At 44.1% G+C, this 576,716-nt stretch overlaps 2 protein-coding genes and 1 long non-coding RNA gene across 7 annotated transcripts; 2 read left to right on the top strand and 1 right to left on the bottom strand.

Annotated features, from left to right (window-relative positions):
- Positions 1-529: 529 nt before the first annotated feature.
- LOC115082078 lies at positions 530-42,152 on the top strand. Its single transcript, XR_003854068.1, has 4 exons — positions 530-625; positions 1,692-1,806; positions 31,340-31,528; positions 41,675-42,152. It is a non-coding gene; the product is annotated as an uncharacterized LOC115082078 (long non-coding RNA).
- A 23,971-nt stretch (positions 42,153-66,123) lies between these two features.
- SMIM15 (small integral membrane protein 15) lies at positions 66,124-106,111 on the top strand. 4 transcript variants are annotated; one of them, XM_029576502.1, is made up of 4 exons: positions 66,124-66,309; positions 83,183-83,278; positions 100,502-100,660; positions 103,962-106,111. In XM_029576502.1, exon 4 carries the CDS (start codon positions 103,990-103,992, stop codon positions 104,212-104,214), a length of 225 nt encoding a protein of 74 aa, XP_029432362.1. In that variant the 5' UTR covers positions 66,124-66,309; positions 83,183-83,278; positions 100,502-100,660; positions 103,962-103,989; the 3' UTR covers positions 104,215-106,111. The 4 variants fall into 4 exon arrangements, with proteins under 4 accessions (XP_029432362.1, XP_029432378.1, XP_029432369.1 ...); XM_029576509.1 differs by lacking the exon at positions 100,502-100,660 and adding an exon at positions 82,292-82,429 and having other exon boundaries at positions 66,129-66,309; positions 103,962-104,837; XM_029576492.1 differs by lacking the exon at positions 100,502-100,660 and having other exon boundaries at positions 66,129-66,309; positions 103,962-104,837.
- A 53,706-nt stretch (positions 106,112-159,817) lies between these two features.
- NDUFAF2 (NADH:ubiquinone oxidoreductase complex assembly factor 2) lies at positions 159,818-461,365 on the bottom strand. 2 transcript variants are annotated; one of them, XM_029576564.1, is made up of 4 exons: positions 461,057-461,364; positions 309,747-309,836; positions 253,962-254,002; positions 159,818-161,634 (listed from the first exon to the last, which is right to left on the bottom strand). In XM_029576564.1, exons 1-4 carry the CDS (start codon positions 461,253-461,255, stop codon positions 161,380-161,382), a joined length of 585 nt encoding a protein of 194 aa, XP_029432424.1. In that variant the 5' UTR covers positions 461,256-461,364; the 3' UTR covers positions 159,818-161,379. The 2 variants fall into 2 exon arrangements, with proteins under 2 accessions (XP_029432424.1, XP_029432431.1); XM_029576571.1 differs by lacking the exon at positions 309,747-309,836 and having other exon boundaries at positions 461,057-461,365.
- Positions 461,366-576,716: the final 115,351 nt, after the last annotated feature.

A 576,716-nucleotide genomic window follows, 5' to 3' on the forward strand; every position in this document is an offset into this window, starting at 1 on the left:
CTTCTCTGGACCTCCTCCATCCTGTCTCTGTCCCTTTGGAGATACGGTCTCCACAACTGAACACAGAACGTATTTAAGTTCAACCCTGACATCTGAAGATTACATCACTTGGAAGGGAGAAGAGGTAGGCGTTCAATTTAGCATGTGGATGTTGGCTCCAACCAGTAAGTGCCAGGCAGGTGTATCCTGGCTGGCAGCACACTGTATCCTTTCATACCTGCATGCTGCAGGGGCTGCCTTTCTCTCTCTCTCTCTGCTCTTGTGTGTGCATGTGCAGGCCGCAGCTCTTAAACAAATGTGATAGTTATACTTTCTGCCTCTCCTCATTTACTCTGGTGACAGACGTGTCGGCCTCCCGCTTTGAGGGGTTCATCTCCCATCCTCCTGCTGGGAAAGCTCAATCTCCCACCCAGTGAAGAGCCAAGCAGCAGCAGCAGCAGCCCACAGTTCCTGTTTCTTTCTGCACATCCCTAAATTGTGCAGCTGGCCAGCAAACCGCGCGGAAAGCAGGTGGGGGGGGGGGGGGGGGGGAAATGAGGCGACCGGCAGAGGGACTGTTCCACGGTGCTCACAGATGCTGGGGACACCAGAGAATGAGCAAAGGCAAAATAAGACAAGACTGCAGGTGAGGAGGCCAGCAGTTTGCACACTTCCCTTTCTCGCTCTTTTAGGCTGCAAAGTGTGAGTTGCTCTGGGAGGGGAGCACTCTGCTTCCTGCCCAACCCTCTGCTGTTTTTAATCTTCCCCATCAAGTCAAATTAGTTGCTCCGGGAGGAGGGGGAGGGATGAGTTTTCTCTGGACATAGGAGCACTGCTCTGGGGAAGAGATGAATTGCTGAGTGGGAGTGGGGTGAGGACTCTGTCACTTGCAGCCCTAGCAAAACCCGTATCTTTGCTGTTTTTATATCTCTCCACATCCCTTGCATGAGTTGCTCGGGGGCGGGGGGGGGGGGGGGAGGTGGAAGGATGAGGAATTAATTGCCCTGGGGGAAGTGTGAGGTATGTATTCAGGGCTTAATTTGTAGACGGAAAGGAACTGTGGAGGAGGGTGAGATGGGAGGGACCAGAGCCAGGTTTGACTTGCATAAAGGGGCAGGACCAGGGCCAGGTGCGAACTCTCTCACATACATATACATACACACATACATATATCCAAATCAAAACCATGTGGCTGCCTTTGTCTCAGGTAAGCAGCTTTGCTTCCCCTCCAAGAGCCAAGGGGCCACACGTAATCCATGCAACTACTGGGTCTGGTCTGTTTCCTCAGGGGAGCCAGGACTGATAATCACTGCTGGCTCTGCTCCGCTTTCTTGGGTCTCAGAAAAAAAGTAGCAGAACACTGTTCTGTGTTGCTCTGCCAGAAATTAAGCCCTTGGAAATGGACACAAAAAGGTGTAGAATTAGCACAAGTTTGAGTGTTGTGAACAGTAGTGCCATTCACGAAGACCAGGGTTGAAGCTTTAACAATTGGTGTTACTGCCAACTGGCGTTTTCAAACTTGTGCTAATTCAAACTTTTTTTGTGCCTGTTCTTTGCGCTACAGCACCTGCTTCGATAGCACCCCTTCCCCTTTCTGTTCCCTGCAATACAGGAGGAGAAGTGTGGGGGGAGGGGGAACAAGAGAGGAGGGGCTGAGTTGGTGTTCTCTTCTCTGTGTGCATCAGGTTCATCCCCTCTCCTCTTCCTTGCAGGCTGCCTGGAGGGGAAGGGCTGGAACAGGAACCCCCGCTGCTCTGCCTCTTAAGCCTGAAAAGAAGTGCCTGAACTGCATTCCTCCATGAATTAAGCCCTGGATGTATTGCTGAAGTAGGTGTGAGGGATGAATTGCTCCAAGGGAAGAAAGAGGGGTGAATTGCTTGAGGGAAGGGAGAAAAGGGAATGGGGAGACATGGCCAGGGAGGAAATAGGGCAAGGACTCTGTCACACTCAGCCTTGGAAAACCCAACCCTTTGCTCTTTATTTCTGTCTCCCCATCTATCAGATAAATTGTTGAGTGGGGGGGGGGGGGACATGGTGGGTGTGATGAGAGATTAAGGGCCGGATTTTCAAAAGGTTATGCGCGTAACTCCAAAGGTCCGGGAGCGGGGCAGGGGCAGGGCCAGAGGCCTCCGACACAGTGGCCATTACCGCTGAGTCGGAGGATCGCATGCCGGCAGGCTGCCGGCGCACGCAACTTGCGCCTGCCCAGAGGCAGGCGCAAAAGGTAAGATAAAAGTCAGGGGGGGTTAGAGTAGGGCTAGGGCGGGGGGGGGGGGGGGGGGGGGTGGGTGGGAAAGGTTAGGCAAAGGGCTGGGAAGGTCAGGCTAGGGGGAAGGGAATGAGAGAAGGCAGCGCAGCTCGGCGTGCACAATTGTGCACCCCCTTGTGCGCGCCAACCCCTGATTTTATAACATGCGTGCGCATGTTATAAAATTGCATGTCTATTTGCACGCGCCAGGTAGCGCGCACACATGGATGCGCACGCGCCATGTCTTAAAATTTACCCCAATTGTTTTGGAGAGGGGGAGTGAAAAATAATGAGGGATGAATTACTGGGGGGGGGGGGGGATGAGTTGCTCAGGGAGAGATGAATTGCACCGAGCAGGGGAGGGGTTATGAAGAATGGAGTGTGAATCAATTGCTGGGTGGAAGGTGAGATGAGTTGCTCTGAAGGAGGGAGGAGATGAAGGATGATTTGCTTGGGATGGGGAGATGTCAGTCGCTCAAGGAGGGGGGGGGGGGTGTATGTGTGTATGCGTGAATTTCCTACTACGGCTGATTCACCCTCCTCTAATCCTCAGGTACAAAATTAGGGCCTCATTTACTAAGCCACAGTATTTTTCCTGGAGGGTGAAATACCATGGGACTTACTAAGGGGCAGTACTCAGTAAAATACCTCTGGGAAAAATACCATAGCATTAGTTACTCCCTAAATTCCATGTAATGGCAGCCCCAGGACTGTGAGGATGCCAATGCCTTAAAGAGGACAATGCATATTCAGTGTGAAATCTTGAAAACCTGACCAGTTTGTGGCACTCAAGGACAAGACTTCTCCACCTCTAATATATGAAATGACTTCCAAATGCAAAACTTGCTGGAGGACACCATCAAATTGAGAATATAAAATATCCCAACAATAAGCTGGAAGCTTACAGCATATCGCCATCTTTAGGTATTCTGGGATTTTTCCTGTTTTTGTCTCTAGAAACACTTAGAGAAAGGAGCATGAAAGCAAGACTGGCTTACTGGGGCACTGCAGGTAGTGGGTAGCTGAGCTAATGGAGGAGCAACCATTCACGGTGGAAATCTCTGGGATTCACAGGTGCCAACCAGCAGTTTTATTCAGGATATCCTATCAAAAATATAATAGGTCACCCAAGAATACAAGCTCAATAGCTTTTTAGATTATCCACTTGAAGAAATCTGTCCAAACCCAGTTCCACAGATGTTTCACTCCAAAAGATTGTTGCTGTATAACACAGTGTCCCCCCCTGGTCTTCCCACTTTCCTCTCCCTAGGATCCACACCGCTTCACTGTATACCTCATTAGACTAAATAATACTGAGTGGTTCACTCCGCCAATACCTTTGAGGATTCTTAAAATTAATCATAATTCCACCCTTATATACTGCCGCCAGTTCCTAAGCTGCCAACTGAACAGGTTTAATGTAGTTAGAAACTCTTGTTTTTCTCCTTACCCAGCAGTTATCATATTCAGTGTGCACTTTTTTAGGCCTTCAGTTTCTTTCCTTTATTACAGAAGCGAGAATTTAATGCAGGAGATTAGAAGATGGATCTTACCAGGGCGTCATCCAAATGAAGTCTGATTTTTTTTCTACAAGCTTGGCACTCCCCCTTCCAATGCCTCCCAGCAGTCTGGCAGCCTTCTTGACTCCTGAACAGCATCGGCTGTTTGAGTCTGGCGTCTACAGACACTAAGTTCATTTTGTCATGCCCTTTTGGTATTGTTTTACAAATATGCTAAAACTTATGAGCCACTGAAGTGCTATTATACATGAAAATATAGGGATGCATTTTTTTTTGTTTGTTTTTAATTCTTCTTTTTCCTTTAAATGAGAGCCATATTTTATTATTTGAAATTGTATGCTTCTGTTAGGTTTAACAATATCTAAGTCAATTACTTCTGTCAAAAGGCACACATACATACCTGCGCATGGAGGGGGGGGGGGGTGGGTTTTAAAGTTTCAAACCATATTTTTCCATGAGTAAACACTTTTGAGTATTGCACCCTAAATTACTTGGAAGGACAACAGTGAAGCTGCATTATATATTTTTTCACGATCACATACTGCGGCCCAGGCTCTAAGCTCTGGACTTGTGCCACAAGTCCTTTTAGTTTGGTCCAACATTTTCACTTAACCTCTACTTTTGGATGTTTTGGGATTGTGGTTCTACAGAAGAGGATGGCGCTATTTGCCTCTCTCTAGAGATGATCTCTGGGGGGGAATGATCCTGAGTTCTGTACGGGTGTGGTTCTTCTTTACGAAAGGGGTTCAGAAGGAAAGACCTGAAGTGATTCTAGGAATATTTTTGGCCTGCTGCTTCCTCCAGGGCCTTCTGTTGTCATGGCTGCTATTGTGCGAAGGGAATGCTCCTGGTAAATTACCAAGGAGCACCTGGGAGGAAGAATAGACCCTATCTATATTATGGGAGATCCTGTGGTTTTCTCTAGAAATGACCTTCTAAGAAGAATTCAGTGAGTACTGATTAGCTTATATGGGAAGAATGACCAAGGCACTAGGGGTATTAATAAAAGAGATATATGGATCTTAAGATAATGCTAAAAGTAGAGGAAGAGAAAGTAGATTTATTTTGTTGCTGCTCTTATCTCTGCTGTGGGATCCTGTGACTTATCCTTTTAAGATTTTGATTGTTAAGTCACTGCTGGTACCCAAGAAGCATACGTTTTGTCATTTTGAAAGTCATGGTGTGGGACTCTCTGACTGAAAAATTCCCAGGGTTGTGGATTCAATGTTTTGAACCTGCTAATGAGTGGTGTAAAAGAGAAGACAGAAGATTTTGTACAGAAGTGCAGTCATATGGCCACAGAGGTAAACAGGTGGATTTTGCAGTTTCCCTGTCCAGTGGTAGAAAATATTGCCATAACCCAGGGTCCCCGGTCTTCACGATTCCATGGCTGAAGTAAGTGCTGCAAAATTCAGCCCTTGCTGAAGAATTGGCCAGTATTGACCAAACTGCCGCAGGAGACCAGGGACCTTCTCAGAAGAAAAACATTGGTGGCAGTGGGACAGTGCCTTGCCCTCGCCCTCCCTGGAAAAGAAACATTAGCGGCAGTGGGATGGCGCAATATTTCCCCTCCCCCCGTGAATCCCCTCACTCAATCCACTCCTGCTGCAAAACAGGAGAAGGATGGCAGCCTTGCAGTGCCTCGGGAGCGTCTTCCTCTTCCTCTCCTGCCGGTCCAAGCATTGGGCTTTGAATCACATGGTTCAAAGCATGATGCTTGGCCCCGGCAAGACAGCTGGAGGAGAATTCGCCTGAGGTACTGCAAGGCTCCCATCCTCCTTCTCCTATGATTGGGGCCAGGCTTAGCATAAGTATGGGAGTAAATGTATTTATGTTTTCTAGTTTTCCAGTTTTGTACTGCATACAGAGTCTGGTCTTCTTGGGCTTTGCATTTCAGATTTTATCTGCACATTTGTAATTTGTAGTCAACTATTCTGTAATTGGAGAAGTCCTGTCTGTCTTCTACAAGTGTGATCGAGTTGAGGTATTCTACTAGCGTATAGGGATCTGTAGCACTCTTGTTTGTTGTGTTTTCCCAATAAGAGGTGTGTTCTAGGGCCCAATGTATGTGATGGGAAGTGAAAAATTGATGTGCACAAACCAAGAGAGGGATCTTGGGGTGATGGTGTCTGGAGATCTGAAGATGGTGAAGCAAATGTGGCAAGGCAATAGCTAAAGCCAGAAGAATGCTGGGCTGCATAGAAAGAGGAATAACCAGTAAGAAAAAGGAGGTGATAATGCCCTTGCACAGGTCCTTGGTGAGGCCTCACTTAGAGTACTGTGTTCAGTTCTGGAGTCAATATTTTAGAGGAACAAAGAAAGGATGGAAACGGTCCAGAGAAGAGCATACAAGGGTCTGCAAGAGAAGACCTATGAGGAGAGACTGAAAAATATGAATATGTATACCCTGGAAGAGAGGAAGTGCAGGGGAGATATGATACAGACCTCCAGATACCTGAAAGGTTTTAGTGATGCACATTCAACAAGCCTTTTCCGTTGGAATGAAATCAGTAGAACTAAGGGTCATAAAATGAAACTCCAAGGGGGATAACTCAGAACCAAAATCAGGAAATATTTCTTCACGGAGAGGGTGGTGGATGCCTGGAATGCTATTCTGGAGGAGGTGGTGAAGATGAAAACAGTGAAAGAATTCAAAGGGGCATGGGATAAACACTGTGGATCCCTAAAACCTAGAGGACGGAAATGAAGAAAAGAATGCATGAGGTTAACTTGCTGGTGCGGCGGTTACTACCCTTAACCAATAAGCCTTCATACTCTTGATACAGCTCCATCATGGCTCTCTGCTTCGATGTCAGAGGGAAAAGGGGATTTAGATTTGAACAGCAACCAATGAGGGCCTCAGCCTTTACGGTCTGGGAAACTGATAAACATGGGGTAACTACATGGTGCAGCATAAGCTTGCTGGGCAGACTGGATGGCCCATTTGGGCCTTTTCTGCAGTCATTTCTAGGTTTCTATGTTTCTATGTATAATATTTGCAATGCTATCCTTGTCAAAGGTAGGTTGTTGATATTGGAGTCTTGTAAGTTGGTGCTGCTATGATATCGCAGGTTTGCTATGTATGTGTAATTTTTTTTTTGGCAGGATTTTATATTATGCACCTACTAGTGGAGTTTATATTAGATGTCAGTAGAATGTTTTGCATGGTAAGGAGTAGAGGGAGGAGGGGAAATATCCTGCTGTTTCTTTATTGTTCGAGGTGCATGTGTAGGGGGGAAGGGTTTCTGTGGATACAGGATTTATATTTACAGAACTTAAGGTACAGGATTTATATTGTGTTTGTCTTCCACCTCAATGACAAGAATGAACCTCACTCATAAGCCAGAGTATGTAGGATATGATCTCAGTCTCTCAGATTTACAGCTTAATGCTTGAATTGTGCCAAACAACTTCTTTCTCAATATATACAGGCAGCATATTGAGGTGCACTTGGAAGTTCTTTTTAATTAGGTGAGTGGTATTCAAACAATTAGGACTGTTTCTGTATCTTTAGGCCACAGTTTCTGGGTCTCTGATTACACCTCTTAGTACTTGATGATCTTCTCTCTCTTTATACATAGTACAGAATAGTTAGTACTGACACTTCTATTAATAATGCTTTTGTCATTTTCTTCTTTACCACTATGTCTGGTTTACTAACAACAAACATTTTATTGGTTGGTCTAGGAATGAAAAATTATACTCTATGATTTATGCCATGAAGTTAGCATGGGGCACATTTAAAACTAATCGGAGAAAGTTCTTTTTTACTCAACGCACAATTAAACTCTGGAATTTGTTGCCAGAGAATGTGGTTAGTGCAGTTAGTATAGCTGTGTTTAAAAAAGGATTGGATAAGTTCTTGGAGGAGAAGTCCATTACCTGCTATTAAGTTCACTTAGAGAATAGCCACTGCCATTAGCAATGGTAACATGGAATAAACTTAGTTTTTGGGTACTTGCCAGGTTCTTATGGCCTGGATTGGCCACTGTTGGAAACAGGATGCTGGGCTGATGGACCCTTGGTCTGACCCAGTATGGCATTTTCTTATGTTCTTATGTTCTAAGAATGTATGTAAGAAAGAATGGCATTAACTGTCACTCAGGCCGATACAGAACGGTGCGCTCAACCAAGCACACTGTTTAGCCCCCGTTTGGCTGCGAGTTTTAGATGCGCTATTATTATCGCTTATACCTTAAGGGGTAATAGCACGTGGAAAACACGCAGCCAACACCCCCCCCCCCCCCCCCGAAACTAATAGCGTTCATCACGTGCAAATGCATATTGATGAGCATATTAGTTAGTTGCCTGGAATACTGAAAGTAAAACGTGCAGCCAAACCTCACATTGTACTCTCAGAAATTAACACCTTTCTGCACACCCTGGACTTAATATCCCAGCGATATTAAGTCAGAGGAACCAAAAATTTAAAAAAAAAATTTTTTTTCAAAAACGGACACTCAATTTTGCCAGCGTCCATTTTCCGAACCCGTGGCTATCAGCGGGTTCGAAAACAAACGCCGGTAAAATTAAGCGTCGGTGTCGGACCCACTGACAGCCACCTCTTCCGCTAATAAGTAGATGCTAGGGACACGCTATTGTCCCTGGTGCCTCCTTATTAGCACCGGGCCTCATTTAAATACAGAATCAGTTCGGAGTGCCGGCTCTCCCGCACCTTTTACTGAATCAGCCTGACTGTAAAGGCAGAAATTGGCAGTGGGAGCTGGGGGTGGAGCTTGGTTGTCCCCTCCCCAACTAAAAAGGCATTGATCTGTCCCTGGGTTCCAGGATCACAAAACCCTAACATCAGACCTCTTTATTTTAGGTGCCTAATAGGGATGTGAATCGTTTTCCATATCGTCTTAACGATAGAAATCGTGTGGCAGGGCAAGAAAATCGTCTTAGGCACGATTTTTTTAGTTAAAAAATCGTTAAAAATCGTTTTTTTCCGATTAGTGCGCACTAACTCGAGTTAGTGCGCACTAACGGGAGTTAGTGCGCACTAACTGGGAGTTAGTGCGCACTAACTGAAAATGATACAATTTGACACTTTTCAGGTCAGTTAAGGTCAGTTTAGGAATGAATATGTATTCCTATTGGCTGCCCTCTTATTTATTCATGTTACCAAGTTTCCTACTGACAGTATATGGGGGATGGGAAATGGAAACAGTTGGTAGCTTGACAAAACAAGTAATGTGATCAGTCAATGTGACTAGAACTTGTGCCCTAACCCTGATACCAGGGGTATTGTGATCTTCCTGCACACAGTGCCCTATCCCTATTAATACCAGGAGTGTTGTGATCTTCCTGCACACAGTGCCCTATCCCTAATACCAGGGGTGTTGTGATCTTCCTGCACACAGTGCCCTATTCCTGATACTGGGGGTGTTGTGATCTTCCTGCACGCAGTGCCCTATTCCTGATACCGGGGGTGTTGTGATCTTCTTGCACACATCCCGATATCAGGGATAAGGCACTGCGTGCAGGAAGATCACAACACTCCTGGTATTAATAGGGATAGGGCACTGCATGCAGGAAGATCACAACACTCCTGGTATTAATAGGGATAGGGCACTGCATGCAGGAAGATCACAACACCCCTGGTATAAGGGATAGGGCACTGTGTGCAGGAAGATCACAATACCCCGGAGGAGTGAGGGTCAGGCAGCTCCCCCCTGTCTGTGAAGCCAGCCTCTCACTAGTAATGCAGGGAGGGAGCTGTCTCAGACTTCACCATCCTCCCCCCCCCCCTTACCCACACACCATTCACTAGCTGGGACATGGGGGAAGTCAGGAGTGAGGGTCAGGCAGCTCCCCCCTGTCTGTGAAGCCAGCCTCTCACTAGTAATGCAGGGAGGGAGCTGTCTCAGACTTCACCCTCCACCCCCCCCCCCCCTCACCCACACACCATTCACTAGCTGGGACATGGGGGAAGTCAGGAGTGAGGGACAGGCAGCTCCCCCCTGTCTGTGAAGCCAGCCTCTCACTAGTAATGCAGGGAGGGAGCTGTCTCAGACTTCACCATCCTCCCCCCCCCCCCCTCACCCACACACCATTCACTAGCTGGGACATGGGGGAAGTCAGGAGTGAGGGTCAGGCAGCTCCCCCCTGTCTGTGAAGCCAGCCTCTCACTAGTAATGCAGGGAGGGAGCTGTCTCAGACTTCACCATCCTCCCCCCCCCCCCTCACCCACCACACCATTCACTAGCTGGGACATGGGGGAAGTCAGGAGTGAGGGTCAGGCAGCTCCCCCCTGTCTGTGAAGCCAGCCTCTCACTAGTAATGCAGGGAGGAAGCTGTCTCAGACTTCACCATCCTCTCCCCCCCCCCCCCCCCCCCTCACCCACACACCATTCACTAGCTGGGACATGGGGGAAGTCAGGAGTGAGGGTCAGGCAGCTCCCCCCTGTCTGTGAAGCCAGCCTCTCACTAGTAATGCAGGGAGGGAGCTGTCTCAGACTTCACCATCCTCCCCCCCCCCCCTCACCCACACACCATTCACTAGCTGGGACATGGGGGAAGTCAGGAGTGAGGGTCAGGCAGCTCCCCCCTGTCTGTGAAGTCAGCCTCTCACTAGTAATGCAGGGAGGGAGCTGTCTCAGACTGGTATCAGGGTTAGGGCACTGTGTGCAGGAAGATCACAACACTCCTGGTATTAATAGGGATAGGGCACTGTAAGAGATGACTGTAGTAGATTGAATAAAGATCTGATGTTTCTGCTCTCCTCACACCAAACAAAAACAACACACAAGCAGAGAAGCCCTTCTTACAAAGCTGAGCTAGTGAGTTAAGTAGGAGGAAAAGTAAACATACTGGTGCCAGTGTGGCTACTTAAAAAATACACTTACCAACAATCAATTACATATATTTGAACTGTGTACAGTTCCAGCCAGGACCACCTTTCTAAAATGCACAGTGATTGGCAAATTCAACATGCACTAGCATTTCAGGTGCCTGCTAACAAAAATAATAAACAAACAAGTTCTAGTCACGTGAGTGCTGATCATTACATTACTTTTTTTGTCAAGCTTCCAACTGTTTCCATTTCACATCCCCCCAACCATATTGGTAACATCAATAGATAAGAGCACAGCCAGCCAATAGGAATACATACATACATATTCATTCCTACGTGACCTTTACTGACCTGGGAAGTGTGAACACTTTGTTTCATTTTCTGTTGGTGTTCGTTAGTTTCCAGTTCCATTTCCCATCCCCCCAACCATCACCTCAGTGGTAACCTTGGTAACATCAATAGATAAGAGGGCAGCCAGCCAATAGGAACACATATTCATTCCTAACTGACCTTCAGTGACCTGGAAAGTGTTTATTTGTATCATTTTCAGTTAGTGCGCACTAAATCGAGTTAGTGCGCACTAACGGGGAGTTAGTGCGCACTAACTCGATTTAGTGCGCACTAACACGATTTAACGATTTTTAACGATAAATCGTTAGAATTTCTATTGTATCGTGTTCTATAACGATTTAAGACGATATAAACATTATCGGACGATAATTTTAATCGTTGAAAAACGATTCACATCCCTAGTGCCTAAGATGAAAGTTACAGTACCATGGACCATCAGGAGTTAACTCTGGTTTTAGAAAGTCTGACAGCCCCAACAAATGGTGCTGTTTGCTAATCAAGGATAATAGCTGGCTGCGGCCCAACTGCTGCTTGCAAGCACTTTTTCACATTCACATGCTGTGAAGATTTTATCCCTTTGCTGATTTAAGATTGATATTGGATTGAGGATGGTTTCAATTTTGCCCATGCACTTGACTTTATTAAATGTTAATATTTACATAGATATTTTAGGTGGAAAATAGTTTATATGTGTGACATATTAGAAATATTTTGTAAGTATGATATTTGCCAATTTTAAACAAACAAGTGCACAGTGGGAAAACGTACATTGACCCATGTAAGTGCACTATCAGTGAAGGACATGCTTTGTTACTCAAAAGAAGTTACTTTACAAGAAGGGAAAGCATTGCATGAGAATAATTTATGTTAAAATACCACCATTAGCCATTTAGCTATTAAGCTTGTAAGTTGTTTTGTTCCTCTTATCTCTGTTTCCTCCTAATTTTTAAATATTTAAACTGAATTAAACCCTAGAGTACAGGAGCACTGTAACTTTCAGCAAATAGCATCAGAACAAATATGTGCTTGTTTTCTAACAATTGACTTTGCATGTATCATAAAGGCCCTCTGTCTTTCATATTAAACATCTGTTCTATATACAGAATTAAGGAAATCCAACATGGGTTTCCATGTAAGAGCGAATGATTGTCCAGAACAGAGGTGAACCAACTTTTTGAGACAGGCCTGAAGCTAGGGCTTCGCGTAGGGAATAGGCCGAGACCCAAAAAAGGGGCCCTGGCCTATGCCCAAGTGCAACACCGGAGTCTGGGCCTAGGCCTGATGCCAGGGACTCGCTGCGACCTAAGCAAAGGGCCAGGCATTGGAAATTTCCCGACACCCACATACCTTATCCATTGGGAATCCGTCGCCATGTCCAGGCCCAGTACTGATGCCTCGCCCTCGGAGTGGGTGAAGCCCAGGCCCCAGACAAATGCTGGGGCCCAGTCTGGAGGCCAAGCCCCAACACCTGGGCACAGACCCAATAGCGGGGCCTGGCCTGGAGGCTGGGTCCCAACGCCTGGACCTCAACCCAAACCCAAGCCTGACAGCTAGGTGTGGCCCAGAGACTAGGTCCCAACACCTGGGCCTTGACCTAGGCCAGAACTCAGACCCAGGCCTGATACTGGGGCCTGGTTGGTAGGCCAAGTTCTGACGTCTGGGCCTTGGACCAGGGTCAGGCCCAGACCCAGAGGCCATCTTCCTCTTCTTTCTTCTATCTTCTATTTTCAAATGAAGCTGTCCATTGGGGAAACACCAGAGTAAATTAATTCTGATGCATCCTCCTCAGTGGAGGGTGCCATTTTGGTGTACGACACTTGTCTACATTAAATTTCATCTGCCAGTTGGAAGCCGAGTCTTCCAGTCTCACAAGGTCCTCCTGCAATTTATCAAAATCCACTTGAGATTTAACTACTCTGCATAATTTTGTGTCAACCACAAATTCTATCACCTCACTTTGTCATACCACTTTCCAGATCATTTAAAAATATATAAAGATCCCTAAGGCACCCCACTATTTACCATTTTCCACTTGAAAACAGACCTTTTAATCCTTTGTTTCCTGTCTTTTAACCAGTTTGCAATTCACAAAAGGATATTGCCTCCTATCCCATGACATTTTAGTTTTCTTAGAAGCCTTTCATGAGGGACTTTGTCAAACGCCACCTGAAAATCCAAATACACTACATCTAATGGTTCACCTTTGTCCACATGTTTATTCACCACTTGAAAAAAATGTAGATTTGTTAGGCAAGATTTCCCTTGGGTAAATCCATGTTGGCTGTGTCCCATTAAACCATGTCTATCTAAATGTTTTGTGATTTTATTCTATATAACAGTTTCCATGATTTTTCCAAGCACTGATCTATTGTTTCCTGGATCACCCCTGGAGCCCTTTTTAAATATCAGGGTTACATTGGCCTCCTTCCAGTCTTCCGGTACAAAGGATGATTTTAATGATTTTAATGATAGGTTACAAATGAATTGAAATAGGTCTGAAATTTCATTTTTTAGTTCTTTCAGAACCCTGGGCTGTATACCATCCAGTCCAGGTGATTTACTACTTTTCAGTTTGTCAATCTGGCCTACCACATCTTCCAGGTTCACCGTAATTTGGTTCAGTTCATCTGAATTATCACCCTTGAAAACCATCTCCGGAATAAGTATCTCCCCAACATCCTTCCTCTTCAGTAAACACCAAAGCAAAGAATTTGTTTAGTCTTTCCGCATTTACCTTATCTTCCCTAAGTGCCCCGTTAACCCCTCGATCACCTAACGGTCCAACAGATTCCCTCTCAGGCTTTCTGTGAATATATTTTTAAAAGTTTTTATTATGAGTTGTTGCCTCTGTGGCCAACATCTTTTCAAACTGTCTCTTAACCTGTCTTATCAATATCTTACATTTAAGTTGCCAATGCTTATGCTTTATCCTATTTTCTTCTGATGGATCCTTCTTTCAATTTTTTAATGAAGATCTTTTGGCTAAAATAGCCTCTTTCACCTCACATTTTAGCCATGCTGGCAATTGTTTGACCTTCCTTCCACCTTTCTTAATGCAGGGAATACATCTGGACTGCACGTCTAAGATGGTATTTTTTTTTAAATGTCCATGCCTGTTGCACACTTTTAACCTTTGTAGTTGCACCTTTCAGGTTTTTTTAACTGTATTTCTTATTTTATCAAAGTTACCCTTTTGAAAGTTTAGTATTAGTACCATGGATTTACTTACTGCCCCCTTCCAGTCATTAATTCAAATTTGATCAAATTATGATCACTATTGCCAAGTGGTCCCACCACCGTTATCTCTCCCACCAAATCGTGTGCTCCACTGAGAATTAGATCTAAAATTGTTCCCTCTCTCAACAGTTCCTGAACCAATTGCTCCATAAAACTGTCATTTATTCCATCCAGGAACATTATCTCCTCTAGCATGTCCAGATGTTTCACTTACCCAGTCAATATTGGGGTAATTGAAATCTTACTCACACAAAGGAGTCGGTGGTTCACCACAATATAGAAACAAATATACACAAATGTGGAACCCAAACAAACTTCAAAAATTAGCCTATGAAGGTGTCAGCAAGCCTTGAAAAGTGACACATAACGTCAAGGCTTGCTGACACCTTCATAGGCTAATTTTTGAAGTTTGTTTGGTTTCCACATTTGTGTATATTTGGTAATTGAAATCTCCCATTATTATTGCACTACCAATTTGGTTAGCTTCCCTAATTTCTCTTAGCATTTCACTGTCTATCTCATCATTTGGGCCAGGTGGATGGTAGTATACTCCTATCACTATACTTTTCCCCAACACACATGGGATTTCTACCTATAAAGATTGAATTGTGCATTTTATTTTCTTCCAGGGCTTTATCCTGTTGGACTCTATACCATCCCAAACATAAAGCATCACCCTGTCACTAAGTTGCTCCTCTCTATCATTGTGATATAATTTGTACCCTCGTATAGAACTATCCTATCCTCTTTCCACCTTGTCTCTGAGATGCCAATAAAGCTATGTCATCATTCACTGCTATACATTCTAACTTTCCCATCTTACTTCTTAGACTTCTGGTATTAGTATATATACATTTCAAAGTGTGTTTTTTGTTAATATTAACATTCTGCTTTTCAGTTGACAGGGATAAATTGGAATCTTTTTGCTGAGCTGAGTAATTGTAGGCACATGGACTACTTTTCTTATTATTGGAACCTCACTGTTGGGATGCCCTAACTTTAATGTTCATTAGTATCCTTTGAAGATACGTCCCTTTAAACTATGCGCTGCTGAGTGACTGTCAGCTTTCCCCTTTGATTTAGTTTAAAAGCTGTTCTATCTCCTTTATAAAGGTTAGCGCCAGCAGCCTGGTTCCACCCTGGTAAAGGTGAAGCCCATCAATTCGGAAAGACTCCCCCTTCCCCAAAACATTCCCCAGTTCCTTTCAAAACTGAATCCCTCTTCCTTGCACCATCGTCTCATCCATGCATTGAGACTCCGGAGCTCTGCCTGCCTCTGGTGACCTTCTCGTGGAACAGGGAGCATTTCATAGAATACTACCCTGGAGGTTCTGCATTACAGCTTTCTACCTAAGAGCCTAAATTTGGCTTCCAGAACCTCCCTCTCACAATTTCCTATGTTGTTAGTGCCCACATGTACCATGACAACTGGCTTCTCCCCAGCTGTCTAAAATCCTATCTAGGTATTAGGTAATGCATGAGGTCTGCAGTAGGTAATGCATGAGGTCTGCCACGTTTGAACCAGGTAGGCATGTTACCAGGCGATCCTCACGCCAACCAGCTATCTAGCAGTCTACATTTCTAATAATCGAATCACCAACTATGACAGCCGACCTAACCCTTCCCTCCTGGGCAGTAGCCCTGGGAGAAACATTCTCAGTGTGAGAGGACAGTGTACAACCTGGAGAGCAGGTCCTTACTACAGGATCATTTTCTGCTGCACCAGGTTGATGTTCTCCAACCACGAGACAAGTAAGGCTGAGGTCTGATCACGGAGATGGTCAAGAGCATAGTCAAGCAAGTAAGGCTGAGGTCTGATCACGGAGATGGTCAAGAGCATAGTCAAGCAAGGCAAAGGTCTGATTACGGAGATAGTCAAGAGCATAATCAAGCAAAGCTGAGGTCTGATCACGGAGATGCTCAAGAGCGTAGTCAAACAAGACAAAGGTCTGATCATGGAGATAGTCAAGAGCGTAGTCGGATGAAGCAAAGGTCTGGGTCTGGAGATAGGCTGTAGCGTAGTCAGGCGAAGCAGAGGTCTGGGTCTGGAGATAGGCTGTAGCATAGTCAGGTGAAGCAAAGGTCTGGGTCTGGAGATAGGCAGTAGCGTAGTCAGGTGAAGAGGAGCTCTGGGACTGGAGGTAGGCAGTAGCGAAGTCAGGTGAAGCATAGGTCTGGGTCTGGAGATAATGGCAACATCAGGCAAAGCAAAGTCAAATCCGTGTAGTCAATCCAAAGCATAAGCAGGGTAGGAATGAAGAGACAGGAACCAGGAACAATGAGGAACAGGAACGCAGGGTGGAGACGAATTTCTAGGAAGCAACGAGTACTCAACCAGTGGGGAGACCTGTTGCAAAGGTAACGCTAGGGAGCGGAGCCTGAGCATAAATACTATGGTTAAGTTGATGTCATCATCCAGGGCCATGGCTAGATTCCCGCCGCGGTCCCTACTTAAGAGTCAATGATGACCAGGTGCGCGCTTAGGGAGGTGTGCGGCGCGAGTAGCAGCATCTCTCTGCGAGCCATGCAGAGAGGCCCGACGAGAAGTGGAAACAGAACCGGGGATGCCAGGGTCTGTGGCAGAGCCGGAGGCATGAGGGCGAAGCTGACGGCCCACCACTGCCAGTGAGGAGGAACCAGAGGCTGGAGTCATTGTAGAAAGGTGAGGGGGCCGTGCCGCGGGTCTGCCGCAGATGGCACGTCTAACAAAGTAATGCTATGATGTCAGCCTCCCAGCCAGTCAGTGGAACCCAAGGGAGTTGGACTGTCCTCTGAGGCAGATGAGAGTAGATAGGCTGCCACCTTGCCAGTAGCTGACCAGCTCTTCAGAAACACGCGTTTGGAGCAGCTCAGGCCTGAGATGAATTGTGTCAACTTCTGGAGTAGACCCCAAGGCAGCTGGAAGAAGTATGCAGATAGGCTGCAACCTCTCCCATCCCAGACACCCAGAAAAACACAGACAGACACATTGCATTCAGATACAGAGAAAGACACAGACACATCACACCCAGACACAAAGAGTGAGATACAGCTAGACAGATCAAACCACACACATACACACACACAGACATAAACCATAGCACTACAAGCAAACACAGAGATCAGGCAAACATAGGCACGCACACTCCACAGCCAGACCCAGACCAGAGAGAGACCACACACACCACAGACAAATGGTAAGGGCTGGAACATTTTTCAAAAAACATGGATGCCAGTCATAATTTGTAGGAGCTTTAAAAAACTCCTACAAATCCTGCTCAACCTTTTTTTTTTTTTTTTTTACTATTTTCAGTAATTAGTCCTACTTTTTTTCTTTATTTTTGTGCTTTTTATTATTTTGCTCATTTTTATAATTGTTATATTTTCTTATATTTATTTAACTTTTTTAAAAATAATTTTTGCCTTTATTCTCTCTCCTTAACTCCCCTTCCCCACTTTCTCCCTCTTTCTGCCTGTTCCTCTCCTTCTGTATTGGAGGATTGGGGTGTTATGGCCACTGTGGTTGCACCCAGATAGCATTCAGGTGGCAGCATTCTGCACTAGTTGAAGATGATACAGAAGTTTATGTGAAAGACCCACATATAATATTTTGCAGTTGTCCGGTCGGAAGAGAACGAATGCATAGTTCAGGTTGGCCGGATGGCCTGTCTATATGAATGATACATCGGAAAAACATACACACTAAATATTCTTTGACATCTAATTCATTCAGAACCAATTAGAAAAGCCAACGCATTCCCCAAAATGAGTGAAAAAAAGGAATTATTTGCACTAAAACAGTGTTTCCCAACCTTTTCAAGCCCAAGCACATCTACATTAAGCAACACCAACCTCCATGGAACAGGCAGTGTGGACATGGAGAGGACTCATACAGTCAAAGAAGAGCTAGGGAAACTTAGAAAGCAGTCTCTCTTCCAAACTTTTAAACAAAAGAATTGAGGGAGCAGAGATATACATGAACCCATCATAACAGACCAGCTCCCTATATATGAAAGTGCAGGAGAAGGGAGAAGTCAGTGTGGTGTGGGCAGCTGACTTGCAGGCCGATACAGTAAGTGCGCGCGATACAGTAAGTTAATTTATTTAAATTAGGCCCGGCGGTAAAAAGAGGCGCTAGGGACACTAGCGCGTCCCTAGCACCTCTTTTTGGACAGGAGCAGCGGCTGTCAGCGGGTTTGACAGCCAACGCTCAATTTTGCCGGCGTTGGTTCTCGAGCCCGCTGACAGCCACGGGGCCGGCAAAATTGAGCATCTGGGCCGAATTCAAATTTATTATTTTTTTTACTTTTTTACTCTTCGGGACCTCCGACTTAATATCGCTTGGCTGCACATTTTTCTTTCTGAATCGCGCGCGCATCCCTAATAGGGCCATCAACATGAATTTGCATGTTGAGGGCCCTATTAGGTGCCGCGGGTTGGACGCACGTTTTCCTCCCCTTACTGAATAAGGGGTAAGGGAAAACGCACGTCCAAGAGCAGCTAACAGTGCGCTCCGTCGGAGCGCACTGTACTGTATCGGCCTATCGGTTAGTTATCTTGACTGCCACGTGTGGCTATCAGAGCTCTTCCACTGTTGCTGCTCCAAACGCTCAAAGTGAGTTACATCCAGCACACTCTTCCTGTCTCACTTAGCCTGGGGCAGAGACTGGAAAATCTCAAAAGAGGAGGATCGGGGAGGGGGGGGGGGAGACAAAGAGGAGCTGTGTGCAATGTGTCTGCTGAACAAAATGAGGCAAGCTACCCGTACCCTGCATGCTGCCCTGCCCATTAGCTACCATAAATTTGGGACTCATGCTGTAGCTAGGAAGAAGAGGTATGCATGATTACACATGTAATTTCTGGGCTAGCATTCCTTCACAGGGCTCCAAAGACCACACCTCAAGGTATGGGCTTAAATACAGTATATAACTTGCCTCTCCTGATGTTAAGCATCTCTGAAAGTCCAATATTCCCTGTCATGGAGAAAAATTACTTCCTAGACCCTGAGCATTGTTCAGTAGTTAATTCAGTATTTCGGTTTCTGGTAAACAGCAGTAATAATCAGGCTGGATGAAATCGATGGTTTCCAACTTAACTTTTACTGATTAAAAGATAAAAGTTGATTAAAAGTTCCATTACAAGTTCCTATTCTCTGCAGTCCATTTGCAGCTTTGGTTCTTTAATTAAATCTGTGACTAAAGTAATGTAACTGAGTTCCAATGTAACTATAATAAAGAGGAAAGTTGCCCCAGGCTGAATAGCTGGTATGTAAATTAAGCTCTGACCCTCTCTCTGTATGGAATTGAGCTCCACCCCTCTTCCTGCACTCTTCAGTTCTACCCTACTTTGCAGCTATGCCCATCTCTCTGTATTATACAATCCATTCTCTATCACAAATGGAAATTGAGCTCCACCCCGCTCTCTGGCTGTACTCTCTAGCTCCTCCCCCTCTCTCTCTTTGAATAGTCAATCCATTCTCTACTACCACACAGTACACCCAAGCTCAGTGTGCATTCTCTACTACCACACAGTACACCCAAGCTCAGTGTGCATTCTCTAGTACCACACAGTACACCCAAGCTCAGTGGGCATTCTCTACTACCACACAGTACACCCAAGCTCAGTGTGCATTCTCTAGTACCACACATCTCAATTATGCAATTCCTACGCATCATAGTATTTCCCCCCCGCCTTTCACAGGCTAGTCAATTGATTTCTCTTGCTCCTGATCCTGTCCAATTAATGGGGTAGGTCTGAAGCTTCTTCCCAGAATCTGGTGGATAAGATGATTACTCTCAGTTTAGATATTATAAAGTTCCATATTTCATACTTTTAGTCCAGAATTTCAGAACATAGCTCTTATGGCTTCTCCTTTCTCCTTACTTCCCTGTTGGTACCTGAGGAGTACCTCCACTGTCCTTTCTTCAATGCCCTGATCATGTGATTGTGGTTAACACTGGATGGTGCCACCAGTTTCCTCTGTACTCATTTCCCTTTCTCCCCAGGAATGAAGGGAGATGCATTCCCTTGCAGGATTTCCACTGGATCTCTCTCTGTAAGAGACTCCCATCTCCTTAGGATGTTACTATCCTTAGTCCCTAGATCCTAGGACACTAAGGTAGATTGCAAAAATAAAGCCTTGAAAAACAGGAAAACCCACAAGGGAGAAAGGAAGAGTGGAAAAACATCCTGCACCCAAACTGGCAAAAACTAAATTCTTCACAAAGGGAAAAAGGCACCCTTTCCTCTGTTCCATACCCCAACTTCAACTCTAGAAGCCCATGGGTCCTTTCCCCAAGAAAACAGCCAAAAATAGGAGCAGGCACTCTGCGCCCATGGAACAGTTAACTCAAAATTCCCACCCTAAAATAGTGGCACTGGGTTTTATACTGTGAAAAGTCTGTTTCCATCTCCTAAATGGGGGAGATAAAACTCACAATAATACTACTCCTATTCCCCCTATGACAAAGGGACATTTGTGTTAGTGGGAACCCATGGGATTCTCTACACACATATTCTCAGAAAGTTGCTACTACATGGTTAAGAGCCATTGTTGCTGTGTCTTGTTGCTGAAAGGTGCCAAGAGCCGAACCCAGGTGTGGATCTGGATCTGAGCATCAGACAGTGGTGACTTTTCCTTGGCACATCTGATCAGGTCTAAAGGCACACACCAATGTATCAGGGTACACTGGTTGAGGAAAACTGCACTAAATAAGTCATGGCCAGAGCAGAAAAAGGATTTTGAGTTGTTATATTAGAGAAGAGGTCTACATGCAAACTGAAATTTCCCAGAGTGAAAAAAAACAAGGGAATTTTAGGCTCTAAAAACAGCTCTTGAAGTATATCAAGAGTCTAATTTTTGGTGGGAAATAGATGTTTAACAAGTAACCTATTGGAGAATCAAGAGTCAGCTGTAAAAAAAAGTCGATATTTATGTACAGTGATGGTCTCTCCTTCCACCCCTACTCGCTTCCCACTGCGGCCTGCTGAAACAAGGAATATCCCACAGGACAGATTTGTGGGAACACAACACTTCCCTCTTCAACTATCCAGGTTTCCCCATGGGGATGACACTGTCAGGTAGGTGGAGCTAACTCTCCCATGGCCTCAACATGGCTGCGGGAGTTGGGAGAAACATGGCTATAGGGGCTAAGACAGAGACGGGCCTCCCAGACCCATGCTGGAAAGGGCCAAAGTCACAGATAATATAATTAAAACCCAATATGGCCATGTTTTGGCAAAATGCCTTCACCAATGGAATAATTCATAACAATCATGTAGAGTATAAATTCAACTATTACAGTGATTGGTTGTGGAAATAGCCACTGATCCACTGTAAATCAATTTCTGGAAAAACACTATAGTAAAAAGTGACTTGGAAATTATAGTAGTCCAGTGGTAATACTGGAAAGTTCAGTTATACTGAAGAGGTTCCAGTCTATCAAGAGCTCAGATCAATTACCACATTCAAGAAGAGATTATCAAGAAGAGCACAGTTTTTGCAATCAAGATAAAAGCAAGAAGTGCCATGTTGGGTCAGACCAATGCATTGACAGCAACTAATTCAGATCTCCTAGAAGAACCCAGCAGATTCAATATATGGAGTTCTATTCCCTATTACAATCTCTATGTCTTCCTGGCTAATTGTTATCAGAACTGTCTTCCAAGTTGCAAATCCAGAAATTCACCACAGTTGTTCAAACCTTTTTAAACTCAACTATAACAATAGACTTGACAACATTCTCAAGCAACAAATTTCACAGTTTAATTGTGCACTGACTGAAAAAATACTTTATTACATTTGTTTTAAATCAGCTACCTGTCAGTTTCATGGAGTGTCCCTTAGTCCTGTTTCATTAACCTGGTCCACACCATTCATGGTTTTATAATGCTCTGTCATTTCCATTCTCAGTGGTCTATTCTCCAAGCTGAACAGCCCTAACCTGTTTAACCTTTGTTTGCAAGGAAGCTGTTTCATCTCCTATATATGACCCTTTTCTGTATTTTTTCTAGTTCTATATGTTTTTTGAGACGCGTGGACAAGAACTGCATACAATACTCAAGGGGTGGTCCCAACATAAATCAATACAGTTTGTTTCCTATTCCGGTTTGAATAAAGTCTAACATTAAGTTTGCTTTTATTTGACTGTTGCTGTATACTGAGTTTAGAATTTTCAAAATAGTGTCCACAGTGACTCCAGTCTTTTTCCTGAGTGGTAACTCCTACAATGGAACTGTTATTTTTCCCTATGTGTGTCACTTTGCACTTGCCCACATTAAATTTCTGCCAGTTAGATGCCCAGTTCCTCAGTCTCATAAGGTCCTCTTGCAATTTGTCACAATTAGCTTGTGTTTTAACTAATTTGAATACTTTTGTGTCATCTGCACATTTGATAACCCTGCTTATTGCTTATTAAATAATGAATAAGTTAAACACTGGCCCCAGTACAAATCCCGGGGGACTCTAATATTCATCTCTCTTCACTTGGAAAACTATTTAATCCTACGCTGTATTTCCTATCCTTTAACCAGTTACCAGTCCACAATCGGACATAGCCTCATGTCTCATGACTGTTTAATTTTCTGAGAAGTCTTTCATGTGGGACTTTATCAAATGCTTTCTGAAAATCCACTTATACTATATTATTCAGCTCATGCTTATCTACACGTTTATTTTACACCATCAAAGAATTCTAATAAATTAGTGAAGCACAATTTTATTTTGCTAAATCCAAGCTGGCTCTTGCCCATAAAGCCATGTCTATCCAAAGACCTGAACTGCTGAGTATTAACATTAGCTTCTACCATTTTGCCTGGCACTGATGTCTGTAGTTTCCTGATTTACCCTGGAGTCCTTTATAAAAATTGGCATTACATTGGCTAATCAAGAAGGCATAGCAGTCTAGTCATAGAAACCAACATTTTATTTATAAGAACATAAGATCTGTCATACTGTGTCGAACCTAGATTCCATCAAGCTCAGTATCCTGTTTTTCAACAGCAGCCAATCCAAGTCAAAAGTACCTGGCAGGATCCCAAATAGTAAATAAATCCCATGCAGCTATCACACAGTGATAAGTAATGGATTTTCCCAAGTATATCTAGGTAATAACAGTTTATGGACCTCTCCTCCAGGAACTTGTCCAAACCTTTTTTTTAAACCCAGCTACTCTAACTGCCTTCTTATTCACTTCATTCATAAACATATGCTGAAAGCGAAAATACATTGCATAAAAAATTACAAGCACATAATTCTGTATAAAAAATAAACTATTTAAAAATGCACAACAAAAATCCTTTAAAATCCCATAATGTAATTTTTATTATTATTATTATTATTATTATTATTTAAAAAATGTATTACCCACATGCTCTACCTTAGCTAGAGCCAAGGAAAAGCTATTCTTATCACAGAATTAACACAAATGACCCTAGACATTTTTTATAGGCATACATGATATACTGGGAAAATGCAGAAAAGACTAACACCTCTTTTGCCAGCTTACTTCTGAGATAACCTTTGGGGTATTCCTGGATCTGTGCTGAACATGGTAGTAAGCATAAGCAACCCAGCTCACTTTTTGGGTGGACTTTGTGATAGTTCCTGCCTGGTGCCTCCATTTGGGGAAGAAGGGTGTTATGGGTAGAATTTCCCTCTTTCTCACAATTATTAAACAGCACTACTAGATGGGGTATTGATCCTTCAAAAGCAGAATATATTAAAGTAAAATAGAGCTCTAATTTTATTAAAATGTGTAACGGTTTGTAATGGCATTAATAACATTTAAATATAAAACAAATAAAATAAAGTAAACCAGAAAGAAATGCCACACAGCAAACAAATATAACATTCAGAGTTAAAAAAAAGAGGAATTTTTGTGGTCTTAACTTTGTCATCCCAGGTTTCAGTTTATTCAATAAAGGGGGCTTGTGGGTTTGGGGTGTGATGTTTTTTCATGAGGGACTGGCAAACAGATGAGGTGTTGCGAAAGTTTGCAAGCTGTCTCAGATGTATTGAATCTTAACGATTTTATTACTTTACTGAGCTCCATATAATGAGGGATCATTTTTGCCTGAATTATGTGTTTTAATCTCAGAGGTAGCATTGCACACCTCTAGAGTCTTAATTATGGGAGATTTTAACCTACATGTTGATAAGGATGAGGGAGATTTAGTTAAGAGAGTTTTCAGATTTTATGGAGATGCAGCTAGTAACATTCCCTTCTTGTACTTCAGGACATACACTAAATCTGAATTTTACTGGATCAAAATCAACTCAGGTTAAGGTTTCAGATGCTACTGCCATTGCCCTTTCTTGGTCCAACTATTCAATTCAGTTTAAATGAGAGAATAATTTTGTTACCTTTATGAATAATTACCACATCTGCCTTTTTCCAGTCACCCGTCAGCCTCTAATCACCAATGTGATATCCTGCCTTTCAATGAATGGGGAGTAAGGCTCCTAGGATGGAGTGGCGTCCCCTAGCTGGAATGGTTCTCCTCTTCCAAAAAAGGAAAAAATACCTCAGATCACTGATGGCTCTCCAAAGACTCCAATCCTCTCAGTCCTTTCTCTTTTCAGGGACAGAGACTCCTGTAAATCCTTTAGATTCCCAACTCTCTTCTCAGATGTTATTTGGATCTTTCTGTTCATAGCGGGGAAAACTCCCCTCTTTTATCCACTCCTGGGCAGGAAGGGTGGGCAGAAACATCTTCCTAAAACAACAAAGACAATTCACATAAACTCTTACAAAATCTCAACAGGTATACCACACTCCAACTACTGAATGAGAATTAGAAACAGGCTTGGACTTGCCAATAAGCACACTAGGCTGATGTCTAAGCAGAAAAAAACTGTGGGCAGCAGGCTAGCTGAAGGTTTCCTAGCTCTAATTGCCAATCTCACTCAGAAGACAACTCTACTTTCTGCTCCAGTCCATTCCCTCCCAGGCAGCTTGTAGAGAACCTGAGGGGAGGGGTTGATGCTGGAGGGGACAAAGCAGAGGAAAGAAAAGCTACTCTCCTTCCTAATCCAGCCCCAACCCTCCTGTGAAGGGAACAAGAGGTTAGGGGTTGATGGAGCATTCAGAGCAGAGAAGAGCTACTCTGCTCCCCAGTCCAGCCCCTTCCCCCTAGGTGCAGCCTTTTGCCTTAGGACAGTAGGGAAGAGGCTGTAGTAGATACAGCAGCAGACCTGCAGCTCTCTGTGCTCTTGGGATGCAGAACTCACCTGTCAGCAGAGGAAGAGGGGAAGAGGAGGTAAAGGCTAAAAGAGGAAAGAAGTAAGAAAAAGGGGAATACCTGGGCAAGATGAGAGGAGTTGAATGCTGTAGAAGTTGGTGAAGGGTTGAATGCTTGGGGTTGGCATGAAAAGGGGAAAATGCTGAGGAAGGTGAGGAGGGGTGAATGGGTGGGGAGGAAAGTGCAAAAGGGGTGAGAGTTGGGATTGTGAGGAAAGGATTGAACGGTGGAGAGAGGCTAAGAGGGGGATAAATTCTGAGGGAATCATGAGGAGAAGTTGAAAGCCATCTCCTCCCCATCTCTCTGAATGCAGCAATACAAACTGAGGGGGAAGAGTTAGAGAGAGAGAGATAAACACACACACATACAAAGGAGTGTATGAGAGCCATGAGGGCTGATGGGGAAGGTTATGTGAGACAGCCAGGGAGGGTTTTTGGAGGGAAGGAGAAAGAATGCAAGGAGATGACTGGGGAGTAAGAGTGAATTGGAGTGAGGATGATAGGAGTATGAAAGGGGATTTGTTAATTAGTGTCCCAGTTTACGATCAACATGGGAAACTCGAAGGAGGGCACATTAAGGAGCAGCATGTAAAGATAGGGAGTCCCTGTCACTGTCTTTAGCACAGTTTTGTCATAGTTCTAGGGGTGGAATTTAAGGAAAGACCTGGTCGAATAGCCAAGCCTTCACTCTTTTCCTGAAGGTAAGGTAGGCTAACTCATGGCACAAGGATAGTGGTCTCTTGTTCCATAATCAAGGGGCAAAGCAGCTAAATGCACGAAGTCTCGTGCAAATTAGTCTGGCTGAAGCCAGAAGAGGAGAGGATAGAAGGGCCATTTGGAAGGAACAAAGTACTCTTGTGAGAGTTCAGAACCAGCGTGAGAGAGTCAGACTGGAGGGGATGGTAGAACATGAGAAGGGGTGAGTGAAATGAAATTGCTGGGCGGGGGTTAGAAAAAGAAGGGATGGTAGGGAGTGGCACAATGGGGGTATATGTTAAAGATGTTAATGTTTGTTAGTGTGCTTCAGAATCCTTTATGTTGCCATAGAATCTACCCCTGAGCTATCACAGAAAACTGTGAGACTGTGCTTAGACTTTCTGCTTCCTGTTACCTGACTGTCCTGGTGGGGGAAAGATGGGGATTGTAAGCACCAACAGTGCCTAGGGGGTGGCAAAATCCTACATCCATCACTGAATGGAAAATATGAGATTTCTCCCTTCCAGTCCCTTCCCAGAGCAATGAGTGCTCCCCTCTCTGAGCAGGACTAGGGGAACCAGGAAAAATCAGAATAATATCCAAATTATCCTTAAACAAAATACTGAGGCACACTCCAGCAGCACAGGGTATGGATCAACAAGGTATTGTCTCATTTTCTATCCTAAGTAGCCAGGACTGTGTGCCCCAGCCAACACAGGAATAGGGGAACAAAGAAATAGGTGCTCTCTCTTCAAATTCCAAACAGAAATCCCACACTGATCTCAAATGCCAGGATCCCGCTACTGCTGCAACCTCGCAGGGGGTGCTGGAGCAAAGTGCTATGCTCCAACTCCTGCTTCCGTACCTCGCCTAGGCCTTTTTAGTGTTAGGCGATTAATACATTTTATTAAGTGAAAATGAAAAATGAAAAGGTCCTAATCTAGGACCAGATTCTAGTGGAGATCACTATGGAGTTTCTCCATAAGATTTAACTGATTATCTTAGTAACCATGTTTCATTGCCCTAGTGCCCTCTATTTATAGATACAACATCCGGAAAAATAGCACCCTAGAGTCCTTTCTCATCAGGATGGCCCTGGCCTAGAACATCCTCTTGTATCTCACATGAAAGAGCAGAAGGGGACATCAAGAAGAGGACATTGCCTGGACTTGTCTCCTCTGGTCCCTTAGCCAGTAAGCAGTCAGTACGTTGTGGGGTAGAAACAGGCAGACAGTAGTACAGGATTTCAGACCATAGGTCCTGCCCCCAAATGAGATAGTGGTGAGGAAAATTTTCAAATGATTTTACCTGGGTAACTAATTAGTTGCCCAGGTAAAATAGGGACTCCCCTCTGCAGTTACTCTGAACTGAGCCAAAAAGTGGTAGGACTGGAGGCAAGGTGTGGTTTAAGCCATAGAGAGTTTCTCTTTCAAAATATTCTTGCTGGTCCACAGGGACAGCGTCCCTACAGGCCTGCAAGCTCTGGGCAGGGGTCCAAAATTGCTCCCTATCCCAAAACCTTCAGCTGGGGATTAGAATGGCTATGATGATAACAGCAGGGACAGCTGAAAGGCAGCATCGAGCTTCTGAGCCACTGCATACTCACAGGCCTTCAGCTGCTCAGTCCCTTAAATGGGTATCTGTGGAAGCCTGAAGCCAATGTGGCAGGAGGGGCCAGGGCTGCAGCATTGCCTGTGCACATGCACTGGACCAAATTAAGCCCCAGACCAAGCATGAGGTGAAGTGAGGAGAGGGCTGAAGGAGAGGTCTGGGGGGGAGGTTATAGGAGAAGGAGAGCCAACTATTGTTCATGTGCCAGTAGAAAGTGCAACTGCTCTTCCCTGATCACTTGTGCTTAGGCTGGGACCCAAAGGCAAAGTGTCTGTGGAGTTTTCTTTTGAAAATGCAGCAGATGGCCGCACTACAGGTAGATTAGTACCCACAGATTGTTCAGCAGGACAAGGTTGTGTGGTTTAAACCACCTGTCTGTGTGTGTGTGGGGGGGGGGGGGGGGGGGAGAGGGGTGGTGTTAAAAATAAGCTCACTGTGCAAGGTGAGCAGGTTCAGCCTTCCTCCAATCCCTGGCCCTTTATGCTGCAGGTAAAAGTACCCATCCTGTCCAACAATTTGGGGTACTTTTCACCGCATTGAGGAAAGGCAGTTTTTAGCAGTTTTTTTTCTTTAGGTAAGCAGCTATTTACTCGCAGAAAAAGCTTTGATAGTTACCCTCTTAGTTCGCAATAACTATCTTCTGAAGATTAATGTCAATTGGCTGTGCAAGTATTGCCAATGCTTTCTACATTAAGCCTTTTAGCCTCCTTTTAGAGTCTATTTAAATAAAAGATGCATGTTAATTTCCTTTGTCAATTAGTACTTATACAGTATATGCTTGCTAAAAGCGACTATGTACTTTAGTACCTGCTATTTGTTGGAAGAGGTACATACATTTCACTCTCTATCACTGTAGTAATGCATTGAAAAGCAGTAGGACCTTTTCTAAAACAAGCAGTTTTTGGGTGGGGAAGGGTTACTGTTATCATAATGATGTAATTGCTCTTGGACAAAGCTTTGCTGACACATGCACTATTTGCCAGGACAATAAAGGTACCAGTTTATTGCACATGAAAATCCTCCCCCCCCCCCCCCCCCACCACCACCACAAGAGACCACCAGACCTACCAGAACGCCCTACACAGCAAACATTCACACTCCATCGCCCAAACTTTTTCACCTCACCACCACCAAACAACATGCATTATCCCTAGCTGGACCTTCCCTATGGAACTCCATTCCCACCCACCTACGCCTTGAGACCTGCTCCAAAAAATTCAGACAAAATCTCAAGACCTGGCTCTTTACTCGAGCATACACATGAACCCCCCAACCTCCCACCCATCTCCCCCTGCCCCACTAGCACATCACCGATCCCCCCTTCCCCTCGCCCCCCAAGCATTCTACCGCTCTCCCCACTTCCTAACTCCCTTCCCTAATTATTTTTGTAAATAATTCACCTGTATATAATGTTTTCATTGCGTATACCAAGCCATTTTATTTTGCTTTTCAATTTGTACAGTATTACCCTTGTTTTCCCCCCTCTTCTCTTCTACCCAGTTTGCCTATCAGTTTCATTGTAAAGCCCAGTTGGCCACTTTATGTTACATGGAAACCGATGTGATGTTTAACTAACGAATGTCGGTATACAAAAATTGCAAATAAATAAATAAATAAATTTAAGTGAAGGACAGCAGAGAAAAAAAGAATAATTCAGCTATGTAACTTGAGCCACCAACCCAGGGAACCCAAAATACTCCTTACTGTGAAGGTGCTTAACTGACCATTCAGGTAGGGGATTTCCATGTCACAGCCCCCCTGGACTTCTGCTGGTAGTTTTGTAGGAAATATCACTGAAAAAAATCAGAATATTCAAACTCCTAAAATACAGAACTATGACTGGGAAAGGGATTTAAGAGAGAAATGTACTGGAAAACAGTTCTAGGAAACAAACAGATTTTTTTTTTAAATTATTTATTTATAGCTATTTTTCAATAAATCACATAACATTGATCTACAGAAATTCAAAAAAATACATTGGTTTGACATTATGGAAATTTGAACCATTATAAACAAAAATCATTCAAGATTAATATATTGTACAGTCTAACTCAATTATCATTTCAAGACAACATGAGAGAGTTGCGCAATATCCGCAATTTTGGGGAGATATTATAGGAAACAACATCAAGTAAAAAAAAAGAAAAAACAATACATAACCCTGCTATTCTCTAGTTTATTTTAATCTTTAGGCAAGGGAGATGAAGTTGTTAACTTTTTCTGATCTAGAAAACTTTTTAAATGGTCGGGTGTAAAGAAAATATATATTTCATCTTGCTTTTTAATTAAACATTTACAAGGGAATCTCAAAGCGAAGGAAAAACCTATCGCAATAACATCTTGGCGAAATCCTAAAAAGGCTTTTCGCCTGACTTGGGTGGATGCGGATAAATCTGGAAAAACTTTAATCATTTTCCCCTGGTAATTGATGGGGTATTTGCTGAAATACTTTTTCATAACTTGACTGATGTCATTTACAGAAGCAAACGTTGCCAGCAAAGTGCCCCGATCAATGACCTGAGCACTGGAATCCTCTAAGAAATTTGTTAGATCCCCTTGAAACATTTGTTCAGATCTTTGCAAAACTTCATTTCTAGGTTTAGGAAGGAAATAACAATTAGTTATGGTAACGGATTGATCTTCAACACCAAGATTTTCAACAAGAAACTTTTTTAAGGAAATTAAGGGACCTTCACCAATTATTCTAGGGAAATTCAAAAGCCTTAAATTTAAACGTTTAGCATTATTTTCCAAATTTTCAATCCTACGTGTAACATTATCTCTATCTTTGACCACTGCTATGTGGAATTCTTGATGTTTCTTTTCATTTACTTCAAGTATCTTTATTCTCTCTAATGAATCTTTAATTTGTTTTTGAGTTTGATAAAATTCTTTTTGATTTCCAGTGGTTATCCCATCCACTTTAGCTTCTAACCCTTTAATCTTTTCTAACACTCCGGCCATCATCTCCCATAAGTTGTCCAAAGTGACCACTGCAGGTCGTACGGGCGGGATAGGGGGTGATCCATTGGTCAGTTGACTCTCTTGATAAGGAGACAGTGGGGTTATTCCTCCTTCTGCTCCTTGAACACCCAGCGCTGCCTGGATATCCAAGCCTATATTTCGGGTTACCAATATTCCCACATCCGGGCTAGGACAGATGACCTGAACAGGAGCTTCTCCTTTACTCCCTTCCCCGTTTCTCTGCGCAGGTGGCAGTCCTACATGGGGACTGAGGGAGGCCTCCTCTGTCGGCATAGACAGTCCTCCCCGACTGATTTTGACTGTCCCTAAGGTGACATCAGCTAGACTACAACGTACTCATACCTGGGCATTCTCCTTGCAAGCCCCTACTCTTTGGAAAAGCCTTCCAACGGGATTGTGGCAGCAGACAGTTTATAAGGGTTTCAGGAAAGGTGTTAAGTCATTTTTATTTAGTGAGGTGATTTATTGTGTTGATATAATGTTCATTGTTGTTTATGTGATTTTATTGTTGTTGGTTTTTGTTGTTGTTGTTGTTTTAATTTGTTACCCACCTTGAACAAGTGCTTGGTAAAAAGGCGGGCTATACATTTTTGTAAATAAATAAATAAATAGTTGTGTTCACATGCTTTCAGATTTTTCTCAAGTGCTTCTACTTTGGAACCTCATAACTTTATTTTCTTTTCTCTCCTCTATTCAGCAAAATCCTGCTGGGTCCTGGTGCCCTCCTTGCAAGAGGAGAAGGAAGAGGAGGAAGAGGAAGATGAATTCCCACTAGCCTCAACAGCCACAGCAATGGCCCCCAACTGCTGGTCCATCAACCACAGGAGCTACCCCATCAGCTGCAGAAATTCAGTAGCTGTGGCAAACCCTAGGTATAATGGAACAGGTGAGAGAAAAAAACCCCGGCATTTTGATCCCTGAAATCCATGGGCTAAAAGCTGAGCTGTGGGGCATCAGTGGCTAGCTCGAGCAGCTGGGGGCCTGTGGTTCAGCACCTTCTGCCTCAGTATTGAATTTATTTTTTTTCTTGTAAATATGGTTTTTCTCTTGAAAATGTTTTTAAAGTTATTTTTGAAACAAGTAAACTTTTGCTTTTATAAACTGTGTTTATTTTGCATAGTAAACACGTCAGGATTTATATGTACATTTTCACATATTTACAAAGTTCCAAACAAAAACTGATGGCCAAAAGCCAAGGTGCACTGCCACCATGAAGAAACAACAGAGACATTGTGAAATGAAAAAGACAAAGATGATCTAGAGAAGTTTGTAGAGTTCTGAAGATCCAGAAGAGCATTCCTATTGTTTACCAAGCAGGTCATGCTTTTCAACAATCTTATTTCAAACATGATCCATAGAAATACAGAAAAAAACAGATACTAGTGACAGTAACACAGAAAAAAAACAGGTACTAGTGCCAGTAGCTGGCGGAACTACTAGTGATACAATTCCAGTCTCGTATCATTCCCCCTTTTCCCTAATTGAAATTGTTGTCTCCAAAACATTAATACTTATGTAATAACACTAGAAATGTAAACCTGTAGAACTGACATCCTGTTATTCTGTCCAAACTGTTTCACAAACCTGAATACATGAGTACCCAGGCCCTCCAATACCCATGGAGTATAACATTCAAACAAGTGCACGCACACCCATTTAGACATGTATATGTGCACACGTGCTCATGCCCATGTAGCATATCTTACGCATGCAAATGCACATGCACAATATAAGTTTAAATGTACACTAAAACATTTGTGCATATTGAAAACATATGTGAGAATGGATTTTCAAGATAGCTGGAAAAGTCTCAAAAAACGCTCCTTAGCTGGCTATGGAGCACTTTTTAACAATTAGCCGGTTAAGTAAGATAGCCGGATAATTCTAATAAAAACGCTACATAGCTGGCTAAAGGCTAGATTCATTAAGGCTTTTCTTCCATTTTGTGTCTATGGGAAAAGCCCTTAATCAGGTACTTAGCTAGATAAGTAGCACTTTTTGACACTTATCTGGCTAAGTGCAGCAAATCTCCTATAAATGTGTATTTGTGCTCCTAATTTTAATCATCTACGTGTGGAGCTTTCACACGAGTATTTTCATCGGAACTTGTCAGCTTTTATGCGTACAAGTCCTCAAATTCTGTAACAAGCATGCGTGAAGGAAATACCAGTGTTACCAATTACTCCACCAGTTTGCCCAGTCTACTTCTAGTTCAAGACTCTCCTGGTTCTTCCGTCTGAACGTCCCCCTCTTTACCAGACCCCTAACCCAGTCAGTGTTTGGTAATGAGGAAGTCCCATGCCAGATAATGAACAAGTGCAAGGATGCACACCTGGGGCCGGATTTTAAAAGGGTTACGCGCATAAGGTACACGCGTAACCCTTCTAAAACGACCCTGCGCGCGCCGAGCCTATATTGCATAGGCTTCTGGCATACGCAAAGCCCCGGGACATGTGTAAGTCCTGGGGCTTTCTTGGGGTGTGCATGTCGGGGGCGTGACGCAGTCGGTGCGTCATCCGGGGGCGTGTTGGGGGCGTGACACGGTCAGCGCGTCATCCGGGGGCCTTGCTGTGGGCGTGGTTTCGGCCTGGGGCATTCCGGGGGCATGGCCGCGGCCTCCGGACCAGCCCCCAGACCGGAACATGGCGCGCGGCAGACGGCCCGGCACGCGCAAAGTTACACCTGCCTCTAGCAAGCGTAACTTGTGCGACAGAGGTAGGGGGGGTTTAGATAGGGCCAGGGGGTGGGTTAGGTAGGGGAAGGGAGGGGAAGGGAGGGAAAGGTGGGGGGAGGTGGAAGGAAAGTTCCCTCCGAGGCTGCTCCGATTTCGGAGCAGCCTCGGAGGGAACGGTATCATGCGCAGGGCTCGGCGCGCGCAAGTTGCACAAATGTGCACCCCCTTGCGCGCGCCGACCGCGGATTTTATAAGATACACACAGCTACGCGCGTATCTTATAAAATCCGGCGTACTTTTGTTCGCGCCTGGTGCGCGAACAAAGGTACGAGCACGCACTGTGTTTTAAAATGTACCCCCTGTAAAATAGCAACACACTGCGTAAATGTTGGCCAAGCCCAGGAACGCCCCTGGCCCACCCTTTTTTAGATGCATATTTTTGCTCACGAGCCACTTACATCTGTATGTGAGAGTTTTTACATGCAAAATCTTTTGAAAATTCATCGTATAGTCTTTAAGCCTTGAAGTTGTCTTTATTATTCTCGTTTGGGTGTGGTGGTATTGGTGACATTTGCACTTTATCTGCTGTTAGTTTTTCAGACTTTCTAGTTTCAGGTTTATCGGGCTCTGAAGTTTCAGAGATGTTAGGCTTAGGGGAGGCATGATCACTATGTTCCTTCCATGGCTGTGAATGCCCTTCCTGTTTCTATGATAGCCCCAAAGAATCTTCTATTTTACCAATACAAGTGTCCACTGCCTCCATTATGTATGATTGTGGTGACACTTTCTGCAAGCTGCTCCCAAGTCTCCACTTTCCCTCTCTTGCCAAGAGTAACATTTGTAGGTACACTGTTTGACCAATGTCTAGATTTGGAAGGTCTTTGACTCAGTGATCATAGTAGGCTTTGGCTTTGCAGCAGCACTGTAATTTGGTCAACCATTCCCTCAATCATTCTGGGAAGCAGACGCTTTCTAGTAGTCAGAAGCATTGTCTGGGTTTGTCTGGACATCAACAGTTGCACAGGGCTGCCAGTGGGCCTTTTATAGGTATGTTCTCCAGTCTAATATAACTTTCCAAGGATCTTTATTATCATTTTTTTAAAGTATTTTAGTAATCTTAACTGCCAATTCTGCTTTCCTATTACATTGGCTATGGTAATATGTTCAAAACTCTGGTTGCTGGTGAACTTAGAAAACTCCTGATTTGTAAATTGTGGCTTTTTACCTGTAGTGACAGGTTGCAGAACTCTGTCATGGTCTTCGAAGTAATTGTTGTATCTGTGGACTCTTAGTCCAAGGCAGGATTGATACTATCTGCAGGGAGAAGCCCTGAAGATTCCCACTGTTAGGCAGGTGGACCCAGATAAGACACAAACTCATCACTACCTCAGCACCTCGCTGGTCAAGAAAACCCTAAATCTTTTAAAAAAGAATTAAAATCTTGGCTACTAAGCCAATCTCTTACTGACAACTCGGACTTTTGATCTCATAATCTATCAGTTTACTGATTGGACAATTTATCCTGCTTCTAACTACAGATATCTCCTATTATCTATGAACCCTGTTTTTCAGTATACCTAACTTTTAGTATATCTTGTTTTTGTTTAGACTAATTTTATATGTCAGTTTCTCAGTCGGTTTAATGTAATTTATCAAATTTCAATGTAACAGGTTGTTATAATGTAAACCGGAGTGAAGGCAACTCTGCTATACCTCGGTATATAAAAAAATGCTAAATAAATAAATAAATAAATAAATAAAATGATCTTCACTTATGCCAGCCCTTTGGGTTGAGCCTTTGGGTGCCAGGGCTGGCAGGACTTAGATGGGGTCTCTGCTGATGGCAGAAGGTGTCATGGTTATTGATGTTTGGGTGGATCCTTGGACACTGTGGCAGCTGATCATGCCCACGGGGGGCAGTCCCGAGAGGGACCACGGTGTCAGGCTAGACTCTGGACACACAAACACAGATTGAATCTTTATTTAAACAGTTTTGGAAACCACCAGAGGTGGCAGTAGTGAGTAGTAGATGTTGAGCCCGGCTGGGCGAGTATCCCACAGGACGCTGGAACAGCAAATCCTCTGCTTGGCTGTGCTGTAGTGGAAAGAGACTGAGAGTTATGAGTACACAGTGAGAAACATACAGAGTCCCAGGTAAAATAGGAGAAGCTCCGAGACAAGGAGAGCAGGCCCTCAAGGAGTAAGTACCTGATCCCTTAGAATAGAGTGACTCAGTTGTATTGTACTCACGTAGCAGTAACAGAGATTCCACTAGACGAGAGGTCAGGCACTGGAACAGAGGGCAGGCCCTCGAGGAGCGAGTACCTGGTTCCAGGGAAGCAGTACTGTGGAATAGATGGTAGTTGTACTAACAGATGGAAACTGTTAGTGAAGTCTTCCAAGTAGAAAGGGTTGAAGAAGCAGGCAGAGACTCAGGGAACATGGGCCCTCAAGAAGCGAGTACAGGTTTCCTGATAGCACCTGAAAGAAGCAGAAGAGGCCCCCAAGGAGTGGGTACCCCGTTAGCAATAAGAGTTCCAGATGACGCTGGAGTGGCAGAGTAGCCAGTATGGAAAGCGAATCCCATCCATAGAGTTCCAGTTGCTAACTCATTAGCTAGAAAAAATTGTAGGCTTAAATATCCGGGCAGCTTGACGTCATCTCAGGGGGACGCCCCTGAGGTTCATGCCAATGAGGAAATAAAGATGAGGGCGGCGTGAGCGCGCGTGCCCTATGGTACCTTAGAAGAGCATGGCGGGAAGGAGCACCAAAGCCGGTCCGGGGACGCCGGAGAGGTCGGCAGACAGACGCCGCGGCAGCCAGTAGTCTGAGGTGAGCAAGAGGAGCCGCAAGAAGAGTGAAGTAGGCGGGGCGAAGCTGTCTCAGACCGACAGTCATAACAGAAGGATGAGTCCATGGTTGGCTAGGGTCATAGGCTATTGGCAGTCAGGTGTATGCGATGTCCAAGCAATGGTCATAGGTAGGTAGAGGTGAGTCATATCAGAGGTCCAAGGTCAAACCAGGTATCCATCTGAGGGAGGAGAAGAAGGATGGATGAGCAGGGGAGGCAAGTGACGATAAGAACAAGTGGGCAACATGGATAGACTGAAACAAAGACAGAAGACAACTTGAAGACAGCAGGATGAAGACCAAGATAGCTGGATGAGGACTGAAGACAAGGTTGGAACAAAGACAAGACAAGGCTGGAACGAAGACTAGAGACAAGGCTGGAACAAGGAAAGACGCTGGGAAGCAACACTCACTACTGGAAGTAGTTGGACCTATTGCTGAGGCAAGTTGTGTCTGGAGCGCTGCCCTTTTATAGGGCCTGGGTGCTAATGTCATCAATAGGGGCCATGGGGGGATTTCCTGCCGCAGTTCCTTTAAGTACCAACAAGAGGCGTGCGCGTGCACCTAGGGAGAGGTGCGGTGCTCAGGGGCCGGCAGCGACCAGCCGTGTGTGTTGGTGATGTCCAAGGGGAGGCATGGCTGGTCTGACTGACAGTATCTTGCCTTGTTGGAGGGTGAAGTCTCTCCGCTTGGGGCTCATCGGAAGCCAGCGGGAGTCCAGCCAAGAAGGCAAGTGTGGCGGTCCGCGATCTACTCCCGTGGACTTCCATACATAAAAGTAATACCTGGGTCTGCCTCTCAGAAATCAGAGTAATAGTCAATCATCCCTAAGTGTGATGTGATATACTGGCCTGGTATGATGTGACATACTTCCCAGCATCAGCCCTGAAGGGAGAGGGATGTGGCTCATCTAAAGGATGTTTGTCAGAACAAGTGGTGAAGGGCCACCAAGGCAAAGAATATGTTGTGTCTCGCGGCCGCCCGCGGTCACGACCCCCTACCTGAGTTGCAGCACCGGGGAGCCCAGGCCGTTCGTTCCCGCACCTCACCGCGGGCCCCGGGCCTCCCCTCGCGGCGTCGGGCTGCTCTGCACCGCTTCCAGGATCCAAGATGGCCGCCCTGCCCTTAGGCGCGAGGCCATGCCTCCTCTGCAGATTTAAAGGGGCCTCGTCCTCCAAATTGCCTGCACCTGCTCCTAATGGGCTAGGCACAGGGGAAGTATAAAAGGAGACTTCCTCTGCTCACTCCTCGACTTGGCAACGAGTCTGCTCGCTCCAGTGAGTCTCCTGGTGCTTCGGTTCCTGGTTCCTGGTTCTTCTCGGTGATTCCTCGGTGTGTGACTTCGGACTGGCAGGCAGTGATTCCTCGGTGTGTGACTTCGGACTGGCAAGCAGTGATCCCTCGGTGTGTGACTGTGGACTGGCAAGCGGCGATCCTCTGGTACTCGACCTTGGACTTCTCTTGGACCATCCTCCTCCAAGGGCCCACCTAAGTCCCAGCGGCCCGGGTCCCTACAGGCTCCTCCCGGGGGGACCTCAGGCTTCCAGTGGCGAAGATCCAGTTGGCTCTTGCATCGTCCTCACGCCTCTTCGACCTCTCAAAGGTCCACCTAAGTCCCAGCAGCCCGGGTCCCTAAGGGCTCCTCCCGGGGGGGCCGCAGGCTTCCAGTGGCAAAGATCCAACCGGCCCTTGCTCCAACTTCACACCTCATCTTCCTCTCAGAGGCCATCTGAGTCCCCAGCAGCGAGGATCCAGCCAGCTCCAACTTCTGTTCCGGCTCGCCACCTGACGGGGGAACCTGAGGAGCCATCTCCTAAGGTAGTATCAACATCCCCATCGGTCCAAGGGTTCACATCCCTCCTGGTCGTAACAGAATATTAAACTATGTTGCATTTGGTGGTCCACAGGTTCCACCTCCCCTGCGAACTGCTGCACTTACTTCCAGCCCTGAAGCTGTTGAAGAACTCTGGAGCAGAAGCGCATCATGCCATCGCATCCTCATAGGCTTGATGCAACACCATCAACTTCCTTTATGGCCACCTCTAGGCGCGTGTGCCCAACTTACTTCAACTTAAAGGGCCCACAGAGGGAAATCCTGTGCAGCATGTCCAGATGACAAATCTTGGCCTATATAAGGCCCCCTTCTCTCTGCAGTCCTAGTCTTGGCAACAGGTCTCCTACAGTTCTTGTAATGTGAGTTGCCTCAGCATTCCTGGTCTTTGTTCCTGGTCTTCTTCCTTGTCTTCAGTTTTTATGGTCTTCTTCTCGTCCATCAGTTCCTGTGGTCAGTCTTCAGTGCCTTGGTTCTTCAGTGTGCCTTGCTTCCTGTGTTGCTGTTATGCTCTCCTCCTCCAGAGGGGAGGAGTTAGCAATCTGTTATCGCTCACCCCGCCAGGAGGGCGGAGTTAGCAATCTGTTCTACTCTTCTCCTGAAAGGGGGAAGAGTTAGCGATCTGACATGACCTGCTCCTCCAGAGGGGAGGAGTTAGCTATCTGTAGATCTGTTAGCGAACTGCTGTTAGATGCTACTGTAAGGAAAGGAGGTAGCAATCTGTTATGGATCAACTCTCCAAGGAAGAGGAGTTGGCAATCTTGTTCAATGATACTCTTCTGAGGAGAGAAGCTAGCAATAGGTATATTGTACTTCGCTACTGAGATAGCAATCTATCATGTCTCCGCTACGGAGTAGCAATCTGTTATATATAAGCTACTGGCAAGTCTCAAAGAAAGAGGAGTTAGCTATCTATATAATACTTCCGTGAGCGGTGTTAGTGGTCTGTAGTGGTTGGCTCCCACAGAGTGATAGTAGTGAAAGGAATGACCACTTAGAGGAAATGGTGAATCCCTGGGCCGATGGCAGATGACAGCGCCCCCAGGAGGAGATCCTGAAAGGAACCACTGGCTAGGCTAGAATATGAAATAACACAAATAGTTCTTTATTAGTCTGGAAGCTGGACCACCAGTGGTGGCAGTAGTGAGTCGATGTGTTTGGCAAGGCTGAAGTCCTTCTGATACTGGAATATAATCTCTGAATTGCTGAGCTGTAGAGAGAGACTAGAAGTAGTGAATAGACAGGGTATTCTGGATACAAGATGGTACACTCACAATAGTAGATGTCTGCAATGGTCTCTATGCCACAGAGAGTCTTCAGTACATTCAGGAACAGGAGCTGTAGGTGAGCACTGGTTCCAAACAGCCTGTAATAAGAACTCACAATTGCTGTATATGAAATGGCTTCTAGAGTAGAAGATAGTCTGTAAGGGATTCTAGGAACATGGGCCCTCGTGGAGCGAGTACCGGTTCCTATCTGTAATCTTGCCAATGTAACTCTCGATCTCCGTACTTGTGATAACGTCTCGGACGGAAGAGAGTCTTCAGAGTTATAGGAATGTAGGCCCTCGTGGAGTGAGTACCAATTCCTATGTACAATAGAACTCACTGTGTTCACGTCCGCAATCGCTTCCAGGCAATGAGGAGTCTTCAGGAACGTAGGCCCTCGAGGAGCGAGTACCAGATCCCGTCTTGGCAATCTGAAATCAAGAAGAGAAAGCGGAGCCCCCGTGGAGTGGGTACTCCTGGTAAGTTTGAAAAGGCCGAGCAGTGGAGAAGGATTCCCCTGGCTGACTCGGATCGTTGTTGCAAGTAGCATGGACTGCCGAAGCAAATCCTGTTGGAGTTCCTTGCTAACTCGTTAGAGGTTAGCAAACAAAGACCTTTTAAAGTGGAAATGGATGACGTCACTATGGGGGGACGCCCCCGAGGTTTGCGCCCTTGCTGATACAAAGTCTGGAGCGCACGCACGCCCATATGTCATCGGGAACATGGCGGATATGTAGCGTCAAGCCAGCCCGGGGACACCGGGACCAAGAGGCAGGGAGAAGCCGCGGCTGCATCTGTCCGTCAGAGCCGAAGGGAGTCACTTCCAAGGTAAAGAGGGTGGAGCGATGGGTGAGAAGAGGCACAAATGTAACAGTTACTCCTCATTTCCCTGCCTATCCATCCTGCCTTCCCTTGGACAGATTCCCGATATTGACCTCGGCTTTTTTCCTGAACTTCTCTTGTACGCTGCCTGCCACTGACCACTGCCTGACTACTTGAATGTTGCCTTCCTTGACCTAAGCTTGTCTTCAACTTTGCCTGCATGCCCCAGCTTCAGCTACGTATTTTCAGATCATCAGTGGAGTCTCCCTCTTAAGACCTGCCAGTCCCGGCACCCAAAGGCTCATCTCAAGGGGAACATGGGCTGGTATACGTGAAGCTCCAGTTGGGCCTCTGCCTCTTTCGACTCTGCCAGCTGATGGTGTCGACCTGCAGGGCTCCACCCTGCAGGTTGTGCCATCTCCATCTCGGTCCAAGGATCCATGCCTACAACAAACTACAAATCTCAGAATTCCAAGGGAAGTTTAGGACAATGGGGTTCTAGGCATGGGCATTCTAAGAGAAGAGTGAGTGGAAATCTCATGGCTTACTTTAAAATGCCAACCAGGAAGAAGAAGTGAGGAGAGGGGAAGAGGAGAGTGAGGCAGGATGAAATGTCTCTCTGTGTTGCAGATATGAGAAATATTTTTCCTATTGACTGTATTCTGCTGGAATTTTTCCTTATTTCTACCTGTAAGTGAATTTTCTTTGGGTGGTCTTTTGTGCTGTACTGGACCTTAGCTTTTCTGGTTCTCAGCCTCTTGCTCTAACTACTAGGATAGTTACTCAACCAGTCTCTCAGATTTACTTTTAGTGTTCTTCCTAATATTGGCATTGGGTATTTCCTTTTGGAGCTCATATATATACAGTTAACATGTTTAGGTGAGCTTGGAAGTTCTTTTTAATCAGACCTGGGACGCCAAAGATTATTGGTGTTATTTCTGTATCCTTTTTGCCATGTTTTCCTTGTCTGATTGCATCTCATAGTAGCTAATAATCTTCTGCTCTTTCACCAGTGAAGCAGCTCTGGTGAGATATGTAGAGCTGAGTGATGAATACATGGGTTGGTTTTTTTTTGTTATATCAAATATTTGAATGGCTGGATATGTGTGTATACAGTAGCTGCTAGCATCAAATAAAGTGCTGTCTTTTGCAATTCATCCACGTGTCACAGTATAGCTGCAGTGTCTTTTTCATGCATTTGAGAGTGATTAAAATGCTGATTGTCCATCAGTATGCCATCCTTGTTGCATTTATACAGTGGAAAGTTTTGGTCCTTTGTGTTTTGTGGGTGGGGTTTCATTTGCCATTCAGTATTCTGCATTAACACAACTTCCTTGAAAGTAATTGCTAGCCTCCTTTTCCCTCTTTAGCAAATGGTCAGATATGATTAGCTATAATGTTGAAAAAGATAAACGTTATGATTTCTGATCTTCTTCAGTTCATCTTTTTTTTTGTTGTTGTTCTGTTTCATGCCTCAGCCATTTCCATTGTCTGTGAGTTTTTTTCTGCTTCAGTGTTTAAGATGTCTGTTGAAATTGGTTTGGAAGGGGTTTAAGTATCTGTTATGCTCTTTCTCTTCTTTTTCAGTCATACAATGACATTACTGCTCCTGTGGCTGCAAGAGCTGCAGGAATCAGAGAAGCCACAGAGGCTACCAAGCCACCATACAAGCAGCTGCAACCATGGAAGCAAGGAGTGGCCCGGTCACCATCTACTCCTCCCACCATTCACTCGGCCTGCTGGAACGCACCTGAGGGTGTAGTTTTATTTGGAATTTTGTTTTGTAATAAAAGCGACATTCTTGTTATATTGCATTGTTTAGATAGAAATCATCCTTTCCAGAGTGATCATGGATGCACACTGTTTAGAACAGATTGTTAATCAGTATTAGTGGTCTATAAGGTCGGCACAATAAACAATTTCTAGTGTGCGGTGCCATAGTAACATAGTAAATGATAGCAGAGATGAACTAATAGAGACACTCTGTCTGCCTGGCTGTTCTCCTCTACATTGTTCTAGTAAGAACAGTATATATCCCAGCTGTCAGCTGTAATAAACCTTGAATGCTTGCAGGATATCACTCTTTATTGAAATCAGTTGTATTGTTTTCTCTCTTACACCCTGTACTATTCTGGGTATTTCCCCATACTTAAACCAGCACCCAGCCTCACACCCCATCTTATTAGTAGTATCATCATTATGAGGACGATGTTCAAAGATATTTAGATAAAGTTATCTGGCTAAATGCTAAATTTTAAATATCCCTGGTACTTACCCGGCTAAAATTTTGACAAATAATTAAGGGGCATTTTGGGGGATGTTCCAGGGTGGTGTTAAATTAGCCGATTGACTTGGCTAACCCAAAGCATGCCTGAGAGCTCACTCTAAGGTTACCCTGCCTCATGTGGCTGGATAACTTTAGCCTTAACCGGCTTCATTCAAAACACTGTATCCAGTTAAGAGATCATTGGCCTTAACAAAAAAAACAGACTCAAGCAGGCCTAGTGTGGCCTGAATCAACTCCTCCCCCATTCACTGTTAAAAAAAAAAAAAGTGTTATGCTGGGCCGACCCCCACCTCCAATCCCCTCCACCTTTGTTTTTAAAAAGATAATTTGGTGGTACATCCCCTCACCACCCTATGTCCCTTCCCATGTTAGCAACGTCTTCCACGGATGATCCTTCGGCTCCATCTCTCCTCCTCCCCCGCCTTCCCCCACCCTAAACTTCTCACCCACCAGGTGCCTCATAAAACCCCTCTGTCTGTGCAATAATCGCATTACGCTATGATCCCGGTGCCTTCCAATGGTGCACCCATAGACACAAAACGAGAGAAAATCTAAATTTAGTGAAGAACACCCCCTCCCCCCCCCCAAAGTTTCTTCTAGCAGTAACACTGTTAGCTTACGCGTCCAACGTTGCTGTGAGCACTTTCAGGGCGATCTAAGAAATGTGCGCAGAAAACGGGCACTCAGTGTCGAGCGCCCGCTTTCCTAACGAGCACCCAGCCACCTCCCCTGGGCGCGCGACCAAATATTTAAATGAGGGGTTGCGCTGAAAAGGAGGTGCTAGGGACAAATGTGCGTCGGGCATCAAGCGCACAGGAGAGGCGGCTGTCAAGCATGCTTGGGAAAACGGACGCTCAATCTACTGGCATATGCACGCACAAGATTCATGGCCTGGACCATGTTTCTTATGTGTGTATTGGATGTCCAGAATTTTTTTTTTCAAAGACTTTTTTTTTTTTTAATTAAATAAATACTGCTTTATTTGGTTCCTCCTACTTAGTAGCGCTACGATATTATTAGGAGGAATCATAGAAAGCAGGATTTTTCTTTTTTTTTTTGCAATGCACCCTTGAGCCTGGCATACCTTTTCGCCAGCTCTGGACTGGCGTAAAATTTGCCGCGTTGCAAGGCTGCATTGGCCATGCGGAAAATTTATTGGATTGCGGGGATTAGCTAATAGCCTCATTTATGAATTTCCATGTGATGAGCGCTATTGGCTATGTGGTGTTTTGGCCACGCTAATCCCCATATTGGATCGGGGGTTATGGACGTGCATCCAATCGCATGTTAAGCCGTGTGCAGCGGCTAGGGCATGATATTGGATCGGCCTGAATGTTGGAAGTTGCCGGGATAACAGTGTAATGCAATCTCTCCGCAGACAGGATTTTAAAAGGTACTGGGTGGGTGGGAGGTTTATATTGGGGGGTTAGGGGTTTGGAGGGGAGGGAGGGAGAGAGAGAAGTGGGTATCCAGTAGAAGACTTTGCTAGCTAGGGGACGGGACAGAGGAAGGGGGAGGCCAGCGCCACTGGATGGAATACTTTTTTCTTTAAAAATATGCATGGAGGGTGGGGGGCCTGGCATAACATTTTTTTCTTTAGCACTGGGTGGGTAGATCTGATTTGTTAAGTTTAAAGTTATCCAGCTAAAGGTAGCCGGATAACTTTAATGAGGGATATTCAGCAGGACATTTATTCCCACTGAATATCCAGGATAACTTATCCGGCTAACATTATTTATTTATTTATTTATTTATAGGCCTTTATATACTGGTATTAGTGGGGGACATCATACCAGTTTACATTTGAACATTTAGGCTTGGAAAATACATATTAACAGGGAGTTGGCAACTGGGAGGGGGGTAACAAGATACAGTATGGAAATATAGATTAAAAAACAAAACAACTAGAAAACATTAACATAAGGCACGTAATAATCACATTGTGAGGGGCTTTGGGGCTGACAGATGGGAGAAACTATTCTGGATAAGCTCGTTTAAATAACCAGGTTTTTAGATACTTTTTAAATTTAATCATGCATGGTTCAAGACGCAGGTTGGGAGGCAGGGAGTTCCAGAGGGCGGGACCAGCAATTGAGAAGACACAGTCGCATGTGGAGGAAAGATAGGCTATTTTCAGTGAGGGTACAAGTAGGGTGCCTTTGTTTGCAGTTCTGGTGGGTCGGGTGGAGTGGGGAGCGTTGAAAGGAATGTCTAACCATTTGGAGTTGTGGGCATGAATAGATCTGTGTACTATGGTCAATGTCTTGTAGTGAATGCGGGAGGGGATGGGGAGCCAATGGAGGTCTCTAAGGATGGGGATGATATGTTCATGTTTACGGGTATTTGCGATAAGTCTTGCTGTGGCGTTTTCAAGCATTTGTAGAAGTTTTATTGTAGAGTAGGGGAGCCCTAGGAAGAGTGCATTACAGTAGTCCAGTTTGGGAAGTATGGTGGCTTGGATCACTGTACGAAAGTCTTGGTTGTATAGTAGTGGTCTGAGCTTTTTAAGTACATTGAGTTTGAAGAAACCTGCTTTGAGAATGGAGTTTACGTAGTTTTTCATGTTTAGTTGATGATCAAGGAGAACTCCTAGGTCCCTTACAGATGGTTGTGCTGTGGGAAGGTTGAGCTTCAGATCAATAGTTAGGGGGGTGGGGGGGGAGGCCTGGGAGGAGATAACCAGGAGTTCAGTTTTATTTGTATTGAGAGCAAGATGGAGGTTGGTGAGCAGGGAGTTGATGGCCGCAAGGCAGCTTTCCCAGTGCTTTAAGGCGTCAGAGATGGAGTTGTGGATGGGGATGATTATCTGGACATCATCAGCGTAGAGATAGAATTTTAGTTTAAGATCGGTGAGAAGTTGGCAGAGCGGGGTGATATAGACATTAAAGAGGGTGGATGAAAGTGATTAACCTTGTGGGACTCCTTGATGCAAGGTGTGGGGGGTGGATGTGGTGTTGCCAATTTTAACAGAGAACTTCCTGTTTGATAGGAAGGATTTGTACCAGGCGAGTGCTAGGCCTGTGATGCCAATGTTTTCTAAACGGGTCAGGAGGTGTTGATGGCTGATGGTGTCGAAGGCTGCTGAGATATCGAGAAGCGAGGAGGTAGCTGTGTCCTTGACCCATGCCTCTGAGGAGGTGGTCAGATAGAGAGAGGAGTAGCGATTCCATGTTAAAGTGTTTTCGGAAGCCGAATTGAGAGGCATGGAGGATAGCATGATTTTCGAGGAAGTCCATGAGTTGTGAATTAACAACTCTTTCCATTAGCTTGGCAATGAAAGGGAGGTTAGAGATTGGGCAAAAATTGGCAGGATCTTTCGGGTCCAAAGAGGGTTTCTTTAGGAGGGGTTTGACTACCGCATGCTTGAGTGAGTCTGGGACAGATCCCTGGGCAAGAGAGCAGTTGATAAGATCTGCTATAGCTCGGGCTATGGAGTTAGGGATGGCTAGAAGGGCTTTAGAGGGGATGGTGTCGTTGGGGTGGGAGGAAGGATTGAGTTTTCTGAGGATGTTTTCAACTTCTTTGGAGGAAGTGAAGTCAAGGGTAGTCATTGTGGGTTGGGAGGGTGTAGGGATGGAGGGTAGGGTGGGGGGGTACAGTCAGTGGGATGGGGGAATCTTGAAAGGAGGTTAGAGATTTTACTCTGGAAGTAATAGGCAAGTTCTTCACATTTGGATGCTGAGTCAGTCAGGTAACGTGGGAGGGATAGGTGTGGTGAGGCTTGAGACGTAGGAGAAAAGCACTTTGGGGTTGAATCTGAAACTGTGGATTTTTCTGGCGTAGAAATCTTGTTTGTGTTTTTGGGTTGAGAGTCTGTAGCTGTGTAGAGCAGTTTTGTAGATGGAGGAGTGTTGTGGAGTTGGGTCCTTGCGCCATTTTCTCTCCTTTTGCCTGAGATTGTTTTTTAGTGTCTTTAGCTCTGGAGAGTACCTTGTCTTTGTAGGTTTCGAGGTGGTACATTAGCTGGATAAGTTATCCATTCAAGACTTTTTTGAATGTTGGCTTCTGTTTATATAGCACATTTCAGACAGCGAGACCTGATGAATAGTCCCTATCCCATCTTTCATCCTCATTGTCTTTTACCCAACCTTTCCATCCTGTTCTTCAGAATGCCTCTGTACCTGTCCCAAGCACACTTAAATTCTCTCATAGTACTGGTTTCCGCTCTCTCTGTTGACAAGTTATTCCACGCATTTACCACCTTTTCAGTAAAATATTTCTTCATATTTCCTCTGAGCCACCTCCATCGTGATACTTTGTCCTTGAATTTATTTTTCTATGGAAAACTGCATCTTCTTGGACTTTACTGAAGCGGGCGAACTACTTGAATATTTCTGTCATGCCCCTTTCCCTTCATTCTGCCAGCAAGTGCATTTTTAGTGTCTTGTGTCTCTCTGTGTGATTTGTTAGAGGCCCTGTATCATGTCGGTTGCCCTTCTCTGAACTGTTTCCATCCTTTCAATGTCTTATATGGATACGGTCTCCAGAAGTGAACACAGAACTGAAGGTGGGAGTCTCAATACTGACCCATATAAGAGCAATATTACCTCCTTTCTCCTGCTGATGATAGCTCTGCTTGCTCACCCAAGAATGCTGTTAGCTATCCCTGTTACTTTATTACACTGACTGAGTACCTTCAGGCCATCTGAGATGATTACTCCTAGGTCTCCTTCCTGTTTATCAGTGGCCAGATCTTATTCTCCTAATTGATAAGTAATTATTTTTGTATTCCAGATGCGCGATTTTCCACTTGTATGCATTGAAGCAGAGTTTCTTAAACCTCTTTCATGTTTCCAATTTTTTCCTCTTTCATATTTCCACCCCTCCCACAGAGTACACCCTTTTCCAAATTGTTGTCTAATCTGCAAACAAGCTTATTTCCCTTCAAGTGTCTCTACAATGTCACTAAAAAAGATATTGAACAGTATTAGCCATAGCATTAAACCCCGAGGTACTCCATTGGTCATTTTACCTTCATCAGAATGGTTTCCATTGCCACCACTCTGAATTATGTTGCTCAATCAGTTCCTTGCTCAATTAACAGCTTCCTGTCCAACTCCCATACCATATAGTTGCTTATTGTTCTTTTATGTGGAACTCTTGACAGAGCTTGCTTGAAATCCAGACATGCAATATTCACTGCATCTCCTAATTTACCTCATTAAAGAACCCAATCACATTTGTCTGACAGGATCTTCCCTTTGTGAAACTATGTGATCTGTGGTCCTATAATCAACTTGTTTTAAGGTGCTGTACTATCTTTTTCTTCAGTAGTTTTTCCTTAGCTTTGCCCATTACTGATGGATCTGTAATGGCTTGACTCCTCCTTGTTCTCACTTTGATTGAATGGGACTGTACTTGCTTTCCTCCAGTCTCTAGAACCTCACCTGTTTCCAAAGACAAGTTGAATAAATCTATACTTGAGATCTTTCAGTATCCTGCATTATATTCTATTGGGTTCCATATTATTATCTACTCTCATTTATATAAGAACTTCCTCCTCTGTAAATGGGTTTGCCATTTCACAATTATTTGTGACATTTCCTGTTTTAGGTAGTCTTCCCCTTGTTCTCTAACTACTGGCAAGTGATCTCTTTTACGATTTCTATCTTCTGCTAGTTTCCTTTCTCTCTAGCCATACATTCTCTCTTTATTCTAACTATTGCCCTTACGATTTTTTGCCTATCCCTTATGTATCTAAAAAAGGTTTTAGCTCCTCCTTCTACTGACTTGACAATTCTCTCCATTGTTTGGGCCTACACTTGTTTAACTGCCCTCCATATCTCTTTTTCATTAGAATTCCTCCTGTCTTCTCTGCCTTTTCAATTTTATTAGAATTTCTGAATTCTAATCAATTTGCTTTTATCATTTCTGCTACCTCTTTAAAGAAGCATATCAGTCTGTTTTTCTCTTCCCTGTTTGAGCTGTGATGTATAAGTTCTTGAAGATTTGACAGTGAATTTGTAAGTGAAGTGTATATGTGATATGATAGAGGATTGTGAGTGCAATGCGTGTATAGGGCTTTCTAGTGTTATCTGTAGTCAGTGTGGGAGGGTCATACTTGCTAATGTAGCTGAGCAATATGCCATTTTTGTATTTATTCTCTGATAGCTCTATAGTAATGCAAATACACAGTTGAATGGGATGTGCAATATGTGTTTGAGATGAGATGTTGATATTTTAAAAAGTTTACATGCATGTAGAAAGTGTGTGGAGTATAACTGTGATTATGTGAGGTATGACTAAATAAGTGTAAGAGAAAGGAGTAAAGATGTAAAAGACAAGTTAAACAAAATTCAGAGTAGGTTAAGAAAGGGTATGCAAATTGTGCAAAAGTTGTTTTTTTTTCTACAGATGGTTTTTCCAGTTTAATAAGCATTTAATAAAAGGGCCATTTTCAGCTGCTGGACAGCTGGCCAATGTTAGCCAGATAAACTTATCTGCCTGATTCACTAAGGCTTTTCTCCCATTCCATGTCTATGGGAAAAGATATTGATGAATCAAGCCCTTAGTTGGGATATTCCGTGCACGCAGTGACATGCAGTGAAATTTGCAGTAGGGAATTCAGTAAATGCTTCCCATAGTATAATCATCTTCTCTTTCCTCCCCCACCATCCCCTGATATAATCACCTTCCCTCTCGCAATCCCCTTTCCTCGCCTTAATCACCTTTCTTCCTTCCCTTCCCTCTCCCCCCACCTTTCTGGCATAGTCACCATCCTTCCTACCCTCCCTCTCCCCCATCTTCCTACCCTCCCTCTCCCCCATCTTCCTAGCATAATCACCTTCTCTCCTTCCTCTCATTGTCCTCCTCCCCTTCCTGGCAAAATCACCTTCCCTTTCTTCTCTTTCCCATGCTCTGGCATAATCACTTTCTTCACTCCCCCTCCATCCCCCTTCCCAGCTCCCTAACATAAATTACTTTACCTTCACTATCCCCCACCCCCCCCAGCATAATCACCTTCCCTACACCTACCCCTGTGGTCTAATCACTTTCCTTTCCCTCTCCTCCTGGTATAATCACCTTCCATTTTCTCTCCAGGCCACACCCTCGCATAATCAATTTCCCTCCTTACATTCCCTCTCCCTCGACAGCTCCCTAGCATAAATTACTTTCTCTTCACTATCCCCCACCTCACTCCCTAGCATAATCATGTTCCATCTTCCTATCGCCCTGATCTAACCATGTTCCCTTCTCTCTCCCCCTGCCTTTACGGCATAACGAACATCACTCTGCTTTCCCCCACTCCCTGGCATAATTATCTGAGTCTCAATCCTTTCTCTCTCCCTCTCCTCTACTAATCCTCAACAATTTCATCCTTGTTTCAATCCCCTCCCCACTCCAGCAATCTTATTTATTCTAAACCAAAACAGGACCCCACCCCTACGTCCCAACCTGAGCAGCATTCAGTTCTTGACCATCCGCTGGACTAGTCAACTTACTGGAGAGACAGTGACACTGATGCAGAAAATTCTACCAGCCCAAGCCCTGGGGCCTGATGCTGATCCTCTTGCTACCAACTGCACTGCTACCTCTTGCTGCCTGTTGCCATGCTCCCACTCACAGTCTTGCTGGCCAGCTGTTGCAAGATGGCACCGCACAGCTCCCAAGCAAGGTCCCATGAATGGTGGGGACCTGCACTCCTGGCGCTGGCAACTTAACCAACAGCACAGCATGGAGTAGAAGGTGGGACCTTACAGTTGTGCTGCTGCTGCTGTCACTGTCAATGTCCATTAATAATGAGCCTGGACTCATCCACCAATACTGCTACCTTCCACTGGCCCTGCAGTGATGAGGCTTCCATCTCCCCTTTCCCATTAGCCCACTGTGTTTGACAATCAGAAGTGCAGGCTGCTGCTTCCATTAGCTAAGAAGGAACTGTGACTGAAAACAGATGCCAAAAAAAAAAAAAAAAAGGAAGTTGATTAAGGCTAGGGATTCACTGAATTCCTTGAAGGCCCTGAATGCATGCCATTGGCGGGATGCCTGCTCCACAGAATATACCCAGCTATCTAAACGTTAGCCAAATATGTTTATCCGGCTAATTTTAGACTACTCTCTGGCACTCCTAAAGTTATTTGGATACTTTTCTGGATAGTACTAAAAATCTGCGTTATCCAGCTAATTCAGCAGGATAATGCCGATCTGCCCCAGAACATCTCAGACTGTTCCTGACATAGCTTTAAACACTTAGCCGGCCTTGTCTGGGAAACGTATCTGGACAAACCGCTTTAAACTTTTTGTAGTGGTTTTATTTGATTAATTTCAAGAGCGCCTTTTTACTGCTTGTTTTCCTATTTGCCCCAAGTATGAAAAGAAAAGTTTTCACAGGGTAAAATTTCCTCCCATAGGAAGTAATGGAATTTGTTGCCAGAGAAGATAGCTGGGTTTACAGAAAGGTTTGGACAAGTTTCTGGAGGACAGGTCCATTAATAATTAATAGCCAGACAGACTTGGGCATCCCTATTTCTTACCTTTGGAGTGAGCAACATAGAATGGACTTTCTTATTAGGATATGACATGCACTTCTAAGTGACCTAGACTGGCCACTGTCAGGGACAGGTTGCTGGGCTCGATGGGCCATTGGTTTGACCCTGCATGGGACCTCTTATGTGCCCACCTTTTTTTTTTTTTTTTTGCTATCTCCTGAATTCTTCCTCTTTCAACAATTGTTCTTCAGTAAAATCTAAATATTTCTCACTATTTGCCCTCCAAAATTCAAAATGATTCGGGAAGAATCAAGCCTTTATTATAATGCCTGTCAACCCCCTTCAAATGTACTCCACTGTTCGCAAAAATGCAGTAAATAAATATCTCAGTATTTCCACATATGCATTTGGGGTGATGCTCATGCTAAAAGGCTCATATACACTAGTATCTGGGCCACACATGAGCACCGCGTATTTTAAAAGCTGCAAATTATGCACACATATATATGTGACATCATCTTATACCATCAATGTTTGCTGTAGCCCATTAGTAAGCTAGATAATGAGACCTCATATATACTATGGCAGGGTACTAGTGGATTAGTCCCTGAATGCCAATAGTTCAATAATGCGGTGATAAATTCTGCATACACCGTCACAAAATTATAATCATAGGTCTCACAGAACGATCGGAGTACCGGCAACGTGTTGTCAGTTACTGGAAATTATAGACAGTAGAAAGGATAAACACTTATCGTAGCTTATATGTGGTTGCAGTCAGGGACTGGCGTATTGGCCCGACATGGCTCGTGTTTCTGGGGAACCTTCTTCAGGGGCCGCAGTGTGCCAGTGCTGCAATACAATGAGTCAAAGTTAACTCATCTCATGTTCAAGACAATCGCAGTATATGCTGTTAGATGCCATAAACTTACTATTTTCCAGACTGCCCGCTTTTTCTGCTACTTGGCTGCAGCGTTGTTTCGGCAGCAGGATCCGCCATTTTAAATTACTAATTATATACCTACCGCTGTGGGCGGGATCAGGTAGCAATGACGTCAAACCAATTAGCTAAAACAGGAAACTAAATGAGTGAAACCCATTCAACAGAGTCATTGAGACCGAGAGGTGTTACGGACATTAAGGTGAAAATCCACCACTGTTCACGGAGGTTGAGGATTTGTTTAATATCACCTCCACGTGGACTGGGTAAAATCTGTTCAAGGATGGCATCTAACAGCATATACTGCGATTGTCTTGAACATGAGATGAGTTAACTTTGACTCATTGTATTGCAGCACTGGCACACTGCGGCCCCTGAAGAAGGTTCCCCAGAAACACGAGCCGTGTCGGGCCAATACGCCAGTCCCTGACTGCAACCACATATAAGCTACGATAAGTGTTTATCCTTTCTACTGTCTATAATTTCCAGTAACTGACAACACGTTGCCGGTACTCCGATCGTTCTGTGAGACCTATGATTATAATTTTGTGACGGTGTATGCAGAATTTATCACCGCATTATTGAACTATTGGCATTCAGGGACTAATCCACTAGTACCCTGCCATAGTATATATGAGGTCTCATTATCTAGCTTACTAATGGGCTACAGCAAACATTGATGGTATAAGATGATGTTACTTTGAAGAATTGTCATAGATTGCATCATACATTCAACAGTCCTTATTTAGATTAGTGTCACATATATATGTGGGCATGAGTAAAAAAAAAAAAAGGGGGCAGAGTTAGGGTGTTTTGCAGCATTCCGGACAGGCCCCACAGTTACGCATGTAAATCTGTATTTTAAATCAGACAGCTGAAGCGCCCAGCAGTTTATTAGTGGCTTATATTTACTGCTGGTCCTGATGAGGAGTAAGTCTGCAGAAATCTATAGGCTTAACACGACAGGGCGAAGGGTCTAGATCAACTGGGGGGGGGGGGGGGAGAGCAGAACCAGAGAGGTCTGGATGACCTCAAGATAGATTGGGCAAACTGGTGAACTAATTGGTAAAACTGGGAATGTCCTTACACAAGCATGTTTTAAAATCCGCTTACCTGAGCACGTTAAGTCCAAAGGAAGATGCACGAAGTACCTTTGCTCGAGTAATCGCTTAAAATTAGGAGCTCACAAATGCACAGTAGGGGTATTTTAAATTATATGCGCACAACTGCGCATGCGATTTTAAACTCCAGTGTATGTCCATACGCACATGTATGGGCGCCCACGCGCTTGTTTTAAAGTTATCGTCTCATGGCACGGATGCCATTCAAACCTGTTATTTGTCATGAAACCTGATCTGAGGCACATAGCTCCAGAGCATCTCCAGGAGGATAAGGGTGATTCTTGTTCCACTAGCTACTGTCCACTGCCTGTGAGCATTTAACTCTTCTGCCCGCAGGGACCGCATTGCTTGGCACTCTATCAGTGTCTGAACTTTCTGCAGTGTTTGTGAAAATGCTCAAATTGAAAGAATCTGCTGTGTCAGTGAATACGAAGGATGGAGCACCAGCAAGAAAAAAAAAATGCTGCTCAATTTTTGAAAAGCAGCTAATAGAAATTGTAGAGGCCAATTTGCTAATATTGGATACCAAAGTTAAAGCTGAGGTTTAGCTTTCATTCTTTAGAATACTTATTTGCCCGTTGCTAGACTCTGTTTCCTCTCCTTTTGGTTATGTTCTTAGGATTTCTTTAGTTTTGTTCTACTTCATTTTATAGTAATAAGAGCTGCCAAAACTGAACAAGAGCCAACCACCTACCCCCTAACAAAAGGAATACCTTAATAATTTTTAAGGGGCTAGGAACACCTTAACTGGTTTCATAAAGAAATGCACCTGGCCATAGGCTTGGCTCAACGTACTTCGGTATAATCATACACCAATGAAATGGTATCCAACTTTTCAATTTCCTTTTTTTTTTTTTAAATTTTATATGCACTTGAAAACTTTTTCTTAAAAAGTATGTCTCTTAATATTGTTGCTTCCCATTTAAAGTAATCAGCCAACTTGCCAATTATTTCAATTTCAAACTACTCCAAGACACTTATCTTAGCGTCACTGTGTTATCATTGCACGATATCTATGTAATGGAGAGAATACTTATTGAAGGCTAGAAACCTGTCCAAAACTGCCAGCGTTTCGACAAAGAAAATGTTTGCTTCAGGGGCTAGAGAGCTTTTCCAACAGGTATTTCATTCAAGCATGGCCGTGCATGCCAAGTCTTGGGAAATAGTACTAATGCAGTTAGTGAACAAAATGATTAGGGGAGGATTCATTCATGTCCAGCCCCTCCACTTGAGGGTGCTGGAATGGACGTCCCAGTGAGAGGTTTTATAGCAGAGCCCTGCCGAGGATTCTGGGGGCAGTATAATTTTGCAGTTCAGGAGGAAAGTTGTAGTTTTGCCTCAGTTGTAGTTTTGGCCTAACTGGGGACCTCGGATCCATCCTGCCTGGGATCTTTCATGACGGGTCAAGGGCTCCACCTCTGTACTCTTTTCCCAAGGTGCAGAGTAGTTGTCCTGGGAATATTTTGGCTTTTGGGCTTTTAGGTGGGAGGAACCTTGCTGGACACCTGGGCCTTTCCTGGATTCAGGGAACGGGGAACACTGTGTTTGGGATGCCCAGGGATAAGGAAAATTTGCCCTTGAGGTGATGACCCATTGCATGGGGCAACTCCGCTGTTATTTCATTTTAGGGGAAGCAGAAGTTATTTTCGAAGACCTGGTAGGAAGTGTTTTCTGCCCATCCTTCTATCAATCCATGGACCTGTGAAGTTGCAGTTCCAGCTTGGATCCCTCCCAGAAGGGATCCCCATTGAACTAAAAGAAGGAAAAAACTATTAACTGTGAGAAAGAACCTAGTTACAATTTGAAGGACATCCATTCAGAGTCTTCAGCCCCAGGGGAGAGAGACAGTTTACTCTCTGCTTAAGGACAGGATTTTTGGCCACCTTGGAAGAGCTTATCTTGATCAGCTTAAAGGTTACTTTGCCCACCAGGACCTCCTCCTCACCTAATTCAGGAGGGTGGACAGATCCCTTACCTGTTGAAAGATTCCTGCACAGATAGAACTGAGCATTGTAACCAAGGAAGGAAAGACTGTGGTGCTGGAAACATGTTTATTGCACCATTTGCAATTAATTTATCAGTAAAGACTTTAATTTTGGACATTATTCCAATATGTCCAGCGTCTTTATTTTGACATTCATCATTCACAGAGAAAAGAGATTACCCCTCTCCCAGAAGGATGTCAGCCACCCTGCACTGGACCCTGAAAGAACACCTTTCCCCTCAACCAAAAGGATCCACACCTTGGGGAAGGGGCAACAGAGGAGAACTAGTAAGGGTTCCTGCCCCAAAGAACTTAGAAATTCTTTTATGGCCCCACCCATGCAGGACATGCATGCCAGGGTGGGGTTAACCTGTATCTACCTCCCGATGTAAATGATCTATTCAGGCCACTGGAGCTATTTCAGCCTAGGTCTAAAACCCAGCTGAAAAAGATCTAGAAGATTCATTTTATCCAACAGCTCCTGAAGCTTAAGTCCCACCACTTGCTCAATTACCTTACCCAGAAATGAGAAATTAGTATAAATGATGTTAAGGGTATAATACTTGGAACAGGTTCTGTGGTTCTACTAGGCAGTGATCAATCAGGAGTTATAGTGGACCAGGGAGAGAAACATAAGGTTGACCAGACCTTTCTGTGGATGGATAACCCTCTAAGGCAACAAAGATTGCAAATTTATGCAAGAAAACCACCATTAAACTCCTATTAGTGAGTCCAGACAACTTTAGTAGATGTTGTTTCAAAATTTGTCTATTTTATTTACAGAGGAAAAGTATTTACAATACCAGTTTACAAAAAACTTCACACTAAATGCACATCTTTCTCATTCTTTGAGACAGCGGTGACAAGAGAAAACAAGCTAGTTCCTTCAGGTATATTTTTCTGTAAAGCCATGCCAGCTTGAAATAGAAACTTGAAAGCACTTCATGGCTAACTATAGCTATGGATTGAGCACTTGCTTCCATTAGTTGGCTAGTTCATTTTCTTGAAAATCCCAGAAAGGTTAAGATATTCTAGCTAAAGGATCCTGGCTTTCATTCTCACTTAAAAAAAAAAAAGAAAGAAAATTAGATTGCTCTGACAGTAAGAAAGTGTAAAATGTTGATTCCAAATTACCTGAATCAATTGCTAATAAGTGGGTTAAGACAAAATGATAAAAATAATATATTTAGATGTCTATATACAAATGCTAGGCTAAAAAACAAGACAGGGGAGTTAGATTGTATGGCACAAGATGAAGATATTAACCTTATAGGCATCTCAGAGACCTGGTAGAAAAAGGACAACCAATGGGACACAGCAATACTAGGATACAAAATATCAAAAAGACACAGCAGATAATGGCTTGGCACCATATGTTAAGGATTTCATAAAGTCAAGTAGGATAAAGATTCCTACAGGAAACTAACTACACTCTGGAATCTCTTATGAATTGAAATTCCATGTGTGACCAGGAGGAGTATAGCAATGGGGATTTACTACCATCCACCTGACCTGGACAGTGAATCAGATTATGAAATGCTAAGATATTAGATGGGCTACTAAATATGAAAACACAAAAATAATGGATTTCAATTACACCAGTATTGATTAGGTGAATGTCTCATCAGGACATGTCAGGGAAGATAAATTTCTAGATACCATAAATAATTTCTTCATAAAGCAACTGATCCTAGAACTGGCAAGAAGGAATGCTATTTTAGATCTAGTTCTCATTAGAATGCAGGATCTGGTGCAAAGAATAATGTTGGTAGAACCACTTGGCAATAGTGATCAAAATGCAATCAAAGTTGAGATAATCACTGTAGGAAAAATAATAAATATAACTACTATAATGACATATAACTTCGGTATATAAAAAATCCAAAATAAATAAAATAAAATAAATAAAAAGGGAGACCATGATGAGAAGAGAAAACTAGTTAAACAGAAATTAAAAAGAGCCGTTATAAGATTAAAAGTCTGTATGATGCATGAATGTTGCACTGGGAGTGGACCCTTGGCCAGGTGCAGGGTTGGTAAGGCCCTCCGGTCGGACCCGGAGAGCGCCTGCCACCAGGAGGCGGAGCACAGAAGGAGACAGAGGCTAGCTGGAGCATCTCCAATAGCAACCAGGGGTTCCCTCAGGTCAAGCCCTTGGTTACCTGGGCCACCTGGTCTTAGGTGGGCCTTGCAGGATCTCCTAGAGAGGAAGCACAGGGGAGTGCCCACCACGAACAAGGGTGCACAGTAGATGTCCAAACAAGAATGTCCATAGGTCACAAGAGGCCAGAACAGAGAGTCCGAGTGGATAGCGAGGATCAAAGCTAGAGTATCAGTCCAGAATTATCAGCCGAAGCAGGGGTCAGTACTTGTAGTCAATCTGGAAGTAGTCACGTCAGGCAGAGGTCAAGTTCCAAGCAGCAGTCAGGAGTAGTCAGTGGACAGGCAGAGGCTGGTTCCAGGCAGCGATCAGGAGTAGTCGGAGAACAGGCAGAGGTCAGATCCAGGCAGCAATCAGGAGTAGTCAGAGAATAGGCAGAGGTCAGGTCTGGGCAGCAATCAGGCGTAGTCAGAAGCAAGCAAAGGTCAGTACCATGAGATCAGTCCAAAGGGTACTACCAGGAATGGAGAGATGAAGGAACAGGAGACACTGGAACAGAAGACACAGGAGACGCTGGAACAGGCAAACTAGAGAACACCAGAGTGTACGATCCAATTGCTAAGGCAAGGAAGTGGTGTCTGACCACTTCTTTATATCTTCCTAGCAATCAGGGCACGCTGTAGAGCTGGGACCCGCCCTTGGCCCTTTAAGAGGCCGGGCAGTCCGCACGCGCATGCCTAGGGGCAGGGCCGATGCCAGGGAGACGCAAAGCCCCGCCGTGAGGCCTGGTGAGCAGTGGAAGGCCCGGCGGTCGCTGCTGCGGGATGCCGAGGCCGAGCAGAGCTGGCAGCAGCAGCGGGGGAGGATGACCCGGGACACGTCGGAGCAGGGATGAGGTGAGCAGGCCCAGGCGCAGGCCGAGCATGGACGGGAAATGTAACAGTACCCCCCTCTAGACCTCCCCCTCCTCGGTCGTGGCTTGTCTGGATGAGCCTGGTGGAAATCCCGCAACAAGTTTTTATCCCAAGAGTTTTCTTTGGCCCCAAATCCCTCCCAGGCAAGGAGATATTCCCAACGGCCTCGATGCCAACGGCCGTCAAGGACATCTCTTACCTGGAGAATAGCATCAGGTTCAGCGGAGACTTGCGGTGGAGCTGGTGGACGTCTGGTGGGCCACGACAGTATCAGAGTTTTAAGGAGGGACACATGAAATATGTTGTGGATGCCCATGTTGTGAGATAGCTGTGACTGATAAGTTACTGCTCCTATGCACCTGAGGATCGGGAATGGCCCGATGTATTTGGGGGCCAATCGTTGGGATGGAAGGCGTAGTTTGATGTGTTTGGTGCTCAACCAAACTTTCTGGCCGAGTTGGAACAAGGGTGCGGTGCGATGATGAGTGTCCATAAATCGTTTGGCTCATTCGGCTGCATCAGTTAGTCTCTCCTTGACTTGATTCCATAACCGATGTGTTGTCTGTGCTGTGGACTGAGGCGCGGGCGAGGGTACTGAAAGTGGCAGGCGTGACTGGTGGCCAAAGACCACTGAGAAGGGTAAGATATCAGTGGCAGAGGCGACGTGAGTCTTGTGGGATAACCCAGCCCATGGCAAGAGGTCAGCCCAGTTATCCTGTTGATCGTTGATGTAGGATCTCAGGAATGTCTTCAGTGAGCAGTTTGTCCTCTCTGTTTGGCCGTTCGCTTGAGAGTGATAGGCCGACGTCAGGTTCAGGGTAATATCAAACTTTTTACACAAGGATTTCCAGTATTTGGCAGCGAATTGTGCTCCATGATCAGAAACGATCTTTCTGGGTAAACCATGTAAATGGAATACATTGTTTAGGAAGAGTTTTGCCAACTCAGAAGCCGAGGGAAGGCTCTGTAGTGGAACAAAGTGGCCCATTTTGGAAAAGTGGTTGATAATAACCCAGATGACTGTGTTGCCCTTTGACGGGGGCAGATCAACGATGAAGTCAGTTGAGATGCTTGACCAGAGTTCGGTGGGAGCCAGAAGAGGTTGGAGGAATCCCCAAGGATGGCCAGTTTGGAGGCTTCTGCTGTGCATAGATGGGGCAGGAGTCTACATAACTGTGGGAGTCCTTGACCATGCTGGGCCACCAGTAATGTCTTCTTAACATCTCAAGGGTCCGAGCCCGGCCAGGATGGCAGGCCAACTTTGAGTCGTGAGCCCAGTGGAGGATGTGCTCCCGGAGATGGTGTGGGACCACTATCTTCCCAGCTGGTACTGTGTTGGTAACTACGAGGGTTATACAAGCTGGATTGATGATGTGCCTAGAATTTTCAGGCATATCTTCTGGCTTGAAAGAGCAAGAGAGGGCATCCGCTTGGGTGTTTTTTGCTGCTGGACGGTAGCGGAGTTCAAAGTTAAAACATTCAAAGAACAGTGCCCAGCGGGCCTGTCTGGGGTTCAATAGTTGGGCTTCCTTTAAGCGTTCAAGGTTTTTGTGGTCTGTAAAGATCGTGAATTTATGCTGTGCTCCTTCTAACCAGGGGCGCCATTCTTGAAGAGCCAATTTTACAGCTAAGAGTGTTGCGCCTGTCAGTCGCAGATGGCTGTGCCCTCTCTGTCTCACCTCTTTTCTTTCTCTTTCCTCTCCTCTGGGCAATATGGCTGCCTCTGCCTCTCTCCGCCGACCTCTCCGGTGTTCCCGGACCGGCATGGGTGATTGCGTTCGCCATTCTTACACTGAGGTCACTTAGGGCATGCACGCGTGTGCCGCCCTCTCTTTTGAATACATCATGGCAGGAACCTCAGGGGCGTCCCCACCGCATGACGTCATTACCTCTGGGTACACAGCCTCCGATCTCCAATCCAGTTATGAGTTAGCAAGGATTCCGCTCCAGCTAATTTCGACTTCCTTCAGAGACACCTGCTCTGAGTTCTCGCTCCTACAAACCCTCCAGGGTTATGCTGGCTACACTAGGGCATTTAAGGTGCCCGCTCCTCGGGGGCCTTATTCGCTCCTACCTACCCTCTGGGGTTTCACTGTTCCAGCAAGGACGCTCAAAGCACCACTCCTTGGGGGTCTTGCTTCGCTCCTATCTACTCTCCAGATTTCCCAGCTCATCAGGATCCTAGGTACCCGCTCCCCGGGGCCTTGCACTCGCCTGCCTTCCTCCTGGTTTAACCTGCATCTACAGAGGATATCTTGGCTCCGGCGCTCCGGGCCTTGCATCATCTCTACCTCCGATCTGCGGAGGCCATCTCTCCTGCAGCTACCAGCCGTGAATACCTTCTCTCTTCAGTGTCTCTGCCTTGTCTTACCACAAAATAGATTCTCAGCGTACCCCGCTCCGCGGACCACTACCGGATCTACTGTCGCTGACTATGTCATCTGTAACTGGGGTCTCGGCCTATCCCGCTCCACAGGCCACTATCGGACCCTTCACTTCCAGCTTCTGGTGAGACCTTCTCTGCACTTGATACAACTCAGTGCCTGGGCTGAACTTAATCATCAGAGACCTACTCCACTGGCTGAGGAACACAGCCCGCTCCTCGGGCCTTGCCAACTGCTGTATAATAAAGCTTCAATTCTCTCTGTAGTCATTACTAAAGGGTCAGCCTATTGCTGTATTTTCCCCACAGGGCCCCTCTCCATGGGAGGAGTCATCAATACAGCAACCAAGGTCCACAAGCATGTCAATCGTACAACAAAGAATTCATGGTCCCAATTGTGTAGTTTTGCTCTGCGGGGGGAAATTTGTGGGAGTAGAAGGAGCAGGGTACTAAGACCCCCTTGGAGGAGTATTGGCTCAGGACCGCCCCAGCTCCAATGGCGGAAGCATCAACTTCGATGTCGAAGGGGCGGTTAGAATCTGGGTGACGTATACAGGGTCCGGAGTAGAAGGCCTCTTTCAAGGCGTGGAAGGCAGATTTCACCTTGGAGCTCCAAACTTGAAGATTACTACCTTTCCTAGTCATGGCCGTGAGTGGAGCAGCTAGCATGGAGAAGTTAGCAATGAAGTTCCTGTAATAATTTGTAAATCCAAGGAATCTTTGTAAGGCACGGAGGCCTTCTGGCTGGGGCCAATCTCGAATTACTTGGAGTTTCTCAGGGTCCATGGTGAAACCACGATTGGAGATAATGTAGCCCAGAAATGGAAGACGAGTCTATTCGAAGATACACTTCTCTCATTTTGAATAGAGACGATTGTCTGTGATGTGTTGGAGGACTGTTTGAACATGTGAGCAGGTCTTTGGAAAAGATCAGTATATCATCTAGAAATACCACGACAAATGAATATAGTAGGTCCAGGAAGATCTCATTCATCAAACGCTGAAGGACCGCAGAGGCATTACAAAGTCCGAAAGGCATTACTACGTACTCGTAGTGACCGTCCCTAGTATTGAAAGCGGTCTTCCAGATATCCTCTGGCTGGATCCGTACCAGATTGCATGCCCCTCGTAAATCTAACTTTGTAAAGATCTGAGCTCCTTGTAGGCAATCAAAGAGTTCTCTAATGAGTGGCAGAATCACAGCGTTTAACCCACGGTAGTCAATGCAAGGACGTAAACTGCCATCCTTCTTCTTCACGAAGAAGAATCTGGCTCCTGTCGGGGAATTGGAGGGTTTTATGAAACTATTATTCAGGTTCTCCTTAATGTACTCAGACATTGTCTGAGTTTCTGGCAGTGAGAGAGGATAGGTTCTGCCCTTGGGCGGTTCTGGCACTGGGGTCACCACTGAATCAGCTGCAGGGATTGCCAGTCGAAGTGGGGTCTGTGATTCTGGAGCCAAGGAAGTCCTAGGATTATCGGATGCATAGAACGCTTTAATGTTACGGTCCCGGGCAGTGCCCCGGGACCTCCACTTACCACGCAGTCCGGTCCGGCCGCAGGAGACCTTCGTCGGCCGCCCAGGCCTGGAACACACCCTACTGCGGAGCTCCCCATGAGAGGGAGATGCCATCAACGGCCCATGGCTGGCCCTGCCCCCTAGGCGCGCATGCGCGCTGGGGCTCTGCATTTAAAGGGGCCAGTGCAGGAATCGCAGGACAGCCCTCCTGGTGACATCAGATGCTGCCTGGTTATTTAAAACCCGGCAGCCACAGCTGTACCTCGCCTTGCACGAGGTTCTCTCAGTTTCCCTGAGTTGCTAGTTGCTGCGGTGAATCCTGATCGTCCCTCAGTCTTCTGGCTCCTGACCTGGCTTGTTCTCGACTACGTCTTCAGCTTCCGCCCTTGGCTCTGGTTCGTCTTCTGACTTCTGGCTCCTGATTTGGCTTCGTCTTTTGAGTACGTCTTCAGCTTCCGCTCCTGGTTTTGATATTGACTTCTGACTCCTGGCTTCCGACCCAGCTCCGTCCTGCGACTCTGTCTTCAGCTTCTGCCTCTGGCTTTGGTTTGGAACTCTGACTTCTGGCTTCTGATCCAGCTTCGCTCCTGGACTCTGATTTCGGCTTCTTCCACCACCTCAGGTATCCAGTACTTGCTGGCCCAAAGGATTCTCCTAAGTCCCAGCGGCTCCGGCTCTCACGGGCTCCTCCCGGGGGAGTTGCAGGCTTCCGAGGGTGAAGACTCATCCAGCATCCTGGGTCCAGCCATCCTCTTCGCCCACTTCTCCAGACGCTGCCCGGATCCTTGGCTGCATAGGATCCCGCCTAAGTCCAAGAGGCCCGAGTTCCTACGGGCTCCTCCTGGAGGGACCTCGGGCTTCCAGTGGTGAAGTCTCCTCCAGCGTCTCTTCAGAGCCGCCTCCCGGCTGTGACGCTTCCTGTGGGTACCCACAATATTCCATCTACTGTCCCAGCCGGCTCAAGGGTCCACAACCGTAACATTTAAGACGTACAGGGAGATCTCCTCTTCATGGAGGGTTCCCAAGGAGAGGCAGAAGGCTACGGTGCGAAGAGTAATGCATCTGGGGAAGTGCTCTCCCTGGATTGATGCGATGTAGAGAGGTACTTCCAGAGGTTGAAGAGGGATCTGGAGTACTGTGACGATATCGTCCAGAATGAAATTGCCACTCGCCCCAGTGTCCATGAGTGCGGTTGTGGCAAAGGAGCATGATTCCCTAGAGAGGGACACAGGAAGTAATAATTGGGGGCCAGTAATAGTAGGGCCCAAGCTTGGGACCCCCGCCAGGCTCAGGCTCTGCAGTTTCCCGGACGAACGGGGCAGGATTGCAGGAGATGTCCGGAACCACCACAGTACAGGCAAAGGCCTTGCTTCTTGCAATGAAGGCTCTCTTCAGGAGACAAGCGCCCGAGATTGATCTGCATCGGCTCCTCTGGTGATGGAGGAGATGCCGGTAAGGCCTTCAACTGGGGACCCGTAGCATGAGCTGGGTATGAGGCAGGCGGCCGAGAGACCTTTACTTCCTGATGTCGCAGACATAGGCAATGGTCAATCTTGCCAACCAGGGAAATCAGGTCATCAAGAGATGTGGGAATCTCACTAGCGGCCAGCTCGTCCTTGAAGGCAGGAGACAAGCCGTCCAGATAGATTACCTGTAGGCAGTCCTCTTGCCACCCCAGTTCTGTGGCTAGTGTCCTGAATTCTACTGTGAATTCGGTGAGCGAATGCAAGCCTTGACGGAGGTGGAGAAGCTGGTGACCCGCAACTGCCTGTCTGCCAGGGTCCTCGAAGGTCCGCTTGAAAGCGGAGAGGAACTGGGAGAGATGACGAAGGATCTCATCGGAATGCTCCCAAAGTGGGGAAGCCCATGCGAGGTCCTTCCCTTCAAGGCGTGAGAGGATGAAGGTAATCTTGGTGGTCTCACTTGAAAACAATGCAGGCTGCAGTGCGAATTGCATAAGGCACTGATTGATGAAGTCTCGGCAGAGACGCAGATCCCCATTGAAACAGGGTGGAGCTGGAAGGGCCAGTGATGCCCGTGGAAGCGGGGCTGGAGCCCAACCGCCTGAATTGGCCATAACAGAATCCTGTAGTTGAGACCGTAGTCTCGCCATGGATGAAGCTTTTAGGGTTCGCTGTTGTTCTCAGACATGAACGGCTAGGCCAGGGATAGCCTGCAAGGCGTGAGACTCCAGAGTCCATAGCCTTGGCAACCTGTTGCGCTGGGAGTAGACCCTTGGCCTGGTGCAGGATTGCTACCGCCCTCCGGTCGGACCCGGAGAGCACCTGTCACCAGGTTGCGGAACACAGGAGACAGAGGCTAGCTGGAGCTTCACCAATAGCAATCCGCGGTTCCCTCAGGTTGAGCCCTTGGTTACCTAGGCTGCCTGGTCTTAGGTGGGCCTCGCAGGATCTGCTAGAGAGGAAGCGCAGGGGAGTGCCCACCATGAACAAGGGTGCGTGGTTGATGTCCAAACAAGAATGTCCAGAGGTCACAGGAGGCAGAAGAGCACATAACCTACTGGTCCTGAGTCCATCTGGCTACACGCTAGGAAACAAAGGCTAAAAAAATTTTTTTTGAGATTGGTAATATGGTAATATGGATTTCTTATATTTTTGTATTTTGCTTTCTTCAGTATTCCACTGTGCAGAGTCTGGTTTCTCAAGCTTTTTATTTCAGTTTTGTCTGCATGTTTCTGTTTCTAATTTGTAGTTCCTTGTTTCTGTATTAGGTAAAGGTCAGTCTGTGTTCTGCCTGTGTGTGACTGAGGTGCAATATTTCTGCTAGCTTGTAGTTTCTCTGTTGAAGTCCAGCTTGTTCAGATATTCCAGTAGGTGATATATTAATGTTCTAGTGCCTGGTGTAGTATTTGTATTACTATTTTTTCATAAGGTTACTTTTATCTGAGTCCTGACAGTCAATGCTGTGACTGAATGGTATGGGAAGGTTCTAGATGTCTCTTTTTTTACAGGAGTTTATGTTACTTCACAAAATGTTTAGCATTGGAGGGATATTTTTTGATGGGGTAACACCAGAATTTGAATATTTTTTTGTTCATGTTGGTTGTAATGTGAATTGTCCTAGCTCTGCTCTGCACATGTTTTGATGATTAATGCTATTTTATTGTAGTTATGATAGTTTCTGGCTTTCTGCAAAGAGGATTCACGAAATAATACACTGATTTTTGATTTATTACATGATTGATCAGATGTTTATTTTCTTTGCTTTTTACATGATATACCTGTGCATTTATAAACTGCAATTAATATAAAATAAATTAATACAGATTAATAAGGAATTTTTAATGCTGGTATGTGCTTGAAATAATTGAAGTAAAATGTTTTAAAGTTTCATACATGAAGCATAATGGCTGTTGCAAACTACTTAGAAAGCCATTGTAGGGTGCAGTATATGGCATCATTTATCAATAAGAATAGAACTAGTAGGTCTCAGACTTGCATGCCTACAGCCCACCCACGTTAACCTTGTGCTCATCCAAAAAAATCAGTTCTGGCTAGGTCACTGCATCCAAGTCAGTTTCTTCCATGACTGCCTCTAGATCCAGGCCTTTTCCTATACTATGAGCATTAGTGTACATGGATTTTCAGTTGTTGCCCCATTCCCAATTTTATACAAGTATTTAATGTTTTATTTACCCTGACAATCCTAGTTTAAAGCCCTCCTCAGTAGGTTTGCCAGACTTTCTTTCCCAAAACCAATTACATCCCTTTCTCCCCAAAACAGAACCAAATAGGTTAATTAGAGACACAAGAAATTCAGAAAATGTATTTGTGTAAGGTAAATTCAAAGTTCACATTATTTATGCCATATAAATGCTACAGAATTCCAGAAAATTTGCTGCAGAATTGTCTAACTCTTGCTGCAGTCAATCCTTAAGTTACAATAAACAAGAGGATATGGTTTACCCTATTAAATCCACCGAAATGCCAAATGTACCAACATAAATTAAGCTGGAAACGTTAAGAAGTGAAACTCTACATGCAGTGTACATTGTAGAAAAAAAAACAGAACTGCATTTCCTTACACTGTGCAAAATACAAATATGTAAGAAATGCGCATTACCTAAACATGACTGAGAAAACAGATTTCCCAAAAAAGAATAAATAGGAAAAAAAAAAACCTTGCGTAATCTTGGGGAAACAGGAGAAACTAGCTACAGAGTAAAATACGAGATGTCTGCCACCAGGTTGTAATCACTTTATATATTTCTTTAGTAACACATCGACAAATTGTCCTGCTAATAAAGTTTTCTGAATCTGAATAAGAGAGAGAGAGAGCAATCTGCGCAGGACAGTAAAGTTTACCAATCAGATTGGAATATATACTGACCAATTAGCAACTGCTGGTAGTAACCAATCAGAAAGCCTCTTTCATGTAGGTTGCAGGAAGTAGTTTGCATGGTTTTGCCTTGTGAGACCTGAAGTGCTTTTCTTAAAGAATTTCCGGATTTCCGCGTTAGAAACTGAGGATCCGAGTTCTAGCGTTCTACATCATCCCTCCCATTCATGAGATCTGAATCTGAGGTATGTATCTGCCGAGGAATGGAAGAACTGCACGTGATTCAGATAACTTTATTGGCATGACAATTTTACAGGTTTTGCCAAGTAATGTAAAAAATGATAAATAAAAAGGGGAAAAATAAAGTAGTAATGATAGCAGTAAGACAAAATTACAGTACACAGGAAGGATAACAAAAAGGACAATTCCCGGGTTTTGATGCTGGTCCGTATTGTCCCAGCTCAGATTATATTTGGGTGTCGTGGTAGGATATCACATTTTTTCTGCTGTAGCTGCTATTTCTTCTTCTTCCCCAGGATTATAAGGATACTTTTTTCTGTTTTCTTTTGTGGGAAGTCTTTGTTCTCTGTAAGCTTTGGGAAATGTGTATCTTTGGTAGCTTTGTATTTTGCACAGGTGAGATGCTGTACTTTGCAGCTCCTGTTTCAGGAGCACTGCTTTCGGTAAACGAGAGACTGGAGGTACTGCACCTTTCTTATGTGTTTGGGAAATATTTGGAGCAAGCTGAAAATTTAACCTGCTGAAGTGAGGTGCAAGTTTGCATGATATCGAACAATTCCCAGTTCTAGTTTGTTTGTTTTTTTTTAAACCGTATGCTTTCAGGTGCTAGCATATGAAAGAAATCCCAGTATCTACCATTATTGAAATGATTTTGAATTGCCAATGACATAATCCCATTTTGTTCTTTAAATCTATGTCCACATTAGTAATGGCCCTAGAACCATAGGCCTTTGGTCAAAAGGTTTCATCAAAATTGCACTTTATAGTTGTTTTTGATGTGAATATACCTGCCCTTGTATCTAAGAATCTGGTCTCTTGCTATACTGATTGAGCATTATATTACAAGCAAAAGTTAATATGCCTTAAATGCATATTAGTATCACAACTGTAGCATCCATTGCAAAGATTCAAAGAAATTGGTAGTTCTAACTATATCTCTGCTCAGTCTCTTTTTGGCCAAGATCCAAGGATAGGATTTGAACTGTCTATTTATTATCAGCCCATCTACAAAGGCTCCAAGCAGAGACCATAAGCTTGACATTAAATATAAATATAACCTCAACAAACATGTATTTGAAGATGGTCTCTTTGCCTTTTGGCTGAGAGAACCTATACAATATATGGGATGGCAGTGGAGGTTATTAGGGTACCCTGGTGTGCTGCTTTATTCAGGATAGTTTTTTGTTTTGTAAGAAATTGTCCTGTGTCCTGCTTAAGGAAGAAGAGGACACAGTTCTGATTTTCAAATCTTGTTTCCAAATTGACTCCCCTTAGCAGATTGGCCTTGACTGGTGGCTGGACTGATTGGCCTCTCCTTGGTTTGCCTTGTTAATGGTACTATCCTGTAAAGGTTCTGGCTTTGTAGTGACCATTTGGACAATAGGTTCCACTGTAGAGGGTGCAAGTGTTCTCTTACCCAGGGAACCATTTTGACTGTCCCCATCATTGAGCCAAGGTATTGGAGGTAGTCATGTCTCATGTGATGGCTGCTGTCTGCATGGTCCTTACCTGGGTTTGCAACTTGTGGATTATTTTTGTCTGTTAATAACACATGTCCCTTCCTCATATCAAATTGGACTCTGAGGTAGAACAGCAGCTGTGATGTATGCAACTGACTTTTGTCTCTGTTTACTATCCATACTAATCTCCAGCATTTAGATGACTCTGGTAGTTAACTGGCATTCTTCCTGTAAGGAGTCTGCTCTTCTCATCTAGTCATCCAGATATGGATGTACCCTTACCCCTTCTCTTCACAGTACTGCTGCTGCTGCTACTACTATCATTACCTTTTGTAAAGTTAATGTGAGCTGTGGCTAAACCAAAGGGTAGACCTTGAAAAATGGTAATGGTTTCCCATTATTACAAAGCGTGAGTAGCGCTGATGCTGCTTCCTGATTGGGGCACCTGCAATGATTGGTTTACCCCCTTCAGATCCAGGACTTGGCGAAATATTCCATCTTTCTTTGGGACAATAAAATATATTGAGTATCTTCCTTTTCCTTCTGTAAGGACAGGTTTTATCATTTGAAGATATAGCACTTTGTCTATAGTTCATTGTACAGCCTCCTGTTTGTGAGCCTTTCGTGGTGATAGAAAGAAGGCGTCTTTTATTGGGGCTTTGAATTCCAGGGCACATCCCCATATGATCACTTCCAGGACCCACTGGTCCCTGATGATATGGGCCTACTCCTCGTAATAAAGATGTAACCTTCCTCCTACCAGTGGGGCTGAGTGGCTCTAACAACCATCACTGGAGGCCTTTGCTTGCTGCAATCCCCTTGAATATTTGTCCATGCTGTGAAAGAGCTGTACGCTACCTGTTGGCCTGGATCTTTGGGAGCTGAAGGCCCTGCTCAGCCTATATTGTTTATATTCTGTAGATAGAGGTCTCTCCAAATCTCCTCTGGAACTTGTCCTGCCTTTGCCCTTTCACAGTCTTTGGGGCTTAGACTCCTACAGGTTTTTTGTTTTTTTTACCTTCTCTAGCTCTTGTCTGAATAAGAGCCTAACCTTGAATGGCAGCCTGCTTAATCTGTCTTCCCTCAACCACAACAGATGCTGAGCCATAATTGTCATTGACATTTGTCTGGCCAATGCCCTAATTAGGTCATACAGAGTGTCTGATATGAAGGCTGCCACTAATTCGAAATGTACAGTGTCAGTGCCAGAGGCAGGCAGAGCTCCACAGTCTCAATGTGTGGCTGAAACAATGGTGCTGGGAAAAGAGCTTTAAATTTGTTAGGAACTAGGCAACATTTGGAGGAAGTGGGGCCCTTTTCTAAAAGGATGGGCTCTACCTTAACTAGGATAGAACCAAGCTGCTGGCACTAACCTTTAAAAAGGAGATAGAGCAGATTTTAAACTAGATGTTGGGGGAAAGCCGACAGTTGCTTAGGAGCCCATGGTTCAGAATGATGTGTCTTTGAAGGATACTAACACAATAGGGAAGTTAGGGCTTCCTGATAGAGAGGTTGCAATAAATGCAAAAGTGCCCTAAATGCTGGTTAGTAATGAGCAGACAAGGTTGAAAAATTCCAAATTACCTGTCTCAACTGATAAGTAAATTAATTCAAACAAAAACATACTTTGAAATGTCTATATACAAATAATTGAAGTTTAAAAAAATAAGATGGGAATTTCCTGGGTGGGTAGAATTAGCTTGCATAAAATTAATCTGTTGCCGAAGCTTTTGAATCTTTTTTTTTTTTTTTCTTTTTTTTTCCGGCATATTTCCCGTTCATAAACACATTAACTGGAACTGTTCTAAATCAGTGGTTCCCAACCTTTTTTCTGTCGGAACACACCTGATAGATAGCTCTCACGAGTGTGACACACTGAACACATGACAGTCACAAGGCTAAATGTGAATGTACACTTTGCATCCATAGGAACCCCACCCCCTGACTCTCAGCAGTGGGAATGAAGCAGAACTAGAACATTCCCCGTACAACTTGCCATACAAAAAAATATATTCTGGTGTTATCTCAATAGCAGCAACACAAACTCCCTCTTCTACCAGGTGCAATAGCCCTACTTATAAAAAGTCAACAGTTCACCACCAACACAACAAATAAGGTGAGGTATTTACCTGCATGCTAGGTAAATACCTCATCTCAGTCACACACACAAAATCGACCTTCACCAAGTACAGAAAGACCACAAATTATAAATATGGAGACAGAAACTGGAATGGAACTCCAAAAAGGCCACACTGCATGCAGTGCAAAACTGGAGAAATGGAAACAGAAATATAGCACCTAACATAATACCAGGATCTGCAATAATGCACAAAAACTAATCTGCACAAAGTTACACCTGCATTATGGCATGCACTCAAATGGAACAACCCTACCTATAAAAAGGCAACACTACAAATATTAAAACAGGCCCTAAACACCAATCCACCTCCAATTAGGGAAACAGAAAAAGCCAAACTGCTATAGATGCCTACATAGTTTTTATAGTTGTAGAACTATATGAATAAATGTTTCAAAAGAGCTGATGAACAGAACAACATCTAACAACTAAAAATGCTTAAAAAATATTAAAAATTCTCTGAATAGCAATAAAATATTTCAAAACATACCAATAAATAATAATACCCAATAATTAAAATGACAGTCAGTCAAGAAAAATAAACTTAAATAGCCATAGTAGCTGATGAAGCTGTCCTCTCGGTCCTCTCCCTTAGGGACCACAACCAGTCTCTGTCTCTCTCTCACACCCTCAGAACCAGTTTCTGTCTCTCACACACACCTCACCTCTCTGACCAGTCTCTCTCAATCATACAATGCTCATTCTCTCTTACACACAGGCTTTCAATCTCACACACATGCTCTCTCTCTTGGTCTCTGTCTCTCACTTGCACACAGGCTTTCAATTACACACACATACTGGCCCCAGCTGAACCGCTCCGATCTTTGGCCCCCGCCAGCCTGGTCTCCAGTGGCGGCCAGTGCTCCGGTCTTCAGCCCACCAGCTGCAGGTAGCACGTGACACACCTGCTGGGGCTTGGCAACACACTGGTTGAGAATTGTTGATCTAAATAAATATATGTCCAAATTCATATGGCAGAGTCTACGGGCCAGAATAAGTTTAAGTTGTCTGTGGCTGCCCAAAAACCAGGGAGGTATGGTATTACCTAATCTTCATGTATATTATTGGGCAGCCAGACTTATCTTCTTGAAAGCATGGTTAACCTCTAGAGCTGAATATTGGTTTATGCTGGAGAAGATTCAAGCTGAGTTGGTCAATTTGGCAATACTTCCTTTCATACCTCGTGATTCCCCTAATAGTAGAAGTGTGTGCAGGAATAGCCTTATGTTGGCCCATACAATGCATATTTGGAGGCAGGTTTTAAAATTTTTGGGTAGGGACAATGATATCCTCTCACTTGTTGCTCCCATTTATGAAAACGTAACTATTTCTGGTTGCACTTTCTCAACGGCGTTTAGGGCTTGGAGAGATAAAGGGTTGGTTTGTATAGCCTAGTTATGGGACGATGAGGGTTTCCTCACCTTTCAGTCTTTATGTGAAGAATTTGAAATTTCCCCAGATTCTCGTGCCTTTTATTTACAATTGAGGCATGTCTTTGGGGGGGGGGGGGGGGGTGGCAGTGATTTGATTTGTCCAAACCTTTACGACAGTCTGGAGGAAATTTTTGAGTAGTCCAGATGCCTATGTTAAAGGTATTTCACTTATGTATCAGGGGATTCTTTAGAGTAAATATAGTAAAGAAACTCCTTGTTCTGTTATTAATTTATGCAATGAAGACTTGAGCGCTGACCTAGAACCCAGGGCTTGGAAAGCTATTTGGACCTCTGCCCATCACATTTCCTTATGTGCCAGAAAAGTAGAGCTTATGATTAAGTTACTGACTAGAACCTATCGCACCCCTGTATTTTATTCCAAATGTTTTCCAGGTACCAGTGCTCAGTGGGTGGAGAGGGTGAGGTCAGATAGGTACATATATTCATGTGCAATGTTTGTTTCTGGTCAAAAGTTACACAAGAAATAGCTCCTCTCCTTCCCCTTCATGTCACACTGAAATTGAGGTTATTGGGTAGATGGCATTGGTCCCTAGTTCTGGTGAAGTGCAGGCCTCTGGTTGGGAAGCTTTTATTAGTGAATGCTCTGTTCACTATTGCTACTTTGTGGAAAGTCAACCCCAGCATTGATTATTGGCGCTTGCAGATACGGGGTATTGCTGACTTACCTTTTCTAAGGTACAACCTTAAGGATGAAAATGCTAAATGTAACACCATTTGGGGGCCCGTATTTTGCCTATTTAGGCCCTCCTTAATGATTTCTGAGTTGTAGCTATTTGTCTTTCCTCTTCTCCTTTCCTCTAGGTTCCCTTAGTGACTGCCTAAATATGTTTCCTAGCAGCCAGACAGATGAATTCAGAACCAATCGGTTATGCACCTCTACCAGCAAATGGAGACTGAGCAAAGCTGACGACACAGTATATATATTCTCCTGCAGTGACATCAGCCTGCCAGTATTCTCCGTCTCGAGCAGATAGTGGAGGTACATCTCCCTTCTGGGGATTGCTTCAAATTTTAGAAGGAGAAATAAAAGGCAATTTAATTCGCCCCACTCTTCTGCGGTGATACCAATTAGTTTCTCCCACAGCTGGGAATTCGTGAGGTGATTCCCATGGTCCAGTGGCAGATTTTCTCAGCCGGCGTGGCCTTAGCTGTTAAAACAACTGAAAGCCAATGGGTACAGGAAACCATGACTATAGATGCCCTCTCCCTCCACAGCTGGAAACCGTCTCTGTACTCAGCCAGGAGTAGGAGGATTGTTTGTAAGACTTCCCCTCCTTCCTCTGGTCTCCGTGCGCTGTTCCAACATTTATTCCCACTCGTGAGGGAGGTTAAGGGACTTGAGCACCCTGGGTGGGCTAGGTCCCGTTGTTAGGCTTTTCTCTGTGCGCCACGTAGTAGGCCATGGCGGCGGGTTTTTTTTTTTTTTTTGCACGCTTTTTCCTGCACGTTAGGCTTCCCTCTTCAAGGTCATTGGTGCGTGCAAGTGCGTCTGGCTGTGTGTCCAAGTGGTGCGCCCAGGATTTGGACACTTAGTTGGATGCCTGCTTAGGCGTCCAGATGATAGTGGCTTATGTGTTAGGCACGCGCTTGCCTGTGTGCATAATTTGGGCCGCATTGGTTGTGCACTTAAGTTTGGAAGGGCGGAAGTGCGCTTAGTTTTGTGCCGCCTAGCCTTGGAATGCCTAAATTTTGTGCACCTAAATTTTGGACTCCTGTATTTTACGGTGTGAATTCAGCTGGATGCAGACCTTCAGTCGCCTGTTAAGCATATGACAGACTGATGGCGCCTGTGGCTAAATGCCTTTTCCTCTGGCTGCCTGTCATATTCGAGCATCTCAACCTGATGTGCTCACTAACTTGTGCCAGCGCCGCTTAGAGGCTCAGGGAAAATTGTTTTCCTTTGATTTTATTAAGACTGGTTCTTCCCGGCCTGATGATGGCCTGGGTAAAGACATGTCAGGTGGGGTGCCTGACCGTGGAACTCCTTTAACTGGTTTGTCAGCAGGGGAAAGTAGTTCAGTGGGCGCAGCACAGGTGCCTTCTGGTTTTGGCATGGATCCTTCTGCCTTTTTTTGGGTAGAACTTTTTCAAGGATTGCAGTCCTCAACCCCTTCCAGTCCTGTCAGGTCAGAGTTGCAGGCCGTGACCTTTCACTCGCTCGGTATTACTGTTAAGTGCCGAAGTACACCTCGATTGGCAGCAGGTCCTCCTGATAGAAATCCAGATGGCATGGATGATGAGGCTGATCCTGACTTTCTGGAGGATGGGGAAATTCCTCTGGGACTGGAACCGTATAGGACTGTGTTGTGGTTCTTTCATAGATTTGAGCTACCAGCTCCAATTTCCTAGACCTTAAAGATGCTCGGAGTATCTGGGGCAGATTCCATGTCTGAGCTAATTTAAAAAAAAAAAAAATTCCATTTTGGTTTCTTTGTGTAAAGCCTCTTATTTTTTCCTTGTTATGGAGGCCATTCAAGAATTGATAGATCTTTAGCCTCCGGGGCATCCCACTCATTTCAAAGGGGGTTGGGCTTTGGAAGGCCTGTACCCCCTGGATCTAGAGATGAGAGCATTTGTGTTTTCCGAAAGTAGATGCGCTTGTCTGTGTGCCGTCTCCAGGCGGACGAGTATCCCCGTGGAGAAAGGAGCAGCCTTGAAGATATGCATGATAGGAGGATTGAGGCCATCCTTAAGCATTTTGAAGCAGTGGCAATGACCGTGCACATAGTTTCTTGTTGTTCCCTGGTGGCTCGCTCTTGTTTATTTCTCTCTCAGGAGGTCAATGTATCTGGAGTGAATTCCAGGGCAGTTATGGAGCCAGCAGCCGCCTTTCTGGCAGATGCAGGCTGCGATTTGGTCCGCACCTCAGAGGGGTGGCTTCAGTAATAGCGGCCAGGGGTCGGTTAGCAACCTCCAAGGCTAACATTATGAAATTGCCTTTTAAACGCTCACTTTTGTTTGGGAACAAGTTGGAGAAACTAGCCAGTAACAGGCCGATACTGTAAAGTCCGCGGGAGAGCGGGACGTGAACATGGTGTCTCCTTGCCACTCCCTGCAGAAGAAGCAGGTAGTAGAGTGTATATTGTCAAGGCTCTTCAGTCTGAGGGCTGTGGTCCCAGTGCCCATGTCTCAAGAAAATATGGGTCAATTTTCCATTTATTTCGTTGTTCCCAAGAAGGAGGTCTCCTTTCGTCCCAACCTGGATCTCAAAGGGGTCATTTGTGGGTGACTAATTTTCGCATGGAAACATTGTGTTCAGTGATAAGGGCTATGCAGTCAGGGGAATTCCTGACCTCCTTGGATTTGTTCGAGGTGTAACTCCATATTCCCATCCAATTAGAGCACCAACATTTTCTGTGTTTCGCGGTACTGGGATGCCATTATCAGTTTCGGGCCCTGCTTTTTGGTCTGGCCACTGCACCCAGAACTTTTTCCTAGATTGTAGTGGTGGTGGCAGCAGAATTGAAAGGATGGGATCCTGGTTCACCCATATTTGGACAACTGGCTGATCGGGCCAAGTCTCTGGAAGAGAGCCACCTGGTGACCCACAAGGTGAGCTCCATGTTGCAGGAACTCAGTTGGGTGGTGAACCTGGCCAAGAGCAGTCTTCAGCCATCTCAGTCGTTAGAGTATCTCTGTGTCCAGTTCGACACAAAGCAGGGCAGGGTTTTCCTGCCGGAAGCTTGTATTCAGAAGTTGATGGCGCAGGTGCGTGTGTGGATAAATACTATACCCCTGACAGTATGGTCTTATCTGCAGGTAATCGTTTTGATGGTGACAACCCTGGAAGTGTTGCCATGGGTGAGGGCGAATATTCGTCCTCTTCAGCACTTCTTGCTATCTCAGAGCCCACAGAACTATTTGAATTGGCTCCACTAACTGATGGAGGTCTTTCCTTGACTACAGTGGTGGTTGCAAGCAGATCATCTAAGAAAGGGAGTTTCCCTAAAATCACTGGACTGGTTGGTACTCGCAACAGATGCGAGACTCCGGGGTTGGGGAGCTCACTGTCAGGAACTGACAGCGCAAGGGTGCTGGAGTGCGGAAGAGTCTCTCTGGAACATCAATCGGCTGGAAACCCGGGTGGTCCGGTTGGCATGCTTGCAGTTCAGTGGCAGGTTGCAGGGTTGAGCAGTCCGGATAATGTCTGACAATGTAACGACAGTAGTTTACATCAATCGGCAAGGAAGAACCAACAGCCAGCAAGTGTCGCAGGAGAGAGAGCAGCTTATGGAATGGGTGGAAGTGCATCTTCAGGAGATCTCAGCCTTGCACATTGCAGGAAAAGACAATGTAAGAGCAAACATAAGATCATAACATAAGAATTGCCATACTAGGTCAGACCAAGGGTCCATCAAGCCCAGTATCCTGTTTTACAACAGTGGCCAATCCAAGTCACAAGTACCTGCCAAATACCCAAATATTAAATAAATCTCAATCTACTATTGCTTATTAATTAATAGCAGTTTATGGATTTTTCCTCTAGGAATTTATCAAAACCTTTTTTAAACCCAGTTACACTAACTGCTGTAACCACATCCTCTGGCAATGAATTCCAGAGCTTAACTATGCACTGAGTGAAAAAGAATTTTCTTCGATTTGTTTTAAATGAGCTACATGCTAACTTCATGGAGTGCCCCCTAGTCCATCTATTATCTGAGAGTAAATAACCAATTTACATTAACTTGTTCAAGTTTTTTCATGATTTTGTAGACCTCAATCATATCCCACTCAGTCATCTCTTCTCCAAACTGAACTTCCTTAGCCTTAATATAGGGCAGCCCTTAGAAACCAATATCATTTTGGTCACCCTTCTCTGCACTTTCTCCAGTGCAACTATATATTTTTTGTTTTGAGATGCAGTGACCAGAATTGCACACAGTATTCAAGATGTGGTCTCACCATGGAGCGATACAGAGGCATTACGACATCCATCGTTTTATTTGCCATTCCCTTCTTAATTCCTAACATTCTGTTTGCTTTTTTATCGCCATAGCACACCTAGCCAATGATTTCAATGTGTTATCCACTATGACGCTTAGATCTCTCCTAAGATAGAACCTAATATTGTCTAACTACAGCAAGGGTTATTTTTCCCTATATGTTGCTTTGTATGTGTATGTAACCCTGACTAGGGTTACCAAGAAGTGTGCTAAAGATTTCTAGAGGGTTCCAACTCTCCAGGTCAAGCAGGAGTGTATTCTAGAGGGTTCCTGCTCTCTTAAAGTTCATTTAGGGGATAGAGAGTTCTGCTACTGTACAGCTTATACAAACTGCAGGGCTGTGTGCTTTGTAATCATCCTTTCTGTTTAGGGGAGGGTGTGATAGGTGGATGTGAGAGTTTGCTGTAAAGGATGAGGTAATGTAGGAGTTGTGTTCCCTATACTGGGAATGGGTTGGGGTTAGTAAGAGTCTATATAAGATACCCCCTTCCCCCCAGGCATCTGTTGGTTGTTGTCTTGTGGGTCCTGGAAAGAGACGGCACTTGTGAGGCATCCAGAGATTTCTGAAGCCAGGATTAGGAAAAGATTCCACGCTGAGGAAAAAGTTTGGCAGCTTACTAGAGGAAGACACCCTATCCAATAAAGGGGTAAAATCCTTGTCTGGGAAAGCTCCAGTACTTTGAACTGTGTTTTGGATTGATACTGCCCCGTGGGTTTTATGGTTGAAGCTCTGGGTGTGTGGGATCCCTTTTGCTTGAGAAGAGTGAGAATTTACTGATTTTTTTTTTTTTTTCTCTTGATGAACTGTATCCTGACACATACTGCCTGATTATTCTGATTTGCTATCTGCTTTTTGGATTTTTCTAATAAATGGCAACATTTTGGAATCAAGAACTAATGTAGACCTTGGACTTTGTAAACTATGGTAACATAAACATAGAAATGATGGCAGAAAAGGCCCAGCGGACCATCCAGTCTGCCCAGCAAGTTTATAGTAGTTTCTATTGAGCCATGCTGGGCTTGATGGACTCTTGGTCTGACCCAGCATGGCAATTTCTTATGTTCTCTTATGTTCTTATACAAGTCCCCCCATTCTTGTCAGTTTCCCAGACTGTCAGGGCCCTTGTTGGTTGCTGTTAGAGTCCAATTCCCTGTTACCTTCTGCCGTAGAAGCAGAGAGTAATGTTGGAATTGCATCACGAGTTTCAGGCTTATTGGTTAAGGGTAGTAACAGTTGCATCAGCAAATTACCCCTATGTTTATTTTTCCCAGACCACAAAATTCAATTTCCTAGTTGTTTGTCTATATTTAATTCTCCTTTTCCTACTTTCCCCCTGCCATTGAAGCAGAGAGCAGTGATGCAGTTGTGGCTTATTTGTTAAGGTGAGGGTCCCGCTCATTTTGGAATCTTTGCAGGATGGACTGAATAAAGTGTTGGCCCTTAATTCCTTAAAGGTGCAAGTAGCGGTTCTTGCCTGTTTCAGGAGTCAGGTGAATGATGAATCCTTATCGGCTCATCCAGATGTGGCCCATTTCTTGAAAGAAGTGAAATATCTTCATCCTTCTTTGCGGTTACTAGTATCCTTGTAGATTCTTAATCTGCTTTTGGATTTCTCAGTGGGCGCTTTGTTTCAACCGATGCGTAGCCTTTCTTTGAAGTTACTGACCTTGAAAACTCTTTTTCTTGTGGCGATTTTCTTCTGCACTTTGAATATCTGAGCTGCAGGCCTTGTCTTGCTGGGAGCCATTCCTTCGGGTGACTCCAGGGGCGCTACAGCTGCGTAATGTGCCTGTTGCCAAACGTTGTCTCAGATTTTCACTTGAATCAGTCCATTTTCCTGCCATTTCTGGATAGAGAAAGAGATGTGGAGGAATGTCGCCTATTGTGACCCTTGGATGTCGAGGGACATATCGTGAGGTATCCGGAAGTTTCTAAACATTTCCGGAATATGGATCTCCCATTTGTCCTTCACGGTGGAGGTAAACTGGATGAGCTGGCTTAACGGGCTACAATAATTCACTGGATTAAGGAGGTTATCACGGCCACTTATGTGGATGCTGAAAAGCCATTACCTAGTCAGGTTAGGGCTCAGACAGTCTCATGGTGGAAGTTACATTGTTGTCTCCCATCAACATTTGCTGAGCTGCAATGTGGTCCTTCTTACACACCTTTTCCATCTGAATGTGCAGGCCTGGGAGGACACAGACTTTGCACATGCGGTTTTGACAGGACTGCAGGCAGCCTCCTACCCTATTCAGGAGTAGCTTGGATACATCCCACTGGTTCTGAATTCATCTGTCTCCGTGCTAGGAAATGAGAAATTACTACTTATCTGATAATTTCCTTTTTCTTTAGACCAGACAGATGAATTCAGCTTCCTGCCTTTGGCTGCTGAATGATTGTGTTATGTTCTCCTGCATGGTTACGTGTTCCAGAGGTTACTGGTAAGTGTTAATCCAGTCTCTAGACTAGGGTTAGAGTTTCCTATTGGCTAAGCGCTGGAATGGTTATCTGTTATTAATCAAGTTTTTGCTAGTCTGTCCACAGTTGGCTTTTGAAGAGAATACTGGCAGGCTGATGTCACTGCAGGAGCATACAACCTGTGATGTCAGCTTTGCTCTGTCTCCATCTGCTGGTAGAGGTGCAAAACCCGCTGGTTCTGAATTCATCTATCTGGTCTAAGAAAAAGCAAATTATTAGGTAAGTAGTAACTTCTCAGTTCTTCTTGAACTGTAACTCACTGCATTATTTCTGCTTGATTCTATGATTATTCCAGTGTTGCGTGCCTGAAAATTGATAAAGAGTTGTAAATAAAAAGATGGGAGAGTTAAAGTGAGTAGTACTGAATAAAGAGGTAGATATAATTGGCAACTCAGAACTGATGGATAACCAATGGGACACTGAAACCAGTGTACAAATTATATTACAGTGTTAGGATCAACTTGGTGGAAGTGTGGCGCTATATATTAAAGAGGGAATTGAGTCAAACAGGATAAATGTTCTGCAGGAAATAAAATGAACTGGAGAATCCTTTTGGATAGAAATTCCGTGTGAAAAGCAGATAAAAAAAAAAGTCACTGAAGGTATAGTTCGCTTGGCCAGAATGAACAGACAGAGAATGAAATGCTAATAGAAGTTAGGGAAGCCATCTTTACTCATTAGCCCTATAGTATAATAGGGGCTAATGAGTAAAGATGGCGCCGGCCATCCAGTGCTCCTACCATGTGACAGGGGCCGGCCAATGGCACGGATACCCTGTCACATGGTAGGGGCATCGGCGCCATTTTTTTTTTTTAGAACAGGTGATGCCTGGGAACGGGAAATCTGTCCCCGAGGCCCCCCTGGATCTCTCCCCGAGGCCCCCCTGGACCACCAGGTAAATTTTAAAAGGTTTTGGTGGGATCGGGAGGGTGGGGTTTTTTTTTAAGCGATGTGAAATTGGCGATGTGAATTGGAATCGGAAATGATTCCAATTCACATATCTTAACGATTAGATTCCCCCACCCCCCCCCTCCCCCCAGCCGAATCTGATCGTTAAGACGATCTGGCACACGATTCACATCTCTAATAGTTATCATAACATGATCAAATTTGACTTAATAACTGGAGGGAGGACACTAAGGAAATCTACTGCGATAACATTTAACTTTCAAAAGGGAGATTGTGATAAAATGAGGAAAAAGCTGAAAGGAGGCATTGCAAAGGTTAAGAGTTTACAGCAGGGATAATTTAATTGGACAAAGCTAACATGGATTTAGCCAAGGAAAGGCTTGCCTTACCAATCTGCTACATTTTTTTTGAAGAGGTAAATAAAGGTGGATCATGAGAGGTCTTGAATGGGTAGATGTGAATCTGTTATTTACACTTTTGGATAATAGAAGGACTAAGTTAACATGTGGCACATTTTTAAGACTAATCGGAGAAATTTTTTTTTCACTCAAAGCACAATAAAGCTCTGGAATTTGTTGCCAGAGGATGTGGTTAGTGTAGCTGGGTTCAAAAAAGGTTTGGATAAATTCTTGGAGGAGAAGTCCATTAACTGCTATTAATCAAGTTTACTTAGGGAATAGCCACTGTTATTAATTGCATCAGTAGCATGGGATCTTCTTAGTGTTTGGGTAATTGCCAGGTTCTTGTGGCCTGGTTTGGCCTCTGTTGGAAACAGAGGCCAAACCAGGCAATTACCCAAACACTAAGAACCAGGCCAAACAGTGTAAATAACAGATTCACATCTACCCGTTCAAGACTTCTCATGATCCACCTTTATTTACATCTCCAAAAAAAAAAAGTAGCAGATTGGTAAGGCAAGCCTTTCCTTGGCTAAATCCATGTTAGCTTTGTAATACACATTTGTCTGACCCAGCATGGCAATTTGTTATGTTCTTATGGATAAAGGTGAAATAGCTGAAAAAGTGTATTTACATTTCCAGAAAGAGTTTGATAAAGTCCCTTGTGTGAGACTTCTGAGGAAATTAAAGTCATGGGACAGGAGGTCATGTTCTATTGTGGATTGGAAACTGGTTAAAAGAGAGGAAGTAGAGTAGGGCTAAATGGTCAATTTTCTGAATGGAGAAAATTCTAGAGTACTCTAGAGATCTGTTCTGGGGCTACTTTAGTCCTGGGGGAATTCTGTGCTACAGCAGAGCGCAGACAGAATTTGTATAGAATCCCCCCCCCCCCCCCCCCCACACAAAGTATTGCTAAATTCTGCGCAGAAAATGGTAGAGGGTGACCCTGGTGTACCATGAATGGAGTGAGCCATTCACAAGGAAGATGATGGCCCCAGCGGGACGCGCTCTACTTGCAGCAAAGATAAAGGCCCTGGTGAGAGTGTGTGTGTGTGTGTGTGTAGGGAGGGGATGGGAGAGAGAGCCTGTGTGAGGGCAGTACTGCGAATGGGGTCAAACCCGGACTGGCAATAGAGTGGAAGAGGTTGAGCCTAGAGGTGGAGGGGAGAGATTCTGGCAGGTGGAAGAGTTGGGACCTGAGAGGGCAAAATGGCCAGGGGAGTAGGGAAAGCGAGTGGAAGGAACACCTAGGGAAAATCTGCTGAAAATATTTAAAATTCTGCATCTTTGAGTAATAACTTTTTTCTGTATGTATTTAAAATGTAATTACTTAAAGACATGTAAATACCAGTATAAAGTATGAAAGATTTTGCTGATTTTTAAGGTTTGTTTGGTTTATTTTTTGCACAGAATTCTCCCAGGAGTAGACCATTGCTTTTTAACATATTTATAAATTACCTGGAAATGAGAACAACAAGTGAGGTGATCAAATTTTAGATGACACAAAATTATTCAAAGTTGTTAAATCACAAGAGGATTGTGAGAAATTGCAGAAGGACCATGGAAATGGCAGTTGACATTTTAACGTGGACCAGTGCAAAGTGATGCACTTAAGGGAAGAGCAGTCTAAGTTCTAGTTACAAAATATGTTTCACATTAGGAGTTCACCATTCGGGAAAAGGATCTAGGCGGCGTCGGTGATACTATTTTGAAGTCCTCTGCTTCGTATTCAGCAGCAGCTAAAAAAGCAAATAGAATGATGGGAATTTATTAGGAAAGGAACATCATAATGCTTCTGTATCGCTCCATGTTGTGATCACATCTTGAGTATTGTGTGCAATTCGGGTCACCAAATAAAAACAAAAACAAAAAAAACAGCAAAATTAGAAAAGGTACAGAGAAGGGTGACCAAAATGATAAAGGGGATGGAATGATGCCTTTATAAGGAAAGGCTAAAGAGGTTAGGGCCCTTCAGCTTGGAGATGCCCCTGTGTCTGCCTTTACCACCACCTCCTGTGCTATTTCTCTCTCCTGTGGTAACGCTTGGCATGTGCAGTGCCCTACATAGATACATGAAGTAGGACAAACACTGGAGAATGTCTTCTGTCCCTCTTGTCTATCGTCTGTATGTATTAATGCTAAAGTTAATTCTGGTTTTATGGGCATTTTGGTGTTTTTCCATTGCTTTTATATTTCTGCTGCAGCACAGGTGTGTCTACCAGGTGGTGATGTTTCTGAAAAACAAAATGTGTGTGTCCTCTGTCTCCATCTGCTAGTAGGCGGTATGATAAACCCATGTGTCTGGACTGATGTGGCAGGACTCAAGAAAAGGAAATTAACAGGTAAGACTAAATTTCTTTGTGTGCAAAATTTTCGGGTTGAAAACCTAAACAGTATGCCACAATCCACAGGTATATTGTGGAAAATATGCCAAAAGCTTTTTAACACTTTAAATAGAAAAAAGGGCAAAGCAATACCAATCAAAGGGATCTGTGAGCTTATAAAGAAATCAATACAGCCTAGGTAGAGATCATGGCACAAAAAACATTTCCAGTAGCATTAACATTCTGATAGAGTTTAATGAGAGAGACAAAATACCAACCCCCACATATGCCCGGGAAGGATCAGATTGCGATTTGGTCAGGTGACATTATCACCCTGTGCCTTGGTTTATCCAGTTCTATTGGTAATAACCTGAGGTGGTTATGCACCCATTTCCAGAGAATTAAGTTGTAAAAGCACAATGAGGATCCTGTTGGCCTGAAAGACGTTAGATCACCTCACGGAACCATAACTAATTATTCACATTTTTGAAGTTGACTTCTTGTATCAGGTTGCAGGTTAGAAACACCTTGACGAATATGATTGTCAGTGCTTAGAGCAAGCCGGACTCTGCTTTCTGCCCCTTTAGCTCTCATAAGAGGCAGCGTGAGCAGCACTGGAGCCTGGAATAGTTAACAGCAGCAGCTAATAGGGATGAAAATGCCCCATTCATCGGGCCTGACGACAGTGGTCAGTCAGAAGCCTGCACACCATGTCCAAGCGGAAACTGCCTAGCTTAATTAATCAGAAACTGACTTGCCTTTTGATTTCAGGAAGTGTCTTCAATCCGGTGTGCTGAAAGGAGACATAGTGAGCGCTGACCGTGTGGGGCTGAGAACTACTGGAGCTTTACATCCTTAGAGCGAGAGGTGAAGTAATGAAATGGAAATAAAATTGTACAAATTTCTCCTCGCCCAAATATTTCCCTAGTCAAGGATTTATTCTTGAGCCAAATGATCATGGGGACAAATTTAGCTCTGCTGTTGGGCGTAGGATTGTGAAGTTGCTGCTCTCTCCAGGCTGCCTGTCTGGTATAGGCTTGGAGGAGGACGGCAGCCCTGCTGTAGGGAGAGCTAGAAGGAGACCTGCTCTTTAGACTTCCTGCGAGGGATCCCGTGTTTGGAAGGAGACTTCAGGCTAGTCTTGGCATTTTTGCTGCCTGTCGTGCTGATTTCAAATGGTAGAAGGAATAGAAATTTCACAAAGTTCAATCCAGGAATGAGGTCACATGGCAACTCCGGCTCATGATGGCATTGAACTAATATTTCATGGATGTTTATTTAAAGCTATATTCTCTTAGTCCACTTTAAGAGACTGATACGATTAAATACTGTTTGTTCAGTTTTGTTTTGTTTTTATGGTTTTCTGGCAAAAAAAAAACTTGGGGGAAATTGTTAGGAGCTAGCAACTTACTAATGATGGCCTTTTTGTAACCAAATACTTCTAGTACCTCGTATGGGTTATATGAATTTTCCTTACTCGGTCATAAAATAATATTGCGTAGTTACAGGTTGAACAGATTTTTTTTTGTTTTGTTTTGTTACTACTTTCATGAAAGCCCTACACTCTCTTTTTTTTTTTTTTTTTTTTTTTGGGGGGGGGGGGGGGGTGATAATTTCTTGCACTTAAACTGTTAACCTCATGGGACAGGACACTTACTTACTAACAAGTAGAGCCACATGCAGGATTTCAGTGTCCTTGGCAAAACTGAAAGATTTTATCCCAGACATGTATTTCCCTGTCCAGAAGTGATTTCTGCTGTTAGAGTATGGGCTAAAATGTGTGCATTTTTTAGAAGCTGTTGTATTGTATCCTTATAAAAAAATGCAAAAAACATCAGCAGAACTTTCATTCAAGCTAAGGAAGTGGAATTGATTCAGACTGGATAATTTATTTAGTTTATAAAGCATGTTCAGTTAGTCACCTTTAAGTTAACTGATCCAAAAGTTAGCAGAGTCGAAATGCCGTTTCAAGTATGTAGTATGAAAGCATAGCATTCTGCATCTCCAAAATGAGAAAATAATGTAAAAACAGTATCTGAATTGAATCCATTCTGAAGTATCTAAAAGTGGAAAATAACCAAAATGATCTGCTTTTCTAATTCAGAGCTTGACAGGTGGCAAGCTTCCTATTAGGAGCTCTAGGAATGTCTGGAGGAGGACACAGTATTTCCTCAAGAAAGGATTGGAGAAGGAATGCCGATTGTTGGCAAGCGTGCGTATGATAGAGGGGTAGAGGCAGCACCCTTTACAAAGGAATGTTGGTGTGGAACTAGAAACCGGAAAGTGGCCAAAGCCAAGTGTCCTAGCCTGAGGACACCCTGGGATATTAAGGAAGCTCAAGGATGTTCTGATGGGTCTCCTGAATGACATGTTCAGTAGATTTTTGGAGAAGGGAAGTGGTCCCACAGGACTAGATGAGGGCGGATGTCGACCCACTTTGTAAAAGGGAGGAGGTTGGAAATTTCAGGGAGCTCAGCGAAGTTCTGGTGGGACTATCAATTAGTCTGACTTCGATGATGGTAAAATTAATAGAGACTCTTCTGAAGGAAGACAGGATAGTGAAGCGTCTTGAATTTGCTGGATTGTGGAATCCGAGGTAGCAGGGTCTTGCCAGAGCGAGATTTGTATTAGATTAATTTTCTAGGAGACAGGGCAAGCTGCTCCACTATTGACACACCAGGCCACATTGCTGCTTATTTCAACTGCTTTTTACTTTACCCATTCAGAGAGGATCTTTGGGTGAAAAAGATGGTTATGCACTTACCCCCACAAATCACCAGGGCAATGCAATCATCCAGATTGTTCACAGCAAGCCTTCACCTAAGGCTCTGGAACTCAATTGTTCCTTAGTCCCCTTAATTTTGAACTGGCCTCCAATGTAGATCTTTCAAAGTTCAAAGAAGATACAAGGAGACTCCACCTTGGTATCAGAAGAGGATGTTCCATCTCCAATAGCTGGCCAGAGAGGTAAAGAACATTTTTACCAATTCCACCCCTTGGTTCTCAGGCTAAGAATAAGAGGGCACTCTCCAACCTCTCCTTTCCAAGAGTTTGGATTTATTCCCACAAGATGGACACTCCATCAGATCTCTATGAGCTGATTCTAATCCCAGACATAGACTTGTGGCTAGTCTGAGGAAGCTCACCAGAAGTACACCCCTCTGAGGCACCAAGGTTCCCTCCTCTGTCACCAAATTGATCACTGGGGTCTTGGGCTAGTGTTTCGTCTCCTTTTGCATCTGAAGAATGTTCAACGGGAATACCCTCTGATTCCCTACTTGAGCCTCTGGAATACTCGGCACCACTAGAAGACTTTTCTTATTCCAGATTTCTGGACAATTTGGGTATAGCATGCGGAATTGGTGTTAGAAAGGACAAGGATCTTTGGTCATCTTTAAATTCTAGAGACCCCTATCAAAACCAGCAGCCATTTCATTTGATGATATTTTACAGGCATTAAAACAAGAATGTGGAAGGACATAATTTTCCCGTGCCCCAGTAGCAAGGAAACGACCTCAAGTACAGAGTGCAAAAATCACCAGGATACGGAGTAGTATAACTATCTAATCAATCAATAGTTGTGGAGTAAGCTCTTAAAACAGCAATGCAAAAATATTTTCTAATGTCCCACCAGGAAGAATCTCAGGTTACTGCCCAGTTTTGGTAAGAAAGCTCCTTGCACAGATTTCTGTTTGTCAGTTACATTGATTCAGTACTTACATGATTTGTATGCAAAAGCTGAAGCCTTTTCTTCAGTTAGGTGATACCACCTCAGCATATCCACAACCATTTCTAGACATGGAAGAGTCTATCCAGTCCATCTACAAAGCGTTTTGACATGACCTCCTGCTTTTCATTGGCCTCAATAGGAGCATGTCGGATGGCTTGGTTTTGGGACAGCACCTTGCGGGATGATGTCCACGATAAGCTAGCAGAGTGCTTCTCAACCGGTGTTTCGTGACACACCAGTGTGTCGCCAAGCACTGGCAGGTGTGTCGCGTGCTCCCGGTCTCCCGCTGCTCTTCCTTCCCTGCTGCCGTTGCCACCGGGCTATCAGTACGTTCAAGCCCAGTGGGAATGGCAGCGGTGGTAGAAGAAGCATTGGCACCTGCGGCTGGCCTTTTCTTCTTCCCGTGACCCAGAACAGGAAGTGATGTGCGGGAAGGAGACAGAGCCATGCTGCGCGGAAACATAGCGGCGGCAGCAGCATCGGCCCCTGAGCAATCGAAGCAGCCGGTAATCGGAAAAGGAGACAGCAGCATGAGCCTCCCGCGGCCGATGGGATTCTTCTTTCTTGGCCTGCGGGGGCTGGAGGAGGAGGCTGCTGCAGCTACCATTTGTGCTCGGGGGGGGGAGGAAGTGAGAGAGAGAAGCAGCCAGCATGTGTGTGATTGATTGTGATTGAGAGAAACTGGTCAGAGAGCTGATGTGTGTGTATATATGTGAGAGACAATGAAAGTGACTGCTCAGAGAGATGACTGGTGTGTGTGTGTGTGAGAGAGACACATTAGTCAGGGAGGTGACTGATGTGAGTGAGAGAGAGAAAAAGCATGGAAGTGAGAAATCTGGGTATGTGAGAAAGCATGGGCGTAAGAAGCCTGGTGGTGTGTGTGTGTGTGTGGGAGGGGGGGGGGGGTTGTGAAAGAAAGCATGGGAGTGGGAAGCCTGTGTGTGTGCGCATGCATGAGAGAGACTGGTTGGTAAGGTGACTTTGTGTGTGAGAGAAAGAGACTAGTGTGTGTGAATGTGAGAGAGAGAATGTCAGAGAGAATGTGATTCAGGAAATGAGAAGCCTGAGCATGAGAGTGAGAAGCCTGTATATCTGAAAGAGAACATGGGAGTGGGAAGCCTGTGTGTGTATGTGTATTTTAAGAGAGAGATCAGATGACTGGTGTGTGTGTGTGTGTGAGAGAAAGAAAGTGATTATGGGAATGAGAAGCCTGTGCATGTGGAGAAAACAAGCATGGGAGTGAGAGACTGGTGAGTGTGTGTGTGTGTGTGAGAGAGAGAGAGAGAGAGAGAGACAGAGAAAGTGATTATGAGAGTGAGCAGCCCATTTATGTAAGTAGAACATGGGAGTGGGAAGCCTGTGTGTGTGTATGGCATGAGAGAAACTGTTCAGGAAGGTGACTGGTATGTGTGTGTGTCAAAGACTGGGAGATGATTGGTATGTGAGAGACAGAAACTGGTCATGGGGGCATGACTGGTATGGTGTTTGTGTGAGAGACATGGGCACTAAGGAAGAGGACCATGTAAGCGTTTGTATCAGTCTTATTTGTTGTGTTTTCTCAAGAGGACATGCATTGGTAGTAAACTGCTGTCTCTCACACACACACACCATACCAGTCATGCCCCCATGACCAGTTTCTGTCTCTCACATATCAATCATCTCCCAGTCTTTGACACACACACATACCAGTCACCTTCCTGAACAGTTTCTCTCATGCCATACACACACACAGGCTTCCCACTCCCATGTTCTACTTACATAAATGGGCTTCTCACTTTCTCTGTCTCTCTCTCTCTCTCTCTCTCTCTCTCTCTCTCTCTCTCTCTCTCTCTCTCGCTCTCTCTCTCTCTCTCTCTCTCTCTCTCTCTCTCTCTCTCTCTCTCTCTCTCTCACTCACTCACTCACTCACTCACTCACTCACTCACTCACTCACTCACTCACTCACTCACTCACTCACTCACTCACTCACTCACTCACTCACTCACTCACTCACTCACTCACTCACTCACACACACACACACACACACACTACTGCTGCTTCTGGTGTGTGCCACGGCCTGCATGGAAGGGGAGTAGGAGAGCTGTTGGAGGGGATAAGTAAAGGTGGCTTTTAAAGTTTATTTTTCTTGATTGACTGCCATTTTAATTATTTAATATTATGTGATGTCTGCTTTTTTGAAATATTTTATTGGTGTTTGGAGAATTTTAATAGTTTTTCTGCGTTTTTAATTGTTGGATGTTATTCTGTTCATAGCTGTTTTGAAACATTTATTCTGCTTATTAGTATAGTTTTACAATTATTTCTTTGTGGGGATCTATAGCTGCTTGCTAGTTCTGTTTTCCTAATAAGAGGTGTATTGGTTTTTAGGGCCTGATTTAATATTTGTAGTGTTGCCTTTGCATAGATAGGGTTGCTCCTGTTTGAGTGTATTCCATAATACGGGTGTAACTGTGTGCGGATTAGTTTATGTGCATTACTACAGATCCTGGGAGTATGTTAGGTCGGTTCTGTGTCTGTTACCGAGATGAGATATTTTACTAGCATGTAAGCGTTTGTATCAGTCTTATTTGTTGTGTTTTCTCAAGAGGACATGCATTGGTGGTAAACTGCTGTCTTTTCATAAGTAGGGCTATTGAGCCTGGAAGTAGAAGGAGTTTGAGTTGCTGTTACTGAGATGTCACCAGAACCAGAATATCTTTTGTAGGGTGAGTTGTATGGGGAATGTCATAATTCTGCTTTACATCCATTATTGTGGGTCAGGGGGGTTCCCATGTATGCAAACTGTACTTTACATCTAGCCTCGTGACGATCATGGGTCAGTGTGTCACGCATGTGAGAACCATCTGTCAGGTGTGTCCCGACAGAAAAAAGGTTGAGAACCACTGAGCTAGCAGATTCCCCCTGCCTAGGAGATCACCTCTTCAGAGTTAAACTCAGGAAAATAGTTGCCCAAATGAAAGAGCATTATGTAGCACTCCAGTCCCTCTGAACCAGCTCAGAACAACAGTCTACTTCATGCCAGCCAAACTAGGCTTTTAAAAGGCCATACTTCTAGAGAAGCCCATTCCAGTAGTTTCAAAAGTATTGGATCCTGTCTCTACAGTAACAGCTTCCAGCCTGAAGTTGACAACGAGAACACCACCTTCAACCTAAAGTGGCACAAGAGGCCCAACCTAAGCCAGGGCCAAGTTTATGATTATCCTATAAATCCAACAACCATCCTCCATTGTTGGAGGAAGGATCCAGCCATACCTGGAGGAATGGTGCAAGATTACCAGAGATTGCTATGTGCTCAAATTTGTGGAGTGTGGATACTGCTTACATTTTTCCTGACTCCCCAAGTTTCCTCATTGTTCAGTCTTCAATTTGGATCAGTCTTGTGCAACGCAATTCCAACTGGAAGTGGAGTCACTTCTCAGTCAATGAGTGATAGAACTTGTTCCATCCCAGCAGCTTGACCAGGGGTTCTACTCTTGCTCTTTCCTGATCCCCCAGGAAAACTGGGGGATTGAGACCCATCCTGGATTTAAGAAGTCTGAATTAAGAATCTGCTCCAGGAGAAATTTAAAAATGAACTCCCTTCATACAATTAACCCTTCATCTGGAAGGGGTAATGGATGTGTGCCCTGGATCTAAAGGACACTTATGCTCATAAGTAGAAGAGGACCGGAAGGCTCATCTGCATACTGCTCCCAGCATCCCCTGGGAGAGGAGTCCAGAGGTCACCGCAAGCGATCCAGGGATTGAATTCCACAGACCCAACTTCCAGAGGACCTGCACCCTTTGCAGTAGAAAAGGACTAGTATCACAAACCCTTCAATTAACTGAGTGAAGATCAATTAAAGAGGATTGGTTAAAGAGGATTGGTAAGTATAGCTTTGGGAAATCTTTGGACTTATAAACGTTTGGTGAAAGGTGAAATAGAGAGATATATTCTTTAGAGTTTGTGTGTCTGAGGTAATAAACAAGCCAGAGATAGACACTAGAATAAACTATCTTTCCCACCCACTCAACCCTTAATTTTTAGGCAAGAGAAACTTTCTCATTAAAAATCATACTACTGTACCTGGCCTTATTGAAAGTTTAACCATCCCTTTGTAGGACACTAGCTGATTAATTAGTAAATTCACCTGTAAATTTAAAGTACTCTAATTCTAACTCAATAAAACTAAGATGAAGGCAGCAGTCCAGCAGCAAGAGGGGGGGCTTTCCAGTCTTTTGCATTGAGTGTCACATGTATGATTTTTTACCTGCTGGTGAGAGATTATATGTGTACACTCAGTGCAAAGAGCTCCTGACTCTCAGGGAACGAGTCTGATCTCGGGAGGCTAGAGTAGCAGACTTGGAGGAGCTGAGGCAGACAGAGGTACATTGATGAAACCTTCAGGGACATAGTAGCCAAGTCCCAAATCCAGTCTGGCAGCCTCCGTACTGCCTTGGATCAGAGTGGTCTCCCAGTAGGAGGAGAACACCCTGGTGTAGCAGGAAGTGATCCTGTAGCAAGGACCTGCTCTCCAGGTGATGTATTGTCCTCACGCACTGAGGACAAGTCTCCCAGGGCTACTGCCAAGGAGGGAAGGGTTAGGCTGGCCATCATAGTTGGTGATTCTATTATTAGAAATGTAGATAGCAGGGTGGCTCATGGACGTGAGGACTGCCTGGTGCGAAGGTGGCAGACCTCACGTGTCACCTAGATAGGATTATAGATAGTGCTGGGGAGGAGCCGGCTGTCGTGGTACATGTGGGTATCAACGACATAGGAAAATGTGGGAGGGAGGTTCTGGAAGACAAATTCAGGATTTTAGGTAGAAAGCTGAAATCCAGAAGCTACAGGGTGGCATTCTCTGAAATGTTTCCTGTTCCACATGCAGGTCTCCAGAGGCAGGCAGAGTTACAGAGTTTCAACGCGTGGATGAGAAGATGGTGCAGGGAAGAGGGATTCAGTTTTGTAAGGAACTGGGGAAACTTTTGGGGAAAGGGGAGACTTTTCCGAAATGATGGGCTCCACCTTAACCAGAGTGGAACCAAGCTGTTGGCACTAACTTTTAAAAAGGAGATAGAGCAGCTTTTAAACTAGAACAAGGGGGAAAGCTGACAGTCACTCAGAAGTGCATGGTTCAGAGCAATGTATCCTTGAAGGATACTAATGAAACAGGAGAGTTAGGGCATCCCAACAGAGAGATTCCAATAAAAGCAAACGTAGTCCATGTGCCTATATTTAAAAAATCACCGAAGCTAATGATTTCTAAATATCCCTAACAACTGAAAAGCAGGTTGTTTAATACAAACAAAAAAACACACTTTGAAATGTCTGTATGCCAGAAGCCTAAGAAGTAAGATGGGAGAGTTGGTGTATAGCAGTAAATGATGAGATTGGCATCACAGAGACTTGGTGGAAGGAGGATAACCAATGGGACAGTGCTATATCAGGGTACAAATTATATCATAATGATAGGGAGGATCAACTTGGTGGGAGTGTGGCACTTTATGTCCGGGAGGGTATAGAGTCCAACAGGATAAAGATCATACAAGAGAGTAAATGCTCAGTAGAATCTATATGGGTAGAAATCCCATGTGTGTTGGGTAAGAGTATAGTGATAGGCGTATACTACCCTTGACCTGGACAAAATGGTCAGACAGATGATGAAATGCTAAGAGAAATCAGAGAAGCTAACCAATTTGGCAGTGCAATAATAATGGGAGATTTCAATTACCCCAAAATTGGGTAAATGTAACATCAGGATTCGCTAGAGACACAAAGTTCCTGGATGTAATAAATGACTGCTTCATGGAGCAATTGGGTCAGGAACCAAGAGAGGGAGCTATTTTAGATTTAATTCTTAGTGGAACACACGATTTGGTGAGAGAGGTAACGGTGGTGGGGCCACTTGGCAACAGTGATCATAACATAATCAAATTTAAACTAATAACTGGAAGGGGGACAATAAGTAAATCTACAGCTGTAACACCAAACTTTCAAAAGGGAAACTTTGATAAAATGAGGAAAATAGAAAAAAACAAAGGTGCAGTTGCAAAGGTTAAGTGTTCAACAGGCATGGACATTGTTTAAAAATACAATCCTAGAGACACAGTCCATATGTATTCCACGCATTAAGAATGGTGGAAGGAAGGCAAAACAATTACCGTCATGGTTAAAAGGTGACGTGAAAGAGGCTATTTTAGCCAAAATAAATCCTTCAAAAATTGGAAGTAGGATCCATCTGAAGAAAATAGGATAAAACCTAAGCGTTGTCAAGTTAACTGTAAAACATTGATAAGACAGGTAAAGAGAGAATTTGAAATTAAGTTGGCCATAGAGGCAAAAACTCATAATAAAAGCTTTTTTAAATATATCCAAAGCAAGAAACCTGTGAGGGAGTCGGTTGGACCATTAGATGACCGAGGGGTTAAAGGGGCTCTTAGGGAAGATAAGGCCATTGTAGAAAGACTAAATTCTTTGCTTCCGTGTTTTACTAATGAGGATCTTGGGGAAATACCAAGGGGTGATGAGTCAGATGAACTGATGATAAAGGGGATGGAACAGCTCCCCTATGAGGAAAGGCTGAAGAGGTTAGGGCTGTTCAGCTTGGAGAAGAGATGGCTGAGGGGGGATATGATAGAGGTCTTGAAAGAATACATGTGAATTGGTTATTTACACTTTCGGATCATAGGACTAGGGGGCATTCCATGAAGTTAGCAAGTAGCACATTTAAGACTAATCGGAGAAAATTCTTTTTCACTCAAAGCACACTTAAGCTCTGGAATTTGTTGCCAGAGAATGTGGTTAGTGCAATTAATGTAGCTGGCTTTAAAAAAAAGTTTGGATAAGTTCTTGAAGGAAAAGTCCATTAACTGCTATTAATCGTTTACTTAGGGAAAAGCCACTGCTATTAATTGCATCAGTAGCATGGGATCTTCTTGGTGTTTGGGTAATTGCCAGGTTCTTGTGGCCTGGTTTTGGCCTCTGTTGGAAACAGGATGCTGGGCTTGGTGGACCCTTGGTCTGACCCAGCATGGCAATTTTTTTATGTTCTTATATCCCCATCCCTCCCTCCCAGTGAGTTTACCTACAGTTTGTGGTGGACTCTTCTTATTACCAGTATCGAGTACTCCCTTTATCAAATTCCTAGATATAATAGTAGCGTACCTCTGTCATCAGGGCATCTAGGTCTTCCTGTAGTTCTAGTCTGGCTACTGATGGCAGTGGTGTGGGAAGCAGTTCTAACATTGATTCGGCTCCTATAGTCATTAGGTTTCCTGGTGAAGTTTGAAAAATCGATCCTAGTTCCCACCCAGAGAACAGAATTTATAGGAGCATGGATAGATTCCATCAGACAGGGTGAACACCCTCGGATCACTTGTTGATTTACATTCAGAAGTTGATATATATAACAACCAGAGACATTTTAGTTGCTCTGGGTCACATGGCGGCAGCAGCAGTTCATGTGGTTCTGCTGACCCTTCTTCACATGCGACTCTTACAGTAGGGCTTCTACTCTTTATGGGACCAATTAACTCAGCCCTTTATGATCTCTGTAGATGTCTCACAAAGCATGAAACAGGAGCTTTGCAGGTGCAAGAAACCTTAAATTATCTAAGATGAGGAGCCACTCAGTCTACTTCCTCTCCAAGTAGCATTGGCAACGGTCGCTTCCACAAAAGGATGGGAAACCCCCACAGACCCCTTCTAAACTCAAGGTACTTGGTGGTTAAACTATTTCAAATCATCCTCCTAGAGCTGTGAGCAGTCAGATACACTTTCGCAACTGTCATGTATCTTCTCCACAGAAAGAGCATTCTCATTCAATCTGACAACCAAGAAATCATGTTATGCATGGACCTTCTGCCAAGAGGTGATAAAAAAAAATGTGGAAATGGGCATGCAAACATCAAGTTGTCCTGCAAGTAACCTACCTTCCAGGTTTTTTCAACACATCAGCAGAATATTTCGCTAATATGCGTGGTCCCTACAATCAGTTGCCAATAGACTGTTCAGTTTTTGGGGACTTCCAGCAATAGGACCTCTTTACGTAAGAGGAAAACAGAAAAGTGGAAAGATTGTGCTCCATGCTGCCTAGCAAACTCGGATCCACTCAGGATGCTTTTCTGCTCAGCTAGAATGCAGGTCTCATGTATGCTTTTCCACAGATTTCATTGTTCACCAAAATGGTGCAAAAAGTTCTCGAGGACTGGGTCTGGCTAATTCTTATTGCTCCAGGGTGGCACAGAAAAGTTTGATTTGTATAACCCTCTGATTCATCTCTGGATAGATTCAGCCTTACTAACTCAGGAGGAAGGACATTCTGTCTACACTAAGGAAAACAAAATTATCAGGTAAGTAATTTCTCCATTTCCAACATCCAGTAAATGTAATGGTAAGCATTTTAAATTTCTGAATGAATGTAGTATGTTGTAATTTCTTTCAGTTATAGCTGTGTTTGTTTCTGAGATGTGTATGGTGCGAAAAAAGTGAGTTTGGACTTATGACTGAGAGTCATGGGTGTAGAAGTGGGTGAGTGAGAGAGAGGTAGTGGTAGATTGTAAACAGTTTATAGTAGGGTTACAATATGTGCATGTGATGGAAAACTTGCAGTTTTTGTATATGGCTGCAAGATTTGTGTGATTTGGTATGCATAAGGTCTAGAAAATCTGGGAGCCTTGCAGTGTATAGGCATGAATGATGGGTATGTAGGAAAGACTTTGCATGTCTAGAATGTGTGTACTTCTGGTTTGTGTTTATAGGAAGGGAAGGTAATATGTAGCACGGAACAATGTTATGCTGGTTGTGTAGGTGAGTTCTGTGATTTATAGAAAACAGTTTTCCCCACAGGAGATTTCTTGGTGTTCTAGGGCCCCATGTAATTTTATAGTGCTGCCTTTTCATGAGAAGGGTAGTTGCTGTTTAAATCCTGGGATTTAGTGCTGTTCTGGTATGGCAGGTTTATTACATAGGTTCCAAGTGTCTCTTTGGCAGGGATTCATGTTGTTAAAGTGCACCTACTAGTGGAGGGAGTTTGTTTTGCTGTTTAATGAGAGAACACCAGATCTGATACATTTTTTTTTTTTTTTTTTTTTTTTGGTATGATGCCTTGTAATGTTTGTTCTTCTGGGCACCCACAGTTGGCAGACTTCCAGTGAATGTAGGGTATGTTTGTATAGAAGTTGAGGAGCAGAGACCACCATATGTTGGGATTCTGTCCTAGCCTGTATAGACTGCAGATTTCACTCCCCTATAAAATTGGTTGAATGCTGCTAACGGATATTACATAGAAGGCCCTTGGAACTTTTTCTTGTACCGTCTCTTACAGCCAGTTTAAAGGCAGGGGTCCATGCTGTAGGGGTGGGTGCAGTGTGTAGAAATGTCACTTTGGCTTGTTACCCTCCATATCTAGTTTGCCTTTCTGTTGGGGCCTCTCCCTCCTCCCATTCCAAATAGTTCTGCCTCAAGATACCACTGAATCTGGCAGGAGAAAATGTTTGGGGTTAAGGATCAAGGAAGAGCGCTCGATGTCATCTACTTGGATTTCAGCAAAGCTTTTGATACGGTTCCGCACAGGAGACTGGTGAATAAAACGAGAAGCTTAGGAGTGAGGGCCGAGGTGGTGACCTGGATTGCAAATTGGTTGATGGACAGAAGACAATGTGTGATGGTAAACGGAACTTTCTCTGAAGAGAGAGCGGTTTTAAGTGGTGTACCGCAAGGATCGGTTTTGGGACCGGTCCTGTTCAATATCTTTGTGAGCGACATTGCGGACGGGATAGAAGGTAAGGTTTGTCTTTTTGCGGATGACACTAAGATCTGCAACAGAGTGGACACGCCGGAAGGAGTGGAGAGAATGAGATGGGATTTAAGGAAACTGGAAGAGTGGTCGAAGATATGGCAGCTGAGATTCAATGCCAAGAAGTGCAAAGTCATGCATATGGGGAGTGGAAATCCGAATGAACTGTATTCGAGGGGGGGGGGGAAAGGCTGATGTGCACGGAGCAGGAGAGGGACCTTGGGGTGATAGTGTCTAATGATATGAAGTCTGCGAAACAATGTGACAAGGCGATAGCAAAAGCCAGAAGAATGCTGGGCTGCATAGAGAGAGGAATATCGAGTAAGAAAAGGGAAGTGATTATTCCCTTGTACAGGTCCTTGGTGAGGCCTCACCTGGAGTACTGTGTTCAGTTCTGGAGACCGTATCTACAAAGAGACAAAGACAAGATGGAAGCGGTACAGAGAAGGGCGACCAAGAAGGTGGAGGATCTTCATCGGATGACGTACGAGGAGAGATTGAAGAATCTAAATATGTACACCCTGGAGGAAAGGAGGAGCAGGGGTGATATGATTCAGACTTTAAGATACTTGAAAAACTTTAATGATCCAAAGACAACGACAAACCTTTTCAGACGGAAAAAAAATCAGCAGAACCAGAGGTCACGAGCTGAGGCTCCGGGGAGGAAGACTAAGAACCAATGTCAGGAAGTATTTCTTCACGGAAAGGGTGGTGGATGCCTGGAATGCCCTTCCGGAGGAAGTGGTGAAGTCTAAAACTGTGAAAGACTTCAAAGGGGCGTGGGATAAACACTGTGGATCCATCAAGTCTAGTGGGCGTAAATATAGAGGAGGTGGTAAAACACTGCACGGAGCGGCAGTAGCCACAGAGGCATTCACGGAGCGGGATGCCAGTGGCCAGTAGTTGTTCCACCTTCAGGCAGCAAAATACTGCACGGAGCGGCAGTAGCCACAGAGGCATTCACGGAGCGGGATGCCAGTGGTTTGTGTTCCACCTTCACGGAGCGGAAGGTTGGAGGGCTGCCATCTCCAAAAAAACAAAAAAACCAAAACAAAAAAACAAAAAACAAACAAACAAAACAGAGGTGGGTAAGAGTATGGGGCAGGGGTGTGGCCGTTTATTGCGGCAGTTGCTACCCCTGATTGAGCTGGATGTTCATTGGGATGTGAATACGGCACTGCTCTCTGCATTGGTGGAGGGGTGGAAGGGAATTGGGGCCGGAGGGTGCTGGAAGCCAATAGTGACGGGGGAGGGGGAGAAAAAAGGGGGGGGGGGGGAAGATAAAAAAAAATGGATAAACTGCGTAGCTTGCTGGGCAGACTGGATGGGCCGTTTGGTCGTCTTCTGCCGTCATTTCTATGTTTCTATGGGTTCTGGTAAAGGAATAAAAGCAGACTAAAAAAAAAACCAAAAACCAAAGAACACACGTCTTGCATGTGCTTTCTAATCCATCTTAGATACACAACTTAGCTTCAAATCCCACATCAAATCGCTCCTAAAAGGGGGCTTCTATAAACTCCAAACCCTCAAAAAACTTAAGCCTCTCCTCCACGCACATGACTTCCGCACTGTTATGCAAACCACTATACTATCAAAACTTGACTATTGCAACTCACTGCTAATAGGCCTTCCAGCTTCCACAATCAAACCCCTCCAAATCTTACAAAATGCCATGGCTCGCATCCTTACAAACTCAAGAAAGACTGATCATATTACTCCCATATTACAAAACCTCCACTGGCTACCAATCACCTATCGCTCTCAATACAAAACACTCACTATCATACATAACACGCTATATAAAAATAACTCCCCCTGGATCGAAGATATGCCACACTTCCACCAGGCCAACCGTCCTACCAGAAACTCCCTTGCGGGCACCCTCCACACCCCTTCACTCAAAATTGCTCACCTCACAAACACCAGAGCGAGAGCCTTCTCCATCGCCGGCCCCACCCTTTGGAACTCCCTCCCCACTGAGCTCCGACTAGAACCTTCACTTAATCAATTCAAAAAAGGAATCAAGACCTGGTTATTTAAACAGGCCTATCCCAACGCCTCTCAACCCTAGCATTTGACTTCTCCTCAACACTCATTATTTCCCTCTCCCTAGTACAGTGTCCCCCGCCCCCCTACACACCCTCCCTCCCTCACCACCCCATCCATATTATGGCTTCCTGATATTCAGTCACCACCTCTCCTTCCCATCGCCACCCCCTGCCCCCTTGTACCGTTCCTACCCCACCCCGCCTCCCTATGCGCTTCATCCCCCACCCCCGCGCTACCCCCCACTTTGTCGTCTCTTGTATATAATTAATTTATGTCCAACCTGGTTAACCACATGTAATCTCATTTAATAACTGTGGCGCCCGTTGGCTCTACAGTAAAGTTGTCACCTTTTAACTTCCTATCCTTCCTCCATCTATCATTGTAATTTCCTTTCTCAGTTGTCTGTAAACCGACATGATGTTTTTTTTACGAATGCCGGTATATAAAAGTTATAAATAAATAAATAAAAATAAATAAAAAATAAAAATAAAAGCTGTATGTGTAGTTGAATAACCCTGCCTGGTCTGATTCATGGGTGGCGCAGATAGCATTAATGGAGCATTTTTGTTGGCTCCACCACCTACCTGTGTGACCAAAATATTTTTCAGCCTCAATGAATATCTTTTGGATCCCCAAATATTTCTGTGTTATCTGCTTTGAGATATTTGCTCTCTGCAGCATAATTTCACAGGTCGTGAATCAAGTCCTGTATGTGTAATTTCAAGTGTACTCCTGGCAAATTAATAAACTTCAAGAGAACTCTATTTACAACATTTCCTAATTTTATCTTTTGGTAGTTAGAGTATTATGAAATTTCAGGTAAACTAAACTTCAGTGGTTCTCATCCTGCTTTGGAGGAACATCTTGATTTCAGGATCTCCACAATGAATATGCATGAGAGACATTTGTGTATATTGGGTCTCCAGTGTATGTAAATATTTCCCATGCATATTCATTATGCCTGTCCTCAAAACAAGAAAATGAGGTGTGCCTCCAGTACAGGATTGAGAACTAAACTATCTATGAACTTTATAACTAGTTCAGCCAACTCAAAATAGCATGAAGTCCAGGATCATACTTCTTTCTAAAATTCACATGTATTTATTCAGTTCTGCTTTGTATTGCATATTTGAGCAACTCTTTTCAGCACTTGTATACATTGATGGCTATAAATAACTATAATTAGTAGAAAGCGGCATTGGAAAATAGGTATCAATTTTAACAAGAAGCAGAGCTGGCCATTAGAAAAGCTTATAAAGTAAGGACTAGGCCGTCCCTTTCGGAAGGCCAGATGGATTAAGGAGACGATTGCTTTGATGTATTTTCTGAAGGGCTGATAAGTACCAGAGGGTGCCTTGTGCTCATTCCATGAGGCCCAGTCATCTTCCTGGACAGAATCCTTTGATTTGGCCGCAGAAGATATATCTGTAAGGCAGCTACTTGGTCATCCTTCGTTAAACATTACCGATTGGACATATAAGCCAAAGCAGTTGCTGTGTTCGGAGTAGGCATTCTTAGAGCAGTCTTGTCTTTTTCCCACCCAGGCTAGTTTTTGCTTGGGGAAATCCCACTAGTCTGGACTGGCCTAACAGAATGATAAAGAAGGCAACATTTTAATCTCACTTGTTAATTTTCTTTCCTTGAGTCTTGCTAGACCAGTCAAGGAGCCTCCAGGGACCACAGCAGCTGCCTAAATGTATTTGCCTCTCTCTCTCGCTTCTTGGCTAAGCTTCCTCAGGGAGCATAATGATTATAGTTTTCTCCTTAAAGGAGAGCATTGACTTTGCTGCTACCTTTTTTTTTTTTATCTCTCTGCTTCTTAGGGATTACTATTAGAAGTTCCCTCTCGCCTGTTTTAGGTTCAGACATTATTAGAGCAGGGATTTTGATTCATTGCTTTGACAGAAAGGTACTGGCAAACGCTTGGTCTGCACCTACCTTATGGTGAGAGATATCAGGGGGAGAAAATGGTGGGTTCTCTGTCTCTCTCAGCTGGTAGATGGAGTAAATCCACTTGTCTGGACTGGTCTAACGAGATTTGAGGAAAGGAAATTAATAGGTAAGACTAAATTTCTCCAATTATAGCCTGTTGCATCAGTTTTACCCACAGTATGGAGAGACATTCCTTGGGGTGTAGTTAAGGAGGGGTTAGCCCTTATACACATTCTTTTTGCATTTTCAAAGATGTGTGTGGAAATTTTGTTAAAATAATCCTGTGCACAAATTATGTGTAGATCATTATGGTGGGATCATTTTCAAAGGAAAGTATGCCTGTACTTATCCCATCAATAACTGATGAACTAAACTTTTATATTTGACTGAAAAATTTAGACAGATTGTTACAAAATTATCCCCTTAACGTTTAACCATTTAATATTTTACATTCTTAACGGCATATAGTGAAGCATATAATCCCATGTTACCATTTTATATGTTCATTTTACATGTTCATTTTAAATGTTTGTTTATTATATGTTTTTATCAGTTTTATTCATTTTTATATTTTTAATGTCATTTATTGTATGTTTTAGCCCCTGATGCAGCCCTACTGAAAGAGGGCGAAACTCGGCTGGAGTCGGGCTCTATTGCGTATATTTGCACACAATAAACCTCTGCAAGATCGGACATTTGGTTGCTTATTGTGTACTGTTGCTCCCACCTGGCTACAAGCCATGAAATGCATCATTACAGTGTGTATAACCTTGATTTTTTTAGACATGTAAAGTCTCTTTCAAGGGAGGTTGATCCTCTATAGAAAGCAGCAGGGAAAAACACATTGATTCTTGTGGGATACGACAGGGCAAATAATGGCATGAAGCCAAAAACACCTGCCCATTCTTCAGTTGCCGCACTGTCTCATTTGTGTGCTCTGAAATACATTTTCAACCCAGCATCATAGGATTCATTGAGGATAACATTGGCAGCATAAGGACAACAATGCATAGAAGTACTAAAATTCTGTACCACATATGTCTCCTCAATTTTAGGAGCAGGGATGTTAGCTAACTAAAGGAGTACCAATACAAGCCCAGCAAAATATAGAAATACAACCTCATGCGGGGACTGATTGAGCACTTCTTAAAAAGAGAATTGTAAGACTTCCCGGGAAATCAGGGCAATTAGTTTGCATTTAAGATCTCGGTGGTGAGATTTCCAACATGCTACTTGCATTTCATGAGACAGTTACCATATTTTACCTACTGACTATATATGACATGCCTCCACATATCAAAACACAAAAAAAAAGAGCCAAGAAAATTGCCAAAAACAATGACACCAACAAAAGGCAAAAGCATGCAATAGCAAATATCAAATTAGACTCTAATATATGAGATGGTTGGTGCCTAATATAATACACGCATCAGCAAGCTTGATGGTGTGCCCCTATTGTAATGGGCCACCCGATCTGCTACAACATTTTTTCAAAAACGTATTTTTTTTTTTTTTTCAAAACATGCTTGTATTATATTAGGCACCAACCATCTGGTATATTAGGGTCTGTTTGATACCTCCACACATGCCATTTCTTTTTCTGCTGCACTGCAGTTGTAACTTCACTACCACAGGGCCCATAAAATGATGAGAGGATCTGCCCCATTATGGTAAGGGTCAAGCTCTCTACTTACTTAGTGGGTTCTAACTTTTAGGTCATGCAGATGGTGACGTGGACCCTTTTGAGAAGGCAGAATACTGATTTCTGACTGGTCAGGCAGTGCCTCAGCCATTCTCCGCTCCCTGAATCTGATCCTTTTATTTCTGTATCTGTGCTGGCATAAATAAAATCTACCCAAACAGTCATACCACTCCAACGCATAACCACAATTCTCAACTTTTATTTCTGGGTTTTAGAACCAACCATTATATACATCCTGGTGTAGGGAAAACATTAGCTCCTGTGTACTCTGAGTTCATGGGATACACTGTCCTAACAACACTCTATTATTAAAAACCAAAGTAGTAATACAGTCTTCCCAGTCTATGCTTAAATAGAAATTAAATCTTTTCGATCCTTCACTATTTCCCTCGTTCCTCTCCACACCTTTTGGGATATAGCATGCAAATCCCCCAGTTCCCTTCTGGTTGCTCAAACCTGACCCCAAAGACTACTCATAGCCTCATGACCTCCGGATCCTCTCTTCCTTCCATCCAAGCCTCTCACTTAGTCAATAGTCAAGATTCCCCAGTCTCCTCCAGTTCTTCTCCAGGTGCTCTTTTTTTCCTTCGAATGGAGGAATCTCATCTCCCTCCATTCCTTTTCCCATCCATTTCCTCAGGGGGAAGAATCTCCAGCTCTTCCCATCACAACCTCTGGCCTTTTTTCCCTTGAAAATTCTTCAGATTTGCCAAGAAAGTCCTTTGTGATGCTGAGACCCTAGACAATTGCCCTGCTTGCCCCCTTTCCTAAATCTGGCCCTGCCTGCAGAAGCTGTTGGACCAAAATACTAACCATGAGGAAACAATTCAGAGGCTGGAGGAGTCATGCAGTGTCAGCTGTGCAAGTGCAAAACCTGAGTATATACCACTTTGCAACTGTACTATACATGTAATGGATTTCCCCCACCAAATACCTATGGGGGAACTTGCAAGGGGACCTGTCCATACAGACATCCCTTTTTTCAAATGGGGCCAAAAGTTTCGTGATGCAATGCTTATGGTGTCTTTTGTTTTCTGTAAGCATGTACTAAGGAGATCATCATTCCCTCCAGCAAGCATAGGAACCATCCCAATCCCCTCTGCCCCTCCCACACAGGGTCTGTCACGGTCTCCAGGGAAACTCCAGAAAAGCCAAAAGGAGTCCTGCAAATAAGCATGTTGCATGTACATGTTTGATTTAACAATTTGGAGTCTGTCAGTTAAAACACAGTACAAAACAACTGTTTCACTAACAAAGCTCATGTTGTGGCAAACAAAAATTGATAAACTACATTAGAATGTTGCATGCATGGGTTCTATATAAATGATGACTTTCTTTGTAGGTTACACTGATGTCTGAGTCACTAGAGTTTCTCAAATGGAGCATGCCACAGAAGGCATCAGTATGGTTGACTATGGGATTCCTCTTATTTTCTATTCTTTCCTCACTTCCTAGACCCCTTTCAACTGCTGCATTAGACCTGTCCCATGTATAGAGCTCACCTGCCTTCACTCTGTAGGTAACAGGTGAGGGGATTACAGATATGGCTCTCCCACCCCCTAACACAGCCACTAGATGAAAAGGCTGAAGTGCAACTCCCAGAATGCAATAGTAAAAGACATGTTCTAGCTTTACCCAGATGCCCATCCTCCCCTGGTTCACCTGAGTAGGTCCATGAAGGCAGACAGCATCCTAGAAAGGCTATTGTGAAGCAGTTAATCCTAGAGTACTTGTTTTAAAATCAACCTGTTAGTGAGTGGGACTGGAGGTGAAGCAGAGTATAAACTGGTTCTGCCTCCCACATCTTCTGAATATCTTGTTCAGGCGGTTCTAAATAACCTTTAGTGTTTCAAAACATGCTTTATATCCCTTTTTACTACAATTGATATTTGTGAAAACCTGATTTTCATTCATTATTTAATATAGTAGAGGCCCGAATCTCCAGTGATGAAGTGACCCCATGTGCTTTGGATCCAAATATATATTATTTACACAACTCGCATGTCACTGGCTATCTGGGTCTTTCTTCTGTGTTGGTAAAGCCTAAGCTGGCCAATTAGATTAGCTAATTTGGACTTTTCTGATGTATAAATTTCCAATATGAGTAGCATAAATAGTTTGAGTTAGATCCTTTATCATTGCTTGGGGAATTTTTATAGTAGATGTAAACAACCTTCTGCTTTAAGTATCTAACAAAATGCTTGATTTCTGTAGACTGGATTTTTGCTGATGTAAATGTTGCACTAATACAGAAAGAAACTCCGCTAAGAATTTATTTAGACTGCTTGTAATTGCCATTATTTTGGAGAAGGTTCCTACAGTTGGATTATAATAGATTTTGTTTTTATCTTATGCAGGGGTCATCCCAGGACGTTTTCTTAGAAGATGATTGATATAAGGGCTTGGGCAGAATATATAGTGGAATGGGCTGCAAAGGACCCATATGGTTTTCTTACAACGGTGATTCTAGCCCTTACTCCACTGTTCCTTGCAAGTGCTGTACTGTCATGGAAACTGGCAAAAATGATTGAGGCTAAGGAACGAGAGCAAAAAAAGAAACAGAAACGCCAGGAAAACATTGCAAAAGCTAAGCGACCAAAGAAGGATTAAAGAGAAACATTTTTTTTTCTGGAACTAAACTGCAGTTTTCTTAGAAGAGACTCTGTAGTTTTTATATTCTGATTTTTATAGTTATGATGTAACCCAGATTCATAAATGTTTTTTGATCTTTTTGAAATTCCTTTTTAGGCCTTTCAATTTTGAAATTGTTATTACTAAAGCTGTAATTTGTTTTGCCAAAACAGGCCGCTGAAGTCCCGTGGTGTTCTGTGTACTGACATAAATGAACATGCGTGCGCTATGCTTAGCAAATGCAGAGTTTGGCTAACTGAACTTTGTGCATATTTATTTAGCATACTGTGATGCTATAACAACAATTGCTTAAAAATGTGAATTATGCCATGCCAGCTGGTAAGAGTATTGAATAGAATTTGTTACTTTTGGACTGAGACAAATAATATAGAACACCCAGCATTTTCCCAGAAAGTAAATGATACAATATATGCATACCTTTATTGTTGATTAGTCTCCTATTATAATTATCAAATTTAGAATAATTGGTATCAATGGTTTCTTGTGATTTGTTGCACCTTGGAAATGCCCATTATGTTGTATCACTGTTCTTTACTTGACACTGTTGCTATGTTTTACTAGTAAAGAAAGAATGAAAATGACTTTAAAGAATTGGTTTCCATGAAAAAAGCAGTATTACTTCCATTAATTCCATCGTGCTCTCTTTGACATTCATTTCCCTCCACAACACCCCATCTTAAAAAATCTTTCCTTCTAGCCACTCCACCCCTCCAACCTTATGCTGTTTATATCTGTCAGCTTCAATGATATCACCCTCTGTATCATCAGTCACAAAAACCTCATTCATTACCCACTAAGTAGTGTGAAGAAGATTGTAAAATCAGTTTTCTTAATGGAATCTGAAATTCTTCTCTGCACTGTAAAAACTGTGGAATGGAAACAATGGTTTTGGCATTTATATAATATCCTAAATCAAAGCACTTTACAGCAAGTAGCGTATGGTTACAAGGAATCTTTGCCTCAGAGTTCACAATCTGAGTATTTAAGGCAATAGGATACAAGGTGATTTTACCCAAATAGCAGTGGCAGAAGCAGGATTTGAACTCGCCTCCTGGTTCCATTATTCTAATGATAAGGCCAGACTTCCTCTCTCCTAACTCTTGTGACATCCTCATAGGAAATGGTGTTTAAAGGGAAACTTGATGCTTTCTTCTTGCAGCATTGGAACAGATATACTAAAGCAGTTCATTTTGTGTCTGTGGCAAAAACATAAAAGTGTCCCATAATACTGTACCTCAAACGTCTGAAATATTTCAACAAATATATGCACCTTTACCAGTAAAATATGGTGAATGGCTAGTTGTGTGGCTATCTTCATCTTATTGCCTGTCAGGATACTGTACCTTTTTCAAGCAGCTTTATATGGATGGGAGTTTTCCTGTGACACTTGTCAACTAAGCCTAAATGTATACCCCAGTTTGCTGTCTTTGCTATCATCATCCATAGCATGGAATGTATAAAGCCTCTAGACCTTTCAGAACCATGGAGTGCAGTATTGGTAGTTCCAGACCTGACAACAAATGCCAAATTCTGTGGGGGGGGGAGAGGATAGCCTGAGCCACTCATGTTGTCTTCAGCTTTTTGGAACTATTTCAGTATGTAGTCCTGAATTTTGTACTGGATAAAGCAAGACTTCTATTTTTTTGTAACCTGAGATGGGATTTTAAAACCACAATTCCCTCGATGTCGTGTTGTTACTGCTACCTTTTGCACAACCAAGCTAAGGAAAAAACAAAGATGTAATGCATGAACGGCTAAGACCCCAGCAGTCTTTTGTTCAGATGTCGCTTGCTAAGTGTGTAGTTTTGTGTGAAAATCTTTACACAAAAATTAGAATCTCATTTATTCTCTGTCATCTAGTTCTCTCCTAGTTTTTTCATTTTGTCATCTTTATTTGTGTCATCTCTTGTTGGGCTCAATTTACCCCAAATCAGTGTTCTGGATGGTGATTGGGGGGGGGGGGGGAATGAAGAGCAGCTACTTGGCAAAAAAAGAAATTGTAATGACCTAATAAAAGTATTTCAGGAACATAGGAAAAGGAATCATGATGAATTGTCCATGATCACCTTCCACATCGCCCATATTCATGCCTATAAAAACGCATTCACACAAATATGTGCCAGGATGAAAAATGCCTGGGCAACGCAAATCCAATTATTTTCTAAGGAAGTAATTTTGACCCTTTTAAAATGTGAGGCTGATTTTTCAAGGGCTTAGAATCCCTCCTGTGGAAATTAGGCCCCTAAACTGACCCTTTTTAAAATGTACTATGCGCGAGTCCTCTTCTGACCTTTCTCAGCTAAAGATTGTCTGGTTCCTAGCCCCCGCCGGGCCATTTTCGCTGGTTGTCTGCTCCTTGGTTGGAGGTTCCGAGAAGCGTGCGGCCCTCCTTCCGGATGCTGATATCACTCTTGAGTCCCAGCGCGCCGGTCACTCCGTCTCCTCCTCAGCTGGATTCATCAACGGGACCAGTCTTGCCGCCATGTGGGCAGCTTTTGAGCCCTAGATCTACGGCTGCTGGGGAGGCTTTTCTTGCCAATGTGAGTCCCTTGGTTGACAGCATGTCTGCAGGATCTCGGTGCTTCCGGGTGTGCTGGGAGGCGCCGGGCATACTGTGGAGTCTGCAGCGACTGTGCAGATTCAAGCCTCAACGCCGCTACGGGGAACAGAGGTCTTCCATAGCCTCCTACTTGACAAGGTTTGAGGAATCCTTTTTATTTTTCTTATGTGGGATAAACCTGTTGTGGTGACTTTCGATTCAGTCTGGTCAGCCTTGATGACCTTAGAGAAATCTGTTTCATCTTTGGTTGGACTTACTTCGGATATTTATAATTGATTTCAAGGTACTGAGCAGCTGGTTGCCCAATATGGTAAAAAGATAGCAGATATGGGTAAGCATATTTCCACTTGCCAAAATGTTCAGACGACTTTAATTCAATCCGAACTGATTCATTCCAGGAAGTTAGAAAATATTGAGATCTCTCTTCGCTATTTAAATCTTAGGCCAGGACTCATCATTCTGTGCAGAATGATGAACCCTGCGCTACAGGGGGGCGAGGGGGGCGGTCGTGCAATAGCCTGCAGCCGGCCTCACCACGGTGGTGCGGTTTCGCATGCCGCAGTGCGGCCATCTGCAGGCTATTGTGGGCATAGCGCCACCATAAAAGATGGTGCTATTCCCCGTTCTACTGCCAGCGATAATATTCATAACATTATCGCCAGCAGCGGTGCCACCGCTGACTAACATATTTCCCTCCCTAACTCCGCCCCGACTCCTCCCGTCCCCCTAATTTAAATCTTACCGCCGCTATAAGGCCCTAACGCATGCGATAAAGGCCTATTGCGGCTTGGAAAATAACCCCCCTTAGAGTTTTGAATTTCCCGTTGTTCAATTTGCTTTCCCCATTCAAGAAGTATGCCACTGAAATCCTTGAGATTCCACCTGACCTTCTGCCTACTATTGCCAAGCTTTACTTGTTGAAGAATTCAAAAGTGGAATCTAATGTTTCTACTCACCAGCCAAATTTGAATTTAACAGAGTTCTTAGAATCTTCTGCTGATCCAGTGATTTCTAATTGTGGGACCCTGATTATTTTTCTTTGCTTTTTCCCAACGAAGGTGATTTTGTTCTAAAAATGTTTTGCCACAGAACATTTTTTGGTCAGCGTGTATGGATGTACACAGATGATATAAGTGCTACGCGGGAAAGAAGGAAAAACTTTCTTGCGATGTGTCTCAAGGTTATATCCCTTGGTGCTAATTTCATTCTTCGATATCCTTGCAAATGTATTTTTACTCATTAAAATTCTAAATGTATGTATTTTGATCCTGCGCATCCTGGATGCTCATCTTGTCTCTAACTGATATCTCTAACATCGGCTCATTTTGAATTGTGCCTATTTAATCTTTGCTAGTTTTTTTTTTTTTTCTTCTTCTTCTTTTTTCCTTATTAACTGCTCCTTTGATCTTATGTCTCCCCTGGTTTTTCTTCTAATTTATTGAGATTTTGTATAAAGGTAGTTTAAGCCTATATCCTTTATTTCTTTTTTCTCTTTTTTTTTTTCCTTGTGTTTTCAAGTCTCAATGATTTTTTGGTGTCACAAGTGTATTCTTGTGTGTTATTTATTTATTAAAAAAAAAACAACCGTGGGTAACTGAGAGCAAAAACATTAGGCACTTAGCACTGATTTTCAACACTAGGCACCTAACTTGGGGCTTGACTTACTAAAGCTTTTCTCTCATTTTGTGTCTATGGGAAAAACGCTCAGTAAATGAGGCCCTTAGGCAAGCATTTACTGAGATGTGTTAAACTTTGAGGTGCGGTAAATGCCTTAAATCAGAGATAATGCATGGTATTTCAAATACCATGTGAAAAAACCTGGCAAATTGCAGGCATTAAAATGAGCTGATTTGCATGCAAACACAATCAAATGTACTCGTCAGTCAAAGTGATGTAAATCAAATAATGCATCATATCTCTAAATTTGCAAGCTATGTGATTTGATTGAAAGTTAGCTATACCTCTTGAGATGCAGTTAACTTCCCCTGGGATCATTGGAAAATTATCATGTCCCCATTTCTGAGGTAAGGCCTTAAAGGGGCCAATATGGCCCCTTGTGCTTCTCCCTCCTCAGGAGAGATGTAAAAATCTATCGACTCCCCTTTCCCTGCTCCCCCCCCCCCCCCCCCTAACCTGCCCCCGGCTGCCCTCTGAAGCGGTCAAAGGTAACAATGAAAAAATAAATGTTTGTAAATAAGCCCTGTCCCCTCTCATGAAACTTGTTTGTCCAAAAAAAAAAAAAAAAAGTTGTCCATCCTTAGGCACCCCCTTTGTCCCTGGTGCACATACAGGGGCAAAGGGGTGCTTAAGTTTGGCTGACATCTTGAATATAGTATCGGTCGCGGAGCATAGGGGTGCTCTAGACTTCAACACTAGACCACCAAGGAGGTTGAGGGGCCTGAAGGAGGAGGGGATTGCTGTGTTTTTTGCTAAGGGGTGGGAATTCGGTATTAATTACAGATTTTTATTATTACCCTTGGCCACTTTTGGATGGGGGTGGGTCGGGTGGTAGAAGGAATCTCAATATAGACCCCCTACTGTTTTTACAATTCTGTCGGTTGGAAGCAACACTGGGGGCTAACATTGGCCCCTTAAAAAAAAAAAAAAAAAAAAAGAAAGCAAGCCTCAGGGGCTGAGGCTGCCATCACCTGGTGCTGGGTCGGCTCAGCTAAACCGCATATTTTCCCTGTGGAAAATATTCTAGCGATGCGTCGTCAGACTGGGCGAGTTATTCTTCCTGATGTAACCCTTTTAGGTTTCCTCACCACAGAGGTGGGCTTGCTGGGGGAAGCTGGTTTATAATCCTGTAGCAGATTATCAAATTTCAAGAAAATTTTACTGAATCAATTTTGTTGGCTCACCAGCTCTTGTGTTGTGAGCAAGTCACTGGAACAGCCATCTTCCTATCTTTAAGGACACTGAAGTAGTGCTTCCCGCTCCTCCCCCCCCCCCCCCCCTTCATCAGAATGGACCCAGGATTGGGGTCCCAACTTTCTGGTCTCGGCTTTCCCCAGCAAGCCCGCCTCTAGTGAGGAAACCTGAAAGGGAAGAATAACGCGCCCAATCTGACGACGCATCACTAGAATATGAGAGATGCCAATCCAGTTCACAAGTAACCGGCAAACTGCAAAACGTAGATCTGTTTCTCGTTACTCCCAGGCATAGCAGTGGCTACTTAGCTAAAAATAGTTTAAGAACTTTTTTCCTCCAGAAACTTGCCCAAATCTCTTCTCAACCCTGCTATCCTAGGTTCCTTGATCATGTCCTCTTGCAGCAGATTCCACAGCTTGATTTTGCAATGAGTGGAAAAAGTACTTTCTCTAGTTTGTTTTAAATCTGCTGGTTGTTAGTTTCATGGAGCACATCCCCTTGTTTTGGTATTTGAAAGGGTGCATGTTCTTTATTTTCCCGTTCTACCACAGTCATGATTTTATAAACTTCTATCATGCCCCTTTTCCAAGCTGAAGAGTCCTCACCTGTTTAGGCTGTCTTCATAGAAGAGCCATTCTGCTCTTCCATTCGCTTTATCATTTTTGGTGCCCAGCTCTGCATATTTTCTAGTTTCACTATGTCTTTTGCCACTCTGCCCGGGTTCCTAGTCTCCCGAGATCCTTCTGCTGTTCCTCACAATCTGCTGCTGTTTTAACAAGTTTGAATAATTTTGTGTCATCTGCAGATTTGATCATCTTGCTCATTGTTACCTTTTCCAGATCATTTATGATGTTGAAGTCAGGTCCCAGTACAGATCTCTGTGGTACTCTCTTAAAGATCCCTCTTCATTTGGAAAATTGACCATTTAAGTCCTACCCTCTGTTTCCTGACTTGTTATCAGTTCACAATAGGACATGGCTTCCTATCTAATGACTCTTTTTTTTTTTTTTTTAATTTCTGAGGAATCTCACCGTCTGAAATTCAAATATACTATAACTGGCTCCTTTCTATCCTCAAATTTATTACACCTTCAAAAATATCTAATGGATTTGTAAGGCAACACTTACTTTTGTTACAGCCATGTTGCTCTTCCCCATTAAGTCATTTCTATTTGAGAATAGTTTCTATCATTTCAGTCTGCACCAATGTTAGGCTCTATATAGTTTTCCTGGATCACCCCTTTTGTAAAAAAAAACTGTTACATTGGCTACCCTCTAGTCTTCAGGTATTGTGGCTGTTTTAAATGATAGGTTACTGATTAATAGTAACAGGTTTGCAATTTCATATTTGAGTTCTTTCAGGATTTAGGGTGGATATAATCTGGTCCTGGTGACTTGTTACGCTTTAATTTGTCAGTTTTGATCTATTGCATTTTCCATTATCTGAGAGATTTGTTTTAATTGCTTAGAATTTTCACTATCAAATAATTTTTCCACTGCGGATATGTTCCCAAAATCCTCCTCAGTAAAAAAACAGAGGTAAAGAATTCATTGTTTTTCTATTTCATTGTCCTTCCTGAGCACCCCTTTTACTCCTCCGTCATCTAACAGGCCAACTGACTCCCTCACAGGCTTTTTGCTTCATATGTATCTGAAAAAGGTTTTATTATTAGATTTTGCCTCTATGGCAAGCTTCTCAAATTCTCTCTTAGCCTAGCCTATTTAATATAGCAAATGATGGCAGATAAAGACTCAAGTGCTCCATCCAGTCTGCCCAACAACCTACGTGCAGGTTACCCCCATGCAGAAATATTACACCAAAAGTTACCATGGATTAACTTTTTTCTTCATTTCCAGACTCTAGCTTCTAGGGATCCTTTGTTTTTGTCCCATGCCCTTTTGAATTCCATTACCATTCTTGTCTTCACCACTTCCTTCACGAGGGCATTCCATACATCCATCACCCTTTCCATGAAGAAATATTTCCTGACATTAGAACATAAGAACATGCCATACTGGGTCAGACCAAGGGTCCATCAAGCCCAGCATCCTGATTCCAACAGGGGCCAATCCAGGCCATAAGAACCTGGCAAGTACCCAAAAACTGAGTCTATTCCATGTTACTGTTGCTAGTCTGGAATCTTCCCGCATGATATGAAATTCCAAGGGGGTAGACTCAGGAACAATATCAGTAAATATTTCTTCATGGAAAAGGTGGGGGATGCATGGTATGAACACTTGGAAGAGGTGGTGAAGACAAGTACACTAATGCAATTCAATAGGGCACGGGACAAACAAAGATAATCCCTAGAGGCCAGAAAATGGAACTGAGACCTGACGTCTTTGAGGCGTAACCTAGTGGTTAGAGTAGCAGGCTGTAAACCAGAGTTCAAATCCTGCTGATAGTCCTTGTGACCTTGGGCAAGTTACTTCAACCCCCATTGCCTTAGCTACAGACATAGATTGTAAGCCAGCTGGGACAGGGAAGTACCTACAGTACCTGAATGTAATCCTCTTTGAAGTGTCACAAGAGGCAGACAGGGCTTTTTGCCCTGGTTTTCTCCCATATTGTAGTCTGTTGGAATATGCATCTATATTAATGTTATTCTTTATTATTGTATTCTTTGTTTTATTTTTTGATATTCATATATCCATTTTCCTTTCAAATGTTTTATATTTAGATTTGTTTAAAATGTTAATAAAGTTAAAAAAAAAAAAAGGCAAAATATAAATTAATTTAAAATGTAACTGCTAATACTTATGCTCATGACTATTTTCTTCATTTGGGTCTGCTTTCCATTTTTGAAAGATGCCCATATGCCTTTAACTACCTCTTTCACCTTACCATTAAATCATATTGGCAGTTGTTTGGTCTTCCTTTAATCTTTTCTTAATGCATGGAATACATTTTATTTGGGTTTCCAAGATGGTATTTTTAAACAATGTCCACCCCCCATGCAAGCTTTTAATCTTTGCAACTGTTCCTTTCAGGTTTTTTTTTTTTCTACCTAATTTCCTCAATCTACTATAATCTTCCTTTTTTTATGTTATTGCAGTAATTTTTTCTTAATAACCTCTAAGGATGTGCAGAGGGAAGCCATATGTTGCATTCGGGATTTGTATTCAGCGGGGGGGGGGGGGCAGATACGTTGCATTCGGCAAGGGGGGCCCCGATATGTTTATATGTTAATTCTTATTTGTCCCGGCTAAAATTAAATTAACTACAAACCCCCCCCCCCACACACACACACACACACACTCCTGACCCCCCCCCCCCCCCCCCAAGACTTACCAAAACTCCCTGGTGGTCCAGCGGGGGGTCTGGGAGTCATCTCCTGCACTCACACCTTTGGCTGCCAGTATTCAAAATGGCGCCAATACCTTTGACCTATTATGCCACGGTGCATTTTGTTTCCTGCAGAATTTTTCTTTTGTTTCTTTATTCCATCCTTTACAAATAGTGCTCCCCTTCACCAATTTGATGTGCCCTGGTATCACAGTGTCCCATTGGTTATCTTCCATCCACCACTTCTCTGAGATGCTTATAATGTCTATATCCTCATATAATGCTATACACTCTGACTCTCCAATCTTATTAGTTGCACTTCTGGAATTCATAAACAGATTTTAAAGTATATTTTTTATTTCTATTTGTATTCACAACTTACTTATTAGCAGAAGAAACAGGCACTTTAAAGTCATTCACATCTGCATGCTCTTTATATACATCCTTCTGGCTACTTCACCCTTAAGCACAAACTCTCTCCTAGGATATTCTGTTTTGCAAGTAGGCGTGGATGATACCTCCATTCAAGCTATGTGCTTATGAGTAGCGTTTGCTTTTCTGCATGGTCTAGTTCAGGGCTAGGCAACTCTGGTCCTGGAGTGCTACAAACTGGTCTGGTTTTCAGGACTTTTAGGATATTTGCATGCTATGGACGGAGTGCATGAAAATATACCTTATGCATATTCACTGTGAATATCCTGGACAACAGCGATGTTTGTTTGTGGCACTCCAAGACCAGAATTACCAACTCCTGCTCTAGTTTTAAAGCTGCTGTGTCTCCTTTTTTAAATGTTAGTGCCTTCAGCCAGGTTCGATGCTGGTAAAAGTGAAGCCCATCATGGCAGCATAGGCTTTGCTTTTCCCAGAATACTTCTCACTTCCTAACACAGTGCTATTTATTCCCAGTCCTCGAGGGCTGCAGACAGGTCAGGTTTTCAAGATAGTCATTAGGGATATGTATAATATAGATTTGTATACAATGAAGATTGTCCTAACAGAGTATATCACTCTCCTAACAAATCGGATACCTTCTTCCCTGCATCATTGTCTCATCCACTCATTGAGACTTTGGAGCTCAGCCTGCTTTAGTGGCCCTGCACATAGAATGGGGAGCGTTTCTGAGAATGTAACCTCGAGGTTTCAGATTTCAATTTCCTACCTAAAAGTCTTTCTGCCCCAGAACCTCCATCCTTCATCTTCCTCTGTCATTGATACCCACATGTGTCTCAACAGCTGTTTCCTCTCCAGGATGCTTTGATTTCCTATTGAGGTGGCACATGAAGTTTGTTAAATTCCATGTTAGGTAGGCAAATTGCCAAGCAATCCTCATGCCTACCAGCCGCCAGCTCTCTACATTCCTAATGTTTAAATTGCCAACTCCAGTGGAAGTCTTAACCCATCCCTCCTAAGTATACATCACTGGAGCACATCCTCACTACAAGAAGATAAGGCATTACTGGGTAGGCAGATTCTAGCTACAGGATCACTTCCTGCCACACCACGTTGATGATCTCCTGCCTGTTGACTTTTCTTATCCAAAGCAGCACAAAGGCTGCTAGATTGGCGTTGGGACTGCTCTACTATGTCCCTGAGGGTCTCCTCTATACTTTTCTGTCTGCTTCATCTCTTTCAGGTCTACTACTTTGGCAGCTAGAGATTAGATTTGTTCTCTGAGATTAAGAGTTGGCTTTATCTAGTGCGTCTAACTATTTTGTAACAGCTGAGACCAATTATGCTACCTTTTCCACCACAATTTCTAACTGAATCAATGTCTACTATGATTTTAACAGCCATTGCATTCATCACCCCATGCACTGTGTCTGCAGTAGAGAAATGGTCTCTCCATCATGGGTACTGCATGACTTGGTCTCGCTACCTTGGTCTATTCCTTCAGTACCTCCACTTTGCTTAGTTTTTGAAGTTGATGGAACCATAATGCAGGGAGGAATATTTTACGTTCTTTAGACAGATCTAGTTTTCTTTGGTCAGCGTTGAGGCATTTAAAAGCCTCTGAAAGAGTAGGAGCTGCAGGAGTTTCCCCATAACACATTTTTTTTTCTTAGTGCATACTGTGGTCCCTGTAATTGGGTATTCTGATTTCCATTTATATGTGACCTATTCAATTTGGATTCTTGATGGTCTCCATGAGGACATTTCTGCACATGTCCTTCAATTAAATGCTGCTTCTGGTTTGGTCTGTATATTATACATATCACAGTGGTACAGTCTGCAAATCCAGATGTAATTATCTGACTCAGCCACTTAAATGTAAAATTATAGTTTCTGCATTCACATCAGCCATATGAAAGAAATTTAGTACATGGTCTCTATAGGCACTAAAGAATTCTCCGTTTTCTGACAATCTGATAATTTCCAAAACCCATGATATTTTTATCAACGTGATAATTTATTTATTCTTGAAATGCACATAAACCAAAACACATATTGAGGACTTTGAGGTTTCATATAAGCATATCTTTTTCTTACATTTGCAAGTTTCCATTTGGAAAAAGCAGCACCATCCCATTAACCAGTGTTGGGCTTTGAGTAGGGCGAGCCGAGCAGTCAGCTGGAATACCATGAGCTGAAGTGCACCATTTGAAACACTCATGAACATTTTCAATTAAAAAAAAAAAAATTAATTAAAATAAAACTGGCACAGTCCATAGCTCAGCGTTCCTGCTAGCTGGGCTCCACGCACTGCACACCTGAGCATTGCTCTAAGACTCACAAGTCAAGTGCTGTAATCTGTGACTGGCAGGGTATGCTAGAGCGCTGCCACCTTGTGTCCTGCTTACACAGAATCTGAACACACGTTCGAGCATGAAGCTGCATCATTATGTCGCTTTCTGCTGGGGCCAGGGAAAGCAGTGACAGGAAACGGCTGGAGGAGATGCAAAATGAAGGCCAGATCAGACAGAGATCTAAGAGCATAGACTCAGGGAGGGAGAGAGGTAGAACTAGATTGCTTGAGCCAGAGATGGAGAGCGTACGTGCATGAAAATATAGGGAGAGTTTGGTTTCAGTAGAGGCCTCCAGTCCTGCTGAGGCTCAGCAACAGCCTCTATCTCCTTGCCCACTAACCCTAAAATGGTCTGCCTTCTACTTCATCGCAGTGATGTGGTAAAACACCCCATCTTCTCCATGGTGTGGGCTGAGGGGCTGAAGTAAAAGGAGACACTGCCATCATACTACCTGCTTCCTGGAGGTTTTTGTCTCTCCCCTTTGTTACATGCTGCTTCATGTGGTCATTGAGAGGCAACCGAATCTGCCTATGTAACACCAGTCCTGCAGTGCACAGCCTCTTATGGAAGGTGTTCATCAATTCGCAAGTCTCCTAAAGCAGTACATTTTTCTCTCTTCACGTCAGATTTTCTGATTGTAGTGGCTATATGGGGAAGAAAAGGAAAGGGACTCCTAGGTCCTTCCAATCCGGTCCTATTGATCCGTCCTCAATGACCCAGCTATCTATTTCAAGTAATTTTTACTGACCAAACATGATCTACAACTCGGGGCTAATAAGCTTGGCTCTGATAGTGTCACAGTTAATGGAGATTCCATCTCCCCAAGTCCCAGTGCTTGGACAGTGTCTGGGCTTGATTATACACCCAGACTGAGGGCATAAGTGCATTACCTGATGAGATTTCGATTCTATCTTCACTGATGGGAAGTCTTTGGGGTCTGTACAAGACCATTCAAGGTGTACTACTGGTGGTTTGGTCACGTCTATCCCTGACTTGAGCTCCTTAAAACTAGCTGTGATCAACTTGGATTATTTATGGTCCACTATGACTAGACTGAGCAGTTCGTTATCTGGGAAAATTGACTCTGTGCTGTCCAAATATGAAACACTTCAGAAACAGGTTGCTACATATTAACAGACTGCTACAACATACAATGAGAAAACTGACACTTTGACTACTCAGTACATGAAGTACAGAAATGCCAAGTGTCTTTAATTAAAGATAAAGAATGGACTAATCGTCAACTTGACCATCCTGATAACTATTCTAGGAGGCTGAACCTTAGATTTCTTAATTTTCTTAAGGTGGATTTGATATCTCCCCTAGATATGTTTAAAAGGTTTTACACAGAAGTTTTGAAAACATCTTCTGAATCCTTTCCACCTACATCTAAGTTGTTTTATCTTCCAGATAAGGTTACTAATGAAAGAATTGATAGTATTGATGTTCATAAAGTAGAGAATTATGTAAATTGTTTGAGCTTGATTGCCCTTTTGCAGGAATCCCAGCTTGAAGTAAAGACTCAGGCAACTCTACTAGTGGTTTTTGTTTTGGAACCTGACAAGGAGTGGTCCTTAAAGTTGTTTTTTCTCACTAAGGGGGTCATTTTCCAAGGAGTTACCGCGGGAGATAATTCCGCAAATCACGCTAACAGCCGTTAACGCGATTTGCGAATGCAAATTTTTAATTTTGTATTCAGGGGGCGGAGCATATGTAAAGTAGGAAAGAGTTATCATGTGCCGCGGAACAGCCGCAGTGTTAGCGCAGCTCCTAACGTGGCCAATAGCTACACCTCTTTCATTTGCGTTACGTTGTGCGCTAGAGGCCGGTAAAGGTTTATCGCAGTGCATGATGTTTCCAGACAGCCTGTTTGAGAGAGAGAGCGAGAGAGAGCCTTGCTTTAGTGCCTCCCTCCCTAGACAGGTATTTGTATCCCTATGGGAGGCCCACCTAGTAACTCGAGGTGGGGATTAGGTATGAGTGTAGGGGGTTGGGGGCCACTTTCACATTCAACATGAGATGTACGAACAGAACAGTGGTCTCTTGTGAAGATTTGATGGCCTTCGGAGTGAGGAAACTCACTCCAAGATGAGATTTGGGCAATGTTCTCTCCACCTAAGCTTGTTGTTGCCCAGGTAGAGTGTCCATCAAGCTAGGTGGAGAGAACATAGAAAAATAGAAATGACGGCAGAAGAAGACCAAACGGCCCATCCAGTCTGCCCAGCAAGCTTCACACATTTTTTCTCATACTTATCTGTTTCTCTTAGCTCTTTGGTTCTATTTCCCTTCCACCCCCACCATTAATGTAGAGAGCAGTGATGGAGCTGCATCCAAGTGAAATATCAAGCTTGATTAGTTAGGGGTAGTAGGGGAAGTAACCGCCGCAATAAGCAAGCTACACCCATGCTTATTTGTTTTACCCAGACTATGTTATTCAGCCCTTATTGGTTGTTTTTCTTCTCCCCTGCCGTTGAAGCAGGGAGCTATGCTGGATATGCGTGTAGTATCAGTTTTTCTTCTCCCCTGCCGTTGAAGCAGAGAGCTATGCTGGAAATGCATTGAAAGTGAAGTATCAGGCTTATTTGGTTTGGGGTAGTTACCGCCGTAACAAGCCAGCTACTCCCCGCTTTGTGAGTGTGAATCCTTTTTTCTTTTCCCCTGCCGTTGAAGCAGAGAGCTATGCTGGATATGCGTGAAGTATCAGTTTTTCTTCTCCCCTGCCGTTGAAGTAGGGAGCTATGCTGGATATGCGTGAAGTATCAGTTTTTCTTCTCCCCTGCCGTTGAAGCAGAGAGCTATGCTGGATATGCGTGAAGTATCAGTTTTTCTTCTCCCCTGCCGTTGAAGCAGGGAGCTATGCTGGATATGCGTGAAGTATCAGTTTTTCTTCTCCCCTGCCCAAATCTCATCTTGGAGTGAGTTTCTTCACTCCGAAGGCCATCAAATCTTCACAAGAGACCACTGTTCTGTTCGTACGTCTCATGTTGAATGTGAAAGTGGCCCCCAACCCCCTACACTCATACCTAATCCCCACCTCGAGTTACTAGGTGGGCCTCCCATAGGGATACAAATACCTGTCTAGGGAGGAGACACTATAGCAAGTCTCTCTCTCTTTCTCTGGAAACATCGTGAACCGCGATATTGGAAAATGAGGCCCTAAGTCTTGATGTTAGGTTACAAGGTTTCCATTTTTCCTGATGTTGATAGATCCGCTCAACAGAGGTGAAAGTTGTTTGTTATGATGTGGCAGAAGATTCTGGCCCTAGGCACAACATTTAATTTACGTTTTCCTTCTAAAAGTTAAGTGGAATAGCAATAAATATGTTTTTTTATGATCCTAATTAGTTGGAAAGATTCCTATAAAATAGAGAATTGCCCTCAACTCTTAGGCATAGGACTGAATTAGCTTAGGTTGACTAGTACTAGCAATTAGTATTTAGTTAAATTGGACTGAGTTTTTCCTTAATGCCCTTCACTTTTTCTGGTCTAAAGTATCCATACATTGTAAGTGTAGAAAGGTTTCTTTTGTACAGGTTATTTCATTTTCTTTTTCCCTTGAGGTCAGGTTTCATGATTTGTAAATTTAAATCTTATAAATAGTTAGAAAAGTAAGGGTGTGGGCTGATTGCTTGTCACCTCACTTGGGGAAGGTTCTGGGGGTGGGTTTAGGAGACAAACTTCCCTTTTCTATGACTTTCCTGCTGCTGTTTCTTTGAGTGGAAGATGGGTCCCCAGACTCGTACTAATGGCCTCCCCTGAAACCAACATTAACCAGAGGTTTTTTTTTCAAAAGATGGCTCAGTATATTTCCTTAACTAATGGCCTTATGATAGTGAATGCCTTCTGCAATTTGCTGGTCCTCTCCGACTCTAAACTGCCTCCCCACTTCCAATGTCTTATAGGATCCCCTCTTACTCTTTTTGAGCCTTAGGTGCTCCTACTGGGAAGGGGTTTGAGGGTGACTAGAAGGGAAAAGGCCAGAGTCATCTATCATGCTCTCCACTACTTTCTCACCCTGGGGGATGATTTGTGCCTCTGCAGCTGCTCACTGGGGGATGATTTGTGCCTCTGCAGCTGCTCACTGGATAGCATATGCAGCTGCTCACTGGATGCCTCTGCAGCTGCTCACTGGATAGCATACTAATAACTCTCCAAATCCTTTGCCGTTACTAGAGCTTCCATATCTTTTGACTCTGGAAATCTCAGATATGATTCATCTTAATCACTGCTTCCTTGAAGGACCTTCTGGAGACAGTCACCAGGATGGAACTGAGCCGAGCCGTGGTGCTGTACTGCCTTCAGCAGGGGGGGCAGGTGTAACATTGACACCTGCCCCCCCTGCTGATCCTACTCTTAAGTGACTCTTAACTTCTTCTGCCCCTGCACTGTGCTGGCTCTAAAGGGAGGGTGAGCGCAATGGTCACCCATGGTGCCATGTGAGGAGCGGTGAGCAAACTACAGCCCATGGGACTCCTTTATTCCACCATCCTGCTGATGCTGCTGCTCTGAGGCCGATGGCAGCAGCACAATGGCTTGTGGGCCTTTCTTGATGGCATTTCAGGAGGGGGTGGGGGGCAGGGACAACTTGGGATCCAAAGCATTTTTCCTTCCTCCAACACTGATTAGCAGCAGGAGGGAGGAGAGCAGCAGCAGCAGCAGCAGCAGCAGCAGCAGGTAATCTGAGGTGGTACAGGAGAAGCTGCAATGCCAGGTAGGGTCCCCATGCCTCTACTGGCAAAAAAAATAGAGAGAAACCTGTGGTGGCACAGAAGAGATCAGAGTGCCAGCAGGGCCTCATTTCTCTGCCAGTAAAAGAAAGAGAGAGAGAGAGATTTATGGCAGCACAAAAGAGGCCAGAATGCTGATGGTGTCCCCACCCCCCATCAGCAGAAGGGAGAATCACTAGATGAGGGCAGGGAAGAGGATGATAGGACCCGCTAGGGAAGTAGTGCGAGAGTGGAAGAAGGAAAGGAGGGTGAGATGAGCCAGAAGATGACAGTAGAGAAGGAATGACTTATATACTACATATAATCACACACTTGCTTCCACTGAATCATGCATCCCCACGCAGGAGACCCTAATCCCCTCCACCACCACATCTCCTTCTCCTCATTCCTCAGTTGGGTCCCAATGCACCCATTGTTAAAATAAGTTTGCCCACTGTTCCCTATGATGTGCATGGATTCCTTAAACAAGCATGCATACTGCACCCCCATTGATCCAGACCCACACCTAGAAGGAGACTGGGGGTGCATTGGGAGCCCATGCTGCTGTTACTGCTGCTCCTCCCCATCAGTGCTAGTCCTGTAAGCATGTTCAAAACTTGTGGGCCAGCATTTTCTATATGCTGATCTCGTGCAGCCAAAGTTCAGCATACAGGAAGTGCCAGCCCACGAGTTTGAACATGATCAGAGGGCCATCAGTGATAAGGAGGTGCAGCAGTAGCCGCTCTGCTCGAAACAGGTATTTTGTTCAGGGAGAAGGCAAGGAGAACACGGAGGCTTGGCAGATGCAGTGTCAACAGCAGGGGAGAGGCAAGGGTGAGATGATGAAAGTAGAGGAAAAGGCATATGCTGGGGATGAGGGGGATAGGGAGAGTAAGAGATAGGGGTAAGAAGCAGAGAAGAGAATGTTGTGCAAAGAAAGGAAGGGCAGATACTCAAGGAGGGGATAGGTGACAATGGGAAGGAGGAAGGGGCAGGTGAGCAGGTAAGAAGTAGGGGAAAGGATTTTGGGAGAGGGGGCAATTGGGAGGATGTGGATGCCGGGGTAAAGAGACCGCGGCAGATTTTAGGGGAGGGAGGTGAGAGGTAGTGGATGGATGCTGAGGGAGGAGGGACCCCTACTATTCTCATGTAGAGAAAGCTTACATCCACACACTCTCCTTCAATCTATGCCAATGATCAGAGGAAGGGGAGGGTAGAATTAATTGGGAGGCTCCATCAGGTTTCATTGTGTGTGCCATTGCCCAAGAGCTCTGCACCACAGTGGTGATCCCACCCTTGACTCTGCCTTCTTCAGCCTCTGCTGTACCACAGTAGAGGAGGAGCTAGGAGCCGGCAACTGCTCTTCCAGCTTTTTATCAGAGCCTATCTCTGTAACTGCTTTCCCTCCTGCTAAAATAATCTCTCTCTATCTTGGTTGAGGGACTTCTGGTATGATCACAAGTAACAACTGTGCTGCTTATGCTGGCACTTTTCCCTTAGATCCCTATCTCTCCCACTCTTGCTAGTCCTGGCCTTTGTTGCCACAGGCATTGGCAATGGCATAATGCAATTTTATACAGGTTACTAATGGCACTGGCCAGTGGTGTACTTCAAGTTCTTGGCACCCAGGGTGGATACTTCCTATGGCACCCCCGCCCAAGTTCGCTTCTCCGTCCCCTCCCTCCATTAATCTCTGGTTCCCCTCTCCCTCACACATGCTCCCACTCTCTCTTGCACACATTCTCACACACCCCTTCACACAGGTTCCCAGTCTCTTACTTACATACACATATACACACACAACACACACACACACACTCACTCCCATACGCACATGCAAGCTCCCAATCTCTTATTCACACTCACACACAGATACAGGCTCTCAATCTCATATTTACATACATACATACACATTCTCACACACCCCTTCACACAGGTTCCCAGTCTCTTACTTACATACACATATACACACACAACACACACACACACACTCACTCCCATACGCACATGCAAGCTCCCAATCTCTTATTCACACTCACACACAGATACAGGCTCTCAATCTCATATTTACATACATACATACACACACTCACACACCCCTTCCTCTCTCAATCACGTAGGCTCATGTGTGGTCATTCTGGCCCTCTCCCTTTTCAGCTGCCTGCGAATATCTGGCCGCTGTCTTCACTGTCTTCCACCGTTCATGGCCTGGTGGCCTTGTCTTCTCCTGAGGCAAGTGGGATGGACTCTGCTCACGGCCATTGACCTTCCTCCCAATGGTACCCCTCTCCCAACTGGCACCCCCCTGCTGGCTGGCACTTGAGACAGACTAAACCCTGCACACACATAGTACTCCATTGGCACTGGCTAGGATCTTTAGTATTACAAAATACCCAAGTGGCATGGACACACACACAAACACCAGGTGGTGTCCAAAAACAGCGTTGCTCAGATTGTCTGATCAATAACAGCTTGTGTTTATGTGTACGCACCTGCATGTGTATGCCTGCACTTGTGGGTGCTTAGGTGCCTCTGTCTGTGGGTGCATATACCTGTTTGTATGTGTGTGTGTGTCTTTAACTGTGAGCCTATGTATGCATGTGCCGGTGCATATGTGTGCTTGCTTGTGTGTCTGTGCCTCTGTGTGTGCACGTGCCTTTTTGTGCACGTACGTGTATGTGTGTGTGTGTGTGTGTGTGTGTGTGTGTGTCTGTATGCCTGTGTGCTTGTGTGTGTGTGTGTGTGTGTGTCTGTATGCCTGTGTGCTTGTGTGTGTGTGTATGTATGTATGTGTGTGTTTGCGACAGTGCTTTGCAGACAGAACATATTGTCTTTGCACACAGTGCAGCTTCCACTGTTTCGGGTGCCAACACAAGCCTTTTAGATATACATATAGACAGATTTATTTATTTACATTATGACACGCTCAATATTAAATAAAATCCTTGTGCGAGGAACAACAGTCACACAAATTATATTAATAATAATGGCAAGGACTTGATGATTGTCATGTTGTATTTACTGCATTTACAGCCTTCGACACTGTCGATTGCAAGCTTTTATTTGATAGGCTTGTGGCCCTCAGTGTTGATGGGGTCATGTGGACCTGGTTCCACTCCTTGACGAATAGATCCCAAAGAGTAAATCTGGGTTCTTAGGTTTCTGAATCTAATGCCTTTAATTATGAGGGCTCTCGGGGGTCAATTTAACTCCTCTTTTGTTTAGTATTATTTGTAGCCTGTGAGCCTTATTATTAGGGAGGCAGGTTTCAGATGCCTCTCTTATGTTGATGATATACAAATTTGGGCTGTGCTGAGAAAGCATCGGGATGGGGTCTTGGGAAGACCATCTGACTGCAAATGACTGTACAATGGATGCCATCAAAAGCTGATGTTTTACAGGTAAGGAAGGCCAGTTGTGATTTGATAGTAGCAATTGTTTCTTTGGATGGTCATCTCCTCCCCCCAAAAGATGAACTGAAGTTTCTGGGAGTAGTTCTTGATTTGGTCCTGACCATGCAGCTGTGTGAGAATTATAGAGATTGATAAGAAACCTCTGTTCATGTCTTTCTAAAGATAACTCAGCAAAAGTGAGACAGGCAATAGTCGCTTGGACTAATATGGACGCTCTAATATGATTAGCTGTTTTTGAGGAAGCAACATAAGGTTGTGTATTTTAGGGATGCTTTTAGAAATGTTTGATTTTATTTTGATTTTATTGTAATTCTTATTTTATACCATACTTGTAAGCCACCTAGGTACTTTCTAGATAAACATCGCATAAATGCTACAAATAAAATAAATTAAAAACACAGTAGCAACTGAATAAAACAGTAGAGTTATGTAAAAGCCATTTTAAAAAGCAGAACTGCACATAATCTTGGCAATTTATTAACTCCAGAGGCAAGTTATTCCACAATTTGGGGCCAATAAATCTGCTGTCTCTCCTGTAAATACCAGGTGAGCAGATATTTTTTTAAATATCTTTATTGACATTTTAATCCTACATATTAACACACATATGAAAGACAATAAGTTTAACAAAGCTACCCAATCCCATTCCCTTCCCCCAATTAACTTTCTGTTAATCCTAGCACAGAACTGGATAAGAACATATTCATAGTTTGATACTATTTCAGGCAAACCATAATAAAGGTCATACACATTTACGTAAGGGCAATTATATTTGAGGCACATTTCACTAGATCAATTCAACATCTGTTTTATTTAGTCAATTGAATGAGGTGAGCATTTTTTAAAGAAGGCAGGATGAGGTACCTAATATGTGAAGAATGCAGACTATGCCCAGGGACATAAGGCCTAAGGTGGTCCTTTCGGTACCCTGCACCAGTCCTTCATACAGCTTTAAAAACCAAGCAAGTAAGATTAAAATGAATTCTATAAAATACCAGAAGCCAGTGAGGCTCTTTTAAAATGGGGGAAATACTCCATATTTGGCTCCAGAAATCACCCTTCCCACTGTATTTTGGACTAACTGCAAATAACGAAAATACTTTTCCAGAAGCCCCACTACCCTTAACCTCGGCGATTCTACCCTTAATCATTAAGCATTATGCTTCACTTTTGATGCAACTCCAACATTACTCTCTGCATCAATGGCAGGGGATGGCAGGAAATTTGAATCAAACAGTTACCAACAAGGGCCCTGAACTTGGTGGTTGGTGAAACAGATAAGTAAGGGACAATAAGTGTGGGAGCTTGCTGGGCAGATTGGATAGGCTGTTTGGTCTTTTTCTTCCATCATTTCTATGTTTCTATGTAGTAGTCCAAGCGTTTCTATGTAGTGGTACAATTTTGTGGATATCCCCTTTTCCAAAAAAGGACCATACCTGATTAATAGGTTGCAGCTTTAAAAACAGGATTTAAAAATTGCCTTGACTTCTGGGATCATAACAATATGCCCCATCTATAAGGACCCCCATATTCCTAATTTGATCACTAGTATAATCAACTGATCTGATAAATGCAGCCTCTCTAACCTTTCTAAGTCAGACTTTCCCCACACACCAAGCCTATATTTTTGTAGTATTTAAACATAATGGGCCGGATTTTAAAAGGGTTACGCGCATAAGGTACGCGCGTAACCCTTTTAAAACCCCCCTGCGCGCGCCAAGCCTATTTTGCATAGGCTCCGGGACGTGCGTAAGTCCCAGGGCTTGCAAAAAGGGGTGGTCGGGGGCATGGTCAGGGGGTGCGGTTTTGGATTGGGGGCGTGTTCGGGGGTGTTGACCTTGTTGTACGTGATGATTTATTTAAATGTATAATATTGTCCAGGGCAGTGTAATCTACTTTATGAATTGTCTTGTGTAGGATTGTGAGGATTTTGTACTCTATTCTTTTTTCAATCGATAGCCATTGTAAGTTGTAGAGTACTGGGGATATGTGGTCGGATTTTCTTTTGCCAGTCAGAATTCTGGCAGCTGCATTTTGGAGTAACTGCAGTGGTCTTAAGGTTGATTTAGGAAGGCCTATTAGAAGGGAGTTGCAGTAGTCCAAACTGGAGAAGATGAGGGCTTGAAGAACGGTTCTGAAGTCCTGGGGGTGAAGCAGTGGTTTTAGGTGTTTGAGAATTTGAATTTTGTGGAAGCCTTCTCTTGTTCTTGTTGTGATGTGTTTTTTGTAATTTAGCTCATTATCTAGCCAAATACCAAGGTCTTTAACGTTGTCTTTAAGATGAATTTGAATGTTGTCAAATTGGAAGGGTGGAGTGGATGTTGTACCAGAGTTTTTTCTTGTCATTAGAATACATTCTGTTTTGCTCATATTTAAACATAATCTTAGGTTGTTTAGCAATTTTCGTATTGCATCGAGGTGTGAAGCTGCTTTTGACATTGCGTCTTCTAAGGACGAAGTTATAGGAATGAGCAGTTGTATGTCATCAGCATACATGTAGAAAATGATGTTAAGGCTTGAAAGGAGTTGGCATAAAGGTAGAAGGTAGATATTTAAGAGAATGGGCGATAAAGCCGACCCTTGAGGAACTCCTGTTTCCAGAGGTATGGCCTCTGATGAAATGCTGTTGTAGGAGACTTTGAAAAACCTGTTTTTAAGGAAAAAGGTAAACCAGTTAAGGGTTTTTCCAGCGAGCCCGATGGATTCCAGGCTAGAAATAAGCCTTTTGTGGTCCACTGTGTCAAAGGCTGCTGGCAGATCGAGGAGGATCAGAAGGTGATCTAATTTGTTATCGAAGCCTCTTAGTAAGGTGTCAGAAAGATTGAGTAGAAGGGTTTCTGTACTGAGGTTTTTCCTAAAACCGTGTTGTGTGGGAAATAGTATTTTGTAGTTGTCAAGATGTTCGTTTAGTTGTTTCAGAACCGCCTTCTCTGTTAGTTTAGCAAAGAGGGGTAAGTTTGAAATTGGGCGGTAATTGTTTAAATCTTCTGGGTTCAGGTTTTTTTTCTTTAGTAGTGGTGTGATTGTAGCGATTTTTAATTTGGTAGGAAGCTCGCCCTCTATAAGAGATTTGTTGATGATTGCTGCTATTGTTGGGGTAATGGGATGAGCGATTTCCTTTAACGCTCGGGTCGGGATGGTGTCCATGTCATGACGTGCAGGGTTTATTTTTTTCAGAATTTTCTCTGTTTCCATGTTGGAGATAGGATTGAATTCAAGCCAAGGACTTGTGTTTGTTAATGTTTGCTTTTCTATGATTGATGGGGTGTTGAAGGCATCAGTAATTTTTGAAATTTTGTTCTTGAAGAAGATGGCTAAGTCTTGACTCAAATTTTTGGTTACTGTTGTATTGGGGTTGTTGTTTTCGGCGATGATGTTGTTTACTATGTTAAACAGGGATTTAGATTTGTTGGCGGAGTTATTTATTTTTTTACTGTAATAATCACGTTTCGTGTTCTGAATAGTTTTTTTGTAGGCGGCTAGTTGTGTGCGGATTTCTGCTGTAATAAGGGCTGTTTGTTTTTTTGCCATTCTTTTTTGATTTTCCTGAGGGCCGTTTTCATGTTTTTTAGAGTGGTGTTATACCAAGGGTTTTTGTGTTCTCTTTTATTCTTTAGACGTTTGATTTTCTCTGGGTTAATGTTGTTGGCGGTTTCTTCGGTAATTTGATGCCAGGATTGGATAGCGTTATTTATGTTTGAAAGGTCGAGATTAGCTAGCTGATAACCCAGTTCTTGTAGGAGAAGATCAGATTGAAATGGAGGTCGGTATTTGAAGAAATTTTGTGTATCCTTAGTGTTGGTTAAATTGTAATTTATTTGAGTCTTACATAGTAGTAGATGGTGATCAGACCAGGGAACTGGACTATGGAAAATTGAGGTATTTGAGAAGTAGCTATTAGTGAATATTAGGTCCAATGTGTGACCTGCTTTGTGTGTGGGGTTGTGCACTTGTAGGAAGCAATTTAAGCTTGAAAGCATGTCTAGAAAGGTTTGGCAGTTTTGAGATCTTGGGTTGGTATCTATATGGAGGTTGAAGTTGCCAAGAATGACTGTAGGTTTTTTCAAGTTAATGTAGGTAATAAGGAACTCAAGGAGTGGAGAGATGTTACTATCGAGAAGTTTAGGTGGGCAATAGACAAGGCAAATTTGTAGGTTTGGAGAGTCGAATAGAGCTACTTCAAATTGTTTTGGGAGGTTATGTGGGATCATTTTCATTGAAAGATGTTTTTTGATAAGAAGGAGAAGACCACCTCCTCTTCGGTAATTGCGAGGGATTGAGAGAGTCATAGGCATTGTTGTCAAGTTGGTTCAGTAAGGCTTGATCGGTGTTTTTGAACCAGGTTTCTGTAATGGCGATGAAGTCGGGGTTTTTTTCTTGTAAAATATCAGATATTATCATGAATTTTTTGGTTAATGATTGTGCATTGATGAGGAGGAAGGTGATGCAAAGTAAGTTTTTGTTATTTTTTATTAGTGGGATGTTTATTAAGTGCTTGTGTCTATTTTGGTGATGAAGGTTAGTTGGTTTCTCCATCTTAAGAGTGTCAATGCTAGAAGTTGAGGGAGGTCCAGGTGTTGAATGCTGGGTGCTGAAAGAGGTTGTCTGAATCCTGGCTGGGGAGAGCTGGATGCTGAATGAGGTTGTCTGAGTCCTGGTTGAGGAGTGCTGGATGTTGAATGAAGTTGACTGAGGTCAGGTTGAGGAGTGCTGGATGCTAGTTGAGGTTATCTGAGTCCAGGTTGAGGAGAGCTGGATGCTGAATGAGGTTGACTGAGGTCAGGTTAAGGAGTGCTGGATGCTAGTTGAGGTTGACTGAGGTCTGGATGAGGAGTGCTGGATGCTAGTTGAGGTTGACTGAGGTCTGGATGAGGAGTGCTGGATGCTGATTGAGGTTGACTAATGTCTGGTTGAGGAGTGCTGGATGCTAGTTGAGGTTGACTGAGGTCTGGATGAGGAATGCTGGATGCTAGTTGAGGTTGACTGAGGTCTGGATGAGGAGTGCTGGATGCTGATTGAAGTTGAGTGAGGTCTGGTTGAGGAGTGCTGGGTGCTAGTTGAGGTTGACTGAGGTCTGGTTGAGGAGTGCTGGAAGAAGTTCTAGTTGATGTGTTAGTCTGGTTGACGAGGGCTGGATGCAGATTGAAGAGATCATTATGAATGCGGCGAGAACAGATGGTGCAAAAGGATGAGCTGGATAGTGTTAGAAGGTGGTAGAAGGTAGATTTTATAGGTATAACTATTCGCTAATCTTGTTTTGGGTCTTGGGTCTCACAAAGGGGCACACTAAGGGGCAAGCCCCTTAGGTCGCGCCCCTTCGGACGTGCGACGCCCGGCGCACGACGCCGTCAGTGAGTGTTTAAATTTAAAGAGCTTGCCGCTGCCCTCTAATTGGCCGAGTGCCTTTTAGGGGGTGTGGTTTCAACTCACCGCGCTGAATTCTGCAGTTTCTCTCCTCTGCAAATCAGTTTATAAATTTGTGCTTCGGTTCCCTCCCGCTTCAATTTCTCTGGACTTCGTTCGATTATATTTAAACTTTAGATTTTCTCTGCACGGTTCCCTTTTAAGATAGAGGGAACGGACTCTCGAGGCAGTTAAAGTTTTTTTCAGAGTCCCGGCAGAGGGAACGGTGCCCTTGAGGGGGAGACGGGAGCAGGTTGAAAGAGGGACGCCGTCAGTGAGTGTTTAAATTTAAACATATTAGGTTCCATATAAGGAGCTACCGCCCAGGAATGAGATCTAGACATCAACGTGGATAATACTTTGAAATTGTCTGCTCAGTGTGCTGTGGCAGTCAAAAAAGCAAACAGAATGTTAGGACTTATTAGGAAAGGAATGGTGAATAAAACGGAGGATGTCATAATGCCTCTGTATCACTCCAAGGTGAGATTGCACCTTGAGTACTGTGTACAATTCTAATCGCTGCATCTCAAGAAAGATATAGTTGCAATGGAGAAGGTACAGAGAAGGGCAACCAAAAATTCCAAAATGATAAAGGGGATGGAACTGCTTCCTTATGAGGAAAGAGGTTAGGGCTGTTCAGCTTGGGGAAGAGATGGCTGAGGGGGGATATGCTAGAGGTCTTTAAAATCATGAGAGGTCTAGAATGGGTAAATGTGAATCCTTTATTTACTCTTTCGGACAATAGAAGCACTAGGGGGCGCTGCAATGAAGTTACCATGTAGCATATTTAAAACTAATTGGAGAAAATTCTTTTTCACTCAACACACAATTAAACTCTGGAATTTCTTGCCAGAGGATGTGGTTAGTGTAGTTAATGTAGCTGGGTTTAAAAATGGTTTGGATAAGTTCTTGGAGGACAAGTCCATTAACTGCTATTAATCAAGATGACTTAGAAAATAGCCACTGCTATTACTAACATCAATAGTGTGGGATATACTTAGGAGACGATTTTAATTCCTACGCTCGCGGGGTACATTTGTGCATGCTACCCGGCACGCACAAATGTACACTCGATTTTATAACATGCACGCGCTGCCACGCGCATATTATAAAATCTTGGGTCGGCGCGTGCAAAGGGTGCACACATGTGCACCTTGCACGCACCGAGCCCGAGGGGAGCCCCGATGGCTTTCCCTGTTCCCTCCAAGGCCGCTCCGAAATTGGAGTGGCCTTGGAGGGAACTTTTTTAGCTCCCCCCCACCTTTCCCTCCCTTCCCCTATCTAATCCCCCCCCCCACCTTATTACTTCGAGTTATGCCTGCCGGCTGCCGGCGCACCAACCCCCAGCACAGGCCGTCATGCCGGAGGATTCGGGACTACCCCCAGACTGCTGCCATGCCCCCAGCCACACCCCTGGACCGTCCCGAACCGCCACCTCACCCCTGCCCACTGCCACGCCCACGGATCGCCCATTTTTTAAAGCCCCGGGACATACGTGCGTCCCAGGGCGCGCGCAGGGGTAGGTTTTCAGGGGTTAAACACGTATCTTACGCGCGTAACCCTTTAAAAATCTACCCCTTAGTTTTTGGGTACTTGCCAGGTACTTGTAGACTGGATTGGCCACTGTTGGAAACAGGATGCTGGGCTTGATGGCAAGTTCTTATGTTTTTATGTTCTTAACTTCTGTTCTGTTTAAACAATGTTTAAAATTTATTTATTTAAAAACTTTTCTATACCGTCGCTAAGTTATATACCATCGCAACGGTTTACAAATAGGCACATAGACTAAGGTAAGTAAATGTAGGATATCGTACATTCTAACAGGTGCCAATAAAGTTCGGTTACAATTTCATAAATAAAATCATTATTTGAGTAATGTTGGTCAAGTCCAGGTATATTATTGAGTTACTATCGCTTTGAAATATTACTTCTTAAATGTAGGATTGAGTAAATTCATTCTCATCTGCATTACCCTGTACTTTCATTCTCTACCCTCCACACTCTTTAGTGAAAGCTTTTTTAAAGAGCCATGTTTTTAGATTTTTCTTAAAAGTTTTGAGATTATTCTGTAATCTGAGTTCGGGGGGGCATCGTGTTCCATTGTATGGGCCCAGCCAATGATAAAGCCCTTTCTCTCACTTGGGTTAATTTTGCTGACTTTACTGAAGGGATTGTTAGTAGTGCTTTGTTTGCTGAGTGGAGGTTTCTTTGTGGAACTTGTAAGGCTGTGTTTAGCCAGTCTGCTTCTTTATCATATATTAGTTTGTGTATGGTGCATAAGGCTTTGCATTTTATCCTGTATTCGATGGGTAACCAATGTAAGTCTGCTAGAGTTTCGGTTATATGGTCTCTCCTCTTTTTTCCCATTAGTATTCTGGCTGCAGTATTTTGAAGTATCTGGAGTGGTCTTATCGATGTGCTTGGGAGTCCTAGTAAGAGTGCGTTGCAGTAGTCAGTGCTAGAAAAGATAAGTGTTTGCAATACTGTTCTGAAGTGGGCAGGTGTGAGTAATGGTTTCAATCTTCTGAGGACCATAAGTTTTGCGTAGCCTTCTCTTACTTTTATAGATATGTGTTGCTTCAGGTTGATTTCTGGGTCCATTATTATTCCCAGATTCCTTACTTTTTCGGCTAGCTCAATTTTTTGGTTATTTCTTAGGGTTATCGGTGTTTGAATGATTTTAGTATGTTTTCTCTCAAGGTGAAGGAATTCAGTTTTGTCAATGTTGATAACCAGTTCCATCTGGTTTAGTAGTTGTTTAATTATGTCTAGGTACATGTTAGCTAGACTTAATGTTTTTTCAATTGTGTCGTCTATTGGTAGAATTAATTGAATGTCGTCTGTGTAAATGTAATGTATTATCCCTAGGCCTGCCAGCAGATGACATAAGGGTAGCATATATATGTTATAGAGGGTAGCAGACAGCACTGGACCCTGAGGTACTCCTGTTTCAAGTTTAAATTTTTCCTATAATGTGTTTTTTATCTGGACTTGAAAAAACCTGTTGTTTAGGTAGGATCTGAACCAGTTTATTGTTTTGTCACATAATCCAATTTCTTCAAGTCTTTTTAGTAGTATTTTGTGGTTTACTGTATCAAAGGCTGCAGATAAGTCGAGCATTACAAGGATGTAATGTTTACTGTTATCAAAACCTCTTAGTATGTTGTCTGTTAGTGAGAGAAGTAATGTCTCAGTGCTGTAGTGTTTTTGGAAGCCGTGTTGTGAAGGGTACAGTATGTTATTATTGTCTAGGTGTTCAGCTAGCTGTTTCTGTACTATTTTCTCTATTAATTTAGCTAATAATGGGAGGTTTGAGACTGGGCGGTACTTAATGAGGATTAATGGGTCACTGTTTTTCTTTTTGATAATTGGCTTAATGATTGCCCCTTTTAGTGTATCTGGCATTAATCCTTCAGTTAGGGATAGGTTTATGATATTAGTTAGTGTTGGGGTTACTACATTGGTAATCTACATTGGTTACTACATTGGTAATCTTTTTTATCTCAGTTGTTGGTATTGTATCGATTTTGTGTGGAGCAGGGTTTATATTTTTTATCATTGATTCAACTTCTTGTTCTGATATTTCTATAAATGAGGACCATATGTTAACATCTCTTTTTTGCATTACGATTGCTTGTTTGCTGTTTTTTGGGAGTTTGTTTCTTAGGTTTAATATTTTGTCACTAAAAAATTTGGCTAATTCATTGCATTTTGATTCAGGAAGACTTTGAGGTGATTCTTGTTTGTCATTTGTGAGATTCGTTACTATGGAGAATAAGGTTCTTGGGTTATTGGCAAACTTTTCTATTTTATTGGAATAGTATTCTATTTTAGTATTAAGGATCAGTTGTTTATAGAAAGCTAGATGTTTCCTGAATTTGATTAGGTTTTCAGTTGTTTTGTGTTTTCTCCAGTTTTTTTCAAATTTTCTGAGCTTTCTTTTTGCATCTTTTATTTTTGCATTATTCCAGTGGTTATTTTGTTTTGTTTCCTTGATAGTTATTGTTTTGATGGGGTTTATTTCATTGGCTATTTTTTTAGTTGAGTCTAACCAGAGTTCCGTAGCTGAGTTACAATCATTAAGTGTTGTGTCTTTTAGTTCTTCTTCTAATTTGTCCTTTAGTTCATCGTTGTTATAGGGTGATCGATATTTAAATTCTATGGGATTATGAGTTTGTATGGTCTGAGGATTGAGAATATTAATATTGGACTGAATAAGGAGGTGGTCAGACCAAGGAATTTGTGTGTAGCTTGTTGCTAAGTGTTCTAGATAGTTGCTATTTATGAATGTTAGATCAAGTGAGTGTCCGGCTCTGGTGTTGGTTTATCGGTTATTAGTGGCATCCCTCTTCATATTTTTCTACACTGGATAATACATGCTACATTAATTAAGGAGCATAAATGTTATCCCTTTTGGTGAATATTTTTCCCAGTCCGATACAAAATAAACTCCTCTTTAGTTAGAGTTAATTCTCAAATAAGAATCAATATTTACATGCATCTGTAGAAAGAAAACCAAATGACAGATTCAGCCATGTTCATACCTCCAGATTTCATGCTTTATCTATGAAAATGTACATTATATACAATCAAGTTAAATGATACCACAATATGGGGCGGATTTTAAATGCCCTGCGCGCCGGCGCGCGTATTTTGCATAGGCCACCGGTGCGCGCAGAGCCCTGGGACGCGCGTAAGTCCCGGGGCTTCGTAAAAGGGGCATGTCGGGGGCGTTCCCGAAACGATGCGGCATTTCGGGGGCGGGCCCGGGGGCGTAGTGCTGGCCCGGGGCGTGGTAGAGGCCTCCGGACCAGCCCCTGGGTTGGGTGATGGTGCGCCAGCAGCCCGCTGGCGCGCGCAGATTTACGTCTGCTTTTAGCAGGCGTAAATCTGCCAACAAAGGTAAGGGGGGGTTAGATAGGGCCGGGGGGTTGGGTTAGGTAGGGGAAGGGAGGGGAAGGTGGGGGGAGGGTGAAGGAAAGTTTCCTCCGAGGCCGCTCTGAAATCGGAGCGGCCTCGGAGGGAACAGGCAGCACGCGCTGGGCTCGGCGCGCGCAGGTTGCACAAATGTGCACCCCCTTGTGCGCGTCGACCCCAGATTTTATAAGATACACGTGGCTACGCGCGTATCTTATAAAATCCAGCGTTGTTCGCGCCTGTTGCGCGAACAAAAGTACGCGATCGCGCAATTTTTAAAAATCTACCCCTATATGTTCTAACCCAAAAGACAGTAATTAACCCATGCCCAACTGAATCGCACAATAGGGATGCCCTACAGTATGCCAAGGGAGCAGGTACCTCTTCTAGTAACAAGCTTCCCAGAGGTCGAAAAACTAAGAAAAATCATGAGACTTACTGGAAAATGAATCAGTGTGAAAGAAATATTCTCTGTTTCTCCACATCTAGCTTTTTGGCAACCATCTAATCTGAATCAGAACCTGGTGAGAAGTTTCAGATTAAAAAAGAGAAAATGTTACAAAACTCTGCAAAATAGCAAGCTGCAAACTGCATGTACATAGCTAGGGACCCTATAATTATCCACATGAAAACAACATTCAGCATAAAGAGACTGTATTTATGCTTTTCTATATACATAATATATTACCCAGTAAGAAAAATGTGTAGAGAAATGCTACACAAATTAAATGGACAAGAAGTTAAAAGACAAGAATAAACTTTCAAGTCACAAGATAATGCATCACAGAGAAGAGCAAAATGACAATCCAGTGGGGGAACATGTAGTCTGGCTGGATCATCAATGACTTTATGATCAGGATACAAAAAAACAACCCTAACAATATCCACTTGCAAGCATGCATATTGAAAATGGTATTCTTGAAATGCAAGGTGTGTGGGATTGGGAAGGGGGGGGGGGGTAGGAAAATGGGCCAGCATGCACTCCCAGGCCTTGTAGTAGCCTCAAGCCCTTCTCTCATGTTGCAGTTTGAAGAGTGTTTCATATCCCACCACCCTGACATATAAGCACTCCACCACTACCTTCTTGATCCTTTTACTTATAGCTCTGAACACAAACACCACGGTACCACCATTACAATGCAACCTGCAGTTTCCTTGGATATTTAGGGAATATCTTGCTTAATGCATTCTGCACTAACTTGATGAAGGCAGCCTAGCTCTTGAAAGTGCATCACAAATGTATTAAATTAGTGCAATATAAGTGTACCATTTTCAACTTGTTTGTTGACCTTTATTTCTATGTTTAGAAAATAATAAACCTTAATAAATAGAATGGGAACTTCTAAAGCATGCTTGTGGTTCTCCTTTCCTTTGCTGCTCAAAGAGAGAATCTCCTATAGGAAGATAAAAATGCTTTCAGGTCATTTGTTTGGAAATCAGTGGGTGTGTGTCAAATAGAATACACAATTATGTTAATGAGGAGTCCCATCAGTTGAATAGCGCTTTTAACACCTCTCACACACAATCAGGTCACCAAGAAAGCGATAGCACTGGTAAAAGCCTTTTTGTAATCCATCAAAATTGAAATGGCAAGCAGCTCCTCCAGTTCTCTTTCTCTCTGTTTCAATATAATGCTTAATGCTGCTCTAAGGTGCAAATGCATACAGTGCTTACATCTGGTGGTTTTTTTATTTAGAAATAATGGTCTAGACAGTGAAAAAAACTGCAGAGTACATATATCTGCTTAAAAAAGGAACAGTAAGAAATGTCTTTAAGCTTGAACAGATGCCTTTCAGGTTCTGCTCCTCTACAAAACATTTAACACAATTTTGATGGAGGTGCAGCCACTGGGAGCCCCCAGAGTAAGGATTACAGTTAATGAGGGTGGTCTTTCCAGCAAGGGAATGGCAGAAGTATCTGAAGGAGAAATTAATTTTGTGTCTATGTAAAGTACAGTAAACTAGGTGTTATTCAAATTATGGAGTAAATTTTCAAAAGGGTTTTGCAATTAAAAATAGGATTTATGTACTTAAATTTCATGTACTCGCTTATTTTATAAATGTTGAGGATACACACACATTTTCCATTTCGTGAGTATATTTTACTGTGAGCTATAGGCATTCCAGGCAAGGTTCAGAACTATGCACAGTAGTTGCTATTTTGTAAGAGATATATAATTTAAAGTACGCATGCAAGTATTTTCAGCACCGTATGGGCCGGATTTTAAAAGAGTTATGCGCACCGAGCCTATTCTAAAAAGGCTTGGCGATGCGCATAAAGCCCCGGGATGTGTCTAGCATTGGAAATATTGGCGCATACTGAAAAATTTGGTGCTTACTTTTGGAGCAGAAATATTCAGTATTTTGTAAATTCTGCAGCTTCTACCACACAGTTTATAAAAAACTAGTATTAATCTCCACACAGCCACCTACATGTGTAAATGCTGCACAATGCATAGGTTTGAAAGTTAGGCTCCCAAAGATTATTATTATTATTATTAATAATAATAATAATATTAATATTAATAAAACTAATTCTAATTGGGGACGCAATAGTGGGGGTTTACAGCTGGGAAATAATCATAAGGAGAGTGAAGTGATATGCTTTAAGAGTACCTTATTTGCAGAGATGGACAGAGAAATTTGCACCTAGATGCACATGACTTGGCAAGATAGGAGGTCATAAAGATTTTGTTTTATAATCTGCTTTGTGGTTTGTTATGATCTGGCAAAATATCAAACTGGAATGAACGAACAAATAAATAAGGAGTTAGGGAGGAATCTTTGTCAGGTAGTTACATCCAAGATTTCAGAAGTGCTTTTTACCTATTATAAGGCAGTAGAAGGAGTTATCCTGATAAATACATTCAGTTCCTGATAGTAGCAGAGTTCAAGAAAATATGACACAAGCAGAGAGGATGGGACTATAAAACTGAGCAAGAGATACAAATGGGCAGAATGGTTAATTAATAATATATTATTTTAATTTAAATTCTACACTTCAAGGCAAATAGGCCACATGGCCTTTATCTACTGTCATGTTCTATGTCTCTATGAAAGACTGGCACTGGAAAGGTTAGGAGAATATTGTTGACCAGGGATTCACCTTTGAAGTCTCAGATCTATATAGATGAGGTGGTTTATATACAATCAGGGAAGGCACTACAGTCCTTAGCTGTTGATTCAAGCTGTATTTCGAGTAGCATTTAAACTAAGCAAGGGCAAAGGGGGGGGGGGGGGAGCATAAACTTCTCTCTTAACAAAATAGTTGAACGGTGAGCCCTGATGGGATAAAAGCCTGAAATTATACATTCAATAAAATATGAAACACAGAAATCAGTAGGGATGTGCTTTTGGATGATCTGAAAGTGAAAATTGATCCAAATGAGGGGATTTTTGGTTCAGTTCAGTTTGGCTCATCTGAACTTAATGGGTACAGTCCTCCAAAAATCAGAATCCTTTTCAGCTCATTTGGTTTCATCTAATGCATTATTTTTAAATTTCAAGCCAGAGAGGAGTTGATTGGGGATGGGACAAAGAAGAAGCTGGACTAGTCATGTTTCATCACTTTTTCAACCAACTAGTTCCAGCTGACAGCTACATGAATTAACTTCATAACTTTTTTAGGTGAAACTAAGATCACTTTGAGCTGCAGTGACCATTTTGTTCAGTCATTCCTTTGTTGGATCTCAAAGAGAGAAGACAGAGATTCTCAAGCACCTTGCTTGAAAACTTAGAGTGAAAGAAAAGATTAGAAAAAAGATTTCACGTAGACAAGAAAGTGCTGACCTCATGTAGGCAACTGTTGCTGTTGAAAAGAGGAAGGAGTTCAAAGACAGTGAAAAGCATAGAAGAGGCATGTTTGAAAGAATGGATGCATATAGGGAAAATACTGGCATCAGGTAGGGCATTAGGTAGGGCCGCTGGTCCCCAGCTATAGCTGAGAGTAATTACAAGGAGGATTGATGTTCTTTAATCAAAGCCACCATCTCTTGCAAGAGTGTTGTTAGCACTTGGCACATAGGCCCATGCCCTGAGTCTCTTCCTTGGTACCCCAAGCATCCAACCATGGGCAGAGCAGAACAGCTGGCTGCTGAAAAAGGGGACCTGTGGGGCTGCTGGTATTTCCTGCAGCCAGCAAATGAGGAAGAGGCCCTGCAGGTCTGCCAGCATTTCCTGCAGTCAGGGACCGAGGAGGAGGCCTTATGGGGCCTCCACTGTTTCCTGCTGCCAGTGGCTAAGGAAGAGACCCTGTAAGGCCACCAGCATTTTCTAGAGCTGGTGGCCAAAGAAGAGGCCCTATAGTGCCATTAGGATTTGCTGCAGTCAGTAGCCAAAGAAGAGGGAAAAGTCCAGAAGTTCCTCTGTTCATGTGTAAGAGAGTGTGCCTGTGCATATGTGAGTGAGAGTGCCTCTGTGTATGTATGTAAGAGTGTCTGTGTGTGTGTGTGTGTGTGTGAGAAAGTACCTATGTGTTTGTGTATGAAAGAGAAAATGCCTGTGTGTGTGTCTGTGTGTGAGCGAGTGTGCCTCTTTGTGTATGTGTAGGAGTGAGAGAATGTGTCTCTGTGTGAGAGAGTGCGACTGAGTTTGTGTGAGAGTGCCTCTATGTCTATGTTTGAGCGTGACTGACAGTATCTGTGTGTATGTGAGTGCCTCTGTGTAAATATGAGAGAGATAGTGTGTGTGTGTGTGTGTGTGTGAGAGAGAGTGTTTGTGTGTATGTGAGTTTGAGAGTGAGAGAGAGAGAGGGGTAGATCTTTAAAAAATACGCGATCGCGTACTTTTGTTCGCGCACCAGGCGAGAACAAAAGTACGCTGGATTTTATAAGATACGCGCGTAGCCGCGCGTATCTTATAAAATCCGGGGTCAGCGCGCGCAAGGGGGTGCACATTTGTGCAACCTGCGCGTGCCGAGCCCAGCGCGCGCTGCCTGTTCCCTCCGAGGCCGCTCTAACTAGAGAATTAGATAAAGGACAAGCACCAGTGATGTGATGTGATTTAACTAGATTTCAGCAAAGCTTTTGACACTGTCCCACAGAGGAGGCTCATGAACAAAATGAAAAGCCTGGGAGTGGGTCCCAGGGTAGTGGAATAGATTACAAATTCGTTGACTGACAGTAGGGGTAAATGGAACCTTCTCTGATGAGAGAAAGGTGATAAGTGAAGTGCCTCAAGGATCGGCTTGCAAGGGATATGGGGTATGTGAGCTGTTATTGCTGCGGAGTAGTTGATGCATCCTCGAGGGCGAGCCCACGAGGCCTAAGCCAGCAGCTGGTGAATGCACCCTGTAATGGGACAGTCTGGAGCTTCACCTTTACCAGCTGTCTCCTCTGTAGGTTGAGCCCTTGGATTCTGGCAGCCAGCCAGAATTAGGTGGGTCCATAGGGCAGAGATTGTAGTTAGAGTTCAGAGACACAGCAGAGACAAAGTAGACAGTAGGCTTACAGAAGTCAGAGGAGAGCCAAGGTCGGGGCAGGCAGTGAGCAAAAGTAGTCCGGTCCAGGCAGGAGGTCAAGATCCAAAGCGGAACTCCGAGGGAGATGTGGACACTCAGGAAACACTAACCATGAGAACAAGGAAGGCAGGCTGGACAGGCTGGGCTTGAAGGCGAGGTAAAGCAAGGCTGGTCGAGGCTGGGCTGGAAGGCGAGGCAAGTCAAGGCTGGACTGGAAGACAAGACGAGGCAAGGCTGAACTGGAAGACAAGAAGAGGCATGGGAACACTGTCAACATGCATTGCAAGGAATGCAGGAGATCCATTACAGAGGCAAAGTGGGGGTGTCCCAGGGGCTCTTTTATAGGGCAGCAGCAGTGATGTCATAGAAGAGTGCCGTGGCCTTTTCTCGCTGTGGCATCTTTAAATCTGGTGATATCAGATGCGCATGCACCTAGAGGGAAGGTCCAAGGCAGCAGTCCTGGCAGTCTCCTGCCGCATCTGTGAGGTCCAACAGGGTCTCACCAGAGAGAGGAGTCCTGGTGTTGCATAGCATCAAGGGTCAGTGCGGAGGCCTTTGGCGACATCCTGCAGGCTTTCAAACGAAACACAAGACTGGGGTTCTTTCTGTTCAATATCTTTGTGAGCAACATAATAGAAGAGTTGGAAGGAAAAGTTTGTCTTTTTGTAGATGACACTAAGATCTGCAACAGGGTGAACACCTGAAGGAGCAGAGAGAATGAAAAGTGATCTAACAAAGTTTGAAGAGTGATCAAAGGCTTAGCAGCTGGGATTCAGTGCCAAGAAGTGCAGTCATGCCTCTGGTGTGCAGAAATCCAAAGGAGCTGCATCTGATCGGGTGAAAGATTGATGTGCCCAGATCAGAAAAGAGACCACGGGATGATAGTGTCTGATGATCTGAAGGCAGTGAAGTAATGTGACAAGGCAGTGCCTAAGTCCAGAGGGGTGCTGGGCTGCATAGAGCGAGATATGACCAGCAGGAAAAAGGATGTGATAAAGCCTCATATAGGTCTTTGTGTTCCGTTCGGGGGGGGGGGGGAAGAGAAGCCTCCTTAAATAATGTAATTGGCCAACTGCCAATTACATTATTTAAGGAGCATAGGCGTTAAGGAGTGCTTCTGCCACTTGGGATGGTGGCATGCAGCATTGGTACCCTTCTGAGCCTGGCACACTGAACTGTTGGCGGCCCTTTCTGACAGCCCTATCTCCCCTTCTCCTCCCAACCCTGCCCTGCATCCTTCAGGCCCCCTACACTTTCTTGCAAGCAACATTTACTTTGCTTCCTCCTCCTGGCTCTTTCTGCCCAGAGATGAGAAATTAAGAGGGAAATTTTCAGCATATGCATGTACCACCCCAGTTTAAAATCGTCGGCTCAGTGTGCTGCGGCAGTCAAAAAGCAAACAGAATGTTAGGAATTATTAGGAAGAGAATGGTTAATAAAACAGAAAATGTCATAATGCCTCTGTATCGCTCCATGGTGAGACCACACCTTGAATACTGTGTAGAATTCTGGTTGCTGCATCTCAAAAAAGATATAGTTGCGATGGAGAAGGTACAGAGAAGGGCAACCAAAATGATAAAGGGGATGGAACAGCTCCCCTATGAGGAAAGACTGAAGAGGTTAGGGCTGTTCAGCTTGGAGAAGAGACAGCTGAGGGGGGATATGATAGAGGTCTTTAAGATCATGAGAGGTCTTAAAGACCTCATGAGAGGCTTTTAAGAAAACTAAAAAGTCATGGGATAGGAGGTGGATTACAAATTGGTTAAAAGACAGCAAACAGAGAGTAGGATTAAATGGTCAATTTTCTCAGTGGAAAAGGGTAAACAGTGGAGTGTCTCAGGGATCTGTACTAGGACCGGTGCTTTTCAATACATATATAAATGATCTGGAAAGGAATACGACGAGTGAGGTTATCAAATTTGCAGATGATACAAAATTATTCAGAGTAGTTAAATCACAAGCAGATTGTGATACATTACAGGAGGACCTTGCAAGACTGGAAGATTGAGCATCCAAATGGCAGATGAAATTTAATGTGGACAAGTGCAAGGTGTTGCATATAGGGAAAAATAACCCTTGCTGTAGTTACATGATGTTAGGTTCTATATTAGGAACTACCACCCAGGAAAAAGATCTAGGCATCATAGTGGATAATACTTTAAAATCATCGGAGGAGATCATGTGATGCACTGAGGGAGGAGGATGTGATTCCTTCCCTCTTGGTGCCCGGCCTTCGGCATCACACCCCATCAGCATCAAAAACACCCAGATAAGTGGAATTACTATTCTCGGGGCACTGCTCTTTATATCGCCACTGTTTCTTGCCTGGCTTGCCGGCTCGCCCCGTAAAACCGGCTAAAGAAAAGGTGAAAGAAGTAGCACCTCCTTCTCCAGACCCTGTCATGGCCGCCGCTGGCTCGGGCGAATCGAACTCCGCACCGTCGCTCGCCGAGATCAAAGCCGCAGTCTTGGAGTCTCTGGGGCCCGATTTAAAAACGATCTCCACGGTGGTTGCTGAAATTTCAGCTAATTTAAACAGATTTGAATACTGTTTCGCTGAATTGGAGAGCCACGTGTCGGAGGCAAAAGATGGCCTCCAGCTGGCGCAAATCGATATCGCTGCCCTGAAGGCAGAAGTGGAAAAAAACTCTGCTAAACTTGAGGACCTGGAAAACAGGTCCAGGAGATCAAATTTATGTTTCGTGGGTCTGCCCGAATCCCTAGATGATCGCTCTCTTCCTGCCCTTCTGGAATCCTGGCTGACAAAGGAACTTTCTCCAGTCCACGGCCGCCTGCAAATTGAACGAGCACACAGGCTGGGAGCCCGGAGGCCTGATGCCCCTAAGCCATGAGTAGTGGTGGCTAAAATCTTTAACTTTGCACACAAGCAGGAAATAATGATAGCTATGAGGAAGGGCCGTGCCCTGCACTATGAGAATCATAGAGTGCTCATTTTCCAGGATTTCTCTGCTGCTGTTGCGGCTCAAAGAAAGGCCATGGCTCCGATATGCTCTCAGTTGCTGGCGCAGGGATTCCGTGCCTCCCTGCTTTACCCGGGCATGTTTGCAGGTGGCGACTGATGCCGGAGTGACATGGTACACTTCGCCTCAAGATGCCAAATCCTTATTAAAGGAGACGGAGTCTGCTGCAGCCGGATCCAAGCCTTCTTAGTTTTCCAGATTGGACGCTGGTTTCAGTGGTGTGTGTCCCTGGGCTCACGTGGACTCGGGGCTTTGTTGTCTCCTCTTCTTCTCTGGAGTTTTTTTTTTCTTCCCTAATTCAGGTGGCCTGTAGCCTTTTTCCTTTCTTCTGTTTTTGTATTCTCAGAATAGACTTGGCGTACCTTTTTTTGCTTTTATTAGCCCTGCTCACAGGGGCTCTGTGGGGCCTTGTTTTCTTCTTCTACTTGGACTGCTATAGTTTAAGCAATAACATTGCCCAGACTCGTTGGTGAATTTTCATTGCCCTTCTCTTGTTGATTCAGCGTGTGGTCTCTGAGGGGACCGGTTATCAATTACCAAGGGATTCATTGGACTGTTAATGCTTGGTGCTCATTTATGTCTCCCATGCTTTTTTCTCTTAATGCTCTTTTATGTATTGTGGAGGCCATCCTCAGGCCTAATAAACCTTCTTCATTTGTTTATATTTTTGGCCTGCACTCTGATGTATATAATCTGTCACAATTTTTTCTTTTCAGCTTGTTTGTGGAGATTGCTTTATGTGCTCTCACCTAAGAGAATATGTGGGTTTATAATTGTTTATATTCCCTATAGCAGTGGTTCTCAACCTTTTTCCCATCGTGACACACCTGACAGGCCACGCTCACATGCGTGACACAATTCATGGCGGAAATAAAAAGTAAAGGTCCGGTAATTATTTTTATTGTTTAAAATGACAAGGAAAAGATACGTATTCTGTCTGAACAGAAACTGCATAAATAGAAAACATCCCACACCAAAACAGCACCAATTTCCAGCACTTAAACAGTAACCACCTTACCTAAGAAAAGGCAACACTGAAAATATTACACCAGGCCTTAAGACAACAATACATCTCCTATTAGGAAAATGGACCAAGTCAGGCTGCTATAGAGCCCTACACAGAAACTACACATCAGCAGAATACCTCACCTCAGTCACATGTACTGACTCTCACCTAACAAGGAATAAAGAGACCAAAACGCATAACTAGAAGCATGCAGAAAAAACTGAATTGGAAACTGCAACAAGCCAGAGTCTCTGTATGCAGTGCAACAAAGGAAAAAATGAAACATCACCCATCCTTATAAAACAAATCAAGAAATATAAAATCAGTAGCAGTAAAACCATACTAACAAAAAAGAACAGATTATTTCAAAACAGCTGATGAGTGGAATATCCAATAATTAAAAATTCATATAAAAAATTCTAGATACCAATAAAATATTTCAAAATAGCAGACACAAAGACCAAGTAATGAAAAATAAGGATACAAATTTTTTTTTTCTCTGCATACCTGGGAATGTTTGATATCCAGGTCTCCTGAGATTGTTTTGAATTAGCAGGAGGAGGGGTGGTTTTCTTGGAACTTTCTCCTCTCTCTCAGTCACATACCAGCACTCTCTCTCACACTGGCTCTCAATTACACACCTATATACACATGCTCTCAGTCACTCACATATACACATGCTTTTTCTCTCACTTATATAGGCTCTTAATTATACATTTACACACATGCTATCTTTCATGCTTACACACACAGGCTTTCAATCACACACAGACTCTCATTCACATGCTTACAAACATGCTCTCTCTCTTTCTCTCATTTACACACAGGCTCTCAATCACATACTCACATGCTCCCTCACCTAAACCAGCTCTCAATCACACACAGACACACATGGTCTCTCTTTCTCTCACTTTCACACAGGTTCTCAATCACATACTCAGATGCTCCCTCACCTAAACCAGCTTTCAATCAGACACAGACACACATGCTCTCTCTCTTACTTATACACACAGGCTCTTAATCATACATACACATGATCTCTCTCACACACAAAGGATCTCAATCACACACACATACTCTTTCACACAAACAGGTTTTCAATCACAAACTTACACATACAGGTTCCCGATCGTAAACTTACATTCATGCTCTCTCTCTCTCACAGGCAGGCTCTCAATCACGGACATACTCTCTTTCACATATACAGGCTCTCAATCATTCACATACATGCTATCTCACTCACACACATACACACACAGGATCCCAAACACACATGCTTGCTTGCTCATTCACTCGCTTTCCCTCCCTCCCTCCCCAGAACTAGCTGCAGCAGCAGCCTCCTCCTAACCCTAACCCTCTTTGTTTTCAGCCCTGGCGGAGCAAGGAGTCCCATCGGCCGCGGGGGTTGACGTTCTTCTTCATTTTTCTGCGCGCCGCGCTGCTCATTCCTCAGGCCGTGCCTCTCTTCTGTTCTTTGGGCTGACGCTGACCACACTAGCATGGTCTCTTCTTCCCGCACGCGCACCCATTGCTCACCACTTCCTCTTCCGGGCTGCGGGGGAGGGGGGTGGGAAGAAGAGACCATGCCGGTGGCGCTGACTCCAGCTGTTCTGCCTCGTTCTGCCCGGGCTGACAGCATTTTAAGCCCAGGCGGAGGAGGACCGGGGAGCAGCTGGGTCAGCGGGGGACCGGGAAGTGTGGCGACACACCTGCGTGCTCTTGGCGACACACTGGTGTGTCGCGACACACCGCTTGAGAACCACTGCCCTATAGCTTATGAGGTTATGATTGGTCATATTCCTCCAGTGGGCAATGAGTGCCTTTCTCTCCTATCTTCACAAGGTTGTTCATATGCTATTCTGGGTTATCTTGCAGATATGCTATTTACCTGTTGACCTGTTTCTATAATCTTTTCCTTGTTGTTACTGATTACCTCAGATGCAGATGGGGTGGGGGGTGGGATGTGCCAGCATGGCAGTGGTCTCAAGGTTCTATGTGGGGTTTGCTATCACAAATGGGGTTGCGAAGCTTAAGGAGGGTATAGTTGGGGAGATTGGGGTGTTGAGGGGTCTGTTTCAGGTCCACTTTGTGAAATTTCATCAGTCATGTCCACTTCTTACTTATGCATTACTCAGTCATCCAGTGTTGGGTAGGTGGGGGTTCCGGCTGGGAGGACCCCTGCTGCCGATGAATTTGCTTGGTTCTTTTTTGGGAAACTTCTATTGGATTTCTCTCTAGTAATATTACTGGTTTAATTACGTGGAATGTATGTGGGATCAACTCACCTATTAAGCGGTCCAAGATACACTCTCTTCTTAAGCACAAGCGAGCGAATATTGCATTTTTACAAGAGACTCATCTTACCGACGTTGAACATGATAAATTAAATAGAAGTTGGGATGGGGAGGTTAATTATGTGTCTGGTACCTCTAAATCTGTGGGAGTAGTCATTTGGATTAGCAAACATGTTCCCCTCCAGGTTCATAATACGATCAAAGACCCCTTAGGGCGCTATATTATCTTGGTGGTTGAATTACAACAAACTAGGGTGATTCTGTGTAATGTCTATGCCCCCAATAATTACAGTCCCGATTTTTACCGGGAGATTCATAAATGGCTCTTACCATATGCGGAGGACAGTCTGCTGGTGGGAGGGGATTTTAATACTATCCGGGATGATCAACTTGATAGATCCTCCCCCTCGGGATCTAGGACGGGTTTTGGGAAGGGCCCCCTCCTTTTTGGAGCGGTCCTTACACTTGGTGACTGTTTGGCGTCTCCTTCATCCGGGCGAGAAAGGTTTTACTCATATTTCTCATGCACATGGTACTTTATCTCGCCTTGATTACTTTCTTATTAGTGCACGCAGCCTTGCTAAGGTGGAGGCCGTGACTATTGAGGAAATTATAATCTCTGACCATGCTCCAGTTTGTTTGGATTTACAATTTGGTGGTTGCCTCCTGCCACCTTCCGGTGGCGCTCTCCCTTCTATTTAGCTAATGATGTTAAATTCCAAGAGAACCTACGAGCCCGCTGGATGGATTTTGCCACCTTAAATGCCCAACATGTGGATGCACCAGCTTTGTTTTGGTACACTGCCAAGACTGTTATAAGGGGAGATATTATTTCCTATATGGCCCATCGGAAGCGGGCTATTAACCATAGAATTCTAGTGTTAACTGCTAAATTGAAAAGGGCCAAGGCCTTCCTGAATAGTACCAACTCACATAAAGCTAGGGTACAGTATTTCACAATTCAGGGAGAGCTCAATACTTTACTGCATCAGAGAGCCCGGAAGAGTTTTTTGTACTATCAGTACAAGCTATACCAGCATAGTAATAAAGCAGGTAGGATGCTTGCAAACTTGGTTCACGCAGCCCGCGGATCCTGATATGTCCCTGCTTTGCGCTCCGTGTCTGGTTGGATTCTGACCAATACTGCTGACATTTTGCGCCGCTTTCGAATTATTTACAGTACTCTCTATACCACCGAGGGTTGGAACTCTGCAGCGTGTACCCGTTTCTGTGAGCAGTTGTGTCTCCCTTGCCTAACCCAGGATTAGCAAGCCTTCCTCAATATGCCAGTTACATTGAGCGAAGTGACTTTGGTGATTAGGAAGGCTAAAGCCCTTAAGGCACCTGGGCCAGATGGGTATGGTGCAGAATTTTATAAGTGTATCTTGGACCTCATGGGACCCTCCTTAGTGAATGTTATCACTGCTTTGTCTGTAACCGGAGCTTTTCTGGACCACATTAACACAGCCAATATTACCCTTATTCATAAGCAGGGGAAAGATCCATTGGCACCCGAATCCTACCGACCTATTTCATTGCTAAATTTTGATCAAAAATTGATGGCCAAAATTATGGCAGACCATTTATCTGATATACTTTCGTCCCTTGTGGGCCAGGATCAGGTGGGTTTTGTCTGAAAGAGATATGCCTTGACTAACATTAGAAAGTTGCTGGCAGCTATGACAATGTGTCAGCAGATGAATGCGCCCTTCCTCGCTGTCAGTTTTGATGCTGAAAAAGCGTTTGATAGGGTGGAATGGGACTATCTCTTTTGGGTACTGCAGCGGATGGGATTCGAAGGCTTGTTCCTAAATGTGGTCCATCTTCTCTATCAGGCTCCTGAAGTTACTGTCATAGCGAATGGCTCCAACTCTGAGGCCTTCTCAATAACTCGGGGTACTAGACAGGGTTGCCCCCTCTCCCCCCTTCTATTTGTTCTCCAGCTGGAGCCGTTGTTGCAAAAAATACAAATGGCAAAAACAGTTAAAGGTATGCGTTTCCAATCCTCTATTTTTAAGTACGCTGCGTTCGCGGACAATATTTTAGTATTCCTTACAGACCCCCGGAAGTCTCTTCAACCTCTACTCCACATTTTTTGGGCCTTTGGGATTTTTTCAGGCCTTCGCTTAAATCTGAATAAATCTGTGGCCTTGGCGTTCCTGGATTCTTTGCAGGCCACTTGGGGTGAGGAATTTCCCCTCCAGTGGGCGGCCCTCATTTACATACCTTGGAATCACTATACCCGGTGTGCTTTCGCACTTATACAAATTAAATGTGCTTCCTTTGTTACAACATACCCAGGATAAATTGCTAATCTGGGCACATCTACCCCTCTCCCTAGGTGGCCGAGTTCACCTTTTCAAAATGAACATTTTGCCGAAATGGCTATACCTATTTCAGAATTTACCTTTACAATTACGCACCGCAGAGCTCAGACAGCTAGATAAGGCTCAGCGTAAATTTTATTGGCGGAGGGGGGAGGTCTTGCATTCCTCTGGTTTGGATGCGGGAGCGCTGGGGTAGGGGGGGATTGGGGGTCCCTGATTTAGCCCTGTATAACTTGGCTTTTAATCTCTGGGTGATGAGAGATTGGCTGTTAGATAGAGCCATTGTTATTAATCTCTCTGCGGATGGGGAATTGACCGCCTCCTTTTCTCTCAAATTTGTATTGCAGACCCCAGCCGCCACCTTACCCACGTTTTTGGTGCAGAATGTCCTTACCAGACCCATTCGGTCCTCTTGGTTCAAGCTTACGCGCCTGTTGGGGATCCCGCGTGTCTGCACCTATTTTCTCCCCATCCAGGGAAACCCTGACTTTACACCGGGCTCCCAAACAGCAGTTTATCAACGATGGCATGCCCGGGGCATTCATTTGCTGGGACATGTCTTGACTCCTGGGGGTACGATCTTGCCATTTGCTGAACTTCGGGAGATCTATGCCCTTTCTGCTACTGAGGTCTTCCCTTATTTACAGTTGCAACATTATGTGGGCTCCCTCCCTTCCTCCATTAGACAGGCCTCTCATTTCCAATCTCTTGATGCCATTTTCTCCTTTGAAAAAGAGAAGGTGCCTTCGCTATCGCACTATTATTAGCTTCTCAGTTGACAGTAATGGACACGTGTTCCGTTTTGGTAGATAGATGGAATGGAGATGGGGGTCTTCACGGTCACTGCATATATAATTAAAGCTTCCTTTAAGCGAGTTTCCCAAATCTCGGTGAATTCTTATTTTAAGAAATGCAATACAAATTCCTACGTAGGAGTTATATTTCGGCACAAGGGGCCTTTCATCTTAAAATTCCCTCCTCCCCTGCATGTATACGATGTGGAAACACCCTGGGCACATTGTCCCATGCCTTTTGGGAATGCCCTACTATACATAGTCTCTGGGCTAAGATGGTTCGATATCTTGAATCACTGCTAGGGGTTCACATCCCTGTTTCACCCCTGTGGTTACTTTTTGGTTGCATTTCTCCCCTATGAATCTATGGTTTGGGACCTTGATTGCTTATTCGCAAAGCATGTTTAGTGGAGAAGAAGGTCATTTTACTGCACTGGAGGGACATCACCTCCCTCATATTGGACCTGGCGCAACTGCTTTCATCGTATGATGCTCCTGGATGCAGCAGCAATGCGGATTTCTCCGCATCACAAGAAGCATTTCCTGGATGTATGGGATGTATACTTACAGTCTCTTCCACAGCGTGCTTGCAGCTATATCCTCAATGAGTGATCCCGGGTGGTCATCCTCTGTCTGGGGATATCTACTAGCTTTACCTGGTGGCTGAATTTGCTGTCATCAGTGGACACTGGACTTTGCAAGTGGACTGGGGTTTCCAGGGCAGGGGGTTGGTGGGGGACAGGGGGGGGACAGAGTTTGTTAAATTGCCTGTGTTTTTGGCTGTAGGGGAGTGGTTCAGAACCACACCGCTCTCCCTTTGATTTGTTATTTTTCTAAAAAATAATAAAAAATGTTTTAACATAAAATCATCGGCTCAGTGTACTGCAGCAGTCAAAAAAGCAAACAGAATGTTAGGAATTATTAGGAAGGGAATGGTTAATAAAACGGAAAATGTCATAATGCCTCTTTATCGCTCCATTGTGAGACAGCACCTTGAATACTGTGTACAATTCTGGTCGCCGCATCTCAAAAAAAGATATAGTTGCGATGGAGAAGGTACAGAGAAGGGCAACCAAAATGATAAAGGGGATGGAACAGCTCCCCTATGAGGAAAGGCTGAAGAGGTTAGAGAAGAGACGGCTGAGTGGGGATATGATAGAGGTCTTTAAGATCATGAGAGGTCTTGAATGAGTAGATGTGAATCGGTTATTTACACTTTCAAATAATAGGAGGACTAGGGGGCATTCCATGAAGTTAGCAAGTAGCACATTTAAGACTAATCTGAGAAAATTCTTTTTCACTCAACGCACAATAAAGCTCTGGAATTTGTTGCCAGAGGATGTGGTTAGTGCAGTTAGTGTAGCTGGGTTCAAAAAGGTTTGGATGGGTTCTTGGAGGAGAAGTCCATTAACAGCTATTAGTCAAGTTTACTTAGAGAATAGCCACTGCTATTAATTGCATCAGTAGCATGGGATCTTCTTCGTGTTTGGGTAATTGCCAGGTTCTTGTGGCCTGGTTTGGCCTCTGTTGGAAACAGGATGCTGGGCTTGATGGACCCTTGGTCTGACCCAGCATGGCAATTTCTTATGTTCTTATTCCAGAAATTTTCACACACACCCTCACACAAGCAATACACATCCCCTGGAGCATCTGATACCCACCATCTCCACCTCCACCCAACCACAACTTATACACACACACACTACAGCAATTTCACCCTCCCCTCCAGAAACAACCTCTCACCCTGGAGTGAGTCATCCCTCCCCCCTCCAAGTAACTAATCCCTCACCATCACTGACAACTTCCCTCCTTATAGGCAGGTAGATATGCTTCTGAAGTAAAAATTCAGTAAATCCATTAGAGTTTTCAGGGTATGCTGTCAAATTGTTTTACTCTCAAAAGTCTGTCAGCTGTTTTGAAATAAATATATTTTTTAATAGGATGCTTTTGTTTATGATTGCTGTTTTATACTACCGGTACTTGACTGTATTATTTGTTTTGAGGAATAGTAATGTTTCTATTTTTCCACGGTGGTGGATTATCCTCGTCTGCTGGTGGCTCTTGTTGCTGTGAGGTGCTGAAAGCAGAGCCCAGGCACTGCTCTGGACCTGAGCATCAAATAATGGTGAATTTTTTCAGTGACACACCTGAACAGGTCTGATGAGAGAGTGCTTGGGAAACACTGTTCTATGTGGCTCACTAGGTGAGGAAGGAGCAAGAGATAAAGCCAGAAAGGAAGAAGTTAAGTCGGTATCAAAGTCAAGAGATGATCAAGGCATGAATTAGGGTTGAGCCTGTAGATGGAAAGAAGATTATGCAGGTTCTTGGTTTTATCATGGCAGAAGAAGCAGCAAGATTTATCAAGGGAGCAGATGCAGGGGGTGAAGGAGAGGGATTAGAGGAATGTGACTCCATGGTAACAGACCAGGGGGACTGGGAGGATGGTGGGAGAGGGGGAGGAATGATGAAGAGCTCTCTTTTTGACACTGAGGCAACAGAATGACATTACAGTGCAATAATAAGCATATGGGTACACAGTAGAGAATGATTCAGTGAGAACCATGAAACACAATTTATTCTTTTGGATTCCATATGTGCAAAACATAGATGATAAAACAGCATTGCAGAATCAAATGGAGAACAATGAAAACAAAGAAACAAAATACAAAAAAATAGTGCATTTCAGTGTATATAAAATCAATTACTTTCACATGTATTCAGCTAAAAATACAGTTATTATATATTATACAAACAAGTCTAAATATAACTTATATATATCTCCCATAAGTGGGACCTGATATAATTGAACATTTTCAGGAGGCTGCAAAAGTATTTTTAGGATATGTAAAGAGTGATTGCCCATGAGTGCAGGAAGCAGTGGCAGTCATAGTTTTAGTCTGCTGGATTTTGCTTCAGGACATGTGGATGCAGAATTGTGCTCTCCCAGGTGAGAACAGTCCCATGGTAAAACTGATATAGAGGCTGCTGAACCATGTCATCTTGTTGTTGTTCTTTTATAATGAACCTACTCATTTATTCAAACCTGATGTCCCAGACAAATCATGATATGCAAATTAAGATATTTGGTCTATTGTACAAAGATTCTCATTGCTTCCAACATTATTTTGCAGGGAGTATAAAATAAAAAATACACCTTTATTCACAATATTTGCTCCTAGGTGGTATACAGTGAAGCAGTAATGTAGCTTCCAAATTCAGTCTTATTACTGGTGCATAAATGTTTTTATTTCAGATAAAATATTATCTTCAGAGAGTGCAGAGCATGCATATAGGAAGAAATGTAAAGAATCAATATACTGTACTTCCATCACATCAGGAGATCTGATTTAGTGAAGGGCTCTGTACCCCCTTCTTTTACTGACCTTTATTCCCAGTTCTTAGTTGACCAATCTAGTATATATGGAGGTGAGCTGTGACCTAAGTGGAGTCCAGTGCTTTCTTTCTGTTTGAAAGTTGTCCAGGATGGCTCTGTCTTGGAGCTTTCTGTGGGACATTCTGTGCTAACAGGAAGCACTTGTTAGTTTCTACTACAATCGCTACTAAACATTTATGTAGCATTACAAATTAAACATGGTGCTGTACACATAAGCGACATCCCCCAGCTAGTGCAGTTAGTGTAGCTGGGTTCAAAAAAGGTTTGGATAAGTTCTTGGAGGAGAAGTCCATTAATGGCTATTAATCAAGTTTACTTAGGGAATAGCCACTGCTATTAATTGCATCAGTAGCATGGGATCTTCTTAGTGTTTGGATAATTGCCAGGTTCTTGTGGCCTGGTTTGGCCTCTGTTGGAAACAGGATGCTGGGCTTGATGGACCCTTGGTCTGACCCAGCATGGCAATTTCTTTTGTTTCTTATGTTTAATTGAATCAAGATAGACAGACAGAAATTTAAAACTGAGAACACTGATCCCCTTTCCGTCCCTCCATTTTGAGAATTGTAAAACTTTATGAATTTTATATTTGAAATGTATTTTTAATTTGTTTTAAGCTGCTTTGGGCAGCCTTTTGGAATTGGAAAGGTGAGGTGTATGTGTATAGATAGAAGACAGAAAAAACTGGGGTAAAAAACATGACAGAGAGAAAAGAAAACAAAGGAAAGGAAGAAAACTGAGGGGAAATGTTGCGGGAGCGCTTGGGAGCGATCCCGATTCCGGGGAGAGTTGTGTGCCCTTGGACCATGACGTAACTGCAGAGAGGAGCTCCGTGGAAGCGCTGAGGCAGGTGAGACATATCCAAGCACAGGCAGAGGACCACGGACTCGGACCTCCGCCGAACCTGATGCATCAGTAGAGACCCAACAACGCAATGCTGGTCTTTGGTGTAGCCCTTGGGCCACTCGATAGCCCTTTCGGACCTGCCGTATGGGAACGGCAAATGCATCAGGACGGACAGAGGTCGAGGGCAGACGATGGAACTGGAACAAGACTTGAAGAGTGAAGACACAATCAGATGGGGACTCTTGAAGACTGGGTCAGACGATACTTGATAAGGTTGAGGCAAGGCTGAAGAGAAGAACATAAGGGACACTGATCTAAGAGAGGCTTCAAACTGCACAGCAGATGTAATTTGGCCAAAGCCAATTGAACAACAGACTGTGTGTGCTCGCATTCCTACAATACCTGAATGTATTCTGCTTTGACGTGGCTGAAAGGCGGAATTTAAATCCAAATAAACAAATAGGGCTGGATCTACCCTTTGCCTAAATTACGTACCTTTTGCTTAAATGGTAAATTGCATCCCTCAAATGGAAAAACCGATGGAACATCACTGAGGAAGTCCTGGCTTAATATGATAAATGTAGTCGTTTTTATGTTTAGTATAAATTTATTATGATACCACCAACTCTTAATAGAGGAAAAGGAGGGACATATGGGCTACAGCAAGAGATGATAAAGTAATGAACAGTAATGAAAGTAATCACAAATCCCATTTTGGGCAGGAGAGAGAGAGTGTGTGATTCTGGGGAGGCACTCATATTAGGTCATCTTTTTATACCACTGTAGAAAGGGCAACTAGTAACTCGGAGTGAGGTTTTGGTGGTGGCCTAGGTTTTGGGGGGCAGTTTTACATGCAGAGTCAGAGGTACGAACAGCACAGTACACATCGGTGAAGATTTGATGTGAATTGGAGTGATGAAAGGTACACAAAGATGAGATTTGTACAATGTACTCTCGACCTAGCTTGATGCACTCTCTACCTAGCTGCTATCAAGCTAGGTTGAGAGTACAATGTACAAATCTCATCTTTGTGTACTTTTCATCACTCCAAATCACATCAAATTTTCACCGATGTGTACTGTGCTGTTCGTACCTCTGACTGTGCATGTAAAACTGCCCCCCAAAACCTAGGCCACCACCAAAACCTCACTTCGAGTTACTAGTTGCCCTTCCTACTTATATGAGAGCCTTATAAAGAATCTTTTTCTCTTTCTCTCTCTCTCTCACACTCACAGCATTACCCAAAAAGTGGTAAAAGCCTGTCTGGGCACTTCTCAGCAATGTGAAAATATCGTGGGTGTGATAAATTTAGCACACGTTGCGGTATCTTGAAAAGTACCCTAACCATGCCCCTTTTTTTTTAATCATAAGTGCTATTTTTGCTATATTTATAGCAAAATGATAAATCTAGGTCAAAGTGAACAATTACTCTGACCTGAGGAAGGGATTAATACTCCCCAAAAGCTAGTCAGGAGATATATTTAGTCCAACACAAAGGAATCATTTTATTTTTTGTTTCTATTTGTTAACTTTTATTTTCTTGCATTCAAATTCATTCAAACATACAACTCACTTATTCTAAACTGAATGTTCAGTTCTCATATTTGTTCCCCTTTGTTGTTGGTGTCCTAAAACATTCACTATGTTGTTCTTTCTGTGGTGGGGTATTGAGATAGTGGGCTTCTTCCTGAGCAAATGCAATAGTATTACCTTTCATCTCGCTGGAAGTGCCTAACTTGCAGCTAAACAAATCATCTCCCACATTAAAACCCACAACCTTAGCACCAAGCTATGTAGGTGGCCCACTGCTCTATTCAATATTCTATCAATAAACTGAAGCACAACAGTTTTTCTTTCAGTCCCTGGTTTACATAGAAATCTAATTACCTACAAAATAATAAACAAGTATGGTATATTACAAGTGCTTTGAATACTATTCATAGGTTCTGCAAGACACCTCGTTTTACAATGAGAACCTTCTCTCTTCCAGAACAGCGATGCAATCATATCATAGTCTAATAGTTCTCATATGGATTGCTATACAAACAGTAATATATGCAAGACGATGAGGATGACTTAACAGCTGAAATATGGAAGTGGTTTTATTATTCCACTTGAATAAGCTTTGAGAAATGGCATTTTGGTATGGTGCCTTATCCTAATAACCTTTAAAAGGTCTGGTACAATGCAGACTGTTTTACATTCTTGCACTGTCTTTATGCCTATTTTTGGTTTATTTTTCTATATTGTCTTTGTGAATGGAAGGCCAAAGGCCTTAAAACAATAACACAAATTTTTCTACAAGCTGCACTACGACTGAACAAATACTTAGCTGATATTTTTGCATTGAATTTAAAAGCTGTTTGATATGGCTTGGTGACAAATATAGTTTTATATATACATACATATAAATATATATATATATGTTAATGACAGTTGCAAATTGTTACTTTGTCATATATATATGACTAAAAATATTGTATAGTACTGCCATAGTTGTGAAGTTGTTCTGACATTGAAACTGTAAATATTTTATTTGCTAGATGGAATTAAGAATATTGAGTTTACTATAGTAATATGAATTAACTGATAACAATTATCCAGCAAATAAATAGTAATGATATAAAAAAAACTATGCAACTACACAGCAGGGAATATATGCAGTTCTTTACCATTTCTAGGACTTTGATTATATCTTAATGTTCTTCATTGCATTAACATAATTGAAGTTAGATGTCACATGCAAATGTCTAACATATTATGTTAGTAATTTTTGCCAGAAGGTGATATCATGTCACTGACATGTTATCTACTCTATTATTTATTTATAATACATTATTTTCTCTGAAGAAACTCTTCCTGTTTCTGATTCATCTTTTGAATGCTGAGATATATGGATAAGAAATTATTTTTTTCTGTTAAAGAACCATATTTGTTAAGAAGTAGCTAAATTATATAGAACTGTAACCCTATAGATTTAATAACTTCTTATATAAATTAGACTTCTGTTCCAGTTTAACATTTTCCTTTTCATTAACCCATTGCTTTAGCTATGGATCTGAACAAATGAGTAAAGAATTCACAAATAGCCATCAAAACATACAAGAAATGATTTATTTATATAAAATCTTATATTCTGCTGTCTTTCAGTTATTGCATTCAGAGCAGATAACAAAAGATAACAACTATAAACCATTTAAAAGTTATTCACCAAGTTAAGTGGTTTGACAGATACTCAATGTCAATAATAAGTAAATATATGGTTTCCTATGAAAACGTAGAACCAATGGGTGAAAAATAGTGTCTCTTAAATAACACTGGTCTACATTTGAAAAAATGTTTTCTGCTGACCTAATTATTTTTGCTGATTTTACCCAAATGAAAGGTGCTGATTCCAAATGTGAAGTAAAAAAATATGCAATATGTCAAATTTTTTCACAAATGAGAAATGTTTGATTAAAGATTATAAAGTCGAATATCAAGGGTAATAAGTTCTGATGAAGCGATAATGTAATATATTTGTTTCATGCAAAAAACGAGTATCGTCTAACCAAGAGAGCAATAATTGTGTAAATTTTAATTGTTAGAGAGAAATTTTCTCTTTTTGCATGCTCTGGAATAGTTATGATCAGGGTTGTCATGCTGTAAACACCAGCAATAGTCTGCTATCGTGTTTGAGTTCCATCTGCCTTGATATCTATTGTTACGCTCGCCGGCTGCAGCAGACCCACGGCTCGGCCCCCTCACCTCTCTCAAAGTGATCCAGCATCTGGTCCCTCGTCTCTGGTGGCTATTGGCCGTCAGCTCCGTCCTCGGGCCGCCTGGGGCCTCTGGTTCTGCTAGAGTTCCTGATGCTCCGTGTCGGGCCTCTCTGTATGGCCCACTGAGAGACTCCGTCCCGACCAACGCTGTGTCCCTCCCTAGGCGCGCGCACAGCTGATCCTTTAATAGGGTCTGCGGCGGGAACCTTGTCGCGGCCAGGATGATGATGTCGGCTAAGCTCCATTATATAAGGCCGGGCTCTGGAGTTTATAAAAATGAGGTCCAGGGTGTGGCCAGCTTTGTGAGTGGGTTTATTGATAATTTGTATGAAGCCCATGGCTGATAGGGCAGAGAGAAACTCCTCACAATTGGTAGTAAGCGGGGTGCTATCAACATGAAGGTTGAAATCCCCTAGAATTAGGGCTGGGGAGTCCAGGTTTATATATTTTGCGATGCTTTCCACAGCGGGTGATGCGTCAGTTTCGAGAAGTCCTGGCGGTGCGTATATGAGGAGTATTTGTAGTTGGTCAGTTTTGAAGAGGCCTAGTTCCAGTTTAGAGGCTGATTTGATTGGGGTTTGAGATAGTTTCAGTTCTTTCTTGGCCGCTATAAGAAGGCCTCCACCTCTTTTCATTTGTCTGGGGAGTGATAGGATATTGTAGAGATGTGTAGGGAGTTGGTTGATTAGAGCTATGTCTGTTGATTTAAGCCATGTTTCTGTTATGGCGCAGATGTCTGGTTTTGTGTCTAGGAGGAAATCGTTGAGGATATGTGTTTTCTTGGTGAGAGATTGAGCGTTAAAGAGAGATAAGGAGAATAATGCAAGGCCTAGAAATTGTGTGATGGGGGAGATCATAATTGGGATGAGCATCCTGCCGGAGCATGACCTTGGTTGTGTGAGTGCTTTTCCAGTAGTGATGAGACTGTGGTATAGGATGGGGATTGGGAGTCCTGCTGTCACAAGGTTCCTGTTGTTAGAGGAGGGGGAAGATGTGAAATGATGGGTGTTGTAGGGAGGCTGTGAGTTGTAGATGGGAAGGTGAGTGCAGAGAAGGGAATCCATTAATAGGAGAATTGGCGGAAGATCAATGCTGGTGAGGTTGAATGTTGGAGGAGATCAATGCTGGTGAATGTTAGAAGAGAATAAGGCTGGAGAATGTTGGATTGGATGCTGATTGAATGTTGGGGAAGATCAATGCTGGAGCAGTTGAATGTTGGAGGAAGATGAGTACTGGTTTGATGCTGGATGAATGCTGGATGATGATGTTAGTTGGATGTTGATGATGGTACTGGATGGATGCTGGAGGATGGTGCTGGTAGGCTGCTAGAGGCTGGGTGCTGATTGGATGCTGAAGGGGTGCTGGGTGATGATGCCAGTTTTGGTTTCATAGCTGTGATGTGGTCCTAATGGTCGGAGACATAGTGGAAGTGGTCTCGCGAGGTTTCTTAGGTTCACCGGGTTTTCTCCTTTCACTTGCCTTTCTTTTCTCTTGCCGCTCTCTTCTCTGTTCGGCTCACTCCGCTAAGGGGGTGAACGGGCTCTTGCCTCGAATGGGCCACGCCAACCGCGTGAGCCCCGACAGAGGGACGGTTGCGGCTGGGTGCAGGTGTGCTTGAAAGGTGGGGCCGAAAGGCAGTCCACTGGGAATTGTGGGCCTCTAGCCGCCTGCTGATAGGTCGGCTGTCTAAAGGGTTTTTTTCTTTTCACTTCCTTTTCTATTTATTGTCTCTTGCCGCTCTCTTCTCTGTTCGGCTCACTCTGTTAAGGGAGTGAGCGGGCTCTTGCCCCGACTGGGCCACGCCGACCGTGCGATTGCGGCTGGGGGCGGGTGGGCCCGAAGGAAGTGTAATTTATGTTCAGATGCGCATGAAGGGGCGCACAAAGGGGCAGGCCTCTTTGTCGCGCTCCTTAGGCGCCTGCAGGGACTGCCCTGAATTTAAAGGGCGCCGGCTGTGGCCTCTGATAGGCCGATGGAGGGAGGGTAGGTGCGGCTTGTTCCGGCCGGCGGTGTCGGGGCCGGACTGAGAAGCGCGGGAGGCAGATTCGGGGGGCTTCTTACCCCGTCCTGTTGCTGTTTCCGATGTCCGGGTCTCCGGACCCGGCGACGGTCCTGGTCGGAGAGGAAGGAGCAAAGAGGGCGCCTGCAGGGACTGCCCTGAATTTAAAGGGCGCCGGCTGTGGCCTCTGATAGGCTGATGGAGGGAGGGTGGGCGCAGCTTGTTCCGGCCGGCGGCGTCAGGGCCGGACTGAGAAGCGCGGGAGGCCGATTCGGGGGGCTTTACCTAAAACATACTGAGGTAGATATTTAAAAAGTACGCGTACGTGTACTTCTGTTCGCGCAACCGGCGCAAACAAAAGTACGCCGGATTTTATAAGATACACGCGTATCTTAGAAAATCTGGGGTCGGCGTGCACAAAATCGGCATCCTGCGCGCGCTGAGCTGTGCAGCCTGCCTCCGTTCCCTCCGAGGCTGCTCCACAATCGGAGCGGCCTTGGAGGGAACTTTCCTTCTGCTTCCCCCCAACCTTCCCCTATCTAACCCACCCCCCAGCCCTACCTAAATCCCCCCCCTACCTTTGCTGTACAAGTTACGCCTGCTTGAGGCAGGCGTAACTTGTGCGCGCCACCTCGGCATACCCCGGCACAGGCCGCAGTGCCGGGGGGCTTGGGACCGCCCTCGCGGCCTGTCCACGAACCGTCGCCACGCCCTCGGACCGCCCCGACCCCGGACATGCCCCCAGACACACCCCTGACCGGCCGACACACCCCCGGACACGCCTCCTCCCGCCCCTTTTACGAAGCCCCGGGACTTGCGCGCGCCGGCGGCCTATGCAAAATAGGCGTGCTGGCGCGTGAGTGCCCTGCATGCGTAAATCCGGGAGGATTTACACGTGCAGGGCTTTTAAGATCTACCCCACTGAGTTGGCACTTAAAAGTGTTTATCCAAATAAAATCTGACTTATCTGGAAAAATACTGACTTTTGAGTATCGTTGGCACTTTATCTGCATAAGTCATTATCTGTATAAGTCATTATCCGGATAAGATTCATCCAGCTATGAGAGGTGTTTCAGGTGTGTTCTGGGACAGAATTGAGTTAGCAAAATAGTATTTTACACATTATTTTATTTATACAGAAATGTGGAAGACTCTGCTTCAAATTAATTACCCCTGATGCAGAAACTGTATTTTTGAAACATGGACCGGGTCGGGACACAACTAGATTGGAAGCATTTTTCAGATAATTTTTATTTGCAATATAAAACACACAAAAAATGGACTTTGTTCACGCAAGATGATTAGCTGTAAGGCAAAGAAGGCTGTAAGAACCAGTAGAGCCTAATATGATGGCTGTGCTATAAAATACATTGATATTGGTATTTTGGGAATTTAGTTTAGGAACGTGTTCTCAGATAACCTTAGCCTTAATTGGCCAAGCAGAGATACCAGTAAAAAAAAAAAAAAAAAAAAAAAAGAACAGGCATGCCAGGTCAACTCCCCACCCCAATTATACAAATGTTGGTCCTGCCAGCTGATCCCCCGTCACCTCCAAAATAGTTAGAAATTATTTTGTGGGCTCATAGGCCTAAAAAGCTTCCCTCGCCCTTAGAAGCCCCCTCCAACCAGAATTGTCAAAATATTATAAAAACAAAGGCCCCATACATAAACTTTCCCAACACCTCCCTCCCATCATGCCAGTCCTAATCCTCCTTCCTCACCCAAAATCCCCCTAATCCTTTACCTTAGCCAGGAGCTCAGAACAATCATCCAGCTCCCAGCATGACCAGTGTTGTGCTGACAGCAATGCTGGATATGCCAGGAACCAGACGATGATTCTGAGCTACTGGCCACGGCAAGGACTTTGTGGGGGTTACGGGTGGGGAGGAACGGTAAGGGTTGGATTGATGGGGGAAGGGGCTTCATTTTCATTATATTTTGACAATTTGAGGGAAGAGAAGCTCTTCGGGCCTGTAGGCCTGCAGTGATTTAGAATTATATTGGGTGGCTCTGGGGATGGGGGAATTGGCCGGCAGGGCTAACATTTGTTTCACTGAGGTGGGGGTTTGGGCCATTAGGCCTCTTAATTATTTTTTGGGGTTGAGTGGGAATTGCTATGGAACTGGCTTTATTCTTTGAATATAGCCGATTTAGGTTAAAGTTATCTGGGAACACAGAAAACTTTATTTGAGAATATTCAGTAGGATGTTTTAGCTAGTTGAATACCCTGATAATTTATGTGGCTGTTTGCTGGATACGTTATTCATTTTAGATTTATCTTTTTTTACATTTACATCATCATTTTGTATTTCACTTTCTTCAAATTGACATTTTTTTTTAAAGTATGAGTTATTTTGTGGTACACTGTTTATGGATTACGTTTGCTGGAACTTGGCGGTGTCCAAGATCCTGGTTGAAAGCTGTTAGCTGTGCTTGTAGGATCCTCTGAAGGCTCAGTCTTTCCATAGAATGGGGCAGATGCATGGCCTTTAATCTGAGTATGACCTGGCTTAGCAGCAATTCCTTCCTCGTACTCCGTGGCCTGCTGGAGCTGGTCCTTTTCACTAGCCTCTTTGCTTCTGAGTTTTATCACTTCTCTATATGTTTCATTTTTTAAAATTTCCTGCAAAAGAAAACAGAATTTACTTAAACTGAAACATTAAGAATAAAAGAAAAGTCTCTCTGGCATTCACTAGTGATTGTTATATTTGACCTCTGAGAATTAACAAAATTAAGAATAGAATAATCAAGGTTACTGCCCCCTCCACCAAATAACATCGCCATATAAATGGCAGTTTGTTCAGACAAAGATAAAGCATTACTTTTTCAATGTATAATTTTGGTCTACAGTTCACAGAATAAAGCAGCCAACACAGAGAATATTAATTGTAGTCATAGGTGTCAGAACAGGGTGGACCAACTAGGCTCTGGTCCATCCAACATTTTGTCCAGAGCAGGCTATCCCAGAAGTGACTGACAGTTCCCACTCTGTGTGGTTCATGCTGGTCTTGTAAGACAGGCAGATCAGTGTGTGCTCTCTCATGCTAATTTGTATGTCTCGTGAAATCAGCATGAGCATGCAGAGAGCCTCGCAATGCCCGGCCGATAGTAGCACTTCGGGGACAGGAGATATTGCATGGGGTAAGCTGCTGGGGATGTCGGCTCTGAGGTTTTTGTCTTGGGGCAGGGGTGTTTCAGTGCTGGCTTGGGAGGAGTGGGGTCTGAGGCTGAAAACTGGCTAAGAGTATTGTCTGAGGATAGAGAATGGCCTGGGGGGGGGGGGGGCTGTTTCTGAGGCTGGTCTGGCAGGGGGGGGGGGGGGGGGGGAGAGTTGAGGCTGATTGGCTGTGGGAGGGTTTCAGAGCTGGAGGCTGGCTGGCTAGTTGAGGGGCACTGGCAAGCAGGACTGGGAGGCAAAACTAGCTGATTGGGAAGAATGACTGATGGAGGGGAGGCTCGCAGGTTTGTGGGTACAGGGAAGGGTGCTGTGTGTGTAAAAGGGGATGCAGGATTGGGGGTAAATTGGGAAAGAGAAGCTAGAGAGGTGTTGGGGATGTGAAAGGGAACAGGATTACAGAAGGGATATGGACAACGCTCTCTCTTCCTTTTCCCCATCCCATATAAACATAAGAAATATCCTGCTTGGTCAGACCATTGAACCCAGCTTCCTGTCTCCAACAGTGGTCAATCCAGGTCACAAGTACCTGGCAGATCCCATAAAGTAGATCTATTTCCTGTTACTCATGCCCAAGGATAGCAATAGTTTTCTTAAATTTACCTGGCTAATAATGTATTATGGACTTTGTAGACTAAAGAAAGCTATTGCTATCCCAGACAGCGAGTAACAAGAAATGCATCTAATTTATGGGATGTGCGAGGTACTTGCCACCTAGATTGGCCACTGTTGGAGACAGGATACTGGGCTTGATGGACCTTGTTCTGACCCAGCATGGCATTTCTTATGTTTTCTAATCTCTGTTTCTCTCTCACTCCTAATCTTGCATGCTCTCTCTTATGTGTACAGCCTGCTCTCCTGTACCCATCAGCTGGCAATCTTGGATTCTTCCTCTTCTCCCATCCGTCTGCTCTCACGCCTACTTTTCTCTGCCCTCTACACTACTGGACTTCTCCCTATCCCTGGTGCATGTTATAAAATCGGGCGTAGATTTGTGCGCGCTGGGCCCTTTGGTTGTTCTATTACGGCAAATCTCAAATCTGCAAAACTATGTCCCTTTGTGAGACAATGTTGCACTAAATGTGCTTCAAGCCGGCTCCTCATAATCGCACTGCGGTGTTCAATGAGCAGAGTGTTTAGCAACGTTTCGTTTTGCCTATATATATAATAGGGGACAAGGACACCAGATCCCATATATTACTCCCACAGACATACAATCTGTTAATGAGTGCAACTGGAACTTCCCTTTTCTAAAGAATGGCAATGTATCTTCCTGAAAGGATTGTTCACAAACTGAGCATTTATTGCAAGCATAATGACCAACCTTCTTTAAAGGCAAGTAATCATGGTCGTTTGCTTCATCTCCAAAATGTGAATGAACAACAATGTCCCTAATGTTTTTCCCACGTTTTAAAGCAAAACAAGAACTCTCCTTAAGAGTGTCATGCAGCCCTAAAATGTGCCAATGTTTCTTAATGCTATTCTGTATGCAATAAATGTACGGAGAGAATGGCAGAACACAAACTGGTCTTGAATCATCAACAATGTACTGAGACAGTTTAAATAATAACTCTCTATTAACCCAACGCACTCGTTTATATGCTCTCTTCAAAATGTATGTTGGATAGTCCCTCTGGTCAAAAAATGTTATCATCTCCTTTGCCTTCACCTTATAATCATATATGTCAGAGCATAGACGCCGCAAATGCAGGAATTGTCCTACTGGTAAATTAGAACGTAGATGTTGCAGATAACAACTGTCATATCGTAAAACTGTATTCCTATCTGTAGGTTTTCGATAGATGGTAAAACCAAACCCCCATTACCTAAATACTGCTTGTAGGACAACAGTGGTACACCTCAGTGGGGGGAGGGGGAGGGGGGGGGAACTTAGGGTTAAAAACCTATCATGGCGACGTGTTCTTGATGATGTTATTGCCTTTCACTTTTCATAATTGTTTTTGTACATGTTCTGTTTACTCATGCTAGTGGAATCTTGTATAGGCTGTGGATACGTGGCTAATAAAAAGTTATAAATTAAAAAAAAAAACAAAAAACCAAACCCCCATTCCTGAATGGTAATGAGTATATCCAAAATATGGCAGACTCTTACTGTTATATGTAGATATAAAACTTAAGTTAAAGTCACAAAGCCCTAACCACTCCATAAACCTAGTAAAATCACTGGCTTCTCCTTCCCACACAATCAGAATGTCGTCTATATACTGCTTCCATAATTTTACACAATAAGCGAAAGGATTTTTGGGAAGCCATGTCTCTTCAAACTGGCCCATATACAAATTTGCCACATCAGGTGCCATCGTGGCACCCATAGCTACCCCCTTTGTCTGTAGAAAGAATGTTTTATCAAACATAAAATAATTATTGCATAGAGCCATATTTGCCAATGAGATTAGAAAGTCTGCTGGAATACGTCTATCATTCAGAGTCTCTTATATTCTTGCACTCACAATTTCTAAGGCATCTATTTGAGGTATATTGGAATATAATGCCACCACATCAATAGTTGCTAACGTAAGAGATTTATTCGGAAACAATTTCTTAGTTTAAACTTTCCAATTGCATTATCAGATCAGAAGAATCTCTTACATATGAAGGCAGCACTTTCACCACTGGTGCCAAAAACTTATCAACAAACACAGGAAGTGGTTCCAACAATGAACCACGTGTAGAAACTATAGGTCTGTCTCGATGATTTGTTTAGGTCTTATGTACTTTAGGTAAGATGTACATGACTGGAATTTTAGGAAAATCCACAGTCAAAAAACGACGCTTTCTCGAAGTGATCCAAGATTTATGGTGTGCCTCTTCTAACATTATATCTAGTTAGATCTTCACACAGTTGTCTGTAATAAGCAGGATCATTTATCACTTCATCTTTATAGTCATTTTTGTTCATTACCACGACTGCGCCACACTTATCCGCAGCTTTTATGACTATGGCTGGATCTTTAGCCAGTTCTGATAATGCTGTACGCTCTGCCTCCGATAAATTGGAATCCTCATCTGATGAAAACATTTCTACAACCCTCAGATCTTTCAACACAAGATCTCTAAAAGTACTTGTTATAGGATCTAAATTCCCAGTTGACGAACCTGGCTAACATCAAGCTAGGTTGAGAGAACATTGTACAAATCTCACTGTTGTGCAAGTTTCCTCACTCCAAAAGACTTCAAATCTTCACAAAAGTGCACTGGTCTGTTCGTACGTCTCACTCTGCATGTCAAAGTGGTCCCTAACTCTACACTACTACCTAACCCTCACCCCGAGTGCATCCTATAGTAGCATAAATAGCTGCTTACTATGGTGCCACCCTCAGAGGCACTCTCTCACCCTCCCCCCCCCCCCCCCCCCAGGCCCTTCCCCAGTCTAAAAATGCCCAAAATAGAATTTGTGAAAAAAATCACAATTTGCGTTATGGGCATATCACACAGCTTAATGCTAATGAAAAAGGTGTAGTTATTTTTGGCGTTAAAACTGTGCGACATCATGTGTTATGGCTTCATGAAGCCAGCTCACTTTTACAAAATTTCCACCCCCCATTCCACCCCAATCCCTCCCCTTTTAAAAATTAGCATTGCACTATGCGTTATGGTGCTTTTCGCATGCGTTAAGGTGTTGTCGCATGTGTAAAATGCCTTAACGCATGCAAAAATGCCATAACACAAGTTGGAAAATGACCCTATTAATTGGTTAGCCAGTTAACTATTGCTGGCTAACTTTAGGACAGCAATTTGACCTGACAAGACTTAGCCAGCGAAGTTATCTAGCTAACTGCATATTGGAGTTAGCCGGTTAGCTTAGCTGGCTAATTCAACTCCTCCCAGTTACGTCCCAGGAACATCCCTAACTTATCTGGCTAAATTCTAGCCTCGTAACTTAAAAGCCGGCTGGATGTGTCCAAATATTCATTTAGATGGCTATCTTCTGAGTAACAGGTCGATACTGTAAGACCGCGGGAGAGCGGACGAACGCCCGCTCTCCTGGCGCGCGCACCGGCCCTTCGCCAGTGTGGGCGATTCAGTATTTAAATGAGGTGATGCGGGAAAAACGGGGAAAAGGAGGCGCTAGGGACACTAGCGCGTCCCTAGCGCCTCCTTTTTGTCAGGAGCGGCGGCTGTCAGCGGGTTTGACAGCCGACGCTCAATTTTGCCGGCGTCGGTTCTCGAGCCCGCTGACAGCCACGGGCTCGGAAACCGGACACCGGCAAAATTGAGCGTCCGGTTTTCGGCCCGACAACCGCGGGCCGAATTCAAATTTTTTATTTTTTTTTTTTTTACTTTTTTTTACTTTTGGGGACCTCTGACTTAATATCGCTATGATATTAAGTCGGAGGGTGCACATTTTACTTACTGGATCCCGCGCGCATACCTAATAGGGCCATCAACATGCATTTGCATGTTGAGGGCGCTATTAGGTGCCGCGGGTGGGCCGCGTGTTTTCCTCTCCTTACTGAATAAGGGGTAAGGGAAAACACGCGTCCAGAGCAGGCTGACGGAGCACACTTTACTGTATCGACCTGTTAGTTAGCTAAATCCTTTTGAATACAGACCTCTTAATGTTTGGGAACTTGCCAGGTACTTGTATCCTGGATTGGCCACTGCTGGAAACAGGATGCTGGGCTTGAAGAACCCTCAGTCTGACTCAGTAAAGCAACATACGATCTTATGTTCATTTCTTTTCTGGGGTTTCTATTAGTGAAACTTTCTTACCCTTAAGCATTTCTACAAGGAGGATTTGGGGGGCACTGAGGAGGCAACACGAATGCATTGTCCCCCCTCGGGCACCATAGATGCTCGCTATGCCTCTTCTCCCACCCCCATCATAAAGGCATTCCGTTGATCCATGGAGAATTTTGGCACAATAGCAACTAGATTCTTATAGAACCACAAATGTAGAAATTGTAATATACATACAAATTATTATCCATCCGGTAAAGATGCAGAAAAAAAAGCAGAATATGAAAATTATTCCTTACCTGCTAATTTTCGTTCCTGTAGTACTAAGGATCAGTCCAGACTGTGGGTTATGCTCCCAGTCCAGCAGGTGGAGTCAGAAGCAAAAATTAGAGGGGGTTCTATATGACGTGACCCCCTGTGCCTCAATCCTCAGTAACTAGACTTAAAAAGCCAAAGAGAAGAGACGGAGGGATCAAGAAGAACAACTGTTCAACAATAATGAACGAAGATTAAACTAATAACAAACAAACAAAAGGAACTTGTCAAACCGAAAACTGTGTAAGAACAGAAAGTCCTGAAAAAACCCAGGACGAGCTTGAAAGAAGAAGCAGTAGAAATGATAGGAGTGAAGAGCAGAGGCTTATCCCAAAACAACCCTTAAATTCTAGGGAGGGCGTCTGGACTGATCCTTAGTACTACAGGAACGAAAATTAGCAGGTAAGGAATAATTTTCTTTTCCCTGTACGTACAAGGATCAGTCCAGACTGTGGGATGTACCAAAGCTTCCCTACTCCGGGTGGGCCGATACCAGCCCTGCTCTCAAGACACTATCTCCAAAGGAACCGAAACCCGGAGCCCGAACATCCAAACGATAGTGTCTAGAGAAAGTATGTAGAGATTTCCAGGTGGCCGCTCTACAAATTTCTTGAGCAGACACCAAAGAACTTTCTGCCCAGGACGCAGCCTGCGCCCGGAGGGAATGTGCCTTAACCCCCAGAGGTGGTTGGCGCCCTTTCCCTATGTATGCAGCAGAAATCGCACTTTTCAACCATCGAGCAATGGTTGTCTTAGAAGCCATCTGACCCTTCCTGGGGCCAGACCATAGAACAAAAAGATGATCCGTGAGACGAAAGTCATTGGTAGATTCCAAGTACTGCATGAGACATCTTTTAACATCCAGACTACGTAGTTGTCTGGAATCAGACACGGAGAAAGAAGGGAGTTCTACCGACTGATTCAAGTGGAAAGAAGAAACCACCTTTGGAAGAAAAGAGGGAACAGTCCTTAGGGAAATACCGTCCTCTGAAATACGGAGGTAAGGTTCTCGGCAAGACAAAGCTTGGAGTTCTGAAATACGACGAGCTGAACTTATGGCTACCAGAAAGACAGACTTTAGAGTGAGGTCTTTGATGGTGGCCGTGCGTAAAGGCTCAAAAGGAGGTCCTACAAGTGCCTCAAGAACCAAATTGAGACTCCAAGAGGGACATGGCGATCTGGAAGGAGGATTCAATTGCCGCACACCCTTAAGAAAACGGAGTATATCTGGATGAGAAGAGAGTGGAGAAATCATTCCCGTCTGCAACAACGCTCCCAATGCTGCTACTTGCACCCTAAGGGAGTTATATGCAAGACCCATGTCAAGGCCATCTTGAAGGAAAGCTAAGACTTGAACTACCGAGGCATTAGGCGGTACAATGTCACGACCAACACACCAATCCTCAAAAACTTTCCAAACTCTGATATAAGTGACCGAGGTGGAAGTCTTTCTAGACCGCAACAGAGTGGAAATAACCGCCTCAGGATATCCTTGATGTCTCAACTTGCGCCTCTCAAAAGCCAGGCCGCAAGACAGAAGCGATCTGCCCCTTCTAAAAATATTGGACCCTGTTTGAGAAGACGAGGAAGATGACAGACGTATTGGCCCTTCGCGAACTAGAAGAAGTAGGTCCGCGAACCATGGTCTCCTTGGCCATTCCGGGGCTACCAGAATTACCGGTCCTGGGTGGACTTCTATGCAACGAAGTACCCGTCCCACTAGGGGCCACGGGGGAAATACATACAGCAGAATCTGTCTGGGCCACGGAAGGACCAGAGCATCTACCCCTTCTGCCCCGTGCTCTCTTCTGCGGCTGAAGAAACGAGTGGCCTTTGTGTTCTTGGCTGTGGCCATGAGATCTACGTGGGGGGGACCCCAACGATCTTCTATGAGAATCATCGCCTCTCTGGAGAGCTCCCACTCTCCCGGATCCAGACGTTGTCGGCTGAGAAAATCCGCCTGAACGTTGTCTATGCCTGCGATGTGAGAGGCAGCTATCCGAGACAAGTGTTGTTCCGCCCACTGCATTAGCCTTTCCGCTTCCCACGCAACCAGGGGACTCCTCGTGCCTCCCTGACGGTTGATGTAAGATACCGTGGTTGCATTGTTCGAGAGAATCCTGACTGCTCTTTGACGAACAAGAGGAAGGAATCCCTGTAAGGCAAGGCGAATGGCCCTTGTCTCCAACTGGTTGATGGACCACTGACTCTGCTCGTGTGTCCAAATTCCTTGAATGGAGCTCGACTGGCATACCGCCCCCCAACCCGTGAGGCTGGCATCCGTGGTGACTACTAACCAATCTGGTGTCTCCAAGGGTACTCCCTGGGCCAGATTGTGAGGATCCAACCACCAAAGGAGTCGAGCTGCCGGTGGAATTGGAAGAACCGCACTGTACTCGTGAGATGTCGGCTTCCAACGGGATAGCAGAGCCTTCTGTAGAGGTCGAAGATGCGCAAAGGCCCATGGAACTAGATCGATCGTGGAGGCCATAGTTCCCAGTACTTGTAGATAATCCCAGGCTGTTGGAACTTGGAGAGTCAAGAAACGAGAGACCTGTTCTCTCAATGCCTGCGCTCGTTCTGGACGTAAGAACACTTTTCCCACTCTCGTGTTGAAGTGAGCGCCCAGAAAATCCAACGACTGAGATGGAGTAAGACGGCTTTTGTCGTAGTTGATTATCCAGCCCAGGGACTGAAGCAGGGACACTACCCTGTCCACTGCAAGGATCCCCTGTCTTCGGGACTTTGCACGAATAAGCCAGTCGTCGAGATATGGATGAACCAGAATTCCTTCCCGACGAAGGGCCGCTGCGACTACGACCATAATCTTTGTAAAAACTCGAGGAGCTGTGGCTAGACCAAAAGGTAGCGCCTTGAATTGGAAATGCTGCCCTAGGATTTTGAAGCGGAGAAAGCGTTGGAAATCCGGATGGATCGGAATATGAAGGTACGCCTCCGTTAAATCCAAAGAAGCAAGAAATTCTCCTCGATGGACCGCTGCTAAGACCGACCTGAGCATCTCCATGCGGAAACGAGGTACCCTGAGTGCCCTGTTGACAGTCTTGAGGTCTAGAATGGGTCGGAAAGATCCCTCTTTTTTGGGAACCACAAAATAAATGGAGTAGTGACCTCGACCCAGCTCGGTGACGGACACTGGTCTTATCGCTCCTAAAGCCCGCAGACGCTGAAGAGTCTGATGGACGGCTTGCTGCTTGTGGAGAGAACCGCAAGGCGAGAAGAGAAATCTGTCTCTGGGGGCGTAGACAAAATCCAATGCGTAACCTTGACTTAGGATGTCCAGAACCCACTGGTCCGACGTGATGCGAGCCCACTCCCTGTAAAAGAGGGAGAGCCGGCCCCCCACCCGCGGGGTCAGCTCGTGGGCTAATTTGGCATCATTGTGAAGGTTTAAGGGTCGAGCGAGAGGCTGTAGCCTCTTTGCCCGTTCGCCTACCTCGAAAGGACCGATTCCAGCCTTGAGAGCGATAAGATGGAGTCCTTGAAGCTGGCTGTTGCCTGTTTGTTCGAGCGCGACGCTGGTTCCGAGATCGGTTTCTAGAAAAACTAAAAGACCTAGTCGAACGAGGTCTGTCCTCTGGAAGCTTATGCACCGCATTCTCATTCAGGGACTTGATTATCTGGTCCAAATCCTCTCCAAAAAGGAACTTTCCCTTAAAAGGTAAAGAACCCAGACATGTCTTGGAAGAGGAATCCGCCGACCAGTTGCGGAGCCAGAGAAGACGGCGGGCCGAAACAGCTGAAACCATTGAACGAGAGAGAACTCTAAGAAGGTCATAAAGTGCGTCCGCACCATAGGCTATCACAGACTCTAACCTATCAGCCTGTTGAGCTTCAGCAGTAGGGAGATCCTGCAAGGTGAGTAGTTGTTGAATCCAACGTAAGCCAGCCCTCTGCGCAAGAGCAGTGCAGATAGCCGCACGCACTCCGAGAGCCGAGACCTCAAAATTCTCTTAAGAAAAACCTCCAATTTCCTATCCTGTAGATCCCTCAGAGCTGTACCGCCCGTTACAGGGATAGTGGTGCTTTTAGTCACCGCAGAGACCGCAGAATCTACTGCCGGTACTTTTAAAAGGTCTAGAAAATCCGTAGGAAGAGGATATAACTTTTCCATAGCTTTGCTGACCCTGAGGGAGGCCTCTGGAGTATCCCATTCTCTAGAAATCAGTTGTAAGAAACTGGGGTGAGTAGGGAAAGCCTTAGCCATGGGTCGAAGGCCCGCCAGGAGAGGGTCTCCCTTCTTAATTTTAGGGTCTGAGGGTGTTGGGTCCGGCGGAGGATCAATGTCCATCTCCTGTAAAATATGTGGAATGAGACCTTCCAACTCCTCCAGCTGAAAAATGCGAAGCATTCGGGGATCGTCCCCTTCCAGCTGAACTGAAAGAGAAGGATCATCTCCTGCCAAATCCTGTAACACATTCCCCTGAGGAATAACCGGAGAATTCCGTGGTAGAACCACGGGAGGCTTGTTAGGCAGTGGAGTAGCACTGGTAACTTGGGCCACACCCTGTGTCGAAGGTCCCCCTAATGAAGGATCCAAACGTGGTAACTTGGCAGGAGGAGGACCCCCGACCGTACCCATCGGCTGACCGCAGCTCTGTAAGAAGGCGCGGTGCATTAAAACTACAAATTCCGGGGAAAAACCTGGTAGTCCTGTAGGTAGCCCCCCCGGGGGTTCCCCTACCGTAAATGGGTCTTCTGAGGCGACCGTGGGTGTCAGAATGGCCGGTGGACGAGAAACTGAATCCCCAATGTCCTCACAATCAGAAGCGCCGGTTTCTCCCTCAGAAAACAAAATGGCCGCCGTTCCCGCGCTCAACGGGAACGGAGCCTGCCGCTGACGAGAAGTGCCGTCCTCCAAGTGGTGTCCTGTGCCTTCCCCTGATGGTGTGCTAACTTTCTCGGGGAGGGTACAAGTGGAGCACAGCCCCTCGGCAGAGAGGCGGCTGCCCAAACGCCCGCAGGAAGCACAAGGAGGAGTACGCGACATGAGGGAGGAGTTTCTTCCCTCAGGGAGGCAGGAACCAAACGGCGCGGCAGAGACCTGAAACAGGTACTATAAAATAGCGAACAACGCTAAAAACACCCTCCTTCTTCCTACCAGCCCAAGCACTGCCGGGGAAAGGACCTCCCAGCAGGCAGCAGCCCCGCGGAATGGCGCGTCGCGGGACCGCGGGTAGGAAGACACGACGGACTCGGGAGGCGGTGGTGAAACTGACAGGAAATTTTAGTCAGAAAGTTGTCCTCCAGTGCCGCCCAAAAACGGCAAGAGGAAAATTCACTGTTACTGAAAGAAAAAAGTATTAAAACACTTACCCCAAAGTTTCTTCCCCCAAGAGAGAATAAGAGAGGAAAAGTGTTCAGAAACAGTAAGTTAACAAGGTCCTGTCAGTAGCAGACAAGAGTCTGAAATAAGAGCTTCAGCCAAATAAAATATTAAAATTATGAAGCTCTTTTTTTTTTTTTTTAAATTTCTTGATCCCTCAAGAGAATAGGAAAAGACCTAAAGAAGTTGTGCTGGGGACTGAACAGTCCACTGCTCACACCTGCTGGAGTCAGAAGATACTGAGGATTGAGGCACAGGGGGTCACGTCATATAGAACCCCCTCTAATTTTTGCTTCTGACTCCACCTGCTGGACTGGGAGCATAACCCACAGTCTGGACTGATCCTTGTACGTACAGGGAAATATACAATATAAAGAAAATCTCATACTAAATACTTAAAAAATGTAAAGGAGACCATCATTCAGCATGCCTGCTGACTGAATTGCTCTGCAGCATTACAATTTTATAAACATAGGTTTCCCTTATTTTTAACATTTTTCATTTCCAAATAAAATTTGTAACATCAAAAGTACTTATCCAAGGGAGAAGCAAGATGGTTGCCTAAAAAGGACTCTGTGAGCGTGCTGTGCAGATTCCTTAGCAATTTTTGGTTGATTATGCTGCCCAAACATAAGGGAAGAGCAAGGATTTTCCCCTTCAAGACCTCACACCTTACCAACCAGCCGTTGATCAAGATTTTTGCGTCACCAGCTTCATATTTGACAGGAAGTAAGCTCTTTGTTGCAAGTCATAGCAAAGGAGCGATGGATTCCCCGGGAATGAGGTTTCCCTCAGCCCCTGTCTTCAGGATGTGTTGTCTCCCCTCTGCAATGGAGCAAAACAATGATAGAGTTCTTGCTAACTCGCTGGAGAGAATCCAGGAGGGTTCTACTCTTGCCTCATTAGCTACCAACGTGAATGAGGAGACCTTGTGAATGACAGCTGTTCTACATCGGATATCTGCTGCTGATAAGGTTTCAGGGTCAGCCTTAGTGGATGTTTGTGAGATTCCAGGATCCGCAGGAGGCCAGATATCAGATGAGGTCCCCCAGCTGTTTGGTAAGCTGGCAGCTATTACGTTTAATTCTCTATGGGAGTTAATAGCAAAGTTTGGCGAACTTCTTGATGTTTCTTCGGTAAAATTGATTTCCTTATTGCCAAGCTAGAGCTTCAAGTTTCCAATTATGGTTCCACACTTTCTGAGCATGAATCTAACTAGGTCATTTATCAAATTGCATTAGGGCCTTATCGTGCTTGATTATGCCGTAACACGCACGATAACAACGCAAAATGAGCATGGAAATGAAACATTGAGTATTCGAGTGGAAGGAGTTTGAGCAAAGTAAATGGAAATGAATGCTAGCGCGGAATGTGATAGAGTAACGCACACTAGCGCGGGATTTAACGTCAGAAATAACTACACCTTTTTTTTTTGCTGTACGGTGAAAAAACTTTTTATTGTGCTCCTGCAGCTGATATCGCAGATCATGGGTATTATCGCAGCGATTATCGTGTGCAATAAAAAGGGTATTCTAACAGGCACATTTACCAGGCCTTCTTGGGCCATTAAAAACACCTGTTCTTATCTGGCTTAACTTCCTAAAGCCATGTTTGTGGCAAGTTTAATTGTTGGGGGATAATGGATGCTTCGGGAGGCACACCGCAGACAACAACAAGAGGAACAACAACAACCTCAAGAACAGGCAAGGGCAGTTCCAAGCCCTCGTAGGGAAGTCCCTGCACCAGAGGCAGAGCCACTGGCCCCGTAGGGTTGGGGCCCATGGCAGCGCCTGGCATGCATGTGGCCACAGGGCACGAGATATAGGGAGTGCATCTTTCCTCCACAAGCATTACTACTGGGCATGCCAGAGAATTATGTGGTTAGCAGGTATCGGCTCATCTCTTGAACTATCCTGGATTTATATGAAGAAATCAGAGGGGTAGAGAGGAGTCCAAGAGGAGACCCGCTAACCTCTCCAGATTAAGAGAGGACAGCTCTGGTCTGTTGGGGTCTAGACCCCAATGAATTTCTGAGCCTCAGGAAAGTTGGCAAGTCACTACCCTATATGCCTCAGGTAGGAACTTAGATTGCAAGCCCTCTGGGGACATGAAATGACTAAAGAAGCTGAATGTAATCTGCTTTGAAGTGCAAAAAAGTGGAATATAAATAAGTTAAAATGCTGAGCTTGTTTCTTTATGAAGAGGACCAGAAGCTTCTTCTGCATATTCTACCCAGGAGCCCCTGGGAGAGGACACTAGAGGTCACAGCAAGAGATCCAGGCTTTGAACTACAGAGCCCCAGCTTCTAGAGGCGCCGCACCCTTTGCAGCAGAAGAGCACTGGAAGTGCATGCCACACCTCAAACTTCCTTACTATACCTTATCTGTTTATTAGACCTTATCTGTTTTTATTTGGTTTTATATGTTTTGATTTTACATGGTAATTGTGTTTGGTAGGAGTAATTTGTTGCAGATTTTATACATAAGGAATCTAATTCAAAACAAGCGTTCATTAGCTGGATAACTAGGAAGAAATAGGTAGATTAAAAGTAGTATTTTTATTTTCCATACTCTTTGCCTTAAATATTAGACCAATTATTAATATGCAATAGATAACTTCACTTGATAAATATTAATGCCTGTCTTTGAATACCACCTGTGTAACCAATCATTGTTGTTTGTTGAGTAATAACGATGAATGTCACTTTGTAAACCATTGTGATCTATACATGGAACGAGGTATATAAAATGTCTAAATGAATAAATAAATAAATAAATAAATAGTGTTTTAAATGTCGTTGCTAGACACATATAAAATAAACCCATAGATTAAAAGTAGTTTAGGTTAGAAATTTTAAATCGATAACAAAGCAACAAAATTATGATGCAGGAAGTAGTCCAGCAGCGAGAGGGAGGCTTTCCAGTCTTTTGCACTGAATGCCACATGTATGATTATCTGCCAGCTGACGAGAGGTCATATGTGTGTGCTTAGTGCAAAGAGCTCCAAAGCCTGTGAGGGAGTCAGTTGGATCATTGGATGATCAAGGGGAAAAATGAGCACTTTCAGATGACAAAGCCATAGCAGAGAGACTAAATTAATTCATTGCTTCAGTATGTATTAAGGAAGATGTAAGAGATATACCCTTGCCAGAAATTATATTCAAAGGTGATGACTCAGAGAAACAAATCTCAGTGAACCTGGAAGACGTACTAGGGCAAATTGATAAACTAAAGAGTAGCAAATCACCTGGACTAGATTGCATACATCCCAGAGTACTGAAAGAACTGAGAAATGAAATTGCGGAACTGCTATTGGAAATTTGTAAACTATCAATAACATCATCTATGGTACCCGGAGACTGGAAGGTTGCCAATGTAACACTAGTTTTTAAAAAGGGATCAAGGGGTGATCCAGGAAGTTACAGACCAGTAAGTCTGATACCTGTGCCAGGCAAAATGGTAGAAACTATCATAAAGAACAAAATAGCTGAACAAATAGATAAGCATAATTTAATGCGACAAAGCCAACATGGTTTTAGCCAAGGGAAGTCTTGCCTCAAATTTGCTACATTTTTTTTTAAAGGCATAAATAAACATGTGGATAAAGGTGAGCCAGTTGACAATGTATCTGGATTTCCAGAAAGCATTTGACAAAGTCCCTTATGAGATACTTCTTAGAAAATTAGAAAGTCAAGGGATAGGTGGCAGTGTCCTAATGTGGACTGTCAACTGGTTAAAAGATAGAAAACAGAGAGCAGGGCTAAATGGTAAATATTCCCAATGGAAAAAGGTGAATAGTGGAGTGTCCCAGGGTTCTGTTCTGGGACCATGTTTTTTAATATATTTATAAATGACCTGGAATTGGGAACAACAAGTAAGGAATCAAATTTGCTCATGACACAAAATTATTCAGCACTGTCAAATCACAAGAGGATTGTGAGAAATTACAAGAGGACACTACAAAACTGGGAGACTGGGCATGCAAATGTCAAATGAAATTTAATGTAGACAAGTATAAAATGATGTACTTAGGGAAGAGAAACCCAAATTATAGTTACAAAATGCAAGGTTCCACATTAGGAGTCACCACTCAGGAAAATAATCTAGGTGCCATCATTGAAAATACATTGAAATCTTCTGCTCAGTGTGTAGCAGCAGCCAAGAAAGCAAATAGAATGCTAGGAATTATTAGGAACAGAATGGAGAGTAAAACAGAGAATATCATAATGCTTCTGTATCGCTCCATGGAGTAACCTCATCTTGAGTATTGTGTTTAGTTCTAGTCACATCTCAAGAAAGATATAGCAGAATTAGAAAAGGTACAGAGAAGGGAGACCAAGTGATAAAGGGGATGGAACATTTCCCCTATGAAGAAAGGCTAAAGAGGTTCAACTTGGAGAAGAGACAGCTGAGGAGGGCTATGATCGAGATCTATAAAGTAATGAATGGAATGGAATGACTAAATGTTAATCAGTTGTTTACTCTTTTGAAAAGTAAGGGGACACATAATGAAGTAACTGGGTAATATATTTAAAACTAATAACAGAAAATATTTTTTTACTCAATGCATAATTAAGCTCTGGGATTCATTGCCAGAGGATGTGGTGAAAGCTATTAGTGTAGCTGCATTTAAAAAAAGGTTTGGACAAGTTCCTGGAGGAAAAGTCCATTAACCATTATTAAGGTAGAGTTCAGAAATCCACTGCTTATTTTTGGGATAAGCAATTAAAAATAAAAAAATAAATAAAAATAAGCAGCTTTGAATCTATCTATCCATTGGGATCCTGCCAAGTACTTGTGACCTGGATTAGCCACTATTGGAAACAGGATACTGGACTTGATAGTCCTTTGGTCTTATCCAGTATGAAAAGTCTTATGTTATGATCACTGAAAAAAACTGACCATTTAATCCCTACTCTCTGCTTCCTATCTTTTAACCAGTTTTCAATCGACAGAGGACATTGCCTCCTATCTCATGACTTTTTAATTTTCTCAGACATCGAACGCTTTCTGAAAATCCAAGTACACTATATCCACCAGCTCACCATTATCCGCATGTTTATTAACCCCTTCAAAAAAATGTAGCAAGTGGGTGAGGCAAAATTTCCCTTGGTGAATCCATGCTGGCTGTGTCTCATTAAACCATGTCTTTCTATATGTTCTGTGATGTTTTTTAGAATAGTTTCCATGATTTTTTCCGGTAGCAAAGTCAGACTCACCAGTCTATAGCTTTCTGCATCACTCTTGGAGCCCTTTTTAAAGATTGGGGTTACAATGACCACTCTCCAGTATTCAGGCACTGCGAACGATCCCAATGATAGATTACAAATTACTAGTAATAGATCTGCAATTTCAGTTTTGAGTTCTTTCAGAACTCTGGGGTGTATATCATCTGATCCAGGCAATTTGCTACTCTTGGAATTTATCTACCCTTTGGGATCCTGCCAGGTATTTGTGACCTGGCTTGGCCACTGTTGGAAACAGGATACTGGGCTTAATGGACCCTTGGTCTGACCCAGTATGGCAAGCCTTATGTTCTATGTTCTTCATGTTCCCTATACGATGCACTAAAGATGAACACTGGTGCAGTAGTACTCTTTGCAAAGTAAAATAAGGATGTGCATTCATTCAAAATATTTATTTTATTTATTTATTTAGCATTTTTTATATACCGTCGCTCAGAGTCCATCGAAACGGTTAACAACATATAAATTAGAAACATCATAATAAGTAAAATAACATACAGTAAAAAAACTTAACTATCCCTCTCCACATAAAATTCTATTAATCCTAAAAACACAAATCCCTAAAAACATAGCTTCTATCATGTCCTACATCACTCCAGATTCTCCTTCAGTGAGCAAAACATTTCTAAAATCCCCTATAAACTTAAAAACTTAGCTCTAATCATATCCTTCCCCTTCCAAAACATGTCTAAAATTTAAACCTATTTCAATTAAGAGTGAGACTTTATGTTATCTCATTAGCCACTATAAACATTTAGTATACTTTACAACTTTACATAAAACAAAACTGGTCTCAATAATTACTTCGATATAGTAGATTATTCTGTATAGGCTTTAGTAAAAAACCAGGTCTTAAGGTCCCGCTTAAACTTTTTAAAGTTTGATTCTAATCTCAATGGAGCTGGGAGTGAGTTCCAAATTCCCGGGCCAGCCAAAGATAACGCTCTTTCTCTAACCTGATTCAGATGTGCTGACTGAACTGATGGTAAAGAACAAAAGAAATTGCCATGCTGGGTCAGACCAAGGGTCCATCAAGCCCAGCATCCTGTTTCCAACAGTGACCAATCCAGGTCACAAGAACCTGGCAATTACCCAAATACTAAGAAGATCGCAGGCCCTTATTTGCTGACCGCAAATTCCTTTAAGGAACATGTAATTTTATGGCTCCATTTAGCCAGTCTACCTGGTCTGAAAAGATTAATTTATGTAGAATGCACATGACCTTGAATTTAATTCGGTATTCTATCCGCAGCCAATGCAGTTTAGTTAATATAGGTGTGATGTGTTCATTCTTCTTTATCCCTTTTAAAACTCTGGCTCTCGCATTCTGCAGCACCTGCAGTGGTCGAATAGTAGATGCCGGTAGTCCCAACAAAAGGGAGTTACAGTAATCCAGGCTTCCAAATATGAGAGCTTGCAATACTGTGTGAAAATCATTAGTTTCTAATGATTTATTAATTTAAATGATTTATTACCTGCATCCTCCCAAAGGTTTGGGGGAGGAACAGCTAAAAACATACATAAATCCTTACATATAAAACACAATATATAAAATAACATACTCGTTACAATTAGTGTAGAACAAATAAGTGACATATCATATTAAAACATGTGTCCCTTGATGCAATGGCACTGGGGCCTCTCGCCAGATGCTCAGAGTCTCCAGCAGAGTTTAGACCTCAGTCTGCAAGCCCATCAATATTGTTGATGCTGGTGCACAGATGCCTGCCATCTTTTGATCCAATGCCTCCTGGATTTTTCTGCCCAACTCCTACTCAAAAACAGTTGATGCCAATACTGCTTGGGTAGCAGGAGGAGAGGCTATATTTTCCTGGGTCCTATATAGTTTTAAAATATTCTTATATCGCATGTAATATTGCTTGCTTAGGACATTTTAATCTTTCTTAAGTTATTTTGCTCCTACGACAGCAGCTGGGACCTATCTGCTTATTTTATGTATTGTTTTGATATTGTCATAACTATTGTCATATTTGTTCTTTTAATTGTAATCCACAGAGGATCCAACTCTGTGTTATGACCCCTCCAAGCACATTACTTTTAAACCCTGGGTGAACTCTTAGTCTAATTAGAATAGTGTAAGTTGGCAAATGGGAGCGATTACCATTCGTTACAGCCCTTTCTTTTAAGGGTGCTAGAATAGCCTTGCCCCTGGAAGATTTTTTAAGCAGCTCTCTGCAGAGAGTCTGGGGGCAGTCACTTTAGGTTTGCTGAAAGTTCGTAGGAGCACTGTTTTGCGTTGAATTTTCAGTCCCAATTGGGAGAACCAGATACACTCTTGACTGGGGAGTTAATTCCTTCCAGTCCATTCATTGGTAGTTGGGATTTCCTTCTGGATTGTTTTGGTTTTTTTTCAGATTTTTGCAATTTTCTGCGGTAATAGGCTTGTGAGATTCTTGGGTACCATCTGGACCCAGGGCACAGGGAACACCTGTGTCTGGAGTGCCCTTGGTAGGGAAGAGCTGCCCCTCTGCACCCTTAACAGGGAAGGAGGTATGGTTGTGAACTGCTGCAAGGAGGAACTCCAATGTTAACTTTTGTTGAAAGGGGAAAATACTTGGTTTGTGAGATCCAGGAGGAAGATTTTTGGCTGCCCCTTCCTTCCTGCATTGGAGCAGAGAAAGCTGCCTGTTTCAAGAGGATCCCTCCCATTTAGGATCCAGAGAATAAAGAAAGGAAAGAAGAAGTGAAGATAGATCATCTAACTGTGAGTAAGGACAAATTGAGACTTTTGAGAACACCCATCTGGAGTCTTCACTCGCTGGGAAGAGAGAGAAGATCTGGACTCTGTGCAAGAGACTGCATTTCACCATTTTTACCAGTTTTTTGGAAGGGGTTTTCCTTTCCATCCAAAGGGTGCCCTGCCCACCTGGGAACTCTACTTATTCAAACCCTGGAGGGTAGATGTTTCCCTTATCCTGGTATAGAGACTCCTGCACAGATAAGAGGGAAAAGAACTGTAACAGAGAAAAAACTGTGGTGCTGTGGATTGAGTTTAATTGTCCAAGTAGACCTTCATAATAGGCATCATCGATTTAGTGTAACCACTTTTTACTCTGCCTTATATATAATCATCGGTCATTGTCACTATCATCCAGATATGAAACTGCAAAAAAGGTTTTTTTTTTAATTTTCTGTTGCAAGTAAAATCTCCAGTCTTATTTAAAACTGTCTGAAAGCGTTCATAACACAATCTTGAAATCTCCAAATACACACAATACACAAAACTTATCTTATTTTATAGATTCAATTATAGATTTTTCTTGTATTCCTCTTCTTTAACTCGAGTTCTCACCATTGAGTATAAATCAGATGCCTGTTGGTGGTAGTAATATGATGCCCAATGCCCGCTCCAATTATAATTAGTGTAGGACAAATAAGTGGCATGTCACATTAAAATATGTAAAATAAAATATCTTGAGGATAACATGAATTAATTTCACTAATCTGGTAAATTAAATGTATTCCTAAATAGGAACATCTTTAACACTTTTTCAAAAACCTGCACATCTGGCAGTGTCCTAATGAACTAGCTAATCTGGCAAATTAATGCATTCCTAAATAGGAACGTTTTAATGCTTTTTAAAAGACTTTACACCTGGCAGTGTTCAAAGCAAGGCCAGGAGTGCACTCCAGGCTCTCGAACCAGCCAGTGAAAAGGCTCTTTCTTGAGTGTTTAACAAGGTTAGTGTAATGTTTGCCCAATTGCAGGATGGCTCTGTGACCAGCCACTCTGACCCAGAACACAGCCAATCCTCCTCGTCACTGCGCAGCAAGAACCCCATCTCCTCTTCATCCGGCCATGCCATGCTGCTTCCTAGGGCACGCACGCACACAACAGACCAGCCTTCATAGGCTCCATGGTGGAGTGATGCCAGATGATGATATCCGCGTAGGCTGGCCATTTAAACCCCAGCCATGCTCCCAGACTCTGTCTTGTTAATAGGTCCCTCTGCCTTGCAGTATGTGTTGCTTTGCATCCTGTTCCTTGCCTCCTTGTCTTCTCATTGTACCTTGCCTCCTTGTCGCTCCTCTGTCTTGTCCTGCCTGCCTTGCCTATCCATCTTGCCTGTGTCCTAGTCCCCTGTGTCTTGTCTGTCCATCTTTGCCTGCCACCTGGAACTGACCTCTGCTACGGACCCGAACTACTCTCCTGCTTGCTGCCTGGTACTGATCCCTGCTGTGGATACCGGTTTTCCCTTGTACTCTGCCTCCTCCGACCTCAGCCTTTAAATGGATCTTGTCTTCTTGCTGCCATCCCTGACCAGTGCCCATACCTGGACTCTCCCCGACCGCCCCTTAAGGGATACTTATTAAGCCCTGCTGGCCCCTGAACCCAAAGGATCAACCCGCAGGGAACGGGGCTGGTACAGGTGAAACTCCAGCTCCAGTCCCACTAAGGACATGCCCGCCAGCTGTCAGCGTGGGCCTAGAAAATTCACCTGCTAGGCTAGTCAACCACACCGCAGCCCAAGGGCTCATATTTGTGATAATGAGCACTACAAGATCCTTGTTGAAAAGATCTTAAAGACCTGGACGGGACATAAATTTGCAGGACTGAATTAATTCAAGGCACCTTTACATTATTTTGCAATTTATACACCACCAGAGCAATCTTATAATCAATCTGCCACTGCACAGGGAGCCAATGCAGAGAGCACAGGTCAGGAGTAATGTGCTTCTGCATTCGGGTCCCTCTTAATAAACATGTGGCGGAGTTCAATACTATTTGCAGTGCTGATAACGGAGGTAAATTTAAAAGGAGTTACACATGTAAATGTAAAATACTATTGTAGCAATTTTCAAAAGCCATTTATGCATGTAAAATGCACTTACTCATGAATATCCTATGGACAATTCAATGGCATATACTGTAGCAATTTTCAAGTGCTTTTACACATGTAAAAGCCCAATTTTAAGCATGTTAATGCTTTTTAAAATCAGGTCTAATGTGTTTGCTGGAAGACCTAAATACGAATTGCAGTAGTTGAGGGCTGGACAAATCAACATCTGTAACAGTGTGGAAATCATTGGAAGTCAACAGTGGTTTTAAATGATGGATCATTCTAAGCTTACTAAAGGAAGCAGCCATAACAGACTTGATTTGGGGGCATATTAATAGATGTTGATCCAAAATAACCTCCAAGTTCTTAACCACTTGTTTAATGGGCAATTTATGACCCCCAAACTAAACTATTAGAGGAGCTTCAGTGATAGGAAACCTGCTCAAGATAATCAATTCAGTTTTATTGATATTCAGTGCAAATCTGTTATTGCTTAACCATCGATTAACAGCAGAAGGACATATTCGAGCAAGGTTAAAGGTGGCGGACTATGATGACAAAAGAAAAACTGTGTCATCTGCATAAATCTTATAGTTTAGACCCAAACCTGAAAGAAGCCTACATAAAGGTGTCAGATAGATATTGAACAGCACCGTAGAAAGGGCAGAACCCTTAGGGATGCCTGTTTCATGGACATACCAGGAAGATGTCCCTGAGCTTATCTTGACTTGCTGCCTGTGGGTCCTTTTGGTAACAGACAAACCATTAAAGAACTGTCCCAGCTATCCCAACTTCAGAGTCCATTCAACAAAACTTGATGACTGATGGTATTGAAAGCTACCTATATGGCTAGCAATACCTTAACATATCTCATATCTGAATCAAAGCCTCCTTAAATTGCATTGAGGCTAGACAGCAGCAAAGTCTGTGCTAAACTGCTTCTAAAACCAAATTGTTGCTGACTAAGCACAGAATGCTTTTCAATGAAGTCAGATAACTGAGCAAGGACCACCAATTTGATAATTTTTGATAAAAAAGAAAGTGAAAATATAGGATGATAATAATTTATAACTGCTGGATTGGAGGTATGTATTTTTAGTAATGGACGAACCTTACCTTTTTTTCAAAGCAGTGGGCAAATGTTCTGTACTCATCGAAGGATTAACAATTCTGCAGATAAATGAACCTATGTCTTCACTAATTGCCCTCAACAGAGCAACTGAGCAGGAGTCAATGGACAGTATGCACCATTTAACATTAATGATTTGTAAGATCTCAACTGATGAAACATAAGCAAAAGAATCCCATAATGCCCATCATCCTGAAGAAATGTAACATTATCATGAGGTACAAAAGACCAAAACTGATTGCAAACCAAAGCAATATTGTTTTAAAAAAAAGTGGCAAAATAATTTCCTGAAAAAAAAAAAAAAGAGTACCAGCTTGGTTACACAATTAAGAGAACTGATATGTCAATGACTGTACAATCCTAAACAACTCACGTGGGTTGCTTAGGATTGAATGAATTTTGAGTAGAAGGTCTTCTTTACCCCTCTCAATCTTTGCTCTGTGCAGAGCTAGAGAGGACCAATAATATTCCAAATTCGCATATATTTTAAACTTACAACAAACACATTCTACCTTTTGCAGTGCCCTCTTAGTTATTAAAAAGGGAACTATTAAACTAGGGTGCTGATTTTGCCTGGCGCAGAACTCTATGCTTAAGTGGAGCCAACTGCTCAGTTACTTGTTCCAGGGATTTATATCAATGATCCACCAACATATTTACATCATTAGACGGACACTCACCTGGTATCAAATGCTCTCCATATGGGTCAATCTTGCCTAAACACAACCTGCTGATCTCATTTAAATGGCCTCTACAGTATAAGCAAGATAACATTGACGAATGCCAATAAAAGTTTGATCAAGGAATTGGGTCCACTCTGAATAAAGCAGCAGAATGGTTACAGAGACCTCGTTCAAGAAAAAACAGATCTAATATATGTCCATGTTTATGAATTCCCTGACAATTTGCCTCCACCCAAATGCAACCATTGCATCCAGCATAGTTTCACATGGCAATGGCAATTGGTCCATATGCAAATAAAAGTCCCCCAAAAGTATAGTACAATGTAAATCAAGGGCCAACCCAACAATAAACTCAATCACAGATAAAATATTATGAACGAGTAGGCTGGAGGGGCATAATACGTTAAATACAAATTAACAGCTAGAGAGACAAGCAACTTCATAAGATTCAGCAATGTTGATACTTCTGGCTGTTACTTGTATATCACTTGTAATTGATGACTATAAATGGATCTGCTTTTCAGAAAAAAGAAATATGCAAAAGATTCTTAGACCAAATTTATTATGAATATTCATTGTGGATATTCTCAAAATTGGACGTGTTTGAAGTCCTTGAGGACTATAGTTGACCATTCTTACATTAGAAAGTGGTATCTAATGTGTTATTTTCTGATTAATTTTTCGGTGACAAGCCTGTTTTGCACTAATTGGATCTAGTCTTTATTTACAGCCAATCTTATTCAGCAAGATGTTTTTCTTCTGAAGCATCTGCTGTGTACACTGAGAAATATAGCAATTTACAGGTGAATTTTCAGAGTTGGACGAGTGAAACTATATGTGCAAGTAAAGGTCTGTAAGTAAATTTGCACGTGTAAAAAAGGGGCGGGCCAAGGGCATTCTGGGACGAGACCAACATTTACGCAAGTTGCTATCTTATAAGCAATTTACACATGTAAATTTCACAGCTTACTTCCGTTATATTTACGCCTGCTCTATATCTGGAGAAAGTGATCATGAACGTATTAAAAGTTAAATACTGACTGGGTGGAGGGTCTAGGTGGAATAGGGGGAATTGAGGCTGAAGAGCCAGGAGGATCTCGATGAACTGAGACCAACTGATAAAACAGGTAATATCAATAGGGGGTCATATCAATAGTGGGTCATTTACTAAAGTGAGTTAGTTTTACCGTGTGGTAAAAGCCAGGGATGACAGCTTTCATACCAGCGCACAGGCGATTATTGGCACATATTCAGGGGCGCAGCCATTTTATAACATGCGCACTTATATGTGTGCATGTTATAAAACAGCCTGGTCGTGTGTACATGTGCGCCTAATTTTAAAAAAGGTGCACAAATCCCACTTCTACTGCGTAAGTTGGGGAATTTTAAAAAGGGGCACGTATCCACACCATTTTCCAGTTTCACCAGTTCATCCACCAGTTTGCCCAGATAGATCATCCAAACTCCCCTGGTTGAATAGCATACATTCCCCCCAGTTACTCCAGATCCTTAAAACCCCTCAGGTATAGCTAGCTTTTTATTTTTTTCAACTTACACCTTGTCCCTAGCAGAAGTAAACTTACACGGCAGGGGATCTGGGCATGGGACCAGGAGCAAAAGTATTTACACGCACATTTCTTGGCCTCGCCACAAAATGCCCATATCCTGCTCAGACCACGCCATGTCCCTTTTGGAAAACCTTTCAGATGTGCATGCAGTGGGCGATCCCAACTTGCGCGCGCATCCCCCAACTGATGTGTGCACTGGGCTTTTAAAATTCACCTTTAGATGAGGAGATAAGGTATGGTATTTAACATAGTATGCATTATCTCTCCCCCAAAGAAAAACCTAGCATAACTCAGGAATAGTAATGAGCTGGTTTCGTTACTAGGCAAAATCATCTAAATCTAACAACGCAACTTGCCTCAAAATTTGCAAGTTGCATTATCTGAGCTAACATTAGTTTCAACTCAAGATCTGTAGCTAACTTTCTTGGGGAGGTTCAGGATGCTGTTTGCCCCAATGTTTCAGGACTGTCACTTAAAGGGCTTGAGCAGCTTGAAGAATTTCTTCCCCCCATCCCCCTTCTCTTTGCTGAATTTTGAGGCAGCCAAAGTTAATAAAGCTTTCAAAGTTGACAATCCCTAGGCATAGGCCCCTCACCCCCCATCTAAACTCCTCCCCCCTTTTGAAACTTCCCCCTGGACCTCAGCCCTCAGCCCTCTCCCCTCCCCACCCTAAACCTACTCTTTCCTGGCAAGTCTTGGTTGTTCAGTGAGGTTCGGAGTATCCCCATGGACTCTGGGCCTAGTACTACCATTTTCAAAATGGCATCAGTTGGCTGTCATACTTTTGCTCCAATCATATGATGGGGCAAAGGATTTACATTAACCAGATGGCTCCATTTTAAAATAGGGTTGCTCTTGGCCCCACTGGAATACCAGAGCTTTCTAGATGAGGGCCGGGGGCAGGTGTTGCAAAAAGGAGGAGTGATTTGGGTGGGAAGGGCCTGTGACTGTCAACTTTGAAAATATCTTTTTCTTTTAACTTTGGCCAGTAGGATAGGGTGAGACGGGGGGGGGGGGGGGGGGGGGGAGTCTTTTGAGACCCCTGGGATTTTTGTTATACTTGGGGGTAAGGCATTGTTTGGGCCGATAGAGCTCTTTTTGAAGATGGCTGCTCCAGGCTGTGGGGTGATCATACACTATGGAGCAGGAGCACTTTCCTGTGGTCTTTTATTGATGGGGAAAACCTGTGGGATTTACAAAACTGTGGTAGTGGTAAAAATACCACAGCTTTGTAAATATACCCCTTAAATGGTAAGCTCTCTGTGGATGAAGCAATACCTACAGTAACTTAACGTAATCCACTTTGAAGTGACTGACCAATCATGAAAGGTAGAATATAAATCAAAAATTCAATTACATTTTTGTATTTTAAATATGCTTCTTTTTTAATACCCCCTCCTTTTTTCTAAGGTGGACTGGTATATATATTTTGTTTCCTTTTGTAATTATATATTTATTTTGTATTTCATTAATTCCTTAAGTTTTATTGGGTATATATATGATATAATGAATAAAGAAATAATTGTTTTTAACAAAATGTAATTACATTAAATGCACTTATGGGGATACTCAGCTGCCTAAAACATTGTGCATATGTTCATGAGGAACAAAAATTTGCATAAAAATGAGGTGTTCAGGGGGGATTTTAAACGTTTACGCGCGTGGCCGGGCCTTATGTGTGTTGGGCCTATTTTCAAAGGGCCCGGCCACGTGCCTGAACCCCCAGGACGCGTGTAAGTCCTGGGGTAAGCGAAAGGGGCAGTCTGGGGGGCGGGGCGGTCCAGGGGCAGGGTGGGGCTAGAGGCACCAGGCACAGTGGCCATTTGCCAATGTGCCGGCGTGCGCAACTTGCTCCTGCTCAGAACCAGGACCAAAAGGTAGGACAATGAATTTGGGGGGAGATTTAGGATAGGGGGAGGGGGAGGGCAGGATAGAGGAAGGGAGGTCAGGCTAGGGGGTTGGGAAGTTCCCTCCCAGATCGCTCCTTAATTGGAGGGAACAGAGGAAGGCCCCGATGAGTCGCCATGCGTATTTGCACATCTCTACCCCTCCTTGCGTGTGCTGACCTGGCATTTTATAACATGTGAGCGCATGTTATAAAAATCACGCATCCATGTGTGTAGCACCAGGTAGCGCGCGCGTAATGTTTTAAAATCTACCCAACTATGAATCTAGAGGCATAGCTTTAAATTTGGAAAAAAGTGTGCACACAACAATCATGCCGCTAAAATGCATAAGTTATGCCATTGTTTGGATGAGGCTGTACAACACATATACATACGCATTTAGCCACATAACAACTCAATATTCAAACGCAATTGATGCGGATATCCTTGTTTTTTTTCAATTGTATGTACTCAAAAATGCGCATGCAACCTTGCAGAGAAGTGCACTACTGAAAATTGACCTGTGTCCTCACCCTAGTAGAATATCTTCAGTCACTATCAGTGTTAAATGTGCATGTTGGCATCTTTATATTTCAGCACTATGATGTCAGTTACCTTTTCCCTTTTAAAGTTCCCAGTGGTTCTATTTGTGCCTATTACAGTCTTTTTCCTTTGCTGCATGTGATTAGCAGTCAATTTATGTTGTACAAGCAAATACCGCCTGCAAAAAGAAAGTTAATAACTAATTTCAGCTCAGTAATTTAGTTGATTTTAGTGGCATTTGGGAATTTAATAATTAATTTGGATATTGCTCAAAGAGCTGAAAAAGCATCAAGCCAAAAGCTTCAGCCAGTGAAGAACATAAACAAAACAAGCAATTGTCCCCAAATAACAAGGCCTATTCACATCAATTTGATGTTGATAGAAATGCAATGAAAAAAAAATATGCAGAGTAGAAATACAAGCAAATAAAATCATGTCAGGATAGCAAAACATAGTCCATATTTAATTACTGTAATTGATCAAAAAGTATTTGCACCAAAATTGTATCTGAATAAATTCAAATTGGCATTGATTTGGCAACTGTTTATTTTCAGCTGCCAGAACACATGTAAAGGAAATGGAATGGTGAATAAAACGGAAAATGTCATAATGCCTCTGTATCGCTCCATGGTGAAACCACACCTTGAGTACTGTGTACAGTTCTGGTCACCGCATCTCAAAAAAGATATAGTTGCAGTAGAGAAGGACAATAAAAATGATGTCAAAAGGGGATGGAACAGCTCCCCTATGAGGAAAGGCTAAAGAGGTTAGGGCTGTTCAGCTTGGAGAAGAGAAAAGGTCTTTAAAATCAAGAGAGGTCTAGAATGGGAAATGTGAATAGATTATTTACTCTTTCAGATAATAGAAGGACTAGGGGAGCACACCTTGAAGTTAGCAAGTAGCACATTTAAAACTAATCGGAGAAAATTCTTTTTCACTCAATGCACAATTCAGTTCTAGAATTTGTTGCCAGAAGATGTGGTTAGTGCAGTTAGTGTAGCTGGGTTTAAAAAAGTTTTGGATAAGTTCTTGGAGGAGAAGTCCATTAACTATTAATCAACCTGACTTAAGGAATAGCCACTGCTATTACTGGCATCAGTAGCATGGGATCTACTTAGTGTTTGGGTACTTGCCAGGAACGTCTAGCCTGGATTGGCCACTGTTGGAAACAGGATGCTGGGTTTGATGCACCCTTGGTCTGACCCAGTAAGGCAATTTCTTATGTTCTTAAAGTAATACTTTAGAATTAAAGCATCACTTGGTTTATTCCATTGACAATAAGCAGTATTTTTGGTTAAAATAAGGTTTGTCTTGTTACCCGTAGCTGTTCTTCACTGGTACTGCCTTTTTCCCATCGATAGTAGGGCTGAATTAGCCATGCTGTCATGGGACTGTCAGTCTTGCATCGGAGGCAGAGCTTCTCAAAGCTGAAACAGAGCTTTGCTCTGTGCGGCTGCGCGTGTGTTCCTGTGCAGGAAGACAGATTCTCCTCAGTCTGTCTTTTCCGCGAGCGGGAACGCATGTGGAGCCACGACTCTCCTCAGATTCGTTTAAAAAAAATAAAATAATATAATATTTTAATCGGATCCAGTCGGTCAGGAAAGACCATCGATTGATCACCATGCCTCGACCATCAGGCTTCAAGCCATGAGCTTGTGGTAAGATCAGATCCATTACCGATGGACATGAGGCCTGCTACCTATGCTTAGGCCCCAACCACGACCAGTCTGCCAGCACTATCGTCGAATGTCACCGCAGGTGCAACGCCAGAGAGCGGCAAAAATAGAAAAATTGAACATCTCTCTATCAGGCTCCTATGCCCCCCTTCGGAGGCTCACTCCTCCCCGGGGCCCAGGCCGAAGCATGCCCATTTGTTTAGGACAGCGGCATCGCTAGAATCGGGCACCTCACAGAAGGACCCACAACAGCTTAAGGAGTGAAAATCCTCTAAAGCATTGAGGCATCATAGAGGAGACTCGGCTAAGCCCTCACATGCGTCGAAGAAAGGACCGCTACCGTCTAAAAGCGGTCGCTCCGAACCTGCTTCGTCGATGCAAGCTCCGGAAGAACATGCGTCGACGCATTCGAAGACGACTCAGAAGTATCGCTCGACTCAACCATTGACACACAGCTTGAAGCAAGCTCCGGATCATCGGCCCAAGCAAGTTCTGACCCATACTCCGATGCCTACCCCAGTGCATGCGTTGACGCATAAACAACCACAAACACCAGCGCAAATTCCAATGCTCAAGCCGACGCAATTGACGCTTTCGGTGAAGCAATTGAAAGCACATCACTCCAAACACTCCTCTGCAGGTACTTCAAAGTATTTACTTACAAAATCATCAGAAAGACCCACTGTCGTGCCATCACCTCAGATGGAACCAACTCACATTTCTTCTCATCGTGCTATGACCTCTGGACCTTCCTCCAGGCCTACTACTTTACAAGACAACCCTATTCCTTCTGAACCAGAAGAATGCACTCCACCTTCTGATTCTGGAACATCCTTCCATAGGCCAGACATTCACCGACTGGAATCACCTCTGGATTCAGAAGATGAGTTGATTAGAGTATCTTCATACTCCCCCTTCCTCTTCTTCCTCAGAAAATGCTTTTTCAGACCTTTCTTCAGTCTCAAAAAAGAGATGTGCTTTACCTCAACTACAAGGACCATTGGTGAAGCGCCACAGATTGAATCAGCCCATGCAAGTACATAAGCACCAGCCACATATTATTTATTTATTTTATTTATTTAAATAGTCTTCTATACCGACATTAGTCGAAACATCACATCGGTTTACATCGAACTATAGGAAGGAAATTACAAAAAACAGGGGAGAGGGTAAGGGGTACAATGAACCAATAGGAAAGCAAGAAGGCATAGAAACAAATCAACAAGTGAACTAGCAAGCCTTAAGGACAAAATCAGAGTCAAATTCAGAACAATATAACATCACAATTCAAGGGTCGTCAAGGATTTTGGGGAAAGGCTTGTTTGAAAAGCCAAGTCTTAAGTTGGACTCTGAATTTTATAATGCATGGTTCTAGTCTGAGGTGGGTCGGAAGTGAGTTCCAGTGCATGGGTCCAGCAATGGAGAGCACCCGATCCCTTGTAGATGTGAGGTGCGCTTTCTTTAGTGAGGGCACATGGAGGGACCCTTTGTTTGTGGTCCTCGTGGGTCGATTCGGGCATGTGAGGCGGAGGGGGTCGACGAGCCAATTGGAATTATGTGAATATATGGCTTTATGGATAATGGTCAGGGATTAATAGAGGATACGGGGTAGTACTGACATAATATTGGCTGCACTTCCACCCAGCCAACCTTCTCCATTTCCTATACAACCACAGGTACCAGAAGGCACTCAACAGGCAATAGCCCAGTTATCCTCGGCTTTTTCAGATTTCTTATCCTCCCTACAGTTGGGATTCTCAAATCCTACGCAGATTCCCACCACTCTGGTTGAGGAAATCCCACAACTACCCTCTCCAGATATATCTCCAATTCTCCCACAACCTATACCACAGAAGGATCCATCAGTGGTAACGCAACTATCCCCCCAGCCTACAACACCTAGGTCAGTCGACTCCCCTGCACTAGCAAAACAGACTAATTCATATCCATCATCACCAGGCTCATCTACCAGGTATCCTTCCGACTGTGTATTTGATATCGCTAGTGTGTGCACTTATCTTTTTTCTTTGTTGAACGCAGGAAAAGTAGTGTGCCTGAGGACAAAAGGAACAATTACCACATGGTACTTGTCCAATTTGTTGAGGATGGGAGAATATTTTTGTGACCGCGGTCACAAAAATATTCTGTATCCTCAGGCACATGTGGGCACCCACTGGCAAGATCCTCAGACAGGATACCGAGTCTGGATACAACAAGAAGTCTCATGTAATTCAGAATGTGTTATCTATGCCTTGCAATGTCCCTGCAACAAGATCTATGTGGGACGCACTAAGCGTAAGATATGCACACGTCTCACGGAACATCGGAGCAGGATTAACAACAAGGAAGTGAAAGCACCTGTTGTTCAACATTGCATTTCGCACACACACACATTTTCAGACTTTAAGTGGATAATATTAGAACACATCCCCACCAACTGGAGGGGGGGAGACCGTTCTAGTTTGTTAAATTACAAGGAGAATGAATGGATTTTTAAGCTACGGTGCACAGAGCCACATGGACTTAACGAGAAGGTGGAATGGTTCTCACTCATCTAAACTTTTCATTTTTTCACCATTGTTTTCTCTAGTCTCGAAATTTGCCTTCACTTCTGTTTTTTCAATTGTCAAAAACTTTCAAGATGGCCTCTCTTGACGTCATTTTCCTTTTTTGGAGTTAGCCTCAGAGGGCTCCCCACATCACGTCACTTTCCTTTTTTGGATATGACCATATTTGTGGCTCTATACGTCATTTCCTGCACAGGAACGATTCGACGGAATCCCTTTAAAATCAGCGTCTCTTTGGCGCGCAAGCTGTCAGTCTTTGAATGCTATGCTGGCAGGTGTTAACGCTAGAAGTGCACGTAAGTCTTGCGACTTTTTGAACCACATTTCAAAGATTACAGAGAACAATATCATGTTTATCTTGTTAAAACTTTTTCTGTTTTTAGTGCACAGATCATTGCCGATTCAAATATAATATGACTGATCAAAAAGACGCTGAGTAAGTTGCACAATTCCAAACTGAAAGCCATTGTATTCTTTAGCTTTATAGCATGCCAAGGACTCTTACTACTGTATCTTTTACGCAGAAACATATAGAAGGTTTGGTTATACCTGAAGGTCCCTGAGGAAGGAGTGACATACTCCGAAACACCAAGGTGTCGGAGACTACACTTCAGGACTACTTTTCCTGCGTTCAACAAAGAAAAAAGATAAGTGCACACACTAGCGATATCAAATACACAGTGATTGTGCCATATCTATAGCGCTGGCAAGCGCATACATAAGTGTTTCAGCAACCCATGATTATATCAGCCCATAATAATATAGACTTTACCAAATAAGCCACAAATTTACTGAGGCTTTTTATGAAGGTTGCATAACACAATTCTATAAGAGTTTCTTTTCCGGCTGAATATTTATTTTGTGACTGAATATAGACCTCAGCATGCTTTTTTTAGTGCTTTGGATATATGTAGAGAAGGAGAGAGAAGAGTAAAAGATGTTGACCGAAGGCTATGGGCTGAGGGGACTCATGTAGATGACAGTGTTATCCATACAAATAGACAGAGAAAGAAGAGGGGAAGGGGAAAGATATGAAGTTCTGTCTTGACCATCTTAAGTTTAAGGTAGCAGCCTCACATTCAGGAGACAATGTCAGATAAACAGGATGAAATCTGGCCTAGATTCTGATGAAATTTTTAGTGTAAAAAGGTAGATCTGGGTGTCATCAGCATAAAGATGGTGCAGAACGCCATGGGAGGAGATCCAAACATCAAGGAAACAAATACAAAGACAGAAGAGTAGCTCTGACTTGACTTGACCAGAGAATAATCCAAACGTGCAAAGTCCACCACAAGACACACTAAAAGCCATAAAGCAAGGTGACCTAATGTTCTATTTTGCTTTTATTTACAATTTTAACCATGTGATGTATGGAATACAACAGTTTTATTAATCAGCTGGCATACAGCCATAATTTAACTTTTCTTTGCATGTAGAGTTCTAATACATATAGCACTGCCAAGTTTGTATTTGTTATTGGCTAACTATGCATCAATATTTAGTATGTATCCTAACTGCTCCACTAAACACTACAGAAAGTGCACAAAGATAATCTCACTGTAAAATGATTCAAAGCCTTTGTAATATCAAGTAGCATTAAAACTGAGGTCAATTTAAGAGGTGTTAACAAAACAATTTATTATATCTAAATGGGATAAAATGGTTACAGAATCTGCCTGGTTAGGGGGGTTCAGTTTGGATGCAAGCAATAAAAAGAAATGGCTTAACACAGAAAACCTGCTACTTCTATACTGTAACTTTCAGCTGCCCCAACAATTAAATGTTAAAGATTCCCCCACAGGAATTACTGAAGTGTTTGGTACAGTTAGCCAAAGAGTTGTGTCTTCATTCCAAATCCTGTAATCTAGTAATCAAGTAGTGAGTGTTTGCAAGGCAGACTGTTCCTAATTTGATGAGGAATCCAGTTTCTCCCACACATACTCTATCTGGCAACTGCTGTCTTTATTCAGCCATTTCTTAACCCTTGGAGCACCTGTGTCTGTCAGGTGCTGACTGAAGACAGTTTTCTTCAGTTAGCACCAAATAGGTTTTACTGGTGTTTTCTTAAATTCTTGAGGACTTAGCATATTCTGTTCATGGTTCTGTATTTTCACAGCTGCATGAGGTAGCAAAAAGGCTTACAACTAGCAGAGAAAATGAATTTTGGCTTGTCCTTTTAATAACTGGTGAAGGGTATAGCAACCCTAGCACATTCACATCTGCTTAACTCTCTTATTCCAGAGTTCAGTAATGTTTAGGTAATGCTAAACTGTAAACTACAAACCTCACATGTGTATGTCATTTAAATAGAAATATTTGTTTTGTGATCCTCTTTGAATGCCAACAGCTGGTAATGTTTAAAACAACTTGTGTTATAAATGTAATCATTCACTGCAGATTTTTATAAAGTCTAAAAAGTTTAAAAATACAAACGTGAGATTACTGAGATAAACACATTTGTAGATTCAGGCATTAGCAGCTTTGAAAGTAGATCTATGAATGTTTCTTGAGTTTATCCTGATAACTGTAGCTCTTTGAGTACCTTGGTCTATAACATACATTATGGATATTCTGAACAGCCATTGTACTAAATGTAAAATCCCTAACAGAAAGCTGAACCTGCTGTGACTGATCAATATTTCAAGGGTATATGGAGCAAAATAGTAATATGTACCCTCTAGCACTTAAAAATGTTATGGATATGTCAGTTTTTAAGAGGTCAATATTCAAAGCTGGCTGTTTAAGTAACTTAGCCAGATATAACTTATCCAACTAAGTTACAATGTATATTCAGTGGTACAGCAAAGCTGTTGAATATACTTGTTTATGTGTGCACTTTGCCAGATAAGTCTACCCAGCTAAGCTTAGACCTGCTCTATAGGACATCTAAACTTAGATGTATACTTATGCGCCTAACTCCAAATATCGGTAGTTAGGTGTATAAGTTGAACGTCTAACTTGCTCCATCCACGAGCCGCCCAATGCATGCCCATTTTTTTATGCATTCATTTTAGCCAAATAAGGGACTTGTATGGCTAAGTGGTGGCTGCTGAACGTACACACATATTCGGTGGCTGCTACATAGCCACATGTCTTATCCAGCTAAATAGCGCTGAATGTGCTTTGAATATTGACCTCTGAATGTTTTAATCAGCTTTATTACCATTATTCTGAACCCTAGGGAACATAAACATTTTTAAGTGAAACGAACTAAGCAAACAGAATTTTTGGATTTTCCCCTGATCTGCTGGAGGATTAGGACGTTTGCCAGCTGATTTCCTGAAAATTGAAAAGAAATTATAGTTGATTCAATAAATTCACTTTGGATTTATAAAAAAATCCCTAAGAGACCTGCAACTTGAAGACATTTTAGATTTCTTCAAAAAGCGTTGATGAACCAATCTGGTAAAACTAAAATTTCTCTAGGATTGTCACACTGTTGAATAGACCTAGTTTGAAGAAGTTCAAACATGTTTACCTGGGAGCAGCTATATTTATGGTAAATCTGTTTTTATTGTTTGAAAAAGCAGTAAACATCCAACAAAGAGTGGCATATGATATATAATATACTCTTTTACATATCATATGATCGTAAGCTTCTGGAGCATACCTTCCTCCCCCAGAGCCCCTGCAATCCCCCATCCCCCTCTTTCTCTCCCTCCCCCTCCCCTGTGCACCGAAAGGGACCCAATAAAGCCATTCAATAAATCAAAAAGCTATAAACAGTCATAGCTTATCACCGTGAAGTCTGCGTATCAAACATCTATATGATTAAGAAAAAGACTTTTCGAATCTTGTGGTAAGGTTTGGATAAACAGCAACCAGACTGCGTTGATAGCTCTCCTGATCCGAATCGTTAGGTGACTGCAGGCTAGGGTTTCCATCGTCAGCAGTTGTAGTACGGACAAATGCCAGTGTGCCATGGATGGCCTCTTCGGCTTTCTCCACGCCGAGAGAATTGTTTTACAGGCTAATAAATAGACTTTTGTAACCCAGAGGACTTGACCCTTTTTCCCCGTGAAAGATCTGGGAAAGATGCCGAAAAGTGCTACCAGCGGAGAATATGGAATTTTGAGGCCCACAGTTATGTTTGCAGAATGATAAACTTTCTTCCAGAAAGATTGAATCGCTGGGCATCCCCAAAGAGAATGGCCCAAATGCGCTCCTCCCGATCCGCATCTGATACACACATCTGAGGTAGCAAACCCCACTCGATGTGCTTGATGCTGAGAAATGTACATTCTGTGGATGATTTTATAGCGGGTTTCTCGGAGTACCATATTACTCGTTATCCTGGGTGCCATGATGAAGGCAGTTTTCAATGCTGCAACAGGTAGTGGGTGCGCCAGCTCCGATTGCCACTTGAGCCGCACCACCTCTAAAGACCATTGTTTATTAGTGGCCTCCAGCTAATTGTAGAAATAAGATATAGAGCGTTTCTGAGGTTTATCAAGATCGAACCATGTTCGCAAAAGCTGCTATTTGGGGTCCGAGAGGATGGAAGAATCCAGCGATCGTAGATAGTGTCGAGCTTGTAGATACTGGAAATGATCAGTGGGCTAAAGATCGTAGGAGCAGAGCCCAGGGAAATCGAGCAGAGTCCCATCCACGTGTAACAATTGTCCCAGACAGGTCAGGGTTGAGCATTCCCACCTGCGGAATATGGCAGAGTCCGAACCCGCAGGGAATGCGGGGTTACCGCAAAACAGAAGGAACGGAGAGACACTGACCGGCAAAGAGGCCTTTTGCATGAGCCATTTCCATGTCTGCCGCAGCGGCCGCAGGAATAATCCCAAACTGATGGTGTTCGAAATTGAGGCATATGGCACATGGAGAGCATAGCGTGGCGATATAGGAGAGAGTAATGGGGATTCGAAGGGAGTATCAGAGAAGAATGTCGTGCCCAAAAACCAATCTCCAATATGCCTCAAATTGATCGCATGATTGTTAAGCTTCAGATTTGGGAGACCGAAGCCACCAACAGATGGCGGCCGCAGCATCGTTTGCAGGGCCAGCCTCGGTCGTTTTCTGCGCCATGAAGCAGCTATATTTAAAACATTAAAAGAACATAAGATGTGCCATGTCGAGTCACAAATTACCTTTCAAGTAAAGTGATCTGATTGTTTCAGGCAGTGTGTGCAACATCACGTGTGACTTCCAACCCAATATAGACCAATCGGATTTGATGCGCAAGCAAAGATTTCTGCTATATGCTAACATGCCTTCTCCTTGGAGGAATTACAGGCAGGGCCTCCTAGTTTCCTAATATTCTAAAGAAGAGGCAACTGCTGCATCCTTCTGCTAGATAATAGCATCAAGAAGTACAGCAGTTTATTTTTTAATATGAACGAGACGCTATGGGAAATATTGCAATATAAGTCCTTCTTATATCACCTTCATAAGTTTGGATATGCAAATATTTGTATGAGCGGATTGGGACTCTATGGATTAGACAGATCCTGTGCAAGTTGAAATATTGGAAGAGAGATTGTTCAGCGTGCATCTGAACTTTGTACTTGTGTGAAGAGTTCTGGATTTCATTTTACCTTCATAAGATATTTGGTCGTCCTCTGAAGAAGCTTTTCATAAGCAAATATGTTAGGAATATTTGAGGAAAACCTCTTTTGACGTCTTATGGAGACTTAATCTTCTGGACTTTTTTAGCTTGTGTGGTTATTAGTATGTTTTATGTGTTGTTGATTATGTGTAAGATTCGTGGACCTTTGTTGCTGTGGGGAGGTTGGCTCAGCCTATGGGAGAGGCCCCTTAGGTCCTCATCAATAGCTGGCAGATCTACACAGGGAAGAGATGGGACAGGAGCTTCACCTATACCAACCCCTTTCTTCTTGGATTGAGTCCTTGGGTTCTGGGGGCCAGCAGGTCTTAGGTAAGAGTCTCTTTGGAAGTGGCATAAATGGAGGTCCAGGGTCAGAGGCAGGTAGCAAACTAGAAGGGTCAATATCCATGCATGGGTCAGTAGCAGGCAGCAAATAAGAATGGTCAGTATCCAAGCAAAGGTCAAAGGCAGGCAGCGAATGAGAATGTTCAAAGTCCAAGCTAGGGTCAGTTCCAGAAGTCAGTCTGAAGGCAGGCTTAGAAGATAAGGAGAAGGACTGACACAGCAGGGCAGGTAGCAAGGTAAGGGCTAGATTAGATGAGGCTGGCAGGCTGGAGAGACAAGGCAGACACAGGATGAGGAACGCAGGAGTCAGGAAGAAGCAACTCACACTACACACAGGATGCAGGCGACCTGTTCCTGAGGCAAAGAGGAGACAACAGGAAAGCCCTTAAATAGAGCTTGGGAAATGACATCATCACAGGGGCGCCGCGGCCTGTTCCCGCCATGGGCCCTTTAAATCTGGTGATGCTGGCCACATGAATGCCTTAGGATGTGCACAGATGCGGCAGCTGAGGTGGTGTCCTGCTGCGCAGGTGGAAGTCAGCAGCATCTGCCGCAGGAGGGAGGTCCAGATGACCGGCAGAGTTGGGATAAGTGTGGCGGCTTGTGGGAGCATCCCACAAGCCAAACGTAACAGTTATGTCAGTATGTGTGTCCTGTATTGCAATATTATTTTCACATTGTGCTTTAATTGAGAAGATAAAGAAATTATTATTAATATATATATTTTTAAAATTTATATATCATTCTTTTTTTCTTTAGTTTATATTTTGAATGACAATTATCAGCTTTTTTGTTTATAGCAATGTATAAAAGTTCGCCACTCCCTAAAGTAACCATAGGACCCATCTCATTCGCAAATGAGAATCAAATGAGATCTGATATGGTCCCTCAACCATGAAGGTCGGTATAGAAAGTTTTTTAAATAAATACCTCACCCACAGAACCTCTCACTGTCTCCAGAAAGTCTTGCAACAACCAAAAGGAGTCCTAGAGGTAAATCATTCTTTGTACGCACCTGTCTGATTGAACAATTTCAAATATTAGTAAGGCACAGCACCATGGAAGTAACTGTGCTCCCGTAAAGAGACCCATGATTGTAGTAACACAAATTGATTGAATGCATTAGAATGTACATATGTAGGATCTGCATATAAGATGCCTTTCTTTTCATATCACACTGATATCCAAGTTGAGGAGCATGACATTGGTGCTTCTGAGTCCAAGGATATCAAAGAAAATATCAGTGTGGTTGATAATTAGATTCTTCTTATTTTAGCATCTCTTACTTCACTTTCTAAGCAGCCCTTATCTGCTGCACAAGACCTGTCCCCTGCACAGCACTCACGCTCTTTCATTCTCCAGCTAATAGATAAGGAGGTTACAGATTTGGATCCAGACAATGAGTCAGGCTCTTTCTTTGCCCAGAACTTCACCCACTCCTCTTGCCTCACCTGAGTCAGTTCAAAATGGCAGGCAAAACACTAGTGAGGTTCCTGTGAGGAAGTCAGCCCTAGAGTAGAAGCTGCAACAGTTGCTAGATCTTCAAAGGAGACATGATGCAAGTTTCCAGGCTCATCTAGAACTATAACATGAACTACTGAGCTCTTTAGTGAGTATGCAAGTGAATCATTAAGCTCAGCATGTAGCTGAGCTACATACCATGCATAAGACACATCCAAGACTAGTACTGCAGCTATGCGCCAGATATTTGTTCAACCATTTGAGTGGCGCATGTGAAATGTGGGAGAAACATCTGACATACAAGGAACATCCAAATGAAGCTTTTTTACACACTTTGCAGCGAGACTTTGCATGGTATCAGTGCCAATGGCAGTGCATTATGGCCCATCAACTCCCCAGGAGGAAGGATGTCTTCAAGTCAAGTGGTAGAGAAGTTGATAAGAGGCTGAAGATTTTCAGATCCCTCATTTAATTCATGGCAGAGAAACAGCAGGCAGTGCTTCCCCCTCCTTTTATCTAGCTGCCAGCTCTGAGATTCAGGGGTTCTGACAGAAAGCCATATGTTCCTATAGGGAGAGGCAGACCCTCTCATCCATAAGCCCAGCATTTTCACCATCTGTTTTCACATTGCCTCTTATCCCCTCTTCCCCTTTTTTCTTAATTTTGCTTAGAGCCTGGAGATTGAAAGCTACCTTACAATGCTCACTCCTTCCAAGCCATATAAATCTTTAGGAAGTAGCACCTATAGCTATATTGAAGCTAGTCTGCATGTGAGAACAAGTTCATTGCTGGTTGCCAAGGATATGTTAAGTAGCTTGTGTTGTCACTATACTGTGTTGCTTAAAATCAGGTTGGTCGCTTATCCATGTTTTCAGTAAAAGTTTCCACAAATCAAAAACAATGGTACAATCAGTCAATCTAAAACTAGTATTTAAATCTCTTACCAGATATTTGTAGGCCCCTTATTCCAAGGGTCTGTATAGCGTCACAGACTCTGTTACGGTTCAGGGTCACCTTGCTTTAATTTATAACATCCTTTTGTTGTTTTTATATTTTTTTATGTTTATAATAAAATCTCTAAAAGTCTCATAGTACTCTTTATCAATGCACTTATTTCAAAAACATGCACACTATCAACAGATATAGAAAGAGCTCTAATACTCATCCATTAGTTGGTCACCCGACATGATCATGTTTCGGACAAAAAATGTCCTGCTTCAGGGGTTGCCTTTTACACTTTTATCCGAGAATCGTCCCGTGTTTAATACTCCAATTCCAGCTTTCTTCTCTTCTGTTTCAGTAAATGCAAAAATAAATTGGTGCAGAATGAGCCTAATTTTGTTCTATCTTCACTGCTGTCGCTTGAGCCTTTTTATATTCCTGGCTTGCGTATCCGTCTTTTGTGCACAGCAGCCCTAAAGCTGTGTGTCCTCCTGAAATGGTGTCCCGCTAGAGGTGATCCTCTTGTACCCCTTCAACCGGAAATGACATCATGAACCTCAGTTCTCCTTCACGTCAGAGTTGTGTCTCTCGGGCTTACCCGCTTTTGCCATTTGACATCAGCTGTAGTCCTCTGTCACGTCCTCTATTACTAGTCGTACCTCCGTGATCTTCAAGCCCGTAATCTCATCCACTGTCCTCTTTCACGTCAGTTTTATAAATGCTGTCATTCTACCTGCCCCACTTTATTTTCCAAACCGCTCCTGATGGCCTCATGTTCCTAACACAAGAAGTTTTCGTCTGCCGATTGTTCCCACATCAGCAGGTTTGAACATCCGGGGGTCGATCGCGTCAACGCCGACGCATTATTTAATGTCTCGCATCCAACCGCTCCGCTATCTATTTTCGCAACAACTGCTATTGTTTCCCACATCGGTGTCTTCGTCGATGTCCTCATCACCGCAACATTTACGTCGCACAATGGTTGTTGACGAAAGCAATCAGTTTTATTGCGGACCCCTCGTAGATCATGGCTCACTTCCTTGTCTTGAAAAGATAGCTCATAACAGGCAGAGCTATTGCAGAGATCTCAAATAAGTTCTTTTTCCTGACTTCTTTCCAATAAAATGAGATTGAAAAGAAATGGTGAGGCATGAGCCAGCTCCTATGATTTTCTATGGGAGAAAAATAAAATGAAAAATAACATTTTTCCATTCCATAGAAAATAATGGGAACTACTTGGGCATAAGGGATACCACCCAAACTTACTTTTACTCAGAGCAGGAATAAATCTAGTCAGGGTAGAGGTCTCAGGGAAGTAAATAAAAGTCATATCTATATGGGCAAAAATGCTTTGAGAGTAGGTGGGAGTAGTGGCAGAGTGGAGCCTTATAATGGACAGTACAGTCTGGCTCCTGCTCCTGGTGACTTTGAATATCTTTGAGTCTCTGCAAATAATTTTAGGAGTGTTTGAAAACACACCGAACAATTGCCAGATATCTTCTTTTATGACAGTAGATATTAAGGAAAACCTGCTATTTGGCTGCTATTCAACTCCTGGTAGCCAAATTTCCAGGGTGAATCATCCAGCCCCCCCCCCCCCCCCCTTACAGAGAGAAAAGTGTCTCAGAACATTAGCATAAATCTAATTCTAGCAGGCACATCATACACACACACACTCACACACAAGGCCTGATAGGGAGATACCTACAGTACCTGAATTTAATCCACTTTGAAGTGCCTAAATGCAGAATATAATAAAATAAAATAAATAAATAACCTGTAACTGAAAACAAGATGCTCCTTAGCGCTGTAAAAGAGTAAACATGAAATAACTTGTAAGGAACGGGGTGAGCAACAGCCGTTTTTGCTGTGGCACAGTTGACGTTGCATCGCAGATGGGCCCATGAGGCCTGTGCTTTGGTACAGGCCAGGCTAAGGCTTCACCTGGACCAGCCGCCTCCCCTGTGGGTTGAGCCCTTGGGTTTCAGTAGCCAGCAGGACTTAGAAAATACAGGGAACTAGGCAGTATCCAGAAGCAGTCCAAGTTCAAGGCTGAGGTCAAAACCGGAGACAGTGGCCAAGACAGACAAGACACAGGAGAACAGACAAGACCAAGAGACAAGGCACGACAAGATTCTGATGACAAGGGTAAGGCAGACAGCCAAGACAAGGAGACAGAGGCAGGGCAAGGCTTGGACAAAGCAAAGCTGGGGGCAAGGCTGAAGGCAGGCTGGTTGAGACAAGATTGAAGGCAGGCTGGACGGGGCAAGGCTGAAGGCAGGAGACCCAAAGCTGAGGCAGTGTAGGGGCATCTGAAGAGCCCTTTTATAAGGCTCAGGCGTGTGATGTCATCCAAGGATGCCGTGGCCTTTTCCCACCATGGGCCCTTTAAATACAGCAAATTTGGTTGAATGCACACATGCCTAAAGAGGAGAAGCAGAGACAGTGGTCACTGTGGTGTCTCACTGCATGGATGGATTTTGGTTGTCATGCTGATGTCTTGTGACATCAGGAAGGAGCAATGGGTAAATGCAGCTGGTTGTAGCGGTATGTAGAGACCGTCAAAATTAACATAACTGACTTCTATTAATAAAGCAGAGTCATTTTGTGAAATTACTTGCTAGATGTAGATGCTGAGATTAAACATTTAATATTCTGAAAAGCAATTAGATGGCATCATGCACAGAATGATTTAGGAAAAATGGTGTCATTGATGATAGTGTGAAAAGACAGAGAGTGGCTACTGTGTATTTTAAATTGATTATGGGAGTTAAGAAAAAATATTATTCAGATGTTATTGAGAAGGTTGACAATAACCCCAGAGAACTGTTTAAGATGGTAAATTCTTGCTGAGATTGAGTTTAAATGAGTCCATGAAGTTTGACAATGTACTTGACTGTGAGATATTGGCCACCTACTTTCAAGCTGAGGTGAGAGATTTAAAGTATAGCTTGAAGTAGTATTTCCCTACCCTCTCCTGGAGGCACACCTAATCAGTTGGTTTTCAGGACTGCCACAATGATTATGCATGAGATAGATTTGCATACCTTGAATCTGCAAATAAAGTTCCAAAAATCACAATGTCAGTCAACAGAAATTCAGCACATTTATGGTAGTAGGTAGTCTTGTGCAGGAAAACCATCCCTGGGCATTTCCCCTGGTTGTGCCTGCAAATCTGGAAGCAGATCCTGAGCTCCAGAAGTATTACAACTGGATGCTGCTCTCTAGACACAGACCAGGTGAGCCTCTGCTGATGCTTTCTCAGACAGTAACTCTAGGAGTCTTTCCCTGTAGGTCAGTCTTCCCTTTGAATCCCCACAAGACCTCCCTAGTTCTAAAGGCCTGGGCACTCTGACCTTGGACCCCAGCCACCTTCCTAGGACAAGAGGAAGGCAGAACTCTGCCCTCGAAGAGGCCAACCCAAAGACCTATCTCTCCGAAAGAGAGACACCCCCCCCCCCCCCAATGAACCGTGAACGAGGGTACAGGAGGTTTGTTAAAACACTGACCCATCCCAGTGGGGCAAGCCAGCCATCTCTATCCTGACCTCACATTCAGGCTCTGATGCCCATAGATTCAAGAGCAACAGATCGTATATTTTAACAGAAGAGCACAAGCAATTTTGATATGCAATACACACTTCTAAGTTTACAGAGCATGTAATTTTGCATGTTCACTATAAAGTCTTCAATTTAGTGAGCGTGAAAAAAGATTTAGTGCATCCCACTTTAAGGAGCCTATGTAGAAATACTCATGCAAAACCAATTCAAAGCTCTTGTACTAGTTTTCAAAATGCTGAAAATACGGGATAGCATATCTGAAAAGTTAATTATTATGTACCAGTAAGATCCCTTCATTCATTTCTAAAATGTTCTTGTGAATGCCTGCTTTAGCTTCTCTGTAGTGTCTCAGAATAAGGGACTTCACTTTTTCTTGCTTTACTCCAAATTTGTGGAATGCATTATGGAAGGCGGCCAGAATGGAAAGAACTTTACAATGTTTAGAAAAAGCATGAAGACCTGGCTCCTTATGCAAGCTTTGATATCTGAGCCAGTGTACTTCTCTGTGATATATAGCTTTACTTATGTCTTGTTTATTCTGACTGGTTACTTATTTATCATTATTTATGTTGTTAAGGATGGTTATCTTCCCCTCTGCATTATGTTTATTTATTTTATAGAATTTTGTTTTAGGCATGTTGTTGGATGTATTCTCTCTTTTGAATTGTCATATTGTGGAGGTACTTTTCAAAGAGTTACGGAGGTGTTATGTGTATAAAAATAGTAAGGTCCATATTTAGTAAGTCAAAGGCAGATAAGTTATCCAGTCAAAGTTAGCTGGATGGCTTATGATTATTATTATTATGTTTTATTATTATTCCTCTTTCCAAGTAGATTACATTCAGGTACCTTAGATATTACCCTGTCCCCACAGGACTTATAATCTAAGGGCCTGATTTTCAAATGCATTTACATGCTTAAAACTGTGTTTTGCACATGTAAATGCACTTCACCTGTGTAAGTGGCTTTTGAAAATTGCTAGAATATATGTCGTGAGGCAGTGCCCCTATGTCTCCCTTGGTCCACCTTAATTCCTCCTGGGCCCCAGTTCTTATTCCTCCCCAACAGGGGAGGAATAAGAACTGGGGCCCAGGTAGGTTAGTCAGACCAGGTCCAGGTCTCCAAGAGGAAGGCAACTCCTGTAACGTAACACAGTCCAAACACTGAGCTGAGACGAAGCTGAACTGTGAGCACTGAGGGAAGCAGTGCTGAACCGTAAGTAAAGAGAGTGCACTGTTCTGAAGGGAAGACAGTCTACTGTTGTGCATATGTGAAGCTGTAATGAAGATATACTGTTTTAAGAAAGGCTGGAATCAGGCTACTTTATCTCCAGGTCTGTGGGAATCATCGCTCGTGCTCACAAAGCCATTGAATCGTCAACAGGTTTTAACCACGTTAAGAGCACTTAACGCGAGTAAATTGATTTTGAAAATTGATACGATGGTATGTAATAAATAAATGGACTCTGAGTCATTAAGGTTAAAACACCGTCTAAGTTTTTAACTTGTACTTTCTATGGTAAAATTTCTTTTACCAGCCTATCTTCCTTCCAGCTTGTTGCAAGCTTCCAAGTTCTCTCCCCTTGTTGATTGTAATTTTTGACTTATTCCTACTTATTGTTATCTTTCGTTTACGTGGATTTGTTACTCTTGTTGTTTTTCCCTTTTGTTAATCTGTAAACCGATCCGATATGGTAATTTACTATGAAGGTCGGTATAAAAAACTGTTAAATAAATAAATAAATAAATAAATAAATAAATGTTACATTTACATGTGTAACTCCTTTGAAAATTCACCTTCAAGTTTCTATCTGAGATAATGGAGGTTGATGTGACTTACCCAGGTCATAAGGAGCAGCAGCGGGATTTGAACCCTGGCTTCTCTGGTTTGCAGCCCTCTGATCTAGTGACTAGATTACTCCTCCACTTCAGCTATTCTGCATATTGACCCAGATATTTGGCGGGATAAACATCCCACTGAATATACTTGCCTAAAGTTACCTGGGTACATGTACCTTCAAAGATATCCGGTTAAGTGGCACTGTTAAATTTAAATAAATAAATACATTTTCAGGCATTTGGCTCGATTCCCATCCCCTCCCCAAGATCTCATACATAGCCGGCTGGGCCATGTACTCCTCACCCATCCAAATCTCTCCAATGTTTAAAAAAAAAATCATAAACTCCCTGAGGTCAGCATCCCCGGCCCCACCCCGCTTCTATCTGTTTTTAATTTAGATTTTGGCTCTCTACTGCTCCTCCCACCCACCTCCACCACCATAAATCCTGACCGCGTCCCTCCCCCAGACTAAGAAATCTCCAGCTGGGAGTGAGGTATTTTCTTCTGCTAGAGAAGCACTGGTAGCGTAAACCGAGGGGTAACTTAGGCTTCCAGCAAACTGGAAATGTCAAGTATGTGTGTAGGTCTTTTCAGAAGTGGAGTGCATGTATACCTTAACAAATACCTGTCTCCACGTTTAATTTCGGGTTGTGCATTGTTATAATTATGACGCATGTAAAATATGTGGGGATTTTTATAAAATGGGAAAAGGAGAGTAAGCAGGTTACTGCACTACAAATTTACACGCATATTGAAACAGATTGTGTGTACTTTCAGGACAGAAATCCATAGTATTTAATAAATAGCGTGCCTCTCTACGCACAGTTTATAAAATAGTAACATAAAAATCTGCATGCCCATATACGTGCAAATGGCATACCACAGCAGTTTTGGTACAGAGACGTGGATATTGATTCTCAAAGGGAAAGATTGAGCATATCTTACCATTCAATCTATGTATTTTTATTTTAGATGCTTTTAGGGTGGGCAGTTTTCAACTGGCTCCAAACTTTGAAGACAAACTGAAACAGTCCTGGCTTTATCCCACTGCCTGTATGGACTTGTAGTCTTGGAGGGCAATATTTAGCAGCGGGGCATCCAGATAAGTTAGCCGGCTAACTTTTGCTGGATATTCAACCTGCCTATCAGCAAGTTAGCTGGATACATTTATCCAGCTAACCACAGGATCGCTTTCATGCAAGTCCCATAGTAGCAGGATACTGTCATATATTGGTGTTATCTGGCTAGCTTTGCAGGCAACGCAAGTCCTCCCCAGAAGGCTTCCTGGTTATCCAGCTAAGATTTATCCAGTTAATTACTTAAACTGATAAACTGCAAAGGTTCAGCAAGTGGGAAATGTTTCATTCCAGCATTTGACCAGCTAAGTGCTGAAGTTAGCTGGACAAACATGCTAAATATGGACCCTTTACTTTTCTTAGGAAAATCAATAGGGACAAAAAACTATAAGTCCATGCAGGCAGCAGGGTAACACCAGGACTGGATCAACCTATCCTGAAAATCTGGAACAATTTGGCATTACTTTCACAAATGACTTCTGAAAATTCTGCTCCCAATGTCCACTTATGTGTTCTTAGAGGACTGTTCTGGGAAAGTGGGTGGTGGAATCATCATTTTTTTAGTTCAATTATCAAAATCTCAGGGAAGAGGGGAGGGTTGGCCCTTGGACCTGAAAGTTAATAGAGAGCCCATGGCTGAAGATTTGCCTCACATGCTTAATACCCTTGCACTGGTCCTGTTGCCAGTCTGATAGATATTTTTGTAGCTAATTTGCAATGCAAAATGTGAAATTTAGATGAACAATTTTTGTAATCTTTCTCTGAGTCCCAAGGCTGCATCCAAGCTGTAGTGTCACCTCAGTGCCCCAGAAAGGATGACTGCTCCACGGCTTACTGTTTGTCAAAAGAACAAAACTGTGTACTTCGGTCATATAAATATAGGTTACTATGAAAACAAGAATGAATATCAACATTAAGAAACTGTTTTCATCTCTGCTATGTTAAAGTCAACTAAGTTTTCCATTAGTGCAAGCGATCAAGCATAAACAGCAGAGCACAAATTAATCTCTGCTGACACACAGATGTCACAGGCAGTATTGGTTGTTTCTGCAGAACACATGTATAGGTCAGCAAAAAGTAAAACAAACTCCACCTACCCTAAAAAAATCATTTTTGCATTTCAAATTTTAACATTGAGATCTTTGGTTTTCCCTTCACATACACACTATACAAAACTGCAAATTTTCTAAATCAAGAACAAACTACGGTCAGTTCTGCAAATAGTTATATGCCAAGGCACAGTATCATCCTGAAGAAAAGCTATCAAAACAGAAAGAGATTAAGCAAAGGACATGCAACATGACCTGCTAAAGGTTACCATGAATTAGTAGTAGAGATGAGATTCAATGATGATTATTGTTAAGAACAAAAGTACTAGGCATGTGGATAAACATGGTTTAAGAGGAAAAGCCAGCATGGATGTGACAAAGGGAGGTTGTGTCTTATTAACCTATTAGATTTCTTTGAAGGTGTGAATGAGCATGTGGTCAGAGATGAGCTAGTCGATATTGTGTATTTGGATTTTCAAAAGGCATCTGATAAAGCTCCTGATGAGAGACTCCTCAGGAAAGTAAAAATTCATGGGATAGGAGGAAATATCTTACTGTGGATTGGTAACTGGTTAAAAGATAGGAAACAGAGAAGGACTTGATAGATGGTGTTCCCAATGGAAAGAGGTTAAAAATGGAATGTCTCAGGCATCTGTACTGGGACCAGAGTTGTTTAATTTATTTATTAATGACTTGGAAAAAGGAGCAATAAGTGAAGTGATCAAATTTGCAGATAACATAAAAATATTCAAAGTACTTAAAACATAAGCAGACTGAGAAACTGCAGAAGGATCTTGTGAGACTAGGGGACTGAGCATCTAAATGTTGGATGAAATGTAATGTGAATAAGTGTGAAGGAATGCACATAGGGAAAATAATCCTAACTAAATACACAGTGCTGGGTTACATATTAGGAGTCAACACCAAGAAAAGGATCTTGGAGTCACTGTGGACAATATGCTGAATGGAGGCGGTCAAAAAAGGAAACAGAATGTTAGGAATTATTCAAGGAAGGAAAGGAGAACAAAACTGAGAATATCATAATGCCTCTATACAGATCTATGGTGTGACTGTAGAACTAGAAAAGATACAGAAAAGGTAAGAAAAATGATAATGGGAATGGACCGGCTACTTTATCAAGAAAAACTAAACAGGTTAGGCCTCTTCCCATGAAAAGAGACTACTGAGAGGGGATGTGATAAAGGTTTATAAAATAATGAGTGGGGCTGGATCAAAAATAGGGGACAGTGATTTACTCTTTCAAATAGTACAAGAAGTAAACTAGTAGCAGATTTTAAACAAATTGGAAATTTTAAACAAATTATATTTTCACTTTATGCACAATTAAGCTGTGATGAAAGATCTTCAGAGGGATACCTGTGTTAGTCTGGTGTAGCAAAAATGACATGAGTCGAGTGGCAGCTTATAGACTAACTAATTTATTAAAGAATGAGCTTTCGAGGACAGAGTCCAACTTCATCAGATGCATGAAGTGATGTACAAGAGATGGGTAAAATATATACAGAACAGAAAGAAGGCATTGGATTAGGCAGGACATGGTGTGGAGAGAGTGTTAATAGCATTATAGTATAGCCTACTGATAACTGAGGTAAGTGTGAAAAGACAGAATCATAGTTGTTTGAAGTGAGTCATGAAGCTATTGTCTCTGTTCAGACCTTGGGTTCCCTGAATAATTAAGTTTGTGCACCTAGCATACAAGCCGATTCAGTAAACTGCGCGGGAGAGCTGGCGCACAGAGGCGCGCGCCCACTCTCCTGGGCGCGCGATTCAGTATTCAAATGAGGGCACGCGCTAATAAAGAGGCGCTAGGGACACTAGCAGGTCCCTAGCGCCTCCTTATTGGTGGAAGCGGCTGCTATCAGCGGGTTTGACAACCGGCGGTCACTCACTTGAGGGAGCAACACCAAATCCACCCAGACAGGAGCGTGATCTGATATACTGATGTCTCCTATTCCCACTCCCGAAATTTTAGAAATCGAATCGGTACTAACTAGCCAGTAGTCTATACGGGATTGCGTCGAGTGTGCTCGGGAGACATGTGTAAAGTCTCGGTCAAAGGGGTTTAAGGTACGCCAGGCATCTGCCAGGTGCAAACTCTGTTCAAGGAGCTGTATTCCTCGACCCCTGACTGCCGCCCAGCGCATAGTGGCAAAGCTGTCTAACTCGGGGTCCCGTAGAGAATTGTAATCCCCCCCACTACCAGGAATTGGTCAATATTAGAAAGTAACAATTTATGTAAATTCTGAAAGAAAGGCATTTGCAGAGAATTCGGGGCATATAAGTTACAAAACACCACAGTCGTCTGATTGATCAAAACTTCTAGGATAAGAAAGCGACCCTGGGGATCTTTATGTTCTGAGAGAACCTGCAGCGGGATATTCTTGCGCACCAGGATAGATACCTCCGCTGACCTCGTGGTGGCTGAGGCATAATACACTGAACCCACCCAAGACTGACGTAATTTCTGGTGCTCAACATCGGTTAGATGTGTTTCCTGCAAGAATACTATGTCCGCATCCTGTCTTTTCAAGGCTTGTAATATCTTTGACCTTTTTACAGGTGAATTAATACCACAGACATTCCAGGAAATCAACTTAAGGTTTCGCGTAGCCATTACCCCATATCATGCCAAGGAAAAGTTAGTTGAACAATGAGAATTTTCCAACTCCAAGGGAATAATGGCCACCCCAGCTCTGGCCATCTCCCTGTGATTGTGATCTCACCACCCCGTTTGCCAACCAAATTACTGAAATCTTTATTGTGCCAGTACTTTGCGACTTTCCCTGCCCCCCCCCTCTGCCCCTGTACCCTCCCCTCCCCTTTCCCCACCATTCCCCTCTTCCCTTGTCTAGATTCCCCAAGAATCTCATCTCAGCTAACCCCTCCACCTAAGATATCTTCTTGAACACTTGGGCTCCCCTGCCCCCCCCCCCCCCTCCCCCCACCCGGCATTGAACAATATGATAAGGGATAAGAATTCCAGATAAGAAACCAAAAAGAAATAATTGGGAACTGGTAACAGCTTCATTCCCTCCTATGGAGCTATATCCCAATACATTGTTGCAACGCAGAAAATATACCAATATCCCAGTGTAGTTTGAAATACAGACCTGTTGTTTCCGTTACGGCAAGGAACATAAACTTGTCAAACAGAGAAAAGCTAAACAGCAAAATATGCATTAAACAAGAGGATTCAGGTCTCCCTAGCTCATTAATCAAAGAGCTGGGCACATAAGAACATAAGAAAATGCCATACTGGGTCAGACCAAGGGTCCATCAAGCCCAGCATCCTGTTTCCAACAGTGGCCAATCCAGGCCATAAGAACCTGGCAAGTACCCAAAAACTAAGTCTATTCCATGTAACCATTGCTAATGGCAGTGGCTATTCTCTAAGTGAACTTAATAGCAGGTAATGGACTTCTCCTCCAAGAACTTATCCAATCCTTTTTTAAACACAGCTATACTAACTGCACTAACCACATTCTCTGGCAACAAATTCCAGAGTTTAATTGTGCGTTGAGTAAAAAAGAACTTTCTGATTAGTTTTAAATGTGCCCCATGCTAACTTCATGGAGTGCCCCCTAGTCTTTCTACCGTCCGAAAGAGTAAATAACCGATTCACATCTACCCGTTCTATACCTCTCATGATTTTAAACACCTCTATCATATCCCCCCTCAGTCGTCTCTTCTCCAAGCTGAAAAGTCCTAACCTCTTTAGTCTTTCCTCATAGGGGAGTTGTTCCATTCCCCTTATCATTTTGGGAGCCCTTCTCTGTACCTTCTCCATCGCAATTATATCTTTTTTGAGATGCGGCGACCACCTCGTGCCTTCCCTTCAATAAACTGCCGAAGAGGCTTGAATATTATGCTGGCTGTCATTCACATTCATCCAGTGTCAGACCCAGAACTGCGTCCGCCCGGTTTCTCTCCACTCGCCCCAGAGTTCCAATATAAGCTTTTAAGTCAGCCACCTCCGTAAACCATCTGGGCCCTCCAGGGGCGCTGACTCGGACCCGCGCTGGGTATATTATCACAGCTCTCTGGCCCAGATTAAACAGCTGAGCTCACAGTGGGGAGAACGCCCTGCGTTGCGCAGATAGGGCCCCTGAGAAATCCTGAAAGATTAGAATCCTCTTCCCCATATACATCAGCGCTTGCCCCCGGCGAGTTGCCTGCAGGATTTCAACCTTATGAGCATAATTTAACAATATTATTATTATCACTCGTGGTTTGTCTTGCTGAGCCCGTTTCTGCCCCAACCGGTGAGCTCTCTCTATTCTCAGGGGTCCGTGCTCCGTCTCCAGAGAAAGTTCGCAGGTCAGCCACTTTTCTAATTTTTGGGGCAAATCGCGATCAACCACCTCCTCTGGGAGGCCTACCAGGCGTAAATTGGACCTCCTGGACCTGTTTTCCAAGTCCTCGATACGCGCTGTGTGCCGGGTGATCTCCGCTCTCAGCTCAGCGACCTCCAACCTCATGGCCTGGGCGCCATCTTCTCCGTCCGAGATCCGCTGCTCCAGCGCCGAGAATCGCGCCTCATATCCAGCGATTGCTGCGGTCACCTCTCCTATTTGTGATGATAACTTTTTTAACTCAGGTTCCAGCGCTTCAACCACGGCAGCATGGAGATCCGCCCAGTTCATCAGCGCCGGTAAGTCCGCCATATTGTGATCCTCCTCGGAAGCCGGATCAGCAGGCCTTGTTTTGTCTCTTGCCGAATCTTTTTCCCTGCACGCCGTTCAGGTCGACATCTGGCTTCAGTTCAGCTCACCAAACAAATACACTGGGATATTGGTTAACTACCACGAAAAAAAGAAAAAATAGGGCCGGATGGGATTAGATCAGGAAAACCAGGGAGCCCGAGAGGGTTGGCTACATCCGCCCCCTCTCACGTGTCACGTGATCTAATTCCAGAGCTTAATTGTGCATTGAGTGAAAAAGAATTTTCTCCAATTAGTTTTAAATGTGCTACTTACTAACTTCATGGCGGCCCCCTAGTCCTTTTATTATTATTATTATTATCTACCGAATAACGGTATATAAAACCCTACAAATAAATAAATAAATATTATCCAAAAGTATAAATAACCGATTTACATCTACCCATTCTAGACCTCTCATTATTTTAAAGATCTCTATCATATCCCCCTCAGCCATCTCTTCTCCAAGCTGAACAGCCCTAACTTCTTTAGCCTTTCCTCATAGGGGAGCTGTTCCATCCCCTTTATCATTTTGGTCGCCCTTCTCTGTACCTTCTCCAGTGCAACTATATCTTTTTTTGAGATGCTATGACCAGAACTGTACACAGTACTCAAGGTGCGGTCTCACCATGGAGCGATACAGAGGCATTAGGACATGTTCCGTTTTATTCACCATTGTATTCCTAATAATTGCTAACATTCTCTTTGCTTTTTTGACTGCTGCAGCATACTGAGCTGACGATTTCAATGTATTATACACTATGATGCTAGATCTTTTTTCCTGGGTGGTAGCTCCAAATATGGAACTAACATTGTGTAACTTCTGCATGGGTTATTTTCCCCTATATGCAACACCTTGCACTTATTCACATTAAATTTCATCTGCCATTTGGAAGCCCAATCTTCCAGTCTCGCAAGGTCCTCCTGCAATTTATCACAATCCGCTTCTGATTTAACTACTCTGAACAATTTTGTATAATCTGGAAATTTAAAAACCTCACTCACTGTATTCCTTTCCAGATCCTTTATAAATATATGGAAAAGCACTGGTCCAAGTACAGATCCCTGTGGCACTCCACAATTTATTTTATTTTATTTATTTAAATGTTTTTATATATCGATAACCGTTTGGCACATCGTATTGGTTTACATAGAATGTATAATAAAGAAAGAGAAAATACACTGAACGATTTGGTTACATGGCTTGGACAGAGAAAGGTACATAACATTATATGCAGAGCGAACACAACTGTTGAATATGCATATGTATATTGGATACTATATACAATGTTTTGTTAAATTTGGTAACAAGGCATGTATGTAGCATTAAATGTAGAGAGTAGATGGCTGTTGATAGATATATATATATATATATATATATATATATATAAATATTTTAGGAACTATATATTTACCCTTTTCCACTGAAAAAATTGACCATTTAATCCTACTCTCTGTTTCCTGTCTTTTAACCAGTTTGTAATCAATGAAAGGACATCGCCTCCTATCTCAAGACTTTTTAGTTTTCTTAGAAGCCTCTTATGAGGGACATTGTTAAACAGTTGTGAATCAGAAGGTGGACCCCTGTTTCAAGGAAGAGTCAGTGCTACCTAAAAGGAAACAATCCCCTTAGGTCTCCACCGTCGAAGGGCGAGGCCGAAGGCTGTAGCTATTGAATGAAGATTTCACCCTGGAAGCTATGATCCCCCAGGAGAAGCCCATAGGGACCCGGCCACTGGGACTTAGGAGCCTCCCTTGAAGTCTGAAGAAAGGTCTGGATGCAGGCGCCTCCTGCAGGTCGTGGGTTCCAGACGGCTGGCGCCTCCAGCAGGTCGTAGTAGTCTTGAGGAAGGAGTCACAGAGTAGTCCAGAGCCGGTCTGCGGGTTCGGTTCACAAGAAGGGTCAAAATCCAGTCCAAGATCAAAACAAGAGAAGGGTCCGAATCCAGTCCAGGAGAAATCAGGAGAAGGGTTGCAAGCCGTACCAGGATCAAGCCACGGAAACACGAACGCCGGTCCAGAGGTCAGAAGCCAAGAGTCAATCCACGGAGCAGGGAAGCAGAGTGGGACGAAGAACCAGGAACAAGAACTCAGGACTAAACCCAGCCAGGAACCTTGATATCAAGTACAGGAAGTCAAAGGAGGAGCCATGACTATTTCCTGTCATGGCTCCTTTAAGAATTCACATCATCAGCCGTGCGCGCGACCCTAGTAGAGGCAGAGGGGGAGGAGCCGACCCGGCCGAGGAACCATGCGGCTGAACCTGGCCACGGAAGCGGCCACAGGAGAAAAACTGAAGGGGACTGCCTGCTACTGCAGGAGTCCTTGACGACACCAGACGCCTCGGGTGAGTTGTCTTCGCCGCGACCGCCGGCCCGACCCTGGTTGCGGCCCGCCACGGCCGGCGGCCATGACACTCGGCCCAGGTCACGGGCTGCCGCGGTCGGCAGTGCTAACATAAACACCTTCTGAAAATCGAAATACACTATATCTCCCGGTTCACCTTTATCCACGTTTATTAACCCTTTCAAAAAAATGAAGCAGATTTTTAAGGCAAGACTTTCCTTGGGTAAATCCATGTTGACTGTGTTCTGTTAATCCATGTTTTTCTATATGTTCTGTGATTTTGATCTTTAGAATAGTTTCCACTATTTTCCCAGCACTGAAGTCAGGTTCACTGGTCTATAGTTTCCTGGATCTCCCCTGGAGCCCTTTTTAAATATTGGGGTTACACTTGCTACCCTCCAGCCTTCAGGTACAGTGGATGATTTTAGTGATAGGTTACAAATTTTAACTAATAGATCTGAAATTTCATTTTTGAGTTCCTTCAGAACCCTGGGATGCATACCATCCGGTCCAGGTGACTTGCTACTCTTTAGTTTGTCGATCTGGGCTACTACATCTTCTAGTAGCTTGGGATCTTCTGACTCATCACCCTTGAAAACCATCTCTGGAACTGGTATCTCCCCAAAATCCTCATTATTAAACACAGAAGCAAAGAAATCATTTAGTTTTTCTGCAATGGGCCTATCTTCCCTAAGAGCCCCTTTAATAGACTCCCTCACAGGTTTCTTGCTTCTGATATATTTTTAAAAAATGTTATTATGAGATTTTGCCTCTATGGCCAACTTCATTTCAAATTCTCTCTTCGCCTGTCTTATCAATGTTTTACACTTAACTTGACAGTGCTTATGCTTTTTCCTTTTTTCTCTAGATGGATCCGTCTTCCACAGAAGACATGGAGCCACATGAAAAGTATCAGGCTTAATGATTAGCGCCCAAATTTTAAAAGCCCTGCATGTGTGAATTTTGGGGTTACATGTGTGGCTGGGCCATGTGCGCATCGCGCACATTTTCGAAAGGGCCCAGCCAAGTGTGCGGCTGTCCTGGGGAAGATTGTGCCGGTCGCTGTGTCAGAGGCCTCTGGCTCCGCCCTTGCCTCTGGACCGCCAGCCCCACCCCACCCCAGACTGCCCCTTTAGTAAAGCCCCGGGACTTACACGTGTCCCAGGGCTTTAGGCCCAGCGCACGTAACCTTTTTAAAATCCGGCCCTTTGTGCCTACCTCTCATCCCTGGTAGGTTTAGTATATGGTGCCTAATACCCTTGCATCAACTCTGGCTGCACTGGCTCCATGTGCGAAAGCAAGATGCCATCTGGAGCTGTGCTGCTTTGGATCAGTGGCTCTTTCTAGTCTTGTCAAAAGCTTAATTTTTTTTTTTTTTTAAGACCAGGGAACAGCATGGATCACTTCTATTTCTCCCATCCCTGGCGTAGGTAGGGAAAGCAGAGCTTGGGAACCATAAAAGCAGCAGACTGTGTAGCACACAGTCAATGGGAATACTCTGGAGTGATGGGGGATGGCAGAGAAGTAGGTACAAGCTATAAACACAGAAAGAAAGAGGTGAATCACGAGGAAGTGCTTGTGTAGTGTTAGTGAGGCTTCTTTGTGAGGTCACTGGGCTGAACTCTGAGAAGGGCAACCGGCTGTGGAACCATGAGTCTCCTGGAGAGTGAGGGAGCTGAGAAGGGGTGGGAATGAGAAACAAAGGAGACTACTGCAGGATGGGGCATTGCTAGCAGCAAGCAAGACGTTTACCCTGTAATGTGGCAGTGCTGGGGCGGTGGCGGGCACTTGTGTGAACAGAAAAGCAGCAGCACAACAGCAGTGTGTGTATGGGTGACTCTCTCTCTCTCTCTCTGACACAGACACACACACTCTCTCTTGCGCTCAAGCATGTGGGTGTGTCTTTGTAGCTGAGAGAGTGAGTGCTGGTGTGTTTGCGTAAGTCAGTATATGTGTGTGCCAATCAAGATTCCTCAATCTGAAAATCTGTATGTTCGCCTCACACTGGCTGGCAGTGTGGTTGTCTCATTGCGTGCAACTAGTTCAAGAGCTGATTGGTTGGCAAGAGACTTTAGCACCAGACCCGGAATTCAGAATATTTATGTAGGAGAGATGTAACCAAACTTGTGGGGCACCCAACCAATCGCATGGAGGGAAGGGAGACTGAACATTAGCTACAGATATAAAAAGACAAAGGCATGGGGAGGAGTATGAGCCAGGGGTCATTAGGCACTCTTCAATCTGTGGCAGAAATCTGAATGAAACTGAATAAACTGTTCGAATGTTATTGGGGAGGGGAAGAGAGGGAACAGACACTCTGGGGGGAGGGGTGGAACAGGCAGAATTATCTTATAAGGCAGGTTTCCCGATAGGAAACTAGGCATAAAATGAAGTATATTGAAATGCAAAACTAATACTGTTACTTTTTTCATTCTAAATACAGTATTAAGTTAATGAGGGAGGGTGTGAAATGTGCCAAATGTGATTCTGTCACAAAACAACATGCTCCCTTACAGTTCCAGATGTCCTCCCCTTTCCTGAACTGAATATTTCTGCATATGAAAAAAGTGGGGGACTAGAGAAAAAATGATCAAATTAAAGAAGGTGTCATATAACAGTGACACCTTTCACACTATAGATGGAGGTATAGCGAACATACACCAAATTATAATCATTCACATAGTCCAGTTCAATTACATTTTATGATTTTTAAGACATTTTAGAAAATAATTCTCATGAGAAACTAAACTTGATAATAAATATGAAGTTAAATCATATAACCAAAGAATCTCTGCTGCATACAAAATACACTGACCGAGTCTAGATAGAAACTGTTGGCAAAATCTCTGCTACTGTGAAAATACAGCCCTCCACTTCAAGAGCAAAGCCAGACACTGGAGTTTCGGCGAGTGATTCGCCTGCTTCAGGCAGCTTCGGAAAGAGATTCATGAACCAGTACAAAAGGACAGATGTCGTCTTTCTTTTGTACATTTATTTTTACAGTGTTCTGAACATTTCTGCAATCTCGTTCAGTAAGCCACTACTGGATTTCGAATAACTGAGGCTGCTTTCTTCAGTGACTATTCAAGACAGCAGATCAAGACGCAAAGACAGAAAACATACGAATACATAAAAACGCAGTGCTATCTTTCTGGAAAGTAAGGTGCTGATACTCACATGCAGGAGGCATATTATCTTTGAGGGACCACGGGACTAATCAATAGAGATGTGAATCGGAACCAGAATCGGATCCGATATCAGTTCCGATTCACATCTCTATAGATGTGAATCGGAACCAGAATCAGATCCGATATCTGTTCCGATTCACATCTCTACTAATCAAGCAGGTGGAGGGCAAAAGTGCCAGTATTCAGTACTGGCAAATGCCCCCTGAAAAAAATCACCACTCTGCAAAAATGTATAATGGGAAGAAAAATACCGGAAACTAATAGGGCTTATATACAGCACAAAACATTCTTCCATTAGATACAAAGAGGCCAATTTTGAAAGGGTTTAAGCTCCTTCCTTTTGGAGTTAGGCTCTTAAATTGGCCCTTTTGACAAGTTACTAGGGCTGAGTACTTATATTTAGGATCCTAGTTTCACTAGGCCCCTAAGTTTAGGACCCTAAAATGTTGATGGCTACAGAGGTGGGATTAGGGTAGAGAAAACAAAATAAGTACTTAGTACTCATTTTCAGTGCTAGGCCCTTGAGAGCCTAAATCAAGGCAAATGGCTAGCAGGTCAGAATTAAGGCTAGGCTTCTAAATGTAAGGGAATTTTCAGCTTAAAATGTAGGCACCTAAGTTCAGCTGAAAATAAGCTTCTAACTTTGGTACTCAGCTTTTTTTGAATAGGAAACAGAGAAAACTAGAGATTAAAAAAAAGTGTGGAGAAACAGAAAGAAGGGGCAGGACAAGGCAACTGAAAAGAGGAAACAAGGAGAAAGTAAGAAAGGTTGAACAGGTGAAAGGGAACTATAGACAGAGGAGAGGTGATATAAGGAAGAACAGTAAGAGAGTAGGATTTGTCACATAGCAGTGTTTTAGTGTGACATACAGCTGCACAGATAAATCTTACAGTTGCATGAGAGCTGCTGCTACATAAGGATTACTGTCCAAAAGGAAGATCAGTTGAGAAAGAGACCAGGAAAAATGCACGACAAATATTTGAACCGTATGTGATAGCAAAGGAAAAAGCTAGAAGGAGCACTATTCTTGAGCATATATATGAAGTTCTACATAAATCTACCTTGTGACCATTTTTTGGTAAAAAGCAAAATATCAAGAGTTCCATATTCAGCCGCTGAGCTGCTGGATAAGTTAGCCTGACACACCTATCCAGCTAACTTAACCGGGATATTCAGTGGCGTGGCAGCGCTGCTGAATATACCCGGCTAGCTTAAAAGTTAGCCAAATAGATATATCTGGCTAACTTTAGACGTTCCTGCAGTGTGGCCAGTTAGCCGGTAGGTTCACTGACTAACTCCAAATACTGAAGTTAGCAAGTGAACCTAACTGGCTAACTTGCTCCTCTCTGGAACGCCTACCACCCGCCCCAGGAACGTCCCCAATAAATCCGGCTAAATTCTAGCTGGATCGAGAGTTATCCAGCTACAATTTAGCGGATAAGTCGCCAAATACTGTGGCTAAGCCATTTAGATGGATAACTTTTCAGTTATCCATCTAAATGGCTTTTGAATATATACCCCAAGGGGCGGATTTTAAAAGAGTTACGTGCATAACCCTTAAAAAAAACCCCTGCGTGCGCCAAGCCTGTTTTGCAAGGGCTCGGCGGCGCACGCAAACCCCGGGACGCTCGTATGTCCCGGGGCTTGCAAAAATGGGCGGGGCCGCGGTCTGGGGGCATGGCGGCGGTCCGGGGGCATTGCCGAGTGCCCCAACACAGTGGTCTGTGTTGGGAACTGCCGTGCCGGCAGACAGCCGGCGTGCGCAAATTACGCCGGCTGTCTGCCAGAGGCAGGCGTAACTCAACAAAATAAGGTAGGGGGGGGATTTAGGTAGGGCTGGGGGGTGGGAACAAAAAAAAGAAAGGGGAAGGGAGGGAAAGGTGGGGGGGAACAAAAAAAGTTCCCTCCAAGGCCGCTCCAATTTCAGAGCAGCCTTGGAGGGAACAGGGAAAGCCATTGGGCCTCCCCTAGGGCTCGGCACGCGCAAGGTGCACAAGTGTGCACCCCCTTGCGCGCGCCAACCCTGGATTTTATAACATGCACGCGGCAGCGCGCGCATGTTATAAAATCGGGTGTACATTTGTGCGCGCCGGGTACCGCGCACAAATCTACCCCGTGCGTAATTTTGAAAATCTGCCCCCAAATGTCTACCAACCTAATAAACGAAGCTTGACCGACGTGCCGCAAATGCGCAATAGAGAGCAGCTCTACTGCGCATGTGCGGGCAAGCACGTCGGTCTCAGCGAGCGTCAGCTGGATATCAACATGGCAGCGTCAGGCGGCGTCGAGCGGTAGCGGCGGCCAGTAGCGAGGAAGGAGAGAGTGAGAGGGAGGGAGAGAGTGAGAGGGAGGGAGGGAGTGAGTGAGAGTGTGGGTGGGAGGAAGGAGGGAGGAGAGAGTGGGTGGGAGGAGAGAGTGTGTGGGTGGGAGGAGAGAGGGAGGAGAGAGTGGTGGGAGGAGAGAGTGTGTGGGGGGGAGGAGAGAGGAGTGGGTGGGGAGAGGAGGGAGGTAGGGGGTGGGAGAGGGGGGAGGAGTGAGGGGAGAGTGAGGAATGAGGGGGAGAGGGAGAATGAGGGGGAAGGGGGAGGAATGAGGGGGAGGTGAGAGACAGAGGGATGTGAGTAAGTGGAAGGGTAAGAAGTTGTGGAGCAGAGAAAAAGGGAGTGGAGGAGGGCTGAGGGAGAGGGGATGGGATGGGATTGAGAGAGGGTGGGGAGTGACTGACCGCTCTGCCTAGAGTAGCATTTGTGGACGTTTTCTGATCTAAGCAATAGTGAGGCATGAACGTATGCAATGACAACCAGGTGGCGGCCTTACAAATGTCCAGGAGCGGTACCTGTTGTAAATGTACCACACAGGTGGCGACTGCTCTCAGCTGATGAGTGTTAGGCTTTCTTGGTAAAGTGGTCTTCTGCTTCAAATAGCAGAAATGTATACACTGAGAAATCCAGCTAGCGATTGTCCATTTAGCCTCTGGAAGCTCAGAGGTGGCAGGGTTGAAGGTCACAAACAGCTGTGATGCCATGTTGTCTGCATGAGTCCACTGTTTATAATAGGCTAGGGCTCTCTTACAGTTCAGTGTGTGTAGTTTGTGTTCCTTTTCATTCTGATGAGGCTCCGGGAAAAAGATAGGCAAGTCAATGGATTGATTCATATGAAAGGCTGAGATCACCTTTGGTAAAAAGGATGGGTGAGTTCTCAAGGAGACCTCGTGGTGAAAAAACTGAAATTAAGGCGGGTAGTGCACTAGCGCTTGAAGCTCCCTGACTCGTCTCGCAGAGATGATAGCCACCAGAAAAATCACCTTCCAAGTGAGGTATTTGATATGAGAAGAATCCATTAGTTCAAATGGAGGCAGCATGAGTTGTTCCAGAACAAGATTAAGATCCCATACCACCGGCGGTTTCAACGCCGGAGTTTGGAGATGCCAAAGGCCTCTGATGAATCTAGTGACCAATGGGTGAGATGAGATAGGATGACCCTGGTGGGGCCTGTCATGGGCCGCTATAGCACTAACATGAACTCTCACCGAGGCTGTTGCTAACTTACAGGTCGATACTGTAACGTGCGGTTGAAGATTTCCCATCTGTAACGTGCTGGGAGCGCACAATTCGGACGCGTAAGGCGATCCAGCGATACAGTCTCCAGTTTCACGCGTCCTTAGCGCTTCTTAAAACAGACGCATAACCCTTTCCGCACGCAGCATGTATATGATATGTAAATGAACGAATTAGCTGTATAATGAAGGAATTAGCTATTCCCCTCCGATACTGTGACGCGCGCTCAGATTATCTCCTTTGTAACCCGCTATTTTACCACGTCCTTAACCTGTTAGTTTACCGCCTACCCTCTACTTGGTGTTAGTGTGGTGTTAGTGTGGTGTTCGAAAATTAAAACTGGAATAAAGTGTAAAAAATGGGGGTAAAACCGTAAAGTGTAAAAAACATTGCAGCGTAAGTTGTTTATATATATGTATAAATACCTGTCACTTTCCTGTCACTTTCCAAATCCCCCAGGCGTGCGGTCATCGAGGCGGTGGCGGGAGCCGGCGGGCGGATGGGCGCCCGTTCATCCAGGCGGCGGCGGGAGCCGGCGAGCGGGTGGGCGCGCGTTGGATCCAGGCGGCGGTGGGAGCCGGCGGGCGGGTGGGCGCGTGTTCGATCCAGGCCGCGGCCGGGTGGGCGTGCATTCATCCAGGCAGAGGGAGCCGGCGGCGAAAGCGGCCTCCGGCTCCCTCTGCCTGGATGAATGCACGGCCCCCGCCGGCAGTGAATGAATGCCCGTGCGATTTCGGCGCTCAAGGCAGTCACATGCCGTGACGTCAAGCGTCGTGATGTCACGCCTTGAGCGCCGAAATTGCACGGGCATTCATTCACTGCCGGCGGGGGCCGTGCATTCATCCAGGCAGAGGGAGCCGGAGGCCGCTTTCGCCACCGGCTCCCTCTGCCTGGATGAATGCACGCCCACCCGGCCGCCTTGAGCGCCGAAATCGGGAGGAGAGGAGAAGGGAGAAGGGACTACCGTAGCAGGCCCGAGCCTTGCTACTTTTTCGGGGGTTTTTTTTTTTTTTTTGCTTCGGGAGGAGGGGACAGGACTGGGGCTGCACCGGAGACCGGACGGGGCCAGGGCAGGTAAGCGGGGGCTGGGGGAAAGTTTGCTGAGCATCGGGGAACATAACTGTCCACTTCCTGGTACCTGTCATTTCAAATGTCATTTGAAATGACATTTGAAATGACAGATACCAGCGTGGCCGTGAAGCGTTAGGCCCGCGAACCCAGGATACTGTATAGGCGCTCTATACAGTAAAATGGGTTACGCGGGCCTAACGCTTGCCTAAGGCTTCGCAGCCGCGGCATGCATTTGCATGCAATTTGAAGAGAGTATCGAGCGGTAGGTGAAGAGAACTGTGCGTGCGGGGAACGAGGGTGCACCTGACACTGCCGCACTGTTTCTACCGCGGCCTTAGAGTATCGATCTGTTAGCTCGGTAAAGTGTATGCAGGTAGTCGAGCAGGTTTTCTTGCAGGCAGGTGAACGGGTGTAGGTTGTGTTCTGTGTACCAGGTCGAGTACTTTTTCCACTTGATGGAGTAGTTACGTCTGGTTGAAGCCTTTCAAGAGGCGACTAGGATCTCTTGTGCCAAGAGCAATATGCCTTGATCTCTCAATAATATCCACTCAATCTCCAGGCAGTCAGGTGAAGAGAGTCTTGCATGGGATGCAGGAGGGATCCTCCCTCTTGTGACAGCAGGTCCAGCTGTTGACCCAATGGAATGGGCAGCTGGATCGATAGGCGAATTGGGTTAGCGTACCAGAGTTGCCTGGGTTAAGCTGGTGCAATAAGTATCAGCTCGGCCAGGTTTTGCATGCATTTCTGAATAGTACGTGAGAGAAGCGGCACTGGAAGGCCAGGAAGGCATCCTGTGCTGACCTCAGCGCGCTGGGAAATATTGAACAGAAATTTGGCACTTTCTGGTTCTGTTCTATGGTGAAGAGGTCTAGCACTGGGTTCCCTACCGGGTGAAGACATTGTTGACCACTCAGTGATTGAGCGGCCATTCGTGAGGGTGGAACACCTGGCTTAGCCTGTCTGCTCTTTCGTTTTGTACTCCCAGCAGATAGATCACCTGTAGAGTGATGGAGTGGCAGTTCGCCCATTGTAAGATGTGTACCGCCTCCCTGCAGAGGATCCAGGAACCGGACCTTCCTTCTTTGTTGATATAGTACATTGCCACTTGATTGTCCGTGTGCACCATGACTCTTTTGCTGGAGAGATGACAGGTGAAGGTTCGAAGGGAGTTTCGTATTGCTTGTAGTTCCAGAAGATTTATTTGATAGGACTGCTCCAGGGGTGACGAATTGCCCTGCATTGAAGATGGTCCAGGTGCGTACCCATCTCTTGAGGGAGGCGTCCGTGGTAAGAATGGCATTGTGGGCTAGGGGGCAGAGCAGAGTTCTTGGTTTCAGCCACTAGGTCAGATCTCTCCTCATATCTAGAGTGAGGGAGATGGTTCGAGACAAGGGATGATGGAACTCGGACCATTGGCGCTTGAGCCTCCATTGTAGTCCTCGCATGTGTAACCGGGTGTGGGTCACCGTATGAATCACAGCCGCCATGTGACCAAGTAGTTAAGACCTGAAGGGCCGAGGGGTATTGAGTATGCAATAGTTCGATATTCAGCCAGTGGAATTCCCATACTCTGGCCTCTGGTAAGTATGCCCTCCCTTCTGAGGTATTGAGTACAGTACAGATGAACTGGAGTGTTCATGAATGCTGCAGATGGGACTTCTTGTAGTTGATGATCAGACCTAGGTCCTAGAGGCAACTGATTGTTATAGCAAGGTGTTGCTGGAGTGTTTCCTTTGTTGAGGCCACTATCAATCAGTTGTCCAAGTAGGGGAATAATTGGATTCCTTTCTTCCTGAGGTGGGCCGCCACCACCACCAGGCACTTGGTGAATACCCTGGGGGCTGCTGCGAGTCCAAAGGATATTGTATCAGTAGTGCTGGCCATTGGATTTGAAGCAATGGTATTGCCAAGAGAAGTGATGCATTGGGATGTGGAAGGAGGCATCCTTGAGGTCCAAGGAGCTCATCCAGTCATTGGGTTGTAAAAGAGGAAGAATCGTCTTTAGGGAAACCAAATGAATTTCTCCTTCATGAGGTAATTGTTGAGGCATCGGAGATCCAAGATAGGGCGAAGGTCTCCTGACTATTTGGGAATTAGGAAATAGGGGGAATAGAATCCCATATTCCAGATGGCCCTGTCCAACTTCCGAACCGCCTGTTGGGCAAGAGTTCGACTTTCAACTGCTCCGGGTCGCCCTAGCCTCCATGTAGGTCCAGGTGACAGGGAAGAGGTGGTAGGGACTTGAACCTCAGTTGGTAACCGTTCTGGACGATTTCCAATACCCAATGATCCTGCCTCCTATGATGCATGGTGGCAAAAGGCCCTGTAATGCTCAAAAACTTTGTTGGGGCTTTTGGGGGTGGTTGGGGCGGTTGTCTTTTGTTGGCGTTGGGTCCGAGGCTGCCCTCTCTGCTGTTGCTGTGACTGTGATTGCTGCCACAGCAGCCAGTACATTGTATTCGGGCAGTATGGCCTTTGCTGATAGCTCTGTCTACAGTAGCAAGAGCGGTAATTATAGGCAAACTGGTTTGATTGCGTGGTTAGGGACTGCACCACAACATTTTGTTCCTTCAGCTGTGAAACAGTCTCTTGCAGGTGGGTACCAAACAAATTATTGCCTTTACATGGGAGGTTTGCCAATTTCTCATGGACGTCTTCCCGAATTGCACTGGCCTGTAACTAGGCTAAATATATAGCGGCAATCACCGATGCTGAAGCTCTAGAGGAAGGTTTGAAGTCTTCGTACACTGTCCAGAGTAGATGACGAAGACCTTCTTCCACATTCTGTATGGGTTGAGATGGAGGGGCCAAAAGGAGGGAGTCTGGAAATAAACCCTTCAGGGTCTGAAGAGAGTCACAGAAATATTGCATTATATAGAACTGGTGCTGGTGAATCCTTACTCCCAACATCGCAGGACTAAGGATTAGATTAGTGAAGACGTCTTCGCTCATTTCATGGCCGACTCCACCACTATGGACGCGTGTGACATCTGCTGTGGAGTCTAGTAAGGCGACTGATGCATTCAAAATTTGATGCCAGTTTTTCTAGAGGCCAGGAGCAACACAAAAGATGTTTCCCAGGACTTCTCCAGGACGGAGTCCAACATCTGGTGGGGTGGGAGCACCGTGGGCTCAGCTTACACCTTGAAAATCTTTAGAATGCCCAGAGTCCCTGTCCTAGGGTCCTGGAGCTTTTGTGCCTCAACATGTAGATTAGTTCCTACCTTGTCAATAAATTTGGGGTAGGAAGATCCTCTGGGGGAGAATAAGGTTCCGGGGGATTGTCTGGGGGGGGGGGGGGGGTTGGATGGGTAGCCAGTGGATGAAGCCGGTGAGAAGGGAGGTGTGTCATGTGGCGGCAACGATTGTGGTATGAAACTGAGTGAAGGGGATGCCCCATCTTCCACTGGAGGGTCTGTAGGAGGAGGTAGTTCCTTGCTTGGGGAGTTGTGCAGGGTATGTGGGGATGGGGGTGGATCCCCTTCTGAAGGTGGGGAGTCTGGACCTTGGCATAGGTTTTCCGATTGTAGGGAGGTGAATAACCCAGTGAGGGCCGCGGAAATATGAGAGATGGCCTTTTCGGCTACGTCTGGCATATGGGTGTCACTGGAGGTTGGACCCGCCGTCGAGTGGGCTTTGGTAACGCCACTAAAAGAATATCCGAGTTGGGTCCTTTGGGACGCTGGGGTTGAGGACGCTCATTTGATATCGGCCGTGGTTTCTTATGTAGGGGTTCCTGTAAAGAGGAATGTGTACTTTTCCTCTTGGATAGTGAAGATAGGTTAGCGTACACTCGGTGGCAGGACCAGGAGGAGAAGGAGTCAAAATCTGAGGGGTCGGAGTGAGAGGGAATGTCTGACATCAAGAAGTTCCTCAAATCCACACCAGAGGCCCCCGGTTGTTCCTCTTTAACAGTCTACCTGGGGTTATGGGAGCCGGAGGGAGCTGTCAAAGGTCCTGCTGCACAAGTGGTGGTAGAGTATGTGGGCGAGCATAGTCTTTCCGGCTGTGGGGATGATTACACACATTGGCGCATCGATGACCAATAGCCCCTTGCATTGGGGGATGCTCTTGGCTGTTGACGCAGGCGTGATCAACATCGGTGTCGGTAGGTTCGTTGGTGAGTACGCCATCTGCGATCCTGTTTGACATGCACTGTGCGCCGGGGTATGCGGTGGAGTGATTGTTGGTGCCGGACGTGCCCAAGCAGCATCGGTGAGCTCCTGAAGCGTCTTTAATTTTGGGATGGGATCATGGCGACTGTGTTTATGTCGCGACGCCCCATGTTTATCTGGCCCCAAAGGCCCCAGAGTGGATGCCCTTTTCTGTTTGGGCAGGTGGTTTGGGACTGGCCCTGGTGATGAGTTTGCTTCCGAGGAGAGCACGTAAGACCCCAAGGCAGCCTGTCATAGGCGCTCAATTCTTTTGGACTCGTTGGTGCTGGGCCTGGGGCAACATACAGGTGGAGTGTCCATCCTTGATGGGCATGATTTTCCCACAGGTGCAGGGTTTAAAGCCCAAGGGCCTAGGCATACCTGGAGGCTTTCCCATTTTCTTCCGTGAATTTTTTTTTTTTTTTTTGTGAGGGAGAGTGAAGCTTCATGTGCGTCTCTGCTCATGGAAGAACAGACTGAAGGAGAGGGCGCTCAATCGCATGGGAAGACCTGCGCAGATGTTCAGAGCCAAGCTCTGTAACAACTTTGAAAGTTCTGCCTCTTGCCGTCTGGAGGACGTTCCCATGACAGCATAGCTAATTCAGCCCTGTTATTGACGGGAAAAAAGTACTTTCTCTTATTTGTTTTAAATGTGCTACTTAGTAACTTTATAGATCGGAGTGGCCAGGGGTGGCCACAAACAGGCCAGGTTGTTAGGATATCCACAATGAATATGCAGGAGATAGATCTGCATATAATGGAGGCAGTGCTTTGAAATCTCTCTCCTACATATTCATTATGGATATCCTGAAAACCAGGCCGGTTTGTGGCCCTTGAGAACCGGAATTGGCCACCCCTGTTATAGAATTTCTACTAGTCTTTTTATTTTTTGAAAGAATAAACTAATTCAAATTTACCTGGTTCAATTCCACTGATGATTTTATAGATCTCTATCATATCTCCCTTCAACCATCTCTTCTCCAAGTTGAAGACCTTAACCTCTAGCCTTTCCTCTTAAGGGACCGATTCCATTCCCTTTATTATTTTGGATGCCCTTCTCTGAACCTTTTACAGTTCTGCTATATCTTTTTTGAGATGTGGCGACCAGAACTGCACACTGTACTTTAGGGGCCAGATTTTCAAAAGGTTACGCGCGTGCCGGGCCTATTTTAAAAAGGCCCGGCGGTGGGCATAAAGCCCCGGGACCCGTGTAAGTCCCGGGGCTTGAAAAAAGGGACGGGGAGGGGGCGGGGAGGTCCAGGGAGGGGGTGGGGTCAGCGGCTCCTAGCACAGCGGCCATTTGCCGCTATGTCAGACATTGCATGCCGGCAATCGGCCGGCATGCGCACTTGCGCCTGTCCAGAGGCAGGCGCAAAAGGTAAGATAATTTTGGGGTGGGGTTAGAGTAGGGCTGGGGGGGGGGGGAAGGTTAGGTTAGGGGGAAGGGAACAGAGGAAGGCAGCACGGCTCGGCGCGCAAGGTGCACAATTGTGCACCCCCTTGCGCGCGCCAACACCGGATTTTATAACATGCGCGCGCATGTTATAAAATCGGGCGTACATGTGCGCGTGCTGGGTAGCGCTTGCACATGTAGGCCGCGCGCATGTTATAAAATTTACCCCTAGATTGGTTGCACCTTGGAACAATACAAAGGTATTTCGATATTCTCCATTTCATTCTTTGTTCCTTTCTTAATAATTCTTAACTTTGTTTGCTTTATTGACCACTGACACACATTGAGTCAAGGTTTTCAACATATTGCTCACGACTATGCCTGGATCCTTTTCCTGGGTAGTGATTCTTAATATGGAACCTAACATTGTCCAACAATAGTTTGTATTACTTTCCCTATTTGTACTTGTCCACATTACATTTCATCTGCCATTTAGATGCCCAATCTCATTCTCGAAAGGACCTCCTGCATTTACTTGCAATCCACTTGTGTTTTAACAACTCAAAATAATTTTGTGTTGCCTCACTTGTTGTTTGTTTTTCCAGATCATTTATAATTATATTAAAAAGCACCGCTTCTAGTACAGATCCCTGGGGCACTCCATTATTTATCTCTCTCCATTGAATAAAACTGACCATTTAGCCCTACTTTCTGTTTCCTGTCTTTTAACCAGTTTACAATTCATCCCATGAAAGAACATTTTTTTTTAATTTTCCAGAATTCCATTTTTTAATTCTCTCAGAACTCAGGTGTGTATACCCTCATGTCCACATGATTTATTACTCTTTAGTTTGTCAGTTTGACCTATCACATCATCAGGTTCACTATGATTTGTTTCAGTTCCTACAAATCATTACCGTTAAATACCATTTCCAGCATGGGTATCTCTCTAAAATCCTCCTCCACAAACATTGAAGCAAAGAATTAATTTAGGCTTTCTGCTAAGGCCTTGTCTTCTTTAAATGCCCCTTTTACCCCCTCAATCATATAACAGTCCAACTGACTCCCTTATAGGCTTCCTGCTTCAGATATATTTGAAAAAGTTTTATTATGAGTTTTTGCTTCTATAGCAAGCTTCTTTTCAAATTCTCTTTTTGCCTTCCTTATCAATGTTTTGCATTTAATTTGCCAGTTCTTATGCTTTTTTTCTATTTTATGCATTTGCATTCTTTTTCCATTTTTTGAAAGAAGTTCTCTTGGCTATAATAGCCTCTGTCACCTAACCTTTTAATCACACTGGCAGTTGTTTGGCTTTCCTTCTGTATTTTCTAATACATGGAATATATGTTTTGAGCTTTCAAGATGGTATTTTTAAACAGTGACTGAAACATATAATAGCTCAGTGTAAAAATGTGTCACCATTAAGACAAACAATACAAAAATAGTACATAATGTAGATTCACTCATAAATGGCTCAGTGATCAACGGCTCATAGAAAAGCCATAAAATTCATACAGAACCTGAAATCAAATCATGGTGATCCACTGTGTAACGCCTAACATAACATTTTTTTTTCCAAAAATGTTTTATGTAATTAAAAAACTTGTTTGTATATAACCTGACCTGATGCTAGCATTTTCAATCAATATCTTTGTCAGGGGATCTGCTTTCTCTTCATCAAGGAACATCAAGGCAGTGTGTGCATGCTCAGTAAAGTTTTTAATGAGCTCTGACAGCTGGATCCATGTCAGCACCATCAGATGACACCACCTATGCGTAATGGCCACTTCATGCATGCTTGTTGACAGAGAATGTGGCACTAAGCACCCATCTACAAAGAATACAGATCTGAGAGAGACTGTGAATAGGATTTTCAGCTGTCTCAAACCTATTTCTGCAAGAATGATTAGTTTATTGTAAAAAAAAAAAAAAAAAAAAAGGATACTGAAAGTCACAGCATCATTTTGAAAGGCCAGTACAAAAGGAGGAACAGATGTATATTTTGCTTTTCAGCACTTCAAAATGGATTACATTCAAGTAAGTACTCTATCCCCAGAGATTTACAATCCTGGAGGTGAATTTTAAAACCCGGGCACATGCCAAAATCGGGAGATGAACGTATATGTAGGACATGCACTGGATTTCAAAAGCTGCCTACATCTGCGCACATCTTCTGATATGCAAATATCTCCATCTGTTTCAAAAAGGGCATGGTGTGGGTGATGTGTGGGTGTTCCTGGGCGGGGCCAAGAGATGTGCACGCAAATAGTTACGCACCTGGGCACGCGCCCAGGTCCAGTACCGCATAAATTTACATATGCTATGGAGGGTGTGTACCTAAAAAAACCCACAACTAAACAGCCATTTCTGAGGGGTTTAAAGGGTCTGTGGTAACTGGGGTGACTGCAGGCTATTAAATGAGGAGGGTTTGGAGGACCTAACTCTACACTGAGCGAACCGGTGAAACTGGTCATGGCAAGAAGCGCTCCGGTTATAAAATCCCCCTCAATTATGCGGCGCAGACCGGGATATGTGAGGTTATGCATGGCCAGTTACAATACAGCTCAACCACTCTACCACACACGGTGATATTCAACTAAACTAAATCAAATTGGACAAAAAGGTCCCATCCCCCCATGTAAACTGCAATCAATTCTCTTTACACCACTTCCAATGTTGATATTCCCAAACGGATAACCAAATATTTTACATCATCTTTTTAAAGCACCTTAACAATATTTTAAGACAGGGGTTGTTTGTTTCATATAATTATATGTGCCCCACGGCACTACTGGATGCTATTATTTATAATCATCAACCTCCAGCCACCTTCCCTTGCGTGTTTGTTTGTTTTTTTTAAAGTGCAATTTAAAGTGAATGGCAATTTTCATTGAACTTCTAAGGCTGCTGTGTCGCTTGCCTCATTGTTACCCCCAACAAGTTATTAATCAACAATTTTTCACACTGTTGTTACCAGACCCACTTACTGTCCCACAGTTTAGTTCAGTTACAAAATAGGGCACACACATACAACGCCTAAGCTATTTTGTAACATCCGCGCATGCCGATGCACATGCGTCAATGTGCACTCATGCACCCCTTTGAAAGTTAACATCCCTGTTTGCACCTGAGGCAAAAGAGGGTAAAGTGATTTGTCCAAGGTTAAAAGAAGCAGCAGTGGGATTTGAACCCTGATTCATAGCCCGCTGCTCTAACCATTAGGCTACTCCTCCTTGTGGTAGCTGCACACGGTTCTGTGTCAGGAGGAATGGCAAACTCCATGAAAGATCTATTTCCTGAGGACCAAATTCCTTCTGACCTAGTGACTGAAAGAGTGCATCAGACCCCTAATATATTGATCAAACAAGGAAATTCTGATGGAAGAATTCAGCTTTAAACATTAGGAGCTGATCTTGTAAGTTGGAAGGAAATCTAGGGAGCTGCATGACAAATGACATAAAATTACGACCGTTCCTGACTATAGCCCTGAGCTGGACAGATAGCGGCAACAAATGCAAGCTCCCACCCCAAAACTCAGCTGCAGGCAGCCGTATCAACTTGAGCTGCTAGAATATGCCAGCCATCCTTCCCTTCAGCTGACTAGAAGCCACAATCCGTGGGAGTTTCCACGTATGTCCCAATAGCAATCCTGGCAGGGCAGTTTCTGCATCAGTTGTGACCAGAAGAGCTGCTATTACTACTGCTTATCTTTTTTAATGGCTGTGGCATAAGGAGTGGAGATTATTTGCTTGGTCTGCCTTCTGATAATACATTATTGTTTAGCAAAGACTTGAAAGGATCATCAAGGGCCACACATACTCGCATATAGGAGATTTGCGCCATTTATCCAGATAAATTTTGCTCACACTTAGCCAGTAAGTGTCAAAAACTGCTACTTGTGTGGCTAAGAGGTAGATCTTTAAAAAGTACGCGCGCGCGTACTTTTGTTCGCGCAACCGATGAGAACAAAAGTACGCCGGATTTTATAAGATACGCATGTAGCCGCCCCCCTACCTTTGTTGGGCAAGTTACGCCTGCTTGAAGCAGGCGTAACTTGCGCGCGCCACCTCGCATCCCCCAGCACAGGCCGCAGTGCCGGGGGACTCGGGACCGCCCTCCCGGTCCGCCCCCGAACCATCACCACGCCCCTGAACCACCCCCTGACCCACCCCCTCCCCATCCTTTTACGAAGCCCCGGGACTTACGCGCGTCCCGGGGCTTTGTGAGTGCCCTGCGCGCGTAAATCCTCCCGGATTTACGCGCACAGGGCTTTTAAAATCTAGCCCACAGTAATATAGCTGGATAAGTGATAAAACGCTATTTATCCAGCTATGTTGAAAATATATGTCGTGTATCTTTTAGACATGCGGGCATGTTGTTGGGTTCATTTAAGTGTATTTTGTACATGTGTGCACATAATACAAAATACATGTGATTGTGCTTGCGCACCCATCTGTGTGTGTTCATCGCACAGTATTAAAGTTATATTTTAAGTCCACTCGGGATAGGGAAATTTCTACAGTACCTGATTCCACTTTCAAGTGCATGAAAAGTGGAATATAAATAAAATAAAAAAATAAATATTAAAAGGTGAAAAAGAGGTTACACTCTCAGAATATACAATTTGCCATGACATATTGTATATACATTTGGATCAGTTGGAAAGAAGAAATTATATTTTTTTTTTCAGTCAAAGCAACTAAATATTCATGAAACTTAATTTTCCCAAAGGCCCATCTTTTCAATCTGAAATCCAAACGAAGAAGCAACATGCCCATTCTTCAAAGCAAGCATCTTGGAAATAGACCAAGTACATTGCCAAGGCTGTAGCTTCCTTTACTGAAAATCATGTTTGGCAAGAAGACTAGGTTTTTACTCTAATATACATTCTATCATCATAGTTGGATGGCTTTAAGTACCCTTTTGGGTCTGCTGGACTCATGCGTGAAGTCGGATTTATTTTTTTTTTCTGATTGATAAGAATGCCAGGAACTCAGAGGCTTCCAGCATGTGAGTTGAGGGGTTTTTTTTCTTTTTTTTTTTTTTTTTTAAATCTTCACACAATTCAGAAGACTTTTCCCTGGAACTTACAGCAGGATCACCTTCCAGATCCTTGTTGGAGGCTGTGTTTAGGCTGCTGTTCTGGGCTATTTATTTCAGTTACAGTTGTCAATTAGCCAGACTCTGGTTAATGGTTAACTTGTCTTGTGCATTTGATATAATTTTTTTCTACAGAATAGAGGCCAAAGGAATGGAAGAAACTATTTAAAAATGAGATTAGAGAGACCATGAGCAGTGAAATATTTATGGAATGTTTCTACTTTGATAATGTGCTCTTTAATATACTGAAAGGGGTTTCTTCATCATTTTTTAGAACCTACAAAATTCCTAAAAATTACCTCTTTAAATAAATGCAAAAAATGTCTGTCAATGCAAAAAAAAAAGCTCTGAGAGAATAGGAAAATATAAATTCTGACATAAATCTTTTACAGGAGACTTGGGGTCTAATTGTCAAAATAAAATGAGAAACCCTTGGATTGGAGAGGTATTTCATTCACTGAGCCATTCTAGTGTCACTATCATTATAAGGAAACACCTCCCAAGAAGGGTTTATAAACAAGTGAGAAAGACAAATTAGGGAGATTTGATATTTTACAACTGGGGGTAAGTGGGGAGGTTTTTTTTGTCTGATTAATCTTTATGCCCCCAATAAGGGCCAATAGCAGCTTATCCTTAATACTCAGAGGAGAGCTGAGGAATTCCCAACTTCTCTAATTGCAGGGGGGGGGGGGGGGGGGGGATTTTAATTGTGTCATTAATGATATTTATGGAAAGTGTAAGATGACCTCTAATGACCTAATCACTGATTTTTGATTGATCAATTTTTGAAAGCTCCTGCATCCCAACACAAGAGATTGTACTTGGATTATGGATTTAATAACTTGTCTTTCCAAACCCATGCTCAAAGTGAGTTATAATGAGGTAGACCCCTGCCCCAGAGGGCTTACAATCTAAAATGATAACTTTAAAACAAGTGTACAGGCACCTACATACTAGAATTTTAAAAAATGCGCACATTTTTTCAATTATGATTTAAAATATGCCTACCATGCGTATGTGTGCTCCTAATTTTAAGCAAGTCATATATTGTTGTTGAATGTTCAAAAAATATTTTAATAGAGGAGGTAGTAGTTTCATATTATTCATGAAGGTACCATCCCAGTTACCATTAACATTTGCAATCATTAACTGACCACCATCAACCCGTGAATAAAAATTCAAAACTCGATTTGTTAATGTAAACTGAGTGCTTCAACGACACGGTAATACAAAATTTTCAATGAACATTTGTTCTTTTTCATTGTTCATTTAGTACTTAGCTGCACGTAAGTGGATGCGTCCCGAAGGTTACTGCAAATCCTATCCAATAGTCCAGTAGCGGTTCCTTCTCCCCAAACTGGTCAGGTTTTGAATGTAATTTTTCAAGAGATTTTTGGGAGTTTCACCATATAAAAAAAATGTTTGGAGGATGGTGGTCAGTTAATGCTTATAAATGTTAATGGAAACCGGGATGGTACCTTCATGAATAATATGAAACTACTACCTCCTCTATTAAAATATTTTTTGGGAGACAGTGTTCCATTTTTTGAACATTCAACAACAATATGGGGCAGATTTTTAAAAAGTACGCGAGTGCCTACTTTTGTTCGCGCACCTGGCGCAAACAAGAGTACGCCAGATTTTAATAGATATGTGCGCGTATCTTTTAAAATCCAGGGTTGGCGCGCGCAAGGCTGCGCAAAATTGGCAGCCTGCGTGCGCCAAGCCGCGCAACCTGCCTCCGTTCCCTCCGAGGCCGCTCCGAAATCGGAGCGGCGACCCGGGGCTTTGCATGCGCCGGCAGCCTATGCAACATAGGCTCAGAGCGCGCAGGGGGAGCTTGGGGCAGGTTTTTGTGGGGTACGCGCGTATCTTATGCGTGTACCCCTTTGAAAATCTGCCCCTATATGAATTGTTTTTTTGATTGTGTAGGTTTTGTGAGTTTTTTTGTGACCTCATTTTGTGTACCTTCTTTAGGAATTTGTTGGCTCTACTGCGTGCAGGGAAGCGAATTTTAAAAAACATAGGGGTAGATTTTATAAAGATTTTAAATTTTATAACATGCGCGCATGGTATAAAATCGGGGGTTGGCACGTACAAGGGGGTGCACAATTGTGCAACTTGCGCATGCTGATGCCCGCAGCCTTCCCCTGTTCCCTACCCCCTAGTCTGACCTTCCTACCCCTTCCCCTAGCCTTCCCGCCCCCTAACACTAACCTCAGTCCCCCAAATTTTTATTTTACCTCTTGTGCCTGCCGGCATGCAATCCCCCGGCACAGCGGCAAATGGCCGCTGTGTCGAGGGCCTCTAGCCCTGCCTCCACTCCCAGACCGCCCCACCCAAGCCACTCCTCGCCCACTCCCCGATGCCCCGGGACATACGCGCGTGACCAGGCCTTTTAAAATAGGCCCGGCGCGCATAACCTTTTAAAAATCTGGGCCATAATTTTGTGAAGCTTAACCAAACCCTGCTGCCTAGAATACCTCTTTTATATGCGAGTAAAAATATGCACCTACAGGCTGTATATAACATAAAACATAAGAAGATAAGATATGCTGTACTGGGTCAGACCAAGGGTCCATGAAGCCCAGTATCCTGTTTCCAACAGTGGCCAAGCCAATTCACAAGTACCTGGCAAGTACCCAAACACTGGATAGATCACAAGCTACTATTGCTTATTAATTACCGTCATAACAGTTTATGGATTTATCCTCTAGGAATGTATCCAAACCTTTTTTAAACCCAGTTACACTAACTGCTGTAAACACATATCAAGTGGACAGCCTTACAAGTGGTTATGTATGTGGGTAAATCACTCTTTTACCCACACAAATGCCTTTGAAAATTACTTTCCGTATGACTAATTTAATTTCCTTAGGGTGTACTTTCAGTATCCCACCAGAAATTGTGCCTTAATAACCATAACTGAGATGCAAATTTTTGCATATTTCACCCAGAGAAATAATGTGCTAATATGCATCAAATGGCATTCTTATCATTGCCCAGCCTCTGTGCCCATAAAAGCAGCACACATTACTTTTACTTGCTGGGTCAGCTGTGAACCCTGACTCGCTACACGCACTCTTTGCTGGGGACAGCACACACACTGTGTAACAGTGTGCAGTCTTTCGGCTGCTGAGGAAAGGAGAATTCCTGAGGCAGGCAAAGTTGGGGGAATGAATGTCCATGCATGTGGTTTTCCCCAGAAGGGCCCTTATATTAGTATACACTGAAACTGTAGGCTGAATTACAACTTTAGGGCCTGGTTTTAGAAAGCATTCATACGCTTAAAATTGGGTTTTACACATGTAAATGCTCTTACCGTGTAAGTGGGCTTTTGAAAGTTGCTACATTATATGCCATTGAATTGTCCATAGGATATTCATGTGTAAGTGCACTTCATTCACATAAATGGCTTTTGAAAAATGGCTATGATTGTATCTTACATTCACACATGAACTCCTTTTAAAATTTCTTCCTTAATGTTTGCTTTCAGAGCTGTAAGAAGTTGTAAAAACAGATTGGGGGAGGAGTGTGATGTGCTTGGTTGTAATTACAGTTATTATATATGTTAAATTCTGTTTATTTAGAGATGTAAGAAAGGTGAATGGAAAAAACAGCAGAGTCACAAATGTATTAGGAATCACCTACAACCTGTTGATTTTTACTTCTCCAAATTCACCCTGCTTTTTTAGTGGAGAGTGACAGCAACTGAGAGAATTCTCTTCTGAGTGGTAGGAAGCTACACAAATATTGAGTTGCTGAAATTGTTACAAATCAGAAAGAAGATTTAAAAGTGGTAAAAACATACCCCTAAACCACACGGGTGTAACGGAAGGGACTGTATGCCCAAATTTATTTCTACAGTAGCTCTGGAAGGTGGCTACAGAACTCATATGCATTTGGGTGAATCATTCCTTATAGGAAAGTTTGTGGGTGGTGTGTAGGGCATTAGTGGAAAGCCTCTGGTAACCTCCCACCCACGCAGCCTGAAAGTCTTTATTCAGACTGGGTCAAATATCTGCTTCTGTAGAAACCATTTAGTGTTTTTGTGATATTGGTCCTGAAGAGGCCAAAAATAGTTTGGATGTATCAAGTACTTTGGATTTTCTTATATTTGCGATTCACTTTATGACATGCATATTTAAGTATAATACAGTGCAGACTGCATTTTCACCTAAGACATTTGAAACTAATTTAAACCAATGTGAATCATCACAACTCTTTTTGTTATAAACATTAAATCAGCATGAAAGACCTAGTCGAGAAACTGAAATGCAGATGAGATGTATAACACAAAGAACCTTTCTATACAGTGAAGATTCTAATAGTAGAAAAGACTATTTTATTGTTCATTTTAAAGACATCAAAGAGAAACCAAACAGAAGACAGATTGTTAAAGTGGGATTTCGAGTTAGTTGCTTCCAGCAAATGTAATTCCGTTGCCTAGGGTGCAAACTCAACTCTTCAAAAAAAAAAAAAAAAAAAAAAAATCTCCCCAGAAAGTACAATACTAAAGACATCCTGAACCTCACAACTATTATCAACAAGTCCATGTTTAGGATGTGGCTACAGTAAAATGTGAGATAGTATTCCAAATGCAAGAGGAACGCTACAGCATCTTGCCAGAAGCCAACATATTTTTTGGGACGAGGTCAACACAGAACAGATATTATGAAACTTTCACATATTGGAATCCCCAGGACTAGATTTCAAGTTTCTGCATCTTTCTTCCCACCCTCTCTAACTCCTTATATCCCCCCTGTAACCATAATGCTGCAGTTCTACCACCACCTTGGCCACTACGGAATGCAAGACAAACAAATGTTAATTGAGATCATGGATTGTTATACCCACGAAGAAGCAAAAGTGTTGGTTTCTCTGGAATATGAAAAATTTACACCAGAAGTGGTGCGGGCAAAGTCTGTAGGGGAGTCCAGCCCTGGGCTCTGAGGGCACTGCAGGAATCAACAGTTCCCTCGGCATTGGGGGGACCGAGGGCTGCAGGAGGCCGGAGGGCCCAGGCAAAGGTTTGGGGAACCGAGGCCTCAGGAACGCGGCACTAGCCGCATCTTTCTCCTCGGAGGATCTGATGATAGGAATCGCTCCCAAGAGGGGCATCGGTGGCCGCTGGATAACTGAAGATCCCTCGGGCACTGGTTGCCTTAGTAGGGCACCTAAAAGGATGTCCAGATGCTCAAACAGAGGTGCCAGAATAGATGGCAGAGGTTCCGGCACCGGCATGGGGGCCGTGGCACGGGGGCCGTGGCACGGGCTGCTTGACACTCCATAAAGCTTTGAGCACCACAGTCTGCACCCTGCGGTCCAACTCCTCCTGAAAATCCAGTGAGGTGAGAACTGAGAGGGGGGGGACGAGGCATCACCGGCTCTTCCTCGGTTCTCCGAGGAGGCATGGTGCCCGGCACCGATATCGGTGGGGAATGCCTGGGACTCCTGGGTATGTTGAAGGATAGGGCCTCTGAGGCATGGGGTCATTTCAGTGGCAGTACGGCAGCTGGAACCGGAGCCGCACCGATGACAACCGGTGTCAATGCTTGCGAGATCTCCCATGGTTTTTGATGCTTGCGAGATCTCCCATGGTTTTTGATGCACCCCTGTTCTATGTGAACCAGCATGATGGGACTGCGTTCCCGAATGCCGGTATATAAAAACCCAAAATAAATAAAATAAATAAAAAATGGTGCTCGGCCCGGTCTTTCCCGGTCACCGAAGAAGCGGAGGATCCCAATGTCCTGGAAAATGGTGAGATCACAGATTGCTCACTGTTCCCTCGATGCTTTGAAGATGCAGAAGGAGTAGCGGCAAGAGGGAGCGTATCAAGGGGCTCCCCTCGCCCCCCGGAGTCAATGACTCCTTCGCAAGTGTGGATGGAGCCGAATTTTTGGAACCAAAAAGTTTTTCCATCTTGTTAAGGCGCACCCAATGGCCTTTGGGGAATCAACCACGAAGAAGCAAGAATGGGTTTTTAACCTACCGCGCTGAGGAGGCACCAACCACGAAGGGGAACCCGACGATGGAACGGAGAAAAAAATTGCTTTTTAAGCAGAAAAGGCAAAAATGAAGCAGAGCTCCACAAACTGTGAGGCAACTGCACCATGGAAAAAGAGAGACTGAAGGGGGACCTCATGTGGACGCGCGGAGAGTGGCATTCTGGGCATGCTCAGTGTGCTAGTCAAAGCTTCTAGAAACTTTGACAAAAGTTTTCCGTGCCGGGCTTCATTGGATGATGTCACCCACATGTGCGGACTACCATCCTGCTTATCCTAGGAGAAACCAGCCACCACGGGCCCCCAACCCTCTAAACTTGGTTTCAATCTAGTGCTAACACAGATCTGGATTATGCCATTGGGACATTATACTGAATAAGGCTGCATGGTAAAACCCCTGAAAATCTGGAAAATTGATCCCACCCTCTGCTCTTTTTGCACAGTTGTCAGTTTAATATGTGCCATCCATCTACCCCATAAAAAATCAGAAACAACTTTAAGAACCAAAAGAAAGTAAGAGGGGGAAGAATTGGTAACATCATAAACAAATACAAAACCCTAGACATCCAATTCATACGAACAGTTCACCGGTAAATATATCCATTTTTGAGAGTCCTCCTTCAATTTGCTTATCAGAAGTTTGAAGTTCAGCTCATATACGTCCTTCACACAAGCAGACAAATAAATTCCAAGATACGTAATCTTATTCAAAGATCTATGAAAGGGACTACATGCAATACCTGGACAGCCTTGCACCTGATATGCCCCAAGAGATAGCAATTCAGATTTAGAAGAATTAATCTGTCAAGACCACCGGCAGCGGCCGTCCGCGGCAGGCCCAACTCACCTCATGTCTTGCCTGGCCCTCCATCTCCGGTGTTCTCGCACTGGTGGCCAGTCACCACTGCCGCGTTTCTTCTGGCTCTCTGCACTCCACATGGTAGCCAGGACGCCGCTGACCAGCGCTCCGATGCTGGGCCTCTCTAGGCCTGCGCGCTACCTGCTCTGCTTTTAAAGGGACTATGGCGGGAACGCCAGGCTCATCCCCACCTGATGACATCATTGACTCGGGATATTTAAGCCTCACCTGTAACCTCCACTAACCGACTTGGCAACGGGTTCTATGGTTCCTTTTGGTGCCATACATTCTCCACGGACTGTTCCTGCCGTCGGACCTCTGTGCTTCTCCTATCAGATTTTCTCTCAGTGCTTCCCGCCCTGTGGGTTCTGGCTCAGCACAACCTAGCTTGGACTCTCTCCCAGCGCTTCCCGCTCCTCGGGGCCAGGCCTAGCACCAGTCTACTTGTGAGTTCCAAAGGAGCCTGCTGCTCCTGAGGACTTTTGCTACAGTGCCTTCTCTCTCTGAGAGTTGCCTCAGAGCAGTACACTTTCAGACTAGGCCTCGGAGCCCCACTCCTCAGGGCAGCCTTCTACGCCGCTCCTACAGAAGATCTTGTCACCGGCTTGCTGTATCCCAGGCAGAACCCCTACGCTGCTACTCTCCAGGCACCGGCTACAGCGGGTTCCCTGCTCTAGCCCTTATCCAGCGTATTACAGTTCATGTCTCCGCATCTGCACCTCCTCTCATCGAGGCCACTCTCATGTTGTTATGCTCTACTCCCTTCAGAGCTGCAGTGGCCTTACACTCCATGAGACTCTTTCTCCTCCTCCCTCCGAGAGTGCTCCTGTCTCGAATTGTGCCTACCTCTCTGACACTCTCTGCACTCACTCGCCTACCCTCTCTGGGACCAGCCACACAGGGGCGCTCCTGTCCTACCGGCCCCGGCACCCAAGGGCTCAACCTGCGGGGAACGAGGGTCGGCATAGGTGAAGTTCCAGCTTGCCTCCATCCCGGCCAGCCTCGCCTCCCGACGGTGGGGACCTGTGAGGCACAACCCTTCAGGTAGCAACTGCCCACCTCGGGCCAAGGGTCCACAATTTCTAACATGATCTTTTAGCCTGAGAGAGTCCCATACTCCTCCAAGATTGCTAACAACCCTGGAATGGACTGAGATAAATCCATCACGTAAATCAACACATCATCCGCATATAATGCTATTTTCTGTTCCTGCCCTTCCAAAACCACTCCCACCACTTCCTCAAGTGCCTTATATACTGTGCCAAGGGTTCAATAACCAACACAACCAGAAAAGGTGACAAGGGGTAACCCTGCCTAGTTCCCCTCACTTACACAAAATTATTAGAAATAACCTTGTTAACCCTGACCGTCGCTACTGGATGAATATAAAGAGCTTTTATCCACTTCTTCAAATTTACTTGTAATCCAAACCCTGCATCGCTTAACACAGCTTCCAAAACTTTCCACTCCACCCTATCAAAATACTTTTTTGCGTCAAGAGACAGGATAGCTGAGTGACCTACTCTTCTTTCATGATCTATAATAGCTAAAGTATGCAACACATTATCACTTGATCTTCTATCAGAGATAACACCCATCTGATCCCTATTCACTAATAACCCCTTAACTTTATCTAATCTACTCGCTAACACCTTAGCAAATATTTTCATATCTGTATTTAATCATGAAATGGGACGATAAGAAGCACACTCATCTCTAGGTTTATCCTTCTTAGGAATCACTGTAATTACTGCTTCATAAAATGTCAAAGGTAACATTCCCTCAATAGGGCAAGCTTATAAAAGTCTACCCCAAATCCATCCTTGCCACATGCTTTCTCACTAACGCATTTATAGCCTTAATAATTTCCATAGTTGACAAAGGCTTGTCCAATGTCTCCAACAATGCAGACGGTAACTTGGGCAATTCTACTCTTCTCAAAAACTCCTCAGTCTTATCCACTTCAACACCCTCTTGTGCTGTATACAGATCTTTGTAAAAAAGCCAAAATGCCTCAGCTATCTCTATCAAGGTCTTAAAAGATTTTCCCAATACTTTTCACCTCCCCTATTAGGGCCTGAACTCTCTGCCCCCTCAGTTGCCATGCAAACACCTTACTGGGTTTGTTACTATACTTAAAGTAATGAGCCCTTAGACGCTTCATCTGAAAACCTGTTTTCTTCTGTAGCATGCTATAATACTGGGCTCTCAACATCCTCAGTTCCTGTAACTCCACCTCTCAGCCATTAGCTTTAGGCAACTGCTGTTTACTTTCTATCAGCTGAAATAGTTCTTGCAATTTAACATTCCTTTGCTTATTCTTATGAGCTGCAACAGATACACACTGACCCTTTAAAGTCACCTTCCTGGCCTCCCAAACTGTTCTGATATTGAACTCGGGAATGCTATTAAATGCCAAATACTCAGCCCAACCCTCTCTAATTGCCTGACACACTTCCTCGTCCTTCAGTAAGACCTCGTTAAATTTCCATCATTGACCTCTATTGTCTAAGTTAGAATCCCACGCTAATTCCAGCATTACTGGAGAATGATCTAAATCATTAAAGATTCTACTGTGGTCTCCACCACCCTCTAGACATCTTCCATCTCCACAAATATGCCTAAGTATGATAAACATGTCTACCAATCCCAAATCCTTCATACTGGCTTTTACATAGTTACTAGCTCCTTTTTCATAAACACCCACACATGTCCATCCCACCTTATCTAATTTAACATCCAAGACCAGGCTGAAGTACTCCCCCACCCCCAAACAGCAACAATCCCATCCCCTCTTCCAGAAGTATTTCAAAAAGATGAGAGAAAAAAACCTTCAACCACACATTGGGGCCATACACATTCAACAAGGATCTCTCACCACTTTTTCCTGGACAAATTGAACAGACCGCTCTATAAGAATAGCTGCTACTCTATTTTTCTTTCCCTTATAGGAGGAGGACAAGCTCTCTGTAATCCAAGGAGCTTTAAGCTTATAGTAATCAGAGCAGTCCCGCCAATGTGTCTCTTGTAGAAAAATGATATGCATTTTCATATGTGCTAAATGTTGTAAAACATTCTTCTCTTTTACCAGATGGTTTAGAACTTTCACATTCCATGAACAAAACTTAATCATACCCATCTCTTAGGTCTTAAATTAAATATTCCTCAACTGCTTTTCATCTGTATGTCATCTGTCCACCTCATCCAAAAAAAGAGGAAAAAAGAACCAGTACAAGACTGAATCCACATTTCACAAATTCTCTGGTTTCCCCCTGTCCCCCCCATACCCCTCCCCTCCAACTATGTACACCGACCCTCCACACCCTTCCCAACCCTCCCCCATCCCTTCCACCCAAGCTAGAAATTGGCCAAAATGGGTACCCTGAACCACCCTCGTTCTCTCCATAGAAAGCATTCCACAACAACCATCCCACCACCTGCCCATCCTTCTCCCCACTTTAAAAAGTAATCACCAAAAATAAGCAATAAACTAAAACCCTAAATTAATTTTCCCCATTATCCAATAGGTAAGTGAAAGTTGCACTTAGCTGTCCTTTTTATCTCAAAGGAAGCCCTATCCCCTACCACAAACGCTTTCAGAACTAAGGAAAGGTAGAAGGATCTACTACATAAGAGAGCCGTGACCGACGTGTCGCAAATGCACAGTAGAGAGCAGCTCTACCGCGCATGCGCAGGCGAGCATGTCGGTCAGAGTGGAGCGTGCCTGAAAAAAATGGCGCTGGGAGGAGCAGTAGCAGCGGCGGAGAGGAGCAGCGGCGAGGAGCAGTAGCGGTGGCAGTGGCATGCGCGAGGGATGGACCCCCTCCCCCCCCCCCCGGAGATCTTCCATCTGCGCCATCCGAGGGAAGGGGTTGTGGATGAGCTGAAAGGGGAGGGGATTGAGAGAGGGGGAGTGACTGAGGGGAGGGAGGAGAGAGGTGAGGGGAGGGAGGAGAGAGTGAGGGAAGGGGGAAGGTGAGAGGGAGGGCAACTAGAGGGGGAAGGTGAGAGGGAGGGCAACTAGAGGAGGGAGGTGAGAGGGACTAGAGGGGGGAGGTGAGAGGGAGTGGGAGGGAGAATAGAGGTGGGAGGGAGAATGGGGAGGGGAGGTGGAAGGGAGATGAGGGGAAAGGAGAATGAGGGGGAGGGAGTGGAAGTGGGAAGGAGAATGAGTGGGAAGGAAATGGACCGAAAATTTTTTTAAAATGTAGCCCATTGTTACAGGCTTAACGGCTAGTAAAGGAATAAAAGAACAGAAATTCTTTTTATTTTTTAAATTTTTTTCAACTTTTTTAAAATATAATAACGGAATACTGATAATTAAGAACTTGTCAAAGCCTGTAAAAACAGAACACAAGTCCCCAACATGCGTACGGCAGATAGTCCCTACTGCACCCACTCCCATAAACCAAGCATTTGAGACAATGGGAACTCCCACCTCAACTGCCAGGATTCTTCATGACTTGCAAGCAGTTAAGTTGCTCTGTCTTCTACACAGTCCCACAGCTCACCAGGCCCATCGTCTTCCCCTTCTGATGTATTTTCCAGAATCCGCTGCTTCGGACCTGCAACACTTTTGCCATTGCTGCATCCTCTACCCTTGACAGAAAGGAAGGACCTGGATGAAATCAAGGCTGCCCATGATTGCACTGGTGACCAAGAACTATTCTCAACTAACAAAGGGAACTAATTTGCAAATATGCTTGGGCTTCCCCTGGAGACACAAAGATCTTCCATGCTCCATCCAGATTCACTGTTAGCCTCACCGGGTAAAGCAGCCTGAACTGAATCTGCTTCTCATGCAACAACTTTTTAATACCATTGAATGCTGCTCATTTGCATACAGTCTCTCCTCTGTAATCAGGAAACAGAAACACTTGCTGGTTTTTGTAGTCCAGTTCCCTAGCTCTCCACAATATCCATTCTTTAGTCTGAAAATCAAGCAGTTTTATCAGAATCGTGCACGAGCTGCTTGCATTATTTCTCGACACTCCAGCCATGCAGTGTGCTCACTTGATCACAAACAAGAGTGCTGACTCATCTGGAAGCAAGATCTAATTAAGAAATGACTTCACAAAGGTCCCAGCCTTCCTCATTTTCTGGCACCCCTAGAATCCTGATGTTACAGCGATGTGAGCGATCCTTTCCACCACCTTATACTTGAGCTTGCCCATTTACTTTCATAGCGCCGCTAACGTGTTTGCCGCTCCCAAATCCCAATCCTCTAAATCAGACACACGCTGTTCTAATTCCTCCATTCTCGGAGACAGTTATCTATTTTCTCTCCTACCACCTCACTCGAGTCTTGGAGAACCCAAAGATCCTTACTCAGATCCTCTCTCAGTCCACAGATCTATTTGAGTACTGGATCATTCAGAGTCTCCCCCTTCTTCAGGGCCTGCACAGCCTCAACTGCCTGACTCTCAGCACTTGCCATGCTCATATCCCCGGATCCACTCATATCCGTGATTTGATTGGATCTCTCCATCAAATTCGGGGTATGTCAGGTTCCCATTGCCAAGAGGGGAGATAAGTTAGAAAGAACTCAGTTACAGGGAGCAGGATGGTTTAAATAATAGTGGATAGATAAGAGCTCTAACAATGAGCGACCATCGCCATTCGCACCCTCTAGAGCCCCAGGGGATTTTAAACCATTCTCAATTTGTTAGGAATTGTGGACCCTTGGCCCGAGGTGGGGTTGTTGCTACCTGAAGGGTTGGGCCCCACAGGTCCCCACAGTCGGGAGGCGAGGCTGGCCAGGAACAGAGGCAAGCTGGGACTTCGCCAGTACCGGTCCTCGTTCCCCACAGGTTGAACCCTTGGGTGCCAGGGCCATCTGGACTTAGGAGCACCTCTGTGTGGCTGGTCCCGGAGAGAGAAGACAACTGGATGCAGAGAGTGTCAGAAAGGTTAGGTACAGTCCAGGACAGGAGCACTCTCGGAGGGAGAAGGAGAGTGAGTCTCAAGGGGTGAAGGGCTACTGCAGCTCCGAAGAGTGTAGAGCAGGACCACGTGGGAGTGGCCTCGAGATGAGGAGATGCAGGGGCAGAGACTTGAACTGTGGTATGCTGAACAGGAGCTAGAGCGAGGAACCCGGTGTAGCAGGTGCCAGAAGAGTACCAGGGCAGAGGTACTGCTCGAGACATGGCAATGTGGTGATAGGACCTTCTGTAGTAGTGCTGGGAAATGCCCCAAGAAGCAGGGATACCGAGACATAGTCCAGTAGAGTTACAGCGCTGAGCCAGGTCTTGATGAGTAAAAGCACTGGAGCAAGATCCTCAATGTAGAAGTGCCGTGGGAGTCCCAAGGAGCAGAGAGCTCCTTGGGACTTGGTGCCAGTTCCGTAGAAAAGGAACTGGCACCAATAGGAACCAAGGAACTCGTTACCAAGTCGGTTAATAGTGACTGGAGGTAAAGCTTAAATATCCTGGGCCTGTGATGTCATCAGCCAGGGACGAGCCTGAAGTTCCAGCCATTGGCCCTTTAAAGGGAGGACAAATGGCACGCGCGCCTAGGGAGGCCCAGGGTCGGAATGCTGGTTGGCGGCGTTCCAGCCGCCACATGGAGCACAGGAAGCCAGGAGGAACGCAGCGGCAGCAACTGGCCACCGCCGCAAGTGAACTGGGGATAGTGAGCCAAGCATGACATGACGTAAGTTGAGCCTGCTGTGGGCAGCCGCGGCTGGCGGCCATAACAGTTTTACTAGTTCATCCCCAGTTCACCCAATTAAGAGATAGGTCCTCCAAACCTCCTAGTTTAATAGCCTTCACACCCTCCTCAGTTAGCCCAGACCCTTAAAACCCCACAGATCTGACAGGTTTTATTTTAGAACTTACACCTCCTCCATAACAGAAGTAATTGTACATAGCAGGGGCCCTCGGTGCACACCAGGATGCATAAGTATTTACATACACATCCTCTGGCTCTTGGCCCAAAATGCCCATGCCCCACCACTTTTTGAAATCTTTGTAAACGTGCGCGCTGTGGGAGATATGCACATATCCAGGTGGCTTTTAAAATCTGCTTAGTGTGTGCGAGCCCAACTTATTCATGCATCCCCTAATTAATGCATGCCAAGCTTTTAAAATTCATCTTTAAATGTGCTCTAAATTTATTAATCTAAATAGGTGGAAAGCCCTGGACAAAATCTAATAGATTTTCTTTTTAGTTAGCTTAGGTCCTTGCATAATGTACTTCATAGCAGCTGAAGTAGTCGTGGAGAAATATGGAGTCTTTGCAGGTTATGATATCTTTTATTAGATCAACATAAAAATTGTTCTAATATACTGGACATGAGCATTAGAAACCACATTTGAAAAAGAGAACTATTGAGGTCTTGAAGAATCCAAGCCCTGCTGGGAAGAGGATGGTTGGATGAACTCTCTTTCTAGATTGTCTTGGATATATTGCAACATTGCTGGGGCAGAGAGTGGATAGATCCTACTTTTGGGGGAGGCATCTTCCCAGGAGCGAGGCCGATTAGGCAATCGTAGGCCTGAAGCTGGTGTGGACTTCAGCCTGTTTCTTACTGAAGGTGTCAGCAAATTCCAAGTAGTGGGAGGGTAGACCAGGTAATGTTGGAACTGTGTGGCAGAGATGAATGGCCAGGGGCCTGACTTGGGTCAGGCACTGTTCATAGCAGGTGGTGTCCCAAATTGTCAGCTGTAATGATTCCCAATCAATGAGGGGGCAGTGTTGGACCAACCATGGTAAGCAGAGGATCACTTGATTAACTGCCTTGGGTAGGATATAGAGGCGAATGAGCACCTGATGGAGGCACACAAGTTGACCTCTCTAATTTGTTCAAAATTCCCTTTAAAGTCAATTTGAACTGGAGAGATATTGATAAACTTAAGGATTAAAATAACAACAAAAATAAACTACTGATTACCATTTCCCAAGTTATGCAGCAACATAACATTGTTTTCATTGTCTTGTTTTGGTGATTGATAGTATGGGGACGGTACCAGCAGTTAACAACTCAGTTTATATATTTTAATTCTCTACTTATGTGTCTACTGACCTAAATGAACCTTTGCCTGGATCACAGACAGCTGTTGATTACCACGTGTCAAGTCACAGACAAACAATGCATTCAGTTATAAACTGATGACAAGTGGAAGCCTTCTTTGGTGATCCATGGCCTTCCCTAGTGATCCACAAGGCCATTCTGTCAATCTGGGATCAGCTCTTTCAGCCTGAATGGAGCCAGAACCTGTGACATGTCTGAGAATACCAATAGTTTACAATTGCCTGCACTGAAAGAAAATAAGGCATCAGCTCTACATTCAACAGAATAATTTCAGAAAATTCTGTAATGTGCCTGTGTCATTCATCAAACCTCTGTCACCTCTTTCCTTCTCTTCCTTCGCTGAAGGTGTCATCGCTGTGATCACATCCAGGCCCAATCTGCTTGAGCTACTGAGGTTATAATAAATATACTGAAATGGGAAACCTCTTCCTGAGAGCACATAATCTTAAAAAAACACTGGAAAAACATCTTGGGTAGTAGTAGGCAAATTGGTGCTGAATTTCTTCATCAATATGAAATACATTCTATTAAGTGCTACTTGGTGCCAGAAATGGTTACATTACCTGCATGTTTAATTGTGGAAAGAAAATATACTACAGAATGTTATATAACTAAACTAAATACTAAGGGGCGGATTTTAAATGCCCTGCGCGCGTAAATCCGGCTGGATTTACGCGCGCAGGGCCCTCACGCGCCAGCGCGCCTATTTTGCACAGGCCGCCGGCGCGCGCAGAGCCCCAGGATGCGCGTAAGTCCCGGGGCTTCTTAAAAGGGACGGGGAGGGGGCGTGTCTGAAATGATGCGGCGTTTCGGGGGAGTGCCGCGGCGTTTCGGGGGCGGGCCCGAGGGCGTGGCACCGGCCCGGGGGCGTGGTCGAGGCCTCCGGACCAACCCCCAGGTCGGGTGATGGTGCGCCAGCAGCCTGCAGGCGTGCGCAGATTTATGTCTGCCTCCGGCAGGCATAAATCCTCCGATAAAGGTAGGGGGGGGGTTTAGATAGGGCCGGAGGGGTGGATTAGGTAGGGGAAGGGAGGGGAAGGCGAAAGAAAGTTCCTTCCGCGGCCGCTCTGATTTCGGAGCGGCCTCGGGGGGAATGGAGGCAGGCTGCGCGGCTCGGCGCGCGCAGGCTGCCCAAAATCGGCAGCCTTGCGCGCGCCGATCCCGGATTTTAATGGATACGCGCGGCTACGCACGTATCTATTGAAATCTCGTGTACTCTTGTTCGCGCCTGGTGCGCGAACAAAAGTACGTGCTCGCACAAAATTCTAAAATCTACCCCTAAAGTTTTAATTTAGTATTTTTGATTAAAATATTTTGTATGTAATCCATTTTTTAATTTAACACTGAATTTACTGTACCAGTTGGTTTATAATTATTACAATTCATTTATCATCTACAGGGATTTAAATTCAATACTAATGATATAAAAATAAGGAAATAGTACAGTAAATGACTTTTCCATTGAAGAATATATGAAGGAAAAATAGTTTGAACTTTATTCTCAGAAACCAAAACAACTTCTGGTATAACAAATAAAAAGTGAGTTGCTATAACAGGTAAGTATTTTCACAAATTACATGCACTATCCTCGGCATGGTTTTTATACCTTGTGGGAACACGTGGTGATTCTCACAGGCCTAGAGGCAGAAATTCAGTCTGACCAGTCTTTCTTAAAACATGAACTTTATTCACAGCTTCAGTCATACACACAGCAGTAGATTGACTTTACCTTCAGACAGTGTACTCTCTCTCTACTCATAGTTGTGCTGCTTCGTCTCAGCTTAGTGTTTGGCCAGTGTTATGTTACAGGAACTGCCTACTTCCCAAAGACCTGACCTGGTCTGGTTATCCCCACTTGGATCCCAGCTCTTATTCCCCAGTGGTTATACCCTCTGAGCCCCACCTTCCCCGCAGGATCCCGCCCATAGAGCATACTCTCCTTAAGGCATTTAAGGTGGACCAGGCATCTAGCCTTGTCCTGCCCAGGTAAATAGGAGAACACCAGGGGCACTGTCTCACATATTCCTCTCCTCAGCTTGGACTCGTTGAGCCAAGCGTCCCTACTCTCTCCTGGATTCCATCCAGGTGAGTCCAAGAACTCCCAGTCCCCTTCCTCTTAGGGTTACCCTCAACTGCGTCATGACTACCACCCAGTGTGCTGTTTGCACATGCACATCCCCAGTCTTTTAAGTCCTTTCCTGGCTCCGGGTTTGAATTCCACCCCGATGGAGCTTCATGGACCAACTGGGGAACCACCAGTGCTGGTTCTTCTGTATCCTCAGTTGCTGGAGGAGCCTCTTCAGGGCCTCCCTCTGGGCTCTCCGCAATTTCCTCATCTGTATACTCTGGCCACTCGCTCCTGCTGGTCTCTGGCTCCTCCACAGCCTCACTCACTGGGGTCTCCGCAGCACCACACTCTGGGCTCGCCATGGCGTCTCTCGCTTGCCTATCCATGCCCTCTCTCTGCGCTTTTCACAGGAGTTGTCTCTGGACTACTGGTAGTGTTTGGGCAACCTACAACGTCTTCCTCGCGACCTCCTGTAGTGCCAACTTCCAACTTCTCCACACTGCCTCCTCCTGGGCAGTCTATGTCGCACTCTCTGGGGCTCTCTGTGATCCCTCTCTTAGGGTTCTTCACAGCTTCCTTCTCAGGGATTCTCACAGAAGCAGTCTGGACTCCTGGTAGTGTTTGGTCATTCTACAGGGTCTTCCTCCAGACCTTCTCTAGCACCATTCTCAGAATGTTGCCACAACTCGGTCTGCTCACCGGACCCATCTGCCAGCTGCTCATTCATTTCTTTCATGAGCTGTTGGTACTCCTTGTCCAGCCAGTGCCACTCTGTAGTGCTCCCTCCTGGGCACTCTGTGGCACCACTTCTTCACAAGGCCATGAAGCTGCACTCCACATAGAATTTGATGATGGCCCAGCATGCTTCCTGGTTCCATTTTTGCTCAGCCCAGGCCTGCTAACTCCTTGCCAGGCTTTCTTGTAATCTCCTATCTCCCTCCTGGAGATTCTAGATAAGGGCCTGCCAGCTTCCTTTAGTCATGCTTTCAGACTGCTGCATTCTGGGGCTACAATACTCTGGATGTTCCACTCCAGGTTTTCCTATGGCTGCATGCCTTCCCTGCAGAGAGGCATGCTTGGTGGAAGAGGGCCCCACTTGACTTTCATTCACTGCACTCACAGCCCACTCTGGCAGCTTTTCCAGTGCCACACCCTATTCAGCACATTTAAAACTAATCGGAGAAAGTTCTTCTTCACTCAGCAATTAAACTCTGGAATTTGTTGCCAGAGGATGTGGTTAGTGCAGTTAGTATAGCTGTGTTTAAAAAAGGATTGGATAAGTTCTTGGAGGAGAAGTCCATTACCTGCTATTAATTAAGCTTAGAAAATAGCCACTGCTATTACTAGCAATGGTAACATGAAATAGACTTAGTTTTTGGGTTCTTGCCAGGTTCGTATGGCCTGGATTGGCCACTGTTGGAAACAGGATGCTGGGCTTGATGGACCATTGGTCTGATCCAGTATGGCATGTTCTTATGTTCTTAACCAGCAATTCTCAACTGGTGTGTCACCAAGCACTGGCAGGTGTGTCACATAATACCCATAGCTGGTGGGGCCGAAGATCGGAGCTGCTGGCCACCGCCAGAGACCAGGCTGGCAAGCCAAAGACTTTTTTAAATTGTTAGATGTTATTCTGTTAATCAGCTGTTTTGAAACATTTATTCATATAGTTTTACAATTATTTCTGTGTGGGGATCTACAGCAGCTTGGCTTTTTCTGTTTTCCTAATTGGAGGCGTATTGGTGTTTAGGGCCTGGTTTAATATTTGTAGTGTTGCCTTTTTATAGGTAGGGTTATTCCATTCAAGTGCATTCCATAATGCAGGTGTAACTTTGTGCGGATTAGTTTGTCTGCGTCACTGCAAATCCTGGTACTTTTTAAGGTCCTATATTTCTGTTTCCATTTCTCCAGTTTTGTACTGCATGCAGAGTGGTGATTTTGGGTTTCTGGCTCCATATTTGTAACTTGTAGTATTTCTGTACTTGGTGAAGGTCGATTTTGTGTGTATGACCGAGGTGAGCCCACATGCTAGTTAAATATCTCACCTTATTTGTTGTGTTTTCGCAATAGGACATGCATTGGTGGTGAACTGCTGTCTTTTTATAAGTAGGACTATTGCACCTGGTAGTAGAGGGAGAGTGTGTGTTGCTATTATTGAGATAACAACAGAATATTTTTTTGTATGGTGAGTTTTACGGGGAATGTTCTAGTTCTGCTTTATACCCTTTGCTGAGGGTTGGGGATGGGGGAGGGGTTCCTGTGGATGTGAAGTGTACATTTACATTTAGCCTTGTGACTGTCATGTGTTCAGTGTATCACAAATGTGAGAGCTATCTATCAGGTGTGTCCCGACAAAAAAAGGTTGAGAACCACTGCTCCAAACTAGCATTTGCTTTGAGGCTATTTTTCTGTGCAAAGCTTTAGAAAAATCCCATAATACCATATGTGGGAACGAGTGGTGATTCCCACAGGCCTAGAGGCAGAAATTCAGTCTTACTCCAGCCTTTCTTAAAACATGAACTTTATTCACAGCTTCAATCACATACACAGCAGCAGACTGCCTTTACCTCTCTCTAATCACGGTTGTGCTGCTTCATCTCAGCTCAGTGTTTGTATGTTACAAGAGCTGCCTTCCTCCCAGAGACCTGGCCTGGTCTGTATATCCCCACCTGAATCCCAGTTCTTATTCCCCAGTCTCTGGTTATGCCCTCTGAGCCCCACCTGCCCTGCAGGATCCCGCCCATACAGCATACTCTCCTTAAGGCATCTAGCCTGGTCCTGCACAGGTAAATAGGTAGGCACTGCCTTACATACATGATCAAGGAAATGGTACATATTTCATACCCAGTTGCTGCCTAAAATAAACTATTAGGCAAGCTAGCAGTCTCTGATCAACTTCTATCTTCTTTAATACTATTTAGTATTTGAGCCAAATGGAACAAAAAGATGGTACAAATTCAAGTGAATTTGCCCACACTCTCCGTCTCACCTCAATAGTAGGTGGGTCCTTACGTTTTCCTCTAATCCAGGCTGTAAAGAAAAAAAGAATAATCACGATAAAATGCACTGCAGGCATGGACATTCTTGATTGACATTAATAGATTTCTTTAATTTACTCAAAACCTTTTACTAGACGCAGCCTGCTACATGAATACGTTAGAAATGTAACCTGGAGGAAACAAATAGAAAGTAGGCTATATTTTCAAGGTAAGATAAAGACACTGAAAAGATAATTAATATTTTAACATCTTTAGAGAATATAAGAGGAGATGTACTAAGAGTTCTCTCTTATTTTGTGTATATGGAAAAAGTGCTTAAGTGCATCTAGCTCATAGTTTATTTCTTTGAAGTGGGATGGATGGAATTTCTCATTGTATCTTAAAACCACCTTTAACACAGTTTATGATTTGAACTCTATTTACTAGTATGCTTTAAGAAATAATGTGAGCTTTATAGAACAAGACAGATTTTTCCATTACATTATCCATCCTGTCTATGCCTGGATGACAAGCAATATCCTCTGCCCAAAAGGGAAATGCATAGTTCCTTTCAGAGCTCCTAGAATAGTGATCTGAGTCAGCCACCAAGAGTCACTCTTGCTTTTAGGCAAAGCTTTTCTGGTACCAGACACTATGGTCCAAATCCCTGCTGGTTCTAAAGACAAATTCCCATCCATTGCTTACCTCAGTTTCTGCACACAGCACAGTAAATCATACTCTGCTTTTAATTCTGTCAGCTCTAATTCCCATGTTCCCGGAAGTTGGGATTTCATAATACCTTAAGACCAGTGGCAGAAAGAATTTATTTACCTGTACCCAAAGGACTTTTAACAAGAAACATAGAATATGAAAGCATATAAGGACTGAAAGGCCTATCTAGTCTGTCCAACTTCCTTTTACAATGCCATAAGCCACAACTGATCTCTGGCTATCCCTTTACTTTTTTACAAGAAAGAATTCTCTGCGATTATCCCATGCCTTTTTTACATTCTGTTACTGTTTTTGTCTCCACCACCACCAGGGTATTCAATGCATCCACCAGACTTTCTGTAAAGAAATGTTTTCTAATATTACTCCTAAGTCTACTCCTTTTGAGCCTCATTTCAAGGGAGTTTTTCTTCTTTGTTTGGCAAAAAAAAGCAAAAAAAAAAAACTAATGAGGGAAATTTTCAAAACCATTTCCATGTTGAAGTAGAGTCTTTGAAAACTGCCCACCTTATGTGTGGATATATGTATGCACAGGAAGAATAACTTTCAAACAACTTCATGCAGCGGCATATATATGTCTGTACATGGCTGCATGTAGATTTCTGATAGTATTTTATAACCCACAGGTGATACGCATGTATTGTAAAATATGTATTCTTCTACTCCACACACGTACATCTGTTTATGCGTGAATACATACAATACATTGAAAGTAGTTCAATGCATTGAACGTGCATACGTTCCCTAAATACTCTGCAAAAAATATATGTGCATATATTTTGTGTGTGAAAACGAAGTAGGACTTATTTGCGTAAATCCTCATTTACCCATGTAAGTCATCTTATTTTAAAACCTGACCACGTAACTGATGTGGCAGACACCCCCCCCCCTCAGCCTGGCCACCAGATGTCACTGTTCCAGTATTAGAACCCTCTGGTAAGAAGCCACCCCTCCCACCTGGAGGGTCTGGATTGGATGCCTGGGCACTATTTGGCCCAGCCGTTTTAGAACACCTTGGGATTAGTTTGAGGAAACCTTTGAACAGTAAGGATGTTTAGGTTTTACACTCTGGTGAGGCCTTACTGCTTCACTCTGATGGAGTTTCTTTTACAAGTGATACCTCATCGTGCACCCCCTGCCAAAGGGTCCATCTCCTTCTAATTTACAGAGAGAGAGATTTTTGAGGGCGAAAGGGGACCAAAGACCTAGGAACCTATTCTAAACCCTAAAAAGTACATTTTAAAAAGTGCACACGTATATCCAAACATGCTTAGAGGCTTTATGTGCATACCTACAAGTGACCGAGGGGGGGGGGGGGGGGTGAGAAGAGGTGCACTTTGAACTCGAGGGGGGCAATGTTACAAGGGTCTACAGCCCCTTGCACCCTAGGCAGACTAATGTAACACCGCCTCTCCCAAAACCCACTCCTGGCACTCCAATGCTGGTTCTGTCAGAAGCAGCACTGGAAGTGTAAGTTACCCTCAGTTTATGCTTACAATATAAACTGAGGGTAACAAATGACAACTTACGCTCGCCGGGAGCGAGTGACTTTATACCTCATTCATGGCAGGGGTTTTTTTTTTTATTGGTATCTACAGGGATGGGGGATGTGAATCGGGGCATTGCCACTACAGGTGGTGGGGATTCAGGGGCAGCAGGATTTTAAACATATTAAGTGAATTGAGGAACTTGTTGGGAGGGACCCAAACTGCAGATCCCTGAATATAATTTAATTTTGGAGGGGTTTGGGGGGATGCACAGGCCAACATGGCCACATATTAAATTTGGGGGGGGGGAGGCGAGGAGAATGGGAAAGAATCAGGAACAGACCCCCTTTTTTTTTGACACTATTACTTAACTGGATATCTTTCAAGATATTTATTTATTTAGAGGTTCTTATATACCACGGTACGTATAGATATACATCACCTCGGTTTACAGTAAACAATAAATTAGCAACAGGCTTTACATACAACAGGTTATACAGGAAGTAAACAAATAACAGCCACAGGCTTAACATAAATAACAGGTTTCAGGGGTACATACTATAACTCCTTTAACTATACAACCAATGCATATTCTATTTCAACAACTATATACATACTATAACTCCTTTAACTATAAAACCAATGCATATTCTATTTCAACAACGAAGCTGGAGTGAAAAAAAGGCCATTAACCTGTTAAAGGCCTAATCCTAAGTCAAGTTAATGTTAAGTCACAGATATTGCACATAGGGAGAGAAGGAGTAAATGGAGAACAGAGAAATTAGCAGGTTGAAACAAACATGGGGAGTGAAGATGAACAGGGAGTTGGTGAAAAATTAAACAGAAAAACTGCTGGTTCTGTCCATATCCGGATATCCGGATATAATTAGCTACATATCCGGATATGTAGCTAATTATCTAGCAACACAAGGCCGGATAACTAAGAAAAACCTAACTGGTTATATCCACACATAGCTGGTTAGTATTTTTTTTAGTTTTCCACTACATGTAGCCAGATAACTTTAGATGAGTATATTCAGCGGGATATTTATCTCACTGAATATCCAGGAAAGGTTATTGGCTAATGTTAGCCGGATAACTTGTCCACTTGCCAGCTTACTGAATGTGCCCCCCCCCCAAGAGTAAATAAAGGCTTAAATGACAAGCCCTTATCACAGAACTGGAAGCCTTCCTTCCTTCCTTTGAGCTTTGTAGCCCAATTCTCTGCCCAAGAGCCAGTTCACAGATGGCATCTCAGACTATCCCTCACAGTCCATGGCCCATTTTTTGGTTTCAATCATACTCCTGTTTAAAATCCTACTTCTAGGAAATAGTGTTGCATTTTGCATCCACACTAATATGAAAATAACACATCACCACAACTGGAACAAAATGCCATACTGGTCTATTCATTACCATCTGATAAACTCTTCATACTTCTTGTAATTAATTTACCATTACTATGTAATATTGTAATTTAAGCATGTTGACTTGGTATAGAATTTAGTCTAAAAAAAAAAAAGAAGAAAAGAAAAAGAGGACTCAAACTCCAGATTGAGAAAAACAAAAAATTAAAGAGATCTGAGACAATGCTCTCAATAAAAAAAATTTTAAGCAATCAGAAAGAGAAAATAATTTATCAAAGACAAAAAGCTTCATAATCATGTAAGGTTATGGTCTAATCAAAACACCAAAAGTAAAGCACGAAAAAAACAATAAAAAACAAAGGCTAATGAGCATGAGTATGCAGAAAGAGTGAAAGTGTGAAAGCTTGGAGACATAATGCAAAATGAAATTCTCAAACATGCAAATTTCTATGCGTAAGAGTTCAATATTCAAAGGCCCGCTAAACAGGTAACATAACTGGCTAATTTTACTAATTATCTTTAAGCAAATATTCAGCTGAACTTAACCTGAATATTCACCTGAACCAAACCAATCAAAATTTGACCGGTTATACTTAATGCAGCTGGGTTCCCTTGGCTAAACTTAGCCAATTAGTGCTAAAAATCAGACATTAATTGGCTAAGATCTCAAAATTGCACCAGATCTCAAAATTACTTACTCCCTCACCAAGAATCAAGCCCCTCCTTCCACAAATGTCAACTCCTTCCTTCCCCTTTCACCTTCTCCAGATTATTAAAAAAAAAAGACTATCCAAGGGGGAGGGGGAGGGGTCAATGCCTCCTTCTTCCCTCTCTCCATGGCCCGATAAAGCATGAAATCTGTTGTGGTCCAATGCCGCTTTCCACCCAACTTGGCCCTATAAAAAAAATTACAGGTGTCCAAGTGGCCGATGCCTCCCTTCCCCCTCCTTGGTTTAATAAAAATACTTCAAACTCTCCAGGGTGCAATGCCCTCTTCTTCCTATAAAAACTGCAAATAGCCCTTCCAATAGGGGATTCTCTTTCCCTGTCTCTCTCTCTCTCTCTCCCCGTCCCCACTGTCATTAAAACAACAGAAAATAAGTGTCTCACCCTCCTAAAAAAGGAAAGTGCCAGCTGGGGAATTCCCAACTCCCTCTCTGCTGCCCCAACCGAATTTAGAGCCGAGTCAGAAGGGAGGGAGAGAAGAAGGTATTGGATCCCAGAAAGCTTTACTTTTTTTTTTTATTGCATCAAGGAGGGAGAGAAGAAGTGGGGCAGTAGGCCCAGACAGCTTTCATTTTCTTATGGGCAGGAGGAGGTAAAAACCAAGGAATCATCCCCTTTATTTGTTATCAGCTGCCGGAAGGGGTTGCTTGGCTAATTTAACATCAGTTATTTGGCCAATCAGAGTTAATCAGGTGACTCTGGCAGGCCAGTGCTGAATATTAGCGCTGAACAGGCACGATTCAACCTTGTCCTCGGAACTCTTTTTCTCCAGCTAAATTTTGTGCGGGATATGATTTGTTCAGATAAAATTTAGCTAGTCAGCAGGAGGAAATATTGAAACAGCAAGTTTTGTCCAGCTAACTTTCCGTGTTAAGATTATTTTAAGGTATTATTTAGTTATGGATCATCAGTCCCTAATAATTGATAAATGTGTATACATGCTTCAAAATAGCAAGAAAAATGAATACTCTTGTATAAATTTAGCTTCATATTTGAGCAAATTCAAGCAAGAATACTTATACCAGGCAAAGTCTTTTTACTTTTACAAAAAACAATGTATGTTATTTAAACAACATTAACATATAACCATCAAAAGTGTTTAAAAAAACATTTCTTTCAAAGAAACCATAATCCTTAATGCCTCCATGGCATTCAAGAATTTAAAAAAATCAAGGTTAATGAAGAGTTGTTACTCGCTATTTGGAAATATACAGTGATAAGGTTATTTGTGTGGATATCAACAATATTAAGACGATTCAGTCCTGCATTATTGCACATAAGGACTGTGGTTTCTTTGAAAGAAATATATTTTAAACACTTTTGATGGTTATATTTTAATGTTGTTACATTGGTTTTTCTAAAATAAAAATAAAAGGATTTTGACTACTATGATAAGTATTCTTGCTTGAATTTGCTCAAATATTAAGCTAAATTTATACGTGAGTGTTCATTTCTTGCTATTTTGAAGTATATTTTTACTAGAAAACTTTATAGTATATTTGCATTGCCCTACTACTGTTTCTCTCTCTCTCTCTCTCTATATATATATATGGCACAGCACAGCATAAGCTTAAGATTTATTAAAGCCTGAGACACTGTAGCACATTGTCTCTGGCTGGTACTGATGAACTAAAATAAGGCAGTAGGCAAAAGACATCTGGTTTCTCTAACAATTATTTTCTTAAGAGATAACACTGGTAAAAGAATCTGACACAGGATACCTCCTTAATAGCCATGGTTGGGATATAAATCTCGCTGTAACTGTGGATCTTTAATTGTTATAGTTTAACAGCTCCAGATGGCTAATGTCAGAGAGAATAAAATATAAAAAACTATGTACAACGATGATTCTTTGAATAAGCCATAGACAGAGAACGAACAGTTGGTTTGTGGAGTTCCCAACCTTGTAAGTCTTTTGTTTCTGAGAATACATTATTCTATAGCCAAGAATACCTATGATGAGAGTGTATAAATTGTTTCCTTATTTCTATCTATAGTATTATAATCTTTTTACCTTTATTGTTTTATGCAATATTTATGTGCTGCTGTGTGATACTTCTCTTAGTTGGTTATATACCATATATTCACCATATTTAGTAAACTAAGTTTTGCTTTTACCAGATTGTGTGTAGTGTGTTCTATGGCGTAATATATATAACCAATCAGCCTAAACTTTTACACTCTCAATATTAGCCTGACAAACCTTTTGAATATCGAGTAGCCTAGTGGTTAGAGCAGCAAGCTGTGAACCAGGGAAGCCAGTGTTCAAATCCTGATGCTGCTCCTTGTGACCTTGGGCAAATCATTTCAACCTCTATTGCCTCAGGTATGAGCTTACCCTTTGGGGATAGGGAAATGCCTACAGCACCTGAAAGTACTTTTAAGTGGCAGACCAGCCATAAATATAAATTAAATAAATGTGTGTGCCCAGAGGTGCGGCAATTTTATAACTTATGCGTGTATAAATGTGTATGTTATAAAATGGCCTAGGTGCACGTATGTGTGTGCCTAATTTTGCAAAGGGGAACACATAGCCATGTAAAGTCAGGTTTGAGTCGAGCAAGTATGGGAATTTTATAATAGGCATGTGCTCATGCCATGATCGGTTTCACCAGTTCATCCACCAGTTCTCCCAGTCTAGAAGCTTGCCATACAACTAAAAACAAATAATAAAAACTTCTTCAAATACATTCAATGCATAAAGCCTGTGAGGGAATCAGTGGATCACTAGTTGACTGAGGGGTAAAAGGGGTGGTCAGGGAGGAAAAGGAAAGAGCTGAAAAGCTAAATGAATTATTTGCCTCTGTCTTTACTGAGGAGGATGTTGAGGTCATATCCACACCAGAAACATTTTTTTGATGGCGATGACTCTGAGACACTAGATGGAATCACTGTCAAACTGGAGGGTATAATAACTCTGATTGACAGACTAAAGAATAAGAAATTACCAGACCCAGATGGTGTTCGCCCCAGAGTCCTAAAGAAACTCTGCAGATCTATTTCTAGTGATTTCCAACTTATCATGTAAAACGGTACCAGAAGACTGGAAGGTGGCTAATGTGACATCAATTTTTAAAAAGGGTTTGGGGGTGATCCAGGAAACTACAGCACGATGAGCCTGACTTTGATGCTGGGCAATATGATTGAAACAATTGTTAAAAACAAAATTACTGACCATATAAATACATAGGGGCGGATTTTCAGAGCCCTGCTCGCGTAAATCCGCCCAAAACCGGGCGGATTTACGCGAGCAGGGCCCTGCGCGCCGGGAAGCCTATTTTACATAGGCCTCCCGGCGCGCGCAGAGCCCCGGGACTCGCGTAAGTCCCGGGGTTCTCGGAGGGGGGCGTGTCGGGGGGCGGGGCCGGAGCGCGCGGCGTTGCGGGGGCGTGTCGGCAGCATTTTGGGGGCGGGTACGGGGCGTGGCTACGGCCCGGGGGCGTGGCCGCACCCTCCGTACCCGCCCCCAGGTCGCGGCCCGGCGCGCAGCAGGCCCGCTGGCGCGCGGGGATTTACGTCTCCCTCCGGGAGGCGTAAATCCCCCGACAAAGGTAAGGGGGGGGGTGTAGACAGGGCCGGGTGGGTGGGTTAGGTAGGGGAAGGGAGGGTAAGGTGAGGGGAGGGCAAAGGAAAGTTCCCTCCGAGGCCGCTCCGATTTCGGAGCGGCCTGGGAGGGAACGGGGGGAGGCAGCGCGGCTCGGCGCGCGCAGGCTATACAAAATCGATAGCCTTGCGCGCGCCGATCCAGGATTTTAGTGGATACGCGCGGCTCCGCGCGTATCTACTAAAATCCAGCGTACTTTTGCTTGAGTCTGATGCGCAAGCAAAAGTAGGCTGATCGCGCTTCTTTTAAAATCTACCCCATATGGTTTAATGGGGGAAACCCAACGTGGATTTTGCAAAGGGAAGCCTTGCCTTACCAATTTACTGGGGTATAAATACACATGTAAACAAAGGTGTGCAGGTTGATATAGTATATTTGGATTTTCAGAAGGCATCTGACAAAATATCTCATGAGCAACTCCTCATGAAAGTGGAAAGTCATGGGACTGGAGGCAATGTCCTAGTGTAGATTGGTAACTGTATAAAAGACAAGAAACCGAGTAGGATTAAATGATCAGTTTTCTGAATGGAGAAAGGTTGTTAGTAAAGTGCCCTAGGGCACTTGTGCTATTTAGCATATTCATAAATTATCTTGAGAAAGGAACGATGAGTGGGGTTACCAAATTTTCAGATAGTATAAAATTGTTTCAAGTCATTAAAATAGCGGTGGATTGTGAAGAACTGCAAAAGAACCTAGATTGGGATTCTAAAAGGCAAATGCAATTTAATATGGACACGTTCAAAGTAATGTACATAGGGGAAATTAATCCCAACTATGAATACATAAAGTTTGGTTCCATGTTAGGAATCACCAACCAGGAAAAGGACCTCAGAGCCCTTGCGGATAATACTTTGAAATCTTCAGCTCAGTTTGTGGCAGTGGTCAAAAAGGCAAATACAATATTAGGAATTATTTAGAAAGGAATAGAGAACAAAACTGAGAATATCATAATACCACGTATAGGTCCATGGGGCAACCACACCTTGAGTACTGTGTGTGGTTCTGGTCACTCCATCTCAAAAAGGTGTTATAGTTAGTGAGGTTTTGGGTGGCCCCTTGGACACTGTGGCAGCTGACCGCACCCATGGGGGGAAGTCCCGTGAGGGGCCACAGGTCAGGCTCAGCTCTGGACACACAAACAGAGATATTCTTTATTTAGACAGTTTGAGAAGCCACCAGAGGTGGCAGTAGTGAGTAGAAGATGTAGCCTGGCTGGGCTAAGATTCCCCAGGGCGCTGGAACAGCGGTTTCTCCGGTAGTAGTGCTGTAGTGGAGAGAACTGAGAAAGTGAGTACAATAGAACATTCACAGAGTCCCAAGTATGGTGAAGCCCCGAGATAGGGAGAGCTGGCCCTCGAGGAGCGAGTACCAGATCCCTGGAGGTAGAGAGACTTGTTGGCAAAGTACTCACACAGCGGTTCCACGTAAGAGATGGCACTGGCGCTGGAACGGGGACAGGCCCTCGAGGAGCGAGTACCTGGTTTCCGGGAGACAGCTCGGAGGAGTAGTTGATAGTAGTACTCACTGATGGTATCTGTAGCGAATTCCTCCAAGTAGCAAAGGAGATGGATGCAGGCAGCGGGTCAGGGAACATGGGCCCTCAAGGAGCGAGTACCAGTTACCTGACAGTGACCTGAAAGAAGCAAAAAGGCCTCCGAGGAGTGGGTACCCCATTAGCAGAAAGAGTCCAATAGAAATTGGAAGGCAGAGTAGCTGGGTATGGAGAACGAATCCCATCTTTGCTAACTCAAAGGCTAGCAATAAACAGTAGGCTTAAATATCCGGGCAGCGTGACGTCATCACAGGGGGACGCCCCTGAGGAACGCGCCAACGAGGAAATAAGAATGAGGGCTGCGTGGCGCGTGCGCCCTAAGATACCTGGAGAGCATGGCGGGAGGCAGTGCCCAAGCCGGTCCGGAGATGGATGCCTGGCTGCCTCTGGAGGTATGAATACTATATGGGTCACAGTCGACCGCTTCAGCAAGATGGCCCATTTCCTTGAACTGCCTGGCTTACCTTCAGCCTTGGAGCTTGCGAAGCTCTTCATAACCCACATCTTTCGCCTTCACGGCCTACCGAAGCACATGCTCTCCAGGAAGCCAGGCATCCATTAAGAGCAAGGGGAGATGCAGACAAGGAAAGGTAGGTGGAGTGAAGCCGTTGGGCAGCGATGGTCGTAACAATACCCCCTTCAAAGGGCAGTCTCCTCTTCGGGTACCAGGTTTTGGTTTCCAAGGATACGAGAGATGAAACAGATGAAGCATCTCTTTGTCAAGGATATTAGCCAAAGGCTCCCAAGAATTTTCTTCAGGCCAAAACCTTCCCACGAAAGAAGGTATTCCCCCCAAGCCTTGCCTGGTCTTCGGACATCAAGAACGGCTTCAACCTTGTATTCTAGGTCATCTTCTGCATTGATGGGAGATGGTTCCTGAGACTTGAAAGAGAACTCACTGAGAATGAGTGGTTTCAAAAGTGAAACATGAAAAGCGTTGTGGATGTTTAATCCAGTTGGTAGCTTCAGGCTGTAAGTGATGATGCCAAGACAATGGAGGACTGGAAATGGTCCAACGTAGCGAGGAGCAAATCGAGTGGAGGGTAACTTCAGTCTAAGATGCTTAGTGGAAAGCCAGACTTTGTCTCCAGGTTTGGAATGGTGAGCATCACTCGCTCGGTCACTCGCTTTATTTAGCATTTCTTTCGTCTGAATCCATAATTGATGGATATCATCAGCAGTGGATTGAGCTGCTGGGGACATCACAGAGTTTCAGTGGAAGTGGCGGTGATGGTGAACGTCCATATACCACTTCAAAAGGTGTTGATCCAGTGGATGATGCTGGATGAGAATTAATAGCGAATTCAGCCCATGGTAACAGTTCGGTCCAGTTATTCTGACGGCAACTCACATAGGCCCAAATGAACTGTTTCAGGGACCTATTCATCCGTTCTGTTTAGCCATTTGATTGAGGATGATAGGCAGATGTATAATCTAGAGAGATGTCGAAAAGCTTGCACAAAGTCTTCCAGAATTTTGCCGTAAACTGTGATCCTTGATCCGAGACTATGTGCTTCGGTAGGCTGTGAAGGCGAAAGATGTGGGCTATGAAGAGCTTCGCAAGCTCCAAGGCTGAAATAAGCCAGGCAGCACATGAAATGGGCCATCTTGCTGAAGCGGTCGACTGTGACCCATATAGTATTCATACCTCCAGAGAGGGGAAGATCAACTACAAAGTCAATAGCGATATGCGTCCAGGGCTGTTCCAGAGCTGGAAGCGGTTGCAGCAATCCCCATGGTTGGAGTGAAGTAGGTTTGTGCTTGGCACAGTTGGCACAAGATGCTATGTAGGAAAGCGTATCTTCCTTGATAGTTGGCCACCAATAATACTTCTGGAGCTTCAGCAGGGTACGGCGTTAACCAGGATGGCCAGCCAGCTTGGAATCGTGCGCCCAATAGAGAAATTTCTTCCTGAGGTGTTTAGGCACGATGGTTTTACCAGCGGGCACAGTATGAGTACCCACCAAGATGACTTTCTTCGGGTCGATTATATGCTGAGGTTCTTCTGGAACATCCTCCGAGAGAAAGGAGCGCGACAAGGCATCAGCTCTGGTATTCTTGTCTCCGGGGCGATATTTGAGCACGAAGTTAAAACAGTTAAAAAATAGGGACCATCTGGCTTGTCTATGGTTAAGACATTGTGCATGGCGGAGATACTCTAGATTTTTATGGTTCGTAAACACTGTAATTTGATGTTGAGCGCCTTCAAGCCAAGGCCACCATTCATCAAATGCTAACTTAATAGCCAGGAGCTCTTTATCTCTGATCCCATAGTTCTTCTCTGCTGGAGAGAAACGTTGCGAGAAGAAAGAGCAGGGATGTAAGGATTTGGAGTCTCTGGTCTGGCTCAATACAGCTCCCACACCGACATCAGAAGCATCAACTTCCACGATGAATGGCTTGTCGGGGTCTGGATGACTCAGGCATGGTTCAGTGGAAAAGGCAGTCTTTAAATCCTCGAACGAGGATATGGCCTCCGCAGACCATTTAGAAGCGTTGGCCCCTTTCCGGGTCATAGCAGTTAAGGGCCATTTAAAGAAGAATAGTTCTTTATATAGTTTCTATAGTAATTAGTAAAACCCAAAAATCGTCTCAGGGCCTTCAGGCTGGTAGGTTGAGACCAATTTTTAAATACTCTCTAATTTTTGGGGATCCATCTGGAAGCCATCTTTAGACACAATGTAGCCAAGAAAAGGTACAGAGCCCTTATGGAATTTGCACTTGGATAGCTTGGTGTAGAGCCGATGTTCTCGCAGTCTACGTAGTACTTGTTTGACGTCCTCTAGATGAGTAGACAGGTCCTGAGAAAATATCAGGATATCATCTAGGTACACTACGCCACTCTTGTACAACAGGTCCCACAAAATGTCGTTCATCATGTTCTGGAACACAGCGGGTGCGTTGCACAGGCCAAAGGGCATTACTAAGTACTTGAAATGATAATCTCGAGTGTTGAAGGCTGTTTTCCATTCGTCGCCACTGCGAATGCAAACTAAGTTATAGGCTCCCTTCAGGTCAAGTTTCGAGAATATTTTGGCAGCTTGAAGCCGGTCGAACAGCTCTGAGATTAAAGGCAGGTGATATCGATCTTTGATCGTGATCTCGTTTAGACCTCGATAGTCGATACAAGGACGAAAGGTACCGTCCTTCTTCCCCACAAAGAAGAAGCCTGCGCAGGCTGGAGACTTTGATGGTCTAATGAATCCTTTCTGTAAATTCTCCTCGATGTACTCGGACATAGCCTTATTCTCTATTACAGAGAGTGGATAGACAGGTCCTTTAGGAGGTTCAGTGTTTGGTTTCAGCCGTATGGAACAGTCGTAAGATCTGTGTGGAGGAAGGATGACAGCAGCTTCTTTGGAGAACACATCAGCGAATGATGCGTATTGAGGCAGCAGTCCCGGCATCACTGGAGTTGTAGGCATGCAGAGGACAGGAGAAACCTCCTTAAGGCACTTGCCATGACAACCTGGGCCCCAGCGGGAGAGCTCCAAGGTGGCCCAGTCGAATTAAGGCTGATGCGATTGCAACCAGGGTAACCCCAGAACGATAGGGTGCATGGCCTTCTCTAACACAAAGAAGGAAATTAACTCAGTATGGAGGGCTCCGGTGCAGAGGGTTACCGGTTCGGTGCGACGGGTCACGTCACCCGGCAAAGGCTCTCCATGGATAGATGATAAGAGCAGTGGAATCTTCAAAGTGACGAGGGGAATCCTCAAATGTTCCACTAGGCGTCGTAGTATAAAGTTGCCTCCTGCCCCTGAAACCACCAAGGCAAGAGTTTGAATTTCAGACAGTCCGCAGATCAGGGAGACTGGGAGAGAGAGAGCGGAGGAGAGAGCGTAGTAAGGCCTGCAGGACTTAGGCCCGTCTGTTTCCTAGACGAATTGGGCATGTTGAGACATCATGACCAGCTTGTCCACAGTACATACGCAGGTCATGACTCTTCCGAAGTCTTCTCTCTTTTGAAGTCAGGTGACTGCGACCAAGTTGCATCGGTTCCTCTCCACTGGCAACAGGTATTGCTGGAATCATCTGAAGTGCAGGTTTAGCACGAACCTCCTTCTGAACTGGTCCTTTACTAGGCTTGAGTTATTTCACCTTATTACGAAGCTGGTGGTCAATTCTAGTAGCCAACGCCACTAGTTCATCCAGCGAGTCCTTCAAGTGAGTATCCAGTCCTCTGAAGAAGAGGGTTTTCAGACATTTAGGGTCCCAGCATAATTCGGTAGCAAGAGTCTTGAACTCTATTGCAAAATCAGCCAGTGGTCGGTTGCCTTGCTTCAGGTCCACCAGAGCAGAACCAGCAGCAGTCACTCTAGCAGGATAATCAAAAATGGATTTAAACAAATCCAGAAAGCCGTCAAAATCCTGCAGAATTGGATCCTTACATTCCCACAGCGTTGAGGCCCAAGACAAGGCCCTTCCATCAAGATAATATAGAATATAAGTATTCTTGGCGTAGGTTGTGGGGAAATGAGAAGGCTGTAATACAAAATGCTTGCAGCACTGGTTTAGGAAACCTCTAGTTCTTTGAATCTCTCCAGAGAAACGAACTGGAGCAGCCAGAGGTACCATAGTCTTTATAGTTACTTCAGGTAACTGACCTTCATTACTGGAAGCAGCGATTTAGTTCTTCTGTGTGTGCAGCTGATGAAACGCAGAAGTGAGTTTCTCCAATACATCCTGTTGTTCAGCAATGCGCAGGGCCAGGCCGGTAACAGCCTGCAAGGCATTGAGCTGTGCCGGATCCATGGAGTTAGCAATCTGTTATAGTTAGTGAGGTTTTGGGTGGACCCTTGGACACTATGGCAGCTGACTACGCCCAAGGGGGGGAAGTTCCGTGAGGGGCCACAGGTCAGGCTCAGCTCTGGACACACAAACACAGATAGTTCTTTATTTAGACAGTTTGAGAAGCCACCAGAGGTGGCAGTAGTGAGTAGAAGATGTAGCCCGGCTGGGCTAAGATTCCCCAGGGTGCTGGAACAGCGGTTTCTCTGGTAGCAGTGCTGTAGTGGAGAGAACTGAGAAAGTGAGTACAATAGAACATTCACAGAGTCCCAAGTATGGAGAAACCCCGAGATAGGGAGAGCTGGCCCTTGAGGAGCGAGTACCAGATCCCTGGAGGTAGAGAGACTTGTTGGCATAGTACTCACACAGCAGTTCCACGTAAGAGATGGCACTGGTGCTGGAACGGGGGCAGGCCCTCGAGGAGAGAGTACCTGGTTCCCGGGAGACAGCTCTGAGGAGTAGTTGATAGTAGTACTCACTGATGGTGTCTGTAGCGAATTCCTCCAAGTAGGAAAGGAGATGGATGCAGGCAGCGGGTCAGGGAACATGGGCCCTCGAGGAGCGAGTACCGGTTACCTGACAGCGACCTGAAAGAATCAAAGAGGCCCTCGAGAAGCGGGTACCCCGTTAGCAGAAAGAGTTCAATACAAGTTGGAAGGCAGAGTAGCTGGGTACGGAGAGCGCATCCCATCCGTAAGATTCCCCCCTTGCTAACTCAACGGCTAGCAATAAACAGTAGGCTTAAATATCCGGGCAACGTGACGTCATCACAGGGGGACGCCCCTGAGGAACGTGCCAATGAGGAAATAAGAATGAGGGCTGCGTGGCACACGCGTCCTAAGGTACTTGGAGAGCATGGCGGGAGGCAGCGCCCAAGCTGGTCCGGGGCGCCGGAAAGGATGGCAGACGGACGCCACGGCAGCCAGGCGTCCATCAAGAGCAGGAGTCGCCGCAGACAAGGAAAGGAAGGCGGAGTGAAGCTTTCGGGCAGCGACAGTCATAACAAAAAGACGTAGTGGACAAGGAAAAGTACAGAGAAGGCCAACTAAAAAGATTAAGGGGATAGAAAAGCTCCCTTATGGAGAAAGGCTAAACAGATTAGGGCTCTTTAGCTTGGAAAACAGACGACTGAGTGGGGTGGAATGGGTAAATAGGGAATGATTATATACCATTTCAAACAACACTAGGATTAGGGGATACTACATGAAACTAGTAACCGGCAGATTTAAAACAAAATTGTAGGAAGAATTTTTTTTACTGAACACACAATTCATTTTTGGAATCTGATGCCGGGAGACGCGGTCAAAGTAATTAACTTAGTAGGGTTCAAAAGATGATTGGACAAGTTCCTGAAGGAAAGCAGAGTTGCTTACCTGTAACAGGTGTTCTCCCAGGACAGCAGGATGTTAGTCCTCACATGTGGGTGACATCATCAGGATGGAGCCCAATCACAGAACTTTTTGTCAAAGATTCTAGAACTTTGACTGGCACACTGAGCATGCCCAGCATCATCAACCCTGCATCCAGCATGGGTCCCCCTTCAGTCTCATTTGTAGCAAAAGTACGAGCGAAAAATAAAATAAAACGTAAGTGAACCCAACTCCGAGGGGTGGCGGGCAGGTTTCGTGAGGACTAACATCCTGCTGTCCTGGGAGAACACCTGTTACAGGTAAGCAACTCTGCTTTCTCCCAGGACAAGCAGGATGGTAGTCCTCACATGTGGGTGAATAGCAAGCTACAGGATGCCCAAATAGAATGAACCAAAAACACCCAATGACGTGCAACAGGCACAACAACTGGGGTGGCTTTGGGTATGAGGGCAGCCTGAGTTTCTCAGTGGGTCATAGGCAGGAAGTTGGGTTATTTAAACTGGAAATAAATTACGCAGGACAGATTGGCCAAAGATGGAATCTTGCCGACCAGCTTTGTCGAGACAATAATGAGCTGAAAATGTAAAGAGAGAGCTCCATATGGCTGCTCTGCAGATGTCAGCCAGAGGTACAGAACAGAGGTGCGCTACTAACGTTGCCATGGCTCTTACTGAATGTGCTCTTACGCGTTCCTGTAGCGGAAGGCCTGCTTCCTGTAGCAGAAGGAAATGCAGTCCGCCAGCCAGGTGGACAGGGTCTGCTTGCTCACTGGAACTCCCAATTTCATTTTATCAAAGGAGACAAACAGTTGGGTGGACTTCCTATGGGCTGCAGTGTGGTCCAGATAAAAGGCAAGCATATGTTTACAGTCCAAGGAATACAGAGCCCTCTCACCTGGTTGGAAGAAAGGTAGGAAGTATTATGGACTGATTTAAGTGGAAATCAGAGACTAACTTTGGCAAAAATTTAGGATGAGTGCGGAGTACCACACGATCATGAAGAAATTTGGTATACGGTGGGTATGTTACCAGTGTCTATAGCTTATTGACTCTGCGAGCTGATGCTATAGCAACTAGAAAGATCACTTTCCAAGTGAGATGTCGAAGCTCGCAGGAGCATAGGGGCTCAAACGGAGGACGCATGAGCCGTGTAAGCACAACAATGAGGTCCCATGCCGGGACCGGAGGATGCAGTGGAGGCTTTAGCTGGAGCAAGCCTCTCATAAAGCGCCCTACCAGGGGTTGCGCCGAGATCGGGGCATCTCCTACACCTTTGTGGTAAGCGGCTATGGCACTGACATTGACTCGAATGGAAGAAGTCTGCAGACCAGACTTGGAAAGGTACCACAGATAGTCCAGGAAACTTGTTGTGGAGCAGGAAAAGGGATCTATTTCTTTTGTGGTGCACCATGAGGAGAATCTTTTCCATTTGGAACGATAAGATCTTCTAGTAGAAGGCTTTCGTAAAGCTACGAGGACCCAGGACACACTGTCAGAGAGATTAAGGGATTGTAGTATTAACCTTTCAACATCCAAGCTGTCAGAGACAGGGAGTGAAGGTTGGGATGATGCAACAGCCCGTTGTTCTGCGTTAACAGAGTTGGATCTGTGCCCAGGCGAATTGGTTGCTGGACTGAGAGGTCGTGTATGATGGGAAACTAAGCCTGACGCGGCCAGCGAGGGGCTATGAGGATCATTGTGGCCCTGTCCTGCCGTAACTTCATGAGAGACTTGCTGATGAGTGGAAATGGAGGGTAGGCATATAGAAGACTCCTTGCCCACTCGTGGGAGAAGGCATCTCATGGCGGTGTGTCGTGGCTGTGGTGTAGAGAGTAGAAGTTGTCCACTTTGCGGTTGTGAATTGATGCAAAGAGGTCTATGGGTGGGCGGCCCCATTGGTAAAAACTTTGTTCGCTACAGTGTGATGTAGAGACCATTCGTGGGGATGAAAGGTCCGGATGAGGTTGTCCGCCATCACATTGTCCACGCCTGCCAGGTAGGTCGCTCTCAGTAGCATGGAGTGGGAGAGAGCCCAGGCCCAAATCTGCACCGCCTCCTGGCATAGCAGATAAGAGCCTGTGCCCCCTTGCTTGTTGAGGTACCACATTGCTACCTGGTTGTCTGTTTGAATTAGGATTACCTTGTTGGAAAGGCAATCCTGAAAAGCGAAGAGTGAGTATCAGATTGCCCGGAGCTCCAGAAAATTTATCTGGTGCCTTGCTTCCGCTACGGTCCAGGATCCCTGGGTTTGGAGGTTGTTGACATGGGCCCCCCAACCCAGGTTGGATGCATCTGTTGTCAGAGTAATTTGAGGTTGTGGAGGTTGGAAGGGTAGTCCTATCTGAAGATTGGACTCCTGTATCCATCAAGCTAGTGAGAGACGAAGCTGGTTGGTGATGTGGACAATGTAGGACATGTGTTGATTTGACTGGGACCACTGGGACTTTAAAGTCCATTGTGTTACTCTCATGACTAGTCGAGCCATTAGGGTTATATGAACCATGGACGCCATGCGACCTAACAAGGTTAGTAGATGACAAGCTGTCATGGTTTGGCGAGTCTGCACTGCTTTGTCCAGGGTTGATAACGCGCGTGCCCAGTCCTTTGGGAGAAACACTTTGGCTTGGGCAGCGTTTAGATCTGCTCCAATAAATGAGAGGGTGCGTGATGGAGTCAGATGTGACTTGGGATAATTTATTAGAAACCCCAAGGATTGCAGAAGGCTGATGGTGAAATGGAGGGAGTGGAGCACTTCCGCTTGGAATGGACCTCTGAGGAGCCAATTGTCTAGATACGGATAGACGTGGATGTTGTTTTGTCACACGTGAGCTGCGACTATTGCCAGGCATTTCGTGAATACACGTGGTGCTGATGCTAGGCCGAATGGCAGCACTCTGTATTGGAAATGATTGTGTCCTACTACAAACCTGAGGTATTTTCGATGAGGAGGGTATATGGCAATTTGGGCATAAGCCTCCTGAAGATCTAGAGAGAAAAACCAATCTCCCCACTGCAGCAGAGGGAGCATGGTGCCCAAGGTTACCATTCTGAACTTTTCTCTGTGGAGATGTTTGTTTAGGGCGCGTAGGTCCAAAATAGGACGAATGCCGCCTGATTTTTTTAGAATTAGAAAATACCAAGAGTAGAACCCTTGACCCCACTGCAGCCAAGGTACAGTTCAACGGCATTGGATTGCAGGAGGGCCGAGAGCTCTGTCTCGAGAACTGAAGTGTATTTGGTTAGACCCCCACGCTGGACATGGTGAAAGGTTCGGTGGTAGCGTGAGGAAGTTCAGTTGGTAACCGTGGGTGACCACAGAAAGGACCCATTGGTCTGTTGTGATTGTGTGCCATATGTTGGCAAAGTGGCACAAGTGGCCTCCTACTGGGATCAGTGTGGTAGGTGGGGGTTGATTTCTGCCCTCTATTAAGGAGTCAAAACCCCAATGCTGGACCAGTCTGAAGGGCTGGTTGGGCTTTTGGGGCCCTGGGTTGATGAGGCTGGCCTTTTTGAGAAGATCTAGGTTGTCGAGCACAGGATGGAGGTGGGTAAAACCTACGTGGCCTGTAGGATAGCCTCTTAGGATCCCGTTGAAAAGACCTCTTGGTGGTCGATGGGAAGTCTGAGGGGAGAGTGGACAGCTGATGCAAGGTATCATGATGATCTTTTAGTTGCGCCACTGTTTCCTGAATTTTATTGCCAAATAAGTTGTCTCCTGTACATGGAAGGTCTGCCAACCTTACTTGGACTTCCTCGCGCATGTCAGAAGACTTGAGCCATGCCCAGTGTCTGGCACTTATTCCTGCTGCTGATACTCTTGTGGCAGTTTCAAAGATGTCTGCGCTAACGTCATGCTTTCCAGCATCAAGTCCTTCTTGATATTCATCTGGTAATGTGTCAGAGAATTCTTGGACCTTCTTCCAAAGATTCCTTGAGTACTGAGTCATGTATAGCTGATAAGCTGCTATACGTGCCATCAGCATAGAACAGTGGAAAACTCTCCGTCCGAAGGCGTCCAAGGATTGCTGTTCTTTACCTGGAGGGGCAGAAGAATGAGGCAGGGATCTCTTGACTTTCTTCTGGGCTGACTCAACGACCACAGATTGATGGGCTTTTTTGAAACCCTGGAGCTGACTGGACCAGCATTTTATGCCTGGCATCCTCCTCAGTCTGTAGCTTAAAAGGGATGGTTTCAGATATCTCTTTAATGAAGTTGGCAAATGTGAGGTCTTCAGGAGGGGAGCGGCGGTGTTCTTCTGGGGGTGAAGGCTCTGACAGGAGTTCATCAGAGTCCTGAGTGTCAGAAGAATCATCACCTCAGGGATCATATGGTGCATCTCCAGTACAATACAGGCCTTCATCTGGAGGTAAGGGTCCAAATCCAGCCGGATCTGGAGGTGGCACCGATGGGAAGGATGGAGGCACTGAGGACAGTGATAGCATCGATGGAATCGGTGCTTTTGATGGACGTCGGGGTGGCAACAGACCCGATGGTCCTGGAACCGGCTCAGGCATCGGTAAATTTTGTTCTTCATCCGAGGACAATGGAATAGGTATCAGTGCCAGTGGTCTTGGAGGTGCTGATGGTATGGAAGGAACAGGCACCGATGGCAAAGCACCGATTAAGATATCCAGGCGTTCAAGAAGTGGAGGCAGCATGGTAGGCATCGGGTCAGGTGTCGGCATGGGAGCCGGTGCTGGTGGAGATTGGAATCCCCGAAGTGCCTGGAGTACTGCCTCTTGGACCATCCTGTCCAATTCCTCTCGGAAGGCTGGCATTGGCGGCACAGCCACTGGGGTTGGAGGCTCAGAAGGCGTTGCTGGAGGGTCCACATGTATTAGTGGAGTCTCGGCTCCCAGAACCGGTGCCGGTGGGGCACGCCTCGGTGTCCTGGGTCCAGAGGGGGATGGGGCCCCTTCACCCCGGGACTTCTTGGCCGGTGGTTCTGTTGATGCCGATGGCTTATTGGTGGCAGCATCAGAAGACAAGTCACGTTGATGGCGATGACTGTGTTTCTCCTGATGCTCGGTCCAGTCTTTCTCTGGCACCAAGGAGGAAGATGCCGATGCCTTCGAACGAGAAGAGGCTGGTGAAGGACGGTCACCGGTGTCTTCATCGCTGAGACTTCGATGGCGATGGAGTCATTGAAGAGGAAGGCTTTTGACTTGGTGTGGCCTTGATGGGGTAGATGGAGACACTCTCTTAAAAAGGTGTTCCATCTTTTCCAAGCGGTCCCTGCAGCCTTCTGGCATCATTTGGGCACAGCTAGTGCACCGTTGGACATCGTGAGCAGGCCCCAAGCACAAGACACATACGTCGTGAGGGTCCGTAATGGACATGTTCCTCGGCACTCGGGGCAATATTGGAACCCAGTCGCCATATTTTTTTTTTAAATAAAGGCGGCGCGCGGTTGGTGGCCATTGGTCACTGAAGAAAGCACCGCCGGGAACTGACTGCAAAGGACGAGGTAAACTTACCAGCGTCAATGAAGGTTGGTGAATGATGGGAGACCCCGGGATGGGGAAACATTTTTTAAATAAGTTTCCGTGAGGAAAAAGTTGTGAGGAATTCTCACAGAACTCCAGAAATCCGCGAGGCTACTGCTGCACAGAAAAAAAAGAGACTGGATGCAGGGTTGGTGGCATGCTGGGTTTTCTGTCCCCAACAGTGGGTACATGTTTGTATCTGTATATACTGTAGTTTAGCTGTGTTTAGTGCAGTCCCTCCCTTCTGAGGATTCTTGATACTGAAACACTTTTTCTAACCCATGATAAAAGTCTGTGAGCAAAGTCTGTGAGCAAAGGCTCCTCCTTTAAGAGGAGCCTTTGCCCTTAAGAGAAGCTCCCACCTTCCTCCACTTTCTCTCACTATCGGAAGAGCTCGAATGCCCCTCAATCTAACTTGAGTCTTCCTAAGTGTCTTATAGGCTCAAGGGACTGTCCGTCATGTTCCCCATGTGTCACATGGTTCTTAGGCTCGCTGCCATTGGACCTTGCTCCCCTGCCCCCAGCTTGTGCAAGCATTTCCCTTAGCAGTTCGGGACGAAAGCCCAGTCTTGCCCATGCGGGCTTCAGAGCTAACAGCACTCTGTAAAGCTCCTGAAACGATCGAGTTTTTATTTTCTTTTTTACTGCCTTCTTCTGAAGACTAAATCAGACTCATATCCCTCAAGCTCCCTACCTCCACCATAAACTAATTCCTGCAACTCAAGAGACCTTCTTCTCCCTCCTGCTACCCTGTCTCCAGTTACCAAAGATCTTTGCCTTGGGGCTCACATTTGAGATGCAACAATTGTAAGTAGAATTTACCTGTACAATAAATAATTTCAAACTTAAAGAATCTTTGTCTTGAGAACTGATTGGAAAGAAAGTTTATCTACCTGGATGGAAAACTCGGATGTCTGATCCAGATCAGTAAAAACTTGTATCAAACAGTGAAAAGCCAGTGAACTGAAGCATTTTAAAAGAACTGCATACAGTGCAATGAAACAGGGACTTCAGCCCCAAAGCACAGCCTGTGAAAGGGAAGTCTACACTGAGTAGAAATCGTTAAAGGTGAAGGGTTGTTGTTAGAAGCACCACCTTGCACTTGAATAAGCCTTCCACACCTCCCAGCTGTGGTGAGAGGCAAGGGAATCAAATATAAAAACCCTAAGATTGTGAAGATTTATACGTTCAGAACTGACTTTGAGTCTGCAAGCATTAAAGAAGCAAAATGCAGATGTAATGTGTGCCTATGCTACAAGCAAAGTATACAAAGCAGAAGCTAAGGTATTTGATGCGGCCCTAGGCCAAGACAGTGGGAAGACCCACTCAGTTCCATGATCCAGCAGGACATGGCCCATAGGATGCTTGAGTATGTCACAGCTCACCCTCCAACTCAAGCCAGTGCCAAAACGCCGCCTCCCTCAGAGCAACTTTCGCATCATGGGAGAACAGACTCTCCCTCACAAATGGCTGGCTTCACCAAAGAAATCGGACCTGAAGCACAAAATGCCATGAATACTGAACGCCATGGCAGTGATCCACAGCTCTAAATCACACGGATGCATGGCAATTAACTCAAGCGCCAAGCACGTGCCCCAAGGAAAACACTTCTGTGCAACCATGGATCCCACCATCCCGTGAGACTGGGAACGAGAAAGAGCTAAGCAACTACACCCAGGAAGGGCTCCAACTGAATACCATGTGCCAAAACAGGAGACAATTGATCAACCACGGCCCGTGCCAATATACAAGAGTGACGTGCACAGTCAACCACAAGACACCCGCCCATCAAGACCTACTACCCTTCAGAACGAGTCTTCAGAAAGAAAAGACTTAGCAAGGTACATGACCCACTGAGAATTCATAACCGCAGGGCTCTACGAGTTCAACGACTGCCCTGAGAGTGACAGAGCATGGAAATCCGACTTCCAAGATGCTGTGAAGGATATGAGATTGACTCCGAAGGAAGAGATGAACTTGATGGTAAAATGGTTGGGATGTGAATCGGTCAAACATGTGAAAGGATTAAAAAATGTCTGCCCATGTGATCCTTCTACAGTGCTAAAAGAGGTATGGGAGAGATTTGAGCGATATTATGGGGACCCAGTTGCCATAGAGAATGCGTTATTTGAGAAAATGGAAGACTTTCCAGAAAGATCCAGTAGGGATAACCGAAAATTGCAAGAATTGGGGGATCTCCTCCAAGAGGTGGAGACAGCTAAGTCTGAACTCATTTATCCGAGTCTCAACCTTCTGGACACACCACGTGGCACGAATACCATCATAAACAAACTGCCACGTGATATACAAGATAAATGGGCATCTCATGGTGCACGGTACAAAGAAGACCGCAAAGGATACCCACCTTTCCACGTCTTCACAAAGTTCATACGAGATTTAGCAAACCATAGGAATGACCCTAGCTTCTCATTCGGCACACATGAAATACGCAGAATCAGCCACCTAGTGGGCGAGAGGCCAACTGATAAGCACAACAGCAACAGGAAGCCCATCTCTGTGCACAAAACGGAAGTGTCACCTGCAGCATCTACATCAGACCAACTTCCCAGTATGAATAGGGCAGAGGATCCAGACCAACAGTGCCCAATTCACAAGAAACCTCAACCACTCAGAAAGTGTCGAGGATTCAAAGGGAGACCTTTGAAAGAGCGCAAAGAACTGTTAAAAAAGTACAGAATTTGTTACAGGTGCTGTTCTTCATTTAACCACATGGCTAAAGACTGTATAGTAGCCATTAAGTGTTCAGAGTGCGGGAGTGACCAACATGATAGCGCCTTGCACCCTGACAGAGCAAAACTTCATCCTTCGGGAACTTCACACCCTAGTTCAAACTACGGCGGGGAGGAAAGGGCAGAACAAACGCCAGAAACAGAAGTGATCTCTAAATGCACACAAATTTGCGGGAGAAATAGCAACGGGAAATCATGCACAAAAATATGCTTGGCTAGAGTGTATCCCAAAGAGCAACCTGAGAAGGCAGTCAAAATGTACGTCATCATAGATGAGCAGAGCAATAGATCCCTGGCAAGGCCAGAATTCTTTGACTTGTTTGATATCCATCACCACTACACTCCATGCAACCTCAAATCCTGCTCAGGGGTTACCCGAGTGACAGGGAGGAGAGCAAGTGGATATGTAATAGAAGCGATAGACGGCAGCAACAAGTCAAACTTGCCCACACTCACTGAATGCAACCAGATGCCTGACAACAGAGATGAGATTCCTACACCAGAAGCCGCTCGGTACTATTCTCATCTAAATTCCCACCACTAGATCTGGAAGCAGAAATCCTGCTGTTATTGGGCAGAGACACACCAGCACTGATCAAGGTCATGGAGATAAGTGATGGCCTACCAACCGATCCCTATGCTTACTGACTCGCCTTGGGATGGGTGTTAGTCAGCGAAGTCTGCTTGAATCGAACAAGGAGACCAAGCGTTCACACATACGCTACGAGTGTCTTAGAGGATGGACGTCCACTCTATTTGAACCATGTCCTAACCATCTAAGCACCAAGGAGATCATAAGCTGCGAGGAACTGAATCTCAATTCAGCTACCAGTCAGATCACCTCCCCATCAGATGTAGAAGAACATCTTGAGGTCTCAGTGTTTCAAGTCGCCAAGGATGATGACAAACCTACTCTCTCTGTAGAAGACAGATAATTCTTAAGAACTATGAATAAAGAGTTCTTGACAGAGGAACCAAATAGCTGGGTAGCTCCTCTACCATTCCGGACACCCAGACCTCGACTCCCTAACAACAGAGAACAAGCACTCTCATGACTTATGTCACTGCGGAGAACTCTGGAAAGGAAACCTGAGATGAAACAACACTTCATTAATTTCATGAACGACATGTTGGACAATAGCCACACAGAGCTATCTCCACCCTTAAGGGATAATGAAGAGTGTTGGTACTTGCCTACCTTTGGTGTGTACCATCAGCAGAAACCGGGCCAGATCCGGATCATCTTCGATTCCAGTGCACAGTTTTGCGGAGTCTCACTCAACAATATGCTTCTCAAGGGACCCGACATGATCAATCACTTGTTAGGAGTAGTGATCCGCTTCAGAAAAGAAGCAGTCGCTGTGATAGCCGACATCCAACAAATGTTCTACTGCTTTGTCATGCACCAAGACTACAGAAATTACCTAAGATTCCTGTGGTACCACAACAACGACATCAATAAGGAGGTTGTGGAATACAGGATGCAAGTGCACGTCTTCGGTAATAGTCCATCACCTGCAGTAGCCACATACGGGCTCAGAAGGACAGCCCAAGAATGAGAAAAAGAGTACGGCACAGATGCCAGACACTTTGTGGAAAGGGACATCTACGTAGATGACGGACTAAAGTCCTTGCCCATTGCAGAGGAAGCAATTCATTTAATAAGGACGACACAAGCAATGCTGGCAGGTGCCAATCTAAGGCTCCACAAAATAGCCTCCAATAGTTCTGAAGTAATGAGAGCACTTCCTTCAGATGATCATGCCAAAGACTTAAAGAACTTGGACCTGAGAATGGACACACCTCCTCTCCAACGAAGCCTTGGATTAAATTGGGATCTAAAGAGAGATGTCTTCACATTCCAAGTCTCAACCCAAGATAAACAGTATACTCTCCAAGGTGTCTTGTCCATAGTCAACAGCCTGTATGATCCGCTGGGGTTTGTGGCTCCAGTCACGATACAAGGAAGAGCCTTGTTAAGTGAACTCTCATCAAGTACCACCAGCCAGAATGGGAAAAATGGAAGAGCTCCCTAAAAGTGCTTGAACAGTTCCACATACCACGCACTTATGTCCCAAAATCACTCAATACAACCAGCCGCAAAGAGATCTGCATTTTCTCTAACGCATCTATGAAGACCACAGCTGCGGTGGCCTTTTTGAGAGTGACAGACGCAGAAATGATGCATGTGGGCTTCATCTTCGGCAAAGCCAAGTTAGCACCACAGCCTAACCACACCATACCACGTCTGGAATTATGTGGAGCGGTGCTAGCAGTGGAAATAGTGGAATTAATAACAGCTGAAATGGACATGCAAATTGATGCTCTCCATCTTTACACGGACAGCAAAGTAGCACTGGGCTACATCTACAACCAGACAAGAAGTTTCCATGTATACGCTCAACTCTGGGGTTCAGCCACTCAGACCCGCTCAGACTGTGGAACAGACTTCGTAGGAACCTGTAAAGAATCGAACATTGCATCTGTCATGCTTTTAATGCAAAAGACTATTGACAATCCTGTGCCACATGGAGACTTTGACGGCAGGGAGCTCTACAGGTGACGATGGAAATGGGTCTGGCAGCTTGCCAACTCCTTTTGGAATCATTGGAAGAAAGAGTAAATGCAGACTCTCCAGTATCGAAGCAAGTGGCAATCCAACAAACCCAACATCCGAGAAGGTGACCTCATCCTTCTCAAAAACAGCCAAACCCAACGCAACAGCTGGCCTCTGGGTCTCGTCGTCAAGACTTACCCTGGACACGATGGACGCGTTGACAAGATTGAAGTAAAGACTGTGAACCAAGGGACAGCCAAGATCTTCTACAGGTCCATCAATGAGGTGGTGCTCCTCATGCCGCATTAAGAGACTTGAACTCCGTGGACTATTGTCAACCCCAGAGACTCTTTCTCTCTTTGCGTTGACTGTCTCTCGTTTCAGCTTGGTGAAACCCTCTGAAGAAGACATCGCCTGGATGATTGAGAGACCGAGATGATCGTGAACCTCCCTGAATGTCAAAGGATCCAGTTATAGTGGACTTTGCACTGTTGCATAATGATATAAGAACCGATACAGTGGTACCTTGTGATACCAGATGGGGAGTGTTCTGTCCCCAGCAGTGGGTACATGTTTGTATTTGTCTATACTGTAGTTTAACTGTGTTTAGTGCAGTCCCTCCCTTCTGAGGATTCTTGATACTGAAACACTTTTTCTAACCCATGATAAAAGTCTGTGAGCCTTGCCTTTAATAGGAACCTTTGCCCTTAAGAGAAGCTCCCTCCTCCCTACACTTTCTCTCACTATCGGAAGAGCTCAAATACCCCTCAATCTAACTTGAGTCTTCCTAGGTGTCTTATAGGCTCAATGGACTGTCCTTCATGTTCCCGCTGTGTCACATGGCTCTTAGGTTCGCTGCCATTGGACCTTGCCCCCCTGCCCCCAGCTTGTGCAGGCATTTCCCTTAGCAGCTCGGGACGAAAGCCCAGTCTTGCCCATGTGAGCTTCAGAGCCAGCAGCGCTCTGTAAAGCTCCTGAAACGATCGAGCTTTTACTTTCTTTTTTACTGCCTTCTTCTGAAGACTAAATCAGACTCATATCCCTCAAGCTCCCTACCTCCACCATAAACTAATTCCTGCAACTCAAGAGACCTTCTTCTCCCTCCTACTACCCTGTCTCCAGTTACCAAAGATCTTTGCCTTGGGGCTCACGCTTGAGATGTAACAATTGTAAGTAGAATTTACCTGTACAATAAATAATTTCAAACTTAAAGAATCTTTGTCTTGAGGACTGATTGGAAAGAAAGTTTATCTACCTGGATGGCAAACTCAGATGTCTGTCTGATCCAGATCACTGGGCATGCTCAGTGTGCCAGTCAAAGTTCTAGAAACTTTGACAAAAAGTGTTCCGTGATTGGGCTCCATCCTGATGATGTCACCCACATGTGTGGACTACCATCTTGCTTGTCCTGGGAGAAAAGTCCATAACTAGTTTTTTGCTAGTTAAAAGTGGGAAAGCCAGAGCATATTCCTGGGAGTGAAATACACAAACTTCCTCAACTATTGGGAATCTGACAGGAACTTGTGACCCAGACTGGCCATTGTCAGAGACAGAATGCTGGGCTTGACAGACCTTGGTCTAACCCAGCATGGCACTTCTTATGTTCTTTGTTGTATATGGCAACCTGGGAAACTACTTTGGGACTTTATCTAGAGCTGATTAGAATATCTATAAGTGTAGTATGATTTATGAAGTTTCAAATTTTGTATGACCCACTTTTTGATGTATTGATATAATGAAGATCTTAAGATGTTTCTTTTTTTATTTTATTTTTAAATTTCAAACCAAAATTACAAGACTTTCTTTAAGAAAAAACTTTTGTATTCCAAAACAATAGAAGGAAAATCAAAAACAAGAAAATAACATTTCCAAGTGAACCATCATCATGAGGAAAGAAAGAAATAAGAAATTATTTAAGAAAATAAAAAACAAAACTCAAAAGAGCCTTCCTAATTTGGTGGAACGAGAGTCATACTAAATTAATTGGAGCAGTCATTTTTAAGAAAAGCTTCTAATTGTATTGGGTCTGTAAACACATATTTAACTCTACAAAGAGTAACAATACATTTACAGGGAAACTTTAATGCAAATGAAGCACCTAAGGTTAAGATGCTTGGGTTTTTTTTTTAAAAGAAAGATTCTCCTCCTGGTCTGTGTCTCTTTCCACATCTGGAAAAAGAGAAATAGTTTGATCCATTAAGGTAACATTATTTAAAGGAAAAGAAAAGTCCCAATGCCCATTGCTTATTGCTTTCTTTAGCATGTCACTAACAAGGTAGACCTCACTACACTCCTGGCCCCACAAGTCTGTTCCGAGAATGCAGATAAATCCACACCAACAGATATATCTTGAGTTTTGTGGAGGAAATTTTCTTTTTCGGTGGTAAAGCAAGTGTTGCTTACCTGTAAAAGGTGTTTTCACAGGACAGCAGGATGTTAGTCCTCACATATGGGTGACGTCAGTGGACGGAGCCCTGCTACGGAAAACCTTTCTGTCAAAGTTTCTATAAAACTTTGACTGACGCTGGCACACTGAGTGCACTGAGCATACTCAGCCTGCAATTATCCCTGTGACCACAGGTGTCTCCCCTCAGTCTCGTCTTATAGCAAAAAGCGCAAGCGAAACTAAAATAATAAAACGTATGTAGACCCAACTCCGTGGGGTGGCTGGTGGGTTTCGTGAGGACTAACATCCTGCTGTCCTGTGAGAACACCTGTTACAGGTAAGCAACACTTGCTTTCTCACAAGTCAAGCAGGATGGTAGTCCTCACATATGGGTGAGTACCGAGCTGAGGATGCCCAAGAGTGTACCCAGTGCACCCAAGATGTGCAAAAGGCACAACGTCGGGGGTGGAATTTGGTAAAGAGAGCATCCTGAAACCCTTAACGGGTTGGTGGAAGGATGTTGGGTAGTTAAACCGAAAAGAAGAGGAGTAGACGGACTGGCCAAACATGGAAGCATGCCAGCTAGTCTTATCTAAGCGATAATGGGCTGTGAAGGTATGGAGAGCTCCAGGTCGCAGCTTTACAAATATGTACAAGCGGCACTGGCCGAAGGTGAGTTATTGAGGCTGGTACGGCCCTAACAGATTGTGGTTACACACGGTGTTGTATTGAAATGCCTGCTTGTTAGTAGGAAAAAGAGATACAGACCGTCAATTAGGAGGAATAGGTCTGTTTGCCCACTGGAACTCGCAGCTTGGCTTTTGCCACAGGAGGAAAGAGTTAGGTGTAATTCCTATGAAGTGTAGTGTGGTCTGGATAGAATGCAAGTGCACTTTTACAGTCCAAGGAGTGGAAAACCCTCTCGCTTTGGTGAGAGAGAGGTGTTGGGAAAAAGTGGGCAGAGTATATTCTGAGTAAGGTGAGATGCTGCGTCTACCTTAAGAAGGATATGAAGTTGAGTATGTAAAACCACTCTGTCACGGAGGAACGCAGGTCGGGTGTGTATGTAACAAGGTATGGAACTCACTGACCCCATTGGCAGTAGTAATGACTACAAGGGAAAGAATTTCCCATGCCAGACTGTTAAGTGAGAGGAATGGCAAGGCTCGAACGGGGAACGCATGAGTCTTGTAAGCACTAATATATATATGCCCCATTCCGTAACCAGTAAAAATAGAGGCGGCTTAATCAGTGGATAACCCATGGTAAGCTGACTCGGAAGGGGTTGAACCGTTAATCGGGTAACCCCACTCCCAAGTGGTACGTCTATTGGAACCGAGGCGTACCCATGTGGAGGATGTCTGGGGAGCAGAATCCGAGGGAGTAAGAGAAAAGAGTGGTGTAGAAATAAAGGGGGTAAAACCCATTTTTCTTTTTTTTTATACGACATGTGGTAAATCATGCCATTTTGAATGGTAATATTTATCTGTAGAAGGTTTTTCAGACACTACCAGTACCTGAGAACATCAGTGAGTTCATGATATGAGATTGACCTGTGAGAAGGCGAATTGGTTACTGGTGTGATAGATTGAGAAGTATGAGAAAGCATACTGGTCTCGGCCAGGACGTGTGTCTGAGAACAGTGAACCCCATCCCGGTGCAGCATAATAAGGGTGCTGGCTATGAGAGGCATCGAAAGAAAGGCCTTTGTTGCAGCAAAGGTGTCCATGGGAACGCATTGGAGACATGTGTAGGGAGTAGAATCTGTCCACCGTGTGGTTTGATTCAGACGCAGAGGGCAAATTCGGTTGACCTCAGCGCTAGAAGATTTTCCTCGCTACACATATAATCCGAGACCATCCGAGAGGATGGAAACTTATGTGAAGAAGGTCTGCTAGTGCATTCAGTAAGTCTGTTAGATAAGTGGCCCGGGGATGCATGGAGTGAGCAAGGGCCAAGAGTAGAGCTGCGCAGCTTCCTAGCAGAGCAGCTAAGAGGTTGTGCGTGCTTGTGTGTTGGAAATACCACATTGTCACTATGCTGTCTGTCTGTATGCACAAAGGTTTGTTGCATAGGCAGTATTGTAAGGCATAAAGGCATAACTCATGGCTCAAAGTTCCAGGAAGTTGATGTGAAACTCTGCATGGAGCTGAATAGATGCATATTGGGATGAGAATATGATTTCTTCCTTATTGTTAAAAACTGCATTTTTGAACTGAACAATTCATTGTAAATCATTCACTTCCATCTTTGGAAACCTTACCATTCTACAGGTTAATACAACATGTTAAAGTTCCTATCTTTTCTTCTTCTTACTCCTAGTTGTACGTATCCTTGTTTATTGTAACTGTATTTATAATATGTATTTATAATATGTATATTACATATTTTGTTCTATGTTCCGGTTATTACCCCATTGTTTACTGTAAACCGGCTTGATGTGATGTTATCACGAATGCCGGTATAGAAAAAAATCAAAATAAATAAATAAATAAATGAGAAGATGTTAGTGCGAACTCTGCAACCCTGAGTAAATGCAAGCATGAGCAGGACCAGTCTAGGTTTTGGTTCTAGATCTGCAATATGGATCAGGGACAAAAGTAATTGAACAGCTTAGGTCCACTGATAATTGAATTTCACTGAATCTTGCTCATAGCAAATTTTGGACCTATGAGCAAGTGCATGGTGAAAAAATGCCGTGGCCCAACAATGAAAGAATTGAGGGGCTGAGGTTATGTTGTATGCTCGCAGAGACATATAGGAATTTGTCAGAATGACTGCGCGGTTGTTTGACAGGAAGTTCATTGTGACTGTGGTGTCCAGAAGTGTGCTATATGGGATTTATGGTAGTTAACAGCAATCCCAGGTAGTAGATTTATAGTGAGTCATGAAGAAGATAGAGCTCCTTGCTTGGATTGACTGTTAGGCAGTTGTCCATGCAAGGAAAAGCATGAATGATGTTTTACTCCGTAGAGAAACAGCAGTCACTGCTAGTGATTTAATTAAATACCCAAGTTGCCGAAGCTGGTGCAACCGGCAGAGCTTGGGATGGTAATATTGTTGACTCACCATGAAGCACATAGAAAGATTAGAGGACAGAGGCAACCTACTTACTGCGGTATGGAAACATGGAGAAGAGATATACCATTTTACCTGCGCCTTCTGAAGAAAATTGATATTTCTGAGGTCCAGGATGGGGGGAGAGTAACTACTTTCTGTTTAAAGAAAGAATAGTGAAATTAAAACTCCCCCATCCACCCCCCCCCCCGTGCTTTGTAGCGTCTGGGGGACTGTACCCTGAACCTTGGTACAAAGTGCGGTGGCCGCTCTGATATCCAGCAAGTTGAGAGACCAGGAGGTGTCCAACTGGTGAGGCTGGCGTAATCTGGATATCATGTAACCTCCCACGGGAGTGTGAGTGGTAAAAGTCTTACCCGCATTTGTGTGTGCTATACAAGAAAACGTTGAGACCTGTCGCCAGGTCTCGAGGTGGACTTGCAATTGAGACAGTGTTTGCTGAATCTTGTGTTTAGCAGATGAGCGAATGCATCTGGAATTTCGGTCCTTAATTAGGAACCAGAAATTAGAGTATTAATCAGTACAGAGTCCCGTTGTGGACAACGGGAGGATGTCCTGATGTAATCCCAAATGATTTGTAGAGAGGTTCTCTTGGTATTGCGTCTGACATAGCTGCAATAGCGGTATGTGACACTAACATGGTTCTTGGAAGACCAGACGACCTAGAACCTTTCGAACCATATGGCCCGATTTAGAGAACTGGTCTCAATGGGATTGTCGCTGAAGCGGGATTAGAATAGAGTACTTACCATCTGTCGTGGATCGCAGAAGGACGAGCCGGCGAAGATTGATGGCTCCGTGGAGTTCAGGAGTCATCGAGGGATAGCCTGAAGGACGGAAACGTCCGACTCAACTCTGTAACCTGGTATGGTAGCGCAGGTACAGAGGAGACAGGCTGAGCGTGTCTGGCGCTACCACAGTAATTTGTGGAGGGTCAGAACCCCGCACCGGTGTCGGTGGGGAACGCTTTGGGTACAGGGGAGACATTATGACTCATGAACCCGGCCCTCTTTGCAACGGCTCGATGTATCGTGACGCAAATGCAGAATTCCTCGGAACTCGGTTCGGTTATTCTCGAGGGCCAAGGACTGCCAGCACTGTGTGGAACAGTGGTGGTGGCAGGAGCGATGTTGCTCGGCCCGGGCATTCTCCAGCACCGAGTAGGATAGCACCGATGTGCTGGATGGCGTCGGTGGTGGACGGTCACCGTGCCGGTGACAATGAGTGCCACGGTGCTCGGCCCGGTCCTTCACCAGCGCCGAGGTGGATGCTCTCGCTGTCTTAGATGGCGAATGATGATGGACTGTCAGCATGCTTGCACTGCTCCTGGCACTATGTAGTGTCGTAGGCTAATACGGGGCTTTAGTAAAGAACCCAAAGCATGGAGCACTGTGTTTAGGTGAGGGCATTGCATGTAGGTGCTATGTCAGTTTTGACGGTATCGATGGCGGCATGGAGCGGCCTCAGGGTATCGTCAAAAATATATATTAAAAAATGTCGATGGCCCGGGCAGAGCAATGATAACAATGACAGAGGCACCAACGGCATCGGTATAGGTCTCGATGGAAACGATGTGGCATCGAAGGATTGAATAGTCATCGATGGCATCGGGAAATTGATACCGGCATCGAGGGAATCAATGGCCGCATCGATAGGAACAACGAGGACACAGATGGAAACGACGTGGGTGTCGACGGCATCGATGGATGGAGACGGGCGCCAACGGCATCGGTGGCATGGCCATGGGCATCGATGACATGGCCATGTGTGTTGACGGCCTCGATGGCATCGACTCGGGAATCGATGGAATAGACGATGGCATCAATGGAACCGACCTGGGCATCGATGGCATCGATGTAATTGACTCGGGCTTCGATGGAACTGACCTGGGTATCGATGGAATCGACCCAGGCATCGATGGCACCGACACCAAGGTGTACATCGATGGCATCCGCCCGGGCATCGATTACACTGATGGAAAAATCAGCGCCATAGATGAAAACATTGATGGCACTGAAAGAATCGATGCGGGGATCGATGGCATCGACGGACTGCGAAGGGAGGGGTGTCTGTGTCGAAAAAGGCAGGATGGTCTAGTAAGGGGTACCAACGGTAGCGATGGGGGCATCAACTGTACGAAGGTACCAAGGTATGAATTCGACAGAGGCCCTGGCGGCAACGGTAACCGTGGAGGTCCCTATCCTACTAGCGCTAATAACCAGGCAGAGGGTCACAGGAGGACACTCGCAGGCGATGTGGGGCTAACTGTGAAAACATAGGGAGAGGGAAGGCCGCAATTCGGTTGGTAGGCCGGGGAAACCGTAGTGAGGTGACAGGAACCGACCGAAAAACAGGGCATAGTACTCACTGAGCGTTGATTAAAAGTACGCGAAGGGAGACCCGCACAGGGAAAAAGCATTTGTGAAGTAAATGTTTAAGTGTTTCCGTTAGGAAAAATTTGTGAGAATTTCTCACAGAGCTCCTAACCGCTATGCTTACTGCAGAGTGGAAAAAAGAAGACTGAGGGGAGACACCTGTAGTCACAGGGATAATTGCAGGCTGAGCATGCTCAGTGCACTCAGTGTGCCAGCGTCAGTCTAAGCTTTATAGAAACTTTGACAGAAAAGTTTTCCATAACAGGGCTCCATCCACTGACATCACCCATATGCGAGGACTACCATCCTGCTTGTCCTGTGAGAAATAATAGACCTTTATTAATTCAGGAATATCCTGTGCTAACAGGCCCTTTCACTGTGGGCTGGTTAGGATGGGCAATTTCATTCTCTTACCCTCCCCACATACAGAAGGAAGGGGTTATGTTGCAACTATTGATCCCTTCTCTCTCTCCACCACTCTTCTGGCCCAAAACCAAGGGGCCTGTGAAGGAGTGAATTCTCCCTCCCAAGTATTTGAAGCAAGAATAGTTTACAGAACAATTAAAACAATCCTGCCTTAAGGAAACAAATCGGGCAGTGAGACAGAGTAAAGAAGAAAGTGCAGATTCATAAAGCTATACCTTGGCTTTCTTCTAAAAAAAAAAAAAAAGCCTGTATTCCAGAGATCCTACATAGAGAAAGGATGTGGCAGGACTCCAGCAGAGCATCTGGGCTGAAATCTTAGAGCTAGATTATGTAGGGAAGAAACCTTATAGCTTCCAGAAACAGATTTCTTAGAGTAAATTTTATTTAGGATCAGAATTGGAAAAAAACCCTCTTTGATATGTCAAGATTCAATAATTTCTTTAATAAGGGGATAATGCAAATATATAGCAATTGCTTTAGGTGATGCAAGACAGATGCACTTTTACATTTCTAAATTATGACAACAGAACAATCAATTGTAAACTTGCACAGATTTGTTAATTCACAAATCCTATGGGCTAACTAACCCCATATTAGTTAGAATCAATTCTCTGACCTTCACAACATTATTAGAAATTAAGGTCTTTTTTCTTACTACACTGATAAACAATGATTGAAGCCTAGTTCAGTCTCTCTCTCTCTCTCTCTCTCTCTCTGGGCAAGGAACCTGTGTGCTGGATAGGAACACAGTATCAGCAGTTGTAGGGATTGCCACAAAAGATAAGGCAGAGATGCAGGCTGGTCACATGAGCTGGAGCAAAGAAACAGCCTTTGACAGTAATTTTAAAATGAGTGTGTGTGCGACCATAAATGCAGGCATGGAGATGTCAGCACGCGAGTAAAGATACGCTAGAATTTTAAATCATGCGCACACTTACGTGTATATGTTTTAAAATACACCAATCATGCATAAGTATGCTCCTGATTTTAATAAATTACTTGAGCACAGCTAGCGCACATGTTTTCCATAAGACTTTGTCGGCTTTTACACATGTATGTAAGTAGATTTCAAAACATGCTCACATTTTACAATATAAGAGTCACACTTTCAATCAAATAACACCCATCATTCGCCAAACAAATAAACTCTTCACTGTCCCCACACCAACTAACTTTCATTCAAAAACACTTACACGCATAACACTGTTCTTAATGCACAATCCATTCTCAAAAAACTACCAGTCCTCCATGACCTTCTTATTGACAACCACCCAGAAATATGCTGCATTACATAATCCTGGCTAAAAGATTCTGACATTGCTCTAATTAAACAATTACCAAAAACACTTTATGATACATACTCACTACCCAGAAAAAAAAACAGAAAGGAGGTGGTCTTTTATTTTTCGCTCTAAAAAATTTAAATTCAAATTCCATAATATTAATATAGACGCTCCACTTGAAATTGCCCTCTACAAATCTAATCAACTACAAATTATATTATTATATGCCCCTCCACATTACCTAGAACACAACCCCTCTCCACTTATTGAAGCCGTAACTAACAACATCAACATGAACACCCCGGCCATCATCTTAGGAGATTTCAATTTACATGTTGATAAAATTCCTCTTTCAGCCTCATGTCAACTTTTACTAGATACCCTAACAGCCATTGGCTTCAAACAAATAGTAAAATCCCCAACTCAAAATTCTGAACACACTCTTGATTTAATTTTCATAAATAACAAAATTGAAAACTATGAACCACCTATAACAACAGATGTCCCTTGGTCAGACCATAAACTCATTGAAACTAAAATTCATATAAATCCTATTCATATTGAAAGAAACAATCAAATCAAACATATTAAATTCCAAAAAATATGCCCTAGTGATGATTTAATCGAAATACTACCCAACAACTTAAAACAATTAAACAAGTCTGACACTAACTCCGCCGTAAACTCCTGGCATTCCATTACATCTGAAATAGCAAATAATAAATGTCCAATCATTTAAAAAACAATTAAAATAAATCCCAAATACAAAGCCCCCTGGTACACCCAAAAACTCCGAAATATTAAATATATATTAAGATCAACAGAAAAAAAATGGAGAAAAAACCCTACTAATCAATTAAAAGATAAGTATAAAACCATTCTCTACATTTATAAAACAGATATTAACAAAGCTAAAAAATATTTCTATGCTGAAAAAATACATAATTATCAGTTTAACCCTAGAGAACTGATGCATTTATTAAAGACTTAACCCAGCCAGATAATATTTCTTCAAATTCAAATAAAAAATTGAACAAATGTGATGAATTTGCCAATTTCTTTAAAGACAAAATTCTAAATATTATCACTAAAATCCCACCTATAAATGATCCAACTACAAACATTTCATATACTTCTAATTTTAAATGGTCTCAGTTTGAAAATACCTCATCCACTGAAGTTCAAAGCATTATACAAAAAATGAATCCAGCCTCTCATCCTATTGATGCTATCCCAATAAAAACACTCAAACTAATTTCTAACATTATTGCTAGACCAATTGCTGACATAGTAAATATTTCACTTGATGAAGGTATTTTTCCTGATAAATTAAAATGTGCAGTTATTAAGCCAACTCTAAAAAAAACCACATCTTGACCAAACTAACATCGAAAACTATAGACCTATTTCCAACCTCCCATTTATAGCTAAAACACGAGAGAAAATTGTGAACCGACAACTTTCAATCCACCTTGAAAAAAATAAAATTATTTTCCCTGCTCAACATGGATTTAGAAGCACCCTCAGTACTGAAACAGTTCTTTTATCACTAACTGATACTATCCTCAAAGGTTTTGATAATAACCAAAAATGTATCCTCATATTATTAGATATATCTGCAACCTTTGACACAGTCAATCACTCTATCCTTCTTAACAGATTAAGAGAAATTGGACTATGCAACACTACTCTGAACTGGTTTGTTTCCTACTTATCTAACAGATCATATATTGTCAGAGCAAATAATAATGAATCTAAACAGATATCTCTCCCACATGGTATACCACAGGGTTCCTCATTATCATCAACACTTTTTAACATCTACCTTTTACCTTTGTGCAAACTCCTCTCAGACCTCAAGTTGCTTTACTTCATCTATGCTGATGATGTCCAAATTCTACTCCCAATTAACGACAATCTGGAAAATACAATAAGCATCTGGAACACCCACCTAAAATCAATTCAACATCTCTTAACAAAAATGGCTCTCACCTTCAACAATAACAAAACTGAAATGTTATATTTATGCAATAAAAACTCACCTTTACTTAATCCCCAATTCAATAGCTACACGACAAAGATTTCATCCATACTACAAAAGATCTTGGAGTTACAATTGATAACGAAATAAACTTTAAGAAACATATCAATAATATAATAAAAGAAGGTTTCTTTAAACTTCAAGTTTTAAAACGAATTAAACCTCTTCTACACTTTCAAGACTATAGAACAGCTTTGTAAGCCTTAATTTTTTCAAAACTAGACTACTGCAATGCAATTCTCCTAGGTCTTCCAATCTCAACTATAAAACCTTTACAGCTTCTACAAAATGCAGCAGCTAGATCTTTAATCAACTGCAAAAGAACAGAACATATCACTCCGATTCTTAAACAACTTCATTAGTTACCAATCTCTCACAGGATAATATATAAAACCCTAACTCTAATCCACAAAGCTCTCTATAATAATAAAACTGAATGGATGAAAGACACACTTCTTTTTAAAGACTCTCTTTAGAAACCTACATTCAACAAATACTGGGATTCTCTTAACTTCTTCACCAAGAATGATACACCATCAATTTATAAGAGAACGTGCTTTTTCCATTGCAGGACCAGCTTTATGGAATACGTTACCCACAGAAATAAGACTTGAAGAAGCTACTAAAACTTTCAAGAAAAAATTAAAAACTTAGCTTTTCAATAAAGCATTTACAATGTCTTAAGATCAATAATCCCTCTATCACTTTCAATTATACCTTCCCCTTTACTCCCCTTTTTCCCATCCCCCTTCCTTCTATTTTATCAATCACTACACTCTTTCCCATCCCTCTCATTTCTCCCTCTTCTCAACCCCCAATCTTTCATTGATTTTTAACATATTTGATAATTATATTTTGTAATACATATCCCATTTTCCCCCTCCTTTGTTATATTTATTACATTGTATCCATTTTTAGTTAAAATTGTTATATGTAAACCAACGTGATGGCATTGCTGATTATCGGTATATAAAAGCAAATAAATAAATAAATAAATGGGGTACATTCCCAGTTGTCCAATTAGGCCATCAGTTTGTCCAGTTTATATTGAGGTCTTTCTTTATCTTGCAGGCCGCCCAGTTGACCTGGACCTCTTGCCCTGCCCTATAAGCCCTAAAACTCGAGAGCTACAGACTTGCTCCTCATCAGCAGCAACAGTAAAATTATGTGAATATCTTGCGTACACGCACTGCAGTTTTCAATTTTAAAATACAGTGTTAACATGCGATAAGTGTTAGCCCCGCTCCACTCCCTGCCCCTTTTCTATCCCGTTAGTCCTCACATGCGCACAGGTACATACATGCATAAATCTGCATCTTTTTAAAAATCCGCATTGCTTGCACGCGGTCCACATACGCGCATATGTGGTCATGTTTGTGCAAGCAATGCCTTTTAAATCAACCTCTTTGTATAGAAATCTTCTGCTCTGTGATTCAATGTAGAGATCTCTGATCTGTGCCCGTCTTCAGAAATGCTGGCAGTTTCTGCTTGGATACCAGCAGTGGCAATGCTACTCCCAGGGATGTGTCCTTGGCTGGCTGGGCCCCAGGATGATGAGAACATCCTGTTGATGGCAGGCTCTGATGATGGTGACAGCCCTGCTGTCTTGTTCCTTTATCACAAGTGAACAGGTAAGAGTACATACATATTGATGAGGGTCAATCTCAGCTTTTGACTGAAAGATCCTCCTTTCAATTGGAAAAGTTAAGAGTTCATCTTGGAATATGTGACCAATTGGTCTTAGAAATGCTAACGATAAGCAGTGTCCTATTTCTGTCAGGTTCTTTATTTCAGACAAACCAGAAATAAACATTTCTGTACCTTGTCAAGAAAAGTTTATAATCTTGTTCTTCTGTAATGCCTGCATTTGCAAGTCTTAGTGGAGAATTCACAGTCCTGGCTGCTGTTCCTTCCATCTTAGTTTGGTTCAGAGAAAATGGCTTCTGGCCTAACTCAGATTTGTGGCCTATTACGCCTACAATTGATAACAGAGAGAGGCATTTTTCTTGCTTAAAATGATCAGTTTACTGTCAGTTTGTCTGGACAGTACCTGGTAGTGGCTTTCTCTCTGGGTGAAAGATAAAGCTTTGCTGGATTTGGGTAATAGCTTAGCCCTGACGTATTAAAAACAGGTCTTTGCTGTATCATTTAATTGCTTAGCCCTGATGTATTAAGGCAAACCTTTGATGTGTTATGTAATTATACAGCCCTGAGGTACTAAAGAGAGATCTTCCCTGGATTTATATGATTATTCAGCTGCCATGCTAATGGGTAGACCTCTGACTAAGCTGTCACTGAAACCTTACTAAGGCCAGGAGCCAGAAAGTGTTTTGTTTATTATCCTGAGGGCAAGAAGCCTAGGCTGACTGCTCCAAAATGCTTTATTTGAAATAAAAACAGCTTGCTTCTAACACTGCTGGCTCTGTTTTCTAAGGGCATCACTCATCTGGCTGCCTCACGAGGCCATACCATATGCCCAGTTCCCCTCTTACTCCCCCCCCCCCCCCCCCAAATACATCAAGGGGCCATTTGTGGTGTGGCGAAGTAGTGAAGGAGGTTAGATGGCAGCATTTTGACCAGTAGCAGCAGGGCAGGAGGGAATCATGCTTTCTCCTGTCCTGCTCTTTCTTCAGCACTTCTTCTGATGGGGTATTGGGGTGATCTGGGCATGTGACCCTATGATGTGTCTATGTATATGGGGGAGGAGAATGTGGCTTCTTGATCTTCCGCGTCTGTCAGAGCACCACTGACCCTTCATTCTGTTTGTGGGAGAGGAAGGGATGAATTATATTCCCCCTGTTAATCAGCCCACAGCGAAAGGGCTGGTTAGTATGAGGGATTTCTACATAGAGCTAGCGTTCATTGCATATTTTTTTATGATACTATGCATGCTACTACTGTGGCCATGCTAGGGTGGCAAAATTTTAATTTGTAGATTGGAAACCTTTTTGCATAGGTCACAGGGAGAGCTATTTTCAGCCCCCTCCGCCTCACATGGCTTGCAGACCCGTGAGTACTTCCTCCCTTTGAATGACACAGGGGATTTTTTTTTTTTTACCTCACATCCTTTGCAGGTGCATACTTCTGCTGCTCCGCACCCTTCTCTTCAGGGGGAAAACCGTGCACACTGTGGACAGCATGCACACGTTCGCTGGAAGACGGGGAAGGGACAATTTTCAAAGGAGTCTTTCTGGGAACAAACACCCATTTACCCACAGAAATCCCTTTGAAAATTGCCCCTAAGTGTTGATTTACTGTACACATTCAATTTTTCTGACTTGCATGGCAAACATTTTTTAGTGGAAATTTCACTGCATAGATCCTAAGGAGGGGTCAATTTTCAAAACTTCAGGGGTAGGTTCCCTTTGAAGATTGCCTAAGGAAAAAGTAAGCACTCAGATTTGCACCTGTTTTTTTTTCCTGTGGATCCCCTTTCCCTGAAAAACTAGGTGCATTGTTGCCTCTGAACCCGCCTACCTTTCGCACAATGTGCGTGTTGTTGATCCTCGCCATACTTTTATCTGTATACAGAGTGGGGAATTTTCAGACATCCTACTTACCTGGGAAAATGGCTTTTGAAAATTGGCCTCTAAATGTGCAAAACATGCAGCAATGTACCGCAGACTATTAAAGGCTGAGAGGTACTCAGTGCTCAGCTTTCCCAACCTCCTCTGTGCTGGTTTCTGCTTCTCTTGGCACTTAGGGTGGCAATGGCTTTTGGCCATGAACAGTGACCACATATGCTTGACTGAGCTATGCTGTGGTACATTTGTTCATATTTGGCTGATGAAGCTGCAAGCTTGAAAAATTGTTGCTGACCTAAAGTGCTATTTGTACTATCCTTATTTCACTTCCATTTTGAGAAATATAGTCTATTATAGTCCCTTGTGACTTCTTACATGCACACCATTAAGATCTTTTGATCTCCTGCATTCCACTGATGTTCCTTATTCTACGTAATAAGAACAACTTTCATAATATATTTCACAAGAGTGATGGCATCTATCTCTCAAAGCTCTGGTTCAAGATAACATCTAAATAAGAGCTGTCCAACTGCGATCTTTGAGGGCTGCAAACCGGTTGTATTTTTGGGATAGCTTTAATGAATATGCAAGAAATTTCCATGCACACTTCTTTAATTGTATGCAAATCTAAGTCATGCATGGGATATCCTGAAAACTTGACTGGTTTGCTGCCCTCAATTCAATGCCCTGATCTAAATGGTAAACTAAAGTGAAAGTTGCTTACATGTATCAGGTGTCCTCCGATCTAAATGTTAAAGTGAAAGTTGCTTACCTGTATCAGATGTCCTCCGAGGACAGCAGGATTTAAGTACTCATATGTGGGGTGATATCATCCAAAAGAGACAGGTGTGAGATTACCCTGATGCCTTAAGAAACTTTTAGCATGCTTTACTGAGCCTTTTGAGTAGATTATAAAATCTATGCAGAGAGCATACATTTATTTTTGTCTACTGCTCAGTCCCTTCAAACTTCCTTGGTAATACTAGTGGACTGTATTCTTGAGGTTCACGACTGGACACATGCAAACAGGCTTGCCTTAAACCTTGGTAAAATGGAAGTATTGTGAGTAGGTCATGACCTGGTACCTGCTGAATTTTAAAAGTCAGAGGTTGGTGAGCATTTTTTTCCATTCAAATCAGAGGTGTGAGATTTAGCAATAATCATCAATTCTTCCTTGAGTTATAAATAACAAATTAGCCTATCAGATCCCTATAGGATACACTGATATTTGTACATTGTAATTAGATAATCCCTCAAATGTCTATTTCTAAAGAAATCAGCCTCGGTTTGGACAACTTTCTAGTAGACGTAAACCCTTGTGTCCCCGTTATTGACATAGAGCCATTCTTTGTATTTTTGCTAACTTACAGCTATCATTTTTTAGAATGGGTGCCAATTCTCAGCCTCAAACTGATACATAACTATTTGGGAATAAATGGTTTAGATACATTCCTACACAAAACAGAAAAAGAAAACAGACATAACAAATCTAACACATCAATTAATAAACAGATTTTATTCCTATCGTAAAAAATTATTAAAACTAAAAGTGTTTTGTGATCCCTGGATACTTCAAAGATGGCCAAGGATTGAGAATATGTTGGGCAGAAGTATAGCCTGCATTACTGCTAATGTACATATGACCCCAAAAGACACTAAGGCTACGAATGGGTTTCCTGTATTTTAAACAGTCTAATTATGCTGCCAATGCTAATTATATCTGTCTGGTACTTTCAGAATTATGTATCCTTGTTATGATGCTACCTTTTTCCTGAGTGGAGTTTAGCAAGATAACTGGACATTTTATACTTTGAGACCCAGGCATTCTTTCATCAGTGCTCATTTGCATTCTCATTAGTATGCATGAGATTTTCATTGAACTTTAATACTCCTACTGGCACATAATGCGCTGTAATGAGCATAAAAGTGAGCATGCAAATTAAGAGTCCCATTAATCACTAAATGTTACAAGTAAAAAAAAAAAAAAAAGACAGAGGCAGCAGGCTGTAAAATGCTGCATGAAGCATGCCCGCTGAATCTCCAAAGGCACAAGGAATGACTGATACTCTTTCCAAAGCACTTCTGACATGAAAATGAGACATTCCATCAACATATACTGGAGGTGACCATTCTGGATGAATGCTGCGGAAAGGTTATCGTACATATGTATCCACAAAATTTTGCTTCTTTCTTTCCTTACAGAAGATTAAACAGGATATATATACATCAGAGAAATTTCAAGTTTCACATGAGAATGTAGGTTTTCCTATAAGATTAAAAAATTGAAATTATAAAGGATGAGTCTATTAATTTACGCTATTTATTTATTTATCCAATTTGTCACCCGTGCTCTCCCAGCATCGAGGGTTACAGATTAAAACATTCATAAAAATAAAACACAAAATGTCTAATTAAGCAAAACTATGATATAAAAGTCACTAACACAGAATCCATTAACTTAAGAGCAAAACATCCTAGCTTTGATTTCCTATTGAATAAACACTCAGCAAAGAGCGTCAATATGTCTTTTGGCATAATACAATAATTCCTCTTTATAACAAAGCAGACTGCCAATAAATAACAGAATTTTATCGATAACCTAATTACTCAACAAGACTTTCTTTGTGATCAAGACTTCAATTTATTGTAACTTTAGGCTAGCTACACAGAAAGAATGTTGTAATTAAAGAGGGCTTAATCCACCCAATTCATGACTTTGGAAAATTTATGACTAAAAGAGATTTGATGACGCTGGCAAACAAAAACAGTTACATTCCAAGTTAAAGAAACACAGCTCACAGTTCTTGTGTATCTCAGAAACATTACATCAACACCTTTTACAAATTTTAAACCAGTCATGGCTCTGAAAAGTTCAGTCCATTATTGGCCTAAAATCAGTATTTCTAAGCTTCACTGTCCATTTAAAAAATGTTATACAGCCTTCATGATTTATTTGTTTGTTTATATTTATTACATTAAATGAATGTTTCAAGTAGTGCAATACAAAATTATCTTTCTAGGAATCACGGTAACATAAAACAATTACCACACAAATAAAACATACATTGTGCACTAGAAATTATCTACCAAGGTGTTACTAGCATCACAGACAGTAAAGCAGACCACCGAGATGCCAAAGATCTCAGATTCAATACAGAAGCTCTAAATACAGTTGACATAATATATTTGCTTAACATATAAACCTAATTCAACTGGTTTGTCCGGTTATGTTTGCCACTTAGCCAGACAAACCACAAGATTTTAAAAAATCCCACTGCATCGACCGCTGCTAGTTTATCCAGTTATGTTTTTAGCCAGATAAAATTTACTCAGATAAATCAGAGGTGTTCTGGGGCAGGGGTATATTCAGTGTTATCTGGATAGGTCTGATCATGCCATAGACCAGTCCTAAAGTTATCTGGATAACTTGGTTTTAACTGGGTTTATTTAGTAGTGTGGCTGCACCGCTCAATATCCAGTTTAAGTTATCTGGATAATATACCCGGACTGCCCATGGCTGAATCATGACTTCCCACTTAAATACTGCAAAATATCTGCAACAAATTTACAGAAGACCAAAGCCTGTCCTACTCCCTTCACCTTTAAGAAAAGGCCTGAGTTTAGAGCCATGCCTTCAATCCCCTTCAGAAAGAAAGCTAAGAATCCAGATTCCTCAGCTCCAGGGATAGCTTATTCCATACTGAAGGACCAGCTACACTATTAGTCTTGCCTCCTTAACTGATAGCTCCAATAAAAAAAATTCCCTATGAGGATCTCATGGGTCACACAGGAATGCACGGCTATAGCCACTGTTTTACATACAATGGTCCCTGTCCCTGAAACGTTTTATACACAAGGTTTCCTATATTTCACAGGAAGCCAATGAAGGCTCTTCAGGAGTGAAGCTAGATGATTCTCGAAGGAACAACCTGCCACAATTCAGGCAGTGGCATTCTAAATAAACTGGAAACAATATAGGTATTTCTTTGGAATCTCTATTAACACCACATTACAGTAGTCTGAGCGTATGGTTGGTAATGAGGAAATGGATAACACTGATTAAATACTTCTTTTTCAGAAAAGATTTCAGATGATGAATATGTTTTAATTGCATAAAGCTGACTTGACACATCTGATTGATGTGGGCTTTCCAAGTAAGGTCACTATCAAGGAGCACTCCCACATTGAGGGCTTGGGATTTAACTGCAATTTCTAAATCCTTATGCACAAAACAGCCAGACAACTGTAGCCTACCCGATCTCCAGAACCTCTCTTTTAAAATAGTTTAATTTCAACATATTTGAACCCATCCAATCCTTGATCTTGGAAATTCACTGTTCAACATTACATCTAGCCAATGCCCCTTATCCAGATAAAATAAATACAATTTTATGTTATCAGCTTACATCAGGTAATTTACCTTTTCCTGTTGAATCAATGTTCCCACACAGAGGAGATACATGTTAAATAAAATGAACAAGGTAACTGAGGCCTGAGACATTCCCCACTGTAATGTCCACTGATCATAAACTGTTTCTCCCAATTGCTGTCTGACATTAAAAAAAGAAATAAAAAGCAGTTCAATGCAGTCGTTTTGACACCAGTCTGCCGCAAACATTCAACACAAATGGCATGATCTATAGTGGCAAATGCTGCAGAAAGATCAAGGAATACGATCACTGTATTTTGTTCTTTATCTATTTAAAGATTATCCATTAGAGCAATTAAAGTAGTCTCTCTTCTGTGTCCTTTTCAGAAATCTGACTGGTGACGACTATCCCAATGCTCCTTCTCTGAGAGATAATCCTGAGCTGCAGAAATACAACCTTGTTTAAAAATGGTAAGTTTGATGCTAGGTGATAGTAATTACAATAATCATGATCCAGTTGTGTCTTTCTGAGCAGAGCTCTATGCCTATCTTTAACAACTCTGGAATTCTACCTTCTCTCAAAGGGGTGCTGACTATATCCAGTAATTCTTGACATTTATGGCTCACATTTTTAAAATAGCCACGCAGAGGATCCATAGGACTACCCAAAGCCCTTACCTGGGACAGAATGGCTTTCAGCTCTCTTTCCTCTATTTCATAAAAACAGCGAAAAGCTTTCCTTTCAGAGAAAGAACTCCCTCAAATCACTTCCTCCGATCCAATTTGAGGTATGGCGTTCACATTTTTATTTGTATTCTCTAGCCACTAGGGATCCTCTGTGTTTGACCCATGCTCTTTTGAATTAAATTACCATTCTTGCCTTTGCCATTTTTTCCAAGTGGGCATTCTATGCATTCACCATCCTTTCCATAAAGTAATATTTCCTGATATTGTTCCCGAGTGTTCTTCCTTTCAATTGCAAATCATTACCCCTAGTTTTACAGCTTCCTTTCCATCAGAAAGATTAGATTTTTGCGTATCATTAATTCCTTTCAGGTATTTGAAAGTCTGTATCATATCGCCCCTGTCTCTCCTCTCCTTCAGGGTATACATATTTTGGTCCTTCAATTTCCTCTCATAAGTCCTTTGATGCAAACCCCACATCATTTTGGTTGCCTTTTTCCAGACCACTTCCATCCTGTTTTTATTCTTTTTGAGATATGGTCTCCAGGACTGAACACAATACTCCAGATGAGGCCTCAACAATTTGTATAAGGGCTTTATCTCCTTTTTCATGATGGTTATGCTTCTCTCTATGCAGCCCAGCATCCCTCTGGCTTAGCCATTGCCTTGTTGCATTGCTTTACTTTCAGATCAAACACGGATCTCCCTCGCCTGGTCTGTGTACATCAGCCTTTCGCCACCCCTTCGCGTACAGCTCTTTTGGATTGCTGTACCCCAAATGCATGACTCTATACTTCTTGTCATTGAATTGCAGTTGCCAGACCTTTGACCACGCCTCGAGGTTTCTTAGATTGCTTCTCATTTTCTCTGCTCCTTCAAATGTATTCACTCTGTTGCTAATTTTACTATTAACTGCAAAAAGACAAACTTTAGATTATAATCTCTCTACAGTATCACTCACTAACAGGTAAATTTTAAAAGGAGTGCGCATGTGCCCATAAACGCACAGCTTGGGCACGCAAGCAAAGATACAATGAATTTTATATATCGTGTATGCAAGTAGATGCGCAACATTTAAAATATGACCGCCGCATGTATGTGTGCAGCCTTTACACGCATACTCATACATAACTTTACTACCGGTCCTGATGTGGCACAAATTTGGAGATTTGGAGCCAGAAGGATCCTGAACACTGGGGAGTTGGGGGGGGGGGGGAGAGAGAGAGAGACAATCTGAAGCTCTCTATATCTCCCACTATAAGAGGGGTACTTTCAACTCGGGGTGGGTTTGGGGGGGGGGGGGGGGTGTTACAAGAGTCTACAGACCCTTGCGCCCTAGGCAGACCAATTTAACACCACCACCCCAAAAACCCACCCTGAGATGAAAGTGCCTCTCTTACAGTGGGAGATATAGAAAGCATCAGATTGTCTCTCTCCCCCCCCCCCCCCCAAACTCACCAGTGTTCAGGATCCCTCTGGCTCAAAATCTCCAAATTTGTGCCACATCAGGACCGGTAGTAAAGTTACGAAGGTAACATAGCATGGGTTGCCATGATCATCCTTGCAAAATTTGACGGTTATGCATGTAAGTTTAGGCGTCACCCTGGAATGCCCATTTCCTGTCCCTTTTCTGCCTCTTTATTCTTGATGTGCGCACAGGTAGGTATGTGCGTACTTCCTGGCTTCTTAAAATTTGCGTTGCTTGCACGTGGCCCATATATGTGTGTATGGGACCATTTCTGCGTGAGCAATGCTTTTAAAACCTACCTGATATTGAACATTCTCTCTTCAGCATAGGTTCTATTTACCACTTCTTGCTGACATCTGTCAAACAGCCAATTTGTAATCCATTCCACCACCTTGCTATCCACTCCCAGGCTTCTCATGTTATTGATGAGCCTCCTATGTGAGACTGTATCAAAAGTCTTACTGAAATCTAAATAAGCCACATCCAGTGCTCTTCCTTGATCTAATTGTCTAGTCATCCAATCAAAAAAATTAATCTGATTCATTTGACAGGACCTTCTTCTAGGTAAAAACTATGTTGCATCAGATCCTGTAGCCACTGGATTGTAGATAGCTCTTTATCCTTTTCTTCAGCAAAGTCTCCATTAAGTTTCCCACCACCAGCCTATAGTTTTCAGCCTCCTCTCTGCTACCACTTTTGTGAGTAGTGCCACAACCACACATCTTGACTCTTGTGGCACCACTCCATTCTACAAGGATCTATTGAACAGATACTTCAACAAATCCACCAGTACCTCTCTGAGCTCCTTTGGTATCCTGTGATGTATCTCATCCAGCCCATTGCCTTGTCCACTTTCAGTTTTGCTAGTTTCACCCAAACACGGTCTTCTGTAAATGGAGGTTGTATCTATCCCACTTCTATCTATACTCTTGCCAACCAGCAACAGTCCTTACCCAAGGTAACCTTTAGTGAACACTGAATTGAAGTATTTCTTTAATATTTCTATTTCCTCATCTTTCACCACACCTTGCTCCTCATCTCCTTTCAATCTTCCAATGCCACCTGTGGCCATCCATCTTTCTCTGATATATCTAAAAAATATTTTGTTACCACACTTTATCTCTTTGGCAATCCTTTCTTCCACATGAACTTTCGCTATTCTGATTTCTTTCCTCGTCCCCTTCAGATTCATCAGGAAATTTTTGCCTGCGGCACAGAATGGCCAAAGAATAGACACAGGCTAGATACTGGCTGGATATTCATGAACATTTATTAATTCACAACAGAAAACAACTCTGCATAACTTTGAAGCTTATAAACAAAGAAGCAGTATAACAACTTACAATCTCTCAGTATGGGACTTTCCTATGGTTCTTCCTTTTCCTGGGGCCTCCTGTTCCTTCCTGGGCCTGGTTAGATATACACCTTCCCAGAAGCCTCCACCCAGACCAGGATTCCCTGATGTCTGAGGCTTAAGGTGGACCAGGCCAGACCTCTGGATCTAGTTCCTTAAAGTATTCTGGGGTTTTCTTGTTTATACCCCTTCATATATCCTCCCCCTCAGCTCAAACTTCTTAAGTTGAGTGCTTGTCTTACAAAGGGTGTACATCTAAGATGACTGCTGTTTCTCTCTTCATTCCCCGCCTTATGCTGGGGTTGCTTAACCCATTTAAGGTTTTCCCTCCCTAAATCATTTGGGAAACTAATCTGGCTCGACTGACTATAAGCTGACCACACAGGAATTTAAACTGGAGACAATCGCACACTGAAACCACTGGATAAGGGAGTTTGTGAAGTACTCCTGCTTCCACAACAGTATGTCCTGCTGGCGTTGTCAGCTGGATAAGTCTGGTGGAGTACCATGTGTATAGATAATTGTCACCATTTTTTTCTCATTGATATCCTCTCTATTATTCAGGTCCTTATGAACAAGTGTCTTAGTACAACCTCAATCTACCAGGCTTGGGTGGGAACTTCATCCAGCTCCACTTGGTTCACAAATTCCTTAAGTTTCTGATGTGGGATATCCACCAAGTTACAACTTTCAAGATTTGCAAATGTTCACCTATCCGCATTCCCACTTTTTGTTCTCATGCTGGGGCCACCTTCCTCAACCTAATCCTTCTTGCGCTATTCTGCCAACTTGCACTCCCATTGTATGTCTTCAAGCCATAAGTACTCTTCATCTGTATGATCTTCTATCTTATAGTAGGAGCATGCCTGCAGGGGTGTTCCCATTTATCTTTACCTGTTCCTTCCATGGGCTTTTCATTTCCTTCTTTTCCATATGGGCAGAGTTCTCCCTAATGTTTACTTCCCACACGAAGGGCACAGAAGGAGAAAGTATGTAAACCCTTATTACTAGGTTGCATCAGTACCTCTGAGATCCTCTTTTTCTTTCAACTTGAAAATCGACCTTGCTTTGGAGACTTTCCTTTGTCCATCTGGATTTTAGTTTCTAGTGTCGGCTGTGTCACTATATTGATGTCCATGATTTCGTTTTGACCACATCAACGGTTTCTGGCCAACTGACCTTTTCTTCCACAGTTGAAGCAAGTGGGAGAGAGTATGGCCTGGTTGCTGTTCATTTTAGAGGGCCTTTGCTGGGGTCCTCCGTTCTCATTACTATGTCATTAAGAACATAAGAAATTGCCATGCTGGTTCAGACTAAGGGTCCATCAAGCCCAGCATCCTATTTCCAACAGAGGCCAAACCAGGCCACAAAAACCTGGCAATTACCCAAACACTAAGAAGATCCCATGCTACTGATGCAATTAATAGCAGTGGCTATTCCCTAAGTAAAATTGATTAATAGCCGTTAATGGACTTCTCCTCCAAGAACTTATCCAAATCTTTTTTGAACCCAGCTACACTAAGTGCACTAACCACATCCTCTGGCAACAAATTCCAGAGCTTTATTCTGCGTTAAGTGAAAAAGAATTTTCTCCAATTAGTCTTAAATGTGCTACTTGCTAACTGCATGGGATGCCCCCTAGTCCTTCTTTTATTCGAAAGTGTAAATAACCGAGTCACATCTACTCGTTCAAGACCTCTCATGATCTTAAAGACCTCTTATCATATCCCCCCCTCAGCCGTCTCTTCTCCAAGCTGAACAGCCCCAAACTCTTCAGCCTTTCCTCACAGGGGAGCTGTTCCATCCCCTTTATCATTTTGGTTGCACTTCTCTATACCTTCTCCATCGCAACTATATTTTTTTTGAGATGCGGCGACCAGAATTGTACACAGTATTCAAAGTGCAGTCTCACCATGGTGCGATATAGAGGCATTATGACATTTTCCGTTTTATTAACCATTCCCTTCCTAATAATTCCTAACATTCTGTTTGCTTTTTTGATTGGTGTAGCACACTGAGCCGACGATTTTAAAGTATTATCCATTATGATGCCTAGATCTTTTTCCTGGGTGGTAGCTCCTAATACGGAACCTAACATCGTGTAACTACAGCAAGGGTTATTTTTCCCTATAAGCAACACCTTGCACTTATCCACATTAAATTTCATCTGCCATTTGGATGCCCAATCTTCCAGTCTTGCAAGGTCCTCCTGTAATGTATCACAGTCCGCTTGTGATTTAACTACTCTGAATAATTTTGTATCATCCGCAAATTTGATAACCTCACTCGTCGTATTTCTTTCCAGATCATTTATATATATATTGAAAAGCACTGGTCCAAGTACAGATCCCTGAAGCACTCCACTGTTTACCCTTTTCCACTGAGAAAATTGACCATTTAATCCTACTCTCTGTTTCCTGTCTTTTAACCAGTTTGTAATCCACGAAAGGACATCGCCTCCTATCCCATGACTTTTTAGTTTTCATAGAAGCCTCTCATGAGGGACTTTGTCAAACACCTTCTGAAAATCCAAATACACTACATTTACCGGTTCACCTTTATCCACATATTTATTAACCCCTTCAAAAAAATGAAGTAGATTTGTTAAGCAAGACTTCCCTTGGGTAAATCCATGTTGACTGTGTTCTATTTAACCATGTCTTTCTATATGCTCTACGATTTTGATCTTGAGAATAGTTTCCACTATTTTTCCCAGCACTGAAGTCAGGTTATAGTCCAGAATGGCCATATCCCATTCATGAGAGTCTGTGAACCATGTCTCTGTGATAGCAACAATATCCAAGACTGCCTCCCCCATTAAGGCCTACAGATCTGGAATTGTATTGACCAGATTGCGAGCATTTGTGCTCATAACTTTCCAGCTTTTCTCACTCAGCTTGCTGCTCTTCCTGGTCACTTTTTCTGCACTTTTGTTTAGTAGTGGAATCGAGCTGATTTTTGTTCATTTCCCTGCCGGCTTCCTGTATTTATCGGGGCAACTTTTCACTTCCTTATGCCACTTCCATCCTCTAGTTTAGTTTAAATGCTTTATGACATATGATCCGACTTTCTGACCCAGGATCTTTTTTCCTGCCATGGACAGATGGAGGCCATCTTTGCTGTATAGTCTTTAACTGTTCTATACATGGGCAGAGTCCCCAGTATGTCCAAGAACTTCCTTACACCGGGTTTGAACCGGTACTGAAGTTGTCTATATGGGTTAGCCTTTCCTGTCCCTGAACATATAACACTTCTGAAAAGGAAATAGTCTTCGCTATGTGCTCAATGTGCTGCCACAGAGATTGGAAACCTCTCTGTACTGCTTGGATGCGGTTTCTAACTAAGTCATTGGTCCGCAGATAGATAATAAATAGATTTTAGAGTCCTTGCTTTCTTCTTTGATTGCATTAACTATATGGTTAGTATTTTATAGTCTGTTTTCCCTCATTCTAGTAGAATTAGTAATATGCGGGCACAGGCTAGCTAACAGAAAGTTGACTTTCCAGTCTGACAACATAGCAGAGCCAACAGTTCTGAATAGCCAGTCTAAGTGCCCCTTACTGGCTAATGACAGAACTGCAAAAAAAAATTATATATATATATATATATATTATTTATTATCACAGTGAAAGCAAGGTATATTCCTGGCATGAATAACAAAATTATGATGCTTTATATGGTCTTAAATGGTCCATTTTCAGGATGCCTGCACTAGAAATCGAGGAGCAGTGAACACCTTTCCAAAAGTTTATGGGAATTTGGCAGGATCACATAAAAGCTCTGCTGAAGAAATCCTTGGGCACAAGCACATAAAAAGCCTAAGAGCATGGTTGAAATCTATTCCAATTACTTCAAGAAGAAAAATGCTCAATTAGTGAAGAGCCCATTAGCACAAACAAGTCTTGAGGTTTATAATTTGGGTGCACGTGTGTGGGGTTTCCATTAATGCTGTAAGAAATGTTTTAGCTAACATAGCACTTAGGGCAAAGCTCCAAGGTACAGATGACCCCATGAAAACTTTTATTTTAAAATTATTAAAAAAGTAAAGTGTGGGTAGTGTAGGGAAAGTGGAGTCAAGCTGATGCATTCTAGACAATTGTGCAGGATACCTTAATTCAGCTGTGGAACAACGCATGGGTAATTTGATCCTTATCTTACAAGGCACCCTTATTCAGAGCAGCCTTTTTCCTGGCTCTGTAAGTGAATTAATGACCATGCTAGGTCTGAACCAAGCAGATGTGGGGTTTGCACCGGGCATATGTAGAGTCAACAGACAGGATAGAAAGTCTGGAAATACATAGGTCAAGAACAGATAAGGAATACCAAGGGGCATGGGCTATGCTGCCCAAAGCACAGGCTTTAGTTACACGTCCAGTAGCGAATGTTACGGCATTCCTAGAGGTAAGAAAGAAGGGGATTTCCTTTCTCTCTCACAAGGATGGGGCACGCCTTAAATTTCCAATGTGCAGCAATATTAAGCAAATAGTTATGGCGTATTGGCCTTGATGTAAAAGCTTTTAGCACAGATGCATTCCAAATTGGGGCAGCCTTGTCTGCAGCATCCTTAAGGCTGGAGAAAGATAGAATAAAGAGACTTGGGAGATGAAGTTAAGGTAGATATAAGAGCTATCCTAAATAAACGGGTCGAAGGACATATATGGGAATGGGGGGAGCAGATTTCGATATGTGAGCGCTGGCTGTGGGGTTTAGTCATTAACAGAAGCTTATTTTCTCTTGTCTCATATTTGAGTGTATACTCTTTGGATATGTGGTTATTCATTTGTCTTCTCAGCTAAGAGAAGGGCACTAAAGAGATGACAGGGAGAGGATACAACATTAGCATTGAAGGATATCAGAATCCAGTGGTTCTGGGTTAGAGCAACTACCTGTCTGATACTTTATATTAAGGAGGACACTGTGCACACCATTTCATTATTCCCCGAGACAAAGATTGTATGGTTTGTTATTAGACTAAGATAAGTGAGGAAAAGTGACATGGACTTGAAGGACTTTGAATCTAGGAGGAAAATACTAAATTGGGAATTTTAAAAAATTTGTCATGATGATTGTGGGAATGGGGGTGCCCATAAAGTATATCTGTCAGAAATCGGCTTTGAAGTGCCTGAAAAAGCGGAATGTAAATTAAATAAATCAAATCAATAAATAAAATAAAAAGGCACTATATAGGTATGTTTAATGTTCCTTTCTCTATGCTTGAAATTCATATATGCCTCCTCCATCCCTGTGCAACATAATCCATTCACCACAATGTGTCTTGGGAGACTGAAGCTTTTGCATACCAAGATGGCTACCTTCCTGTCTCCATATAATTCATTTTTAAATGGCTTTTCTTTGTCAAACAAGACAACAGAAAAATATATTAAAATATAATAGAGAGAGACTCAAGAGTGTAAGATTACATAAGAACATAAGAATTGCCAAGCTGGGTCAGACCAAGGATCCATCAAGCCCATTATCCTGTCTCCAACAGTAACCAATCCAGGTCACAAGTACCTGGCAAGATCCCAAACAGTAAATAGATCCCATATGGTCGAAAATAAATAGTGGCTTTGCCCAAGTCCATCTGGTCAATAACAGTTTATGGACTTCTCCAGGAACTTGTTTTATTTTTATGCTCTTCAGTTTGAGAGACTTTAACAGCTACACTTATAACTAGCTTGACTTTACAATGCTTCAAGATACAATTTTAGCTGGTGATTAAAACATTTTATACTCAGTCTTAGTAGAGTTTGAGCAATATGTAAAATTTAAAACCCCAAACACTTAACTTGCAAAATACACAAGAATAAAAGATGTTAGATCAGTTTTTGCATTTCTGTGAAATGCTTTTCAGTTAAACACAGACTCAATTACCTATTCATAACATTTTATCTTCTCTCACTACTCAATGCTTCCAATTCAATGTCAGCAGTCTCTGAAAAAAATTATTTTAATTACAAGGATGAATGAGGGTGGTTCTAAGAATGCAAATGTGGCTAATAAAACTGAGATTAGCTACACTTGCTCTTTTATTCTTTTTCAGGTCAGTGGATTCATAACCTCTTTGGTTTGCCAATTTGTATTATAAATCTGGCAGTCACTCTAACTTGTCTATTCAGAACTGCTCCCTAACCTTTCCTGCCTCCCTTTCCTACAGAGTTCCTAAATATTTACCCAGCTGATTTAGGACTTGAAACCTTTCTTGTGTCTCAGAATAACTATATTTACATGTCACCATGTCTTCTTTCTGAAAACATGCGTTCGAATCGATACCATTCTGCCAGCTTAATACAGTGGTAAATGTAGGCATTTACTCAAATCATCTCACACTAGTAAGTGATTTCCTGAAGAACACAGAATTAAGAAGCAGAAGAAACTAACGTTTTTACCTTCCCACTCCAAGGGAATCTGCCATTCTTCATATTCGTATGCCTTTTTGTGCACTGCTTCCACTGTTCTTCTTTCTCGAATGGTCTGTCCTATCAAAAAATATATATATACATAGATCTTTTAAACAGTCAGAATTACATTTACAATGTTCTGGTTTTACCTGACAGAATATTACACTTTTTCATCTGAAACAAGAGCAGTATCTGGGGGCAATCATATCTGATGATTTTAAGGAGATTAAATAGATGGATAAGGCAATGCCAAAAGTCAGAAAAATGCATGGAGGCATAGGGAAAGGCATGGTCATCAGAAGAAAGGAAGTAATATTGCCTCTAATTAAGTTCTTAATGAGAGCTCATTTTCTCATGAAAAATATTGACAAACATTATTTATTTATTTATTTAAAGCCTTTTTTTTTATACCGGTATTAGTGTGGACATCATACCGGTTTACATTTGAACAGCAGGTTTGAAATACATAATAACAGGGACTGAATAACAGGGGGGGGGGGGGGGAAATCAAACAAAGTACAGAGAAGAAGCTCAGAGCAACCGCAACATGACATGCAAAGTGTGAACCGCATCGATACGGAGCAGATCAAAGTCTTTGAAAACTGATTGGGCTAACTAGCTAAATTTATCATCCTAAAATTTCACTAGGTGGGTCAATTTAGTTCATCAAATTGTAAATGAGTCTGGGCATGGGATTAGGTTGCAGGGAAAAAACTAAATGGCTAGCCGACTAACTTGGCTAGCAAATTGTCGGCATTGCAAAAGCAGACCTTAATCTGGCTGGACAGTTCTCCCCCTCCATCGAAGATCCAAGTAAATGTTGAGAGGGAGTGGGAAGGGCCAGAGCAGGCTCCCACCCTCACAGAGGACCCCCCCTTCCAACTATAGAAATGATTCCTGAAAGTATAGTCTTAAGGAGGATCCCCCCCTTCCAACCAGCCCAAATGTAAATTTGGCATGGGGATCACCAGCCTAACGTAATTACCTGCTCTCTCCCACCTGAAATAAAATGTTGCAGCCCCATGAAATCTACCTCCCTCCAGGCACAAGAGTAAAGCTACATGGGGGCACCCTCCCCCACAAAATGTTACTTTCTTGGGAGCTGGCAGGAGGATTTACTCTTCCCTCTTGCCAGCTCAGCATCATTGGTAGCTTTGACAACAACCTTAGCAATCCATGCTCTTAATGTTGTTGTCAGAGCAACCAAGGATGCTAAGCTGGCAGGAGGGAAATTTTCAAAGCTGTTTCCATGATAAAACTATGCTTTACTCGCAGAAAAATTGGCTATTTGAAAATTGCCGACCTATATGCAGATACAGTAAAAACATGCCTCTAGTGCCACTATGCACATAATTTTATCTGCATTTGGGATGGGGGGAAGCATAGTCAATGGTGGGGTTGGGGCAGAGATTGAAACAATGTATTTTTTTTAAAGTATTTCTCTTGTTTTACATGAAAAATGTATCCAATCAAGGAGGTGGAGTAGTTGTGTCTAATGAACTCTGGGAGCCTGTTGAACTCTCTATTTAAGGTCTAGTTTGAATGAATCTAGATAGTTGCAGATTCATAAGGTGTTTCTAGAATCTGAAGTAGCCCAAATACTTCACTGTGGGAATCTTTATCCCTACAGACATTAACTCTAATTACCTTGCCTAGTTTGTCCAGCTTTCAAAGTACGAGAGGTCTTCTGGTGGAGATGAATTATCCGGCAGGTTTGGTAAGGGATTGGAGGGTCTGAAGAGATCCTTGTAGACTCTTTCTAAGAACCAGGAGGTTAAGGTACACTAACCCATGACCTCGATGAAGACGAAGGCAAATGAGGCAAATCCTTGGTTGTCTCAGATGGGAATACACCCGGGGCATGCTCCAGATGCTGGTATCTTCTGCTTTCCCCTCAGATTGGCTAGATTCCTCTGTGGAAAAGGATGGTATGCTCGACTGATGAGGGCTAGATCCCATCAATACAACCTCTGACGGCAGCTTCCATGGCATGGAGGTGAGAGGGACTATCCCTTGAGGGAACAAATCTTACAATATGGACAGAAGAGTTTAATGGGTGCCCTCTTTGTCACTAGATGCCAACAAGGCAAAGAATGTTTTCAACAGTTCAGCTACCTCATTTATGGACTGTTGTGTCCTTTGACAAGGAGTTGGAAAAGCCATCTTCTTCTGAAATCAGTATAGGATTATCCTCTGATGAAGCTCCTACTGGACTTGAAGAGGGAAACCCCTCTTGGAATAACCACACTTGTAGTGTTCTAGAGACCAGAGGCACAAAGGAGCATACTGAATCCAAAGTCTCTGAACAAGTCCACAATTGAAGAGGTAAGATGGAGACAAAGATGCCAACATGGAGGGAGGTAAATGTAAGGAATCTCATCTAGGGCTCACCAAGGCCTATTTCTGCCTCAAGTGTGTCAAGTGCACCACTGGCAATGATTTTGGTGACAGGTGTGCTGATGGCTCCAAAGGGTGAAACATTGACAGTGCCAAGAATGGATGAATCAACAAGACCTGTTTGGCACCGATTTAAGTTTTGGCAGCACAGACTGCAACATCAGCTCTGACACATGAACCTGCTACTTTTTCTGCATCGATGAGCCCCATGAGCAGCGGAAGTGGCCTGTGGATATATCAAGATAGTCACTGACCCCTGTTCCTGACACTTTCACATCTTGTTTACCTCTGAAATATGGCAGATCCAGGATCCAGCACTGTTATGGTTTAGCGGTGTTTGGGTGGATTCCTGGGTACTGTGGCAGATGACCACGCCCATGGGGAGGAGCCCCATGGGGAGCCACAGTACTGGGCTAGACTTGGGATGCACAAACACAGAGTTAGATCTTTTATTAGACAGCTTGTAGTATACCACCAGAGATGGCAGTAGTGAGGTGATCCAGAGGTAGCAGTCCAGGGATCATCGGCAGAGGGAACCCGTCTCACCAAGTTGGTATAGGGAGATTCTGATGTAGGTTTCCCAGCACGGCAAAACTGTAGGTGAGATAGATTGAGAATTAGATTACTCACTAGATGGTAGCTGTAAGGTTGGCGATTCCACCAGGTTGAAGTAGATGGTAACAGGCACCGAGGCAGGGAGAGCAGGCCCTCAAGGATCGAGTACCTGATCCCAGTAAGGCACCTGAAAGGAAAGCAGGGGGCCCCCAAGGAGTGGGTACCCAGCTTAGAGAATACCCCGAAGGGCAAGGCAGAGATTCCAGCGGCAGCAGGAAGCAGTAGAGTAGCGTAGACTGGACGAATCCAATCCTTGCTAACTCAATGAACTAGCAAACAAGCGAAGGCTAAATACCCGTATGGCATGATGTCACTTGACTGGGATGCCCCCGAGGTTCGCGCCATAGCTGGAATAAAGACAAGGGTAGCGCACATGCACCCTAGGAGGCTCTTGGGAGGAACATGGCGGGAGGCAACGCCATAGCCGTTCTGAGGACGCCAGAGAGAGCGGCTTGCAGACACAGTGGTGGCCATCTTCCCAAGGCTAGCGGGGAGAGCAGAGAAAAAGGTGAGGCACAAGGGTTGAAGCCGTCTGAGACTGACGGATGCAACAAGCACTGAAGTAGGAAGAGCCTTGCTTGAGCTCCTGCTTGACTTGGTGCGGAGGGAGCCCAAAAAGGCCCCATTCTGAAAGGCGGAAACACTCCAACTTTTCATCAGCTTGCAAAGTTCTTACATGTTCCAGGCCCTATTCTTCTGGGACCTTGGTAACATCCAACCACAGTCACTACAATTGACTGAATCAAAATCTGGTCTCAGGCATCTGTAACAAATATCGTGACTATCTGTCACAGACATCTTGGGTCACATCACAATCTTTGAAGCCACTGGAAGTGACCTTTTTGGACATGGACATCATAAATTTTTCATAGTTTTTTTATTTTTTATATGTATTTTACTTTTGTAGCAATGAAAACTGCAGTTGAGGGGCTGCCACGGCAGCGAGGCAACTCGAAGCAAATTAGAAGAAAAACATTTGAAGAGTAAAAACACCAATTAGAGAGCGAGAGGGTATATAACCATGCAGAAGCTCAGACTAAAAAAAGACAGAGGCTCATGAGACAGCACACCTGGCAGAACTCCTGTGCATGTTCATTAATACAACTTTTCTGAGCTAGAGAGACGGGTCTAATCGGCACCATCAGATGATGTCACATATTTGTAACATAGTAATAATGGCAGAAAAGGACCTGATGGCCCATCCAGTCTGCCCAGCAAGCTTCTTATGGTGGTATCTGCTGCTCCATGCAGTTATCCCCAAGCCTTATGATAAGGATAGTAATATTTACAATCAAATCAAAATAACTATGAAACCCATAAATTACTGCTAGCAACATTTTTACTGGGTGAGGAGCCTTCTTGATAATTCAGACAATGCTGCTTGACATTCTTTACTTTGGGACTTGGCCATAGAAACCATCCTGTGCTTTTCCCTTATGTCTTCCTGATAATTCAGACAATGTTGCTTGACGTTCTTTCCTTTGGGACTTGGCTGTAGAAGCTATCCTGTGTTTTTTCCCTTTATGTCTGTGCATCAGTATCCAAGACTGTAAAAGCCAGGGCCCATGTTGGTTTTTGTCTGTATCCAGTCGTCCGTCCCCCCCATGTCATGGCTAATTTAGTCCTGCCTGTCGAAAGAGAAAAAGGACTGGGCAGTATTTGGAATATAATAGAGTACTGGGTCAGAGGCAGAATGGTTTCATCAGAGGTAGGTCTTATCAGATAAATCTAATCAATTTCTATGACTGGGCGAGCAGACAGTTAGATCAGGGGAGAATGCTAAAGGTAATGTACTTTGATTTCAGCAAGACCTTTGACACAGTCCTGAATAGGCAGCTTATAAACAAGCTGAGCATCTTAGGTATGGGCCCTAAAGTGAGCAAACGGGACTGAAACTGGTTGAGTGGGAGGAAACCAAGTGTAGTGGTAAATGGATTCACTTTGAGGAAAGGGGAGTTACTAATGGTGTGCTACAAGGCTTGGTCCTCAGTCTGGTTCTGTTTAAAATTTTTGTAAGCGATATTGCAGAAGGGCTATTGGGTAAGGTTGCCTTACTCAATAGTCCTCAATAAAATGATATCAAAATCTGCAATATAGGAAAAGAAGGTGTGGAAAACATGAGGAAGAATCTAATGAAGTCTGAAGAATGGTCTAGAGTTTGGCAGCTAAGATTAGCCTTGTCCGGATAACTTGTCCACTGAATGGCCTACTGAATATAGACCTCATGTTGAATTAAGCAGTTAATGGTGAATTTTCAAAAAGAAGTGCATGTAAAAATTAGCGCATACTCGCATATACTCAAAGTATATGTGCAAGTAAGGGTACATGAATAAATTTACATGTGTTAAAAAGGAAAGGGCCAGGGGCATTCTGGGGTGCGGCCCACATTTACAGGAGTAAATTGCCATTTTATAAGCAACTTATGAGTGCAAACTTGGCAGCTTCCTCTCATATGTTTACATCTGCTCTACATCTGGAGTAAGCGATCATAAACATCTTGAAAATGAAATACTGACCAGGTGAAGGGTCTGGCTGACAAGGGGGGATTCAGAATGAAGAACCAAGAGGGTTTCAATGACCTGCAGCTGAACTGGGTAAACTGGTAGACTAATCAGTAAAACTGACAATTTTATTACTGCACATATTAGAAAATTTTCACGACTTAAATGTCAAAGCCAACTTCTGGGGGTAAATATGTATAAATTATGCAGGTAAAATTTCCACGCATATATTTTGGAAGTAAGACATTGTAAAAATACATGAGTACAGCAGTTGCGCACTACATATCCAGATAAATTCTGATTTATCCAGGACAATCTTCAATTTATTTGGCTAAGTAGCAGCAAAATCAATACTTAACCAGATAAATCATTAAACACTACTTACCCATCTAAGTCAGACAGCCAGATAAGTCTAAAAAGCACTATTTATCTGGCTCACTTAGAACCTGATTCACTAACAGGTACATTTTAAAACCCTGGCGTGCATAAAAACATGGAGACATGCGCGTGGTCAGGCTGCGTGCGCGCTGAGCGCATTTTCATAGCAGCCTGGCCATGCGTGGATCTCCCTGTACGCATAGACGTCTTCAAAAGGGGCAGGTGACTAGCCAAACCAGCGTGCGCCAGCAGTCAGACGGCATACATAACTTTCTTCTGCTCAGCAGCTGAAGTTATAAAACAAAATAAAATTTGATTAGATAGGTGAGGGATTAGGGGTCGGGACGGAGAGAGGAAAAGGGAGGAAGGATAGGTAGGGGGTTACATAAGAACATAAGAAATTGCCATGCTGGGTCAGACCAAGGGTCCATCAAGCCCAGCATCCTGTTTCTAACAGAGGCCAAACCAGGCCACAAGAACCTGGCAAGTACCCAAACACTAAGAAGATCCCATGCTACTGATGCGATTAAAAGCAGTGGCTATTCCCTAAGGGGCGTGTCGGGGGCGTGGCCTGAGTGACGCGACGTTTTGGGGGCGGCGACGTGTGTGATGCGGCGTTTCGGGGGCGGCGACGCGGGCATGGTTTCGGCCCGGGGGTGTTCCGGGGGCGTGGCTGCGGCCTCCGGACCAGCCCCCAGGACCGGAACACGGAGCGGGGCTGCCGGCCGGCGCGTGCAAAGTTACGCCTGCTTTCAGCAGGCGTAACTTTGCCAACAAAGGAAGGGGGGGGTTTAGATAGGGCCAGGGGGTGGGTTAGGTAGGGGAAGGGAGGGGAAGGTGGGGGGAGGGCAAAGGAAAGTTCCCTCCGAGGCAGCAGCGCGCGCTGGGCTCAGCGCGCGCAGGTTGCACAAATGTGCACCCCCTTGCGCGTGCCGACCCCGGATTTTATATGATACGCGCGGCTACGCGTGTATCTTATAAAATCCAGCGTACTTTTGTTCGCGCCTGGTGCGCGAACAAAAGTACGCGATCGCGCAAATTTTTAAAATCTACCCCACAGGTTATAAAATACAGGAGTAAGCCAGGTTCTTGTGGAGAAGAGACGGCTGAGGGGGGATATGATAGAGGTGTTTAAAATCATGAGAAATCTAGAACGGGTAGATGTGAATCGGTTATTTACTCTTTCGGATAGTAGAAAGACTAGGGGGCACTCCATGAAGTTAGCATGGGGCACATTTAAAACTAATCGGAGAAAGTTCTTTTTTACTCAACGCACAATTAAACTCTGGAATTTGTTGCCAGAGAATGTGGTTAGTGCAGTTAGTATAGCTGTGTTTAAAAAAGGATTGGATAAGTTCTTGGAGGAGAAGTCCATTACCTGCTATTAAGTTCACTTAGAGAATAGCCACTGCCATTAGCAATGGTTAAATGGAATAGACTTAGTTTTTGGGTACTTGCCAGGTTCTTATGGCCTGGATTGGCCACTGTTGGAAACAGGATGCCACTGTTGGAAACAGGATGCATACTTGGTCTGACCCAGTATGGCATTTTCTTATGTTCTTATGAGTATAGATTTCTGTGCATCCATATATATGTGTATATGGGCGCACACTTAGTTGAAAGGTATCCTCCATGTGAGATCAAAATGAGACATTTAATTTTCATTAATTGTTCCACCTTAATTTGGTTAAGTCTTTTGTGATGGACCTAGATTGTTTAATCCAAATAACTTTTCAACAAATCCAAGGGAAATACAGGACCTGTTTCAACACTAGGTAATATAATTATGGTATGAGTGTATGTTCAAAACAGTGAAGGAGCAGAGGTCAGAATTAGAAGAAAACCAAATAAATCAATACAATGCAATACTAATAAATAAAATAAACACTGAATGAATGAATGAATGAATGAATGAATGAATTCAATAGAGGTATGAAAATTCCAACATTTAATATAAATAATTTGAAATGCCTAAAAAGTAGAATATAAACCAAATAAATAAATAAATAAGCAAGGACCACTCCTATAAATATATAATAAATTACAAATAAGAATGTACACATGCAGATAAAACCCATAAATTTCAGAACTGTGGCCTACATTTACATGCCCCCATTCCTACAGGATAAAGGCAGCTAATGCAAGATGAAGATCTGTGGCAATTTGTCTGTAGTGGTTGCAACTGCCCAAAAAGCCAAGCTAATTGTCGCTATGATGAGCTTAGGATTTCGCCATATTGTGCACAAGGATTTTGAGGTACTTTTCCAGGTGGTGATTCCGAACAAGGGACCCAGCATTGTGTACCTGCAGTTGGGATTATTTTCCCCATGAGCATTACTTTGCATTTGTTCAAATAAATATCATCTGCCATTTAGATACCAAGTCTTGCAAGTTTCTTCTGCAATTCCTCAAAATCCACTGCAGTTTTAACAACTCTAAATAATTTTTTTTTGTCTGCAAATATGATTATCTCACTCACTGCTCCCTTTTCCACACCATTTAAGAATATGTTAAACTACACTGGTCTCATTACAGATCTCCGGGACACTCCAGTATCAATTTGTCTTCATTTGGAAAATTGGCCATTTAGGCCTACTCTCTGTTTTCTGTCTTTTAACCAATTTCCAGCACACTGCTTCCTATCCCATAACCTGTACGAGTCTTTGGTGAGGCTTCACCTAGAGTACTCTTCTCAGTTCAGGAGACCGTATCTCAAAAGGGATAGAGACAAGATGGAAGCGGTCTAGAGAAAGGCAACCAAAATGGTGTGGAGTCTGCACTGAAAGACTTATTTTATATGGACTTAAATATGTATACCCTGGAGGAGAAATGATAAAAACTTTTAAATACCTTAAAGGTATAAATGAGGCATAAGAATCAAACCTTTTCTAAATCGAAAGAAAGCTGTAGAACCAGTGATCATGATATGAAACTCAAATGAACATAAAAAATGCCATGCTTAGTCAGACCAATGTCCATCATGCCCAGCATGCTTTCTCCAATAGTGGCCAATCTAGGTCACAAGGCACATCCTATAAAGTAAGTCTAATTCCTGTAACTCACTCCAAGCTTTCCTTAGTCTACCAGGATAAAAATATATTATGGACTTTACTTCTAGGAACTTGTCTAAACCTCTTTTAAAACCCACTATATTAGTCATCTTGACCACAGTTTGTGCACTATGGGGCAGATTTTCAAGGATTTACGCGCGTAGGGGGGCTATGCGCGCCGGGCCTATTTTCAAAAGGCCCGGCGGCGCACATAAAGCCGCGGGACGTTCGTATGTCCCGGGGCTTTTCTGAATGGGCGGGCAGGGGGCAGGATGGGGTGGGGCAAACTGTCCGGGGGCATGGTGGGGCAGTCCGGGAGGTGTGGCCGAGGACTCCGGCACAGCGGCCGGGGGATCACGCGCCGGCACAGCACTCGGCTGGCAGGCGTAGCTTCTAAAACAAAGGTTCGGTTAGTTTTTTTTTCGGGCTGGGGGGCGGGAAAGGAAAGTTCCCTCCGAGGCCGCTTCGATTTCGGAGTGGCCTCAGAGGGAACAGGGGAAAGCTGGCTGGTCTCCCCGAGGGCTCGGCGCGTGCAAGGTGCACTAGTGTGCACCCCCTTGCACGCGCCAACCCCTGATTTAATAACAAGGGCACGGCTGCACGCGCATGTTGTAAAATCAGGTGTACATTTGTGCGCGCCGGGTGGCACGCACAAATGTAGTCCGCAGGCGTAACTTTTAAAATCTGCCCCTATTTGTTTTAAGTCTTCTGGTTGTTAATTTCATGGAGTATTCTCTTGTTTTAGTTTTATTTGAAAGGGTAAATAACCATCCTTTTGTTACCCATTCTACCCCACTCATGATTTTATGAACTTCTATCATGTCCCCTCTCAGTCATCTCTTTTCCAAGCTGAAGACCCCTAGCCTATGTAGCATCTATCATAGTAAGAGCCATTCCATCCCTTTTATCATTTTTGTTGCCCTCCGCTGCATCTTTTCTAATATGCCTTTCTTCAGATGGAATGACCAGAACTGTACACAATAGTTAAGATGCGGTCACACCATGGTTCTATACAAAAGCAATGAGATATTTTCTTTATTCTCCATTCTTTTTCAGACCATTCCCAATATTCTATTTGCTTGATGATAGGTTACAGCTTATCAGTAGTACATCTACAACTTCATATTTTTCTTCCTTCAGAACTCTGGGGTAAATATTATTAGGTGCTGATTACTTGTTACTGTTTAATAAGGCTTCAGCCCTGTCTGTACAGTTATCTCTCTTGTATTATTTAAATCACCTTTGAACCAACTCTCACAAAAATGGCCCCATACATGTGTATGTGGCTCGCGTGCGAGCAATGCGAGTTTTAAGAACCCAGGAAGTACATGCGTACATACTTGTGCACACGTTAAGACTAAGGAGGCAGAAAAGGTCAGGGGAATTGACATTCTGGAGTGGGGCCAAGACATACATGCATAACCCCCAAATTTTGCAAGGCTGACCATGGCAATGCGCACTAAGTTACACAGGTAACTTTACTACTGGTTCTGATGAGAGAGAAAGAAACTCTTTTAAAAGGCCAATCTGACACTCTATATATATCCCACTGTAAGGGGGCAATTTTCAACTCACGGTAGATTTTGAGGGGGGGGGCAGTGTTACATTGTTCTGCCTAGGGTACAAGGGCTCTCTCTCTCTCTTTCTCTCAGTCACTTCTGAGTATGCATATAAGGCTCTAACACATACGCATGGTAGGGATATTTTAAATAGTATACATGTACTTGCATGCACAATATAAAATTGAGCATATTTTTGCTTACGTACCCAATACACACATTTATGGGTGCACATGTGCACCTTTTAAAATTTACATATTAGCTATTACTAACATCAGCTATATTTAAAAAAGTCTAAATACAGGATAAATAAGATCCCAAAACTTTCAGGAGGCATCAAGTGGGTAGACTAAGGAACAATGTCACAAAATATTTTTTCACAAAAAGGGCAGTGGAAGCATGGAATACCCTCCCATCGGAGGGGGTGAAGACTTTCTGGTAGATTTTAAAAGGCCTACATGTGCTGAAGCCAGGAGATACGCATGTCTCCGACCAGCACGCGCCATGCAGATTTTAAATAGTGACCGTGTACGCGCATATCTCCTACTACACACACAAATGCAAGAGACCAAAAAATGGGAGGGGCATGGGCGGAGTCTGGACAGGACATGGTCAGTCTGAATCCGGGGTCCCCCTTTATTTCTGCTACGAAGGAGGTGTAAGTGGGAAAACAAAAAATAAATGGCTACTCATGGTTACTCATGGTTTCAAGAGTCAGGGCAAGTAGGATAAAAGAAAGGCTAGTTAGCTGGGGGGTAAAGGAAGTCTTATCGAATCTTAAACTAACATTAAACCCAAAAAAGAACGAAATCATTTGGTTAAGTAGAAACTCTTCAATAGCTAAACCACAGACTCTAGACCTGGGTAATTTTCAAATTACTCCCTCAAACCAAGTACGGGATTTAGGGATCCAATTAGATGAGAACCTTACTATGAAAAAGCACATCAATAAATTAATCAAGACAGGATATATCAAGCTGTGTATATTACATCGGTTGAAACCTTTATTAATTCTCAAAGACTTCCAAACTGTATTGCAAACTCTAATTTTCTCAAACCTAAAGTAATGTAACTGCTTATTGCTCGGTCTTTCTGCATATCTCTTAAAACCATTACAAGGACTACAAAATGCCGCTGTAAGACTTTTGATAGGAACTAGGAAATTCGATCACATTACACCTTAATTGATCTCACTGCACTGGCTACCAGTACAATCCTGAATCTATTTTAAAGTATTAATGCTAATATTTAAAATCCTTCACTTGAATAACACCGGTATGATAGGCGTGGCATTACAACCATACACATCGCAGCAAACACTAAGATCTCAAAACAAAGCACTACTGACTGTCCCCACAATAAGGAGCACACACCTGGAATATACGAGATCGTGAATTTTCCACAGCAGGTCCAAAACTTTGGAATTGCCTACCTGAGATGCTATGTTTGATACCAGACAGAAAGATTTAAATGTGAACTAAAAACATGGCTATTCAAAAATGCTTATAACCTAACTTAGAAACATCAGAATGGAAAGAGCTACAATAACAGGAACGACAAGAGATGTTAATTGAAGGAAGAGGAATAAACTTAACGAGAGAGAGACTGTAAGAATCAATATAAAGTATTGATTAAAATGCAAAAGTTATTTTATTTTATTGTCTGTAATCCTCGCTATGTCCAAGATCTTTAGTCAAATATACTGGAACATTTCATTTGATTGATGTTAATGCCTGTTATGAATACTACCTCTGTTACCCATCTTTATTTGTTGATTTATAGCTATGAATGTTACTTTTGTAAACCATTGTGATCTATACATGGAATGACGGTATATAAAATATCTAAATAAATAAATAAAAATGTGCGCACATATATGCGCGTATGTTATAAAATAGATGTGCACCTGAAGAAAAGTTACCGTCTTTAGGAGTAACATTTCTGCATGGAGGTAACCTGCATGGAGCTGTTGATACTACCCTAAACAAGTTGGTAGGTAGTCTGGATGGACCATTTGGGCCTTTATCTCCATCATATACTATATTATGTTACTATGTTTAATTAATTATTTATTTAACAGCTTTTTTGATACCGTCGTTTAGTAAAAAACCATTACAACGGTTTATATAAATTAGGAGAAAATACATCAACACAATCGTCTCCCTTAAGGGACTTTATCAAATGCTTTCTGAAAATCCAAATATACTATATTAACTGGCTCTCCCTTACCTACATATTATTTATACCTTTGAAAAATTACAAAAGATTTGTAAAGTAAGACTTCCCTTTGCTAAAATCATGTTAATTCTTCCCCATTAAGCCATGTCTATCTATATGGCCATGATTCTGGTTTTAAGAATAGTTTCTACCATATTGCGCACCAATATCATGCTTACCAATCTATAGCTTCCTGAATCTTCCCAAAGCCTTTTTTTTTTTTTTAATTGGCATTATATTGGCCACCCTCCAGTCTTCTGGTACTTTGACTGTTTTAAATAATAGGTTATAGATTACTTTCAATAGGTTTGCAATTTCATGTTTGAGTTCTTTCATAAGTCAGGGGTGCATACCTTCCAGTCCTAGTGATTTGTTATGCCTTAGTTTGCCAATATGACCTATTGCATTTTCCATTATCACAGAGATTTGTTTTAGTTGCTCAGAATCACCACCATCAAAGAACATTTCCAGAGCGGTTATGTCTTCCACATTCTCTTAAGTAAAAACTGACACAAAGAACTCATTTAATGTTTCTGTAAAATGCTATGAGCACCCTTTACCACTCAGTCATCTAGGGGTCCAACTGACTCCCTTCACAGGCTTTTTCCTTCAAATGTACCTGAAAAAGTCTTTTAATACTTTTTACCTCTATGGCAAGCTTCTTTTTAAAATTCTTACCATATATACTCATGTATAAATCAATCTCATGTATAAGCCAAGGGTACTTTTGGGCCCCAAAATCAAGATTTATCTGGCACCCGTGGATAAGTCGAGGGTTAAATCTAGGGGGCTTATGAAATGGTGAAATCTTATTAAGAAACAAACCAATAACTTAGGAAAATCACTTTTATTTATTTTTTTAAAAACAGAATAAAGTGGCTCATAAAAAACATCATTTAACAACTTGAAAAAATATCCCTGCTATATGAATCCTTGTCTCCCTCCCTTATGGCTGCCCCTCCTGTTTGAATCCTTCCCTCCCTCCTTCCCCCATAGCTGTCCCTGCTGTTTGAATCCTTTCCTCCCTCCCCGGTGGCTGCCCCTCCTGTTTGAATCTTTCCCTCCCCCGTGGCTGCCCTTCCTGTATGAATCCTTCCTTCCCTCCCCCGTGACTGCCCCTCCTGTATGAATCCTTCCTTCCCTCCCCCGTGGCTGCCCCTCCTGTTTGAATCCTTCCCTCCCTCCCCCGTGGCTGCCCCTCCTGTATGAATCCTTCCCGCCCTCCCCGTGGCTGCCTCTCCTGTTTGAATCCTTCCCTCCCTCCCCTGTGGCTGCCCCTCCTGTTTGAATCCTTCCCTCCCTCCCTCCCTCCCCCGTGGCTGCCTCTCCTGTATGAATCCTTCCCTCCCTCCCCCGTGGCTGCCTCTCCTGTATGAATCCTTCCCTCCCTCCCCCGTGGCTGCCCCTCCTGTATGAATCCTTCCCTCCCTCCCCCGTGGCTGCCCCTCCTGTTTGAATCCTTCCCTCCCTCCCTCCCTCGTGGCTGCCCCTCTTGTATGAATCCTTCCCTCCCTCCCCCGTGGCTGCCTCTCCTGTATGAATCCTTCCCTCCCTCCCCCGTGGCTGCCCCTCCTGTATGAATCCTTCCCTCCCTCCCCCGTGGCTGCCTCTCCTGTTTGAATCCTTCCCTCCCTCCCCCGTGGCTGCCCCTCCTGTTTGAATCCTTCCCTCCCTCGTGGCTGCCCCTCCTGTATGAATCCTTCCCTCCCTCCCCCCGTGGCTGCCTCTCCTGTATGAATCCTTCCCTCCCTCCCCCGTGGCTGCCCCTCCTGTATGAATCCTTCCCTCCCTCCCCCGTGGCTGCCTCTCCTGTTTGAATCCTTCCCTCCCTCCCCCGTGGCTGCCCCTCCTGTTTGAATCCTTCCCTCCCTCCCTCCCCCGTGGCTGCCTCTCCTGTATGAATCCTTCCCTCCCTCCCCCGTGGCTGCCCCTCCTGTATGAATCCTTCCCTCCCTCCCCCGTGGCTGCCTCTCCTGTTTGAATCCTTCCCTCCCTCCCCCGTGGCTGCCCCTCCTGTTTGAATCCTTCCCTCCCTCCCTCCCTCGTGGCTGCCCCTCCTGTATGAATCCTTCCCTCCCTCCCCCGTGGCTGCCTCTCCTGTATGAATCCTTCCCTCCCTCCCCCGTGGCTGCCCCTCCTGTATGAATCCTTCCCTCCCTCCCCCGTGGCTGCCTCTCCTGTTTGAATCCTTCCCTCCCTCCCCCGTGGCTGCCCCTCCTGTTTGAATCCTTCCCTCCCTCGTGGCTGCCCCTCCTGTATGAATCCTTCCCTCCCTCCCCCGTGGCTGCCTCTCCTGTATGAATCCTTCCCTCCCTCCCCCGTGGCTGCCGCTCCTGTTTGAATCCTTCCCTCCCTCCCTCCCTCCCTCGTGGCTGCCCCTCCTGTATGAATCCTTCCCTCCCTCCCCCGTGGCTGCCTCTCCTGTTTGAATCCTTCCCTCCCTCCCTCATGGCTGCCCCTCCTGTATGAATCCTTCCCTCCCTCCCCCGTGGCTGCCTCTCCTGTTTGAATCCTTCCCTCCCTCCCCCGTGGCTGCCTCTCCTGTATGAATCCTTCCCTCCCTCCCCCGTGGCTGCCTCTCCTGTATGAATCCTTCCCTCCCTCCCCCGTGGCTGCCCCTCCTGTTTGAATCCTTCTCCCGTCCAGATTTCTTAACGCACCCGCGGCTATATGGACAACGACTGCCCTTGCATTTGCTCAGGAACGTCCTTTCTCTTCCCCTGTTGTCCCTCAGTGTAGCGGTAGGACAGCTTCTCCCTCACAACTCCTCCGGATCCATCGCTGCTGCTATGAGGATGACAACGATGACAAACTTGTGATCGTTCAGGCATGTCCTCCCTCCTCCCCTGCGGGATCCCAGTGGTGCCCTTTGAACCACGTGGTTCTAAGTGCACCAATCAGACTCTGGCTTGGAAGGGGGTAGAACGAGCCTGTGCAACTGCAAGTTCCATCGTACCGGCACAATGTAGACTGACCCATGGATAAGACGACTACGATTTTCGGGACCGTTTTTGAGGGTAAAATTTTTTGACTTATCCATGAATATATGTGTTAAATAAAAAAATAAAAAATATATATACAGTAGTTTGCCCTCCTTATTATTGATTTGCATTTAACTTGTCAGTACTTAAGTTCTTCCCATTTCCCTCATTTCAGTTTGTATTCCAATTTTTGAAAGATACCCTTTTACCTTTAATTGCCTCTTTCACTTCACAATTAGACCAAATGATAGCTAGCCTGGTTTTTCTTCATCCTTTTTTTAAATCATGTAATACATTTTATATAGGCTTCCAAGATGGTATTTTTAAACAACATCCTGGTAACCATGACTTTTATTTTTTTTTTCAAATTACCACATTTTATCATAGTTCCCTTTATAACGTTAAATGTTACTGTCGTTTTACTTAGTATCCACCCTCTAATGATTATGTCAAATTGAATTCCATTATAATGATGATTGCCAAGTGGATCTATCATCTTTAACCCTTTCACCATCTCCTGTATTCCACTGAGAACTAGATCCCCCCCCCCTCTTGTTGTTCCATGTCCTTCCCTAGAATGTGATATTCCCTAGAAAGTGATATTTACCCAATAAATACTTGGTAAGTGAAATCTCCCATTATTATTCTGCTGCAATTGTATTAGTCTGTTAATATCTGTTAGCATTTTACATCATCTCGGCCCTAAACAGGCAGTAGCATACCCCCCTTTACTATACTCTTCCCAGTCACACTTGAAATTTATATCTATAATGATTCCAGAGTGCAGTTTCTTTTTTAGAGAACTTTTATCCTGCTTGAATCTATGTCTTACATAACATATAGTGTCACCTCTCCACCAATTTAATCTGCCCTGTCATGTTGATATAATCTATACCTATCACAGTGTCCCATCTGTTACTCTTCTTCTATCAGGTCTCTAAGGTGCCTATTACAACAAAACTTTCATTAAGTATCTTACATTCTAACTCCTCAATCTTATTTCTCAGACTTCTTGCATTCACAGACAAACATTTTAAAATGTTTTTGTTTATTTATTTGATTTACATTCCGCTTTTTGGAAGCAAATTACATTCAGGTACCTTAGGTATTTCCCTATTGCCAGAGGGCTTACAAAGTAAGGAGTGAATTTTAAAAGTGTTGCTCACATTAAAAAGTCCATATATGCAAGTATCTGGGCTGCTTGCGAGCAATGCATATTTTAAAAGTTGCAAGTTACACATGTATATATATGCAGGGATGAGTTAAAAAAAAAAAAAGGGAGCAGAGCTAGGGTGTGTTGGGGTGTTCTGGTGCGGGCCCAACAGTTGGACCAGAAAAATCCATATTTTAAATCTGGCGACTGCAGCGTGCGGCGGCTTTTTAGTTACGTATATTTACTGCTGCTTCTAACGAGGTGCAAGACTGCAGAAATCGCTTTTTAGGTCCAACATAACAGGGTGAGAGGGCTGGTTCAACTGGGGGCCGTGCAGGCTGAAGAACCGAGGGGGTCTGGATGACCTCAAGATAGACTGGGCAAACTGGTGGACTAAATGGCAAAACTGGGAATGTCCCTCATGCAAGCATGTTTTAAAATCCACTTATCTGCATGCGTTAAAGCTGACAAAGTCCTAAAGAAGATACATAAAGTTCATTTGCTTGAGAAACAATTTAAAATTAAGGTTACCATCCCTGTTTTTACCTGAGGCAACGGAGGGTAAAGTGACTTCCCAAGGTCACAGGGATTGGCAGTGGAATTTGAACCCTGGTCTCCCTGGTTCATAGCACACTGGTCTAATCACTAGGCTAATCCTCCACTTTATTTTTATTTGTATTTATAGCCTACTTATTAGCAGATGATACAGGCAGTTTGGAATCAATAAATGCATGCTCTTTAAATCCATCTGGGCAACTATAACCATTGCCACAGCCTTGCTGTCTGGATATTCTAACTTTACAGTATCACTTGAAGATACCTTCCTCTGACTGATTTACTTTTGACTATTGGTTTTCACCCATGATCTAGTTCAAAAACTGATTTCCTTTTTTAAAAGTTAGCATCAGTAGCTGGGATCCAAGCTGATTAAGGTGTAGCCTATGGCATCAGAAAAGGCTCCTCCTTCCCAGAATGTTCCCCATCACCTAACATATCTAACACACCTTTTCCATGTACTATTGTCTCATCCACACATTGAGACTCTGGAGCTTCTCCTGCCTTTGGATTCTGTGCAAGGAATGGGAGCATTTCTGACAATGCAACTGTAGAGGATCATATTTTCAATTTCCTATTTACAATCCTAAATGTAGGCTCTAGAACCTTCCTCCTGTACCTTCCAATGTTGTTGGTACCCATATGTACCATGTAAGCCAGTTTCTCCCAGTACGCTAAAATTCTAATCTTCTTGAATCATGAGGTCCACTACTTTTGCACCAGGCAGGCAAGTGGGTATGCTTAATCAAATTTAGTTATGTTTCATGTTAGCTTATCAATGACCTGTAATAGGACTAAAATCTTCAATTACTAAAATCAGAGTTAATTACATGTGAATGTAAATCCTTAATTGATTTTCTGTTGTGGAAAAAATTCCCTTTTATGGGTTAATGGTTTATATACCAAAAAATGCGACTGAGATGGGTGGGAATCAAGTAGCACACATACATATTCACTCAGAATTAAAATTTAAACATGAAACTAGATTCAAAATTAATTCAGCACTCGCAGACTTCTTTTCCAGCATACACACATACACTCAGAATTAAATTTAAACCTCAAACTACATACATAATTAATTCTGGAGCATGATATGTATAAGAAATTGTTATACACTATGCTATACCTGTTTCGTCTATTAATAAAAAATATTTTTTAAATTATGTGAAATTAAAAATAATTTGTAGAGTGTTTTTATGTAGCACATTATCTAGCAAAATATCACTTTAGTGCAACCAATTAAATTTCTTAATGAGCATTTTGTGCAATTCAATCAAATCAAGCATCAGACTTGACTTTAGTATATGCAGCAATTTAAAAAAAGGCATTGCTTGCGATTTCTTTCAACTAATTTTTATTAAACTATTTGAGCCCCTACAAAATTTACTACATAAAGGGAGAATGGATATGTATACAGGGTTCTAGAGCCATTTTCTCCCTAACTGAGGATTCACTGCAGTGGCCAGGTTAAGGAAGGATAAGAACTAATGGAGCAGATGTAATAAAACCCAAGCCAAAACCAATGCAAAATTGTAGTGTCTATTTTTCATAATACACAAATTAAAAACATGCGGTTCCTCTCGATGAAGTAAATTAAAGGCATGCAAATCAAACTGATGCTAAAAATCCACAGTAACCCCCAAAAAATGCACCAAAACGAGCATTAAAACAGACATATTTATTTATTTATTTAAGGATTTTTATATACCGCGGCTCGTTAGCAAACATCACCTCGGTTTACAATGAACATTAAAATTAGCAACAAGCTTTACAATCCAAAATATTATATAATGAAACATAGTTAATAACATTAAAACTATAAATAATTAAAATAAACTAAACTACATTCAGCAGAGGCACATGGGGCTGGAGGATCAAGAGTAACAGTCCAATATTAACCGTATAAATATTACAAATTGGGAATATAGAATAAAAAGTTGTAGATTTCTTGGAGGTCAGAATTATTTGACAGATAATTACAATAAAAGAATATTGCAAGTATATAGTTCGCCAAAGTAGAGCATAAATGTTTAGTTTGATCAGAACAGGGTGGGGATCGCCGGTGCCAAAGTTGGGTGGACTGTAAGGGCTTCTGTCTGCTCCAAATAGAAGGCCAAGGGTCTCTGGAAGTCCAAACCATGCAGGGCTTGTTTGCCTTGGTGCGAATGAGGCTTGGGGAAAAAATGTTGGCAGTACAATGGACTGGTTAAGATGAAAATCAGACACCACCTTAGGCTGGAACTTAGGGTGTGTACACAAGACAAATTATGAAAATATTGTGTATGAGATGGATAAGTCAATAAGGCCTGGAGCTCAAGTAACCACCACCATAAATACAACCTTCCAGGTCAGGTACTTCAGGTCACAGCAGCACGGTGGTTCAAAAGGAGCCTTTACCAGCTGAGTAAAAAACCACATTGAGGTCCCAGGACATTGCGACAGGCTTTAGCGGAGACTTCAACTGAAACAAACTCTGCACAAAATGTACAACTCTAGAGACTGTTCAGAAATGGGCTTACCCTCTACACCATGGTGATGTGTGCCAATTGCACTCAAATGAACCCTGAGTGGGTCTTGAGTTTCCGCTAGTGGTTCCTTCTCTGCTATTCCACTATCAATTGGTGTGCCTCAGGGCTCTGTTCTGGGCCCTCTTCTCACTATATACTAATTTCCCAGTTGCTCTGATTTCCTCTCATGGCTTTCAATACCATTTTATATATATAGATTCTATATATATATATATATATATATATATATATATATATATATATATATATATATATATATATATATATATATATATATATATATAATGGTATATAATATATTATATATATATAGAAAACCACAATAAAAATGGCAGCAAAAACCAGTGCTAGTTTGAAAATTCTGAAGTGTTCCTTTTTGGTTGATAGACATGACCTAGGCTGACATGTAGTGTAATTGGTGGTGCAGAGATGTCCATCTGCTTTCTTGGACCTCTTCCTAGCATGAAATAAAAAGCAGCTTCTTTCAGAGCCATTTGTTAGTGCTGAGGTATGTTAAGTGAGCTCTGGACTATGAGTTGGAGGTTTTGTAGGTACTGGATCTGATGGTGATTGTTTAATAGGGATTACTGTCTTTTGTGTTGCTCATTTTTTCCTTGCTGTTCCTCATCCTTTTGTCTTTGGCTGTGTTCTTGATTGAATCTTTAGAGTGCATCTGATTGCTGGTCTGCAATTATATGACTTTTTGTCCACTTTTGTGTTTAGATTCCTGTTAGAGTGAAGTGAGTGTTTGTGACAGTGGACAGAATGGAGCATGACAGAGTGGGGTGTGAGTGGGGGAGCAAATGAGTGTGACAGGCAGGCAAGTGGTGACAGAGAGGATAGGAGGAATGTGGTACATGAGTCAGTGGAGTGTAGCCAGGTAGGAGAGATGGGGCAGGAGTAGAGGGTGCAGTTAGAGGGGGAAAGAAAGGAAAGCAGGGGAGGGGGAGTAGGTAGTGGGATTTATACTCAGGAAGGAAGGGACCCACACCAGTCATCACCTGGGAGCGACAAGCAAGAGGGAGCCAGCAGATGGCAACTGGAGAAGCAGCGATAATGCAGTGTGTGCTTTACAGAAGAAGGGAAGGATCTTGGTGCAGAGGGTCTGCGTGAAGTACAGTGCGCTCTTCAGTCAGAAGACATCATTGAAGAACAAGAGGAAGATCTGGGAGAGTATCGCCAAGGATGTCAACAGCCTGTCTGTCAACAAGAACAGTGATTCAGCTGAAGCATTGCTAATGGGACACCAGGGTGGCTGTCAAGGCCAAGCTGGTACTCATCGAGAGATTCAAGCACCAGACAAGAGGCCCATCATACAAAGTGCCGTTGACACCAGTGGAGGACCTGACCCAAGGACACTTCAGCAGGACTATTTTGCTAGTGTCCATACTGATGGCACTCAAACAGATGCTGCAGAAAGAGCAGGTGAGTATGGTGAAGAGAGCTGGCTGAAGGGGTCAGACGGATATAATACTCTCCCAGTACTTGGCTCTATTCTGTCTTTTGAAATTTTCCCAGGTGATCATCAGCGAATGGACACAGAGGACATGGCTGAAGAGAACCTCAGGATCCGCCTCCCATGGGAACAGCAGAACAACCCAGTGAAAGTCTGCAGTTGCCATGTGGGACACTGGCACTTGAAACACAAGACAGACAGTTGAACTCCACTTCAAAGGACCAGAAACATCCATTATAGATATCCAGGATGTACCACCAACACCTGGCACCAGTGTGTGGGCGGCATTTCTACAGGCACCACTGTGGTCAGTGGTGGGGCTCCAAATAATAACACTGTCCCAACAACAGGAACACCACTCTCCAGCACTGATGTGAAGGCAGAAGAGCTTGTAGCAAAACTGATTGTGAGGCAGGAACTCGTTGAGATGAGTGTGACAGAGGGAGGGATGGCTATACATGCCAAAATGGAATGCATAAGGAAGTAAATGCTTTGACTGTAGAGAGCATGCAGAATGTCTGCAAGAGAGCACCGCTGCAGTCAATGAGTTTGCGGAATGAGTTAGAGCTTCTTCCGATGACATTGTTGGTGTCCTATTAGGACTTGACTCGACTATATGGGAAATTAACAGGACATTTATTTGTGCGATCGGGCTCATGTTCCAAGGAGGCAAGCTCATCATCTAACTCTGAAACCACGGAATGCTGCTGCCTGCCATGCAGAGCCAGAGGTGACAGCCATAGACGGAAGCCATCTTTTCTCATTGTGCTGAACCATCAATGATTCTCCTGTTCCTACCTGGACTCAAACTAACCCTATGCTGGACCACCGATGATTCCATCTGGACCCATCCCAACTCTATGCCAGACCTCTAAAGACTTTCACTCGGTTCTATCCTGTGGCCATTTGCAGGCACATAGCTGTCTGTCAGGTTTCTGGGTCCCCTGCCCCCACAAAATACAGCTGATGACGGCATCTGATCCTGTGGTATTGTTCACTTTTGTTTTTAGGTCCATGCTGGACCACCGATAAAATGACTATCCTGCAGTCAACTTCCATGCCGGACCACCAATGATTATGCCAGATCAGCAAAGGGCACTGCCTAAGGAACCACCTCCCACAGGAACAGCAAAATATCTGCTGCAACTTCCTACTGCTTAGACTTTTCGTCATGCACGGCTGTGGAACAGATCTTTTTCTTTGACTGTTCCAAAGTTGTAGAATGAACTCCCTTTGAATTTAAGGGAAGAAAAAAGTGTCCTTAGATTTTGAAAATTGTTAAAAACCTAGCTAATGGAAAGGGTTTGTGAATGATGGGATTGTGGTCAGTTTAGTTATTATGATAAATTTCTCTGAAAATTTATGTAATGGATAATGCTGGGCTGGAATATTGTTTTTATTATGTTGTACATTGCTTAGGAAGATAATTACAGTTAGGCGATCAAGAAACAATTTTTAAGTAAATAAATAAACTGCCATGCCAGACAACCAATGATTGTCTCTGAACCCCACCTGGCCTATGCCAGACCACCAGTAATTATGCCTGACCAGGAGCCACCTCCCATAGGAACAGCAATATAACCTAACTTGTGGATCTTAGCTGACAACTGCTATGCAGTACCACCAATGGGGAAACAACCAGGTCTTCTGCCAATGGCAAATAGGATGACAGTGCTGGTGTCTGGTTACAACTAGATGTCAATTGCCATGAAGGGTTTCCCCACTTTGCTGGCTTAAGGCTATATGTTGGGAGAGGCTCTATTTTCCAATGGTGTGGATTCCAGGTAAGCCCATGGTAACTTGATGGGAATCTGAATTCCTTGGCTGAAATCATGTGCTTGGTATCGACAAAGTTCTACTTATTTATTTGATACATTTAAAACCTGTAACATCCAAACATGTTAAAACATTCATAATTTCTCAACATTAAAAATATAAAAACGTATACATTAATACACATTAATAACCTAAAATTAATTAACAATGTTTTTTTAAACAAATTTGTTTTCAAATGTTTCCTAAAATTTTTAATTCTCCTTCCTTTCGTAAATCCTTATTTATTTTATTCCACATCTTTCAACCTATTATTGAAAAGGCTCTGTTCCAAGTCTCTTGATACACATAATCTTTAAACTTGGCTCTCTTAACAGATTTTGATCTGTAGATTATAAATTCCCACCTTCTTTAAACGGATAATCTTCTAAATGCAACACCTTAAAATGTATTCTATCGATCATTGGTAACCAGTGTAAATACTGTAGCACTAGTGTTATATGCTCATAATATGATGCTTCAGTTATCACCTGAGCTGCCCCATTCATTACCAATTATAAGATTCTTAAAAGTTTTTGCAGGAGGCCTACATAAAAAGCATTACAGTAATCAATTTTCTTTATTGAAACTTTTGTTACATATACCATATATAATTCAAAATAAGAAAAGGAAATCTTGTTATACAACATCCCATAAAATTCAAATACCATTCTGAAAATCAAACAGATGTTGAACAAGAAATTATAAAGGGGGGATCATACTATAATTCATATAACCACACAATAAATCCAAAAAAAGGAGAGAGGAGTCAATAGCTTTTTCTATTTGGCCTTAATAAGATGTTACTAGACTCTCTTTGTCTCAGCTTTATCTACAAGGAAAGTTTCCAGATGTAAGGGGTCTGAGAATATAAATTTATTTCCCTGAAAATTAATAACATTTTGAAGGAAACTTTAAATAGAAAGTAGCCCCAATCTCTAGGGCTTTACTTTTCAGGGCTAGGAATTGCCTTCGACGTGCCTGTGTAGGCCTCGAGACATCAGGGAACATATATACTCTTTGCCCACAAAAGGAACATTCCTTGTTCCTAAAGCACTTCTCAAAAACCTGATCCTTCTCTCTTTCAAGAGAGAAAGAAACAAATAAAGTCACTCTTATTTATAATATCCAGAGATTCCTCTAGAAAAGAAGAAATCCCTGGACTTTTCTCTGGATCTCCACCTGGTGGAGTTCTGGATTGGAAAGGAAAATAAAAATTTTTCGATATTATTGGGATCTTATCAATTTCATATGCAAGATTTTCTATTAAAAATTTCTTGAACATTTCATATGGTGACAACAGCCTCGTTATCGGAAAATTCCTAGGCGCAGATTTTTAATACGCAGCATGTTTTCTATATTTTCAAGATCAGAATGTAACGATAAACTATCTACAATATGCATATTTTCAGCATTTTGAATATTTTGAACATTACCAGTTATGGATTACATAGCTGATTCTAATTCTGACAATTTTTTCCCTTGCTCTTCAATTGAGGACTTATTCACGTTAACAAGAGAAGTAAGAAAATCATTCACATTAGAGATATTAGAGTCCAGTCTGACCAACATCTTCCACAAATCTCTCAACGTAATATCTGTCGGCTCTTTTGGGCTCAACAGATTCTTACAAGGAACTCCTGGTGTGGTTCTATCTACAGTTCTCTGCAATATTCCATCAGAAGGGCTTTCAGGAAGGGAAGGGTAACCTTCTTCCCTATTCACGCTCACTTGACTGTCCTCAATAGTTCCTTCCACCATTGAAGTTCCTGGAGGTTGCAGAGGTGTAGTTGGGCCATTGCCCGGACTCAGGGACACTTCAAGAGTGGCACTTTCACAGTCCGTTTGTGGCACTTTCCTATTGACATGGGCATCCATTGGCCCAATATTGTTTGGGGCAGGAGAGGAGGTATACACTCTTGCCTTACGCTTCTTACCCATATAAAACTCGAAACAAAAAGTTACCTGTTTAGCAGAGTCAACCACAGCAGGGGATCAGAGGAAATCGGAGGCAATCAAAGGCAGTCGAAGCCGGTCAAAGCCGCGCGTGCCCCTTCGGCGAGCGTGGCTTAGGCTGCACGCCGCACAGCCGCGGGTTTTTATGTATCCCGCGGTCCTGTAAAGATGACGTCAGCCAGCTCAAACACTCTCCCTCGCAGCTGTTTCTCTCTCACCACCTCGCTCCACGCTGGCTCTGCAGGCAAGTGCAGTAGATGTTCCTCTCTCCTCAACCCCCAAAACACACCGCACAGCCACGGGTTTTTATGTATCCCGCGGTCCTGTAAAGATGACGTCAGCCAGCTCAAACACTCTCCGTCGCAGCTGTTTCTCTCTCTCATCACCTCGCTCCACGCTGGCTCTGCAGGCAAGTGCGGTAGATGTTCCTCTCTCCTCTCCTCAATCCCCCCAGTAATCAATTTTAATAATAACCAGATTGAACCACCATTTGGAATTCTGATACTGTCAATAGGGGTTTTCAGCTGATGAACCAGTCGTAATCTTGCAAAAGCAGTTTAGCTATTGTTTGTATTTGAGATTTCATTGTTAATCTCAAATTTAACACTACCCCTAAGTCACATACCTCTTGTACTACAGATATGGTTGTTGCCCTAAAATTTGATTTTTTTTTTCTTTCTAACCCTCTGTCTACTAACTTGTAGTACCACCATTTTTTCACATTCAACACTAATTTATACCTACCTAACTATAACTGTACTGCTTCCGTGCACTCTGTAAATTGTTTTTCAAGGAGCACTTCATCTGGACCACACTGCAAACAAAATTGCAGATCATCTGCATAAATAAAATACTGGTACTTTATTCAAAATCTCTGAAATACCTCTCCAATGGACATCAAATAAATAAGGATAACAGGAACCCTGTGCCCCTGACTGAAATTTATTTCCTATCTTTACACATTGGCTTCTGTTATACAAAAAGGAAAAAACCACTTCAACACTGTGGCAGAAATTCCTATTCTCTGTAATTGGTCTATAAGCAAATCATGATTAATTATGCAGCCAATATATCCAATTGTACTAACAATACTGAGTTGACTTTATTCAATTCACAAAATCAAGTAATGATACCAACAAGGTTTCAGTCCCACTATTCTTCCAAAACCCCATTATTATCTTCTAAATATTCATTCAATTGCATAGCTACCCACTTTTCTAAAATGTTCCCAATAGTGGATAGGGTTGAGATTGGGCAAACGTTAAGACATTTCTACCACCAACAATGAGGGGATCTTTTAAAATCGGACAAACTAATGCTTGCTTCAAACTTCTAGTACAATCCCCTCTATTAAGGAGCTATTAACAATCTGAAGAATATCATACATATCAGATGATAACCCACTAATAATAAAAAAATGAATAGGATCCATTGGAGAACCCACAGTCTTCAATTTGTCAATCACACATCTTTTGCTTTCATCAGTTTAAACTCAGCCCATTCAAACTCTCTACCCTCGAAAAACCCTCATCTACAGTATAATTTCCTGACCTTCTTGGTAACTTCTGAGTGAATATGTCAATCATCGGATTTCTTCACTGCCTGAATAGGTCATCTGTGACTCTGATTCAAGGCCTAGTCTTGTGGCTTCAACACTTTGCTGAGACAATCTGCTGCAGTGTGCTATACTCCGGAAGATAGATCGCTTGAAGATGGACATTGTGATGGCTTGCCCATGAACAAATTCAGATGGCCTCCTGGCAAAAGGTAGAAGAGATGGACCCAAGAAGCAAAGCGGTAGAAGAGTCCATAGCTCCATGCTTGTTTACATAAAACACAATCACCTGGTTATCTGTCTGGATTAAGATTCACTTTCCTGAAAGGAGGTGAGAGAAAACTTTTAGAGAATAAGAAATGGCTTGCAGCTCTAGATGAATTATTTGCAAATTATTCTCCACTAGGGATCACAAACCTTGGGTCCTCAGTACACCAGCATGAAATCCCCACCTTTTAGTGGAGGAGTCTGGAATAGCCACAGAATCTGCTGGGGGTAGGAAAATTGAAAGCAACCAAATACATCCATCCTCGGGTCCTTCTCCTTTCTGACACTGACGGACAAAATTTAGCTAACTTATCCAAGAAACTGCAGTAGAAGTGATCCTTTAGAGGACAAAAGTACTACACAAGTCAGGAGGGAGATGTGACAGAATCCCTATGGATCCCTCCTCTTCCTGCTCTGACATTGGAGGAACATTAAGCCATTCCCCACAAAGGAGGAAGGTTCCTGCGTCAGAGAGCCAGACTGCTTTGGCTCCAAAGAGAAATGATTCTCATGGAGTCTTGTGCCTCTTTTTCAGCTCTGAGGTGGGGGTGGGGGAGGAAGAGAACAGCCCTGAAGATGGATCCTCAAGTTGCTTCAACACCTTCCCCAACGCCCTTACCAGTGCCACAGTAGTCTGCACCATGCTCAGTCTCTGGGTTGTGATGATCTGGAGACTGGTGTCTCATGGGTGGAAGCCTTCCTGTGATTGGAGGAATATGAAGGGGGAGCTTCCCACCTCAAAATCCTGCACCGGCAGCCTGACTAGGCCTTGCTCCTTGAGAAAGAGCAGTGCTGGTGTGTGGAGTTCTTACCCGCTAACGCCTCCCATCTTCCAGGCACGGTATTGCTGCACCCTGGGGGACATCAGACCACAACTTTAGCAATTGGCCCAGACACAAACAAGGATAGCGGACAGAGTGCATGTCTGTAATAGACATGTGGTAGCCACATATGCAGGTATGGAACCTGCTGATAGGCTGTTTCTTTGTCTTGGGCTACAATTAAATTTTTTTTTTTTTTTTTTTAGTAGAACTTAAAAGTTCATTTGAGGAGCTACCAAGGCAGCTGTGAAAAAAAAAAAAAAAAAAGAGAGAATAGCAATAAGGCAAAAAACAAATGAGAAAAAGGAAAGGCACACAGCTTACAAAAAAGATTTGAAGAAAGAGGCTCATACAAGACTGAAGGCCCATAAGGCAGCATGCATACAGGAACTCCCATGCATGCTCAGTAAAGCTCTTACAGAGCTATGACAGAGGGGACCATGTTGATGCCATCAGATAGTGTCACCCAGGCATAATGACATAATGGATAATTCAACCTGCTTGTCAACGGAGAATGAAAAGGTATCTCCCAGATCCACAATGTACCTAATTACATATAACCACATTTTCTTTTTTGACTCAGTAATTTCCTCTTGCAACATTGGTCCAGCTCAGTTGGAACCAGGGCTTGGAACTGGTGCCAGGAGCCTTCATTCCCTCTTTTATATCTACTCCCAACTTACTTTGGTCCAAATCTTTGTACCAACAGTCTTCAGCCAAATCGGGGGGGGGGGGGGGGGGGGGGGGAGGCAGCAAACTCGCTGAACATTTACTGCCTTCTAGCTGTAATCTTATTTAGCTGAGAATAGCTTTCTGTTTCCTTATCCAGCCCCTTCCCTCCACCAATCCCAGAACTTCTGTTCCTCTCCCTGCTTTTCTTTCATCCCAGATTCCTAATCTCACCCTCCCCCTTCATTTTTCCCCTCAGCTCCAGTCCTCCTCCCTTTCTTTCCCTATCCCTGCACCTCTCTTTATCCCTGAGATATTTTCCCTGTACTAATACTTGAGATCCATTTTCTTCACCCAATAAAAGGAATATAAATTATACCAACATAAGCAAAGTTTATAATGTAATATAAAAGATGGAAATGCCTGACAGCGTATCTCAAAATGTTTACACTTTTACCACAGAATCTAATCCTGAGCTGCTGCAAGAAATTCTGGGTCTGTGCCTTAGACCCATTCCCTATTGCCCAACCTTTCCCCAGGGGGTGCGGGGGCGGAAGCATAGCACCAGCAGTGTCCAGGAATGGAAAAATCCTAAATCTGTCCCTGGCCAGGGGCCATTACCAGTGCTCCTTCAAGAGTAAACTTGGCCATTAGGAGTCTCCTTTGTGTAATGACTAACTCCTTTTCTCCCACCAAAGAATGGTTAAAACTGCCTCTGTGCCAACCCAGGGAGTGGAAGGATTGAGACAGGAATCAAATTTGGATTCTTCCACATAGCTAAGCATAGCACTGTCACTCAGCCACCACGACAGCCCAATAACTAGAATTCTTATATTCCCAGGAGTTCATTTTCCTAAAAATGAGAGGCTATTCATAGCATTACAGTAATTGTTACTGAGCTTTCCAGAGATACAAATTCAAATTTCATGTTTTCTTTGTGGGTTCCTTGTCAGCTGAAATATAACAAAGTCTGCGTACTGCACGAACTTGTCAAGAATTAAGTTTTGGAAGAATGTCTCCTTAAAATGCCAGCAATTGCAAATATAAATTCACATACCAAGAGGATGCATATGTATTTCTCATTACCTTGGGTGCCATAGTCTTCAAAATACCATGAATATGCAGGAATGTAGCCTCTATCTTAGAAGGCTAGCTACCACTGCCACTACACGTACAGTCTGTTTCTACTGAAAAGAATATCATGGCTTTTAATGAGAACCTGACTAGAGAGATCAATTGCTACTGCTATGAATTTCCTTTTATGTTTTTTTATGGGCAGTTTTTTCCTGCTCCTCTGGGCTTCCAGCTCAACTGGTTCCAGGGTTGGAACTGGTGCTATGAGCCTTAACTGAGAAGGTTCAAAGAAAACATATCTTGCATTAGCCAATTCAATTAAACATTTACATGGAAAACATAAGAGGAAAGAGACCCCCCCCCCCAAGTCTAATACTTCTTGATGCATAGCAAGAAAATTCTTTCAACACTCCTGAGTAGCTTTACACAAATCAGGAAATATCCACATCTAATATCCATAAAGGTGATTTGCAAATTTGAAAAATAACTGCAACACTGAATCTCGATTTTGAGGCAAAAAGCAAATTTGCTTACTATAAACAGTGTTCTTCCTAGATAGCAGGATGAATTATCCATGACACACAGGTGACGTCATCTGATTGCAGTGAACACATCTGCCTCTCCTAGCTAGTGGCTCTACTGAGCATGGGTAGAAACTCCCAAGCGGGCATTGCTCGAGAGACTCCTCAGTTCATAGTAGAGCTTAATCCAGCTAGGTAGTTGACTCTTCACGGAAGCAGGCAGTTCAATTCTTTGAGCCACTACCAGTGCAACGCATTTGATGAAGATAATATGAACTGCCGACATGCCAAACAGGAGTACTTTGTACTGATAATGGGAAGAAACCACCTTGAAGCAAAGGTAGCACCAGTAAGAAGAATGGATGGGTATGTGAGCCAAAAAGGTTGTCCTCCACACAAGGGAGGTTGCATACATCTTCTCAGATACTATTCGTCCTAAGCCATGCCATACAATGACAGAATGTAGATGCTGACATTCATTCTTCTGCATCCAACACTGGTTGGGGTAATATGTGACACCATTAACAGCTTGTAGAAAATGCTTTAGTTTTTGAATGTAATCATAGAGATGTTGCACCATATAAAACTGGTGAATAGTGATCCCAGCAGTAAGAAAGGAACTCTGAAATACTTTCTTTCCAAAATTATCTAGCAGCCTAGAGGCAAAATGAATTATTGTCTTTTTTGCTTCTTTTAGCATGGACTTGACAATGATAGACTGGTGAGGAAGCTGGACCCCAAAGCCCAGTAACCTTTGCAATCTATACATGAGGTCTCTATTTCCTGGCCGTAAGAATGCCAGGAATAGGAGTTTACATATTCTCATCTGTATCAGCTTCAGAACATTATAGGGTGGAAGAGCCGTGGCTCAGATGGCATGCCTAGCATTTGGAGGAGACCAAAAACTTCCCCCAATCAAGGATCCTTATCCTTGTGTACATTGATACTCCGTGTCTTTCCCATTTTTTATATGAATTTTGAGTAGGTAAGATCATATAGAGGGAAAGTATGATCAGGAGGATCCAGAAGTGGATCAGATTGAATACCTATGAAACCCTCTTCTGAACCTAATAGTAAGGGTTCACTGATCCAGGACCCCAATGATAAAAGAAAGCAACCTGGGGGAAACAGCTGCCACTTCTGAATGACTCAACTCCATTGCAATTGAGTGGAATGATGAACCTTGTGGCAAGGATTCTGATGATGAGTTCACACCATTAGGCAAAATTGGAACTTCAGTCTGAATGATCACCATAGCAAAAGTAGTGAGAAGAGGCTGGAAAGTTCTGTCTCCTGAGTCAAAGAGGTAAAGAAATTCTTCACTATCTGCAATCTGATCAAGTGACTGACATGTCCTCTGAGTTGTGGGAGGTAGTACATCCTCTTCAGAGACAAGAATGGGTTCTTCTTTGACAAACAGGAGGTCTGTTGGAAGTGAGCAGTACTATAGAACATATTAGATTTGGTGTCTCCAAACAGAAACCATCCACCAGCAATCATGAAGGAGTGAGAGTTCTTGTAATTAGAGGGGCAGAGGTAACAAATCTCCTTCCGCACTTGCTTGAGGGTGACTGGCATACAGATGTATAAGTACAGCAGCATGAAGAATCTGGAGGCCGGATACATCGACTGAGGCCATAGAGAAGCCTGGTGCTTTGATAGAATCAAATGCCTAGAAGCTGCTGTGGATTGCTTCTTTGAATGCTTTGAGAGGCCCCATTTGAGCTACGTCAACAAAGTTGGCATGGAAACGAATATTGTTTTGATGCATGCATCAGGAGCATTGGGATGGTTCCACGTGTTCTTCCACTATGCATCAATGGATTGTGTGCTGCACTATGAGCATGGTGTAGCAGTGCATCGAGGAGTGTCAAGAAAGTGCTGGCCCCATGCACCGAGGGCTTTGATACATCATGCATTGAGTGCAAAAGTGGGCCATGCATTGAATGCACCAGTTTTAGTTTAGATTAGTTTATTCCATACTTTATTAATCATAAATCTTTACCAAGGCAAACCAATGTAATGTACAATAAAGGCAAATGAGGCTAACCAACTAAATAGTTAGTCGACTGCACTGATGTATTGAGTGAATCGAGGCATTGTGCATCATCTTGTGCCGACACTGCCAATGCCTGCTGCATCTATGCTGATGCACCATAAGAACATAAGAAAATGCCATACTGGGTCAGACCAAGGGTCCATCAAGCCTAGCATCCTGTTTCCAACAGTGGCCAATCCAGGCCATAAGAACCATACATTGACAGTGCCAATGCACCCTGCTTTGAGGCCTTATGCTTCTTTAATGCAGGCTCCGATGGCTCCAGAGAGCAATGCCACGTGATCTTTGACTTAGGGTAGCTCATTTCACTCAACCCCACAGCTTCAGCCTGTGCTGATGCGGGAGTTTTGGAGGAGCTCCTGTTTAACTCCTTATCCAGCAAGGCAGACAATGCTACATTTGCTTCAACTCCAAATAGATTTACACAACTCCTCAATTTTATTGATCCTGGACATCTAGCCATAGGTGTAGCAGTTTACATAATTGTGGTTTAGCCCTAGTATTGATAGCACAGCTCATAACCATCTGTGAGGGACATTACCTTGCCACAGATGTAACTCTTGAAATGGTAAATGATCGAGGGGTTAAAGGGGCACTTAGGGAAGATAAGACCATTGCGGAAACAGTACATGAATTCTTTGCTTTGGTGTTTACTAATGAGGATGTTGGAGAGATACTTGTTCTAGAGATGATTTTCAAGGGTGATGATTTGGATAAACTGAACCAAATCACGATGAACTTGGAAGATGTAGTAGACCAGATTGACAAAATGAAGAGTAGCAAATCTCCTGGACAGAAGGTATACATCCCAGGGTTCTGAAAGAACTAAAAAATGAAATTTCAGACCTAATACTAGTCATCTGTAATCTATCATTAAAATTGTACCTGAAGACTGGAGGGTGGCCAATGTAACCAAAAAAATTAAAAAGGGCTTCAGGGGTGATCTGGGAAACTAAAGATCGGTGAGCCTGACTTCAGTGCCAGGAAAAATAGTGGAAAATATTCTAAAGAACAAAATCACAGAACATATAGATAGAAATGGTTTAATGGGACACAGTCAGCATGGATTTACCCAAGGGAAGTCTTGCCTCAGAAATCTGCTACATTTTTTTTGAAGGAGTTCATAAACATGTGGATAAAAGTGAACCAGTACATATAGTGTATTTGGATTTTCAGAAGGCATTTGACAAAGTCCCTCCTAAGAGGCTTCCAAGAAAGCTTAAAAGTCATGGGATAGAAGGCAATTAATTTTTGTGGCTTGCAAACTGGTTAAAAGACAGGAAACAGAGAGTAGGAATAAATGGTCAGTTTTTCTCAGTAGAAAAAGGTTAACAGTGGAGTGCCTCAGAGATCTATACGTGGACCAGTAATTTTTAATATATTTATAAATGATCTGGAAAGGGATACGATGAGTGTGGTGATCGAATTTGCGGATGATACAAAATTATTCAGAGTAGTTAAATCACAAGCGGATTGTGATCAATTGCAGGAGGACCCTGCGAGACTGGAAGATTAGGCATCCAAATGGCAGGTGAAATTTAATGTGGACAAGTACAAGGTGATGCTTATAGGGAAAAATAACCCAATTTTTAGTTACACAATGTTAAGTTCTACATTAGGACTTACCACCCAGGAAAGAAATTTAGGTGCCATAGTGGATAATATATTGAAATTGTCTGCTCAATGTGCTGCAGCAGTCAAAAAAGCAAACAGAATGTTAGAAAGGTGAATAAAATGGAGAGTATCATTATGCCTCTGTATTGCTTGATGGTGAGACTGCACCTTGAATACTGTGTGCAATTTTGTCGCCGAATCTAAAAAAAAGATATAGTTATAGTGGAGAAGATACAGAGAAGGTAAACCAAAATAATTAAGGGCGTGGAACAGCTCCTTTATGAGGAAAGGCTAAAGAGGTTAGGGTTGTTCAGCTTGGAGAAGAGACAGCTGAGGGGGGATATAATAGAGATCTATAAAATCATAAAGGATTTGAAAAGGTAAATGTGAATTGGTTATTTACTCTTTCAGATAATACATGAAGCTAGCAATAGCACATTTAAAACAAATTGGAGAAAATTCTTTTTTACTCAATGCACAATTAAGCTCTGGAATTCATTTCCAGAGGATGTGGTTATGGCAGTTAGTGTAGCTGAGTTTAAAAACATTTTGGATAAGTTCCTGGATAGAAGTCCAAAACTACTGTTATGATGGTGAATAACTTAATGACGGTATATAAAAACTCTTAAAATACATACATACATACATAAATAAATAAATAAATAAATAAATAGGGAATAGTCACTGCTTATTATTGGCATCAGCATGAGATGCATTTAATGTGTGGGTACTTTCCAGGTACTTTAACTTCAATTGGCCAGTTAGAAACAGGATGCTATGCTCGATGGACCCTTGTTTTGACCCAGTAAGGCAACTTCTTATGTAGATTTCTTTTCGCCAGACAAGTTGAGGAAGCAAATTGTTGTTTTTTTAAGCACTGAAAAAATGATGTTGTGGAAGTTGCACAGGTAGCAAAGCAACTAAAAAAAAGTAAAAGTTGACGAAAAAATATAGAAAAATATCAAGCTTTGAAGATGATATAGAAAAATATCTGGAGAGACTGAGCATATGTCCATGCTTATGCTTCAACAAAAAATGACTGGGGAGGCTCACAAGGCAATGCTCGTGCAGGAACGTCTGCATATGCTCAGTAGAAGTAACAGCATGTCTTCTCAATATAATGCCAACTTGGTTCTCCAGGCCTCTTGATTTTGAAGTCAGGGTGGGAGTACATTGTGTCCCTCGTCAGGTCTTGTGTATTACTGGCAATGTCAGATGCACTAGTGGTGGCAGTAATGCTGTTGCCTCAGCTAGCAGTACAACCTGTTTTTGATGACCAATGTACTAAAGGGTTTACATACTTTAGTACATTGGGCTTTAAATGTATTGCTAACGTCCGTGTTAAAATTTTCATGTTAACCTGTGTTATTGGACAATTTTTGATATGGTTTAGTACACAGACCCCAGAGTCTTGTCTTTTCCTCCCTCTACTTTCTTTCCCCACACAGCCTCTCTTTACCTTTTATCAATGTCTTTTAAACTGCTTTCCCCTACTGTGCAATCCTGTTCCTTTCTGTGCTATTCATCTCACTTGCTGCCTCTTTGCTGTTCTCCACAGAAATTCTTGCTGCACGGTTCGCTCACTCTGCTCCTGTGTGCGCTTTTCTTGCCTGAACCCATGCTGCTGCTATTAAATAAGATAGCCCATGAAACCATACTACTGCATGTTAACACACCTCACCATGTGTTTCTAGTTTCAGGAAATTTGGAATCATACTGCCTACTGATGTGAACAGAACAATTTCACATAGCAAAAGTCCAACTATAAAAGTGGAGACCTTTCACCATCACTTAATTCACTCCCTGCAAGAATGAGAATCCTGCCAACTTAATCCTTCTCCCCTGGTGACTACCAGATTTACTTCTGGAACGGATACACGACTGGAGCAGACAGGAAGCTGTGCAAGGTGCGCCTGGGGAGAGAGGAGGCTGGAGGCAAAGGCAGTAGCAACTGTCGCTAACCATGGTGATTGCTACTATACATATCCGAGCACCATTCAGTGAGTAAGCAAATGAATACTACTTACAATACATGGGTACAGAAGGATTATTTTCTGGATGATGCATTTCTAACAAAACATTCCACAAGGTGACAAATTCATCCGCAGTGCTGTGACATAAAAACAAGTATGACACATGAGTTTTACAGCTTTGCCATATCAGGAGCTAGTCACAGGCTCTTGGCTTAGTATCTGGAAACCAAGATATGAAATTATCCCATTGTAAGGAAAAAGCTCTATCTTTTGAGCTCTGCTGCAGGCAATTGGTACTTTTGCAAGATACCAATACATTAGACAGACTTTCAAGTTTGGGATTGGTCAGACTGGAGCAAAATTCAGGGTCTGTAATACTGGAAAGTTGGATGGTATAAGGTAAGATCAGGAAAAGCATGTAAGGATCAACAGTACTCTGAGTGGAGAGGGAAGTATCAGTAGTTATTCAGCTAACATTTTGGAATCTGAATTGAGAACTGATTTTTAATGACACGAAGAGGGTAATTTTCAAAACCACTTCTGGGGGTAAAACAACGCTTTACTTGCAGAAATAAACTTTTAGAAAACCGTCTGCCCTATATGCAGGTAAAAGTATGTTTGTAGGCCCTCTATGCCTCTTTTTACCTGAATTAGGGGGAGATGTTCCCGGAGGTGAGGATGGGGGAGAGGCATGCACACTTTTCAATTTTCAAAAATATGAACATTCATTTTCTAGGATAATTTTTCTAGGATAACATCAAAGGAAAAGTATACATGACATTATTTTTGAAAATTAGCTTAAAATCTCCGGATATAAAAGTTAACCTATAGACTTTGCACCAATGCAGGCAGTTTTAAAATTATTCCCCAAATGTTTAACTTCATTTTCAATTTAAATTTGGTTTTCATCTTGTTTTACAAGTTTGCCAAGAATGCTCTATAAACCAAAATTCCAGAGCTGATCTTTTCATAAAATGAGGTGGACAAATGTTCAAGACATCAGCCTCACTAGGTCTGGAAACTGTTTAGATTACTATAAGCTTGATAGTAAGACAAGAAGGACAGGGGCTGGGCTAAGTGTTGAATTAAATATGGGATTGTATACATTTTTAACTATCTGGGAAAGACGAGCAAATGAAGACAACAAAAACTGACTTCAGTAAGGAGCAATATCCAACAAGTTGTCACCCTCTATGGTTGGCAGCTGGGATATATTCTTATCAGTATGGACAGGTACTACTGGGTAGACTGGATGGGCCAACTAGATTATATCTGCCATCTACTTCAATGTTTCCCAATCTTTTCAAGTCCAAGGCAAACCTAGATTAACAAAAATGTGAAGTACATCACATGTACATGTACAGGCAGCATGGACACGAAGAATTAAGGAAGCATTGAAAGCCTCTCTTCTAAATTTAACAAAAAAGGGAAAGGGGAGCAGAGACACACATGAACCCAACACAATGGTCCATAAGGATATAAGAACATACCATACTGGGTCAGACCAAAGGTCTATCAAGTCCAGCATCCTGATTCCAACAGTGGCCAATCCAGGCCATAAGAACCTGGCAAGTACCCAAAAACTAAGTCTATCCCATGTTACCATTGCTAGTAATAGCAGTGGCTATTTTCTAAGTCAATTTAATTAATAGCAGGTAATGGACTTCTCCTCCAAGAACTTATCCAATCCTTTTTTAAACACAGCTACACTAAACACACTAACCACATCCTCTGGCAACAAATTCCAGAGTTTAATTGTGCGTTGAGTGAAGAAGAACTTTCTCCGATTAGTTTTAAATGTGCCACATGCTAACTTAATGGAGTGCCCCCTAGTCCTTCTATTATCTGAAAGACTAAATAACCGATTCACATCTACCTGTTCTAGACCTCTCATGATTTTAAACACCTCTATCATATCCCCCCTCAGCCTATGCTGAAAAGTCCTAACCTCTTTAGTCTTTCCTCATAGGGGAGCTGTACTATTCCCCTTACCATGTTGGTTGCCCTTCTCTGTACCTTCTCCATCGCAATTATATCTTTTTTGAGAAGCGGCGACCAGAATTGTACACAGTATTCAAGGAGGGGTCTCACCATGGAGCGATAGAGGCATTATGACATTTTCCGTTTTATTCACCATTCCCTTCCTAATAATTCCCAACATTCTGTTTGCTTTTTTGACTGCCACAGCACACTGAACCGACAATTTCAAAGTGTTATCCACTATGATGCCTAGATCTCTTTCTTGGGTGGTAGCACCTAATATGGAACCTAACTGTGTAACTATAGCATGGGTTATTTTTCCCTATATGCATCATCTTGCACTTATCCACATTAAATTTCATCTGCTATTTCGATGCCCAATTTTCCAGTCTCACAAGATCTTCCTGCAATTTATCACAATCTGCTTGTGATTTAACTACTCTGAACAATTTTGTATCATCTGCAAATTTGATTACCTTACTCGTTGTATTTCTTTCCAGATCATTTATAAATATATTGAAAAGTAAGGGTCCCTGATGCACTCCACTGCCCATTCCCTTCCACTGAGAAAATTGTCCATTTAATCCTACTCTCTGTTTCCTGTCTTTTAGCCAGTTTGTAATCCATGAAAGGACATCGCCACCTATCCCATGACTTTTTACTTTTCCTAGAAGCCTCTCATGAGAAATTTTATCAAACGCCTTCTGAAAATCCAAGTACACTACATCTACCGGTTAACCTTTATCCACATGTTTTATTAATTCCTTCAAAAAAGTGAAGCAGATTTGTGAGGCAAGACTTGCCTTGGGTAAAGCCATGCTGACTTTGTTCCATTAAACCATGTCTTTCTATATGTTCTGTGATTTTGATGCTTAGAACACTTTCCACTATTTTTCCTGGTACTGAAGTCAGGCTATCTGGTCTGTCGTTTCCCGGATCGCCCCTGGAGCCCTTTTTAAATATTGGGATTACATTAGCTATCCTCCAGTCTTCAGCTCCCTCTATATATAAATGCAGGAGAAAAGATAAGTCAGTATAGTGTGGTAGCCGGCTCAGTTATATACTTTGGCTGCTACATCTGGCTGCCACAGCTCCTTCATTGCTGCTGCTTCCAAAATTTGGGAAAAGTCACATCCAATGGTTAGTGCACTTTCTCCATCTTATTCAGCCTAGGGCAAAAACAGAGGCTGGAAGGACTCAAGGCATCATGTTTTGTGTGTGCGCTGCACAAAGCGAGGCTCAGCTATCCATGCCCTGAATGCTGTCCATTAATTTGATTTTGGATTGTAGATTTAATTACCACAGTCCAGGGCTCATGCTATAGATAGGAAGATGAGCATACATGATTACACATATAAGGGACATCACTAGTGTGTCTTGTTTTCTGTGAGGTGCTGAGAACAGAGCCCAAGTTCTGGCCTTGATCTGTTCATCAAGTTATAGAATCACATTATAAAGCAACCTTACTGCTGAGCAGTAGTCCCCATCATACTCATGATCTTGAAACATATTAAACAGAGATCCCATTATTAATCTGAATAGTGGAACTCTTCATCATAAATTATCTCCAATCCAAGTAGCTATTTCAGGTGGATACTAAAAGTTATCAAAACACTTATTGAATTCTGAGTAGGAAGAAAAGAGAAAAAGGAAAATAAGTGAAAAAGGGATATTTTTATTATAATAATTTGTATTTATTGATAATATTTCATATAAATAGATTAAAATGTTTTACAATATTATGCATTTCAGGAATATATATATTATATACACACACACACACATATATAAAGAGAGCCATCTCTATGATGGATGTGCTAGCAACACATTAGTAGTAACTGGACTGCATGTAAGTCTCCGGAGTGGAGAGGGAGGAATGATACTATTACTACCACCCAATTACAGTTGGAAAATTTGAGGCACAAGTGATAAAAATAATCAAGTGACCTGCTTGAGGTTCCACTGTCAATGGTGTCCCTAAAGGCAATCTAAAACTTCAGATTCATAGCCCAGTACACAAAATACCATACTATTTCAGTGCTTCTCAAACTAAGGAGGTGGGAGAACATGGGATGAGTCATTGAATGGAGGGTGTGTGACATTTGGTTTAACATCACTTTTATTAAATTATTGTTGGCATGATAGACCCTTGAATCAAGGTGGAGTTCACGCAACCTGCAGGGAGGAGCCCTGCAGGTCCCCACTGTTGGCAGGCAGAGTTGGAGGAGGCAGAGGCCCAACTGGAGCTTTTCTTATACTAGCTCACATTCCCTTCAGGTTGAGCCTTTGGGTGCCTGTGCCGGAAGGTTTTAGGTGGGAGGCCCTCTGCTGGTGATCGGAGGATTTGTCCAGGTTGCTGGATAATGCAGGCGAGTTTGGAGGCAGGCTGGGGTTGGTATTAGACTGCGTGCCAGGAAGTCCAGAAGGCAAGCAATGGTCAGTGGCAGGCAGCATTCAAGGAGGTCCAGAAATCAGGCCAAGGTCAATATCAGGAGTCCATCCGTAGGAAAGGTAGGACAGAAAGGCAAGGCAGGAAGGCGAGGAACAGCACAGGAAGCAAGACACAATGAAGAACTGACCACGGGGTCTGACAGATGAGATGAGGACCATAGGAACAGGAGAACGAAGATGTTGAAGACACTGGGACCAAAGACACTGGAACTGAAGAATATTGGAGCTGAAGAACAAAGATTCTGGAACTGAAGAACACAGGACCCTGGGGCAACTCACACTACTAGGCACTAGGGAGACCTGTTGCCGAAGCGTCGGAGAGGTGAATGTAGAGGCTCAATATAGACCAGGGAGTGTGATGTCATCCAGGGCGCCTGCCAGGTTTTCCTGCTGCTGGCCCTTTAAGGTTAGGGACATCAGGCGCATGCATGCCTTAGGGGGAGCGGAGCCTAGCTGCGTCAGCAGTGTCAGCCATGAGGAACTCTGGTGGCGTCCTGCCATGTCGCAGCACAGCAACCTGCTATGCTAGAAGTTGAGGCAGCCTGGCAGCATCCCAGCATGAGGGGGAAGGCATGGCCTGAAGGGTGAGTGCAGTGGTTCATGGGAGGAGCCAGCGGACTGCCAAACACAAGTATACTGCAATTTTTTAAATGGGATCACTTTTTTGGGAATACTTACAGAAAAAAAAAGGGTGCACAACCTTCACCATTTCGGAATAATGAACTTCATTTCCTCATCTTCATAGTCAGCAGATAACAAGGATGTAAAATTATAAATTAAATACAAATGTTTCGAAGAGCTTTATAAAATGTGAAAGATTTAATTGTGATACACTGAAAGATCTCTAGGGAATCACTCTGCTTTTAAATTCGTTTCAGATCTCATCCATCATTTGAGGGAGATGCAAAAACTTCTTAGTTCACCTTTTCAAATTGCAGATTCAAAGCTACTGCAGATAATGTGCGACAAACAATTCCAGCACACTTAATTACAGAACAGGGCTTTCAGTACAATATTTCAGTTACCTTACAGATTTAGATATGCACATCTATTTTTTAAATTTTATTGTTGATTTGCATGTTAATTATGTGTGTGTTAGTATCTACTCAGAGGCTGGAAAAAGCTCAGCACTGCAATCAATCAAATCTCATCATGTCTGAAACATTTAAAAAGAGAGAAATCAGGCACTCTACATATTAAGAGCTGAACTGACGTTTTGTATGCCACTATGTTCATGCTTCCATACACACACACCATACGATACGTTTCACACGAACATTTCTTAATATTCAGAGCAGAATGCTAAAGTATGTGTGCAAATTACATACTTTTGGAACTAAAATGTATGGTATGGAGCTAGTAACTCTGATTTTTTCTAAGGCTGATTCCTAAAGACCACTGGTGATCAACTTGGGCCCTTAAGTCTACAACAGATATGACTTTCAGAATGTACTAAATGAATATGAACGTGCCATATTTGCATACAACTTTTGCAATTTACCTGAGAATAAGAATAATTGCCATGCGCATGAGTTATTGCCAAAATTCAGATATCTATTTGTGGCCTTGGACAACCCTGTGTCAACATCCTCTGAATCGGTCTACTGAAATCTACGGTATTTTCCAAACATGCATAAAAGAACAATATCAACAAGATTGGCCATCCTGTTTTATAGATCAGAATTATAGCATAAACATTGAATCTTTAACATAGAACGGACTACAAAATTACTAAACTACTCATGACAAATTTCATCAATTATACCTGTAAAAATAAATGCCACATCTTTAAATATCTGATGGATCTTCAACACTATGACATGTGGTAACTCAGTCTTCACTGCATATTTTTATACCTGTCAGCTGTGAGAAACACTTTTCTACCAATTAGTGTCACAATATGAATACATTCAAAACTAGAGGATAAGTGCTGAATATTTTCTGTAAATTTGTCAAAATGCTGAATAAAAACTGGTATTTATAATACATAAGGGGAATTCGGCATGCAAGAAAGAAAGCAGCACACCTAGTCTTCTATGAAGAGAAAACAAGCAATGTATGTAATTAAACAAAAATACATCGTGAAGATAAGAGAAACTGATAAATGGCAGTTGCGACGTCGACTTTCAACAACAAAAAAAAAAGAACATCAATTATGAACCAATATTGTAGAAATTATTCATGGTTATGAATTGGTTTTGATAAATAATTCTTTTTGGAAACTGTCAAAGGGATTAATCGACACACACATGTTTTATGCCAAAGTAGGTTTATATCTGTTTCTGATAACTCTTGATAATCCCCACTATACCCACTCACTTCCTCCCCTGCCCCCAAGTAGTTGCAAGTAAAATTAGCCACGATCAAGGCAACATTTCCTCATGGAAGTGTTATCTAATATCAATTAGACTCAACCATCGGAGCAGCAAGCTACGAGCCAGGGTTCAAATCCCACTGCTGCTCCTTATGACCTAGGGCAAGTTACTTTACCCTCCTTTACCTCAGGTACAAAACAGAGGTCAATCCACCATTCTGCACCAGGCTGAGCCAGTTCCTGCCACAACTCTGTTAACATCGGCTTCAAGTCCACTCCTGTGTTCCTCTTACACTGCAAATTCTGGTTAAGGCTCTGACTCTGATCTAGGCACTCCACTTCCAGACTCCAAATCCTATCAAGGTTCTCTGCTTCCAGGCGCTGACTCTGATCTAGGCACTCCACTTCCAGACTCCAAATCCTATCAAGGTTCTCTGCTTCCAGGCGCTGACTCTGATCTAGGCACTCCACTTCCAGACTCCAAATCCTATCAAGGTTCTCTGCTTCCAGGCGCTGACTCTGATCTAGGCACTCCACTTCCAGACTCCAAATCCTATCAAGGTTCTCTGCTTCCAGGCGCTGACTCTGCTCTAGGCACTCCACTTCCAGACTCCAAATCCTATCAAGGTTCTCTGCTTCCAGGCGCTGACTCTGCTCTAGGCACTCCACTTCCAGACTCCAAATCCTATCAAGGTTCTCTGCTTCCAGGCTCTGACTCTGCTCTAGGCACTCCACTTCCAGACTCCAAATCCTATCAAGGTTCTCTGCTTCCAGGCACTGACTCTGATCTAGGCACTCCACTTCCAGACTCCAAATCCTATCAAGGTTCTCTGCTTCCAGGCTCTGACTCTGCTCTAGGCACTCCACTTCCAGACTCCAAATCCTATCAAGGTTCTCTGCTTCCAGGCGCTGACTCTGATCTAGGCACTCCACTTCCAGACTCCAAATCCTATCAAGGTTCTCTGCTTCCAGGCGCTGACTCTGCTCTAGGCACTCCACTTCCAGACTCCAAATCCTATCAAGGTTCTCTGCTTCCAGGCTCTGACTCTGCACTAGGCACATTCTGACTCTGTTATTGGCACTTCGCCCCGGGGGCACTCCGACTCTGTTCCAGGGCTTGGTCCAAATGCCCAGGACCTCCCTTGCAGTTGGGACTTGGGAGGAGGCGGCACTGTAAGGGGCATCTGGGATCCACCCCTTTAAAGGGGGGCATTGTAATGATGCTGGCTGCTGTGCACCCCTACCCCCCTTGCCTGCAGGGGCCCTCAGTGGTCTGCAGTCTGAGCTGAGCAGTCTTGCCACAACTTACAAGCTTGCCTCACTCACAGCCCAGGGCCTCATTATTGAGTTGCTCCGGCTCCTTGCTGTGGACACCTGAGCAATTACCTTGCCTTGTCTAGGTTCCTGCCTGCTTAACTTGGTAACCAATGTCTGTTGATTTTCCCTTTCTCCTCAGGGCTTCCCAGTGGCCCTCCTGTCTGTTCTTGCTCCCTGTCTTGTAGCCTCCCATTGGCGCTCTTGCTTCTTTTCTGTCCTTGTTTGTCTGATCCCTGCCTTGCCTGCATTCTGTTTTATCCTGTTCATCTCCTGGCCTTGGTATCTTACTTGTCCTTCTGGTGTTGTCTTGCCCTGCCTTGCATCCTAATCCAGAATTGTTAGTGCCTTGTACTCTGTCCGTCTCACCTTGCCCTGTTTCCCACCTTGATCTGCCCTGTTGCCTCACTTGCTTCCCGGTTCCCGATTGCCCTGCATCTCCTTGCCTTCGGACTGAGTCCTTGTTTTTGACTCAGCATAACCTTCGACACCACTTGAACTCTGCCTGCCCTGACTGTGGTCTGCTTTCATCTCTGCATTTACACTGCCTGCCCTGCCATCGGCCTGCCTTGGCTCTGCTTGGATTCCCAATCCAATTACCTTGCCAGAGAAGTCCTGCTGGCCACCAGAACCTGCAAGCTCAATCCAAGGGGGGAGATAGTCAGAAAGGCAGAAGACCCTCGAGTCCTCTCCTACTTCTGCTTGGGGACTACCTTTAACTGGCCTGCACGGCCATGACAGTAAGCCACGTGGGAGGAGGGGCAAAAGAGGTAAAAATGCTGGGCAATAGGTGGAAGAGAAGGGAAATGCTACTGTTGCTGGCCATGGGTAGGAGGCAGAGAAGGAGATAATGGATAGGGCTGAGTGCCAACAGGAGAAAGCAATTCTTTGAATACTAACAAGATTTTCATTTCTCTTTTGACATTCACCCTTGCCCAGTATCTCTTCCTCTGCGCTCTCACCCGTGCCCTGCAACAATGGCATCCCCCTGTAGGTTAACTTGTATCCTCTTCCTACCAGAGGTGGCTCCTGTCGCACTTCTCTCCCTCCTCCTGCAATGCTTTCTGTTGCAGGTATTCTGCAGCATCTCCTGTGAGCTGCAGTCTCTCCACCCTATGGGGCAGATTTTATAAGGCCTGGCGGCACGCGTAAAGCCCCGGGACGCGTGTAAGTCCCAGGGCTTGAAAAAATGGGCAGGGCAGAGCCAGAGGCCTCCGTACGGTCGCTGGGCCAGGGGATCATGTGCTGGCACTCAGCCAGCAGGCGTAACTTCCACAACAAAGGTATGGGGGGGGGGGTTTGGGCTGGGGGGCAGGATAGGTAGGGGAAGGGAGGGTAAGGTTGGGGGAGGGAACGGGGAAAGCCAGCTGGTTTTCCCGAGGGCTCGGCGTGCGCAAGTTGCACTAGTGTGCATCCCCTTGCGTGCGCCGACCCCTGATTTTATAACATGCACGCGGCTACGCGTGCATGTTGTAAAATCGGGCGTACATTTAAAAATCTGCCCCATGGGTCTCACCAATAGCATATTTCCTCACTCTCCCTTCCTCTTCGGCAACAGCTGCACTCAACTGTAGAAGATCCTCTTACTGCAGTGGCGACAGGGTCTCTCAGAGGCTCCTCTGACAGTGGGGATAGCGGGTTCTATCAGTGGTGGCAGTGACAGCTTCTCTCATCCTCTTCCCACTAACAGCACCTGCTGCACATCTCTCTCTTCCTCCCTTCTTAGCAGCGGGTACACTCAGCTTTAGTGTCTTCTAGCTGACATATATTCCTCATCTCCTCCCTTCACTTGCCATTGTCTCACACTTCATGTCATCAACTGTGCACCCAAAACTAAAAAATGAGCCAGCTCTGGGGGAGGGAGGGGAGAGGAAGATCATTGCACCTGAGGGAGAGAAGTCACCATAGGACAAAAAGGCCATGGTGTGCCAAGACTGGACACGTTAGGGGACACAGCTAAATGTGATACAGGTGGGCTTACCAAGCTGGTAAAAATGAGTTCATGGGCCAGATGTGGCTCATGAGTCATAGTTTGGGGACTTCAGTTAGTTTGAGTTGTTTCCTAATAATAAATGGTATCTCTTGTCTTATATACTTTATTTCTTGTGAAAGTCGCCAGTCAGTCTGTCAGATTCTTATTCTCAGTTTATCTACAACACTTAGGGAGTACCACTGAGGTTAATAAAAATATATTAAAATGTGTTCATTTTTGAGATTTCATTTAGCATTTTGCCCACTTATAAGTTATATAATAAATGATCAACAGACCCCTTAACAACACAAACAGGTCCACCAAGTGTTGAAAAAATAAACGTTAAACAAAAAGAGCAGTGAAATTGAAAAATACATATCCCCGTAAATAATAATAAAGGCGACTGCTCTACCAATACACGCTGAAATGCTGCAGTGTCGGGTGGTTTGTGGTTTTTGTATACAGTAGCACCATGATGTTTTGAATGATTTGACAAAGTGCAGCCTATTTCAAGATGAACTTGGACTGAAGTCTTTTAAGACTTATGTGGAAGATATCCTTCAAGGTTTTTTTTACAGAAGATTTTCCACACAAGATAAGTAAAAAAAAAAAAGTTTCCTAATTAGTTTTTTTTGCATAGAAAAATACCAAAAATAGTAAACAGGTGGGTGATTAAAATTTTGGTGAGACACGGCCTATAAATAGTGTTGTGTACATTGAGCCAGGCACTGACTACTGTGGGTCCAGTGACCTCATAGCTCATTACCAATTCATCTTTTATGACACTAGTTATCTTATGGTTATATGGGACATTGGTAGAGTGGTCACCTTTATTATCATTTTTAATGTCACTGTTCTTTTTCTTTAATGATTATAATAAATTATATTAAAATGCTACATAAAATCTCAAAAATTAATAGCAATTAAGAAAAATCTCAAGATGTGAATAAAAACCTAGGGCATCTCAGCCTTTTGGCAATTCTTCTCTATCTTTGAATACCAAGGAAAAGAGACTGAGTCTTGGCACATTAAAGGGACATCATCAAGGTTGATAAAATGAGAAAAAGATATTTTTGAAACTCGGGGTGTTAATATTCTATTGTATTTCTCCATTCCATTTTGATCAAAGACCTAAAAGTTAAAACAAGAGCCATAAAACTTCATACCAAAAGAGGTAATCCAAATTAAGATTAATAAAAAATGTGTTTTTAATGGCAAGTTAAACATCTTTGGACACCAAATTACCCTGACTTCCAAAGGAAGGAATTCCAAAGGCTGGCTGCTATGATGGAGAATGCACATTCTTGAGTAGCATGAAGCCTTGCCTTGCTTGATGGAAAAAAACATAAAATAGTGCCTTTTGTGCCATTATGCTATTTTGTTTTACAGGACACAGTCAAGAAAGTGGAGTCTCCATTTCTGAAGAAATAACAGACCCTTTTTCATAAATGAAAGCAGTGATTCATCTTTTGAGAGATATTACAATGATAATGATCCAGACTGTCTTCCACGGGTGATGCCTGCTCTAAAACTGAAAATATTTCCCATGAAAGTTCATCCAGCAGTGATGGGGAAGAGTTGATGGTGCAGACCAGCCAAGATGCCAAGTCACCCAGCAGTATGGGGTGTGAAGATTTTGGATCCTTGTGTTGGGGTGAGGTTGATGCAACCTATGGGGAAGAACCTGGCGGAGCAGACGGTGCAGAGACTGGACTGGAGCTTTGCCTATACCAGCCCCTTTCCCCTTGAGTTGAACCTTTGTTTTCCGGGTTCTGGCAGGTCTTAGGTGGCAGTATCTGAGGCATAGTTGGAAGAGTAGCTCCAATAGCTGGCTGTGGTCAAGGCAAGCCGCAGGATGGTCGTGGTCAAGGCTGAGATTGAGGCAGGTGGCAAGCAAGAGTTAACAAGGCACAGGCTATGGTCAGTTCTGAGAAATCAGTCTGAGGGTTGGAAGACGAGGGTAAGGCTGGAGAGGGCAAGGATGAGGACAAGGCTGAGGCAGCAACTAGTACTACCACTAAAGTAGTCGACCCATTGCTGAGGTACTGAGCATTGTACAGACAGGGTTTAAATACCCAGCCATGTGACCAGGGCCAGTGCAAGGGTCTGTAGCACCCTAGGCAGACCAAAGTAACACCGCACCCCCCAAACCCACCCTGAGTTGAATATGCTCTCTGACAGAGATAGATATATAGGGTTATGGTTGCCTTCTTACAATGGTCTCTCTCTCTCTGCTGTGACCCTTCTTTCACATTTTGAAAATGGTGTCCTCACATACCCTGGCAGCGCTCCGCCCACTGATGCCTAGTCCCGCCGGCCCTGTGTGTGATGACATCTGGAGGTGTCAGCCAGCATTGTTCCCACTGCATGGCTTTTAAGTGTTAGCATGTGCCACACATGCCTACCTAGGGCCCGGCGGTCAATGGCATCATCTCTGGCCACATGGCATGGTAGCATTTCGGGCCAGATTGGCAGGATCTGCCTAGCTGGGCAGCGTTGGATGAGTGAGCTGACTCGTGGGGAAAACCCGCAAACCTGCAAATGTAATAGTACCCTCCTTTCTAAGCCCCCTACTCATGACCCAAGGCTTGGGTTTGGAGGGAAATCATCTGTGGAATTCTTTTATTAGCTGTAGTGCCTTGAGATTGGGGGCAGGCTCCCATGATTTATCCTCTGGGCCAAAATGCTTCTAGGCAATGAGGTATTCTAATTTATTAAGCTTCCTGCAGAAATCCACGATCTCCTCTACTTCAAACTGTGGGTCTTCTTCCATTGTTACATCCAAGGGTGTGGTATGCTTCCTGGAGGGCAAGGAAAGGATCAACGGTTTCAGCAGGGAGACATGGAAGACATTGTGGACCATTAGTATATTGGGAAGTTTCAATTGGTAAGTAATGGGACCTAGCTGCCATTGGATGGGGTAGGGGCCAATGAATTGTGGTACTAGGCGAAGTGAAGGGACCCAGAGATGAAAATGCTGGGTGTTCAGCCATACCAGATCGTCCTCCTTGAACTGTGGCACTGGTCGGCATTTGGTGTCCACGTATTTCTTGGCTCTAGAAGCTGCCTGTGATATCAATTGGGTGTCTGGGTCCAGAAATCATGGAGTGCTTTGGCCATGAAGCAAGCCCCTTGGCAGTCCAAGGCGAAGGGTAGCGCAAGTGGTATCCATGGGTACTTTCTATACACAACCTGAAATGGAGAAGAATCAGTGGCACTGCTCACATGGGTATTGAGGGGAAAATTCTGTCTATGGAAGTAAAAAGGCCCTTTAAGTTATCTATTATTTGTTCAATGTAAACCGCCCTACGAGGCGTCAGTTTTATTTCCTTGTAAACCGGTGTGATATGTATATTATACAGGAACATCGGTATATAAAAACTAAAAATAAATAAATAAAGTGTCTTGCCTTTGGTTGACATACAGCTGGAGGTCTGCCCATTGCCCTGGGCATGACAGGCCATTCCAGGGAGATGTCAAAACTTGTGGCAAAGAGTCTTCCAATAGTGGTCTGTAAACTGAACTCCTCTGTTGGATAGAATATGGGATGTCAAGTCATGCAATCAAAACACATGTTGAACGAAAAGGCGGCTAATTCAGGAGCTGAGTGGAGCCCAGAAAGAAGTACAAAGTGAGCCATCTTAGAAAATCTATTCATTATGACCCATATCACAGTGGAACTGTATGAAAGCAGGAGATCCACAAAGACGACTGTGGATATGGGGGTCCAGGGTTCTCTGGGGACAAGGAACAGCTATAAAGGCCACAAGGATCACACACGATCAGCTTTATTCTGTGCACAGGTTGGACAGGACCTCACTTAGTCCTTCACATCCTCCTTGAAGCATGGCCACCAATCATGGTGCTGAAGGAGCTCAAGAGTTTGGGTCATTCCAGGGTGTTCTGCTACATAAGCGTTGTGTGTTTTCCTGGTGCCTCTTGGGGACGACTGCCTTCCCTGCGAGGATGAAAGTGGCAGAAGCAAGGGTAATCCTTGCAGGATTGATATGACACGGGGCCTCTAAAGCATCTTTGATTAGAAAGGATTGGGACAGTGCATCTGCTCAGAGGTTCTTCTCTGTAGCGGAGCTCAAAGTCAAATCGAGAAAAGAAACTAGGGACCAGCAAGCCTGCCTGCAGAAGGTACTCTAAATTTTTATGATCTGTATAGATGGCGATCCTATGTTGACACACTTCTAAGAGATATCACCACTCCTTAAGAGCGAGTTTAACTGCTAAAAGTTCTCTGTCTCCGATTGTATAATTCTTTGCCAGTGAAAATTTCCTGGAGAAGAATGAGCATGTGAGGTCATTTGGAGGCGCCGGTCAGCGTTGTTCCTGCCGCGGAGTCTTTAAGTGTTTGCGCGCACAGCATGTACACACCTAGAGGAGGGCTTGGTGGTCAACAGTGTCATCGTCTCTGGCTGTATGATGTGGTGGTGTTTCAGGCTGTTTGGAGCAGTGGGACCTGCCTGGCTGGGCAGTGTGGGGTAAGTGAGTGGGCTCGCAGGGGCAGCCCGCACCAGGCAAACATAACACTTGGATGATACAAGCAGACCTAGGTATTCCCAGTGCAGGGAACCACAGCCACCAGCTTCTGAGAACATCAGATTTCTGACTATGTAATGTATGATCTGTTCGGGAAAGATTCCAACAAATAGCTGTGCACATGCTTTTTGATAATAAAGTTATGCGAGAGAAAGGAAAGCTATGGGCAAGTTTGGTGCCTTCTGTGGTACATGCACACTGTTTGTGGAGGATCTTCAAAAATGGTATGTGCCAGTAATAGAAATGACTGTGGATGAGCAGCTTGTAGCTTTCAGGAGCTGCTGTCCCTTTAGTTAATGTTAGCATACTGAGTCTTATGTCTAATTCTTATTTGTATTGAATTTTATTATGTTTATACACTTTATGTTTAAATGTAAATGCTGTAAACCTATGTGACAGTTTTTTCCAAACACCGGTATAGAAAAATCTACAAATAAATAAAATATGGCAACAAGATTTAATGGTGCTGTAATGTGGCAACATTGTACTCCTTGAATGGGGATATTTATTTGGGTAGACTGGAGGAGAACAGCACAGTTAGGTAGCCATGTTGAACAAAATATTTTTTGGCCTTGGTATAAAATCATAAAGCAATGTTGTTGGTGATAACTTTTTCACTAGCATAGATCTAGCAGAAAAATTGCTATGTGAAAATCTGACCTACCTAGGCATCAAGAGAAACAAGAGTTACATTCCAAATTAATTGGAGCCTGATCCCAAAAGCGAGAAATTCTGTTTTTGATGATTTCACCTTAGTAATGTTGCCATCAACAATGCAGTATGACATGAATGATAGCTGGAGCGAAAACCAAAAATTAAGGACAATTAAAAAAAAAAAAAAAGAGGAGTGGAAGACAACTTGGATCACTTACAGGCCGATACAGTAAGGGCGCGTAAGAAAGAGTGCGGTAGTGCCGGGCGCACCCTCGTTTGCCGCGCGCACAATTTGGTTCACATACCGCTCGATACAGTATTCAAATGAGACGCAAATGCAAGCGGCGTCCAAAGTGCATCCATGAAGCGGTAGGCGTGCGCAATCCATTTTACTGTATAGAGCGGTATACAGCGCCTATACAGTATCCTGGGTGCGCTGGTACCTGTCATTTCAAATGTCATTTGAAATGTCATTCCACCAGGAAAGTGGATGGTTCTACTACAGACCCACTGCCTTGAGCGCCCGGCTGGACGTCCAAGCCGGATGTCGGAGGTCGCAGCTTGGACGTCCAGCCTGGGCGCTCAAGACAGGGGGAAGGCCCATGAACGTCTGTCGGCACTGAAGCAAGTACCACACACCAGTTACTCACCAAAATACTCTTTCTTCATGTGCAGCACCAGCTCCTTCTCCAGTTCCAGGGACTGACCGCACAGGCTGGAGTGTGGACTGGCCTGCGGCGGGCCGGCGCTGTCAGCCTGAGGGTCTCCCGGGGCCCCGTAGCGCGAGTCCAAGTAGCTGGAGCGAGGGGCAACGTGCCGCTGGTCGAAGCCCATGCCGATGCCGCTGTACCGGTTGCTGCTGGGCTTGCTGCCGCTGTCGTAGCCGGTCAGGGCACGACATGTGTTCATGCATCTTCCCGCTGCCTTGAGCGCCCGCCTGGACGTCCAAGTCGGGCGCTCAAGGCAGCGGGAAGGTGCATGAACGCACACCGTGACCTCGGACATCCAGCCGGGCGCTCAGGTCACGGCGTGCGTTCATGCACCTTCCCGCTGCCTTGAGCGCCCGCCTGGACGTCCAAGTCGGGCGCTCAAGGCAGCGGGAAGGTGCATGAACGCACACCGTGACCTCGGACATCCAGCCGGGCGCTCAGGTCACGGCGTGCGTTCATGCACCTTCCCGCTGCCTTGAACGCCTGCCTGGACGTCCAAGTTGGGAGCTCAAGGCAGCGGGAAGGTGCATGAACGCATGCCATGACCTGGGTGCCCGGCTGGACGTCCGAGGTGACAGTGTAGGATGGGTAGGGATAGGGCCTGATACAGGAGCTCGTGCCCACTGCAAGTCAGTGGCAACAAGGAGCCCAGACCCACGAGAAGGCCAGAGGAGCCCCCGGAAACGGTGTCCGTTCTTCCCTACGGAACCGAAGTACTCTGAGGTTAAGCGCAGTGGTGCCAGGTTGAGTTACTTTTTTCCCCCTTGTGTGAGAAGCATTTTTTTCTGTGGATTGGGTTGGTTTGGGACTGGGCAGCTAAGTTCACCACACTATTGCCACACTAACGCCAGGGTCAGGGTAGGCGGTAAATTGGCAGGTTAAAGATGCGGCAAAATAGCTGGTTAAAAAGGCGATAATCTGGGCGCACATTACTGTATCGGAGGGAATAGCTAATCCGATCATTAACATATCATATACATGCGGCGGGCAGAAAGGGATACGCGTCGATTTCAGTAAGCAGTAAGGATGCGTAAAACCGGATACTGAATCGCGGGTTAGACATACGAGTCCAAAATGTGCATACAAAGCGGGTTAAAAACAGGGTAACCGCGGCCGCGCTTTACTGTATCAGCCTGTTAGTATATATGACTAATAAATGCAAACCAAAGAGGTGGCCAGTGACAATGTTTTTCAATTTGATTATGTTGGTGTAATTGCTAGCTTTGCTGTTTGGATAAGAAATCAACATGCTTGGAACAGCAGATTTCCTTGAGAAAGACCACTCCTATCCCTTACTCAGATTGGAGAGTAGCTGATTGATGGATTGATCAAATGAAGACTACAAAATACCGATAATCTGACCAGGTAAATCAGAAATGCATGGATTGCACAGGGCTACAAAATCCGAGAATACCCCATGGCAAATGCTGAGGGAAAAATGGCATATTGTGCAGTCTGTCTCTGTTGCGTCCATCGCTGCTCGACACTCTCACTCCGCCCTCTTTACCTCTGTGGCAACTCCCTCCGGGTCTGATGGACGGCTGGCTGCCGTGGCATCTTCTTGCTGTCTCCCTCCGGTGTCCCCGGACTGGCACCACACTGCGGATCCACCATGTTGCCTGATGACGTAGAGCACGCGCGCGCACTTCGATTGATGTACCAGCTAGGGCGTGAACCTCGGGGGTGTCCCCCTGAGATGACGTCATCTGCTTCCAATATAAAAGGTCTCAGTATTCGTTAACGTATCGAGTTAGCAAGGAGAAAGTCTTCGCTTCAGCGGGGATTGATAGCGGGGATTGATTGTACTCGCTTGCCTCTCCATGCTACTCTGCCTCCTCAGACTTACACCACTCCTCGGGAGCCTCACTCTCTTTTCTTTATTTCAGATTGCAGATAGGAACCGGTACTCGCTCATCGAGGGCCCATGTTCCTGAACACTCTGAAGATTCTCTTTGTGAGTTACCATTGCTCTCTCAGAGCTTTCCGTGGAACCAGGTACTCGCTCCTCGAGGGCCTAACCCTTTCCAGCTACTGAGCTTCCTTAAGACCTTATGTGAGTTTTGTCATCCAGTTCTGGCTATGAACACAGCATACCCTGTCTACTCACTATCTATAGTCTCTCTCTACAGCTCAGCAACCCAGAGATTGCAGTTCCAGTACCTGAGGGACCTCAGCCCTGCCGGGCATATCAGCTCACTACTGCCACCTCTGGTGGTTCTACTATCCTGTCTAATAAAAGAACTATCTGTGTCTGTCTCCATACCCAAGCCTAGCCGGTGGTCCCTCTCAGGATATCCTCCTAGGGGCATAGTCATCTGCCATCGGCCCAAGGATCCACCTATCTACATTCCTCTACAGCTGAGTGCCCTCTCCAAGCACTCCGCTGGTAACAGATTGCTACTCCTTCCCCATCAGGAGTCTTCAGCAACAGATTCATAACAGATTGCAACTCCGCAGTCTATACCTTACGGATTGTTAACTACTCCATCTACAGGAGCTGAGCATATCAGATTGCTAACTACTCCTTCCTCAGGAGCCAGTTCATAACAGATTGCTAACTCCTCCTTCTTCAGGAGCAAACCCATAACAGTCTCACAGCTGCAGATCACAAATCACAAAGATGTTGTGAGGACTGTAAAAGCTTTCAAGTGAATTTTCAAAGGAGTTAATTGTAAATTGAACATATTATCATTGCAATTTTCAAAAACCATTTACCCACATAAGTGCACTATATAGATAATTCAATGGCAATTACTGTAGCAATTTTCAAAAGCCCACTTATACAGGTAAAGTACATTTACGCATCTAAAAGCCAGTTTTAAGCATGTAAATGCTTTCAGGTCCTGAGTGTGCAGATAACACATAACTACTATAAGGATGTTTTCCAATTGTGTATCTCATGAATACTTTCTAGTGGGCTGATGTAATAAGGTACGCTGAAGCTGCCGCGGGTTTGTGTGCGCCTGTACATGTGTTTGTATGCGAATTTTATCGTGAAGCCCTATATGAGGATGTAATAAGGATTTTGTGCGCGGGAAAAAAACGTATACAAAACGCGCTTACAGACCCGTGTTTTTCCTGCTCGAATGCACACTTACGGCATGCAAAGGAGGCGATTAGCTAATCATAGGCAATGCAGCGAGTCACACTAATGCTAGTGCAGGTTTTTTTAATGCGGGTTTTTTACCACCACGGACAGGGCACGAGTTAAGTGTCAGCGTCAACTCGGGGGGGGGGGGGGGGCCTATGTAGGCTTCCGAGTATCCTGAAAAACCACCTAGCTGAGCGCCTATCTTGGCGTTTAAGTGGCCAGCTTAGCTAGGTGTTTTTCTGAGCGCCCGATTGTATAGATTCGCTACCAAGTAAGCACCGAGCTCAGCGCCTGAGTGGCAAGATTAGCTAGGCGCCTTTCTGGGTGCCCGATCATATAGATTCACGATCAACTAAGCGCCTAGCTGAACACCTGAGCGGCAAGATTTGCTAGGTGCCTTTCTGGGTGCCAAAGCATCCATAATCGCTCCCAGCTGAGTGCCTAATGTTGGCACCCGAGCATCCAGATTGGTGCCCAACTGAGCACCTATCTCCCTGCTATGCAAGTGTGAATTAGCATCCATGAAAATATTTGCCATATTTTCTGCAGCACAGTGATTTGAAATATTAAAAATACTTTCCAGGGTCATACTTTCACTTAATAGGGAGACCCATTTGTTCACTCGCTCGCTCTTATGCTCGGATTATCGGTACAGGTTTTGAGCGCGGATATGGTCGCTTATTACATAGGGCCTTACCACGCTTAGGTATGTGCATTTTTCCGTATGTTCATGGATCTCTACACACAAATCATTTGCATTTTTTTTTTTTTTTACATCCCATGGAAGCAGCAGCTTCAGCCGCGTGCAGTGATCAAAACCCGTGCTCATAACTATCACCTGTTTTGCCACGGGTCTTATTACATCGGCCCCTAGAGGAGTCACTGAAAAAATGTTTATTCCTAAGAAAAAAGGTTATTTTCCTAAGTTAATAAAAAATAAAAAATGTGCTTTGATAGGAAATACGTTTGTGTTTTTTTAACAAATTTTAATTAATATTAACAAAAGAAGTCATATTCCAGAGTTGCTTTGTAATATTTATTGAATATTTGCATCAGGGTCCAAAAAGTCCCCAAAAATGCACCAATATCAATTTTTGAGGCCCAAATGTGTTTTCTTTTCATGACAGGTAGCAAGGGTTAAAGTTAATTCAATCTTTGCATTATTTAAAAGTAAAAGGTAAATTTTATGATAATAGATATCTATATCTCCTTAAATAAGCAGCAAGAGAGATTTTTAATAATGTTAATATACCATAGTAAAAACTCATTAAAACTCATTAAATTAAATAGCAATGACATCTTTCACCTTGTTTTCCTTGCAATGCTGAAGAGAAGCAACAGTTTTCTGATTTTAAAAAAATTTCATAAAGCTGTAGTACCTGTAGAGAATGATAATCTCCAATAATTTTTACTTTACTTCATAATGTCATTTTAAATTACTTGGCTTAGAAATAATACGCCAAGGCAGCTGCAAGATATGTATTTTTATTTTATATATATTTCAGGCAATATTTGATATGACTGCACATTATACACTTGGATATCTTTAAACATTATACCAAAAATCAATTAAACTGAATAATCATATTCTTCTGGTTGCCTGCATTTTCCTTTATTCCAGGTCAGTATAAGCCCTTATTAGAAGTAATCTGCAACTAGAGCAAAATGCTAGCCTCTCAAATTTTTGTCATTTTTTTTTTTTTTACTTCCCCTGCAAAATACTATTGTTGATGATTTTTATATGGAAATATAAATTCAATCAGCTGCTGCAAGTTTTATGAGATGTCCATCTTCATGCTGAATTTCTAACTGAGCATCAAAATCTCTGGATTTCTCCCTCAATGCTGAATTTCTAACTGAGCATCAAAATCTCTGGATTTCTCCCTCATGAAACACACATTGAATTGTACATTTCTGCAATTTCAACATATATGAATTTCAGCTGCAGTAAAATTGTGCAGGACCAGATACTCTCTCTACCATTTTAAGTCACATGCAGTAATATTATTTTATTATCCTTTCTACACAACTCAGTTTATTATCATTAAACACTGTCTTTGGTATTCAAGCAGTCATAGTAATGAATAGGTTATGTCCCTGAAAACTAATGAGTGCTGCTACCTTAATGCAAATCATATTTTAATTAAATATTGATATAGAAGATTGAGATGAAATATAAACTTAATATAAACTGATAAGCAAATCTATTCTTTAAAGAATTTCCTCTCTTCTGACTGTGATGATGCATCTATGTCAACAGAGCTACAAAACTAGAATTATCAATACAGGGCTTGGAAGGGAGCTACTGTGGGCCCCATATACTTGAATGCATGTGAAGTGTTATGCATTTCCATTCAAATTGCTATTTCTTGGTTTGATAAAACTGTAATAAGCATTTGCTTTATAGTGTAAACACATACATTGCACATCAAAAAGGAAAAGGCATCAGTTCCTTACTGTGTACTTGTGCTTTTTCAGAAATCATGTCCTCCAAAATTAAAATATCATCCTCCCACAGTGAAAGTTACATAATTGTTATAAAACTTTAAATATGTATAATTCACTTAACTGTACCATATCACCCTAAGCAGGGTCCTCTGTACAATATGGGAATAACCCCAAGGATTAAGCCACAGCACTGTGAAGAAGATATATGTAGAGATCCTTTCAGAACTCTACTAGAATCAAATTTCTACCAAAAGGACGGATCCATTTATTGAATGGGAGGAAACAAAATAGCTAGTGTGGGATTGTAACTTCCCTCTGTGGGAGTCTAGATGGAGACTCTAGTGAAAGAAAGGATAGTGAACTATCTTCAATATGGTAAGTTGCTGGACCTAAGGCAGCATGAAATCACCAGGAAGGTCCTGTCAGACAAATTTGATTTTTTTTTTAATTGGGTAACTAGAGAATTGGATCAAGGAAGAATGCTTGATGTGATCTACTTGAGTTTCAGCAAAGCTTTTGATATGGTCCGCATATGAGACTTGTGAATAAAATGAGAAGCTTGGGAGTGAGTGCCAAGGTGGTAGCATGGATCACAAACTGGCTGGGAGACGGCATGTAATGGTAAATGGAACCTACTCTGAAGAGAGAACTGTGTTAAGTGGAGTGCCACAAGGATCCGTGGTGTTTCCCTCTCTATCTAAATATATCCTTACAGAGATATGGGCTTCAGAATTGGAAATAGTATTCCAGATGAGGTCTCATTAATGACCTGTGCAAAAGCGGCATCATGATCATTTAATTTATTTATTTTTATATGTTCCCCTTCCAATAGAGCTTGAGGTGATTTACAGCGTGCGCCCAGATTAAAACTACAAACAAACATGCCTTTAACACTATAAAATAAACCATCCAAATGCACACCCAAATTAATCTAAAAGTAAAATACAAACAACAAAATTCCAACCCCCATCAAAACAGTATCTAAATTATAATCATCTTTTTTTCTACTGGCTATGCTTCTCCTTATTCACTTTGGTATTCCTTTGGCTTTGGTCACCACCTTGTGTTTGCCTACCTTGATGAATGGGCAGACTAGATGGGCTATATGGTCTTTTTCTGCTGTCATTTTTCTATGTGTCACACATCAGATATGAAAACCCTATGGTCTCTTTTCTGCTTGGTGCACATCAGTATCTCACCCACTATTCTCTGCTGCTCCCTTGGATTTCTGCAACTCCAAATGCGTAACTGTGCAAGTCCTTCAACTCAAATCTAACTGCTAAGCATCTGACTACTCCTCAAGCTTTTTTTAAATCGCTTCTCAAGCTGTTTACTCCTTCAGGGATGTAAACTCTATTGCAGATCTTAATGTCATCTGAAAAAAACAAACCTTTCCTACTAACCATTCTGCAAGATCCCTTTAAAAATAATATTGAACACAACTGTCCCAGTAACATCCTGAGGCATTCCACACATTGCTTTTCTTTCCTTGGAGTGAACTCTATTTACCACTACCCTTTGCTCAGTTTGACTATCACACAACCAGTTCGTGACTGTCAACCATCTGATCTCTGTCATTTTATTTTGTTTCATTTTTTATATATTACCCTTCCAATAAAGCTGGAGGTGACTTACAATTTATTTCATTTATCTAAACTTGCTTAATCATCTAACAGAAAACCATCAAGATGAAGATCACAGTAATACAAAACAGTATATCTTAGCATTAAATCATACCACATTCCAAAAGATCACATTACATACATCATAAAACATAGACATCACAAATTACTTAAGATAACGTGATCCCTAAACACCTATATGCCCAACACCTATATGTCCCTCGGGTAAATAACTACATTTTTATCCATTGCCTGAACGTAAGATAATTTTCCTACTTTCTGAGTACTTCAGGCAATTTGTTCAACAAATTGGCCCAAATTTTGGCCCAAAATAACTAAAAGCTGTATGCTGCGTAAGTACCAACCTATATTACTTTAAAGAAGGAATCTCCAGTTAGCACTGCTGGACTATCTTAGCTCTTGCACTGGCCTACACTACAATAGTAAAGACACTAGATACTCTAGGAAATTGTACTGAATATAATTTTTAAAACTGAAAACATTATACATTCTGTTCACACAATAAAATAAACCATTCAAATGTATATACAAATTTCAATCTAAAAATACAATACAAACAACAAAATCCACCTCCTCCAATAAAACTTCATCTTAATCATAGCACAAGCTGTTTACTTTCTATTTCTAAGCCAAGCAAATGAATAATGGCCTAAATTTTAGTTACCTAAATTTAGGTGAATTTTCAGCTGAAAACATAGGGTCCTAAGTTTGGCTGAAAACAGGTATCTGAATTAGGTGCCAGGGAGGATAACTTTAAAAGACCTGCACGTGCACCTATATACCCATGTATATGGCTGCACACAGATCTATCTCAGATCCATTCCAGAATTTTATAACCCTTGCAGATTATAAAATATGCATAAATCTACCCTGCAACATTTGCATGCATGAAATAGATACGCGCAAATATATATTCAAGTTAGCTAAATAAGTTCCGATTCATCTGGCTAAATGGAAGTTTTGCAGCTACTTAGCCAGATACGTCTTAAAAGTGCAACTTATCTGACTAAATAAGTCGGTTAAGTCTTAGATTTATTCAGCTGCCTTTCTTAAGCAGATATATAGTGCTTTCAAGACTTATCGGGCTAAGTAGCACTGCAACTGCTTTGTGTGTGTATTTTTACTTCTTTCTTTAAAAATATACGTGGGGAGATTTTATACGTGTAATTTATACACATTTACCCTCATAAATCGGCTTTTATATGTGAGCTTTCAAAGAAATTACCAGTTTTACCAATTTATCTGTCAGTTTTCCCAGTCCATCTAGGTCATCGAGACTCTCCTGTCTTCAATTCCCCCCCCCCCCCAGTTCACCCAGACAGCTCACTATGCCAGTATTTCATATTAAAGATGTCTGCTATCACTCACGCCAAATAAAGAGCAGATCTAAATATATGTGCATAAACTGCCATATCTACATGTGCACATTTCTTCTAAAATAGCATCTTACACATATAAATAATGGCTCTGCCCCAGAATGCCCCTGCACAACCCTTTTTTACATGTATAAATTTACTCACGAACCTGTGCATGTTTGACGTTTATAAAATAGTATAATTGCAAGTACAAGTATTTGCTATTTACATGCATATATGCTCATTTTTATGCTTGCAACCTTTTGAAAATTCACCCTTTAATCTAGAAGCTCAGATTTTTTTTAATATAGGCCTCTTTAAATGTGCACAAAGTATTCTACATTTGTGTGAATACTGGAAAAGTTGGGCTATTTTTAAATAGAGCTCAGCCATAAATTCAAGTCTTTGAGAACTATATCTTACTGTCATCTATTGTTTAAATAAAGTGACATTTTATTGTGCATAAGCTGTTTTCTATAAGTCATAAAAACGTCTTTACAGATTCTAATAGCTTTTGACTTGTCTGTTCAAATGTCTATCAAATGTCTATCAATATTTAAAGTTGATTTCATTTGCTTTATAAGTTTGATAACACCATAAAAGAAGAATAAATTTTCTTGTTACAAAGACAACTTGCTGAAGAACTTTCAAAATGAACTTGCTGTATCATGAGAAATGCAAGGTCACTGCTTTTGAAAACCTTGCCAATCCTACAAAACTGAATAAAGCAAATTATTCTTTTGAAAAATATCTTATTGTCAATGGGACAATGATTAAAGTCATAGAGAAGTACAGAAAGAATACGAGAGGTAGAAAATTCTAACCAACTTTAATTTGTGGACTTAACAACGTTTGTGCAAGACATTACTGTTAAGCTGATATATGCCTATGCTTGCAAAGTACAATTTTCAAGTATGCATGCATAATTTTGCTCCCGCTCAGCTTTTAGCACATGTACTTTCTGACCCCCTAATTTTCAAATGGAAAGACAAGTGATTTCCCTTTATTTATTTGATTTCTATACTGCCTATTCACAGCTCAAAAACAGCTTACAAAATTTACATATACAATATGTCAACAATAAATAAAATGACAAAACGTAACAGAGAAACAGACAGTCTAAAGCTCTTCATGGTAAGAACAAAAGGTTACCCTAAGTCATACTTCCATGGTTACCTACATTATATTAATGATTCTGTGTGTTAAATGCAACACAATATAAATGCGACTTGAGCAACTTCTTAAAAGTAGCAGTACATTCAGTCATGCATAGGCCAATGGGCAGAGAATTCTGACATATAGGGCCAGCAACAAAGAAAAGGCACTCTCTGATTTCAATAAGCCTTACCTGCCTGAAAGATGGTACTGCTAGAAAACCTCTTTGAGCAGAGCATAAAGCTCGAGTTTGATTATAGATACACAACTGTTGGTTACTCCAGGGTAATGAATTAAACCTTTGCAATTTATGGATCAGCAGTGCAGCTTTAAACACAATGCGCTCATGGATGGGAAGCAGTAAGTACCGAGTACTATGCTGATGTTGGGAGATCAGAAATCAGTTTCTGCGGCAAGACTGGAAACAGCATGACTTGAACCACAGTGCAAAATTCATAGGGCTCAAGTATGGGGCACAGATGTTTCCTCAGGTGCAATTCATAGTATCCTGATCTCAGCACAGTTTTAAGACTGGGCCAGCATATTTAGATTGGAATTAAGTAAAACACCTAGACTCTACGCATCAAACAACTGGGATCAAGGGCGCAGTACCAAGATGGCCGCACACTAAGGGTGGTGATCCTCTGGTCTCCCGGTGTGCACACATGGACATGCCGATTTTATAACATGTGCGCCGGCGCGTGTATGTTTTAAAATCGGTGGGCCGCGCACATGTGCGGGTAGATTTCTGCAACTTTCGCGCGGCGATGCATCATAGACTTCCCCAGTTCCCTCCCAGTCTGCTCCAATTAAGGAGCGGACTGGGAGGGAACTTCCCTACCCCCTATCCTAATCTCCCTTCCCCTCTCCTCCTCACCCCCTAAATCCAATTTTTTAAAATTTACCTTTGTTGATCAACTTACTTCAGCTCCTGAGCTGAAGTAAGTTGCTCGCGCCGGCTGGCTACTGACACATGAGGCTCCAGGACAGTGAACAATGGCGCTGTCCTGACCCGCTCCACCCCTTGGAAGAGACCTGGCTCTTGTGCACGTAACAGGGGTTACGCGTGTGACCGGGCCCCTTCTAAAATGTGCACTGAGCACGCAAGGCCTGGCCACGCGCGTAACCCCCGGATTTTACATGCAGGTTTTTGTTTTTTATTTTTTAAATCGACCTGATATTACCTAGTAACTTCATTATGTGTCCCCTAGTCTTTGTACTTTTCCCAAAGAGTAAATGTTTACTCGTTCCACTCCACTCATTACTTTATAGACCTGTATCACCTCTCCCTTTAGCCATCTCTTCTCCAAGCTAAAGAGTCCTAATCTCTTTAGCCTTTCCTCACAGGGGAATCATTCCATCCCCTTTATCATTTTGGTCGCCCTTCTCTGTACCTTTTCTAATTCTGCTATATCTTTTTTCAGATGTGATGACCAGAACTGCACACAATAGTCAAGATGTGGTTGCACTATGGAGCAATACAGAGGCACTATGATATTCTCTGTTTTATTCTTCATTCATTTCCTAATAATCCCTAGCATTCTATTTGCTTTCTTGGCTGCTACTGCTCACTGAGCAAAAGATTTCAACATATTATCAACAATGACGCCTAGATCCTTTTCCTGAATAGTGACTCCTAATTTGGAACCTTGCATTGTGTAGCTATACTTTGGGTTACTCTTCCCTAAATGCAGCACTTTGCATTTGTGCACATTAAATTTAATTTTCCATTTGCATGCCCAGTCTCCCAGTTTTGCAATTTCTCACAATCATCTTATGATTTAACAACTTTGAATAATTTGGTGCCATCCACAAATGTTATCACCTCCCTCATTATCCCCATTTCCAGGCCATTTATAAATACTGTATATTAAAAAGCAGTGGTCCCAGAACAGATCCCTGGGGCACACCACTATTCACCTTTCTCTATTGGGAAAATTTACCATTTAGCCCTACTCTCTGTTTTCTCTTTTTTAACCAGTTTGCAATCCACAACAGGACACTGCCCCCTATCCCATGACTTCTTAATTTCCTAAGAAGTCTCTCACGGAGGACTTTGTCAAACACTTTCTGGAAATCCAGATACACTATGTCAATGGGCTTTCCTTGTTCCACATGTTTGTTTATGCCCTCAAAAGCAACAGCGGAAGGATGATTTCTTTCTTTAAAGCTAAGTTGCAGATTGCCAAGCAGGACCAGATATAGATACCAGTGGAGTAGCCACAGAAGAGGGATTCCAGACTGCAGGAGACAATTGGTTGGATCTAAATCTCATTTTATCCTTGCGACAAGTGAAGCAGTAAAACTGTCATGGCCAAACACACTAACAAAAAGAGAAGGTGTTTGGAGTATGCAGCCAAGCTTCAGCCCATGAAGAAGGGAAACATCTTTTCTGCCTTACATCCAACTTCAGATACTAACAAAATGAGCTCAACCAGTCTACACAACAGGTTTGTCCTTCTCAAAATGCTCCAGATCCAACCTGGTTTTAGAGTTGAAATTCTCATTTCCCAGTGCTCTAATCCAACAAATAAAGTATGAAGACACTGAAGTATTCAATTTTAATACCTTTCTCCATTTCCTCCTATATTTTCTCACCCCTTCAGCTGCTACTTTTCTGTTTTTCATCCTTCTGTTGCACCTTGCTTTCACCCTTCCACCTCCATTTCCCTTTCTTCTGCTGCTGCCCCTCCTATCTTTCCCTCTCCCACCTCTCCCTGTCTTCCATTTTCTGAACTTTTCTCTCTACATCTACTGCATTATCTCCCCTTCTCCTTAATGCAGTATTAATAAATGGTTTCGTACGAAGCTGGAGGTGAAACGGGTAGCAGCATTCTATAAAGCCTCTTGGGAGACATTAAAAAGTATTCTTGGATTAATTTATTAGAATGAAATTAAAATTATTCAGGCATTATTCAAATGATCCATTCATATGTACAGTTAGCATTTATTTAAAATGTAATAATTCTGTAACACACATTTAAAACAATTAAGATCTCATTTAGAAGAAATTTTGCTTTTATGCCATAACAGCAAGCAGAAATATATCTCCTGTAGCTGCAAATGATTTTCAAATAATAATTTGAAATGAAAGTTCACATTGGATATTCAGCATCTCTAGACAGAAATATTTGGCAGGAGATCATTGGGAGGCAAGCTAGGTATGGAGGGTGGCAAGCCAAAGTGACATTTCCACACATCATACCCATCCCCACAGCACAGTCCTCTGCCTTTAAATTGGCTATAAAAGACACTATAAGATAAAGTCCCAAGGGTCTTCAATACAATAAAGAAACCCCTGGCTAGTTTCAATCACTATTAAAATTATTTGATAGCATCATTCTTCTAAACTACAGGGAAGTCTGGATACTGTAGAACGGGTCAAACTCTCAGTACAAGCCCTGCACCTTTAATTCTCTAACAAACTCTCAAATCACAGCAATTTCCCTAAAGGGTGCAAAGCAGAGCTGGGACATTTACCCTCACAATCCAACATACAAAAAATATATTCAGATTCTGTTGTCACATTAATAACAGCAATACAACATCCCTCCACTGTTCAGACACTTTGCAAAGCAACACAAAACCTTGCAAAAGTAGAATCCATACAGCAACTAGCTAAAGTTCTTGAAAAGCTAGTAAACACACGCCTATCCGATCACCTAGAACAGAATAACATCTTCCCTCCAACACAATATGGTTTCAGGAAGCATTTAAGCACTGAAACATTGCTCCTCTCCCTACACGATACCCTTATCAAAGGAATCGACTCAGGATCATCCTTCCTTATCGCATTACTTGATATCTCAGCCGCGTTTGACACTGTTAATCACGATGTCCTACTCAACATACTCAGAAATATTGGGATTGCTGGCAAGGCCATTGATTGGATTCAATCATATCTCCAAGATCGTACTTTCACTGTCTCTATCGACAACAATGAATCTGATCCCATCAGTCTCCCCCAAGGTGTTCCCCAAGGTTCCTCACTCTCATCTACTTTGTTTAACATATACATGCTGCCCCTCACTACACTACTCTCTAATCTACACATTAAGCATTTTATATATGCTGATGATGTACAAATCATCTTCCCCTTCTCAGACACCATCCAAACTGCTCTACACAGCTGGGAATCCTGTCTCTCCTCTATCAATCAGCTCCTTAAGGACATGCACCTAGCACTTAACACCAACAAAACCGAGCTGTTAGTCATATCGAATAAGCAACCGCTCCCAGACATCCCTCCTGCCTACTCTGCCACCAACTTCCCGTCACACACTCGTAACCTAGGAGTTATTATTGATAATCACCTCTCGTTCAAACCATTCATCAAATCCATCATAAAGGATTGCTACTATAAACTGCAAACAATAAAGAAGCTTAGACCCTTGCTTCATGTCAATGATTTCCGTACGGTCCTTCAAGCTATTATCTTGTCGAAGGTTGACTATTGTAATGCGCTCTTGCTTGGCATTCCTGCAATACACACCAGGCCACTCCAACTCCTTCAAAATGCCGCCGCTCGGATTTTGTCAAACACAAAGAAAAGAGAACACATCACCCCCACACTCATGCAACTACACTGGCTCCCCATACAGTCACGAATTCTTTATAAAACTCTATCGATCATACACAAGTGTCTATTAAATTCCAACCTCAACTGGCTTAACCCTCCCCTTTTACCCCGTACTTCCAAGAGACCTACCCGCCCAGCACTCCAAGGAACACTCCAAGCCCAATCTATCAAATCTTTTAAGCTCACATCCACAATGAACAGAGCCTTCTCCCTTGCCGGCCCCACGCTATGGAACTCACTTCCCCATGATATTCGCACTGAGACCTACACCCCCGCTTTCAAAAAGAAGCTTAAAACCTGGCTTTTCCAGCAGGCTTACTCCACTACACCCCCCATTACATAATTCCCCACTAGGAATGTTACTCTATGAATGTTACACTGATATCCTGGTATGAACGCCTCTTGCTTATCGATATTGTACTGCGCACCAACTGTGTATATAGTTATTGTTATAGTTCAAGTACTTATCATATACCCATGGCTTCTAACCGTGGTTGTGTGTTTTATGTAAGGGCTCCTCCCAAACATTTGTTATATGTTACCTAGCTCACTATATTCTGTTTTATGTAAGGGCTCCGCCCAATGGTTTGTGTTTGCTGTAAACCGACGCGATGTGCAAACGGTCATCGGTATAAAAGAAACGTTAAATAAATAAATAAATAAACTAATCCCATGACTCAAACAGCAACAACAACCCTGTCTAAGAAAAGATAGCTCTGCAAATATTACACTGGACCCCAGAACACTAGCATACCTCTTATTGGAAAAACAGCACAACCCAGACTACTATAGATCCCTGCATGCAGCAGAATCCCTCACCTCAGTCACACACATAAAACACAGTTCCATCAATCTATATAAATAAAAATGTTAAATAGTTTGTACAAAATCGCTAATCTCAGAAACCACTGCACCGATTGCTTTCAAATTTGGACACAACCTTCCTTTCGCATACGGGAAGGTTCTTCTGTACTTACATTACATATACGTCACACCTGTGACAGGTAAAAAAGGTTTAAAAATTGGTTCCACAAAACAGCGACATCTGGTGGACGTCAGACGTCAGCGCAACCTCTTACACCTTTCACAAACACTCACACACCCCACACACATGACAAATGTATTTAATTCACATACCCTCCGAACACACAGAAATCCACACTCCTCACACCCCCCCCCCCTCACACACATGCCAATTGGACTTCACACACTTTCCCAAAACACACCAAATTCCAGGCTGCTACACCGGGGGGCCACGCACATGTCACATGTTGGCAATTCCCACACCCTCCAAACTCACACAAAAACACCCTCCTCACACCCCCCACGCACATGCCTGTTCTACTTACTGCCCACACCCTCCGAATGCACACAAAAGCGGAAACAGGTCTGCGCTGCTCTAGCGGGGGGCCAAGATCGGTCCGGGACACATCGCGTACACTACGGCCGTTGGCTGCCAGCAATCAAAATGGCGCCGACGGCCCTTTCCCTTACTATGCCACTCGGAGACAACAATGGCGGCAGTAGCCCATGTGACATAGTAAGGGCAAGGGCCCGTCGACGCCATTTTCAGGACTGGCAGCCAGTGGACCTTTGCCCTTACTATGTCAGGGAACCTAGTGCTCCCATTACTCCTCCACAGTGACATAGTCAGGTCAAAGGGCCGTTGGAGCCATTTTCATTGCTAGCAGCCAACGGCTCGAACCCAAGACTTCGATCCCGAACCGAACACCCGCTCCACCGACTGACTGTTTGCACAGGTATCCGGGAGGCTGCACGGTGGGGGGCCGTAGTTATTTTCTTGTGTGCATGTTCAGGGGGTGTTTTGGTCATTCTGCAACTCCCGCGGGGGGCGGGAGGGTGGGTTACAGTATTTCGCTGGGGTGGGGGGGGGGGTGCGTATTTAAACACTGCATTTATGGTGGGGTTCTTTTGGGGTGGAAAGACGGAGAGCAAACACAAACACAAAACGTCCCTGATCTCGGAAAGGCACCAAATTAGCCCTCTACAAAACAATTAACTAAATAGAGAGTGCTAACTTGGTTAGGCACTCCCCTATTTTGATACAGAACACGCACAACCTCCCACTGACGGACCACGTTTACCACCACCAATTTCTATTTCGGTGTTTTTTTCTCAATCGGCATCCTAGCTGCTTCTTACAGTCTGGGTCCTCTTACCTAGGAAAGCATACATTTCAGGGGAGGGAGAATGAGGGGAGAGGTGAGTGTGAGGGGAGAGAGTTGGAGTGGGGTCAGGGGAGGGAAGGGGGTGTGAGTGACCAAGGGGGAGGAGGATGAGTGACTGAGGTAAATGAGCAAGGGGAAGGGGGAGGGAGGGTAAAGAACCTGACTCTGCCACTGCAATGCGTGGCCGGGTACCGCTAGTATCTAATAAAGAATAAGAGCCAACAAATTAGAAAGAGAAACGTGTGGACAAAAATGAAATAGAAATTCTGAGAAGCCAGGCTCCATGCAGTGCAACATCAGAGAAAGAGAAATTAATTTCATCTTATACTGATTGAAATACAAAAATATAAGGAATACACATTTCCAAACCTTTGGGCTTTTTATTTTTGAAATCAGGGTGGTCCTTGTTTCTCTTTTTCATTTTCCTCTTGTTGGTTTTCTCCTAACTCATTTTCCAGAGTGCCTTTTCCATTTTTTCCTCTTTTCTCCTGTCTTCTTCCCTTCCTTTTCTATAACTCTCTCTGACATTGATTTTGCTCTTATCTTTCTCCATTTCTCTCTTCCCTGCTCCTCTATTCACTCATAGCTAGATTTCCATTCTTAATCTCCAGCCCTCAGTCTCCCTCTTTTCATCTATCACCTACCAACCTACCACTCTCACACCTCCCCATTTCCCCTTCTCTCCCTCTCCAATCTTCTATTCCCCCCTTTCACCCACTCCCTAGACCCTGTTTTCACCCTCTGTACTCCCCAGCCTCATACTTTCCTCTGCCTCTCGTCCCATTTGCTTCAGCTCCTTCCATCACTCATCCTATTTCTTTTGTCTAATACCCCCTACCCAACCTCCCATTCCTTCTTTCACTTCTTTCTTAGCTACCTCATTTCCATCCTCTCTGAGCCCCTTCATAGACCTGTCTCTTTCAACATAAGTACCACCATGCTGGGTCAGACCAATGGCCCACAGAGCAGAGCATTCTGTCACTGACAGTGGCCAATCTGAGTCATTTGGAAGTACAAGACAATCATATTGACTCATAAGCTTTTTAGTAACAATTCACTTCCTTATCTTAACTCTATGCTGCATATTTACAACCCCACATGCATGCTCAGATCAGCACAAAGTGCATTTCTTGATGTTCCCTCAGTGCATTCGGCACTATTTGCTGAGACCAGAGAACAAGCTTTTTCAGTCGCAGCTCAAACCTTATGGAACATCCTACCTAAACAACTGCATCTTATCAAGTGCACATAGACCTTCCGTAAGAGGCTGAAAATATATTTATCTTCACAAGCATTAGGGTAACTCAGCTTTCCAGAGGTGAGCCTTGTTACCATGTCAAATTCTGGTTAGGTCAAACATTAGTTAGGCAGGTTCTTGTGGTCTTAATCAGCTAAATATGAACAGGAAGGGTTGGAGCAATGTATATACTCACTTTTTTTCCTTGTCTTGGCTTTTATGATTGTTTTACTGTATGTTGTCTTCAACAGTAGATTAAGTGTGGGTTATAAATTTCTAAATAAATAAATTACTAGGAAAAGCACTTTCCTCTTGCTCATTCCCTGATTTCCTGTCTTTCATCCCCTCCACAGCACTATGTCCCTTTTCATTGCATTTCAGTCCCTCTCTAGCCTCTCCAGGTCCTTCACACTGTCTCTCCATACCATCCTGCCCTTCTCCACCCTATTTCACACCTCTACACCAAATAATACATTCCTTCTCATACCCCACACCCAACTGCCTAGATCCCACATATCCCCAAGTACTCCACACAAACCCAGAGTCTCCACTCTTCCAACCAATCCCTGAATCCCCACTGGCCTCCTAATCCCAGAGTCTGTGCTTTTCGCTCTCCCACTCAATCACTTATCTCTCCCCTCCCTCCCTTCCTGCCTTTCCCCTCATCTCTCCCCTTACTATCAACCCCGCCATTCGCTCATCTTCTCCTCCCATCTCAACAGTATACTCCCCTCCCCTACTGACCTCCTCCCCATCTCTCCTCTTCCCGCCCTCCCTTTCCCCATCCTACCAACCCCACCCTTGCCCTCTTTCACATCTTTCTCTCCCCCTCCCATCTCCTCCCTCCTTCCATCATTCTCCCTAGTCTCTCTTTCCCTGCTTCCCTCCTCCATTTTTCTATTACTTCCTTCCACTCTCCCTCTTTCTTGCTTAGCCAGTCCAGCCTCCTGTTCTAGTACAGAGCAGTTGGTCTCACACGCAGAAATAGCAAAGCTTTGTGCTGTCTGATTTCCAAGTCTATCAGCATTGCAGACAAAGGAGCAATTACTGCAGTGTGAGGCCACAGTGACTCAAAGCATGCACAGTGCTGCCAGTTTCCGAGGCCTCTTCTTCTACTCGTGTGCTTCCACTTTGAAACAAGAAGCACATGAGGAGGAGGAAGAGGGGGCCATGGGAACTGGCAGGAATGGACATGTTCCAAATCCTTCAGCCTGCACTGCAATGATTGCTCTACTCTTTGTGTTGCTACTTCTGCCTGCCAGGTCGAGTGCTCTGCATTGGAGCCAGGAAGCTGGGCTGGCAAAGGAGGGGCAAGCCAATTTTTTAGTGGAGAGGAGTACTTGTCACATCTTGCTAACCCCCAATAGCAGCAACACTGATTATATGTGATTTATCACTGAACATGATACTTATCCTCAGAGAAAACTAACATCCAGTTTACTTGCAGGAGACTGCTGGCCTGTTTTTCAGCGAGCAGACCTCTCACAGATCCAGCGCCTCTTATCCCTTCCTTTTATACAAAATAAACTGTGTTACCACTGAAATACTTATGCTGAATAAAACTATATAACTTCTAATCCCATCTGAAGTCTGTCTCAAGGAAAAAGGGACTCTTTGTCTTTCAGTCCGCCCTGATGTAAGTGCTCCATTGTAGGAATGGGGTAGGAGGAGATAAACCTCCAAGGCACTATCAACCAGATTTTAAAAGGCCCATGCATGTAAAATCTGGGGTTTACGCATGTGGCCGGGCCTTGCGCAGGCCGTGCACATTTTCAGAGGCTTGGAGAGCAACCTGTGTCTTTGGTGAGCATCTGAGGGATGCTCACCAAAGACACTAGGCCAAAAAGCTACTCTTCAAGTTAAGCCTTAGGAAATCAAGGACACTTAGGATACTTGGCTACTTAAGCCTTGTGCATTGCCATCTTGATATTTGAGGAAAAGGTACCCACCTAGATATTCTTTTATCCCTCCTGGAGCCCTGGAAGCAGTGAGACTCCCCCAGACCTTATACTGGGGCTATCCACTAGCATGCCTACAAAGGGAGGAAGAGGATTCACTTCCCCAGAAGATCCTGGGCTGTTCTGATCCTGTATTATCTTGCCCTGACTCAATCCATGATTCTGTTCTTGATCTTTAGCTTGAGGGACTAGGACATAGCCACTTGCAAAACTCTGCTGGGTTAAGCTTAATACACCGAGCGGCAGGAATGGTTGGCTGCACAGTCTGAATGTTACCAGGCAAAGGAAACCTGCATGGCTGAGAAACTGCTGGGCTCCACAGTCAAGACATTACAGGCAAAGGGAGTTTTCAGGGATAAGAATCTGCTTGGATCGAAAGTTGGGACATTACCAGGCAAAGGGAGCCTGCCAGGATGAGAACCACTTGGCTCCACCACTGGAACCTCACCAGATAAAAGGCACTTACAGGGATGAGAACCTGCTTGGCTCCACCATCATAACATTAGCAGACAAAAGGAGCCGCTTGGCTCCACAGGTAGAACATTACCAACTGCCATGTGTAAACCATTACTGAAACTGTGCACTGTCTCCTTAAGGGATGGTCAGGCTCGTGGATTTGCAGGACATAAAGTGTATGCTCGTCTGGAGATGGCAGCGAGATGGTTTGGTTTAGGTGGAAATGAGAAACCACCTTTGGAAGGAAGGAGGGGACAGTGCATAGCTGTATGGATCCTGGTGTGAATCTGAGGAACGGTTCCCGACAGGATAGTGCTTGAAGTTCAGAGATGTGACGGGCTGAACATATTGCCACTAGGAATGCAATACGGCTACTTCAAGGTCAGGAGCTGTAGGGACAGACCACATGAAGGCCTAAAAGAAGCTCCCGCTAGGAAGTTGAGTACTAGATTGAGATTCCATAGGGGTACCGGCCACTTTAGAGGTGGTCGGATTTGTTTGACCCCTCTCAGGAAGCGGAAGATGTCTGGATGGGAAGATAGCCTGATGCCGTTCACTTTGGCTCTGAAGCAAGCCAGCGCAGCCAGTTGAACCTTGATTGAGTTGAGAGACAACCCCCTTCTTCAAGCCGTCCTGCAGAAATTCCAGGATCATGGGAATTTTGACTGTCCGCGGAAGGATGTCACGGTCTTCACACCAGGCTTCGAATATTCTCCATATTCGTATGTAGGTTAAAGATATGGAAAACTTGCATGCTCGGAGCAAGGTGTCAATCACTGCTCCCGAGTATCCGCTCTTCTTTAGGCGAGTCCTCTCAATGGCCAGACCGTAAGCAAGAATCGAGTTGGGTCTTTGTGGAGGATCAGTCCTTGCTGGAGCAGGTCCCTGTGTGGAGGTAGACACAGAGGGTTCCCCTCCAGAAGTCTTCGCATGTCTGCATAACCAGGCCTTCTTGGCCAGTCCGGGGCCACTAGAAGTACTAGCCCCCTGTGGTGTTCTATCATGATCCCGCCCAGTAGTGGCCATGGAGGAAAGGCGTACAGCAGGTCTTCCTGTGGCCAGGTCTGGACCAGGACATCGATCCCCTGGGATTGTGGTTCTTGTCTGTGGCTGAAGAACTTGGGGACTTGGGTGTTGGACCAGGTTGCCAGAAAATCCATGGCTGAAGCTCCCCAGCGGTCTATTATTAACTGGAAAACTGTGGTTGACAGTCTCCACTCCCCTGGGTCTAGACTTTCCCTGCTGCGATCATCCGCAGCGACGTTGATTTTTCCCGCGATGTGGGAGACCGAGATCTCTTGTAGGTTTGCTTCCGCCCACGCAATTAGGAGGTCTATTTCCGGTTCCTCCCTGTCGATTGATGTAGACCACTGTTGTCGCATTGCCTGACATGACTCTGACGGATTTGCCCCGGAGTCTGTGACTGAAGCATAGGCAGGCTAGTCTAACTGCCGGGCTTCCAGACGGTTGATGTTCCATCCCGACTCTTCCTTGTTCCATTGTCCCTGGGCCATTATTTCCAGACAGTGGGCTCCCCACCCTCGTAGGCTCGCATCCGTGGTGAGCAAGACCCAGGTCAGTGGGGATAGCCATACTCCCTTGCTCAGGTGGTCTTCTTGTAGCCACCATAGGAGCTGGATCCGTACCTCCGCCGGTAACTGGAGGCGGACGGTGTAGTCCTGGGACATCAGGTTCCATCGTGACAGTAGGGAACGTTGTAGTGGTCGCATGTGGGCCCTTCTAGGGTTGATGTCATGAGTCCGAGGACTTGGAGGTAGTACCATACCGTGGGGAGAGCACTGTTCAACAGTTTTCTCAACTGGTCCATCAATTTCCTTCTCCTTGTAGGGGGAAGAATGACCTTGTCCTGTTGGGTGTCGAATCGGACTCCCAGGTATTCCAGAGATTGGGAGGGCTGCAGACAGCTCTTGGATGCATTGACAACCCATCCGAGGTTCTCCAGGAGATTCTAGATTCTGGTGGTTGTCTGATGACTTTCCTCTGGAGATTTTGCCCTGATCAGCCAATCGTCCAGATATGGGTGAACGAGGATTCCTTCTTTCCTCATTGTCGCCGCCACTACGACCATGATTTTGGTGAACGTCCAAGGGGCTGTAGCTAGCCCGAAGGGTAGCACTCGGAACTGGTAGTGATGGTCCAGGATCATGAAGCGTAGGAAGCGCTGATGATCGTGATGGACCGGGATGTGCAGATAGGCTTCTGACAGGTCCAGGGAAGTCAGAAATTCTCCCGGCTGTACCGCCCTTATGACCGAGTGTAGGGTTTCCATGAGGAAGTGTGGTACCCTCAGGTAGCGGTTGACTGACTTGAGGTCCAGTATGGGCCGGTACGTTCCCTCTTTCTTGGGAATGATAAAATAGATGGAATAGTGTCCAGTATTTCGCTGGTGCATGGGCACCAGTGTTATAGCTTTTAAGGCGAGCAATTTGGTTAGAGAGGTTTCCACTGCCATCCTCTTTGAGGGGGAATGGCAGGGAGATTTCACAAATTTGTCTGGAGGGATGCTGTGGAAGTCCAGAAAGTATCCCTCTCGAATGATGGTTAGGACCCACTTGTCTGACATTATCTCGACCCATCTTTGTTAGAATCGAGCAAGCCTGCCCCCTATGGCTTCTTCCTATGGATGGGTCTGTTGATTGTCATTGTGGGGTGTGGCTGGGGCCTGAATCTGATCCGGCTCCCCTCTTGTTGTGTTTGTTCTGAAAGGACTGGCCCCTGCCTGCAGGGCGAGGTGCTTGGTATGTATTCTTGTATGGTCTGAAAAGCTGTGATCCTCTGCTCCTGGATGTTCGGGGAGAGGGGCGTTGGCTTCTCTTAATCTTGTCCTCTGGTAACCAAGGTACTGGAGATTTGCCCCATTTGTCGGCTAACTTCTCCAGTTCGCTTCCGAACAGGAGGGTTCCTTTAAACGGCATTCTCGTGAGTTTCATCTTGGAAGTCGCGTCGGCTGACCAGCTTCGGAGCCAGAGTTGCCTTCTTGCTGCCACAATGGATGAGACGCCCCTGGCTAAGGTGCGCATCAGGTAGGAGGTCGCATCCGTGAGGAAGGATATTGCTGGTTCTAATGTTTCGATGGGCGTGGTTGTGTTCCTGGCCTGTGACAAGCATGCGTGTGTCACCACGGCACAGCAGGCAGCGATCTGCAGTGACATAGCAGCTGCCTCAAATGACTGTTTAAGGATGGACTCCTGACGTCTGTCTTGGGCATCTTTGAGTGCCGTTCCTCCTTCGACTGGAATGGTGGTGCGCTTTGTGACTGTGCAGACTATGGCGTCCACTTTGGGAAACACCAGGAGTTCTTTGGCTGACAGTTCAAGGAGATATAGGGCTTCTAGAGTCCATCCTCCCTTGAAACTGGCCTCCGGGGCATTCCATTCCAGGTCGATCAGCTGTTGTACGGCTTGCAGCAATGGGAAATGGCATGAGGCCTAAAGGAGCCCGACCAGAAGAGGGTTCGTCTTTGGCTCCGCTGAGGCGCTTGTGTCTGGGATGGCCAGCTACCTCAGGCTCCCGGTCACAAGGTCTGGTAGCTCATCTTTGGAGAAGAAACACATCATGGTTCGGTATGGTTCCGTTCCTGGAGGGATTTCCCCTTCCTCCAGGGAGTCTTGGTCTTCTTCCGAGGTCTCCGTGTCCCCTAAGGTTAGGTTTTTGTCCAGAGGAGGCGCGTCTCTGGGAGGCTGAGAAGGGCCTGAGAGGTTTGGGTCCTCTAGTGGAGGCTGTGGCATTGGTGGTGCCGATTGCACCTGGACGAAGGTTTGCAGCCCTTTAAAGAATTCCACCCAGGAAAAGGTTCCTGGGTCTATATTGAACCCAGCGGCTTTCCTCGAGGGCCCCATCTGGAGGGCCGAGCTGGGGATAGAGAGGTCCGGGATACTATCAGTGGATCTGAATTCCTGTACTGGCTGGGGGGGGGGGGGGGGGGGGGGGGATGACCTTGCCCTGGTTCTCCCAGAGCCGTCTTGCACCGTAGACACAGGGCAGTAGCCTCTTCATGCTGCGCAGCTCTTATGTGGCAGGCTGGGCAGAGGGCTTCTGCTTTGGCTTTCTTGGCCAATGGTGCCATGGTTTATGTGCGTAGAGGCATTCAAACCAGGTCTGTGCGTTTACATGTGCACGCCGGGAGGCTTAAATATGCGCTCCGAGTGCACAGAGGGTGTGCGTGCAGACTGCGAAGATATGTTTGCAGGCTGGTATGTGCACACCGCAGTGTGCGCTGCCGAACTTGTGCGCCCGGCGCTGTTGAGCGTGGCGCTATGCGCCCATCACCTCGTGCGCCTCGCCGCTGTACGCACGGCTCAGTTAGGCAGACAATACGGCGATCAAGGGAGGGAAATGGCGCCGGCGACCACGCGATTAAGGTGGCGATCCCCCCCAGAGGATCTCCACATGGGAGGATCCTTGAGCCGGATTGGGGACTAGCCTGGACGGGGCTGCTCAACCGATGGAACAGACTCCGACGGGTGACCTGTGCGGCTATCCGAGCCTCAGAGACCGAAGACATTGTCTCGCAGTTTCCCGCTGCCTCTCAGCCACTCCCTCCTGAGGGCTAAGTCCACGCCGGGAACCGGCTGCTGGACGGTTTACCTCTGAGGGATCTTGGAAATCACCTCAGGAATTCTTGACTGGGGAGGGACCCAGATATCACCGCAGGAGAGCTGGGCTCGTCTTGTAGAGGTAAGATTTTGAATTTTCTTTCTTCTTTGGTTTGGATTTCCTAACGCTGAGCAAGCATGTGTAGAGTCCCAAAATGCTAAAGAGATGGAGAAATACTGAAGGGCAGAGCTTCCTGTAGGGGTATATGTAGTGCTGACGTCAGATTAAAATCTGACTCCGTCTCCAACTGCTATCAGGAGCACACTATACCCATTGGTCCTGAATCCATCTGCTACACGCTAGGAAATATATTTTCCACTTTATTCTCCTCCTTGTCAGATTATTCCTAACATTCTATTTGTTTTCTTGATCACCACAGCATACCGAGCTGAGGATTTCAACATATTGTCCACAAGGACTCCAAGGTCTTTTTCCTAGATAGTGACTCCCAATACAGATTCCAGGATTATGTACCTGTAGTTTAGATTCATTTTCCCTATGTGCATCATTTTGTACTTTTCCACATTAAATTTCATCTGCCATTCAGTTGCCCTGTCTCCTATTATAAGGTTCCTCGCAATCTGCTGCTGTTTTAACAAATTTGAATAATTTTGTGTCACCCGCAAATCTGATCACTTCATTTGTTCCCTTTTCCAGATCATTCATGAATATGATAAACAGCACAGGTCCCAGTATCCAGGTCCCTGTGGTACTCCTCTAATGATCTTTCTACATTTGAAAAACTGACCTTTTATTCCTATCCTCTGTTTCTGACCTTTTAACCAATTATCAATCCAAATAGAACACTGCCTCCTATCCCATGACTTTGTAATTTCCTGAGGAGTCTCATAAGGGACTTTGTCCAATGCCTTCTGAAAATCCAAATGCACTATATCAGCTGGCTCACCTTTATCTACATGCTTATTCACACCTTCAAAAAAATATTAATGATTGGTAAGACACGATTTCCCCTTGCTAAAACTATGTTGTCTCTTCCCCATTAAGACATATCTATCTATATGGCCAGTGATTTTGTTTTAAGTATGGCTTCTTCCATTTTGTCCGGCACTGACATAAGGCTCACAGGTCTATAGTTTCCTGGATCACTTCTTAAGCCCTGTCTAAAAATCACTGTCACATTGGCCACTTTCCAGTCTTCAGGAATTGTGGATATTTTAAATGATAGGTTACAGGTTAGCAATTTCATATTTTAGTTGTTTTAGAACTCTAGGATGATGCCATCCAGTCCTGGTGATTTGTTACTCTTTTGTTTGTCAATCTGATCAATTACTTTCTCCATTGTCACAGACTTTTTTTTAAGTCAGAATCTCTACCATCAAAGAATATTTCAGGTGTGGGTATGTTCCCAGTGTTTCAACGTCCTCCTCTGTAAAGACTTAATTCAGTTTTTCTGCTATTTCCTTGTCCTCTCTGAACACCCCTTTTTGTTCCTCTGTCACCTAGCAGCCCAAATGACTCTCTCATATGCTTTTTGCACCAAATGTACTTGAAATGTTTTTATTATTAGTTTCTGCCTCACTGGCACATTTTATTTCTCAAAGTCTCTCTTGATCTAACTACTGTTTTACACAAAAAACCACAACTGAACTTACATGACTGATTTTCTTCCTATAAACAGTATCTGGCCTTTTGCACCAGACAGGGTAAGCAAAAAGCCCCTGATTCAAAGCTTGCAAAGAGCGGAAATATGGCTCTCTCATACGGACAAGTTAGGCGGCATGTGTGACCACAAACAGAACTGGCTTGCAAAATGAATAAACTGCAAAGGAAAAATGGAGATATATAGTAAAGGCACTGCCATGAGGTTGTTTGCAGGTGGAAGAATCTAACCACAGGTCAACATGAAATTTTATGTCCTGGAATAACTACACAAAAATCCTGCTCATATGAGGGAAACTGTAACTTATAGTATAAATTTTAATATAATTATTAAAATATCAGGAATCGGTATCAGAATAGAAAGTGCTTGTACTAAAATCTCCTGGGCTCTTGCCCGCAAAGGGCTACAACCCTTCTCATGTGTACGCACCAGTTTTTACGTCATATACTTCATCCCGTTTAAAATATTTTTCTTTTACATTTTTTGCTGCTTAAGTGGTAGCTTTCTCATTAAATTTCAACATGTGAATAATACCCTATTATATCCCATCGAGTGAAACTACAAAATTGTTGTTACAACTTATCTCAATATTCTTCACTTCTTGACTGCTTGATTTTATATCGCTCTCTATCGCCCACTGCGCTGCCTCTTATTCTTAAGTACCCAACATTGGCAATGTTTCGGCATGCGATTCACGCCTGCTTCAGGGGACTTGTAATTACTCCTATGGACAAAAAGGTACTTCATTCAACAACCTCAAATGTCTTTAAGAAATACTTTTTAACTATAGCCACTTTCCAAAAGGACTTACTTTGTACCCGAACCTGGCTTAACGACAGCAACACACTTGTTCAAAAATGGTGCTCAAACGCTTACACCCGTGAATACCGGAAGTTTAGTATTTATACACTTACTGCGGATAACCTACTGACCAATCAGACACTCGTTTACATGTACACGGACCAATCAACTTCTTTATTGAGCCCGCAGGAGAGACTGTGTTAAATTTAAAGATCTATCTTTGTTCTCTTTGTAAACGCCTTTGGTTCACGTTACCTCCCCTTTCATCTTGATCAACCACCTCTAAAACCGTGCAAAATAAACTTTCAAAAGAATGGGATTGCTCTATGCAATGCTGTACTAAAGGCGCCTCTATCTTGCTGTTGCAGTCTGTGAAGCTGCAGACCAGGTGTGAACCCTTGGACCGAACTACCCCAAGATAGGGCAGGTCGGGAGGCGGAGCCACAGGCAGAGGGAACCAGGAACCCCCCAGGAGGAGCCCGTAGGGTCCTAGAACCTTGGGACTTAGGAGCACAGTGTAAGTCTCTATAGTAGAAGAAGGCCTGGGCAGAGAGAAGGGTAAGGAAGTCCGGTAGACTGTGGCCTTGTTGGTTCCAGCGGTGCTGGAGCAGATGGTGAGCAGATACAGAGTCTCTAGTGTGCCGAGCACTGAGGCACGCTGAAGCAATCCATGAGCAGGAACGGAATCTGTAGCGTGCTAGAACTTGAAGCAAGCTGTGAGCAGGAACGGAGTCTGTAGCGTGCTGAGAACTGGAACAGACTGTGAGCAGGAACGGAGTCTGTAGCGTGCTGAGAACTGAAGCAAGCTGTGAGCAGGAACGGAGTCGAACCCAAGTCAGGCCGGCAGCCGGCTGGAGCGGAATCAGGCACGAGCAGGGTCGGTGGCCGGCGGCGAGCAGAAGCGGAGTCAGGAACAGGCTGAAGTCAATGGCAGGCGGCAAGCAGAAGCAGAGTCAGGAACAGGCTGAAGTCAATGGCAGGCGGCAAGCAGAAGCGGAGTCAGGAACAGGCTGAAGTCAAAGCAGGAACGTGGAACAAGTGAAGCTCAACTTAGAACTACTATCCAGTAGCGACCCTCGTTGCAAGGCAATGAGATGGTAACCGAACGCCGGTTAAATCGAGCTTGGGGCGTGGCGTCGTTAAGCCGGGCGTGGCCAGACTTCCGGCGGCTGTGTGTCCATAGTGCGCATCCTCACGCGCGCACGTGGCGGCAGGGAGATGAGCCGGTAATGGCGGACGCCCCAAAGGGTCGGCAGGGCCGCGGGAGTGGCGTTTCCAGCACTGTAGGTAAGCGCCGTGCAGAGCGGGTAGAGGGGAAGCGGTGGAGACCGCAACACTTGCTACGTTTCAATGCGCTTTTATGCTCGATCAAGCACGTTCTAAGTTTTCTCGTGGTCTTCCCTAAATATATTAGCTCACACAGGCATCATATTGCATAGACAACATTTTCTGACACGCAAGATGTTTTTGCTATGGGCTTATATCTCCTCAATTTGTTTAATGGAATGTTAGTATTTGAATGTGCTTGTGAGCACATCACACAAGAGTTACACGGAAAATGGCCTGCTTCTTCTATTACTCGCTCTTCTCCACTTTTGAAAAAAGAATACACAACCTGATCTTGAATGTTAGTACCCCATTTAAAGGCTATTAGTGGCTGTTCTTTAAATACTGTGTACAAATGCAAAACATGCCAGTGTTTTCTGATACTTTTGACCACTTCATGAACGCCTGGAGAAAAAGGCAGCACACAAGTTAGCTTACTTGATTGTTCTTTTTTCTTTGGTGTTAACAGTAACTCCCTGTTATTCCATCTGGCACATTTGCTGGCCTTTCTTATCACATTCTCTGGGTACCCTCTCTCAATAAACTTCTGACTCATTTCTCTAGCTCTTAATTTATACTCTAATGTCGTAGAACACAGAGAATAAAGCCGAAGCAGGAGCAGGAATTCGGAAACAGGAGCAGAGCAGGAACGGGATCACGGAGGCAGGACCAGGAAGTCGGCGGCATCTCCCTCGTGGGGAGAATGCCGCGAGAAGGCCCCGTCGTGGTCCAGAGCTGCGTGAAGCAGGCAGCAGCGAGAAGCGGAGAGGAGCAGCAGGTGAGGGGGGACCCGGCCGTGGCTGCCCGTGGCCGGGGTTCCCAACACTAATGACTGAAAAATGAAATGCTATTCTTTATATGATCATACAAATCCTGTATATATTTATTAGTGATAGAAAGCATCAAGAACACATACACAAACACACATAAGCATTCTTTTAGAAGAAAGAAGACAGAACCTCTCACTTCGGAACTCTGGTCAAGGGAAAATGCCACTGACTGATTTGGTAAGATAACATCTTTTCTTATTGGTTAGCTAATTACAGATAAATACATTGTTTGGAGCAGGCTACTCCACAGTATCTATAGCGACCTTAATTTTCGGTTTTTATTGTCTTTTTTTTTTCCTGGGAATTTATCAGGGTTTATTATGACAAGAACAAAAATAAGAGAAAATCAGTTAGAAAAAAAAAAAAAAAAGCCTATTTTTCCAGGTAAATATATCTGATTTTTTTTGGTGGACAAAGCCAGGACAATAAAACAATATTAAGCAGATTCCCCCACCCATTCTCTCATTAGCATCCCATCCTCTGTCTCTCCCCACACCTCCACTGCAACAGCATTCATCCTTACTATTGGTGGCTCCAGGCTTCTCCTCTCTCCTTCAGTAGCAAGCTTACTGATGCTCCTGCACTCTGCAGCACTCTACTTCCACTTTTGTGCAGGACCAGGGATCCTGCCAAGAAGTGCTTCTAGTGGACAGAATCTGCTTTAAACTCATTTGTGGCATCAGACAGCAGGCACTTTGGCTGCTTTAGTATGAGGAGGTGGGACTTGAAACAACATGGGTGGCGCAAAGAGTGCGTGCCTTCATTGCTAGGAAATGGGACTTGAAACAAAGCATGCACTTTATTTTATTTTATTTTTTTTTTTAACTTTTATATACCGACATTCATTTGCATATCACATCAGTTTACAGATAACGGGATTAATAAACATAATTTAGGAAATGGAAAATAAAGTTACATGCAACAGGGAGGTGAAGGAACAAGATGGGAGAGTATAGGAAGAGGAAGGATCCATAGGCCTTAAGGAGAGCGATTAGATAAAAGATAAAAGAAAGAATAACTATTTACAGGATTCTGTATAAAACTATATTCTGAAATTAACTGAAAGTTATATAAATTAGGGTCCAAGGTTTCTTTGGAGGGGGAGGGTGGATGCTTTTGGGAGAAGGGAGCGGGTGGTGTTGTTATGTATAAGCCAGTAAATAGCCAAGTTTTTAGGGGTTTTTTTTAAGGTTTTTGTACAGTGTTCTTGGCGTAGTTCGGGGGCATTGAGTTCCATAATGTAGGTCTCGCTATGGAAAAGGCTTGATCTTTAGTGGAGATGAGGTGAGTGAGTTTGTGAGAGGGTATAGACAAGGATCCTTTATAGGCAGCTCTGGTTGGTCTGGTTGTGAGTGTTTTGTGGATGATTGAGAGAGTGTCTTATGAAGTATTCTGGAGGGGATCAGAAGCCAATGGAGATCTCTGAGGATTGGCGTAATATGATCTATTCCACGGGAATTGCGTTTTGCAGCATTTGGAGAGGTTTGATGGAAATTGTAGGAAGGCCTAAAAGTAGGGTGTTACAGTAGTCAATCTTGCTGAATAAAGTGGCTTGGAGGACAGTTCGGAAGTCATTGTGATGGAAGAGGGGTCTTAGTTTCTTAAGGACCTGCAGTTTATAAAAGCAATCTTTAGTGGTGTTACTGATAATTTTTTTTAAGTTCAGATGGCTGTCAAGGGAGACACCTAAATCCCTGATGTGCTGGGGAAAGGGAGATGGCTGATCAGAGGGAAAGAGGTTGTGGTGGCCTGGGGAGATGAGAAGTAGCTCAGTCTTTGTAGTGTTTAGGGCGAGGTTAAGGTTAGTTAGGAGTTGGTTGATGGAGGTCAGACAGATGTCCCAGGTCTTGAGAGCCTTAGGTAAGGATTCCGTGATTGGGATGAGTATTTGGACATCGTCCGCGTAGATATAGTGTGTTAAACCGTGTTCAGCTAGGAGTTGGCATGGGGTATTAGGTAGACATTGAAGAGTGTTGGGGAGAGGGAGGAACCTTGGGGGACCCCACGGTTCAGGTTAATGGGGTTAGATTCATGGTTGCCAATTTTTACCTTATAGAGTCTATTACTGAGGAAGGATTTAAACCAGCTGAGGGCAATTCTGGAAATACCTGTTTCAGAAAGGCGATCAATAAGTATGTTATGGTTGACAGTGTCGAATGCAGCAGAAATATCTAGCATGGCTAGAATGTACGACTGGCCCTTGTCAAGTACTTTGTGTAGGGTATCCGTGAGGGATATTAAGAGGGTTTCCGATTATACACTCTGGCTTCCAGCAGTGGTGGGAGGCCTTGAAATGCTTCATTGCAGCTCTGGAGCAGCTTTTTAATCATTCTAAAATTAGGGTGAATATCAGTTTAAACCGACTGTCACCTTTGGAAAAATCCAGGAATTTATGGGTGAAAATCAGTTTAAACTGAAAATGAAGGACCCTAAGGATCTAGTATGACAGGATATTTGTATACTAATAATAAATTGTTATTCTCAGAATTCTCTCAACACTTTCTATCCTGTAACAAAGGAATCAGTTTATGCCTTGGGACCTGAAGGTTTATGCCCAAGTTTATGCCTTGGGACCTGAAGGTTAATTCTTCCCCAGTGGAGAATCCACAAAGAGGAGTTGAAAGAGTATGTCAAGGATTCAACCTTGGTATTGAATGTGAACCCTTCACAAACGTGGAAAGGAGATCAAATCAAGCATGTGCACTAGGCTTCTGCTACTCAGAAAATCACTTTGAAACAGTCATGTATCCTGCCATTGATCAGTTTTTTTTAAACTGTAAACCATCAGCATGTCCAGCATATAACAATGCTAACGTCACAATGTTTGTGATATAATACATCTGATGTACTTTCGTTAATCAGAAGCTATCTGATAAAATAACACCTTGGACATTTCTAGTAGGTCATTTAGCAGTGCAGCAGCTTGCATAAAATCACAACTGTCAATATGGAGAAACAGACTATGAGAAGAGATATTTTAACAGAAAGCGGATCATTTATACTAGTTGTAATACTTCCCTCAAATGCACTGAACATGACTCAAACCCAAACAAGAAACTGTTTGAAACAGTAAATGGCTTAATATAACACCCACTTCAACAGATTCACACCCTTCAATCTAAAACTCCCTAGCCTTTTTTTTTCAAAAACAAACTCAAGGACCTCCATCAGGACAATCAAGACTCCTTCAAACACTCCAGAGATATGGGACTCATTCCTCCCAATAAATGAAGAGGGCATCGAAAAACCTCTGTGCGACTTACACCCAACAACCTGCACCCTCGCCCCTTGCCCATCCAAGGCAACTGGAGGCCTCAAAACATGGGCATCCTAAATGGTAAAATCCCTACCTTTACAAAGGATTGTGACCTACAGATATACAAAGAAAACAATAGCTGCATTTCAGCCATAACCTTAAAAGGTCACCCTGGATCTAGACAAACCAGAAAACTACCATCTAGTGCAGTGGTTCTCAACCTTTTCCCCATCGTGACACACCTGACAGACCACATACACATGTGTGACACACTGCTCATTATAATTTACGGTGGAAATAAAAAATAAAGGTCCAGTATTATTTTTATTGTTAAGAATGACACAAGGAAAAGATACATATTGTATCTGTAAAGAAATTACATAAACGGTAAACATCCCACACCAAAACAACACTAATTTCCAGCACTTAAGGCAACACTGAAAATATTACACTAGGCCTTAAGACAATACATCTCCTATTAGGAAAATGGACCAAGTCAGGCTGCTATAGAGCCCTACACAGAAACTACACGCCAGCAGAAAACCTCACCTGAATCACATGTGCTGACCCTCACCTAACAAAGAATAAAGACACCAAAACGCATAACCAGAAGCATGCAGACAAAAACTGAATTGGAAACCACAACAAGCCAGAGTCTCTGTATGCAGTGCAACAAAGGAAAAAAAAGAAACATCACCCATCCTTATAAAACAAATCAAGAAATATAAAATCAGTAGCAGTAAAACCATACTAACAAAAAGAACAGATTATTTCAAAACAGCGGATGAATAGAATATCCAATAATTAAAAGCTCATATCAAAAATGTCTAGATAACAATAAAATATTTTAAAATAGCAGACACAAAGACTCAGTAATGAAAAATAATAAGGATACAAAAAATGTTTTGCTCTGCATACCTGGGAACGTTTGATATCCAGGTGCCCTGAGATTGTTTTGAATTAGCAGGAGGAGGGATGATTTGCTTGCAGCTTTCTCCTCTCTCTCTCTCACACTGGCTCTCAGTCACTCACATATACACATGCTTTTTTTCTATCACTTATATAGGCTCTTAATTACACATTTACACACATGCTGTCTATCTTTTCAGGCTTACACACACAGGCTTTCAATCAGACACATACATGCTGTCCTTTTCTCTCACACACAGACTCTCATTCACATGCTTACAAACATGCTCTCTCTTTCTCTCACTTTCACACAGGCTCTCAATCACATACTCACATGCTCCCTCACCTAAACCAGCTCTCAATCACACACATACTCTCTTTCACAAGTACAGGCTCTCAATCATTCACATACATACTATCTCACTCACACATACACAGGATCTCAAACACACATGCTTTCTCATTCACTCACTCTCCCCCCCCCTCCCCCGAACTAGCGGCAGCAACAGCCTTCTTCACTTCTAACCCTAAAGGCAGAAGTAATCTACTTCATTTTCAGCCCTCGCGGAGCAAGGAGTCCGCGGGGGTTGACGACATTCTTCGTTTTTCTCTGAGCCGCGCTGCTCATTCTTCAGACCACGCCTCTCTTCTTTTCTTTGGGCCGATGCCGAGTGCACTAGCAAGGTCTCTTCTTCCCGCGCACGCACTCTCTGCTTACCACTTCCTCTTCTGGGCCTTGGGGGGGGGGGGGGCGGGAAGAAGAGAGCATGCCGGTGCCGCTGACTCCAGCAATCCAGCTGCGTTCCACCTGGGCTTTCAGCGTTTTAAGCCCGGGTTTAGGACTTGTCTTGCTTGGGTAGGGGGAGTAGCTGGGTCAGCAGGGGACCGGGAAGTGTGGTGACACACCTGCGTGTGCTTGGCGACACACCGGTTGACAACCACTGGTCTAGTGTTTAATATCCTATTTTCTGAAGAAACAGGTAGAACAAACAGTATAATCACAACTAGATGGCTGGCTAATGCAGAAAAGGCCATAGAACACAAACAGTCCTCGTTGCTCTGTTGGATGACATACTTAGATACCAAGGCAGCAGACCTAGTAGTACCAGATTTCTCTGCCATGTTTGATACTGTAGATCACAACACCCTGCTATCAAGATTAGCAAAGGCTACATTAAGGGGAAAGGTCATAGCTTGGTTTAACTTTTCTGTCTGACAGGTAGCAGACTATGCATTTCCCCAACACCTCATTAGCACCCTGGATCTTAAAGTGTGGAGTCCCCCAGGGCTTGCTTGGTATTATCACAAGAATTTTCAACACACACCTAAAGTCATTAGCATACTTGATCCAAACTTTTGATCTACAGTTGTTAGCAAAAGTTTAGGCACCCCTGGTGAAATCTGTACATTTCAATGAATCTCTAAATGAACAGAAGCTGACACAACTTCTGCATGATACAGAGTTAAAAACATCTTTATGCAATGTTTAATGTAAAATTACTATTTACTTGCTATTTTAACAGACTGAAAATAATTTTAAAAAGTGAATATGACATGTGCAAAAGTTTGGACACCCTTCCAGTTGATTACAACTTTAAAAAAAAAAAAAAGTTAATTAGGCCCAAACCATTGAGTGACCTATTAAGCCTTCAATTAGTCAGGTGTAGACAATTTAATGGTTTAACAAATACTCTGACTGATTATTCTTCTGTCTACTTTCAAAAACCTTGGGCTCCACTAAGTAGCTGTCTAAGCATATGAATATGAAGAGAATTCACACACAGCAGAGAAAGGCTATAAAAAGCTCTCAAAGTTTCCAGCTAACAATTTTGACTATCAGAAACATCATTAAGAAACTGACGTTACATGGAAATGTTGAGGATGAGCAAGACCTGGAAGACCAAGAAAAATTTCTGATAGAACTGGCCAGATCTGCAAAATAGAACCTACAGATCACTGTAAATGACCTGCTGAAAACTTTAGCTGCCACTGAAGTAATTGTCCACAGTACAGCATTGCTTTCACAACAGTGATCTACAAGGGAGAGTGATCAGATGGAAACCTTTTCAGTGACTTCACTACAAAAAGTATGCAAAACAAAAAAAACTTGATAAGCTTGAATTTTTTTTGGAATGAAGTGCTTTGGACTAATGAAACTAAAATTGAACTGTTTGGCTACAAACACACAAGATATATTTGAAGTAAAACACACTTTGCTGACTGTTAAGCTTAGGGGTGGATCTATTATACTGTGGGGTTGTGTGGCAGATAGTGGCACAGGAAATATTGTGAGGATGGAAGGAAGAATGGATTCTACTTACCTTTAATGAAAAAGGTTCTTCAAATGCTTAATCATTTTGAACTTGTTCAGAATAGATTTCTAAGCTATGAGATAATTGTTTATCACATTGTTTGCTTGTGTGTGTAATTGTATCTCTCCACCTTTCGTCAGGCATTTCAATTAAATATAAACATATCTTAAAATATAACGTCCTACAATCAGTTAAGACACTGAAGAAGAAAACAGATTAGATATTTCAAAAACTTACCTCAAAATCAACCACGAAGTACTTACAGGAAAAAAAAAAAAAAGATGAAGATTTTAGAATGGCCTTCACAGTCCCCTGACTTGAACATTACTAAAAATCTGTGGGGAGATGTTAAACATGCAGTGCATTCAAGGAGACCAAAGAATATTTCTGAGCTAGAAGAGTTCTATAAGGAAGAATGGGAAAAACATTTCCAAAAACAAGAATAGAAAGACTCTTAGCTGGCTACAGGGAATATTTAGAAGGTGTTATTTCTACCACAAGAAGTATTATAAACTGAAAAGTTGCACAAACTTTTGCATGTGGCATAGTCACCGTTTTCTTATTTTTAATTTGAAAAACAACTGCAAATAAATAGTAATTATGCATTGCAGAAAGAAGTCATGTTTAATTTTGTCTCTCCTATATACTCCACTTTTAGAGAAATCAACCAAAGTAAATACCAAATGTATTGATATTTCTTCTTAAACTACCACTGCCTCTTTAAACCTAGTGACTATATCTAATGGGCCTTCATACACCTGGCTTCTTTTTAACTATATTCAGGTTATTCAGCCTTGCTAGCCCATAATCATTGGTCCTAACATATTTATAAACAGGTTTTTTTTGTTTGCAATTACAACAATTACTTCTAAATTCATTTGTACTACTTTAAGTGACTTAGCTTTGTTGAACACTCCGACACCAGTTATGACTATACATCAGCATGCTGGTGCCAAACCTTTGAAAATGCTACATGCAGTATTAGTGACGTATGCAAATTTACGCCTGGGGAGACATGTCACCATGAAACTGGAAGGTCCCATTATACACACATTAAAAAAATGCTGTGTTGTCCATTTTATTTGCAGATGCTGCCACAAAAGAAGTGATTAGCAGTGGGTCCTGCTTAATGAAGAACATAAGGAAGATTTTGAAGCGTGGACCCATATTGGGGCATTTACAACAAAGCTAAGTCGTTTATAGAAGAAGGAAATGAATTTATAAATAATTGTTTTAATTTCAAACAAAAGAAAATGTTCAGAAATGTTATAGATGCACAAACAATATACCCGTGTTCATAATTAAATATTTTAATTTTTATTTTAATTTTTATTTCGCAACACTTTTTTTAAAACACATAAACCATACCTATTACATCAACGCCGCGACTGCGCAGTCGCGGCGTTGTTCCGCTAAGAGGAGATGTTTGAATTATGGCGGCTTCTGTGAAATAAAAGTGAGGCTCGGTTAAAAAAGAAAAAACTGTGGACATAAATAGTGGTTGGATAAAAGCAGCTTGTGAGGAACAAGAGCATGTAAAACTAAGTTTTTCAGAGGAAAAGAGCTGGCATTAGTGAAATATACAGCCGTCTAAGGGACGATGGAAATAGAGCACGTTGAGTAAGGCATTGGAACGTAGGTTCCCTAAATACATTGTGAATGAGAAATGAATTTAAAGTGGGAGTTGTGAATTCAAGAAGATGTTATATCAAAATCGTTGGATGTGAGTTTGAGAACAAATCCCCTGAAGAAACCAACGGGTGAAACAGGAGCTTCCTGTCGGGATAATGAAATTGGGATAATAGAATTTAATAAGAACTATCAATTGAAAGTAGTTTAAAGTGAAGCATTAACAACATCCAAAGAAGGTTTAATCAATTTACAGGGAACTGTTGTGAAATAAGGATACTCATTAAATGATTGTTTACATTGTAATAAGGGATTGTTGCAATATTTGTGGAAAGTTTACATTGTAATTAGGGATTGTTGCAATATTTGTGTATGGTGGGAGTTAATATGTAACTGCTTTGTCTGTGAAATTTTAATATTGTATAATGTTAGATGAAGGAGTGTGGTATGGATGGTTTTTGATGTAATAGGTATGGTTTATGTGTTTTAAAAAAAGTGTTGCGAAATAAAAATAAAAATATTTAATTATGAACACGGGTATATTGTTTGTGCATCACTAGTGATAATACCTGTGGTAGACCCAGGATAGCTTAATAATATATATTTGACCAGAAATGTTATAGGACTAATGATTATACTTAGCGGCTATCAAGATTGAATAACTTGAATAAGGTTAAGAAGAAGCCGTATGTATGAAGGTCCTTTAGATATACTCACTTGGTCTAAAGAGGCAGTGCTAGTATAAGGAAAAATCTTAACGCATTTGGTATATATTTAATTTTGTACCATGAGGAGGTTATATCAGCTTCTCTTCACTTAGAGATTCATTGAAACATATAATTTGGCCAGGACAACTGTAAAAGCCTACATCTATGCAGACGATGTTCAGCTCATACCACAAATGTATCCGACCCATTAACAGTCATCCAAGAATGGACACAAAACAACCATCTAAATAGAAACAAAATGGAGATTCTTTGGATACAAAACATATACAGGCAAGTCCCTAACTTAAAAATTCCATCTGGAACCTATGAGCACCCACTAAAATTACAAGTAAAAAACCTTGGAGTCTTGCTGGACTCAGAGCTCACCATGCTCCCACAAATCCAAGTAATAAGGAGCTGTCACTTTCAACTATGTTTCCTGTGAAGAATGTATCCTCTCATTGAAAAGAAGAGCCTGACCAAGGGTTACATTCGGTGGCTCACTGGACAGTCCCGCCAGCTGCTACACTCACCCCTGCCGCTGCCAGAGGCCTCCTGTTGCTGAGGAATCCTGCTGTCGCCGAACGCTACCAACCATTGCTGGTATTGCCATCCCAGCCAGGCTGCTGCTTTCCTATAGGTGCACATGTGCATAATGGGCCGGATTTTAAAAGGGTTACACGCATAAGGTACGCGCATAACCCTTCTAAAACGGCCCTGCGCGCGCTGAGCCTATATTGCATAGGCTTCCGGCGCACGCAAAGCCCCGGGATGCGCGTAAGTCCCAGGGCTTTCTTGGGGTGGGCATGTCGGGGGCATGACGCGGTCGGCGCGTCATCTGGGGGCAGTGCCGCGGGTGTGGTTTCGTCCCGAAGGTTTGGCACTCTTTCAACTAGTGCCGCTTAATCGAGTTTGCCCAATAATCTTATATAGAAAACTGGGTACTGGCAATCAGTTGATTTGCTTCTTATATGGCAATAATGGTTAGCAATCCATTTTATTGGACTTATTTAACACATTTCTCAAATACCTTTTGAAAGGAAAAATTGTTCTTCGTCAGGTCAGAGCAAGAGAAGATATTGCCAGAAAATACATTACAATGCTATTTTGAAGATGAAGTGGAAGGGAACCGATATGATAAGAAAGTGATAAAGAGGCAGTAGAATTATTTCTGGTAGTGAGTTTACATACCAGATTTTCTATTAAGTTATTTTATATGAGTTTTAAAAAGTATTTGATCATTTGAACTTCAAAAGTTTTATGTTCCTGGATATTTATTTATTTATTTATTTTGAATTTTTATATACCGACATTCTTGTATCAGATACAAATCATACCGGTTTACATTAAAAACAGAGTATGCAGGAAAATAGGTTTCCTAAGTCAAATACATTGAACATATTTAATAAACAAAGGATTACTAAACACTATGAAAAAGGTTAATTAACAAAGGAAAACTTAAGGGAATTAAAATAAGCGTAGCACAAAGGATTGCACGAAGGGGTACACAAAGGGGAGTGCCCCTTTGGTGCACCCCTTCGGCGCACGGCGCGCAACACCTGGTGGAATGTGGCCGTTTACCGGCTCGCCGCTGAGCGTGATGACGTCAGGGGAGGCGGGTCTCTTCATCCCTGAATTCACAGCATTCTCAGTTTCAGCGCGAAGTTTTTTCAATTTTTTGGTCTTTTTGGTCTCTTTTTCTCTCAGCGATAGTTTTGAATTTACCTTTCCTCATTATTAGGGTACTGATGCAGTGGTCTGGTTCTGAAAAATAATCCTTCCCTCAGATTAGGATCCCCACTTGAGTTATGTGACCATGTGAACTTTAACTTTTTCATACTGTATAGACTCGCTCCATGGACAAAGGAATGTATGTGCTGTGTATAATTCTAACTGCTGAACTAGGCCCTACTAAGTTGGTGCCAGCACACGTTAAATACATGCTGAAAGCAGCTAATTACAACTGCAGGATGGGGGCCTAAGTCAGCGAGATGAGAAGGACATGGGAATGGCCCACATAGGATATATGTGTGTGGGCTGCGTGAAAACCAACTACAAAGGAAAATGCAAGAGACTGATAAGAGATTATCCATGTCTTCCTACAACGTATTGTGGAAAGATGAAAATAGAATGGAAAATTGGACTCGAAAGAAAGGAAGGAGAACAGATGTTGGGGTACAGGTGGTCTAGGGAAAGGAAGCCAGACCAGAGTGACGTATTTAGAAATGATCAATACTTGGCAAAGGTAACTAGAAAAAATGTATATAAGCCTTGGAAGATTGTGACATAGGGAAGAGGAATCTTAAGGTGTTTAGTGTTTCTATCTGTCCCTGTATTCTCCTTCCCAAACACTTATATTGTGATTGGCCAATCATTTATTTGCTATAATAAACATCTTACTAAATTTTCTCGTGTCTGGTATATCTGGGCAAGAACCATACATTTTGGTGACCCCATCATGATTCCCAGGTATGGCCTGGAGGGCTCAAAAGTTGTTTTTCTCTGCAGGATGGAAGGCCCTTGGAAAACCCTGATTGAGACGAACGGGAAGTGCAGTGTTACCTCGGAGGAGCATCTGAGAGGAATTGTGTTAGTAAGTGCTCCCGTATGAAGCTCCATAGAATCGGAGATTGAAAGTAAAATTTCTTTCTTTCTACTTCTTTATGAGCATATGTTCTGTCTAGTTACTTGTAGATAAGGGGGTGCTATTGATTTATTTTATTGTAGGTACGCCACTTTGTTTTAGTTATTTTTTGTGCATATACTGAGTTGATCATGTCTGACCCAAATGCTAAGCTGCCTGTAGATTTAGTTTGTGCTGCATTTTCTGCGAATAAGAAACTTATACAGCAACTTAAATGGTTTAAAGCCACCAAGTCCAGCCCCTATGTTGGGTAGCCAGACAAGGGTTCCCCCTTGCTAGCTCTTTCATTGCTGAATTGTGTAGCTTTCTCAATGAACATAAACAGGGTAAATCTCGTGATAAGCATTTGCAAATTTTAGGGTTATGGGATCTGGTACAAAGTGAGGTTAGGTTACTAGCTCCTCCAACAGAGCAGAATGGAGCAAAGCTGTTGCAGCAAGGGCTTGGGAAACTTAGTCTTCCATCCTAGGATTCACAGGGCTCTACTGGAACCAGTCCCTCAGCCCCCACAGCTACCTCATTATATCCTAATTTGTCTGTGGCTACGGGTATACCCCACTGCCTGAGACCCTGTTGCCTGATACATCACAGACCTTTCCGGAAAAGAAAGTCCCCGCTCAAATTCAGAGGGTTTATCCTCCGACTCAGGATCCCCAACCAGGAGACCATGTATTGGGGGAGGGTCCTGAGAATCGTGGCTGACTTAAGGTGGATGGCTTTGTGCAAGCCTCCCAGTTCAGGACTCACAGTCCATGGGTGCCATAGACATGTTGCAGACCCATGCCAAGTCAGATTCCCTTGAGAAACAGGTCTTCAGTCCAAAAGAGGATGACAACTCTTCTAAGCTGATTTTCTTTTGGGAGGAGACGGAGTCAACCCCTGCCAAAGCCTGAAATTATGTAGAGGACATTGTAAAAGATGGTGGTTCTCCGGTAAAGGACAGGAGTAAGAATAAGGGTCATAATTTCTGTACCCAAAAGCAATTTCCTGTGACTATTCTAAAACCAGAAAATACCCTAAGCCCCAAGGAAATAGTGGCCCAGAGTGAGGGTAACAACTGGTATTATGTTAATTCCTGGGTGGTGTTTGTTAGAGAAATGGCATTCAGCATCTCCCATGAATACTTATATTGCTCAATAAAAACAATTATAGTTTCTACAAAATCTAAGTGTTCTTGTATCCCTGGATAAGCGTCATAAAGCATGGCTTGGTGCTTAACAGTAGATAACCTGGCTGGCCGAACTGAGGCTTTAGTTCCTCAAATTACCCCTTTTCCCCAGGAAGGTTCCTTTTCCCATTTTCATATGAACATAGCCTGATATGTGATTAAATCCTTTTTGGCGGACATGAATTATATGCAGGAGGGACAAAGTATGGGAACAATATGAAGAGAAAGGAGAAAAACCCGCTACTCCCTTGTTTCCTTTGATATTTAAGCGTCCTGATGGGTGCATGGCTCAGCCAGTCCCTACGTATGTTCCCTGGTCCTTTACTAACATGCACAATTTAGTGGCCAAACTCCCAGCGCTATCCCTTGTGTTGCATCCGTCGGTCTCAGACGGCTTCGACCTCTGTGCCTCACCTTTCTTCCTTCTCTCTCCACAAGCCTTGGGAAGATGGCTGCTGCCGCGTCATCATGCCGCTCTCTCTGACGTCCCTGGAACGGCGACAGTGTTCGCCATGTTTCTCCTGAGGGCCTCCTAGGGTGCGCACACGCCACCCATGTTTTTATCCACGTCATGGCGGGAATCTCGGGGGCGGCCATTCCGAATGATGTCACGCCATCCGGGTATTTAGCCTGCCCTTTGTTTGCTAACAAACTGAGTTAGCAAGGATTGGATTGGATTGGATTGGAATGCCTCCGGTCTAAGCTACTCTGCCGCTTCCTTGCTGCCGCTGGAAGTTCTCTCTGCCCTCCGGGGCCATTCACCTCTAACCTATGCTTTCTTTCAGGTGCCTATCTGGGATACCGGGTACTCGCTCCTCGAGGGCCTGCTCTCCCTGCCTTGATGCCTGCAAACCAACTACTTCTGCCTGCCAGGATCTTCAACAACTACAGCTATCTATTCAGTGAGTAAACTAACCTTTAGCAGCTCATCTCACCTCCAGCTTCAGCGCTGCGAGTCTACATTTGGGACTCTCTCTTCTACCCAGCACAGCCTACCATCATTGGAGTGTGGGACAGGTCTCCTCTGCCGAGGACCCCTGGACTACTCTACTGGGTTACCTCACTGCTGCAATCCTTGGGCAGTACCACCAAGCTATATAATAAACAAGAATTCTCTGTGTCTGCGTGTATAGAGTCTAGCCTAGTACTGCGGTTCCTCACGGGGCTCCTCCCCATGGGAGTGGCCATCTCCACAGTACCCAAGAATCCACTCAAACACCTCGAAACCATAACACCTCGGTGCTTGGATAGATGCTTTTGAGAAAGCCACATCTGGCTACACTTTATGCCTTGGGGATCTTAAGGTTGTCCTGGCTTCTTTGCTTGGAGTTAACATGGATCATCTTTTTAGAGAGGCTAATCTGCGCTTGTCAGTCAGACCCAGTCTAACTTTGATGAGGTTCCCTTTAATGAACACCGAGCCCAAATATGGCAAGCTATGCAAAGATTGTATCCCACAGTTAAGGATAATTCTGGTTTAATGTCCCATTGCTGGGAAGCTTCCCAGGATATTTTAGTATTGTTATCATCCTTTCAAGAGGAGTGGTCATGACAGACCAAGACTCCCTTTGATGCATCTGGCATGCTGCCCTTGTTTTATCAAGCTGTAAAAAAGACATTTCCACAGCCAGTACAGAAACGCTTACATAGTATTGTGGGGATGGAAGGAAAGACATGACAGGAAATACAGGCTCATATTTTACATTTTGTTCGTCAGTATTGTGCTGACTTGGAAAAGCCTCAGGAAGAGCTAGTGAAATTGCAGTCTCGTTTGTGTGCTATGAAGCCTAAGGTTGCTGAGCAGGAAACTGCGAGGAAAAAGTCTGACAAAAGCACAGGCGCAGTTCAGTCTGAGGAGTCTGATCAGGACCCTGACTTTGATTATTTGTGGGATTTTAATGAGGAGCAGCTGTTTCCCCCTACGAACTGGCCAGCAGTGCTGATTCAATGGCAAGGTTGGGGTGGAAGACAAGGATATAGTGGAGGGAGCCGTGGCCCCAGAGGACGTGGGAGAGAACAGCAATTTTCGTCAGAATGTTGATTGATGGAATTGTGGTAAGTGGATTCGCTTTGCTCGTTCGTGCAGATCTCGTAGGGGGAATGGACAAGGGAATGGGTTTGCCAATCGTGACCGACATGAGGGTGGGTTTCCCACTTGGGAACCATCCTGTGACCTCCCAGATTACCATGGCCCCAAAGACTGCAGACGTTAGTGCACTTTCATGTAGGGACCCGAGAGCCACTTGTCACATTGTACATTCATGGTTATCCTGTTGAAATGCTAATTGATACAGGAGCTACCAGCAGTGTTTTAACAAATCTACTGCCCGGTGTTCTCTTGTCTACTAAAACCAGACCCACTATGGGGTTTGAAGGAGGTAATACTCAAACCCGATTAACTCTTCCATGCCAAATTGAATGTTTAGGTCAGAGACTAAAAGCTTCCTTTCTGTATTCTCCACAGTGTTCTGTTAACCTTTTATGTAGGGATCTTTTAACCCAGCTTGATGTTGAGGTGTCTTTTCTTCCCTGTGAGGAGAGCGCATCATTGCGACTTCCGCGGCAAATGTTACAACTAGCCGCTAAGTTCTCACTGGTTCCTACTTTATTGACAGATTCCTCCAGTGTGGGCTAGCCCGGAATCTCCATTTGGGCTAGCCAAATCAGTACAGCCTGTTAAGATAAATCTGTGGAAGGGAGAGCAGGGACCCCGTAAGCCTCAATATGAACTTTCCCCAGAGGCAGTTAGGGGAATAAGATGGGAAATTTCAGAATTGTTAGCTCATGGGATTATAGAACCTTCCTGCTCCCCGTACAGTACATCTTTGTACCCTGTTTTAAAAAGGCAATGGTCGCTGGTATATGGTCCATGACCTTTGCCATCTTATTTACCAAGCTGATCCTGAATTTCCCTGTGTAGAAAACCCTGCCATCCTACTGCAGCACCACACCATGGGGTAAGTACATACTCTCCTGGATTTGTCCAGTGCATTTTTCTGTGTGCCACTGCATGCATCCTCGTGCCCCTTGACTGCTTTCCAGTATGAAGGACAGAAATTTCAGTGGACTAGACTTCCCCAAGGTTATACAGAGAGCCTCTCTATCTTTTGCACAGTTTTGGCCAAAGCTCTAGTGCCTTTCCAAGCGCAGTTGCTGCCTGATATAACACTCATACAGTACGTGGATGACATGCTCCTCTTCGGCCCTTCAGTTGCTTCCGTGCGATTATGGACGGAGCGACTACTGCTACTATTGGCCGAAGAGGGGTTTATGGTCGACCCTGCCAAAGCCCAGATTTGCCTCACTAGGGTAAAGCTTTTGGGTGTCTGGATTGGTCCAGAGGGAAAAGAAATAGATAAAGAAATGCAGAAGGAAGCCCAGAGAATGGCTATATCTGAGACTGCGACACAGATGAGCGGACTTTTAGGGCTGTTGAATTTTTGCAGGCTACGAATTCCAGTCTATAGTGCCCACTCAAAACCCCTCAGGAGACATGTTAAGGGTTCTGACCCCATTACACTCACACAGGAAGATCAGGAAAACATCTCTGAGTTAGTGCAGGCTGTCATGACAGCGCCTCTTATCATGTTACACGGTGGAGCTGCCTGTTGATTTGGTGGTATATTATGGTCAGACAGGCTGGGCAGCTGCTGCTGCTCAGGGAGAATCTGAAAATCCTTTAGCGTTCTTTTCTGGGTCATTTTCAGCAGCTGAGGATTCCTTTACTGAATATGAGCAAGCTGTTTGGCGTGTGCACAAGCAGTTTTAACACTGCACAACCATATACTGGGAGTTGATATTTCCCTTATGGCCCCCCATTCGGTTGCTGAAAGACTGTAGCCAGTTTTTCAGCCCCTAGACTGGGTAAGTATCAGGCGATACTGATGAGCTCCGGAGTTACAGTGAAACCTTTTCCTAAGAAACCACCCTATGCCTTTCTGTCCCAAATGTTGCAAGCAATTCCCTGGAGTCCAAAACATGTTTGTGGTGCAGCTGTATTACCTTCGCCTCTTGGCATGACAGTAGGAGTCAGCCTGCTACCAGAAGCTCCAAGTTGGTTCACTAATGGGTCCTGCATCCACGGAAAGGCAGGGTTTGCTGCCCTTGCCTGCCCGTGGTAATCTTTTCAGCCTGTTCATCAGGAAAAGCACTCCCTGCCAGGCACAGGCAGTGCTCAGTGTGCAGAACTGTCAGCTCTAGCCTGGGTTTTATCAGGACATTAATATATACACTGATTCGCACTGTGTAGTTTCCTCTCTAACACAGCATCTTAGGAAGTGGCACAAAAGATGTTTTGTGGGAGCTGGAGGGTCGCAAATATACGTCCTACCCCTGTGAATTACTATTCTGTAATTATTAGAGGGCAGACATGACAAGGGATTAAAAGCTTCTGTTGGTTAAAAGCGCATAAGAACATAAGAAATTGCCATGCTGGGTCAGACCAAGGGTCCATCAAGCCCAGCATCCTGTTTCCAACAGAGGCCAAACCAGGCCACAAGAACCTGGCAATTACCCAAACACTAAGAAGATCCCATGCTACTGATGCAATTAATAGCAGTGGCTATTCCCTAAGTAAATTTGATTAATAGCCATTAATGGACTTCTCCTCCAAGAACTTATCCAAACCTTTTTTGAACCCAGCTACACTAACTGCACTAACCACATCCTCTGGCAACAAATTCCAGAGCTTTATTGTGCACTGAGTGAAAAAGAATTTTCTCCGATTAGTCTTAAATGTGCTACTTGCTAACTTCATGGAATGCCCCCTAGTCCTTCTATTATTCAAAAGTGTAAATAACCGATTCACATCTACTCGTTCAAGACCTCTCATGATCTTAAAGACCTCTATCATATCCCCCCTCAGCTGTCCCTTCTCCAAGCTGAACAGCCCTAACCTCTTCAGCCTTTCCTCATAGGGGAGTTGTTCCATCCCCTTTATCATTTTGGTTGCCCTCTGTACCTTCTCCATCGCAACTATATCTTTTTTGAGATGCGGCGACCAGAATTGTACACAGTATTCAAGGTGCAGTCTCACCATGGAGCGATACAGAGGCATTATGACATTTTCCGTTCTATTAACCATTCCCTTCCTAATAATTCCTAACATTCTATTTGCTTTTTTGACTGCTGCAGCACACTGAGCCGACGATTTTAAAGTATTATCCACTATGATGCCTAGATCTTTTTCCTGGGTGGTAGCTCCTAATATGGAACCTAACATTGTGTAACTACAGCAAGGGTTATTTTTCCCTATATGCAACACCTTGCATTTGTCCACATTAAATTTCATCTGCCATTTGGATGCCCAATCTTCCAGTCTTGCAAGGTCCTCCTGTAATGTATCACAGTCTGCTTGTGATTTAACTACTCTGAATAATTTTGTATCATCCACAAATTTAATAACCTCACTCGTCGTATTCCTTTCCAGATCATTTATATATATATTGAAAAGCACCAGTCAAAGTACAGATCCCCGAGGCACTCCACTGTTTACCCTTTTCCACTGAGAAAATGACCATTTAATCCTACTCTCTGTTTCCTGTCTTTTAACCAGTTTGTAATCCACGAAAGGACATCGCCTCCTATCCCATGACTTTTTAGTTTTCGTAGAAGCCTCTCATGAGGGACTTTGTCAAACGCCTTCTGAAAATCCAAATACACTACATCTACCGGTTCACTTTTATCCACATGTTTATTAACCCCTTCAAAAAAATGAAGCAGATTTGTTAGGCAAAACTTCCCTTGGGTAAATCCATGTTGACTGTGTCCCATTAAATCATGTCTTTCTATATGCTCTACGATTTTGATCTTGAGAATAGTTTCCACTATTTTTCCCAGCACTGAAGTCAGGCTCACCGGATCGCCCCTGGAGCCTTTTTTAAATATTGGAGTTTACATTGGCCACCCTCCAGTCTTCAGGTACAATGGATGATTTTAATGATAGGTTACAAATTTTAACTAATAGATCAGAAATTTCATTTTTTAGTTCCTTCAGAACCCTAGGATGCATACCAGCCGGTCCAGGTGATTTGCTACTCTTTAGTTTGTCAATTTGGCCTACTACATCTTCCAGGTTTACAGTGATTTCGTTCAGTTCGTCTGAGTCATCACCCCTGAAAACCATCTCTGGAACTGGTATCTCCCCAACATCCTCATTACTACTATAAGAAACTTCTGGGCAGACTGGATGGGCCATTTGGTCCTTTTCTGTTGTCGTTACTATGTTATACACTGGGAATTAACTTTCTTTTAGTGTATGAGTATAGAAAATGTGTGCTGAAGTTCAGCAAACATTTTTTACTCATGTCTTATTATGCCAAGGTCTAGTTTGAGGGGCAGAGAGCAGGGGACAGGAGGGACAGTTAGTCATGGCTATTTTTGTTATGGGTGCAATGTTTGCTGTGCTCCCTTTCTTATGTAATTACAATTACGTGTAATTCACATATATGCTAAGGAGACTTTACAAATCAGAGGATTCAGGGCCACTTTTAATAAAGGCTATCCTTTTGTATAATTTTTATCCTAGATAACATACAGGCCAATACAGTACAGTGTGCTCCGGCGGAGCGCACTGTTAACCTGCGATTGGACGCGCGTTTTGGACGCGCTAGCTTTACCCCTTATTCAGTAAGGGGTAATAGCATGTCGAAATATAGAGCAACCTCTTTTTGTGGTCAGCGGATTCAACTGCTCCCTTAAGTAACTCAATAAAGTAGGAAAGATTTTCTTCGGATGAAGCAACAAGTGGTTGTACATGGGGCTTCTTATTTTTTAAATTCCCCTGTAAATGGGGTTGGACGCGCTAGCTTTACCCCTTATTCAGTAAGGGGTAGTAGCGTGTCGAAAACGCGCGTCCAACCCCCCGAACCTAATAGCGCCTGCAACATGCAAATGCATGTTGATGGCCCTATTAGGTATTCCCACACAATTCAGAAAGCAAAATGTGCAGCCAAGCCGCACATTTTACTTTCAGAAATTAGCGCCTACCCAAAGTTAGGCGCTAATTTCTGCCGGCACCAGGAAAGTGCACAGAAAAGCAGTAAAAGTTTAAAAAAAGTTTAAAAAAATAAATACATAAATTTGAAATTGGCCTGCGGCTTGAAAACCGGATGCTCAATTTTGCCGGCGTCCAGTTTCCGAACCCATGGCTGTCAGCAGACTTGAGAACCGATGCCGGCAAAATTGAGCGTTGGCTGTCAAACCCGCTGACAGCCGCCGCTCCTATCCAAAAAGAGGCGCTAGGGACGCGCTACTGTCCCTAGCGCCTCTTTTTACCGCCGGCCCTAATTTAAATAGAGCGGGTACTCGCCCGCTCTCCCTCGAACTTTACTGTATCGGCCTGTTAATTGTACATCTGTCTCCCCTATAAGTATAACCCTTCCCACAATAACTTCTGAACTGTTTAATCAAATTTATGACACAGAATATAGGGTACCCTTTGACTCCTGACTCATACATTTCATGTTCTCTCAGTATCCCCCCCCCCCCTTCCTTTTTCTTTCTATGATGAAAGAGGCCAGTTTAGTTCAGTTGAAATCTCAGATAGGTCAGAGAAAATTGTCATGTCAATGAACAGTTTAAAGCTACTTCCAGCTCAGTTGGAATCAGGGCTAGTATCTGGCATCATGAGCCTTCATTTACAATCACCTCTCTGTCATATTCTCCCTCTCTCCAACATACCTTGTCTGGTTACTGCATTGGTGGTTCTGGGGTAGGAGCCAAGTATCAGCGACTTTTCCAGAACCTTGCTATTATGGGCCATGACCCCATCTCCCCGGCCTCCCAATTCTGGGGTTGTGAATGCTGCCTTGGCAGGATACCCAGTCCCAGCCAATCTGGGGAAAGAGAGACCTAACTCGGGAACTGAATCAGGAATCGTGTGCATGGCCAGCCCTATTAAGTCTATGCCGGCATCTTTTACCACATTTAATGCAGACAATTGTTGATACTAGTAGCAGCATGGGCACACAACCCCAAAGGATTAAAAGCATTAAGAAAATGTAACTGAAAAACGAAGAAATTGAATAACCAGTGATGAAGAACAAACCTTAAGTGAATATAAACAATGTTGCCTGGTCAGAGTAACATTTTTATATAGATGAGAATATTCTAACTTTACTTTTTTATATTCTGTTACTGCTTCTTCTTTGTAATAGCCATCTAGTTACCATTTTGCATAATACTTCTAGGAAAGGGTAGTATATAAAACAATTAGAAGCAGAGAGAAAAGAGAAGGCCTAATCTGAGTGGCTGCTAAACGGCCTAAGAAATGTAGCAACAAAGATGAAAATGAGCATGTGGGAAAGGAGGTAAAAGATAAGGCACACAATCCTACTTACTAAGCATGAAGAAACCCCAAGGAGAGGATGAGAACCTGGTATTAGAAAGACACTTGTATTGTCAATTAAGCCTGAAATGAAGCATGAAGCTCAGCAACTGAAGCAGAAGGAAGCAGAACAGAAACTGAGCTTATATCTATGTCTTATATCTTGTACAACAACAAAAATCACAAAACACCCCACACAAAAATAAATCTAATAAAGTAAACAGTGAGCAAGAATAATAGTCAAAATCTAACCTTTATCTGTAGTTTTTGAAAAATATGAGCATACTATAATTACATTCACCAAAAAAAAAATTATTAAGCCAAGAATTTTAAAATTCAGTTAAGGTATCATACAAGGACAGCAGACAAAAAAAAAATACCAAAACATTTTATCTGTGCCACTGAGTTTTTAATCAAATATTTAGTGAAAAAGTTCATATTTTAATAAATTCAATTCACAACATCTAAATGCCCAAAAATTTCTAAAAAGTCCTTTAAAATTCACAGTATTTAAATTGAAAACACATCTAAAAATAAACTCATACTAAATCAACAAGAAAATAACTTTTCTTTTAATGTACTAGTGATAAAAATAGTGCTCTAAATAGCAGATACAGTCTGCTGAAATTAAGCCCAGAGAACCATTGCTATGCTAAGCAAAAACCCCCGATATCAGCTAGCTTTTTGGTGAATGCTTGCAACATGGAGAGTGAATGACAATACTATTCACATCTTCAATAAGGAGTCTTCAGCACATTTTATAAGCCAATTCATATTCTTAACCCAGCTTCTAAAATGTGCTGAAGATACCTTAATTTAAGATGTGAGCAATGTTGCCGTTCATTCCTATGACACAGGGGTTCGGCGGTTCTCCAAGTTTGATTCCAACAAACTGCAGCTGCTGTTTTGAATGATGTTTTTTCTCATCAGGACATTGATACAACTGCCTACCTGACAAGGATGCTTTTCTTTTTGATATAATAAAAGAGTTTCTTGATATGATTGTTGACTTTTAAAGGATTTTTTGGACATTTGGATATTTTGAATTGAGTTGAATTTATTGAAGTTCAGATTCTTGGTATTTGATTACAATCTCAGAGGCACACATACGGCTTTTTTTTTTTTTTTTTTTTTACCTTCTGCCCTACCATGATATCTTTACTGAACTTAAAAATTCTGGATACAACATTTTTTTTTGGACAGTAATTATAGAATCACTTTTTCAGAGACAGCACACACTGTAGATAAGGATAGATTATGGCTATTTTTTCCTGGCCCCATTTCCTTTATTTTATCTTGAGGTCCATAGTCAGCCATGCACAATTACTATTACTCTTTATTAAACTTGATCTATAGCTTGTCAAACATCACATTAAGTGGTTTACAATAAAAAAGCATACATAGTAAAATGAATATTATAGACCATCTCTCAACAATTTCCACAGTAAACTGTCATATAAATACACAGTCTGGTGAATTTTAAAAGCACTACACGTGCCAAAGCTGGAAGATACGCGAGTGTATCAGCCTAGCGCGTGCCACACGGATATTAAGAGTTGCCCGAGTATGCATGTTATCTCCCGATCCGCAAGTAAAAGTTTTTCCTAAAAGGAGTGGGGCATGGTCTGGGTGGGGAATGAACAGGGCATGGGCATTCCAGGAAATATGAATGAAACCAGCACGTAAATATTTACGCCACCAATGCATGCGTAACTTTACTTCTGCTATGGATGGCATGTAAGTCATAAAACAAAAACAATAGGCTAGTCAGTGAGGTTTTAGGGGTCGGGGCTAATAGGGTAAAAGGGAGGCAAGTTAGCTATGTTATGCTCAGAGGTGTGGACCCTTGGTCCGGCGATGTCCGTTTAGGCCACCGTCGGTAGGCGAGGCCGGTCCTCGGGATTGCAGGTAGGATTGAAGAGGATCTGGATGCAGGCGCCTCCTGCCGGTCGTGTTGTCCAGATAGCTGGCGCCTCCAGCAGGTCGTGTAAGCAGTAGCTGACGCCTTCAGCTGGTCGAAGAGCCAACCCCGAGGATTCCTCAGAAGTCCAGTCAGGGCCCTGGAGCTAGAGGGCACTGCCAACAGTCCAGTGATCAAGAACCAAGAAGCTCCGCAGCCAGCCTGGGGTCGAGTGCCAGAGAGTTCCACAGCCAGTCCAGGGGTCAAGAACCAGAGATATCCGCAGCCGGTCCAAGGGTCGAGAGCCAGAGATCCAGGGGTCGAGAGCCAGAAGATACGACAGCCGGTCCAGGAATCAAGCACAGGGAGAACAAGCAGGAACCAGGAGCAGAGACAAACTCAGGAGCCAAGAAGCCAAGGCAAGATCTGAGAGTTCAGACCTTGCCTTAAATAGTCACCAGCAAGTCGGATGCAGCAGGAAGAGACCAGCCCACTTCCTGTGAGTGTCTCTTTAAATTCCAGGCCATAGCCGCCCGCGCGGCCCTAGCAAACATCAGGGGGCGGAGGAAGAACGCCGCGCCATCTTGGGGCAGCATCGGCTGCTGCCGCTGAAGGAACCCTCGACGCCAGCCTCAATGTCGGTGGTCCGTCCGGGTACTGGGGTAAGTGGTCGGTCATGGCTTGCCGCGGCCGGTAGTCATAACAAGCTAAAAGGTTTAAGAAGTCTTCTCCTTTACTAGGGCAAACTGGGAATGAACTGGGGAAACAGATAACTGCGTTGGCGCGCATATCTACTTAAATCCTCCCCACTTACGCAATTGAGACGGCATTTGCGCACGTCAATGTAAAATTGTGCGCACACGTACATGCATATAGCCAATTTTGTAACAGCGTGTATATGCGTGTGTATGGTATAAAATCGCCGCATCCACGTGCGCAAGCCGGCAAATGCACACACATGTGCTCCTGCACACAGGTCTTAAAATTCACTTTAGTAGGTAATAAAACAATCGTGTTAAAAAGAACACTGTTGACCCTGCCAAGTTCTTTCTGCAAGAGTTCATTTGCAACACTACATTATAAGAAAATAATCTATGAAAATTATGATCACATTAAATTTATGACAAATGAAAGATCTTATTTAAAAAAAACACGTTTGGACGTGTTTTTTTTTCTGAATTTCAGATAGTCATGTTCACTACAGATCTCAAAGGGCAATGAATTCCAAAAGGTCAGGGCATGGAAATTAAAAGAAAAATGTATCTGTTCCAAACTTAAAATAGAATGTAGGAATTACAAGCGCCTCTTGTTGGGAAGATCAGAGAGTATGTGTGAGACTGTATAAAGGATGGATAAATAATAATTAGGTACACCACACCACACTGCGCCAAAGACTAGGCACAGATCTCAACTTTATTCTGGCTAGACCTCAACTTTATTCTGGCTAAAAGTGACAACCAATGTAGTTTTTGAAGAATTGGAGTGGCATGGTCATACTTTCTAATGCCATAAATAAGTTTAGCCAGTGTTTTATAAGATTTTTAACTATTTTAAATGAATAAGGGGCAGCCCCTAGTAGAGAATGTTATAGTAGGCAATTCATAATAGAATCAATGTTATGTACTAAAGCATATTTGTCATGACTCTCCAGAAAAGGCTGAAGACATATGTACCTCAAAGAGGAAAATATAACCCTACCAAGGAAAAAATGTGTTAGTGCATGCCCAATTTATAATCAACTTTTTATCCTAAACCAGAGACTACTTCCTTCAAGGAAATTTCTTCTATTTGATCTAGACACCCATAAAGATTATGATTTTCCAGGAGCCTATCCAGACTAATCCACCTCTCCTCCTCGCCCCTTACGCTCCTAATCTTTCACCGCTTCCTTTGTATACACGATCATGCTGCACTGGTGCCACTCTGTATATTTGACTTCCAGTTATATTCTACCTTGTATATATGACCATGTAATTATTATATTAACCATGTTTTGCACCCTAGCATTATACTTTTATACGTTTCAGTTATCATTGCTCTACAAGTTATGTTTAAAGAACCTCCTCTACAGTTGCTCTGTACTTCTACTCTGTACCTTGTGTGATCCCTTCCCATTTTTTAGTCCCTGTTATTATGTATTTTCAAACCTGCTGTTCAAATGTAAACCGGTATGATGTCCCTCCTAATACCGGTATAAAAAAGTCTCTAAATAAATAAATAAATAAATAAATAAATAAATAAATAGAAAATAAATTTATGAGCATACAGCCATTGTACAATCTTGTCTAAGCAGAGATTAAAAGCTTGAATCTCTTTCGGGTGATCTGGATCAATATATGCTATGACTTGAATGTTATGAACAAAAATAAAAGTATTTAAACTTCAATGATCTTGAACCAGAGTGGCAAGTGGTACCAAATACAAACTGAAAAGAAGGGGAGCAAGAATTGACTTCTGTAATTCTCCACAACACAAAGCCTTTGGATCTGTTAATTCAGCCTTCCAACTAACATGGAAAGTCCATTCGCTCGGATAAGAAATAAACCATTTCAGCACAAGCCTCTTCAACCTTACCTCAAAGAGTCTTTGAACAAGAAGGTGGTTGATGGTATCAAAGGCTGCACACATCGATAAAGACAATAAGAGTAATTTTCAAAAGGATTTCCATGTATAAAAGTAGCATATATCATAGCAATTTTCAAAAGCCCATTTATGTGCTTAAAGTGCATTAACGTGCCTAAACCCCAGTTTTATGCACATAAATCCTTTTGAAAATTATTCCCAATGAGTATGTCCTTCCCCATCAGCTCTTACTCTGATTTCATTAGCGAAGGCCAGAAGTGCTATTGAGTTTCCTAAAGCTTTTGTTTGCCAAAAGCGGAGAGAATTTGTCTTAAGGACAAAGTCTTTGAATTGGTTAGCTACAACATTTTCAATGAGTTTAGATAAAAAAGAAAGATTTGAAGCTGGGCAGTTAGCGATTTGTCAAAAACAGATCTAATGCATTTTTCTTTAAAATGGGACAAACCTGAGTTTGCTTAAGTGACATAGGAAATAGCCTTTAGACAGGCTCATGTTTACCACCAGAGAAAAACACCCTGATAATTTAAGTTCAGGGGTCTTCTCTAGTATTGTTGGCATTGGATCCAAAGCTGTTATCAAATTGCTCAATCTCCAATGGAGATAACATATTAAAAGCAGCAAATTTATTGCCCAGTCCCATCAGTGTACCATTACTTTCTTTATCTGAATGTAACAGAAGAGACTAACTAAATAAAGTAATATTATTAACTGATCCCTTCTGATTTAGATGAGGTTCACTGTTGTTTAATTGTTGACTAAGGGAACTTATCTGACCTATAGTAACGATAGCAAATTCATCACAGATTATAAGTAATCTTTCCCTCAGAGATTAGCAAAATCTTGAGCTACAAGTCCATGACAGTCAATTTGACAATCATTAGGGCAGATTTTCAAAAGGTTACATGCATAAGATACGCGCGTAACCCCCGAAAAGCTGCCCCTTCCACCCCCTGCGTGTGCCGAGCCTATCTTGCATAGGCTCAGGGGCGTGTGCACGCCCCGGGACACACGTAAGTCCTGGGGCTTTCCTGGGGGGCGTGTCACGGCCGGCGCATCATAGGGGGCATTCCGGTAGATTTGTTCGCACCCGGTTGCGCGAACAAATCTACTCCCACCCGCACCTTTTAAAATCTACCCCATTAGGTTTAGAGACAAATTGTATTACTAACTGAAAAAGTTTCCTACACCAATTGTCTACTAAATTTTTCTGCTTAGAAAGGTAATCTCTTTTTGCCCAGTTTATTTCTGTGTGATAGGCTTCATTAGCAGATTTGCAGTTTTTTCTGTTATACTCATTCTTGTCTTTGGGCCAGATTATTTCAAAATGTCAGGCCTTCCCTTGTAGCAGTCTAATTCCAGAATGATACCAGGGATGAAACAAGACATTTTTCTTCATCACATGCTGTTTCAAAACCTTACCCACAGCACACTTCAACAATGAATTCCAGGCCTTAATCTGATCATCAAGAGAAAAATCTGAGAAATCATCTGGAAATGGGGGAGTTCAGCCATCAATGTGTCATTGTTCAAGAGACTGCCATCTCTATAGAAGTATAACATATACTTGCTATAACAAATCTGGACCCTTATTAGAAGAGAGAAGGATATAAGACAATGTACAGTCTATGAGAAGGGCAAGGTGAAAAGTGAATCAGGGCCAATTGATTGATTTCCTGAGGTAAATATTTGACAAAGATTTAAATCAATCAAAATATGTTGAAAAGAAATAGTAAATTCAATAATTAATTCTATCAACTCTAGAACTGTTGAACTAGTAAATGGGTGGGGGAGGTTATAAACCAGTAGGAAAGATAGACTAATTATAGATTCTAATTGTAATGTGAGAATTTCTGTCCCTGTTATAAACCTATTTTCAGTTTTGCCAATTTAGTTGATTACAAAAGGACTACTAATATTCCACCCTAACTTTTATATGTTCTACACAAGTGAAAAAAATAGCCAGGTAAGTTATCAAGATAACGAACTGGATATTCAGTGGCACAGCAACACTGCTGAATATACCCAGACAAGTTTTTCTGGATAACTTTAGGATTGCTCCATGACATGACCAGACTTACCCAGATAACGCTGAATATCGGTGTTATCCAGCTAAGATAGTCCCGCTCTAGAATGCCTCTGGAATGCCTCAGACTAATGTGGCTATGTTGTTACCCAGACAAAAACTTAACTAGATAAGTTAGAGATGGTGAATGTGGTGTGAAACTAACACACATTTGTCTATGTCCCAAACCTAGTCACACAAACTGTCTGAATATGGACCTCCTTATGTCTGCCATAGCTGTGTTGGCTTCTGGATAACTGGTTAAGTGCACTGTGCAATAAAGATGGATATTTTCTGAAGAAATCAATAAACCCAAGAGTATTTTTTCTTACCAGGAAGATTCAGGGAAAAGTTTGGCTATACAGTAAGCAAGTAGTCAGTTTCTGAAGAGTTCCAGAGGTGCTTTTTACATTCACAGCACAGAGGCACTCAGAGGTTTCCTTAACCCAAAGAGGTAACACACACACACACGTTACAGTGATGGCTTACCACACTACTGACCACATCAAGTTGCTTCTCTTAACAAGAGTGATTCTCAGATCTGATGCATGCTACTGTATAATTACAGATAAACTGAATTCAGCTTTCTTAAAAAGGAATCAGCACAAGTTTGAAACTTTTGAGCAGTAGGACCAATAATCAAGTCCATTTGTGCATCTCTCATAAGCATTTATAATTCTATTACCTTAAAAAAAGTAAAAAAATATATATATTGAAAAGTAACTGAATCTTTAATTCACTCACTTTATACTTGAAACAACATGAGCTGGGCATACTGGTCCTGAGCACTTTAAGGACTCCCATTAGGAAATTTAAATAGCAATAGGGAAAGGAGGTCTACAGAAAATTTCATGGGGGGGAAGGACATATTTATAATGAAAAAGGTGCTAGGAAGCTGATATGGGGTGTGAAGCTATACTCACAAAAATATAGAAAGAATCATATTTTACCACAGTTTCTACTACAGTCTTCATCCTCCTCCTATATATATATATATATATATATATATATATATATATATATATATATATATATATATATATATATATAGATATATAGATAGATAGATATAGATAGAGAGAGATTTTTTTTTTTTTTTTTTAAACATAGCTAATTCTGCTTAGGCTTTTAGATTGAATAATTTAGTAAAAGAACTTGTCCCGACAGTCTCTTGACCTACCAAGGGACAGACTTCTTTTGATCTTTAATACAAGGTAGGCCCAACAGTAATTACACAGAATAAAAAAGTGAGTGACAGAGAGAGAGAGAGAGAGAGAGAGACAGACTAGCTATAAGGTCCTCATACTAGTTAGGTATTTATACCTCTATAGGAGGCCCACCTAGTTACTCGAGGTAAGGTTTAGGTAATAGTGTAGGGGTTAGGGGCCGCTTTGACATGCAGCGTGCGATGTACGAACAGAACAGTGCACTCTTGTGAAGATTTGATGACCTTCAAAGTGAGGAAACTCACACAAAGCTGAGATTTGTGCAGTGTTCTCTCAACATAGCTTGATGGACTTTCGACCTGGGTAACATCAAGCTAGGTTGAGAAAACACTGCACAAATCTCATCTTTGGGTGAGTTTCCTCACTCCGAAGGTCGTCAAATCTTCACAAGAGTGCACGGTTCTGTTCGTACATCGCACTCTGCATGTCAAAGTGCCCCTAACCCCTACACTAATACCTAAACCTCACCTCGAGTAGCTAGGTGGGCCTCCTATAGAGGTATAAATACCTACCTAGTATGAAGGCCTTATAGCTAGGCTCTCTCACTCTCTCTCTCTCCTCCCCAGCAGCTTAAAATACTGAAAACGCTATTTGCGAAAACATCGCAAAGTGAGATAAAGCCATATCACACGGCAAGTGTGATAAAGCCATATCACACGGCTTAACGCAAATGAAAAAGGTGTAGTTAAAATCCGCGTTAAAACTGTGCGACATGGCTTCGCAAATTGCAAATTGTGAAGCCAGCCCACTTGGTCAGAAACCCCGCCCCAAACTCCTCCCTTTTTCCTAATTTGCATCGCACCATGCGTTATGGTGTTTTCGCATGCGTTAAAGATGTTTTCGCATGCAAAAACGCCATATGGCACTTTGATAAATGAGCCCCTAAGACGGGTAATAGCAAATGGAGCTTCACAGTGCCATAGCCTTGGCTGGATACATTTTCAATTAAGCTGGAAGATATAAATTGGAAGAAATTCAACAATCTAAACAAATCTTAAAAGTGCAATGAGAGTAAAACATTATAACCCTAAACAAAGTATTGGAGGTAACAGTGGTACCACAGCATGGTGTTATTTTCGGCAGCTCGCAAGAATGCTGCAAGTCCTGACGCCGCCATCCCTCTGATCGCCGGCCTTGCCACGCTGGCTCCTAAGGCGCACGCAGGTTGGAACCAGTTTTATTGGTCCCGCGGTGGGAAAACAGACCCAGCGCCTCTGGGCCATTTAAACCCAGCTGCACTCCATGCAAATTGTCTCAGCAACAAGTTTCCTGCATCCTTGCAGTGAATGTTGCTCCAGCGTTCCTGGTTTTGATTGTTCCTGCGTTCTTGTCTGATTTGGGATCTCTGGTTCCTGTTGGTCTTTGTCTTGTCCAGCCTTCCTTGTTCAGAATTGCTTCGTCCAGCTTTGTTTCCTCACTCCAGTGTTGTCTGTGTGTCTTCACCCATCCCAGCTTGATCTTCTGATACTGACCTCTAGCCTTGGACCTGATCACATTTGCTTACTGGCCTCTAAGTTTGAACCTGACCATGCTTGGTTGCCGCCACCCCCCCCCCCCCCCGACCTTTGGCCTTCCCCAGCTTTTCCAGTCTGCTGCTGTCCTGACCTCGAAGTGCCCTTGGATTCTTGTTCACCAGATTGCCCTAGGGACTCACCTAAGCTCTGCTGGCCACAGGAACCCAAGGGCTCAACCTGTTGGGGAGGTGTCTGGTATAGTTGAAGTTCAAGCCTGTCCCACTACAGGGCATATTCGCCAGCTGTCGGCGTAGGCCTCATAGGTTCGCCTTTAAGGCAGCGTCAACTACACCACAGCAACAAGGACTCACACCCATGCCCCCCATCACGCATGGGGTATTAAAGGCAGATGGAGGGGCCAGGATTAAAACCCAAAGAGCATGAACAGTGTTGCGCCCGTCAGTCGCAGACAGCTGCAACCTTTGCTGCTCACCTCATTTTGCCCTATAGCTCTGATTCTGGCGAAGATGGCCACCACTGCCTCTGCATGCCGACCTCCCTGGCATTCCCGGGACGGCGTGGGCGATCCCGGTCGCCATCTTGAATCTGGTGTAATTTAGGGCACACGCGCGCGCCTGCCTCCTTCTTATCCACGTCATGGCGGGAAACTCAGGGGCATCCCCTCCGCAAGACGTCACTGCCTACGTGTACTTAAGCCTACTGGACCTTCCTACCAATGAGTTAGCAAGGATTCCATCTTGCTCAATTCCTTTTCTTTGAGACGCTTCACCTCGCTGTTCCTGCACTCCAGACTGAGTGACTCAGGTACCCGCTCCTTGGGGGCTTTGCTGCACTCAGGGCTATCCGATCCTCGGAGAGCCTACTCTGCGAGTCTCACCTTCACCAGCTCAGTGAGTACCTCTCGCTACTTCCACAGATGACCCTTCAGTGTTCCTGCTCCGGGTCGCCGCTGCTCCTACCACAATATCTCTACTGCAACACTACAGAGTGAGTACTAGACCTGATGTACAACTCTGCTTCTCTCTTGCTGTGCAGATCCTCGGGTTACCCCGCTCTGCGGACCACTACCGGAGGCCCTCCTGGTTCTTCAACCTGAACTCCCATTTCATCCAGAGCCCACCCCCCACCCAGTCAGTATTTCACTTTTAAGATGCTTACATTCACTTATACCACAGATAGAGCAGGTGTAAATATACATGAGTAAGCTGTCAAATTAGCATGCATAAATTGCTTATAAAATAGCAAATTACTCGTATCAATATTGGTCCCGCCCTGGAATTCCCCAGCCTGCCCGTTTTTTACATGTACAAATTCACTTGCGTACCCTTACTTACACATATATTTTGAGATTTATAAAATAGCATATATGCGAGTATATGCTATTTTGCACACAAATATGCTGATTTTTATGCGTGCAACATTTGAAAATTCACTTATATGCTTTTCAATGTCTAATACAGGTAGGAGGGTCTTCATAGCATGAACTTTACTAATCAGTGGAACTCCACTCTGGGAACAACATCTTCAAACAACTTAGGGCTATGACTATGAGAAATGGCTCATGTAGAAATTTAGTACACTAAGCTTGGCCTGTGCATATTGTGCTTTCCTCTGCCTAGCTAACTACACAGGTCTCCCAGAAAAAGCTAGAAGTTGATTCATGCTATGAACTATAATAACCTATTCTATTCTGGTTAGAATCAGTGCCCTGCACTGACCATAATTAGTTCAAACCAACATCTTCTTTGCAGCGAATGGTAGAATTTTTAGAGAAATAAGGATTGCACATAGGCATAAAATTATTATTCATAAAGTACCAAATTTGCTAGAAATATAGATAAATAACAAAGCCAGGACAAGATCAGAGTTTTGTCTTATATGGAAATACATCATGCTATAAGTACGACCACTTAAGAGATGGGAAGCTTCAATTATTAGCTGAATACTAAATAATGAGTAACAAATTACTATCGTATAACATATAATGTCCAGTTCTTGCTGATAACAGCAGAATTAGCTGACTAAGCTTTTTCTCCTTGCATGCAGAGTTATTTTTAATAAAGAAAGTTTCGGGATTCACTGGGTGTGGTTTTATTGTCTGATGCCACCTGGTTAGAGGGTTGGCAGAGCTCCATGGAGCTCCCCCAGGTTTTGGGATTTCCACAGTATGCTAGTTAAAATGAGCAAATGGGATTAAATGAAAAGATGAATGTGTATAGAAAGGGAAGAAAATGCAGGATAAGTGAAAAGGTGAGACTGGAACACAAATGAGAGTTGATCAGTTTAAGGACAGCTTCGAATATATAGTGTCTGAGAACTGCTTTTAGACCTATTGGGAGAAAATACAGGGTTGGGGAAAATAAATGTTAAATAGCAGATTCCTCTAGCAGGTCCTTCTGAATGCAACACTCAGGGCCAAATGTTTGCTCTAAAACAATTTAACAGTTTATAGTCTGTTCTAGGAGGATTCAACTGCAGAACTCAAAGGTGTATGCCGACTGCCGATATTAAAAAATATGAAAATGAATGAACCATATGCACATATGAATGCCACTTTTTATAGTTTCATAAATGAGCAAAAGGCACAGACACTAAAAGCGTTTTATCTCTTGTTCACTTTTGGTAATGCAATTTTTTCGTTGCAAAGTGTAACAATATGCTTGCTCTATATATTAAATCACGGGGTTCGACACTCGATATATTTGTTATGCCACATTTTGGAACCTTTTGAAACATTATTCTATTTCAAGCCCATCATAGATTTTTAAAGACACTTATCCTTGAAGTGATGCGAGAGCGTTCAATACATCGGCTCTGCTCTGCCCACCTGACACAGCCTGTGTTTCAAAATCTTCATCAGGGGCCACTTGTTCTACTAAGAAGTGAAAAATAAAGCAAATTGTGTATACAAATTTAACTTATACATAATTAAAGTGCACAACCCTTTAACGGTACATACATGTCTTAACAGGAGGTTTTTCTTGCTAAATCGATGTGGCTGCGGCATCTCAAAGAGGATTCGCCATTTTGAAACCAACGTTTTTAAAGTATCCGCGTGACTTCTGTACTGACCAATCGTGGATAAGATTGGAACAAACCAATAAAAACCCGTGGATATTCTGTCACTAATTCAAAAATCCACTTTTGTTCTTTGTAATTGAGTAGCTTTCGATTATCTCCACCTCTGTCATTCTTTGGGACTATATCTATGATTGTCCAATGTAATTGGGAAAAATCATGATGTGCTGCCAGACAGTGTTTCACCAAAGGAACTTCCATATTTTTTGTATTTAGGCGGCTCCTATGTTCCCTCAACCGAGTTCTAATTGACCTAGAGGTACGGCCCACACAAAATAGGGGGCAGTCACACTGGATAACATAGACCATATTGTCAGAATTGCAATCAGACAAAAACTTCTTCTTGTAAATAATGCCAGTAGTCGGATATTGCCAAGTGTTCCCTTCTAGGGTGGTGGGACACATGTCGCATTGTCCACATGCTTTATGGATTGAATTGCCCGATGAGTTAGTAGTAGCGGGCAGTGCTGCACGTACAATGTGGTTTTTTATGTTTGATCCTCTTTGGAAAGAAACCAAGGGTTGTTCAGTGAATATAGAATGTAGTTGTAGAACATGCCAATGTTGGCGAATGCTCCGAACAATGGCAGATGATAAATTGTTGTGTTGCAATACATATACTTCTTGAGACGGGGATTTCCTAGACTGATATTCCAACAGGGATTCTCTTGCATTGGGTTTTTATCGGTTTGTTCCAATCTTATCCATGATTGGTCAGTACAGAAGTCACGTGGATACTTTAAAAACGTTAGTTTCAAATTGGCGAATCTTCTTTGAGATGCCGTAGCCACATCGATTTAGCAAGAAAAACCTCCTATTAAGACACGTATGTACCGTTAAAGGGTTGTGCACTTTATGTATAAGTTAAATTTTTATACACAATTAGCTTTATTTTTCACTTCTTAGTAGAACAAGTGGCCCCTGACGAAGATTTCAAAACACAGGCTGTGTCGGGTGGGCAGAGCCGATGTATTGAACGCTCTCGCATCACTTCAAGGATAAGTGTCTTTAAAAATCTATGATGGGCTTGAAATAGAATAATGTTTCAAAAGGTTCCAAAATGTGGCATAACAAATATATCGAGTGTTGAACCCTGTGATTAAATAAACAGAGCAAGCATATTGTTACACTTTGCAACGAAAAAATAGCATTACTAAAAGTGAACAAGAAATAAAACGCTTTTTATCGTCTGTTCTTTTTGCTCATTTATGAGGGCTATCACTTGAACTATAAAAAGTGGCATTCATATGTGGATGTGGTTCATTCATTTTCATATATATATTTATCACATTGTTAACCAGTCTTCTCACTTTATGATATTAAAAAATAAACTATGTTGCATAATATAGTGGTACTATCCATCTATATGAGTTAATGTTATGTTCAAATTTACATATATGTTTGTGAGGACAATAAAAGTATATGAACAAAATTATATATATGAATAAGAGAGATGTACTTGAATCATTTCTCTATGCAATAGATATCTGGGGTGGGGGGATATTTATTTATTTATTTAATAACTTTTATATACCGACGAACGTTGGGAACATCTCATCGGTTTACATAGAACAGAACTTAGCAACAGGCTTTACAATTATTGCATAATTACATAAGGAACATTAAGAACATACAAATAACAGATTAGATTATACAAGTAGAAATTAGCAAAGTGGGATACGTGAAAGAGATTATCTAAACGGGGGGGGGGGGGGGGGCGGGGGAGATTCTGATATATAGGAGGGTATCCACAATTAAAGGAGGTATATATACACGTGATTGGGAACAAATTTTTATATACAATATGATGTCCTGATAAAAATTTTTTATATACAATATATGTTTCTTCCACAAACAAGTGAGAGAACTGTTCCCCTTCTCTCAGACTGAAACTCCTAGTATACTGAAGGTTTTTTCTGCGAATGATGGAGTTTATAGCTTGATAAGTTTGTGTACTCATCTAATCTTTTAACAAAAAATATAGTAGCTGTCTTTAGCAATATTTACTATTCACAGATCATTCAGTGTAAGGATTTGTTTTATTACATTGTAGGTGAGAAGTAAGCATGCAAACTATTCTACCAGATGAGAGTAATTCAAACTTTGTAAAAAATCATGCCATAGATATGTAAACTGTATTTACTAAACAGCTTTCCAGAACCAAAGGGCACTTTTCTCTGCCCAGCGCTAGAGAAAGCTGTGTTCACGAAGATGGGGCAGGACTGAGTACCCTTTAATTGTCTTCTAAAAAGAGGTTAATTGCTTCCTTTTTAAAAGAAGATCATGCAATCAAAAGCCTGAGCCAAGAACAAATGAAATTAAAATTGCATTGTATTTTCATTAAAAAAAGGAAAATCCCTAAGGAAACTTCTAATAAAATATATAATTTTAAAACATTACAATTTTAGATACTTTTGAGGATAATATGCGACAAAAAAACATACTATGTATAGAAAATATTGGCACTTTTTCCTAATTAAAAAAAATCAAAAACTGTTAAAAACAAAACAGAATTATCAGTTTTGAAATGTTTCCTTATTGTATAATATGAAAAACTCATGCCAATAAAAGAGAGCAGAAGCAACTTCTCCCAGTCTTCAGAGCAGGAAATAGCCAAACTCCATATTCAGACAAGATCATGAAACATGAGGCAAAGCACAAAAGAAAATAGGGCTGAAGGGGTAATAAAATTTACAAGGGCTAAAAATGGCCCCAAAGTCAACAGATGAAGGGAAGTGGCTAAGATTAAGCAACACCTAGATTGGAAGTTTGTTACCAGCCTGAATTCTGCAAAAGGGGACTCTGATTAAAATGAGTACAATGCTGCAATGTAAGTACTCAGATTACATATGGAGTTTACCAATTACCCATTACAAGTGATATTATTACATCTTGCCGCACATTAGCCAGTTTCTGGTAAATGCGCAAAGCGTTATTTAGAGTCTGCTATAAAATGTAATGTTTAGGTAGGATTGCTTTAGTAGGGAATCTGCAATGTAATTATTTTCAGTTCACACCCATACCAAATGGCACAGCTATCATTCCAAGAATCCTGCTTCAAAATGCTGACAATTTGTGACTGTAACATTACATTTCATAAATGAAAAACAAGCAGATGCTTATTTAGGAATAGGATTATCTTCACAAAGAGGCACAGTGTATTAAGAATTGCTGTCTCAGTAAGTAATATTTAAACAATGATGCCCCCTCCTGGACAGAGCTATCGTGGTTTTAAAGTAACATTTTGCGATTCTGAAAGCATACAAATATATAAAGACATTCCAATTATATCCATATTAGCAGGAAACTAAAAACATTATTTGTTCATCATAACATGCTTTTGGTGGTTTTAACTAGTTCTTTTCTGCTGTCTTTTCACTATTAATTATTAGGGAGTGGCACACTGGAAGGGCAGATTTGTTGACATTTTTTAACTAGCAATTTTGGAGCATTAAAGGAGGTTACAAAGTAACATAGCAAATGATGCCAGAGACAGATCAAATTGCCAGTTTGCCCAGTTTACATTAATTCCGCTCTAGTCAGATGAGCATATAAATTCCCATACTCAACTTGATACCAGCTGCTTGTCTTTTTTTGCCCCAGATAACTGGACTGTGCTTTTTTTTCTTCCTCTGGATCATATGCCAGATAGCAATGGGGAAATGCTGCTTGCTGAGAGCTTTAGCATGAAACAGACTGTGGGGAAAACTAGAAAGCACAGTCAGTAAAGGATTTACACACCATTAATAATTATTTTAGTGCAGAAAACCATTTTCCATTCTTGTACTAACATATGTGAGAGTCAAATACTAGCTCAATAGTAGGTTGGAGAGACTTTTTTTTTTTTTTTTTAACTGTTGGGACTGAGACTGTAACCAGTTTTCAGAGGAACTAATAAGGAAAGAATTCAAATGGAAATAAATGGGAAAGATGGTGTGTCCTTTTACAGCAACCAAAATTTATGTAACGAACTACTGACCTATGTCAGGGTGAAGGCAGTGAAATGCATGCTTTTGTATTTTAATTGAAATCTTTTACACTATAAAGAAAGGAGACAGTGATAGGGAAGTAGGACAGTAGGACAGTTGAAAAATGGTAGGGACTTTGGCAGATCTTTCTCATTTCTTTTAACAGGTACCGGATGCCACCAGCAACTGAAGGATGGCCAGAAAATATCATATCACCAAAACTGTCGCCAGTTCTACTGCTGTCCAGACAGATGTTCTGATCCACAGTGAGGATCCAGTTCAGTGTGAAAGATGTCTGCACAACAACTCGCTCAGGAAAGAGCTGGCAGAACTCAGAGAGGACGTGACAAATGAGGTCTACACAGATAAAATGCTTATCAATGCATCTAAGATGAAGAACTCAGTGAAAAGTGAAACTGGTCCACGAGATGACAGCTGGACCCAGATTACTATGGGTACTAGACCTTACCCCATGGCTCCGACTTCCCTTGAACTGAAGAACCGGTATGCAGCCCTGGAAGTGGAGGAGGAGATATTATCTCATGAGGAGGACCCAGAACTGCTCAATTTATCAAATAAAATAATAAGAGGATTTGACAATAAATTAAACCACTTATTAATCCTACTTGATCTCTCTGCGGCTTTCGACACCGTAGATCACAAAAAATTAATATCAAGACTTGCCAGCATAAGTCTATCAGGCAAACCTCTGGCCTGGTTCACTTCATTCTTAACATACAGGTTCTTCAAAGTCACCATTAATAATAACTCCTCTGACCCCTGTCCCCTTGAAACCGGGGTACCACAAGGGTCCGCCCTCTTGGCCACCCTCTTTAACATATACCTACTCCCACTCTGTCAGCTTATCTCAAGCCTAGGCATCACATTCTTTTTGTATGCCGATGACATTCAACTACTCATCCCAATAACCTCCACTATCGAAGATGCAATCTGCCTTACAGCAAACCACCTCATCTCTATCAGAAACTTGCTGAACCAACTAAAGTTATGCCTCAATATGAGCAAAACAGAATGCATCCTCATCAAAAGATACAACTCAGATCAAATAACCCCAATGCCTTCCATACAAATTGATAACAACAACATCCAACTGAAGAGCTTTGTAAAAGACCTCGGTATCTGGATAGACAATGATCTGAACCTCAAAAAGAGCATCACAACAAAAACAAAAGAAGGCTTCCACAAACTTCATATACTCAAATACCTTAAACCGCTTTTACACCTACAAGATTTCAGAACCGTCCTGCAATCACTCATTTTTTCAAGTCTCGATTACTACAACTCGCTTCTCATTGGCCTTCCCAGATCCACATTAAAACCACTCCAATTGCTACAAAATGCTGCAGCCAGAGTTCTTACCGGCAAGAAGAAATCTGATCACATCACTCCGGTCCTGAGGAGTCTTCACTGGCTACCAATCGAACAAAGGATCAAATACAAGACTTTAACCATACTACACAACGAAATCCACAAAGCAGACAATGCTGCCCTCAATCACATGATTCAACTGCACAAAACACCCCGCATGACAAGAAACACCTACAAACTGAAACTTGACATACCCTCCCTTCCCTCTGCTAAACTATCCAACATCAGGAATAGAGCCTTCTCTATCGCAGGACCGAAAGCATGGAACTCTTTACCAGACTACCTAAGCTCTATCAATGACATCAAATCTTTCAAAAAAGAATTTAAAACTTAGTTATTTAGACAAACATTCACAGACGGTATTGGGTAAACTAATAACACGTTGACCATACATACCACCCCTTCCAGCCCTGTGAAAACTAACATCCTTCCCACCCTCCTGACATCTCTTATTAAATCTCATTATTTGATTTATTTATTTGATCCCATCCTGATTCCCGAAAACCCTTCCGTCCCTCTAACACATCTCACATTTGAAAAAGTCTCATTAACACACAACCTGTGTAAAGTTGACATCTAAGTTATATCTTTAATTACTAACCTTTCATGGCCACACACGATAAGACTGACTTAGGTCGTATTCTATTATACCTGTTCATACACTATTGCTCTATGCCGAAATGTAACTAGTTGTTTGTAAATGCGTTAATATTTATCTTATGAATGTGTTATATGTATTAAGTTGTTTAAACTGTAAACCGGAGTGAAGGCAGCCTGCTATACTTCGGTATAAAAAAAAAAAAGTCTAAATAAGTAAGTAAATAAATAAATAAATAAACATGCAATCCCCAAAGCTGCGGGCACATCAACCACCATATCTAGGAGACAGATGGTAGTGTTGTTGGTACCTCGCTTCTGAGGGGCACAGAGGCATCCATCTACCGACCAGACATGTTCTATAAGTATCCTGTCTGTCAAGTGCTAAAATCCAAGACATTATGGCGAGACTGTCAAAAATAAATCAAGCCTATTGACACTATCCGATGCTGCTCACCCATGTTGGCTTGAATGATAATGCTAGGTACCACACAGATCATATTAAAAATAACTTTATAGCTCTGGGAAAGAGGGTAAAGCAGAGAGGTACATAGATGCTCTACTCCTCAGACCTCCCAGTTAAGGATAAAGGCCCAGGCAGAAAAGCTCAATCTCTGAAGATAAATGAATGGCTGTGCTGATGTCATCTATGTGAGCATTCTGGCTTCCTGGATCATGGGATGATATTTCTGTTGCAGAAGCGCTAGGAAGCAGTCCCAATTCCGGGGAGGTTAGTCTGCCCTTGGACCATGGCGCGAACTGCAGAGGAGCTCCGAGGAAGCACAGAGGCAGGCAAGGCATGTCCAAGCTTGGGCGGATAGGCTGAAGACCAGGAGCCCTGACTTCTGCTGAACCTGAATGCACCGGAAGAGACCCAACAATGCAAAGCTGGTCTCTGGGGTAGCCCTCCAGCCACTCAATAGCCCTTTTGGACCTGCCGCCTGGAAACGGCAGGTGCAACAGGATGGACAGAGGTTGAGGACAGGTGACAGTACTAAAACAAGAATGAGATGAAGACAGGGACAAGACGAAGACACTTGGAGACATGGTTGGGACGAAGGTACTTGGAGACTTAGTCGAGGCGAAGACACTAGGCAAGGCAGGCAGAAGCTCAGGATGAAAAGGAGGACCCGGGCAGCTCTCGAAGCAGAGTCCAGCTGGAGAAGGCTTCAGTGATCCCTCGTGATCGACACACCTGACAGGTCATCTAGAAGGTGAAACTTCAGACCCGGCAAGGAAGACGCACCAGAAGGTCATCTAAAAGCGGGGTCCACTGGAGAGACTACAGCTGGCCCCGGAACTGGAGACATCCGAAGCAAAAAGCCGGGAAGTACTAGCACATCTGAAGAAAAGACAGAGGAGAGGAATATCGACGAGGACACTTGATGAGTGGATAGATGACAGCAAAGTTAAAACTCAGAATGAAGAGGAATCCGGGCAACATTCGAAGCAGGATCCGGCCCAGGCAGAGGCTTCAGTGACCCAGCGTGATCGACACACCTGACAGGTCATCTAGAAGATGACTCTTCAGATCCGGCGTGGAAGATGCACCGAAAGGTCATCTAAAAGCAGAAATCGGCGGGAGTGCTAGGAGTCGAATACGGAACCAGGAATATCCGAGGACTAGGGCATCCAAAGAGAGAAGCCGGAAGAGGAAGACATCTGGAGACTTAACATCTGAAGACGAGGACATCAGGAACATCTGAAGACAGGGACATCGGGGACATCTGAAGACGATGACACAGGATCCAACGAGAGACCAAGGACCAGTGGACGAAAACAGAACGAAGGACCAAGAACCACAGGTGAAGACAACAAGGGAATTCCCATGAAGAATCAGGAGGCGATGAGAAGTCCAGAAGCGGACTGACTCCTTGCAAAGGCCCTAGAGGACTGGCGAAGGACCCTTTTATAGGGATGAAGAGGAGACACCTTGACGACATCATCAGACAGGGCCGGGGCCCTTTAAATAGGCAAGAGAGGCGCGGCTATGCACCTTGGAGGCAGGACCAAGGACAGCGGCATCCATGCCGCGAAAAGGAAGCAGGAGCGGCACTAGGCTTCAAGGCAGGAACAGGCGTAGGCGGCTCCTCTAGCTGCAGGAGGAACGACAGTGGCAGCCACTGGGCTGCGAAGAGAAGGCGGCAGCCTGCCTGTGCGCGCAGGAGAAAACGACATCAGCGGCCTCCAGGTTGCACGGAAACATGGTGGCCCAGCCTGCCGCACGGAAGGATGGCGTGGGCAGCCTCCAGGCCGCAGAGACTGAACGGCAGTGGCTCCAACTGCCGGAGAAGACAGGCGGCGGCCTCCAGACCGCAAGAGACGGCGTCAGGGTGGACTGGCGGCCGAGGTAAGAGGCTGCTCGCAACTAGGCCCGTGAGCAGCATTGCAACAATTTCAAGGATTGCTGAGCAGAGATGGGATCCACTTGAAGAAGGGGTGCAGCATCTTTCAACACAGTATGGCAAATCTACTAAGGAGGGCTTTAAACTAGAATCATCGGGGATGAGTGAACAAAATCCTAAGGTAACTAAAACAAATACTCATATAGAAATGGGAAATATGAGGGAAAAAAAGGCAATATTTGGAAAGCAATGTACACTAATGCTCATAGTATAGTGAATAAAGTTCCAGATCTGGAGGCAGTCATGGAAGAAACTGATTTAGATATAGTAGCTGTCACGGCGACCTGGCATATGCAAAACCATGACTGGAATATAGTTATATCCGGCTACAATCTATTCAGAAAGGACTGGGTAAGAAGGAAGGGAGGAGGCGTGGCATTATTATATAAAGAATAGTATTAAAGCAACAACATTGCTGGGCTTATGAGGTAGAGAGAGGGCACTATGGGTTAATCTAGAAAAAGGGAATGGAACATCTATTTATATTGGTGCAATATACAGACCTCTATCACAGATAGAGAAGATGGATAGAGATTTGATGAAGGATATTCACAGAATTTTTGTGAAAGGGGACGTGCTGCTGCTAGGGGATTTCAATCTTCCAATGTTGACTGGGACACTCCAAATGTAGTGTCTTCTATAAGCAGGGAGATCCTGGATTCTCTGCAAGAACAGTTCTGTCAACTGGCAATGGAACCTACATGGGAGGGGGATAATTCTGGACATGGTGCTTATCAATGGGGACAGTATTTCTGATGCTGTAGTGGATCATCATCTGGGATCCAATGACTACCAGAATGTGTGTTTCAATATTAGGATACAAGGTCCATTCGAAGGCGAGGGTCCTAGACTTCAGAAAAACTAACTTTCTTAGAATGGGGGAGTACATCAAGAGCCATTAGCTGGATGGGAAAATCTAAGGGAAGTTGAAGGGCAGTGGACAAAAATAAAAGGACCTTTGGACTGGCCCAGTATGGCAATTTCTTATGTTCAAAGTGGTATCTCAAGAAATTAAATACTTAGGTATAATACATCAAACTAACAGATCTGTACGGCCTAAATCATAAAACCATGTTGCAGAAAATTCAGCTAGATTTAGGGAATGGGGTTCAACCTCAGTAAACTAGCAGGGACACGTTGCAGTTATTAGAATGATTATTCTACCGAGACTGATACACTTATTCAACATGCTGCCAATAAAACTGCCACCTAGCTTCTTTACCAAACTAACAAGATGCTCAGGACCTCTACAAGGGATAGAAAAATCAGAATTAAATGTAGTACATTACAACTACTAATAAAGAAAGAAGGGCTAGACTGCCTTTATATTACAGTGAACCACACGGCAGCTCTAACAAAGTCCTTACATATTACTGCAACACACCATCAAATGCCCACTGGGTGCGAGGAGAGAGAAACTTCCAAAAAGCGAAACTCTCTCTAGAGCGCTGCTTAACAACCACAGATCCTACTATGACACTGACCACCCATTACTCAAACTACTCGTTCTCACCTGGAGAGTGACAAGGAAGAAATTAAATACCGAAGGAATCCTGTTCCCATATGAAAAAATTGTGCCCTTTGTTCATTTTAAGCCCCAGAATTTGTAGGTTGGGTCACAAAACCTGAAGGGGCAAAGAAAGCTCTCCTGACTCGCCTATTCAATGCCAACAAGTCATTCATGTCCGTAGGTCAGTTTTAAAATAAACAAAACAAATAAATCTTCGGTTCCCACGTGGGAATTGATAAAGTGGTTAAGGATTTTGGTAGTGTGCTCGGAAAGGAAGGACTGGATTTTGGTGAGGTTAAGGGAAAGAAACAGGTTTTAGCAATGTTTTGGATGCGCACAGATAGGGAGAGAGGAGTCAAAGATAGCCCCAAAGTTAAGGGCCGAAGAGACCAGGAGGATAATTATAATTATTGTAAATGTATTCATTTATATTCCACCTTCCAAGACGCTTCAAAGCAGATTATTATATTTAGATACTGCATGTATTTCCCTGTCCCCAGAGGGCTTACAGTCTAAGGACTTTCTCCCATTCTGTGTCTATGAGAAAAATGCTTAGTAAATGAGGCCCTAAGGCAACGAAGGATTACGTGATTTGACTAGGATCACAAGGAACATCAAGCAGGATATGAACCTGGGCTTCTCTGGTTCACAACCTGCTGCTATGACCACTAGGATACTCCTCCACTCATTTATCATTTATTTGATAAACCACATAATTAACAAAAATCAATGATATCCAGAGAAATAAAGAAGGGGGAGTGGGAAAAGGAGAAGGGCTTGGGGCGAAAGATAAGAAATTTTGGCTTAGCCATCTTAAATTTAAGGTGGCAGTGGGAAAAACAGGCAGCAATGGCAGACAAGCAGGCTGAGATTTGGGACTGGATTATTGGTGAGATTTCTGGTGCAGATGTAGATCTGAAAGTCATCAACAAAGATGGCACTAAAAAAGTCATGAGAGGAGATCAGCACATTGAGAATTGAATTTTAAAAGCCCAGTGCATGCATCAACTGGAGGATGCACACACAAAGTGAGCTGGCACGTGACGACAGAATTTTAAAAGCTGCTCATATACGAATGTACCAACCACTGCATGCACATCTCAAAAGTTTTCAAAAAGGGGCCGGGCATGGGCATTTCGGGACATGGTCAAGAGATGCGAACATAAATACTTATTCATCTGGGCACACACCCAAGTCCAGTGGTAAGTTTACTTCTGGTATGGAGGAGGTGTAAGTAAAAAAAAGAAAAAAACTATATGAGGTGATTTAAGGGTCTGGGGTAATTGGGGTGTGTGAAGGCTATTAAACTAGGGAGGTTTCGAGGTCCTAGCTGTTAACGGGGTGAACCGGTGGACGAACTAGTGAAACTGGCAATGGCGTGGACACGCACCCCTTTTAAAATTCCCCGACTTATGCAGTAGAAGCGGGATTTACATTCATAGGTACACACATATGCGCACGTCAGGCTATTTTATAACATGCGAACATATACACATGCAAGTTATAAATGGCTGCGTATCTGGGTCTACGCCGAAGCACATGCGCCAAAAAGTGCCCATGCGCCAGTTTGAAAGTCACCATCCTTGGGAACACCTATACAGAGAGAAGGGAAGAGGTCTCGAGGCTGTTGAGTTAATTTAAATAATTGGCAAGGCCAGGTATTTGTTCTCAACTATACCTATAGTACCTGAATGTAATCCGCTTTGAAGACAGGACATATTGAGCCCTCTTGAGGGAATTCAGAAGCTTGATAGAGGAAGAGATGACAGCCTATGTAGTCTCCCACTGGGATTTTCATCAAAACAGAGCCACAAACAAGCAAGAAAAAAACATTACTGCACTCACCACTGACCTCACAGTTCATTCTTGAATCCTGGATTGAATGTTTCACACACTAGCATTCTTTGTAATTAGAGCCTCTGTTTGCTTCAGTGTCACACAGACCGGAATGCTGACCCCACTGTTCTTAGCAACATTCTCAAAAGTTATGCTTTTATTTGCTTTGACTGATTTCATGTTTAGATATTTCAAGGAGCCTGCTAGTTTTCAGATTTTCTCAAGTCCTCTCCTCTCGCCTACAGCCAAAGCTGAAACTACATAATCTGCATTATTATTAGACATAGTCCACTGCAAATTATAGTCAGAGAGAATGCAAATTATAGCCATGTTAAATTACAAGTAACCTACTCAGAAAAAAAAAACTGAGTAAAATTATAAAGAAATATTTTCGCTTACCAGGCAACCAGTATAACATTCACATCAAGGATCTAACATTTTCCTGTAATTATTTTCTCTTGCAGCCATTTTGTATATCTTCAGCAGCCCATTTTCAATCTTTTCTTTTCTTTTTTGCAGAACAAAAATAGTTTACAATGCAAATGCAACAAATACATAAGCAAGTTTCAAGGGGTAAAAAGGGCAATGGAAAGACAATTCTTTGCTTCAGTGTTTCCGGAGGAGGATGTTGGGGAGAAATCTATGCTGGAAACTGTATTTAATGGTGAAGATTCAGAGGAACTGAAACAAATCATAGTGAATCTGATGTAATATGGCAAATTGACAAACTAAAGAGTAGTGTATCACCTGGACTAGATGATATATACCTCAGAGTTCTAAAAGAACTCTAAAATGAAGCTGCAGGTCTATTAAACTAGTAAAATCATCTATGGTACCTGAAGGCTGGAGAGTGTGAATGCAATATCAACCTTTAAAAAGGACTCCAGGGGTGATCTGGGAAACTATAAACTGGTGAACCTGATGTCAGTGCAAAGAAAAATAGTAGAAAATATTCTAAAGAACAAAATTACAGAGTATATAAATAGACATGGTTTAATGGGACACAAACATGAATTTACCTAAGGGAGGTCTTGCCTCACCAATCTGCTACAGTTTTTGAAGGATTAATAAACATATTGATAATGGTGAGCCAGTGGACATAGTGTATTTGGATTTTCAGAAGGCATTTGACAAAGTCCCTCATGAGAGGCTCCTGAGAAAATCAAAAAGAATTGGAATAAGAGGCAATGTCCTATTGTGGATTGCGAACCAGTAAATAGACAGGAAACAGAAAGCAGAACTAAATAGTCAGTTTTCTCAATGGAGGAAGGTAACGAACGGAGTGCCCCCAAGGAACTGGGTCCAGTGCTTTTTAATCTACCTTATAAATGGGCTCTGACCGACGGCCCGCAAATGCGCAGTAGAGACGAGCTCTACCGCGCATGTGCGGGCGAGCACGTCGGTCTGAGCCAGAAAAAAAAAGAAAAAAATGGCGGCGTCCAGTGGCAGCTGCGGCGTCGGGAGGCAGCGGCGGCGTTGAGTGGCAGCGGTGGCGTCGGGTGGCGGCGGCGGCAACGAGGGAGGAGAGAGAGAGGGAGTGGGACTGAGTGAGAGGGGGGACTGAGTGAGGGGGGAGGGAGGGAGGGAGAGGAGAGAGAGAGGGGGGGGAGAGGAGAGAGAGACGGGGGGGAGAGGAGAGAGAGAGGGAGGGGGGAGGGAGTGGGAGTGGGACTGAGGAGGTGGGACTGAGGGAGAGTGAGAGGGAGGGGGGAGGGAGTGAGAGGGAGGGGGGGAGGGAGTGGGACTGAGGGAGAGTGAGAGGGAGTGAGGGAGGGGGAGAGGGAGTGGGACTGAGGGAGAGTGAGAGGGAGTGAGGGAGGGGGGAGTGGGACTGAGGGAGAGTGAGAGGGAGGGAGAGTGAGAGGAGGGAGGGAGTGAGACTGAGTGGGAGGGAGGGACTGAGTGGGTGGGAGGGAGGTAGGGGGAGGTGAGAGACAGAGGGATGTAGCCCGTTTTAACGGGCTTAACGGCTTGTATATTTATAAATGATCTGGAAAAAGGGAACAAGCGAACCAATCAGATTTGCAGGCAGCACAAAATTTATTCCACATTGTTAAATCAAAAGCAGATAGCAAGAAATTTCAGGAGTACCTTATAAGACTGGGCATCCAAATGGCAAATGAAATTTAATATGGACAAATGCAAAGTAATATATATAAGGTGAAGTTATCCAAAAGAAAATTATTACTTACCTGCTAATTTTCGTTCCTGTAGTACCATGGATCAGTCCAGACAGTGGGTTATGTCCCCAATCCAGCAGATGGAGTCAGTCAAAGCTTCGAGGGGGCGTCACCACTAGTGCTACTACCCCCTCTGCAGGAGTTCAGTATCGAGTATATCAAAGCCCGAGTAAACAAAGAACCCCCAGATTGGATCAAGTTTAATCAACGGCGAAAACAGCCGCATAACCTAAGCAACAAAACCGTACCTGTCCCACCAACGGGTGGGAGGTCAAGAGGTCAGCGTGTCACCCCTAGAAACGGAACTGTGACAAACAGTGAAAAACTGAGAAATCGGGAGAGAGAGAAAGTACTCCCATCCAGTAGCGGCAAAACTGTCGAGCAGAAATAACACCCAAATGCGGTGGGCGTCTGGACTGATCCATGGTACTACAGGAACGAAAATTAGCAGGTAAGTAATAATTTTCTTTTCCCTGTACGTACCTGGATCAGTCCAGACAGTGGGATGTACCCAAGCGTCCCTAAACCGGGTGGGGTCCTGCGAGACCCGCTCGTAGAACCTGCTCACCAAAGTGTCCATAGACCGAGGACGCGAGTTGAAGACGATAGTGTCTAGCGAACGTGTGTAACGACTTCCAGGTAGCCGCTCTACAGATTTCTTGAGAGGAGACTGAGCGGGTCTCCGCCCAAGAGGCCGCCTGAGAGCGTGTAGAATGCGCTACAATACCGGGCGGGGGAGTTCGCCCCGCCCCGATGTAGGAAGCGGCAATGCCGGCCTTCAACCATCTGGCAATGGTCGTCTTCGAGGCCTGGGCGCCCTTCCGCGGGCCAGACCAGAGGACGAAGAGATGGTCAGAAGTCCTGAAATCATTCGTAGCCTCCAGATAGAGGCGCAGGGTGCGCTTGACGTCCAGAAGCCGGAGAGACCTCGGCTCCGAAGAGGAGAAGGCAGGAAGCTCCACCGTCTGATTCACATGGAACGCGGACACTACCTTCGGGAGAAATGAGGGAACAGTGCGAATCGAAACCCCGGAATCCGAGAACCGGAGATAGGGCTCTCTGCACGACAGGGCCTGCAGCTCCGAGATGCGCCGAGCGGAGCAGATAGCCACCAGAAACACCGCCTTGAGAGTGAGATCCTTGATCGTCGCATTCCGCAGTGGTTCAAACGGAGGTCCCGACATGGCCCGGAGCACCAGGTTGAGACTCCAGGAGGGACAAGGATTCCGCACCGGCGGACGCATATGCTTGACATCCTTGAGAAAGCGGAGAATATCCGGGTGTTGTAGCAGAGAACCCCCGTCCCGCAGGAGCGAACCAAGGGCGGCCACCTGAACCCGGAGTGAGTTGTAGGCAAGCCCCTTGTCCACCCCTGCTTGCAGAAACTGAAGGATCTGAGGAACCGAAGCCTCCGTGGGACTCGTGTCCCGTCCGGCACACCACAGCTCGAACACCTTCCAGACCCGCACGTAGGCTACCGACGTCGAAGTCTTTCGAGAACGCAGCAGCGTTGACACTACCGCCTCCTGGTAGCCCCGACGCCGAAGGCGGTGCCTCTCAAAAGCCAGGCCGCAAGACAGAAGAGTTCTGCCTGGTCGAAAAATACCGGGCCTTGGTGAAGGAGGCGGGGGAGATGTCCCAGACGGATGGGTCCGTCGATCACCAGTTGAAGCAGGTCCGCAAACCAAGGTCGTCTTGGCCATTCCGGAGCGACGAAGATCACCGGTCCCTGGTGGGCCTCTACGCGGCGGAGTAGTCGTCCCACCAATGGCCACGGCGGGGAACGCGTATAGAAGCAGGTTGGCCGGCCACGGGAGTACGAGAGCGTCCACGCCCCTCCGCTCCTCGCTCTCGCCGACGGCTGAAGAACCGGGGGGCCTTGGTGTTTCGTGCGGACGCCATGAGATCCAGGTGGGGGGATCCCCACCGCCGGACGAGCAGCTGCATCGCCTCGTCGGAGAGGGACCATTCTCCGGGATCCAAGAGCTGACGGCTGAGGAAATCCGCTTGTACATTGTCCACGCCCGCGATGTGCGAGGCCGCCAGGCGGGCCAGATGCCGCTCCGCCCACTGCATCAGTAACTCTGCCTCGAGCGCGACCTGCGGACTGCGAGTGCCGCCCTGTCGGTTGATATAGGCCACTGTCGTCGCATTGTCTGATAAGATCCTGACCTCCCGGTTCCGGAGGAGTGGCAGGAAGTGCTGGAGCGCCAATCTGACCGCTCTGGTCTCCAGGCGATTGATGGACCACTTTGATTCCTCCCCGGACCACGTCCCTTGCGTGGCGCTGCGGTCGCAGACCGCTCCCCATCCTACGAGACTGGCGTCGGTGGTCACCACGACCCAATTTGGCAGATCGAGAGACATGCCGCGGGCCAAGTTCTCCGGATTCATCCACCAGGCCAGACTGTTCCTGGCAAACTGCGGCAGAGGGAGGAGTACCTGGTAGTCCTGGGAGAGCGGCTTCCAGCGGGATAGAAGTGCCCTCTGTAGAGGCCGGAGGTGCGCAAATGCCCAAGGGACCATGTCGATGGTGGAACCCATCACCCCTAGGAGCTGTAGATAGTCCCAGGAGGTGGGAACCGATAACGCAGAGAATCGTTGTATGTGTTCCCGCAGGGCTTGCGCCTTGTCCTGACGTAGGAAAACCGCGCCCAGACGGGTGTCGAAGGTCGCCCCCAAGAAGTCCAAGCGTTGCGAGGGTACCAGGGAGCTCTTGGAGAAGTTCACCACCCATCCCAGAGACTGTAGGAACTCTATGACTCTGGCCACAGCCGCCTGACCATGTCGAAAAGACTTCGCTCGAATGAGCCAATCGTCCAGGTAAGGGTGGACTAGAATCCCCTCCTTCCGCAAGGAGGCCGCTACCACCACCATGATCTTGGTGAAGGTGCGCGGAGCCGTTGCTAGCCCAAACGGGAGAGCCACAAACTGGAAATGTTGATCCAGGATCTTGAACCGTAGAAGACAATGGTGCTCCCGGCGAATGGGGATGTGGAGGTAGGCCTCCGTCAGGTCCAAGGAGGCCAGGAATTCCCCCCGATGCACCGCCGCGATCACTGACCGCAGCGTTTCCATGCGGAACCGAACCACCCGGAGTGACTTGTTGACTTCCTTCAAGTCCAGGATGGGCCTGTAGGAACCGTCCTTCTTTGGAACCACGATGTAGATGGAATAATGGCCCGAGCCCACCTCTCCGAAGGGCACGGGCGCAATGGCGCCTATCTCCCAAAGTCTGTCCAGGGTCAGCTGCACCGCCCTTCGCTTGGTGTCCGAGCCGCAAGGGGAGAATATGAACCGTCCCTTTGGAGCGCGGACAAACTCCAAAGCGTAGCCTCGACCGATGGTATCCAAGACCCACTGGTCCGTGGTGATCCGCGCCCACTCCTCGTAGAAGAACGCCAGCCGTCCCCCGATCCTGGGGACGGCGGAGTGGGCGAGCTGAACATCATTGAGAGGACTTGGGAGAGGGTTGCCCAGCTGTGGGAGCGGGACGCGCGGGGCGGCGCCCGCGAAAGGAGCAAGACCAGGGCTGAGACCTGGGGGCAGAGGGCCTGGCTGCCGCCGGTCTGTAGTTCCGATAGCGCCGTTGCGCCCTGGCTCTGGTCCGAGAGGACGAAAACGCCCTTGTGGAGCGATATCTGTCTTCCGGCAGGCGATGAACCGCGTTTTCCCCTAGCGACTTGATGATTTGATCCAAATCCTCCCCGAACAGAAACTTGCCCCTGAATGGCAGGGAGCCCAGACTCGACTTGGAGGAGGTATCCGCCGCCCAGTTGCGGAGCCATAGGAGACGGCGTGCCGCTACCACCGATGCCATGGAGCGGGCGAGGACCCGAAACAGGTCGTAGGAGGCGTCAGCCCCATAGGCAACCGCAGCTTCCAGTCTATCCGCCTGGGCGGCCTCCCCAGGCAGTAGGACCTGAGAGGTGAGCAACTGTTGCACCCAGAGGAGGCTGGCCCGCTGTGCCAGCGAACTACACATCACCGCCCGCAATCCTACCGCGGAGACCTCGAAGACCCGCTTGAGGAAGACTTCCAACTTGCGATCTTGCGCGTCTCTTAATGCCGCACCCCCCGTCACTGGGATGGTCGTCCTCTTCGTGACCGCTGTCACCGCGGAGTCCACTTTAGGTACCTTGATAAGATCGAGAAAATCTTCCGGCAGCGGGTAAAGTCTCTCCATGGTCCGGCTGCCCTTAAAGGAAGCTTCCGGGGCATCCCACTCCCCGGTGAGAAGCTGCAGGAAAGACTCGTGGATTGGAAAAGCTCGAGCTCTCGGCCTCCGGGCTGCCAAGACCGGATCCCCCTTCCTTGAGGAAGTGACCACAGCGGGCGCTACGGGAGCGGGCGGCTCCGGCGGTGGATCGAGGTCCAACTCTTAATGACTTGTGGCAATAGATCATCCAGCTCTTCCCGCTGGAACAGGCGCAGCATGTGCGGATCATCACCCTCTGAGGTGGAGTCCCCTTGACCCGGATCCGCCGGGTCCGATCCAGGGGAAGCTGGTCCTGTGCCCGCTGCCCCCGAGCCCACCGGGAGCCAAGCGCGGGCGGGAGGTGGAGGGGCCCCCACACCCGCCGGAGCGGGGGGGGGCCGGGGAAGGTGGCGCGGGCCGCGATATCTTGCTTGGAGGAGGTCCCTTGGGAGCATCAAGGCCCTGCAGATATGCCGTGTGCATCAAAAGGATAAACTCCGGGGAAAACCCCGGCCTACCCGAAGGGGGCTCCGAGGGGGGGGCCCCGGGGAAACCGGCCCCTGCCGGGCTGCCTCCGGGTCCGATTCCGGAAATAAACGTGGGGGAGACTCCCCCGCATCCCCGGCCCCAAGCGCTGCCTGTTCCCCTTCAGGGCGCACTGAATGCAATATGGCCGCCGTTCCCGCCAGGAATGGGGGAGGGGCCGGCCCACGCCGCCCGGGCAAGCCTGCCAGGATAGGAAAATCATTGGGGGGCCGCGAGGTGCCTTCCCCCCCGGGGAGACACCTCGCACAGATGCCTTCCCTCGAGATCCGCGAGCCCGGCTCGCCGCAAGCAGCACAGCACGCTGGCCGCGGCATCAAAGAAACGGTCCCGGCAGACAAAAACCACACCCGGCAGAGCCGCGGGGGGGGGCCGAAAACGGAAGCGCCGCTGCGGGGGGGCCCGGACGGCCTGCACAACCCGCCAACCGGCGAAAAACGGCACCGCGGGGGGGGCCTCCTGGCCGCGCGACCCGCCGACGACGAACTCCCTGCCCGCCTTCGCAGCCCACGAGGAGCCGCGAAAATGGCCGCGGACAAGGGAGAGAACGCGGAGGGGCCGGTCCTACTGGCCTCCGCGAGCCCCTCCGTCGAAGAAAAGCTGCAGGGAAAGAAAAAAAAAAAAACAGACAACAACACTGCACTTACCCCGCTCGCAACGAGAGAAGAAGGAAAAAGGCAGACAAACACAGAGGGAAGCCACGCCTCCCAATTAGACCCCTTCTAACTCACTTTACTGATCCTTTTTTTTTTTTTCAACAAAACTTGATCCAAACCGAAGTAGGCAGAAAGAAACCAGAAAAGGAATCCAAGAAATACAAGGAAAAACCTAAGGTAATCGGGAGCAACCCAGATTCCCTACTCGCATCTGCTGGAGTCAGAAGATACTGAACTCCTGCAGAGGGGGTAGTAGCACTAGTGGTGACGCCCCCTCGAAGCTTTGACTGACTCCATCTGCTGGATTGGGGACATAACCCACTGTCTGGACTGATCCAGGTACGTACAGGGAAACTGAATTTACATAATGTTAGGTTCCATATTAAGAGTTACCACCTAGGAAAAGGATCTAGGTAGACAATACATTGAAATCCTCAGCTCAGTGTATGGAGGCGGTCAAAAAAGCAAACAGAATATTAGGAATTATTAGGAAAGGCATGGAGAATATCATAATACCTCTGGAAACTATCCATGGTGCGATTGTATCTAGAGTACTGTGTGCAATTCTAGCCACCACATCTCAAAGGTTCACAGAATGGAAACTAAAATGATAACAGGGATAGAACAGCTTCCCTACTAGGAAAGGCTAAAGAGGTTAAGGCTTTTCAGCTTGGAGGAGAGACAGCTGAAGGGAGATATGCGATTTGATATTTATTTATTTATTTATTTATTTAACATTTTTATATACCGGCATTCGTAGGACACATCATGTCGGTTCACAATTAACTGAGAAAGGAAATTACATTGAACAAGGGGGGTTTAACTGGGAGAATTGGATAATAATTGGATAAAAGGAACAAGGTAAAAAGCGAAGAACGAGAGAAAAGAGAAAGCAAGCATGGATAACTTAATTGGAAAGATATGGGTTTAAAATTACATATTACATATGTGAACTTATTTACAACGTTGGGGGGAGGGGTGAGGGGAGAGGGAAAGGGGGGGAGAAAATATGCGAGAGGGGAGGTAAAGGTAAAGGAGAGATTGATATGGTAAAGAAGGCGGGGGGGGGAGGCTGAAGAGGCTAAGAGGCGGGGGGGGGGGTGGGGAGTGGAGGGGGGGAGTTAGGGGGAGCATGCTGATATGAGGTGAGATGTACAGGAAAGGCCCAATGTACATATGAAATGTATGATCAGAGGTTAGTACAAGATATGATTGCAAAAGTATGTTCTTAGAATGGTGAAGGAGGATGTGAGAGACAAACATTATGGTGCCAGCACTTATCTTGTTATTTAGCACTACATATTTTTGCTAAGGTAACAGACACACAATACTGCATACAAGCTTGTGGGCTGTAGGTAGCCCCCCTGCTCTCCCCCCACCCCACCCCACTAGTCCCCTTTGCTAGAAGCAGACTAGCACATCTTACTGCCTACACACAGCCCTCCTTTTCTCTAGCTTGAAGTTTGCAAGCTTCAAGGTCATGAAGCAAATAGATACACAGCACAAAATGGAAACACGAGTTAATTACCACTACTTAAAGCCAACTAGCATATTAAGAGTTAAGCATAGCAGAGACAGAGTTGAAACATCTGGCAATTGCCCAGGATTAGTTTATAGACTTTATGGATAGCTTTTGAGACACACACATTCTTTTAAACAATAGTAATTATCTGTTACCTAAAACATGACATTAATGATTATACATATGTTGATTTCAGGTTACAGAATTTGTTAGATTTAGAGAACGTACAAAGCTGGTGTAATAATATGGTGATCAAAAAGACAAGAAGTCCATCATCTCTAGAGAACATAAGCAGTAACTTGGCAATATTTCAGGAAAGTTAGACAAAGAAATCCCTTCTGAGCATGTGCAGTCCAAATGACATAACTCCAGCACACCCTATGCCAGACAAGTTGCCTGCTGAGAACTGATTCTGAACAGACAGCCTGCCAAATCTTGCAATGATAAGAGATCTCACAGCACTGACCTGTCTCCAACCAGGAACTTGCTTAGCTGACTCACTATTTGGGAGGGCCCGGATACACTTTTTGCATGAAGGTGACAGCTTCCATTAGGCTTTTGTATATAATTACTCCCTATTAGTTGGGGAAAATTACTCTTGCTTATTGTGCTGATAAACTGTAAATATGTTTTGTTATTTGTCTCAGATGTTCTCATAAGGTCCTGTTTTGTGCATATATTACACAGAAAATATATATTTTCATTGCTCACATAAGACTTAGTGAGTGTTGTTATTTTCTTAGTTTGTTTTGTGTGATACAAAGCTCCCAACCAAAAAGTATTAAGGCAGAGACTTCGAAGAGTGAACTTAGAGAGGTGGATCCCATGGGAGGGGTGGGCCTATTCATTCAACAACTCCTCCGGGTCAAATTTATGATGCTGGGAGGCCCAGTCCTGAACGCAGTGTAAAAGAGAGGCTACATTATACAAGTGCAAGTCTGGGACTGCTAAACCCCTACACCACTTCCCTTGCATGAGAACTAGCTTTTGTCAATGTATGTGCCCCACTATGGCAAGTCTTATGTTATGTCCTTTGACAGGCAGGCCAGGAAACAGCAATGAGGAAAGGCAGAAGATGGAGAATAGATGGCCACCTGCCTTACTTGGAAATGGATATGTATGCTGGGGTCCAGGAGAGGGAATGACTGAGAAAAATCTGACACCTAAAGGAATAAATATGATAAATGAGATTGACAAGAACATAATCTGCATAAAGGGTTCATCTATTGATATCAGAGAAATAAACTGGATACAACAATATGCAGCAAGAGTCATTACCAAGAGAATCCTACCAACAAGGACATAGGACCAGAAGTAAAAGGAGAAAGATAACAATGTCTCCTTGGGGAAAAAAAACCCAAAACAAACAATAAAATCAATGTGCAGGAGTATCAGAGTACCTCAGAGGATCAAGGACGTCAAAAATAAAGATAAAAATCAACCTGGAACGCTGCACTAACATAAAATCTTAAATTCATTTACTTCAATAATAAATTGAAAATAGAAGCAGAAACACAAAAGCTATGGGGGTATGAAGAAAACAGACATGAAAGACATCAAAATAAAACATTCAGACAGAAACCAATACAGTGGGACCTGGGAAATTAGTACACCTGAAATCTCACAACCAAAAGCAAAAACAGAGGAGCTCAGGAGACATTTATATGAGGATTCCATAACACAACAGAGAAGTAGAACGCCTATCCATCATACAAAAGAACATGGAAAAGGCAAACATCAAAACTATAGAATGGCCTGAAGTAATAGCAATAGAGCTGGAAATCAGGTTAAAAAAAGCCCTGGCCCTGATGAAATATCCAACTTTTAGCTAAAATATTTAACATCTCTCCTCCAAGACCCGGTAAGCTGAGAAAACTAACACCATAATGGCTAACAACAAGAAGAACATGTCCCCTTCCAAAGGAAATCTAAAGTAACATCTCCCAAAATAACTAGACTACCTACAATCTACAAGCTGCTTACTTCAGTAGATACAAACAAAATATATAATTATATAGATGTTTTAATAACATTATGGCAACAGAGCAAAAAGGCAACAAAAGAAGAGCATATAGTACCAAAGACCAGTTGATGGAAAATAAAGCAATCATGATTAGGTGTAAGAAAGATTGAAACCTCAGTATAGTACAGATTGACCATAAAAAAAAAAAAAAAGTTTGATAATAAATTGCATTGAAACATACAAGGTGAATGTTACACGCCCCACCCGCTGTCGTCCCGCGCACGGGACTGCTCACCTTCGGCGTCACACAGCGGGTCCCGGCTCTGTCTCCCTCGTGGCTCTTGCAAGTCCAGCTAGGCCCCGCGTCCTGCGGCGGTGGTCGCAGGGCCTTCAGTCGCACTCCAGGCCTCACGCCGGGCCTCGGCGTCTCAGCAGCTAGCCACGCCCCTACGGATGCACGCGCGGACCAGCCGTCCTAATATAGGTTCCAGGGCGGGGCCTAGTTCCGCGGCACACCCTGATTGAACTCATGTTATAAGGAAGTTACTGGCCTCACTTCCTTGCCTTGGCAATCGGGTCGGTTTGTTCCTGAGATTGCCCTTGCTTGTGTACCTGCCTGCTTGTTCCTAGTTTCGTTCCAGGATCCTTCTGTTCCAGTTCCGTTCCTGCTTCCTTGCCCTGCTTGCTCCCGTGTTTGTTGTTTGTCTCCCTGGTCTCACCCCGTACTGACTTCTGGTAAAGACCTCAGCTTGTTCCTGACCTGCCTGCCGCCTGCCAAAGACCTCAGCTTGTTCCTGACCTGCCTGCCGCCTGCCAAAGACCTCAGCTTGTTCCTGACCTGCCTGCCTGCCTGTCGCCTGCCAAAGACCTCAGCCCGCTCTTTGACCTTGCCTGACTTCTGGATCTTGACCCTTGCTTCGTTGACCACTCCTCGGACTGATTCTTGGACTTTACCTTGCTCGCCTGACCATGTTTGATTCTGGCTCTGTCCCTAGCCTTGTCCTCACCAACACTATTCTGGTTCGCTCTTCTCCAACCTGTTTCCAGCCTCGAACCCGATAGCGCTCTCCCAGTGTCTGTGGATACGCCGGACTCAGACTCTCCCAGGAGACCCTGCGAGGCCCACCTAAGTCCCAGCAGCCCGGGTCCTTACGGGCTCCTCCCGGGGGGACCTCGGGCTTCCAGTGGTGAAGCTCTACACTGCCTCTGTCTCCTTCCGTGCTCCGCCCCCTGTAGCCAGTCCCCGAGCGCAACAGTGAACCACTCCAAATGACTTTTGAAGAAAGACAATAGGTCTATCCAGCGAGGAATATTTCATAGATTCCCTATCACCACTTTTGTTTTGTTTAGCACTGAATCCACCGAGTAAACTTATTAACAAATTTCAGCAATAGATTTAGACTAAATCCTAGAGACATTAATGATCCATAGATAACATCACACCTACTATTTGTATATGATTTGCTCATCATTTAGAAGAAAAATTCCAAGTAGCAAAAAGCTTCTGAAATGATATGAGGATGATATTTGGCCTGTACAAATATGCTAAGATGACTTTCCTTAAAGGAAAATTAGCAAAACATCTTTTTGAAAGAAGACTAACAAAAGAACATGAGCGGGAAGGTATTTTCAGAATAGGGCCCCTCCTAGAGACAAACACTGCTCTTCATATTCAAATGCCAAGGTTTTATTTATAGATACAATTCTCCCTTACAACACCACAGAACCCAGTTCAGAAGTCTATTACTCATGGTAGGTATTTTGTCCAGATCTGATCATACCAGGTTATTCCACTGGACAGCTCAACTAGACTAAAGGTATCTTTGTGCTCTGATGGAAGATCCCCTACTTTGCCGCTGTGTACAGAGACAGCCAATACCAGATGATGATGCGGCAGATCTGAGAGATGCCCCAGAGGAGGGAGCCAGCCAGCTGCCTGTTATGGTTAAGCGGTGTTTGGGTGGATTCTTGGGTACTGTGGCAGATGACCACGCCCTCGGGGAGGGGCCCCGTGGGGAGCTACAGTACTGGGCTAGACTCAGGACGCACAAACACAGAATTAGATCTTTTATTGTACAGCTTGAGGTATACCACCAGAGGTGGCAGTAGTGAGGTGATCCAGAGGAAGCAGTCTCGGGACCCTCGGCAGAGGGGACCCGTCTCACCCCATTGGTATAGGGGAATTCCAGTGTAGGTTTCCCAGCAAGGCAATGAGTTAGATTATTCACTAGATGGTAGTCTAGGTATGCGATTCCACCAGGCTGAAGTAGATGGTACTGGCACCGAGGCAGGGAGGGCAGACCCTCGAGGATCGAGTACCTGATCCCTGTAAGGCACCTGAAATAAAGCAGAGGGCCCCCGAGGAGCGGGTACCCAAGTTAGTCAATACCCCGAAAGGCAGAGGGAGAGCTTCCAGCGGCAGCATGGAAGCAGCAGAGTAGCTTAGACAGGACGAATCCAAGTCTTTCCTAACTCAGTGAGCTAGCAATTGAATACAGGCTATATATCCGGATGGCGTGACGTCACTTGAGGGGACGCCCCCGAGGTTCGCGCCAATGCTGGAATAAAGACGTGGGTAGCGCGCACGCGCGCTCCCTAGTAGGTCCTTGGGAGAAGCATGGCGGGAGGCAGCACCATAGCCGTTCTGGGGACGCCGGAGAGGGCGGCTTGCAGACACGGCGGTAGCCATCTTCCCCAAGGTAAACGGGAGGAGCCATGAACAAGGTGAAGCAAACGGGGCGAAGCCGTCTAGGACCAACAGACGCAACACTGCCATTTCAGATGCCACTGGGAAAATGTGAGACTCTGACTGCTATATACCCCCTGTAGTCTGAGGCAGAGACAGACCAAAGAGGACGCACGGGAGAGGTAGGACCGGGAGAACAGGCTATAATCGGGGAAGAACTAGTAACATTAGCCTGCTTGAACATCTGCCCAGTTCCTGCTCCAATCAAATTTGTGCTCTCCCTTCTACCCAGGCCTCCACAGAAGGCATCCTTGGGTGAGGTTTGTGTGTTAGTCTCATGGATGTTAACATCCCTTACAGGTTGTGTGTCTCAGCTTTTGAACATTCTTTTGGAAACTCTGCTAAGTTACAATCTCATGATAAAGTGTGAGTGAGGTCTCTACTCTACAGGCCACTAATTCTCTTCTCATCAAAGATAACCAGGGGCCAAACTACTGGAAAACTGTGCAAGAAGAAGGAACTTGTGCTTTATTACATTTCCTAGAAGTGTTACTGTAACATCATTTGAAATGTTGAAAAAAAGTACTGAAATCTTGAAATATCCTGTGGAAGCTTTTCCACCAGTGTTTCAAGCCTATTATCGTCCACCTTTCAAGAAAAATGTGAATGAGGAAGGTAAAGTGGCTAACAGCTTGGTCTTGGATAGTTTAGACCCAACTGCAGTTTTAGAAACGTCACAGGACTCACATGTTACGGGGGCAACTCTTCTAGTGACATTTGTCTTGGACCCTGACCGAAACTGGGCCCTATGGCCTTTTTTATTGTAAGAGAAAGTCTTTATTCTTTGGTCAAAGGTTAGGATATATTTAGGGATCTGCATTTTCACTTTTTCTATGGGACATTATCAGTGTTTATTATTATTTTGTACTCAAAACTGCTATAGAATTGACCCGGACATGATGTTTTTCACATTTATCAATTTACATTTATTAAAAACTATGTTACCGAACCTTATGGCACCTATGTAAACTGAAAGATTTTAATTGCATTACTTTATGTGCCTTACTGTAAACCGTTGTGACAGTACCCACCTTAACGACGGTATAGAAAAGATTTTAAATAAATAAATAACACAAACAGCAAATAACCAGTGGAAAAAAGTGGACTCCTTTTTCCCACCTACTGATTTTTTTTCCCTGTTTTTGCTAGTTATGGCAAACAATGATAAATTCCTAGGGAAAATAAAATAAAAACTGAAAAACAAAGATGCCTGGTATTTTCTGACTTGGGTAGGTGACCCTAAGACAAGCGGCGGAGGTCTTTTCTGAGTTATCATCATCAACTGATTACTTTAGGAACTGAGTTCTTCTTAAAGTGTCCCACTAAATGTATTGTAAAATATAAAAGAGCTCAGTTCCTTTTTTAAATTTAATCCCACCCAACAGGATAACTTTAAAGAGCAATCAGAAGGAGCTGAGAAGGGTCAAGATGTATGCGTTATTATTCTTGTAACTTCTATCAGCCTATTTTTATTTATTTAAGTGTTTGATTTCCTAAATTTATTTTCTCTTGATCCACTACCACCCCCCAACTTTGTGGGCTTGAGCTCCTGGGTGGCTATTATTTCTTTGATAATTTGTTCGTTAACACATTTTGACCACGTGTGTGGGGGATTCTATTCAGAAAATGTTAATTGTTAAAACGACATCAATATAAAATAAAAAAAGAAAGGCATAACAAGGTGGCGCACACACACTGGAAACTGAGTAAACTCTGTAACATCACCGTACCAGAAAAGCACTGTTATCAAAACCCTGACAGAACTGTAGAAAAGGAAAACATGTGATCACTGGGACATTCCTATTTCTACAGATAAAATGCTTTAAGCAAAACCACTGAACACTGTGGTAAAGGAGAAAAATAAACACACAAGAACTTGCCATACTGGGTCAGAAAGGTCCATTAAGCCCAGTAACCTGTTTCCAATAGTGACCAACCAAGGTCACAAGTACCTGGCAGGAGCACAAACAGTAGATAGATTTCAAGCTGTTTATGCTGTAGGTTTCCCCAAGTCTACCTCGTTAACCATAATTTATGGGTTTTTCCTCCAGGACCCTGTCCACATCTTTTTAAAATTCTGCACTGTTAACTGCCTTTACCACATCGCCCGGCAATGAATTGCAGAGCTTAATTGTGCACTGAGTGAAAAAATATTTTCTGCACTTTGTTTTAAATGTGCTATTTAGTAATTTCAAGGAGCATCCCCTATGCCTTGTAATTTTGAAAAAGTAAACATCTGATTCAGGTTTACTACTTCTAATCCACTCATGATTTTATAGACCTGTATCATATCTCCCCTCAGTTGTCTCTTCTCTAAGCTTAAAAGCCCTAATCTTTTTAGCCTTTCTTCAGAGGGAAGTCATTCTATCCCCTTAATCATTTTGGTCACCCTTCTCTGTAGCTTTTCTAGTTCCTCTATCTTTTTTGAAATGGTGCGATTGCTGTTCTGGTTGCCCTATGAAGCAATACAGAGATATTATGATATTCTACATTTTATTCTCCATTCCTTTCCTAATAATGCCTATCATTCTGTTCACCGCCGCACACCAAACTGAGGATTTCAATGTATTATACATGACACCTGGATCCTTTTCCTGGGTGGTGAGTCACAAAATGGTACCTAACATCATGTAAATGGATTATTTTTCTCCATGTGTATTACTTTGTACTTGTCCACATTAAATTTCATTGCCATTTGGATGCCCATTTTCCCAGTTTCACACAGTCCTCCTGCAATTTCTCACAATCCACTTGTGATTTAACAACTTGGAATAATTTTGTATCCTATTCACATTTGATCACTTTTCTTGTTCCCTTTTCCAGATCATACAACAGCATCACTAATAGAAATGTCAGTACCAAGTGATTATGCTATCAACATATGGAAAAAGCAGATACAACCAGTGGCAGCAAGATATAGAAACAGTCCCAGTTGCCACGAGGCTGATTAAAAGGAACTTCCAGGCAACCCATGATATGTCGCCCACACACAGTCTTGAACAAGTAGATGTGAATCGGTTATTTACACTTTCAGCTAATAGAAGGACTAGGGGGGCATTCCATGAAGTTAGCAAGTAGCACATTTAAAACAAATCGGAGAAAATTCTTTTTCATTCAACGCACAATTAAGCTCTGGAATTTGTTGCCAGAGGATGTGGTTAGTGCAGTTAGTGTAGCTGGGTTCAAAAAAGGTTTGGATAAGTTCGGGGAGGAGAAGTCCATTAACTGCTATTAATCAAGTTGGCTTAGGGAATAGCCACTGCTATTAATTGCATCAGTAGCAAGGGATCTTCTTGGTGTTTGGGTAGTTGCCAGGTTCTTGTGGCCTGGTTTGGCCTCTGTTGGAAACAGGATGCTGGGCTTGATGGACTCTTGGTCTGACCCAGCATGGCAATTTCTTATGAACTTATGTTCTCATAGTACATCCTATAAACTCCAGGAGGAGATCTTTTTTTGGCACGTTTCAAGTATTGCGGCAAGCACTAGCAGTAGATTTCAAAGAACAAGATCATAGTCAACCTGTCCTGGCCCAGGGCTTTTTTTCAGGCAGAACGTGCCAGTACTAAGTACCAGCAACTTTTCTGCCATTTGCTCTCATGGCCCTACTGGTCACCAAAGATAAGTGTGCTGCCCTGTGCTTAGAAAGTGATGTTATTACAACCGGGTCAATCCTTGCACCCAAGACAGTCATCCCTCCATGCCGGCGCCATTCATAACTGCACAGAGCAACAGCAGTTCTGTGGGCCGAAGGGTCTCTGAACACGTGCAGTGCTGCCTCACCCTGTCTATACTGAACAGAAAACACAAAGATCGAGAAAGGAGCCAGGCTGCATCTGTTCAAAGACTCCAAGGTCCATGCTGAGCTACAGAAAGGGTGGAGGAAAACAGATGAGGAAGGAAGGGAAGGGGAGGTAAAAGATGGAGGAGAGAGATGGTGGAACAAAGATAAAGGAGACAGAGGTGAAGAAGAGGGAGAAAGTGGTGGAAGACAGATGAGGGAGGGAAGGGAGGTATGGAGACATAACAGAAGGAACGAGGTGTAGAGAACAAAATGAGAGAAGGAAGATTGATGTATGGGAGCAGTTGAGCAGTGAGCGAGAGCAGAGGGGAGTGAGGTGTGTATGTGTGGGAGAGGGGAGTGAGGTGTGTATGTGAGGAGGAGAGAAGTGAGGCGTGTGCAAGGAAGAGGAAAGTAGGAGAGAGGAGGGGAGGCAGATAAAGAGTATGATAAATTCCATGGGGCAGGTTAATGAGAAACAAAAGAAGAAAACTATATAAATGCCAGAAAAAAGCAATGGGATATGGGAATGAGATCAGCAAGAGAAGACAGGGGCAACAGCACAGAAATATCTAGAAGAAAGTATGAGACTAGTATGGGTAAAAGAAGGAAACAAAGAAATTAAGAGGAGAGTAATTTTGAAAAAATGGAAAATTAATAAGAAAAATGATTTAAAAAATGAAAATATGAAGTATAAATTAAAGAATAAAGAAAGCACAAGAAAGAAACAAGAATGAAATATACAGGATGATAAGGAGAGTAACATGGATTTAGCCAAGGGAAGTCTTGCCTCGCCAATCTGCTACATATATTTGAAAATGTGAACAAACGTGAGAAATTGCAGGAGGACCTTGAAAGACTGAGAAATTTGGCATTCAAATTGCAGCTGACATTTAATGTGGACAAGTGCAAAGTGATGCATGTAGGGAGCAGAAATCCAAATTATAGCTTCACAATGCAAGGTTTCACATTGGGAGTCACCAACCAGGAAAAGGATATAGGCGTCATCATGAATATGTTGAAATCCTCTGCTCAATGTACAGCAGTAAGCATGAAAGCAAATAGTATACCAGGAATTATTAGGAAAGGAATAGAGATTAAAACAGAAAATATCATAATGCTTCTGTATTGCTCCATGGTGCAACCGCACCTTGCATATGGTGAAATTTATACTCACCAGATAATTTCCTTTCCTTTAGTCCTAGCAGACCAGTCCACACCTGTGGGGATTCCACAGGTGTGGAGGCAGAGAAATGTTTCCCACGTTCTTTTTTTGCTTACATCACCTACACTATATATCCTGGGATAGCTGGGAGCTTCCTCAGTAGCTTCTTGCCCTAACCTATTAAGCTGATACCCTGCATTTCTCTTTTCTTTTTTGTTTTTTTTAAATCCTCTCCCCCCTTTTTTTTTCTTTCAGAAGGATACTTGGACTGGTCTGCTAGGACTAAAGAAAAGGAAATTACCTGGTGAATATAAATTTCTCCTTCCTTTTCAGCCTGTAGACCAGTCCACACCTGCAGATGTACCCAAGCAGTAACTAATTCGGGTGGTCTGAGGCCTTAGAGGCCTCTAACACTACTTTACTAAACTTCAGATCCTCTTCTACCTGGAGGTCTAGCCTGTAACTGTTTGTGAACATACCCCAGGAGGACCATGTGGATGCCCTACACATATCCTGAGGCATTGCAGCCCTACTCTCTGCCCATGAGGTTGCTTGAGCTCTAGTAGGGTGGGCACATAATGCCCTCGGGGCCTGCTTCCCCTGCACAGTACATGCCACCACTATTGTTTCCCTAATCCAGCGTGCAATTGAGGGCTTAGAAGCTGCCTGGCCCCAAATAAAGCTGCCTGGCCCCTTCTCTGGCCTTCCAACAGGACAAACAATCTGTCTGACCTCCTAATTTCATTGGTGATCTTCAAACAATGTCGCACTGTCCTCTGGACATCTAGGGGGAAAGGGCTGCCCCCTGCCTGTCCCCCCTCTGCCCTCCTCAGAGCTGGTAAAACAATCTCCTGATTTGTGTGAAACTCTGACAGCACCTTAGGTAAGGATGGGACAGGATGAATAACTACCTTGTCCTTGTGAATCGACACGTGGGGCTCTCTACAGGTCAACGCTTGGATATCTGAGACCCTTCAGGCTGAGCATATCACCTTTAAAGTAAGGTCCTTTAAAGTTGCTCCTGTAAGCGGTTCAAAGGGTGCCTTGGACAAGGCCCTAAGGACCACATTAAGGTCCCACATGGGTATTCCCTGACACTTCGGAGGCCACATGAGGTTTACTGCCCTCAAGAAACATGCTATGTCAGGGTAAGCCCCTAGGGAGCTGCCTTGCATTTAGCCTCTAAAACAGGCTATTGCTGCCTCTTGCACTTTGACAGGATTTAGGGCTAAGCCTTTCTCTAGACCATCCTGCAGGAACTGCAAGATTTCCCTTGTTTTTGCTGTTTCTGGGGAGACTTTTTTTTTCCCTTGCACCACTCCTCAAAATTCTTCCAGACCCTATCATACACCCGGAAGGTAGAGGGTCTCCTATCTTAACAAGGTGGCTACTATTGCCCTTGAATAACCTTTTTTCTCTAAGCTGTCCCTCTCAAGAGCCAGGCTGTAAGATAACAACGATCTGACTTTCCCCACTTGACTGGGCCCTGCCTGAGCAGGCTCACGGTTTCCCCTAGCTTTAGAGGTGCATCCCTGCTCAGCCTCACTAGGTCCACATACTACGACCTTCTGGGCCAGTCTGGGGCGACAGGAATGATCCAGCCCCTGGGATCTGCTGCTTTCCTCAGTACTCTCACTATTAAGAGCCATGGTGGAAATACGTACAGCAGCTGGTCCACCAGCCTTGGCTGGACTAGGGCATCTACTCCTTTTGAACCCTGCTCCTGGTGCCTGCTGCAAAATTTTTCTGCCTTGGCATTCCTTCGTGTTGCCATTAAGTCACAATCTAGTCTTCCCCACCTCCCTACCGCTCTCAAAAATGCTTCCTCCACTAATTCCCATTCTCTGTGGTCTAGCGAATGCCTGTGTATTCTCCTTCCCTGCTATGTAACTGGTTGTTAACCCCACCAGGTTCTTTTCTGCCCAGCTCATTAGCTGTTCCGCTTCTTCCTCTAACTACCAACTTTGCGTCCCTCCTTGCCTGTTTATATAGGACACTGCTGTGATACTGTTGGAAAGGACTCTTACCAGCTTCGCTCTGACCCTGGGGCTTAGATATCTGAGCGCCAGCCTTACTGCTCTCAGCTCCAACAGGTTTTTTTAGGCCTCCCCTCTCCTTGGCTGATCATCTGCCCTGCACCATCTGTTCTTCGCAATGTGCACCCCCAGCCTAATCTGCTGGCGTCTGTTGCTAACATCACCCAGTCCGCTGGAATTAGACTGAGCCCTGCTAATAAGTTGCTTTCAACTAGCCACCAATGTAGGCTGGCTCTGGCCTTGGAGGTGAGCCTGAGCCTCTCTCCATATCTCTGCGTGCTGGGGTTCCATCTTGAGAACAATGCTCTCTGTAGGAGGTGCAAATCAGCCTTTACCCATGCAACTATCTCTATGGTTGCTGCCATAGATCCCAACAACTACAGGTAATCTCTTGCTGCCGGTTTCCTGGTCCCTATAAGCTTCCTCGCCTGGAAACTCAGTTTGCCTGTCCTCTTTCTTGTTAAAAACACCTTTGCCTGCTTGGTGTCCAACTGGGCCCCTACGTACACTAATCTTTAGGAAGGCTGTAAACTGCTTTTGGCCTCATTTACTACCCAACCTAACTCCTCAAGGAGCGCCCTCACTCTCCTTGTGAAGCTGCTGCTCTCCCTCCTCTGACCTGGCTCTGATCAGCCAATCGTCCAAATAATTATTTATTTAAAAACTTTTCTATACCGTCATTCAGTAAATTAACCATCACAGCGGTTTACATAAAGGCACATATGGTAATAGAAATTAATTAGGATAGCTAAAACATTATAAACGTGCCAAAAATATGCGGTAACAGGATTCTTTCAATATAAAACTGTTTGTTAAGTATTGATTTTGTTAGGTTGAAGTTACTATTGCAGTTCATATATAAAGAAAATAATCTTAAGGGTATTTAAAGGTGGGAAAGAAAAGGAAATTAAAAACTATGTATTCGGTGCCAGGTTATGCTCTTATTTGCTCTCTTCATTCTCTTTGTAAAAAGCCTGTTTAAAGAGCCAGGTTTTAAGGCTTACTCTGAAAAGTTTTAAGTTTTTCTGCAGTCTTATCTCCAGAGGCATTGAATTCCATAATGTGGGTCCTGCCAAAGATAGTGCTCGCTCCCTTACTTGTGCGAGTCTAGCAGACTTAACCGAGGGGATAGTTAGTAGTACTTTGTTAGCTGATCTTAGGTTTCTGTTTGGAACATGTACACGTTATGCTGCGTTCAGCCATTCTGCTTTTTCGTCATGAATTAATTTGTGTATAGTGCATAGTGCTTTATTTTGTACTCTTTGTTCAATAGGTAGCCAATGAAGTTCTGCAAGTGTTCCAGTAATATGGCCTCTTTTTCTTTTACCTGTCAATATTCTTGCGGCTGAATTTTGCAAAATTTGAAGAGGTCATGTGGTCACCTGTGGTAGTCCTAGGAACAGGGCGTTGCAATAGTCAGTGCTTGCTAAAATTAGTGCTTGTAAAACTGTACGGAAATTTGATAGTGATAGTAAAGGTTTTAACTTCCTGAGTACCATTAGTTTAGCGTATCCCTCTTATTTTCAGTGATATGTGTTGTTTCAGGTTTAGTTCAGTCTAGTATGACACCTAGGTTATGTACCTTTTCTGCTAATTCTACGCTTTGGTTATTGTTAATCGTTATTGCTGAATGGATAGGATTTATGTTTTTTCATTCTAAGTGCAGGAATTCAGTTTTATCAATGTTTATCACTAGCTCCATTTGGTTTAATAGCTGTTTGATTATGTCTAGATACATACTGGCTAGTTTGATTGTTTTTTCAATTGTGTCGTCCATGGGAAAGATTAGCTGTATGTCATCAGCATATATATAGTGTATGATTCCAAGGCCTGCTAGCAGGTGGCATAACGGGAGGAGGTAAATGTTAAAGAGTGTTGCGGAGAATGCTGATCCTTGTGGTACTCCTGTTTGTAAATTTACTTTCTCTGACATTGTGTTTTTGATTTTTAACTGAAAAAAATCTGTTATTTAAATATGACTTAAACCAGGCTAGTGTATTACTGTGCAGCCCTATTTCTTCGAGTCTTTTATCAATATTTCATGATTCACTGTGTCGAATGCTGAGGAAAGGTCTAATAAAACAAGGATGTAATGTGTTCCACTATCAAAGCCTCTTAGAATGTTGTCTGACAGTGCCAGTAGTAGTGTTTCGGTGCTATAATGTTTGCGGAATCCGTGTTGTGCAGGATATAGAATGTTATTGCTTTCTAGGTGTTCAGATAATTGTTTTTGGACTGTTTTTTTCTATTAGTTTTGCTATCAGTGGTAAATTAGATACTGGTCTATAGTTACTCAGGCTTTGGGGGTCCAGGCTTTTTTTTCTTAATGATGGGTTTAATAATAGCTCCTTTCAGGATGTCGGGCATTGAACCTTCTTCGAGAGATAGGTTTATGATTTTTGCTAGTGTTGGGGCAGTTATGTCAGTTAATTTTTTTAATTCCATTACAGGCAGGGTGTCGATTGCATGTGAGGGCAGGGTTTAAATTTGTTATCATGGTTTCCACTTCTATGCTTGAAACCTCAGTGGATGAAGACCATTTTGTTACGTCCCTGGTGTGCATTTTGACCTCTTGTTTAGTTGTTTTTGGGATTTTGGTTCTTAAATTCTCTATTTTCTCTTTGAAAAACTGTGCTACTTCGTTGCAACGAGTTTCGGGTAGGTTCTGAGGAGTGTTTGTTTTATCACTGGTTATGTTATATTGAACAAGGTTCTAGCGTTATTTGTGAATTTTTCTATTTTAGAGCTGAAATATTTTTTTTTAGCATCAAGGATTACTTTTTTGTAGTGAGCCAGAAGTGGGTGCGTGGGAATACCTTCCTTCCTTAGTGCTGCTGCCACTTCTACCATCACCTTCGTAAAGGGTCTTGGTGCTGTGGCTTCTAATGTAGCCACTTTGGTTTTCATTTCTTTATCGGCCTGGTGCACTAGCAAAATAAAATCTGTGGCAAACTCAGTTTCCTGCAATGTACCTTGCCTCCTTCCATCTAGGGCTTCTCTTTCTAATGCAGAGCCCGTCTAAACCTTAGCTGCATCACCCCATGATGGGCCCTCTGCCCAATCAAGCTGCTCAGGCAGCTCCCTCTGAGCCGGTGTAGGCGGTGCATCTGTTTGCCACCTGCTCCTCCCCTCTTCACTGCTGTTTTTCTGGAGATTCACATCCATCACAGAGGGGGAAAAGGAACCCACAATGGAGCTCCTCCTTCTTGCTCCTCTTGGCCATGTGTCTTGCCTATGTGCCCCCCCCCCCCCCCTGCTGTGGCTAAGGATGCCAGACCGCTCCCTGTGAGCCTCCCCCTCCTGGAACTGCCCTATGCCAACCATGGCTTGCTTAGGACTACTCTGGGGTTCCTATTCCTACTTCTGGTTTTTTTGTTTTTATAGTTCCTACTATCCCACTTGACCAGAGGCAGAGAACTACTGAGGAAGCTCCCAGCTATCCCAAGATATATAGAGTGACGTAACCAAAAAAAAAAGAACGTGTAAAAATGTTCTCTGCCTCCACCTACTGGCAAGCAGGGGAATCCCCACACGTGTGGACTGGTCTGCAGCACAAAAAGGAATGTAACATTCTGGTCACTGCATTTCAAAAAAAGATATAGCAGAATTATAAAAGGTACAGAAAGGGGGGCCTAAAATGATAAAAGGGATAGAATGAGTCCCCTATGAGGAAAGGCTAAAGAAACTGTTCTTCAGCATGAAAAGACAGCCGAAGTGGGTTTATAAAGGTCTATAAAATAACAAGTGTAGGGTAATTGGGAATTGCAAAGCAGTTGTTTACTCTCAAAAAGTACAAAGACTAGAGTCACACAACGAAGTTACCAGGTAATATGTTTAAGACAAACAGGAGGTGTTTTTTTTTCTGGACACATAATTAGTTGCCAGAGAATGTGGTTAAAGCTCTGGGTTTAAAAAAGTTTTAGAGAAGTTCCTATGAGAAAAGTCAAACGGACCATTATTAAGATGTACTGCGGGAAACCTTTGGCCTGATCCAGCATGGTAAATCTAATATTCTTAATATCCAGTTCACAAGAATTCTAACGTCTTCAGTAACTGAGATTTTAAATGTCTCTAAAGGCCATGCATACAATTTCCTATAGTCACAGCATGGATCAAAACATTTGGTAATAATTCAATTTCTCAAGGTCAAGTAAGGACTTCTGGAAGAAAACCCGCCAGTCTCGCTTTCCCAATTCCGGAACAGCGAACGCGGCTCCTCCACTGCAACAGAGGGCGCTGATTTTCAAGGTCATCTCATCAGCCAACAAACTAAGACATTGCACGCAAATACAGCTAGCCAGTGCACTTCGCGGACAACCTGCGCCCCAGCCTACAGCTAGTACGCAATCACAAGACCCTCCTGCAGGGCGGAAGCAGCTTCCATTCAAGCCCGGCAACAGCACGCCACTACCATGCACGAGACACTTTTACGTGACCATCAAAGGAAGCAAGGTATAACTACTGCGCCAAATACATTCTGCACAGCACCTCCTCTCGGTTACGTCACAACGCACGCCCATTTTGCTTGTCGTACACGTTTTGATTGTATTTGACAGGATATGTGCTGTTACCTGTCCACGTTCGCTGCTGGGGGATGTAATAATACTTATTGCCGAACTGGTCGCTGCCTACATGATGTCTGACGAGCCCAAAGGTTTTTTGCAGGAGGGCGCGGAGCCAGCTCATGTCTGTTGGGTATGGCTGGAAGCTCAGCTTAATAATAATAATGTGGCGGCTGAACACCGAGCGGGCTAATGACGCAGACGGCATGCCGCTGTCGCCCGCGCCTGCGCGCTTAGTCCGGAGCGTGAGTAACCAGGTACCGCACCTCCGGTCACGCTGGAATGGTCACTATCTCTATGGTTACCACTCCAAGTCAGCTGATGCGTTCTGTCCTGTCTTCTGTAGATGGGAGATGTTGCAGGTGGCCAATCAGCGTTAACTCTCTGCCCGAAATGCATCAGCCTTTTCCGGTAGGAGTACTTCTATTGGGCTGGATTGGGTTGCTGTTGTGGTTGGTTTTCATTTTGAGCTGATGCTGTGGTGGAAAGTCTCTCATTGGAGCCCTCGTCATTTCTAGTTCATCATTTATGCAGATGTCACCGAGTGTCCTGGTGTCAGCGTTAGCCTAATTAAAGGATTCCTCATCTTCCTGTTTGAAAAAATAAGTCCCTAAAGGGAATCGAACCTTGCAACATGTGGCTAAATGTAGACCAGGAAAAGAAGCAGTAATGGAACTGCCCCGGATACATTTGGTTGCTCTGTGTTCTCTATTCCTGAGCAAAAAACAAGCGTGTGTCGTAGCTTCAATGCAAGGCCACGGAGGAAATCCTGCCAGCTCCGCACTCTACAAGTTCAATTTATGGGAGTGGGAGAAGGCCCCCGACAAAGAATGGGCCTTCTCCCACTCCCATTCTTTGTCGGGGGGGGGGAGCTTAGGCTCTTACATTGCTGGAAGGAGACTAAAGTAAATCACTGCCCCCATATAAACCGATGCCACCTCACATTGCATTGAAAAAAAACTAGTTTCACTTATAAAACAAAGTCTATATTTGAGTTTTTTCAAAATGGTAGGGGAAGAAAATTGGGTAATTTTGTAATCGCTCACATAAAAAAGGTGGCAAATAAGTGCATATGTTACATACAGTTTTCAAAGCAAAGTTATGTTTGCTTTGAAAATTAACCCACTAAAACTACCAGCACACAATTACATTTGCTAATTTAGGTGCAGAAAAAATGGAAAATTTAGATGCAAACCTTTGAAAATCTTTCCAACCCCTCCCCATCTCCACCCATGGGAACACTTCCACTCAATCCAGGTAAACTTATGTGCATACCGGACATACACACATAACTTACAGGCCGATACAGTACAGTGCGCTCCGACGGAGCACTGTTAGCCGCCATTTGGATGCATGTTTTCGACACGCTAGCGTTACCTCTTATTCAGTAAGGGGTAATAGCGCATCCAAAATGCGCTTCCAACCTCCCCGAACCTAATAGCGCCTGCAACATGCAAATGTATGTTGATGGCCCTATTAGGTATTCCCGCGCGATTCAGTAAGTAAAATGTGCTGCCAAGCCGCACATTTTACTTTCAGAAATTAGCGCCTACATAAAGGTAGGCGCTAATTTCTCCGGGCACCGGGAAAGTGCACAGAAAAGCAGTAAAAACTGCTTTTCTGTGCACCCTCCGACTTAATATCATGGCGATATTAAGTCGGAAGTCCCGAAAGTTTAAAAAAAGTAAAAAAAAAAAAAATTTGAAATAGGCCCGCGGTTTGCGGGTTGAAAACCGGATGCTCAATTTTGCCGGCGTCCGGTTTCCGAACCTGTGGCTGTCAACGGGCTCGAGAACCGATGCCGGCAAAATTGAGCGTCGGCTGTCAAACCCGCTGACAGCTGCCGCTCCTGTCCGAAAAGAGGCGCTAGGAACGCGCTAGTGTCCCTAGCGCCTCTTTTTACTGCAGGGCCTAATTTAAATAAATTTATTTACTGTATCGCACGCACAGGAGAGTGTCCTGTGCGTGCGATACAGTAAATAGGTGCAGGCGCTCTCCCGCGATTTTACTGTATCGGCCCGTTAGTGAATATCAGGCAAGCAATTTAACAACAAGCTATTTTGTGGGTATAGTGCCATTTTACTAGCAGAAATGCCTTTGAAAATTACCTTGTTTATATTAAAATAGTAATTGCTATTTGTAAAAAAATGTAGAGCTCAGTCCTTGTATAGCTCATGGACAGGTGTGTGATATATCCATGTTACCATTTAAAAATTGGACAACACACTACTTTGACACCCCCACTGGTAAGATTCCCAGCCTAATTTTATACTGAAAATTGAAACTTTTCTAACAGTCTAGTGGCTGAAGTGCTGGCACAAGGCAATATAACATCTCTCGGACAGTTAAGAGTAGCCATTTGCCCCTCCCCCCCAAAAAAAACCAAACAAACCCAATTACAACCTATAAATAATTTTCTACAAAATATGGCAGATCCACCTTGTCTGGGCACTAGATGCCACTATCCCTGTCCTTAACACCTTTTTCTTAGGAGCTATCCATATCCTTAGGTCCCTCCCATCTAGAAGTTCTGAATGGATGTCTCAGTGCTATTTAGCCCAGCCATTTTAAGACACTGTGGGTTCAGTTTCACAGAGCAGCCAGGGAGTAAAGATGTATTTTTTCCCACTTTGGGAGGGCCTCCCGGCTTTTTCAAAAGGAGTTTTCTTTCAGAAGAAATACTTCATAGTGCAATCCCTGCCAAAAAGTCCTTCTTGGTTATAAGTTGTATCGAGATAGATTTGTAAGCCTGATACCCTTTAGGGCAGAGCTTTCCAAACTTTTCATGTTGGTGACACACTTTTTAGACAAACATAATTTCGGGACACAGTAATTCAGTCTACTAGCAAACCAGATTAAAGGTTAAAGGTTAAACGAACGAAATGTATTTCGACAATTTATGTATGTTTCCTTAAATATATACATAATAAAATGTTTCATGACACAAACTATCTTGTGAAAACCTTTCATTTATATTAAAAATATATAATATTCCAAGATTAATGTTATTGTTATAATTTATCAGTAACAATAATAAAACAAAGTTATTGTGTTATTCAATTTACCTCTTTAATGAGATATATGAGCTTGATGGGATGAACACAGCTTTTGAATATTTGGTGTTAATAAAAAAGTCCAAAGGGTCTTCTGCGTAATTTAAAAAAGCTGGCCAGTTTCACACTATATAATTATTTGATAGCCTCATTCAACTAATATATGGCTATGAGAATGAAGTCTGGAATTTGTAGGAAGGGACAGAATGTCAATATAAATCCTGCACCTCCAGTTCTGTAACTCTGTGCATCCACTGAAATTCCCCCAAACAATGGAGCTTGGATGTTTCCCTTACAGCTCATTATACTAAAAGATATTTTCAAATTCTGGTGTCACCTCACAGTAACAGCAGCACAAACACCTTTCACTGCCAGGCACATTGTGAACTAACACAAAACCCCGCAAAAAAGACACTCAAAATCTATACTGCAATCCCATTGTAACATAACAGTAATAACACCAAGGACTCAAACAACAATAACCCTACCTGTGAAAAAGCAAGGGTAAATATTACACTGGGTCCTAGAATACCAATTATACCACCTACTGAGGAAACAAAACAAACCAGATTGCTATAGATCCCTATGCTAGCAGAATCTCTCATCATGGTCACACACACAGAGCAGAGACAGACCCTCACCAAATACAGAATACAAAATAAAAGAGTACAAATTAGACAAAAACTGAAATGGAAACCCCAAGAAGCCAGACTCTGTGTATTAACAATGGAAAAACAGAACCACCATTCCTCATAAAACAAATAAAATCAAGAAACATAAAGCATCAGTTATAATAGTAAAACCATACTAATAAAAGAATATTTTAAAACTACTAATACATAGAATTTCTATTAATTAAAATCATATACATTTTTTACAATTTCCCAAACACCAATAAAATGTTTCAAAACAGCACATATATCAAATAACACCCAATAATTAAAAGTAATAAGGATTTTAAAGAGCCCCTGCTGTCCATACATGGCAGCTCTTGATTTCCAGTCACCCTGATATTGTCAAGGATTAGGAGGTTATCCTCTCTCTCTCACACATACTCACATGTCCATTCTCTCTCACACATACACTGTCACATACATACACATTCATGCTCTTATACTCACCATAACCTCTTGCTCTCACAGACACTGACACTCTCAGGCTCTAAGACACTCTCTGCCCCTCCACACACAACCCCCACACAAACTCTTACTCCACTGGATTTTCTCATACACACTCATGCTCTCACTCTCTCTGGCTCCCTCACATCCACACAAACACACACACCCAGGCAAGTTCCCAATCTTTCTCACACAAACACACACACCCAGGCAAGCTCCCAGTCATTCTCACACACTGAAACTGACCCCAGGCAGGCTCTCATTCATTTTCACACCACTCCCTCACTATCCCCCAGGCATGCACACATTCATTCTCACACATACAGACCCCCAGGCAGGCATCAATTCATTCTTACACACACACATCCACCACACACAATGACAGGCACCTATTCTCACACATACAAACCCCAGGAAGACACCCATACATTCTCACACACAGACACACCCTCAGGCAGGCACCCATGCATTCACACACATACACCCATTCATACACATGCACACACTAAAGGCAGACCCCCTCTCTTTCTTTTGCCAGCAACCTCAGAGCCTCTCTCATTCCTCTGCTGCCACTGTCACTGATGCCGCATGGCTATTGGGGAGGCGCTGATTGCTGCTATTGGCACTGAAGCCCATTCTGCTGCCTTCTCTGTGCAGGACCCATGGGTTTCCACTTCCTCCATGTTGATCTCGTACATTGTGAGATTCACATAGAGAAAGTGCTGCTCTTGCACATTACCAAAGATTACATGTGCCAATCAGTAAAAAGTAATTTATTTATTTTTTTACCTTTGCTGTCTGATCTTAGTTTTCTAATCGGTTGGTCACAGGCTTTTTTGTTCCACTTCCCCTTTCTTATTTTTTTGCCAATTCCTTTCATATTGTCTTTTTTTCTATTTCTTTTCTCTCCATTTATCTTCTTCCCTCAAACATAAGGTTCTCATTCTCACATGCTTTCTCTCTCTCACACACACACACACAGGCTCTCACTCTCACATGCTCTCTCTCATACAATCATTCATACACAGTCTCTGTCTTGCACATTCTGTCTCACTCTCACACACCCAGGCTCTCTCTCTCTCTCTCTCTCACTCCACATGCTGTCTTGCTCAAGCACAGGCTCTCACTGTCACATGCTCTCTCTAATACAATCATTCAGACACACAGTCTCTCACTGGCACATGCTGTCTCTCTCACACACACACAGGCTCTCACATGCTGTGTCTGCAAACATTCAGGTCCTCACTCCCACACACAATCTCTCAACTCATCTCATACACACACTCTACGGGCCCTCAGCCTCTCTCTTACCTCTGGGCCTCCTCTTCACAGGTCGCTGCAGGATGGGCTCTGCAGCGGCCCTGATCTTCTCGGGCCAATCCACGGTGGGGACCCTGCTACCGGGCCTCCTCCTTTTCTCAGCCCGCTGCAACAACGCTCCTCCTCCTGCACGCGGCTGATGCTCCTCCTCCTTCCTGCCCGTGCGGCTCCGGCAACATTTTTCTTCCGGGGCCGCGTGGGCAGGAAGGAGGTGGAGCACCTGCACGTTTAGACGTGACCTTTTTCTTCGTGCCGTGGTGACGTGAGCATCACCACGGCCCTGCCGATCTTCCTGCTGTGTGTCTCTGGCACAGCACAGCGATACTTCACTGCTCAGCCGCCAGTGGGATGAGGTCCACCGGCGGCCGCATTGGCTCCCACTTGCCGGTGTGTCACGTGCACCGGGCTTACGCGACACACCGGCACACTGCAGGCGACACACTAAAGTGTCGCGACACACACTTTGGAAAGCTCTGCTTTAGGGGCAAAAGATCTCTCATCCAGGGGACCAAAGATCTGGGAGCCTACTCTAAACCCTAGGTAGGCAAGCACCAGTGATGGATCCTGCTGCAAGAGACAGTGAAGGCAGAGAAGATTTCCGATTTAAACTTTTAAGTATTTTTGGACTTTGAGTTGAGTGGGGAAGTTTTTGGACCCCCTTCCCCAGTGGGATTTCAGAGCTGTTTGAAAGCCTGATCCTGCTGACTTCTCCCTAAGAGAAGTCCCCCAGGAGAAGAAACAATCAAGGACAAAGTAACAACTGAACCAAAAGGAAGGAAGAACATGAATCAGGAGATCCCATCCAGATTTTCACTTATCAAAGGAACCAGGACAGGCTGGGTGTCTGAGGAGGAGAAGATGACCAAAGGTAGGATTTTTGCAATGCATAGGGGACCCTGTCACTAGGACTCCAAGGGAACAGCTTCTGGGAGGGTATACACATTTAAAATCACCATGGGCTCTACCAGGATGTCTGTAATAAGGACACCTGCCCACCATGCAGAAAATCCTGTATCAGCAGTCAGATGTACACTCATTTTTGGAAAATGGATTTTATTTAACTTCATGAAGCAGTAAACTATTATTTTATACCCAGTCCTGGTCCTGTGTACCCACTGCTGCATGTCACCTCAGGGGAAGCACTAGCACATATATACTGGCAGGGCCGGCGGAAGCACTAGGCGAACTAGGCGATCGCCTAGGGCGCTGAGCATTAGGGGGCGCCGAGCCGCTGACGGCCAATGGCCGCCGGTGGACGTCATCCCAATGGCAGATACACACAGCAAGAAGATCGCAGGGCCGTGGTACAGTCGCGTCTAAACATGCTGGTGCTCCTCCTCCTTCCTGCCCGCGCGGCCCCGGAAGAAAAATGTTGCCGGAGCCGCGCGGGCAGGAAGGAGGAGAAGCAAGGAGGAGGAGCATCAGCCAATGCAGGAACTTCTCCTCCTTCCTGCCCGCGCGGCCCCGGAAGAAAAATGTTGCCGGAGCCGCGCGGGCAGGAAGGAGGAGGAGGAGCATCAGCCAATGCAGGAACTTCTCCTCCTTCCTGCCCGCGCGGCCCCGGAAGAAAAATGTTGCCGGAGCCGCGCGGGCAGGAAAGAGGAGGAGCATCAGCCGCGTGCCGGAAGGAGGAGGAGCATCTGCCACGTTCAGAAGAGGATCAGCGAGGCTCGAGAAGACCGGGGCCGCTGCAGAGCCCATCCTGCAGTGGCCCGTGAAGAGGAGGCCCAGAGGTGAGAGAGAGAGAGACTGAGGGTTTGTACAGTGTGTATGTGTGCGTGTATGAGATGAGTTGAGAGACTGTGTGTGTGTGTGGGAGTGAAGACCTGAATGTTTGCAGAGACAGCATGGGAGAGCCTTTGTGTGTGTGAGAGACAGCATGTGGTAGTGAGAGCCTGTGCTGAGCAAGACAGCATGTGGGAGTGAGAGAGAGCCTGTGTGTGTGTGTGTGTGTGTGTGTGTGAGTCAGCATGTGACAGTGGGAGCCCGTGTGTAGGAATGATTGTATGAGAGAGAGCATGTGACAGTGAGAGCCTGTGCTTGAGCAGGACAGCATGTGGGAGTGAGAGAGAGCCTGTGTGTGTGAGTCAGCATGTGACAGTGAGAGCCCGTGTGTAGGAATGATTGTATGAGAGAGAGCATGTGACAGTGAGAACCTGTGCTTGAGCAAGACAGCATGTGGGAGTGAGAGTTAGACAGCATGTGCAAGAGAGAGACTGTGTATAAATGATTGTATGAGGGACAGCATGTGAGAATGAGTGCCTGTGTATGTGAGAGAGAGAAAGCATGTGAGAATGAGAACCTGACTGTGTGTTTGAGGGAAGCAGACAGATGGAGAGAAAATAAATATGTTATAAAAGGAATTGGCAAAAAAATAAGAAAGGGAAGGTGGAAAAAAAAAAGCCTGTGACCAACCGATTAGAAAACTAAGATCAGACAGCAAATGTAAAAAGAAATAAATTACTTTTTACTGATTGGAACATGTAATCTTTGGGAATGTGCAGGAGTAGCACTTTCTCTATGCGGATCTCACAATGTACGAGATCAGCATAGAGGAACTGGAAGCCCATGGGGCCTGCACAGAGGAGGCAGCAGAATGGGCTTCAGTGCCAATAGCAGCAATCAGCACCTCCGCAATAGCCATACAGCAACAGTGACAGTGGCAGCAGAGGAATGAGAGAGGCTCTGAGGTTGCTGGCAAAAGAAAGAGAGGGGGTCTCTGCCTTTAGTGTGTGCATGTGTATGAATGGGAGTCTGCCTGGGGGTGTATGTGTGTGAATGCATGGGTGCCTGCCTGAGGGTGTGTCTGTGAATGAGAATGTATGGGTGTCTTCCTGGGGTTTGTATGTGTGAGAATAGGTGCCTGCCTGTTTGTGGTGTATGGGTGTATGTGAGAATAAATTGGTGCCTGCCTGGGGGTCTGTGTGTGTGAGAATGAATGTGTGCATGCCTGGGGGATGGGGAGGGAGTGGTGTGAAAATGAATGGGAGCCTGCCTGGGGTTCAGTGTGAGAATGACTAGGAGCTTGCCTGTGTGTGTGTGTTTGTGTGTATGTGAGGGAGCCAGTGAGAGTGAGAGCATGAGTGTGTATGAGAAAATCCAGGGGAGTAAGAGTTTGTGTGGGGGTGTGTGTGGAGGGGGAGAGAGTGCCTTAGAGCCTGAGTGTGTCAGTGTCTGTGAGAGCGAGAGGTTATGGTTGGGTATAAGAGCATGAATGTGTATGTATGTGACAGTGTATGTGTGAGAGAGAATGGACATGTGAGTATGTGTGAGAGAGAGAGGATAACCTCCTAATCCTCGACAATATCAGGGTGACTGGAAATCAAGAGCTCCCATGTATGGACAGCAGGGGCTTTTTAAAATCCTTATTAATTTTAATTATTGTGTGTTATTTGATATATGTACTGTTTTGAAATATTTTATTGGTGTTTGGGAAATTGTAAAAAATGTATATGATTTTAATTAATAGAAATTCTATTTATCAGTAGTTTTAAAATATTTTATTAGTATGGTTTTACTATTATAACTGATGCTTTGTTTCTTGATTTTATTTGTTTTATGAGGAATGGTGGTTCTGTTTTTCCATTATTAATACACAGAGTCTGGCTTCTTGGGGTTTCCATTCCAGTTTTTGTCTAATTTGTGCTCCTTTATTTTGTATTCTGTATTTGGTGAGGGTCTGTCTCTGCTCTGTGTGTGTGACCACGATGAGAGATTCTGCTAGCATGTAGTGTCTGTATAGGGATCTATAGCAATCGGGTTTGTTTTGTTTCCTCAGTAGGTGGTGTATTGTTATCCCAGGACCCAGTGTAATATTTACCCTTGCTTTTTCACAGGTAGGGTTATTATTTTTTGAATCCTTGGTGTTATTACTGTTATGTTATGATGGGATTGCAGTATAGATTTTGGGTGTCTCTTTTGCGGTGCTTTATGTTAGTTCACAATGTGTCTGGCAGTGGAAGGTGTTTGTGCTGCTGTTACTGTGAGGTGACACCAGAATTTGAAAATATCTTTTAGTATGATGAGCTGTAAGGGAAACATCCAAGCTCCATTGTTTGGGGGAATTTCAGTGGATGCACAGAGATACAGAACTGGAGGTGCAGGATTTGTATTGACATTCTGTCCCTTCCTATATATTCCAGACTTCATTCTCATAATCATATAGAATTAGTTGAATGAGGCTATCAAATAATTTTATAGTAGTTTTACTAGAAGTGTGAAACTGGCCAGCTTTTTAAAATAATGCAGAGGACCCTTTGGACTTTTTTTAACACTTTTTTTTATAACCAATTTTAAAGCAGGATCCATGCTATAGAGGTGGGTGTGATGAAGAAATGTCATTTTGGCTCCCCCCCCCCACCCAAAACAAATTCTTCTGTCTAGAGATGCCACTGATTTTCTGTGGCACACAAATGCATTGGCCCCTGGGCGCTGGAGACCCTTGGTGCGCCACTGGGTGCGAGCCATATGGGGCCGCAAGTGGTGGCAAAGAGGAGTGGAGATTTGGCGGGCCGCAAGCAGTGCCCAATCTGCTCGCGACCCAGAAAACCCCAGTCAGCGGGCGTGATTGAGAATGAGGTAGGAGTCGGGGCCGAGACCGGGGGGGGGGCGCAAGGAAGAAGGCTCGCCTAGGGCGCCAAATCCCCTTGCACCGGCCCTGTATACTGGTGACCTTTTTTTCATTGTCTGGGCCATAAGTGAGAGTTTTCCTCCAGGGATTGAGAGCATGGGATGTGAAATGCTAACCGGAGCTGCCCTGAATATATATAAATTAGTTATGTGCCCTGAAGGGAGTTACCACTTCCTGAAAAAGGAGTTACAAAGACAATTACAGTGCCACAAAATAAAATACACAGCACAGCATTCATGTAGCCACATATGGGATGAAACATTTTTTTTCCTTCCACATTATCACAACTTCAAGACAAAAAAACGGAAAGATATCCAACATTTACTGCACAGTACACAGAAGATATCACAGAAAAATTTCATGAAGGTATTTAGGTTAGGGCTTGATTTACTAAGTCTTGTTTCCCATTCTATTTCTGTGGGACTAAAGCCTAAAAAGTCAGGCCCTTAGATTGAAGTAGCAAAACGACATAGAGGCTGGTGGCACCTTGTTGGGCACACCGGTCAGTTTGTATCCCCTTTAAACAGAAAGGTCCCATTTTGCTTCAAAAGAGAGTTTCAAGCCAAACTAGTCTCGGATGGCAAATATTTTCCAATTCCTCTTGGAACAAAAATCTTGTTGAAACTCAGAAGAGACTGGCCAACTATGATCCTAAATAGTGCCTATTGACTGAGACAGATTTGGTTTCCACTTTTGTAGGAGATATTTATCAGGTTATGGTAGAACCCGGATAACAGTTCCAGAGGCCATAATTCACACTCATTTTGTTACTTGGACACTGTAGCTATTCTGTCAATTTACTTTTCCAAGGTTTCTTGTTGTTGCGACCATCTCTGCTCGACGCCCTCACTCTGCCCTCCTTACCTCTGTGGCGACTCCGTCCGGGTCTGATGGATGGCTGACTGCCGTGGCGTCACCATGCCGTCTCCCTCCAGCGTCCCCAGACCGGCTCGACGTTGCAGATCCGCCATGTTGCCTGAAGACCTAGGGCGCACGCAAGAGCGCGCTCTGATTGAAGTACCAGCAAGGGCGCGAACCTCAGGGGCATCCTCCTGAGATGATGTCATCCACTTCCAATATTTAAAGGTCTCTATTTCGCTATCATCGGGTTAGCAAGGATTGGGGATTGCTTCGGCTACGCTCTCCAAGCTACTCTGCCTCCTCGGACTTAACCAGAGGTACCCGCTCCTCGGGGGCCTTGCTCTTTATTTTCAGATTACAGATAGGAACCGGTACTCGCTCCTCTAGGGCCCATGTTCCTGGACACTCTGAAGATTCTCTACTGCCTGGAAGCTATCGCTACTACAAACAATTGTGAGTTACCATCGCTCTCTCAGAGCTTTCACTGGAACCAGTTACTCGCTCCTCGAGGGCCTAAGCCTTTCCAGCTCCTGAGCTTCCTTGAGACCTTATGTAAGTTTTGTCATCTAGTTCTGTTCATGAACTCTGTCTACTCTGCCTACTCACTTTCTATAGTTTCTCAACAGCTCAGCCATCATAGATCGCTGTTCCAGTACCTGAGGGTCTACAGCCCTGCCGGGCATATCAGCTCACTACTGCCACCTTTGGTGGTTTCAAAATTTCAAAAACCTCTTTAATAAAAGAACTATGTGTGTCTGTCTCCATACTCAAGCCTAGCCAGTGGTCCCTCTCGGGATATCCTCCCGGGGGCGTGCTCATGTGCCACTGGCCCAGGGATCCACCCACAACTATATCTAATGCTAACAGATTGCTAACTCCCTAGCAGACTGCTAGCTCCAATAACAACAAGATTGCTGACTCCTCCTTCTTAGGAGCCAATATTACTGATTGCTACTCCTATCTGATTGCTCCTCCCATCAGGCATCAGATCACTAGCAGAAATATAGCAGATTGCTACTCCTTGTAACAGATTAATAACACCTGTTCAGGGGTAAAATACCTTTCAAGGCCCTCTCATTGCTCGTTATTTTTCCCATAAATTAGTCTCTTGCTTGCACACAAAACTGACACAGCATAGAGAACATTAAAGTCATTACTGAATGACACACATGAGAGTTGTTTGGTGATTTCCAACTTTTCTCTTTACTGATAAGGTTCAATGATGAGTTTATTTTATTTATTTATTTATTTATTATTTATTATATACCGACATTCGATCTGAGATATCACATCAGTTTACATTCAGGTACTGTAGGTATTTCCCTATCCCCAGAAAGTCTTTACAGCTGTGTACTTAACTTCCAAGATGATACAAATGTTTTTAGTAAGATTGTGACTTATTTCAGTTATTCGTCTCTTTCCATCCCAACAAACTAGGGCAACCTGTGGGTAAGCAGACTCTCTCCTCCTGGTTGGTGGACTGCATATCATTTTGCTATCAGCAAGCAGGCATTCCTTTTCAAGACCGTGTTAAAGCACACTCTGTGAGGGCCATGGCAACTTCAGTAGCACACCTACGACCTGCCACCTGGAGTTCTCTCCACACTTTCGCAGCCCACTATTGCTTAGACAAAGCCGGAAGACAAGATTCCATCTTCGGCCAATCTGTCCTGCGTAACCTATTTCCAACGTGACGTACCAACACCCTTCCGCCTGCCTGGTGGGGTTCAGGATGCCCTCTACCAAATTCCACCCCAGTTGTTGTGCCTGTTGCACGCCGTTGGGTACATTTGGTGCATGTTCGGACAGCCTCAGCTCGGTACTCACCCATATGTGAGGACTACCATCCTGCTTGTCCTGTGAGAAAGCAAATGTTGCTTACCTGTAACAGGTGTTCTCACAGGACAGCAGGATGTTAGTCCTCACGAAACCCGCCCGCCGCCCCGCGGTGTTGGGTTCGTAACGTTTTGTTTATTTTTTCGGCACTGCCTGTAGCTATCAAATAAGACTGAAGGGGGACCCCTGCTGGCTGCAGGGTTAGTGCCATGCTGGGCATGCCCAGTAGGGGCCAGTCAAAGTTCTGGAAACTTTGACAGAAGTTTTCCGTGATTGGGCTCCATCCTGATGATATCACCCATATGTGAGGACTAACATCCTGCTGTCCTGTGAGAACACCTGTTACAGGTAAGCAACATTTGCTTGTCCAAGTTAATCAAATTAGTCAGTCACACATATGTCCACAGTGCTTTTCGAGGAGAATACTGAAGAGCTGCACTTCCTGCAGGGGTATATGTACTAGGGGCTGACGTCAGATTGAAATCTGATCTGTCTCCAACTGCTATCAGGAGTACACTATACCCATTGGTCCTGAGTCCATCTGTCTACTCTAAGGAAAACGAAATTATCAGGTAAGTAATTTCTCCATTTGTTTTCTCCACAACTGTTGGCTTTAAGCATTTTATTTCAGTGAACCACATCAATTGGCACCCCAGATGGGACTGGAGACTGTGAGTGCAACTGCCTGCTTGGCTGCTCTATTTAAGGGAGGTGCTGACTTTTTCTCCCTCAGACCTTGATTTTAGATTTTTTCTGCAGAGCCACAGCTAGAGAATATTTTATTAGAATAGAAAGGCTAGTGGGCTTGTCCAACCTGCCGCCTTTAACAAGGTGGCGGGCAGGCATTCCCTTGAGCCTTATCTTCATAAGGTGGGGAGAGGAGGCAGCGTTGCAACAGCAGTGATTTTGAATTTGTTGTCAGTGCCTGATTGGGCAGGCACTACTGTTTGTTTTGGGCATTTTTTTGTATAGCAAGAGCCCTGCCGACGGTTACCTCAGTTTTTGTGCAGGTTGCTGTCGGATAGGTTTCTTCTCCCTCCCTCCCTCCCTTATATGTATTTAATGTGGGGTGGGACCAGTTGCTTCTGCGTTGAATTAACAATTGTCAAGCCAAGGGGTTGCAATGTTTGGAACTTTTGATTGTGTTGTGGGACTGGGGAGAAGCCCCTGTAGCTGGGGGGGGCTGATATATGGGCTGTGCTAAGGCAGTGAGGTCACTGCTGGAGTTGCTGGGTCTCTATGGCTGGGAGGTAGCCTAGATGCCTACGCTGGTGACTTGGAGGTCTGCTGTCGGGGGTGAGGGAGGGGGAGAAAAGTTCAGATTGACCACCTCTGAGACATGGGGGTGGTCGGTTATAATCTTGCAAGGAGTGTTGGGTTCACCTGGGGGGGGGGGGGGGTTATATATATGTTAAGATCTGGTTCGGGTTTGCTGGTGTTAATAAACTGTGGCCTTGCTTAATCCCATTTTCTGTGTGGTGTGTATTTTGTCAAAAGGAGTGAGGGTTGGAATGCTACAGGAGTCCCGCTTGCCCATGTTATAAGATTTAAGATTTATAGATTTATCCCACTTGTATTGAGGTGACCATGGTGGAGGAGAAGCCAGATACCCAGGCTGCTTAATAAGTGTAGAGCACTCAGTCTAGTATGATTGAAAACAAAAATTGCAGTATGCTTGCTTGTTAGTGTGAATGTATTTTAAATGCTGACTTTTTCTGAAGAAGTAACAGGCCTAATATTTTTTTTTTTAATTTAAGGTAATGATTAATACTTTAAATTATTTTTATATTTGTCTATCAAATGATAAGAAATCAGTATTTGAAGGTGTTTTGATGTCCTGTCTGTTTCAATGGGGTTGTTTTTGATTTTGGTTTTTTGGCACGTGCAACTTTGAAATAAGAGAAAAATAATAGCTAGGATTAGGGAGTCTCCTTAATAAGAATATGTATAAGGTTCTTCACTGTAATGTTTACATACAATAGGAGAAAAATTGCTGACTCAATAAGCAGGCTAATTCTGTCCCAGCTAGCTAGATAAATAAAGACAGAACTAACAAGATTTTTGATGTTACAAAAATATTATTTTTTATTTATTTAGATTTTTTATATTCTACTTTTCACAGCACTTCAAAGTGAATTACATTCAGGTACTGTAGGTATTTCCCTTTCCCCAGAGGGATTACAGTCTAAGTTTGTACCTGAGGCAATGGAGGGTAAAGTGACTTGCCCAAGGTCACAAGGACTGACAGTGGAACTCGAACCCTGGTCTCTTGGTTCATAGCCCACTGCTCTAACTACTAGGCTACTCCTCCAGAAGTCCGTTGTTTTGACATTAACACAATACGAGACAAAATTCAGTGATAAATAACTAGTAAGCTAAGTTTTGATAAAACTAGCATTTGGTTAAGTTTAAAAGCTACCTAGGCAGAGTAAAATTACTTAATTGAAAAGACACCCAGCTTGAGTATCTGTATTTACCCACTTCACAGTGCTTGTGTGTGTGTTGCCTCTGTGATAATTTAACTCTCTGCTTTCATTTGATAACTCTGTGCTTCAGCGCATGAGTAAACACATTTTTACTATATGGGTTAATTTCAGTTTGGAATGTTTTCTCTCTTGTTTTCTGCCAACCTTCACACACTAGTAGTAACCTCGCAAAATAAAGGGAAAAAAGGACAGCTGATGTAGCTTGTGCTGTGCCATGCAAATGTGCAATTGTTAGATTCATTGTGGGAAATTTTTCTGTTGATGTGAACATCTCTGTGCATTCTAGCTCTGCTTGCTGCAGAATCTGCGTATGTGTGAAAGAAGGAGAGTATGTTTAAAAAAAATAGGATGGCACAGAAAAGAAATACTAGATCCCTTAAAGTTATAATACAGTTGAAATATAGGAAAGCTTTTGATATGGAAAACATTACAAAATGGATTAAGAAGCTAGGTCCCTCAGTGTGGCCAACTGAGGGGACTTTTGATGCTGATAAGTTTTGCAAAAATTTTGTAATCTTATCTCTTTATGACTAATAAGGCAAAGATTCTGAAACTAAAATGAAAACAGCTAAAATGCTGCCATTTTTCTCGATGAAAGTAAACAAAGGAAATATCAGTCAACTGAGGTCATTGCAGAATGATTTGCAAAAGCTGTTAAGAAGAATTCTGTTGAACCCATTCCTACTACTCCAGAACAAGAGTTTATTTTTCCCACCTCCTCCTTCCCTGCCTTTAGATCCATCCACAGACTCTTATCGCCCCTTAGTGGAGACTCTGGTTACACTACATAAGAGTCCGATTACATTATAACCTTTGAGAGTAAAAACACAGCCCTTCCCCCAATGGCCAGGAAAAGTTATGACTTATGAGACGAGACAATCTATGACAGCTACAGAGATTTCCTCTATCCTTGAAAGATGACCTAAGCTAAGCATACAAGGGGTAAACAGATGAACTCAGAAAAGTGGTATGAATATGGGATCTCACATGTGATGATGTACAAAGATCACCTTTAACTGAGGAGCAATTTGAGAATTGGGCTAAAGTAGCAGATTTAGCAGGAAAATTAACACATGCATAATATACCTATTGGTAAAGTTCTGATAACTCCAAATGATGGAATTGATTTATATGAAATGAAAGTGGCTATTATTTTATAAATTTTAGGGGCTCCAAACCAAACTGGAATGTATTTAGAGTTACTATACAGAGAAAAGATAAATCGGTTAGTGATTTTTGTGCATTATTTCTTAAAGTATGTAAACTTAATGCTGGCACAGATGTAATTTCTAGTGACCCTTTAATTACCCACTGTGTATGTGGCTTCACCCCACGCATTAAGGCAAGTGTGGATCAAGCCTTGATTATTTATACTCCCCCACTTAGGAGGACTTTGTAAGAATTTCTGTCTAAGCTGAAAGAACTGTCAACCCCACAGATGTAGCAGAAAAAGTGATAGCTGAGTACCTCCTGCCTCCTCCCCCAAGTAATGATGAAAAAGGGCGAACTAGCCAAGGAAGAGGTAGGGCAGCTTCTAACTGTCAAAATGTTCATTGTTATTGCAGAAAGCAAGGTCACTGGAGAAAATGTAGAAGAAGGCAGGCTGACAGAAATGTTAGAGGGGAGCCAGGATATTGGAACATTGCTCTCTGGCCATAACCAAATTGGCCACAACCAGGTCCTCAGCCATAGATGCCCTCACAAGCTGCCAGACAGCATTCCCCTGCAGTGGGCCAAGGAGGACAGCATGTCTATCCCTGAGTTGCTCCACCTACACAGCCCCAAAAGTGTAATAGTTACTATTGACTAGAAAGGGGGGGCATGCACTGGCATTTCTCCTATTGGTGCTTGTTTGGGTTGTCTGGTTCTTTTACTTCTAATCACTTAACCATGGAATTCGATCATGATGCTGGACACTGGAACACAACAGTCTCTCCTCTCTCATGGTAAGTGATCATCATAAGATAAGGGCTCCACTGCCAGGTCAGACCCAGCCTGTGAAGCCAGTGGGAAATAAAAGTGTTTGCTCTCTTACACCTCAATTAACAGTTACAATTGGCTCCTCTCAAGTGGTTATTCCCTTTTTAGTCACCCCTCTACTTTCACATTTCTCTTCTAGGCCTGGATGTTGCCATAAGGGAGCTATATCCCTGCTCCTTCAAAGGCCCTGCAGCTTTTCTCCCCCTACAGACCAAAGCTGCATTGAACTTGCTCCATATAGCATGCTGCCCATACCCAGTAGTGCATGATCAGAGTTTCTCTGTATTTCAAAGTCGGACATCTGTGCCGGACTTTATCTGATGATGTTAGTCTTGTGTGAAGACTGACATCCTGCTGTCCTCAAACACTATCACAGGTAACCAACTCAGTCTTATTATTTAGAAGCCTAATATACACAATACAGATGGAAAAAACATATTGAGGTCAATATTCAAAAACCCGCTAAGTGGATAAGATAGACTAAATTTAGCTGGTTTTCTTTATGCAAATATTCAGCTGAACCTAATTGGCTAGGTTTTCAGCTGAATGTTCATTTAAATATAGCTGATCAAAATGTGATTGGCTAGATTTAATGTGACTGGATTTCCCCAGCTAAATTTAGTAGGTTAATGTTGTTGAAATCAGGCAATAATTGGCTAAGTCTTTTCTTTTTTTTTTTTTTTTAACAAATTAAAATGCAAAGGAGGAGCCACCCTTGCCAAAAAATTATATATATTTCCATCCACCCAACCCAATGCCTCTGCCTCATCCTTCCCAGCATTTCATTTTGACGTTTTTTAAAAAGCCGCAGGTCACAATCCCCCATCCTACCCCTCCTCATTTGATTCCTCTCTTCCATCTCCCACACCCCTCTCATCTCCCTAAATATACAGTGCTACCTTTTCTGTAGAACATGCTGTTGTTTCTATGAATATGTACCCAGTTTTGGGAAGATAGCAGCTGTCATAAAATCTGAAATTCAGATAGAAAAATGTTCCCGAAGAATTTGAAAAAGGTATTCAGGTTATGTAGGAGAAGGTATCGCCATAGACACTTCTCCAATACCTTCAAATCCACTCATGTTCCTGTCTCCCACAACTTTATTGTTTGTTAAAAATTTAACATCCACAAATTTGTTTTAAAAAGTGTCCATTTTCTGCACATCACAACACTGTCTCCTGGTGTTTGCTGCTCTTCTGCTATGTATTTTACATCTATTAAAATAATAATCATCCTCATATACAATCTGGAACATGGTATCTCTTCCAGTTTGGGTCATGTGTAGTCCTGGAAAAGAGGCACACAGACAGCCATTACAAGCAAGTCATCAGAAACCCAGATAGACCGCATAGAAAATAGAAAATATTCATCCTTTTTTGATAACTGCTTGATAAGATATTGGATTCAGATGGTGTGTTGGCTATGATTTTTGTCCAATCAGCTAAGACATTCGTATGCTGGAATTTTTGTACTATGAAATGATTTACATTTGTATTTTGTATATTTGATGTATATTGCTCTAGTGATATTTAATTTTATGACTTGTTGCACTGGTTTTATTTGTATATCACCTGGAGCTTGTGGGTAAGGTGATTAAGTAACTGTAATAAATAATTGAATGGATTTGCTCACATGACTGAGTATTCTGTTTAGTTTGCCTCAGATAATTTCTCTCTGACATTACTATTTTAGAGATGGCTGTCTGTCCTTATGGTATAAGGTGAATTATGCTTGTATATAATCAAAAGAGAGAAAAGAATCACTTTTCTTGTTCCTAACACTTTGCAGGATGAATGTTAGGGATGTGCAGCAGGGACGGATACATTCGATTCGTATTCGTCGGGACCCAAATCCGTTACATCCGTTTTCGGGGGACCCCGATTCATCCATTAGTTATGTATGGTATTTGTTTCCCATTAAAGTTAAAAAAAAACCCATCCCAACCCTTTAAATTTAATTAACTACAACCCCCCACCCTCCTGAGCCCCCCAAGACTTGTCAAAAGTCCCTGGTGGTCCAGCGGGGGTCCTGGAGAATTCTCCTGCACTCGGGCCATCGGCTGCTGGTATTCAAAATGCTCCTACCATGTGACAGGGGCTGACCAATGGCACCGGTAGCCCCTGTGACATAGTAAGGGCAAATGCTATCGGCGCCATTTTGAATACTGGCAGCCGAGAGCTCGAGTGCAGGAGATCGCTCCAGGACCCCCGCTAGACCACCAGGGACTTTTGGCAAGTCTTGGGGGGGTCAGGAGGGTGGGGGTTTTAGTCGTTAGTGATACGTTGCATTCGTGGGGGTTCGCCATACGTTTCGGAACCCCACGAATGCAACGAATAGGGACCTATACGTTGCGGATTGCGCATTCGTTCAAAACGAAGGCACATCCCTAATAAATGTTTCTCTGATAATGCAGCCATAATGGTGAAACCTGGACCATTTCGGAAGTCACAAATGTTTTGAAGTTGGTAAAAGCTGCAGGTGCAGGGCTAGATTTTGGGGTGGGCGAGCTGGGGAATCGCTTGGAGCGCCATGAGCTGGGGGCATGGCTGCAGCGGATCCCAATCCACTGTAGCTGGAGAGGTTAAACCATCAGCTGGAGAGAGACCTGATGGCTGTGATGGATGACATCCCACTGTAGCCAACAAGACACCCGGGGAGGGAGACACTTTTCGCCCAGGTGCTATGTGCCCAAAATCTGGTCCTGCACAGAAGATTTGGAGCTGTCATGTTTTACTACTTGGGGATAATGGCCTTGGTGAAGAATTGGATTTCTTAAAGCATCCCTTTGGATAAGTCTTTGTGCACATAAATTATCATTGATGGCTAATGACCATTCACAGTATAGACTTTTATTAGTACAGGCTTGACATGATTATATTTTGCCAGCATGAAAACTCTAATGATTGCAGGTTATATATGATTAGGGCGTCTGATTTAAGGTTAAAACAAAAAATCCTGATAAAACACTCCCAATCGGGAAATTGGGTTTTTCAGTTTTAACTAGAAAAACCCAAAAAATAGGTCTACCGTGGAGGTTCTCCAATGATGTCATCTGGCTGCTGTAGTCAAAAAGAGGCATCTTGCATTAGCTGGATGATACCATCAGAGCGGAGCCGAAGAGAGGTCCAGTGGAGCTGCAGCAGTTCCTATCCTGCCGTGGCCCGAAGAAATATTTACAGGGCCATGGTGGAGCCCATCCCGCTGCAGCCCAAAGGCAGGCTTGGCTTGAAGAGAGGGAGAGGCCCTGAGAGTGTGTGTTTGTGAGAGCCTGTGTTGTATGAGCCTACCACCCCTCCTCCATCTCTTCCAGTCACACACATATGCATACCTTGCTGCCCCCATACTCCCCACATCCTTATCCCTATTCCCAGGGCTAGAGAGAGCAGGAATTAGGCCCGTGCCAGCTAAGAAAAGTAGGCCCCAATGTAAGGTTCTGATGTGATACTTAACAAGAGAAATCGTTTTCTAAATTTCCCAAATAATTTTTATTTATTTAAGGCGGCTTTACGAGCTTTTTTGTTAGCAAATTCTTCAATTACAATTGAAATTTTTATTTATACATGTTAGAAATAGATATATTTAGCTTTTTTTTTTTTAATTTTGCCCAACAAAAGTAGGTCCCTTGAACATTGTAGGCCCTAGCCAAAATGGCCAAGCTGGCACCCCCTCTCTCCTGGAGTGCCTATTCCCCTCAGCCACACACCCTAGCCACATACACATGCCGTACAACATGGCAAGGATATATTTAAAGATAAATTGATCTGCACCTTATTAAACTAAATCCATCTAAAAATGTGCCAAAGATTTTAGCTTGCATAGTAAAAGTCCCAATAAACACCTATTTTTAGTACCCACTAAATACACCTAATTACCTGAAAAATAAACCCTAAATTTGCACTTCATAAACCCCTAGAATCATAAGCCCTATATATGATATTTTCTTATATCTCACAGTGAAATATTTTTAAAAATTGCAAATTTGGGTTTCACTTCTGTGTTCATTAGGTTTTCTCTCTTGGACCACATAAGACCTTATGCCACATCCTGATCAAGCTTCTTCAAGGTGTGGTGGTTCTGGCACTGTCAGAAGATGCTAATTCTGATTGAAACTTTGCCAGTTGAATTTTTGTTTGTATTAGCCTTCAGTGCCAGTCATTCTTACAGCTCATGAGGTTCAATCTCAGCTCTTTCATTTTGACCATCCATAATCAAAATATCTGTAAACAGAGCATATATGTTTCAAAAGAGAACAGGTGAAGTTCAAGGATGAAAGGAATCAGAGCAGTAGGACAGCCTTCCCAAGCCTGACAACCAAGGCATTGATGAAGGGACTTGCCCCTTCCTACAACTAGTGTCTCCTAACACTGCCAGAAACATCAGGCCTCAGAGCAGCATGATCACGAGGACATGGCATACAGGTCTTATGGGAACCGAATAAAGAGAGAGATGAAAAAGGGGTCGGAACACTATCTGACATATCTCTGGCATGACTCCCAAGAGGGGTACAGAAGTCAGGGTCCTCACTCCTCTATCTCACCCTTGCCCAAATCTTTATACTAGAGGCAATAGTATGATTCAAGAAATGCTGAGTGCATGCATTCTTACAAACAGTTGTTCCATATATAGGAAAAGTAGTCGTAATTTCCTTAAACTGCTGCAACAATGTTAAAACATTTCTTTCAGGTACCCTGAAGACTATCTGTATACAAGGTTATCTTTATAAAGTAGTTCTAGAGGCTAATTTGCTCTGGGGCAGATTTTAAAAGCCCTACACGCGCCGAGCCTATGTCCCGGGGCTTGAAAAAAGGGGCGGGGGCGTGGCCAGAGGCCTCTGTAGGGCCTCTAGGCTGGGGGATTACGCGCCGGCCAAGTGTCGGCGAGTGCAACCTACGCCTGCCCAGAGGCAGGCGCAACTTGCAAAACAAAGGTATGGGGGGGGGTTTAGGTAGGCTGGGGGGTAGGTTAGGTAGGGGAAGGTGGGGGGGGGGGGGCAGAAAGAAAGTTCCCTCCGAGGCCGCTCCGATTTCGGAGCGGCCTCGGAGGGAACAGGGAAAGCCATCGGGGCTCCCCTAGGGCTCGGCATGCACAAGTGTGCACCCCCTTGCGTGCGCCGACCCCAGATTTTATAACCTGTGCGCGGCTGCGCACGCATGTTATAAAATCGGGCATAGATTTGTGCGTGCCGGTTTGCGTGCACAAATCTACGCCCATGCGTAGGTATTAAAATCTGCCCCTCAGTGCATTGGTTCTGTTCTTAATAAAGCCAATATCCATTCCAAATACATTGTTTCCAGCTTTCTGAATTTATTTGGCAATATAGAAAGATGTTATAGCGCTGATTGGCAGTATTACTGCTATTTCTGGACATTCAAAGCAGTTTGTATTTCGCTGTTTGACCAAGATGATAGAAGGTATTTCCTTCCGAATCTTGATATTATTGTCACAGTTAATGAGCACAGCATTCCAGGTGCATATAACAGTGTCCAAGAGTCCGCTCACAACCATTTACTCGTCTTTCTTTCTCTCCATTTACATAGATATATTCTTCAACAGAGAACTTCACATAATTCTGTGCATGAGCTTTTCTGGAAGCAGTTAGAAGCTCTACTAGAGAGTTGGATTGGAGAACCCAGTTGCCATTGTACAAGCACAATCAGCTGCAGCTTCCTTCATCTCTTGCTTCTTCTCACAGTCTAACTCACATTCTGGCAGGATCATGCCCAGTCCTCAGCCCTGGACCAATGTGTCTTCCCCCTGGGAGTGACTGGATTATTGCAAGGGGTTAGGTAGGATAATGAGTTACAAAGTGAAAATCTATGATCTCTTTTATTGAAATATAAACAAAGGAGGGAGGGACAAATCATGGTAGTGGTTTTCATCATCTTGCCCTCCTGAAAATTATCTTACACTTATCAGATGAAGGTCATTTTCAATAGGGTACAAGTCAGGCCCCTTGTTCCACCTTCTTCCTTGCCACGTTTTGTGAATTATCACAGAAAATGAACATGTCTCCAGACAATAAGAAAGGCACTGACTTGCTGCTATAGCCATAGAGCCAAAGCCTGAAAATGGATCGAGAGAGAGCTGAATTCAAACACAAATTACAATGCCCCAACAAAATATTAAAAAAAAAAACTGCAGTGGATTGTGAGGGGACAGACCCGCCTGTATTTAATGTCCAGAGCTAATGCCGGCATAGGGAATACTCATGTGGCTAAAGCAAAAGCTAGGAAAAACACTTAGGAGTCCCATCAGTTATTCTTCCCAACCCCAGCTCATTCCCATTAGTCTCCTCTCTTTTCCTTTCTCCCACCCCTTCAGCCCAAACATACCACAGTCTGGGCCCACATTGTCTGTTTCCCACCACGTCTCAATTCTTAATACCTTTTTCCCCACTCCACTCATCTTATCTATTCCCCTCCCCTTCTTACTTCATTTCACTTTTTTAATTCTCCCCCGTATGGGTATATTTGACTTTATATTTGAAGGCAGACTATTTATAAGTATATTCCATCTTTAACAGGCCAGCTGTGTTAGGCAGATAGTAAAATATAAGCAAACATAAAAGGGTGACATGACCATGATTAACAGGCCAGGAAATTTTGATCGACATCTGATGTCACAGCAAAACTCTACATTGAAAGATAGTGAACTGACCCTAAGAGAAAGTATCCCAAAATAAGGTCTGAAGCTTCTTCTGGAACTGAACATAGTCAGTTATAGACTGAAGTTCCAGTGGCAAAGAATTCCATAGGACAGGGCCTCTAACAAAAAAAGCTTGATGCCAGGTCACCTGTAAATGTGTCTGCTTAACAGATGGTATCATTAATAACTGCCTGGATGCAGAGCACAGGCTCAGAGGGAGAGTATATGGTGTTAACAAATTGGTGAGATAGACTGGCCCTTCCCTATTAATAGCTTGAACCTTAAACTTTATCCTTTGCCCAATGAACAGCCAGTATAAAATTTCAACATGGGGGTTACATGCTCCCTTGTGAGCGTGCCCAAGACAAGGCGCAGCAGTAGCATTTTAAAGCATCTGCAAAGCCCTGATCTGACACTTGGGTAATCCCACATAAAAGAACTGCTCCACTCCCTACATACCCTTAGCTTGCTCTGCTCCCTATTTCCCCTTGTTCTCTGTTTCCCAGTTCTTCTTCCCCATCCCCTCCACTCCCTACATCCCTGAGCCAGCCCCCTCCTCTGCAGGCCTGGTTCACTTGTCCCTTCACTGATCCCTATCCATCACGCCTCCTCAGCACATTAGGCTTCCCTTCATGGCAGATTCAGCACACCTCTACAGGTCGATTACACGTAAGGCCGCGGTAGAAAACAGTGCGGCAGTGTCAGGCGCACCCTTCCTCCCCGCACGCACAGTTCTCTTTCACTTAGTCCCCAATACTCTCTTCTAATTGCATGCCAATGCATGCCGCGGCTTTAAAGCGTTAGGAAGGGTTATGCCCCGCATAACCCATTTTACTGTATAGGCGCTTAATACAGCGCCTATACAGTAACCTGGGGTGCGGCTTGTACCTGTCATTTCAAATGACATTTGAAATGACAGGCACCAGGAAGTGTAAAAAAAAAACAAAAACCCAAAATATGTAAAAACCTGAGTGTTATAAAAAAAATTTTTTTTTAATACCTGTCACTTTCATGCGGTCATCCAGGCAGCGGCGTGGGTCCAGGCGGGTGGCGGCGGCTGGAGGCGGGAGCCGGGGTTGTTCGATCGCGGCCGCGGGCGGGGTAGGCGCGTTGTTCGATTGGGGCGGTGCGCGGCAGCGGGATCCGGGGGGCGGGTGGGCGCGTGTTTTTTCAAACGATGGCCGGGTCGCACAGGCGCGCATTAATTCAGGCGGAGGGAGCCGGGTGGTCGTGCATTCATCCAGGCAGAGGGAACCGTGGGCCGTTTTCGCCACCGGTTCCCTCTGCCTGGATGAATGGCCGTGCGAAATCGGGAGGAAGGGAGAAGGGACTGCCGAAGCAGGCCCGAGCCTTGCTACTTTTTTGTTTTTTGTTTTTTTTTGCTTCGGGAGGAGGGGACCGGACGGGCTGCAGGAGACCGGACTGGGGCTACACCGGAGACCGGACGGGCTGAACCGGAGACCGGACGGGACCAGGGCGGGTAAGCAATGTTTTTTACACTACACTACACTACACTAACTCCTACTAGGGGGAGGCGGTAAACTAACACGTTAAGGCCGCGGCAAAACAGCGGGTTACTGAGGAGATAGTATCAGCGCCCGTTACAATATCGGAGGGGAATAGCTAATTCCTTCATTATACAGCTTTTTCGTTCATTTACATGCTGAGTGCGGAAAGGGTTATGCGTCTGTTTTAGGAAGCGCTAGGGACGCGTGAAACTGGAGACTGTATCGCTGAACGCCTTACTCGTCTGTATTGTGCGCTCCCAGCACGTTAACAGACGGGCAATCTTTAACTGCACGTTACTGTATCGACCTGTTAGTTAGAGATCCCCCCCTTTAATGGAACTGCTTAACCTAAGTTTGATTATTCTGACTAAAGAAGTGTCCAGAAGTTAAGCCTTTAATGGACTCGGAGGTCTACACTGACACAGCATCAACTGACTACAACCAACTTGTGAGAATAGGAGTAAACACCAGATGTGCAGGATCTGTGGGAGAGAGTTCTCTCCCTGGACATGTTTTGGGATACTGCATACATTTCTCACAACACATTTCAGATGCACAGATGAAAAGGGTATAACTAACAGAGGCAGGAGAGGGAGATGGCAGAGGGGACAGATGGTGAGGGAGATTCCTTACTGGACAGAAGCACCCTCAGCTGCCCTAATTGTAAGAAAAGTGTTTGTACTACATTATTTGTCATTGCAATTATTATCTTTGCTATTTCTTCGTATTCTGCCTTGCTTTCTGGAGCATTGATAATAAACACTGCTTATCTTGGCATCTGTAAGTTGTGCTGAGTCAATGAGGGAGTGTGTGTGTTTGGCATGAAGTATTCTGTGCACCGGGACCGAAGGGAGCCTGCAGGATATTGGCTTCATTGGTGTTCAGGGCAGCGAATCTCACTAAGGGGGAGGTGTGCTTGGGGGATATCAGCCTTGCTTGTGTTCCAGAGTTAAGAATCTTCCCAGGGAATGGTTCTGGGGGGTTCTGGCCTTGTGTTTTGCCATCCACACATAAAGTGAACCTGCAACACTCCTTCCGTCACAGGCTTGGATCACTTCCCTGCTCTGCCCTCCCTGAGTCCAGGCACATCTCTTTTTTAGAAACTGCTCCTGGCTTCCCATCCCCTGCAGCACTTCTGGCACTGTTGTGTCCGTTGCTGCCTGACGTCTCCGCTCCACCCTCCTTACCTCGTTAGCGACCCCCTTCGGCATTGATGGAAGGCTAGCTGCTGCGGCGTCTCCATGCCGTCCTCCTCCGGCGTCCCCGGACCGGCTCGATGCTGCAAGCCGCCATGTTGACCAGATGCCTAAGTGCGCGCGTGCGCGGCCCGACTGATAAACCAGCGTTGCCGCGAACCTCAGGGGCGTCCCCCTGAGATGATGTCACCAGCTCCAGATATTTAAGGTCTCAGTTTTCGCTAACAAGACGAGTTAGCAAGGGATTGGTTACCTAGCTTCCTCCTGGTCGCTGCGGATGGCATTCGCTCTCCGCAGCCCTAGCTACTTTGCCGCCTTGGACTTCACTAGAGGTACCCGCTCCTCGGGGCCTCGCTTTCTCTTTTTCTTTGCAGGTCGCAATCCGGAACTGGTACTCGCTCCTCGAGGGCCCACGTCCCGGACTTGCTCCTGATTACCACTTCTGCTAAGAAGTCATCGCTGCTTACAACAGTGTGAGTTTCCATATATCTCTCGGAGCTTTCCCTGGGTCCAGGAACTCATTCCTCGAGGGCCTAATGTATACCATCTCCCGGGCTGCCTTAAGAGACTATTGTGTGAGAGTTACCATCAAGGACTTGTTCCAGAACTCTGCATATACTGCTTACTCACTGTTTTAGTTTCTCTACAGCTCAGCCACCCTGGGATCGCTGTTCCAATACCTGAGGGACTACAGCCCAGCCAGGCGCTTCAAGATCACTACTGCCACCTCTGGTGGTTTACCATATTGTCTAATAAAAGAACTAGTGTGTGTCTGTCTCCTACACTAAGCCTAACCAGTGGTCTCTCGGGATTTCCCCCGAGGGCTTGGTCACCTGCCACTGATCCAAGGATCCATCCACAACTACTTTAAATAACTACAGATTGCTAAATACCAGCTTTAACAACAGAGCTTTCTGACAGATTGCTAACTCCATGGATCCGGCTTGTCTCCAAGGTTCCGGCTAACTCCATGGATCCGGCTTGTGTCCAGGGTTCCGCTTAACTTCAAGGATCCGGCTTGACTCCTGGGTTTTGGCTTGACTCCAGAGTTCGGGTAACTACATGGATCCAGCTCAGCTCAATGCTTTGCAGGCTATACCTGGCCTGGCTCAGCGCATTGCGGAACAACAGGATGCCTTGGAAAAACTTACTTCAGCTTTTCATCAAAGTACTCCTTCTAACCATGAAAGTCAGTTACAGGAGGTAACTTTAAAGACTGCTGTACCACTGGCGGCTCTGATCCGCATCTCTGGAGAAATACAGAAGGCTCGGGGCTTTTTAAACCAGTGCTGCATGCACTTTACCTTACAACCATCTTTATTTCCTACTGCTCTCTCCAAGACTACTTACATCCTTTCTTACTTGGATGGTAGGGCCTTGTCTTGGGCATCTACTTTGTGGGAGCACAAGGACCCTATTTTGCAGGACATAGAAGGATTATGGACTTTTTTAAATCCGTTTTTTTATGACCCTGCTTGAAATTCTGTAGCCGGTTTTGCTTTGGTGGATTTGAAGCAAGGCAACAGATCATTGGCTGAATTGCCATAGAGTTTAAAACTCTTGCGGCACAATTTTGCTGGGATCCCAAATGTCTCAAGATTCTCTTTTGCAGAGGCCTGGATACCCGTTTAAAAGACGAGCTGGCTGCTCGTGAAACACCTGACTCGCTGGACGAATTAGTAGCCTTGGCTACTCGGATCGATCACCGGCTCCAGGACAAGGTGAAGGAACTCCAGCCCAGGATGTTATCTGGGTTGAATCAGGCTAGCTCTATACCTGCACCTCGAAAGGTTCCAGTAATTTCTGCTGCTGATAAAGATGAACTGATGCAACTTGGACATTTGACTTCTAAAGAGAGAAGATTTCGGAAGAAGCGCAGCCTCTGCATGTATTGCGGTCAGCCTGGCCATGATGTCTCTACATGCTCTATTCGTCCGGGAAACGGACAGGCCTAAGTCCTGCAGGAGGACTGTTCTTGGGCCTTATCGCGTCTTCCCCTCTGCATTCGCTCCCAGTCTCTTTGACCTGCAGACCGGGTTCGGTTCAGACTCCTGCCCTGGTGGACTCAGGGAAAGGAGGCAACTTTACTCCTCAAACTCTAGTGGAATATCTGAAGAGTCCTCTCGCCAATTCAGAAGATCCACTATTGCATTACAACTTGAAGTGGGCTTTGGACGTTTTCTCAACACCGCCACTTCTATTGAAGAATGCTATGACGTCCCCAGCAGCCCTTTCCATTGCTGCTGATATTCAGAAGCCTTCAACATTCACCGTGGCTCGAAGGCGCTCTACATCATACCGTATTCATGGATCCTGTACCTTAGAGTATAGAGTATAGAGTTGGCGATGTTGAGAACATCCAAAAACCACTTCAAAGAAGACAGTCCAGTGCATATAGCTGGATGAGAATTGATGATGTTGCCAGTGGATACGGACTGGGTAGATACCAAGAGTATCTTCTTCGGGTCTTAATATGTGCTGTGGCTCATCATGCACATCCTGGAGGATGTGCATGATGAGCCACAGCACATATTAAGACACATCATGCACATCCTCCAGGATGTGCATGATGAGCCACAGCACATATTAAGACCCGAAGAAGATACTCTTGGTATCTACCCAGTCCGTATCCGCTGGCAACATCATCAATTCTCATCCAGCTATATGCACTGGACTGTCTTCTTTGAAGTGGTTTTTGGACGTTCTCAACATCGCCACTTCCACTGAAGTTTCAGTGACGTCCCCAGCAGCTTAACCACTGCTGATGATTTCCATAGACTGTGGCTTCAGATCAAGGACATGCTCATTTAAGCGAGATACTGTGCTAAGAAGTACTATCATGCGCTCCTTGCGCAGGCTTCAGTCTTCAAGCCAGGAGACAAGGTCTGGTTGTCAACCAAGCACCTCTGATTCATCTACTCTCCTTTTGGATTGCTCCTCGCTACGTGGGTCCATTCCCAGTCCTTCATCGTATTGGCAAAGTCACCTACCGTCTGAAGCTATTATCTGGTCAATTTCCATAACGCATTCTACGTTTCATCTGAAACCACTCATACTCAGTGATTTGTCTTCAAAATTTTCAAGATCCACCTGTCATCTATGCAGAAGAAGACTTGAGATCAAATTCTAGATACTGGATGTTCGTACCTGAGGCAAGAGATTTGAATACCTTCTAGATGGGAAGGGTTCAGCCCCAAAGTATACACTTGGGAGCCTCAGACCATTATTGTGGATAAGTGATAATTCGTCGATTCCATCTTGCACATCTTTCAAACTTGAACCTGGTACCCGAAGAGGAGACCGCCCTTTGAAGGGGGGGTACTGTTGTGTCCATTGCTGCCCGACATATCCGCTCTGCCCACCTTACCTCGTTGGTGACTCCCTTCAGGGTTGATGGAAGGCTAGCTGCTGCGGCATCTCCATGCCATCCTCCTCCGGTGTCCCTGGACCGGCTCGACGCTGCAAGCCGCCATGTTGACCAGATGCCTAAGGGTGCGCGCGCGCGGCCCAACTGATATACCAGCGTTGGCGCGAACCTCAGGGGTGTTCCCCTGAGATGATGTCACCAGCTCCAGATATTTAAGGTCTCAGTTTTCGCTAACAAGATGAGTTAGCAAGGGATTGGTTATCTAGCTTCCTCCTGGTTGCTGCGGATGGGATTCGCTCTCCGCAACCCTAACTACTCTGCCTCCTCGGACTTCACTAGAGGTCCCTCTCGCTTTCTCTTTTTCTTTGCAAGTCGCAATCCGGATCCGGTACTCGCTCCTCGAGGGCCCATGTCCCGGACTTGCTCCTGATTACCACTTCTGCTAAGAAGTCATCGCTGCTTACAACATTGTGAGTTTCCATCTATCTCTCGGAGCTTTCCCTGGGTCCAGGTACTCGCTCCTTGAGGGCCTAATGTATACCATCTCCTGGGCTGCCTTAAGAGACTATTGTGTGAGTGTTACCATCAAGGACTTGTTCCAGAACTCTGCATATACTGCCTACTCACTGTTTTAGTTTATCTACAGCTCAGCCACCCTGGGATCGCTGTTCAGTACCTGAGGGACTACAGCCCGGACAGGCGCTTCCAGCTCACTACTGCCACCTCTGGTGGTTTACCATATTGTCTAATAAAAGAACTAGTGTGTGTCTGTCTCCTACACTAAGCCTGACCAGTAGTCCCTCTCAGGATATCCCCCGAGGGCGTGGTCACCTGCCACTGGTCCAAGGATCCACCCACAACTACTTTAAATAACTACAGATTGCTAAATACCACCTTTAACAACAGAGCTTTCTGACAGGCCCTCACAGATTCCAGGGCAGAGCTAATCCTATGCATGCAGAATCCATATAAATCACTCTGTCGCCTGCATGCCCTGAGCCTTGGCAGATAGATATATATATATAGAGAGAGAGAGAGAGAGGAGACCTTCAGGGATATCCTGCCTCCTCTGTGGCAGCCTCTCTGCTTCTTTGGAGGAACAAGTTCACAGGAACTGAGAGAGCGAGAGCATCCACCTCTCCATTCTAGCAGCCTCTGTGCTGTTTTGAAGGAGTAAGGACAACAAGAAGTTAGAGTATCACGTTTCAATGGCAGGAAGTGTTCCTTAACTGTGATGTGTCCTCCAGGTTATGTGTTATTCACTTGCATCAAAGATGCATCTTCAAGGCTGTGTGTCCAGGAAGGTAGAGAGAAGTCTGTCATTGTTACTGGTGATTCAGTCATTAGGAATGTAGATCACTAGTCCAGCATTAGTTAATGATTAGAAATTTGTCAAGTATTTGAGATTCAAGGAAGGATTATAAGCTTCACAATGGGTCTATTGATATTAGTTCTACAACTTTTTGGAATGCAGCCAAAGCAGTACCAAAGGGACAAATTACTGCATATCAAGCCCATCAATATAAGATAAGTAATGGTAAAATAGAAGATCTTTACAAGAGATTACAAGGATTAAAATGAATACATGTGCACCATTTAAAAGTAAATTTTAAAAGCCTGGCATGTGCATTAATTAGGGGATGTGTGATTAAGTTGAGCGTGCAAGTGCCAAGCAGATTTTAAAAGCCGGCAAGATAGTGTGCGCATCTCCCGCAGCGTGTACATCTGGAAAGTTTTCAAAAAGAGGAGAGCATGGTCTGGGTAGGGCATGGGCATTTTGTTGTGTGAATCTGAGATGTGCATGTAAATACACAATCCGGTGCCCGCCGAGACCCCCTGCCAGGTAACTTCTGCTATGAATGACATGTAAGTGAAAAAATAAAAATAGGCAGATCTTTGGGGTTTTAAGGGGTGGGGACCGTTGGGGGGAGTGAAGGCTATTAAACTAGGGTGAACTGGGGAAGAGTTGGTAAAACTGGAAATAGCAATGTCACGCACCCCTTTTAAAATCCCTTGATTTACTCAGTAGAAGCATTTGTGCACACAGGTGCGTGCCCACCTAAAACCTGGCACGTGTGCGCAGCCAGGCTATTTTAGAACATGCTTGCGAAAGTTAGAAAAATGCTGCACTCTGGGCATGGGCTGACATACATTCATAAATGTGCGCCTGCACGCCGGTTTGAAAATTACCATCATTGCAAGTATTATAAAGAAAAAAAAGACAATGATCAAATATGAGTTGAACAATGCATTGGATATTAAACAATAAAGAGCTTACAGTTCTTAAAGTGCAGGTTATTTCAATGGGGTAGTAAATGGGGTAGTAAAGCATATAAATTGTTAGTTTCGCCAAGAATGAAAAAAGGAAAAATTTAATTTCACAGATAATCTATCAAGGTCAACAGCTAAATTCAGCACTACAGAGAGCTGAGCCATTTGAGAATATTATATCTTTGTACTCTATAAAGGTCCTTATGAATGCATGGCGGATTTTCAAGGGGCTTGTACTTCTTCAATTGGCAGAAAATCAATTACCTGTTGCAGGCCCCTATAAGAGAATTAAAAATAAGTTGGGTGATATCCCACCTACAACTGACAAAAGCACCTAGTGTTATAGTTAGTGTGGTTTGGGTGGACCCTTGAACACTGTGGCAGCTGACTACGCCCACGGGGGGAAGTCCGGTGAGGGGCCATAGGTCAGGAGCAGCTCTGGACACACAAACACAGATAGTTCTTTATTTAGACAGTTTGAGAAGCTACCAGAGGTGGCAGTAGTGAGTAGAAGATGTAGCCGGCTGGGCTAGAATTCCCTAGAGCGCTGGAACAGCGGTTCTTCCGGTAGCAGTGCTGTAGTGGAGAGAACTGAGAAAGTGAGTACAATAGAACATTCACAGAGTCCCAGATATGGAGAAGCCCTGAGATAGGGAGAGCTGGCCCTCGAGGAGCGAGTACCAGATCCCTGGAGGTACTTATTGGCAAATTACTCACATAGCAGTTCCACGTAGGAGATGGCACTGGCGTTGGAATGGGGGCAGGCCCTCGAGGAGCGAGTACCTGGTTCCAGGGAGACAGCTCTGAAGAGTAGATGATAATAGTACTCACTGATGGTGTCTGTAGCGAATTTTTCCAAGTAGAAGAGGAGATAGATGCAGGCAGCGAGTCAGGGAGCATGGGCCCTCGAGAAGCGAGTACCGGTTACCTGATAGTGACCTGAAAGAAACAATGAGGCCCCCGAGGAGCGAGTACCCCATTAGCAGAAAGAGTCCAATAGGAAGGCAGAGTAGCTGGGTATGGAGAGCGAATCCCATCCATAAGAACACCCTTGCTAACTCACAGGCCAATACAGTAAAGTGCGGCCACGGTTACCCTGCTTCTAACCCGCGGTTACCCTGCTTCTAACCCGCGTTAGCCCAACCTGCTATTCACTATCCCCTTTAACCCATCCTTACCGCCTCTTTAACTCAACGGGTAACCCTTTCCGCGTTAGAGGCAGGGGTAAGGGTAGGTGGCAAACTTTCCCCCAGCCCCCGCTCACCTGCCCTGGCCGCGTCCATGGGTGCTGGACTCCGGGGCAGCCCCAGTCCTCTCAAATTGACGGGCCAAGCCCCCCGGGCTCTCCAGAGCTGCAACCCAGCTCTGCCCCAGTCTTGCAAAAAAAAAGTTTCCTTTCTTCTTGCAAACGCGTTTCTTAACGGCAGGAACAATTGCAACTTCTGTTCCTTGTGTGAAGCCGGGTTAAAACAAAAGGGAATAAAGTGTGATAAAAGTAAACTTACTGGCGGGAGCCGGCGGGCGCGCATTCTTCGAGGCGGGAGCCGGCGGGTGCTTAAGGCAGCGCATTAGCGAACGCCAACGTCACACGCCGTGACGCCAAATGCCGTGACGTCACGCCTTGAGCGCCCCAATTGCACAGGCGTATATAGGCGTGCATTCATTCACCGCCAGCGGGGGCTGTTGGAGGCTGCTTTCACCGCCGGCTCCCTCCGCCTCGGTGAATGCGCGCCCGCCGGCTCCCGCCTCGAAGAATGCGCGCCTGCTGGCTCCCGCCTCGACGAATGCACGCCCGCAGGCTCCCGCCAGTAAGTTTACTTTTATCACACTTTATTCCCTTTTGTTTTAACTTTCGCCCTGCGCCTTGCTTCGGGAGGGAGGGAGAGAGGACCATCCACTTCCTGGTACCTGTCATTTCAAATGTCAGGTACCAGGAAGTGGATGTCATTTCAAATGTCATTTGAAATGACATTTGAAATGACAGGAACCAGCGCACCCAGGATACTGTATAGGTGCTGTATAGCGCTCTATACAGTAAAATGGATTGCGCGGGCCTAACGCTTCATGGACGCTTCTTGGATGCGGCTTGCATTTGCAAGCTATTTAAATACAGTATCGAGTGGTAGGTGAGCCGGACTGTGCGTGCGGCCGGCACTAACGCAGCTCTTCCTACCGCTCCTTACTGTATCGGCCCGTCAACAGCTAGCAATAAACTGTAGGCTTAAATATCCAGGCAGCATGATGTCATCACAGGGGGACGCCCCTGAAGAACGTGCCAATGAGGAAATAAGAATGAGGGCCGTGTGGCGCGCGCGTCCTAAGGTACCTGAAGAGCATGGTGGGAGGCAGTGCCCAAGCCGGTCCAGGGACGCCGGAGAGTGCGGCAGGTGGACGCCGCGGCAGCCAGGCGTCCATGAGGAGCAGGGGGAGACAAAAGAAAGGAAAGGTAGGCGGAGTGAAACTGTCGGGAAGTGACGGTCGCAACACCTAGGCCGATAGATTGGGCCATAATTACAAAATACTATGTGATATTATATTACCACTTTTGAAAGACATTTCATGAGTAGGATATTTTGCAGGGGCCCAAAACTTGGCAACTATTGTCTTGATGCCAAAGCCTGAGAAAAACCTAGAATATCCTGAATCATATAGACCTATCTCATTGTTAAATCAAGAAATCAAGATACTCTACTGTTTTAGCCAATAGAATGAACAGTATTATTAAACATATACATACAGAGCAGACTGACTGTGCAAGAAAAATATTCAGTGGCTAATATTCTAAAGGTATTTACTGCTATTCAAATATTTAAGAGATCTAAAAAGATGTGGGTTAGTTGCTAGTTATGGATGCAGAAAAAGCTTTTGATTGAATAACTTGGGAATATTTGATATGGACACTTGAGAAATACAAGTTTGGTAAGGTTTTTTAAAGTTGGATTAGACTATTGCTTAATAAACTGATTATGAGATTGCTTATACATAGACAATTGACTCAGGGATTTCAACTGCTTAGAGGAAGCTAGCAGGGGTACCCTTTATCATCTTTACTTTTCATTCTAACATTAGAATCTCTGGCGATAAAATTAAAAGAAATGTCATCCTTCCAGGGAAATGAGATTGGAGATAGAGAACTTAAAATGAATCTGTTTGCAGATGATACGCTTCTTTATATTAGCATTTCAAAGGACTCATTAAGTAAAATTATAAAATGATGGAAATCTTTGAAGAATTCTCTGTCTTCAGATAAATTATGATGTCTGAAGCATTGCCTTTAGATAATATTCTAATGGATACTTGATACGGCTCTATTATATTGAAGTGATCAAAGGATAACATTAAATATTTAGGGATAAGAAATTGAAAAAATATTAAGGAAGTGTATGCTTTTAATGTACAGAAAACTTTGGATAATGTTGTTACTGGATGAATGGAAAAACATTGCCCTTATCACTGATAAGTAGATGGCCACTGGTAAAAATGGTGATCTTATTTAAAATTTTATATCCTCTTCCAATGTTCCCCTATGGGTTAAATAAAAGACATTGCACACAAAAATTGTGGAGTAAACAGAAGCACACAAATAATATGTAAGTTAGAGCAAAGTGAAGAGATGAGAAAGTGAATCAGCAGCTTTCACATAGAAGACTGCCCAGAGTAATTCATACTTGACCTTGAGTTCCTGGTAGCAACGAGCCCTGGGAGACAAGAGGCCGCATGCCTTGCAGTTAGCTAAGTGATGCTGAGATCATAAGCAGAAGAGGCAGACATTGCAGAAATCCCTCGATGACATCTTCTTGTCACATCATGGACAAAGGCGGAAGGGACAAACTCTTTTCCGGGAGCTTGCCTCAGACATGGTAAATGGGAGCAGACCAGTCCCAACTGTTTGTGGCAACGGACAGAAACTGAGGAGGGAGGAGTATGCAGCATCTAATGACTCTTGGCGCCAACCTATTGCGCGTATGTGGGAAAATTCCAGAAATTTCAACTACAGATCATGCCTGAATCAATGCCTTCAGATGACATCCCATTTTTCACTGATGTCCTGCTTGTCCACAGAAAACATGGCAATTGCAGCATCAAGACTCCGGTGGGTGGGTCTCACCTCCTACCAGCAGGAAGTGTGGGCCATCAGGCTGAGTGGTGGACCAACCAGATAGTCCCAGGGAATCACTGAGGTCCTCTGCTGGTAGGAGGTGAGAGCTACCTTGCATGTAGCCTCTCCAAAAAACCCCCTAAAAACAAAACATTAATACCACAGCAGCCATGGATGCTCAGCAGTCATGTTCCCTCGAGTCCCAATTAATCCACTGCTTCTGGCAGTGAACAGAAGGGTACCATGCAGGCATCATCATGGAGCCAGGTTTTACAAACTTCAAAACTAAATAAAACTTAAGAGTCCTAACATTTTCTTGATGTAAAAATCTATTTTTGGCCTCTTTTGCAAGCTCTTTTTGTCATGAATCGGCTCTCCCCACAAGCAGGGACACTTACCACCATGTTGTCTTCAGCCGACGCGGCAGGATGCCGCCGTCGGCCTTCCTACATGGCCGGAGCCGCAGCCTAAAGTCGCCCATGCGGCCCGGAGGCCACCCTTCATCACCCTGGCTTCCGCAGCCGGAGCCGCGGCCTCCCACGGGGCTGGGACCGCCCCCGACGCCGACGCTGATTCTTCGAAGCTGGAGGCCGCAAAGCCCTGGGCTGGAGTAGCGGCTGGAGCTGCCCCTGGGGCCTCCTGCAGCGGCTGGAGCCGCTGCCGACGTTGGAGCCTGCGTCCAGGCTCAGTCCTGCTTCTGTTTACGCTCTGCCGTGACTACGTCAGTGCAGGCCGCTGTCCGCGGTCCTGCACAGCTTCCTGCTCTCCCTAGGCGCGCGGCCGCGTCTTCCTTCTGTATTTAAAGGGCCAGACATAGGAAGTGTCTGGGCCCCACCTTGATGACTGTTTCCTGCTTCAGCCCTATAAAGGGCTGCTCCGTCTGTTGTTCCAGTGCCTTGCATCATCGTGAGTCTTCGCTCTGGAGGCTCCGGCCTGCCAGAGTCCATGTAAGGTCTTCCAGTCTTCTAGGAGCTCCTTGTTTCGTCAGCTGTTCCATGTCAAGTCTTCGTGCCTGAGGTCCATGTCCAGGTGTCTTCGTGATCCTCTATGTCCTGGTGTTCCTGCCTTCCGTGATGTTCCTTCCTATGCTATGCCTCGTCTTCGCTCTCGAGCCTTCTGGTACCGGTAGGCCGGGGGGTCCCTCAGATGCAGTCCTCCTGAGTGGACTGCCTGCCGGTGGACGGTTGTCCTGTACTCCTGAGCCGTCATGTCCCGGATGTGTGTTCCTGTGCTGTCCCGCTCCTGTCGTGGTCCGTGACCAGTCTGCAAGGGCTGTGTAGGGCGCGTAACGGACAGGGTGGTCCGCGACTCAGTCCCGCGGGTGGCCTGAGTAGGGGGCCCTGAGAGACAGTGCCAGTGTCCATGCCTCATGTTGCCTTTGTGGATGTCAAGAGTCTCGTCCCTGGATGCCGTTGCATCAGCCATGTGTCTTCGTCCCTGGATGCCATTGCATTAGCCATGTGTCTTCGTCCCTGGATGCCGTTGCATCAGCCATGTGTCTTCGTCTGGATGCCCTCACATCACTCCATGGTCATGTCTTCATGTCAAGGCCTGTCTGCCCGCAACCTCAGGCCAGGCCTACTGCTCCATGCTGCTCACAGCAGAAAGAGCCCGGAATGGTCGGAGGACCATTCACCTTCCAACATCCTCGGATGTTGGCCATGGGAGCTTGCCGGCCTGGCCAAGGGCAGATTGTTCAGCCATGCGGGGCCCCCGTCAACCATTGGCTCAGCCCTGAAGGTCGGGGTCATGCTGAGGCCCATGGGCACATGAAACCACCAGAGTATAACACTTTTAAGACAAAAAAAACAGGACTAGTATCACTTTATTTTATAAGTTGAGTTGTGCATTTGGCCTGGTCCTCAGAGGGGTCTGCCATTTAAATGTGTGTCTCCTGGATTGCTCCTTGATTGAGGCAGGACCTCCTGTTTGGCCTTTCAGGACTCTTGATCTCCCAGGGATCAGGACAGGCCCGCAATGTAAATTCCGTGGCCAAACTTGTGAATCTTTGGGTAAGCCAGGCTACAGTAGCTTTCATGTTACACTCTTTTTTAAGAACTAACTTTCCAAGTATCTTTACCCTCTCTTCAGGAGTGGTCTATAAATAGGGTGACTTTATAATTCCATGTCAGGGGGAGACGAACAGAGCTGGTACTGGTTTCATTCTATGTGCCCTTCCAGTTCTCTTTCTAGTTCTTTTTCTACTTAAATCACTTATGCTTCGGTCTATTTCAGGTTTTCCCTCCCTTATTTTGTTTGCCTTTAGATGGTTCGCATTCATCCCCCCTCCATCTCTCTTTGTGATTGGTGCTGTGGCTCACATGATTTCATTTTATCATCACTGGATTGACCAGCTTTTTGGCAATCTTTTCTGTATTACTGAAAAGTCCTTGTTAAATATTTTTTTCTATAATACAGTAGGTGTCCCCATTATGCGGCTTAATCTTAATCTGCTGTATTCATCCTTCCCATCTCTCCTTATGATTGGTACTTTTGGCTCACATGATTTAATATTTTACAGTTGGTGTCCTCTTTACGCAGCTTAACCTTACCTGCCACAGCATTTTTTTAACCATTCCTTAACTTAATCTGATATGTATTACAAACTTTTTTTCATTCCCTCTATAGTTAAGGGGTACACATCTTGTCAAAACTTTGTTTTGACAGGTGCTCATGCCCACTTCCAGGTTAAACCCCGCCATGACCCTCAGCCAATCAGTATTTACATCTGGGTTAAGCCCCACCTATTTTCCTGCCCTAGCCATGCCCCTTTGTTGACTTCCGTCATAGCCCTACCCACTCTCTGCCCCTTTTTATCCCATTTCATTACGCCACTTCTGGTAGCGCCCCTTGTCTGGCTCTTGTGGAGGACACAGACTGGAACTAGAAATATGTTTTTTAAGATGGTGGCGAGTGCCTGGAGACAGGAAATGACATACCTCCAAAATGGCAGATGTTATAGTGGGGCCCAGAAATATGATCGTGCATGTACAGTAAAACCAAAACAAAGCACATTTTAATTGTGCCATTGTAAACCATGCTGCAGGAAGCCATCTTAGAATGACATCACAGGCCATGACATCATCCCTGCTCATGCTCAGATCTTTTGTTTACAAGGAGAGAGCATGGAGGGAAGCCATATTGGAAGGAATGAGCATGCTCAGTAAGCAACGTCTGTTTTCTGTCATTAAATTAAAAATAGAAAATCCTTTTGTTTTCTTTTTACCACAAGACATACTTTTTTGTGCAGGTGTTTTCTTTTTTGTTTTTTATCAAACACAGTGCTGTTTGAGGAAAAGGGCAAAACGTCACTGGTTGTAAATTTTATCTCAGCAGAGAATTTCTATAGCAGAGAGAAAATCGACTATTTCCATCCACTCCAGAAGGTGGGAACCTGCAGAGCTCTTCCATGCAGGTTGCATCAACTCCCCTTCGTCCAAGGGTCCTCTTCCATAACACCCTGTGACTATATTAAAGTTCTCCCTCTCCTGCTTAACTGTAGGGGTTACAGCTACAGCAGAACTGGATCCAGAGCTTTGCTGCAGGCCAGGAACTAGAATCAGCAGGCAAGTTACAAGGCTGAAATTGCAAGTCAGAAACCAAAGTCAGGAAACAGCTCTCAAGTAGTAGTAAACACTACAACTGGTAGAATGGCAGGAAGTAACTGAAAGATCAGGGGTGGCCAATTCCAGTCTTGAAGAACCACAAAATGCATGGTTTTCAGGAAATCCACAAAAAATATGCATGAGATTTGCATGCACTGCCTCCATTGTATGCAAATAAACTGTATCTCTGTTTGTGGCTTTTGAGGACCTGAGTTTGCCATCCTGGACTAGAGTTACAAAGTTTGATCCAAAGAGTTTGAAGTTTCAGGGTTCAGTATGTAGCAAATCCTATAGCAAGAAGGTGCATCAACCTCCAGGTTACTACAAAGAAGTTCCTGACTGCTACCCTTTTTGGCTGAGCTCCAGCCAATCCCTGATACCTAGATATGTGACTTCAGCAGCTAGTTGAAACAATCTTTTTCTCTGCTGCATCCCCTTGTTTCAGGTCCCTAGATGGTCTAAGGGTTAGGACTCTTGTCCTGAACCCTGGGACTGACCTCCGTTCAAATTCCTGCCTAGATTTCACCCTAACAGTATCTAAATGGCAGATGAAATTGAAAGTGTACAAGTGCAAAGTGATGCACATAGGGAAAAATCCAAATTAAAGGTACATATTACAGGGATCCATGTTAGGAGTAACCACCCAAGAAAAGGATCTTGGAGTCAACGGTAGATAATAAATTGAAGTCCCCAGCTCAGTGTGAAATGGTGGTCAAAAAAACAAATAGAATGTTGAATTATTTGGAAAGGAATGGAGAATAAAATGCCTCTGTATAGATCTATAGTGTGACCAAACCATGCTAGAAGAGGTACAGAGAGGGGCAACAAAAATAATAAAGGGAATGGAATAGCTCCTTATCAACAGAAGCTAAACAGGTTTGAGCTCTTCATCTTGAAAAAGGTATGACTGAGAAAGAATGATAATTGTTTAAAAAATCATGTATGGGGTAGAACAGATAAATAGGAATGGTTATTTACCCTTTCAAATAGAACTAGGGGATATTCCATAATACTAGATGGTGGCAGATTTAAAACAAATTGGATAAAGTGTTTTTTTCACTCTATGCACAATTAAACTGTGAAATGTATAGCTGTGGTCAAGGCATCTAGCATAACTGGGCTTATAAGGGGTTTGAACAAGTTCCTGGAGGATAAGTCCATAGAGAATTATTAGCCAGATGGACTTGGAGAAAGCTACCACATATTGGATCTACCATCTGGGATCTGCTGGGTACTTCCTAATGACCCATATTGGCCACTGTCAGAGTCAGTGGCCCTTTGGTCTGACCCAGCATGGCATCTCGCACTTTCTTATGCTTACTCATGGGGGTTGGTCCTATGGCGTGGGCTGTAGCACTATGGTACTTGGAGTGCCTGGTCCTTCTGCAATTTGTTTTTGAATCATGATATAGTGGAATACTGATGCAAATGTATACCCCAAGGACATAGCATCAATCGCTTTATGTGGTGTGTTTTTTTTTCTTTAGTGCACTAAGCACTATTTTGTTTCTTGTTACAGCTGGTACCAAATCTTCTAAAGTACATCTCTGTCTTGACGACTGGATGCTGTTCTCACATTCTCCAGGGTCTGAAATATTAAATGTTTCAACAATATCTACTTTGAGTAAACCCTGTTGTGTAAAGAAGAGCTGTAAACAATACTTTCCTTGTGAGCAATGTGATTAATGTGCTCTGTGCCATCAGTTAAAATTACACAATGATTTGTTGTAGGGTCTAGGAAAAAAAGATCCTTTATTTTTCCGGTTGCTTTGGGAAGCAAGCATAGTAATATAGTGAAATGGTTTAAAGGTTATGAATGTATTTGATCTACTTAATGAAAAACTACTGTCACCATAAAATCATACATTCCTAAGATCATGTGATGCTAATTGCTGTTCTAATTATGTTCCAGTAAATATGACTGTTGTAGTGGAAGCAGCTGAATTGTTAAAGAGTAATTGTGTACACTAACCTACCCTGATATAAATCACATGTCAACATTACCATCTCAAGGCTTTTATAGTTTAGTACATTGTTATAATAAATGAATAAATAAATACATTGAAAGAAAAGGTATATTTGGATATGTGCCTGTATTGCATTGTTTAATGATTATATCCTGAGGCTGAACTAAAAATGAATGTATCTCACCAGTGATCTGAAAATGAAATTTAAATGACTGTTAGATAATCCATTAGTTTAAAAGTAGTTCTACTGTTTCTGATATTTAAAGCAGCTGTACTATAAAATATACCTTACAAAGTCTTTATATTATAGTATATTACAGGATCAAAGCAGGGATAAAAACCAGTACCCCTTCACTAGCCAGAGATGTTCATTCCTGGAATTTTTTTCCTGACCCTCACGTCTCTTACTGGTAGTAGCCATATGTTCCTCTAAGCATAAGCAATCATAATTAGAGAGAAAAAGGATTTCTGCATAAAGATGTTTGTACATTTTGTAGTTATTTCTTAAGTGGTGTGCTGCATGAGAGGTAGGGTTTTAATAAAGTTGTGCAGTTCAGTGGTTAGGCTTTAAAACCCGGAAGTCCGGTCGTGGCAGTATACTATTATATTTACTTGATAACACATTACAATTAAGGGTCCCAAAAAACAAAGTGGAAGTAGGTCTAGAGTAGCCATGGATGTGAGAAAAAACACATCCAAGACCGATGCCTTGGAAAGTAAATATATTCAATACAATAATGCCCGCCCAACTCTGGCCAAGTTTTTCCCTTTCAGCTGCATCAGGGGCTCTAAAAAATAACAATTAAATATAACAATAAATGTATATTACATATTTGTAAGAATAAAATCAATAAATCAGTCAACCCAATGTATAAATTAAAACTTACATTAAAATCATTGTTATATAGTTAAATTAGTAAAATGCATATAAGACCAGTAAGGAGGAGAGACCATCCATGTATATTGTTTGAATGATGTAGTTTTTATTAACTCCACTTTTAATTTAAGTAGGAAGTTAATATATATGAAATTAAATAGGAATTTTATTTTTAATTTAAATAGGAAGTTAATGTATATGATGTGGAGGACCAATGTTTGTTCCTAATCCTAGTATAAGACCATTGGGTTATCGCCAACGTGAAATGCATGATTGCATATTTAATTAACCAAATAAATGAACGATCTGGTTTATTTATTTCATAGAATCTTTGAGTAATCACCAAGATATGAATTTAAAATGGTCACCAAAATCACATTATAACCATTCTAAGCAGGTAATCATCCAATTCTATTTAAACATTAGTAGCAATTTTAGATTACAGCATGACAATAGTGAGTTTAATAACTGTCTTCTTTGGAAATATTTATTCGGCATGCAAACATATTTAGAATAATCTAATTATTTAGGATCAAAGATCTAACTTGTATGTCCTTTTTATTCATTTTTTAGTTGAGATTTACAACACTATCCAAGTGTATTTGAGAACAAATTTGTAGAGTATGCAATTATAAGGTAATTGTTGCCCTAATATTTTATACAAGAGTCAGGCCAGACTGGTTTCATTTATGCTGCAAAACAAGTATAACAAACGACTGATTAAAGTAAAGTTCTTTTTTTTTTTTTAAATAAAGATTGAATACTCATCTGCATAGCCTTCCAACGGAGATACCTTCAGTTGGACCACAATGATCTCAGCGTTTTTCAAGTTGAAGAGGAGACCAGAAGGAAGGAGTAGTCAATTTAAATCTACTGACATAAGAGAACACAGCATAAGAGGACCTGAAAGAAAACTTCTGCTTCTATGCCCTTATGTTAATAAACAACATGACTGAGAACCTATTGAAGAGGGAACAAAAATGACAATTATACTGAATCGCATTAAATCCGTACAATCAAGATTCACAAAAAAAAAAAAGGCTAAAATCATGCTCAGTGTTTAAACCAGATGGTGAGATTGTTTGTAATTTGTGAATCCAACATTGTTCTGCTTGTAACAATTTCAGATTTAAATCACTATTATATTTACTTGATAACACATTACAATTAAGGGTCCCAAAAAACAAAGTGGAAGTAGGTCTAGAGTAGCCATGGATGTGAGAAAAAACACATCCAAGACCGATGCCTTGGAAAGTAAATATATTCAATACAATAATGCCCGCCCAACTCTGGCCAAGTTTTTCCCTTTCAGCTGCATCAGGGGCTCTAAAAAATAACAATTAAATATAACAATAAATGTATATTACATATTTGTAAGAATAAAATCAATAAATCAGTCAACCCAATGTGTAAATTAAAACTTACATTAAAATCATTGTTATATAGTTAAATTAGTAAAATGCATATAAGACCAGTAAGGAGGAGAGACCATCCATGTATATTGTTTGAATGATGTAGTTTTTATTAACTCCACTTTTAATTTAAGTAGGAAGTTAATATATATGAAATTAAATAGGAATTTTATTTTTAATTTAAATAGGAAGTTAATGTATATGATGTGGAGGACCAATGTTTGTTCCTAATCCTAGTATAAGACCATTGGGTTATCGCCAACGTGAAATGCATGATTGCATATTTAATTAACCAAATAAATGAACGATCTGGTTTATTTATTTCATAGAATCTTTGAGTAATCACCAAGATATGAATTTAAAATGGTCACCAAAATCACATTATAACCATTCTAAGCAGGTAATCATCCAATTCTATTTAAACATTAGTAGCAATTTTAGATTACAGCATGACAATAGTGAGTTTAATAACTGTCTTCTTTGGAAATATTTATTCGGCATGCAAACATATTTAGAATAATCTAATTATTTAGGATCAAAGATCTAACTTGTATGTCCTTTTTATTCATTTTTTAGTTGAGATTTACAACACTATCCAAGTGTATTTGAGAACAAATTTGTAGAGTATGCAATTATAAGGTAATTGTTGCCCTAATATTTTATACAAGAGTCAGGCCAGACTGGTTTCATTTATGCTGCAAAACAAGTATAACAAACGACTGATTAAAGTAAAGTTCTTTTTTTTTTTTTAAATAAAGATTGAATACTCATCTGCATAGCCTTCCAACGGAGATACCTTCAGTTGGACCACAATGATCTCAGCGTTTTTCAAGTTGAAGAGGAGACCAGAAGGAAGGAGTAGTCAATTTAAATCTACTGACATAAGAGAACACAGCATAAGAGGACCTGAAAGAAAACTTCTGCTTCTATGCCCTTATGTTAATAAACAACATGACTGAGAACCTATTGAAGAGGGAACAAAAATGACAATTATACTGAATCGCATTAAATCCGTACAATCAAGATTCACAAAAAAAAAAGGCTAAAATCATGCTCAGTGTTTAAACCAGATGGTGAGATTGTTTGTAATTTGTGAATCCAACATTGTTCTGCTTGTAACAATTTCAGATTTAAATCACTACCACGCCACCCAACTTGCAGCTGATCTATTGCACAAAAATATAACTCATCAAAATTATAGGAAAATTCTTCACAATGAATCACTAAAGGAGCGCCCTCCTTCTGATGCAAAAGTGCCGATTGATGTTCTATCATCCTGGTCTTTAACATCCTAGAGGTTTTGCTGACGAAAATCGTTTTGCATGGACATTCAGTCAAGTACACCACTGCTGTGTACACGCAAGAAGTGGTGTATTTTAAGTTGAGAAAAAAGTCAGTGGCTTGAATTTGATTACCAGAAGTGTTCATTGAAACATTTGCTACATGCACCGTGAAACCCTGAAAAAGGTTGTTGAACCAGACTCTGTAAAAAAATCCAAATATACAAAATGATCACATAGGTTCGATCCTCTCATGAATGTAATTTGAGGGGGGTCTTTATAAACATCATGAAGTTGCAACACATGCCAATTGCGCCTAAATCCGCCCAAAACCGGGCGGATTTAGGCGAGCAGGGCCCTGCGCGCCGGGAAGCCTATTTTACATAGGCCTACCGGCGCGCGCAGAGCCCCGGGACTCGCGTAAGTCCTGGGGTTCTCCGAGGGGGGCATGTTGGGGGCGTGTCGGGGGGCAGGCCCGGTCGTCGTGGCGTTTCGGGGGCGTGTCGGCAGCGTTTTGGGGGCGGGTACGGGGGCGTGGCTACGGCCCGGGGCGGTCCGGGGGCATGGCCGCGCCCTCCGTACCCGCCCCCAGGTCGCGGCCCGGCGCGCGGGGATTTACGCCTCCCTCCGGGAGGCGTAAATCCCCCGACAAAGGTAAGGGGGGGGTTTAGACAGGGCCGGGCGGGTGGGTTAGGTAGGGGAAGGGAGGGGAAGGTGAGGGGAGGGCAAAGGAAAGTTCCCTCCGAGGCCGCTCCGATTTTGGAGGGGCCTTGGAGGGAACGGGGGTAGGCTGTGCGGCTCGGCGCGTGCTGGCTATACAAAATCCATAGCCTTGCGCGCGCCGATCCAGGTTTTTAGCAGATACGCGCGGCTCCGCGCGTATCTACTAAAATCCAGCGTACTTTTGTTTGCGCCTGGAGCGCAAACAAAAGTAGGCTATTCGCGCTCCTTTTAAAATCCGCCCCAATGGATGCCTGAATCAAATGAGCTGCAGGTGAAAAAGGTAAATTGCATGTTACAAGTGAGGTAGCTTCTTTGGTTGATGGTAAAGAAAATCATTGAGATTAGAACATGTCCACCACAATCTTAAGAACTGGCTTACTAGTAAACTCTATATGAGGGATATAGGGTGTGCACTTGTAAAATGAAGTTACGTATTTGAAGATACAGATTTGCGGTATAGTGGTTGAAAAACCAAGCTGCAATTTCTTGACCAAAATATCCAAAAATGGAATTTCATCTTCACCTTCCCGCAGCCCCTGATGATGACGTCTCCAGGCCCTGCTACTTAAGGCAGGCTCCACCATCCGGTATTTGCCTTGGCAGCAGGTCTCCACGCTTCCAGTCATTTGCTTAGTTGCTTCGTGTTCCTGTTCTGGTATCTGACCTAGTTCCAGTCCTGCATTCCTGTTCCAGTCCTTGTGCTTCAGTTCCAGCTTCCTGTTTCCAGTTTACTCTTTGACTAGATTATCTGGCTCTACCCTCACTTGTTCCTGACCACACTTTGGACGGATTCCCTGGCTTGACTCTCGCTTGTTCCTGACCACACTTTGGACGGATTCCGCTTGTTCCTGAGCATGCTTTGGATGAATTCCCTGGCTTGACCCTCGCTTGTTCCTGACCACACTTTGGATGGATTCTCTGGCTTTTACCCATGCTCGTTCCTGACCATGACTTGGATGGATTCCCTGGCTTTGACTCCTGCTTGGACCTGACCTCGTCTCCAGCTGCCTGCCCTTATTCCAACTTGTACCTGACTTTGCCTTTAGCTGACTATCTGGACTTGTCCTTTCTTAGGCTTTCGCCTACTTGCAAGCCCAGGCTTGACGTGTTCCTGACTCCAAGCCTGTTTCAGCCTGTCCGGGCTTCTGGTTCCAGGCCCTGCTTGAACCCAGCTTCATTGGACCCTGTGTCTCCGCTGCTTCCTGGCTTCCTGCCTCGAGCATCCTCCATGGGATCAACCACGCAGAGGCCCGTCTAAGATCAGCCAGCCCCGGTATCTAAGGGCTCAACCTGCGGGGAATGAAGGCTGCTATTGGTGAATCTCCAGTCGGCTTCCACTTCCCATTCTGCTCTGTCTCCCAACAGTGAGACCTGTGGGGTAGTGTCAACTCTACCTCAGGCTAAGGGTCCACCACCGCAACAAGAAGGAATTGCAGGATTGGAATAAATTCATCTTAATGAAAACATGTCAAGTCGGGTATGAACCTTTTTAAGAACGTGAAGCTGGGTTAAGGATAAAAAGGCATAAGCATACCAGATCCACAAAAGTACTTATGGTGCCGTCAGTTGATGTACATCATAAAACTGTTTGACAACCGAAAACTTGAATATTATAATGTTCCCCTGATGAAGCCTTTCATTAGGTGAAACTTAGGTCTATGTTGAGAATGCATGTTGGAGTGGAAGAGTAGCCAAGTTGAGGGTATTTTGATAACAACACAATTAATGGATGTTAAATGCAATTTGGTGTATATGTATGAACTATTTGAAGAATAATAAAAATTGTTTGTGATATAAAGACAGTATACAAATATTGATATGTGCTTGTATCCCACTCTGGAAGGAGTGTTTTTTTGGTATTAAGTGTTAAGCATTGAACAAATAGTGATATTGCCTGAATTTTGTGTTTTCTATCTATATGTATGTATGTATATATATATATATATATATATATATATATATATATATATATATATATATATATATAGTAATTGGGCTATGAGTAAGAAAAATAAAGTGTTCAAAATTATTATATCAAGAAAACCAATAGGGAAAAAAGCACTAATGTTGAATATTCACATTAAAATGATTTTTTATTAATCAACCGAAAATCTAAAATACATGAGCAGTTTCTTAATAAGTTATTACTGTATCCCTTAGTACATGACTTAGTACAATAAAGCTGTATAACAATAAATGGTTACCAACATAAAATTCTATATAAGTAATTATAATCAAAAATTAAATACACAGTCATGATAAATTATTTATATATGTTATACAATTATACATAAATGTTGCCAATATATATTTCTTCCTTATTTAATCTCTTTCAAAAATGCTAATCTATAATTTTAGAAATATACTTTAACCACACTTTTCACACTTGCTTATTATCTCAATGAGATTTCTTAAAAACATTTTTAAGAGTGTAAAGTGATGCTTCATAAAACTTCAGGGCACCATCCGGGTATACCTTACTTAATTTTTTAATCATGAGCACCACCGTCCACCCTATAGTCCTTTTATTATTTTTCTCAAAAAAACTTTTTTTTGTAATTGTTTTATGTTATTCCAAAAACATCTTTATATAGAAGTGTAAAAAGTTCAAAACAGAGGATCACAGTTCACCAATCCAACATTCAAAAAAAGAATTAAATGGGTATTATCCCAAGAGTCGCTTAACTGAGGCTTAAGTATAACCATTGGCGAAGTTTACCCCAACAAGGCATGATTTCGAATTGCTTCTTCGTCAGGGGAAGCCACTTAGTCGCTGCACATCTCAGTTCACATTCAATCTTTACTTGAATCCATGAAGAACGCTCGCAAAGCGCTGCCCGATACTCTCTGAAAAATGACGAACCTGCATACCCCTGTTCGGCGTCCCAATTTAAAGGGACTCCATCACGTGACTTTAAACATGGCAAATAGTGAAATTCAGCCTCCTCTTTAAATCAAATTTAAAGAAGTGAAAGCCAGTCGATTTGATCATTCAGTCCAACCGGTGCTTCAGTTTTTAACTTATAGATCCAGTATTGCTCCCTATAGTTTAATAATGACCCCATGTCATCCAACATTGTATTGCTTATCACTTTCTCGATTACTGTCCATTTCAAATCCTCAAACATGTGACCATGCTCCACACAGTGACTCACCAATGGAGCTGTCAAAACTGTTGTTAATTCGCGATCTATGTTCCATTAAATGGATCTTGATAGCTCTTGTCCGTCCTACATAGACCTTGGAAGAATCACAGTGATAACGTACACCACATTGTGGGGTAGATTTTATAAATCTACGCCCGCGTGTACTTTTGTTCGCGCACCAGGCGCGAACAAAAGTACGTGGGATTGTATAAGATACACGCGTAGCCGCACGTATCTTATAAAATCCAGGGTCGGCACGCACAAGGGGGTGCACATTTGTGCACCTTGCGCACACCGAGCCCTGCGCGCGCTGCCCGTTCCCTCCACCCTCCTGCACCTTGCCCCCCTTCCCCTACCTAACCCACCCCCTGGCCCTATCTAACCCCCCCACCTGTGTTTTAAAAGTTACGCCTGCCAGAAGCAGGCATAATTCACGCGCGCCAGCGGGCTGCTGGTGCGCGATTCCCCGGACCAGGACCCATTTCGGAGGCCTTGGCCACACCCCCTACACACCCCCGGGCCGGCACCACACCCCCTACATGCACCCCAGAATGCCACGAATGACGCATTTGCCCCGGCATGCCCCCTGACATGCCCCCAGCATGCCCCCCTAGCGAAGCCCCGGGACTTACGCGCATCCCGGGGCTTGCGCGCACCGCCGAGCCTATGCAAAATAGGCTCAGCGCGCGCAGGGGGGGTTTTAAAAGGGTTACGCATATAACTTATGCACGTAACCCTTTTAAAATCTGGCCATGTTTGTGGTAGAGTCTGTGAAAGATCTTCGTTTCACTGTGTATCCCGTAGTAATATCAATCCAACAGTCCCCCTCGAAAGTGTTTGCACACACTGAGCATCCTCCACACTTCTTGTGTCCTCCCCTGTTTGCAAGCTGTTGATTTTTCATTTTTAAATTAGCCCGGACAACCTTGTCCCGTATATTAGAGCCACGACTTGTTGCAAACATTGGTAATTCCTCAAATACCTTATGAAGTCCCAAAACGTGTCAGTGTCTTTTAACAGCTTTAATCACCACAGAAGTGAAAGTACCCTGTTGCAATACGAAAACAAGTTGTTCCTGTATTCTTCGTTCCTGATATGTCAATAGTTGCATCTGGTCGCTGTATTTTGATCTTTTGTAAGCCTGCCTGATGACCTTGGCAGGGTACCCGCGATCTTTAAACCTCTTTGTCAATAGTGCTGCCTGCTTTTCAAATTCATTATTGGAAGAGCATATTCGTTTAATCCGAAAAAACTGTGATACAGGTAACCCTTTCTTAAAAGCTGCCGAATGATGGCTATGGTACTTCAACAAGTTGTTTTTATCTGTTGGTTTCCTGTTTACTGTTGTGACTATTTGGTCATCCCTGACCTCAACAACCACATCAAGATACACAATTTTTGAAGCACTATATTGAAATGTAAACTTTAGATTTTGACCCACCCCGTTGATCCATACCATGAAAGCCTCCAAATTCTCTTTTGAATCCTTCCAAATGACAAAAATGTCGTCGATGTACCGTACCAAGCCCTAATCATAGGCCACCATTGGGACCCATAAATGATTTTTTCTTCAAAATCTGCTACAAATAAATTTGCAACAGCCGGGGCCAATGAAGAACCCATGGGAATTCCATGGTTCTAGTGGTAAAATCTTCCATCAAAACTGAAATAGTTATTAAATATAACCAACTCAGTAAGTGTATTCAGAAATTCAGCCTTGATCCTGCTAGGACCTTGATGTGATGCGACTGATTCTTTAACAATGTCCGCCGCCGCTTGTTGCGGTATACATGTGTATAATGAAACTATGTCCATAGTCACCAAAAATATCGGGACTTGTTCCAACTGAATTTCCATCAATTTATTCAGAAACTGAATAGTGTCCTTCAAATATGAACGCTTAGCTTGAACTAAGGTTGCAGGAACTTATCCACAAAGATGGCTGGTGGTTCCAATACTGAACCCCTTAAGGATTCGATTGGCCTGATTGGTGGATTCATGGCGTCCTTGTGTATCTTAGGGAGGCCATATATTACCGGTGTTCTGGGATGGTCAACAACCAGAAAGGTTTTTTCTTTTTCTGTTAAACATCTAGTAGATGTAACAACATCTTTAATCTGGTCTCTCAAATAAAATATTGTAAGTGACAGTATCACTGAGGTGATCTAACATTTTCAATTCATATGTCGTTTTGTCTTGTATAACGATCGCACTCCCCTTATCAGCGGGTTTGATCACCTAATCTTCACAACCAGCCAAGGACCTTAACGCTTCACGTTGGACAACAGGGAGGTTACAAAAAAACCTTTTTGGTGGAATTCTCAAACTCCTCAATATCTCGCAATACTAGATCTCTAAATGTTGCTATATGTGCATCAATAGGACCAGGAGGGTTCCAACTGGATTTACACTTAACTATTGAATGATCTTGTATTAGGGATGTGAATCGTTTTTCAACGATTAAAATTATCGTCCGATAATGTTAATATCGTCTTAAATCGTTATAGAACACGATACAATAGAAATTCTAACGATTTATCGTTAAAAATCGTTAAATCGTGTTAGTGCACACTAACGGGAGTTAGTGCGAACTAACTCCCAGTTAGTGCGCACTAACTCGATTTAGTGCGCACTAACTGAAAATGATACAAATAAACACTTTCCAGGTCACTGAAGGTCAGTTAGGAATGAATATGTGTTCCTATTGGCTGGCTGCCCTCTTATCTATTGATGTTACCAAGGTTACCACTGAGGTGATGGTTGGGGGGATGGGAAATGGAACTGGAAACTAACGAACACCAACAGAAAATGAAACAAAGTGTTCACACTTCCCAGGTCAGTAAAGGTCACTTAGGAATGAATATGTATTCCTATTGGCTGGCTGTGCTCTTATCTATTGATGTTACCAAGGCTAACACTGAGGTAATGGTTGGGGGGATGTGAAATGGAAACAGTTGGAAGCTTGACAAAAAAAGTAATGTAATGATCAGCACTCACGTGACTAGAACTTGTTTGTTTATTATTTTTGTTAGCAGGCACCTGAAATGCTAGTGCATGTTGAATTTGCCAATCACTGTGCATTTTAGAAAGGTGGTCCTGGCTGGAACTGTACACAGTTCAAATATATGTAATTGATTGTTGGTAAGTGTAGATTTTAAGTGATTTTCCTGCACACAGTGCCCTAACCCTGGCACCAGGGGTGTTGTGATCTTCCTGCACACAGTGCCCTAACCCTGATACCAGTCTGAGACAGCTCCCTCCCTGCATTACTAGTGAGAGGCTGGCTTCACAGACAGGGGGGAGCTGCCTGACCCTCACTCCTGACTTCCCCCATGTCCCAGCTAGTGAATGGTGTGTGGGTGAGGGGGGGGGGGGGAGGGTGGTGAAGTCTGAGACAGCTCCCTCCCTGCATTACTAGTGAGAGGCTGGCTTCACAGACAGGGGGGAGCTGCCTGACCCTCACTCCTGACTTCCCCCATGTCCCAGCTAGTGAATGGTGTGTGGGTGAGGGGGGGGGGGGGGGGAGGATGGTGAAGTCTGAGACAGCTCCCTCCCTGCATTACTAGTGAGAGGCTGGCTTCACAGACAGGGGGGAGCTGCCGGACCCTCACTCCTGACTTCCCCCATGTCCCAGCTAGTGAATGGTGTGTGGGTGAGGGGGGGGGGGGAGGATGGTGAAGTCTGAGACAGCTCCCTCCCTGCATTACTAGTGAGAGGCTGGCTTCACAGACAGGGGGGAGCTGCCGGACCCTCACTCCTGACTTCCCCCATGTCCCAGCTAGTGAATGGTGTGTGGGTGAGGGGGGGGGGGGAGGAGGATGGTGAAGTCTGAGACAGCTCCCTCCCTGCATTACTAGTGAGAGGCTGGCTTCACAGACAGGGGGGAGCTGCCTGACCCTCACTCCTGACTTCCCCCATGTCCCAGCTAGTGAATGGTGTGTGGGTGAGGGGGTGGGGAGGATGGTGAAGTCTGAGACAGCTCCCTCCCTGCATTACTAGTGAGAGGCTGGCTTCACAGACAGGGGGGAGCTGCCTGACCCTCACTCCTGACTTCCCCCATGTCCCAGCTAGTGAATGGTGTGTGGGTGAGGGGGGGGGGGGAGGATGGTGAAGTCTGAGACAGCTCCCTCCCTGCATTACTAGTGAGAGGCTGGCTTCACAGACAGGGGGGAGCTGCCTGACCCTCACTCCTGACTTCCCCCATGTCCCAGCTAGTGAATGGTGTGTGGGTGAGGGGGGGGGGAGGATGGTTAAGTCTGAGACAGCTCCCTCCCTGCATTACTAGTGAGAGGCTGGCTTCACAGACAGGGGGGAGCTGCCTGACCCTCACTCCTGACTTCCCCCATGTCCCAGCTAGTGAATGGTGTGTGGGTGAGGGGGGGGGGAGGAGGATGGTGAAGTCTGAGACAGCTCCCTCCCTGCATTACTAGTGAGAGGCTGGCTTCACAGACAGGGGGGAGCTGCCTGACCCTCACTCCTGACTTCCCCCATGTCCCAGCTAGTGAATGGTGTGTGGGTGAGGGGGGGGGGGGAGGAGGATGGTGAAGTCTGAGACAGCTCCCTCCCTGCATTACTAGTGAGAGGCTGGCTTCACAGACAGGGGGGAGCTGCCTGACCCTCACTCCTCCGGGGTGATCTTCCTGCACACAGTGCCCTATCCCTGATACCAGGGGTGTTGTGATCTTCCTGCATGCAGTGCCCTATCCCTATTAATACCAGGAGTGTTGTGATCTTCCTGCACGCAGTGCCCTATCCCTAATACCAGGGGTGTTGTGATCTTCCTGCATGCAGTGCCCTATCCCTGATACCGGGATGTGTGCAAGAAGATCCCAACACCCCCGGTATCAGGAATAGGGCACTGTGTGCAGGAAGATCACAATACCCCTGGTATCAGGGTTAGGGCACAAGTTCTAGTCACATTGACTGATCACATTACTTGTTTTGTCAAGCTACCAACTGTTTCCATTTCCCATCCCCCATATACTGTCAGTGGGAAGCTTGGTAACATGAATAAATAAGAGGGCAGCCAATAGGAATACATATTCATTCCTAAACTGACCTTAACTGACCTGAAAAGTGTCAAATTGTATCATTTTCAGTTAGTGCGCACTAACTCTCCGTTAGTGCGCACTAATCGGAAAAAAACAATTTTTAACGATTTTTTAACTAAAAAATCGTGCCTAACACGATTTCTTGCCCTGCCACACGATTTCTATCGTTAAGACGATATGGAAAACGATTCACATCCCTATCTTGTATATCAATCTTCCCTTGAAAAAAATAATCGCAAACTTAACTTTCTGATAAAACGGTATAAGGATATCCTACATTCAAATGCATTGTGAAAATTATTGGGGACAAAGGACAGATTAGCATTTCTGAAAGAGATTAAATAAGGAAAATGTTTACAGAACAGTACTTTTAAAGGCTTGGCCCTTTATTCCTTAAGGGCCGGATTTTATAAATTAGCGCGATCGCGTACTTTTGTTCGCGCACCAGGCGCGAACAAGAGTACGCGGGATTTTAATAGATATGCGCGTATCCATTAAAATCCGGGTTCGGCGCGTGCAAGGCTGCCCAAAATCGGCAGCCTGCGCGCGCCGAGCCCCGCAGCCTGCCTCCGTTCCCTCCGAGGCCGCTCCGAAATCGGAGCGGCCTCAGAGGGAACTTTCCTTCCACCCCCCGCACCTTCCCTTCCCTTCCCCTACCTAACCCACCCCCCGGCCCTATCTAACCCCCCCCTACCTTTGTTGGCAAAGTTACGCCTGCTTCCAGCAGGCGTAAGTATGCGCGCGCCGGCCGGCTGCTGCCCCGCTCCATGTTCCGGTCCCAGGGGCTGGTCCGGAGGCCGCCCCCGACACGCCCCCCGACACGCCCCTCCATTCAAGCCCCGGGACTTACGCACGTCCCAGGGCTTGCGTGCCGCCGAGCCTATGCAAAATAGGCTCGGCGGCACGCAAGGCCTATTTTGCAAGGAATAAAGGCCAAGCCTTTATTCCTTGCAAAATAGGCCTTTATTCCTTGCAAAATAGGCGCCTATGCAAAATAGGCTCGGCGCACGCAGGGGGGGTTTGGGTAGGTTTTCGGGGGGTACGCGCGTACCCCTTTGAAAATCTACCCATAAGAGTACATGGAGCAATACAGAGGCATTATGATATTCTTTGTTTTATTCTCTATTCCTTTCCTAATAATTCTTAGCATTCTATTTGCTTTCCTGGCTGCCACCACACACTGAATAGAGAATTTCAACATATTATCCGCGATGACACCTAGATCCTTTTCTTGGGTGATAACCCTCAATGTGGAACCTTGCATTTTGTAGCTATAATTTAGGTAGCTCTTCCCTACATGCATCATATTGCACTTGCCCATATTAAATGTCATCTGGCATTTGGATGCCCAGTCTCCCAAACTTGCAAGATCCTCATGCAATTTCTTACAATTTTCTTGTGATTTAACAACTTTGAATAATTTTGTGTCATCAGCAAATTTGATCATTTCACTTGTTCTCATCTCTAGGTTATTTATAAATATGTTAAAAATATTTTTTTAAAAGTACAAATCCTTGGTGCATTTCACTATTCACTTTTGTCCAAAAAGAAAACTGACTATCCATACTCTGTTTTCCATCTTTTAACCAGTTCTCAACCCACAACAGAACATTGCCTCCTAATCCATGACTTTTTGGTTTCCTCAAGAGTCTCTCATAAGACACTTTGTGAAAAGCTTTCTGAAAATCCATATACACTATGGGGCGGATTTTCAGAGCCCTGCTCGCCTAAATCCGCCCAAATCCGGGCGGATTTAGGCGAGCAGGGCCCTGCGCGCCGGTGAGCCTATTTTACATAGGCCTACCGGCGCGCGCAGAGCCCCAGGACTCGCGTACGTCCCGGGGTTTTCGGAGGGGGGCGTGTCGGGAGCGTGTCGGGGGCGGGACCGAGCGCAGCGGCGTTTTGGGGGCGTGTCGGCAGCGTTTTGGGGGCGGGTATGGGGGCGTGGCTATGGCCAGGGGCAGTCCGGGGGCGTGGCCGCGCCCTCCGTACCCGCCCCCAGGTCGCGGCCCGGCGCACAAGAGGCCCGCTGGCGCGCGGGGATTTACATCTCCCCCCGGGAGGCGTAAATCCCCCAACAAAGGTAAGGGGGGGGGGGTTTAGACAGGACCGGGCGGGTGGGTTAGGTAGAGGAAGGGAAGGGAAGGTGAGGGGAGGGCGTTAGAGGATTCCCTCCGAGGCCGCTCTGATTTCGGAGCGGCCTCGGAGGGAACGGGGGTAGGCTGCGCGGCTCGGCGCGCGCCGGCTATACAAAATCAATAGCCTTGCGCGCGCCGATCCAGGTTTTTTAGCAGATACGCGCGGCTCCGCGCGTATCTACTACAATCCAGCTTACTTTTGCTTGCGCCTGATGCGCCAGCAAAAGTAAGCCAATTCGCGCTATTTGAAAATCTACCCCTAAATTAACTGGCTCACTTTTATCCACATATTTATTCATGCCTTCAAAAAATGTAGAAAATTGGTCAGACAAGACTTTCCTTGGCTAAATCCATGTAGACTTTGTTCCATTAAACTATATCTATCTATATGTCTAGTAATTTTGTTCTTTTTAGAATAGTTTCAATCATTTTTCCTGTCACTGACGTCAGGGTCACCTGTAGTTTTCCAGATCACCCCAGAACCCTTTTTAAAAACAGTTACATTCGTCACCCTGTAAACTTCAGGTACCATAGCTGATTTTAATGATAGTTTATAATTTACTAATAGTAGGTCTGCAATTTCATTTTCCAGTTCTTTCAGCACTTTGGGATTATTCATTTTGGTCCAGGTGATTTGCTACTCTTAAGTTTCTCAGTTTTCCCTAATACATCTTCCAGGTTCCTTGAGATTTGTTTCAGTTCCTCTGAATTACCACCTTTAAATATCACTTCTGGCATGGGTATCTGCCTTACATCCTTCTCAGTAAAGAATGAAGCTGATCCTCCGATCGGTAAAGAATGAAGCCGATCCTCCGATCCGCCAATCTGCCGATCCTGCTAGGGGGCGGAGCCAGGCCTGGAGGATCAGAGGTGTCTCCCTCGAGGAGGGAGCGCCGCGGTAGGAGTCAGAACGGGCCTTGCCGGCCGAAGAGAGTTCCCAGTGACCCAGGCCAGGTGGAGGGACAGGGGTACGGCCCGAGACCGTAACATTAATGGAACACAGTCAACATGGATTTACCCAAGGGAAGTCTTGCCTAACAAATCTTCATTTTTTTGAAGGGGTTAATAAACATGTGGATAAAGGTGAACTGGTAGATGTAGTGTATTTGGATTTTCAGAAGGTGTTTGACAAAGTCCCTCATGAGAGGCTTCTAAGAAAACTAAAAAGTCATGGGATAGGAGGTGATGTCCTTTCGTGGATTACAAACTGTTTAAAAGATAGGAAACAGAGAGTAGGATTAAATGGTAAATTTTCTCAGTGGAAAAGGATAAATGGTGGAGTGCCTCAGGGATCTGTACTTGGACTGGTGCTTTTCAATATATATATATAAATCATCTGGAAAGGAATACGATGAGTGAGGTTATCAAATTTGCGGATGATACAAAATTATTCAGAGTAGTTAAATCACAAGCAGACTGTGATACATTACAGGAGGATCTTGCAAGACTGGAAGATTGGGCATCCAAATGGCAGATGAGATTTAATGTAGACAAGTGCAAGGTGTTGCACATAGGGAAAAATAACCCTTGCTGTAGTTACACAATGTTAGGTTCCATATTAGGAGCTACCACCCAGTAAAAAGATCTAGGCATCATAGTGGATAATACTTTAAAATCGTCGGCTCAGTGTGCAGCAGTCAAAAAAGCAAACAGAATGTTAGGAATTATTAGGAAGGGAATGGTTAATAAAACGGAAAATGTCATAATGCCTCTGTATCGCTCCATGGTGAGACCGCACCTTGAATACTGTGTACAATTCTGTTCACCGCATCTCAAAAAAGATATAGTTGCGATGGAGAAGGTACAGAGAAGAGCAACCAAAATGATAAAGGGGATGGAACAGCTCTCTTATGAGGAAAGGCTGAAGAGGTTAGGGCTGTTCAGCTTGGAGAAGAGACTGCTGAGGGGGGATATGATAGAGGTCTTTAAGATCATGAGAGGTCTTGAAAGAATAGATTCAAGAATAGATTTCGGATAATAGAAGGACTAGGGGGCATTCCATGAAGTCAGCAAGTAGCACATTTAAGACTAATCGGAGAAATTTTTTTTCACTCAACGCACAATTAAGCTCTGGAATTTGTTGCCAGAGGATGTGGTTAGTGTAGCTGGGTTCAAAAAAGGTTTGGAGAAGTCCATTAACAGCTTTTAATCAAGTTTACTTAGGGAATAGCCACTGCTATTAATTGCATCAGTGGCTTGGGATCTTCTTAGTATTTGGGTAAATGCCAGGTTCTTATGGCCTGGATTGGCCACTGTTGGAAACAGGATGCTGGGCTTGATGGACTCTTGGTCTGACCCAGCATGGCAATTTCTTATGTTCTTATTCATTTAATCTCTCTCCTAAGGCCTTGTCTTCCCTTAGCAACCTTTTTGCCCTTTGATCATCTAATGGTCCAACTGACTCCCTCACAGGCTTTTTGTTTCGAATATAACTGAAAAAGTAGTTTATTATGAGTTTTTGCTTTCACAGCAAGCTTCTTTTTAAATTCTGTCTTTGCTTCCTAACTTGCTTTGCATCTAACTTGCCAGTGCTAATGCTGTTTCCTGTTTACTTCATTTGGATCCTTTTTCCATTTTTTGAAAAATGTGCTTTTGGCTAGCCTCTCTCACCTCACTTTTTAACCATGCTGGCAGTTATTTGGCCTTCCACCTTTTTTTAATGCATGGAATACATCTGGTGTGGGCTTCTAATATGGTATGTTTAAACAACAGCCCAAAGGAGATAGGAGTAATAATCCACACTCAAGAGGATATCTGTTTATACATGGAAAAATTGACTGTCCTCGAACAAATATTACAGAGTGTTCAATGGGGACATATTAACCTTTGCTAAATGCACTTTAAAACTTTGGAGTCTCTTCACCAATAAAATTGCATGTTATTACCATTGAACACTCTCTGGAATATTTGTTTGAGGACAGTCAATCTTTCCATGCTCCCATATGTATAAACATTTTTAAACAACATCCATGCTTGATGTAATCTCTTGACCTTTGCAGCTGCTCCTTTCAGTTTTTTTCCTCACCATCTTTCTCATTTTATCATAATCTCCCTTTCGAAAGTTAAATGCTATTGCAGTAGATTTTCCTAGTGTCCTCTCTCGTTTTCAAGTCAAATTTGATCATGTTGTGATCACTACTGCCAAGTGAGTCTAACACCATTACCATTTTCACCAAATCATGTGTTCCACTAAGAAGTAGATCTAAAATAGCTCCTTCTTGTTAGTTCATGTTACAGCTGCTCCATGAAACAGTCATTTATTTCATCTAGAAACTTTACTTCCTTAGTATGTCCTTGTGTGACATTTACCCAGTTAATACTGGGGTAATTGAAATCACCTTTTAGTACTGTGTTGTTAATTTTGTTAGATTCCCTATTTTCTGTTATTATTTCATCATCTGTCTGTTGATTCTGGCCAAGTGTATGGTAGTACACCCATACTGTTGTTCTATTCCCCTTTTCACATGGAATTTCATTCCATAAAGATTCTACAACGCATTGTTTACTGTTGAACTTTTAACCAATTTGACTCTATGTCCTCTTTATCATATAGGACCACCCCCTACCAATTGTATCCATACTATCATTGCAATATAATTTATTTTATAAATAAATAAATGTGTACCCCGATATTACAGTGTCCCCTTAGTTAACCTCCTTCCACCAGGTCTCTTTGATGGCAATTATATTTAACTCTTCATTAAGTGCTTTGCATTCTAACTCTCCATTCTTAATTTTTTAGACTTCTAGCATTTGTATTCAGACATTTCAAAGTATGTATTTTGTTTGAATCATCAATCTGCTTATCAGTTAACAAGCAGAATTTGGAATATGTCTTCTCTTTTGCTCTTTACTTAAAGGCACTTGGGCTATTTTAGCATATTTTGCAAAACATCCCTGTTTTGTTAGTATCCTTCAAAAATACATCATTCTGATCCTTGTTCCTCTGAGTAACTGTCGGCTTTCCCCCATCATCTACTTTAAAAGCTGCTCTATATCCCTTTTAAAGGTTAGTGCCAGCAACCTGGTTCCATTCTGGTTAAGGTAAAGCCCATCCCACTGGAAAAGGCTGCTCTTTCCCCAAATTGTTCTATCTTTCTTTATTCAATGGGTGACCCTTGTAAACTTCTCACATCATTCAGAGGCATGAACAAGTGGTTATTGATGAATGCATGGCTTTGACTTCTGGTTCTGCCAATGACACTTTGGGTGACACAGGCTTGATGAAATTATTGTACTTCTCTATCTCTCAGATTAGCCTGCTGTACTTGGTAATAATTGTATTGTTCCTGCCGCTCTCCCTGCAGTTTAGTAGCATTCACCAATCTGTAGGGGTGTGCATTCGTATTGAACATAAATGTAAAACGCTACTTTTTTTTTTTTTTAACTTAAAAAAGTGATAAGACATAAACGATCGGATTTCCAACTTATTCAACATAGCTATGTTGAATAAGTTGGAAATCGCGATTGTTGATCCAAAATAAAAATTTAAACCCCTCACCTTCCTTAATCCCCCCCCAAAGACTTACCACAACTCCCTGGTGATCCAGCGAGGAGTGAGGACGCCATTTCTGAAAGCCTTTCCGAGGAGCACGTGACGTCGGCGCCACGTCGGAGTGACGCAGCGTCACGTGATTCCCCGCGGGTTCGCGCCGGAACGCTCGTTCGGCCCAAAAGGAATTTTTGGCCAGCTTGGGGGGGTCAGGAGGCCCCCCCAAGCTGGCCAAAAGTTCCTTTTGGGCCGAACGAGGGTGCCGGAGGGAACTCGCGGGGAATCACGTGATGCCGCGTCACGCCGACGTCACGTGATTCCCCGCGGGGTCGCTTCCGGGATCCTCGTTCGGCCCAAAAGGAACTTTTGGCCAGCTTGGGGGTGTCCCCCAAGCTGGCCAAAAGTTCCTTTTGGGCCGAACGAGCGTTCCGGCACGAACCCGTGGGGAATCACGTGACGCCGCGTCACTCCGACGTGACGCCGACGTCACGTGCTCCTTGCAAAGTTGGTCAGAAATGGCGTCCTGACCCCGCTGGACCACCAGGGAGTTGTGGGTAAGTCTTGGGGGGGGGGGGGATTAAGGAGGGTGAGGGGTTTAAATTTTTATTTGCACATATGGACATATACTCAACTCATTGAATTCTGTTTATGTCCATATTGACCGCAAATGGGACCCCCTTTGGACATATGGACATATGAACTTAAACTTTTGCTCTGCACATCCCTACCAATCTGTGTCTAGACATCTATGTATTTAATAAATTATGAGAAAGTACATTACCAAGCTGATCATGATTGCCGAGGGAATTAGACACTTCATGAGTGAAATGTGCTACCGACAAATTATTAGTAGTATTACTATATTCTGAAATAGATATTGGGGGTTTCTCTCATGATTTCTTTTCTTCACAGAATAAAAAGGTCCAAAATGTGTTGCTGTTCTAATATGAAACAAGGTCTATCATTGTTTAGTGCCACAATTCTTCTTATATTGTTTAACAAGTAAAAAGCCTGCAGCTTCCTAGTAATCCAGACAAATTTAAGATTTGAAGTGCGGTGTTTAAAAAAAAAAATATCGTCAAGGAACATAATAATAACCTGACTAGTCCAGAGGGGAAAGAAATGTGCAGGTTAGTAAAAATAGCAACATGCAACGGCAGATGATGTGTGCCTTATTCTTGTATTTATTTATTTATTTGTTGAGTTTTATATACCGTCATTAGGTAAAGCCACCATAATGGTTTACAAAAGCTCAAAATGCAAGATTTTTAACAATTGAGCAAAAGGCATAACAGGAAGTATATTAAACAAAAGAGAGACATTCAATTGCAAAGATATTAACTGGCATTTGAACTACGGATTGCACTAAGGGGTGCACAAAGGGGAGGGCCCCTTTGTTGCGTGGCGCCGGTGGCAAGGTGCCTTTCAACGGTTGGTGCTGCCCTTGATGATGTCGGGAGGCGGGGCTTCCGATCGGGTCTCTCCCTCACATTGCTGTTCCTTTTTCAGTTTCTGGTGTTTTTTTCTTTTTTGTATGTGGTTATTTTACAAGCTAGTGTTCTTTTTCACTCTCTGCTTCTGACACAAGTGTCACCCATGAAACAACTGCTGAAAGTGCAGCAACCAGGGCATGCTCATACATGGACACGAAATGGAATCATAACAGAGAAATAGAAAAAAAAATGAGGCACAGAAGGTCTCTTCCAGACAGAAAATCAATGTGCAGCAATGTAATTTTAACTTACCAGTGCTGACTGCAAAGAGAGATAAGAGGTGATCAAATAATACCCGAATGCACTGAATAATTATTCTCCACCAGTATTAGAAGGGGAAGTCAAAAACATATTCCAAAGAGCAAATAGTGATAAGATTAAACTTTATTTGTAAATATATATAGGAGTGTAGCAATCAAGCAATAAGGAAACAGAGAAATTTGACAGCAGAAAAAGACCATATGGACTACCTAGTGTACGCACCCACACAACTGCTCAACTCTACATTCCCTACCTCTCTTTCAGAGATCCCATGTGCTTGTCCCATGCTTTCTTGAGTTTGAGATACCATCCTTGACTCCACCACCTCCAAATGAGAAGCTGTTCCATACATCTACCACACTTTCTGTAAATACTTCCTTAGATTACTTCTCAGTCTATCCCTTTTCACTTTCATCCCAAGATTCCTCATTCCAGAGTCTTTTTCCTGTTGAATGAGACTCGCCTCCTGTGCTTCTATACCTCAGAGGTATTTAGATGTCTCTGTCTCCCTTATCCCACCTTTCCTCTAGGATATACATATTTAGGACTGATATTCAAAGGCATTCAGCTGGATAACTGGGCTGGAAGTTAGGGCTGCCCAGGATCATAGCATATTGCAATGCCAGACCTGCAAACAGAGGTGCGATTGGGTATTACTGAGTGGGTAGGGGAGCATATATATTTTCTATTTATTGGGGAGAGGGCAGGGCGAGGGCCGGCGCCAATAATATCTTTACTGTTTCCCTTCAGAGGGGTTTGGAGGAGGACAAAGCCAGCAGGGTTTTTAAACATTTACGGTGGGGGTGGGAATTGGGCTGGGAGGCTTGCAATAAAATATTTTTTAAAATCCTAAGAGTACCACTTAACCGGACATCTTTTGAAGATATTTGGTTAAGTGGCAGATTAGCCGGTCCCACAAGGCCAGATAACTTAAACCTAGCCAGCCATATTCAAACGTTGGCTGGTTAGGTAGTTATCCAGTTAACGTTTGATATCTATTGTTGTATAACCTCTATCTCTATGACTGTTTATCCACTTATAATACACATTATATTTTGTAATTTTTAACTGTTATGATCTAGTGATTCTCACATGGAATAATGGTATATAAAACATTTAAATAAATAAATAAATACATACATACATACATACATACATACATACATACATACATATATTACAACTAGAACTCTTCCCTGATCTACCACTCTGGCTATACATTGAAAGAAATTGGTCACAGTCTACTTTTCATAACACTATGCTGCATCAGATCTTGGAATCCATTAGATTCTATAAAGTATGCTATCCTCTTTTATAGCAGCAATTCCATTAACGTACTCACTACAGAGGTCAGATTAACTGGCCTATAGCTCCCAGCCTCTTCCTTACTTCCACTTTTGTGAAGAGGATCCACATTCGCCTGTCTCCAGTCTTCTAGGACTACCCCTGATTCTAAAGAAGCGTTGAAAAAGTCAACCAGCAGGGTTGCCAGAACTTCCCCATGTTCCTTTAATACCTTCAGATATATTCCGCCTGGCTCTACCACTTTATCTACTTTCAGTTTAGCTAGCTCCTCACAAATATAGTTTTCTAAAAAATGTTTGAGGTTTATCTCACTTCCAATCCTATTTGAAGTGGCACAGCGAGGGGGGGTGGGCCAGGTGGCAGAAGAAGAGGAGGCCCGCGGCCACCGGGGGAGCCCATCCTGCCCAGCAGCAGAAGAGGAGAGGGCCCGTGGTCACTAGGGGAGCCCATCCAGCATGGCAGCAGAAGAAGAGGCGGCCCGTGGCTGCCTAGAACAGGGGGGCATCAGCAGCAGTGAGCTGGGATATGGCGTACCATGGGGAAAGGTGTAATCAATCACTGGTGGACCCGATCCCACCAGCAGCCAAAAAACAGGAAGAGAAGTCGTGCAGCTGCCAGTGGACCTCATCCAAAGGCAGCTGAGCAGAGGACACCCTTCCTCTTATCTGTGCAGGCTTGCTGTATTATAATTCACAAGAGTAGCACGTTCTCTATGCTGATCTCACGATGCATGAGATCAGGATGGAGGAAGTGCTAGCCCCGCAAATTTTTAATATTGCGGAGCCTGCACAGAGGAAGCAGAAGCAGCAATAAGTGATCGGCTCCATTCCAAGAGCCCTCACGGCAGCAGAGGACAGAGATACTCTGAGGCTGCCAGCAACACAAAGAGAGGGGGGCCTGCCTTCAGTGTGTGTATGAGTATGAATGGGAGCTTGTGTGTGTATATGTGTGTGAATGATTTGGTGCCTGCCTGAGGGTCTGTCTGTCTGTGTGTGTGAGAGAATGGATGCCTGCCTGGGGGTCTGTGTCTATGTGAGAGAGAGAGAATGGATGACTTCCTGGGGGTCTGTGTGTATGTGTGAGAGAAAATGGGTGCTTGCCTCAGGGTCTGTGTGTGTGTGTGTGTGTGTGTGAGAGAGAGAGAATGAATGGATGCCTGCCTAGGAGTCTCTCAGTGTGAGAGAATGAATGGGTGTCCCCTGGGGGTCTGTGTAGATGAGAGCCTGTATGTATATGTGGGAATCTGGGGTGCGTCTTAGAGCCTGTATAAGAGAGTGTGTGGGTATGTATGACAGCATGTATATGTGTGTGTATGACAATGTATGTGTGAGAGACAATGAACATGTGTGTATGTGTGTGAGAGAGAGAATAAGGTTTGTGTGTCCCCTTAGCCCCCTAATCCTCGACAATCTCAGGGTGACTGGAAATCAAGAGTTCCCAGGTATGGTCAGCAGGGCCTTTCTTAAATCCTTATTAATTTTAATTATTGGGAGTTATTTGATATGTGTGCTATTTTGAAATATTTCATTGCTGCTTGGGAAATTAAAAAAATGTTTTTGACTTTAATTAATAAAAGTTATACAATTTCTCAGTAGTTTTAAAATATTTTTATTAGTTATAATTGATGCTTTATGTTTCTTAATTGTATTTGTTTTATGAGGAATTGTTCTGTTTTTCCATTGTTCTACACAGAGTCTGGCTTCTTGGAGTTTCCTTTCAGTTTTTGTCTGCATATTGCTGGTTCTAATTTGTGATCCTTTACTCTATATTTGCTGTGGGTATATCTCTGCTCTGTGCGTGTGACCAAGTTGAGACATTTTGCTAGTATGTAGTATCTTTGTAGGGATCTATAGCAATCAGATTTGTTTCATTTCCCCAACAGATGCTGTATTGGTATTCTGGGATTCAGTGTAATATTTACAGTGCTGCTTTTTCACAGGTAGGGTCTTGTTTGAGTATTTGGTGTTACTGCTGTTATGTTATGATAGGTTTGCTGTATAGATTTTGAGTGTTTTTATTTGCAGGGTTTTGTGTTAGTTCACAATGTGTCTGGCAGTGGAAGGAATTTGTGCTGCTATTACTGTGAGGGACCTGTCTGGATATGGTGTGGTATCTGCCTCTCAATCAGGCCCATTCAATAAAGTCCACAGGAGAACCAGTGCTCAAAGGCGAGCGCCCACTCTCCTGACGCGTGTCCAGGCACCTCTCCTGGGCGAGCGATTCTTTATTTAAATTAGGGCCCTCGCTAATTGGCAGAAGCGGCGGCTGTTAGTGGGTCTGACAGTCAACACTTAATTTTACCGGAGTCGGTTGTCAAACCCGCTGACAGCCATGGGTTCGGAAAACGGACGCCAGCAAAGTTGAGTGTCCGTTTTACAACCCGCGGGCTGCGGGCAGATTTTTTTTTTTTAAATAGGTTGTTTTGTTTTTTTTAATTTTTGGGGCCTCCTGTTACGAGCGCGCGCGGAGCGCGGTCGTCTCAAGCGGGTGGTGAGCCCTTGGGCCACGGCAGGACTCAAGGAGGAGCCCAAAGCCACACCGTGGGAGGTGAGCTGAGCAGGCATGGGGAGCCAGGCGGGTACAAAAGCAGGGAGTAAGGAGTGGAGTCTGACCCTCAGCCGGACCTGCACGCCCATGGCAACCAACACTGGGAAGTTGACTGATGAACGGTCCTCCGACTGTTCCCGGCCCTTTTGGACCTGCCGCTGGGTACGGCAATGGGCGGCAGGCCGGACAGAGGCGAGGGCAGACAGAGTCCTTTACACTGAAGACATCGTAGACAAGGCAGGTGCAGACACCATAGACAAGGCAGGTGCAGACATCGTAGACAAAGGCTAGTGCAGACATCGAAGAAGAGGGCTGGAAAGAAGACATGGCACTGTCCATCAGGGCGCCCTACTCAGCCCACCCGTGGGACTGAGTCACGGACCACCCCGTCCCAGACGCGCCCTACACAGCCCAGGAAGGCTGGTCGCGGACCACGCTGAGGATAGGAGGGTGCTCGGAAGAAGAAGAGGCGAAATACTGCACTCCAGGCAGCACAAGGCAGGAACGCTGCTCACCAGGCAGCTCTAGGCAGGAACGCTGCTCTCCAGGCAGCACAAGGCAGGACATCAAGGAAAGGCAGGAACTGGATCAGACATCAGGTAACACAGCAAGGCACGGACTAGAACAGACATCAAAACAGGACAAGGCACCATCAACACAGGCAAGACCACGGATGACCTGGATCGAGGAGAAGGTTACAGGCAACTGTAGAACCCGATCCGAAGGCAAGTTGCAAGTGACAAGAAAGTCCTTATATACTGGAGGTTGTAGGCAACTCCCTAGGAGGAGTTTGCCAGGACCGCCCCTCGCTGGCCCTATAAGTGGGGTAGAGAGCTGCGGGCCGGCCCCTAGGAGAAGGGCGTCGCCAACAGGAAGTCCAAACGCAGGTATGCAAGCCACAGGCAGGCCTCAGGAACAGCTAGGCCTCCCAGGCCCTGGAGCAAGTCCCGGATGGTGCACAGGAGAGGCCCTGGCTTCGAAGCGGCCTCCGGGAGGAAGGTAAGATACCTCCTGTAGCGCAGCAACAGGAGGGATCGCAACACCTCCGACTTAATATCGCTATGATATTGTTGAAGGGTGTACAGAAAAGCAGTTTTGGCAGGCGTTAATTTCTGAGAATAAAATGTGTGGCTTGGTCACACATTTTACTTTCTGTATTGCGGGTGACTAACTAATAGGCTCATCAACATGTATTTGCATGTGATGAGTGCTATTAGTTTCAGGGGGGTTGGCCGCGTGTTTCCATGTGCTATTACCCCTTACAGTATAGGGGGTAATAATAGCACGTCAAAAACACACGGCCATACATGAACTAAACAGTGTGCTCAGCCAAGTAATTATGCTCGGCCTGTTTGTGCTTGTGTCTATCTGATTTGCTCCTTTCAGCAACCTGAGAGAATCAAAACTGGAATTTTGAGCTTCTGGCTGGCAGTGTGATTGCCTGCTATTTGGCAAATGGTTTAACAACTGATTGGTTGGACTGACATATAAATATAGATATACCCACAGACAGACATGCTCTCACACACACATACATATACACAAAGACAAGCTCTTTCTCTCTCACACACACACTCAGAAAAGCTCTCTTTCTCACACACACACACAGACATGCTCTCACACACACAGATATGTTCAGTTCCTCCCACTCCCCATCAGACACGTTCACTTCCTCCCATTGGAAGCAGAAGTCCAGCAGGCAACATCCCCATCTTGAGGCCATGGGACCTGATGCCTCACTGTTTCCTGTGTATGCAGGCAGGGGTGGGGGGAGGGGGGAAGAGCAACACGCTGTTGCTCCTCCTGTGGTCCAACCCCACGCAGACCCAGGGCCGATGTTTCCTCTTCCTGCAGAGGATGCGCTGTTCTTTTCTCTAGCCACAATTGCATGGCCTCTCCTTCTTCCCACCCACGGACATAGCAAACACAACAAACTGGCACCTTCCTACCTTTAAGGAACCCAATTTGTAACCCAACTTTGGTGTGTGGGGGGGTCCAACAAATTGTATGGATGGAAGGAGGGGCCATGGCTCAAAATGTTTGCTCACCCCTGGCCTAGAATACCACCAGTCTGGGGGTAGTGACAGCATGGTCCTTCCTGCCCAAGCAGCCTGGAAAAGGAAGTGGTGGATCTATGTGGGAGTGATTTTTGATCCGTGTCTCTCTTTGGAGAGCCAGATCAATACAATTTCAAAATCTTCATTTTACCAGCTAAGGAGGATCTAACTCCTGAAACCAGACATAACCCCTGGGCAAGGAGTCCCAGATGGGTACCAGGGCACACATCTCAGTCCAGATATTCAGTATTCGGTTCTCAAAAAGGTATCCAAATTACCCTGAGCCAGGGGAATATTAACATCCAAGCCCTGATGCATCGCTTAGATCTTATCCCCATTAAGTCCATTGTAAACAGCTCTAATGATTTCATAAGACAGCATAATTACTCTGGAAGCAGGTTTGGTTTCCCAATGCAATTTTATTGATAATTGATGGAAACTGATTTTAAAAAAGTTCTATGTAGCTCTTTATCCTTAGGGGCAGATTTTAAAAGGTACGCGCGCGGCCTACATTTGTGTGCGCTACCCGGCGCGCACAAATGTACACCTGATTTTATAAGATGCGTAACTTGCACACAGGCCATGGAGAGGCCTCTGGCCATGCCCCCGCCTCGCCCCCGACCACCCTGCCCACGCCCCACTCCCGACCGCCCATTTTTTCCTGCCCCGGGACTTATGCGCGTAAATCCTTTGAAAATCTGCCCCTTACAGTTCGGTTGATCTACGTGTTATTCCTCAATAAATTTGTAACATCAAACTTCCAGCAAATGTCTTTAGATGGTAAAGCCAATTTCATTAATAATTTAGCTCCTTCTCCATGCCAATCAATGAAATCAGTCTTAGCTCTTCTAATTGTGAAATGCTTAGAAATTTTGTCCCATTTAATTAAATGAATCTCCAAACCCCAGATCTCATCTCTCTTCAGTAGTCTTCCCTATTCTCCTGTCTTCCTACTGGTAGTACTGGGTTGGCACTGTCTTACGCCTCTCCTTCCCAGTGTTTCTCACCTGAGTCAGTAGTAACATGCTCTTAAATGATATTCTCAATACTCTTTCTTCCTGGTACTGGATGTGAATCCATTCCTTCCTGATGACTCAGATTATCAGCAGGGTCCTTCTATGTGAATAAATCACTTCCTCCATATGATTTCCTGGGCCCTAGGGTACTCAGTAAAACATAAAAGGGAAAATCATACTCAAAAGTGAATCCAAACAAAGAGGAAGGGTGGAAAAACTTCCTCCTCAAATAACAGAAAGGTTTCCAAAACCATGGACAAAAATTAGGGGATAAGACAGTCTATCTTCATTCCTTTACCCAGGTCTCAGTCCAAGAGACCTGCATGCAGAGTCCTTTTTGCTGAAAAAATAAGCACAATTGGGAACAACGTAAGACATGATGCCCTTAAAGCGTCAACCCAGAAACTTCAAAGTTAGAATCCATACACTGAGATAGTGGTGTTATACTTACCCCCCTCCCCCCCCCTCGGGCCGGTCCCTCGTCCCGCGCTGTTCCCCGAGGCCGCAGGGCCTCTGCTACTGCCGTCGCCAGCGCAGGGCCTCAGGCGCGCCGCCCCCAGCTACTTCCTGTTCTAGGCGCGCGCGCGCACCTTTGCTGAAGATTTAAAGGGCCCGCGGCAGGAAGTCGCTGCTGGCCCTTCCTCTCGATGCCAGGGCGCCTGCAGCTGACACTCCCCTGGCGACTTGGCAACGAATCTGCTTCACTCCTGTGGAGTCCTTCGTGCTTCATTGTGCCTTCGTTCCTGCTCCTGCCTTCCAAGTCGTGCTCCCGCCTTCTGAGTTCTGTTCCTGCTCCAGTTCCTCCTCCTCATCCTTGGTTCCTGTGAATGGATCTTCTGACTTCTGTCATCGGACTGGCTTCGGTGACTCTTCTGGTTTCTGACCTCAGACTGGCTTTGATGACTCTTCTGGTTTCTGACCTCGGACTGGCTAGGCAATCCTCTGGCTGCTGACCTTGACCAGCTTCTGATGACCCTCTGGCTTCTGATCTTGGCCTGGCTATCGGTGATCCTTCCGGCTGTTATCCAACCATCTTCACAGGGGCCCACCTAAGACCAGCTGGCCTCGGCACCCAAAGGCTCAACCCGCAGGGTTGGTATTTGTGAAGCTCCAGCCAGCCCCTGCACCAGTTCGGCCTCGCCTCCCAACGGTGGGACCTGCTTGGGTTTGCCCTCTCAGGTAGCGCCAACTCCCCCTCTGGCAAGGGGTCCACCTTCTCATCAATCACTGTAACAGATTGCCAAGTCCCTGGAGCCGGCAGAGGCCTCGGCCCGACAGGCCATACCCGGCCTGGCCCAGAAAATCCTAGAACAGCAGAAGGTCCTTGAGTCCCTTGCTTCAGCGGTGGATCGCCTCAACCAACATCTGGAGTCCACCATACAACAGGGGTCCTCCTCTTCCTCAGCCGTGGATCTCTCCCCTTCTGTGCCTGCCCCACAACTGGTCCTACTGCTCCCGGCTCCTCCTCGCTTCGCTGGGGACCCCCAGCTGTGTCGCGGCTTTATTAACCAGTGCCACATGCACTTTTGTTTGCAGTCCATCCTCTTTCCCATTGACCTCACCAAGACGACTTACATCATCTCCCTGTTGAATGGGAAGGCTCTGGCTTGGGCCTCACCGCTGTAGGAATGAGCCGATCTGGTCCTGCAGGACCTCCAAGCATTCCTTTCATTCTTTCGTACCGTCTTTGATGACCCCGGGTGACAGGCGATTTCCAGTACCACCTTGCTCCACTTGCAACAGGGGTCCCGACCTCTGACAGACTATGTAATCCAGTTCCGTACATTGGTGTCCGAACTTCATTGGGGCAAGGACTGTCTGCGCTCAACTTTCCTAGATGGTCTTACCTCTCGAATAAAAAATTAATTGGCAGCCTGCGAGCTACCCTCTTCTCTGGACACCTTGATCAACCTGGCTAGCCATATTGACCGCCGCCTCCAGGAGAGGTCCCAGGAGTTATCATCCTCTAAAAGATCTCCACCTATTTCCAGGTCCTCTCGTCATTCGCCTTCTCCCAAGCCAGTGCCTACTGCCACCAGGGACGTCCCTGAGGAACCCATGCAGTTGGGTCACAGTCCGTTGACCTCCAAGGAAAGCCTCCGACATCGTCGTGGAGGACTTTGCTTATACTGTGGAGGAGCTGGACACATGCTTGCCCGTTGCCCAGTGCGCCCGGGAAACTCCCAGGCCTAGGTCAAGTCAGGCGACTTTCCCTAGGCCTAACTTCTCCCGCTCCCCCTCTTACTCTACCAGTCGCTATCATTGGCGAAAAAGATGACATCCACACTCTGGCTCGGGAGGTAACTTTATCCTCAAACAACTGGTTCAGCACCTGCGAATTCCTACCTGCCTGGCCCCCATGCCGCTGGTACTTTCTTCCATCTCGGGCGAACCCCTGCTGGGGAAAGTAACCCATACCACCGTACCTGTCACCTTGCGCACTGGCGCTCTCCATGAAGAAAAAATCATCTTTCACATGTTGGACCGAGCCATTCACCCCATAGTCCTCGGCTTGTCCTGGCTCTGGAAACACTCCCCTAGGTTTGAGTGGGCCTCCATGCAACTGTCACAATGGGGCCTATCATGCCACAACTCTTGCTTGAAGATACCATCCACTCGGTGCTGTCTCTCCACCGCCCTGTCTCCTGCCGGGCTACTGGCCCACTATGCCTCCTATGCTGATGACTTTTCGAAACTAGGGGCAGATATCTTACCATCTCACCATCCGTATGACTGCACCATCAATATCCTGCCCAATGCGGATCCCCCTCGTGGGCGAGTCTTTCCACTCTCACTCTCAGAGACTAAAGCCATGATGGACTACATGCAGGAGAACTTAGCCAAAGGATTCATCCGCCGGTCTACATCCTCCACTGGAGCAGGTTTCTTTTTTGTAGCTAAAAAGGATGGGTCTCTACAACCCTGCAAAGATTACAGGGGTCTGAATACCATCACTATCAAGGATCGCTATCCTCTGCCACTCATCTCGGAATTGTTCAACTGCTTGCAAGGAGCCAGAATCTTTTCGTATCTGAAAGGGGGACGAGTGGAAAACTGCATTTAACACTCGAGACGGGCACTATGAGTACCTTGTAATGCCATTTGGCTTGTTCAATGCCCCCGCCATTTTTCAAAACATGATGAATGAGATCTTCCGTGATCTCTTATACAGTTCAGTGGTTGTTTTTTTAGACGATATCCTCGTATTCTCCAATGACCTACAAACTCACCGACAAGATGTCATCTGAGTCCTTCAACATCTCCGGGACAACCGGTTGTTTGCCAAGCTGGAAAAATGTACCTTTGAGGTAGAGAGTTTACCGTTCCTCGGTTACATCGTCTCCCGCCGTGATTTCCAGATGGACCCAGAAAAACTCCAAAGTATCCTGAACTGGCCTCAACCTGTTGGCTGCGGGCCCTGCAACGCTTTTTAGGGTTTGCTAATTATTACCGAACGTTCGTCCATAACTGTGCTAAACTAGTAGCCCCGCTCAACGCCCTGACCCTTAAGACAGCAAATCCGACACTGTGGCCCGCTGCAGCTATATTGGCTTTCCAGCACCTAAAGACCGCCTTCCTTCAAGAACCCTGTCTGTCTTCAGCACCCCGACCCATCACGATCTTTCATTATCGAAGTGGATGCCTCTTCCATGGGAGTAGGGGTAGTACTCAGGCAGCATTCCCCGACGGGTACTCTGCACCCATGCTCTTTTTATTCCAGACAATTCTCTCCTGCAGAACACAACTACGGGATAGGCGATAAGGAGCTCCTAGTGGTAAAACTCGCATTTGAGGAGTGGCGGCCTTGGCTCAAGGGGGCATAACATCTCATCACTGTGTACACGGACCATAAAAACTTAGAATATCTACACCAAGCTCAGCGATGAAATCCGTGTCAGGCCCGCTGGGCCCTCTTCTTCAGCCGCTTCAAATTCTGCCTATGCTACCGGCTCACCGCCAAAAACCTTATAGCTGATGCCTTGTCTCGTTCCTTTGTCCCCGAAGACATGGAGGAACCCCCTGTTCATATCATCGACCCCGCTCGGGTCCTCCTCTCAGTAACCAACACCATTCCTTTGGGCAAGATGGTCGTTCCTCACCAGCTGCGAAACACAGTGCTGCAATGGGCCCATGACGCCCGCACCGCGGACCACCCCGGGAGAGCTTGTACCCTGGCTTCCCTACAATGATTTTTTTGGTGACTCACGATCAGACGTGACGTCTGCAACTGTGTAACATAGAAACATAGAAACATAGAAATGACAGCAGAAGAAGACCAAATGGCCCATCCAGTCTGCCCAGCAAGCTTCACACACTTTTTTCTCTCATACTTATCTGTTTCTCTTAGCTCTTGGTTCTATTTCCCTTCCACCCCCCACCATTAATGTAGAAAGCAGTGATGGAGCTGCATCCAAGTGAATATCTAGCTGATAAGTTAGGGGTAGTAGGGGTAGTAACCGCCGCAATAAGCAAGCTACAACCCATGCTTATTTGTTTTACTCAGACTATGTTATACAGCCCTTATTGGGTGTTTTTCTTCTCTCTCCTGCCGTTGAAAGCAGGGAGCTATGCTGGATATGCATCGAAAGTGAAGTATCAGGCTCATTTGGTTTGGGGTAGTAACCCGCCGTAACAAGCCAGCTACTCCCCGCTTTGTGAGTGTGAACCCTTTTTTCTTCTCCCCTGCCGTTGAAGCTATGCTGGGTATGCGTGAAGTATCAGTTTTTCTTCTCCCCTGCCGTTGGAGCAGAGAGCTCTGCTGTATTTGCATAGAAATTGAAGAAATTGAAGAAATTGTAGACTCTTGCCCGATCTGTGCCCAGCAGAAACCTCTCACAGGCCGAACATGGGGGCTCCTACAACCCCTGCCAGCACCCACGGAGCCCTGGTCACACATTGCCACGGATTTTGTGGTAGATCTTCCACCTTCTGTCGGCAACACAGTCATCTGGCATATAGTGGATCGGTTCTCCAAGATGGCGCACTTTGTCACTCTGCCAGCTCTTCCCTCAGCTCCACAATTTATTTATTTATTTATTTAACATTTCTTATATACCGATATCCGTTCGCACATCGTATCGGTTCACAGTGAACACAAACCTTTGGGCATTGCCCTTACATATAACAGATAAACATGGTGAACTCAGTAACATATAAATAATCTTTGGGAGGAGCCCTTAGATATAACAAGCATCAAAGGGTAGATGCTGATTATAATAATTATAACTAGAACTATATACATGAAAGTGCACAGTACAGAATCAGCAGACATAAAGGCGTTCATATCAGGATATCAATCTAACAATTGGTGCAGCTTTTCATCAGGCACGTCTTCCTCCTCCATGGCCTACCCCAGCATATATTCTCGGACCGCGGAACCCAGTTCACAGCCAAGTTCTGGAAGTCCCTTTGCAAAAAGTTTAATATTTCACTAGTGTTGCAACCGCTCTGCCTTACCTCTTTTTTTCTTCTTTCACTCTCTTTGGGCAAGATGGCTGCCTCCGGTGCCAAGGGCCGAGAGCGTTTCCAAACCAGCATCCCCATCCGCCATGCTCACTCCCGTGGCCTCCTAGGGTGCGAGCGCGCACATCTCCTACGCTCAAATACACGTCATGATGGGAACCTCAGGGGGTGGCCTTACCGCATGACATCAGTACCTCCAGGTATATCTAGTCTCCACTTCCACTACTACCTTGAGTTAGCAAGGACTTCGGTTTCAGCTACTCTGACTGCTCTAAGCTGCACGCTTAGACGCTGCTTTCACTTCAAGGGCCTCGCTCCTGTAGAAGCTCTACATACCCGCTCCTCGGGGGTCTCTCGCTTCCAACTACCCTTCGGGGTCCTCTCTAACTAAGACAACCGCTCCTCAGGGGTCCTTCTCTCTCTTTTACATTTCAGGATATCAGACCATGGGGTACTCGCTCCTCGAGGGCCTACCAGCCATTATATCCCGCACCACGGACCTTCGGTCCCAACTTTCCACCATCAGGAAGACGCCATCATTCCTGTGAGTATCTCTATGATCCGGTGCTCCAGCTCCACCCACCAGCCGCGACGTTACCCGCACTGTGGGCTTCCGCCTATTGTGAACATCTGGGTGAGACTTCACATCTGAGCCTGTTGAACGTACTGGCAGTTTTTGGATCAGTGTCTTACCTTCCTGCTTTCACCATCTATCTACAGCAGTACAATAAAGCCTCTATCAACTGTGTCTGTTATCTGAGTTCAGCCTATCGCAGTGGTTCCCCATAGGGCCCCTCCCTGTGGGCGAAGTCATCTCCATTGCGACCAAGGGTCCACTATGCCACAAACATAACAACTAGATTTCACCATGGCCTATCACCCACTAGCCAATGGACAGGCAGAGAGGACCCACTGAACCCTTAAACAGTTCCTACCTAGCTACATCAATGCCCAACAAAACGATTGGGCATCTCTTTTGCCCTGGGCGGAATTCGCCTTGAATTCTCATGTCTCCTCAGCCACTAAGACATCTCCTTTTCTCCTGGTATATGGCAGACAGCCTCTACCTCCACTACCAGTACCGTTGACGGTATCATCCCCAGCGACTCAGCTTAAAGCCCAGCAGCTATACCATCTTTGGAATGAGACCCAACAGCTTCTACAGGAAGCTGGCTGCAGAGCCAAGGAGGTGACTGATACCCACCGAAGACTGGCGCCTCAATTCAGGCCAGGAGAGCAGGTCTCGCTCAGCACTTAACATATCCGCCTTAAACTTCCATCCATGTGTCTAGCTCCATGGTATATTGGGCCATTTCCAGTCCTTCGGCGCTTGGGACCTGTCACTTACCAGCTTCGCCTGCCCCCTTCTTTGCGGATCCATAACTCCTTTCACGTCTCACTGCTAAAACCCTTGGTACTCTCCTGGCCCGCCAAGAGACAACCAGAACCACAACCTGCAGCCTTAGATGACGACACCACCTACCAAGTTCGAGATATACTAGATATTGTTATCGCTCACCCCGCCAAGGGGGGCGGAGTTAGCAATCTGTTATAAATCTCCGTACGGAGTTAGCAATCTGTTATATATCTGCTAAGGAGTTAGCAATCTGTTAGCGCTCACCCTGCCAAGGGGGGCGGAGTTAGTAATCTATTATTGATCAGCTCCCCCAGAGGGGAGTAGTCAGCAGAGTGATACACTCCATAGATGGAGTTAATGATCTGTTGTGGGTTGGCTCCCACAGAGTGGCAGTCTGTATGATACCGCTCTAGTAGTGTAAGGAATAAACACTGAATGGAAATTGGTGAATCCTTGAGCCGATGGCAGATGACAGCGCCCCCAGGAGGATCTCCTGAGAGGGACCACTGGCTAGGCTGGAGTATGGAGACAAACACAGATAGTTCTTTTATTAGACAGGAAATAGAACCACCAGAGGTAGTGTAGTAAGTTGAAGTGCCCGGCAGGGCTGAAGTCCCTCAGATACTGGAACTGTGATCTCTGGGTTGCTGAGCTGTAGAGAGAGACTATAGATAGTGAGTAGACAGGGTATGCTGGATACATAACCAGTAGTAGATGGTACACTCATAATTGTAGATATCTGTAATGGCTTCTTTATGCAACAGAGAGTCTTCAGTATATTCAGGTACAGGAGCCGAAGGCGAGTACTGGTTCCTATATGCAGTCTGGAATAAGAACTCACAATATCTGTGTATGAGGTGGCTTCTGTAATAGAAGAGAGTCTTTGGAAGGTTTTAGGAACATAGGCCCTCGTGGAGCGAATGCCGGTTCCTATCTGCAATCTGTAATAAGTTACAACTAAATGATAGTTCTGGTTTTTTTTTAAAAGATTCTACTTGTTTTATGTTCAAATATTTATATACTTGCCTTTTTTAATTGTATAACGCTTATATAACTCTGTTAAATGTAAAACGCTCCGGCGTAAGTTCCTGTTCACTGTACACCGACGTGATATCTTTGATGAGCGGCGGTATATAAATAAATAAATAAATAAATAATAGTACTTCACAAGATATAGGTATGTGATAGCTTCTGAGATAGAAGAGAGTCTGTGAAGGGTTCTAGGAGCGAAGGGTTCTAGGAGCGAGTACCGGTTCCTATTTGCGATATGAAATAGTAATGTACCAGATATAGGTATACGATAGCTTATGAGATAGAAGAGAGTCTGTGAAGGGTTTTAGGAACATGGGCCCTCATGGAGCGAGTACCGGTTCCTATCTTCAATCTGCAATGACAACTCACGATCTCTGTACCTGCGATAACGTCTTATACAGAAGGGAGTCTTCAGAGATTAGGAACATAGGACCTCGTGGATCGATTACCAATTCCTATCTGTAATAGAACTCACAGTGTTGTCTGCGATCACTTCCAGGCATTAAGGAGTCTTCTGAGCATTCAGGGACGTAGGCCCTCGAGGAGCGAGTACCGGATCCCATCTTAGCAGTCTGAAATCAAGAAGAGAGAGCGGGGCCCCCGAGGAGCGGGTACCCCTTGGTAAGTTTGTGGAGGCAGAGCAGCAGAGAAGTTTCCTCCATGCCAACTCGATTCGAAGTAGCAAACAAAGACCGGATGACGTCACTATGGGTGGGACGCCCCCGAAGTTCACGCCCTTGCCGATACAAACTCTGGAGCACGCGCGCTTGCACGCCCTTACGTCATCAGAAACATGGTGGATCCGCAGCATCAGGCCAGCCCAGGGATTCCAGGAAGACACGGCGAGGAGAAGCCGCAGCAGCATCTGTCCGTCAGACCTGAAGGGAGTCGCCAATAAGGTAGAGAGGGTGGAGTGAGGACAAGAACAGGCATGAACGCAACAGATATAAGGAAGCAAGGCGGAGGTGGGAATATCTTCTTGCTTGGGAAGGTTTCAGCCCAGAGGAAAACTCCTGGGAACCCGCCAGTAACATCCTAGATAAGAGTCTACTTAGGCTGTTCCACGCTTCTCATCCCAAGAAACCAAAACTTCCTGGGAGGGGGCTTAAGAGGGGGGGGGGGGTACTGTTATACTTACTCCCTGGGCCGGTCCCTCGTCCCGCGCCGTTCCCCGAGGCCGCAGGGCCTCTGCTGCTGCCAGCGCCAGCGCAGGGCCTCTGGCCTGCAGGACGCAGCAGGCAGCGCCCCCAGCTACTTTCTGTTCTAGGTGCGCGCGCACACCTCTGCTGAAGATTTAAAGGGCCCGTGGCAGGAAGTCTCTGCCGGCCCTTCCTCTGGACACCAGGGTGCTGCCCTATAAAAATCTGCAGCTGACACTCCCCTGGCAACGAGTCTGCTTCACTCCTGTGGAGTCCTTCATGCTTCGTTGTGCCTTCGTTTCTGCTCCTGCCTTCTGAGTCCTGCTCCTGCCTTCCGAGTCCTGTTCCTGCCTTCCGAGTCCTCCTCCCCATCCTTGGTTCCTGTGGCCGGATCCTCAGATTGGCTTCAGTGATCTTCTGGCTTCTGACATCGGACTGGCTATCAGCGATCCTCTGGCTGCTGACCTTGGACCGGCTTCCAATGACCCTCTGGCTTCTAATCTTGGCCTGGCTATCAGTGATCCTTCTAGCTGATCTCCAACCATCTTCACAGGGGCCCATCTAAGACCAGCTGGCCCTGGCACCCAAAGGCTCAACCTGCAGGGAATGGGGGTAGTATTGGTGAAGCTCCAGCCAGTCCCTGCACCAGCTCGGCCTCGCCTCCCGATGGTGGGGACTTGCGGCGGTTCATCCTCTCAGGTATCGCCAACTCCCCCTCGGGCAAGGGGGTCCACCTTCTCGTCCATCACGTAACAAATGGCAGGAGTTTATAAACTGTTAGAGCCAGGGTGAGCAAACAAGGGGGGGGGGGGCGCGAGGCCCCCCCCATAGAGGACTTGAACAATTTTGAACAATCCTGAAGGGGGGGGGGGCACTGGCTGCCCAATCAAGGAAGAAAAATATGGCTAGACTGTTGAGTAAGCTCAGGAGGGAGGGAGGTGCCAGAACCTAGTGATCATTATAAGCATGCCACAGCTTAGCCATGTAGCTTTCGATGGGCCAGGGAGAGAATCCGCTTCTGCTGAGGTGGGTCCAAGTGGGGAGCTGCTTACTCTGTAGCGGAACTGGACTTGGAAACAGACATTGTAGTGTTCTACAACCCAGGAAGACCTGCCACCCTTATACCTGAGAAAGGAGTTCCTGCTGCTGCCAGGTCCCTATCCAGAGGGAGAAGGCACAATTGTCGCCCCACCAGGGGCAAAGAAGTGGTGTGGTTGGGGAGGGGAATGGGCAAAGAGGCCAGAAAGAATGAGTAAGTAGAAGAGAGAGAGAGGAACAAAATAGGGAAGAGAGCATAAAGGCAAAACGCATTTAAAGAAAAGGAACATTAAATAAGCAAATCAAAATATGAGAAAATAAAGATAAGTAAACTAACAAAAATACAAAACGAGAGAAAAGTAGGAAAATGAATGAAAACAGTAAAAAAAGCCAAAAAAAAATTGGGTGGGGAGGGATGGAGTTTTTCTCAGCTTCTAAAATGTTTTGGCTGACAACTGTTTTTTTGAAAATGTTTTCCAGCCCTTACCATTGTGGTGTATGGCCTCTATGAAAAGTATGGTGTGTGAAGTGTCTCTCTCTATGTTTGCCTGGTATGCTTTGGGTCATATGTGTTATTTATGTCTCTGTGTATGATGGGGTCTATCTGCCTGCGTCTCTGTCTATGTCTCCCTGTGTTTGTCTGTTTGGGTGTGTTGGGTCTATGCCTTTCTCTGTTTCTGTCTATATGGTGTGTCCGTCTGCCTTCTATTGGGATGTGGTGGGTCCGGGTTTTTTTTGTCTAGGTGTGGTATGTGTGTGTGCCTCTGTCCATGTCTGGATAGGTTTCTATCTGTCTCTCTTTTTTTCTGTCTGTCTGTCTGTCTGAGTATCTGTTTCACTGTCAGTCTGGGTGTGGGGTGTTTATGTGTCTGGGTATGAGGTATCTATGTCTGTCTCGGTATGGGGTGTCTGCCTCTCTGTGCCCCTGTGTGTGTATATTGTTAATCCAGTTTTTCTTAAATAACAACTTAGGTAGTCTTCTTACAAGTAAAGAACTTTTATTATCAAGAGGAGTAAAAGGAAAAACTACAGAAGCCTATGTTTAAAAGCAAATAAAGTACAAAGAGTTTTGTAGGTCCTGGGATCTAGTTTCTGCCTGCTGCCAGCAAAGTAGCAGAAAAAAGATGCCAGCCAGATGTTTCCCTGTAGAGCAGGCTTTATACAGTTCTTATCTTTCTCACACCAATATTCCCTCTTTGTCCTTATATGGTATTACTTCCTCTTCTTTCTTTGTCCTAGATTCCTGCTTCCTGAGGCATGCTCATCACAGTGCTTGATATCTGGGTATTACTTAGCATAGCTAGATAGAATCTCTTGATGTGAGTAGGGTTAAAAGGTCTTAGACCCAGGGCATGGAAAATGATAGGAAATAGTATCAAAGGCTTTGCATACAGGCTGTTATTTCCTGAGACCTTTGAACACCATCTTTATCTTATTCTCAATATGTATGTGCGAGATTACTTTTTTCAGCCTCCTGAAGAGAAATGGGGGCTTTGAGCCTCTGGTTGGCAGTGTGGTTGCCTGGTGAATAGTCTTCATATATATGTATGTGTGTAGGCGTATATATAGTAAACCATCTTGGGGGAGGGGGGGGGGCTGCAACCAATAGCATAAATGGAAGGGGAGCCACAGCTCAAAAGGTTTACTCACCCTTGTATTACAGCACACCATCTGAATCTCCCATATGGAGAAGCCAAAACCTACAACTACTGCTAACTACATTAGTCTGCTCCTCTTCCAAAGATTTGGATTAGTCTTTCTAGAAGAGAATCCTTTAGGTTCTCTACACATATTGATAGTGCTGTTTTAGCAAGTCTGATTCTTGCTCTTATTACCAGCAGGCTTGGCTCATGCAATGCCCTCTACATTGGTCTTGCAGGAAAATATGTCAAGAGATTGCAACATGTCCCACATGAGGTGGCTAGATTCCTGAAGGGGAGCATTATTAAGAATTGAATCATTCCAGTGCTAAAAGAGCTATACTGGTTTCTAGCAAAATATTGTATCCAATTTAAAATACTATCTCATGGGAGATCACGTGACCTGATCAGCGGGTAGGCAGCAGGCTGACCGCGCTCCTGGCTCCCCCTGCCTAAAAGCCCACATTACTGGCATTAAAGGCACAAATCGTGGTGGCCCCCACCAAAGCAAGCCCCCACTGGTGAGCCTGGGTTGGCAGCTAAGCTGCAGAGAAGAGAGAAACTGGCTGGTTGGCAAAACGAAGGGAAAATGGCTGCCGGGGCCTCCGAGCCCCAGCACGCCAGCAGAGAAAGCAGACCTCGTAGGGGACGTCACACAAGCAGTGGTGCAGGCACTGGAACCGCGATTCACCGAATTAGCCCAAAAAGTCAGCGCAGGTAATGAAACTTTACAAGAAATTAAAAACCAAGTAGCTGATACGCAGCAACGTATTGGAGATGTAGAAACAGAGACCCAAAATCTCCTGCAAAAACAAGAACAGCTCATTAAGCAAGTGCACACACTTGAACACAAGGTGGAGGACCTGGGGAACAGGTTGAGGAGGAATAATTTGAGATTTGTGGGAATCCCTGAATCCGTCCCTGATAAGGAGCTAGCTAAGGCCCTTGAAACGTGGTTGATAAAGGAGCTTGGCTTAGCAGAGCTTGCAGGCAGCGTCACAGTTGAAAGAGCGCACAAACTGGGATCAAAAAATTGGAAGCGGCAAGGCCCAGGGTGGTTATTGCAAGGTTCTTGAATTTCTGCCACAAGACAGCAATACTTCAAGCTTTTTGGCGCAGTGCTCAACTAGTCTATGAAGGCAGTAACATCATGATGTTTCAAGATTACTCGGCAGCGTTGTCCGCAAAACGCAAGGAGTTCTCCCCTATTTGTGCTGATTTGTTCAAGAGAAAAATATATATCTGGGACTCTTATCTGCAAAGTCTTCCTCAGCGTTCTCGTAGTTCCATTTTAAATGAGTGGCAGTAGGTCAACAGACCACCTGAATGGTGTTTACTCATGCCTTGGGTGGTGGACAACTACTTTTTCACACGTGGACAGTTGGTTCATTCTCTTGAGGGTTGGGGAGTGGGGGGAGGTTGGGAAGGGGGAATACTGATTTTGTTGGGGCTTTCTCTGTTATTGGAGAGTGGTTCAGGAACCAGCCACTCTCTGTATGTTTTATTGCTGTCATAAAACAATAAAAATTGTTTCAAACTAAAAAGGATTACCTTTTCCCCAGTGACCTGGAACAATAGTTTAACACTTTGCTTTGCCAACTAACTAGAACAAAATGTGACTAATTTGTAATCAGTAATCAGAAAGCCTGGGAGAATTATGCAGATTACTTATTACTGTTGGGAAGGAAAAGAAAAGGGAAGAGAATCAAGGTCACTTTATAAAAATAAATGTTTCGCAACACAGTTTGACACATACACTAGAGTTTATCTTTTCACCCCCATATAGTGCAAGCAAAAATCACATCTGCTTGTAATAAAACCTACTTCTTTACACATCTGATTGGAAGTGTAAAAGCAATTCGACTCTCACTATTTTGATGCCTAAACTTAACTTTTACAGCAATGAAAGTTACTTTTTAACAAGTTATGCATGCCTAGGAAGGTCAGTTCTTCTAAGGGTAAGTTAAGAAAGGAATAGCTCTGGAGCGATGAAGCATGATAAAGTACAATACTCATGGCTAAGAGTGTAATTATTTACAAACCGATGGAGGCACAGCCATAGCTTTCTCTGTGTCACAGGTCTGAAGGCCTGTGGATATTGTGATTGCTGCAGTGAGCTATGAGGATTGCAGCCTTCACCAGCATGTAAAGGAGACAGTATCCATAATGAACCATAGCCCTGGAGTACTTCATTGTTTGACTTTTGCTGAAATGGATTTCTTTTATTTTTATATATTTTTCTTTTATCATTTATGTGACCTTGTGACCTTGTGCAAGTCACTTTACCCTCCATTGCCTCAGGTGGCTTGCCCAAGGTCCTTGTGACTGTTCTGTCACAAGAACAGTCCTTGTGACTGTTCTGTCAATCTGCCTCAGGTGTACTCTGGAGGTACTACCTATTAGGAGGAGAAAGTAATTAAGTCTCCATGCCTGTGCAATCTTTGGCTTCGTTGCTGAGACTGTTAATAATATTGCCAATTAGTGCCAAATATAATGGCAGCTTGAATGATGTGGACATCAGTCTTTGGGGAACAGGCCTGAGACTACCATGGCTTTAATGATGGGGACACCTGTTCACTAGATATGGGCCCAAGACCACCAACTTATTGCCCATAGGTTGCCAAAGGGCTTTCAGATGGTAATGGTTAAACCTTGTGCTAATTTCCTTGAGTCATCCAGTTTTATAAAACAAAATTTGTATTTTTGCAGGTGTTATATTTTACCCATTTGCAATTTCACTTTTTTCTGGATTTCAACCAACAACCTTCTGATTCTTAGGTTAAGAATGGAGGACACTACTGATGAGCTATCATATTGGATTCTAAATAAGTGGATGATTTAAAAAAAAAAAAAATGTCTATTTCCTGTTACGATCCCCCCTGTTGCTGCGCTACAGGTGGTCTCTCACCTTCCACCGGAGGCCGCTCCGAAGCCAGGGCCTCGCCTGTGTTCCATCCAGGACCTGCTCCAGGGCCTGAGAGGCCTAGCTGTTCCTGTGGCTTGCTTGGCTGTTTGGACTTCCTGGTTTCCAGCCACGCCCATTTCCCTAGGGGCTGGCCCGCAGCTCTCCACCTTACTTATAGGACCAGTGAGGGGCGGTCCTGGCAAACTCCTCCCAGGGAGTTGCCTACAACCTCCAGTATATAAGGACTTTCTTGTCACTTCCAACTGGCCTTCGGATTGAGTGCTACAGTCGTCTGTACCTCTGCCTCGATCCAGGTCCTCCGTGGTCTGCCTTGTATTGATGGCTCCTTGTCCTGTCTCTGTCCTGATGTCGGCCTTCGGATTGAGTGCTACAGTTGCCTGTACCTCTTCCTCGATCCAGGTCTTCCGTGGTCTGCCTTGTATTGATGGCTCCTTGTCCTGTCTCTGTCCGGATGTTTGCTTCCTGATGTTACTGACGTCTGCCTTGATGTGTTCCTGATGTCCTGATCCAGTTCCGCTTGTTCTGCCCTACGTCCTGTCTGGCTCCTGAGCCTTCTGGCCTGTTGGGCCCTGGAGTGGCCAACAGGTGGGATTCTTCCCTGCGCTCTGGAGCTTCCCTGCCTGCCAGCCGAAAGGGCTTCGGATGTCAATATCCCAGCATCGGAGTTCCTGCTCGCCTGGATCTTCCCTGCGCTCTCCTGTTCTCAACGTGGTCCGCGACCAGCCTCCTGGGCTGTGTAGGGCGCGTATGGGACGGGGTGGTCCGCGACTCAGTCCCGTGGATGGGCTGAGTAGGGCGCCCTCAGGGACAGTGCCCGTGTCTCCTTCCAGCCCTCCTCTTCGATGTCTGCACTAGCCTTGTCTACGATGTCTGCACCTGCCTTGTCTACGATGTCTTCAGTGCAAAGGACTCTGTCTGCCCTCGCCTCTGTCCGGCCTGCTGCCCATTGCCGTTCCCAGCGGCAGGTCCGAAAGGGCCGGGAACAGTCGGAGGACCGTTCATCAGTCAACTTCCCAGTGTTGGCTACCATGGGCGTGCAGGTCCGGCTGAGGGTCGGACTCCCTGCTTTTGTACCCGCCTGGCTCCCCATGCCTGCTCAGCTCACCTCCCACGGTGTGGCTTTGGGCTCCTCCTTGAGTCCTGCCGTGGCTCAAGGGCTCACCACCCGCTGGAGACGACCGTGCCCGCGCGCGCTCGTAACATTTCCTTTATTGTCTTGTACTAATAAAAATAAACAATGGTTGTTAAGTGCTTTCATTGTAATCATACCAAAGGTTTGGCATGATTGCAAGGCTAGTATTGTAATGTAAAATATCTGATAACTATTAAAATAAAGCTGGTGCAGAGTTCACAAGATGCATGCTGAGCCATGATTTGGACTGCATGTAACCCAAATGCAGAGTCAAATATGTAACTCCTGGACTGATGTCCTCATAAGACTCCAAGGACCATCCTCCATTTCCAAGTGATTAAGAATTCCAAACATTCCTATACTGTCCTTAAGACCCTCCATTTTCCAGGATTTTCTGTCAAAGTGGGGGAGGGGGTAGTGGACATTGATCTCAAAGGCCCTGAACATTATTTAAGAATCCGTATTGATCACAATAATAACCACTCTGGACAATAGATGTGGTTCCAACATAACTTTACTGATAGTTGAATTTAAAGTGAAATGAATAATATTTTACAGGTGCTTGTTCAATACGGTCCATTACATTAATCCTCTTCTAATAAATCTGTGACTCTTTACTGCTGACAGTATCTGTTCTTTTAGGTTCCACATCTCTTTCCAATTGTAGGGGCAGTTTTGGAGTTCCCTCCCAGAATTGGTGGAATAGGATACCTTATTTAGATGGCATAAGCTAAAGTCCAATTTGTCATTTCTTAATCCAGTTGACTATTCCTTATCCAACCTCCTTGTAACATACCGTTTACCACATGCTCCTGCCCCGTGATCCAGGTCTTGCTGCTGAAACCTGTGGCATGTTGAGGTGCTCCAGCATGGCTCCTGCCATCTGTTCTACATCCCACTCTATCTAAACTTGATTTTCTGAACTTCCTGGTTGATGATGACAGCACTATTCCTATATATATAGAAGCCCATTCCTCCATTTACTGGGTGCCTTAGCAACAGGTCTTGCTTTCTGCTCCCGAGCCTCTTCGCTGTTCCTGCTTTGACTACTCCTTGCGACTCAGCCTTGTTCCTGACCTTGCACTGCTCATTGCCTGCCCTGACCTTGGATTGATTCTCACCCTGTGCCTTAACACTGCCTATCCTGGCTTCAGCCTTCCTGACCTTGCCCCTGCCTGCTACAAGACGGTGCCTCAGGTCCTAGCCATCAGCCACTACCTGCGAAACCTACCAAACTCCATCGGAGGTCATCTGGATCTTCCTTGCAGCCTAGGCCCCATCCGGGTACATGATGGCCATGACACTCTTTCAGTATATCATGTGATATTTGGTAGTTAACACTGGATAGGTACCACAGTTCTTGACTCATATTTTCTTTCCTCCCAGGAAGAAATGGGAATCCACGCTTTTAGCTGGATTCCCATTTATTCTTGGGTCTCTCTACATGAGAGACTCCTGCAAAACCTTTATCTTCATAATAGTGACTAAATTCCCTAGTCCCTGGGGAATTTAGTTGCTGGACCAGACATAAAAATCCAGGCTTCCAAACCAACAAACGATAAAGGAAGGATCTCAACCTAAGGAGAAAAGGGATGATATAGGTGAAGCTCCAGACCAGTCTCCAACCAGCCTAATCCATCTAGCTATTGAGAGGACCTGCAGAGCCGTCACTGTAGGTTGAGCCAACCTCCCCACAGCAAGGGGTCCACAAATCTTTGAACTGCTCTGGGGTCATGTGAAGTTTCAAGGGCTAGAATGGGGTCACACTGGCTAAATATTTGGGAAGCCTTGATGTACATATAACAGAGTTCCAGGGAAGATCATCTCCTCTGGTTGGAACTGGCCAGTATCCTTTACTTAATTCATTGATCAGTTTGGAAAATGAACTTGAGATGTTTCTATGGTGAATTTTCAACAAATCAAAGCTATAGTAAAATCGGGATTTTATAAATTTCGATTAGTATGCCTACTTAAATTTTTGCTACACTCTTGTGACTTTCATACTGTTGTTTAGCTGATTATGCCCATTCTGGATTACTGTAATAGGCTTTACCTATATCTTCCCTTATCTGTCATCAAATTGCTCCAAATTTTCCAGAATGTAGTGGCTTGACTAGTTTCTGGTCTTACCCCACGTGACCATATATCTCCAGTTCTAGCAGATCATCACTGGCTACCTATTGAGTCAAGGATCAATTATAAAATTGCTAGCCTAGTCCAAGGCTTTCGCACTTGCTTTACTATTCCCTGGATTTCTGCTATGCTGAAGCCTTATTGCTCTGAAGGAACTTTAAGATCTTCTCAAAAATTCTTATTGGAGGTTGCATCACTGCAGCAAGTTGAACTTACAATAGGGCCGGATTTTTATTTTTTTTTTCAATTTATACTTTATTAAATTTCTCATACATTTTTCAATGAAAAGAAAGTAAGAATTCTGGGATACCATAGCTTTAGTTTACAGAACAGAAACTAAAATAAAATCTATACACATTCCCATTATTTAAGTCCACATAATGGGGAGCTTACCTCTAAGAAAAATCAGAGCAATAAATCATAATATCTTATGAAATTCAGGAGATTCATCATTTTTAACCAATTTACAATCTATCCATATTCAGGCTAGGGAGGAGGAATAGCCTAGTGGTTAGAGCAGTGGACTATGAACCAGGAGACCAGGGTTCAAGTCCTGCTGTTGCTCCTTGTGACCTTGGGCAAGTCACTTTACCCTCCATTGCCTCAGGTACAAAAACTTAGTTTGTAAGCCCTCTGGGGATAGAGAAATACCTACAGTACCTGAATGTAAACCGGTGTGATATCTCAATTGAGATCAAATGTCAGTATATAAAAATAATAAATAAATAAATAATTACAATGCCTTCAACTACCTATATTATCTATAAGAAAAACTTCTAGATGAGAAGGTTCTAAAAAAACAAACTTATTTTTTTGTAGTGTAATGATACACTTGCAGGGAAATTTAAGAAAGAATGTGGCCCCTAGGGCCAACACTCTCTGTTTCATCGAAAGAAATTGTTTCCTTCTCATCTGTGTGTTCCTTGATACGTCGGGGAATACTTGAACTAATTTACCACAGAACATAAAACTTTTGTTTTTAAAGTATTTTTGTAAGATCAGGTTTTTGTCCTGTTCTAATACAAAGGTCACTATCAAGGTTGCCCTAGTTGGAATTTCATCTTCAGAGGCCTCTAAAAAAAGATGTTAAATTTGGGCTATTAACGACTAACACATCCATTTCACCTTCTGGGGCTATACCTTCTCTCCTAGAATTAGATAAATAATATATCTTTGATATAAGCACTTCAGTTGAAATACATAATATCTCTTTAACATATTTTTTAAATAACTCTTGCACAGATAGTAATCTTGTATAAGGAAAATTTAAAAAACGTAAATTTTTCCTTCTCAAATTATTTTCCAACCCCTCCATATTTTTATATATCATCAAAGAATCTTTTACAAAGGTGGCCCCTGCAGTCTGTAATGCAGTTATCTGAGAATTCAATACAACATTTGTTGCTTCAATCTGGTCTATTCTTTTTCCATGGTCATCAAGTTTCCCTTTAATTTCATTGGAGAAAACTGTAGATTGGGCCATGGACTGGGATAATTTCCTTTCCATATTTGTAATTGCCTTCCAGGTATCTACGAGAGATATATTCTCTGGGTCTGACACAGTCATCTCTCCCTCCACTCCTCCAGGACTGACTGTAGTCTGTTCCTCAGATTTCTTCTCTCTATCTTCAGATGTTATTACCTCTCCCAGGGTAGGGGTATTTAAAATATTTACCCCTACACTTCCTGAGGTACTAATGGATAACTGGTCTTGGGCAGGACTAGCTGTAGCCCCTGACGAAGGAGATAGATCTTGAGGAGCCTCTTTAGAGGTTTGACTCACCCTTCGCACTAAATGTGTGTCCATCGGACCTCTTAACTCCTTCGCCACTGGAGTTGATGTTAACAGCTTCATTTTCCGCTTTTTCCCCATTCAGCAGGAAGGGCACTTCCTCCTCAAAAAATTTCTCCAGGGGTGCACCCCTTTGGCGCACGGCTTCGGCAGCGCGCCGGTGGCTGCGCGCCACTGTGCAGCACTTTAAATACACTCAGCTGGCATCAGACACAGATGACATCAGGAAGGGGTGGGAGGCAGTTCTCACGGCTCACCAGCTCAATCCCGTTAGCCCTCGTTCCCCTGCAGGTACGGCTCTCCTCAGCAAAGCTCCCGGTCTCTGTCGCTGTGCAGCACTTTAAATACACTCAGCTGGCGTCGGGCACAGATGACGTCGGGAAGGGGCGGGAGGCAGTTCTCATGGCTCACCAGCTCAATCCGTTAGCCCTCGTTCCCCTGCAGTTACGGCTCTCCTCAGCAAGGCTCCCCAGGGCCGGATTTTAAAACCTACGAGTGGGCGTAGATTTGTGCGCACAACCCGGCACGCACAAATCTATGCCTGATTTTATAACATGCGCGTGCAGCCGCGTGCATGTTATAAAAGCCGGGGTCAGCGCGCTCAAGGGGGTGCACACTTGTGCACCTTGCGCACGCTGAGCCCTAGGGGAGCCCTGATGGCTTTCCCCATTCCTTCCGAGGCAGAGGCCGAAATTGGAGCGGCCCCGGAGGGAACTTTCCTTCCGCCCCCCCCCCCACCTTCCCCTCCCTTCCCCTACCTACCCCCCCCCCCCCCAGCCTTATCTAAACACCCCCCCCCGACTTTCGTTAAATAAGTTGCACCTGCCTCTGGGCAGGCATAGGTTGTGCATGCTGGCCAAGTGCCAGTGCGCGATCCCCAGCACTGCCGCTGTGCCGGAGGCCTCGGTCCCGCTCCTCCCCACCCACTCCCCGCCCCTTTTTTCAAGCCCCGGTTCATACGCGTGTCCCTGGGCTTGCGCGCGTCGCCGGGCCTATGCAAAATAGGCTCGGCATGTGCAGGAGCGGGTATTCGCGGTTATGCGCATAATATACGCGTGTAACCCTTTTAAAATCCGCCTCACAATGCGCAAACGTGCCTTCTCGGTTTCAGTGCCAGAATACTGGAATCAACTACCAGAAGAGCTATGATTAACCCAATGTCCAAAATTGTTCAAAAACCTGTAAAACCCTCCCTCTTTATCGACTTTTCCATAAAAAAAACAAGTGGCTTTTCTGCTATTAATATTTTTGAAGCTGCTTAATTTTTTAATGATTTAATGAAATTTAAAGTTTTAAGGTTTTCTTTTAACATGCACTGTTTTAATTGTATTTGCTTTTTTCTTTTCTTTTAATTATTTGATAACTGCTTAATTTTAAGTGTCTGTATTCATTTATGGTCTTTTGACATAAGCGGCATAAAAATAAAGAATAACATAACATAGCAAATACAGAGCTTAACCATAAATATTAGCCTTATATTAAGAAAGAGCAGCACAACTGGGAGGGGAGAGGAAAGCCAAGATAGGCAGAAAGTTTATAAAAAGGCTATTCTCAATAATACAACAGATATATACTGCAAGCATAAAATATAAATATCAGCCTTATATTAAACTACAGCAGTACAATTGCCACTTGTACAGTGGGAGAAGAGGAATGGGGATGGCTGCTGAGATAGGAAGCAAGACAGATGCATTTAAAAGAGCAATACTCAATAGCAAAACAGGTACATACTGCAATCAAAAAGTCAGCCACATATTAACACTCAGCAGCACAATTACCAATTGTAAAGAAGAAGGGAGGAGAAGTGGAGCAATACAGAGAGCAGTTCCTAATAATATAACAGGAATTGCAAGCACAAATATTTGCCTTGTATTAAGAGAGCAGTAAAAATATCAGTTGTAAAATGAGAAAAAGGTGAAAGCTAAGGTGTGCAGGTAAAAAGAGCAATTCTCAATAATAAATCAGGTACAGTACATACTTCCTAGGCATGCATACCGGACCCTCTTTTCAAGTTCTACGATGGGAACCTCGGTGGCGTCCCTGATTGATGATGTCATTGGATCAGGGTTCTTAAGCTCCACCTTCACTCCCAGCTAGCCAACTTGGCAACGAGTTCCATCGCTACTCTGCAAGCTCCTGTCTCCTTTGGACCTATGGTGACGCTACTGGACCCTACTTGGACTATGGACTCTGCCTGGTAGCTGCTCCTCGGGGGCCAGCGTGCGCGCTCTACGGAGACTTGGTCTCCTGGATTCCCCCACTCCTCGGGCTGGCCCTGTGCCTTCCAGAAGTCCTATCTTGTTAGCTTTCTGTTCCATGGGGCTGCCTCTGGGAACGCCTTTACCACTTGGGAGTTCTACCTCTGTGCTTCCCCGCTCCTCGGGGGTGCCTACATTCTATACAGAGACTGTCAGTGCTTCCCCGCTCCTCGAGGTAGTGCCTACATTCGATAACCACCAGACACTAATGGCACCTCCCACTCCTCGGGTTGGTCTACATCATCATCTGGAGACCTGAATCGGCTTTCCCACTCCGCGGGTTAGCCTACGTTATCGCATCAGTACCTCCCTCACTACGCAGCTCTGCCCTCAGGGTTGCCTCTTCAGCATACCTCCTGCACATTGTCTCACGCTTCCTGCTCCACCGATCTCCAGCCTGTCTATTTACTGTGGGGATCCCTCCTTGCTGTGTCTCTTACCCCGCTCCTCAGGACCTCTCACCCAGAGCTCCCCGCTGTGCCTGACCTCGCCTCCCGACGGTGTGAACCTGTGGGGCTCCTCCCCACAGGAGGTAACAACTCACACCTCAGGCCAAGGACCCACAAACCATTACACTCTTGACATTCTTTTTTTTACTCACACTTCCTCTGTCTGGTACTGTGTGTGAAGAAATCACTCATGACAAGGGTGTCCTTACTAATCTGATAGTATGCTCTGTTGTCAAAATTAACTCATATATTGTACTCTGACCTTCCCCCTAGGCCTATCACTGGTAAGAACTTGTGTTGAGAGGAGGACGGGGTGGAGAGTGGAGTAACAATTGGCTGCATCACAACTCCAATATGCATTGTGACTGTTTGGTATGACTTCATATCTGCCTGTACTGCACACCTCCCCCCGCCACCTAGCAGATCTTCCGCCTAGTACAGGGAGTGGTGATAAGAGTCCGGTATCATGGGGGTGTGCAGGGTTCTCAGAAGTTCTGCTGATAGGGAGGCCTATCATGTTTGGCAGGGATGTGATTATTAAAAGGTGTCCCCGGAACGTGGGGATTCAGGGATGGCTGGAACGCAGAGTCACAATGGCCCCCTCATGCTAGAAATATTAGGCTTATGTGGGGTTGTGTGTTGGGGAGAGTTTGCAGGTTCATGAGGCCTGTCACGACTCAGATTTTAGGATCCCTTTTTTTAGGACAGTGGCCTCTTTAGTCTCCTCTCTGTAGACATAACATGTATTGTCAACCTAGAGGATGGCACAGCAGGCCACATCCTTTGACATATACTCACCATCTGTATACACTAGCAGGATAAGCCTACCTGGAATTAGGAATATCTGGCCAAATTTTTTTACTCTGCAGCCATATAAGTGGTGGCATCAATCTGCTGTGTAATGTAGAGGCCAGGTTTGCCTTTAAACCTTTGGCGTTTAACTTTGCAAATAAGCCACCTTGCAATTATGCACTGCTGGAACATGGTGCTACTGCTATGTGACAACTGAGGAGGAGGAGGGAGGGAGTTGTGTCATGTACAGAATGGCCACAAGCCAAGAGCAGATTGTCTAGAGCAGTGGTCCCCAAACCTGTCCTGGAGGGCCTCCAGCCAGTCGGGTTTTTGGGATATCCACAATGAATATGCATGAGAGAAAATTTGCATGTTATGGAGGCAGTGCATGCAAATTTTCTCTCATGCATATTCATTGAGGACCACTCTCATGCATATTCATTGAAGACCACTGGTCTAGAGCATCTATTGGGACACTCCTGCAGATAATGCTTACAGGCATGACACACTGAACACTTGACCATCACATGGGCTAAATGTAAACATATACTCAGCCTCCATAGGAACCTGCCCCTGCTTCTCCCCCTCATCCCCAAACAATGGATGAAGAGCAGAACTAGGATATTTCAAATACTACTCACTATATAAAAAAGATATTCTGATTCTGGTGCTATCTCAGTTACAGAAACACAAACTCCATTACTATTAGGCGCAGTGTAAAATACAAAACCTGAAAAAACACACTCAACACATGTGTAGCAAACCTTCCATACCATTGCAACACTCATTCCAAGAACAGAAACGGCAATAGCCCTTCCTATAACAAGGCAGCAGTACCTCACCAATGCATGTCCTATTGAGAATGAGAAAACGCAACAAAGAAGATTGATACAAATCCCTACCTACTAGTAAAATACCTCACCTCAGTCACACAAACAGATCCCACCTTCACCAAATACAGAATAAAAGACCACAAATTACAAATGTGGAGACAAAAACTGGAATGGAAACTTCAAAAAGCCACTCTGCATGCAATGCAGAACTGGAGAACTAGAAACAGAAATACATATCCTTCTATACTAAGCAAAATACAAAGGGGCCGATGCAATAAATTAGTGTAGAAAGAGGGCGCTGAACAGTCAGCGCCCACTTTCTTAATGTGCCCCAGGCGCCCCCAAGGAGGGCGCCATGCAATATTTAAATTAGGGAGTTGCGTTAGCAAGGAGGCGCCAAGGTCGCTTGCGCTAATCCCCTTATTGCATTAAGGGATTCATTAGCGCATATTCAACCCGCATCCGACTGCGGGTTAACAGTGTGCTTGGCTGAGCAGCAGCATCACTTCCAGACTCAGCAGAAGATAATGTTTTCAAACCCAGCAGGCCCAGAACAGCAGGAGCTGGCAATGACTCGCTCTGGTCTGGGTGAAGGAGGAAACAGCACCCACAGGGCCAGAAAGAAGAGAAGGAAGTGAGAGTAGCCTCCCATCAGGCCCAAGAGATGTCAACCAACTCCCACCCATGCTGATAAGGAGGCAGTCATCTGCTGGACCTGCGACACACCTCCCAACACACCTGTTGAGAACCACTGGTCTAGAGTGCTTTAGATGCTGTTTGGGACCAGGCAGTCTGGCACAGACTGGCTGCCAACCTGTACTGGCCTGTCTTGTGGATCAGTCTAATCCCTGTTATCTCATCCTAAGCTAAGAGGTATTACACAGATCCACAGGTGAGGCCAGTTCAGGGGTGGCAGCCTGGCACAGATTGGCTGCCTAGTCCCAAACAGCAGCAACTGTAGCCCTCTAACCTGTCTGCTCTTCACTTGTGCCCATTCTGTGCATGGTAACTCCCTCACTCCTTCTGAAATGTCACATGGCAGAGGGCACCATGTCCCTGCAGCCTGTAAGTTGCTGACCTATTTAGTGTCGTGTGAACCATAAAAAGGGTTGGGGACACATAGGATTTTTACTGCACTGAGGACACAATAAGGGGGCCCAAGGTAAAGTTACACCACATAAGCTTGACATTTTCAGAATGTAGTCTCTGGCACTGGCCCCTTGCAGCTGCACGTTTCAGCTCACTACTGAAGAACCAAACCTCAGATTTTAGTAACTGTTCAAGTAGGCCTCTGAAAAAAAGAGTTATGTCATGAGGGCATTTGGGTCCAGAGCCAGAGAAAAGGCCCATTGAAAGGTCATAGGTGATATATCGTGACAATGGAAGAAAGCACGTTGTTGTAGCTGCACTATGACGGCCGCATAACTCCACCCCCCATTGAGTCCCCACAGAGTGGGGACATAGCTACTGCATCTGTAGCCAAACACTTTGATACCAATTATACCCAACAGCATATGGAGCTGAACACTAATTACCTAGCGGCCATCTCATATACAGGCCCATGCACCCAATACTTAGGTAACAGTATGCTGAGTGAAGAAGACAGCAGGAGCCAACAGTGAAGTTCCACAGTTAGGAGCTTCAGGTTTAGCCCTTGCTGTCTTCCTTGAGTTGTATGGCGTATGGTAGTGACCGCCAGATAAGTGCCTACTTGTAATGTGCAAGGGCATGTGGAGGCCATACCTTTGACCACCTCAGTCCTTTAGAAAAAAGCCACACAATGACAAGACACAACCAGAAAATGTATATTTCTAACCCATGACCAGTTTATTACTGAACAAATCTAGTCAACGGATTCAAACAAGTCAATGTCTTTGGTAAACATTTTCTGCAACGACAAGATAGTAAATAGCACATGACATTGTAAATTAAGTGAACTGCACATTGCATGTAGACCTGTACATATATTGTTAGATATGGCATCATTACATATACAGGCTTTGCATCTTATCCTTTTTGCATAATCATGCTTACAGCAAAGAACACAGAAAGTGGAAGCTCCAATAGCTACAGTAAAGCTCTACTGTTAGAGCTAACAGCACAACTATGCGCTATTAACCCAAAGCCCTAGACAGTCCATATTGAAAGAGTGCACTCAAGAGGCAGCCTAAGGGCCAAGGCAGCAGACCACAGCATGGAGGCAGACAACTAGGACCAAAGAGCACAACAACATGAATGCAGACGACCAGGACCAAAGAGCACAGCAGCATGGAGGTATGAGGCCCAGGAGATGACACAGCAACATGGAGGTGGCAGCAAGCTGAGATGAGATGAGACACCAGCATCAGGAGCAGCACATGAGACATAACGATAGAGTGGCAGGTGCTGAACCGTGACTGGAGACAGCCTCAAGGAGGCTGGAGTATGGGCAGAGCATAGAGGAGGGCATTAGTAGACTGCAGGACTACAGTGGCATGATTTGACCATCGCCATCATCTAGCCGGCGCAGGAACTCTGTAGTTAGGATGGGCCCAGCCGGCACAGGAACTCTGTCTGTACTGAGGCCTGGCCAAGCTTGTCCTACGGGCTTACAGGCCAGGTGTTTGGGTGGACTTAATGGCCTTTGCCATGCCTTGTCACTTGGAAGCGGCATGGCCTTCAGGAGGGCCTCCCCCTCAGGAAGCTGTCTGAACGTGGGCTGCTGCATGGGGTTGAGTCTTGTGAGGCTGGGGAAGGCACAGGTGCTGGTTCCGGCATTCTTTGCAGAATCTGGGTCATGACAGCAGTAAGATTGTTTATTGATGTTGCCACTGTAGTGAAACCCTGTGCCTGCATTGCCGTCTGGGCACGTATGGCCTGGGCTTGCCCATTGACAGCCCTCCTCAGGCGTACCAGCTCCGCCCGTATTTGGTGTAGCTGCACACGCTGGCTCCTTTCCAGTAAAATCAGCTGCTCCTGTATGGAGGCCAGTGTGATGGATGGTACTGTTGGAAATGCTGGTGGCAGAGCTGCTGCTGGGGGCACAGCTGGACCTGGGGGCAGAGCTGGTGCTGTGCTCATGTTGGCAGATGATGGTTCAGCCTCCAGGAGGGGCAATAGGGGGCTGGTGGTCTGGTCCGTCTCAGTGCCTGCTGCCTTGTGCTGGCATTGTGACATGCTCAACTGAGGTTGTGCTGCCTGCACTGTGGCCCATTTAAGGCTGGGTTCATCCATTAAGCCAGAGAGATTGGGACTGATATTTAGTGGGCTTGCTGAGGCCAGGACACCCAGGAGCGGGCTGTGATGCTGCTGCTGCAGGTCCTCCTCCTCCTCACTGAACTGGGTCTCTGCGTCCATAAGCAAGGGTGCAGTTAACGTTGCAGCTGTGCCACTGTTCCCTGGGGCTGGACTGCTGCTCCCTGGGGTTTGATGGCTGGGACCAGCAGAGGCCTGGGTGAGGGCTGTGGAAACAAAGAAAAAAAACATAAATACCAAAGATAAAAGGTACACACATGGAACATTTGGCATTACATGTGCACTTAGCATCTCAATCAATGCGAGCACGTTATGCCAAATGATGTGCAAAAATGTAGCAGCCTTGCCATTAATAGTTGAGGTGAACTTACCGGCTCTGGCGCGTGTCAAGTCTAGCTGCTCATCCATGCCCTCAAACACATCTGGTCCCAGCCGTTGGATGAGGCGTTCCTCCATAGACGTGAGCACTATTGGGTACGGGGCTTCTCTGCCAGTCTGCTGGACATACTTGTTGCGGCTGGTGACCTTCATCTTTAACTGTGCCTTTATGTCCCGGTACCTGTGGGCCACCTGCTCTGCACTGCGCGCGACACCACTCCGCCTGGATATTGCCTGTGCAATGGTGCGCCAGATCTGGCCCTTCGATGCCTTGGAGGTCCTGGATGCATGGTTACCAAACAGGAAGGGATAATGCTCAAGGACACCAGCAATAATCATCTCATTGTCCTCGATGCTGAATCTGAGAGCCCTCAGCCTAGGGCGTCCTGCTGCCAGACTCCAAGAATGGGGTGTTCCTTCCCCTTCCAGAGAGGTGTCCTCCCTTTCCTTGCTCTCACTCCCATCTCCCTTCCCCTCCTGTCCCTGGCCTGCAAACTCCCTTCCCCTCTGCCCTCTCTCTCTATCCCTAGCCTGCAGTCCTCCTCCCTCCGTCCTCACCTGCCTATCCCCTTCCCGCCTCACCTGCCTATCCCTCCCCTCCTGCCTATCTCTACTCCTGGCCCTGTCCCGGTCCCTACTCCTACTCCTCCTTCCCCTAGCACTTCTGCCCTCCTCTTCCCTCCTCCTCTCCTCCCTCCTTCCCCTCCTCTCTCCCCCCACGTCTCATGCTCCATCCTCTCCACAACGTCCACACACCTCCACAAAAAAAGAGAGACTGACAAACAAACACTTTCCCCACACAGATAGACAAAAGACAAAGGTCAAGGTAAACACAAGGAAAAACAGTCAAGAACAGGACAACCAAACTCAGAAATCACTGTAAGAACTCCTAATCCACTAAACCACAACTCACCTCACCTCCTCTCCTCTAACCCACACCTCGACATACCCTCAACAAGGCAGCTACAGGAAGTGGGTATATATATATATAAAACAAAGATATTGCACAATTTGCATAAAACACGAGATGCATCTACTGGCGCATGACGCGAAAAATAGTTACGCGCTGCAGGAGCTGGAAAACTGCCCTAACCACACCCCCTTTTTTTGTGGGTGCTATTTCTGCTATATTTATAGCATTCTGATGAATCTAGTCTAATTTGCCTTATTTTCCCCCCTCCCCCTCCTATTCTTTTTGCTTGCTGCTATTCTCCCAGCCTAATCAGTCATCAGTCAGAGCCCACCTGCTGCTGGTTCCCTCCAGGGATGGGTTCACAGCCTTCACTCCTGCTACTCCAGACAGCAGAGTAAAAACTTTGCTGTAACATCTTTAATATCATACTTGTGGGGCAGTGGGAGGGGGGGGGCTTGTGCCCAAAGGGGAAACAGCAGCAGAGCTTCCTAAAGTTTGCATCTTTCTTTCCTACTTTCATTTAAACCCCCTTCCTCCAATTACCTTCAGTTTTTATCTGGAGCAGAAAAAAATGCACAACACTCATTCCCTTCCAGCTTTAGCAGCCTCCTTACCTTAGAATTAGGCTTTCCTACTCATTTGTCTAAGAGAGCTTTCTTCCTGTCTCCCCTGTTTGTTTGTGCAGAGAAGTTTGTGTGCCTGCCCCTCCCATTTAGATAACTACTTTTAATTTTTTGCAATAAGATTTTTCTCTCTTTTTGGCCAAGAAGGCCTTTAGCTTTTTGAGTTCCTTCCCCCAGCCCTGTTCCTTGTAGAATAGGCCTTAGAAAGCAGGACATTTTATAAAACCTTTAAAAAAAAAAAAAAAGTTTGTGTGAAAGCCAAACACAGAAACACACACAAAAAAACCCCACAACCCAAAATCTTAAGCCACTGACTTCAGTTTAAGTCAGGGCCTGCTTTTTTTTTATCCCCCTTTTCCTTTTTTATCTATTATTCACATACACACTCTCAGCACCCACTGCTCATTCAGCCAGAACTGGAATTGCATACTTCCACTTTTTTTACTTTTTTCCACAATCATGCCTAAATTCAGACAAGAAAGCAGGCCAAGATTTATCCATTTATCCACCAGATAAAGAGGTCTTGAAAGCATGTGGCTACACAGTCACTGAGACTCCAGTCGAGACAGCCAGGACTCCAGGTATAAGGCCTCAACCATATCCACCACAACCAATACAACTAGAGTTAACTCCAGCTCCCTCTGTTCAAGAAGGAATCCCACAATCTCCCACAGGTGGGGATAACACTCCACATGCCAAATCTGAAGCCCTCAACCCATTGTACAGAGTATCACTACAATTAGACTGCAAACACCAACTACAGCAGTACACCTTAGAGCCCATAAGTACCCTGCACCCTCAGAAAGAGTCCATTGCCCTGTGCATGATTACAGTTCTCTCTACCCTGCAGTGCAAGATTGTTTTGCAGCCCCATAATTATGCCCACAGGGAGCGCCTCACTGAAAAAGTTGATCTCTGAACAGAGGAGATTAATGGTACCATCCTGCCCTGACCTAGCAGAACCCCCAACACAGCCATGCATTGCCCCAGAAGGGAATATGACCCTGCCATGAGCAAACTAGGACCCAGCCCTGTGCCATGTTGGGTGAGCTACAACTTGGCAAAATCCTGGGAGGACCTATAATCAGTATTACAGAGGGTGGGGTGGCGGAACTTCAAATTGGTAGCATCACAGATGGGGTGGGACCCCAGTCCAGCAAGGCAAAACTTCAGACTGGCATCGCTCTGGGTGGGCTTTTACGAAATATTAGCGTCGTTCAGGGTGGGGAGGGACTCCAAGCGAGTGCTGTTGGAGATAGGACAGTGCCTCAGCCCAGAGCTACTCTGGATGGGCCTTTACCACTCTTAAGCATCGTCCAGGGTGCGGCGGGACTCCAAGCAGGCATTGTTGGGTTAAGGCTAGCAGCCCAGATTTCCATTGTACAGAGTGGGTTAGAAATACAAGATAATACCACTCCAAAGAACACAAGGGTTCAACCCACTATACCTCTGAATAAACTGGTACTCACTCCAATGAGCCTTGGAAGACACAAATCCACTGTGGCTCTTCCTAAAAGACCACCCCAGCTCATCATGCCTAAATTCAAGATGGGTGGCGATGGCATGCCCTCGACCAGAGCTCCACCCATGGTAGGAGGAGCCCAAAGGATAAAGGCAAAGAAAAAACTATTTATTTATTTAAACATTTTTCTATACCGTCGTTCAGTGGGGACCGTCACAACGGTTTACATTAAGGCACATAAAAATGATGCTAAAGTATATTAAGTTACATAGGTGCCATTAAGGATCGGTAACATAGTTTGTAAACAATATTTATTGGTAAGTGTAATGAATCATGTCCATTTCTCATTGTATCAGTTTAGGATACGAGATTAGCTTTTTCATTGCACTTTTATCCTTTATTGATGAACTTAAAAATGAAACTTAAGCTAAATAACAAACAACAACTAGAATCCACTGAATTCTGAGCTCGGAAAAGACACACCCCTGAGACTTGAAAAGATGCAGCTGAACCAGCCACTCCCAAACCACCATATGCGTGGCAAAGGCCAGAGGCATCGCTGCATCTAGATTACAACCTAACAGTGTTCTTCCCAGGGGGGCAGGGGTTAATCTGTGCTGAAAGAAAGGAGTCCGCTGCCCAATGCCACCAAATGAAGAGCCTCAGGACTATGCCATGGCCATGGTGAAGCTGGTAGGGATCCATAATATTGTGGCTTGTGGCAAAATGTATGGAAAGATAGCACTTTTCTTGTCATCTCTTGCTGCCACCCACCGGGCACTTACAAAAGGACTGGTGGTGAAGGCGAGTTTTCACCCTCTTGACCCATTGGATGGATTGGGCACCAGGGTCATTTTGTCTAATGTTCCTCAGTTTCTTCCTGTACAGGCTCTGGAATCATGTCTTTGTGCCGTGGGGGAGCTGAAATCGCCCATCTCTGTTCTCCCCATGGGGTACAAAGACCGTATATATCGCCATATACAGCCCTATAGAAGAGAGGTGCTGCTGAAATTGCCAGCAGGCCAAGAGGAGGCTGAGGGGTGGTTGGCCATCCCCCAGAGTTTACTAATCTGTGGGGGAGGTGAGGTGCTAAACATGTGGGGAGATTCGGCACACTCAAAAGAGTTGCCCGAGCACTATCATCAAAGCTAACAACATCAAAGCCGCTCCTCTTATGGCCGGAGTGCCATCCACCTTGAACACGGCAATCTCATCGGCCTCTCCAACCAAAGCCTCCGGGTCCATCTCTGGTGCCAAGGATAGGCATGGTCTATCCTTGGCACCAGAGAGTGGCCCCGGGGAGGTTGGGAAGGAAGGACCCCAACCCTACCACTGCCATGACACCACTGGCCCGAAACAGCAGGTAAGCACCCAAAGCCACAAGAACAAGGTGGACCCCACCGACCCCACCCTCATTGCCAAGGTTCATGCCCATGATGCCTCTTCTTTCTCTGAGTTTGCAAAACCCTTCCCAATCCAGAGCAGCAGGCAATGGACTCCGAGTGCAAAAGCCCCTGTGATCCGATCACAGGAGAAAGGAGGCAAAAGAAAAAATTAGCCAAAACCTCAGGCCAAAGTAAATATTCCCCTGAGAACATGAAACCTCCAGAGTAATTTAAAAAGAGGATCCCAGTAGTACGGGAGGGAGTCCTGTTGAGAGAGCTAGCAGTTCCCTAGCTTAAGTCCTTAACTGGCTGAGGTGGCACCAACTTAGAAAAATTAAATTTCTGGTCACTCTGGGGGGGTGTCAGATTTAAACACAAGAAAAACGATGTTTGGCCTACTCAAATAAAGAGAGGAGGATGGGCTCCCTCGAGGTCAAACTAGGAAGGGTGTAGGAGGATCTGATTCCCTTACCAGAAAGAGCCTGAAACCCTTTATTTTTCCCCCTGCTGAGGAAGCAGCCTCCGTAGATCGATGGTTAGCAGAGGCTCAGGGAGTCTAAAACAAAGATGGGGTTTTTTTTGTTCTGCTCCAATATTACAAAAAAGGAAGGGGATGATGATGTTAGCAGCTCTGCTGCTGTTTTCCCTTCAGGTACAAGCCCCCACACACCACTTCCACTGCCCCAGTAAGTATAATATTAAAGATGTTAAATGTTTTACCTTGCAATTTAGAACATAAGAACATAAGAACATGCCACACTGTTGCGGTCTCCACCGCTTCCCCCCGCTTAGGGCTCAACCATGCCTACCTCCGCTTCAGGAATCGCCGCGTTCCGCCTACTCTGGACCCCGGGGGCTTCTCTCACTCCACGTGGCGGCCGCCATTACGTGCCTGCTTCTCCTCCGTCTTGAGCGCTCAACTCCCGGAAGCCTGGCCCCGCCCGTGCTGCTGACGTCACGCCCAAGCCCCGATATAACCGGCGCTCAAACTCTCTCTCATTGCCTTGCAACGAGGTTCACAACTGCATAGTTGTTCTTAGTTGCGTTCCTGGTGATCTCCACGTTTCCTGCTTCTGACTCCGGTTTGCTTCCGACTCCGCTTCAGCCTGCTGCCTGCCTCTGACCCCGGTTTGCTTCCGACTCCCCTTCAGCCTGCTGCCTGCCTCTGACTCCGGTTTGCTACAGACTCTGCTTCAGCCTACAGCCTGCTCCAGCTCCGGTTTGCTACAGACTCCACTTCAGCCTACAGCCTGCTCCAGCTCAGGTTTGCTACGAACTCCGCTTCAGCTTACAGCCTGCTTCAGCCTCCGGTTTGCTACAGATTCCGCTGCCGCCCGCTGCTCTGTCATCAGCTGGCCCTCGGCCCTGTACAGCCGGTTCCCTGCTTCCCGGGTACCTTGGACTTCCTATCCATCCTGTTTACTCTGGTCCCGGCCTAGCCCATCCCTGCCTCTGGACTCTCTGCCTATACTCCAAGTCCCGAGGTCCCAGTGCCCTACGGGCTCCTCCTGGGGGGTTCCTGGTTCCCGGGTGAACACCTCCTGCCTGTGGCTCCACCTCCCGGCCTACCCAGTCACCCTAGGTAGGCCGGCCCAAGGGTCCACTACCTCGCCAGCAGTGTCCGATTGCAACAACACTGGGTCAGACCAAGCGTCCATCAAGCCCAGCATCCTGTTTCCAACAGAGGCCAATCCAGGCCATAAGAACCTGGCAAGTACCCAAACATTAAATAGATCTCAAGCTACTATTGCTTATTAAATAATAGCAGTTTATGGAATATTTCCTCTAGGAGCTTATCCAAACCTTTTTTAATCCCAGTTACACTAACTGCGCTAACCACTCTCTCTGGCAATGAATTCCAGAGCTTAACTATGTGCTGACTGGAAAAGATTTTTCTTCAGTTTGTTTTAAATGAACTACTTGCTAACTTCATGGAGTGCACCCTAGTCCTTCTATTATCTGAGAGAGTAAATAACCAATTTACATTAACCTGTTCAAGTCCTTTCATGATTTTGTAGACCTCTATCATATCCCCCCTCAGTCATCTCTTCTCCAAAAGGAACAGCCTAACATCTTTAGTCTTTCCTCATAGGGGAGCCATTCCATGCCCCTTGTCATTCTGGTCGCCCTTCTCTGCACTTTCTTCAGTGCAAATATATATTTTTTGAGATGTGGCAACCAGAGTTGCACACAGTATTCAAGGTGTGGTCTCACCATGGAGCAATACAGAGGCATTATGACATCCAGGATTTTATATGCCATTCCCTGCCTAATAATTCCTAACATTCTGTTTGCTTTTTTGACTGCCCCAGCACATTGAGCCGATGATTTCAATGTATTATCCACTATGATGCCTAGATCTCTTTCCTAAGCTAGCACCTAACATTGTGTAACTACAGCAAGGGATATTTTTTTCCTATAGGCATCACCTTGCACTTGTCCACGTTAAATTTCATCTGCCATTTAGAAGTGCATGAGCCCATTTGGAGCAGCAGGAATGAAGGGAACCAGCAGCAAGCAAAATGAATGGGTGGGGGAGTGGGGAAAGAAAAAAACAAGCTTGCTTTATTTTAGGGGCAAAATGAAAGGAAAATTGGTGTAGCAGCAGGAAGAAAGGGGGGGGGGGGGGGGGGGGGCGGCGGTTTTGGAAGAACCAAAAAATGGCAGTGGTAGGGGAAAAAGAGCAGTTTTTTTCCCACAACGACTGCTACTATGCTGGCCAGCTGGATCCTGCAGCCTGCTCTAAGCAGAGCTCAGCAGCAACTGCCCCGGGCCTAGTTTTAAGGAGAAGGCACTGCTGCTGCGGGCCGCTGAAGGTGGACCGCATTTGCCAAAAATATCACTAAAGTGCAAACATTTTGTGGTCCCACGTCCCATGGGTTGCTACATAAAAAAAAAGATACAGTCCATCTTTAAAACTAATTGCCATCGTTGGTATCCGGGCATCTCTTGGTTGAGTTTTAATTGGCAGTCGAGGCATCTTCTGCAGCCACTTGGGGAAAGGGAAGGAGGGGAGGAGGATGCCATAGCTAGTGGGGGGGCCTGAGGCTATTCCCACTGCCCAAGATGAGACCTTGGCTTGTGGACTAAAATGGGTAAGGGTCACTTATTTCTCAAATGGGCCTCTTCTTATGGCCTGCCCACTGCCCATCTTAGAAGGTAGTCCTATAGTCCAACCTCTACTGAAGAGGAGGAGTTAAATGTGCAGAACTAGAAGGTAAGCAGGAGGAGAAGAATAGCGCAGATTATTTTCTGGTCCACCCATTTCTTGGAGAAGCTCTTGATGTTTCTACTGGTCACCACCCAGTAATGTTCAGACTTAATTCTGGCTCTCACTTCACATTTGAAGACTGTTTTGCAGTCAGCTGGGGGTTTTTTCCTGCTCTTTCCCCCCCTCTCTAGTGTGTCTGATTGTCTGTCTGGCTGTTCATGTCTTATGCTGACTAGCTGTAACATCTTCCAATACGCTTCTGCTGTAGCAAAGCTGGTGGGCCCCAAAAGAAAACTAGGGGCCACCAAAGGAGCTGAAGAAGCTGAAATACTCTTTGCCACAACAGTTGCACTCATAAAGGCGACGAGATGGGACATGTTGCAATCCTGCCCGCAAGGAGCGCCAGCAGGCTCCCTACCTTTGCGGCCAGTCGGGCTGCTGACACTGTTTACTTCATGCCGGCCGTGCCGCTGGGCTCCTCCCCGGCTGCCTTCGGCCTTGCACGGCATGGTCGGGCTGCCGAGGGCTCTCCTGTGCGGCTGGGACCTCCGCTCCCGCTCCTCCCCGACGTGGCTGGAGCCATTCCTGCGGCTGTTCTCCGATGCCGGGGTCTTCGGCCGGCAGGGAGGCCGTCCCTGCCGGTGCCTGCAGCCTTCTTACTCTCTCTGCCTGACTTCTTTGCAGCTGGAGGCCGCTTCTGATGCCTACCTTGCTTCCCGGGCCCTCCACGTGGCTGGGGACACCACCAGCCTGTCCTCTCTTCTTCCAACTCTCCTTAGGCACGGGCGTGCACCTCTCTCCAGCTTTTCAAGGGCCAGCCAGGTGTGGCCCTCTGCTGACCCCTCCCTGGGTGTTGTCCTCTTCAGCCCTACAAAAGGGCTCAGCGTTCATTCCAGCTTGGCCTTCGCTCCATGAGTCGTCCTTGTTCCAGCACTTCAAGGTGCTGTGTTTTCTGTTCTTCATTGAAGCTCCTTGTCTCGTCCAGATGTCTATGATCCAGTTTCTGTTGTCCATGTTCCAGTCCAGATGTCTGCCTGCTGTTCCTGATGTCCGTGATCCAGCCCTGATGTCTGTCTCCTGATCCTGTCCTCTATGTTCTGGTCCAGATGTTGTGTCTCCTGATCCTGATGTCCGTGATCCTGTCCAGTTATCCTGAACTCCTGGTTCCTCGTTGCCACTCTTACTGGCGTGCCATGTCGTGGACCGTGACCAGCCCCATGGGCGGGCTGTGTAGGCGCTTCATGGTGCAATGCCTTCCTCACTTCTGCAGCACTAGCCTCCAGGAGACTTCCGCTTCTGTACTTGTCCCTGGTCTACGGAGTCCCTTGTGCTTGCTCCGTCCGTGCCAAAGACTCTGCCAGTACCTGTACCATCAGCGTGGTCCACGACCAGCCACTGGTGGCTGAGTAGGGCGTGCCTCGGTGCAGGCCTCTACAGCTTCTGAGACATGTTCCTTTTCATTGCTCCACATCTCATCTAGAGGCTCTTCGAGTCCAGCGTGGTCCGTGACCAGTCCCGCGGGTGGATTGTGTAGGGTGCGCTGCCTCGCAGTCTCAACCCAGTACTTGCCTGAGTCTTCTGAGTGCCTTGTACCTCGTTCCGGAGTCTCGTCTGTGCATCCAAGTACCTTGTTCCTCAGTCTCGTCTGTGCATCCAAGTACCTCGTTCCTCAATCTTTGTCTGAATCTCCATGTTCCGGTCTTCGCTGCCCTGGCCTCCATCCGGCCTGCCACTTCTTGCCGTACCCTGCGGCAGGTCCGAAAGAACTTGGAACGGTCTGAGGACTGTTCATAAGACCACCATTGCGTTGCTGGTCTTCTGAAGCATGCAGGTCTGGAGGAGGGTCAGTATCTCCAGTCATCTGTCTTCAGTCCAGCCTCGCTCCTGTCCAGCCCATGCTCGGGCATGCCTCGCCTGCCACGGCACTTCTTCGGAGTTCCTCTGGGGTTGAGCCGTGGTCAAGCGGAACCGCTCTCCTAGCGCTTCACAACAGAACATGCATATTGGAGGTAAGACACAGCGTCTCAGACCCCTGAGGGAACTGGGTGGTATTATCAAACGTACATTCCTACCTTCCAGATAATATATTGCGGCCATACTTGAATACCCTGGGAGACGTCATCTCACAAATTGCACCTTAAATTCTACAGGTGCCGAGTTATTATTCGGTTGCCTGAGGAACATAAGAACATGCCATACTGGGTCAGACCAAGGGTCCATCAAGCCCAGCATCCTGTTTCCAACAATGACCAATCCAGGCCATAAGAACCTGGCAAGTACCCAAAAACTAAGTCTATTCCATGTTACCGTTGCTAGTAATAGCAGTGGCTATTTTCTAAGTCAACTTAATTAATAGCATGTAATGGACTTCTCCTCCAAGAACTTATCCATTCCTTTTTTAAACACAGCTATACTAACTGCACAAACACATCCTCTGGCAACAAATTCCATTTTGTTGCTTTACCTGCTCTTCCATCTGCTCCTCAGCTAGCAAGGCTGTTCATTCACCATGTCTTCTGGTTACACGGTCTTCCCAAGTATATTCTGTCCGATCGAGGATCTCAGTTTACTGATAGATACTGGAGGACTCTATGCAATAAGTTCGACATCACTCTCGAGTTTACCACTGCCTATCACCCCCAAACCAACGGATTGGCGGAAGGAACAAAATCAAACTCTCAAGCAGTTTATTTATTTATTTTAAAACTTTTCTATACCGTCGCTAAGTTATATACCATCGCAACTGTTTACAAATAGACACATAGACTAAGGTAAGTAAATGTAGGTTATCGTACATTCTAACAGGTGCCAATAAAGTTCGGTTACAATTTCATAAATAAAATCATTATTTGAGTATTGTTGGTCAAGTCCAGGTATATTCTTGAGTTACTATCTCTTTGAGATATTACTTCTTAAATGTAGGATTGAGTAAATTCATTCTCATCTGCATTACCCTGTACTTTCATTCTCTACCCTCCAGACTCTTTAGTGAATGCTTTTTTAAAAAGCCATGTTTTTAAATTTTTCTTAAAAGTTTTGAGATTACTCAGTAATCTGAGTTCAGGGGGCATCATGTTCCATAGTATGGGTCCAGCCAATGATAAAGCCCTTTCTCTCACTTGGGTTAAATTTGCTGACTCCTATTAGGAGTTAGCAGTCTGCTAGGGAGTTAGCAATCTGTTAGGAGTTAGCAGTCTGTAGTTATTTAGGAGAGTTGTGGGTGGATCCTTGGACCAGTGGCAGATGACCATGCCCCCAGGGGAAAGATCCCGAGAGGGACCACCGGTCAGGCTCAGAGTATGGAGACAGACACATACTAGTTCTTTTATTAGTCAGTATAATGAACCACCAGAGGTGGCAGTAGTGAGCTGGAATGCCCGGCTGGGCTGTAGTCCCTCAGATATTGGAACAGCAATGGTAACTCACTGATGTAGTTGGCAGTGATGACTTCCAGGTAGAAAAGAATACGGAGCAAGTCTGGGAACAAGGGCCCTTGAGGAGCGAGTACCGGTTCCACACTGTCACCTGAAAAACAAAGGAGAGAGCGAGGCCCCCGAGGAGCGGGTACCCCTGGTAAGTCCGAGGAGGCAGAGTAGCGTAGGTAGAGTAACCCTTGCTAACTCAAACTGTTAGCAAATTCTAAGACCTTATATAGCGGTCGCGGGTGACGTCATCTCAGGGGGACGCCCCTGAGGTTCATGCCATCGCCGGTACTTCAGTCGGTGCCGCATCACACACGCGCCCCAGGCCTCCAGGAAACATGGCGGGTTGCAGCATCTAGCCGGTCCGGGGACGCCGGAGTACTTCAGCAGAAGGACGCCACGGCAGCCAATCTTCCCGTGGGCAAAGAGGGAGGCACCAAAGAGGTAAGGAAAGCAGAGAGAGGGCATCGGGTACCGATGGACACAACAGTTCCTGAGATCATATGTCAACAGCAGGCAAGACGACTGGGCGGAATTGCTCCCTTGGGCAGAGTTCACCCTCAACTCCCATCCATCGTCCGCAACTGGATCATCCCCGCTCCCACCCTTACCATTGCCCATCTCTATGCCCTCCCCCATGGCCCAGTTAACGGCAAGGGAACTTCATCAACTATGGACTCTCACTCGACTATTGGACAAGGCAGGACAGACCGCCAAAAAATTTGCAGATGCCCATCGCAGGCCTAGCCCTCAATTCAATCCAGGTGAAAAAGTGTGGCTTAGCACACGCTACATCCAACATAAGCTTCCCTCCATGCGTCTAGCTCCCCGCTACATTGGACCCTTTGTAGTACTGCGCCATCTAGGTCCAGTCTCCTATCAGCTCCAATTGCTTTCGACTCTCCGAATTCATAACTCATTTCATGTTTCTCTCCTCAAACCCTTGGTGCTGTCCTGGCCACCGGAACCTCAACCCCTCTTCCGACGAGGACCTTACCTATCAGGTCCATGATGTTTGGATGTCAGAAAACGGGGTCAACGCTGGGTGTACCTCCTCTCCTGCGAGGGTTTCGGGCCTGAGGAAAATAGCTGGGAGCCTATCACTAATATCTTGGACAAAGACCTCCTCGCCCAGTTCCATGTGGCTCACCCATCCAAACCGAAGCCTCCGGGGAGGCGCCCTAAAATGGGGGGTACCTTTAGACGCGCCAGCTGCAGCCAGCCACAGCTGGGTTCACTTACCATGTCTGCAGACATAGGGAGCACAGCGGGGAGAGGGCCCCGCCGCGCACTGCCAGCCTCAGGATCTCCTGCAGCCACTGCAACTAAGGAGACTACCTCCCACTGCAGTCCTCGGCCCCTTCCGCGAGGTTCGATGCTGCTGGCCAACACCACCGGCAGCCCTTCCAGGCCGGGCCCTCCCTAGGCATGTGGCCATACCTCCTGGACATTCTTAAAGAGCTAATACCAATTAGAGCAGGCCAGCCCCTGGGATGACATCAGGAGCCTGGAACTATATATTGGAGCCTCCTCTTCATGTTCCTTGACTTGGCAACGAGTCTGCTTCACTTCGGTGAGGTCTTCTGTGCTTCGTGGTTCCTGTTCCTGCCTTCCAAGTCCTACTCCGGTTCCCATCCTCCAGTTACTTCAGACGGATCTTCTGGCTTCTGACCTCGGACTGGCTATCGGCGACTCTCTGGCTTCTGACCCCGGACTGGCTATCAGTGGCTCTCTGGCTTCGACTTTGAGCTGATTATCATCATTGCTTCCAGCTGCGATTCCACCATCTTTACAGGGGTCCACCTAAGATCAACCGGCCCCACGCACCCAAGGGGTCAACCCGCGAGGAACGGGGTTGGTATTGGCGAAGCTCCAGCCGGCCCCGGCATCAGTTCATCCTCATCTCCCAATGGTAGGGATCTGTGGGGGTTTACCCTCACAGCTAGCGCCAACTCCTCCTTGGGCAAGGGATCCACATTCTCCTCCGTGAACACAACATAGGGCAAGTGCTACTTGATTTGTGGATTTTATACTTTATATATGCTGATGATTATACAGTTGTACATTCAGAGTGAAGTGAATAGCATGGTTCCTGAAGGTAAAATAAAGCAGTGCTTTTGTAAGGTAAAAAATGGAGCTGTAGCCAGTGGGCTAAACTTAAATATTTTAAAAACTAAACTTCTTTAGGTGGGGAAAACAACCCCTAGCAGAAGAGGGAACTGTGATAAAGTTGGAGGGTGAAACTCTACCTATTTAGTCTGAGATAAGGAGTTTAGGAGTATTTCTAGATTTGTAGCTTATGTTACAACCTCATATGAAACATTTGGCTAAGATACCATTTTTTAAGTAAAAAATGCTTCAGTTACTAAAATCTCTTATTCCCATTGAGATGTTTCAGACTGTTCTTCAGGCTCTTGTAATAGGCCATCTAGTTACTGTTGTACTATTTATATAGGTGTACCTGATGTACTGTTATGCATACTACAATTAATTCAACATGTAGTGGCGCATTTATTGTCAGGTATAGACAGAAGAGCTCATATCTCCTCAAAATAGCTACATTAGCTACCTATAAAATTCTGCCTATTGGTCACTATTTTTAAGCTTCTTCATTCTGAATCACTGTGTGTGATTCGAAAAATTAAATAGGTATAATCCTGTTCAACCATTCTCAACTTTTGCTGCGAATACCTTCTTCTAGAGATTTTAGACAACAGCAATATAGAAATTGTTATGGGTTTTGAAGGAATTTGTGAACCCCAGGCCAAGGTGAGAGATCTCTGCCCACAGGGAGTAGCCCTGTGAGCCTCACCGTTTGTAGGTGTAGTCTCAGCGACGTAGGACACAGCCGTGAGAGAGACTTTATTAGGGAGAAAAGAATAATGCAAAACCCGAGGAGCAGGGAATGCAATAAACACAGTTCTTGAGCTGAATAACTCAGGGTGATGCTGTAGATGAACAGGTCCGGTAGTGGCCCACAGTGCAGGGTATGCCGAGGATCTTGAGTAGTAGCAGCAAAACCCTGTAGCTCAGGATAGGCAGAAGAGTTATGCTGAAGAACGGTAGTGGCCTGTGGCACACCGTGGAGAGTCCAGCAATGTAGGAAGTTGAAGAAGGTACTCACATGAGGAAGTTCCAGGAGAGAAAACCCGATGATCGGGTCAGGAAAAGTCCAAGACAGACGGCCCTCCAAGGAGCGGATAGCCAAGACGCGGAAGGGCCCCCGAGGTTCGAGTACCCAGAGTGTCCAATGCCACGAGGAGATTCTGGAACCAAGGATCCCGATGTGGAGCAGATTTAACAACGAGAGAACTCCAAGGTGCAGAATTTAAGCATGAAGGAAGTCCCTAAGGAAGTCTAAACCAATGGTGATGGTATAGAGGTAGTCTGAGTTGCAGGAGACAGGATAAGCTCCACAGCGAGTGAAGCAAACCTGCAGCGCAGGTTATGGAGTAGTGCCTCCTACTGGAAAGAAGGTAGTAGTGGTCCGAGGCAATGGGGTGTTCCATAGAGAATGCCAGTAGGTTGTTGGTGAAGGTGAGGTTCGTAGTAAGTATTCACGGAAGGAGATTCCAGAAGGGGGTGCAAGGCTGAGAGACGCTCTGAGGGGCGGATGGTCAAGAACGTGGAAAGGGCCCCTGAGGAGCGGGGACCCAGAGCGTGCACAAGCCAGGTCAGGAACTGGAATTAGAATCTGAAAAGAGGAAACTCCTTGATAAAAAGAGTATCACGCCATTCCCTTCACTGCCTACCCATAAAATTCAGGATAAAATATTAAGTACTTACTATCATTCATGGTTTAATACACAATTCTTCTTCCACTTTGCTCTGTTCTATGCTCCGTGTCTATAAACCTGCTCGGCATCTAAGATCACTAACACAAAATTTATTAGACATTCCATCACCACGACTGGCAAGACTAGCCATTACCAGAAGGAGAGTGTTCTCTGTAGCAGTACCCTCCCTCTGGAATTCTTTACCGAATCCACTCCATCTATTAACTAATCCACTTCACTTAAAAAAATCTCTGAAAACATATCTGTTTCGATTGGCATTCAATACTTCATCAAATACACAACAACAATCACGCAACCCCTCCTCCCCCCTTACAGTATTTTTCCTCTGCAACCCATTATAATATTACAAAATCAGTTACTTACTCACCCCCCTCCCTTTTCCCCCCCTTACTTATATAAGGTGTTTGATGGCACAACTTTTACTATTAAGAATAATTTATTTTAAATATACTCTTTGTTCTATTGTTTATATACCAGTTTGTGTAACTTTTATTCCTTTTTAATTTATTTTCTAATCTTTAATTTTATATTAATTTTTGTAAACCGTTTTGATAAAACTTACATTTTAAAAACAGTATATAAATACTTTTAAATAAAGAAATAAATAAAAGGAGTTTAAATAGCCCACCCTTAATGACTTCATCAACGGGGCCGGTCCAGGGTTCCCACCTTGGGCACTTTAAATATCCTTCCCATGGCACACGTGCGCGTGTAGGGAGGTCCAAGAAGCGGGGCTCAGCGTGACAGCAGCGTCCCTGCTGCAAAACCAGGCCTCCTGCCTGCGGGGTAGGCCGTGAAACAGAACGAGGCTTAGAGAGCCGCTCTGAGGTCCCACGACAGAGCGAGAAGGCCGCTCAGCGGGGAAAGGAGCGAGGTCGGCCGCGTCTTCTGTGGCTGACCAGCGTAACAGAAATAGGGCATTCTCACATGTATAGAATGCTCTACCCTAGATTTAAGGCAGGAATCTGATATAAAAAAAAACTCAGGAAAGATGTCAAGACAATGTTTTTCCATGAAGCTTATGGATGATGTAAACAATTAGGCAATGGCATGATATGTAGCTTGACACTGACCTGAATTGTTTCATTATTTTAAGTGTTTGTTTTATTTTAAATATATTGTGTATGTTATTTCATGTGATCCACACTGAATATAATTGTATAGAAGTTTACAGAATACAAGATTTTAAATAAATGAGATGTGCACTCCACTTGAGAGAGATTTTTTTTCTTAAGATTGAAATATGAAAGAATATTAAACATATGTGAATGGACAGCACCTACAGTTGAAACTTTGATGATTGAGACTATTTTTCTCGAGTTTCAAACTGGCACTAACTCAACTCCATTTTTATTCATAAAGAAAAATGGCAACATTGTTAAAGAATGCTCCATTTTCGTTGGTTTGTTCAAGCAAAGCTAATATGGAACTGCCAATTGAAAGGGCACATATTGCTGAGCCAGCTTCTAGTGCCATATATTTTGCCAATCTTGGGCAGTAGTCTTCATGGCTTGAATTTCTACTTTTTATATTCCATCTCTGTGCTCTCATCACTTGCTCAGAGCTACAGCTTTGAACCTATGTGCATCTGAAAAGGGCAAAGCTTTAAAGGGACTTGAATATTTACTTTCTAATAGGATCATTTATCAAAATGCGTTATGGCGTTAACACGAGCGAAAAGTATAGTAGCACACGGTGCAAATCCAAATTTTTGAGGGGATTGGGATCGGGAAGGAATTTGGGCAGGTTTTAGTTAAATTAGGGGCCATATTGCGCTGTGCAATAGCATAACACATGGTTTTAATGCCGGAAATAACTACACCTTTTTCCCTAGCGTTAAGCTGTGTGATATGTCCAAAATGGGGGGGGGGGGGGGGGAGGTGTTTGGAGAAGGGGGCGAGAGAGAGAGCCTCTAGGTATGGCCGCACTGTGTGCACCTATTAATATCTTTATAGTAGGGCCACCTGATAGGTCGAGGTGAGGTGTTAGTGGTGGTTTAGGGTTTAGGGGCCTGTTTCGCTTCTAGAGTTAGATGTACCAACAGCACAATTCACCTTGGTGAAGATATGTCATTTTGAGAGAGGAAAGTCTCACAAAGATGAAAATTTGTACTATGTTCTCTCACCCTAGCTTGATGTTACCCTGTTATAGAGTCCATCAAGCTAGGGTGAGACAACATAGTACAAATTTTCATCTTTGTGAGACTTTCCTCTCTCAAAATGACATTAAATCTTCACCAAGGTGTACTGTGCTGTTGGTACATCTAACTCTAGAAGCGAAACAGGCCCCTAAACCCTAAACCACCACTAACACCTCACCTATCAGGTGGTCCTCCAATAGAGATATAAATACTTAACCACTATGAGGGCCTTGTAGATAGTCAGTCTCACTCTCTTTCTCTCTCTCTCTAGTTACAAATTTTCATAACATGCATTATTAACTTTTTATGATGAGTTAAGTTTGTTTTTGCAGAGATTGATATTCAAAGGGCTTGTCTGCGTAATTTTTTTAGTTACTCAGAAAAAACCAGAGAGTTAACTGCTTCCCCTCCCTTCTTGTGGTCTGGCTAAATCTTGTCTAGGTAACTCATTACCTGTTTAGCAGATGAGAGCTGATTTTCAGTGCTATCTAATTAAAGTTAGACAGGTAAGTCTGATTGAAAACTACCTGTCCTAAAGTTACCCAGATGACTCTGTCTGGGTAGGTTTAACAGGATACATTCAGAACAGCACTTATCCAGCTATGTCACATTGAATATCGCATTGTTTCCCATTCCTCTCCTGGAGCTGCACCTAACCAGTCAGGTTTTCAGGATATTTCTAATGAATATGCATGAAATAGATTTGAATACAATGGAGAAGCAGGGTATATAAATCTGTCTCATGGATATGCATTAGGGCAATCCTGAGAACCTGAATGTCTAGGTGTGCCTCCAGGAGAGGGTTGGGAAACACAGGAATATCCGGCTATTTTCTGCTGAATATCAGCTTCATTAAGTTTAGATTCTGTTTCAGAATGGCTTCTTACTGAAGCTCATACAGCTGCCTGGCCGCCTAACTAGCCAGATATCAGAAACACCGCTTCTTTTTGCTTCTTCCCTAGGTGATTTTACTGAGCACAAAACTGCCTTTTACATGATGAGATGAAATCTAATCGCACATTCAATCACAGCGATGACTAAAGGAAAACAGGCCCTGCAGCCTTTCTATGGCATAATCTAAAATAAATATTTAGTTTTAAGGAGTAGAAATATCATGTATTAGGTCTTTATAATAAGATCATAAAGTCCTGCTCAGACTTGTGCTCCCATCCAAAGATTATATAAACTCTGTTGGAATGAAATCCGTCTTTAAACCAGAATGTTTACAGTGGAGCATTGTTTAATTTAGTTTTGTTTTCTCAGGATTTGCCTTTGATACATCACAGTGAGTTAGTTACTACCTGCAAAAATAGCCGGAGTAGATCACCAGCACAATCTACGTAATTTCCCCAGCAGGAGAAAGCTTCCAGAGGAGTTCAA

This window comes from Rhinatrema bivittatum, chromosome 1 (assembly GCF_901001135.1).
Source record: "Rhinatrema bivittatum chromosome 1, aRhiBiv1.1, whole genome shotgun sequence".
Classification (NCBI taxonomy): domain Eukaryota; kingdom Metazoa; phylum Chordata; class Amphibia; order Gymnophiona; family Rhinatrematidae; genus Rhinatrema; species Rhinatrema bivittatum.

What these genes read in the sequence shown, in the direction of transcription:
- NDUFAF2 (XM_029576564.1), bottom strand. Translation starts at nt 461,255, where the DNA reads ATGCCGTCTGCGTCATTAGCCCGCTCGGTGTTCAGCCGCCACATTATT. An exon ending in GATTCCCTTGGAGTGGGAAG is followed by an intron (nt 254,003 to 309,746) that starts GTAAAAACGTTA and finishes TTTTCTTTACAG; the next exon opens with CCTGGATTAGAGGAAAACGT. An exon ending in AGGACCCACCTACTATTGAG is followed by an intron (nt 161,635 to 253,961) that starts GTGAGACGGAGA and finishes TTTCTTTTGCAG; the next exon opens with GAAATTTTAAAAAATGAAAC.
- SMIM15 (XM_029576502.1), top strand. Translation starts at nt 103,990, where the DNA reads ATGATTGATATAAGGGCTTGGGCAGAATATATAGTGGAATGGGCTGCA.